General features: G+C 46.9%; 4 protein-coding genes and 6 long non-coding RNA genes across 21 annotated transcripts; 4 read left to right on the top strand and 6 right to left on the bottom strand.

The window, feature by feature from the left end:
- Window positions 1–92887: 92887 nt before the first annotated feature.
- On the top strand, window positions 92888–97654 carry LOC112674084 (uncharacterized). Of its 2 annotated transcripts, XR_007405640.1 has the most exons (6): window positions 92888–93690; window positions 94072–94970; window positions 95428–95521; window positions 95903–96020; window positions 96570–96800; window positions 97314–97654. It is a non-coding gene; the product is annotated as an uncharacterized LOC112674084 (long non-coding RNA). The 2 variants fall into 2 exon arrangements; XR_003145202.3 differs by having other exon boundaries at window positions 92888–94970.
- A 3272-nt stretch (window positions 97655–100926) lies between these two features.
- LOC112674082 (uncharacterized) lies at window positions 100927–110233 on the bottom strand. Its single transcript, XR_003145201.2, has 2 exons — window positions 110087–110233; window positions 100927–101593 (listed from the first exon to the last, which is right to left on the bottom strand). It is a non-coding gene; the product is annotated as an uncharacterized LOC112674082 (long non-coding RNA).
- A 79430-nt stretch (window positions 110234–189663) lies between these two features.
- LOC118352165 (uncharacterized) lies at window positions 189664–201066 on the bottom strand. The gene is made up of 3 exons (XR_007405686.1): window positions 200831–201066; window positions 200515–200672; window positions 189664–192009 (listed from the first exon to the last, which is right to left on the bottom strand). It is a non-coding gene; the product is annotated as an uncharacterized LOC118352165 (long non-coding RNA).
- On the top strand, window positions 200485–319277 carry SULF2 (sulfatase 2). 6 transcript variants are annotated; one of them, XM_025470344.3, is made up of 21 exons: window positions 200485–200506; window positions 229506–229785; window positions 248808–249047; window positions 279373–279524; window positions 291339–291508; window positions 296873–297023; window positions 298594–298769; window positions 302145–302273; window positions 303555–303611; window positions 304053–304182; window positions 305921–306113; window positions 312880–313108; window positions 313240–313336; window positions 313727–313821; window positions 314670–314729; window positions 314924–315093; window positions 315186–315328; window positions 316506–316629; window positions 317332–317365; window positions 317539–317592; window positions 318323–319277. In XM_025470344.3, the coding sequence occupies exons 2-21, from the start codon at window positions 229611–229613 to the stop codon at window positions 318351–318353; spliced, it is 2610 nt and encodes an 869-aa protein (XP_025326129.1). In that variant the 5' UTR covers window positions 200485–200506; window positions 229506–229610; the 3' UTR covers window positions 318354–319277. The 6 variants fall into 6 exon arrangements, with proteins under 6 accessions (XP_025326129.1, XP_048956623.1, XP_025326132.1 ...); XM_049100666.1 differs by lacking the exon at window positions 200485–200506 and adding an exon at window positions 200580–200597; XM_025470347.3 differs by lacking the exon at window positions 200485–200506 and adding an exon at window positions 200826–200980.
- Window positions 216225–229617, bottom strand: LOC125753567 (uncharacterized). Its single transcript, XR_007405688.1, has 2 exons — window positions 229482–229617; window positions 216225–219058 (listed from the first exon to the last, which is right to left on the bottom strand). It is a non-coding gene; the product is annotated as an uncharacterized LOC125753567 (long non-coding RNA).
- LOC125753568 (uncharacterized) lies at window positions 247934–248929 on the bottom strand. The gene is made up of 2 exons (XR_007405689.1): window positions 248790–248929; window positions 247934–248466 (listed from the first exon to the last, which is right to left on the bottom strand). It is a non-coding gene; the product is annotated as an uncharacterized LOC125753568 (long non-coding RNA).
- Window positions 319278–319801: 524 nt separating the features above from the next.
- Window positions 319802–465196, bottom strand: NCOA3 (nuclear receptor coactivator 3). 6 transcript variants are annotated; one of them, XM_025470338.3, is made up of 25 exons: window positions 465030–465196; window positions 463775–463845; window positions 394166–394247; window positions 361677–361743; window positions 354757–354861; window positions 353697–353869; window positions 353138–353238; window positions 351356–351530; window positions 350781–350969; window positions 350513–350614; window positions 347196–347336; window positions 346780–346927; window positions 345529–345920; window positions 344485–345353; window positions 340514–340649; window positions 338506–338700; window positions 337869–338132; window positions 337650–337776; window positions 336006–336177; window positions 328137–328430; window positions 326826–326930; window positions 325301–325556; window positions 324032–324206; window positions 323554–323695; window positions 319802–323243 (listed from the first exon to the last, which is right to left on the bottom strand). In XM_025470338.3, the coding sequence occupies exons 5-25, from the start codon at window positions 354840–354842 to the stop codon at window positions 323232–323234; spliced, it is 4254 nt and encodes a 1417-aa protein (XP_025326123.1). In that variant the 5' UTR covers window positions 354843–354861; window positions 361677–361743; window positions 394166–394247; window positions 463775–463845; window positions 465030–465196; the 3' UTR covers window positions 319802–323231. The 6 variants fall into 6 exon arrangements, with proteins under 6 accessions (XP_025326123.1, XP_025326124.1, XP_025326121.1 ...); XM_025470339.3 differs by lacking the exon at window positions 361677–361743; XM_025470336.3 differs by lacking the exon at window positions 463775–463845.
- LOC112674081 (60S ribosomal protein L27a) lies at window positions 388359–388864 on the top strand. Its single transcript, XM_025470350.3, has one exon. The coding sequence runs from the start codon at window positions 388380–388382 to the stop codon at window positions 388824–388826; it is 447 nt and encodes a 148-aa protein (XP_025326135.1). The 5' UTR covers window positions 388359–388379; the 3' UTR covers window positions 388827–388864.
- Window positions 462625–465444, top strand: LOC112673328 (uncharacterized). Its single transcript, XM_025469007.1, has 2 exons — window positions 462625–462661; window positions 464747–465444. The coding sequence occupies exons 1-2, from the start codon at window positions 462625–462627 to the stop codon at window positions 465442–465444; spliced, it is 735 nt and encodes a 244-aa protein (XP_025324792.1).
- A 24426-nt stretch (window positions 465445–489870) lies between these two features.
- Window positions 489871–506785, bottom strand: LOC118352281 (uncharacterized). The gene is made up of 3 exons (XR_004809172.2): window positions 506687–506785; window positions 495596–495826; window positions 489871–490524 (listed from the first exon to the last, which is right to left on the bottom strand). It is a non-coding gene; the product is annotated as an uncharacterized LOC118352281 (long non-coding RNA).
- Window positions 506786–572596: the final 65811 nt, after the last annotated feature.

The following is a 572596-nucleotide window of genomic DNA, read 5'->3' as shown; positions in this document are numbered from 1 at the left end:
CCCCTGGAAAATCTTTACTATTAACTAATATCAATATCGTTTCCCAGGGACTTGTTCCTCTGACTTACGACGTTTAGTATTTGTGAACACATGTTCACAGATGGCTTGCCATTGATTTACGATGCAATTCTCCCATTTTGAAGCAAGAAATGTTTTCTTCTCATGGCCCACAGTACTGTAGGACACACTTAAACATTTGTTAGGAGCATAGATCTCATGTTAAGTGTTCTTATCACAAAGAAAAAAGGAGACACAGGAACTCCGGGGGTGGTGGTTAAATCCATTACCTTGATTGGGGTGATGTTTTCACAGATGCTTTCATTTGTTCAGACTTGTCAAATTGCACGCATTAAATATGGGTCTTTGTTTTTGTTTTGGTGTATCAATGGCACCTCAACAAACTGCTTAAAAATAAACAAATTTTTCTGATCGGTTAGTCCGCGGTCACAGGAAAGCAAGCAGGAATGGTCCCTGCACATCAGACACCTGGGAGGTGGCTACACCGCAGCCACTGGCTGTTTAGACACGGACAGGGTGAGCACTTAAAATGGAGGATCTTAACCAGCACGTCTGTCGGGGCTCTCAGTTGCTGGCACTGGAATCCCCTCCAGCTATTTAAGTGGAAAAGGAATTTAGTAAAGGGTATTGGGAGCTCACAGACTCTCTGAAAGGACAACAAATCAGGCATCTTGGAGTCTATGCAGCTGGCGATAACACTGTGGGTGCCATTCCACTGACAATTCCACTAAAGGCAGATAAGTGATGACTTGGGGCAGAAAACCTGAGAAATTTCAGATGTGAAGAAAAGATTGCTTGAAACAAATAAAAGCAGGGCACTTGGGTGGCTCAGTCAGTTAAGCATCTGCCTTCAGCTCAGGTCATGACCCCGGGGTCCTGGGATTGAGTTCCACATCAGGCTCCCTGCTCAGGGGGGAGCCTGCTTCCCCCTCTCCCTCTGCTGCTCCCCCTGCTTGTGCTCTCTCTCTCTCTCTTTCTTTCTCAGTCAAATAAATAAATAAAATATGAAAAATAAAAGCAGTTCAGGTGGTGGCCACTGAGTTAGCTCAAATGTCATTCCTGGAGTCCAGTTAAGGGCACTGATAAGCTCAGTATATTAATGATCTCAAATGTTTAGTTAAAGAAATAGCATCAGTATCCACACTGCCCAACTGTTAGGTCAACAGTGCTTTTATTCTATCACTTGGTTAGAAAGTTCAGACTTTCTAAGGCCTGTTGAGCTAATTTGTAAGAAGGAGCCAAGAAATGATCATAACCTGGGGGCTGACTTATTCCTTCCAGTTACCACAGATCTTGTTTACTCTGAGCTTATGTACATTTTGCCTTCCAAGGAAAACCAACACAGGTTCCTTGGGGGCATTTTTTCTTTTCTCGACTGTGTTTAAATAAAGTATTGATTTTGTTTTCAAGGTAATTTAAGGGGTGATACAGTTCCGATTTGATAACTACCATCTTAATACATTAAGTGTAAACAAATTTTAGGGTTTCAATAGTTATTTTTGTCATCAAAATCGACCTCATGATAACTGGCCCCCAGGAGATCACTGTGTAGCCTGTATGGGCATGAAGCTGTATGTGACATTAATGACTCAAAGACCAATGACCCAGAGGAAAATTGGTATCAGAAGCTGGAAAGGCTCTTTCTGGAGACGTGTGTTCTTCAAAAGTAAAGTAACACTGGGTTTCTTGGGGGAAAGCTGAATGGGAATATGATGTTTGAGAATGCAATAGAATTTATTCTAGTTAGGTCAGAAGTGTCTGTCGAGGGCACCCCTGGGTGACTCAGCTGTTGAGTGTCTGCTTTTGGCTCAGGTCGTGATCCCAGGGTCCTGGGATCAAGTCTGACATTGCTCCCTGCAGGGAGCCTGCTTCTGTCTTTGCCTATGTCTCTCCCACCCTCTCTCTGTGTGTGCGTGTGCCTCTCATGAATAAATAAATAAAATCTTTATTTTAAAGATTTTATTTATTTATTTATTTATTCATGAGACACACAGAGAGGCAGAGACACAGGCAGAGGGAGCAGGCTTCATGCAGGGAGCCCGACGTGGGACTCGATCCCGGGACCCCAGGATCACGCCCTGGGCTGAAGGCAGGCGCTAAACCGCTGAGCCACCCAGGGATCCCTAAATAAATAAAATCTTAAAAACAAAAGTGTCTGTCAAGTGTCTTTGCACAGTGGAAAGTATTCATTGCAAAGAAAAATAACACTAATCCTCCGAGAGGCACATACTATCCTTTAGGAGGACATTTGGTTTCAAGAGACAGAAACCCCGTATCTATCTGATTTGCACAAAGCAAAGGAGAGGAATTTGTGGTTCGTGCCAAGATAAGGCCAGTGATGAGCTGGTTGTGGGCGTATCTAAAACCAGGGACTTTGCGGCTCTTTTTCTCTCCATCCTGGCATGGTTTTCTTTGACCTCACGCTCAGGGAGGTGCCCTCCCCCCCTCCCCGTGGGGACCTTACAGGCTTGAGGTTCACCCCCGTCCACCCTCGGGTCCCTCCGCAAAAGAACCTGTTCTTCCCGCCCCCGCCCGGGCCCAGGTGAGCTCTGATTGGCTGAGGCTGCAGTCACGTGCTGCTCCTGGGCCAATCGCTGGCGCGGGCCCGCCACCTGCAGAGCAGCCCTGGGGCCCCGCTGGCGGGAGGAGCTGCCAAGCGGGCGCCCACCGCGGGCTGGTACCGGGCTGCGGCCTCGGGCCGGGGGCGGGAAGGCTCGGACACAATCAGAGGTTATATGGGAATGGAAAAAGGGGCGACTCGCATGATGGATGGATGTGTGTGCGTGCGTGCATGCGTGCACACAGGTGCATAAATAATTATGGAATAAACTGGAAGGTGACAGTGTCAGCCCAGTCGCCCATTTCTACTAGCACTGAAAGTGTCACCGCACGATACTACTTCTGTGAAACCCATGCAGGACACACAAGTAGTGCTTTATATTTCCTAATGCTAGATGACATCGTCATCATCACGGCGAACAGTTTTTTGTTTACTGTCACGTTCAATTCTCTCCACAATGCCATGAGCAAAGTAAGGTGCCTATTTTCGTCTAACAAATAAGGAAACGGAGACACCGTGAAATTAAGTGACTTCAGCTCAGATCATGATCTCAGGGTCCTGAGCTGGAGCTCTGCTCACGCTCCACACTGAGCATGGAGTCTGCTTGGGATTCTCTCTCTCCCTCTGCCCCTCTCCCCACTCATGCACACACTCTCTCTCTTTTTATTATTTATTTATTTTTATTTATTTATTTTTAAAGATTTTATTTATTTATTCATGACAGACACACACAGAGAGAGAGGCAGAGACACAGGCAGAGGGAGAAGCAGGCTCCATGCAGGGAGCCGGACCTGGGACTCGATCCTGGGTCTCCAGGATCACACCCCAGGCCAAAGGTGGCGCTAAACCACTGGGCCATCGGGGCTGCCTTCTTTTTTTTTTTTTTTTTTTTTTAAGAAATTTGGTTGCAAATCTTTTTAAAAGGGTATACTGATTGATGTTCCTTGTTCTATTCTCTTAACTCTCCTGGTACTTTTTAAAGATAAAATAGGATCCTCGTTTTAGTCTGCTCGGGCTGCAGTAACGGAGGACCCCAGATGAGGAATTTAAACAAAGGAAATTTTTTTCCTTTCAGTTCTAGAGATTGATGTCAAGATCAAAGTGCCAACAGGGTTGTTTTCTGGTGAGACCTCTCCTCCTGGCTGGTAGACAGGCCACCTCCTCTCTGTTCCCTCACATGGCCTCTCCTCTGTGTTCACATTCCTGGGGTCCCTTCCTCTCCTTATGAGGACACCAGTCCTATTGGATTATGGCCACCCTTAGGACCTCACTGAACCTTAATTACGTCCTAAAAGCCCATCTCAAATATAGTCCTAGGGGTTAGGATTTCAACATATAAATTTGGGGGAGGGGGGTACATTCCAGTCCATGACAATCCTCTTGAGCTAGGAGCCAGGGTTCAGCAGAGCCCTGAGCCCTTGCCAGAGGGAGACCTTGACCCTTATGACACAGGGGGACCAGGGAGGGTATGACGGCTGCCTACCCCCTAAGTAGGATTTATATTAGTCTGTGTATGTGTGTCTTTGTGCAGTGGGGTGCAGCAGGCAGAGGGGGTCTCCCTTCCTTCCTTTGTTTTTCATCCCTCCCTCCAACCCTCCCTCCATTCCAATTGCCTTTCTCTTTTCCCTTCCTCCAAATTTCAAGCTTCTTCAAGCCACTGTGTTTCTAGTACAAGCACTGTTGTAAGCACAGCAGTTACAACCCTAAACAAACAGAGGCAGCCAGCTACCATCCATCAAGCCCATGTACACAGGAGGGAGACAGAACATAGAAAGTAAACAAATAAATAAGACAATGTCAGATGGCGTCAAGTGCTTTGCAAGATACAAGAGTGAGTGTGACTGGGCAGAGGTATTTTAGGGAGCATTTTAGGAAGCATTCTGGAGTATGTGTGAAAGGCCCAGGTAAAGAGAAAGAGAGCTAAGCCAGAGAGAAGAGCATTCCGCATTTGGGGGCGGGGAGGGGGGGGCACGGGCAACACTGCTGTGCAAAAGCCCTGAAATAGGAGTGACTGTGCATGTGCGGTTCCTGGCAAGGCGGCATGTGGCCTCAGGGTGAGGGAGGGGACAGAGACAGGAGGGGGTGGCAGGGAGCACCTCCCTATAGGCGCCCCTGCTAGGGGGACTCAAACTCCCTTCCACCATGCAAGGACCCAGCTGTCCAGGAAGGGGGCCCTCCCTAGACACCGAATCTGCCAGTACCATCTTCTTGGCCTTTTCTACCTCCCAGTGAGAAATAAATGTGTTGTTTATAAGCCACCCGGTTTGCAGTGTTTCATTATAGTAGCCCAGCAGACTAAGGCAGTTGCATGAGGAAACACACATAAAAAACTTCAAACAGTGCCTGGCACATAAGAAGCGCTCGATAAATTTTGCTCATGGGAGAATAAATAAATAAAAGAATAAAAATATAGTACAAACTGTCTTCATGTGAAGGGAGAAGACCAGACCAAGACAAAGCTCAGGTATTTCTCCCTCAGCAACATCCAAATAGAGATCATTCCCTCTGAGAAATTCTCACCCTCTTTCCCATCCTGGGTGAACGATGAATCCCAGCCACTGGCATCATCTGAAGAATTTTATTTCACTCTCTTTAGGCTACAGGCTGCGGAGTTCAGTGTGTGGCCTCCAGAGCCTTATGCCTCGGTTTGAAACATAGATACTGGTCCTGCCCCTAACTACATAACTTTGGGCAAAATACTTCATTTCCCTGCCTCAGTTTCCTCCCTGCAAAATGAGGATAGTCTTGCCTTGAGGATTGATGTAAATAACAGTAAGGTATTTAGACTATGCCTGGAACGCCAGTCCAAATGGAATGGTAATAGAATTGATTCCATATTTTATTTTATTTTATTTTATTTTATTTTATTTTATTTTATTTTATTTATCTTGAAGATTTTATTTATTCATTTGACAGAGAGCAAGAGAGCACAAGGGCAGAGGGGGAGGGAGAAGCAGACTCCCCACAGAGCAGGGAGCCCGATGCAGGGCTCGATCGCAGGACACTGAGATCATGACCTGAGCCAAAGGCAGACAGTTAACCGACAAAGCCACCCAGGTGCCCCCGATTCCATATTTTAAAGTGCTTTGCAAACCGTAGAACCCTGTGCACAGGTGTGGTGTTGGCACTACCCCTGCCCCATGTATGCAAGCTTCTACAAGTGGGATGTTCAAAACCAAGTCACTTTTCCCAGCTGGTTTCCAGGTCTCTCGTGTTTGCCCGCAGTTACATTTGTGTAATCCAGGTTTCCCCGTGAGACAACCCGCCAGACCCTTCCTTCTTTCGATTTCCCTAATAGGAAGTTCAATCTCTGCCTGGGCTCCTAACTCCAGACAATTTCTTGGCGCTTCCCTCTGTATTGCCCTCCCGACCCCCTGTCCTTGTCTACACAGCATGCATGGCCCTCATGCCCCAGAGCTGCCAGCAGAAACAGAGCCAGGACCAGCATGTCCATCCCCCCGGGCAGTGCTCTGCAAAACACAGTGCCCACGAGGAGTGCTGGTACAGCGGGAGAGGCATAACAAAGCCTTCATTCATTCATTCACTCGGCTGGTCATGCATTCATTAATTCCTTCAGCAAATATTTATGATGCCAGTTATGCACCAGGCACTGTTCTAGGTATGAGGGCATGGGACCTGCCCTACGTAAGAGAAAAAGGAGAAAAATAATTGCTTGTTTCTTTTGGAAAATGTTTGGTCCATGTCACGAGAAGCATCTGTGGCTGCAAAATTTTGTTCATGGGAGGGTCTTGGAGGCAGCGATTTCTTTGTGGAAGGGAGAGCAATAGGGTTCAATGAGAAACCTTCTTCATGTCTGGATCTCCCGTCGTTAGGGGAATGCAGAGAGAGGCTTCTTCCCAACCCTCGAAGCTCTGTGGGGCTGTAGGACGCACTCTAGATGATTGCTGTGCATGGAAGTGGCATCACATGTCACTTCACGGAAGCATTCCTGGCAGATGCATGAGGACTATGGCCCTCTGCCCTGTTCTGTGATGGTGACCGCAGGTGCTGTGAGGTCCACCCTGCGAGATGGAGGCCCCCGCCCCCCGATGGCTGCATCCAGGACTCTGCCCTTGAAGTCATCTACGATATTACAGGAGAAAGAAAAAGAAATCCTGATATGTTCAACAGCAGTGGTTTGGGGGTTATTTGTTACTGAAGCAGATCCCAGTGGTTCCTGATGGATGGGCAGCGAGGGGTGGGGGGAGGGAGCTCGGGAGACCGGCTCGGGGCCGTTGGCAGAGCATCCCACTGGCTATCTGGAGTGTGTGCCCCACATAAACCCTGGTAAAATGTTTCCTAAAGATGACCTTACTTGACTTGGCATAGATTCCCCTTAGCATTATATTACATGGGATGCCACTGAGCGCACACTGACAGATGTTACGAGAGGATTCCTTTCCAAGCCATTCTTGGGAATCACCATAAATTAAAAAATAATAAATAATAGTAAAATAATTAAACACTTTTCGTTTTAAATGAAAGAATATTACGTATTAATTCATAGACAGACCCAAGGATTCAAGTGTTTAAGGGCTTCTCGAGGGCCAACTCTTTGGGCAACTTAATTAAGAAGCTCGGTTGAGAAGCGTCGGGCTATTTAACAGAGGTTGATGGAGCCTGGGTGACTCGAGCTGCAGAGAGACGCAGCCTGTATCAGTCTTCCTCGCTTCTATGAAAACAAAGTAGGTTTGTGTTCCACTTAGGGATTCATCCATTAGTCACTGCGCAGTGTCTGAGGACAAGGATGTCCATTTCAAACCTAATTTGCCGTTGGCTTCTCATGGTAGTGGTCTGGGACTGGAATTTATCTGCCTTGACCCTGCTCTGTTTGGTTCGTCCATGCAAATATGCAGTGCCCGCAGTGAGATTTCCATAACATGCTAACAATTTGTTTTCCCTGGGATCACCTCTATTTGTCACAGGCTTGGACCCAGCCCATAAAGAAATGTCACTCTTGCCCCCTTGGTAATAATGGTTTTATGCAAATAATAGCCAAGCCTTGATTCTGTGATAATGATTTGCAGGAGAAAGAAGACTGGAGGAGAGAACAGAACAGAGAGATAAAGAAGGAGTAGGGGAGGTAGGGGAGGAAGAGGGAAGTGATGGGGAGGCAGGGTCTTGGAGGGAAGGGTTGGAGTACTGAAGGCAGTGTGGGCGTCCACAAGCAAACAAAACTGGATCTAACCCTCCACCCCATACCGGGATGTGGTGGAGATGTTTCTGCTCTGAGCACCTCCCAGCGTTGTTGGAGGGACAAATGATGGTGTGAGAACTACGGCAGAGTCCAGTGCTCCTTCCCCAGTTGTAACTATTCCTGGGTGAGCTCAGAGAGGGAAGCCAGGCCAGCAGGTGAGGGAACAAAGGATTTTTAAACTGAAGGCTGCTTACTCCTGGGTGCACATTTCCCAAGAGTAGGTTGGGAGGAGAGTCGAGCTCCATAGGTCAGCGTTCCCTCTAGGGACCTACCCAAGAATGCCTCCCCACCCCCACCTTCTTTCCCCATCTCTCCTTCACAATTGCTCTTTTCCGGTCTTAGAAGAAGAGGTAGGATCTTCACCCATCCAGAGGCCTCCACAGTGCCTTGCTTGGAGGTCTGCAAACCTCCCCCATATTCAACAAGGAGGGCAGCCTATAATACTGGGGTCTGGGGTAAGTGCCCTCTAATTACAACTCCCTGACTCCCTCCACCCATCCCTATGATATGCACTTGCCCATAAAACGTTGTTTGATGTGTAATAATTACTTATCCAAATTTACTATACATTTATATTGTTTTGACCAGGGCGGGTTACTAATAATTCCAACATGATCTCAATCTAAGTGAAATCTTAAACATGCTGAATTTATAGTAAAAACAATTGATCGGCTAAAGATATTGAAATAAAATTAAAGTATCAGGGCAAGTAGAAGAGATCTTTAAAAGGAGAAAAGGGAATGATACACATTTCTAATGGTTAGGAAAACTCAATACATTTTTTTAAAAGGAGAGTGGATATTAGAGAGCCATCATGTTTAGCTTTCACTGGATTTAAAAGGACATTTAAAAGGATGATGCAACAGTGTTATTGCAAAATATCAACATTTACACCACTTTGTCATTTACACAACTTTGTCATGTTGGTCCTTTGCATTTGACTCAATTTTTTTTTTTTTCCAGAAGGGCTGGTTGCTGAGAACACAACCCCTTTAAACCTCTCCTGTTGGGATGCCTGGGTGGCACAGTGGTTGACTGTATGCCTTTGGCTCAGGGTATGATCCCGGGGTCCTGGGGTCGAGTCCTGCATCAGGCTCCCCACAGGGAGCCTGCTTCTCCCTCTGCCTGTGTCTCTACCTCTCTCTCTGTGTCTTTCATGAATAAATAAAATCTTTAAAAAATTAAAATTAAAAAAAAAATCTGTCCTCTTGCACATTTCTTCCAAGACTCGACATGCTGGCTTCTTCTTCAGGGCTCACTTTTCACAAAGAATCTGCGTTTGTGTCAATTCATGAGAATGATAGGAAGACTATGAGAGAGAAGCCTGGATCTTTGCAGCCTCGAGTCCTGGGCAGTGAGTGGGCTGGCCTCTCCCAGCAGCTAGGAAGCCTGGGCCCACCCGCCAGCTCCACTGCAGGGCCAGCTTTAAGGGTCAATCACTAGTATCTGCCGACTCCACCCAGTCTCATCCTTGCCTCCTTGGAAGGCAGGTGCAGTCATGTATCTACGCCCCAGACATGGGAGGTGAAGTGATCACATCCCCCTTGGGCAAATGTTTTCAAAGCCAGGCTCCATGAAACCGTGGCATCTTCTTCCTCTGGGTCCCCATGGGTCCCCATGGGTCCCCATGTACCAAGTCCCAGCTGTCCCCAAGGCGGCAATGCAGCCTTTGCGATAATGAACAGTCTCCTCTTGTGAATCTCAGAGATCTGGGGCTTGCTTGTTACTGCAGTGGAAACTCTCCACCCTAGTCATACCCAGAGTCATTTCGCAAAATTTGAAACTTCAAACGTTGAGTCTGGGAAGTGCCTTTGTTCTATGTCCAGCTCGGCTCTGTAATGACTTCTTTTTCATCTCCAAAACTCACAGCCTTTTATCACAGCCTTTTATCAGGTCAAATTTGTGCATCTTTTTGAAATAAATTTTACAAGCTGAAAAAAATGCATTGTCTCCTCTGACTTTGCCTTCAGAAAGGACCCAGGAATTCATGATTGTGTTGGTTAATTTTATGTGGCGACAGGACTGGTCAGGAAGTGTCCAGATATCCAATTACACGTTATTTCTGGATGTGTCTGTGAGGGTGTTTCTGGATGATATTAGCATTTGAATCGGTGGACAATGGGGGAAAGCAGATTGCTTCCTAATGTGGATGGGCCTCATTTAATTCATTGAGGGCCTGAATAGAACAAAAAGGTGGAGGAAGAGAGCATCTGCTCTTTGCACCTGATTGTTCGAACTTGGACATCGGTCTTGTCCTATCCTTGGACCGGGCCTTGCACCATTGGCTACCCTGGTTCTCAGGCTTTTGAAGTCAGATTGGTCTACCCCATGGGCTTTGCTGGGTCTCCAGCTTGCAGACAACAATCATGGGATTTCCCAGTTTCCATAATCATGTGAGTCAATTCCTTACAATAAATTTTACACACACACACACACATACACACACACACAATCTCCCACTAGCCCTATTTGTTGGAGAGCCCTGACTGATACAACCCCCCAGCCAGTTTTGCTACTTCTCATAGATCTTTTCAGCATTATGTCTGTGATCACTTCTTTATTCCTGCTTTTTCTGACCTTTGTGACATTGCTTGAAAAATCCCATTTCCTGCTCTGACCCAGGGTCAGAGGGTCTCATCAATAAGCAGGCCTGGTGTCCATCAAAGCTCTCTATTAAATAAGAATGTAAACATGAAGGTCTTGCCAACTGAAACACCATGTGCTGCTAAAGGAGACCAGAGAAAGTGATTCATTAGCCTGGAAAACTCGGGAAAACTGATTAGTGAGTCAAAAGGACATGACCCATTATTCCACGAAAGCACATACAGATTCAGATACCATGCTGAATGTGCCAGTTCACTTGATGAATGGCCAGCCCTGAAGGCTGGTGGGAACCTTTGCTCCTTTAAGTCAGCCAAACAGCTCATTTACACATTTTTTTGAAATCTCCATTTCAGACAATGATTTTCTGGATCAATGGTGGTAGAGTAACTGAAATTCTCACTTTGTGACTAGTAAGCTATCTTACTACCATCACATATATATTTCCCCATCTATCTGGGGTCTTGGCCAATCAGAAAGCCAACATTGTGAAAATGTTCAGGGAAACCAGGCCACCCAATCCAGCATCAAAGTCCTGAATGATGTCAGCGCTACCTGGGCGACCCTTCAGTCATGCGTCATCACCTTCCAAAGGGTCTGGCTTTAAGTTCTTCCCATTTTCTCCACTGTTGGACTAATTAAAGCTATCCTAAGCTATTTGCAGGCTGTCGTAAAGGGACAGAAGGAGGAATTCTGGAGGAATGAAGGGAGACAATTGATAACTTGATGTCTCTTCTCTTAAAACCAGCTGAATCTGGAGGCTGACAGTGACCAGCTACCCTGCATAACATCTGAGACCCTCCACACATCATCTCCTTCCTCCCTGGACTGCCAGGTGCCTGCTATATTATCTGACTGCACCTTCCAGCTTCCAGGCTGAGGCACTAAATACTCCTTTTTAAATGCAAATGTCATGTGACTCAAAGATTTTAATCAGTTAGGACTCTTGTTTGCATACAACAAAAAAAATGAGTTTAGAAGCTTTGAATTAAAAGAATTTATACCATCAGATAACTACGAAGTGCAAGGAGTACTTAGTCTCAGACACAACTGGATCCAGAGGTTCAGATGATGTCACCAGGTCCTGACTAGTGTCCCCTGGTCTCTGGGCGTTTCCTTACCCCTCTCAGATCCATTCCTAGCATCTCCTGTCATGACTGCAGGACAGACAGGAGGCCTTCCCACTCCTGGAAGCCCCCACAACAGCCTCACGGCATCTCATTTGTCCAGAGAACATCCCATGCCTGGCCTTGGACCAATCACTGTTCCTGGAAAGGAAAACCCGGAGGATCTCACTCCACCTGATACCCAGGGCTGGTCAAGCCATTTAGGTGAGAGTAAGGGGGGGAAGACTTCCCAAGAAAACTGGTGTTTGGTTACTAAAAGGTGGTGCAATGGGTTCTGGGTAGCCAAAAAAATGCATAGTTTAAAAATCAAACTCATTAAAGAGATTTATAAACTGAGGTAGGATGCACAGAAACCAAGTTTCCCTGTCTTTCTGTCTGAGGGCGAAGCCCATGAACCCATTTGTCAGAATTAATTTCTCAGATTAGTACCTGTGACCCAGGAAAGAGAAAATCCCTAGCGTTGGGACACGGAACAGGAGCGGTGGGACTGTAAACAGGAAGAAAGAGGTCTCGAGGTGCAGCACTGGCCAAGACAGCAAGGGTCTAGGGAATGGTGGCGACCAGCAAGAAAGGAGAGAGAGATCCAGACAGGGATCATCGCTGCGAATTGCAACATAACAACAAGGACAGCTACCGCTGGCAAAGGGCTTCCTCCGTGCCACTATTCCAATCACTCAACAGATTGTAACACATTCCCATCTCACAGTTTTCTGAGGGTCTGCTATCTTTATTTCCATTTTACAGGTAAGACAACGGAGACACAGAGGGCCTACGTAAATTGCCCAAGGTCACAGCTACTGGCGGGGACACTGAGATTTGAAACCAGCCAGTCTGCAGCAGGCTCACACATTCAGAAAAAAAAGATAGTGAAGAAAGACCCAGAGCCAGAGAACCAGGACAGCGCTGCTGGAAGAGGATGCTGAGCTCCTTAGATCAGATCCTCTTGATCTAGATGGGGAAAATGAGGCCTCCTTACTTTGGCTGCCCTGCCACCCCAAGGTGTTGGTGAGAGCTCCTCTATCTTCAGTAGTGTGTGACATAAAAGCCAAACCAAGCCTGTTTCAGCAAGAAGAGCGTTTGTTGGCTCCCCAAACAAAACATCTAAGTGTTGTGCTGGTTTCAGGCATGGCTCGATTCTGGACTCAGTACAACAAGGCTCAGTTTCCGGTGCCTTGGCGCTATGGGTGGATGTTTGCTTCCTTCTCAGGCTCGAGGTGGCAAGGGGTCTGCCTCCAGGTTCAACTCATCAGAAAAGAGCCAGGAGCATCCAGGTTAAGTCTTGAGACTCACCTGACTTGGGTCACCTGAAGTTATGTGCTCACCCTAGATGAAACACTCTTGCCGCGGAGCACCACGCAGTGAGTGATTGGCTTGGCTCTAGAAATGCTGTGTGCTGATTGGCTTAGCCCTGAAAAAAAAAATGCTACCTGCAGTTGGCTCAGTTCTGGGTCTTGGACCTCTGACTCCCCAGATCAGATGCGTGAAGGAGCTAGAGGGAAGAATTTCCAAATGACAGTGGAAGGGTAGGGTGCAGGATGGGGAGGTGTAAGAAGCTTCTGTTTCCGGTATAAAGAGAAATGCAGGAGTTTAAAAATAACTATTCACAATGCCCAGGCTTCTATGTGAGAAAAGTTTGATTTTTTTTCTTATGTTATTTGGAAGCAATCAAAATACATATAACCCACAGTGACCTCAGAGTGTCTTTCAGACTCATCGGTTTGTATTTGAAAAAATGGATTCAAAATCTCTGACCTGTTGTTTCTGCGGTGTCTTGATTCTGCGGTGACTGGTAAATTCACGTGTTGGCACACGGTTATGAAATATCTTATCTGCCTTCAAAGATGAGACTATTCCTTCTCCCCAGTTCCTGGGACACGCCAGAGCACAGAACAATCCTTCAGTGGAAACCAAGGGTTGTACAAGACCTCTCCAGAAGGAACTGAAACAAGCCCACGATAGACATTTCTTTCCTGGGTAAAATGCACACACGAGGGAGCTTTCTCCGTGTGCTCATTTTGATGAACCATGGTCCCTCATGAGAATTCAATTCAAGCTTTTCCAGGGGCCCCTCCAAAGCTGAAGAATATGTCTTCCATGTTGACAGAGTGCCTAGTTCAACAATGGTGCTGGATAAATGTGAGTTGATGCCTAGGAATGAATTTTCCTACTTTGGGATTGGCTACCTCAAAAGGGGCCAGACCCAGCCCCTCTTGGAGGTCTAATGGTTCAAGGCAGGGCTGTGAACATGGTGGGAGAGAGAACACTGTCCTGCCTTGGGTCCACTGAAGACTCACCCACCCACCAGCTTTGGCGTATTCTCTGGATGGCTGTATCAGTCAAGGATCTTTTGGTTGCAACCCAAAGACACTGGGTCCAGCCAGCTGAAGCAAAGAAAGGAGTTCCTGGAGGGATATGAGTTAGTTCAAAAAAGGGAGCTAAAGGGCAAGAATTGAGTCATCTCTGAGGTTCCATGAAGAGGAAATAAAGATGATGTTTATCAGGGCACCGCAGTGGGTCCAGTCCTCTCCAGACTGCATTTTTTCCTCCTCAGATTCAAATCGTCAAGAGATTCAAATTACCCACTGACCCTGCTAGGACCATACATACAGAGGCTTTATCAAAAGTGGGGGTGGCCCAAGAGGTTGAACACAGGCAGGCAATGTGCTCTGGATCCCCACTTCTGCTCTGTATCTTCCCTCAATTTGCCCAGAAAAGCAAGTCCCTTCTTCTCCCAAGTAAATACCCGAGTGATGGTCTTGAGCAAATGCCCAGGGACCAGTACCCCAGAACATTCATTACAGCTTTTGTCTGCGATAGTAAAATACATAGCGTCCACTTGAATAGCCATTGGATGGACACAATGGCACAGGTACGGAGGTTAAAATAAAGTAGAAACATAGATATCAACAAAAATCAAAGTCAAAGATATTATATTCAATAAAACTAAGTAGATTATAGAAGAATACATACAATAATACCGTTTATGCCAAATAATATATGTAACCTTTGGGAGTATAGACAAAGTCCTTAGAAGTCTAAATTCTGTGGATTTCCCTCCCTCTCCCCAAGAAGTGGCCACTCCCTTAACTTCATTAGTTACAGGAAGGTTCAAATGCACTTCTGAGGTCAGATTCCCAATCACAGAGCCCTGAGTACCCAGATGCTTTGTTACCTAACACTTTTCTGTATGTATAAAACATTTCTTTAAAAAAAAAAAAAAAAGTGAGCTGCAAGTGTACAGCCCATGGCCAGGGCAGTGTCTGCTTTGCTGAGTCCTGAAAGGATCTCTGTCCCTTGAATCTCTTGTCTTCCTTAGATACCTCAGACTGTGAGCGCCCTCGCTCTTTGCCCCCAGCAGCCGCCCACCCCTGCTCCACCTCTCAGGACCCCTGTGGGTGTCTGTGCTGTGTTGGGGAGTGAGGACACCTTCCTCCCCGCAGCGCTGGGTTGCACCGTAATTTGCCTATTGATCATCAGTCAGGATTCAGGAAGGAGCTGCAGGCACGGCTGTGTCCCTACGGGGACCTGGGCATCGTCCAGCCACGCGGAACCAGAGATCAATTGTCAGGCCCCAACCGTGCTGGGATCTGCGAGGAGTCCCCAGGTCTGTGCGGGAGGACACGGGGGCTCTGATGTTCCCAGAGAGAGGCGCAGCTGAGACCTGGTGTCCCTGCCCTGGCTCCATCTCCAGGCAGAACCCCCAGGCCTCCTCACCTCCCGGAGGCTGATGGGTTCAACATCAGAGATTCCTTCCCTTTGGGTTTCTCCTAGGTGGGACGGCTGAGCCATACCCACCTGCGCTATAGCAGGGGCTTGTGGACAGCCACACGGATCTGTCCCTGGGGGGGGGGGGACAACAGGGGACAGCACTGGGGAATCAAGAGTGCAGAGAAGAGACCACTCATCTCCCGTCACCCCTGCTTCTCCTGGGGGCGTTCGTACAGGGATCTACACTGGGAGGAGAGAGAAGCAGAGGGAGAACTGCTCTGTCTCAAAGTCAACAGAATGTCACCTCCTGTCACTGAGTATTCTTGGTTACACTGGGGCGGGCCTACCAGATAAAAGATTCTGAAGAATTGAAGTATAGCATGGCTGTTCATAACTAGAAGCCCCTGGACTGCTTAACAGAACAAAGACGGCTACCCTCAGGCAGGAGGAGAAGATCAATTGCAATGTTGGAAAAGGTTTAGACAGCCTCTGAGTCAACAAGAAAAACCCCAGTGAAAATCAAAGGGTCGATGCCTGTGTAGAATATTCCCTTGGAGCTCAGCTCCATACTTCTAGATGAATCTGAAGTGGAGACATATATCCACTCAAATGTGCTTGGACGTCAGTAACCAAATATCCCAATAACACACATTTAAAGAATCCTACTTATTGTCCCCTGTAACAGAAGCGATGATTGATTTAGCTTAACTATGTTGTCTTTCTGCCTTGCCCTCCCCGTCGGCTTGGCTTGGTTCTTAAGTCTATCTCCTCGTGATCACAGAATGGCTGCTTTGGTCCTAGCATCTTGTCTTCAACCGATTCTTTTCAAAGTCAGGAAATAAGAGTTTCTTTCTGTGCGTTTTACAAAATCATTTTACATCATTTTACAAAAGATGGAAACCTTCCTAGAAGGTTCTCCAGACCTCAGAATAAATTTACTCTCCCGTTACATGAGTCAGACTTGGGTCCCATGGCCACTCTTGGTGACAGTGGAGGTTGGGCATGCTTCTGGCCCATTAGTGATCTACAGTGGGAGGAGTGTCATGCTCTTCCTGACAGGGAAACCTGGGTAGGTGACCTGGTCACCTGGGTAGGTGATCCTTACTTAGCCCCTGCCCCTGAAAGGCACATAAGGCCTGTAGTTCGATTTCTTTTTACAAGGGCTGTGTGGACATTTGGATAGGACAATTCTTTGCTGTGAAGGCTTGTCTCTTCCACTGCAAGTCATACAGTGGAAGTCACATGCAAAATGCTAGAAAGGACATCAGCCATCAGATTTTGTGACATTCCAGAACTCCCTTAGAAAAACCCAAATGCTCTCTAATGCTCTCTGCCTTCAATCTGTGCCGAAGAAGATTCTTAACATGTGTGAACTGTGTCTGCACGATTCAGAGACAAGGGTCGGGACAGGGCTCACCACCAGAGCAGCTCTGTTTCTGATTTATTTTACAAATTGAATTTTTACGATAGGTTTTCTTTGATGAAATGTTTTACACCTAGAGATAGTTGCAAGTGCCTACATGAATCTAGACTGGAGTCATGTGAATTTGAAACTGCCTTTTTCAGAGTAAGAAGATTGGCCAACACGGTTATTCTCCTGAGCGCATATTCTGATCAAATTTTTGATAGTTGATGTAATAAATTGTGGCTCATTGATAGTCTGTATTTTCTTTTATTTCCCACTTTTAGGGGGCCTCCGTCCCCTGGATTCATCCCTCATTCACACCAGAGATGAGTCTTAGAAACTCGTGTGTGCTGACCTCAAAATTAGAGAAAACTAAAACATTTCAGGCAAAGAAATCCCAGCTGCCTGACCAAATTGTTTGCTTTTGTTTGGGGGTGGATTTTCTTCTTCTTCTTCTCCTTCTTCTTCTTCTTCTTCTTCTTCTTCTTCTTCTTCTTCTTCTTCTTTCTTCTTCTTCTTCTTCTTCTTTTAATTCTTGCATTTGTGGCATGCTGCAGAGGAGGGGAAGAGTTCAGGTTGCACTCTTTCTTTCTTCTCTAGAATAAGAAAAATAAAACTTGGCTAGAGTTGAGTGCCTCCTAATCCCCAATAGAAATCTGGCATTTTCATCTTGCTTTTTTTCAGCCTCTCTGATCTTCACATAGCCTGAGGTGGGGGTGGGGTCCGCCCAGCAGAGTGTTACAGTAATCCCACCCAGTAATAACCAAGGCATGCCTGAGGGTTTCAGTGGAGATTGAAAGGTCCCAAGCCCATCCCTTTTCTAAGGTGATGAAAAGTTGGTCTGGGCAGGGCACCAAGTGTCACTTATCAGATTCCAGGTGGCATTGTCACTGACGCCTGGCCCTGCTGGCGTCTGTTGAGGGTGGGCTCCATCGAGTGAGTAGGAGGGGTGACTGGGCACCAGGCTTGAGGGGATTCAGGATCCCTGGCGCAGTTCCTGACTGGGACGGCTGCTTGGTTCTGGCAGGGACCAGGGCACCATGGAGACGAGGAAACAGACAAAATGACTCATCTTGGCTCTGAGCCCAAAATATGTATGCTAATGCCATCATGCAGACAAAAATAAGATTATAGAGATATTGAGCGCAAAAAATGCCCAACCTTAAATAATACTTCCCTTTAATCCATCAACACAGAGACTCAATAATTTGCTGAGATCCAGAGTCAAAGAGAAAATCATCACATGAATAAAGTTGTTTAGCAAGTCCATTTTTCCCTCTGCCCACCCCATGCTCCTCTTGACAGACATTGCCAGGGCTCACCAACATCCCTAGCTCCCCATTTCTTCCAGGTCCTTGGGAGGATCAGACTCCCTGACCCTCTGTGGCCATGTGACCACTCCCAGCCAATGAAAACAGAGAGAAAGTGACAGGAATTGTGTCCAAGCAGAAGCCTGGAAGAGCCGGATTGTGATTTGCTCTGCTCCCTTCCTATGCCGTGGTCACAGGGACACGCACTGAGATGGTGTGGCCTCCGTCCAATGGGATTACTAAATGACTGTGCTGAAAAGAGCCCCCCAAATTGCCCTCTTAGACACACAGTGTCAGTGAGAAAACGTTTGTTGTGTTAAGCCATGGAGATTTCAGTGTTGTTACTGCAACATACCCTGGCCCATCCTGATTAATACACTCAATATCTTCCCCCACCATATCGTATAGATGGACACATTCAAAGCTCATGCATCCCTCTAAACTTTTGCTCAAAAGCCTATTGGTGTTCAAGTTTCCTCCAGGCAAAAAAAAATTACAAGTGTCACAGACGAGATAGCTGCTGACTTTGGCAAATCAGAACTGCTTCCCCAATATTGAATCTGATGCACAGGAAAGAAGCATTTAAAAGTGCTGACATCAGGAATGGACACGTTAATGATTGTGTCAAAAGAGATCTAAATTTAGAAATAGAAATAGTCTAGTGACAGGTAGGAATGAACCATTGAGGCTTGGATACATGGTGCCATTTGGGGATTATCTGAGCTACATAATTGTCACTCATGTTGCGAGTACATTTCATCTTAAATCCATTAAGAAGTGGGAGGAGAAAACAGAGAGAAAATATGTTATACGTTATACATGGAGGCTGGTCAACATATTTTAACCATAATTGCAGATATCAAAAGAGCTCACACTGCTTCTGTTCTCATAACAAATGAGCTATAAAGAAATGTGAGAATATTGGTAAACTGGAAGGATAAAATACCAAACTGACTTTATTTTATTAAAAACAACAAGAATAGGGATCCCTGGGTGGCGCAGCGGTTTGGCGCCTCCCTTTGGCCCAGGGCGCGATCCTGGAGACCCGGGATCGAATCCCACGTCGGGCTTCCGGTGCATGGAGCCTGCTTCTCCCTCTGCCTGTGTCTCTGCCTCTCTCTCTCTCTCTCACTGTGTGCCTATCATAAAAAATAAAAATTAAAAATTAAAAAAAAAAACAAGAATAACAAAAAGCACTTGGCTCAGTGTAGAAGACAAATATTGATTCCCCCCCCCAAACACACTCCCACTATTTTTAGTAACAAAATATTCCTCATATATTTTCCAGGAGACCACCCCCTACCCTGCAGCCCCAAGTCATAACAAATGAAAATACATGTCCACGCAAAATGTACATACACATCAGTGTTCACAGCATTCTTCATATTAACGGAGAAGTGGGAACAGTCCCAATATGAGTGGGTGGATTACAGAAACAAACCCAAACTGTGGTGTGCCCATATCGTGGAATACTATTCGGTAACAAAAAGGAAAAACAAAACCTGTTGATGCACACCATCACCTGGATGGATCTCACAGACATTCTGCTAAGGAAGAAGAGCCAAGCTTAAAAAGTCACGTGCCTTAGAATGCTATTCTTGAGATGATGGAAGCTCCAGGGTTTGGAGATCAGATTAGTGGTTGCCAGGAGCTGGGGGAGAAGAGAAGAGTTGGCTATAAGGTGGTGACACAGAGAGATTTCGAGGCTGATGAAGCCCATTGTATCCTTATTGTGGTAGAGAATACCCAAATCTATACTTTGTGATGTGACAGCGTGTATGTTTCTTCTTTTGCCAAGTGGGTCCCCCCTTAGAGTGAAATGACAGGTATTTCTGCCTCTTTTCCATTTGCACAGAAAACATCAAATTATAATGCATTGTTTTCATTTCGCCGTAACACCAAATCCTTCTTTGAAGTCAATAATGAGAAAGCTCATCTTAGGGGTAATTTCCTGATCATCCAATTTTTGAATATATATATATATATATATATATTTTTTTTTTTTTTTTTAATTTGCTAACCCCTGCTGGCGTGCCAGGTGGCAGGTATGGTAATCCCTGGAGATTTCACTGTTACTCCGCTAAGATTGATAAAAGCCAAACTTCAGATAACCTTCCATCGCACGCACTTGTTAAGAAGCAGAAAGTCAAAGAGCTGGATGGAATGTCAAGAAGAATTGGAATTGAGACATTGCTTACGTCACAGGATAAAAGTTTACAGGCGTCGTCAGCAAAGTAAGCTGCTGGCACTGCAAAGCTTCACTCAGTCCTATGAGAAACTACAGCTATTCTAGAACACATCCAGGAGAGTGAACCTCCTGCCCTTCTCTCCAGCTATCTCTGATCCAGGCACCTCTGAGGTCCCCATTCCCCAATCATTCACAGGGTGGATCAGGCGTGGGTTTGAATTGCAAACAACAGAACCCACTCCAGCTAGTGTAGGGGAGGCAAAATTTCCTTCTCCCCTCTTAGATTCTGTGGTTGGGCCTAAGAATTAAGCTGACACAAGACAGATGAACAAGAGAAAAGCACACACATTTTATTTAATATTTTTGCATGCACAAGGGAGTCCTAAAAAAAAATAATAATAAAGACTCTAAGACGCCACCAGGCCCCAAAGCTCATACCCCTTTTTAAACAAAGAATGATAAATAGTAGGGCTGTGACAAGACAAAGCAGCTCGGACTAGGGGCAATAAATTGTGAGACAGTGACTAGGAAGTATATGGGGAAATCTAAGGGAAGATAAAGGTTATATTAGTAGGTTTGTTTGGACAGATCCATTTTGGCATTGACTCCCAGTCTCTGGTGATAAGAATGTGCTGCCCCGTGCGGGGAGGACATCTTTCTCATGGGAAATTTTATGACCTGCTCTTAGGCAGAAATGGGAAGTCAGAGAGCCCTTCCTGCATCTGCGCTTTCTCAGATGCCTTCAGCTCGAAATCATCAACATGCCAAAGTGGCATGTTTAGAGGTGGCATATTTCAAGCCTCTTTCCTTGTTTAGGCCAGAAAGGAATCCGTTGAGTGTCTCTCACAGTGATCTCCACAAAGCCAGAGAATCAGAATCAGACTCAGAGGTTGTAACCAGAAACAGGCAGGCTCCTCACCCCCTGGCGCTGGGCCCAGAGCCTGCAGGTCAGGTCATTGGTGCTGAGCACAGGGTCCAAGGGGACAGCCTTCTGCCTCCCGGGTAGCTTCTAAAAGCCCCATATCTCTTGGCCACCCTCTCCAGAAGGCACTCTGCCCGCTGCCACCCCTCACCCCCATCTCTGCTCAGCACTGAAGCCTTCTTTGTCGCCAGCTGATCGGTGGGATCCCCCCACACGCCTGCTGTCTAGCTGCGGGGGAGACTGGGAAGGTGGGTTTCTGGCTTCTCTTTTGAGGATGTGCAGACACATCAGAGGAGATATTCCCCTGAATGTAGAAAGGCTTCCTAAAGGGTCCGGTCAACCGCAAATCATGACAAATGCCCCCTCCCCAGTGACTGTCTCAGCCTAGCGCTCCCAGCAGCGCTCTTGACCACAGTTACATCACTTTCAAAAATTGGCAAAGAGGTTATGACAAATGCAGTGTTAAATTCCCAACTCCCCGATGGAGAGATCGGGAGGCCGGAGCTAATGTTTGGTAGAGGAAAGTCACAGTATAAATTCCAGATGTTATTCCAGGAAAAGGTGTTTTTGGCATGAATGTGCTATTTTCATGTAATGAAAGCCGTTCAGTTCTAGAAGAGAAAGATTTTAGTTTCCCAGGGGGGAGAGAGAGAGAGAGAGGGAGAGAGAGAACATGTGTGTGTGCCCAAGTATAATCCTCAAAATGTTAAAAACATAATTTTGATGAACTACATTACATGGTGGCCACTTGTCAAATCTATTTAACTCCTTAATGGTGGTATTAATAGGATGCAGAGCTGATTGGCCACAGGATCTGAGAACAGTGTTCTGTATGGTCAGTGAAACCGAGGGACGGTGCGGTCCGATGCCAAGTTAGATGCAGCCACTTCAGGATTTCCCTGGGCAACAGAACTACAGCTATTGGGTTATCTTTAGTACAATCATAAAAGAAAAAGACGTATGTTACCAGTTTTCTGTATGTTAACCTCTACCTTTCCCACGTTGTGAAACATCTGACCCGTAGCCAATAGTCATAGGAAGTTCAGGTGCCATTTCCGTAGCGTCCAATGTCCCTAACCAGGGGTTTGTAACAAGTCCTCCATCCTGACACTAAAAGATCTCACAATCATCATTATGCCTTATTCTCAAATTTGATTTTTTTTTTTTTCTGAACACCTGTAATGACATTTTCTCCCACCCCTCAAAGATAAACATGACGTGCTGACTGGAGCTTTCTTCTCTTGAACGTATGCACCCAATCATTCATCCATTCAACAAACACGTACTGGGCTCCATTCTGTGTCCAGAACTCAGTTGGCCACTGAAGAAACAGACAGAAATGAGACACAATTTCAACTCACAGGTAGAAGGAAGTTGGACACAGTCAATATTTTCTGAAGACCTACTAAGTGCCAGGTCTATCCAAGGCTGTGAGGGATAATGTAGACATCGGCTGCAGTGGGTTTCTGCTGTGGGGGGTTGCACAGCCTCGGTTCCCCCCCCCCCCCTTTTACCCTAGGGACCTCACTTTTTCCTTAAGCATTCCATGCACACTGTGCTGCTATCTGGATGGAGCAGATGATCATGGTGCTCTGGCCAGAGGGCGGACACGAGGCGGAAGCTCAAACTTCGCTCATGGGAAATTTCATCTCACAATGACTAACATTAAGAAACAAGAGTGATTTGGGTTATCACTCCAAAACACAAGCCCAAAAGAAATTGCCCAGGAGTTCCTGCTCCCTGGACTCCAGAACTGACCCAGTTCTTGTCCTTCAGAACCTGGTGCCCCAGCCCTTCTTGTTGTTTCCAGAGTCACCCCATATCCTTCCCTAGATTCTTGGGGTTTTTAAAAGATTTTATTTATTTATTCATGAGAGACACACAGAGAGAGGCAGAGACAGAGGCAGAGGGAGAAGCTGGCTCTCCTGTGGGGAGCCCAATTTGGGACTCGATCCTAGGACCCCAGGATCATGACCTCAGCCTAAGGTAGATGCTCAACCACTGAACCACCCAGGTGCCCCAGATTCTTCTTTTGATAAAGCTGCCCAAAGCCAGCTGCTGTTGCTTGCAACCAAAAGACCCTGGCTGATGGATACAGCTGTTCACGGAATGTATCAAGGATAACAGGTTGGCGGGGTGGGGGAGGAGAGGTGGTTTGCAGCAGATCCAAGGCTGACAGCCCCTGCCCCCCTGCCCAGCTCCCTCTCCTGGTGTATTCACACTCTTCACCCTGGGGGTGGGGCCATGGCGTGGCTCTTTCGAGAGACAGACAAATCCCAGCTAGGAGAACTCACCTTCTCAGCCACAAAGTCACATTTGCCAACCCCTTATAGGTGCCAGGCACCGTGCAAGGAACAGAGTGATGTAATCCCTGCCCTTGAAGAGCTTCTAGTAAGTGATTCAGCTAAACTCCTAGGAGCGACCAGAGTTCATGATTAGCTCAAAGGAGAAAACCCTCCAAAGAGTACAGTTCACAGGGAGAGCTATGAGAGACCAGCTTCCTGTGAGTTCTTTCCTGCCTGGCACCATGATCTCACTGCAAGAGGGATGATTCTCTTGTAAACCTCGCTGGAATTGCTGTAAACATGGCCTGGTGAAGTCCAGTGCTTGAGATGTGGGAGCGTCTGTACCATCAGTGTATGAGAGACCCACATGGGCAACAGGTCAATGGTTTCAAATATGTTTCTCCCACTCTGAAGGCCGATTATCTTGGGGAAGGTCACCGTGTTTACATTTCTTTCAAGGCTGCTTCATGGAGCATTTGCAGCGATCAAGTGTATCATATTTTATACAAGAGGCTGAGTCAAGAAAACTTGCAAGTTGTCTTCTCAGTGTTTATTCATTCAATAGCTATTTAAAGAGCTTCTGCTATAAGCAAGTACTATTCTAGATGCCCAAAGTATAACAATGAACAAAATGGACAGAAATCCCTGTCTCCAAAGGGCCCGTATTCTTTTGGGGGCAGTTTATAACAACAACTTGATTTTCACTTAGAAGACTCTACCCTGCAGTCAATACCCAGTTGATATGGTGTGGAGGCAAAGGCACCCCAGACTCTGGAAGGGGGACCTATGATCCAGGTTAAACCTAACAGCACCAGTGTTGCCCTGGCAACAGGAATTCATTACTGGGTGTGCATGTGACCTAAGCTGATCCAATCAAAGTTCACCTCGGGCTTTTGTGAAAGCTACTGGAAAACAGACCGACCACAGCCCATTGTTTGAAACGCCTCCCCCGCCAAAAAAAGGGTCAGCGGGCCCATTCCATCCCCATCTGGTCCTGGAAAGTGAAGCCAAGACCTGTATGTCCTGATGAATACTGAATTTGATGTCTGGATGTAGCCGTACCCAATGAGTGTCTAAAATGACCATGTAATGTACTGTCCACAGGACACGTGTGTGAGCAAAAGGGATACTTTGGACAATCACGCCAGAACAACAGGCATAGACGGGGACCATACTGGGCAAACTGGACTTAAACACTTGCAGCTCTTACTTGTGACTGATTTTTTCATCACATGAGGCAAGACATTACCTCTTGAAGGTACTCCATATCCTTACAATGAATGCCTTCTGCTTAATTTAGCAAAAGGGCAGTTCTGAGTCATAATAATCGGTGGGATAGGAAGGGGCTGCTGTTCATGACGAAGGAGGCAAGCAGGTGCACGCTGGGACCTCCCCATTCGGACCAGGACACCTGCTCACCCTGAGTACTGGGTGTCCAAGGTGCCCAGCACCACGTTGGACATGGAGGATTCCTGGATGAATAAGGCACTGAGGCACAGGTCCCTTCCGCCAGGCGCTCCCTGTCTTAGTAAGAGACATAAGTAGCTCAAACCACAACTACAGCACAAGACACTGAAGCCCACCTGCTCAGCAGCCCCCTTTGAATTGTGCTCACATTCAGGGTTCGTCTCTGTTCAGCAACACCTAGAGGTGATGATTGGCTGAGCCGGCTGCTTGACCTCTTCCCTTCCTCCAGCATTTACAGAAAACTTGCAGCACTTCAAGGAAAGATGGCAGGCCAGCTGTGGTCTAATATTTGAGCTACTTTCTGCCCCTCTATGATCAGAATTTCAGCCCAGGAGCCTTAGAGATGGAAACCCTTCATCTTCAGGTCAAGGAGATGGTGGGGATGGAACAAAGAGAAGCTCGGCCTCCTCCTCCCCCTGCCCACTGTGGGTTTCCCCGGGGGAGGGACAGGGCTCCAGCAGTATCCACTCTTGTGGTCCCGATGTGTCGTGGATCAGCAGGGTGCACCCTCAACGGACTTTTATCTGAAATTAATACGGCAGCATCATTTTGCCAGAAGAAAGACATCGTGGACCAAAGGCACCATCTCGTCTGCCAGGAAACATCTCGTGGTCATGGGAGGAAGCCCTGGGCGCCAGAGTCCAGGGGGGCGGTGTTGGCTCTAGCTGTCTGCCTTTTGTACTTGAAAAAACACAGAACGTCGCACCGATGTCCTGCCCGTATTGACTGGCCACACACCCTGTGGTCAGCACACCACGCTGGCCCCTCTTCCGTAACACGCCGGGAGGAAAAGCAGAGACATAATTCCTCTTGTCTTCTTGAGCGGGACGAGCCATGTGTCAAGTTAATGAGTGGATCTGATGAAGTGTGAGACAGCTTGCCATGCGACAGCCAGTGGCCTTGTTGCCTTTCCCTCGGATAATATTGGATTTCGTAGTGATAACATCAACAAGAGAAAGGCACGTAGCTAACAGCTAATTTCTGAAGAACATATGTTTCTGCTCAATTTCTGCACCTTTATTGCTCCGTGTGACATTGTAATACTTTCTGCTGCATAACAGACCTGATTCGGCTCATCTGTCTTCCATCTAATTCAAGTCAAAACCAGTAAAGTGAGCCAATTCCTGGCCTATTTGTAGCTCTTCCACGAATTATTGTCACTGATTGTCTTGTGCTGCAATTTTTTTTCAGGAACCAAGAGCTCAGAAAACAAAACAACCCCCCCCCCCAAAAAAAAAAAAACCGAAACGAACAACACCTGACCAAGTTGAAGGCAATCTCATTTTCTTTTCTATACTGTTTCCTTAAATGATGAAAAATGACAGTTTGGAACCTAATGGCACAAGTTCCATCTGCATAGATAACAGATTGCTGTTTTTATGAAGAAATCACAAAACAGGAGAAAGTGCCTGCCTTTAGTTCCACGAGCACAAAATGAATCCTTGGGAAACCTGTAGACTTCTTGATAAATCTGATAAGCTGTCACAGCTCAAAACTTGAGTTTCTCACTCCAAACGAGCTTGGAGCCGTCCCCGAGACCCGTGGCAGTTTTCATTTTTCTCACTCAATCCATTTTACGAAGATAGCCAATCCATTCTACGAATCTGACAGCTAAGCTTCAAGCACTTCTTCCCCATCGCTACTACCTTGGTCAAAGCCACTGTTAAAACTGTCTCCTGGCTCACTGATGCCTCAGGATCTGCCCTTGCCCCCTGCCCCGGCCCTTCCACTAGTCGGCTCTTAACACAATGATCAGAGAGATCCTGTTAATTATAGGTCAAATCACTCACTCTGACAGGAAGGCTTCTAAGATGGCCCCAAAATTCCTGCCTCCTTTGTATGTAATCCCTCCCCCTAGAGTATGGCAAACACTGGAAATATGATGGCCTATCACCTTTATGATTGGGTGGCTAATCCAGTGACTTTGTGTTGTTGGGTTTTTTTAGATTTATTTATTTATTCATGAGAGACACACAGAGAGGCAGAGACACAGGCAGAGGGAGAAGCAGGTTCCCTGTGGGGAGCCCGATGCAGGACTCGATCCCTGGACCCCGGGATCATGCCCTGAGCCAAAGGCAGATGCTCAACTGCTGAGCCACCCAGGCCTCCCTAACCCATTGACTTTGAATTAATCAAAAAGATGAGGATCTGGGTGGGCCTCATTTAATCAGGTGAGTCCTTTAAAGGAGCCAGGATCTTTCTAAAGAATATTGGAGCTGTGATGGAGGGGACAGGTGGCCAGGACCTGAGGGCAAACTCCAGGAGCTGTGAGTGGTGTCCAGCTAATAATTAGCAAGACAACAGGAACCCCTCTCCTTCAGCCACAAGGAAATAAATTCTGTCTACAGTCTTAGGGAGTTTGGAAGCAGACTTTTTCCTAGTAAAGACTAGACGGGAGTGCAACCAGCTGACCTCTTGACTTCTTCTTTGTGAGACCCTGAGCTGAGGCTCCAGCTAAAATGTCCTTGCCTCCAGGCCACAGAAACTGAAAAAATGAATCTCTGCTGTTTTAAGCCGCTAAATTTGTGGTCATTTGCTATACAGTGACAAATCACACAATAATAGAAAATTAACACACTCTCTGTTCAAAATCCTCCAGTCTTCCTCACTCACATAAAATCCAGATCCTCTCGATGGCTTATGAGGCCCAGTGTGGCCTGGTCTCCCCACCCCTCTGGCTCTTTCTGTACACCTGTCTCCCTCCTTCACTCTACTGTGGCTACACTGGTCACTCTCTGCTGCTCAGAAGTGCCAAACACACTCTTGCCCCAGAGCCTTTGCACTTGCTGTTCCCACTGCCTGGAATATACTCTCTTCCCAGATATTAGCCTATCTCCCTCCCTCTTGGCTTTCAGATCTCTGTTCTGTGTCAGCTTCCTCTGAGGAGCCCCCCTTGCACCCAACCCCACCATTCCTTGCCACACTTTCCTTCCTGGCACCAGCCACCTCCTAATTTGTTCTAGATACATTTCATCTTTTTGTTGATTATCCTTGACCAGAAGGTGAGCTCCATAGTGTCAAGACTGTCATCAATATTCTGCTTTATACATTGAACCTAGAACAGTGCCTGAAACATAATAGACAGTCATAACTAGATCTTGAATGAATGAATTAATGAATTAATGAATGAATGATTCAGGGTTTAATTGGAAAACCAGGCCTAACGGAACCATCATGGGAGCCTCAAATGCCAAGTGAAATGGGCCACATGAACTTTAAAGTGTCCATAAAAGGAAAAGAGCCAAAACCACAGAGTTCCATAAGCTTTTTTTTTTTGTTTCTCCCAATCTTTATGTTTTTTTAAGAAACCAAGTAAACCTAGAGTTTTAGCCACCGCCCCCCCCCCCCCGCCTTTTTTTATAAGTGTTCCTTTGCCTGCTCCATGGCCACCGAAGCTCCGGGGCCCCCCAGACACCCGTCTGGTCATGGAGTCGTTTGCACTTTGAAGAAAATGAGGCCGACGTGAGAAGTCACTGTCTTTGTCAGTCAAGGCCAAGATACACAGCAGCAAATGTCAGCCAGAGACAGGGCCCCTGTAATAAGGGGCTGCTGTGCCTGAACGTTTTGCATAATTGGAAGGCGAGGTTAACAGCAATAAGGAAAATTAACACGGACGTCCAACAGTTTATGAAGCAGATGCTGGAAAATAAATAGAGCGGAGGGCGTCCAGCTAGCTCAGCCTGACTCTGTTATTTATTTTTTTAGAGTGACGGAATAGCATGGGGGCAGGGGAGCAGGAGGGATGCGTGTTGGGGGAAAGTCACGGCTGTGGAACTGGGTCCAGGCCTCGGGCTGAAGTCCAGCTGCCTACACCCCAGCTGTGTGGCCCTTGGCAGGGGCCCCATCTGCCCTCTCCCCAGGCTGAAGAAGTGGAACAACATCGATGAGAAGGAAGCCTTTCTGCTTTAGGGGCCACTGAGGGGTTAAGAACACACGAGAGACAAGATGACTTGGGATTTTCCCTGACAAACCTCACACAGCACGTCCCTGTTGCAAGCCTCCTCTCAGGAGTATCTCACTGAAGCCCCTCATCAACCCCATGGGGTGGGTACTGTTACTCTCCCCCTCTGCACACAAGGGCCCCAGGCATGCAGAGAGGGCCACTGCCCCAGGTCATACAGTGAAGCAGCAGAATCAGCATTCAAACCCAAGCTGCCCATCCCTGGAATCACAAGCCACCATGCCCCGACGTGACACTGGTGCGTCTGCTTCTTTGCGAGTCACTCTGTCCCCTGGCTGTTGGAGAACTGTATCAGTAGTGGCTCAAATCTGGGACATTAATAGTAGTAGCACCTCAAGTCCTGAATCCGGAGGGGTCTGAAAGACTGATGCCACAGCAGCTTAGAGGGGCTTGGAGACCAGGTGTCCCCAGAGCCTGGCAGGAGGGAACTGCCTGCAAAGGACCCAACATCAGGCACCACACAGCCACCATCACTCAATGGAGGCCACAGGTGGGGGTCGTCGTCACAGCCTGAGCCATACAATGTCACATGGCAGATGACACAGGACAGTGGAAAAGGAATTTGCTGCAGGTCCTGAGATGTGGGCTCTTCCCAAGAACCCAAATGCAATGGAGGCAGGGGGTGGGCTGGGGGCAAAGCACTTATTTCTTTTAAAAGAGGAAGAAAGAGGAGGCACCTGGATGGCTCAGGTCATTAAGCAGCCAACTGTTGATTTCTGCTCAGGTCATGGTCTCAGGGTTGTGAGATCAAGCCCCATGACCAGCTCCGCCCTTGAGGCTGGCAGGAGGGGGGAGCTTACAGGAGATTCTCTCCTTCTTCCCCGCCTCCACTTGCACACACTCTCTTTCAGATACATAAATCTTTTTTAAAAATAAAAGAGGAAGATCCCGTTTATATTAGTTGTCTCGGAGTTCATGAAATTGCAGAAAACTCTTACCAGCAAGCTTTTCTTCAAAGGATCCCAGAACTTAACAGAAATATGAAGAGTGTGAATCTTTCCACATTTCTAAATGAGCCTCATCTTCGTTTAACTTTTAACACTTGGCTGAGTTTATTTTTATCTGTTCACAATATTTCAAGATTAAAAGAACACTTTTCAAATGAAGGCAGCGGCATGATCCTTCTAAATGGGTGTTGTCCCCCCCCCCCGCCGCCCCCCGCACCTTGGTGCATCTTCTTCTTGAGCTTTGCCCCCTCCCTTGGGGTCCGCCCCACACTGCGAGGGCCAGGTCAGACACCAGCGCTGTGGGAAGCCACTTCTAACTCGGTCCGAGGCCCCTGGGGCTGGGCAGGTCCTGGGGGGAGAGAAGCCAGGGGCGCAGGGGCCCGGGGCTGGGCACCCGGAGACACCTGCGTGCAGCGGCTGCTGCTCCTCCATCAGCCCATCGGCGCCCCGCGGACCCAGACTCCCTGCGGCCAGTATCGCAACTGGGATTTGAGGACTTGCTCAGAATCAAGAAGGTGCATCAGCTCACGGTAAACCCCGCCCTGGGAAATAAGAAAAAAAGTGGTGGGCAGGGAAGGCCTGAGGATGCTGAGGTTAAGAAGAGCCTCCTTGTGGCTCCTCCCTGTCTGCAAGCGCCAAGGAGATCTGAGGCGGCTGTGTTGTCCCTACCTGGTTTCCCTCCAGGCTCAGGGGGGGCTCCCACCAGGCTCAGCCTGTCCTGGGAGAGGCCCACGGGGACTGTCGGGAGCTCACCTTTGCCCAGATGGCTGACTGCTGGAGTCTCAGCCGCTTCCACCTGTGCAGACGCGGGAAGCTCACAGAATGTGCCTGGCTGCTTGGGGGACACGCACTCACATTCTGAAAATCTAGTCGGGCAATGGCCGAGTTTACAGACAAGGAGGTTTGTCCAGAGGTCAATGTTCTCGACCTGAACTTTACTAATTATACATTTATGTCATCTTTCTAGATATGTTAGTAATAATTATCAATAGTGTTAGCTATGCAACTGGATGATTAAGGATGATTATCATTTCATTATTATTAATACTTATACACCAATGTATTAATAATGAAAATAATTTCTGGTGTGCTCTATACAAAATTGTGCAAAATGCTTTCATATATGACATCTAGTTTGATCACTGAATGAGGACCAGGAAGGGCAGTGCGGCACGTTGAAGAATTCTTACCTCCGTATCTTATTTCATAGGTGAAAAATAAACTGGGGCACAGAGAGGGCACTCTAAGTGACTTGCCCAAGGACATAGTAAGTAAGTGCCTGGGCTTGTCTTGGCACTTCTGTCCTAAGCTGGGGCTTTGGGTGCTGGGTGAAGCCCTGGGATGGGAGTCAGGGTCTCTATGTTTTCCTCATGTTATGGAAAAATCAAGTTAAAATTCTAATTTAAATAAGAAATATTAAAGGTGGTCTCCTTTTTAAAAAATGAAAACCTTATAAATACAGGTGGCATCGCTAATGATTTCTTCTCAGTCCTGGGCTTGACCCCTCCTTAGAGGTGGCCATCATGCTGCTATCAGTGGATCAGTTTCCAGAACAGATTCCCAAGTAGTACAGACATGACTCTCCAAAGAGACCAGATAGTATTTTTGTAGGCACGGGTTTACACAGACAGTCCTTCTCATCACATGAGATCAAGCACCTTGCTTTCTCTCCCTCAAGTACATGCATTAGAAGCCTGTCTACCCTGCTGCATGTAGGTCCCTCCCCCACCCCCACATCTGCTGAATGGTACACACAGTGCAGAGACCCAGTTCACACTGCCTCCTCTAGGATATCTAGGTTGCATATCTAGGTTGTGAGGGGGCCACTAGTTTGTTTGAGACTTTCCAGTTCTCCTCCATCTGGGTAGATGACCCAACTGCCCTTCTCTGCCCTGTTCTGCAGGTAGTCATGGTTCCCTGATTGACTTTGATCAATGAAATGTGAGCACAAGTCCCACATCTCATTTCAAGGCACTCTAAGAACCTACCTGATTCACCACCCTCACTTGGGTCCCTGAGTGAGGACGACACAAAACAGAGCTCTCACCTACCTGAGAGGGATGTGAAGTTAGAGTGAGAATCAACTTTCACTGTTCAAGCCCTGTGATTTGGGTGCTACTTGTTACTGGGGTAGCATCTTGTCTGTCTTGGTTGATGCAGATTCTTCTGTGGTCAGCTGAGTAACAGCCCCCCCTCCCCCCAAGGCTGTCCACACTCTAATTCCCAGAACCTGTGACTACACCACATTACATGGCAGAAGGGACTTTGTATATGTGACTAACTTAAAGGTCTTGAGATAGGAAGAGTAACCTGGATTATTCAGGGGGGCCCAGTGGAATCTGAAGGGTCCTCATAACAGGGCACGGGAGTCAGAGACAGGAAAAGGTGATGTGACCTCAGAAGTGGAGAGAGATGGGAAGATGCTGCTCCACTGGGCATGAACGTGGGGGATGGGCCACAAACCAAAGAACGCAGGTGGCTTCTGGAAGCCAGAAAAGGGAGGGAAATGGATTCTCCCCTAGAGCAGCCCTGCCAACCCATTCTAGACTTCTGACCTCCACAACTGTGGGAGAATAAACTCCTGTTTTAAGACACCAAGTTCATGGTAATCTGTTACACGTACAGTGATAAGAAACTGGTATGTGTCCTGACATTTTTATAAAACAAACAGCGCTTCAGTGAACATCTTTGTATCTCTTTGATATACGTGGGTGTTTCTCAAATTCAAAGTTTTAAACAAAGGACGTATGCCACAAAATTGTGCTTTCATTTTTAAGAGTAAAAATGAACTTTCTGCTAAATAAAATTTCATCTAAAATACCCCCAAATGCCTGAGGTTAAATACACAATACGACTTATTAATCCATCACTCCTGGTTTAATACAAAGCTCTAGGAATTGCCGTCCACGTGCGCTCCTCTGTGCACTGAGATCTGTGGCAGCGGGAGGTGGTGGGACAGGCACCTTGCACTGTGTCTCCTAGTCTCTGAGCCCCAGTGTCACTTTGCATTTTGCTCCCCTGTATTTAACCCGGGAGGAGGGAAGGGGAAGTCACAAATCACCAGTGCAATGCCCAGTCCTCAACCTCGCCAACCTTCCTCCAGCTTGTCTGTACATCCCCTACATTTATGGCTAAACCTCCTTCCCTTTCATTTTTCTCCCCAGGAACCCCGAGGTATAACAGGCCTGGGAACTCGGCAGGATTCTTAATGGCTGGTTTGATTGCTCAGGTCCCGGTTGTTCTCTCTCAATTTGGCCACAAAGGTTACCTGGCTCCAGAAACAATCAATGGATCACTAACGCAAGCGGCATGTTTTCGCCTCCTTTCAGACCGCAGGACATTTTATAAACAGACTGCCAAGTCATTTTAAAGCTGTGAACATTCAAATTGCTCGTGTCGCTGAGCCTATGCTGGAACACACCAATTTCAAGCCCTTGTGCAGCTCCAAGTCTCCAAAAGCTGCTAATAGGTACGCAGGGAGAATAAGGCAACATTGGATGTCTTCCATTTAGGACAGCAGAAATAGAACTTGTGACAGAAGATGGGAGATATCATTAACCTTCACACCGACACCTCCCTCTCCAGAGACCCTATAGAGCCACAGGCAGGAAGCGAGATCTTTAAAGATATCTGTGGCTTTCATGGACCGGCAACTTGGCCAGCGGTGACCCTGGAGTCCCTCCTAACCGACCAAGGGACGTTTGGCACAGATGTGAGGGGGTGAGAACAAGGGAAATGCAGAGAAAAAGGAAAAGAGTTCATTAACGAGTCCTTTTCACCATTGGCTCCCAGAGGATGACAGAGTGGAGAGCAAGTGGGAAAACTCACCAGAAACTCTCAGAAATTGCCAGTACTCTGAACAGTGATTATTACATGCTCACGCAGCTTCTCCAGTATAAACCTCTTGTTTTGAGTTTCCAGCACATGCCCCCCATCTTCTGGTAACTACACCCAGGTAAATAGTCACTCTACCACTATGGATTCACTGGGTTCAGGATGAGATCAGCATAGGGGGGGAAGGGGAACTGGTAAGCATGGTCAAGTGACCTGGCCTGGCCAATCAACTGGCGAATCCCCCAGACCCAGAAGTGGTTCCAGATGAGCACATGACAAGAGTGGGTCCAAGCAGAGTGAATCCCATCTCTGGAGCAGGAGTGACTGGGAGAGATGCTCCCCGGGGGTAGGTGCTGCTGGAGGTCTACCCAACAGCTTCCCCACCCCTTATTCCTGCCAACATAGCCAGCCCCCAGTCTAGAGGTGGCCAGTTACCTGCTTCCCCATCCTCCTTTGTGGTGAGCTATGGGCACGTGATCAGCTCTAGCCAATGGAATCCAAGGGAGCACCTGTTGGGGGGCATGGGTGGGGTGGGGGCGGTCCTGGGAAGGATCCACCAGATATGATGAAAGATGTGCTGGATGAGAGGTTTCCTTGCCTGCTTCATTGTACACAGTGTGTGAAGGCAACATGCTTAGAGATGCAGGAGCCATGTGAGGACTACATCTGAGAGGCTTACAGAATTACATGGAAATCCACCCAGACCTCACATTCCATGGTACTGAAGCACTCTCAGTCTTCTTTAGTCTTCTTGTTATGTGTTAGGGGGTGGTGGGTATGCTAGTATTTAAACCACTTTCTAGACAGAGGTTTTGTTATTCTGGTCCTTTTTTTTTTTTTTTTTCAGTAAACTAGAAATATGAATGGTTTGAGCACTACCAGAAGCCCTCTTACCACCCCCAGAGAGCCCAAGAATGACACTATCATGAACAGAGCTCACGTGAACAGGATCCTGATGACACTGCTTGAGCCCCTGAATCCATCGGTACCTGGAGACTGACCTCTGAGTTTTTCAGTTAAATGAATTGCTCAAGTCTGTTCCAGTTTCTCTTGCAATTTACTACATTAAACTTGAAAACTTCTGCATAACAAAGGATGCCATTAAATATTTTAAAATATTTGCCCAAAGATGTTCTCTATGGTAATATTAATAACAGCAAAAGTAAATGAATGAATGAATGAATGAATATGCAAATGAATGGAAAATATCCACATATCTACAATACAATGGTTAATGGCCCATCCCTACTATGCATCACTAAGTCATCACTTAAAGAAAGGAGGTAGACCAATATGTATTTACAGAGCATTACCACCAAGGCATCTATTTTGTGAAAAGTAACTAAAGAATAATTATATGCATGCATATCTTACATATGTATATTTTCATGCCCACATTTACAGAGGTATGTTCCTACAAAATAGGCTAGAAAAGTTCGTAGTGAAATAGTAATATAGTATGAGAAGAAGAGTGGAATTGTGGAAAGGGGGGATATTTTTACACTATAAACTTCCAAACTGTTTCCATTTTAATAAAATACATTTTTATATTACTTGTGAAATTAACATGAAAATCTGAAAGAAAAAAACCCTAAAATATCCATACTGCTCTAAGTGGGCTCTAGTCATTACAGAATATTCCATAAGAAAGAGAGAAAACCAAATGAAAAGCAGATTGAGCCCTTGGGTGTGCCACATGGAAGCTGAAAAATCCTGCTGGGCTTTCTGTCTTCTGTCCTCAGTGTCTGTGACCAGCCAGCCTGTCGGGAGCCCTCCACCTTGTCCTCAGGCTTTGAGGACTTGAGCTGGTCCTACACAGGCAGGACCCTGTCCCTGCTCTCTGCCAGCTGAGCTCCAGTGCTCAGCAATTTAGTGAGCATTGCTCCAGAGACCCTCTCGGCCTGATGTCAGCTCCACTCAGCCTGGAATGTCTCCTCTGAGGCTATCTTCAAGGTAACGAAGTCCACACTCGTTCCACCTGTCAGGTGATTAAGGGCAGAGAGCCTCCACCGTTTTGTGTTTCCGTCACCCTTGAGAGACAAGAAGCTGGTGGTAACCTGCTTCCTGTGTATAAAGTTACCACTCAAAACAGTATAGTTATTGAGTCAAAACACCAAACAAGCCAGTAAGAGTCCTACAACACTCACTGTTCTAGAATAATGATGTTTGCAGTGACCACAAGAGCAGGGATCTTCTCACACACATGGTCACTGTTTAAGGAAAAGAATATTCTGTTCCGGCTGTTTTGCATTAGAGAGGCCAACAAACTATCTCTCTTTGTCTCTCATTGGCACTAACCTGGCGTCATACTCCAAGACAGGTAGAAAATGTGGAGGAAAGTACAAGATCCTACAGACCTTTGAGGATCCTTGTGTCTTGGTCAGTTGGAGCTGCTCTAACAAAGCACCTTAGATGGGGTGGCTTAGCAACGTCAGAAACTTGTTTGTCACAGTTCCGGAGGCTGGAAGTCTGAGACGGTGGTGCCAGCATGGGCAGGCTCTGGCCCCTCTCCAGGTGGCATACTGCAGACTTCCTATATCCTCATATGGCAGATGGGAGAGAAGAGGAGTGAACTCTCTTGTGATACTTACAAGGACACGAATCCCCTCATGACCCAATCCCCTCCCAAAGGCCCCATCTCCTAATACCATCATGTAGGAGGGGGGAGGCTTTCAACATATGAGTTTGGGGGGGACACAGACATTCAGCCCATAACTCCCTGTAATGTCACCACTCTTTACTCTGAAGGAGATAAAAAGCCACTGGCCACCTTGAGCTGAAGGGTGGCAGATGTGACTCACCTATGGGGCCCTACAGGGAGCAGACAATCTGGAAGCAGCCAGACAGGGGCAAGGAGACATGTGAGGAGGAGGGTGTGCTGCCAGATTGGGGTTGGGAGGACAAAGAGAGAGGAAGGAGGAGTGACTCTGGTTCAGAGGCTTCTGAACGGAGCTGCTGGAAGGAGGGAGAGAGAGATGCTCCGAGAAGGTGGCCAGGTGGTCACTCAGGCCTATGACCCCACAGCTGTTGTTTCTTTCGCCATGACCTTCCTTGTCTGTACCTTCATCATCTCTTCACATGTCTCTTTCCCAGACTCAAGTTCTCAAAGACAAGGCCTGTGCCCTCAATCACCATGTGGCCCGTGTCACAGCCAGGGCCTGGAAAATAGAGCAGTCAGTCAGTGTTTGCAGAAGAAATAAATAGAGGGTACAGAGAGGTTGAGGAGACATATGGTGGAAGCAACCAACCGTAAAATTCTCAGTAAAAAAACAAGAAAGGAGAAAAAAAGAAAAGAAAATCTAGCTTGATTCAGATAGATTTAAAAAAAAAACAAAACATGTTTTGTAGTTATCTTGGCTGTTCAGACAAGTGCTTGGTGACTTGGCATTATCCATGAACGACTCTGATCCAGCCAGGGAGGTCTTGGGAATCGGACTTGGGGAAAACATACTCATGCACACACACCAAGGTGTTCACTGTGAGTTTATCCATAAGAGGGAAAACTCGGGAAGATCCCAAATGTCCATCAGGCAATGGATCGAGAATAGTGATGGCGGTGTGGCAAAGGAATCCTGAACAGCGAACAGAAGAAAGTTTGGACTACACGTGTCGACGTGACAGTCAAAAACCTATCCTGCAGGAGGAACATGACACAGCTTGTTTTTATTTATATGTAAAATCTACACCCAGGGGCACCTGGTGCCTCAGTGGTTGAGCGTCTGCCTTTGGCTCAGGTTGTGATCCCGAGGTCCTGAGATTGACTCCTGAATTGGGTTCCCCACAGGGAGCCTGCTTCTCCCTCTGCCTACATCTCTGCCTTTCTCTTTGTATCTCTTATGAATAAATAAAATCTTTGGGAAAAAAATCTACGCCCCAAAAATACCTATTCTTTTTAATTTAATTATAATTTTTATCGAAGAGGATTATTGGATTCTAGGGCTGACAGTGAAAACCTGCAGGCCCCCAGCCCACCCCTCATCACCGATTTCTATGCTCCAGAAACAACCATCTTCAGCAATTTAGTGTTTCTAGGAGTATCTACCTCTGTATTCCTGAGTGATATGTTTACATAGCTGCTTTTCAATTTTGCTAGTTCATTACCTCCTGCCTTCCTGCTATGAAACAGAATTATGAGGATTTCATCCACAGACCAGCCCTGCTCACACCTGCACCCTCCTCTGTCATCCTGACAGTCAAATCAAGACTTGTGGGGCATAGAAATGTGCACTGTTCACACTACTGTTGTCAAGCAAAAAAGATCCACAGATGAGCTGTGTGATGTGAAATTCAATTGTCCCATTTACAAATTTGTGTTTTGTTTTGTTTCTCTAAAATGAGTAATTACCTTAACTTTCTCCTACTTCCTATGTTTTCTCCATTGTTGTCACTAATGCATCCCTGCGTTCTCTAACCCGCCCCTCAGGATGCTCACACCATCAGGTAAGGAGACGGGGTGATGGTTGTCTTGGCCTCTCCCTCCACAGAAGGTCTCCTCTCAAGATCTGCTTCAGAGCAGTGATGCTGATGTTCCCCTGATGGTCTGATTGACCCTGGAGACCCTGCCCCTCTCCCCACAGGATCTTCATGTCCTTGTCTGGGACCCACAGGGATTACTTTCTTAATCTACCCCCTGCTGGTGTAGCACATCCTACTCCCATGGCTTTCTGAGAAAGAGCATGGAGGAGATGATTCTCTGTGATCTTGCGGGTCAATGTCTTCATTCTGTACTTGTCCTTGATCTATTATATGGCTGTGGTTCACACCCTGTGCTGGGAGTAAATTTCCCAAGAAGGCACTGCTCTCTTCCTGCCCCAGGTGCATCTTGAGTCCTGGTCCTGAATTTGAGAGCAAGTCCTTCCCTTTGGACACTTCTAGGGTTTTCTCTTCCTCGCAGGTTTTTGTGAATTCATGGTGATGTTCCCAGTGCCAGGTCTTCTAAAATTAATTTTTCTGAGCACCATGAGAAATTAATTTTAAAGTCTGAAAAAGACAAAGGAGATTCTGGGAGACAGTTTGGTGGTTGCTTACAACACTAAACACACTCTCACCATATGACCGAGCAATTGTGCTCATTGCATGTACGTAATGAAGCTAAAAACTTGAGTCCAGGCAAAACCTTGCGTGTTTACAGCAGCTTTATTCACAATTGCCAGACCTTGAAGGAAACCCAAAATATCCTTCAAAGGTAAATGGACAAGCCACAGTGATACATCCAGACAATGGAATGTTATCAATCCACGTACACGAAGATGCAGAGGAAACGTAAATGCACGTTGCTAAATAAAAGAAGCCAATCTGCAAAAGTACGGATTGTATGATTCCAACTATAGAAGACATTTTGGAAAAGGAAAAACTATGGAGACTGTAAATCAAGGAATCTGTGGTTACCAAAGGTTCTGGGGGAAGGAGGCATGAACAAGCAGAGCTCGGAGGATTTTTAGGGCAGTGAAGCTCTTCTGTATGACCCTGCAGTGGGGGGTATGTGCCCTCATACCTTTGTTAAGAGCCCAAGGAATATCCAACACAAAGAGTGAACCCTAGTGGAAACTATTCATAATCATGCATTAATATTGACTCATCAATCACAACAAATGCTCTACACTAACGCAAGACATTCATAATAAGGAAAAGTAGGGGAGGGAGAGGATTGAGGGGGTGATTGAGAACTCTGTATGTTTTGCTCCATTTTCTTAAAAATAAAAATTAAACTGCTTGGGGTGGGGAGTAGTGAAAACTGGTGAAGGGGAGAGAGAGAGATGCAGGCTTCTAGTTATGGAATGAGTAAGTCATAGAAGAAAAGGCAGAGCACAGGGAATAGTCAATGGCACTGTCCTAGCACTGTATGGGACAGATGGAAGCTATACTTGTGGTGAGCACAGCGTAATGTCTAAACTTCTCCCATCACATGGTCGTACTCCTGAAAATAATGTAACACCGAGTGACAACTGTATTTTTAAAATGGTATTGAAATGAAAACAACTAAAACTGTGCAAAGAAAGAAAAAAAAGGTTATCAGTGTAAAAATGAAAAGAGACAAAAGTCACCTGTATCCTACTCTTTCTATTTTTTCCTGGTAGAGGTAAACAAATAAGCATGGCCAGATTCACGGCCACCAGTACCTCCCTGGATCAGACCTAGGACGTTGGGCCATGGTGCCTAGAACTCTGGAGCTGCCCCCTCCAACCCCAGCAGGCTCGCCAGGAGAAACCCACAGCCCCGGACATGTGCTGTGGGCAGCCTGAGGCAGGACAGGCCTACACCCTGCACCCCGCGTGGCCTCTGCCTCAAGGGACCCCTTTCAGGCAGGCCCCCCCTTGTGGATCTGGAAGCACAGCCAGCGCTTTAAGGGAGGTCACAGAAAGAGCTTTCCAACACACGGGGGTTGGCGTGGCCCCTCCTGCCCTGGGATGAAATCCCTACTTCACCTTCACTTGCCAAGGACCAGACTCCTGGGGACACCAGGAGCCAGTGACCAGGCCAGCTGCTATCAGCCTTGAAACTCCACGCCTGTGTTCTGTCCCCAGCAGGGCCTTGGTCTGGTGCCCAGACAGCTTCAGGGGAGACGGAGCCCTGTGTCCCACACAGTGTCAGGTTCCTTCTCCAGCCCCAGTTTAACTTTCTCCACTTGAGCTCCACCAATAGATAGACAAGTATGAGGATGGATCCCGCCCGCTTTGGGTCCTACTCACAGTTGATCTGTGCCGAGTCAAGACCTGAGTAGTTGAGGTGATGGAAGATCTCTGATTCTGGGGCATTTGCACGAGGGCAAAGGTCCTTTGCTTTTATAATCTCCTGCATGTATATGTGTGCTTGGATGATTCCCTTGCTAAGCTCTAAGCTCTGCAAGAACGAACTATGTGCTTGCAACTTATCCTCATTCCCGTCCACTCTCATTCCCTCAGACAGGTCTGTGCTTATCATGAATGCAGCTTCTCAGCTCCCACCCTAAATATTGAACTTGGGTCTGGCCACCCCCACATTTTGATAACTTTATTATTAGTTTAATGCATGTACTAGGGGTTAGGACATATACCCTCCACTGGCTAGAGTCTGCCCTACAAGAGAACTTTACCACTTCCCGAACAACAAAAAGTCTTAGGACACGGCCCCACCACTTAACATCCTTCTGAATGTTTCTGTTATCACTGTTTAATTTAATTCCATGTGGATTACAAACCCAGCAGGACATTATTATTGTTGTTGTTGTTGTTATTGTTGTTTTCTGAACTCATTAAACATGTCCACATTTTACCTGTACTATGGCTCTTCATTTTTCCATGTGTTTCTCATTTGAAGTCATTTCTCCTCTGTCTCAATGATTCCCTTTAGTGTTTGAGGGCCAACCTGCTGACAATAAATTCTCTCAATTTTTGCTTCTCTAAAAAGAAATGCCCTATTTCACCTTCAAAGTATATTTCCAATGGGTATAAAATTGTGAATTGCTAGGTTTTTCTCCTTTCAGCACTATATTCCATCACCCTCTGGCTCCATTGTTCTTATTGAGAAGTCAGCTGTTTATTATCCTTTTTCCTTTAAAGGAGATGTGTGTTTTTTCTTCCAGCTGTGTTCAAGATTTTCTCTTCGTCTTCATTGTTGGCAGTATCACTATGATACAATCAGGTGCATATTTCCCTGTTTTTATCATGGTGGAAATTCTTCAATCTGCAACTTAATGTGTTTCGTCAGCTTTGGGAAAATCCTCAAAATCTCTTTATGTCATGCTTCTGGAACATATTCCCTCTTTTTTTTTTTTTTTCAGAATGTCAATTACACACATTTTAGAACTTTTCACAATATTGGATATTTTCCATGTTTTTATTCCATGCTTCAGTGCTGAGAATAAGTTCAACAAACTTATTCTCTTCTTTGACTAAACTGCTGACATACCAATCTCTTGTGGTTTTAATTTTACTTATTTTATTATTCAGTTTCAGACTCTTCATTTGACTATTTGTATAAATTGCTTTTCTCTGATAAAATGTTCCCACTGTTGACACATGGATAATAATTATTTCATAATTCTTCTCTGGTAAATTCCAGCACCTGGTCTTTTCCTGGCTTCTATTTTTTCACCACTTGGTTTTGGCCATTGGCTCCTGCTCCTATTATGTTTGGTAACTTTTTATGAATTCTGGGTGTCTTATTTGAAAACTTTAATGTCCCTTAATGATGTTGTCTTTTCCTAGAGAGTGAATTCTTTCACCAACCACGATGGTAGGAGCAGATTTCCTTATAAAATCTGGAGTTAAGATTATTTAAGGCATAATGGCAGTCTTTACAAGGTCTAGTTTATTTTGATTTGAACTTGTAAGGAAAGTCCTTCTAGGGTCTCAACTGTAAGACTTGCACATTTTTCAGGGCTCCAGTTTTCTGAGCCTTGAACTCTAATATGTGTTGTTATGGCCTCATGGTGTCAGTGGGCATGCAACTAAGTTTCTCAACTTCTCTATAACCCCCTTTCAGTTTGATTTCCTAGGCATCTTGTTCTATAAGCTCAGAAATCAGCAAACATTTCTTGAAAGTGCTGCAAAAGGTCAGATTTACCACTGAGGAACCTATTTTCTCTGATATCTTGTGTCCCCAGTGCTGGATTTTTTGGTAGCCTTGAATGCCAACTCTTATCTCAATCGATCTGTGAACTTGGCATAGAGCCCTGAACTGCCACTTTCTGCTCTCAAGACCTCTCTGCACTTACTGACTGACAACTAGTGCAGGGATAGAAGGGGTGAAGAATATGGGGTTCACTGCATGTATTTCACTTCTTTCTAGAGTTCTGGACCATCAGGTCCTGGCAGCCTGAGCTGCTTTCTGATGTCTTCAAGTATCTTTCTTCCTCTCCTCCATTCTTTCAGTTTACTAAGCTTTGCTGGGTGTTCCCTAGGTCTGATATATGTTATTCCATCATACCTAAATAGTGGGGGTGTCTCTTCTTGCATATGAAACTAGACAGAAATACCTAGAAAGCTAGGATTGAAGAGTATCTGCACATCTCTTTACTAGATAAAAGGTAAATTGGTTTTGTTGCTATTTTCTCATGAAACCAAACATTCCAACAACAGGCAAAGATGGAGAGAGCATTGAGCTCAAAGGTTACAAACCAAAATGACTACCAGCACTGGGAAAATAAGCCAAAGAGTGCAACAATCCAAGTATCATTGAAAGGAAAATTGTGGAGCTTGACATAGGGACTCGATCCCAGGATCCTGAGATCATGACCTGAGTTAAAATCAATAGTCAGACACTTAACTGACTGAGCCACCCAGGTGCCCCTATAAGCTATCGGTTACATAAAAATAAAGACGATTTAAATTCTGACAATTATTTTTTAACAATGTGCTTCAAAAAATAATAATTATAGAAATTGGAACATAGGTATGTTTACAGGACTGGCTCTGGAAGTCAGACCACCTGGGTTCAAATCCTGCTTTCCTCCTACCAAGCAGGTGACCCAGGGAAAGCCATTGAACCCAACTTGGCCAGCATTTACCCATCAGGAAAGTGGGAACAAGCGTATTGGCTCATGGGTGCAAGAATTAGACAAGGTAGCATACATGAAACACCTAGAACCCGAAATCACAAGTCTTGGAGAGTCCTCATCAAACAAAGGAAACAGTGTGCAGGACACACCTCTTTCTTAAGCTGATTTCAGCCCACAGGCCACCACTTTTAGGCATCTGCCCTGGTCCAGCCCCTTACTCTACAGACGGGGCACGTGTGAGTCACAGAAAGGGAAAGACAACTGCTCCCACAAACATGCAGCTCGTCAGCCCTAAAACTGGGTGTAGGACTGGAATTTCCTTTTGATGCATTTCATCAATTAAATCCATGTGCCCTGGAAGCCAAGCAGCTAATTTCTGTGGAAGGCAGAGGGGTCGAAATTCCTCCAACTATAGATAATTCTCTAATTGCCACGGCTGCCCCGAATTCATTGCAATCATTAGCAGAGCCCCCTGTGCCCCGGCTGAGAGAGGGGAGGCAGGTCCAGACATATCATTGCTCATCTAAATTTTTAATAATGCTCCAATCTTCAGATCACCGGGGTAATCAAACCCAAATTAGCCTGATACTCGAAGCCACAGAATAACAAGGAGAGTGAAAGGGATAATGTTTCTTTAATGAAAATTTCATCAATGCAGATTTCTCATTGAATATTAAGGGTCTTGGCCTGAAGCCAGCATCGGAGCTGACTGCTGTGACACTGACCTTTGTCCCTCAAAGGGAGACACAAGCACAGAGTCTGGCTGGCCTCGCCTGCTCCATGATGACACAGGTGGCTGTGTCTGCGGCTCCAGGAAGGAAGCTCTCGAGCCTGGGGCAAGTGGGCTCAGGCCCCATCCTCTCCAGAAGGTTCCTCCGGGTGGCTCAGCGCCAGCCCCCCCTCTCAGCCTCTCAGCCCTCCCTGCCTTGCTGCTCATCCTGAGACCGCACCCCTGACTCACTAGCTCCTCGGCCCTCCAGCTGCCTGGGCCAAGTCCTTGGGGTCATCCTTGGATTGTGTCTTTTGCGCTCACTGCCTCTGCCCACCCGTCAGCAGATGCCACCAGCTCGACCTTCCCATGGGGGCCTGAGCTGGGTCCTGGGGACCCTGCAGGATACCTCCTCCCTGCCGCTCCCTCAGGGACCCACAGACTGTACCCTCACAGGTCCCAGGGTCCTGGTGACATACACTCATCGGCTCAGACCCACCCGGTGGCTCCGGTTAGGCTCAGGGAAAGCCAGCGTCCTCTCAGTGGCCGCCAAGCTCTTCCCAGGAACTGGTCCCAGCGCCTCTCCGACCTCAACTTCTGTCCTCCTGCCCTCATCCCCACAGCCCCTCCAGCCCTCGCTGCCCCTCACAGCACACAGGCCTGGCACCACTATGCCCCCTGCCCCAGCAAGCCCCCAGCACCCACAGGCTCCCCACTCCCCCTTTCCAGGCCCTGACCCCTGTCACCGGGGACCTGCACTGTGGCCTTACCCCAGCCTCTGGGAGACCATCACCACCTGGTGTCATACCCCTGCTGATGTTCCTGCTCCTTGTTCCTTCGGGGCCCCGACCGCCCTCACCGTGGCCCGCGGGCCTGCACTGTGACTGTCACCCCTTGCCGTCCCGCCGCCCCAGCCTCTGGGCAACCATCACCACCTGGTGTCATACCCCCGCTGGTGTTCCTGATGCTGGTCCCCCTCCCGCCCAGCGGGGGAGCCCCGACCCTCAGAGCGCAGGCTGGGCAGGTGCACCGCCGGCGGCGGGACGGAGCTCACTTGGACGGCGAGGCCGGGGCTGCCCAGGGTAGTCGTCGGGCTCCTCCAGCCCCCCTGGGGTCAGGCCAGCGCTCGGCCTGAGACACCCCAGAGGACGAGGAGAGGGGCCTGGTCCCCGTGGCTGCCCAGAGCCGCCAGGGGTGGGGGGCGCCTGGAGCCCGGGGAAGACCCTGCCCCGAGGCGGGCCCCCGGGGCACGGGGACGTGGGGACAGCCCGGGAGCCGCCGGCCGCAGAGCGGGCTCAGATGGTGAGAGGCCTCTGGGCCGGTCTCAGCGGGGCTGTCCGCGGCCTGGGGGCCCCTGCCTGCAGCCCTCAGCCCCGTGTTCGGGGAGCCCTTCTGTCCGCCGCCCGCCGCCAGCTCTGTCTCCCGCGGCCACTGCCTTGGGTCACCCAGCCTGGAGTCTTTGTGCCCTGGTCCCCATGTCCCTCGGCCACGCATCCAGGGGTGACGCGGCCCCCACAGCCCCCCATCACCTGCTACACGCGGCAGGTCCCTCTCCTGACCTGGCAGCAGCCCCAGGGCCTCAGAGGGGGAACAAGTCACTTTTCCCCCCGAGACTCAGTTTACGCAATTGCAAGGTGAACGGGTGTGACTAAATGATTCCCCTGACTCCAACGTTCTATGGTTTAAATGGTTATTTTAGAATTCTTAAGATTCTGTCCTATTATTGTTCTCACTCTTTCAGATCCTCAACCAATGCAAATCGAGAACTGACTGCCTTGGGCCTCTTCTGGAGCAGGACTCCAACAACAGACAGACGGGGCTCCTGCTCTCATGTGGTCACCACTCCTGGGGGTGCAAAAGACAATAGAAGGCCCTAAAATGAGTAAACCAATTTCAGATGCTGACGAAATCTGCGCAGGAAATGGGGACGTGACGCAGGGTACAGAGGGCTTCTTCAGGCAGGCTGTCAGGGCTGCTGTCTGAGGAGGTGACACCTGAGCAGAGGATGCAAGGGTCGAGGCAGCTGGTCTAGTGGTCAGGAAGCAGCACATGCCAAGGTCCTGAGGCAGGAAGACTTGGGGTTTGCCGGGGGAGCCAGGAGGCTTGTTGCCTGGGATGGAGGGAGTGAGGGGGAGGTGGTAGGAGATGATTTGGGGGAGCCTGTGGGGATGGTGCTGGGCCTTGTGGCTGTGATGAGGAGGCAGGCCCACTTTCTCCACCCCCACGTTTACTCGGGGAGGGGGGTCTCATGTGTACCTAAGGGAGCTCACTCTCACTCCGGGTGTGTGTGGAGTGCAGATCTGGGCGTGGGGGGAGGCGGGCAGCAGGAGGACCTGTCAGGGCTGTGCTAGTGAGCCAAGTGAAGACATGGGTGACAGCGGGGCAATGGACGGACAGACAGACTGAGTCTAGTTTGAGTTTCAAAGAACAGACATAGGCTGGAAGAAGAGTGAGGCCCATGGGAGGACCCGTGGGCAGGTCACTGGCCTGAGCGACAGGCATTTGGTGGCATCGTTAACTGAGGAAGGGACCACGGGGTCTTCTGCAGCTTTGTTGAAAACCCTCCAGATCTGGAAGCAGGAGCGGCTCTGCCTACAGAGCAGCTGGGGCGCCTCCCCCAGGGCCGAGGGGACCAGGAGGCTGTGAGCATCAGGGACCCACGCTCAGTCACCTCACACCAGGCCTCAGCCTGAGGACTGACCCCATCTGGACGTGGGGGCACCAGGAAGCCCCGTGTCGGGTGGCTGCCCGGGCAGAGCCAGGCCCACATTCATGGAGGAAACCGAGAGGCCAGCGATCCTTCCGGGAGCCCCCACCTGTCACAAGCCCCCCGACCCGCGAACCACAGGAGGAGGGGTTACTAGACAGCGGGTTTGCACAGAACACCTCACACCGGCCACGTGGATGCACCGGGCTGCTCCCCCCCCCCACCCCGGGAAACGGGGGGTCACCTTACTGCAGAAAAGTGTCAGCATTTCAGCTTCTCATCTTAATCGAGGACACAGTCTCCCTTAGTCCGGCTGTCGTGCTTCTCAGAGAACTCGGGCCTTTCTTAGCCACCGAGGCATTTCTAGGTGTGACGTGAAGAAAAAGCAGGAGAAAGAGAGAGGGTGGGAGGAAGGAGGGGGGAGGGGGCAGAGAGGGATGATGGGGGGAGGGAGGAGGAGGAGGGGGACAGAGGGAGGCAGACAGAGGAGGAAGAGGACCCTCGGCATCAGATGAGAACCCGGGGTCACGTCTGCGCGGATGGGCTGCGAACAGGCCACCAGGCGGCCAGCTTTGCTTCTTTAAGCTGCTGAGAGGTCACTGCTGCTTGATGCTGGCTGTTGGGCCAGCATCCTCCTGAGAACCGAGCCCCCGTCTCCATTTCACCTCGGGGGACATGGGTGATTTTCGCAATCGGACCCCAGAAACCCCCGCTCTGGCTGTAAGGATGACCCAGACCCAGGAGCCCCACTGTGTGTCTGGTGACCATGCTCTGCGCGGTCAGCCGGGGTGGCCCCCAAATCCCCCAGAGCTCCGTGCCCATCGCCTAGCTGGGAAGGCAGGTGCAGGGACGGGGACAGCTTCCCCGGGGATTGAGGCCTGGGGAGCAGGGATGACAGCCCAGCACCTCCCCGTCCACCGGCCCCTCTTCCTTCCAGAAGGCAGCTCGAGGAGCAGGTGTTCCGCATTCTGGGCAAATAGACGAGTCGCTCCTGGTTGAACTTGGCCTTCAGGGGACAAGAGTGGAGGTAGATAGAGGGGCTCACAGGAGGGCGGGACTGGCTTTCTGTCATGAGCCCCCCTTGCGGATGGAGCCAGAGCAGGGAGCTGGCCCCGCAGTGAGGTTCCCGCGCTGCCCCTGCGGGTGCCTCGGCCACCTGCCCCCTGGCCGCCGCCTGCGCTGCCGCCCCCCAGAGAAGCAGAGGATGGCACTCCCCGTGGCGGGGCCCCCGTATCCCCCTCCCGATGCCTCCCGACAGCATCCGCGAGCCAAAGTGGGCCTGCGTGTCAGGGGGTCGGGCCTCCCGGCTGCAGGGCACACGTACATTTTCCCCGGGGCAGGAAGTAATGAAAACCAAGCAAGGGGACACGGACCCGACCGGGGCTTCTCTGTCTCTCACCCCCAGTCACACAGAGGGGAGGCATCGTTATTCACGGTAAGCAACGTTGCATTCATTGTCAAGACGCTGCCTTATCTTTCTCTCAAGAGAATCCTGGTCCTTGTGACTTCAGCTTCTGAAAACCACTGCTTGGGAAGATATGAATGTTTGAAGGTCTTTTTTTCCCCCTAAGATACACACGTTGCGATAGGTACTGCAAAGATTCATTTGTGCGCCTCTGGATAAAAGCAGATTTCATACACTAATAACAGAAATATCAACTGATGGAAAATACTTATTTAGGGGCCATTGGGGAGGCAGATACGAATTATTCTTTCCGTTTAAACAAATTTTTGTGTCGTGGCAGCAGGCTCCGAGGCAAATAAGGAAAGGCATGGACATAACTCTAAGACAGAAGGGAAATCACTGTTTTTTAAAGAAATATGTAAACATGAAGTGAGAGAATGCATAACAGAATGTGTTTATGGATTCTGAATCTTGCCGAACTGAAACAAGTTTTAAGAAATATTTAAAACATCGTCAGTAACCTTGAACATATCATATCAAAATGTCTTTAGTAGACAATGGGGCCACCCAGGAATTAAAGCCAGTATATCAGAAGGAATAAAAAGTTAAACTAGAAGTCCATGTTTTGAGCTCATAATGAGAAGAGAAGCTATAGACCCCGGAAAGGTCTAGATCAAATAACATTAATTTGAAATTTCCAAAAAATTAAAAACCTTGATTTCAATTATGTGTCTCTCCCTGGCAAACATTAAGAATTATGTGCATTATATTTCTTTGTCTTTCAGGGAAAGATAAATGATAAAGAGGCAATGAATTTTGCTTGGTTCATTCAGTGAATTTTTCTAGAGTGCCTACTACATGCCAGGCACTTTTCTGGGAGCCAAAGATAAAGCGTTGAGTAAACTGACAAACATTATTGCCCTTGCTGAGTCTGTATTCTAATTAGGGGAAGAAAGTGGTAACCCAAATAAAGATTGTTGGAGGGCATTAGGTGCCATGGGGATAAATAAAGCCAGAAGGAGAGAGACATGCCAAGGGGATGCAATTTAGCAAGGCCGCGCAGGAAAAGCGTCCCTAAGAATGCAGTATCTGTGCAGAGATCTGATGGAGTGAAAGATCTAGTCATGAACTATCTGGAGAAAACGTCCATGCGGAGGATGAGATAAATATAAACAGTGCCAGCCTGGGATGAGAGTCAGTGGGTAAATATTCCCCTCCCAGGGAATCTGCAGAGAGCAAGAACGCACACTCTGCATGGTTCCTGAGGAGGGCTCCGGTGGGATGGAGCCCACTTACCCACTTGTGTGTTCCATTTATTTACTGCTATAGGTCAGAAATTCAGGTAGGACACAGCCCCCCGGTGTTTGAAGGCCTCCACTAGGAAGAACTATAGTGCTGGGAGTGGGGGTGGTGACTCAAATCCTTGGGGGACCAGATCATCTGGATGCTTCTATGTTCCCATGTTTGATGTCTGCCTGGGAAGGCTCAAAGATTAATCTCAGCTGGGACCTTCCCCCAGCGAGCTTAAATGTGGCCTCCCCGTGTGGCCTGGGCTTTCATGCAGCACAGCAGCTCCAGGGAGGTGGACTGCTTATAGGGGGGCTCAGGATCCCAAGAGCAAGTGTTCAAGCAAATCAGGTGAAAGATGAATGGCCTTTTCTGATGTAGCATTGGAGGTTCACACAGCTAGGAGAGGGGCAGAGATTCTACTTCCTGATTGGCAGAGTGTCAAAAATTTGTGGCTGTATTTTAAAACCACCACACACAGTAACTAACTCAAGTTAATGGATGGGCTTCTCTTCCTTCTCTATTTTACTCTCCCCAGCAGCCCCACTTCGGTTCCTGGAATCACTTCCCTATTCTACCTGACTCCAGCCCTTGTCTCCAGCTCTGCTCTGGGGGCACCCAAGAGAAGACAGTGTTCATAGCTTCAACCTCAAAAAAAGTGGGGACCCTCCAGGCTCATCATATGGGATTGGGTTTAGAGAGAAATGAATTCTAAATTGAGCCCACTTCAATTGAAATTTGTGAAGGTCTCTGGGACCAAAGGAAACTCACCCAAGGATATATCCTGACATAATTACACACTCTGCTTTCTTTCATAGGACTTCTTGAGTCTTCCAGTTTTATTGCTCTTTCCTTTTGCGACTGCTTTCCCAAAACAGCACAATACATGGGAGAGCTTTATAATAACCTTTAAATTCTCTATTTCATGAAGAAGAAGAACAATGATGCATTCAGGAGTACTAACAAAGGTGAAAAATGTCCCCTCTTTTGATTTGGCTTCATCTACCCTATGGCAGGATTTGGATTGACTCGAATTGCACCACATCTCAGTGGCCCCATTTAAAAAAAAAAAAAAAAAGACTCTGGGAAATTGTATTTTTTTTCTCTGCAGGTGATTCACTTTTCTCTCATCCGCTTTGAGCATATAAAATTCAGAATATGTCAAATAGAGTGTCAATTCATTTCAAAGTATTCACCATTAACAAGGGCTATTTCTGGGCCTCATGTCTCTGCCCTTTCTTATAAGTAGTCTGCAGTGTTTTCATAGCAAAAAGCAGTTAGCATGCTCTAAATCTTCACTGGTTTAGAAATTGTTTCCAAGAAATCCACCGGTTGATTTGTTACCACTATGTTTTTTTCATTTGCAGTCTGCTTTGCCAAAGGATTTTCCTGCATCCTCCAACTCAGAGTAATAGTTGTTGATGTCTCAGACTGTGGCTGAAATGATGATGATGAAGATGATGGTCATGGTGATGTTAGAGGTGATAGTGAGGCTGGTGGTGGTGGCAGTGGTGGTGGTGGCAGTGGTTCCCCACACGCTGGGGAACACTGGTTGAAGATAGAAGGTATTGGCTATAAACAGCTTAAGAACACAAATATTACTTTCACGTTTTAATTCCCTGGTGTGCCTGGTTATAATTTTAACCTCACTGAGGTCTTCACAGGTAATCATTTAAGAATCTAATTTGTGAAACTTAACCAGCCAGAAACACCAGAACCCAGATGAGTCCTGCATCCTAACATGGAGGTCACATTGTAGGGTCAGGGTCTCCTTGAATGCTCTTTCAGACCACGGAGGTCTCTATAGGAAGCATTGCCTCAGCCCAAAAGGGATCATTAGGGATTCCCAAGTTGCATCAACTGTGGAGCTTTTTGGGAAGAAGTCCCTGCCTAGAGACACACCATGTAGGTGAATCCCCTTCTTTAAAAATGAGCCTTTTTTTTAATCTGCTCTCAGAGGGGACCAGGCCCTAGGGAGCCCACACAGCATCACAAATAGATATCAGCCTTCACGTAACCATCTCACAGTGGGCTCACCAGATAGAGGTTTGCTCTTGCCCTCTGTGCGAGGGGCCACAGGACCTCTTGGACTGGAGAGCTTCCATCTAATGTAGAGCAGCCAAGTTCACAGGCCATCTCTATGAGCTTATCCAGTATCCAGTGACCTGCTTCCACGTAGATGACCAGGAGGAGAACAGACAAAGAGCCAGTTCAGCTGGGGACAACTGCACCCCATTTTCCTTTTCTTTTCTTCCAAAATAAACACATAACTCATGCAACACTTTCTCTCATCATCTAAAGCAGGAACGAGATGGGTATAGAAATAAATATATTGATTGGGCTCCACCTGTTCACTTCTTTTATTGGAGACTATAACGTAGGGGCTGTGGTTTTCAAAGCCAGTGTAGAAGAGAAGTGTGTCAGCTGGTATCAAATGGATCCCCAAAATAACCTTGCTGGAAATGGATCATTTGATAAAATATTCCTAAAGAGTTTCAAGATACATAATGAGTTTTTTTTATAACAAACTTGGCAGGATTCTCCTTCAGTTTCCAGTTTTCCAAGTATGATTATTTTATTCCAAAAATGCTTTTAAGTTTGCAAGATGAGCTCACTGCTTACCTTCCCCCTATGCTGAATTATGTCTTTTACATTTCACAGTTAATTTTAAACCTGAGATTGATGACTTCTTTAGTGCTGAGTCACTAGAATAAGAATGGCTAAATTTTCGATTACACGTGGGCAAAAGGAGAAGTCTGGAACTAGTTAGTATACGGGCAGCATTCAGCACATCCCTTAAGAGACGAGAAATGGCAAACACTGTTGACCAAAAGCATCTCTGACGCTCCCCAGAAAGGGTCTTCCTCTTGTAGCATTTTCCTGGCAAAAGGAAAAGAACGTCGGGGCGTCTTTCTAACTCCATGTTTTCATCCCTCCAGCTGGACCAAATGTGCTGTGCCTTCAGTGTCTCATTCTTAAGATCTCAGCACCATCCGTTATTCCTTGAACCTGAGAGCAACAAGTCCTAAGTAAATTCTTGCTGACAGTTTGATTAATGGCTCTAAGAATCAGGAGATGACATATCTTAGTGTGGACTGGGATAGCTGAAAAAGAAAGAAGAGCCTTGCTTTTGTGAAAAAAATAACCCTTCTGGGCTGGATTACGTCTCCCTAAAATTCATATATTGAAGTCCTAATCTCTAGTCTTTTGGAACATGACTCTATTTGAGACAGAGTCTTTAAAGAGGTCACTGAGGTGCAATGAGGTCGTTAGGGTGGGCCCGAAACCAATAGGACTGGTGTCCTTGTAAGAGATTAGAAGACATGCCCAGAGGAAAGACCATGTGAAGACACGGGGAGAAGACGGCCATCTCCCTCCATGACCTTGGACCTCCAGCCTCTAGAACCGTGACAAAATAAATGTCTGCTGTTTGTAGCCGCCAGCAAGTGGTGGCTCTTTGTTAAGGCAGCCGGAGCAGATGAGTGCGGAGCTATCTCGCCTTTAGCTGGGTTCTATACTCCGAAAGCTGCCGCTGCTCGTATGCATGCAGCTCATGAGTAAAATATGACGTGGTGTTACATCAAAGTCAAGGACGAGAGACATTTGAACTTGAACTTGAGCGTTCAATTTGCTGCTGGTCAGACAGAGCTTCTGCGAAGTGTACTGTCCCCGAAGAGTTCCAAATGATTTATAATCTCCAGGAGTGAAAAACGAAGTGACCTTCTTATACTAATATTTGAAATACCTCTGCCCCAACTCCCACCAAAAACACAAAAGGCGTCTAGATCGTATCTCGAACACTAAGTGATCTGAGCAGAAATTTTAAGGCCTAAGGGATCTTCTGTGAGCCAGCAGGTCTGTGAGGAGCCAGGAGCTGTCAACTTCTTCCCTCCTGTTGTATAAACCTGGCAACAAGAGGCCGTGAGCGGACCACAAACACTGACACATCGGGACACCCCCCGCTGAGTGCGTGCGGAGCCTGGTGCCACCTCAACACCCTGCTCCACTGCTTCCCTCTCCCTGCCTCTCTGCCCACCAACCCCCAGGTCACCTCCAGCTTCCTTCTCAGAGCTTTGCTGGCTTCCCCAGCTCCCCTCCGTGTGCCTGCCACAGGGCAGAGGTGACGGCTGCGGGCTCGGCCCTCCTCGCTGTGACCCTGGGGATGGCACCTCCATGGCCTCAGTCTCCTCTTCTGTAAAATGGGTGTCATGCTGGGCCCTGTAGGGCAGATGGGGGCTCTGTTCTGGGCCTGCATCAGGAACAGCTCCGCCAACCCAAGCTCCGGTCATTTCCTCCAGTCTATGGCTCTCCTGCCCAGCTTTCTTCCCACAGCTCAGGCCTCCTTCTTTTCCCACCTCCACCTTCACTGCACACCTGCAACAGGCTCCTTCCTGTCAGTGGGCACACGCACACGCACACACACACACACGTGCACACATACACACACCAGACACATACTCACTAGACACACATACACACACTCACACACACCCTAGACACAAACACGTCCATGGAGCTTGTCACCACCACAGCGGACAGTACAGGTCCAGCTGCCTCCCTGTCTCACTCTGCTCACCCTCCAGGGCTCTCAGCCTCCTCATGACTTCAGGGGCTGCATGCACGATCTCTTCACCACCCCCCAGGGACCCCTCACCACCCTCACTAACCCCTCCATCACCCCAGCCCAGATGGTTCTTCTGAGCTTCAGACCTGCACGTCCACATGAATGTCCCACAGTCACCTCCAACCCAACTCAGGGAGTTCACTCTCAGACATGGCCTCTCTGGATGTCCTCCCCTCAGTGGCTGGTGACACCATCCCTGAGACCTCGCCAGGTCCTGGGCATCTCCCCTGTCCCCTCCTCTCCCTCACATCTCAACCCTAATTCTCACTGCGTTGGCTCCTGGGTGTCTCTGGACTCTGCCCCGCTCCTCCACTGCTGCCATCACCCTCCTACTCGGGTGACCGCCTCTCACCAAGTGACACCCTCAACCTTCTCATGGATCGCCCGGGGTCCTGAGCACACACTCCCTCTCACTCCCATATAGTGGACACAGTGACCAGGTCACCTCCCTGGTAAAGTGCACCCAAGCTTCCTTGCTGCTCCAAGCAACACTCAGAGCTCCCAGGGTGCCCCCCCCCCGGCCCTGCACTCCCCCCACTGGCACCCCTCCACACCATCGCCTGCCTTCGGCCCTCAGCATCCCCATGTGTTGCTGCAGCCACAAGGCACTGCTTTCTGTCCCGAGCTCACCGCATCCCCGCTGCCTGCGGGCCCCCCCCACGCCGCCCCTGCTGGAACTGCCTCCCCTCACCCCTTCTAGCAGCAGGATCCTCGCCGGCCCGCAAAGCCCCAGTGCTGCTGCCCCTCTCCCCGGAAGCCTTCCCTGGGTGAGGCTCTCCTCCCTCCTGCCCCCAGACACACAGACCGCCCCGAGGTGGCACTACTGGCCACTCTCTTTATTCCCGAAAGCAAAGGACGGTGACCGTCCGGCCTGCTGCCCAGGGCAGCACCTGGCACGTGTTGGGGGGCCGGCGCCCAACAAGCGGGGGTTGAGTGAACTGAGGCCTGATCTCCCCCGTCCTATCCCCCCGCTGGGTCTGGGCTCCGGGAAGAGAGCCGGGCTGCCCGGCTGTCCCCCCACCCCGTCCCCCGCTGGCGGCAGGCGCGCATCTGCCAGGTGACAGGTCAGCTCAGCCCGCGGTCCCCACACTGACCGTCTCCTGCCAGGTGTGGGCAGGTGAACACCGGGGGCGGCAGCAGGAACAGGACAGAAGAGAAAGGCGGGGGGCCCAGGGCCCACAGCTGAGCGCCCGGGAGTGAGGCCCCAGGGCACCCCCACTCCTTCCGGGTGAGAAGTGACTTAACGAGTTGGGGGCATCTAGGCAAAGTCGCAACCTGTGTCCACGCTCCGGAAAGGGGGGAGGCCATCCCCACAAAGAGGCACCTGCCAGGGAAGCCTGGTCGTGGGAAAACCCCTGGGTGCGTCTCCCCATCTTCCCAGGTCCCCCCCCCGCAGCGGTGGGCAGCTGCGCAGGGAGAGGCGCAGGAGGCCCAGGCGTCAGCCGGCCCTCGGCCTGCTCAGAAATCATCAGGCACTTCAGTCCTGGAGGCGACTGGTAGTGATTTCTCCCCCGGCCGCCGGGCGGGTCGTGGAGCCCTTGCTCCCTGGGGATCGACACGGGTCACCTTCCCTGCCTGGTGTGGCTCTGACCGCTCCAGGGACCTGCTGAACCCAGGCCTGGGGCCTCCTTCACCTGTCAGGGGGCCCCCCCACAGATGGGGCGAGGATTAGCCCGACAGCCCAGAGCCACAGAGGCAGTGGGTGACCGCGGATGGCCTGGTGGTCCGTATGTCCCCATGGCTGGCCCTCCGCCTGGCTCCCGGGTCAGCCCCTGCAGCTCGGGCCCCACTCTTCCCTCCTGCTCCACGTGGGGTCAGCTCAAGCCTTCTTTGTAGCTCAGTCTTCCCATCTGCCAAATGGGTAGCTCAGCATCCATCCCCTGCATTAGTCAGAGTAGATGGAAACGTGAGATCCCGGCAGTGGGATCCGTAGGGAAGAGTCGTGGGGAAGAAGCCAAGTGCCCGGTGCCCGGTCCTCAGGGCCCTGGCTGCGTCCTGTAGCGCCATGTGGTGAGATTGCTTTTATTCATTCAAAAATTAAGCTCATTTGTCATAGTTAATTGCTGAAGGAGCAACCGACTGCTATTTCTGCCTGTCCATTTCCAGCCACCACTCTTCCCCTATATCATTCCAATTTTTCCTTGAGGGAGCATCTCTCCCCATTCCCAAACATTGTGGCAGTTCCTAGGCTGACCCCACTCCCAGCGGGCATGTGCTCCAAGTCTGGCCAACTAGCATAGTATTTCCTGACTGTAGCTACTGGCTTAGGATGGAATGTGACCCAGGCAGGTCTGATGACTGCCCTGCCTCAGGACACTTGGGAAGAAGACCCTCTTTCTCATAGGGTCATGATGCCGGCAGGAGGCTTATCTCCTTAGCACATAATAAATTGCTCCAAATGTAAGGGCTTAAAATAACCATTTCATTATCTCATAGACTCTGTGGGTACCTCAGGAATTCAGGTAAAGCAGAGAAGGCTGGTTTGTCTGTGTACCTAAAACACCTGATGCCTTAGCTAGGAAGTATCGATAGCAGGAGATGTCTCTACAGCTAAGAGCTAGAATCGTCCAGAATTAGCTTTATTCAGTCTCAACCTCAGGCTTGCTGTTGGCTATCAGCTGGGATCCCAGATTAGCTGTTGTCCTCGGCATGTCCATGTGGCCTCGCCATATAGCTGGGCTCCCTCAAGCATGGCAGCCACAGGACAGTAGGACTTCTTACCAGTCCAGAGCTTCGAACACAAGTGTCCCTGAGAACAAAGCAAGAGCTGCAGTGCCTTTTCTGACCTGGTCTCTAAAGTCACAGGACTGCCCAAATTCAAGAGCCACCGTTCAGTGGCAGGGTACCCAAGGTCATAGTACAGGTGAGCATGGGAAATAGGAATATCACTGTAGCCATCGATGGAATATATAAAGATATTAACTGCCCCAGCTGTGCTTGCAGAAGGGAAGAGCCTTCCTCCTGATGAAGCCAACACAGATGAAAGCAGAACCATGAGATGAACAGCAAGACTTGATTCTAATAATGTGCCAGCAACTGGATCCATCCATGTCTGAAGCCAGATACCCTTGGACTTTTAAGTTACACGAAGCAACAAATTCCCTATTTACCTTGAGAACTCGATTTCAGTCGCTTGCAATGAAAAGTGTCCTGACAGTAGAAAGGCAGCACAGCGTAACAGTTACAAGCATGTGCTTTGAAGCCAGAAGACCCAACCGAATTTTGTTGCTTCCTTTTCAGGATATTTAAATTGAGGACAAATTTTCAGTGTGCTTGCTTTGGCTGCTTGATTAACAGAAACTATCAAACTACACACAAGGGTGGGCAAAGATTTCTTAACCTAACCATAAAAGAAAAGATTGATAATCCAAACTTCAGTACAAATCATAACTTCCATTCATCAAAAACACCATTAAAATGAACGGGAGTGAAAAGGCAAGTCTCGGGTTATAAGAAGACATTTGTGATATGTATGCCTGGCAATGAGCTGTATCTAAAATATATAGAAACTTCCTACAAATCAATAGGAAAAGACAATTGATTAAGTAATAAATGAATGATATGAATAGACTTTAACAAAAGAGGAGGTCCAACTACCCAATAAACATGTAAAAATCAGCTTCAGATCATGATCAGAAGGGAGATACGAATTAAAGCCATAAAAGACCACCACACATCCACCAAGTGGCTAATTTTTTTTTTCAAATGGCTAAATTTTTTAAAGACAGATACCAAATGTCAGCAAAGATGTGAGACAACTAGAACTCTCATATGCTGTTGATGGGAGGGATAATTGCTACAGCGACTTTCAAAAATGTCTGGCGATATCTCCTAAGCTGAACTTCCACCTCTCCTATGACCCTGTCCTCCTACTTTGGAAATCTGCCTCAGAGAAAGGAGTGCACACAGCTATGTGTTCGTAGCAGTTGTATTCCTACACAGGAAAAAAAAAAAAAAACTTTTAAAATCAATGTCCATTAGCAGTAAGAATGGAGTCTATTCATACATACAATGGAATGCTACATTTAAAAAAAGGAAGAAATTGGGGCACCTAGGTGGTGCGGTCGGCCGTGCTGAATCCAACTCTTGATTTCAGCTCAGGTGGTGATTTCAGGGGCCTGGGATTGAGCCCAACGTCAGGCTTCATGCTCAACAGGGAGTCTGCTTAAATTTCCCTCTCCCTCTCCCTCTATCCCTCCCTGCCAAATTAATAAATAAATCTGAGGAGGAGGAGGAGGAGGAGGAGGAGGAGGAAGAGGAAGAGGAGGAGGAAGAGGAGGAGGAGGAGAAACCACCACTCCAGGAGCAGCATGGATATGTTTACAGATATAATGAGGAACAAAGAAAAACAAACCAGACAGAGAAAACTGAATATGGTAGGACCTCCTTTATATGAAATTCAAAGATAACCGAAACTAATTTCAGAATTAATCTATGATAGTAGAAATCAGAATAGTAGTTAATTCTGGATGGATGTCAAATCAAAAGACATTTGGGGGAGCCTCTAGTTTGTTGGAAGTGGTCTGTATCTTTGCTTGAAAGCTGTCACATGGGGATCCCTGGGTGGCTCAGCGATTTAGTGCCTGCCTTTGGCCTGGGGCGTGATCCTGGAGTTCATGGATTGAATCCCACGTCAGGCTCCCAGCATGGAGCCTGCTTCTCCCTCCTCCTGTGTCTCTGCCTCTCTCTCTCTATGTCTACCATAAATAAATAAATAAATCTTTTTTTAAAAAAAGAAAGCTGTCACATGGGTATGTGTATATATAAAAAAAAAAAGTGAGCTGCATTTACTCTTAAGAATAGTTCATAGTCGGGCTGCCGGGTGGCTCAGTGGTTTAGCGCTGCTTTCAGCCCAGGGCGTGACCCTGGAGACCCGGGATCAAGTCCCACATGGGGTCCCTGCATGGAGCCTGCTTCTCCCTCTGCCTGTGTCTCTGCCTCTCTCTCTGTGTCTCTCATGAATAAATAAATAAAATCTTTTTTAAAAAAATGAATAGTTCATAGTCATGGATGTAGGTGATAATTCAATCAAAAGGAAGACACCTGCATGGGGGCATAGCTGTTCTGAGGATGGAGGCCGCTGAGCGGGTGAGAACCATGGAGAATCCTGGCTCACACTCCAGCCCCACGAGGCACCACAGCTCCTGTCGAGGCCAACACTGTCAGTCCTCATTTTCTATGAGGAGTTGAAACTTTACATCCACACAAAAACCTGGAGATGGATGTTTACAGCAGCTTTATTTAAAATGCCAAAACTTGGAAGCAACCAAGATGTCCTTCAGTAGGTAAGTGGATAAATAAATTATGATATATTGAGACAGTGGAATATTATTCAGTGCTAAAATGATGAGTTATTGGTCCATGAAAACACATGGAGGAAACTTCAACGCACATTACTAAGTGAAAGAAGCCAATCTGAAAAGGCTGTGTACTACATGAAGCCGATTATGTGCCATTCCAGAAAAGGTGAAACTCTGAAGGCAGTAAAAAGATCAGTGATTAAAAAAAAAAATCAGTGGTTGCCACAGACTGGGGAGGGAGGGATCGACAGGCAGAGTACAGATGATTTTTAGGGCAGTGAAAATACTCTATGTGATGCATACCTGCCTTGTACCTTGGCCTCAACCTACAGAATGTGCAACATCAAGATTGAACCCTGACGTACACTGGGGACTTTGGTCATCATGTCATCATGTGTCAATGCAGGTCCATCGCTAGGAACAATGTACCACTCTGCTGGGGGGTATTGATAGTGGGGAAGGTAGGGAGATGGACCTCTGAACCTTCTGCTCCAAGTTGCTGCAAACTAAAACTGATCTAGACTGTAAAGTTTATTTTTTTTAAAATCCTATCTTTACTCTGATTGGCCCAACTTAGTCACGTGCCCAATTCTGAATCAATCCGGGTGGCTGAGGAGAATGCCAACCATTCCCTGGCTTAGCCCTGCGCTGTGGATTCAGCTGAATCAATCACAGTGCCCAGGGGCATGGGATCCTTCTGTGGACCTGGCCCCATCCCCATGTTACTGTTTTCAATGATGAAGTATTTATTGTTTGCTCAGCTCATTTAGGAGCTAAGGGAACTCAGGTAGGACATGGATGCAGAGGCCTGGCCCCCAGGATCTTCATGTTCACATGGGAGGCAAAATGCACACAGACACATGCATGCACACGCATGCACACACACACCCCAGGACATGTGCACACATGCCCCATGCACACATGCACGCCTGGATGAGGGGGTTCTGGGTGAAACACCTCTACTTTCTGGAAACCTCAGCCCCACTTTTCTACCGACATCTTGTAGCAGCTCTATGTCTGGTTCAGTTTGGCCGTGAATTAGTTCGCTTCTGCAATCTAAAATGCTTTCTAAGATGTGGGATTTCTAAACCATTAGGCAAAAACTGGGAGGTTGACACGATGCCCAGTGAGAAAGTCACCTGTAAAAGAGGATTCTCTGTCATGACAGGGGCCCAGAAGTCTGGGAAATGCACCAGAGAGTCCCTCCGTGGATGGGAGGGGATGAGGCCCGGGGCTGAGAGCTTTGCCCCCACCCCCAATGTCCAGCCTCCTTACACCGTATCACCTGCTGTGCCCTTCCCCAACTATGGGGCTGCTTCCAGGCCCTTCCCTGACAAGTGTCAGTGCTAACTGTGGGATTTTCATACTTGGAGCCTGAAGAAAGTGTTAGGTTCCTTCTCCACTCTACCCTCCCAGTTTTGTTTTTGTTTTTGTGCTGTTGTCGGGTAAACAGAACTATGGAATGAGAAATAAAGTATTTTAAAAGTTTACAGCCTGGGGTGCCTGGGTGGTTGAGTCAGTTAAGTGTCCAACTCTTGATTTGGGCTCAGGTCATGATCTCAGAAGATGAGTCTGAGCCCATTGGGCTCCACGCTGAATGGGGAGTCTGCTTAAGATTCTCTCTCTCCCTCTGCCCCTCCCCACTCTGCTCATGTGCCCTCTCTCTAAAAATAAATAAATAAATAAATAAATAAATAAATAAATAAATAAATAAATAAATAAATAAAATTTTAAAATGGAGGGGAGCTATGAGTCACTAACATCACCTTGTCTCTAAATTCAAGACTTTCCTTTACAAAGAAAATGACTAAGCTCATTCTCATGAACAGCTTTCCAAACCCCAGTTTAGCTCATCCTTGCTGATCCAGCCACCCGTGAACCCGAGGATGGCCTCAGAGTGTGGCCGACAGCTGCTACGCAACAAGACAGTGATGAACACCTGTCAGTGCCAACCCGTCTCCCTGGGGCAGCAGGGAGCCTGCTGAAGTGGAGTTTCCCTGTGATGTGGGTGTGACCTTCAGTCCCACGTTCAAAACCTGTTTTTGCGTTTTTATTGCCTGTGTGGAGTGATTGATTGGCTGACATGGCTCTATTGATCCTCTCCCTCCGCACCTGGAAGGGGTGTAGGTGTGTCTGCACTCCCAGGAGGAGAGGCAGCCCCAGGGAATGAAGCTCAGCTCCGGGCACCAAGCAGTCCCAAACTTGGGCTCTGAGAGTCACCCCAGGCTGTAGCATGAACAGCACCCACAGAGCAGCAGAGGAGAAGGTGCCTACAAGTCTCCGAGCCTGAAACTTACCCCCTCCAGGAAGGGGTGACTCTTCCAGCACTTTCACCTTGCAAGTGGCAGGGCCAAGAGCCAGCTCCAACCCAGGTGCAGTGGGCCTCGGTGTGGATCTGGATGGGGTCTGTGCCATTTGGGAGGCGATGGCTGAGGACACTCACACAGAGCCCCTAACATTTGACCAAGAGAGAGTCTCACAGGCTGACTACACTTCCTACAGTTGCATATTTCAGAATGCTCGCTTGAAAGCCTTTTTTTATTTTTAATTTGATTTTTTTATTTATGAGAGACACAGAGAGAGAGGCAGAGACACAGGCAGAGGGAGAAGCAGGTGGAGAGCCCGATGTGGGACTCAATCCCAGGACCCTGGGACCACCACCCAAGCCAAAGGCAGACGCTCAACCACTGAGCCACCCGGGCATCCCCAAAGTCTCGATCATTGTCCTGATACCACTCACATCAACATGATATGTCGTCAACAAGATTGTTGATGGAAAGGTACTCCTTTTGGGAGAATGTGTCCAGGGTAGAACCACTTCTTGGCCTCCCATCTCCCTGCCTCCCAGCCATCTTTCCCATCTAGACTGGTCCCAGCCCTTAGTGGAACCTGGTTAAATACCCAAGGATGTCACCACTGATGAATCCCAAAGGGTCACTTAGAAGCAGGAGTGTGTGGAAGTCAAGAGAACAATTGTCTCGTTCTCTGAGGGCTGAAGACAATTTTCCTCCTTGTCCCACAACACATTTGTAGCTAACAGATAGAGTTGCCAATTGTCAGAAAATAAGCGGCCCCCTTGGGACGGGCTCTCAGCACTCGCCGAGCTCAGCCCTATTCATCATGTCACGTTTTTGTCTCTCGGGGATGTCACATCCACGATGGCTTCTCAGCTTACTGCTCCTCGGTTATCTCCCCGAAACAAATTTCCTTAAATTGATTCTGTAGAATCCCATTCTAGAGCTGGCCATCATTTCTAATGAATATAAATTTCCATAAGAATTTTTTTAAATTGGCCACCAGCATTAGTTTCACAGCATCCATATTATAAATTTCATAGGTTTCTAAACCTGCATATATCAAAACTGAATAGACCAGAGCTTCAAATTAGTGGAACTGAATCATTGTGTTCTCTGGTGCTCAGGTAAAAGCATTTAATTGGAATAATCAACATACAGGAATAAAAGAATATTTATACTCACTTATGATATTCCCTTCTAAGGACACTTGGTTGAAAACCTATTGATTGAGCAAAACTTTAACCATTTGACAACTATTTTTAAAAAACTAGTCTGTACAGAACCCTGTGAGGGGTGATGAAGTGTACAAAGCAATGTAACACATTCCATCAATGAGGCAAACGATGCAAGTTCTTGCCCCACGCGGGGACTCAGCTGGACTGGGACGCAGCGGTGGGCCTCGCGCAGATCGGCTCTCGGCAGGGAGGGTGGCATAGGGCAGGGCATCCACCAGGCAACTCATGTAATGGGGGCTTCGCCCCAATAGGACTGGGCTGGCGCTGGATGCAGGCTGCGCAGGGCAGTGCCTTCACTTCCCCAGGTGACGGCCGCGGGGAGCGGCGCCCCTGGATTCAGGCTCTGCCCCGACTTGCTCGGAATGTGCGCAGGACGTGGAAACACTCCGGGCCTCGGTACCTCTGCTAATGGGGCGCCCGTACCCGTTCACTGTCAGGAGACGGCGCCTGGCAGGAGCTGCCGTGAGCTGGGCCCAGGATCCAGCACAGGGGGCAGGGGGGGCGGGGGACAGGGGTGGCTGACACGGCTGCAGGCGGCAGGAGGTCTGGGCTTCCGCTGGCCCCACTGATCACTGTGGTGCACCCCACAGCCAGCAAGGGTGTCCTGAGTAGGGAAGGCCCGTCCTGGGCCGGGGACTCGCAGGCATGTGCCCAAGCTGTGAGCCTCCCCGCCTAGCAGCGGCTTCAAAGCCACCAAACCAAAACGTGTGTCTGCAGTAGCAGGGGGAGGGCGGCTCTAGACGTGGAGCTGGGGTCAGAGGGGCCCCAGGTGGCCCTCCTGGCTGGTCACCCGTTTGTAAAGGTGACCGCAGGTATGAGAAGTCAAGTAAATGGCTGAGATGGGCCGACCTCGCTCGCAGCATGGTCAGCAGGCCAGGCCCTGCGGGATCCCACGCTCCCACTGAGGACGCGGGGACCCCACACTCGGCCCCCTGGCACCTGCCCCAGGAATCCGTGACCGTGACTCCTTCTGGGCTTCAGGAATCTTCTCCCGACCTTGCTCTCTCTCTGCCCCACTCCCACCCACCCCCGAAACTCTCCAGTGAGCTGAGTCCCTCCCAGGCAGGAAGGGCTGTTGCCCCCAAGCAGCTCCCACCTCTGCCCTGGGAAGGAACCTGCCACAAGGCAGCCACACCCGGTTACCTCCAGGGGCAGAAGGGGGGCCCTGGGCAGGGAGACACATGCACCCGAGGTCCCCAGTGTGATTCCACCTCCACGAAGCCCCCGGTGATGGGCCAGCAGCCAGTCTGGGGGTGCTGAGAGGGTCGGAGAAGAAAAGGCCACGCAGCCCAGAGAATTGCACCCCGTCAGGGAACCCCTAAAGGAGATTCCAGGACACGCACCCGCCCAGGCCTCCACATGACCCTTTTCCTGGGAAGCTCCTTCTGATGATGACCCTCGGGACCCCCGGCGTTTCAACCCTAATCCCTCTGGGTTCCCAGGTGAAGGCTAGAGCCAGGCTCCAGCACTACTCGCTTTTCTCAAACCCCAGGGAGCATCAGGACCCGCGGGATGGCTCCTAACAGCTCTGAGGGCCCGGCCCCTCACCCCCCAGAAGGTCGAATCAGCTGGGCTGGACTGGGCGTGAAATCCAGCATTTCTACCAGGGCTCCTGGGGGCTGCTGCTGCCGCTGACTCGGAATGACACCCCGAGAGCCACGTCCGCTGAAGTCTGTCTAGCCCGAAGACGGTGACCATCAGGTCGTGAGCCACCTTCCTTCGGCTTCACTCGGTGCCCTCCCCCGGCCTGTGGGCGCCCTGCTGTATGTGGCAGACAGGAGACCTCGACTCCTCCCCTCCCCTCTTCCCTTCGCGTGGCTCCAGCTGCCCTGGCCTCCTGGCTGCTCCTCTCCAAGGAACACCCAGGGCTCTCCTGCCTCAGGGCCTTTGCACTTGCTCTTCCCTCCGCTTGGTGTGCTCCTCCCAGGACTGGCTCACCTCCTCACATATAGGACCCTCCCTGCTCACCTACAGGACCACCTCCATCAGCTCTCTGGTCCCTTCGAGCAATTATCACCTCCCTACAAGTCACACGGTATTTGGCTCAATGGCTATCGCTCATCCTCAGACTAGAAGGTAGGGCCTGTGGGAGTGGGGACTTTGGTGCCCTGCCCGGTCCCGACACCCAGAGCAGTGTCCGCGGGGCGAGTGCCCGGGAGGCACCTGCCAGTGAATGACTCAGGAGCGAGGCCTTCTCCCTCTGATCTCATGGGTCCGTCTTCCTCATGCGGATTCTGAACGGTTTTCAGACATCATGCCCTTTCTTATTGATTCTCAGCTATAGAGCCTCAGAGACCCTGGCAACCAACACTCACTTTCCAACAGGAGGCCGGAAGGAGCCTTCGCCTCGGGTCGGGTCAGGCGGGAAAGGCCCTCCATCCCCCGAGAAGGGCCCTCAGCCCTGCAGGTGCCTGGGGTCAGGCTCCACGCGGGGCCCCGCAGCGCCGGCTGCCACTCGTGGATCCTTCCCTCGGCGGCGCTCAGCGAGCCGCCAGCTCTCTCCTGGCTTCCGCGTCGTGTCCATCCGTCTGAGCAGCAGAAGAATTAAAAACAAATGAAATGCACTTAAGAGAATGCCTTCAGGAGCTCGAGGGCCGCCCCGGTGAAGTGAATGGGCTCCTTCTGGGGTCTTCCTGACGATCAATTATTTATGGAGACTTGATTATGTTCCTGGCGCCACCAAGACAGAAAGGAGACAGGGTCCCTGCCCTGGGGGCTTCCCAGGGGGAAAGGAGAGTGTGTGAAGCTAAAAAAAATGTTCCAGCTGAAAAGACAGTGACGCGTCATGGCTAGAGGCTGCTCAGTGCCTTTATCGTAGCTTTACTTCTAATGATGTTCATGTGTCTTTCTGGTCTGAAAGGTAGTGCGAAGTTTATAAAATATTCCTACAAAAGAGAGAAAAAATAAAATCCAACTCCAGTATTTTACTGCACATATAAAAAGTCTAGTTCATAAAATAAGGATTTAGTCTGAATATGTACCCTTCAGACTCTGCCTTGATTTGTACCTCGCATCGTGTCATATACGTGTCTCTGAACCACAGACGACAGACGCATAAACATTAACACTATGAACCTTCCGTCAAATAGACGTGCAACGATTCCCATTTGTCCGACTATAAGGTGGTTCTATTTTTTGTTGTTGTTAGTTTAAAAACAAACACCTGCCATAAACAGCCTTAGCCGAGCATCTTGAATAACTCTTGTGATAACTGAAGTTCCTGATGGGGAGGAGCGAAACCCTAAGCCTGAGTCGGAAGTAAACCCCACGCTGCCCCCGGCTCTGTTTGCAGCGGGGAGGAGGGCTTGGAGCGTGTGTGGAGCCGGAGAAGCCACGCAGGGGCCACCCGTGTGCACCAAGAGCCTTCACCTGGAGAGGGCACCCCCCCAGTACCTCCCTGTCAGGTGCAAACCAGGGTAGGTGCGGGCACCTGCGCAGACCTTTCAGCCCGAGGAACCCCTGCACTGTGGGAAATTTAAATAATCTTGTGCAAATTGGTCTGTTAAAATAGAGCATCTCTGTATATTCTGATTTTTTAACTCGCTATAGCAAAGTGTCTGTTCTGAGGCTCTGAGCGCCATCCGAGAACCGATGCTCCACTGAGGCAGAGACCAGCCTCTGGTCCTTGTGTCTGGAGTGGAGGGAGGGGACGAGGGGCCTCCTCGGAGTTGGCAGGGAGCCGCCTCCCTGGGGACATTTCTCTCTCTCATGTTCCTGTAGCACAGAAGAATGGTGCAAAATTGGACACCTCCGGCTTAAAACTGGCATGTCACTAAGGCTCTCTCTTCCAAGGAACCAGCTCCTATGTTCCTAAGCTCATTTGACTTCATATAAAAGCTCAAATTTCAGTCTGAGAGCGTAATACTGAACTGTCCTTTTACGGAATTATCCTTGAATGATTGTCCACAGGTGTCTTTTGATATTGCAACGAGCTGCTCTGGCCCTGGGTCTGCGTCTAGGGGCACAAATACACTGTCACTGCCATGTCTTCTTCCAGTAGAAAAGGCTCCATGTGACTCCACAGTCTTTACACCCCTTGACATGGGTCCTGAAGGGGGGAATGAGCCAATTTAAGTGGACATGACACCCTTTTCTTTAATCTGTGACTCCTGACAGTTCCAGTGGGTGTGGGTCAGGATAGCACATAATGGAAAGACAACTCCACTTAGAGCTAAGAAAAAAAAAAAAAAAAAAGCATTGGTTTTGTGAGCAGAGAACTCCAGGGGTAGGCTAGGGTGCAGGCACGGGTGGATCCAGGACCCACACTCTCTCCATCATTGGCTCTGACTTCACAGGTTTGGGCTCCTTCCTTGGAAGCTCATGCTGTGGCAAACCGGCTGCTGGTGGCCCCAGGGTCTCACCCTCACAGCTCCGAATCCACAGCAAAGAGCATGTGGTCCCAGGTGCAGATGTGATAGGAGAAGCGCTCCAACCTTTCCTGAACCTGAGGCTGCTCTTTATTCCTCCCTAAGGCCTATATTTATACTTAAAACAAGGCACCACTCAAATGACTGCATAATTGCCCAGTGCTTCGGTATGCAGACAAGTTGTTTTAATAGAAAGATGATTCTAGTAACTCCTTGAACTGTAGCTTGATTTTACTGAGCATCCGCAGAGCTATAGACCAGCAGGATTTTGCCAGATGTTTTTACAATTATCAACAACTACTGTCTTCAGGCTCCTTGCACACGCACGCTCCCCCTTTCCCACTCAGATAGTTTTGGAGGAACATTTCTTTTCTCCCTCCAGAAATTTCCACATCTGTTGCACGGGGGTAATGATGTCACATCAAATTGTATCACACACATTTGTTTAAGGTTGACACAAGCAAATGCCAGAGGAGTGCTCAGAGCAGGGCCAGGCTCCGTGTGGGCAGAAGCTAATATTAGCTATTAGCGTTCCTGTTAATGCTCAGGTTGTGCAAATTCCCTCGAACGTCTCATTAGAGTGTCATCCCCCTGACAACGTACACTCCCTTCTACTGTGAGGAAAGCTGTCACAGGCCAGAATTCCCTGTCTGAGGAGCGCAGAGAGGAGGTCAGGGCCCTGGAGTCCCAGCCCCGCCACCTGCCCACTGTGTGACCCGCAGCAAGTCACCAGGCCCCCTTCCCACCTGCAGAATGGGAGGGACCCCAGGCCCGTGTCTGTGACTGTCGGGACTAGCCAGGCCGAGGTTTCTGAGTGCTCAGTGCGGCCTGGCCCGGGAGGGGCCGGTAGAGAGAGCCCTGAGGCCGCAGGCAGGAGCCGGGCCTTGGCCTTGGCCCTGCCACCCTCCGCCTGGGGTCCGGGGATGTCCCTGAGACCCCTGAGCCTCGCCGGCCCCATAGGCATGGGAGGCGGCTGCAGCAGGGAGGCCGTGGAGCTCCCTGCAGGTCTCTGGGGTCCTGGATCGGGGTCCGCACAGATTCCCCAGAGCCTGGGCCTGCCAGGCTCCCATGGAACCCAGGGGCGCCCCATTAGCTCAGGGCGGGGAATGCATTCCTGCAACAAAGGCCGCCTTTCACGGACAAGATTTCCAAGGGTTTTCTTTCTTCCTTGAGTCCTTGAGGGCTTCTCACCCTCAGCCTGTGGGCGATTATTGACACGTGTCCTGCCTGCGGGGCCTCTGGGGGAACAAACAGCAGATCATCTCCCAAGAAGAAGGCGCAGCATTGTTGGCTGGTGCCCCTGCCTGGCCTGGGGCAGACTTCCCCTGCGTGATGTCCCCCCACTGCCCCCCCACCCTGGAGGGATCTGGAGCCAGCCAGGAGCTGGGCCAGCTCTCTCCAGGCCCTCGACGAGCTCCTGGCCACCCCAGGTCTCTGCCCACCCCCCACCCGCTACCCCCAGCAAGGACGGTTTCCACAAAACACTTGTTCCCAGATCCCACGATCCCACTGTGGGAAAACCACAAATGCTAAACATCAGTTACCGATCACACAAATAAGGCTCATTAGAAGAACTTGTGCAACCACGTGTAACTTTAAAAAGTCTGTGCTGGGCCTTGTGGATGGTGGTGAATCTCATGCCTCCCTGCTCTGGGTTCAGAACCCTGAGAGACAGGCAGCCCGGATGGCTCAGAGGCTTAGCACCACCTTCAGCCCAGGGCGTGATCCCGGGGTCCTGGAATCGAGTCCCTCATTGGGCTTCCTGCAGGGAGCCTGCTTCTCCCTCTGCCTATGTCTCTGCCTCTCTCTCTGTGTCTCTCATGAAGATATAAAATCTTAAAAAAAAAAAAAAACCCTGAGAGACTGGTTCATAGGGGGCAGGGGCCGTGGCTGAAACCTCACTCTGCAGGAAGCAACTCGACCTCCGGCCCCAAACCGACTTCACACCATGGCCTCCAGGACGGAATTCTCTCCACAAACTGGACAGAGAGGGATTTGAAACTTCACTGCCGATCCGCAGGCCTGGCGGTCAGCTCTGACCCACCGACTGCAGAGAGGACAGCTGTGTCCCAACCTCAAACCTCAGGGCAGAGGAGGAAAGGAAGTCAGGGTCACGGACCCCTGGCCAGCTCGCGGCTCATCCATCTGCCAACCAGGTCCCAGGACTCATCAGTGCACACAGCTCACGCAGCAGGTGTCGGGATGAGCAAGGGCCCAGGTGGGCAACGGCTCCTGCGGAGGCCACGGCTGATGCCGACCCTGAAAGTGGCTCCATCCCTGGCTCCGGCGGGCAGGCGACACGTGGTACCAGATTTGGGGACAAAGGTAATGAATTACAGGACTCGAACAGCAGCTGCGTCACCCCTTGTTGTCTCAATCTAGGACAGATGACACTGAGGTGACCCACATTCTGAAAGGGCCATCGAATTCCTCTCTGAGAACAGAATTGTGGAGAGAGAATGACCAACCAATGACAACCACATGGGTGACCCCCCGACTCCGCCTGGGCTCCCAATACCTCTCTGCCCCTCGTGCTTTGCAGGTGGGCTCTGGCAATAGGGAGGAGTCGGGGCTCAGCCACTAGGGTGAGCAGGATGGGGACACGAGAAGGTCCCACAGATGGATTCCCCCCAAGGTCAGCAGCCCTAGTGGAACTGTTTCCAGGGCCCACGGTGAGGTGGGAAGGCGGCTATGTGGGGGCTAGGAGACAGTTATCAAGAGGACAAATGAAACAAATATCCCTGGATCCTCCAGAACCTGCCCTGTGACATTTTTGGGTCACTCCTACTCCTCTCCACCAGACCAACCCCACTGCTGGTGCAGATGTCGAAGTTCAAGCCACGGAGGGAACTGGCCCGTTTGGCTGCTGTCGCGGGTGTGGACCTGGCGGTGCTGACTGGAGGGCACTGGCTGCCGGGGCTGCCGTCTGGTCCATCCGCTCCCACCCGCAGGGAGAGGCCTGCTCTGAAACTACTGACACTCACCGTGTTGTTGTACATCCCTCCTGCCACCTCTGGAAGGAATTCCTAGGGAACATCAGACCCACGGTGGTGGCTTTGATTTCATCTTAGCCAGTGATGCATCCTGGACACGAGACTGTCTGTGGTCCCCACAGCTATTGCAGCTTCGACCACTGTTCCCCACAGATGTCATCAAAGACATTGATGCTGAAACAGAAGTGGTGACAGGTCCCCAGGTGACAGCAAATATCCATTGTGATAATAGCTTCATTAGCCACAGATTATTTTTACCGTGATTTGCTCCTGAGCCCAACAGGAAGAGCAGAGTGGTTCTAAGGCATCCATGATGTTAGTTTGTAGGGAGTCAAAGGAGACAGAGATCCACCTCCTGGCAGGAGCATTGAGCCCGTGCAGACGTGATATGCCACAGACTCTGAGCCTACTGCTTTGCATGAGTCCATGTTTTGTCCCCCACTTCACCAAGATAGTAAATTACAGATGTCAGCTAATTACACCGGGTGGGGCTGCCTGAGGTTGTGTTTGGCCAGTTCAAGCTCCACTTGACGCATCATCAATCGGCTGCAAGGTTGTGTGGAACCACAGGTACAGCCTTGGTGGGAACCTAGAGCAGAGGTCCCAGCCAGGGGTGATTTTGCACTGGGTATACATTGGGCAATGTCTGGGGACATTTTTGAAGGGATCTAGTGGGCACCTAGTGGGAAGAGATCAGGAATGCTGCTAAACATCCCGTGATCCACAAAATGCCCCCATGACAAAGGCTGATCCTGCCCAGAATGTCAATAGAGTCAAAAGTAAAAAGCTCTGATTTAAAGCCACAGTCAACATTTCATCCCATTGTCTGGATATTGCCAGGAATGATAGACAGCTAGAGGTCTGGCTTTTCATCTGGGTATCACTGGCTTCATGCACAATCAAAACCATGCATAAATCAATTCTATTTGCTCTCTGGCTCCTTCCTATTGTAATCTTCTTCCCATTTTTATTTTTTATTACTGGAGAAATGGTGAAAAAATAAAATAGGCTGAAGTGTTGATAAAAGTCTTGTTTTCTTCAATAAAAAAGAAGCAATTTGGAAATAATCCACGGGAAGCTGAAAATTAGTGAAGAAAGAAGACATGGGACTCATCAAACAGGGAATCAACCCAGAGAGAAGCATAGAAAAGTCTCCAGGAGCTCGGTCAGTCACGTGGATCACCACGTCTGATTGGAGTGGGGATAGGGGCTTCGGGAGGACCTAGGGAAAGCAAGGCTGTGGGAGGCTAGTCAGAGCCTCCCAAAGTGCAGGTCATGCCTCCATAGTGGGGCCTGAGACCAGTTTTATGATTTGATGCTGATCAAACCAGCATTTTAAAAGATGTTAAATGACAAAATTAAGTAGAAAATATCAAAGCATATCATTTATAGTGAAGGTGAATATTATGTTGTGGAATTTTCATTTCATAGCTTATATGTGTATGTGTTGCCAGGCCTGGTTGTAAAATATATTTCTTACCATAGGTTGTGGGCAAAACAGCTTGAAAAACACTGGAGTGGATGAAATGATGGAGGATTTGGAGAAAATTAAGCACTTGTGATTTTGCAAGTAAAAAATAAAGGAAATTACTAACTCTGGGGAAAACAAATATGCACATAAAAGAAATTGCAATCATATTACAGCAATTGGCTCTGCAGTAAATAACATCTCCCCAGTCACATGACATAAATAAGGATTATGATATAATTGAAATCATGATTGATCCATGGAGGGTGATGGGGGGATGGTGTAGGAGGAGACCTCACCCCTCATCTAGGGTGGCAGACATTTGAGAGATAACAACACAACTTGAAAGCTTCATGAATGGGGGCACATGGGTGGCTCAGCGGTTGACTCAGGGTGTGATCCTGAGGTCCTGGGATGGAATGCTGCATCAGGCTTCCTGCAGGGAGCCTGCTTCCCCCTCTGCCTCTCTCTCTGTGTCTCTCATTAATAAATAAATAAAACCTTTAAAAGAAAGAGAAGAAAGAAAGAAAGAAAGAAAGAAAGAAAGAAAGAAAGAAAGAAAGAAAGAAGAAAGAAAGAGAAAGAAAAAAGAGAAAGAAAGAAAGAAGAAAGAAAGAAAGAAAGAAAGAAAGAAAGAAAGAAAGAAAGAAAGAAAGAAAGAAAGAAAGAAAGAAGCCAAGCTCCATGAAGGCTAACTCTTCCAAGATTTGGAAGTAACTTGCAGAATAACTAAAGGAATAGTTGTGGGTGTCTCTGGGAAGAGATGGGCGGGAATGGACAGAGTCAATAGTGTTTCACTCTGTGTCCATGTATCTCTTTATTTTAAAAGGAGATTCAAATGCAGGGAAACTCAGGACTAGCAAGGACGTAGTGTGGTTGCTGGAAGAGTCCAGGGAGTCAGGGGGCTTTTGGTTCAAGGCTGCGCAACCTTGAAGAAGTCCCTTCCCAGCCTTTGACTCCAGTTGACCAATCCCTAAAACAGAGGTTGGGCCACACTGTGTTGACCATTCGTTCAGCCCTGTGGAGCTGTGTCTCACTACAAAATAGCTTGAAATTCTGAGCAAGCCCACCTGACTCTATGTCAAGTAACATCAGCATGACTTTGGGGGAGTCAAGAGAAGACACAGAGGTTGCTAATTATCCCTCGATAACCATCATCCCCTTTGTGCAAGATTAGAGATCCCAGTTATCAGCTCGGCGGCACATGGTGGTCTCAACAACACCCGAATTTCCCACCCCATCAGGTGCAGCTGGAATGCACCTTCCCAGCATGCCCTCAAATGGGTGGGCGCACCCCTACCCCCTTTCCCCTTCCCTCTCGCCTAATGTGAACTGCGCCCCTCGGACCAGGTGAACAGGAAGTGTCCTCAGGCGACAGATCGGAACACCCCCAGGCTCTGGGCCTCCCATGCTGAGGCTGCTACATGGAGGGAAACAAACTTCCACTTCATTGAAGCCACTGGTTCGTATGTCTCTGCACCAGCTGGTGAACGTCTACACCCACAGGTGTGGGAGGACATTTTTTATTTTCGTAGTTACCTTTTCACGTTAATGTGAGTTGGGGGAAATCGGCTTGTCAGCAAGCCCACGATGCCATCAGGATGGGTGATGAGGCTGAAGCAGGAGCTAACACACGGATTTATTCAAGAAAACTCGGACCTGGTTTGGCTTCAAGGAAATATTAAATAAGATAATAACACGGGTGTTACACGGTTTGGTGACAATTCCAAAGGTGACGCTTAAGGGACAAGCCTCGGGAAACTCTGTGCCTGACAAGGGCCTGTCTTCCATTCCGTGGCTCCGTGGATAGCCGGTCCCCTGCATCCACATCCACCTGGGAAGGTGACGTGGGACCTGCCGTGGCAAAGCCAGCAGGGTCAGGGTCGGAGGCACAGACTTCCCCTCAGAAAAGTGCCAGCAGACCGAACAAGGATCAGGGAGCCTGAGGCCTTGGCAGGCTGGCCGGCACCCCTGCCTGCCGTGGGGGCCTCCGCACCAGGACCCCAGGTGCCCAGCAGGCCCCAAGCTCCCTGACCACAGCTCTATTCGCCGCGGCCTGTAGCCACGTCTGCCAGCGCCGGCTTGGCTGTGCCATGGCCTGACCTGCAAAGGTCACTTTCTGAATCTGCTCCCTAAGGCCTGTGTTGCTGACCCTGCATTAAGCCCCTGGACTCCCCTCCCCCTCCCCCCCTCCCCCAGGAGCAGTCGCACAAAAGGTCTCATTGTCCCACAGCCTCAGCCTCAGACATGTGTTAGCCTTCCATTTCCGCAAACGCCCACCGCCTGCCTTGGGTCCGAGGCCACCCCAGCACCCCCGCATCCGGCGTGGTTGGCGCGCTCCCGGCAACCCCGGACTCCCGTGTGCTAGCAGCTCGCCAGCTGGGAGCCCGGGTTCTGCAGAAGCAGACAGTCCAGAGTGGCCTGGAGGGGACGTAGCCCGTGAGACGGTCACATCGACCTCTCAGGACAGTGGGGAAGATGAGGTTGTCCTGCTTACTGAACGAGCTCTTTCCCCGCCCTCAAGGGGACACACGTGTCCTCACTGTGTCTAACACTTTCCGCAGAGCAGAGTGGATGTTGGCAAGAGGCAGCGATGTGACCTTCACTTTGGCTTGAGATTTGAAATCCCCTAAAATGCATCCTCAGATCTGTGTCAGCCGGTGTGTTCGGGCCAGCCATCCCCGTGGCCGGGGCAAGTCCCCCAACCTGTGCTTCTTCTCCTGTAAGGTGGGGACAGTGACGGCACCAGCCTCGCGTGCCTGTCACAACCAAAGGGGACAGGGCGCGAGAAGCCACGGGCACGAGGGGGCCAGAGCGTGGAGCCGTGGTGACACTGACACAGGTACGCGGGGAGAAGTGGTCTCTAGGTTCTAATCAGGGGAGGACGTGCAAGCCCCGCTGAGCCTGAAGAACCCCCGTGTCGCCGGGGTCCAGGGTCTGCAGAGACGGGCACGAGGGCGATGACGGAGACTCGGGGACGACGGGCCGAGCAGCCGCTCCTGCCGCCCAGACCTGCACCTGCCTTCCTCGGCCGCCCGGGTCGTCAGCCAGAGCCAGCCTGCTGAGCGGCCACCACCAAGCCAGGAAGCCCACCCACAGGCACGAATGTGCTGGAAGGACGTTTGCTTGAAGCACCCAGACCGATGGCTGAGGCAGGGCTGGGAGGGTTCAGGGAATGTGACCACGGTCAGAGCCGGGACAGGACAGGGCCGGGGGCAGGCCTGACCCCACGTGGGAAGTGCAGAAAGCTGCCTGAAATCCGCATTCTTAAATCCGTTTTGAAGGCCCAGGCGTTGTCCCGCGCCTCCTGTCTCTGTCCTGCCATGAACGGTCCCCAAGGCGGCGGCCCCGCGGCCAGGCCGCGCCCTGAGCAGGACCTCAGGAGGCCGGGCGGCCAGGAGCCCCGTGGTGGCCGCGGTGACCCGCTCCTGGTTGGTGCGGGACAACACGGCTCGGCTGCACTGAGCGAAGAGCACATCCAGGGTCTCCGTGGACAGACTCAGGTTCTGTCGTGAAAGGAACGTCCCCCCAGCTCTGCTGTGCAGACGCCCAGCCCGGAGACGTTTGCAAGCTCCCTCCAGGGTCGGGGACCGTGAGTATCGAACAACTGATAAAACCTTTTCCCCGTTTTCCATGATTCTGCTTGTGAAGGCCGGTGGCTCATCAGCGCGCTGACCCTCAGTGATGTGTGAGGAAAGCTCCTGACATGCTTTGCTGTCCCCCAGGCCCTTGGCCACAAGAACCCTGGGACAGCAGGACCTGAGTGCTCACCTGGAGCTCGGAGTTCCGCCCTGGGGGCAGAACTGAGTTGATGCAAAGAGCCTGGGGTCTGGTCAAGCAGCTCGGGGTGAGCTGATGGAGGGAGCGAGGGGAGCAGTTCTCGGGGGGCCTCCCTGGCCCCCCAGACCTCTCCCGGGGACAGCGGCACCGGCCTGCTCTGCCTTCCCCTGGGGCTGCTCCAAGTCCAGGGAGCAGGGGCAGGCCCCTGACCCGGGCACCTGCGGAGTTCTAGAAACCTGGCCTCTGTCCCCAGCCCAGGTCCCCTTCAGCCCAGCACAGAGACTGGAATCCACTCTGTTCTCCTCTCAGCAGCCCCGCCAGGGGCGGTTTCCATGGTTCCCTCTCTGGGAAGAGCTCCCAGCAAACTGGTCCCAGGAGCCCCGGGGGGGGGGGGGGTAGGGGGGCGCAGGGTGCCAGCAGCTGCCCCGGATCCCGAGCGCGACGCTCAGTGTGACATTAATGGATGGAATTAGCAGCCTCGGCAGCGTTAACGAATTTCCTCGTAGAGACGGTGACGTTTGTTTGGCAAAAGGGATCATTAGATGTGTGCAAACATCCCGCGTGCGTGGAAGGGCCTCGGGCGCTGACAAATGATAAATGAGGAAATTAGAGGCTTCAGGAAAAATGTAAATATCATCCTTTGTAAGTCTGTCCCTGGGCAGGAGAGACGCTCCCCAGGCGCTCCGAGCTGCTCCCCCGTGAGTCCCCCACCCAGGACTGCCTGTGATCGTGGTGATTGTCCCAGGCCTGGCGCCTCCTGAAGGGCTCCTGCTTCCTGTCCCCGCCCCGGGCACGTGTGGGAGCAAAAGGCTGCGCTTCGTCTGGGCTTCCTCTGATTCGCTTCTCAACCTTCATTTCATTATCGTCCCCTACGGAGTCATTTTAGGCATCTTTTCTGGATTGGCCCTCGTGAAATTTTAATACCACAGAAGCGTCCGCTGCGTCTTTATGTGCTGAACGTCCGCCTGTGTTCTTACATAAAGAGACGGAGATCTTCCCACCCAGCAACCACCTGCTGCCCCCCGGGAGCAGTGTCGCCCCGCGGAGAAGCAGGTTCTCATTCATGCCTGCGCGCATCGCTCAAACAGGCCGCACGTATGCACTGGTGCCAACTCAGGGTACTGGGGACGCAGCCGTGAGCGCGGCAGGTGGCCCTGGTCCTCACGGAGCTGACGCTGTGCAGGGACGACAGACAGTGACAGAACAAAGTGTGAATATGCACCGCATCCAACACGGAGGGACGCATGCAGACCAACAAAGTAGCATCAGGGGAGGGACCGCCAGGAACGGGGTTGCAGGGTGACCAGGTGGTCAGGGAAGGCTCGGCCCGGGAGGTGATGCTGGAACGGGGACACATGGGGGCACAGGGTATTGCAGGCAGAGGGAGCAGCGAGGAGGCCAGTGTGGCTGGAGCCAAGTGGGTGAAGGGGAGTGTGGGGGGACATAAGTCCAGAGAGATGACAGGTGAGTGCAGGGAGGGGGTGACAGATCGCCTCAGGCCCGTGGATCCCTGAGAAGACTTCAGCTTTCACTCCGAGGGAAGTGAGAGCCACTGGGACAAGACCTGGGTCACGTTTGGACGGGATCATCTGGCTGTTGCCGGTGGGATGTGGGGCAAATGCCAGAGCAGGGCGACCGGGGAGGCCAGGAGGAGGAGGGGAAGGTGGCCTGAGCCCGGCGGTCATGGGGCCGGAGGTGAGTGGGAGGCAGGTGGAGCTGGCAGGATGGGCTGCTGGGGGAGAAGCGGAGTGTGCAAGGAAGGAGGGAGGACGGTGTCCCGGTGCCTGGCCTCAGGGCCATGAGGGCTGCCACTTATAGAGAGGGCAAGGTTGTGGGATGACCTGTGCTTCCAGAGTTCCTCCGGCCGCCTGAGGAACACCACGGAGAGGGTCGGAGTGAGCGAGGGTGACATCCAGGAGATTTATTAGTTCTCCAGGCAGCTCCAACCACATAGTTTGTAGACCCTGTGCAAAATGAAAACGTGCCCCAAAGCAGGAACAAAATGCTACTGAAAGTCCTAAGATAAGAAAGCTTTTCCTTTTCTTCTATGGTGTCTCTTATTATTCACTATTTAATGCATATGGAGGTACTCACGGGGCAGTGCACACCCTCCTGGGGCAAGCTCCCAAGAAGGTCAGCGTGCAGAAGCAATCCCTGGGCAAGGTCATTCTCCTGAGCAAATTCTCCAAAGCGACACCTTTTCAATAGCTCTTTTTTAAAAAACACATGTTGGCAGGACTGTTAAGACTAATGAAACCATTAGCAGAAGCAGTGAGAAATGTAGGACTGAAGCATCAGCAGAGGGAACGTGAGGCACCTGGAAGGGACTCTGCACCAAGAGACAGTGTGGGGACTCAGACCCTCAGGGGCCTACAGCAAGGCCCCGCCCCGTGGCCCCGCCCCCAGCCGGGCCCCGCCCCCACACAGGCCTCACCCCTCGTGTTAGCCCCGCCCCGCCCAGGCCACTCCCCTTAATCCGGCCCCGCCCCTGCCTTGACCCCGCCCATACTGCAGCCCCAGGGCAGCCTCTCCCCCTCTGCAGGCCCCTTCTGCATCCTGGTGCACGGATTTTTAGCTGCGGGGCACCCTACCAAACAGTTCCCAGGCGGTCAGAGAGCATTTGGAAATCCTCATTCTAAGGTCCAGGCCTGCGTCCTTGCGTCTCTGCCACAGCCGCCTCCTGCCCCCTGTCTAGTGTGGTTGGGCCAGGCGGGCTCCTTCGTGGGCGAGCAGAGGACACCTGCTCTGCTCTGGGGAACCCCAGGCTCTGGGCCCCCAGCAGGGAAGGAAGCAGAGGAAGGTCCCCACTCTATGATGGCTGCCTGGTGGCCTTTCAAGGATTCCAGGGACAGGAACACATGGGTGAGGTGGGGATTAATGGTGGAAAATCTGAACAGGGAAGGGCTAAACCACTGGTTGGTGGACCCTTCCTGAAGAGCGCTGTGCTGTGCATAGTGACGAATGAGGCAGAAGCTGGTGCTGCAGCAGAGGTGGCAGAGCTGGAGACACACCGTGTGGAAGTGCATGCAGGAGGGAACAAACAATATATACAAACACACACGTATACATGCATACACACATTATACACAAATAAACACATAGATATGCATATGTACACAGTCTACATACACACACATATATGCACGCATGCACAGGTGCACATATCTGTGTACTTTAAAACCCCACAAAGTAACACTGTGATGTACATACACATATAGGTAGAAACATTTATTGCTCAAGCGCCTGTAGAGTCCACCTGAGTCCCCAGCCCTCCCACTTCATTGCTGTCTCTGCCTCTGCTCCTGGAAGCACAGCATGTTCCTGCTCCTCGCCCACCCCTCCTCCCTGGCCCCTCCTCCCTGCTCCCCTGTGGGACCAGCCCTCCACAAGGTAGCCTTCCCTGACCACCTGCCTTCCGTTTCTTTACCCTGCTCTGTATTTCGTTTATTCACTTTCTGATTCCTTCAGTAGAATGTATCCTCCATGAGGGCCACAGGGTGGGTTCTCAATCAGCCTTCTTGAGAGGATAAATGTGTACGTATTTTGCCTAAGTAACCAACGGTTACTCAGGGTGACCTCCAAAAATCAGACAACTGCAGACAACTGCATAGAAAAAGCCCAAGCAAGGGCTTTCATCACACCTCACTGGTAGCAGTGCTTATGTGTGGGCAGGGAGAAGCCAGGGGAGGTCAACAGGGACTTGGGCTCGTCTCACTGTTTTGACTTTCTTAGGAGAGGAAGATCCTTATGTGATGCTCGTGTAATGAAAATTAATTTTAATTAAAAAATCAATTTCATGCAATATCGATTTTACAATAAAAAAACAGAATTTTCAGTTTCCCTGATTGAGATATCTGACAGTCAAGCACTCTATCATCCTGAAAGAACCAATTTCACAGTAAACAAACCAATTTTGGTGCATTAATAATAATAACAGTAATAACCATAACATCTGCTCCTGCTAACACTCATTCAGGGATTTGCTGATTCCAAATCGTCTGCCTCTTTCCTTTGATCCTTGTGACAATGTTGCCAGGTTGGAGAAGAGGTTCATGATTATCAACATCATCATAGTCATTGTTCCAGTTTTGCCAAAGAAGAAGATCCAGGGACTTCTTCTGTGCCGTGGGGACCTATTGGAAGATTGTAGGCAACTATTTGCCAGCCCCTTGCTCTCGTGACTCTGAACCTCCCAGCCCAGTAGCCTGGAGGGCCTGGTCCAGCCCCCAGCTCCAGGAGCATGTGGGTCATGATTGTCCTCACCTGTCAGCTTGTCCTACTCCTTGGGATGTGGGATATGAACCTCAATTGGTTCAGGGATGGTCCTGAACCCATCCCATCTCTGGCCCAGGTGGGCACTAGAGAGACTAGAGAGACACTTAGCTGGGTTCCCTGGCTCTTCTGAGGCTCTTCTCTCTGAACAAGGGGTGTGTGGATGCAACTCTAGAACCTCTAGAGCCTTTACTTGCTGCCATGAGAGAAGGCATCTGAAATCAGCACTGACTCTTGAAAGAAATAGGCACCAAAAGAAGTGCAGGGAAACTGAATCACTGATCAAATCACTCTCGAAGCCTTTTATCTCCAGGATTTTTTAAGGCTTGAGCCCGTCAATCCCCTATTATTCAAGCCTGTGTGCATTAAGTTCTCTGTTCCTTCTGACCACAGCGTCTGTCTATCTGCTCAGGGTCACACAAGAGTAGGAGGCTGATGAATAAAGCAAGGCCTCCCCTTGCTGATCCCTTGTGTGTGATACACACCTTTTCAGAAACAGCTCGGCTCTTGAAATCTAAACGTTGGATGAGAGGCTCTCAAACTCACCTAGCTCTGCCCCATGGGCAAGGCGAGGCCCTGCAGAAGAGACAGGCCGGGATCACAGGGGATGGGGCCTTCTGCCGCCGGCTGCTCACGTTTCCAGGTTCACACAGACCAAGGGGCCAAGTGAGGCAAGACGACGAAGGCTCCATCCGCCGATGTGGAGCTCGTGTCTGCACCCTGAAAATGAAGTGGCAAATGTGTGCAGTCGTAGACCTCGCAGTGAGAAAACCTCCTCGGCTCCAGGGGCCCTGGACAGTCCCAATTATAAAATGGTGAGGAATTCTGGTATTCTATGTGGAATTTTGCTTTTTTCTGCAAAATCGGATGACTTAACTTTTTTTACTTGATACTGTTGCTTGGATAGAAATCTGAAGTGTGTTTCTAACTAAGCACATATTCCCATTCAAAAAAAATCTTAAAGGGCATATAAATAAAGGGCATGTGAATTATTGACATACATTTTATTCTGACATCACTCCCTTGGGACTCTCCTGTTGGTGGATTTTACTTGCATCATTGTTGTCTGTTGGTTAGGTCGTCTCTTCTCACCTACTTTTCTCCTAAGACAAGGAGAGGGGGACTGACATGTCCCTTCCTGGTCACCTAAAGCAGGGCCTTGGGAAGCGGACTCCAAATAGGACTGGGGTCCCAGGCATGGGCACCTTGGAGCGGCCAGACGCAAACAGGCAGGTGATATGAGGAGAGACCGTAGGTTTGTCAAGGTCAGTGTCCACATGAGAATTCTCCCCCTTGGGGCTTCACCTGCTTGAAAACATTGGACAAGGTAAGAGCAGCCTCTTCAAGTCTGCACGCTCTCCCAGTCAAGATTCTGTGTTGAACGTTATGGTAAAAGCAACTGCAGATTTAGGTCCTTGTAAAATGCCTCGTCTCTGCTGAGCCACTGACGGTGAGCGCTTAGTGATAGGGTTCCGGCCTGTGCCCTCCTTCCAAGGCGACTCGGACGTTCACTCACTTCGCCCAGACCGATAAGAGAGCTTCAACACGAGAGCAGCTTTCACAGTCTAGTGACTCTGAGGAGAAAGCATCTTATAACTTCTAATTAGTAAAACCATTCTGCAAAACAGACTTCAAGGAAAAATTATAGGAAAATCACCCATGGAGTTGCACTTATAGGCATGTGTTGGTTAAGACGGGAGCTGTGGGATTGAGAAGATCCATATTCAAATCCTGCCTCCATCGTATACCTGCCACATGACACTGGGGAGGCCACTAACCCAAGGACGTCACTTATGTGACAATGTCACTTACCTAAGGAGGCCACTTGCCTTGAGAGGTCACTTACCTGGAGAGATCCCATAGCTGAGAGGTCACTTACCTTAAAGCTCACTTACCTGAGAGGTCACTTACCTGAGGAGATCACTTACCTGAGTGGTCATTTGCCTGAGGAGGTCACCTACCTTCTCTGAACCAGTTTATTTCAGTTCAAAGATTGTTATGAAGGTTCAAAGTCTGGGATCCCTGGGTGGTGCAGCGGTTTGGCGCCTGCCTTTGGCCCAGGGCGCAATCCTGGAGACCCGGGATCGAATCCCACATCAGGCTCCCGGTGCATGGAGCCTGCTTCTCCCTCTGCCTATGTCTCTGCCTCTCTCTCTCTCTCTGTATGACTATCATAAATAAAAATTAAAAAAAATAAAGGGAAAGTTCAAAGTCAAAAACATAAAGCCTTGCTTCTCAAAGTGTGGTCCACAGACCAGCAGCATCTTCCTCACCTGGAAGCATCCTGAAAATGCAGAATGGCAAGTCCCAACCAAGTCCTACTGAGGGGATCCAAACGTTAGCCGGACCCCCAGGTGGGTCCTGTGTGAACCAGAGTCAGAAGCACAGTCTCACAGCATCAAGCAGGCCGCCAGGTGCGCGGCCAGGAGCCCGTACAGGACGGGCATTGACGCAAGTGCTTAAGTGTTAGACTGAGTTCTCACTTTTTTTTTTTTAAGATTTTATTCATTTATTCATGAGAGAGGCAGAGACACAGACAGAGGGAGAAGCAGGCTTCCTGTGGGGATCCCGATGAGGACTCGATCCCAGGACCCCGGGGTCACACCCTGAGCTGAAGGCAGATGCTCAACCGCGGAGCCACCCAGGTGCCCCCCAAATTGTGCCTCTTGCCCTTTCCCAGTTTCCCCACTAGTTCACGCGGCTCCGCAGTTGACAGAAGGCCGCGGAGTGGCCGCCAGGCCTGATCCCTGCCCCCAGCCGGGTTCCTGCCCGCCTTCTGCTGCAGGAGAAGCTCTCAGGGAGCACCCTCCTATGGACAGCTTCCTTCCCTTCAGGGAAAATAAAACCCGAACTAACTGTAACAGGAGAGAGGAGGAGGAGGGAGGAAAGCCAGGCCCCTGTTGTCCGTCCGGAGCCGGGCGGTGCCGAGCCCTCGCTCATCTCGCCGCGGGCGAAGGCCACAGACCGTGCGGGCCGCGTCTCCCGGGCGGCGGGGCCGCGGGGACCAGAGCCATCGGGTGGGCACGAGCCGCAGGGGCGCAGGAGGCCCGGGGACGGCGGCCACACCTCCGGGCGCTGCGGCCTTGTCACGAGCTCAGACCTGGGGGGTCCCCGCAGCGCGACCTCAGTGGCCGGGAGCACTGCACCCACCACCCGAGTGCGGGGAGCCGGGTGTCCGGTGATCCCTCGCACCCTCTGAGCAGGCCCCCCTTGGCCTGTCCCGTGGCCCGTCCAGAAAGCGGGGGGCCAGTGGTGCTCGGGCCGCAACTGAGTGTCCCCTCACGCTCCCTGGCCCGGCTCTGCGGGGCCGTGCAGAGTCTGCGCCCCAGCCCAACCCCAGCAGATGCCCCACCCCGCGCAGCCCTTCCTCGCGGGCCACCTGCTGCTCTGAACCCCGTTCGGAAACAGGGTGCGGGGCGCATGGGGCTACTCCCTCTCCTTGAGCTGCTGCGAGTCTTGCACGAGGTGACAATCTCCAGACAAAAGCCCTGACTGCAGGAGCTTGCATTCTAGAATCAGCCAGGTAAATGAGCAAGACGCGGGGTATAGGCAAGGTGGACATGCTGTGGGAAGAAGAAAGGGGGTCCAGGGGAGTGGGGGGTCCTCTCTGGCCCCACAGCTGTGGGGTTAGCCTGGGGATGAGGGAGGACCAGGGTCCCAGGGGCCTTTGGGGGCGACCTGGGCAGGACAAAGGTGAAAGGGAGCCAGCCCGCAGTCTCCAGGGGGTGATGGCAGAGCGGCTGTGAGCAGACAGGCAGGGAGTTGGGGGTCTTGTCAGGGACCTCTTCCCTCCTGCCTACATGGAGTAAGCGTGGTCTCCAGAATAATCCGTGCTGTTGCTGAATCCGTGGTCTGAGGAGTACATGGGCTGCCTGGTGGGTCAAAGCATCCCCTGTGAGCTCTCCCTATAGCCCTATACCCAGCAGAGGGAGACCCTGGGGCCAGCCCCTTCTGGAACATTCCCTCCAGAGGCCGTTGCTCGTGGACTCTCATCTCACAGGAGACAGCGTCACTCAGAGCTCCCAGAAAGGCCATCGATTAAGTGCCACCGAGGGCAGCAGTGACACGGACTGCAGGAGGCAGCTCAGCCAGCTGCAAGGCCAGCAAGATTTATGGCCCCTGCTTCCACAAACACCCCACCCTGCCCTTGGGCGAGTCACTCTGGAGTTTAAGAGTAATTAAGAGAAACGATGCCTTTTTATAGCCAGTTCCCCCTTTCTCTCAGGTGCAGAGGTGATCCTGGAATAAAAACATGATGAAAATCACAGTGAGGCCACTCAGACAAAGCAGCAGGTGCATCTGGCTTCAGAGGAGGGATGCCTGAGTGAAGCAGGAAGAAAAGGCTGCCTCCATCAGGCTTAAAAGAAAGGCAAGGAAGGCAAAGAAAATGCCTCCGGAGCCCTGGCTCCCCTCTGGGGGATAATGCGGTCTCCTGCTGTCCAGGGCCACTCAGAGCCCTTATCAGTGTCCCTGTAATGTAATTAGGGCCGAGGACACGCCCTGGGGGGGGGGGGGCAGGGGGCAAGGAAGGTCCTCAGATAGAGAGGCAAAAACAAACCAAGCATTTCCTCACAGCCCGTTGGAATTTAATGAAGACACCAAACAGCCAAGGGTCCAGGCGCCCCTTCAGGGTTAGAGAGGATCTTCCAGCCCCTGCAGGCAGGCAAGGTCCTGACCTTTATAACATGGATCGCTGCTCTGGTGACTGGATCAGAAGGGAAGACTGTGCACGGATGCTCTTTCCATGAAAGCCCCCAGTGCTCTTATTTCCTGTTCCTCGTGTAGGATGGCAGTCCGTCCTAACACCCTGGCTTTCTGCAGACGGGACACACTCTTCACTTTTCTTTCTTTCATTTTTGCCATAACAATATGACTTCTTGGGAAGATTGTTTATGTATACCTTAGATTTTATTCATTCATTCAGACCTGCTTCGTTCATTGATTCACCATTGTGTGAGCAAATATTTGTGAGTCACCATCTCTGACCTGTGAATCGGCATGCCCTGCCTTGGCCTCAGAAGGTGAAGCTTTTAGTAAAGGAGACACAATGAGTGACCACAGAGAAAACAAGGTTGATAAAGAGGACATGCTGCTCTATAGAAGTACACCGAGAGTTGAAAGAAGGCAGGGCCTAGAGACCACGTGAGACACGTTGGACATGGAAGCCAGGGACAGCTTCTCTAGAGGGGTGACTAGGAGCCCAGATGAACTCAGAAGTTACAGCCAAGGCAGAGGCAGTGAAGAGTGCGTTCCAGACAAAGGGCACAGCACGTGCAAAGGCCTGGAAGTAGGTCTGGGATGGACGAAGAAGAGGGAGGAGGCCCAGGACTGGGGCTGTGGGGGACAGCAGGGTGCAGAGAGGCAGGAAGTGGGGGACGGGCCTCGAGGGCCAAGGCAAGACCCTGGGGTTCATGAGAAAAATGGTGGGAAGCAACTGGAGGGGTTTATATGGAGCAGGTGCAGCAGAGCTGATTGCTGGGTGGAACCCACAGGGGGACAATCGTGGAAACGGGGGGACAGGCTGATCCCCAGGTCTACAGGACAAGTGACCTTGAGCAAATTTCTCTTCCCTGAGCCTCAGTCCTCACCTGTAGAATGAAGGAACAGAGCCGACAGCAAATGAGGTGGTGATGCTGGGGAGCAAACGCCTACTGTGCTGTTCAACAATAATCCAGGAAACGTCCTTAAAACACAGGCAGACACGTCCTACAGCAGCTGGGGAAGCTGGCTCCTTTGGGCTCCAGCAGCCCAGGCGGGGTTTATTGGACACCACAACCCTTCCCGAGGTGGCTCAGGGGCACCCACTTCTCCTTCCAGGTGGAGGAATCGAAATGTGAGGCCCCAGATCAACGAATCCAGACCGTGGGGCCCCGTGGGGCCACTGATCCTGGGAATCCCACAAGGCAGTGACATGAGCTACCAAATAAAAGGGAGCAGATCACATTCCACCAAGAGCCTGTAGAGACTTGACCAAATGCTGGGGCTCTGGTTTGAGTCCTGACTCTGGGGAAGCGGTGAGGAGAAAACGTCTGTGAGACAGAGCAATCTGCGCGGGATCGGTGATGCGACAGCACAGTTATGTCTTAAAAATCCACGTGGCGTCTGGGATCAGCTTTGAAATACTTTGGTAGAAAGAGGGGAGGCAGCTGGAGGGAATGGGGCACATCCTGCTAACCGTGGAGTCTGGGGGATGGGCGGTCCATTATATTCTTCTGGCGCAAAATCTCTGTAATTGTTTAAATGTGCTCAGTTTATTTTTTCGAGGTTGCTACTTACTTGAGGACGGATCACAGGCTCCGGCAAGACGCAGACCAGGAGTGAGCACAGTCGTTTTGGCTCATCCACAAGTTCCCGGGCGACAACAGGGCATTTCACGTGGGCACGAGCCGTGAGTGTAGGGATTCCCGCTTCTTCGGCAGACAGGACCCCGAGGCCTCCGGCAGGTCCCGCGCGCGGCCAGGGGTCCATTCACACCCACCAGAAGCCACCGGCCTGCTCGTGACAGAAGTCAAGCGGCCAATGGCCATTTCATGCAGAGCTGAGCACGACAGCTGGGCCTGTCACCCCTGCTCTCTGCTGGGGATCCAGGGCTGTTTTCTTTTTTTTTTTAAATTAATTAATTTATTTATTTATGATAGTCACAGAGAGAGAGAGAGGCAGAGACACAAGCAGAGGGAGAAGCAGGCTCCATGCACCGAGAGCCCGACATGGGATTCGATCCCAGGTCTCCAGGATCGCGCCCTGGGCCAAAGGCAGGCGCCAAACCGCTGCGCAACCCAGGGATCCCCAGGGCTGTTTTCGAGCAGAAATAATGGGCCGCTGTGGCTCCGTGGAGAGCTGGGCTTTCCCCCCGGGCCCGCGTCCAGGCCGGGGCTGCAGGCCGAAGCGGGGCTCCCGGGCAGCGAGGAGCTGCCCCACCTGCCGCCTTCCGCGGAGGCCACGGCCCAGCCCACGTGCGCCCGGGCGGCCGGGCTCGGGGCATCTCTGCTGAGGCTGAACCCCGGGACGGCTCCCGGGGAGGCCGGGGCCGCGTGGAATATTTGCAGGCAGAAGCGTGCGGTTCGGTCGCCTTCATTACTCAAGAGCAGGAATTTGCGTCTGTGTCTGCGAAGATGTGAATTATGTGCCTTTGACCGAAAGCAGCTGCGCGTGTCCTTTGCGCACAAACGCAAGTCTCTGAGCCTGTTCTCTGGCCGGTGACGCACACGCCAGGTGTCCGCCCTGGGCCTGCCCTTCCTTCTCGCTCCCGGCCCCGATGGGCACGAGTCCCCTAAACCTTATCCAGCCTCCACCTCTGTGCCCCTGGGGCACCGGCCGGGCCATGACGGGAACAGGCAGCAGCTGGGGGCTCTGGGAAAGCCCTGGTCTCCTCCTTCAGTCTCTCCCTCCTCCCCCTCCTCCCCCTCTTCCTCCCTCCTGGGCAGGGGTACTAGGAAAGCCCTGTTCTCTTCTTTCAGTCTCTCCCTCTCCCCTTCCTCCCTTCTCCCGCCCCGCCCCTCCCCCTCCCCCTCCTCCATCCCAGTGGAGGGGGAGTTGGTTCTAGGAAACCAGTTTTCCTCTTTCAGTCTCCTCTTCCCCCCCTTCCCCTTCTCCTCTCCCCTCCCCTCCCCTTCCCCTCTTTCATCCCCCCTGGGAAGGAGCAGGGGCCTATGCAACCACAAGAGACCCCGAGGGAGAGCACAGGCTGAGGACGGAGGTCCACATGGCAAGAGTGCCCCTTGGTGACATCATGCAGCCCCCCCACCAGCCCCAGACCTGTCCCTCAGGAGTAAGGCCAACCACCACTGGTCAGGCTCCCCAAGCTGGTTTCCAAGGCTGAGGGAGCAGGGCCCTGGCAGGGAGAAGCCTGCACAACTGGCCCCTGGGGACCAAAGTGCTGCACCCGCTCACGGGGGCCTGGTTTCACAGGGGTCCCCAAACTCCCTCGCTCTCTGATGGAGACAGAAGGTAGCCGTCACCCCACATTCGGTGACCACGTTCACAGTTACAAATTCCCAGGTGGGCTGGAGCATTCAGAAATAAATCCAGAGCTTGTGGAACGTCTTCCGCACCAACCACCTGATTCCTTCGAGGTTCCCTGGCCATGTGGTGTGTCCCCCCCACGCTCCCTTCCTGGGATGAACACCCCCCTGTCCTCTCCCGCATCTGCTTCCCCTTCTGGTGTCAACAGAACCTGCCTGTCATTTGAGAACTCACCTTCCTACCTCAATCCATGTGTTGGGGGTGAGCTGACCCCAAACTCCAGGCCCTGCGGGGGAAGGGGCCACACAAGACACCACTGCCCAGCAGTCGGCTCAGTGACAGGAGGGACCTACGCTGCTTCATCAGTGACTCTGGGGCTCTTGTGCCATCGCGCTCCCGTCCCTGGACTTGGACCTGCTCGAGTGCGTGGCTGGAGCTGGAACCGTGGGTGGTTGGAGCTGCGCACAGAGCACCTGCAGGTGCCCGGCCCTGACTGCAGCCTGAAGGGGACCCAGCGCCACGGGGACACGGGAGACAGCTGAGCCCAGGGCGTGGCATCCGAGCACCCAGACCCAGCTCTGCCTGAAGACCAAGCACCAGTGCGTGAGCCCATCGATGACCTCGGCCTGAGCCGCCTGAGTCGGGTCTCAGGTCCCGTCACCAGGACAATCCAGCAGAGGGTTCGGTTGGGGGCAGCAACTTCCCTGGCCCCTTGGAACCTTCCAGCCTGCCCAGAAACGCAGGGAACGTTTACACCTGCTGAGTTATTTCTCACAATCCTCCTGTGTGGCCTCACCCGCTGCCGTGCAGGGTCATTTTCTTTGGCTGAATCCACTGAGCTGTCAGGGAACCGTAACCGGGGTTGGTTTTGCTCACTTTCTGCCAGGAGGACACAGTTTGGTCTGTTTGAGAACCCAAATGACATAATTATGCCTCGCACATGCAGAGATGGAAAGTTCTTGCTGCAGAGCAGATCACTGGCACCTTCATTTCTGAGGGTTTCAAGGCAAACAGCTGCCTGGCTCTCCTTGCTGAGGTCAGACTGTTGTCACAGCTGCTCCCCGGGTCCCCTTCCTGCCTCCCAGCGTCCAGGTCCCCACGAGCTTTGTCCTGGGAATTATAGGGGCAGTGACAGCCACACAGCTCTGTCCCTGGAGCTCCCAGGAGCCGGGGTCTTGGGACCTCTGCTGAGCAGGGGCCCCTGCCTCCTGGATGGAACAAAGTACCTCGAGGGCCCAGGGACAGTGTGTGCACAGAGGCTCCGAGGGGAAGGACGCCAGTGCCTCCAGAGCTGGACACTAGAGCAACCCCACACCGGGCAGCCTTGGGGCCAGGGCCAGCCAGGGCCTTCCTGACAGCCTCTCTGATCCATCCTCGGAATAAGCTCCGCAGGCGGCCTGGGCCACTGTTGCATTTCACGTCCCCTCTGCCTTCCAGGGACCCCGGCGCACCTCCAGGCCCGGGGTTGGGGCCATGTCCCAGAGCTTGGGGGTGCCCCGGCCCCAGGTCCTCCCGCCTTTCAGGAGGTGGTCCCTGGAGCATCTCACTCCTCACCCGTTTGAGGGTCTGACATCACCCCCGGCCTGTGATATTGGGTTGCCCGGAGATGATATGTTTCCCTAAACCAAACCCCGGCCTCACCCTATAGGCACTGAGTCCCCACAAGGTCACCCAACACTGCTTTGCTGGTGGCATTTGCTGTTTTCTGAAATTGTCTTGTTTGCTGATTTATTCGCCTCCTTCTCTCTTGTTTGCCTCCCTGGACGAGACCATGAGCTCCCCGAGGTCGGGGGCTGCGTCTGCCTCATTCTCCTTTGTTTCCCTGAGGCCAGGACAGTCAATGGTCAGGGCCTGGAAGGAGCTCGATAGACGTGAAATGAAGGAGGAGAGTGAATGAAGGATCAAGTGCATGAGGGAGGGGGGACCTTTGGGCAAAGCTCCCTATGTGTCATTTCCTCCTTGCCTGGCGCCTCTGTCCCACCTGATGACTTGCTGGATTCAGGACCTTGTCTGTGCGGCCAGTGTCGTCCCAGGAAACCATCTACGATGATGGAGATGCTCTGCATCTGCACGGTCCAGGGTGGTAACCATCCACGACGGATCATGACAGGGCCCGGGACATGTGGCTGGTGTGACTTCAGAGCACAGCCAGGGAAGGGACAGGGGACCCCTGGGCCTCTTTTGGGTCTCTCGGGTCATGGGCTGCAGCCTGGTCACTCCTGTGGAGCAGGACAGTGGGTGGTTGGAGGACAGGCTCCCGTCCTGGGGCTGTCACCCTGGGGCGGGCGGCAGGGGAGGTCGCGTGGGAGGAGAGAGAAGCACCTCCACTCCTGACGACAGAGGAAGTGCAGAGACCAAACGCATGACCCGGTACAGTGCCCTGCCCACCCTCCCCACACCACCTTCCTCCACCCCTACAGAAATCCCAGGGTCGCCTGTCCACTCACCCCCTCTCTTCACCCAATGTGTCCTGGCACATTCCAGTACATCATCCCTTCCTCTGGTTCTCTCTTCCTACCCCTTAATATGAGTCAGATAGGACTAAAGAAATAATACTAATTTAGAATAACTGTCTATGTAGGTGAAGAGTATGAGCCTGGTAGGCAGGACACAGTGCTGTGTGTGTGTGTGTGTGTGTGTGTGTGTGTACAGGTAAGCAGGAGGAGCCTGAGTTAGGTCAGTCTGCTGGATTATTTTTTTTCTTGCTTATCTTGCATGAGATGATAGTAGAAATGTCTTCAGCAATTACAGTGTGGTCATGCGTGGAGATTTCACTTGTGGCTTAAAGAAAGAGCATGTATTTCTATCTTCCTGCTCCTGAATTCTCTCCTAGAGCCTGAAGAATGAAGGCAGCTGGCGGTGGGACATGGTCAACAATGTGAACGATGCTGGGAAACATGGTTTATGCTAAAGTCTCATGGGAGAGACAGGGTGTCCCCTAACAAGGACACAGGCCTGGGGTGACCCCTGTCTTGGAGTCTGGGGTATGAGCACCTGTGGTGAGGAATCTCTCTTTATGAGTTAAGATATGGCTCCAGCCACAGTTTCCTTCTCCCTCTGGAATCATCAGAGAGTGGGCAGCACAGGTTGGCTTGGCAGCTCAAGGTCCAGGCTCCTTCTGTCTTGTCCACTCACCATCCCTATGGGCTTGCTCCTTTCTCTGTGGTCCATCATGCCTCAGCACCACCCTTGGACCCAGCTATGAGGACACAGGCAAAAAGGAGGAGGAGAAGAGAGGCTCTCACCTGTAAGGGCTCCATCTGGAAGCTGTATGTATCCCTGTTCTTTAGATCCCACTGGAAAGAACTTAGCCACAAGGTCACACTTAGCTGCAAGGGGGGCTGGGAAATGTAGGCTTTATTCTGGGTGGCACTATGTCCACGTTCAAATATCAGTCTATTAATCCCCAGGAAGGGGGGATGGATAGTAGGCAACAGCCAGCAGTCTTTGGAACAGAAGCTTCTGGTTGGTTGAAGTACCTCCTATAGAAACCTGGCTCGCCAGAATCAGGGGAAATAAAGCAAATTGGCCCTGTGGAGGAGCAATCCTTTCCATCAGAGCTCCAACTGGGCTCTATTCTCACGCAGAATGTCAATCTGCAACATTGCGTGTCATGTTGAATATGTGGTGAAATCTTTTTTGAACACACCCTTATTTGTTGCAAAATCAAAAGATTTCCCTTGGAGAAACGACGTGGCTCCCAACAACTACTGTTAAAGGGAACTCATGGCGTCCCCGAGACATTGAGGCCTCTGTGGGTGAACACAAAATAAAGTGCATTCCCTTCTGCCTGGGTTTTCCCAGGGCTCTGCCCACAGTCCTTGGAGTCGGGGAGGGGGAGTAGGCTTTGTAGAGAAAGCAGAGAGATTGCACACGGTGAGGACTAGGCCTCTGGAGCCCGCTGCCCAGCTTCAGACCCAGCCCTCTCCCTGCCTGCTGGGTCCCCTCAGGCTGGTTAGTTTGCCTGTGCCTCAGTTCTCTTTTCTGTAGAACGGCGTTGATGATGATGATGATGATGATGATGATGATGATGATGACAGCAAGACTTGTCGGACGGGTGGTTGTGAGGATCAAGTGAACACATGCTTGGCACTGGTAAGCATCAGCTGTTACTATTGGTGGAGTCCACGTGGTAATTAGATCATGTTTAGTGAGTGCACACACACACACACACGCATGCACACCCCCCGGGACTTCAGTGGAGCACCCTCCTGTGCTCCTCCTTGGTCCAAGCCTTGACCTCTGCCCAGGTGTGCAGCCACTGTGACAGGGCCACTCCCATCCCCTCGGCTCTCAGGTCAGCAGGTCTCCTGTCTCTGCACCTCCCAACAGTCGTACAAGACAAGTGTTGTGGCATCAGCCCACTTCTCAGAGGAGGAAGACTGTACCCAGACGGGAGGTGTCCCTGCCCCACAGGGGGGCCAGTAAACAGCCTGTGGGACCCGAGCCCAGGACTCCAGACGCCACGCTCAGCCGCTGAGCCGTCCCCCAGTCACTACCGGCCAGTGCTTCTGGGCGAGGTGCTGCAGCAGGTGCAGGGCACATGGGGCTTAGCAGGACAGGTGGGTTCCTGAGGCCTTGGAGCTCACACTCAAGAGGGAAGGCGAGGGAGATGACGCCAAGGAAACATGCCCTCGGGGTCACTTCCGATGGTGGTGAGTGGTACCCAGAAGGGAAAACAGAGGCCTGCTGGGAGGGGCCTGGGGGGGGTGACTGTAGACAGGGGAGTCGGGGGCCCCCTGTGGACGTGACACCTGACAGAGCCCTGGAAGGTGAGAAGGGGCAGCTGTGTAAGGAGCTGGGGACAGCCCGGAGGAGGGCCTGGGTCGGGACGAAGGTGACGCGTCTATGGCACAGAAGGCAGGTGGGTGAGTCCAGGGGAAGGGGGCTGAGGGAGGGGGTGGACAGGCCTCCACGTGCCCCCGGGGCCTGTGAAGCTGGGAACATCTCGAGTCCTCAGGCATGTTCTGGGGCAGAGAGAGCTCCGGCCGGGGCAGGAAGGGCCTGCGGGGCGGGTGGGGAGGGCGCTGGGGCGTGGGAGGTGAGCCCTGCTGTCCCTTCCTTCTGCCCTCATCGGGCCTCTGCCATCTGGTCGGGGCACCTCCGAATGAGGAGCAGGAAGCGGGATTGTCACGAGGAACACCTGCTTCCAAACGTCCAGACCCGGGCAGCATCCCGTGCCGGGCTTCCCTGCGCCGCGGGGGTGACGCCGACCGGGCTTCCCTCCCTGCGGTTCCTTCTGGCTCTGCCCACGCGACGTCCACCCGCGAGCCTCCCCCTCTGTCTGTTGGGTTCTTACGCTCTCCAAGCAGAATGTAAAGACAGAACATATGCAGAACGCAGAATTAGAACACTCGGATTTGTTTGACTTCATCCCTACAATTTCCCAAGTGCTCTTGCAATTAAAGAGCACTATTGTATAATAAGACATGCTTCGGGGGAAGGGATCTAAGTACTACTAACGGGAACAGGAGGCAGATTGAACCCAGCTCTTCACGTGTGTCTGTGTGTGAGCACGAGTGTCGTGTCGTGTCTCCGTATACGCATCAACCACGTCTTTTACGTTTTGCAGTTCTGCAGCTTTGGCATCCTGACCTTTCTGCCCTACAGGGACTACTCCTCCCAGAGGTAGCCAATTGTGATAGATAGCAACAACTCACCCTGGTGTGCTCCCCTCAAACACTAACCAATCCAGAGGCCACTCCTCCCAGCCACTTCCTTTTTTCAGGCTCTCACACTCCTGGCCAGTAGCCACCTGCCTTCATTACTCCAGTACCAGGTACTGACAGCTCGGGACAAATCCCGTGCCCAGAGCCCGCTGGAATCACTCCAACTAGCCCATCCTAAGCCTTCTTGCCCTGCCTCACCGGCTTCCCCCAGGCCATAAACTTTGCAAGAGCAAAGCCTCTTGCTCACAGACTCCCCACCTCTCCCTCTGCCTCCTGGAAGGCCCCGGTGCTTCTTCGGTGGCCCTGTGCTGCATGCCATGCCAAACTCCCTTCGAGACTGTCATTTCTATGTCCTCATGTCTCACCATACAGGTAGAAGACAGATCCTGACTACCTGATTAAAACAGTACATCTCTGCATGTCCCATTTCGTGGGCGTGCACAGTAACAGGGACACACAGATCCAAGGGCCCCTCCTGCGCTTAGACAACGTGGAGGTTTGCATCACAAAAGCACCAGTGATGTCAGAGGCGCCATGAATCCTAATGAGGGCCCTGGGCCTGGTATCCAGGAGACCTCAACTTGCAACCCAGTCACTGTCCCCCACTGTGAGAACCGGTGGCCCTATTGGAGCCCCTCGCTGAAGGGAACAACATTACATCCAGCCTGACCCGTATTGTGCCACAGCTAATGACCCAGTGAACCTCTGGAGAGTTTGCTGTTTCTTGGCGTCCTGGGAACCGCTGCTGTTTACTCCACTCGGGACAAACCTTTATTAACGTGCAATAATGTGCCTGGGTGTTTGCAGCTCTGGGCCAAGGGTTTCCGTAGACAGGGGCTGGTGGGCCAGGACCCTGCTGGAGCTGCTGCATGCAAATGAGGCCCTTTCTTTACCCTCTCCTCGCCCTGATTTGCATGACTAAGCGTTTCTGCTTTTTTAAAAAAAAATGTGTTTGTTTGTTTCTTGATTATTGTTGTGTCTCCTACAGAGAAAAGCAATTACTTGCTCACTGGACAGAGACCTAAATCTGGCAAAAGCCCAGGTCTGCTCCGCTGGCAGAGGGGGGCCAGCCAGCCACACTCCGTTGGTAGGGACCATTCCAGGACACACAGCCCAGGCAAGTGGGATAAAAATCACTTGGGTCTTGAGCAGACTCCATTTTTTTTTTAAGATTATTTATTTATTTATATGAGAGAGAGAGAACATGGGCACAGAGAAAGAGGGAGACACAGACTCCCCACTGAGCAGAGAGCCCAGATATGGGGCTCCATCCCAGGACCCCTGGGATCATGACCTGAGCCCAAGGCAGATGCTTAACCCACTGAGCCACCCAGGCGCCCCTTCCGCAGACTCCCTAAGAGAAAGTGTAAATCGCAACAAAGTAAAATTCGATTAGACTGAAGGGCAGAAACGACTGTGTCCTTGGGAAATTTGGCTCAAGCCAACAGCCAGCTCAAAGGTGTCTCTAAATGAGGCTGTGGGTCCCCTGGGGAAAGAGAAGACATTGCTAATTCTGTTCAGACTTGTGTTTCTCAACTCTATCAGAGCCAATGCCTGGTTTTTAAAACAAATATTTTATTATTTCTTTTCAACTCAAATGAAATTCCTCATTAATATAACCTGCCTATATACATATTTTGTAATCAATGTCATAGTCTAAGCATAAGATAAAGGGGAAAGGAAAGGAATTTATAATAAAACATTTTCAACATGTAAATGCTCTGGCATGACTCAACTGGAAGATATAATCGTCATCAGATGCTTGAACTTGGATATAGAATCCCAGGGAATGAAGCTACAGATGCAGAGCAGCGACCGCTGTGCTGTCTGGGGGCAACCCAGACGCCACAAGACGCTTTGCCATTGGTAATGCAAGTCTTCAACATGGTGAGCAGATCTCGGTAAAGTCTCAAATAAATCAAGGTCCGATCTTCCCTTAGCTTATACCATAGTTTCATTCCTGAAAACTTGGTATATTTTAAAACAGCAGAAAAAAAATACTTTTGTGTCTATGTGAAACCTAGAATTCGGTTCTGGGCTCAGGTCATCTCAAAGAGCATTCTAATCTCCATGGACATCCAGAAGGGCATTCAAAATTAGTGCCAAGGCCTGAAGAATGTGTCAGAACAGTGGGCTGCTGGGAACAGTCCCAGAATCAGTCCTGATGGCAGGTGTCAAATCCTATTTGCAGACAGGAAGTGAATCCAGAGAGAGAAAGCAGCTCGCCCAAGTTCCCAAGACCAGAGAGGCGCCAGATTGGGGTTTACACAGAATGCTGTTGGAATAGAGGTTCTATATCCAACTCCAACGTGACTTCCTGTCCCCTTTGGCCACCTCTTGGCAGATGCTGCATCAGCCCAGTGACCCTGCAGTCCCCACACAAGATGGACATTCCCGTGAACCTAAAGAGGAAGACCTCCTGGACCACCCGTCTATTAGTAGGATGTTGGGAGGGGCGGTGGTGTGGTTGGTGCCCTGCTTGGATCCCCTTTCCTGACCTTGTACAGTAGCTGCTTTGAGTCATAGCTGATCAAGGCCCACAGGTGCCCCCTCCCCAGAGTGAGAACAGCCCTGAGGCCACATGGGAGCTTCCTTGCGCAGGAGGCTATGATCCCCATGCACACCCTAAAGCAGCCGATCACTGATGACAGAGTGACATGGAGACACAAATGCCAGCCCCCTTGCCTCAAGTTGGGACTAACTCTGAGATACAACTCGTGCTCCAGGACTCTCCACAGGCTCAGGCTGAAGATCCTCTCCTTCCTTCCTTAGCTTTTTTTTTTCCTGCCCTGTTTCTGCACCTCACTCCCTTCTCTTAGGAGCACCTCCTCAATAAATTGTGTGCGTAAGGATCTCCATCATAGGCTCTGCTTCGAAAACTGACCTAGTATAGAGTCAAGATCAAGAGATCAGTGAGGCAACTGTTGCAATAATCAGGTGAGAGGTGATGGTGGCTTGGACCAAGATGGGGGTGGGGACGGGGTGGGTGGTGGAGAGAAGAACTGGTGAATATTTTGGAAGCCTGGTGACTTCGCTAGGTGCTACTGCACTCCAGCAGTGAGCTAACTAACCCAGGAGCCAGCAAACTATCTCCTACAAAGAGATCTGAACCCCAGCCTTGGGAAGGGCTCCCCTTCTAAGTTTGTCCTTCCTGGAGGACTCTGACTCAGCCCTAGGAAACCAGCTAGTCTTTCCTTATATCCCATAGTGACTCTTTTTATCATAATTTAATCATTCTTTATATAACCTTTCCCCTGTTTAAATCACTGTACGGTTCTGCCTCTCGAAGGGGCCCAGGCTGCTGCAACCTGCATATACAGCACCCAGTGAAAAGCCAACAGGAAAAGGATAAACGGACTCTATAGAGGCTCAGCCCTAGCATTACAGAACAGTTTACAAGGGTGGGCTGGAGGCTGAGAAACCAGCTTAGCAAGCAGCACGCAGTCATTTCCGGCCTTAACATTCTATGACCCCCGATCCTTCTAGTCATCCTCAAAAGGGTATATTAAAAGAGCACTTACTTGGAAATCAGAGCATGGAGAATCCAGTCTCCTGTCGACTACTAACTCTCTGGTTAGCCCTTCCCGGGCCTCAGTGTGCTCATCTGTCAAAGGAAGCAGTCACACCAGATGGGATCCTTCTCATTGTGAAACTTCTGTGACTAAGTGAGAGAGACACCTGCAGCCGCATTTTTGAACTCAAAAGTGCCCCGTGATGGTAATGAATTCCCCTTCCCATGATTCCCAGAGACGGACACCTCCCTTTCTTATGCCCCCCACCCAGCTCATCAGCCCTTCCTGACAGCTCAACCCCCTAAGTAGATTCTGAACCCATGCACCCCCCTCCTCTGTACCCCTCCCCATCTTTACCCGGGACAGATGAACGGTATGGTTTATGCTGAGCACTGGCTTTCCTCCTGCCTGTGTGGATTCTGGGGGGAGGGTGCCTATGTGACCAGCCTCCCAATAAAGGGCCTGGATGCTGAGTCTCTACTGAGCTTCCCTGGTAGGCAACACTTCCCGACCCGTGTTGGGTCCCCCTGCTTCCTGCCACCCGCACAGGCTCACGCGCCATGTCTACACTGCAAGTCATGCCCCATCACTCCTTTGCATAACTCTCTCCAATGATTTCCCATCAAATGCGATCCAGATGCCTTACCATGGCCTTTGCGGCCCAGCATGACCTGGTCCCTTGGCGCTCCTGTAACATGCCACTTCCTTTCTTGCTCAGAGCCACTGTGCCGCTCACCACTTCTCCCACCCTGGACTTGTGTTCCTGAACATTCAGCCTGGCAGGCTGCTTCTCATCTGTAAGACTGACCCATCAGAGTGCTATGCCCTGACCGCCTTGGAGAAAGCAGCCTTTGACGGTCGCCACCTTCTCATCCTTTCTTTCACGACCTCAACGTATCTCATTTATTCATTTATTTATTATCTCTTGCTGCCTGCCCAGCCAGAACGGAAGCCCCAAGAGGACAGGGCGCTTGTCTGCCCTCTTCAGTACTTTATCCCTGGCAACGAGCACAGTGCTCGGTAGAGTCAGTACTTAATAAATATTTATGGATGACTAAATGAGAGGAAGTCGGTGGCATCGGTCATAGACAGCCTGTGGTGGTTTACACAGTTTCTGTTCCCAGGTGCCCGGTTAAGTCCAGAGCACACGCACCTTCCTCATCACCACTTGCCTCACTGGTACCTCGAGGCAGCTCCACATCCCTGCCCCATGTGTAAGTCACAGCGGTTAGCTGAAAACAACAGAACTCGCCCCCATAAATTTAAGCAGAAAAGGAATTTACAAAAACATACTGGGTAGCTACAAGGCTTCCCAGAAAGGAAATAGATAATCAAACTTAAAGGCCGCATAGCTAAGCATTTGGTCCAAAAATCATTCCCCGGAGCTCTGGGGGATGAAGATACCTCTGGGCATAGACCCTACCTCTGGGCATAGACCCTATGGCTCCCACTGCTCAAAGCACTGGTGTCAGCCCGTCCCACTCACTGGCCATCCCCAGAACCGATTTCAGGAGGTTCCTGTTTCTCAAAAGGACAAGACTCCCATTCAAAGTTTAGGTGTGTGGTTGCAGATGATGAGCGCAACCGGAGACAACTGGCCCAGCCCTAGCTGCAAGGGAGGCTGGCAGGCTGAGCAGCTGGACTTACACCAAGAGGCAGCAATTCATAAGGTGTCAAGTTTGCCGAGTACAGGAAAGGAGGTCAGGGTTTCCTTAGAGCTAAACGAAGTACAAATGCTCACTGGTCTCTCGGGGCGGGTGGCCACAGAGGAGCTCTTTTCCCCTGTAAGCCGCTGGCTCTTCCCACACCGGAAGGCTGCAATAAATCATCCTCCAGTTACGTGTCTCCTCAAGGATGGCACGCAGCACTGTAACCGCTTCCCTGGAGACCTGTCTCTTTAGCCACTTTCCTTCAAAGTAAGGAGGAGACGGTTGAATTGTTGTCCAAGTGGCTTGAATCATTCCTTATTCTCGCTCAGCACGAAGTCAACCTCAGGATCAATGCGATTGTTCCTGAAAGATTTTTATATGCTAAACATCAGATGCCGACACAGCCTGGCAGGTGACGGAGCCGGTCCACCCGGGATTTACACGTATGACATGGAGGGAAACAGGCAGAGAGAGGCCCCCCCAGTGTCTCCCTAAGCATTCTGTCCCTTCCTGCTCTCTTGCCTTAACAAATATTTATTGACTATCTGCCATATGTCAGGCAATGTGCTAGAAGCAGGACAGATGCTGCTGAGAAAAAAAATAGGCTTGGCCCCTGCCACCAGGGATGGTCCATTTGAGGTAGAGGTTGGGAGGGCAGATACTAACCAAACAGTCGCTCAAACAAATGTAACACGCAGGCTAAGACATGCACATCCTTTCAAAGTCAATAAAAGCATCTCGCCTGCTCAGAAGCCTCTGACTTCTTCCCACAACCAGAGTAAAGTCCACCCCCTACCAGCCCCACGGGATGTGACCGTGGCTGCCTCTCTGATGGCCTCCTGACCATCTTCCCAGACTTCCTGGGCCCAGACGCACAAACTCTTTTCTCTGTTTCTTTATTTAGACCACTGTTCTTTTGAGGCTCTGCTACTCACAATTAAACCAACCCCAACTGACACAGCACATTTGGGAGCTTTTGTCTTATTTTTAGGGCCGGGTGAAGCCCATGGAGACATTTAGATAGCAGGGTGACCTGTGGGTTTGGTGCATTCCGTGATCCCTCTGGCTGCATTGAGCACACCGGGTGGGTATTGGGTGGAGGGGGTGGGTGAGCCCTTCTGTCCTTCCACCGTGTAGAGGACACTGAGGCAGTGGCAGGTGAGAGATTATGTTGAGACAAGCCAAGACCTGGAGGGTCTTGGTCTCTGAGTAGATCCCTTAGGCAGCTGCAAGATTTGAAATAGGTCACATTTCTGGACCTCGACTTCCCTGTCTGCTACCCAAAGCAAACCCACATGTCTTACCAAAAATGAGCAGAAGAGGAGGCAAAATCTATGGCATCTGTGATCATGATGGCAGAGAGACCTCGGGGAAGGAGCACCCCGATGCCCTCAGCCAACATCCATCACTGTCCCTACTCTGTGAAGGTCCACCGTGATGAGACCCCCATCCAGCAGGGGACAGGCAAGGATAGATGACAAAACGATGTAATTCTCAGCACAGCCCACGCTCCTCAACACTCATAACCAGTCCTTGCCACCTGCGATCTGACCACAAGCCCCAGACGCCTCCTGATGGTGTCCCCCTGACCCAGGAAGCATTGGGAGCCAACACTCCAGATTTGGTCTCTGATGGTAATGACTAGGACTCTGAGGTTCATGTGGCAGCTCCTGCCCTGTCCCACTGCCCCACTGCCCTGCAGGGTCTTCTAGAATAAACTCCTTCTCTTGCCTCAGTGTCTGGTTCTGGGGAGCAGCCCAAAGGTGGATGGAAATCAAATGGAATGTGGATGGAACAGGGGCTGATAAACCTTTTATGTAAAGGGCCAGATGCTAAATGTTTTAGGCTCTAGGGTACAGTCCCTGTCACAACTACAGTGAGAAAGCAGCCATAGATGGTATGTAAGCGAATCAGTATGGCTATTTCAACAAAGCTTTATTTATAAACATGGAGAAGGCTGGATTTGCCCCTTAACTGTGCCTTGCCGACTGCTGGGATGGAGAGTGACCTGAGCTGGGCAATGAGCTCCATCAGATACACAGTCAGGAAGGCCTCACTAAGGAGACGTGCAAACATGACGTTGCCAAATGAAGATCCAGGGGAGGGCAACCCAACTACACTTGATGTGCTAACCTCGAGTGCTCCTGGAACTCATTTAATCCCCCCAACAGGTAGGAAGTGTGATTGCTGCTCCATTTTCCAGAAGAGGAAACCAAGGCACAAGTTGGTGAAGTACCCGGCCCAAGGTCACCCGGCTGTGTGCCAGTGGGACCAGGATGCTTCTCCCCTGTGCTCAGGAGAGCAGCTGTCCCCGGGGAGAGAGAGTTCAGGCTGCATGCACAACACAGACAGGAGTGGGGTGGGGAGATGAACAGTGGTAATCACGGAAGCTTCATCCAGCACCCACCCTGGCCTGGGACCCTATCTAAGTTCACTCGGACTAACGCACCTAATCCTCACATCGACGCTACGAGATGGGGGCTGATTGTCACCGTGTGACAGAGGAGGAAACTGAGGCACAGAGAGCATAAGCAATGTTCCTGAGGTTGTTCCTGGGGGCGGCTGAGCCAGGACCCAAGCCCAGGCTGCCTGACTCCGGACACCCTGCTCTTAACTGCCTTATGCACATGCACACACATACACACACACACATATGTGCATCTGCACACAGACACCAGGGAGTCAGAAGCAGACAACATTTACTGGAAGAGTGTCAGCCCACCACATGGAATGGGAGGAACAGTCTCTGAGAGGCTGTTTTCCAGAAACTGGGAGCCCCCGAGTGACAGCCCAGCTACGCGGTACGAGATCCTATGCAAGAAGGGGCTGGGGAGCGCGGAATCCTGATTTTCTTCATTCCAGCACATCATCTGCTGTATTCCGCTGGTGCAGGGCTTTGCAGATTCAGGGTGTGCAGTTACCAGGCTGCAGAGTCCATCTCTCACTAGCTGTGGGACAAATAGCAAGGCCTCCCTCACCACCCTAGGTCTCAGTTTCCCCATGTGTGAGACATGGCTAATACCATTGCCCCTCTCCAAGGGCGGATGTCAGGATTAGATTAACACAAGTGCATGCTTAGAGCGGGCCTGGCACACCGCAAGTGCTCCATAGATGTTGGCTGATATACTTAAGCCCGTAGCTAAGTGATCCCCTCTCTGGCTCCCCTGTGACCTCGGTGACTGAGAGCCTCCACGCGGTGTCATTGTTTCAAAGCGTCCTTGTGCCGAGCGCCCGGTGAACCGTCACATGCCAACCCGAGGATCGCCAGCCTTTGTCTCGCTGTGCTGGGCCGATATGATCCAACGTCCCAGGGTCGTGTTTTTTTCTTTTCTCTGCCTGTTTCTTTTCTCTGTGGCTCAACGAGAAAGATAACAGCTGTGCTCTGATTTTGTGTTTTAATCATTTTAATAATACGCAGGAAATTGGGTGGCTTAGGGACTCAGCGTCAGAGGGGAGTTGTCACTGCATGAACAGACCAGGTGGACGAGGGAGAATCGAGGGCAGGAAGGGGGGAGGACCCTTGGGGATGGCAATAGAATAGCTTGATAGGCTTCAACAGTCCAAATTAAAATAAATTAAATGTTGTGAGGGCTTCCTTCATGTCAGGTGTCCCCAGTAAGAGAGAGAAGGACACCTCCAGGCAGTTTGCGGAAATGAAGGCTCCTGTCCATTGCATTCCCAAGGAGAAGAGACCCATCTCCTCACCAGGGCTACGAGGCTCCAATCTGCTGCCCCGCTGACCTCATCCACCTCAATTCTGTGCTCCCCACCCCTGCAGCCACATTGGCTCTGCTGTCCCACCTCCCGGCCTGTGCACCTGCTTTTCCAGCATCTTCACACACTGCCTCTTCCTCCAAGCTCAAGCCTCAGCTCTAATGGGGATGAAAGGGGCTTCCTCCTGGACCCTGTAGCTGAAGGGGGCCCCTGCTCCCCACTCGTACCCCTGCTAGTCCTCTGCCCTGCTGTGTTTACTTCATAGCACTGCCATCTTCTAGAAAGGTCTTCTTTACTCATCTGTTCACCGCATTTGGGATGAATTTTCAGTATAAGCTCCATGAGCACAGGGATCTCATCTTTCCTGTTTACCTCTCTCTCCCAAGCACCTCAGAGATGTGCCGAGTACATAATGTAAGAAATACTTGTGAATGAATGAATGAATGAATGAATGACCTGGCCACTATCTAATGAACTTTGCTACTCTATCCTTACCAAGTGAATCAGGCACAAATTCACAATGTGTGCCCAGTGATCATCTAATGATGCCTTGAACATGTATCAGATCTTTCACTCTTGCTTCTCTTTACGTGCCTGCTGCCTGCCAGGTGAGACAGTGCTCCAGGAGGTCAGAGGACGTCCTTTGTGCTTCTCTGCATCCTCAGCTGTGCCCTGCGCTTGGACAGCTCTCAAAAGATAACTCAGGATTGGATTGGGACATGAGGAGTGGAGCCATCATTTAGAAAATTTGGCCACTTTCTTTGGTCATCAGCAGCTCTTTGGCCTCTAGGCCTTTGCATTGACTGTTCCCTCTGCCCAAATGCCTTTCCCTCAGTGTCACTTCTCAGAGTGAACTCCTACTCTTTCTTCTACATCTGTCACCTCTTCTGTGAAGTCTTCTCTGATTTCTTCCTGGTTATTTCAGTACCATCCACAGCCTAGAATCTGACCCCACTCCCTCTGCTTTAGCACATACCTCACATCACTGCTATTACTATGGCCCTGTTTGCCTCACTACCTCTCTGCTCAGTATACTGTGAGTCCTTTAAAGTTAATTTTGATCATTTATTCACTTTTCAGATTGCCTATGCCTGGCTCAGTCTCTGACAAGTGGTAAACCCTTTCTACACACACACACACACACACACACACACACACATGTTTTTTGACCAAATGATCAAAGTAACTATACGATGAGGTACAGGGGCATCTAAGAACTAGACAGAGTTACCAGCAACATGTTTAGCGCCCATTTTTCCCCATGGGAATGGCAGCTCCATGAGGAAGGGATTCTGTTCTCTTCCCAATCCAGCCCCCTGGTAAAGCTAAAAGCTCACACCAAGAAGCTCAAAAAACATGTGCCAGATGCAAGAATATAATGAGGCTATTGAGAAAAGAAGACTGACTCTCAAGGGCACCCCAAAAGGCTCAAGACAGAGATGAGTCTAGATGGGTGCTTTAAAGAATGGTAGAGGCATGTTCATCCAGCAAATACTGGCTGAGGACCTACAAGGCGCCAAGGTCTGCCCTAGGCACCAGAGTTAAAACAGTGGATAGAACAAAATCCCTGCTGTGACCTGATCTTTTAATGGGAAGAATAACAATGAAGAAAGAAGAAAGAAAGAAAGAAAGAAAAAAGAAAGAAAGAAAGAAAGAAAGAAAGAAAGAAAGAAAGAAAGAAAGAAAGAAAGAAAAAAGAAAGAAAGAAAGAAAGAAAGAAAGAAAGAAAGAAAGAAAGAAAGAAAGAAAGAAAGAAAGAAAGAAAGAAAGAAAGAAAGAAAGAAAGAAGAGAGAGAGAAAGAAAGTGCTCGCATCTGGGTGGCACAGTCAGTTGAGGTCTGCCTCTTGGTTTGGTTTTGGCTCAGGTCCTGACCTCAAGGTCATGAGATCAAGCCCCGAGTCAGGCTCCACACTCAGCATGGAGTCTGCATGAGATTCTCTCCCTCTCCCTCTGCCCCTCTTCCCTCTTTTTCTGTCAAATAAAAAATAAAATCTTTTAAGAAATAGAAATGCAATATAGCATCAAGAAGTGAAAAAGTGCTATGGAGAAAGTAAAGTGCAAAAGAAGGCAGAGAGGGTGAAGGCATTATTTTCGATGGGTGGTCAAGGGTGGTCTCACCAGGGAGAAGGTAAGCCACCTGAATGAAGGGGGGTGGCATGTGTTCACGCAGCCTGAACGAGGTGGGGTGCAAAGAGGGATGCACCTGTACAATGTATGGGAACTAATGTATTAGTCGTACACTGTCATGTGCTCAAATTACACTTTGGAGTATTTTGTAATATTTGAATATTTGACAGCAATTACTATCCTAGTATCATAAAATTTCTCAGAAGAGCCCTTTAGACAGATGCCCTATTCTATGTTAGCAATGTGTCCTATTTTGATAGGAGTATAAGGATTTTAGGAAGAAGATCTCATCCTCCCTACCCCGACCTCCTGGTCTCTTGGCATGACCCTAATCTGTCAGTACAATCCATTTAAGCACCAGAACAGAAAAATGGCCAAGCCCCTTCCATGCTCTGCGGCAAGGCTTCGGTGATGATTTCTGTCCCTTGCTCTTACAAGGACCAGGGTTAGGGAAATGAGTGCTGAGTCCGGAGATCAAAGCATAGTCGCTTCCGTTCCACACAGCCCGACAGAAAACTGGGCAACTGGGAACCCCTCACTGTCTGCTGTTGTCCAGATGGAAAGAACTGGGATTATGAAGAAAGCTCCAGAGTCTCCCCACCACGACCGTGCCCTTCTCTGCGTACGAGCTTATTTCGTCAAGCCCTGGTGAGTTCGGTTTTGTTGAAGATTTAACAGGATTTGAGACTAAGGGGTGGTCTTCTCGGATTTTCTCCTTAATTTTCCTTTTGATTCTTAGAAATAGCCCCATGACACCAAGAAAACAACCGTGGCCGAGAAGATTAGAATTACACAGGATGTAATTCCCTTTCACATTAATGCCGAAGGGTGGTGGGTCATCTCCAGTTGTGATCTTCCTCATACAAGAGCCAAAAAGCTGAGGATGTTGGTTAAATCAAAATGGCTTTGAACAAAGTGTGATCTCAAGGACCTCACCCTGAGGCTGAGCCTTCAAACCCTAAAAACCCAAAGTGGGAGATTTGTGAAGCAGGAGCAATGTATCACTCAGTCAACTATTGCGCCACGTGGCCACAGGGTAGAGATCAGAGAATATGGATTAGGTTTCCTTAGGTTTGGCATTTCTGTGTGTGTGTGTGTGTGTGTGTGTGTGTGTTAACACAGTGACTCAATGTGTATAGTATTGTCTTACGGGGAGTTTGAAAAGTTGAGGGGTTGCACAACTTTTTTAATTTTGGGTTGCACAAGGATGGGGATTGTAAAAGAATACTTTTTTTAAAAAAAGGTAAAATCATGGCTGTCATACAAATATTCAATGAACGTGTCAAAGGTTTTATTTAACTCAGTAATGAATGGAGGAACCAGAAAAGTTCAAACCAAGTCAAAGAAAAATCCAAAGTGCAAACACATTTATTTGTAGATCATTAGGAATGTTGAAATGAATTTCATTAATACACGTAAAATTGGCTTCTCCCATAACAGTGGAAGAAGTCGATTAAACCCCCACTGGACATAACATGGTTTTCTATGGATAGGAATGATTTGCATTACTATCAGTTTGCCACAAATTAATCTTATCTTTCCAGAATTGTAAAATAGCCTGGTCAAAGACAAGGGAAGGGGATGATCACCTAGGTTGATGAGCTACTTAAGACACTCACTAAATTTCAAAATCTTTCCCAAGCTTTCCTTACAGGGGCTACTAATATTTAGTGGACAGGAGCCCAGCGATGCTACAACTCCTGCCACATGCAACACAGTCCCCCTACATCCCCTATGACTTTTAAATGTCTTTCTGGATCTTCCCGTAAGAGCCCTGTTTATAATTAACTGAGCTTCAAACCTAGGAACCCAAAGGTCTTACACCTGTTAATGTACATCGAATAGGTTTTACTCCAATGCCCACCCCTCATCTGCCCTTTCATTTCAAACATTTCTTGTACAGGCTGGCTCCTGATTGTTTTGCTTCTCTGTCTCTCTGTCTCTGTCTCTGTCTCTCTCTTTGAGAGGAAGAGAGAAAGAGCCCATACGGGGTTGTGGGGAGAAGGGGCAGAGGAAGAGGGAGACAGAGAGAGAGACTCTAAAGCGGGCTCCACGTGCAGCACAGAGAAGTGACCCCAATCCCACGACCCTAAGATCATGACCCAAGCCAAAATCAAGAGTTGGACACTTAACCAACCGAGCCACCCAGGTGCCCCTATCTTGCTGCTTTTAAATCCACTTACTCATCAACAGCAGAGGCAAACATCTCACGGATTCTTTAAATCTTATAGTATAGCTGCTCCTGGGGGCATATTTATTATCCTTTAATTTTGTATAGTTCTACTGTTTTATTATTTTTATTATAAGCAATATTCTCTAAGTTCGGTTCCTTTTCTTTCTCCCTGATATTATGGCCAGGACGATATTCTAATTTTTTAAATTATGTGTATAGGTAGGTCATGTTACTCATGACTTTCATTTCAGGGGCGTAGAGCAGCGTTATACGATATTTGTATAAAGGCAGGTGCTGAGTTAGGCGGTAGGGTTGAGAACCACTGTTTCCATGCAATTCTGCCATCGGATTTTTCTCTTTCTCCAATAACAGCTTCCATTTCTTTTGTGGGAACAAAACTTTTCACTACTGGATACAGCCTGGAGGACCTGCCAACCAAAGCGCCTGGTCCCCTCAAGTGGTGGCCACTGACCCAAGTCTAGACAACCTGTTCTCTCTCTCAGAAGCTGTGTCTTAAATTCATGTCTTAAGCAGGGCGATCAAAACATCAAAAACACTTGAAGCATGTGTATTCTGGCAACTACAGTAGGTTTCTGCTGCTTGCAGAGTTCTGATCCCAAAGCAAAACAAAGTCAACCGACAACAAACAAAAAAAAAAACCATGAAAGATTACCCAAGTCTTACTGGAATATCTACCTAAAATATTAATAATATAGTCCTTGGAAACCAAATGGAAAAAAAGCAACTTGGGATAAATAAACCTTTCACTCACCCTTCCCACAAGATGCATCTCCTAGATTCCTAACATGTGGCAGGTGCGACACTGCACGTTGGGGATCCCATCCCCCAGGGAGCTTGAGCACAGCCAGGTGGGCGGGACCCAGACAACGGGCAGGTTAACAACCACAGACAGGCCTTAGAAAAGTTATGGAAAGACGTGTCTAAATCGGATTTCTGTAAAACAAATCACATTCCAAGTTCTGCTTCTTTGAACATGATAAATACTTATGTAATACGAGTGGCAAACCTCTAATTTTTTCTTTCTGTCTCTTATTTTTTAAGTTCTGGATTCACTGTCTGGAGCTTTCTCGAAGCAGGGAGGACTGGTTCAGCAAAGGTTGTTTTCATTTGCATTTTGAATTCCTCCAGAGACTGCAATGCCAATCAGCATGCATGAATTCTTAATTCATGTAAAACAGCACACCTTCCTTTACTCACTTTTCTAGTTCATTTACGGGCTCCTGGCTGAGGGCTGGCGGTGGCATCCCTCTGGGGCCACAGGTGACCTGTGGGTGTAGGGGCTTCAGCTTCAAAGTCATTTTCATATGAGATGCCCCCATCGTGTCTCTCCCTGGGAATGAGCCACTTCTGCTGAGCCACTCTCAGGCCAGACCCAGCAAGTCCTGGTCACTTAGATGATTAATTTCATGGGCTCTGGACTGAGTTGTGTAGTTCTATAGGTTTGCTCTCTATTTTCCCCAAATTGGACTCTTAATATCCCAGTTGAACTTGAGTAAGTGGGGCTTCCAGTTACATACCTGAAGTCTTAACTGAAGGTCAATGGGCAGAGAGAAGGAGACCCTTTAAGTTTCATTAAATTAAATAGTACATGATTTTTCTAATTACCAAAATTACAGAAAGGTTGAGAACATAGTATTCGTCCTTGGTCCCTGCCTCCTGACCTCCAGTACACACTCAGAATCAACCCTTTCTGGTGGCTTCTGAACTTAGATACTTCTGAAAGCAACACATCTAATTAATAATAACCCTTCCTGGGATGCCTGGTTGGCTCAGTGGTTGAGCATCTGCCTTTGGCTCAGGTAGCGATCCCGGAGTCCTGAGATCGAGTCCCACATGGGGCTCCCCACAGGGAGCCTGCTTCTCCCCCTGCCTATGTCTCTGCCTCTCTCTGTGTGTCTCTAATGAATAAATAAATAAAATCTTTTTAAAAATTATAATAATAATAACACTTACCCATGTTGTGGCAAGCTTCGGGAGTGGGTCCCTTTTTACTGCTGAGTAGTACTCCACTGTATGGATATCCTACTGTTTGTTTATCAATTTTCCTATTGATGGACACTTGGGTTGTTTCCAGTTTGGGGCCATTATGGAAAGAGGTGCTATGAGTGCTCTTGTTCCTACCTTTCTGTGGATGTGTTTTCATGCCTCTTGCATACACACCCAGGGGTGGAATTCCTGGGTTAGAGAACAGATGTGCATTTTAATTTTCTAAAACTGCAAAAGTTTTTCAAAGTGACTGTACCATTTTACACTCCCACCACCAATGCATGGGAGGCACCTTTGGTCCACATCTACTTCTGACAGCTTCAAACACTGGCTGCCGACATGCTGCCACATGAGGCAGTTCAGCTCTCAGTGTCCCAAGCAGGGTACTTCTTACCTCCTACTGCAGAGGAGGAAGGACAGGGGTCATAAGGGAAGCTGCAGGGAATTGAAGCTTGGCTCTGTCGCTCGCTGGCTATGGGGACGTGGATGGGTTATTGCTTTTCTCTGTGTCTCCCTTTCCACATCTGTGAAATTATTTTTGAGTATCAGACAACAATCCTTAGGGAAGAAGGGGTATTTGAAGATGTGCCCCTGGTTTGCCCTAATATTTGGCCTTTGAACTTGTTTCTGACACAGGGCTCCTAAATCCCTTGGAATTTCTTGGGTGATAGGAACACCTTCTGTTCTAATGAGGTGACTCTTGGTGGCCTCCTGGATGGCAGCTGGTCACCAGAAAGACCAAGCTGAGATTAGGTGTCATCAGCCTGAGCTAATGATGGGTCATGCCCAAGTGATGAAGCCTCCATAAAAATCCCTAAACTATGGGGTTCAGAGAGCATCTGGGTTGGTGAACACATGCACACACTGGGGAGTGATGTACCCCAACTCCACAGTGACATAAGCACCCACACTCAGGACCTTTCCAGACCACTCTTTACATGTCTCTTCACCTCACTGTTCATCTGTATTCTTTACTATGTCCTTTATAACAAACCAGTAAACAAAAGGAAGTATTTTCCCCTGAGTTCTATGAGCTGCAAATTATCAAATTCAGGGAGGAGGTCGTGGGAACCCCAAATTATAGCCTGTCAGCCAGAAGTACAAGGGACAGCCTGGGACTCGTGACTGGGATCCGAAATGAGGATGGGCTGGGGAGACCGAGCCCTTAACCTGCAGGGTCTGATTCTAACTCCAGGGAGACAGTGTCAGACCTGAACTGAATGAGAGGACACCCAGCTGGGGTCACAGAATTGGCTGGTGTGGGAAGAAGTGCACACATCTGGTCACAGAGGTGTTTGGTGTGAGCGGTGAGTGAGAAGAAAACAGTTTTCCCTCAGTCAGGGTAGTGGAGGGGAGGTGGTGGGTTTTTCCAGGACAGCAGTGGGAATTGCCGACTGCCTACTACATCCGCGACCCATCCTCCCAAAAAAGGTCCTTGACTTCTCAGGAACCTCCTGCTCCCCTCACCTCCCATGGGACTCCAAGGAACTGACCCTACCTCATCCCCCTCACCAACAAGAGCACTGGTCTGAGGGTAAACCCATCCATTTCCCTTGGCAGTGATTTGGTCAAGAGCACACATACAATGCAGTTGGGGCCAAGAAGATTCCAGAAATGTTTTGCCAGAGTTTTCTAGAAAACTCCCTGCTTGCTCCCCTGAGAAAGCTTCCAAACCTTTCTTCGCCGTATGGTTTCTTCTGAACCCAGTGACCTTCGATACCGAGGAGGGTCTCCAGCCTCACCCAAAAGCCCACCCAGAAGACCACAGCCGAGATGGAAAGGGTCCGGTCCTTGGAGACCTCCTTGGATCGCTGACTCACCTGTTGAATGACGGGCGCCAACATGCTTTGTAACTGTTTAAGCCAATGTTAGTACGAGGTTGCCACGGTGTGTGTGGGAGAGCTGGGAGCCGGTTCTTAACACCATCTCAAATTTTCCATAAGACTGTTCAAAGTTCAGACCGTGTCTGGGAGGTGTCAAACACCTGCCAACAGCAAGGAAGCCATAAAAGGGAGAACGCTGCATTTGAAAGGGAAGTGATGTGTTAATGATTGACATCGGGTTATGTTTAGAAAATATAACGCTCCCAAGAGTTAGTCAATAAAACAGTCCAAAGTGCTTCGAGAGATGCCAAAACGACTAAGGTTTTCTCCTGAGACAATTGTTTTCTTTGGTTATTGGGGTAACTGAATTCTGGGGCCTGTTAGCTGAGTTTAAGAAAAATCCCTTTATCTGGGGATGTCTGGATATCTGGATAAAAATCCCTTTATCTGGTGCCAAGCTGGGTTCTATCCATTTACCGAGACAAGGCGACAGTGTGACAAGGAATAATCCCACATGTGTTCGGTTGCTGTGTAAAACCACCTGGATGAAACCAAGACAGACAGGAAGAGAATCAGGAAAAACCCCTCCTCCCACTCACTGTTCCCCGAGGTTTCTCTTCTCTGTTCCATCTCCCCCAAACCCACTCTCCAGACCCTGGTGTGACGGAGACGGCACCATCCATCGGTCCAGACCTAAAACTCAGACTCAGAATTCCTTGCTCCCCTTGGAGATATTTTAAGGTTTAACGTTTTTAACCATATTCTTATTTTATATATATTTCCCCAACATTTCCAACAAATGTAATCCATATGGATGGAGATTTTCTTAAAAGAGAAAATAGGATTTTGGTGAGAATGTTAGTCTTGCGACGCTTCCTCCGGGCACTCCACCCATGGGCTAGACTCACTCCCACGGAAGGAGAGGCTGCATTCAATATAAATGCAAAACGCTCCAGACACTCAGGATTATCTGTGCTTTGCATGAATAGCGACAGCAGCTTGCAAGTGGGCAGGACTTGGCGGGGAGGTCCCTGTCGCAAATCCGCCGCCACAGCGCCACGCTCCCCCGAAGTGCCTGTGAAATCCGTCTGAGTCGCTAATTTCACACTCTGGGGACAGAGCTGTGAACAGCTCAGAGCACATCATTCTCATTTTCATAGCAGTTTCCTTAACCGGCCGACACCCTTTTATGGCATTTTCTCCACCTTTTAAAAAATTAAAATGTTCAATTCTGTTAAGGTTAAATCTCAGGTTTGTTTTTGCTTAATCATCTCTTTACTGCTTTGACTTTGCAAACAGCGAGGTTTTATTTTGTCTGTAGATCTTTTGTGAAGCCTTCTGTGGCTCGGTTGCATTTTTTAAAAAGCAAAATGAATCGTTCGCATATTCCACATTCATTATTCGCCCTCCTGCAGCTTTCTAAATGATATAGGTACTTGGATGCCTCTGTCATGAGCACAGAATGCATTTGAAATGCGCTGTTAAAATAAGCTTTTCATCTCCCTTCAGATCATAAAGTGAGTTTCCTTCTCTGGGTTTCTGCAGACCTGAGAAATACTCCTCATTTCACTTGAGGAGGGTCCTGTGGGACAGAGGGCGTGATGATCCTGAGTTCACTGTAAGAATTTTGATAGCTGGATTTACAAACCCTAAATGGTTGGCCACTGAGATTAAGGTTTAATTGTTTTGATTGTTCCTATTGTCAACCAACTCACTTGGGCATTTCTGTCAATGAATGACTCAAACATCATATCTATTCGGATCATAAAAAATTGTGAAAATCCGGGTCAGCTGTTTCAGAAAAAAAAAATATCACGATTTGTTTCTGATATAAATTGACTGGTTAGGGCTTTTATTTATTGAATAAGCCATGGGTCTCATCATAATATTTAAAAATAGGACTGGTTTAGCAATCGATCAGGAAGTTAGAGGCATATATGTCAAATGTCAGCTCCTAATAAAACAACAGATCCTGTCTCTATTTTAAAATCTGGTATTTTGTTTATTGCAGATTGTTTTTTGCATTCGTTTTGATTTTTAAAAGATCGCATTAAAATCATATTTATCTTTATTACTGAGATTTGGGGGCAGCCCCACATTTTTGGTCCCAAGGCCAATGCCTGACCTGCCTCAACTTAGCCCCAGTCCTGAATTATTTATTTATTTATTTATTTATTTATTTATTTATTTATTTATTTATAAGATTTTGTTTATTTATTTGGAAGAAAGAGAGCATGTGTGTGAGAGAGAGCATGAGCAGGGGGAGAGGCAGAGGAGCTGAGCAGGGAACTCAATGCAGAGCTCGATCTCAAGACCCTGAGATCATGACTTAAGCCAAAGGCAGACGTTTAACCAACTGAGCCACCCAGGCGCTCCCCCTCCATCCCCGCACTGAGTCTTGAATTTACTTCAAGATCAAGGAAGTGGTGAACCTGGGGGTCCCCAGCCAAGGACAGCCTGGAAGCCCTTGACCTCTCTCTCCTCAGGGATGGTGTGAATTTGGATCTTCGCTGGAGGAAAGGAAACCTTAAAGTCTGAAGTGGGTCCCAGAGTCTCAGCTCTCCTCCTTCTTCCCAAAGCCTGGGAATGAGCCTCTGCCTCCAAGTCCTGGCTCCCGGCCTCCCTATTGACATGCCCTCCTTTTCCTTCTCAATCTTGGGTTCTCTGGGCCTAAGACAAGGCCAGCATCACACCTCCAGCATCATCTCAAGTGAGAACAACAGAGTGCCGGAACGTTCCTCGGGGGGACCAGCTCTCAGAGGAAACCTCCAAGGGCCAGGATGCCTGCATCATTGTTGTGTACACATCGGGGTCCCCATGGGGCTGGGGGAGTGTGGGAAGGGTGAGAATTTCTGAGCAAGATATGGATTCAGCTGTGAGTAGGGCAGCCCTCCCCAACCCTGCTCTGAGACAGTGACCAAAGTCAGCTTGTCGCCAAGTGTCTGCTCTAGCTACGGAAATTAATAACCAAGAGTCTTGGATGTTTGGCCTTGAAAATGCCAACTATTTAGAAATTTGGAAATATCTACTTGAGTCGGTGATGTTTTTGCCCTGTTTTCTTTGCAGATGATTGAAGCCCCGTATGAGTTTGGGACTGCTTATTATAGTGGCAAAATGTAGTTTTAATCACCCCTATTTTCATAATCGCTGCAGGAAGCAAATGCACCGTGGCACCCTGGGGGTCCTGCATGCATTCGCACGGCCTCCCCGGGGGACCACTGCAGCTCATCTGAGTTTTGGCAGAATGTCTTGGGACCCTCCTGGAACGTGAGAGGATGGCAAGTTGTGCTGAGGTGCCCCCAGCCTGTCTTCCTGGGAGGCGGTCATGAGACAGTTTCTCATCACACAGGCAGGTGAGTTCTGAGGCTCCCGGTCTCAGCCCTCAGGATATAGCTGCAGACTGAAGTGGCTTCTTGGCAGCAAGGCTCCCCATCACTCGGGGCGGCCATCTGGCTACCCTTCTTTGGGTGTCACCCTGCATCCTAACGGTAAAGGGTTCCCCTTGGAGACAAGCATGGAAACCCAACTCAAACAAGCATAAGTGAAAAAAGGACATTTATTGACCTACATAACTATGGACAGGCTAAGGCAGTGATTGTTAATGGAGGTAATTTTACATACACACCTCCAAGACTATTTGGCAATGTCTGGAGACTTTTGGGGTTGTCACTGGGGGCAGAGGAGGGGGTAAGAGAGAGTGTGCCACATGCTATCTAGTGGGTAGAGGCCAAGGATGTTGTTAAATGCCCTATAATGTACAGGACAGTCCCCCACACAAAGTAAGATCCAGTCCAGAACTGTAAAACAGTTCCAAGGTTGAGAAAACCTGCTCCAGGAGTAATGATTTCAGGCATGGCTGGATCCAGGAGTGCTAATAATGTCTACAAGGCTTCATTTCTCTCCAATTCTTGGCTGCTTTCCTCTGCCTTGACCTCACACACAAACGGGACCTTTCTGTTCTGTGGCCTGGCTCACAGCCTCACAGAAACAAGTCCTGAGAAAAGAGAGAGATTCTTTCCAGTAAATCAAACCAAGTCTGGCATTGAATTCCATTTGCCACCCAGGAACCACTTTGACCTAACAGAATGTGGGTGGGGGCGAAGAAGGAGAACATTCTGATTGTTGAGGCCTGGGGCACGAGGCCAAATCTAGAACTGGAGGCTAGTGGATTGAAAAGAGGAGGGATCGCTTGCCCAAAATAAAATCAGGGCACAGCTGCCAGAAGGAGGAGGAGTGGATGCTGGGTGGACAAAAATCACAGATGCCCCCACCACATGCTCATGAATGAAAGCGGTGGGAGCACTGGTTTGTAGTGTTAAACATACACTATGGAGAAAGGGGAGGGGGGACGAAATGGGAAACGAGGGAAAAAATGCAAAAGTGAGTCATCGTGCTTACCAGAAAGTACGTACAATTGAGGATTTGCAGGCATTTTCTTTTCTTTCTTTTTTTTTTATCTCATCTAGAAAAGAATTATAAATATGTGCGACATGGAAATACCTTCCACACATTTCAACGAGTACAAATGAACTTGTGCATGAGAAAATATTTTTGCAAAGTCTAACCCTTTACACAAACAAAAGGGAATGTGGAAATATTGGCCAAAATGCCGGAACTGTAAAACATGTATTTCCCTGAGGGTCCTGATTCGATAGAGAGATCAAGTTTTATTTACCTGTTTTTGAAGATTAAAGTATTGTGTCTAATTCCTTAACAAAGAGAAAGCAGGCGTATCTTAGAGTAATGATGATCAGCAGCTCCTTTTGATTCGAAGCTCTCTGTGACTCCTCTGCTGGGGGCCGGGTTGATATGTTTTAATGTGCCTGCAAGAGCCTTTGATAAACAGAGAACGGGTTGCAGCCAGCAGAGCCAACCTGCTGCAGCTGATAGATTTAAGGGAGAAGGTTAGGGCTGTTCTTGAGCTGGAATAATGGGAAGGTCTCTGGAGGTCTCTGAAGGTCTCTGGCGCATCGGGCTGAACACAAAGCCCACTGTCATTGTAGTAATAATGACACCACGGTTTCCTTCTCCTTCTATCCCACTCGATGCTTTGCGAGGAGTCCCTCCGTGTCCCTGTCTCCAGCCACCCTTATTAATGCCTTATGCCTCATGCACACTGGCCTCATTTCTGGTCCTTCAATTCTCAGGCCCTGTTTCCTTCTCTGGGCCTTTGCATGTGCTGTTCCCCCTGCCTGGCACACCGTTCCCTCAGATCTCCCACAGCAGCACGTTCTCATCCTTCAGGACTCTCAGCCTGCATGCCACCTCCTCAGAAAGGCCCTCCCAGACCACCCAAAATGAGACAGTGGCCCCGCTCCCCACTACTGGTTACCCCCCATTCTGTTTCTACTCCTACATTTCTCATAGTCTGAAGTTTTCCATATATTTATTCATTTAGCTGTATATTGTCTATCCTTATAAACTGGAACTTCTTGAGAACAGATGGATCATATCTATCTTGTTCACTGCTGTGTCTTGGGGGTATGTGCAAAGGTACATGATCAACACTTGCTAAGTGAATGAACAGAGCCATAAGTGGACGATATGTTGATAGTTTTCACATGGGAATGGTTTGTTCCATTTTTCGTGTATAATATGGCTCTGACCAGGGAGTGATGGAGCCAGGACTCTATGAAGAAACTTTATGTGCTCAGATTGGACAAAAAATATCTAAATACCTCTTCTCTACCCATTATTCTATACCTTCAAAGATAAATTACTATACCTTACATGGGCCTATGAATCTTGAAATACATTTTTTAAACAAATCGTTTATGTGGACAGAGACTCTGCATGTGTGCCGGCAGGCACACATTTACCCAAGCCCACGCGTTCTAGGTGCGCTCATGCACCCATTTACCTGGGCCCCACACACTCTAAGTGTGGCCCTGCAGTTAATCCTGTGAGATCTGGAGCTAAGATGTCCTTTCATAGCCACACTAAATTGAGTCCAGAGGGCTGAATCTTTATCTCCCTGTACTTACCAGTTTTTGGAAAAGTCTGCTTTCTGGGGTGGGAGAGTAACCTCAAACAAGGCAGCTCCCTTTGGCCAAGGGCATTCCCTGGAGAAGGACTCCGCCAAGATCTTCCTGCACCAGCCCTCCCAGCAGCAGGGAGCACATGTCTGGTCCTGAAGGAGAATCTAGGGACACATCACAGCCTCTGGCCCAAGTCGCCAGCCTCTCTCACTCCGGGGCCCTGCAACAGTTCCCCAGCAGGCCTCCCATCTTCTGCTCCTGCCCCAAACGGGTGATATCCCACCTGGTATCCAGAGAAAGCTTATGAACACCAGATCCTGTCCCTCCTCTGCTCAGAAGCCTCCTGGCTCCCACCAACCCAGAGTAAAAGCCCAGGTCCTTGCCCAATGGCCCTCTTAGGGCCTATGCCCCTCGCCTCTGTGACCTCATGTTCCACCGTTGTCCCTCTCCCCACCCAGCCGAGCTATACAGGCCTGTCTGGGCTCACTGGGCCATGCCAGGGACACACCAGCTGCAGGCCTTATGCTCACTGTTCTTCTGAAGCCTCTGCCCTGAGGCCACCGTAGCCCATGGCCTTGGTCCCCTCATGTCTGCGAACACTGACTTCTCAGCCAGGTCTTCCTCCCACACCTATTTGAATTGCCAACCACCCTCTGGAGTCAGCTGAAAAATGCACCCTCCTCCCCATATACATCCACGTCCTCAGAACCTGTAAATTTTTACCTTCCAGAGTGAAAGGGACTGTGCAGCTGTGATTAAGTGAAGGATCTTGAGATGGGAAGATAATTCTGATTTTCTGGGTGGGTCCAATGTAACCACACTGGTCTTTTTTTTTTTTTTTTAGATTTTATTTATTTATTTATTTATTTATTTATTTATTTAAGAGCATGGGCACAAGCAGCAGAGAGGGGCAGAGGGAGAAGCAGGCTCCCCGCTGAGCAGGGAGCCCAATGTGCAGCTTGATCCCAGGACCCTGGGATCAAAACCTCACCTGAAGGCAGTTGTTAAACTGACTGGGCCACCCAGGCGCCCCTGCATGAGTCTTTTTTTTTTTTTTTTTTTAAGTTTTTTTTTTTATTTATTCATGAGAGACACTGAGAGAGGCAGAGGCAGAGGCAGAGGGAGAAGCAGGCTTGATCCCAGGACTCCAGGATCAGGATCTGAGCCCAAGGCAGATGTGCAACCACTGAACCACCCAAGTGCCCTACACTGGTCTTTAGAAGGTCCTTAACAAGAGGGAGACAGGAGGTTCAGAGTCGGAGAAAGAGTACCGGCAGAAGCAGGTGAAGCAGGTCCACCCTGAAGATGTGGAAGGAGGAGCCACGGGGCAGGGAAGGCAGGAACGCAGGGAGACTAGAAGCCAAAGGCAAGGAAACGGATTCTCCCCTCGAGGCCCCAGAAGGACCCAGCCTTGCTGACACCTTGACTTTAGCCCAGTGACACTGACTGTAGACTCTGGCCTCCGGAGCCGTAAGAGAAGAAAATCTGTGTGGTTTTCATCACCCAAGACTGTGACCATTTGTTACAGCAGCCCTGGGAGATGAATGCGCCCTCCCGCACGCCGGGAACTCCCTATCCCGGAGCTAGCCCCCTATCCCCGTGCCGGCATCAGCATCAGATTTGTCTCTCCCTGCCACCTGAACGTGTGCCTTCTAGACTCACAGCCCCAGGATTGCTGATGGTCCTTCCATCCATCCCCGCAGTGTGCAGCCGCCAAGTGCGAGGCGGAAGCACCAAGAGTCTACTTTCAGTCTGCACAGGGCCAAGTCCCTGCCTGCCGCTGACCAGCCAGGTGACCTTGGGTAAGTCACTTTACTTCCCAGTGACCCCATTTCATGACCTAGGCTGTGATAGAAAGAGTAGCCTCTCTCGTGGACTTAGGATAGAATTAAAGGAGTTTGGTACATAAAAGGCTTGCAACAGTGCTGGCATGTCGTATGCACCCTAAATTCATTTTGATTATTATTACTATTCATTTACCAAATGTCGACTGAACCCTGCTTGAGGCACACGGGCTACAATTGTGAATGAGACAAGCAGAGTCCCTATCCTCACAGAGTTGACATTTGACCGGGGTAGCACACAGACATGACAATTATGGGTAATTATCTGTACCATAAAGGGGAAAAAACAGGGTGATGTGACGCACAGTGAAGAGGGGATGAAGACCTCTGTAGACGAGGTAATCCTGGAAGGCCTTGTGGAGGAGGTGTTTTTCAGTCAAGCCCCAAAGGATGAGTAGGAGCTGAAAGTGCCTAGAACCAATCAAGGAGCAACTGATGGGGTCAGGGCAGCAAATGCAAAAGCCCTGAGTGGGTAAAGAGCCTGAGTGTTCAAGAAAGAGCAAGGCCTACATGACTTGAGTGGAGTAAGTTTACAGAGACAGGGAGAGCCCAGAATGAAGAATTTCAACGTACATGTGGTGGGAGCCATTGGAGGGATCTGAGCAGGGGAGAAACATGGTCTGGTTTTCTCTCCTCCGAGGTCCCTCTGACTGCTGTGTTGGGCTAGAGTAGAAGGTGAGAAACTTGTGGGCAGCAAGGTGGCTGGTGCCAAGGAGCGTGCAAAGTGCTTTCTGGAAGCAGATCCACAGAGACAGCTGTACTGGTGGGCTCATGGTGGGGAGAGAATGAGTCAAGGGAGACCTAGAGTGTTTGCTGAGCTGCTGGCCCCCAACACCTGACCAGTGCGGACATCTGGGGAGGAGCGGATGCACCCACTCCCGGAGACCCATTCCAGGGAAACGCTCCCAGAAAGCCAGAGCCCTCCCTGTGTGTGCAGGGAAGGGGGAGCCCTCCTTGAGGTGGGCCAGTGATTAGAAAGGCGTGCCAGGGTGTAACTGCAGACGATTTACCCAGAAGGAGCGTGGCTCCCTCTCCCCCTGGTAATTAGAGCCTGCGGTGCATTCCATCAACGGAGGACCCGGGGAGCGTGGATCTGTCAGGACTCGCCACTCCTGCCGCTTAACCTGGCTGTCCAGGGCCAGGCAGTTCTCTTAAACATGCCTACTGGTTGTCCCAGAGACAGCCTCCCCCAGTTTAATGTTTCCTAACTGATATTTGGAAAGAAGGAAAGCCCACGGGGGACAAAATAGACACTCCCAACACCCTACTTGCAATCTCAATCTGGTCTTGGCAGAGCATCTCAAAAGGGTACGTTATTGGCATTTTGTGCAAGACAATTCATTGCAAGGGACTGTCCCAGGCATTGAAGGACATTTATCTTTACCACAAATCATCACAACTAGAAACACCTCACTCATTTCCAAGTACTGCATTTGTGTGTCAATCTAACTCTTAAAATGCCTTGGAACCTCAGTGGGGGACACCCCTCCCTCATGCACCACTGTCTGGACAAAGCTCTTTACACACATGCCGAACTGGTTAGTTCTGAGCTCTGGTGCCTACAAATACTGCATTACTGACCAGCCACATCTCCAAAGAAAGTGGATACTACTTAGTGAGCATCTAACCCTGCAAAAATAGACAGTTATGACAAAGTACAAGGGAATAGGGGATAAAGGACCTTTGCATTGAGCTGTCCAGGTGGAGGGCATTTACAGAGCACACACAGCAGAGACAGTGCCAGTGTCAGTGTCCATAAGAATAACGACACCATCCCACAGAGTAAGGAGCTCACAGTGGGTCCAGGAGATAAACAGAATTGCTACACACTGTGGCAAAAGCAATGAGAGAGAGGGCATCCTTATGCAGGATGAGTTTTTAAATGCAGGTACTGAGTGATCCATTTGTGGGTTCAATTTATCACATTTTGAAGCATAGTTTTATGTTGGAATAGAAGGGGATGAAATGGGATGGGATGAGATGGGATACAAGGAACGGAATGGAAACGAATAAAGGAATAGACTAGACTAGACTAGAATAGAATAGACCAGAGTATATCCCAGTTGCTAAAAGTTAAGTATTGTGTTTCCATTTGCATAAAGGGGTATATTGTCTAGTGATGTAAAATGTATTTCTAAGTTTGGGTCATGTTCAAAAAAGCTTGAGGCACACCAGTGTATATAATATGGTATTCTGAATGGGATGTTGAACAGAAAAAAGACGTTACGGAGAACTAGTGAAATCTGAATAAAGTGCAGAGTTTAGTGAATAGTAATGTGCTAGTGTGGACGACAGAGGAACATGCATATATTTGCAATATGGGCTAGAAACAGACATGAAAATGTGTCATGGATTGAAGACCCGACATCAGATTTTTGGAATAATTTACAAGTGTAGAGTATCTACGCACTCTACAAACATGCCCTGGTGTCCATCAGTTTAGGTAATTCCCCAACAACCCTGGCAACCATTCTTCTCATCACAAAGATGAGGGAAATGGAGACTTAGCCAGGCTGAGAGACTCCTGAGAGGTCCCCCCACTGAGAGGCCCCAGCACCAGGCCTGGGCCCGCAGGCGTCCCCCCGGGCCCCGACCCGGAGGGTCCTGCTGCACCTGCCACCCCAGAATGAGGCTTCACCTACATCCCGCCATCTCCAGGAGCTTCTGCAATGAAAGCAACAGGTAGGTTGGGAAAACCCAATTTGGGTTTTAGAAAGAGACTCCTCCACCAAGATTTCATGGGCACAAACTCCCCTGGCTCCTCTCTTGCCAGAAAATCTTGCTGCTGGGACCGCCCACACTTTTCTCCTGAGCAATGGACAGTCAGCTCCTAAGGACACCACCTGGTTTGAGCTCAGGATGTGGCAAGGGAAGCAAATCTTCCAAGTGTCTATTCCATCACCGCCTGGGCCCACCGCCCCTCAGAGTAAACAAGCCAAAAAAAAAAAAAAAAAAAGAGGGATGAGGAAGAGGAGGTAATGTAGAATAGAGAAACATCAGGATTTCTTCCAGAAGAGAAAAGCCAAATGAAATAGGGAGGATTGAAACCCTGTCCTGGCTGGGGATGGGCGAGCATCCCCCCAACCCCATTTCTGCTCCATTCTCCACATACAGGTGTGTGTGTGTGAGGAGGAGGTCTTTTCTGCACTGCCCCCTCCCCTCCCAGTGTCCCTTGGTTAGTTGGATGGTTCGGGGCATTGCACAGAGTGGGTTCTGGAGGTTGAGCTGAGACAGGGACGGATGACTTCCCTCTTGCTAAAAGGTCACATGTGTCCATGGCGTGTGCCCATGTAGAGGTGCGGCCGAGTGGTCAGGGCCACCAGCTCCAGGAGCCCTCACATCCCCCATCTCCTGTGTCGAGAGAGCAGGCTGGACGGGGCGATGTTGGGGATTCCTTCCAGCGCGTGGATTCATCCAACAGGCGCCCTTGAGCACCTGCTCTGTGCCGGGCCCCGTTCCAGGCTCTGAGGATGCAGCCGTGATCCCAGTCCTGCCCCCACAGAACTTGCACTCCTGGCGGGAGACACACAATGAGCAACACTCTAGACAATTCCAGAGAATGAAACGTGCTGGGAAGATATTTAACCAGGATGAAGCACGGAGGGATGGGCAGGCGGACTTGGGTGGGGACTCAGGGAATGAGGAAGCGACATCTGACCTCAGTCCTAAGGACGAGAAGGAACAGAGCAGGAGGGGTCAGGAAGGGGGCTCTGGGCACAGACCACAGCAGACTAGAATCTGAGTTACAGCCAACCCTGCCCTTCCCAGCGGGCCCCATAGGACCCACAGAGAAACATTCTTCTTCTGGCTACCATATAAAAGTCCCTGAAATTACATCTAGGGGTATTAAAAGTCCCTATAAAGAATTAAGATTAAGAACATAGGCTCTGGTGCCAAGCTACGTATGTCAAATCCCAGCTCTACTATTCACCAGCTGGGCGACCTTGAACTAGTTAACTAACCTCTCTGTGCCACATCTATAGAGTGGAGACAACAATGGCATCCACTTCATAGGGCTGTTATGAGATCAAACAAGTTACTGCACTTAGCACAGTGCCTGGCCTGAGTGTGGGTTACCCACCATTACTGTTTGAGTGAAAAAGCCCAGCATGTTGCAAGAGATTCCAAAAAGAGAGAGAGAAAGAGATAGAGAGAGAGGAAGGGTGGGAGGGAGTACGTGTGCGCGTGCACGCACATGCACGATGTGAGTAGACGAGATGTCCAAATTGACAGGCAAAGTTATTATTGAAAAATGGGCATAGTTGGTGTTGGAACGTCATTTTTTCCCCAGAGGCTGTACCTGCACTCTTAGATAGACCAGGAATTGAACAGCAGCCTGGAAACTCTTCAAGAAAAATTAATACCCTTTCTGCCTGCCTCTCCTTACACTCTGTTTAACCTGCTTTCCTCTCCCCCACCCCACAAATCTAGAGGTTTCCTGGAGTCGCCGATTACACATGTGCACAAGAGGGGTGTCACCTGGGAGCTTCGGACAGTGAGACACGGAGTCACCAGGACTCGGTGGGGAAGCTCCAAGAGAGGAGTCCATGGGAGATGGGGAAGGAGGGGAGACGGACCCCCGGCAGCCCATCCCTGCTCTGCCAGGCCCCGTGGTGCCGCCCCACAGGGTGCTTTCTGCAGGAGGAAGACAGCAGCTCTGGGAGCACACCTGGGCTGTCACTGCTGCGCAGACACTAAGCACCAGAAGCAGAGAAAAGGAGCATGTGGGGCAGAGTACGGAGAGAGGGTAGCAAGCAGGCGACCCCGACACGGGCCACCCGCAGGGCCCTGAGCCTCCCTCCTTGCAGTGACCAAAGGGAGACAAAGTGACAGAGACCGGCACGTTCAGGGGTGTGGATCCCCTCCCAGGAGATCTCTGTGGATGGTGCAGATTTGGGGGGGTGCTGGGCAAGCAGGGTACAACAGGGCAGCTCCCTGTGGCCTCTTGGGGACCCGCTGTCTCTGCAGTCGGCTCCCGGGATGCCCAGGACTCCAAGTCTCAGCCCCAGCACCGGGGCTCCCGCCTCTCCCGCTCTCTGATGGGTGTGACTGGGGTGAGCACCTGCGTCTCCGTCTGGGCTCCTGGCCCCTGCCCAGGACCCGACCTGGTGACCGGACACCTTTCAGCCGCATCCTGCACCTCTGCCCACCTGGAGCCCGAGCACAGCCTCAGACGGGCGCCCCTCGGGACGAGAACCCGGGACACACCCTGGCCCCCACCCAGGGGAAATGGTGCACAAACCGCTCGGGCCCTCCCAACGCCCTATCTCCTGGGGATGCGCCAGAGGGCGTCTGGCGCCAGCCCCCTGGCCACGAGCACCCCTTCATGCGGAGAGGAGGAGCAGGGGGGGCACCTGGCTGACCTGGGCGGCCGCGGTTTCCCAAAGCTCCCGCCCACGGACGAGCAGCCTGCCCTCGGATGTGTCCAGGCGGCTGTAACCAGCAGATTACAGACGCCCGGGAACTTGCGGAGTCCTGCCCGGATTTCAGTCTTAAGAAGTGATTTGCAAGAAATAATTTGCCGGATTGAGCGGCTGCCAGGAGTCCTGGCAGGTTGGCGCTTTCTCCTGGAGGCTGTTCTCAGACTCTGGGGCCGGGTCGGGGCTGGGGGCTCCAGGGCCTCGGGGGACACTCGCGGGCTGCAGGGAGCCACAGGGCACACGGGCAGCTTTAACGGACAGTCACGGAGCCCCGCGGGAGGCCGTAGTTTCCCATGTCCCCTCCTAATTGAAGGACAGCGGCCAGTTGTTCCCCATCAGAGTTGACAAAAGATGATTGCTTTGCTCCCAGGGAGCGAACGGGAGTCCGTCAGATGCCAAAACCTGGAGGCCGCCACCTGGCATTCTTCGGAAGTGACCCTTTAGGGAGAGACGGTCGTTGCGAGGGAGACGGTTATTGTGGGGCCTCCATCCGGCCTCTGGAGGGGTCGCTCGGCCCACGAGGGGCAGGAGGACAGTGTCCGGACCTGCCTCTGCCCTGGCCCAGCAGGGCTGGGGGCTTGGCAGGGGGGCGAGGGGGACTGCAGATGCCCGTGGCTGCAGGTCTGGGTGTCAGCGGCTCGTGCTTGACCCACGGGACCAGCCCCATCTCCAGCCGGTGGAGGCCACATGGGAATATGGGCACAGCACTGCCCGACCTTCCGGCATCCAGGGCCACCGTGGGAAAACAGGGGTCACTGTCCACTCCGGGACTGTGAGCTCATCGAGACAGGGCCGTGCCCCATCACGCCCCTGTAACTTGTGTCCTAAACCCACCCAGGCACCCTCCTCGGCCACCCAGCTGGGATGGAGCGGCCACCCCTCTGACCTCTGTGACCCGAATGGCTTTAGCTCAGTGGGCAGTTGGTCCCTCTGGACGTGATTGATCGGCTGAGGTGGGTCTGATTCTTGGGGGGAGACGCCCTCATCCCATCCGTCCCTGTAAACCCCACACCACCCAACCCACCCTTGATGGTCACAACCTTAGAAGGATTGTTTCTCTCCACGGGTCAGAGGTCACACCATCCCGAAAGCAGCCGGGAGATGTGTCTGCTCCGTGCCCCTTGGTGTTTTTTGGAGAAATGTGAATCCAGTGTCAACGTGTGAAAACCTGCAGATTTCACTTGAGACTCTGATAGCTTGATTCCCCTGAGGTCTCAGGAGATGGGGCGGTCCTGGACCCCACCCCCTTGTGTGGCCATCGGTGGGTGCAGTCCTGCTGCCCCGTTAGACGGGCCCGTGCCCGCAGTGTGCCACAGTCCCCACCGCTCCCCATCGGCTCCCAGCACGAGGCCCAGGACCTGCCACCCAGGCTCCTGTGCTGCGTCGTCCGAGTGCCCCTGGCGGCCATGTGACCTGGGCCGGCCCCTCTGCCTCCCTGGGTGCTGCCTCTCCATGACGACAGTGGTAATAGGACAGCTGAGGATTGGCCGAGTCCGGGTCCACGCCTGCAGGGACCGTGTCTGGCGGGTGATAATCCCTCGGAAGGTGCTGGCTGCCGGCTGCTGGGGTCTTCACTCCTTTAGCCACTTGCCAGGCCCGCCTGGGCCTTGGGGCCTGCGCCCCGCTCTAGATGGAGGGACAGATTCCCTTCCAGCTCTCTCTGCCTCCACCTTCCTCCCCTGCCCCCCACGGCCCCCGTCCCCACCCGGAGGTGAGTGGTGCGGGGCCTGGCGTCCTGCCCCCTGGAGCCCGGGTTCCCACAGTCCCCGTCACCACCAGGCCCCAGACACCCCACGGGTGGATGCACTCGGATTTCCTCCCACGTTGGTGCCTGGATGTTACCCCCGGCGCTCCGGCTGCGACTCCGGGGCTGCGTGGGAGGTGGGGTCAAACCTGCAGGTGTCCTCTCTTCGTCCCCGTTCCTCCAGCCGGACCCTCCGAGGTCACCGGATGTGGTGTCTCTCTGGGATTAACACACACGCCCTGTGAAGTACTTCGAAAGCCACCAGCCACTGTACTCCAATGACCACTGGCTGTACTTTTCACGCTGTTTGGCCCCCAACCGTCCCGACCGCGTGCCACACGCACACACACGCAGAGCCTGGCCGCCCCACGTTACCGCATGGTACCGAGGAGTGAACAGCTGATGCGCGTGAACGAGCGGGATCCATACGCCCCGGAGCTCTTACACGGGCGGCAGGGGTGGGGCCGGGTTGCCACGGAGAGCGGGTGGCCCTGAGCCGGGCTCACCCTCAGGACCCTGGCCTCTGATCAGCAGGGTCACCCGGGGCCCGGCGCGGAGGCAGAGGCGCGGCCCGGCTTTCTGAGCACACGGGACTTGCTGCGTCTGAGCGCTGAGTGTGTGCGGCCGTGAGCGCGTGTGCGTGTGTACGGGCGTGTGCATGCGTGTGTCAGTCTGCACTCGCCCATGTCGGGGCCCACGTGTATGGCGTGGAAACTGCCCCAAAGATCGGTTGGACCGTTTCGTGTTCTTGCAGTTCTCAAGCTGCGAGGGTCCACTGAGGGGACACTCGTGTTCCCCCCTAGGCGGCTCCTGCCCCCCCAGCTCCACAAACGCCCACCTCATCCCTTTCTCTCCCTCTCGCAGTCGCCGTCCCTCCCTGCCCTCCTTCCTCTGCCCCTCCCTGACCCCCCTTCCCTCTCTCCTTCCTTCTGTGCAGCCTCTGTCCTGTACCTCACGCCCCACGAGCGACGTGGGCTGATAGGCCCGCAGCCTCACCGCCTCACACGGAAAAGCCTTGCCCCAAGTTTGTACCCATTTCTCGGTCTTGCAAATCCCCCAAATCATGAATGCATGCGCACACACATACATACACCCCGTGTGCAGAATGTAAGCACATTCCAGAAGCAAGCCCTCCGCTCCGTGTCTTGGTTTTGGCCTCCCCAGAAGCAGACCCTGCGGTGAGCTTTCAAGGTCAAGTCGTTTATTTGGGAGGTGAGCCCAAGCAACGCCGGCAGGCATGGGGCAGGGAGATGGGGAAGGGATGGAGCCAGCGAGCATTCCGCCCATTTCTCCGGGAAGCAAGTAGGCATCGTCTACCAGACTAGGAGCCCGGCCCCGGAGCAGCTGTCAGAAGATGGGCTTGAGGATCCTGGGCAGGGTGGTGCCCCCTTTAGTGAGTGAGCGCCCTGGGCGAATAGAGCGTCACCCTGCTGGGAGCCCACAGTGCAGTTGCACTCCTCAGAGTTATCCCATCCAAGGGCCCAGAGAACTGGCTATGACCCCAACTCCATGGGACCTGGCGTGGGCCCCCCAGGACATTAACTTCTCAGTACTATAAAGAGGGAACAGCAGGAACGTGGGGTAGGGAGCGAGTGACAACGAGGAAGGCAATGAAGGACGGGCACGGCGGGTGGGGGGGCCTCATGGCTGTGCCAGCATCGGAGCAGTCTCCCTGTGACCCACCTGGCAGTTCTGTCTCCCTCTTATTTCCCAGGTCTTACAATCTCCCCCCAAATCAACAGATCCCACACCTGCTGGGCCCCCCAGGTGCCCTCCCAGTCAAGTCTTATGACATAAAACTTGTGAGACAGTTTTTCCAACTTTTTAAATACAACCCACACTGAGAAACACATTTCGCACCGACACACGCGCGCGTGCACACGGCTATTTATAGAAGAGCGAAGCAGTTTTCCCCAAACACTACCTACCCTCAGCGCCTGCCGTGCACTTGGACATTTCTTATCTAGTTTATTCTCTTAAACGCCAGGCTCAACCCTCTATTGAGGGCAATACCTACTAATGATAACAACCTGCAATTTGATGAGAGGCACAAGGAAACATCTGGGGTACACAGTGTTTGGCCAGACACCAGTCATCCTACAGCCAGGGGTGGGGGGCAGGTAACCCACTTTCTCCTCCAATTGCGGGGGCAGGACAAGGGCTGTGCCCACCAGACTCGGAGAGGTCAGGACCTCCAGTGTTTGCCCAGCAGCCTGCAAGGTGGGGTGTCGGGGCTGGGGACACAGGCCAGGTGGCAGAAACCTGGCCTGTAGTCACTTAGCCCTGGGGTCTCCCAAGCCCACCCTGGGGCATGCTTGGGGGCTGGACCCCCAAGGGAGTAGCAGGCTCAGAGCTGGGCCCGGCCCCCTTCCCAGGAACCCCAGGACCCATCCTCTGACCCGCCATTGGGGGCGAGTTCTCAGGGGCTCGCAGACAACCCCAGGGCCTTGAGAAACACGTAAGACGTTAATATTAATCATTATAATTAATATTATAAATAAAATATATGATTTTTCTATTTTTCTATTTTATTTTCCATTTCCTCCTTATGTCTAATAAATACAATTAGAATATTATAACTAAAATATATAAATAAAAGATTAATATTAAATCCTGTTACTACCCTAGCAGGAGTTATTGCTTCTGTCGCCAGGTGGCTGCCGGCAGCTTCTGGCAGCCCAGCCAGCGTCCTGGGCCCAACACGCGCTACTCACTTGGCGCTCACGACGGCCACAGAGGCAGACACGATGGCTTAGGTCACAGTCCTTGCCGTGGCAGCAGCAGCAGCGAGGACCGGGGACCAAGGACTGAGGACAGTAAACGGCGCCTCGGCTTCACTGGATCCCCGGTGGGGACCACGTCCTCCTCGCAGGCTGATATTGCTACTGACCTTCCGTCATCGACGACGTTCTCCTCGCCTCCATCATCTCTTGACAGACACTGTCTCTTTGGTCTCCTTCTATTCCAGGCTACCTGTGGGGACAGACTTCCTGGCCGTGCTCATGACATGGCCTGGTGGGTGCTGCTAGACTTATTTGCAACCAGATTTCACCTGATGTCATATATGAGGGCAGGTTTTCCTTCCAGGTCCCTCTTGGGGGACGTGGTGAGGGCTCTCGTGGTGTTTCGGAGGCTGTGGGTCCAGGCTGATGGCTCAGGGCTCAGAAGGGACAGGTGGGGGGGGGCAGTGCAGTAGAGGACACAACCCCACTCCAAGCAGAGGCGGCTCCATGCGGCCCCCTGAGGATACGTTGGCCCCCTGAGCCCCGTGTTCACAGCACCGAGGACTGGGCCCCAGGACTCCATGCTTCAGCCCTCCAAGTCCTGCTCCATCCTCTTGCCTCCCAGAGAAATCTCTTGCATTCATCCGGGGCAGGCGTTGGCATTCCCCTTTGAGGTCCTGGAGGTCTCAGGGTCACATGAGCTCTAGAGTCACCTCCCTGGTTCAAATCCAGCTCAGCCACTCCCTGCTGGTGACCTTGGGTAAACAGCTTAAGCTCTCTGTGCCTGTTTCCTCATCTAAAGAACAAACCTGGATGTCAGGGTGCAGGAGAGCAGTCCCTGCTGCCCACCTACCCCACCAAGCATTCGGGCTTTGATACTTCTTTCCGCTTATAAAAATTCTTGGCGATCCATCTTTGCATATTTTCCTAGTGATTTCCCTGGGATGAATTCCTCTCCACCGGATTATGGGGCCTGAAGTTACGCACGTTTAGTTACAGTAGCTCCTGGTGCCAAATTGCCCTCCAGAAAGGTTGTAGCAATAAACTCACCCAAGAGGTGTGGTTTTATTTACTGGAACGTTCCTCTACCCCACATTGCCTTTAATCCACTCTTTGCCTTTATTAGGCTTAGAGCTCTCCTCGAAATCCTTGTTTCCCAGTACATAATCTCAGAATGTAATACACTTTCTCCTTTCGGGTCATTATTAATATGAGATATACCAGACTGTGTGAGAGCACAGCCAGAGCCTTGGGACAGAGATGTTCCTTTAAGAGCTGCAAAGAATAAGAAGTACGAATCCATAGAGGTTTTGAAACCGAAGGTGGTCGGGGAAAAAGAGAAAGAGGTCGTCTCCAGGCTCCAGCCTCACAGGAGGGGCCCTCTGAGCCAGGACCTGCCTCCAGCACCCCCAGACCTTCCCACTGAGCCAGGGATGAACCTAAAACCCTCCCCCAGGAGACCGATGTTTCTGCATCCCTGACCTTCCCAACCACCCCACCAGAGGCCCTCTCCTGCCACGCTCAGCCCCACCAATCTCCCCACGGTCCTCCCACAGCCTGGCACATGCTGGCCTCTGAGCCCCAGCAGCTCTGTTCCCTCTGCCTGGAAACTTCTTCTCCCCAGTGATTCCCAGGCCTGCTCCCTGACTTTCTATCCCCGCTCAGCGTCACCGGATCAGCCCCCCTGACCACTTAAGGTAAAACAGCACATCACCTCCTTCTCCAGCCCCTCGTTCTCCTCCATGGCTCCTGCATGTATTGCTAATCACTAACTGGCTTTAGAGCAAACATTCATGTGCTTGAGTTTCTTTCTCTCCCCCCATGAGAATGGAGGTCCTATGAGGCCAGAACCTCATCTGTTGTGTTCACAGTGTGTCCCCAGTGCCTAGAACGGGGTCTGCTCAGGAAGCACGGTGCATGTTGGGTGAATGAACAACTAACTCCTGGTGCCTGCAGCTGCTGATCTCACCAGGTGTGACCAAGACTGGGGCCACATGCTCAACAACACCGTTTGCTCTTCCTGGATACACAGGACCATGACATTTCCCAGGCTCCTTGCCATGACTCTGGGGACATGTGCCTGAGTTCTGACCAAGAGAACAAAGGTGCAAGAGATGTCAGACACTGCCAGACTGAGCCCTAAAACCTCTGCAGGAGCCTCATCTCCTGTCTCCTTCCTGGTGACCTTGAACACACAAGTTGAACATGGTGACATCATGAGCTTGAAGGAGCCTGAATCCCTGAGCTATGGCTCAGAGATCTTGCCAGGACAGCTTCTCCACCCAGGGAGACCAAGACAAGAGTCCTGTGTGCATCCACCTAGAGGCTTGGAGGCAGTTATTACAGCAGCAGCTGGCACTCATCCTGACTAATGCACAGACGTGGGGTACGGCAATCACACCTGGAAACGCTGTCAGAGTTCGGTGAGGCGTGGCCAGGAGTGCACTCAGGCCGATCTCCCTCCTTGTGCCGGGCCCACTGAGCAGGGCCCATCATCTGAGGTGGACCCCACACCTGCACACCTGCGTGTGGCCAGAGCAGGGGCCAGGCACCGTGCACAAGGACTCTGAAAACAGACCCTACCCCCGCCCTCCCAGGCGTTACCGGGCACGCGTGGCTCGTCCAGCACTGCCTCTGCACACGCACAGCTCCCCTGGGCCAAGCAGGCAGCACGGCTGGGACCGCCTGACCCACTGCCCCTCGCCTGGGAGCAGCTGAGGGAACAGCGCTTGGAGCCCACCCGGGGCTGATGATGGTCCCAGCCTCCAAGACACCCCGAGGCCTCCCGGGCTGCTTGGTAATCAGACCAGGTACCTGTAAGGAGGCGTGGCTCTCATTTCACCTAATTGAAAATCCTCCTCATCAAAGAGAGCATCCATGCTCGGTGGCCCTTTCTTCCTTCGCCAGTGACCATTAACCTTTAAAAAGACGCTTTATGAGCCATTGGCTGAGCCTCATTCTCTGTGCCAGGATGTAATGAGGCTCATAAAGGGGCCGGACTTGGGAGGGAGCGAACGTGAGAAATGCCACAAATGAGAGGCCCGGGCAGAGCAGGCCCTGGGCCACCAGCCACGCGGGGGCCAGGAGTGCGTGCGTCAGCAGCCCCGGGACTCTGGGACGGCCGAGGCCACGTCCTGTCCAAGAAGTGACTTCAACGGAGCCAACGGTGGCAGAAATGAAGGAGGGCCTGTGGTCCCTCTGCTGCTCCCGCCTGACTCAGAGTGGAAGCCAAGCTCTTACAGTGTCCTGGGGCCTGCCCGACTCAGCCCACCTCACCGCTCTGATTCCCCCGGGCCCCTCCCTCCTCCCTGGCTTCCCTGCCCTCCTGAGCCCTGGGCATCCCAGGGCCAGGCCTACCCCAGGGCCTTTTCTTCTGCTGGGAAAGCTCCTCCCCCCGCCCCAGAGATTCTCGGGGTTGCTCCCTCTCCATCACTTTCTCAGGGCAATCCCCAGGACCCCACTTGGAGAACAAGACCCCCACCACATCCTGCACACTCACTGTCCCTCCCCTGCTTTCCTTCCCACCAAAGCACTGGCCAGGACCGCCAGGCCATCCCTCCCACTGATGTACGTTCATGGCAGCATTGGTCTTCCTACGTCAGGACGTCCACTCCCCGCGGGCAGGGATCTCTGTCCGTGTGTCTGTTTTCCTCGCTGCTGTGGGCCCAGTACCCAACAGCGCCAGACACGAAGCAGACACTTCCTAGATCTTGGTGGAAGGCAGGGGAGAAGGCGTGCGTGCGTGCTTGTGTAAAATTACACCGATGGACAAGCCTTTGGGACTCGGAAGAACTTGTTTATTTTAAATACACAGGGTGGAGTTCTAGAACCTGCAGCCCTCCGTTTGCTGAAGGGAAAGATGAAGAAACGCGGGTTATCCAGTGGCACACCCTCGCGCCAGGGCCCGAGCTGGCAGCAAACTGGCTGCTCCGGCCCCGCCGTTCACGCGGAGGCGCAGACACAGGAGCCGGGAGAGGGGCGCCCAGGAAGATGCTGCCCCCCAGAAGCCACGTGCACTTAACCCCGAGTTTATGGCAGCACCTTGCTGGTCGTTTCGGCTCTGCCCGGAGTCCTCCCCGCGGCCCTCCCCAGGGCAGCTCCTCCGTCACCTGGGTCTCAGCTCCCGGGCCCCCTCCTGGGGAACTCCGGATCTAACGGGGACGCCCCCCCATCACGCCCCGCAGTCAACTGTCCTCGATGCCCCGGTCACTCAGACCCCCTGGTCCCGCATCTGTTCACTTGCTGCTTCTCTGTCAGCCCCCGTGAGGACACCAGCTCCCCGCTGGTCTCGTCCACTGAGCCCCTTCGCCTGGCTCGGGGTCAGCACCCAGTGGGTGCTGGGTAAGCATCTGTGCCATGACTGGTGGGGGAGACCCACTGTCCAGACACTCGGGGATGTGTACAGTCACACGGGACATTTCCAGTTCTTAAAGGGCCCACAAGCAGAATTTGCTGTTGTCTCGAGGGGGGTTAGTGCCTGATTTGAAACAGGAGCATGATCCCCTCGGCTTCCCCAAGCCCCACACTTCCGCAGAGATGTTACGGAGCCGACGTTCGTTGATGCTCTCCATCAAAGTACAGAGGTCATTCGTGCCTGTTCTTGTCTCCTTCCAAACCCTCCCCACTTCTGTCGATAATGCCCTCGCGATTTCCCAGGAAAACCACCCCACCCGACTCTCCGCCCAGGTGGTTTGAGCAGGCCGGCCTCCCTCCCAGCCCCAGGCAGGCGACCCAGCCTGAGCCGATCAGCACCTATGACCCATGGCCTTCGGGGCCACGGGCTCTCTCCAGTCTATGGTGAACGTGGTTGTGCCATCTCTTTGCTGTGCCGCCTCGGTTATTCCCCGGGGAGCGTTCTCATGGAGTTCCTAGCTTGGGAGTCACAGCAATTTTTGAGCAGAAAACTTAGTTGCTAGAGTTTAATGCGATCGTGAACCAGCTGTGAACTTCTCATAAGCAGGGGCAGGAGACCCTGATGGGCATTCCGGGGCCTGTGTGGGGATGTCCATCCCCACCCTGTGGGTTTCTCCTCCATTGATTCCACAAACAGGTGATGGGCAGGGAGGACACGGGGCACATGGATTTAGGTCCACCTAAGTTTGGATCTTACCAGGGCCACACACTAGCCCCATAAGCTTACACAGATTCATTTTCTCATTTGTAAACAGAATCTCAAAGTATTCATGAAGGAAGCGGCCAAGTGTTGTCTCAAAAGCACCAGTTTGGGAGTAAGAGACGCAAACACTAACACTGGTTCTGCCATTTACTAGATGCCCAAAGGTGCGTGAACATTAACCTCTCCGATTCTTACTGGCCTATAAAATGAAGATAAAAATACTGACTTCATTGGGCTTTTGTGAGCATTACGTGAGGCCATCTATGTAAAGCATCTCACACAGTTCCAGGCTCCTCGTGAGAAGGCAGGAGAAGCTCACTGGTCCCGCCTCAAACACCAACTGCCCTAAAGAGACTCTCTCCCAGGCTCAGCATCCCCCACCCCACAGATTTCCAGGATCTCCCACATTATCCAACAAACTAACAGAAGCTTTCTTTGGGATGATGCTGGTGTATTAGAACCAATATTTTCCACGCACGTAGCCACCGGGATTAGTATCCAGACAACATGAAGTATCCCCTCAGGAAAGAGAAAGTCAAAAATGCCAACGATGCAGTAGAAAACGGGCAGAGACTTGAGCCAGCTCTCCATACAAGAGGAAATGTGAATGAATAGCCAAGAAAAACATGAAAAACATTCCTAACCCCCATAGCACTCGGGAAATGCAAATTAAAACATGATGAGATATCACGTAACACCCACCAGATTGGCAAAAATCTCACGACCCTACAAATTCAGCGTTGGGGGATCACAGAGCAGGAAACCTCTCACCCACGGCTGGTGAGAGAGAAGTTGTTACAACCATTTTCAGAGACACATTTGGTTTTTTTCTAGTTACTATGGTGCCGTGCACTCATGATAATCAGCAATTCCACTCATAGGTATGTAAGCAAGGGCAGGGCCTCCGTCAGTGAATCTTCAAAACACTAGCATTTTTTAACTAAATAAAATAGATCCGAGCACGGTCACACATGACAAAGATAAGAATATATTGTGCGATCTTTGTCATACATGCATGTGAAAGTGTTTGTGTGTGACTGTGTGTGTGTGTGTGTTTGGATTATGATGCAAATCATGTTTCTTATTTAGGGTGAAACCAAAAATTTAAGAGCCACTGGTGAGAAGAACCTTGCATTCACGCACAGGAGAAATGCACAGGGATGTTTGTAACAAGCCTGTCCTTAGTGGCCTCAAACGCTCATCTGTGGGAGGATGGATGCATGTCTCCCATTCCCATCATACAATGAAAAGCCACACAGCCAGGAAAAATGAACAAAGCAGGGACTCCTGGGTGGCTCAGGGGTTGAGCGTCTGCCTTGGGCTCAGGTCGTGATCCTGGGGTCGTGGGATCGAGTCCTGCATGGGGCTTCCCCGCATGGAGCCTGCTTCTCCCTCTGCCTGTGTCTCTGCCCCTCTCTCTGTGTCTCTCATGAATAAATAAATAAAATCTTTTAAAAAAACAAACAAACCAGGCTACCACGTCCACATGGATGAATCTCAGGAAAAGAATGGTGAGCAGAAGTACACATCTAGTAAATGCCCATAGCGAGTGGGCACACAGAAACGTTCCCACGGTAGAAGTCCTAAATATCAAAGTTCTAAAACTACACGCAATTGTGTTTAGTCTGTTTGGGCTGCTACAGCAAACCACCATCGCCTGCGGGGCTTACACAACAAACATTTGTCCTTCGCAGTTCTGGGGGCTGGAAAGCCCAGAATCAAGGCACCAGCAGGTTCCGTGTCCAGGATCGTGTCCGGCCGTCCTGTGCTGCGTCCTCACATGACAGAAAGAGCAAGAGAGCTCTCTCGAGTCTGTTCCCACAAGGGCACTAAGCCCGTTCACGAGGGCTCCACCCGCATACCCTAATCACCCAAAGGCCCCAACTCCTGAAACCATCACTTTGGGGGAGACACGAGCAGCCTAGAATGGCTACGTTATGCACATATATGCGATGCACACACATGTGGTGGAAGTATGAGGAAAAGCACAGGAACAATAAAGACAAAATCAGGAAAGTGGTTCCGTAGGGGGAGGAGAGGGGTTAGGACTCACGAGTGCCTCCCCCCCGTCCCAGGAGCATCAACATTTCCATTTTTTCAGATTCTATGTTTTAAACACGGTGGGGGAGGGTCACTTGGGTTCTTTGCATCGATGGTCTTTACATCTCACCCACACTGTGTAAATGCTCTTTTTCCCATTCAGTAGTTAGGAAGGGGATTACAAATAAAATACACGAAATGGCAGGAGCGTGGAGGAAGGTCAGGAGGACCATAGACGCTCTTCCTGCACAAGGGACTGGCCCCCTCTCGAGGCACAGGCAGGCGTTAGTCAGGTGGCAGACGTCCCCCTACCCAGGCAGCGGTGGGACCAGCTGGGGCGCGTGACACCTGCCGTGACACCTGCTGTTTCACCAGGCTGTGCCACCAAGGCTCGCGGGAGACCGTCTGTACCCCAACATAGCAAGGAGCATGCTAAATTCCACACTTCTCCATAAACGGAAGTTCTCAGATCAATCTCTGCCCCCCATTTCTTCGCCGTGAAATAACTCCCTAAAGCTCTGCTTGGGTCTGTTTTCCTATATATTTTGTATTTTAATATCACAGTGAAAAGATCATCACAAGTATATATAATTTTGTCTCTGCCAGTCATGATAATCATGGCTTAATCCCTCTTATTATTATCTAGGTTTTTTTTCTTTCTTAAGCTCTGCAATTCCTGGGGATATTAATTAGGATCTCTGGTTTCTGAACCGTGAGACAGAAACCAAATGTGAACTCTTTAAGCAGAAAAAGAAGGCATTGGCCACCATGGCTGAGAAGTTCGCATGATGCTCTTGCTTGAGGAAAGGCTGTGCCCAGAGCTTCGAGTGGTTCCTATGGGTCCCCCTGCCTGCCCCCTCGCCCCCGGTCTCCCTCCTTCTCCCTTTCTCTCTTAACTGTGCCTTCCTCTGTGTTTACTTCATCCCCAAGAAGGCTCATCAGATAGGATGGAACAACGGCACCAGCGGCTTCACAACTTAGCCTTCCGGCTCGGTGACTCCCACAGAAAGGATCGCCCTTCCTCCACGGTTTTAGCGAGGCCCTGCTCTCTCTCCCTCTGTCCCACCTTGAGTTACGTGCCCATCTCTGGACCAATCACAGCAGCCAGGGGAATGGATCATGGGACCACCTGGCACCTGGCATGAAGACGTGGTGGCTCCTGAAACAGGAAGAAACGATAGATGACCATTGTACCAGGAAACAGAGAATAGAAATCCTGTCCCTCCTTGACATTCAGAAACCAGAAGGCTGAAAACCCAAACCCACGTATGATGGTTAATTCTGCGCCAACTTGGTTGGGCCATAGTGACCAGATATGTGGTCAGACATTATTCCGGATGTTTCTGTGAAGGTGTTTTGGGATGAAAGCATCATTTATTTTATTTTATTTTTATGTACTTATTTATTTATTTGAGAGAGAGAGTGTGAGCCGGGGGAGCAGCCGAAGAGGGAGAAAGAGGGACAAGCAGACTCTGCAGGTGACATGGAGCCCAACGCAGGGCTCGATCTCAAAGCCCTGAGGCCAGGACCTGAGCTGAAATCAAAGGTGGACACAACCCGCTGAGCCACGCTGTCTCCCCTGAGAGCATCATTTAAATCAGTGGCCTTGGAGTAAAGCAGTTGCCCTCCACAATATGGGTGGGCCTCATCTGATCAGTTGAAGGCCTGCATAGAAGAAAGACTGACCTCCCCCAAGGAAGAGGAAATTCTGCAGCAGACAGCCTTCCGGCTTGAGCTGCGGCTCCTGCTCTTCTCTGGGCCGCCAGCCTGCCAGCCCGTCCCGCTGACGTTGGCCTTGCCAGCCTTCATAATTGTGTAAGTGAATTCCTCAAAACAAACCTCTTTCACTACATATACATCCTGCTGGTTCTGTTCTCTGGAGACCCCTGACTAATACAGCATGTATCAGGTTCCTATCATTCACGAGAGCATCCTTTATAACAGTTGTTTAGTGTGATATCTTTGGAATAAAGGTCACTCCAAGGACCCTCACCTCTGGGTCGTAAGCCACATGGTGCCAGATTTTATCCATTTCCACCTGCTGACATTTCCTGCTCGAAAAAGGCCATTTTGACAGATTGGAGTTCCCTCCCTGACTCTCCACCTGACTCACAGGGCTCTCTTTTTCTTTAATGTTGATTTTATACTCATTTTAGAGACCAAGGTACAAAGAGAGGCAAATATAAGACCAAGTTTGGTGACAACTGAAAAATGGCTTTTAAATATTGAGAGTTGTTTTTGGTGGTTTATGGCTAATTAATACTGTCTGGCAAAAGCAGGAAAGAGGGGAGACACAGAGGAGGGAGGGAGGGTCCCAGAGAGGGTCGGGGAAGAGGCGTCCACTGGGGACAGGATGTGGAGTGGACATTGGCGCTGTGGCCCTGCTGCCTCCTCTGAGTGAGGACCCATCGGTTCTCCCTGGAGGGTTGAAGTCACCCTGAGCCCCACCCATCTGCCCAACAGCAAACTTCCCGTTGGCTCCCACAGCTCCTACCCCAAAGACACCCCAGCCCCTGCCCTCCCAGCCCAATGCCCTGCTCCCCACATCCTGATGGTCACATCCTCTTGTCCTTGCCTCAGAACTCGACGTGGATTCTGCTGCCTGTGACCCCAGAGCCCCGTGGGCACAACCAACACCTTTGTCACCAGGGACAGGTTCTCAGAGTCTCGGGTCCCAGGAGGGTCCTTCCTGGCACGTGGGGGGCCGATGAACATCTCCAGGGAACCGCGGGGCCTCGATGCCCGGGGAGCCCCAAGGGCTGCAGGAGGGGGCCCTTAACGGGAGCCACCAGGGAGACGCGCCAGGACCAGGCGCAGGCCAGGCGGGGGCATCGAGCAGGCCTTGCATGTTGGCGCAGACTGTGCTCACGTCCCCCTCCCGGAACCTCCCAACAGGCAGCCCCTGCCCCCCGCTCATGCCCCGTGTCACCCTGTGTTGACCCAAGGGCTGGCCAGGCCTTCCTCACTGGTCTCCATGAGGAACCACCAGGACACAGGAAGGGGGCTCAGGGGCTGTGCAGAGAACACAGGGGTGAGCAGGGTCAGGAGCCTGAGGTCCTCAGGGGCTGACGACTGCCCCAGGAATAGCGTCCCTCTGAACATTCAATTAAACATTTCTCAGATGTGTTTGCCCAGGAGCGGCTGTCCCCAGGGGGGGCCTGGGTTCCCTTCATTTGTGGGTCAAATCTTGCCTCCACTGCATGATGTGCGTCAGACCCCTTCCGCTCCCCTCCCCGTCCAAGCCTCATTCTCCAGGGCCAGATATCCCCAGGCCCCAGCGGTGCCGCCTCTGTTGGGGCCTGATGCAGAGCTTGATGGGGTTCGGGTGGTTTTAATCAGAATGGCAAGTTAGAGTCCAGGCACCGGGCTGTGTTGGGATGCCGTGCTGACGAGTCCCCCAGGAATTAAATCCTTTACTAGATGGCACAGGAACGTCCTCCTCGTCTTCCTCCTGAATGAACGTGAAACAGGCTCTGGGATCGGCCTCCGGGTGAAGCAGTCGGCAGGGCCTGGTGCCCAGATCGTCTGGTGAGGTGTCAGAAGATGGGGCACCAGCGGGACGCAGTGCTCAGGGACACCCTGCCACAATGTATAGTGCATGAGCCTGTGTCCCCAGGCTCCCCGAACCAGAGAGGCTGGAAGGGACGAGTCTGGAGGGCCTGCAGGGGCCTGATAACCACAAACCGATGGGGGCGGCCCCCCTGGGGGCACCGAGAACCAGAGCTGAATTCCTAGGCCTCCCATCAGGGAGCAGGTGTGGATTCTGGTGCAGAACAGTTCCTGTCTACACCCTGGGTTACTGATCGTCCTTCTCTTTTTTTTAATTTTTTTTTTTAACTTTTATTTATTTATGATAGTCACAGAGAGAGAGAGAGAGGCAGAGACACAGGCAGAGGGAGAAGCAGGCTCCATGCACTGGGAGCCCGACGTGGGATTCGATCCCGGGTCTCCAGGATCGTGCCCCGGGCCAAAGGCAGGCGCCAAACCGCTGCGCCACCCAGGGATCCCTGATCGTCCTTCTCCAACGGAGTGGGGAGGTCCTTGTCAGACGGGCTGCTGGGACCCCGATGACGCTCGGTCCGGACCCAGATGACACTTTGTTATCAGGTGACAGCCCTGCCCCTTCTTGACCTGCTCCTTTGTGCTTTCAGAGAAGCTCCATAAACAGGCACAGAATGCCTACCAGCAGGGCTTTCAGTCCCAGTGTTTCCAGAAGCAATTTGGTGGCCCCATCAAGAGCTTTAAAAAAAAAAAAAAAAAAAAAAAAGCACTAATTCCCAATGCAATGCAGTCGTTGGACACATAAGACTTTATCTTGAGGAGTTATTCATAAATATGAACCAAAATTATTTAGGGAGATGTTCATTACAACATTAATTTTAACAGCAAAAATTGAAAACAAATGTCCAACAACATAGGGATGGAGATGATTGCTTAAGTCGTTCAGGGAATGTTAAAGGATAATTTTATAATAAGTTTACATGAAGTTTTTAATAGTATGGAAAATGTTCATGATATCATGTGAAGTGAGAAAAAAAGCAGTTTATAAAACCATGTGCACTGTGTTCTCAGCAGACATACACCCATATTCGGGGAAAATCCTCAAGAGATATACCAAGACACCAACGGTGGTAATGTATGAGCAGTATAATTAGAGTTGGCTTCCATTTTCTGTAGTATCTTTTCAAATTTTCAAGAATGAGCAAATCTGAAAATCAGGAGAAAAAAGGTACTTAGAGTTGCCAACAGCTACCAGATAAACAGCACAATATTCTCTATTATTTTCTGCAAAATATAGAACCTTTCATAAAATATACAGATCTTTTAATAACTGATAGTTTATTATCAGTTAAAATCCTGATATCAAAGCTGATAAGGTAATTCAAGGAAAGAAATATTCAAAGCATTCATTAATATTCTCTGCATTTGACAAAGGAACACAGCAGTCAAAGTACTTTGGAGAGTGTAAAAATTGGTGATTTGGTCTTAAATAGATATCTTTAACATCTTTGTGCCAGCCAGTAAACTTTTCTGCTCTGTTGATCTTTTTTCCTTTTACGTTTATTTATTTATTTAAATAATCTCTACACTCAACATGGGGCTTGAACTCACCTACCCCGAGATCAACAGTTGCACCCAGGGATCAACAGATCCTTTGACAGAGCCAACCAGACTCCCCTCTGCTCTCTTCAATCTTAAAATGCATAGCTATCCTGAATTTGAGAAATACATCTATCATTTTGGATAAATCTTTTTAAAAATTAGTGTTGAACACTTTTTGTATGATTTTATCACACAGAGAAATAGTACCCTTTGTCTCTGCACACACAACATCTTCTTAACACTCAAACCATGAGTTTATTGAGATTCCCAGAATATGCACTATCCCCAAATGTTATTCCTGTCCTTAAAATCCTTTAAAATCTTTCCATTACGGGCACATGGGTGGCTCAGTGCTTGAGTGTCTGCTTTCAGCTCAGGTCGTGATCCCAAGGTCATGGGATCGAGCCCCACATTGGGCTCCTCTCAGGGAGCCTGCTTCTCCCTCAACCTACGTCTCTGCCTCTCTCTGTGTCTCTTATGAATAAATAAATAAAATATTTAAAAAATAAAAAATCTTTCCATTGCCCTAGGACATACCAACTTGCTCCCAGCCTACCGTGCCTGGGCCTGCCAGGTTCCTACCTATTGGCCTTATCATAGTTCTTCAAATAGAACAGACTCAGCCCAGGGCAGCCCCGGTGGCTTAGCGGTTTAGCGTTGCCTTCAGCCCAGGGTGTGATCCTGGAGACCCAGGATTGAGTCCCACGTCGGGCTCCCAGCATGGAGCCTGCTTCTCTCTCTCTCTCTCTCTCTCTCTCTCTCTCTCTGTCTAATAAATAAATAAAAAGTCTTAAAAAAAAAAGAACAGACTGAGCCCAAACAGAACCTTTGCACTGGCTGTGCTTTGCAGAGCTCCCTATTTAGGACTCCTAGCTAATGCAATAAAACAAGAAAGTGAAAAAAGTACATAGATTTTTAAAAAGAAATAAAACTGTTTGCAAATGACACGTTCATCTATGTAGACAGTCTGAAAGAATCAACAACAACAAAAAACCCTCTTGGAGCTAGTAAGCAATCATTGCAAGATTTCGAGATATGAGATTGATTTTTTTTTTTTTTTGAAAAAAAAAGGTCAATCTAGGCCTCCTAGGTGGCTGAGTCAGTTAAACATCCAACTCTTGATTTGGGCTCAGGCCATGATCAAGTGCCTCATCAGACTGTGGCCAACAGGGAGTCTTCTCTCCTTCTCTCTCTGCCCCTCCTCCCACTCACATGTACTCTGTTTCTCTTTCAAATAAATAAATAAATCTTTTTTTAAAAAAGTCAATCATGTTTCTATATATTAGCAATGAACAAGTGGAACTTAAAATTAAAAGTTCAATTCTATTTACCTTAGGACACAAAAAATGAAATAATTAGTTGTGAAGCTCACAAAACACCTCTACAAGTCTATATGAGAAAAAATTAAACCCTGATGGAAGAAATCAAAGAACTAAATACATGGAGACAGAGTCCAAGCTCATGGATGGGAAGACTCAATATTGTCAAGATGTCAGTTCTTTCCAACCTGACCTCTAGATTCCATGCAAAACCCAATCAAAATCCCAGCAAGTTATTTTGTGGGTATCAACAAACTGATTCTAGACTTCTTACGGGGAGGCAAATAGACCCAGCACAGCCAATACAGTATTGAAGGAGAACAAAATTGAAGGGCTGACATTCCCCAACTTTAAGACATGCTATAAAGCTATAGTAATCAAGATACTGTGGGATTAGCAGAAGAATAGACAGACCAATGGAAGAGAAGAGCTCCCCATCCTTCCTCACTCCACTCCCTTCCAGCCGAGGGACATTCCTTTGTCCTAGGAACACATGGCATCCTCCTCACCTCCAGGCTTTGGTACATGCTGTTCCTTTTGCCCGAAACATTCTTCCCCTCCTGCAGCTATCCAGCTAATTCCTATAATTCCTATTTCCCCTTAGTGTCTTCCCTTCAATATGTTTTCCCTCTATTTCCAACCCCTAAACCCCTGATCCCAGGGAAAACACTAGACTTTCCCAGAACCCAATATTCTCTTCAAAGCCTTTTCACACTCTCAAATTATTGTATGATCATTTTTATTTATTCTTCAAACGACTGTCTCCCTTTCTAGACTGGAATCTCCACGAAGGCCAGGAATGAATGCGTGCCTATTCCTTGGGATGTTGCCCGTTAACAAATATTGATTGGTTGACAAATAGATTTGCAAGTAATTTTGCCCTCTATGTCCCTGTGCTGGAATCCATCTGTGCAGATATGTGTAGCCATGTTACCTGAGCTAATTTCCTTTGTCAAGGTGTCTACAGGATAAGCAAGTGACAGACAATCCCTGTGACGGACCAAAAAGCTCCCAGCTGCCTCCCACTGTTGAGAACAAGAAATTCACTAGAAAATACCATCACAAGCCCTAGGCAGTCAGTACTAAGTGAGGCATGAATGCTGCAGAGAACTGTGGGAGGTCAAGGGACCTGGCACCCCAACCCCCCGCATTGTCTTGTCCATAGCACTTGGAACCCTCTAAGGTACTAAATAATGTACGTAGATGTTTAACTTCCGTTCATCTCTCTTGATTGAAATATAAGCTCCATGTGGGCAGGTGTTGTGTCTTCTTCATGGCTATATCCTGAGTGCCTTAAACAGTGCCTGCCATTCTAGTTCTTGATAAATATTTATTCAATGAATGAATGATGAATTAATGAAGGAAATGTAGCACACAAGAGTGCCAGCATTTGCTTACCTGCTACACTTCAGTCATCCTGGCATGGAAAAGGCAAAAATCCTTTCTTCTATACCATGCCTCACGTTCCCTCTGCTGTCCCAATCTTAGAGGCACTAGAAGGAGTAGAGGAGGAAGGAGGGTGAAGAAGGAGCAGTCAGGGCCCTCCCCACTAAGAGACCCCAAACATTAATCAGGCCCAAGTAGGTGGAAGGGATTAGACTTGAGAGATGCAGAGAAACTGAGTCCCAGTGGCATTTTTTTAAAAGCACCTGGATAGAGCAATACCTGAAGTGAGTTGTTTCTTGCATTAGTTTTCTCCTGCTACGTCAGATTAGCACACGGTCCATACCACACACACCACCTGCTTCTAATTCTGTAAGTCAGCAGCTCAGCACAGCATGACTAGGCTCTCAGCTCAGGGTACCACAGTGGTGAAAGCAAGGTGCTAAGTTCTTACCTGGAGGCTCTGGTGGAAAAAAATATATATATATGCCTCTAAGCCAGTTTATGTGTCTAGCATAGTTCAGTTCCATGTGACTCTCAGCCTCAGGTGCCCGTGTTCTTGCTGGATGTCCACCTGGGACCACCGACAGCTCCTAGAGTCATTTGTCAGTCTTTGTCACCTGGGCCCCTCCTTCTTCAAGCCAACAACAGCACATTGAATCCTTCACACGCTCTCCATCTCCAGCATCCTCTGTCTCTGATCCCTAGACTCAGATTGAAAGGGCTGGAGTCATTAAGTCAGGGCCACCCGTGTCATCTCTCTTTTGATTAACTCAAAGTCAACCAAGCAATGACCTGAACTATACTTGCACAATGCTTTTCATCCCATAACATCCCGTAACCACAGGACTAATATCTCATATTTACAGGCTGCATCTGCACTCAAGAGGAGGAGATTATACAATCTTTGGGGATCACCTCAGGATTCTGCTCCCTACACATCTGGACTCTTCAACGGTACGAGACCTCCCGTTGCTTTGCTTGCTTGCTTGCTTGCTTGTTGAAGTTAGAATTGTTTTACACTTAAAACCATTGCATAGACTATTTTGCAGCCATAAAAAGGAAAGAAGTACTGATGTGTGCTACAACATGGATAAATCTTGAAAACATTACATTAAGTGGAAGAAATCAGGCCCAAATGATTCCATTTATAGGAAATGTCCAGAATGGGCAGATTCCATTTATAGGAAATGTCCAGAATGGGCAGATTCATGATCACCTAAAAAGGCTGGGTGGAGGGATGGGGGTGGTTGTTCTTGGGTATGGCTTCTTTTTGAAGGGATGAAAATGTTCTGGAATTGGTAGTGATGATCACACAGCTTGTGAATACTAAAAACCATTGAATTATACACTTTAAAGGGGGCAAATTTCATGGCATGCAATTTATATTTCAACACATTAAAATGAAGCCAAAGAAAAAAGAGCCCTGATTAAAAAGAAGACCAAGAAATCAAAGCTCGGAATGGCCCTGGAAGGCGGGGCTCATCGTGCTCTGCGTGGACACGGAGCCTCAAGCAAGGAGCCCCTTCCCTGACACTTGCACACACACTACAGCTCACTGGGGAGGGGAGAAAGAGGGAAATAATCTAATTATTTTTGAGACTTCTTATATTATTGATGGTTAGCCAGACACACTGCTTATGAAAACTCTTGCTCAAGACCGTCTATAATTTGATAGGCTTGTGAAATAGAAATTCTTCTGGAGCTCGTCCCACAGAAGTAAAATTAATGGTTTATGATGAGTGTTACAAATCAGTCCTTATCTCAAAGGGAAACAGACTAGGGCTGTAAGAACCAGAGATCATCTTTCTCCCTGGAGCGCTTTCCAAAAAGGCCATTTATTAAAAAGTAATTTGTAGATCCATCTGATAGGGGGGCAGGTTAATCCATCCCGCAGTTCCTTGAGGGAGGTGTGCGTCAACAACCCGCATGGCGTCACCGAGGCCAGCACAGTCCCCGGGGCTCTGAGGTGGACGAGCTTTGAGGCCCATGTTCACCTGGTGTCCACCTCCCATGACAGCCCCACACACTCGCAGGGGTGGCCTCCAGCAGCCTCATTTGACCTAATCAGAATGTGGCCAGTAACAATGTGCCAGATACCACCCAACTAAGAGACTAAGGAGACACACACTGGGTGACCATGGGCCACCATTTCGAGTCATATCATCAGGGAGGCAGGAAGAAGAGACAGATTGAGTAGATGGCCGGGGAGGACAGGAGGCCCCAGGGAAAGGGTATCAGGACAACCCGCCCTCCCAAGCCCCGGAGCCACCTGCCACTTCCCACTTTCCACTCATGTCCTATGTCCTGGCTGGACACTCCCTTACTTCGGTCCAGTGTTCTCACTGGGTGTCTGTCCTGGATGACCAGAGTTTACCTTATACGGACCCTGTTTTCTCACCTGAGACAAGATCTCAGAGCTTCAAAGGAGGGATCCAGCTAAGAGCTGGCCCCAGGGAATTATCGTTTCCTCCGGGAGCAGGAGAGTGGGTGTCAAGGGACGTCCTCACCTAGACAGCCAGGTAGTGAGTCAGGGTCCTTGGCTACAAGTGACAGAGACCCACTGGGGTGACTTCCTCTGCAGGATCTTGAGCCCCACAGACTGGAGGAGTCGGGGAGACCCGGTGGGAACCAGAGGAGCCGGGGGCCCGCGAAATGGCATCTCACACCCGAACCAGCTGACCAGATGCTGCCCTCGAAGAGGAGACCTCCCTCTGCTCCATCTTCTTGCCTTTGCTTGTTCAAAACCAAGTCCCAGGAAAGAGCAGGTGAGAGGCCAGACTTAGACCAGCTCCCACTGCCAGGGAAGCAGTGGGGAGAGGGGGTGCCTCATCCCTCAGCTTTTACAGTGGACGTGTGACCAGGAATTACCCACCAGCACTGCCACATGGGACGGGAGATTCCCAAAGTAGCCCTGGGGAGGGTGAGTGGCTCGTGGGGAGCCAGAAATGGCCCTGTCCCCTCCATGTCACTTGGGATGGACCACTGTGGGCCTTGAATGCCAGACTAATCGCTCTCAGCTTCTCTCCACAGGCAGGCGGGGTCAGGGGACACACGATGACTATTTAGGGAAAAGGTAACTCTCCGGACTCTATTCCAGCAGAAATGCTGCAGGGCTGTACTCACGGGATTGTTTATTTTTACAAGGAATATTTACAACTTTAATAAAAATGATTTTTCATTTAGGGGGAAAAAAACCCACAGTTTCTGAAAGCTGCAAACCAGAAGCTGAAGCTAATGGATATAAAAGCCTCCAATCAGGTCATCTGCACATGTTCTGTCCTCACTGTGGCTCCCGGGCTGTGGTCGGTGACCGGGGGGATGTCACAACTGTGGCTCTGCTGGAACGGCCTGCAGGTGCCTAGCTAGGCTTTCCATGTTCTGCAGACCGTCCCTTAAATCGCCCATAATCAGATTAGAGCAGGAATAAATGACTGGCTGCATTCGCCTTGTGTAGACACAGCCAACCCACACCTGCCGGTCCCTGCCCGCACTTCTCGGGAAACCCTGGCATTCGTCAGGTTTCCATCTTCCCTGCAGTGGCCTCTTTCCTGGGGCCCATCCTGCTTTGTGCCGAGCAGCACGTCCTTGGGGCCTGTCACTGCTTCCCCAAAGAGTGCAGCAAGGCCACAGGTGTGGTCAAGCAGTGCCCCACTGCACACTCCAGGGACCCCTGCCCCTGGGATGTGTGGGGAGTGGTGCCTGGAGGTGGGCACGCCAGCCTCTCCCAGCTGCCCTGCCCTCGGGTCCTCGGGAAACCCTTACCCATCCTGGAACCTCAGATCCGGAAGGCACCTGGGAGACATCTCATCCCAGGCCTCCTCTCCATTTCGTGGGGAGATCTCTGCTCAGAGTGGCCTGGCCATGCTCCCTGACCTTGGTTTTCCAGAGACACCCTTGCACCCCATCTCCCGGGAGAACAAATCTCAACGTCATGTCGTTCCCCCATCCTTGGGAAAGAACGAGGACTGCGGGGCCTGGAGAGGAGGCACATCTGCCTGCCAAGGACGCTCACCAGGCAGAGCCAGAACGAACGACCTGGCAGCCGCTTGTAATTCCCAAAGGCCTCTCAGCCCCACGGGTCCCCTCTGACCTTCATAAGAGCTGGTCAGGGGCAGTTGACACTGCGTTCCCCACATCTCAGACAAATGGATGCAATGATGCATCCCCCTGTCATGTCAAGCAAGACAACACTGGCAGTTAAATCACGATGTAATAGCAAGGCCCAGCGATGAGAGGACACCCCCAGATTGGAGGGCTATTAGCGTGGAAAAAGTGCCTGTTAGGATCCAGGAGGTTCAGTGTTCTTTCCATTGCACAGAATCAGAAACAGATCCCAAGAGGTTGCGGTCTGTTGGCGCAACCCAGCGGGGCAGAGGAGAAGCCCGGGCTGTGACCTCCGCCCCTTGGTGACAGTCCCAATGGGTGGTGGGTGAGAGATGTGCCGCCCCGACTGCCTCCAAGGAAGGATTTGCTGCCCAGTGCAGGATGCGTGCTCAGCAGACAGCCTCCTGCTTCTTTAACGCGCCTCCCGAAGTGACCAAAGGACAGGTGAGTGCACCCCAATGGGAACTTTCGGTAAGTGGAAGGTCTGCTGTTCCATGAGAGGCTGTGATTCCTGCACGACGCCTTTGCCACTTCAAGGCTCGTGCCCCCCGGGACACACCGCAGGACGGCCTGAGAGCGAGGCTCTCTTCCTGGAACGCCAGCAGAAGCGGGCCCTCTTCCATCTCTCAGGCGGCCTGATCCTGCACCGGCGACACCAGGGAATGTCACAGGGAGCGTGCAGTTTATCGATGCGGGCGCTGGGGCCCAAGGAGGGAAGGTGGGTGGCCCAGCCGTCACGCGGTGGCGGAGCTGGGACCCGAGCACCTGCCTTGGGCTCACGGAGTCTCAGAGATGCTTCAACGCGTCCTCTCGATGTCAGCATAAGCCTTGAGGCTCGCTCACAAGGAGCCAGGATGCACAATCTGCGGCAGAATCTACCCGCTGTGTCCGGATGACAGCGATGCTTTTGATACAAGGCTTCTCCACCCCCATGATCTGGGACCTCGACCCCGCTCGCCCTTTCCCAGCCTGCGCTGCTTCTCCAGAATCCTTGCACATGAATTCACACTTGCATCGAGGTCTCCCGTCCCTTACTTCCACCTGCTGGGAGGAGGGTGAGCCAGGGGCCCTATAATAACCCGTTTCCACTCTCTGCTCCCATGATGCTAATTTGACGCCACGGGATCCTTCGTGCCTCGCCGTCACAAAGACGCAATTTCATCCATGAATGAGTCGATGTGGAATGGGAGGACCGGGAGGAGGAGGAGGGAGGCCACGTGTTCCTGACTCCTCTCAAGTGGTTTCTCGTCTCATGTTGATACAGATCAGGGACCGCAGACGATGGTGACGAGCTCCTAAAGCGCCAGCTGCTCACCAACAGGGCCACGGGCTTGTTTTCTTGGCGAGTAGTTGGTGCCGATCGCAGAGGATGTCGGGGACCTTGAAATGTGCTGTGTCCCTGCCAGAGACCTTGAGCTTGAGCTCCACACCGTCGTCCAGATGACACGCGTGCCGTGCGTGTGGCCGAGGGACGCGAAGTAGAGCAATTAGACTCAGTTGCTGCCGGGGAGGACGCATCGCTAACTGGAGCGCATCACAGGCTTCCGAGAAGCGGCCACGGCGTCCACGGCGACTCCCGACACATGACAGGCAGAGAGGAGCATATCTGGAGCCAGAGGTCATTCTCGCGGGCAAGCGACAGGCCCGGTGACCCGAGGGGAGGGAAGGGCGCTCGGCCACGCCGCAGCACCTAGACGGGGATTCTGTTCTCTGTCGCCAGCCCTAGTCTGCAGATGCCTCGGGGACCCTGAAGGAGGGGGACCGACCCCCTGGCGGAGAACTTGTAGCATCTCCTCCCCACGGAGGAGCGAAGCACCAGCAGCCGGCTCGGTCGGGCAGAAAAGGAGCATTTTGCAGAGGAAACGCGGCGAAGTGTCACAATGGGAGCCCGGGAAGCACAAATACATCTCGCCTCCTTGACAAATAAGACGTAATTAGGGGACTGGTCCTGCTGGGAAACAAAGGCTCGTCCGTGCCGGCTGGGGAAGCGACAGGCCAAGCGTCTCGTGGAAACACAGCCGAGCGTGGGGCCCTTCATTATTCACAAATGGGCCCGCGACGGGCCTCGTGCCCCCCGATGTCTGTTCTCTACGAAGTCATCCGTCCACCCCGCGAGGAGCGCCGAGGAATCAGGGAGGCCCGGGCTCACCCCCACCAGGAATTCGAATGATTCTCACGTTTCGCAGGGGTGCAACCCGTGACACCGAGGTGCTTTGCACACAGATGCAGCTGTGACTCCCGGGCCCGCGCCAACAGTCGCCCGGGAGGGATCTGAACACCGGCCCCAGGCGCTCCCCAGTCGACGCCCCCAGGCTGGTCCTTGCGCTCGGAGCCGTGGCCCCCCTGACTCCGCACACGTCCCGAGGCCTCTGCTGGAAGCCCTGCATCCGACGTGGCCCCAGAACAAGACAGCGCTGCTGACACCCCAGACCCCGGCCGCCCGCGCCGACTTCCCGGCTCACTAGTTCTGGCCCCCGCGCGGGTTTTCTCTGAGATGTGACCAAGGCCCTGTAACGAGCTCCGCCGTCCCACCCAGGCTCTCGCTGTGACACAGGCTGTGATGAGGAATGAGGAGGAAGGCGAGAGGCCCAGACCAGGAAAGCATCCCGTTAACACTGGGAACATCCAAGGAGGCCAATCTGATCCCAGCCACACCCCTGCTTCAAACCTTCCAGAGGGCCCTCAGCCCTACAGTCGGCCCAAACTCCTACAGGTGCCTGCCCCTCACCAGATCCACCCCCCCACACCCAACCCTCACAGGGTCCACGGGGTCCCGGCCACACTGGCCTCTCCTCTGCCCTTGGACTCACCTGGCACCTCAGGGCCTTTGCACATGCTGTTCCCTCCTCCTGGACTATCTACCCCACCTCCAGTCCCACACCTAGTTACCTGCAGCCCATCTGTCAGGTCTCAGATGAAACCTCACCTCCTTGGGGGACTCTTCTGTGTCTCTCATCAGCCCACACTCTGGCCCAAGGCTCAGGTCTGGTCCCTCAAAGCCCCTCTCATGATGCCATGAGCCTTTCCTTCCCAGCAAGGACCCCACATAATGACATGAGGTCTTTATTATGTGAGGATGATCCAAACAGATAAAACGGCAATTGTAGGCAAATCCAGTTAACTTGGGTACCAAAGTTTCACAGCACATGTTTGTGATGTACTTAACCAGCAGTCACCGGGGATTCAGTTCAGGCCAGTACTGCTCTCAGGACTCCACACACATTATAGCATTGAATCCTCCACCCCCTAGGCAGTGTGATCACTGTCCCATCTCACAGATGAGGACACTGAGGCACAGACAGGAGGCCCAGGTAGCAACTGGCAGGGGAGGCCCTGTTCTCAACCCCCTCCTCTGAACAAAGCCTTCATCTAGAAAAATGCAGCTACATTTGACAGAAAAATAAGTTTTTATCTCATATTTAACAACTTCCAGGTGATAGTGGCAGATGCGCCCTAATTCTTAGAGTAATAATCAAAAAGAATCAAGTTCTAATTTTTTGCATAGTGTTTCTGATAGACTGTAGCACAGTCTCTACCCCTCCCTCCAGGTTTGGCTTCCACGGCCTGGTCGGAGGAGAGTCCTTCCCAAACAGCCTCGGGTTCTGGGAGCCCCCAGGGCCTCTCCTGGCCCTCAGGGTGGGTTCTCCCCTGGACAGCCTGCCCCCCTCGGCCCCCGGGCTTCTCTCCTCCAGGGTTAACTGGCCTGAATCTGCCCCTTCCTCCTCCTCCGTGACTCTGTGGGCACTGGGTGGGGAGATGTGCGAGCCCACCACGGCCCCAGGGTGGCCCCCGCCCTGACACCTGCCTGGGGACCCCCTAGAGGGGACCCGCCTGGTCACTCGCACCCACGGTGTGCAGAGGACGGCAGCTCGGAGAGCCGGTCATGGAATGTTCAGGACGTTCACTACCTGCTAGCTTGGAATCGGCCTGGCAGGATTGACAGCCCGGAAACCAGCACCTGCTACCAACCAGGGCGATTCGCTCCTAAAGCTCCGGGGGACCAGCTCACCCCTGGGGTCGCAGCTCCGGCACAAGCCTGACTTCTGGGTGCAAACCCTGCTGTCAGAGCTGGGCTCTCCCCGCAGCGTCCAGACCCCGGCTCTCCCCTCTGCCCCACTTCCCTGGAAGGGGATCGCCAGCCCCAGAACTGCAATGGTGCTGAGACCACTTCTCTCCCTAGCACCTTCCAGAAGGAAGGACAGAAACTGGTCGGGAAGGGCTGCTGCCTCTCGACCTTGGACTGAGAGTCATTTTGGATGCTTTCAATCATCGAGAAATCCCTCGCTTTAATTTGTTCATCAAAGATATTTTTATTTTTCCTTCCTGAGATGTTGATTTGGTTCCTTTTTTAGTTTCTTTGTCCATGTGGGAAGTAAATCGCGAACTGCCTGAATGTGGAATGTAGTTAGTGGAGCTGCCTTAATTGGCTAATTTGCTTAAATCTCCACCGGAGCGCAATCAGAAAGTGTCTTAGCAAACGTGTCCTTTCCTTCCCGGGCTGTGGAGCATGGAGGGGGGTGGGCTGGGGAGGGCTGGATGTACCCCCCCATTCACCCTAAATAAAATATCCTAATTTTCACAGGCCCCCCACCGCATCGTAGTTCAGAAGGCGGAGGCCTGCAGGCCTCGTGAGCTCTTCAAATCAAGGAGGAGCCGCTTAGTCTCTGCCCGTGGAACTGTGAGTTCCAGGGGGTGTGGACCAGGGGTCCGAAGGCTGCACCCAGACCAGCCCCGCTGCCCCTCACGGCTCACCCACAGGCCTCGACCCCAGGGGCCTCCCTCCCTGCTGTGAGGATGGGGGTGGGCCCCCTGATGGGAAGGTGCCAGGGCTTCCTCTGAACAGGTACCAGGCAGAGGGGGACCGTGCTCCCAGACTCGCCCTCTGGGCCAATGTGCAGCCGAGGGGAGAGGACCAGGCGGCCTTTCCGGGCTCAGCCCCGAGGACCCAGCCCCGAGGACCCAGCCCCCCCTGCTACAAAGCTCTCTGATGAACAGTAACCCGTGCTCAGGATGTTAACAATCGCTGGGTTCAGGTAGCTCTTGACCTCTCTCCTATGACTGATTGGCTTAATCATATTTCTTCCCTGGACATTACCATCCAGATGAACAAGTTTGTTTTGTTTTGTTTTGTTTTAATATTTTGTTTATTTATTCATGTGAGAGACAGAGAGAGAGGCAGAGACACAGGCAGAGGGAGAAGCAAGCCCCATGCAGGGAGCCCGATATGGGATTTGATCCCGGGACCCCCATGGGGATCACTACCTGAGCCAAAGGCAGACGCTCAACCACTGAGCTACGCAGACTCCCCAATATGACCAGTTTTTATTTTGTGGCCACGAACCAGGTTTTGGACTCCTCTAAGCCCCAATTTTGCTTGTTTTTTAAAGGTTGCTGTTAGAAATAGATGAATAATATAGAAGAAAGGACCTCACATAGACCCTGGCTCAGACATATTGATCCATAAATTCCTGCCACCCATCCCTCCTTCCTTCACTCATCCTCATTTCCCACCCTGCCTCCTTCTTTGCCTTATTATCCTTCTCCTGAATGGCAGAGAGACAATTGCTCTTCAAAGCTGTCTAGTGCTAACCTTTAGTTAGTAAAAGCAAACGGTGTGTAGATGCCTCATGTCACACAGAGACAGCAGCGATAGGAGCTCTTTTTAAGGGGCAGGCAAAGGGCCGAAGGCTTGTCTCTGCCCACGATTCCTGTTCTCGGTCTGATTTATTTGATTTGATTTTTGTTTTCCTCAACTATTTTGAAAAATGTCAAAGCTTACAGGAATGCTTAAAGAGTAGTACAGTGAGCATCCACATACCACATCCCTTTATCTCAATCACCAGCTGCCAACACTGCACCACGACTGCTTCAGTCTCTATGTACATTATTTATAAAATGTGTCTGGACTTTTTCCCCCCTTTTGTTTTGACCGAATCACTTGAGAGTACGATGCAAACATGATATTTCATGTGTAAACACTTCAGTGTGCATGTCATTTAAAAAATGAACCCCTACCAAGTGTCCAAACCACCCTCCTAACATTTCATGTTGATGCAGAAATACAGTTTCATGTACAGTCCAAATTTAGAGCTGTTTTTCCTGAATTCTAAATGGTCATGCATTGCCTTTGGTTGATGCAGCTCCTACAAGAATGCACCTTCCTTTTTGTCTTTTGCGATTTTACGTTTTTTTTTTTTAAAGATTTTATCTTGTACCAGAAAGCCAGGAAGTACTTAAAGGATGATGGGACAACTCAAGGAATAAAGGGGCTCCCACTGCCAAATCTAGGAATATTTGCACATAGAACAATTACAGTAATGGATGTGAATACATGGTATTAGAAAAAGAACCCATGAGTCCATAATGACACTGGAATTGGTGATTAGAAGAGACAGTCCTTCATGGAAGAAGGAAAGCTAATAAACACACAAGGGTAGAAAATCACCATGCACAACTGTCCGTGTACTCTCCGACTCTGGTGCAGACCATCAGCGCATGCCAAAAACACTGGGGGAAAGATTTGGGGGAAACGTTGGACGCCCACAAGGCCCCAAAGTCTCACCACCCATGCTACTTAGCAGTTACTAAGGGGAAAAGGTCCTCGCAACAGAGAAATCTGGTGACCACCACCTCAAACAGGACTCAAACCCAACATCCTGATGATGGATGAATGGACTTTACAGTCTCCCTCCCTGGGATGGGCCAGGGAAGCTCCTCTCTAACAATCCCAGGACAACATCTGGCCTGAATCTGTCCAGAAACAGTCACGTTCATCTCGACGGTAGAATGTCCTACAGGCCAACGCGCTGTGTCCCCTCTGACCTCACCTGGGCGGTGGGTCACAGACACCCTTCGCTTTGAGCTCTAACACGCCCCTGGCCCTAGGCTGGTACTGGAGAAGCAGAGGGGGACCCCTGGCCTTCAGGCGTGGAGTCAGAGCACAGAAGGCTGTTCTGTGGGGTCTTGGGCATTTGGACCATCTCCAAATAATTTCCAGGTGATTGCAAATTCTCTACCCAAGGGAGAAAAGAAAAATACATCTATTTGTTGTGTTTTTCTCCTGAGCAAACCAGGTAGTCTGGTTTCTAAAAAAAAAAAAAATCTCTCATGAGAGAGGTGCCCTAAGGAGCAATCTGTGGGCTCCTGGCCATCCCCTCAAGCAAGACGGCCAGGGTCACTGGGACAGTCACCATCGCAGCTGCCATCAGGATCCGTGGCAGTGACGACATCCAAGGGCATCAGCCCAGCGCCCACAGGAAAAGGAGGCTTTACCAGCAGGTCTGTCTGAGCCCCTCTGACACTGAGACCCATCCTGGCTGCAAGCAGCGGCCTCAGAACCAGCCAGAGAGCAGCGGGCTGATGTCTGCAAAGCGGCGGAGCAGAGCGTTTGCTGCAGCATCTGGGCTCTTCGAGGACTGCAGACGTCCCGCTCAGCAGCCCAAGCCGGGGATCTCTATGGCTCCGTCCACTCATCGCACATGTCTGGCGGGGGGGAGGGCAGCGATGCCCCAGGCACAGCGGAGGCCCCGGGGGATGCAGCAGAGACCCACCCGGCTGCAGGAGCTCCCGATCTGCAGAGGGAGACACAACAAGCGGTGACAGTCGAGGACGTGAGTATGCCCGCACCCAGTGCCGCCCTCCTTCCTGACACTTGCCCCTCGGTGCCTTCTTCCTGCCCCTGGGGCTCTCCTTCTGAGGGCTGTGGCTGCAGGAGCCCACGTGGGTGGGAACTGATGTCCTGACAGGCAGCCCCCCATAAGGGCCAGACGGGAGCCCCCCAAGGCCTGTTCCACACCGTCTCCCACAAGACCCTAGGGCACTGGGCCCAAGGTCCCACGGTGGTCACCTGCTAACTACCCACTAGGGTTGATGCCATGATCCTTCTCCTTCCCGTCTCCCTTCCCTGTTCTCCTGCCAGAGCTCCCTCCAGATAAAGCTCCCTCCAGACTGCTCTTCTCACACCCAGTCTCAGGGTGGGCTTCTGGAGGAATCCAGCATAAGGCCCTCTGTAAGGCATAAAGTCATCAGGTGGTGGTGAGTGGCCTGGAGAAGGTGGAGCTGGGCAGGGTTAGGGGTGGTCATGGAGGGAGACGGCAGTCAGAAGGAGCCTGCGGAGAAGGTGGCATTGGAGCAGGTGCCCTAGAGGTGAGGAAGCAGCAGTGGACATCTGGGCGAAGAACAGGGAAGGGCAGAGCAAAGGTAAAGACCCAAGGGGGAGCACCAGGCCTGTCCCAGGAAGAGCTATTATGGCAGGAGCCAGGGGAGCCCCAAGAAGAGATTAGGGGGCAGAAGGGACCGGGGGAGCGGGACACTGTCTCCCATACAAAGGCTGGGAAATGATGGGCTCTGTGCATTTGCTGTTCCGTTTAGCTAGGATGCCCTGCCAGCGCCTCTGCATGTCCAAATCCAACTCATCCTTCAAGCACCATTTAGCCTGCTCTTGCCTCACCAAGAAGCCCCCATCACCACTTCCTCATGAGCTTCCCAACTGGACAAGAATCTCCCTTCTCGGAACAACCAGAGCAGTTCACCAAATTATAGTTGTTTATAGAAAAAAAGCCCTCATCGACATAATCTTTTTTTTTTTAAGATTTTATTTATTTATCCATGAGAGACACACACAGAGAGAGGCCGAGACACAGGTAGAGGGAGAAGCAGGCTCCACACAGGGAGCCCGACGTGGGATTCGATCCCGGGACCCCAGGACCTCGCCCTGGGCCGAAGGCGGCACTAAACCACTGAGCCATCCAGGAATCCCCGACATAATCTTTTTGAACTGAGTCCCCAGAGTTACTACAAAGTTGTAAAGAGTAACAAGGCCCTCACAGTCCAAAAGTGGCCACTGATGAACCGGCCACTTATAAAATTAATTTACAAAATCCACACCAGCGGGTTCGCACCAGCACCTGCCTCCCCTCTACCAGCCACCCCACATCCTCACAGGTGAGCGTGTCCCTGCGGGTGACACAGAACATCTGCCCACATAACACAAGGAAATGAAAACCAATTGCAAAGTGAAAATCACATCTTGCAACAGCTCCAGCCTTTCATGAATTTCCTAAAAGTGATGTTAGTGAGAACAGTTTACAAAGCCAACAGACACCTGAAGACAGGGCAGTTAGGCTAGTGAACAGGGAGACAGGCTGATGGTGCTTTTAAAGAGAACTATTTGTGTATGAAAGCAGAATCCCTCGGGGAAACTGATGAGCCCCAGAGAGAGTTTGCAAAAACAAAATTCCCTTTGTTGGATCTGTGAGGTGCAGGAGGGTTATAGGAAAATGAAAACCTCAAATTAGTGCTTTCTTCATTCTCTGTTCCAAGTATCAGTGCACAATTAAAGCATCGCTTCTGCTAAATATGTAAGAAAATACACTTCCTTTGAAACTGTTCACTTGACTTTTGAAGTGAGAGTCTCAAACATTTTTCCAGCAGCCCTGTCCTCTTTATTTGGAGCATTGGAGTCCCTGTCTTCAGTACATTCGCTTGAAGGGACTATTCTCCCCTTGACAAAGACCTCCCGTGCTTACCTTTTTTTTTTTTCCTTACTTTTAAAATTACTTTTTGGGGGGCACCTGAGTGGTTCAGTCAGTTAAGCGTCTGCCTTCGGCTCAAGTCATGACCCCAGGGTCCTGAGATCGAGCCCCACATAGGGCTCCCTGCTCAGTGAGGAGTCTGCTTCTCCCTCTCCCTCTGCCTGCTTCTCCACCTGCCTGTGCACGCGCTCTCTCTCTCTCTCTCTATCAAATAAATAAAACTTAAAATTAAATAAATAAATAAATTACTTTTTAAAATTTATGTTTTGTCCAAATTTTTCTTTCAATTCTAGTTATTAAACAGACAGTGTAATACTGATTTCAGGAGTAGCATTCAGCCGTTCATCACTTACTTATCATGCTTACTTGTTGCTCATCACAAGTGCCCTCCTAAATGCCCATCACCCTTTACCCCATCCCCTCACCCACCTCCCCTCCAGTGACCCTCCATTTGTTCTCTATCATTAAGTCTCTTGTGATTTGCCTCTCCCCGTATGGTACTTGTCTTTCTCTGACTGGTTTATATCGCTTAGCATAGACTCTCTAGTTCCATCCACATTGCTGCAAATGGCAAGATTTCATTCTTTTTGATGGTTGAGTAATACTCCTGCTGTGTTTATCTCATATTCAACCAAAAGAAAAACAGAGAGGATAGAGAATGGACATCTTTTTTCAGCCTAGAACATAATAGATGCCAACTAACATTAAGTGAACAGTTGACCAAACAAACCAGAGGCACTCTGGTTTGCTCCGTGTACTCAAGCTGGTTAAAGAGAAAACAAAATTTCGCACCCAAGTTTTACCATCTTGACAAAATTGAACACGGGGCTCTGTAAGTCCTGGCTTCTCTGGCTGAGCCCCCAGGAAACCACTGAGTAACATAAGATAAAAAGGCTGGTTGGATTCACTTGGCTGAGCAAGAGCTGTTTAACAAAGCGTGCCAACACAAATGGTTTCCCATTTGCAGGAAAATTAAAGTTAAAATGGATCCCGTCCCGTGGCTTATATAAAATTAAATTCTAGTGCCTTATTAAGACTTAATTATAAGAAATAAAATAAAAGTTTACAAGACAATCTAGGATAATATGAATACAATACAGCAGTTAGAGAGAGCTCACAAATCAAGAATGGAATTCCGGGGATCCCTGGGTGGCTCAGCGGTTTAGCACCGCCTTCAGCCCAGGATGTGATCCCGGAGTCCCGGGATTGAGTCCCACGTTGGGTTCCCTGCATGGAGCCTGCTTCTCCCTCTGCCTATGTCTCTGCCTTTCTCTCTCTCTGTGTGTCTCTCATGAATGAATAAATAAAAATCTTTAAAAAAAAAAAAGAATGGAATTCCTAGGAGTAAAGGAAAAAGTAGACATTTGAATATTAAAATTTTGCACATCACAAGATTACATAAATAAAATCTACATATAAAGTATAAATCTGTAGGATTATTTGTAAAGCAAATAATATATATGGAGCTCATTTCATAGTATACAGGGTGCTCTTACAAAGTAACCAGGAAAAGGAGCAAAGGTTATAAAGAAACCACTCCCAAAAGAGCATATCCAATATTAGAATAAGGAAAGGAAAAAAAGAAAAAGAAAGGAAGAAAAACACCCAAGTAAAGGGTAAAAAGTAAGGAAAAGACGTTTAAATGCACCAGTAGTCAGGAAATTTCATATTCAGCGCTGAGTTGTGACTATCCCTATAAGACTGGCAAAAATTTTAACGGGCTATAAATCCTACTGCTGGCTGGGCCAGGGGGCAAGTGTATCCTCCTATACTCTAGTAGAAATGTGGAATAGTACAGTATTTTCTGAAGGTAATCTGGCAACATCTAATAACATTATAAAAGTGCAAACACCCTGTGTTTCCACCTAGCTCTTGAGCGGCTGGAAATCCATCCTGTTTGTACCAGTGTGGACAGGAACGCAAACTGTAGCATTGTTCAAATGTTACAGAACCAGAAGTGAAGCAAACTCCCATTTCTGGAGCAACAGCTGAGAACTTTGCACGTATATCCAATACAAGGCATATTGCATGGCCAACATGCCATGTTGCACGGCCATTATAAAGAACTTACTTAAATTTAGAGCTGTATAAGATGACTTGAAAGTGTTTCTACAGAGTATTGAGTGAGAACATCAAGATGCAGAAAAATGTGTATTATGTAACACTATTTTCATAAAACAATGACTATCCTCTTCTCCCCCCCCAAAAAAAATGCCCTTATACCTGCGTGCATGTGTGTGTGCATGTGACGCACTTTGTAGGATTATGGGATTCTACGAGTAGAAAGAAAAACATGGAAGAATACACACTAGTTTTGTTTGTCTTGCTTTTTAGTGTAGGCACTCTTTGTTGATGGAGATGGCAGACGTGAGGGGGAGGGAGGAAAAGATGAAAGTATCCACAGCAGGCAACATGCACCATATGATCCATGGACACATGTGTCTATACCAAGGATGCTGACAAATACGAAACCATCTGGACTCAGAGAGTCTCATCTGCCCAAGACCCTAAGAAGGTTGTGAATGAGAAGGGAATCTGAGCCAGGTCTCAGAAGATCAATCCTGACTTTGACAAGCAAAGATGGCAGGAAGGGGGAAAGATGGAAAGAATTCCCAGCAAAGAAATCCTTTTCAACAAAGACCCTATGTCGTAGGCAAAATTCTAAGATGGCACCCGAGATTCCTACCCCATGGGGTGTAGGCACATTTTACTGTATAACACCTTCCCCTTGAGTGTGAGTAGGACTTGTGAATGTGGTGGGATTTCACCCCCATGATTACATAATGTTATACAGCAAAGGTAAAGGGATTTTGCAGGTGTATTAGGTCTCTGGTCAGCTGAGCCTGCATTAATCAAAAGGGAGATTATCCTACCTGGGCCTGACCTAATCCAGGGAACCATTTAAAAGAAAGCCCCGAACCTCCCCAAAAGGAGAGATTCAAAGCAGAGAGATACTCTCCTGCTGGTATAAAGAAGTAAGCTGCCATGAGTTTTGCAACTACAAAGAAACTAATTCTGCCAACAACCACTTGAGCCTGGAAGACCCTATGACCAATACTTTGCAGCCTTTTGAGACTCGGAGCAGAGAGGGTCTCAAAGTTGGGATCTCTGTTTTCTTTTCATGTGCTTTTTAAATTTATGTATTTCTTTTTGTAATTGCCTATTTTGGCAGGTAACACTGATTTTCCACTAACAGTAATGATATAAAGTAACTTTTAAAAATAAAAAAATTGGAAAAAAATAAAAAATACAAAATAAAATAAAAATAAAAAAATTGGGCAGCCTGGGTGGCTCAGCGGTTTAGCACCTGCCTTCAGTCCAGGGCCAGATCCTAGGGACCCGGGATCGAGTCCTGTGTTGGGCTCCCTGCATGGAGCCTGCTTCTCCCTCTGCCTGTGTCTGCCTCTCTCTCTCTCTCTCTCTCTCTCTCTCTCCCCCCCTCTCTCTCTCCCTGTGTCTCTCATAAATAAATAAATAAAATCTTTTTTTAAAAATTTAAATACATACATAATAAAAATCAGCTTTAGGGGCACCTGGATGGTGTAGTCAGTAAAGCATCTGACTCTTGGTTTCTGCTCAGGGTGAGATCTCAGGGTCATGAGATCAAGCCCCGCATCAGGCTCTGTGCTCAGCATGAAGTCTGTTTAAAATGCTCTCTCCCTCTGCCACTACCTCCACATGCACACACTTGTTCACTCGTTCTTTCTCTCTCAAATAAATAAGTCACAAAATAAAATTAAATTAAAAATCAACTTTATTGGGATAGAATTTGCATACATTAAAGTCACCAATTTTAAGTGAACAATTTGATGAGTTTTGACAAGTGAATACAATCCTGTACCCATTACAATAATCATGATACACAACATCCCATCATCCCCAGAAAGCTCCCTCCTGCCCCCTTTCCAGTCAATTTCTTCCCCCACTACCAGCCCCTGGCAACCATTACTCTTTGTCTCCTCATTTTTGAATGTTATGGAAATGGAATCTTACAGTACATGTCTTTTGTGTCTGGCTTCTTCACTTCGCATCTGTTGACCGGCATTTGTCTTGTTTCAATTTGGAGCAATTATGAATAAAGCTGCTATAAACATCTGAGTGCCAGTTATTATATGGCCAGAGGTTTTTATTTCTTTGGGATAAATACTGAGGAGTGAGATCATTGGGTCCAACGGTAAATGGTATGTTTAGCTTTATAAGAAACCGTAAAACTATTTTAACAAAGTGGCTGTACTATTTGAATTACTACCAGTAACAGAGGGGTGCTCCACTGTTCCAAATACTTGCCAACACTCGGGCTTGTCAACCTTTCTAATTTTAGCAATACTCTTGGGTGCCTAGTAGTATCACTTTATGATTTTGTGTCACACCAACAAAGACATTAAACATCTTGTCATGTGCTTAGTTGCCATTTATGTATCTTTTTGACAAAATGTCTATTCTGATCTTTTGTCCTTTTGTATCAAGTCATTTACCATTTCAGTATTGGGTTGGGCCCCATAATGGCCACCATCTGAAGTGACTTCCATTACCACATCATATGGCATGGAAAAAAGACTTTATAGATGTAATGAAGCTTAATCAACTGACATTACAGTAAGGGGATGGTCCTGGATTATCCAGGTGCCCACCCCCCCACATAATTGCATGAGCCCTGACAAGCAGAAGACTAAGGCATAGAGATTCAGAGCATGAAGAGGACTTGACCTGCCATTGCTGACTTGAAGGTGCTAAAGGCCCCATGGAAAGCAGTGGGAAGGAAACAAGTTCTGCCAACAACCAGCGAACTCCAAAGAGAACCCTAAGTTTCCAACAAGAACAGGGGCCCTGTGGATTCCTAGATCTTTGCTGGTACAACCCTTTGTGGAGAACCCAGCTACATCACACTGGACTTCTAACTCACAGAAGTGTGAGATAACAAACGGATATTGTTTTAAACCATTTAATTAGTGGCAATTTGTTATGCTGCAGTAGGAAAGTAATTTACCATCTCCGTATTAAAAGCAAAAAAAAAAAAAAGAGAGAGAGAGAGAGTTAATTTAAGAGATCCATATGGTTCAGGAGAAATGTGAGTGCATATTTTGTGTGAGTGAAATACGTACCCATGTATTTACTATGCAAACAAAATGCACTGGTGTAAAAAAAAATACAGCCCACTCGCCGCCTACACACACACACTCCCACCTGGCCCTGGAGGCACGTGAATGTCCAATTCCAGTTTCCAGAATCTCTGGACACGGTCTGAATTCTCCTCTTCATGGCTCCCCAAATGGGAACAGGAACCTGGGGCCCCCTCATTCTGGGGGAGGGTCCTGCTCACAGTTTCCAGATGATGTCATCCCTGCAGGAGCCAAATCTCTATTTGGAGGTGTTTTCTTCCTTTCTTTGTTGTTTTTTTTTTTTTTCCCTCCTTGGACCCAGGAAGCAGCCCAAGCCATGTTTGCTTCCCCAACATGTTAACGCAAACAGCCTGCCTCGCAAACCAGAGAGGCGCACGCTACCTTAATTACACGGTTGCTATTGAAACACCCGAGTGATAGACAAAACCCTTCATTTGGGAGGGAAATTAGTTGTACACAAACAAGAACACATTTCATCTTGAATTAAAATCTTCGACACTCCCTTGGCAAGAACTCTCTGGCAGTTTCTCTTCCTTTCTCTACTGAGTTACCTCCTCTCCTCTGTGGGAGATTTTCTTGGCAAAGGGCCGGACGCTGAGCCCCCTCCCCGCCAGGTCTCTCCTGTAACCCCCTTCTGGTTCCTTCTCTGGCCTTTGTCGAGATCTCAGCTGCTCCCCAACCTTGAGCCTCCACCCGCCCTCCCAGCCCCAGCGCTTCCTGGACGGTGCCCCCCTCCCCCAGCCCCTAAGAGATGAAAGATGTCAACTTGGGGAGGACCTGCCCCCCTCCAGGCCCCGGCCCGGAGGTGAATGAGTGATTGGACGTGATGAATGACACTCAGCGAAGACGCGACGCAGGCAAAGTGCTCGCTTTAGCCGAAACTCCCAGATTTATTGCCGAGCACCACAAATAATGAAATCATCAATCTTCCACTGACTTAAAAAGCGAATCCGCTGGGGCAAGTTTAAACTGGGCAGTGGGGAAGAGCTCAGTGATTAGGACTCTAGGATCCCCCTGCCTGCCCCCCAACCCGCCAACCTGTCCCAGGCCCGGGGGACTGTGCTCACTGGGTGCGCCCCAGCCCTGAGGCCCGCTCTGAGCAGGAGAGGGGAGTCACCAACATCCTGACCTGCCATCCACAGGGGTCTCGTGGTCCCTGACCCCAAAACTCACTAATTCACTTACGGGAAGGAAGGAGCATCCTGAGTCCCTGGAAGCCAGGGAAGATGTGTACCTATGGCAACTCCAGCTCAAGCAGGAGCGCTCTATCCACCACAGTTCTGAGAATGGGCATTCGTGACCAAGGTAAAAAATCACAGCCTGCAAAATATGCCCAGACCCAGCCTGCTCTCTCCGTCTCCATGAACCCTATCTGATTCAAGCCAACCTCAGCCTCCCAGGCCTCCCTGCTTATGTCTTTGGACCTACAGTCCGTCCTCCTCACTCCTGACCCTGCCAGGACCTGGGTCAGATCATGACCCCTCTGCTCTTATCCAAAATCCCAGGCTTCCAACTCCCTCAAAGGAAAAGTGTTCCCCATCCAGCCCTTGCACGCACCTCCCGGACATCAGCCCCCAGCCCTCCCCTCGCTCACCTGTTCCAGCTACTCTGGACCTCGCTTATTTGCTTTTCTTCAAATAAAGAACTCTTGCTCAACAGAACAGATACTCAGTCCGCCTCATCCTCCTGTGAGAAAAACACCCAGGTTGTAATACAGGGTTTCCCCAAACCCAGTGCATGTGCCTCCAAAGACTCGGATCCTTCTCAGATGAACGTTGTTTCTTTTCATAGCAAGGAGTATGTGATGTGTACCCGACCAAAATAAAACTAGCCATACACTGAGGAATAAAAAGTAAGGGCACCTGCGTGGCTCAGTGGTTGAGCATCTGCCTTTGGATCAGGTCATGATCCTGGGGTCCTGGGATCAAATTTCACATTGGGCTCCCTGCAGGGAGCCTGCTTCTCCCTCTGCCTGTGGCTCTGCCTCTCTGTGTGTGTCTCTAAAATCCTTTTTTGAAAACAGTTCAAGTAAATAGATTTTTTTTAAACTTTAATAACAGAGGAGATCATAAATGCAAATGATAATGATCACGAAGTTAGCTCAGGGCTGTCTGAAGTAAGGGAAACTGTTGCAGTAGAAAAATCCTAAATCTGGCTGTGAGTGGGCTTGGAGGCACTCCCCACCCCCCGCCACTTGCTGACCCCGTGACTTGGGGTCTCCCGATCCTCATGTGTGACAGTGTGAGGTTGCAGTGGCTCTGTAGTTCTGTGTCCTTCAAGTCCAAAGACTGAGGATGGTTGTGTCGTGGGTTCCAGAGGCAGTGCCGGGCCCAGGCCGCCCCACAGTTCCGGCTGCTGAGGCTTCCCGCGTGGCTGGGGAAGTGTCCCTCCCATGCCTGGCCCCAGCCTCCCTGCACCTAAGGACATCCCATGGGGCTGCCCCCTACATCTCTGTGTTGAGTTAGGCATCTGTCACTCAGCCAAGGGGCCCTAATGGCTCCAGACCCTCAAGTCTTTTTTTTTTTTAAGATTTTATTTATTTATTCATGAGATACAGAGAAAGAGAGAGACTGAGACACAGGCAGAGGGAGAAGCAGGCTCCATGCAGGGACCCCAATGTGGGACTCAATCCCAGGACCCCAGGATTATGACCTGAGAGTCAAAGGCAGGTGCTCAACCACTGAGCCACCCAGGTGCCTCCAGACCCTCCAGTCTTCCTGGACCTTTGTACAGGATCCCCTCCCTCGACCTCCCCCACTTCCTGCCCAGCGTACCTGTCGGCTCCCCTCAGGCCATACTCTTGACCCTCCTTTTCTCTGCTGTACAGCACCTGCTCACCTGGAAAGGCACACCTGAGCCACTCCACTCAGCATGACCCTGCTTCCCCATGGAGGTGACAGATGGGGAAGCAGGGTCTGGATGCTGTCGTTGTGCCTAGTGCCAGCGGGTGCGACTCAAGATTCCTATTGTTTATCTGGAGCTACACGGCCCACCCACCTTGGTTCACTCAGCCCAACGCACTCCACCTTCCTGTATTAACATCCTACTTCCCCGCTGACAAGGACAGTCTTCAGGGTCGTAGCAGATAGTCTGGTCATTTCCCGGTACACAAATAGCCAGGGGACAGCTTTAATGATACATGCTGAAGAGTAAAGCACACATCTTCTGTGTCGAGGGGTGAGCATCAGAGCTCCCACATTGCTGAGCTTTGCTTTCCACCATTAGAAGCTTCTAAAGAATGTCTGGACACTTACACGATCCACCAATATGATCTTTTTTAAAAAAAGATTTTATTTATTTATTCATGAGAGACACAGAGAGAGGGGCAGCAACACAGGCAGAGGGAGAAGCAGGCTCCATGCAGGGACCCCGATGCAAGACTCAATCCCAGGACCCCGGGATCATGACCTGAGCCAAAGGCAGACGCTCAACCCCTGAGCCACCCAGGCATCCCCACCAATAGGCTCTTAATTGTAAATTGATCACAGTTAATACATCCTAATGTTCTGAGCACATCTCCGCAGGATCTATGTAGCATGACCTTGGATTCGTTCTTGACTCCTCTCTCTCTCTCACATCATTTTCAATTAATCAACAAATCCAACCAGCTCTCCTTTCAAAATATACTCTCAACCTGCCACCTCCCCCACCTCCACTGTCCCACCCTGGACCCTGGGCCATCATCTCTCCCATGGGCTGCGTGGAACCTCCTCCCTGGTCCTCTGTCTCCATCTCGCCCCCTACAGGCCACTTAGCACATGGCAGCCACAGGCATTTGTTCCCTGGACCACGTCCTCCCTCTGCTCCATGTCCCCAGGGGCCCCAGCCACTCCTGAGACACACCAAGCTCCTCACCATAGCCCTCAAGGCCCTTCCCCTGATCCAGAATCTTCCTAACTTTCTTTGTGTGTGTGTGTGTGTGTGTGTATTTTTTATTGGAGTTCGATTTGCCAACATATAGCATAACACCCAGTGCTCATCCCATCAAGTGCCCCGCTCAGTGCCCGTCACCCAGTCACCCCAACCACCCGCCCACCTCCCCTGCCACTACCCCCTATTCATTTCCCAGAGTTAGGAGTCTCTCCGGTTCTGTCTCCCTCTCTGATACTTCCCAGTCATTTTCTCTCCTTTCCCCTTTAATCCCTTTCACTATTTTTTATATTCCCCATATGAATGAAACCATATAATGTTTGTCCTTCTCCGATTGACTTACTTCACTCAGCATAATACCCTCCAGCTCTATCCACATTTAAGCAATTGGTGGGTATTTGTCCTTTTTAAAAAAATATATATTTTAGTTATTTATTCATGAGAGACAGAGAGAGAGAGAGGCAGAGACACAGGCAGAGGGAGAAGCAGGCTCCATGCAGGGAGCCTGACGTGGGACTCGATCCCGGGACCTCGGGATCACACCCTGGGCCAAAGGCAGCGCTAAACCACTGAGCCATCCAGGGATCCCAGTATTTGTCGTTTCTAATGGCTGAGTAATATCCCATTGCATACACAGACCACATCTTCTTTGTCCATTCATCTTTCGATGGACACCGAGGCTCCTTCCACAGTTTGGCTATTGTGGACATTGCTGCTAGAAACATCGGGGTGCAGGTGTCTTGGTCTTTCACTGCATCTTTCTAACTTTCTGACATGGATTTCTCACCTCCTCCGTGCTGGGCTGTGGCAATCCTCAGCACCCACAGCTCATGCCGGGGGCCCCCCCCTCCCCCGGCTAAAATTCAACCCAGCTCCGGAGCCACTGCTGCCCCTCCTCTCGCCCCACAGGCCCCCCGCACAGCTGGGGCTCATCCCTGTGGATGGCACCACCATCCCCTGGTTCCCACACCCCAGCCACGCTGCTAATGGTCATTTGATGGCCTCTTCATTAAACTCATCTTCTTAATGAGGCATTTGGGCCCTTCCCCGGAGAGAAGAAAATAAAAACTGTCAAATATACTCTGATGTAGCATCAACTTATAAGGCATGTGCCAGTTTTAGAGATGTTAAAGTTGTGGGGAAAAAAACACCCATCTCATGAAACATATTATGTATTTATTTGTATCTTCTCTGCCTCTCTGCTAAGCTGCAAACCCCCTGAGCCCAGACCTGGTCTGTCCTGTGTCCTGTTGAGTCCCCCAGAGACCACAGTGCTGCTTGGCTCTCGGCGGGGGCCTCATAAATTCTTCCCGAATAAAAGAGAGACATCCGGCCTGTGGTAGCTGGCCTCCCGTGGTCCCTGCCCCTGGCACTCTGCTGTCCCCTCCTGTATTAGGTGTGTATGACCAACAGCACATGGCAGACAGGATGGCATGTCGCTTCCAAAATTGGGTTATTAAAGGCAGCAGCTTCGTTGTCTGTCTCCACCTCTCTGCTGTCTCTGTCTCTCCATCTGTCTCTGTCTGAAGCCACGTGGCAGAGAGGCCCATGTGGTGATGGTGTAATTCCATGTAAATGAGTCTTCTCCAGCTCCTACAAGACTGCAGCCCCAGAGGACAGCCTGACTGCAGCCTCCTGGAGATACTGAACCCCAAACACCAGTGAGCTGTTCCCAGGGTCCTGACCCTCAGACACTGTGGCAGGTAATAAATATGCGCTGCTTGGAGCCACTAAATTTGGGGTGGAGCAGGCGTGGGTATTTGTTACACAGCAATTGGTGACCGTTACATGGCCCTGACGTAGTCTGCATTCCCATGTCTCTCCTTGCTCTAATCGTGCTGAGCTTACGGTCAAGCACGTAGCACGAACTGCAACAATCTAGAAACGTCCAGCCCTCTTCCCCGCTGAGCCTCTCAGGACACACTCCATCTTCTTTTCAGCCTTGCCCCAGGCCTGACCGAAGCAAGGGGCTTCTCAGAGCTTGATCCCAAGGTCACTTTGAGCTTCGCCCATCCTCAGTCCCATTACTGCTGCTGGTTCACTTTCCCACAGGCTCGGATATGTGGGGGCCAAAGGCTCGGAAACAGCAGACATTCACATGAGGCAGAGTCTCTGGAAGTTTGAGTTGCAACATGATCCATCATATGGAGTTCTTTATATAGAATGTTGTCTTCACTGTGATGTGAACAAATTCCTTTCTTTATTTGAATTTTCCAGACTGCTAAGGGGATATGTGTACTTCTCTGCTGCATCACACGTAATCAGGGGGCCATAGGAAGGAGTGAAAGGTCCCCTTCTTACCCATTTGTTTCTGTAAATGAAGTGGTTCAGCTCGGTATCATAAATGAAGTGGTTCAGCTCAGTATCATTATTTCAACAGCATCGGCCAGGGCATTATTTGCAGCACAGGCCGGATGTCTCTCTTTTATTCGGGAAGAATTTATGAAGCCCCTGCCGAGAGCCAAGCAGCACTGTGGTCTCTGGAGGACTCAACAGGACACAAGACAGACCAGGTCTCTGCCTCAGGGGGTTTGCACCTTAGCGGAGAGGCATTGCCCACCATTCCTTGTGGCCTGCCCGTCCCACCCCACCAAACGTAAGCCACCAGGCAATGACTTTTGATTAAAAAAAAAAAAAAAAAAAACATGGTTGTGATCATCATCATCTCAGTTTGTTTATTTCTAAACAAGGACAGTTAGGTAGAATTGTTAGCAGAAGAAAATACAAGAATTTGGTGAGCAAAGTAGTGCAGAGAGAACAGAAGACAAGGCAAGGGATTGGGGATGCTGGGAAGCCAGAACAGGGTCAAGGATGGGGACAGGGAGGGGACGAGGCCTTGGAGGGGGAGCCAGAGACAAGGAAACCGAAAGATACCAACAGATCCGAGACTGCCGGTGCGAGGAGACCCGCACAGCATTTTTCCAGGATGTGAGGAATGAGAGATCATTAAACCAAGTTACCAGGGGTTCTGAGAGACAGTGGGAGTAATTTAATGAGAGAGGCCCCGACATTGCAAAACTCCAAATTAATTCTTTTCTCGGCTGTTCATAAGGAAGGAAGAGAAAGCAGTTGCCTTCAGAAACTATAATATATTTCCTTACTGAGGCAAAATACAGAGTGGGGGGAGAGAAAGGGAGAGAGAAGGAGAGAAAGGGAGAGAGAAAAGAGGAGAGAGAGAGAAAGGGAGAGAGAGGGAGAGAGGGGGAGAGGGAGGAAGGGAAGGAGGGAGGGAGGGAGGGAGGGAGAGGGAGGAGAAGCTGGGATGATGTGACAAGGAGCTTATTTGTTCTTGACGTCCTGGTGGGAGTTTCTCTGACAGATTAACTGTAGAACCAGCTCAGACCTGTCCCTGGAGCCCTCAAGGTACCTCCCCACCGGTCCTAGCCGGTTCAGGGCTCAGGGCTTCTAGGAAGCAGCTCCCCGGCCACAGTCACCATCCTGGGATGTGCATGTCCTTCGTCCCCACTGTTGGCCCACTGGCCCTCTAACTCAGGCGAGCTGAGCTCCTGCCTCCACTGGCCGACTCCCCAGGGGGCTTTTCTTCCAGCAGTTAAAACAAATATGACCCATCTCTTCCAGATTTCTGACACCACATTCTGTGATTTGGAGTATCTGCTGCCAGCAGGGTAGAATCAAGATGAAATTAAAATCTGAAGACACAGGTAGGGTCCCTTTCAGGAAGTCCAGTACGTAAAACAGCACATCAACGACTCAAATGGAACAGCTGGGGGAGATGGACGCTGGCTGGGGTCCAGTCTCCCTTACACCAAGGATGAAATTGTGCCCCTCGGAAAGTGTATGCAGATGACCTCTATTAACTGGTGGTGCCATTTCTTCCTCTGGGGGCTGGGTCAGGTGTGTACCTCACCTTGTGACGATTCAAGTTTGCCTTTGGGATCTGGGCACTCTTCTGATGTAGGTTACACTCCAATATATTTTTTTAGCCTGTGGGATCTTAATTGAGGAAAATAAAAATATTTTTTAAAGGTGGGCCACCACCTGCCAAGGTTGTTGAGCCCATCCCCCAAGAACCACTCTCAGCCCCTTCTCTAGAGGATTTGATCTGGCTCGTGCTGCTCCAGGTTCCCATTCTGAGTTCACCTCCTGCCTTCCTGCTTGTCATGGCCCAACTAGGGCAGCTGGACCGCCAGAGTCTTCCCAGGACCTGGCTATGCTCTATGGCCTCCCTGTCCTCGCTCTTTCCCTGGCTGGGGAATCCAGACAGGCTGGCCCCAGCCCCTCCAGCCAGTGTACAAGTTCATCACACACCCCACCAGACCTCCAGTGTCTTTGGTTAGATGTGACTTTAAGCTGATGCATCCTCCCTCTCAAGTTTTCATCTCTGGCCTGTGTCTCCCAGAGGCAGGGCAGAGCTAGCATCCCAACCCTCTGGAATGGTTTAGAAAAGTGAAGGTGATACTCAGAGCCCAGGAGGAGGTGGGGAAGGGACCCTGCAAATCACTCTGTTTCAGCCTCTAGTGGCCTGCCTCTAGCTACTCTCCACCCTGAGGTCAGAGCCATCTTCTGCACCCGGCTTCCTGAACACCGCTCTCCCGCATAAGAACCTTCCAGCTCCTGAAACAGAAAGCTACATTTCCTAACCTGCACATTCTTACTTCCCCAGCTCCTCTGAAACCTCATCTTCTAGATGCTGACCACGTGCATATTCAATTTGGGTCCTTATTAATTCCCTTTCCCCACTTTATCTTGGTTTATTTTGTTCCTCTTTTTTTTTCTTTCCTACTTTGTAAGAACTAGCTGCCTTTATCATTGCTCCTTCCTCTGGAATAATGCAAGCATTCAAGACCATACATTTTCTTCCATGTCCAGTTTAGCCACATCCCGGGTTTAGATGTGAACTCTTCTCCCATTCACTGTTTTCTAGAAATACCATTTTAGTGTTGATTTCTGCTTTGATCTGGGAGTTATTCAGGAGAGGAGGCCTTCCAGTAAAATGCATCCATTTTAGGTGGCCACCTCAATGAGCTTCACCAAATGTGTCCACCAGGGTAAGCATTGCCACAGTCAAGACATAGACGATTTCCAGCGTGGATATCTATTTATTATTTGTGTTAATGTCACTTGATTATGATCAGAGCATAGCTTGCAAAAGTCTTAGTGTTTTAAATTTTGTTAAGGTTTCCTTCATACCCAAAGAAACATCAGCAAAGAAACAAGGAGTGATTAAAAAATATATATGTATATATATATTTTATAAAATAAAATTTTATTTTATATATAATGTATATTTTATATTTTTTATATTTATGAAATTTATATTTATATATTTTATATATTTTATATATAAAATATATATGTATATTTTATATATAAAATAAATATATATATATATTTTTTAATATCAGATATCCTCTCTCTGGAGTACGTTCCTCAGCTGCCTCCACTCTGCTCCTAACATGGTCTAGTCTTCTTTCTATGAAGCCATAACTGTGCTGCAGGGCTGGTAGGCCTTTCCGTGCACACCCCAGCCTCTGTCACTAGACCACCAGCTCCTGGAAGGTCAGGGCCACTTCCTTTTCCATATGACTCCACGCGGTAAAGATGCTCCATCAATACTCACCATCTACAGCTGAACCAAGTTCACCTTGCCTGTGCCCTGGAGAACCCATGTGGGCGGGCAGGTGGTTTAGAGACCCCAGCCTTTGGCCTCAGGCCTCATCCTTCCAGGGGCTCAATTCATGTGAAAGTATTTCCCTTGTTCTTGAGACAGCCTGGATAACTAAGGGAAATCATTTCTAACACAGGCCTATTGACTTCTCTGCCAGGACCCCGTGGCTTGAAATAAGTAAATCATTGAAACCATCCCATGTTTCGTGTTTCAGGGAAAGGGCTGAGAGACGGGGAGTCAATGGATTTGATTGGGCAGCGGCGGGGGGCAGCGGAGAGGGTCCCTGGCCTGGGCAGAAGGGCGGTCCTCAGGGCTGGCGGGGCCGCAGGAATCCAATCCAGGGCACGTCACAGGGGACAGGCGGGGCTGTCGCCGCTGACCATCACTGAGCCCCCGTCCTGAGCTGGCCAAGGGACCCTGCGGAGAGACTGACTCAGGCCGCTCCTCTGCCCTCTCCCTCCATGGCCTCTCTCTGCTCATTTGGCCTCCTCTGTTCTCAGGCCTAGGCCGTGCTGCTCCCCCCACCCCCACCCCAGGGCAAACCTCCCACCCCTCCCAGCCCCTCCGCCCTGCCAAGTCCTCCCAGAAGGCAAACTCCAGGTGACTTGACGCAGCAGATGGATGTGGCGTCCAGTGTCTCTGAATCCTAGAGCGATTCTTCTCCACTCCTTCCATCACCTCAAAGACAGCATCGTGATTTGCTGCTAATATGCCTCCAGCCCCTCCCTGGGCCTTGCTTGTCATCCTTTGGAACAAAGACAGAACAGGCCCCCGGGCTGGGGGCAGAATGCAGGCCCTCTGTTCAGGCTTGTTGTTTTAATTTCTATGGTTACCATCCTTTTCCAGCAAGCCGTGCTGCGTTTCCGTCCACTCTGCTGACACCGTTTTCTCTCAAGTGAAAGTTTTCGAAGGAAAACAAAAATGCGTCTATTTAAAGAGAAATATTAAACAAAGGATCATCCTGGTGATGTGTGACTGTGGGGACAGCACGGACGATTGCCGGAAAGTGCCTAAAATTAGGTAAACAGTTGGGAGGCGGCGGGGATGAAATGGGTGAAGAGACTCAAAAGGTACAAACTTGCAGCTAAAAGAGAAATAAGCCCCAGGGATATAATGTCCAGCATGGTGACCATGGTTAACCATACAGCATTGTATTTTTGAAAGTTGCTAAGAAAATAGATCTTTAAAATTCTCATTACAAGAAAAAATATTATTTGTAATTATGTGTGCTGATGGGTGTGAACTAAACTTTTTGTGGTGATTATTTCACAATGTGCACATATATCAAACCATTATGTTGGAACTTAAAGCTAATGCAATATTGTATTTCAATTATATCTCAAGAAAAGATAAGAACACGGGGAAAACAGTGAGCAATGGTGAGGAGCTTTGGCCTCAGGGTGAGACAGCACCCCGCAAACCCCAACCCCCATCAAGTCCCTTCCCCTCGCCTGTAAAATGGGGAAACAGGCCCTACCCCGTGGGGTCCCGATGCAGAGAAGTGAGCTCCTGCGGGAAGGGCGCAGGCCCCACGCTGGCCGGGAGCAGTCACGCAGGAAGTGGCCGTGATCATCATTAGGGGAGCAGTGGGGAGAAAACCCACCTTCACCAGCTGGGAGGAGAGCCGCTCAGAGGAGAGGAACTTTCCTGTGTGGAAACCATCTCGAAAAGCCACTTAGCGTGGGCGGTGTGGTCCCCAGGCTGGAAGCGGACCACAGAGCAGTAGCTGGGAAGCCATACTCGGGGGGTGAGCGGCAGTTTGGGGGGAGCAGCTAGAAGGGACTTGGGGGTCCTAAGCTACACCTGAGGCTGGAGTTCGCAGACACGGCCCAGGCCCCAGGGCAGCCAGAGACTCGCCCACGTGGCCTGCGTCTGTGCCGCTGCATTGTCACCAGTAAAATGTGCGCGTCCCTGCGGCCTCTGGCCTGGAACCCGGGGAGGAGGGACCCGGGGGAGGAGGAGCAGCGGGGACTCCCCGCAGGAGCCCCAGAAGCAGGTGCAGAGGGAGTCATCCCCACGGAGGCGGCAAGTGGGGGCCGAGGGCCCCCCACCCCCGACTCAGCCCCGAATCGCGGAGGCCCTGTGGCAGCCTCGGACTTCCCGGGGATGCGGACTCGAGCCCGGCCGCGGCCCCGCCGGCTCAGATGCTGGGGGCCCCGCAAGCCCGCCCCGCGTGTGCTCCCAACAACCTCACGGGGAAAGCAACAGGCGCGGGTCTGCGGTGCGGGCCGGGCCCAGGACAGACAGACAGACAGGCAGGGGGGGTGTCCCGCATTCCCTGAGCTTCCACAGCCAGGTTGCCCGACCCCGCGGCCCGGCCCCCTCCGGTGGTCCCTGAGCATTGCCGAGGTGGGGCCTGTCCCCCCCAGCGTGGCCGTCACCAGCGGGACCACCCGCGCCCACCCCCAAAGCCAGAGACGATTGTTTGGAAGCCTGGATGGATAAACGTTTACCTCGTGAAAGATTTCCTCCCTTTGGTTCTCACTTCTTCCTAAGTCAGTGCCTGAGGCAGCTCTTTCTGGAAACTTCCACTTGCCTGAGCCAATGAACTCCTTTGTGCCTTGGCCTATGGGGTTTTTTGTCCTTTGCCAATTGAAAACATTCCTACTTTATAGAAACGAGAGGAGGCAGGCCCAACTACGCGTCAACTGTGCAGCCAAGGAAACTGAGGATCCTTCACCAGATGAGCCTGTGCTCGGGCGCTCTCCCAGCCGACGGCCCGAGAAGGAGAGCCGGTGCTCGCATCCCTCCGGCCACCTCTCGGTCACGGTCACCAGGGAAATACAGCCCTGATTCCAGGAGCCGGCGTCCCTGCTCCGCTGAGAGCCGTGCAGAGGGACGGTGGGGAGGGCCCCGCGTGCGCTCTCGGCCACAGCTCAGCAACCCCGGCCCTGTCCCCCGCAGGGCAGCCGGGAGTGGGGGACAGGCGACCTGCGAGCCTGACGCCAACGTGACCGGGCATGCCTATCCCCCCGGCCTGGCCGGGTCATCCCCCGAGGAGGACAGCACTTACATCCGGGCACTGGATGGAGCCTTCTGCAAATGGCCAGGCCAGGAGGAGAAAGGCAGTGAGCGAAGGTGGGGCCCAATACCCGCAAGGGCCTCTGCCGCCCTCCCGGGGCTCCCGGGGAACCCCAGGGCCTCCCCTGGTGCAGCCGGCCCCTTCCCGCCTCTGACAGCACAGACAGGTGCCGAGGTGAGGGGACCCCAGGGCAGTCACCCTGCATCGGGTTGGAAACCCCACCCTTGGAGCAAGAGGCTAATTATAGCTCCCGGGTGTGCCGTCTGTCACCTGCTAAAAATAGGCTGCCTTGTGTTCTCGCCTTCGCAGGTGCAGCTGTGTTTGGGGAAATTATGCTGTTTTTAGCACCGGTGCCCGTGGGAGGTGACTGATGCCTCGCCTCTTGGGAACTGGGTCTGTCTGCGCAGGAACTTGCTTGCAGGACTGGACCATGGGCAGCGGGCCAGTCAGATCTTCTGCATCCCCAAGGGCTCCATGAGTAGGAGAATCTTCCTTGGTCAGCCTTGTGCTTGCACGTGGCTGGCAGAGCCAGGAGTGTCCACTCGGCTGCCCAGTGCATGAAGCCTCCTTGGCTCCCAAGGCTAAGAGACATTTGTCATCCAGGCAAGAGGGAGGCAGTGAAACCAGGACCACAGAGGCGTGCTCAGGGCAGGCCCCAAATCTACCAGAAGGGGTCAGAAAACAAGGATGGGGAAGAGGAGGGGTATGAAGACAATGGAAGAGGCAGGTGTGAAAGGGGGAAGGATTGAGAGAATTCATTGATTCATCCACTCATTCATTCATTCACCAAATACTTATCGAGTCCTACCACCTGCCAAGCACCCTGCTAGGTGCTAAGTTGAAAAGACAGATGCTTCCTTCATTCATTTATTAATTTAATATTTCACCAAACACATACTGAGCCAGGCACTGGGGCAAGCGAAATACCTTTCCCTCTTGGAGTTAAAATTCTAATGAGGGTGGGGAAAAGGTTTGATACCCTCTTGCTCAAAAGCAGACGAACAAAGAAATAATAATCCATAGGAGCCACTGGGACCTGGAGGCCCTCAGTTTAGGCTTCCCGTGTCCCGTAGGTACCATCTTTCCCACTGGCAGCATCTCTTGTCCCATTCGCCTCTGCAGGTCCCCACGAAGGATTCAAACCAACACCCTCAGCCCTGATGTGCCCCCTTCACTCCAGGGTGCATCACCACAAAGGCCCAAGTGAGGCCAACCTCGGGGGAGGCCCCAGCCTCACTCTGTCTCCTAGATCCAGACAAGCAGATCCACCCAACAGAGCCAAGTTCACGTCCAGAACCCAAGCTGCAAGAGATTCTGGGAAATGTCATTCTTCGCTACCATCCTGAGGCTACTCACCACCCATCACACCCTTCAACGCATCGTGAACTTCCCAACAGCAACAGTGGCTCTGACAGGTCCCTGCCCAGCACCATCCAACGATCCTCAGTAAGGAAAAACAGCCTCCTCCCCGGGGAGACCAGAGCCTGCCAGTCATTAAGAAAGAGAGTGGGCTGGGGGGCCATGGTGGCTCAGTTGGGTGGATGTCTGACTCTTGATCTCAGCTCAGGTCTTGATCTCAGGGTCATGGGTTCAAGTTCTGCATTGGGCTCCCCACTGGGCATGGAGCCTGCTGAAAAGAAAAGAAAGAAAAGAAGAAAAGAAAGGAAAGGAAAGGAAAGGAAAGGAAAGGAAAGGAAAGGAAAGGAAAGGAAAGGAAAGGAAGAGAAGAGAAAAATAAAAAAGAAAAAAGGAAAGGAAAGAAAAGAGAAAAAGAAACTGAGGTTTGGAGGAATAGGTGTGGCCTTTGTGAGAAAACATTCTCCTGATCCCCAGGGGACCCCACTGTTGGCTGCAGCCCAAGAGAGGCACCCATGGCTCCAGGGCCCCTGTGTCCCTCAAACGAGCCCCTCCCAGGCACCTGAAGAGATGCCCTAGACCAAGGACATCCCCCCACCCCTGTGTGCAAGGACCCCTCAGACGGTCACATGTTAACAAGCCCAAGGCCAGGAAAATCTCAGCACAGGACTTGAGCCTCTGAGAGTCTGACCTAGGATGTAGGACATCGAGAATGGGGGGCAGGAGGCACCACAGTTACAAATGCCTCAGAACTTCAAGGAGGAGCCAGCTCTCCTGCAAGCTCAGTCTTGGGGTGCGGCTGCTGGGCTCCAGGTGGGCAGCACGGTGGGCCAGGCTGTGTAGACGCGCCATGCTGTGTAGACGCTCCATGCACACACCGCACGAGCAGCCCACGGTGTCCAAACGACAGGACCGTGTTCAGCAAAGAACAGCGAAGTGCAGACCTCACGTGGTGTGAGTATTCATTGCCCGGTCCCTGGAAATTGCGTTTCCATCGTTATTACTCATGGCTTGAATCACGGCCAAGCTCCTCGGGTCACTGGCACGCATCTCTGCAAGCGGGTCAGGGACAAGCCTTGGATGGCTGCTCCGCCCAGCTGCGGGCAGATCTGGCTCCACAGAACAGAATGTCTGGCTCCCGTTCAGCTACAATCCGCCCGCTGGGAAGGGCCATCTTTGCTCTAATCTCTGGTTTTATGGTCCCACGTGAGAGAGGAGAAAGCTCTGCGTCCGGGAATCATGGCCCCGAGCCCCTCAGCCTCCCCGCTGCAGGTGGACCCCCGAGTGTAACCCGCACCGGAGCAGAGGCCATCCCGGCCGCGAAGCTACAGCTCCTGCTCCTTCTCACCCGCAGGTGGACACCCGGGCCCCCCACCTGCCGATTCCCAGCCCTTCCCAGGCTCTTGGGAGATGGGGCTCTGCCCGTTTGAGTGGGGGCCGGGGGGCTCAGAGTCTGGAGCCGAGACTGGGAGGTCACAGGGGAAGGACGGAAGAGAGGAAACACCTGGGTGAAGTATTTTCATTTTGCATTTTTGGAAGCCGGATGTCGGAATGCTAACAAATTTCACCTTAGAAGGCCTCAGCGTGAAACCGTTCACGTGTGGTTACCTGTGCAGGTGGACAGGACGGCCCCCCTGGCCTCCTGAGAGCACAGCCCTGGACACGGATTCTCCGCGTTCAAATCCCAGCCCACAACTCGCTAGCTGTGTGACCTCGCAAGCTATTTACCCTGTCCCTGCCTCGGTTTCCTCGTCTGTAAAACAAGGATGATGACAGTCCCTGGTGCAGAGGACCGTAGGACAGAGCAAAGCAGGAGGTATCAGGAAAGTGCTCAGCAGTGTCTGCCCACTGGGCGCGAAGGTTTGACATGTTAGACACCGTCATCGTCGTCATCATCACCGTCGTCAGGAAGGCATTTGACGACACTCTGTGACCTGCATTTCTGGCCTTGTCAGCTCCACGCTGGGATCAAACTCGTCTCCGGGGTCAGACCTGTCCCCGCAGAAACGCAGGCTGGGAGGATGCTCTGAGGTCATCCTCCTCATCGCCCCCAGCAGCCTGATGTCACTGAGCCCCGGCATGTGCCAGCCCCCATCACTTAGAGGGACAGCACCCGACAGTTTGCAGAGCACACACAGCCTCGTTCCACCTTCCCAGCACCGGCCCATCTGGACGCTGGCCCAGCCTCGTCCCCGCCTCCCTGCACCCCTCTTGCCCACGAGCAACCCCGCCTGGACCTGTCAGTGCCCCTCTCGCGGGGACGGATGGGTCAGACCTGCTCCTCTTGGGTCCCGTCTCTGCCCGCGCAGCCCCTCCCACCTGCCGCCCTGCCTGACCCTGCGGTGTCACACGCCCCAGGCCTGTCCCACTCCGGGTGCCTCCACCAGGAGCGACCTTCCCTGAGTACGCCTGCCCTCGGCTGCCTCCTCCTCACCAGACAAGGCAGACCAAGGGGTCCCTCCTCAAAAAGCCTCCCCTCTCCCCAGGCCAAAGTCACCGGCCACCCCCTCACATGTGTCACGGGTACAAGAGAGCTGTTGGAACTCCAGCCATTACACTGACATTCCGGACGGCAGGAAGGCACAAAAGACAAAGAAGGGAACGTCCCCTGCCTTTAAGGACACATCTGTGACCTTGCCAACGATACTCTCCCTTGCTTCCCAGTGTCCAGGACTAAAGTCACATGACCATGCCTCATTGCAAGGGAAGCTGGGAACTATAGTCATCGCTCTGGGCAGCAAGACACGCAGCTGATAATCAGAGGTTCTACTACTAGGAAGAAATGGGAACAGCTAAGCTTCTGCAAGACAGCTGGTACTTCTTGTCATGGCGGTTTATTGGCCATTTGACTTTGGGGGAATTATTGAGACTCTTTATTTCACATCTACAAAATAAAATCCAAACTTACGTGACCTAGCCTGCTCCGGCTCCTGTTTGTCCTTCCACTCACAGCTCTTTCCACTCCCCAACTTTCTACTCACTTTGTCCCTAGGACACTAGACCGCTTTATGTTTCTCAAACGTGTCAGTCTCATTCCTGCCACAGGGCCTTTGCACTTGCTCTTCCCTAAGCCTGAAACAGTCTTCAGATCATTTTTTTTTATTGCAGAAGAATAAACATAACTTCAATTTATCATCGTAACCACCTCTAAGTGTATAATTCAGGGACATTAGTGCTTTCACATCATCATGCTACCGTCACCACCAACCATCAAGAGGACACCTTTCAACTTGCAAAACCAAACTTCTGTCCCCACTGAACGACTCCCGATTCCCCTAGCCCCCAACAACCACCATTCTACTTTCTATCTCTATGAATTTGACGACTCTAGGTAGCCCCACATAAGTGGAATCATGCAGCGTTTGTTCTCTTGTGATGGGCTTATTTCACTTAGTATAACATCCTCAAGATTCATCCACGCTATGGCATATATCAGATTTCCCTTCCTTCTTAGGGCTGACTAATATTCTATTGTCTGGATATACCACATTTCTATGTATGCATTTACTCATCTTCCACTAGTTTTTGCTTGGTATATTCCTTCATTCAGGTCTCAACTCAAATACCATCTCTTTATGGACAGCCATCCCTCATGAGAGCCGGCACCCGCTCCTCATCCCTCACTATCACATCAACATGCTTTATTTTACACTAGTTAGTATGATCTGAAATGACATCATGTATTGGTTTCATTAGCCATTTCCTGTCCCTACCTCCTAGATGTGATCTCCATATGTGCAGAGACCTTGTGCTTCTTGCATACCCAGTGCCTGGGATGGAGTCTAGTGCACAGAAATGTCTCGATAAATGTCCATTGAATAAATCAAGCAAAGATGGGATGGAGGAGCCAACAGATATAACCTCCCAGGCCCCTCTCAGACACGCTTCTTTCTCTCTAGAGCTCTCTCCTCTGCTTGCGCAGGAAAGACCTTCATCCAGCCAGGCGGTTCCATGCTGTCTTCTGTAAGCATACAAAGTAGAGGGAGTTGGTCGTCTTTGTGGGAGTGCGTCACAGTGGCCCAGGATCGGGGTGGAAAGGAGCATGCCCTTATCATCGGGGACGTTCATAATAACAGTTCCACTGTCTTTAAAACCTCCTTTACAGCCTCCAGGGAATGAAGCATCCATCGCCCCAAAGAGAAAGATAAACACTAGCCAGAGAGAGAGGGAGGAAAGAGGAAGGAAGATCTGAGAACAAGCGAGGGGTGTGTTTCGCAGCCCTGAGTGAGAGCACGTGTTTCTCCCTGGTCTCAAGATCAAAGACGAGGAACTCAGAGAAGAGAAACACTCAAGAAAAACAGTGCTTCTTCTGAAAGATCAGCCCACAGCAGTGTCAGGGAATTTGCTGTAATGGAGGCTTCGGGATTTTTTTTTCTTAATTAAGAAGCAGGAGAAAAGGCAGCAGGCCCTGAGTCCAGAGCTTGGGGCATCCTCGTCTTGCCGCCTGGCAGCAGCTGGCAACCTAAACACATCTCAGGGAGTGAGGCCACCGTCCTCCTCGCGGCCCCTTCGGTGTGAGGACAGTCAACCTCTCACGGCTTGTCCCCTGAGAGCCATCGGAAGCCACGTTGCCATTCCAGGCGAAATCTCAGAGCGTTCCTACAGAAATCTCCCTTCCTAAGGCCAAAGCCCTGATTCCGGGGCAGCCTCAGGACTCGCTCCGTCTGTCACCCCGACTGGCGACCCGCTGAGGTCCGTGGGCTGACAACATGGAGCCCCGATTGCGTGCAAGGACCGGGGTCCTGAGCACCCCCGTGCATGACCTCGCTTACCCTCACCTGGACATGGCCACACAGCCTCGTCAGGGACCACACGTCCCAGAGGAACAGAGTCGGGGTGAGAGGGGTGCAGGGTCCACACTCCAGGCGGTGACCCCAGGACCACGGGAGCCCAAGTCCAGGCCGCACCACAGCCGCCTGCAAACTGTGTCCTCACCAGAGGAGGGTGGGGCCTCAGTGACAGCCCCAGGGGTCAGGCTGCTCTCCCCAGGGACAGGTCCCAGCCTCCCGACACAGCAAATCCAGTGCAGCGGGAAGGACCAAGACCCTCCTGAGGGACTTGGAATTTTAGCTGAAGTCCTGAAGCTGAAAGTGTTGGAACCAAGTCGTTCTAAAGAGAGTGCTGGAAACATTCCTGAGCCAGCGACCATCATCCCCACCTGAGAGGAGAGGGACACCTGAAAGGACACTCTGGGGAGAATCTACAACTGGAAACGCTCAGATTGGTTATGAGATTGGGTTTTGGGGTCCCCGGGTGGCTCAGCGGTTCAGCGCCGCCTTCAGCCCGGGGCGTGATCCTGGAGACCCGGGATCAAGTCCCGCATCGGGCTCCCTGCATGGAGCCTGCTTCTCCCTCTGCCTGTGTCTCTGCCTCTCTCTCTCTCATGAATAAATAAATAAAATCTTTAAAAAAAAGAGAGAGAGAGAGAGATTGGGTTTTGATACACCCTGGAGCAGACTCTACTTCCTGAATGATGCACCTGTTCTTCGAGCTGAGCGAGTCTGAGCAGCTTTGAGATGGACCTAAGTCATCAACCAGGGGAGGGGAGGGAGGGAGGGACCATGGGGTCCTAGTCAGCCCTGGGCTGCCAGAACAAATTCTTTCTCACAGTTCTGGAGACTGAGAAGTCGAAGATCAAAGTGCTGGCCAACGCAACTCCTGGCGAGAACCCCCTTCCCGGCTTGTAGACAGCCACCTCCTCGCTGCATCCTCACGCTGCAGAGCAGAGAATGGAAACACCATCTCTTCTTCTAGGGTGTCTCTTCTTATGAGGGCACTAATCCCACCATGAGGAGCCCACCCTCAGAATTTAATTGTCTCCCCAAGTCCCACCCACAAACACCATCACGCCGAGGTTAGGATTTCAACATCTGAATCTGGGAGACATAAACATGTAGTCTGTAACCTGCACATGCTTAAAGCCATCAAGAGTCGCATTCATTCAGTTCACTGATCATTTCCACTTCAAGACAACAACCTGGGAGTTCCCAACAATCAGTCCTAATGGCCTTAAAGCCTTGGGGTTAGAGAGACTGATGAAATCCCCAAGCAAGCAAGATTCTGTTGTGTTCTGAGTTCTAACTGGCTTATTCCACTTGCAACCAGAACTTAGTATCCAGGACCTCGGCAGCGTGGCGACAGGAAGAAAACAAGCCTGGGAGGATGTCAGGTAGGTTGGGACTCAAGTCCATCCCATCCCTCGACACCCTGTCTATGGAATCCTCAGCACATCACTCCCTCTTGGACCCTTGGTTTTCCCAGCCTCTAAAGTAAGAATCATGGGGGCACCTGGGTGTCTCCGCTGGCTGAGCATCTGACTCTTGAACTCAGCTCAGGTCTTGATCGCAAGTGGTGAGTTCAAGCCCCGTGCTGGGCTCCAGTTGGGTATGGAGCCAACTCAACAAATAAAATAAAAATACAGCAGGAATCATTACACTTGCCCTGAACTCCAAGGGCTGCTGTAAAACCTAGGAGGAGCCCTCTTATCCAGAACAACCTGGACCAGCGGTGGGTCCATTAATAAAAATACACTGGGTAAATTGAGGAATAAAAAAATTATAGTCACATCCTTACACAGGTTAAAACACGTAAGAGTCCATTAATTGGTGAAGTTTTTATGACAGAGCCAAGACCTTTTTTTAATGTGAATCTGCTATTAGTCTCTCATTGTCTCCTTTCTTTCATATAATCATACAATGTTCAGTTTTAATTTATTTCACATGGAATAAAAACTTGCAAAAACGATCTGAATGCAGACTCCTTCCAGACCAGCACTGCCCAATAGAAATATAATGTGAACCATGCATGTAACTTTGAAGTTTTTAGTAGCTACATTAGGAAGAAAAAAAGAAACAGATGACATTAATTTAAATGATGTATCTTATTTCGCTAAGCATATCTGAGATATCATTTCAACATACAATAAATATTGAAATTAAGATATTCTCCATTTTTTTCATATAAATCTTCAAGATCTGGTGCGCATTATATACTCACAACTCATCTCTGTGTTTATCAGAAACACTTGATCTTCATTTAGATTTCGAGAAATTTACGGTTAACAGCAGATTCATCTAAACAGCTCGCCCCAATTATATTCAAAAGTTTTCCGACAACTGAATCACGGTATCTGCCTTTAATAACGTAAATTAATTAACAGTAAACAAAATCAAACGTTCGGCCTCTCAGTCACAGCAGCCACATCTCAACCGCTCAGGAGCCACATGCAGCAAGCGGCTATGATTCCATTGGGCCGCACACTTTTGGATATCTTTCCGTTCTCTTTTTAGGCTTTTTACTCTTATCAAATCTTTCTCTCTTTTTTTTAAGATTTTATTTATTTATTTGAGAGAGAGAGAGAGAGATGTAGAGGGAGCGGGGGAGGGAGGAGGAGCAGAGGGAGAAGGAGAGAGAGAATCCCAAGCAGACTCCCCACTCAGTGTGGAGCCTGACATGAGGCTCGATCCCACAACCCTGAGATCACGACCTGAGCGGAAAATCAAGAGTCAGGCACTTCACCGACTGAGCCACCCAGGCGCCCCTCAAATCTTTCTAAAGAATTCATCAAAGCAGCAGCTCCCTCTCTTTCCTGTGTTCCTGCTTATCCATTTGCTACATTTATTTAAGCTCTGCAATTACAATATCAAGTGCCTGTATCAAGTATACCCGGAGTAAACAGTTTTGGGGAACAAAACCGCTGAGTTTCAGGAAACAGGCATTTAAGGAAGAGCCAATTCCAAGCTGTAGGTTTCTCTATGTGTTTGCCAGAGGAATGGAGAGCTTCAGGTAATCAGGTGAGTCAGATGAGGGGCTTTGGTTAGGAGAGATCCTACTCTGCACTGAAAGCCCTAAGTGCAATGAACAGATTGTCACAAGTGCTCAAAACTACTGCCTGCTTCTATTATTATTAAATTATGGTGGTGGTGGTGGTGGTTGTCATTGCTAGTCGAAAAGCCCACCAGTGCCCTGCTCAGATGGCTAACCAGTATCCTTTCCCACATTCCTCTTTCCGGACAGAGGCTCAGCTTTGCTCCAGTGTCCAGCCATGCCCCGTGCAGCCCCTTGGCTCAGGGGACGCTGCCCCGAGCCTCAGCTCCAGGATCATCCTGAGTACTCCGTGGTTCACTGTACAGCAATCCCCTGGAGGTTGTTAGTGGTCCCGAGTGGGCAACAGGCTATAGGACGGTCAGTTGTACAGGAGAGACGGTATATCCCACACTTGCAGGTGTCTCTCTCAGGGCCTCCTAGACAAGGAAACATATGGCCCAGGTTGCTGATGGCAGTTATCTTGTGACCAAGAGAAGAGCTGACAATAGCAGATGGCAAAACAGGCTGGTGGTGGCTTAGAGCCACTGAATCAACACACCCTGGTGTCTACCTAACCAGTGGTCTCTCTCATGGGAGATAACAAATTCCCTTACAGTATAAGGCAGATTTATTAGGAATTTCAGTTACACACCAACAAGAGCAAACTAACCCCCCCGCCCCCGGCACCCAGCAATCCCTCTGTTTTCAGAACCTTGGGACTTTTTTCATTGCACTAACCCACTGCACCCTGTGTGCCAATTTATGTCCCTGTTCATATCCCCACCAGCCATGCCTCGGAGAACGAGATCTGATCCCTCTCTCTCCTTCTTAGCCCAGGGCCCTGCCCTTAGGTGCTTTGTAGATTTCATCGCACAAATAAATGTACATTTTCATTTTAGTTGCTTTAGAAAGTCAGATAGTTGGGTGAGAGCACTATTTTGCCTTTTGTTTTTAAGACTCATCACTGGGATGTAAACTGCTCTGTTAGACAACACTGCAGCACTTTGAGGCCAGTGAAGACAGATTTGAAGATGTTTTATTTTATTGGGACAAACGACACGTCCATAAAAGCCCCATCCATCTTTTTCCCAGTTGATGGTATTTGAAGACTCAGTAATTTCCTTCCTGCAATTGATATCCTCTTTAACATTCAAAATCCCTTTAACAGATGTGGCACTCTCCGAAAAACCCATCTGGACAGGTGGCAGCCTTGCTAAATCTCCTCTGTGGGCCTGGGGCACTCTGGGTGCTCATGGAGTGTTCATCCATTCATTCTTTAACTGCGGGACTGCCCATCCTTAGGGGGAACGAAGCTCAGCTATTAGAATAAAATACAAGCTAGCTCTTTAAAAAAGAAAGTCAAAACTGCCCTGGAAACTTCAGAGATGGGATTTCAAGAGAGGAAGTGCTGGTTCTTGATTAAATCCCTTGGTGTTGGCCTTACCTGGAACTCTGGCCAGAATTCAATCACCTCCCCATCTCCACCATGGATGGTCCAAGCATCCACCATCTCCCGCTGGACAATTGCTGCTGCCTCCCCCACTGGCCTCCGGCACTGACTTTTGCCCACTGCACAGTTCATCCTCCACAGGGAGTCAGAGGGATACTTTCAAATATCAAGTCGAAATCTATAAAGTCTTCCGGGCAAGTCTCAAATCACATCCCACCTCTCTCAGGATGTGACCCAAATTCTAGAAGGCCTTACATAATAACTCTGACTACTCCCCCCCTTGCCCACTGCACTCTGACCTTCCTAGAACATGCTGGGCAATGTTCCCACCACAGGGCCTTTGCACATGCTGTTTCCTCTGTCTGGAATATTCTTCCTCCAGATATGTACATACAAGATACCCTTAATTCCCTCAGGTCTGGACCCAAATGGCACACCTCAGAGGACTTTCAGGCCCTTCACTACAGCAGCCCCCCAGAAGTCTCTATTCCAATACCTTACCTGATTTTTATAGCATCTATTACTACCTAGAATACACACATTAATATGTATGTGCATGTTGTATGTGTGCATGCACGCGTGGGCGTGTCTGTGTGCACACATACATATACCTATGTCTATGTGATTGAACCTGAGGGTGTGCCTTAATGTTCACTGCCCCTTCCCCGTCCACTGGAAGTCCGGCTCCCCGAGACCCGGGCCTCGGTCTGTTCCACCCACAGCTGTAGCTTAGGAGCCTAGGGCAGCCCCCAGCACAAGGAGTTGCTCTGTAGAGCTGCTGAATGAATGAATTGAACGAGTGAATGATGCCCGCTGCCTCAAGGGAGAACCCAGGGAGGCCAACAAAAGCCGGCCTGGGGTGCCCAAACCCAGGGGCTGGCCGTCATGCCCAGCGTCCCTCGGGACGAACCCCAAAGGGCCCAAGGTCATCTCAGCACAAGGACATCTGTGGGTGCTCTGGCCACGGGGATCGCCGCAGAGCCAGAGCCAGGCTTGGCCCCGAGGGCACCTTCCTAGAAGGAGTCCCTGATTGTCAGCTGTGCCATCTCCAGGGGTCCAGCTCCGGGATGGTCACCGCGGACAGCCCTGGTGTCCATCAGGACAGAGCCAGACAGCTGGAGACACGTGGAGCTTGATGAGTCTGGGGGCTCATCCCAGGCCACCCACGCTCCAGGTGAGGAAATGCAGATAAGGAGGGGATGTGATCCGCCACAGGCCCTCAGGATGCTGGGGCCGAGCTGGCCAAGACCAGCTTCCTCCCGGGCCAGGGCACCTCCCTGATGGAAGTTTCTGGGAGCTTGGCCCTGCTCCCTTCTCTCACCACGCCTTATGAGTCAGTAGGGAAGGATTACTAGAGCCCGACTTGGCAAATGAGGAAACTGAGGCACATCCAAGGTAAGTGACTCACCCTTTTTCAAAGGGCTCATTATCATGGGCCCGTAGCCAGGTGATTACAGTGTGGGCCTGAGCCCACAGGCTGGGCTGGGTCCTGGCTCCGCCACTTTTGAGCTGAGAAATTGCTAGCCCTGGTGTGCCTCTGTTTTTCCACCTGTAAAATGGGTAATAGGCATAATTGGCCCTCCACCTTCTATCAGCGGATGAAACCCAGGCATCGTGGGGAGGATCCCAACTCTGGAACCGGATGCCTGGTCAACCCACCAGCCCTTCCATTTGTTCCCTCTAGGACTGTGGGCCAGTCACAATAGCCTGTCTGCAAATGGGGCCAAGAATAGTGCCTCCCTACCAGGTCTTTGTGAGGATTGGATGGTTTCATGCTAAAATGCTTTAAAACATTTATTTAGTTGTTTTTTGTTTTTGTAAAACAATGAGAATAGTATCTCCACAGAGCAAGTGCAAGTATTTGTTGATTAAAAATACTAACATAGAAGGCAAATAAAGAGCTCAGACCACTCTTTGATGCCTGGGCACACCTGGAACCCCTCCTGTTCATGTCATCCCCACTCAGGCCTAGTCCTCAGGCCTAACCTGAGTACTCTAACCTGCATACCTTCCCTCCTCTGATATCACCTTTTCACTCTCCCTGCCAACCTCCTCCAGTCTCTATCTGTCTCTCTCTTTCTCTCTCTGTCTCACACAGATGCACTGACACATGTACCCACTCACTCTCATTACACATGCGCGTGCACACACACACACACACACACACACATGACCTCAGCTCTGGCAGGGAGGGTCTGTAAACTCTGACCCGGGCCCCTCTCCAGACCCACCCTGCCCATGCGCCCAGCTTGGGAGCAGCCCAGGAAACCTGCTAGGAGGGTAAAAGGGCTGGACGAGGCCTTCCTCCATTTCCCACCCACCCACCCCTGGCTCATCCCTTCACGGCCACATGCTCAGGCCTTGGCCTCTGGTGGTTCCCCAAACCCAACCCAGAGAGGGGTGCCTGACACCCACAGCCACCAGCGCGGGCTGTTGCTGGTCTCACACAGAGCAGGGGCCTGGAAACCCGTGGGCTCCATCTGGCCACAGGTGGGACCAGCTAAGAGAGGGCGAGATCCCACACTGTGCCCTGAGGAGGGTGATCAGTGCTGAGGGGGCTGGGCCCTGGTCCTACCCGGTCGCCCTTCCCCTGGCTGAGCGCCCTGGCTGTCCTGTCACCAGGGGAGATCCCAGGGACACGCAGGAGGGAGCCATGGTCACTCTTTTCCTCTTACACACGTTCCCTGGGTTCAAAAGGGAGATGATGGAGCTTTAGAAAGGAGTTAAGCCCCATTAACACAAACTGAGACTTTCCTCTTTGAGGAAAAGGAAAATTCAAAAGGACGAGCTTTCAAACTGTGTCTCTCTGTTCTGTCCTGAGGGTCTGAGTCATTTAATGAGCATCATTTGTCATCCCCACGCCTGCTGGGGAGCAGGCACTGGCTGTGCCCTGCACATAGCCCTGGCATCCTCCGATACAGCTGCCAATATCTGCTGCTCCTTGCCTGAGGGCTTTTGAACACAACCTCAGCAGACCACTTAGCCCACACGAGGCAGGCAGAAGGTGCCAGAGAATTAACACCCCCTGCAGCAACCCCCAGAGAATGACATCAGAGTTAGTGTCCCCGGCTCCTGGGGCAACTCATCCCCATGTGATCGGCTCCACCTCCCAGACTTTCTCTGTGGGGGTGAACTCCAGCTGTCCTCCCAACCAGCAGGCTTAATAACAGGCCCTGGATCGCTAGCTCCTTCCCCGCTCTCGCTCCCTGCTCCTAGCTGGTGTTTCCTGGAATCACCTCCCAAATAAACTACGTGCTCTCGAATTCTCGTCTCAGAGTCTGCACCTGGGACATCCCCATCTAAGGCACAGATCCTCGGTGACATTCGTCCCACCCCCAGGCCCCAACGTCAGCCCCCCGATCTGAGAGCCTCCGTCAGCTTACTGGTATAACTAGATGTGAAATCAACTCAGGAGAGCCTGCACGGCAATTTACTCTGGGAGGGGCTGGATTTTTCCGTGAAATCTTTTCATATGGCACTGATTAAATCTGCAAGTGAAACTCAAATGGAGTCAATCAGATCTGCAGTTGGAAAAACTCACTCTGGCTCTGCCCTGAAGCATGGGTCTGGGTGGTGCCAGGGCAATCAGAGGGAGCCCAGTCGGGCCCCACTGCTGTCATCAGTGGTGATACTGGAGGAGATTGGACAGGGTGGCTGCCCTTGGCCGGTGTTCAAGAAAGGCGATCGCCAGGAATTTACAACGGATTCAGGTGGGGGAGGAGGCTGAGGAAGAGGCTGACTTCTGACTTATAACCAAGTGTCAGGCACCCCAAAAACAAGAGGAATGGGTTTGGGGAAGGAGGTCATGAGTTCAGACTCAGGCGCATTGGACTTTGAGCTGCCTTCATAAGATCCAGGTGATGGTGTCAAGAAGCCCGTGGGATATTTGGGACCAGAACTCAGAGGAGAGGCAAGAGTTCTAGAGATCATCTGTGGGCAGCTGTAAATGAGGAAAGGGATGTGGGTTCTAAGAGGGGTGTGTGTGTGTGTGTGTGTGTGTGTGTGTGTGTGTGTGTTTCTTGTTTGATTTTGTTTTGGGGTTTTTTATTGTGGTAAAACGTACACAAAATTTACCATCTTAACCATCCATCAGTGGATACTTGGATTGCTTCCACCTTTTGACCACTGTGAACAATGTTGCTCTAAATACGGGTGTACACACATCTCTCTGAGGCCTTATTTCGATTCTTTTGTGCATATACCCAGAAGTAGAATTGCTGAGTCATATGGTAACCCTATTTTTAATTTCTTGAGGAACTGCCATCCTGTTTTCCATGGTGGCTACACCATTTTACATCCCACCCCAACCAGTGTACAAGAGTTCCAATTTCTCCACATCCTCACCAACACCTGTTATTCCCTGGAGTTTCTGATAGTCGCCATACTATCGGGTGTGAGGTGGTTAAACAGTGTTAAATTGCCCATGTGGAAAAGGTAGAGGAAGAAAAGGCCTTATATAGCATCATAATAAGGCCGGGATACGTTAGTGTCAGTACTCGGCTCATCGTCACTCCCACGAACCAGGGTCTGTGGAGATGCTCCTGGCAACAGGTAGCAAGGCTGTGAGGGCACTTTACTCTTTTCTTAATACAAGGTCCCCAAGTCCCCAAGTGGTTGGGCAGTTCTAGATCTTTCCAGTCACCCTCAGCCCATCAGTGACACCACCACCTCCTGGCCATGTGATGCCTCTCTCTAGCACCAGGCACATGTGCACACTAGTCTACTTCTAGGAAGGCAGGAAAGAGCCCCCAAGGCTGAACCCCCACCTTCTAAGATTTCTACCTTTTTACCAAGAAGAAAACTATTTCCCCAAAGCCCCCAGTGGAACCTCCTCACATCTCACAGGCAAGAACTGGCCGTGTGCCCACACATATGATTGGCTGGGGGGTGGGGGGGTGGGTAGCAATTTAGGCAGATTGCTGGCCCCACCCTCAGAGTCAGGATCAGCTGGCACGAAGTGGGCCAAGAGTCTGCACTTTTTTTTTTTTTTTAAGATTTTTTTACTTATTTATTCATGAGAAACACAAAAAGAGAAGCAGAGACACAGGCAGAGGGAGAAGCAGGGTCCATGCAGGGAGCCTGATGCAGGACTCGATCCCGGGACTCTGGGATCACAACCTGAGCCCAAGGCAGACACTGAACCACTGAGCCACCCGGGCATCCCAAGAGTCTGCATTTCTAACAAGTTCCCAGGTGACGCTGATGCTGCTGGTCCAATGACCCCCTCGGAGAAACTCTGGCTTAAAAGCTTACACCGCCTCTTCAGGGTGGTACATCGCCACCCAAAGAAAACCGAGTTTCTGCTGGTGAGGGAAAGAAAACAGCAGATGTCAGTAAAAATGAAGATGCTCTGCTGCAGGCTGGTGTTGAGCTTGGTCGATCTATCTTTCTCACCTGCTGGACTCTAAGCCTCTGGAAGCAGGGTCATGAGAGTCACATTTGGGGCCTGAGGCTCTGAGGCTGAGCTATGGAGCATCTCACCACAGATGTGCAAGGCTGCTGGGCTCTCCGATAACCCTGATCAAGGCACCTCCCGTAGCAGCTCCAAGGCCAGGCCAGTCTGCCCCAGTGGGCGCCCCTCCCCAGCAGCCCATGGGCCTTCCCTGTCCACATCTCCCCCCCAGGGAGGCTTGGCTTCCTGCTCTGAACTGCCCTGCGGGACCAGCACTCTGCCTGTGGATAACACAAGAATGGCACTGTTTGGGGGTCTTTGCTGCTGCCTGCACCCAGGTGGACGCAGACAGACTGTGGCCATCCGTCCCCAGTAGCATCTGTTAATGGTCCATGGGGTGTGGTCTCCATTCAAGGCAAAGAAACAAGCCTTCATCCAGTATTTTCTGAGCAGACAACACCGAGAGCTCCTATGGCCCTGCTCATCTCTCCTTTTGAAGCAGAGTGACTGCAACTGCCAACAGGCATTCAGATTCCTTTATCCACAGGTTGCTGGTGAGGAATAAGATCAATGAAGCAAGAGCTGTCCTGCAGTTCACTCATTGACTCTGCACTCTTACGTTTGATCCAGATGACAGTCTTGGAGGGAAGACAGTGGGGCGAGATTTGGATGCCCATTTTACAGATGAGGCTCGAGAATGCACGAGGCCCAAGGCCGAGCAGCAGGAAGCTGCACCAGAGCCCAAGCCCTCTGACCATGAGCACATGACGAATTTCGTAAGATCTGGCTGTGAATGGATGGACGAACCGTAAGTGGTTTCCTGCTTCAATCAAAGGAGTGAGTGAGCAAGAGAACAGAGCTCACCCTGTGACTGCATTTGCCACACAAAATGGTTCCCTTGTGGTTGGGGCCCCAGGCCAGCATTAGTGCATGTAGGTGGCTGGGGATCTGTTGATATTTTTCCATCTAACCCTGAGTTTGGAAGGTGGATGAAGGTTCTAGAGTCTGGGCTCCTTGCAACCTGGGACACGTCACTTCCCCTTGCTGATACTTGGTTCCCTAACTATAAGGACAAGGGTAGAATGAGAGACACGGAGTGCTCGGCCTGTTGTCCAGCCTGCCGCAGGTGGAGCAGGTGTTTGTCTTGTGTTTGTGGCCACCCAATCCCCTCTCTCTAACATCCCATGATGATTCTCACCTTCCCAGGCCAATTCCAGAAACTCAAATCCCCGCACTTCACAGTTGGGATGCAGTCATGTGGCCCAGGTTCTGCTAATCAGACACACCCATGGGAGACAGGACTTCAGTATGTGGCTTTGTGTGGTGGTGGCTGTGCCCAAGGGATCTGAGCTTCTAGAAAACACTGTGGCGAAGCTTTCAGTTCTTCCTGGAGCTCAGCAGTGACTGAGCCTTCAGAGTCCAAGCCCAATGTCATCAGGATGGACGCGGCGGCAGTGCGGTGTTGCCAGAGCAGCCCCTACGGTGTGGTTGAAGTCTTTCCTGGCTGTCCAGCTTCAAAGCCTGCATTCTGACCCTTCTGAGGATCTGAGGATACTTAAGAACTTTCAACAAAACCCCTTTCTTGTCTTCGCTAGCCAAAGGGGGTCTCCCATCAGCAACCACGTTCCTACTGACATACGCCGTAAGCGATCACTGCGAAGGGGGGTGATCTATGCCTAAGTGCTCTCTCCAAGGTGAAGGGGACAGACCAGGATAAATCCAGCTCATGGCAGAGGCCTCTGCTGCCGTCTTGGTCGGCAGCCCAGCTCTCATGGGCACGGCACCTGCCCGAGCCACAGACGACCGGATATAAGCACAAATGGATGAGTCACCAGGAGCAATCACAGGACGAGGATAAGCCTGGGTGCCAAGTGACAGAGATGTTGCCAAGCCATGCAAGGGACGGCACCGTGACTGACAGGAGGCACTTCTCAGGCCTGAGCCATGGGGCGAGGTAAGGTCCTGCTGGAAGGAAGGTAAAGGCACACTTTGGGTGGCTAGAAGGGACCAGCCCTGGACACTGAGCAGGACAGAGCTACCCCAGCCACTCTGCAGAGTCCTCCCAGGCTCAGAGAACTGTGCCAAGGTGGAAGGAGCAGAACTCCTGGGTCCTTCAGTCTCCTCTGTGTTGGGCCCGCAGTGTATCCCTGGGGATGGTGCTTCAGAAGCCTCTGGGGACAGTGACTCCCATGTGCCGGGCTCTGGGCCACGCCGGGGGAGGGGGGGGTCATGTAGGCAGGCTCCCCCACAGCTATCCCAGTTCCTAGCCCCCATCCTCCAAGGTGGACACCTGGAGTGTGCCCCTTCCTCCTTATCCCCGCCTCCCCCCTCATGCACCCCCAGCACTATCCACAGCCCATATGGACCCTTCTAGGCCTGGGCCTGGGCTTTGGCCAACCCATCCCAGCAGCCCTCCATCCCTATCCCCACCCACCTCACCCTTCCCACCTTCCCCACAACCACTAATCCTCTGGGGTTTTATTTACAATCTTTTAAGTTACCCACAACACTTACATCAGTGAGTAGGTGCTGGGGAGCCTCTGCACCCTCTGGGCAAACTTAAGCCACTCTCCTGTGTTTCCTGAGGTCCCCACCCCTGAGCAGGGCTCTCAGCCCCACCACAGATTAGAATCGTCTTGGGAGCTTTAAAACAATCCATGCCCATGAGGGACCTTATTAGGAGGGGTCATGAGAAAGCTCTAGAACTGAATTTATGGTGATCGTTGCACAACTCGGGAAATTTAAAAATCAATCAGCATGTGCTTAAAGTGGGTGAATTTTATGGTATGTAAACTATATTTCAATAAAGTTGTTTTTGAAAAAATACCCACATCTAGGCCCATGGCTACCCCCGTTAAATCAGACTCTCTGGTTCGAGGCCTGGGCTGAGACCCACACTCTAATGTCATGGGGACTCCAGGCATTTCATTTCACTGCCACCATCACTCATATATTTACCCTAAGGGAGGAGGAATGACTCCATTCATTTTCTGGGGCTGCCCTAACAACCATCACAAACTGGGTGGCTTCAAACCACAGAAATGTATTCTGTCTTAGAGTCCTGGAGGCCATATGTCTGAAATCAAAATGTCCTTAGGGTCACACTCTCTCCAGAGGTTCCAGGGAGGATCCTTCCTTGCCTCCTCCAGCTTCTGGCACTTGCCCACAGTCCTCAGCGTTCCTGGGCTTACAGCTGCATCCCTCTCGAGCCTGCCTCCTTCCCTGTGTCTATGTCCCTGTTTTCTCTTCTTACAAGGACACCAGTCATTGGGCTGGGGGCTCGGGGCTGGGCCCACCCTTATCCTGTATGACCTCATCTTAACTATTTACATCTGCAAAGACCCTTTCTCCAAATAAGGTCACGTTCTGAGATTCTGGATGGACCTGAGTTCCAGACAGACACTATTATTCAACTCAGTACAGTGAGAACGGGACCCTAGGAAACCTTGCTAGGACCAGATGACCTGGGGACAGCTGTGGCCCCTTTCTGCCCCACTTCCTACAGTAACTGTGCCTCCATCAAGACCCCAGGCCTCTTCCAAGAAACAAGTCTAAGGTGCCACCAGGTGCCACCACAGGGACTGTGCAGGTGTGACATGGTGATGTCTATGTGTCAGCTCTGGGGGTTCCTCGGGGGCTCCTGAGCATGGGGGGGTGGGAAGGAGGAAGAAGAGGAGGAAGAGGCATGTGGCCCACAAGGCTGGAACCCTTTACTCTGTCCCTTTATGTTAAAAGTCTACCAACACCGGCCCTAAACCAGGATGCTTCTCACAGCCTCCACAGTGACCAGGAGAGGATCAAAAAGGATACAGAGGTTGTGGACAGAAGTCTGTATCTTCAGGGTCAAGGTGTAAGATACCCATGAAATGATGGCAAGTCACACAAGCACACAGCTCCCAACTCAGGCCCGTGACCCAGACAGGGCCAATTTCAGTGCCCTGTGTTATGTCCCGGGGCTAAATGACTTGTTCAGGCAGACATGTGGAAAATAAGCCAGGTCAGTGGGATGCAGTCCTGGAATTCTGCTTAAAAAAAAAAAAAAAAAAAAAACGAGGTGGAATGGGAGGATTTATTGGCTCACATAATTGAAAGTTCCAGTGTTATCTTTCCAGCTTCAGGCATAGCTTGACCTAGGTTTTCACACATGCACTTGTTTCCTATTGCTGCATGACAAATTGCCACAAACTTGGCAGCTTAAGCCAATTTGGATTTATTATCGCACTGTCCCCATGGGTCAGAAATCTGGCCATGGGTTGGCTGGATCTTCTGCTCAGGGCCACAGCAGACTGAGATCAGGGTCTGGCTTCAATGTCATTTCACACTCTGGGTCCTCTTCTACACCCCCGGCCGTGGAAGAACTTAGTTCAACTTTTAGTTATAGGACAATGATTCCTGCTTGTTTGCCGTCTGTCATGCAAAAGCCACACCCTGCCAAGGGGCCTTTTCCATAGGATGGAATTTTGCCCTTTCCTGGCCAGCTGGAGCGTCTCTGATTCCAGGAAAGGCTCGGTCCCTTTAAGGATTTACACCTGATTGGGTCAGGCTTGCCCAGGACTATCCCTCTTTTGATTCATTCAAGTTCAACTGAATTACATCTTCAAAATCCCTTCCCCTTAACCTAATCATGGGAATGAAATCGTGTCATATGCATAGTCCTGCCCACGCACAAGGGGAGGGAATGTACACCATTACAGGGCCCGTGTACCAGAGAGGCAGGAATGTTGGGTGCCGCCTTAAAATCACAGTACAGTTTGTCTACCTCATGGCTCTGCTTCTGCTTCAGGTCTAAGCCTACACGTGGCATCCAGTGGCTTCTTAAGGATCACCCAATTCAAACCCAGAAGTAAGAAAGCTCCTGTCACTCAATAGAGCAAATGAAAATGGGCCATTGATTCCCAATGGCTCAAAATGGATCATGTGCCCATGTCTGAACCAATCAATCACTGGTCAGAGCGTGGAGCACACAGATTGGCCGAGTCTGAGGCCTGTGCCCAAATCTGGAGCAAGGGGCCAGAGCCCTACCACAGAGGCTCAGGGATTGAAAATAGAGTAGGAACCAGTTTCCCCAAAGGAAAGTAGAGTTCTTGTTATAAAACTGGACAAACAGACCCTGAAAGCATCCCCTTTCTCCCACCAAAGTAAATATCTATGTATTCCATGCACACTCTCCAGGATAAACTATCTTATTTCCAGTCAGATGCAATTTTTATTGTTCAAATTTCCAAACATTTTCCCTGATTCCTAACTCATATGTTATTGCAACTTTAGCTTAAAAACTTGTATCTCCCTACATGCCCCTGCATATGTTCATCTGTACTGAATATCTTTTTTTTTTTTTAATGCACAGGCCAATAATAAGGTAAAATTCCTAACAGTCTACCCTCCAAGGGCAAAGAGAGGAGACCTGCAGAGTCAAACCCCATGCCACTGGTTCACTCTCCTCCAACAGGGAGAGGAGGTTCCTTTGTCCCCTCCTGCCCCCAGTTCTCATGCCTCACTCCTGTGTGAGCCTCCAAGGGCCCAGACTCAGAGGTGTGAGCCAAAATATTTAGCAACGGGCCCTGACGCATCAGCTCAGATGCCCACTGTAAACAAGCAGAGCCTTTCCCAGGCCAAATGTTGACCTGACCAGCCTCTCAGAGGGCAGCATGTGGCCAACAGTGTGGCCACATCAGCACTTCCAAGAAGTTTTCCCTGGGGCATTATGCTTGGAGGCCGTTTCTGTGTGAGCCTGTGCATGGCCAACGGTGCTTAAAATCACAGGCCTCTGGCCAGCCGACTTAACATTAATTATAAGTGCACAAGGAAGGCTGGTTGTTATGTGCCAAGCACTGTTCTAAGCACTTTGTATATAAACTCATTAATAAGTCACAACAACCCAAGGAAGTAGAGACTATGTCATTATGCCCATTTGGCAGAGGAATTTAAAGGACGGAGGCCCAGAGCGACACACAACTGGTGAGTGGTAGTCCTGGGACTGAACCTCTGTGGCTTTGCCTCTGAACACTGGGGTCCCAATCTCTCTGTTTTACCACTTCTGTTTGAAAACATCACACACAGCTATATTCATTCATTCGTTTCACAAATACCTATGGAATACCGACTGTGTGCCAAACACTGTAATGGGCGCTAGGCCTATGACAGCAGACAAACCAGACGCAGCCCCCGCTCTCCTGCAGCTAGTGTGGGGTGCAGATGGGGGAGGGGGCACTAAATGGACTGTGGTCATAGACACGGAATAAAAACAGAATTTTTTATAAGTGGCATGTATAGAAAGGCAACAAAATAAGAAGGGAGAATAGAGAGTGCAGGAGACCAGGAAACATCTTTAGGTACAACAGGCAGGAGAGGACTCTCGGAGAGGTGACATCTGAGATGAGATCTGAATGATGACAAGGAGCCAAAGCAGAGAGAGGGCACTGGCAAGTGCAAAGGCCCTGAGGCAGAAAGAGGCTTAAGGAATAAAGAGAAAGACACCCTTGTGGCTCTGTTAATGTGAGCCAGCTGGGGAATGATTATGGAATTACTGTTCATTTCCTCAGGTGTGATAATGAAGGGGCGGTAATCTGGGAGACCAGCTTATTCGCAGGAGATGCACGCTCAGGTCGCAAGGGGTGATGTGCCATGATGACTTTTTTTTTTTTTTTTCAAATGGTGCGGCAACACACAATCCACATGTGGCAAAACATTAACAACTGTTGATTCCAGGTGGAAGGTATAGCATACCCACTGTACTATTCCTTCAACTTCTTGGTTTGAGTTTTTTTTTTTTTTTCTAGAGTAAAAATAGAAGACAGAACCCTACCTTGTCCACAGATTTGCAGCTGTGCTGCCCGGGGGCCACGTTACTCATTTTTAATACTCAATTACCTGTGGATTAATGCTTGTGTGCCCCGTTTCATCACATCACAAATTACACGAGATTCACGTATTTAATCTTTTTTTTTGCCTACTTATCCCAAAGAGAACGAGCAGCGTATTGTTAAGCAACTAGACAAATTGTCACTGTTATCTGTGTTCCTTACTGGAGGCAGCGCGACCGTCTTTCATTGGTAAGAATTCAGAATAAACATCATGGCTCTTTGAGATCACTCATAAGCAGCCCCCAGGAGACTGCAATTACACCCATTTATAATTCTCCTACCTCCCAATCTAACCCTTGATTCATGAATGTGCACTTTTAGGCGTCGGGCGTTAGAATAAATTAGACTATACAATTACGTGTAATTAAGGGGGGAAATGGGTACCGTGCTGCAAAGATTAGCCCTGTTTTGCTGAAGTAAAAGTACGTCTGTGTCAGCGAGCCAGCCCAGGGAGGCAGCATGAAATACAATTAATGTTCTTCTGACTTAATGGGGGTTTATGGTGGCTGTTTTTCATTATCACAGTATCTCAAGAAATATAAACAGCTTCTCCCTAATGCGATTGCATTTCTACCGACAAGACAGCTTGGGTCTAAGTGAAAACTCCGCAGAATTAACCACAAATGTGTCACGTTATGGATGATGCTGGGATTTGTCTTTTAAAACCCGTGCAAAACTGTCCCCACTCAGGAGCTGAGAGAAGTTGGATCCCAAGCCCCTGGCGGTGGGTGACTCCGTGACCTCTGCTGCTTCTGTGCCAAACTGGCTCGGGTTATTAAAGCCACCTGTGCCCCGGTTTGGGGGCTCACTCACATTCCCAGGCCCCCCCTCTGCAGCCATGTTTCTACTTTTAATGCTTCTCCTTCACACGCCAATTTGTTTGAGACATGTTAAAAGCTTGACTTTTACAACCTCATAAAATCCCATCTCCTCCAACCCAAACGCAGCCAGAAGAGCTCGGACAATCAGATTGAGTTTCAGCCTCTTGACTGTGAAAACACACAGCAGGAGTGATTCTTTTTTTTTTTTTTTTTTTTAATTGTTGTATAGGAGTTCCGGAAATAAAGCAGCATTCTGGCTTTGCGAGGGGGGTAGAGCCGGCCAGGCCTTGTGCGCAGAGGGCCGCCAAGGAACTCCCGGAAGGATGAAATGAGGCGTGTGGGTGTCAACAGAAAGGTCCCCGCGAGGTTAGACCAGCGAGGGGGGGTAGTCAGGACTGGCAGGAGGAGCCTGAAAAGCCCGATTATCCAGCCAGGACGCTCACAGAGAGGGGTGCCATCAGGGTGGCGAGGGACAGGAGAGGAGAGGCTGTCCCGGGCCATGGGGTTGGAGACGGGCCGGGGCTGGACTGTCAGGAGGCCGGAGGGTCCCGAGAATCACACTGGGGCCCCACCCGGGCCCTGCACAGTGGCTGAGCGACTTCCCAGGCCGGGGGACATCTGAGCCCCTGAGTCCCCCCTCGTCTCCCAGGCACACACTGAGCCCCCTCCTGCCTGGAAGGGAGCTGGAAAAGTCAGGCTGAGGCCTCAGACCCAGAGGACCAGGGAGTTTGCTGTGAATTATGGGAGTGAGATGTGGCCAGAAGGCGCTTTGCAGACCTTTGACTCTGGGAGCCTCTGAGCTGGTGAGTGAAGTCCTCACCTGAAACCGGATCCACAGCATCTGCCTACAGTGAGAACACGCACATGTGCTTGCACACATACATGTGCACAGGCGCACATACACACACACGGACATGTGTCCGTGCACACAGATATACACAAAGAGACACACACAAGATCTGTCTCCTTCCTAAGGATGGATAAGGGGCAAAACACAGATGTTTGGTCTTTGAACAGCAACAATGGAAAGAATAAATATCTAAAAATGATAATCAAATGACATCACCTCCACCTCCACCCCACCTACAGCCCCATGTAGGGGACTGTGAGCTGCCCCTCCTCTCCTGGGGTTCCCTGATGGGGAGAGGAGGATGGAGGAGAAAATTGTGGGCAGGGCCCATTTAGGGAAAAGGAGAGCTGTGTTCATGAACTTGAGGCCTAAAGGAAGGCAGTGTATTTTTTAACTTTTTTGTGGTAGACATCTCCCAACCTCTGAAATATTCTCCAATGTAAAAAGCAGGCAAGAGACAGATCTTACCTCCCTCCCCATTCCAGGCCCCAGACTTACCCCACGGGGCTTGGAGGACCCAGGTAGAAAACTGTCACAGGAGATACATGTTCCAAAGCCAGGCATAGTCTCAAATGGGTTAAAATCCCACTTGCCAACTTTGTGACCTTGGGCACGGCCCTTGACCTTTGTAAGCATGAGTTTCTTGAAAAATTGTTACGAGGATGACATAAGATAACCTGATAGAAACACTCAGCAACAGAGCACAGAATCTACTGGAACTGTACTTACTGTCTCCTATGGGAATCCCAGCCCCATGTGGCCGGTCGGAATTTTGAGACTTGGTAAGTGTAAAACATACACCGGATGCCAAAGACGCCATAAGAAAAAGGAACGTAAAAGGTCTCATTAATAATTTTTATATTGATTGCATGTTGAAGTGATATTTTGGATAGGCTAGGTTAAGCATATTATTAAAAGTAATTTGCCTCCTCCTTTTTTCACTTTCTCATGCAGCTACTAGAACATTTTAAATTACAACCATGGCCTCTTTGATGCTTCGACTAGACTGCGCTGTACTAGAAGCCCTGCAGTAAATGTGTCCTTCCTTCCGCAGAGATGAAGCAGAAGGGAAGGGAGTCCCCATTATTTTTTGGTCCGTGATGACAAAGAAGCAAGCCTGGCATTTTGTTCTAAGGCAAAAGAAAGGCAGAAAGAAGGTCAGCAACCTCAGTGGTACCAAAAGCGAGGTCAGAATTTGCTTTAAAAAAAAAATGAAGAAGAAGAAGTTTCAGGTTTTCCTGATTTATCTAGACTGTAAATTGATCTGGGGTGGCTAAGAAGGGAGGTTAAGGTGGGGACTCTAGCGCCTCCAGCTGGGTTAGAACATCCAATTTGAATGCCAAATAGACAAAGACATTTCGGTACCCAACAGGACCCTCCTCTATTTTTATTTACTAAGTACGACACCCCTAACTTGCACTAAGGCAGAGAAAAGAGATGCAGAGCTGCAAAGTAAGTGGCCTGGGACTTAGCAAAACCCTGGAGCCCAGCTTCTCCGGTTCAAATCCCGGGTCCGTCATTTAACAAGTGTCTGACCTTGGGCCGGTTACTTAAGCTCTCTGTGACTTGGCCTCCATATCTGTGTTATGGGCACAAGAATACTCCCCTTGTAAGATTATTAGGTCTACACTAAGTCGCCGGTGCCTACAAGCGCACCTAACTGCGGCAGCGTCTGTCTCCCCTCGGCAGCTCAGCGCCCTCTCTGTGCTGCCCGGTGGTCGGGTGGTTGTCCGCCGGCTCCTTGCCCACCCGGGTCAGCCCCGTCCCCCTCCGGCCTCTGCTGTGGCACCGGGGACCGTGGAAACCGCGGTGGACAGCACCACCTTGAGTCGGATTCCTCCCCTTTCGGAGGAGGAAGCCGGTTTCTCCTTTCTCTCCCATTCCCGGACCATCTCTGGCCAACGGCAGCTCTTTTCACCTGAGTTCAAGTTAGTACCTCGGGAAGCCTCCGGGGCGCTGGGCAGTTCACCCTGCGGTCTAGCTGGGCGCTCGGGCTGCAGCCGGCGGCTCCAGGGCCAGGTGCGCGGTGCGGGGCGAGCCGACCGGCGGGCTCTCGGCAAAGGGCGGCCGGGTGTTTGCAGACCCGGGCGGGCCCTTGTGAAAGCGGATAAAAGGAAACATTTATTAACGTGTCGCTGCGCGGGGAGCGCCGGGCCGGGGAGGAGCAAGGCGGCCCGCGGCAAGCCCGCTCCCCGTCCGCCCCCGTCCGCCCCCGTCCGCCCCCCGCGGACCCGGCCAGCCGCGCTCCTCACTTTATGGCGGGTTCGATTCGTTAGCGATGCGCCCCCCGTCTGCACGCGCACAGCGCACAGCGCACACGCGCCCCCCCGGCCCCGGGCGAACCCGCAGCTGCTGCAACTCTCCGCCGAGGGCGAGCGGGAGCGGGAGCCGGTGTGTGTCGGGTGAGTGTGCGTCCGTGTCCCGGCGGGGGTGCGCGCTCGGCGGCGGGAGCGCGGCCCGCGGGTCCCCAGGCGTCGGCGGCCGGACTTCGGGGCCCGGGCCGTGCGCCCCGGGGCGGGGGACCTGCCGGCCCGGCTACGCGTGCACCGAGCCCGAGGTAGCGCGGGGGTGGGGGGGTGGGGAGCGCCGCGGGGGCCCGACCCCCACCCCCACCCCCACCGCCGCTCCGGCTCCGGCGCCCCCGCCCCCGCGCGCTCGCCTTCCCGGCGCGGAGGCCAGAGGGCGGGGCCGGGGCCGGGGCCGGGGCGGGGGCGGGGGCGGGGGCGGCCGGGGCAGCGCGGCCCGCGGGCTGGGGCGATGCGCGAGCGGCCCGGGCGGGGCGCGGAGCCGGACTTCGGCGAGGGCGGCGCGCCGGGGCGGGGGCGGGGGCGGGGGCCGGGGGCGGCGGGGCCGGGGCCGGGGGCGGGGGCGGAGGGGCGGGAGGAGGCGGAGGGCGGGGAGGAGGCGCGGCGGCGGCACTCGCCGGGGATGCGGCGGCGGCGGCGGCAGCAGCAGCGGCGCGGAGTCCCCTGCGCCCCGGGGCCCGGCCGGGCTGCGGCAGAGGCGGCGGCGCCCCGCGCGGGGTGAGGCCGGCGGGGCCGTGCGCGCGGGTGAGTGGGGCGCGGGGCGCGGGGCGCGGGTGGGCGGGGCGGGGCCGGCCGGGCCGGGTCCTCAGCCGCCGCAGCGCCGCCCAGGTGAGCGGGGCCGGTCCCGACCGCCCGGCCCCGGCGCTGCCCCGGCCCTGCCCCGGCCCCTGCGCGGCGCGGAGGAGGGGGGGTGCGGAGGCCCCGGCGCCGGCGAGCCGCGGGGGGTGACCCGCTTGACCCCGCCGGCGGCTGGGCGGGCGGGCGAGGACTTCCCACCGCGGCCCTGACCCGCGGAGCGAGCGCGGAGGGCGCCGGCCGCGGGGTGGGGGGGGGGTGGGGGGTGGGGGGGACCCCGACCCCCCCGACCCCCCGACCCCCTCGGGTGCAGGGAGCGGGCGGACCGGCCGGAAGCCGAGCACGTGGGGCTCGTCCAGGCGGGACCCGGGAGGCGCCGGGCCGGGGCTTCGCGTGACCGGGACGCGCGGACAGGATCGAAACGACAAACTTCCTCCCAGGCCAGGTCAGAGCCAGTTCTCCTCGCCCTGGCGACGGCGGTGCCTCCAGGCTCCCGAGGCCTTCAGAAGGGACAGTGAGGCGATTTCTAGGAGTGCACTTTTTTTTTCTTTTCTGGATCTTTTTTTTTTTTTTGGTTTTTTGATAATTCTTTATAGTAGTTCATTCATTCGTTCTGCAAGCGTCTGTGGAGTATGTCCTCGGGCCCGGAACCCCCGTTAGTTCCAGGGAAAGGCGATGATCAGGGTCTAGTTCCTGATCGCTTCACTCTGAGAGCAGCCTAGTAAAGAGACACGGTCCTACATATGGAAAGTGTAAAGAGACACCCGCAAATCCTGGTGGGGCACAGTGACCTCTCTGCAATTTCCTACCTGCCCAAAGACAAGACCCGGCCGCCTGCACCCAGTAGGACGACCCTCAGCCTCCCCTTCCTCCTTCCTGACAGTTCTGCATCCTTCCCTGCCCCCTCTCCTCTCTCTCCAGCAGCTTGTTTTAATCACTTTTTGAGTTAAAAGTCAATATTTAATTAACCAAGTAATTACATTCAGCTTACGCTTGAACCTGGGTATTTGCACATCTGTGCATGCCCGGGTGTCCACCCCGGCCCCCTCCATCCGCCCCAGCCTCTGCCGCTCAGTGCCACCCTCCCTTCCTTTGGGGCAGTGAAGGGGAGGCTGCTCTTGAGCGGGTGCTCTGGTAGGATGGGCTTTCCCTGGAGGACACCAGCGTCTCTCCCCCAGAGCAGCAAGAGTCACTCTCATCTCGTGGTTAATAGTGAAGGGGATTTCTTACTGCATCTCCGCTACCCATCACGGAACCACTGGAGGGCTTTAATTAAATGAAAGCCATTCCTATGTGTGTAAAGGGGGGTGGGGAAGACGGGCTGGAGACCACTCACCTTGTAAGGGAAGTTCTTCCAGCTTTTCTTGTCCTAATCCTGGAGAACACTCGTCAAAACAGCTGGTCCAGGGGTGTGGGTTAGTATTTCTACTAAGCAGTTTGAAGGGCACCCATCTCCGTGGACTTTTGCACATGAAGGATCTGCCTTCCTTGGGCCAAGCTTATGTACATAAATGCCCAGTGTTGACATAACTGCCAAGGCTGAGAGTCATTGTGGGTTTGGTGTTTGGGCTTTGCATATAGTTTTGGGGTTTTTTTAATTCGAATTTATGGCTTTTTTAAAACCCCTAATAACATGTTAAGTTTTCAGACTTAAGGATTGAATACTGAGTTAATTGTAAAAAGCCTAGGCTTGGAGGAGGCCAGTGTGGCTGTGTGTGTGTGTACGTGTGTGCACGTGCTTGAGTACGCACACGTGTCCCCTGCCCAACAGCTCTGTTCAGCCGTCATCCCAAGGACCTCTTTAAAGTACAGTTGCACACCCTGACGCGTGTGCCTTTTGATTTGGGAGGTGACATTTCCCTCTTCCTTTCCCTAGGTGGGTTTAATTTATCTGTCTGGACATGCCTCAAGGGGGCAGCTCCTGGTCTCCTAAGTTAGCCAGCCTGGAATATCACCCAAGGCTGTTCTTAGTCCTCCAGAAAGAATGCCTTGTCTTCCAGAAGAATAGCAAAATTCCTAAGCAGCTTGTAGTTCACAGGAAAAGCTTGCTCTAGACTTAGGACGATAGATAACACCTATGCAGGGTTTTATAAGCCAAACACTGATCTAGCCCCCATTACCTAATAACTCACTTAAGTCACACAAAAACCCTGTGAGCCAGGTCCTGTGATTTTCAACATATTAAAGAAGAGGAAATTGGAGGCACAAGGTTGGTGACTTGCTGACAGTTGATCAGGGGTAGAGCCCAGTTATAAGGGGCCCTGAGTTTCCAGGGTCCACTCTGACCCACTGCACTCTCCTCCCTCCGTGCCCTTGGTCTTTCTTTCCCCCAAGCGTCAAAGAAGTACATGCTCAGTGAAAGAAACACATTTAGACAATAAAAGTTTGAAAGGGAGAAGCCCATCAGTAATCCTACTTCCATCCAAAAATCCCCACGATTTGGGGGAATCTCAGATTTGGTTCGCAGGGAGGGCTTTGCCTGGCGATGTTTCCTGCCAATTCGCACACACACCCCTAGTTAGAAAGCAAAGGGGCAAGTCAAATGTGGCTGATAGAAAAAAGCATGACATCTGAGATGAAGGTTTCTGCCCGCTGAAGGCACAGTGGTGGGAGGATTAAAATTCTAGAGGTGAGGCCCTCTTGTGGTTGGAGATGGAGTCACATTGGCCTGACCCTGGAGAGGTGGCCCTGAGGTTCCCAGTTTTCTATCAGGCCTGGGCCCTGGGTGGCTGGTCCACATTGGAAAGGGCCGCCTCAGTGCTGACCTGCAGGTGAGGGCGGCCTCACCTGAGCCTGCCTGCCTTATGATGAGCCCTGCCTGGGGAGTCTGCAAGGCCCCTGATCGGATTCAAGGCGCTCCCTAATTGGAAGATCATTAGGATCGTTATAATTAATTGACATCCTGATAAATGGCGTGATTGCCTAATTGGGATGGTTGCTAGGGAACTAGGCCTCACTTGGAACCCAGAGGGGAAGTGGCTTTGGGCTGGCTGCAGTCGGGTGTTAGGGTTACACACCCAGCAGGGAAGGGGGGGTGGGGAGGCAGGGCACAAAAGCAGCCTCCACCCGCATCTGTCGGTGTTTACTGAGCAGCTGCTGTGTGCAAGTCGCAAATGGAATATCAGTTAGGAGTATTTTCATAAAAGGACTGTAGAGTAATCAGGATTTCTGATACGCAACAGAAAGAGAAAAAATCTCAAAGCAGCATAAGGCCAAAAGAAAGGGACATGTTGGCTTTTATAACCAAAGAATGCTCAGGTAACTCTAGCTTCAGGCACAGCTGGGGTCAGGGCTCAGATTCTGTGATGAGTATCGGTTCCTCTGCATTTCTGCTCGTCCTTCCACGGGGCTCGTTTCCCTCTGGCTCCAGGGGTGGGCAGGCTCTGGCTCCATGGCTAGGGGAGCCAGACTGCCTGGCTACCTGCCCAGCTGTGTGATCTGGGGAGTATTAGTTAACCTCTCTGTGCCTCGGTGTTGTCATCCAGCAAATGACGAGGATCGTAGCACTTATCTCCTGGTTTGTGGTAAAGGATGAAACGAGATCATCAATGTCAAGTGCTTAGCACGGCGTCTGAGCTCGGCAGGCTCTCAGTGAACACTTGGCTGTTATCATAATTGAGGCGTCCGGGTTGGCTGCTGAAGAGCGGTCCTCTTGTCCTCTCCAGGTCAAGCCCAACAGGAGAGAACAAGCCTCTTTTCTGGAAAGCCCATCCTCGCCCAGGCGTCCCTCTGAGGGGACTGGTGTATGTCATGTGCTCACACCACACCAATGCTGGCCGAGGGAATGAGTTGGCTGGGCTCCCGGGCTCCACCCTGGAGCTGTGGAGAGAGAGACTGAGCCCCCGAAGCCCTGGAGAACATAAGTTAGGGGGATCCCAGTGAAAGGAAGCCCATTGCAGGGGAGGCAAATAGCCAATACCTACGATGAGGGGAAACGCAAATGTGGTCAGATGGACCTGTTGCCGTTTCAGTCAAGGTTAGGGCAGCGTGGAAACATCTGCTGGGTGGGCAGTGTCCCCTCCGTCTCCACTGGGATCAGCAGGCACTGGAAGCCTGGCTTTTCTGCCTTAGTGTCTGAAATATACAGCCTGGCCTTGATTCTGTGTTTTCTGATGGCCAGGGGCAGTGTTTGCCCACCCTCCCACCATGAGAATCCTCTGAAGATATTTGTTTAAAAAAACCCACAAAATCCTGGGCAGCCCGGGTGGCTCAGCGGTTTGGTGCCGCCTTCAGCCCAGGGCGTGATCCTGGGGACCCGGGATCGAGTCCCATGTCAGGCTTCCGGCATGGAGCCTGCTGCTCCCTCTGCCTGTGTCTCTGCCTCCTCTATCTGTTTCTCAAATAAATAAATAAAATTTTTAAAAAATCCAGACCCTGCTGATCAAACTCCCAAGGAGGGCCCTGCCTGCTGGAGAGTGAACCAGAGTAGCCCATGTGTGTCCTGCCTCAGCAGGGAGGCTTGGGAAAGGGGACCCTGGGGGATGCCTATCTTGTCTTCCTGCCTGATGCAGGGGCTGTCAGGGGGCAGGGGAAATGCCCTGTGTGAGGTTAGGAGTGAGAAGGCATCAGGAAACTGCTCTCCAGAGCAAGAGAGCCTTCCTTCTATTTGTCCACGCACACATGTTTATTGAGCAGCTGCTATGTGCCAGGCACAGGTTAGGCATCCAGATGAACAAGAGAACACCTGCTTTGTGGGACTTACATCCCAGAGGATGAAAAGCAGATAATAAATATACAAGCAAAGCCCACAAATGAGACTCTTTTGGGAAGTGACAGGCTCTACAGTAAAAAGAAATAGCCTATGATGAAGAATTGGCTGTGTGATGGGGGAGGGGCAGGGAACAGGCTCTGGCAGGTTAACCTCAGGGGAGACCTCTCCCGGGATGTGACCTCTGAGCTGTGACCTAAATTTTGAGAATGAACCAGCCTCAGAAAACTCTGAGGGAAGAGCATTCCAGCTAGAGGGAAGTGGAAGTAGACAGGAGTGGCCTGAGACACCTGTTCAAAACACAGAAACCTGGTGGGGAGGGGACAACAGAAGATGAGGTCAGTGGGGAGAAATTTAGATCTTATTTCAAAGGAAAGGAAAACCGTTGAGTTTTAAGCTAGGGAACGATATGGTTTGTGTTTTAGAAAGATCTTCACGGCTCTCCTGGGAGGGATGCTCTGCAGGTGGCAGCTGGGACAGGTGGGTGGAAACTGATCCTGGCCTAGGTGGCTGTGCTGTCAGTGGACATGGAGTGAAATAGGTGGATTGGAGATCATTTTGGAAGCAGAGGCAGCAGAACTTTCTGGTGCCTTCCATGTTCAGAATGAAGGAAAACGCTGTGGCTTCTCAACCAGGGGCAATTTTGCCGCTGCGCACCCGCCCCCCGCCCCAGGGACATTTAGCAATATCTGGAGACATTTTTGGTTGTCACAGCTAGGGAGAGGTTGCTATAGGCATCTAGCAGGTGGAGGCCAGGGCTGCTATTAAACACCCCCCCCCCCCCAGTGCACACAGGGGCCCCCATGACAAATAATATTGACCATTGTGCCGGGGAACCAGAGGCGATTAGACCGCCTGCGGGGCATGGGGGGATGATCCAGAATTAGTCATGGCATTGTTGGGTTTGAGATGACATGGGGGTCTGAGCACTCAGTGGCTGTTGTTTATATGAGTCTGGGGCTGGTGGCCTAAGTCTGGGAGTTTTTGGAGCACTGATGTTATTTGAGGCCATGGGACTGGGCAGGATTGTCTAGGGAAACGTATTTTGTTTTCTGGTATGGTCCCCTCCTCCTACCATGCCTGTCCTGCATCTATTTGATGAATTTCTTTCGCACACCCCACATGCTCACCTCTTTATGATACTCCTGAGAAATTCCCAAAGGCCCAGGCTGAGCCTCCACTTGTCCATCTCCTCATTGCTCAGTGATTAGCAGACACTACAACGGATGCCCTTGGAGATCTAAGGTCAGGTGGGCTCTTGGGCCTCGCAGGCAATATGGTACCTGCTTGGTACTTCCTGTTGGTGTGGTCTTCAGAGCTTCTCCTCCAGTCCAGACCCAGACTAAATAGAATTCTCTAACCAGAGACCACCACCATTTTGAATTCTACATGGTCTCTTAATACGATTCCAAAACATATGTTGTCCGGTGGCCCTGGCCTCTGACGTGTAGCTTTGTCTTATGAAAGCCTGGCTCACTGCTTTGTTATACCTGGGCCCTGCTTGCAACATAGGTAGGTTCTACCCCAAACCCAGAGTCATGAGTAGGTCTTGTAAGTGAGTTGATGGACAGGGCCATCCCCCTGGGACCATGAGCAGTACCCAAGATGTGTTTGGCCAGGTGGAAGCCAGATGTATTAGGTGAAGAATGTTGCCAATAGACTTTCTCATTGGCTCCCAGTCAGGGCCGCAGTGGGTGACTTGACCCACCTCAGCTGCCAGAAGAGAGGAGCTTTTTGAAAAGAGAATGAAAAACAATTAGTTCCCAGAAGTTCAGGAGATGTTCATGCTCTGGTGAAAATCAGCTCATCCAAAAGCTGCATTTCTGATCTGCTCTAGAGACAGACACTGTCCACAGACTTGTAGAATGCAGGTCACTCTTCTGGATATTTCAGGGAAGAGGAAATCCTACTACAACAGTTCTCAGTGGCTTAGAGTCCTAATCATTTGAATGTGAATCAAGATGTATTCACTGCAAGTAATAGAATTCCTGGCTGAGAGTGGCTTGTACAATAGAAACATTAGTTCTCACTTAACAAGAGTCGAGGCAGGGGAGCCCTGGAGGCAGTTTGTTTGCACAATAATGTCTTCAAAGACCCAGGATCTTCCTGTCCTCTGTTCCTCTGTCCTCCTCCTGTCTCTGGCCTTGCTCTTCATGGTCTCAAGATGGCTGCTGCAGCTCCAGACATTATATCTCCATTCAAAGTGAGAATAAAAAGCAGGACTCCCTGCTGTTTGTCTTTTAATCAGAGAGCAAAATCCTTCCAAGAACACCGTCACCCCAGCAGACTTTGCTTCAGTGCCTCATTAGTCCAGGCTTGGGTTTTGTATCTCACACCTAAGCCAAACACTGGCAGAGGGAAGTGGGCTTTTCATTTGACTTAGCTCAGGGGTTCCCAAAGTGAGCAGATCCGACACCCTCTTCTTAAAGCAAATATTTTTGGCATGTTTACCTGAAATAAATTCACAGATAATAGAACCTATCTGCACATCTTTTAACTGATCAAATACTCCGACTGTAATTTAAAGGAAAACCAAGAGGGAAGTGAGTTAGAGGAAACCATATGTATGCTGATATCTTAGACACAGCTCCACTGGAAGACCAATGAAGCAGTCAGAGGCCCACACTAGTGTGGGATCACATAAATCTGACAGGTACAAACGCAGTAGGGTATGAACATGTGGTTTGGACAGCTCAAATACCACAAGTGCTACAGCCATAAACAATGTGATTTTCCCAAATAGTGAACAATTTCGCAAAATTTCTAAACAAAACAAACTGCAGTCTTCCCTCCGTTTGCTTAGTGGTTGCATTCCCAGAACATTCAGTGTAGAGTAGAACCAGGCAAAACATCTCTTGTGTTTATATGTGAAATGGGGTTCATCTCTGAGGTCAGGTAACTGACCGTAAAAGCTCTTTCACGTGCACGAGCATCTTGTGGGACATTACAAAGTCGTGCTGGAAACAGGGCAGCTCTTCACGGTGGGGAGCGTTGCAAATTATCCAGCATCCCTGCATGGCCGCCAGATGCCAGAAACGTACCCCAGTCACTGTGACAACCAAAAAAAAAAAAAAAAAAAAAAACCTCACAAATTCCTGTGAACACCCCTTTGGGCTGATTTCACCCTTGTGAGAACCATGGGCTTAGACTAATGCTGGTTTATTGCCAGGATGAGGGTCTACCTCCTTAACAAAGTTAGGGTCCTGTAAACTGACTTTTGGAATGACTTTGGGGTGGGGGAGCACCCACAGCTTCTGCCTCAGAGCTGTCCCAAAGCCCCTCTTTCTGCTTCTTACTTGCCTTGTAGACACCTTCCTATGATGTCCTAGTCCCCTTGGGTGGCACAACCCCATGCAGTTAGCACGGACCAGCCTCTCCGGCAAATGGGGTCATGAGTTCTTGGGTGCATCCGGGTATCAGTGGGCTTCCACCTGGGGAGGAGATAATGAAAGTACAGAAGACACATCTCGGAGGATCAGTAGGTCCCAGGGGTTAAGAGGATGCTCTCTGGAGCCAGACCTCCAGCCCAGCCACTTAGTAGCTGGGTGGAGCTAGCTGGTCAGGTCACAGAACCTCTCTGAGCCTCAGATCCCTCTTCTGTAAAATGGGGATAATGATAGTTAGCTTCCTGGCAGCCTCCCCACCTCCGGCACTCAGAGTGAGACACGAGTACAGTGAGTGGGCACATGGAAACTGCTTCCAGAAGTCAGGCGTCATTGCTTATACTTGTAGATCGTTTTTAGCTTTTTTTTTTTTTTAATTGAGGTGTAATCGACTTATAACAATGTACTAGTTTTAGGTGTACAGCATAGTGATTTGACATACATACATGTTGTAAAATGATTATTACATTAGTTTTAATATCCATCATCACCCAGTTAAATGTTTTTCCTTGTGATGAGAATTTTTAAGATTTATTCTCTTAGCAACTTGCAAATACACAGCACCATTAACTACGGTCACCCTGCTGTACATTGTGTCCCCGGTTATCACCGGAAATTTACACCTGTTGACCACCTTCACCCATTTTGCTCACCCCTCGCTGCCCACCTCTGGCAGCCACCAAATCTCTTCTGTGTATGAGTTCCACGAGTTTTGTTTTAAGATTCTGCATCTAAGTGAGCTCACACAGGGTTGTCTTTCTCTGACTTATTTTGCTAAGCCCCATGCCCTCCGGGTCCATCCACGGTGACCGCAAAGGGCAGGATCTCCTCCTTTCTCCAGGCTGAGTAATATTCCATGTGTGTGTCTATACACCACCTCTTCTCTGTTCGTTCATCCTTTGGTGGATATTGAGGCTCCTTCCGTGTCTTGGCTGTTGTGAATAATGCTGCAGCAGACGTGGGGGTGCAGGTATCTTTAGTGATTTCATTTCCTTCGTCTAAATGCCAGAAGTGAAAATGCTAGATCATAGGGTAGTTCTGTTTTTAATTTCTGATAGGGGAACTACCCGCTGCTTTCCACACTGCTTTCTTCTTAGCATCTCGAAGTGCTTCTGCGCCTCCTCCCGTGACCTCTCAGCCACCCTGTCCACAAGGAGTGCTGCAATCTGCCCCCTGCAGAGGATGGAGTCCAGCTCAGAGAGACGCCACAAGTAGGCCAGGTAACTAGAGCCTGAGCGTGAGGCTTCCTGACCGTATGAGGTCCGCTGTGTCCCACTCCCACCCTGCCCTCACCCACCCCACACTTAGGCCTCAATCAGGCCAGCTCAGGAGGGGAGCAAGACTTGGGGACCCATCTGTAGAGCCCCGAGCCACTTCTGGGAGCCCAAAGTGGGCTTGTCACCACGTACTCAGGAGATGCTCATAAGCTGAGCAGGAGTTCATAATCAATCTCCAGGGCGGCACCCAGGCCACACCCAGACCAATTAAATCAGTGCCCCAGGGTTGGGGCTGGGGCATCAGGATATTTTAGGGCTCCCAAGTGACTCCAGTGTGCAGCTAACACAGGAAGAGAAGGTGCTGGATGGGATGCCTTCTGCTAGGCATTTCTGCAAATAGATGGTAGCGGCTCCTGTAATAAAACCGTCCTTCTTTGGCCTGTTGTACCTATAGAAAAGTCCAGACTCCTTGGGGTAAGCTACCCTGCCCTGTACCACCTGGCCTCTGCCCCCAACTCACACCCCACTCCTCAAAGCTTATTAAACTGTCACACTAAAAAAATAATAATAATAATAATAAAAAAAATAAAAAATAAAAAAAAATAAACTGTCACACTGACCTCTTCTCTGTTCCTTGGCCACATCCAAGTTTGTTCCAACCTCAGGGCCTTTGCACTTGCTGTCTCCTCTGTCTGAACATCACAAGTGTGGCTCCTTTTGATCCATCAGGTCTCAGCTCAAACGTCACATCCTTATTAGATAATGCCTAAAATGACGCCTGTGTTATGTTGATCACACCACTCTCTGGAATTAACTCAATGTACTTGCTTATTTGTCCTTTGTCCTCTCTCACTAAAAAGTAAGCCCCGTGGCCACAAAGCCAGGTCTGTCTCGTTCACTTCTGTATTCCCAGCACCCAGAGCAAGTCCCAGCACTCTGCATGCTCGGGAGATATTTTTTGGTCGAAGAAATCTGGAAGGAGGCTTGAAGATGCTCTGCTGGGTCTGAATCTAGAGTTCAGGGATCCAAGCTCAAAAGTGACTGCTGAAGGCAAAGGAGTCAAAACCAGCGTGTCACTTGCAGGAAGCAAAGGGGGGAGTGGGAAGAGTTGCCCTTGCACACTCCCCAGTCCCTGGACCCTCCTTGCACCCCATGCAGTGCCGGAGCTGGGATTCATGCTGACATCGCTCAGAAAGGGGCAGCCATCCCCCTCAGGCCACAGCAGGGGCATCAGACCCTGTGGAATGGCCTGTGGAACCCTCCGCTTCTGACCGGTCTCAGGCCACTTGGGACGTGCATGTTAATCCATAAGATCAGTGATGTGAGGTTTCTGCAGGTGCCCTGTCTCTGCACCTGCATTGTCCCCTCCGGAAAGGAACTGTCACAGCTCAGACCTGCCTCTCTCTCCTCCTCTCCTGAACTCACACCCCTGAAAGCTCATGTTTCTACACACCAGGCAGTGTTCTAAGTGCCCACTCAGGTGTATGCACGGTAACTCCGTGCCACAGGCTGTGTCCGTCCGTTCACGCTGCTCTATCAACATCAGAGACTAGCAGGATTGTAAGCAACAGATTTCTCACCAAGGTCACGGTGCCAGCAGATTCAGAGTCTGGTGAGACACCACTTCCTCATTCACAGATGACACCTTCTTGTGTCCTCATGTGGCAGAGGGGCAAGGGAGTTCTCTGGGGTCTATTTTATAAGGACACTAATCCCATTCATGAGAGCTCCCCCCTCGTGCCTCATCACCTCCCAAAGACCCCACCCCCTAATAGTATATCGTATTGGGGATTAGGTTTCACCATATGAGTTTTGGGGAAACACAAACATTCCATCTATAGCACAGAGACCCTTTAATCCCCATTTTCCAGACAAGGAAGGTGGGATGCAAAGAAGTCTCCCCGTGTTCTGTCCTATTAGAGAAGGATATCACAGGCTGGCTAAGCAGGGTCTGTGTTCAGCTCACAGAAGCGTTTAACCTACATGCTGTTTTGAACATATTTTAAAGTTGTCAGATCTTTTAAAAATTGTGAGATTTCTACATTTTAAAAATCAGAGTTTCTAATTTGTGGGGGAAAAAAAGGGAGACGGGCACGTCTGGCCGCCTTGAGTTCCATCCCCACCAATTTTAGGTTCACCACTTTGCCACAGTCCCTCCCGTTCCCTATTGTCTGAAGCTGCAATCAGGTTCACTTGCCACTGGTCATTGCACTTGCCCTGCTGGTCTCATCGTGGAGCAGTATTTCTTTGTGTTCTTAACGCCTCTATCAAGAGTGTAGAGTGAGGGGATCCCGGAGTGGCTCAGCGGTTTAGCGCCTGCCTTTGGCCCAGGGCGCGATCCTGGAGTTCCGGGATCGATTCCCACGTCGGGCTCCCGGCATGGAGCCTGCTTCTCCCTCCTCCTGTGTCTCTGCCTCTCTCTCTCTCTCTCTCTCTCTCTCTCTGTCATAAATAAATAAATAAATCTTTAAAAAAAAAAAAAAAAAAGAGTGTAGAGTGAGAGCTGGAGAGAAGGGAGTGTGTGGGTTTTTCTTTCACTCACCCACTTCATTTAGGTCACCTGCCTGGCCCACATGGGCATTGGAGTTCACCCTCAGCCACAACACTTTGTTCAAATCAAATGGCCACATTTCTAGAGACCATGCGTTGCAATTTTGTTTATAATAATAACAGAAGTCTAATATCTATTGGGTACTTGTTGCCAAGCATTTGGTCATCACTACAAAACTTTTGATCAGAGCCTGTTATCATCTCCATTTTGTAATTGAGGAAACTGAGGCACCATGGGTGATGCCTCCACTGGAATAGGGGCCCCTTAAGCTTGTTCATCTTCATACCACTCGTGCTCAGATGACTGGCCGTTTGAAACCGTGATTTAAAGAATGAATGAATGAGGTTCTCCTCTAAGTGTTCATCTGATTAAAGCCATTGGCCCCTGGAGACCAAACATCTTGATTCATCACAGGTCGTTTGTGATACTCCATTTGGAGGAATGGGCTCTAATCAGTGTCATTCAAGGCTCTTTGGTTGTGTTTCTGGTTGTGACAGATCACCCCCAGCTTGGTGGCTTAAAGCAACATTGTATTTGTAACAATTCTGTGGGTTGCCTAGTGGTTCTCCTGCTTCCTATAATATAAGCGGGAAGATCCAAAATGGCTAAACTCAAATGGCCAGCCCCTAGTGCTGGTCACCAGGCAGGAGTACACTGGGGCCATCCACTGAATCCTCCATCCTCCTCCATGGGCCTCTTCCCACAGCTGCTTGCACTTCCTCACAGTATGGTGGTCTCTGAGCGGCATGGCTCCTAGAAACACAAAAATGAAAGCTGCCAGGCCTTCTAAGGCATTAGCTTAGGAAGCTCTAGGGCCCCTACCCCTCGAGCAGGAGTTGCTGGAGAAGGGGTTCCAATGGGACAGATGCACCCTGACTTTTTCCTTCTGCCCTTGACACTCCTTTTATTTTTTTTATTTTTTTTTTTTTGTTGTTGTTGTCTTGGAACAAAATTTATTTATTTATTTATTTTTATTTTATTTTATTTTTTTTTTTAATTTATTTTTTATTGGTGTTCAATTTACTAACATACAGAATAACCCCCAGTGCCCGTCACCCATTCACTCCCACCCCCGCGCCCTCCTCCCCTTCCACCACCCCTAGTTCGTTTCCCAGAGTTAGCAGTCTTTACGTTCTGTCTCCCTTTCTGATATTTCCCACACATTTCTTCCCCCTTCCCTTATATTCCCTTTCACTATTATTTATATTCCCCAAATGAATGAGAACATATAATGTTTGTCCTTCTCCGACTGGCTTACTTCACTCAGCTTGACACTCCTTTTAAAAGTCAAACGCCTTGTGAGAGTCTGACCAACTTTGGTCACATGATCACCGCTGGGTCACATGGCAGGAAAAAGTGACACAACCTGGCAGGGGAGAGAAAAATCCTCAAAAGGAAATTGGGTTCCGAGGATCAAGAGAAGGGGACCAGATGCTGGGCAAAGTTAGAAACCACCACTCAGCCCCTGAATAAATGACACCTAGGATGAGAGATTATCATTTTTGAATAAGTAGCTGGAAGATGGATGGATGGATGGATGGATGGATGGATGGATGGATGGGTAGAGGAATGATTGAATGCGTTTTTTAAAAATCTAGTATAAGTAGAATGCCCAAGGGGCACCTGGATGGCTCAGCCAGTTAAGCATCTGACTTTTTATTTCAGCTCAGGTCAGGCTTTCAGGTCCATGAGATTAGCCCTGCATCAGGCTCTATCCTGGGTGTAGAGCCTGCTTAAGATTCTCTCCTCTTTCTTTTCCAAAAAATAAAAACAAGAATGCCCAAGTCTCTGGTCTCTCTTCCAGGTCAGGGAGCCCATAACCCAGGTACTGCTGGGGGCCGAGAGCCCTCTTTATGAAACAGAATCAGCTCCCAGAATCCCTGCTGTGCCTCAGCATCCTAACCCCAAAAATGGGGATAATCTGAGCTGGCTCCTGGAAGGGAGAGCATGTGCAATAATGAGGGAACCTCCAGCACAGTGAGTGTGCTCCCGCCTCCCCAGACCCCACCCCGCCTGGACACTGGCAGCCAGCTCTCGCACCTTCTTTTGCAGCCACTGGACACCCAGTGACACCCTGTGAGTCCCTCAGTGTGGTGAGACTGCCAGTGGGAGAAACTGAGCCAAGCATAAAGAGCACCTCTAACCTATGGCTTTTCTCCCCTCGGCAGTCTATTTCCAGCTGCTGATTGGATTGCACAGCATGCCAGGGTTGGAAATGGACCTGTCATGTGAAAGGGTTGGAAATGGACCTGTCATGTGAAATTCTCTCGACTTGCATCTCTAAATTTAGTGAGTTATTTGGGAAAAGTTGCTTCAGACTCCTTCCCCCGCCAATGAGTACAAGCTTCTCAAATAATTGTAAGCACCGGGCCGTTTCCAAGGTGAGCTAATGAGACGCTCATTTGCTGATAGCAGGGCCTTGATGGGTGAGGATGGCGCACATGGCTGTGGATTAGGTGGAAAGGGAAGAAATAATTAGATTATTAATACCGGGTGGCCAAAATAGATTCCTATCCCTTTATGGTCTTTCAAAGGGAACTATAGTCTCTGAAACCATAAATATGTGTCTTGTGGGGGTAAACTGTACTGAGAAAATGTAGGGTTAAAAAATAGGGGACTGGAATCCTCAGTCTCAGCTGAGGCGTCTACACTGAGAGCCAGCCCACAGATAGGGGTGAATAATGACTCCGTTCAGGTCCAACTTTATTGCTTTTGGCCAAAGGCCTTTTGCAGAAATAACTTTGTAACTTGCTGCCAGGGAAGCTTTTGTCCACAGCTGAGACAAAAGAACAAAGAACAGAGGTGGGAATTTCTGTGTCGGATGCCCATTTCCCCTAAACACCTAGCAAGAACAACAGGTGTGGCCTGGAAGGTGTGGGCTGGGGGAAGGTGAAGTCCAACCTCCTCTGTGGCAGGCTGCCACTCCTGTTCCCTCCTCCTGCCATCCTGGTGTTTATTCTGTTCTTCAAGCAAACTCACTCCTACCTCAGGGCCTTTGCACTCGCTTTCTCCTTTGGTTAGAAAGCATTTCACTTGTAAGTGGCTTCTCACCACCTTCTGGTCTCACCTCAAACATCACCCATTCTTAGAGGCCTTCCCTGATTTACTCTCTATCCTGTCTCCCTGATGGTTCCTTCAAAGCTCTTAAAATGACCTGAAACTCATCTTTGTTATTATCTATCTCTCCCAGCAGGATGTCAGCTCCTTGAGGGCAGAGGCCTGGCCCACCCTGTGTTTGTGGTTTCTTCCGAGCATCCTGCGTAGCACCTGGCACATTGTAAGTGCTCAGGAAAGATCACACAAGTTTGAAGGGTTGCAAATAGCCCTCCAGCCAAGCTCCAGAGGAGCTTCATTTGGTCTGCTCAGTATTTAAAATGTAGTGAACGTTTTCACTTTAAGAAGGATATTTCCAGTGGGGTCGAGTCCTCACCCTGCAACCTGTTCCTTTAGATCCAGACCATGTCACTCAGTTTCTCCTGCTTCGCCCCTGCAGACATTTGAGTTTGAGGTTCCACTTTAGACAAAGGCCACTGCAGACAGGTGTCTCTCTCCAAAGATAACCAGATAATATCCGGGCTTCTCCTGAGCCTAGGCCGTGGGCCAGCCCACTGGCTCTGGCCAACCCCGTCCCATTGAGTCGATGAAGGCATGGTTTCCAGTGGGCAGGACCTTGTGGTCCTCATCTTAGGGGCCGTGTTTTAGGGGGTCATTCCATAAATGACATGGAATTTCACTGTGTTCTCTTCTGAGTCATCAGGGAAGGAGTCCCCATAACCCCTCCTTTGTGGTCCTCAAGGAGGCCTGCTCCCCTTGCAAGAAAAAGGTCAGTGCCCTTGGCAAGCAAGAATCCAACTACAATGTCATTGAATTTGTTTCTTTATGTTGCTATCCATTTATGGCAGGGATTCTCCCCTGGGGGCGATTTTGTTCCCCCCGAGGGAACACATGGCAGTGTCTGGAGACGTCTTTGTTGTCCTCAGTTGGGGGTGGATACTACGCATGTGTCACAGGTAGAGGCCAGGCAGGCTGCCAGACACCCTACAATGCACAGGCCAAAGAATGGCCCAGCTCCCAATGTCCGTGGAGCCCAGATTGAGAGATTCTGGCTTAGGGCAAGTGGTGCTTGCTCCTCATGGAGGGAGAAGCCTTCCTTTGTAGATAAATTTGCTAAAATTGGAAAGGGAACAAGCTGAAGAATCTGGCACAAGTTGAGAGTGCAGGTGACACGCAGATCTTCTGAGACCTTGCCACACAAGAGTGGGGGCATGGGGTCGAAGTGGGTCCTGTTGGTGATTGTGGGCCAGGTGGAGTAGCTGCGTTGTCTGGGCCAAGTTCTGGAAGGCTGGGGGACGTCTGTGGCTCTTACCCGGCCTAGCATTGTCAGTGCCACCCCTCACCCCAGAGCTGGTCCCCGGCCCCAGCCCAACACCCCTCAGTTTAAGGCATCCACTCCTGACAGGTCAGCCCCTGCCATGGACACAGCAGCCTCCCCTTCCGGACAGCTCCCATGGGCACAGTGTCCCTGGGCTCCGAGGGCCAAGGGGCAGGCCTCCGGAGTGTCCCCCTCTTACCACAGCAGGGGGGAGGGGGGGCAGTTATGGCCAGTTCCCCAAAACCAGGTCCCACACTTCACTTGGGGTTTCTGGGTTTGTTGGCGGCTTCCTTTCTACTTAAAAACAAGGAAGGGGAAGTTTTATTTTTTAAGTGGGAATTCCTGTTTTCCATGCCAGTATAACAGGAGAAGCCCCATTCTCTGAAGTATGGGGCGGGGGTGGGGGTGCCTTTTGTGGCTTTCCACGTCCAGCACAAGCTTTTCTCTTTGCTCCCTTCAGAAGCAGGACAAGCAGGACTCTGGCCCTGACACTGCTGATTGAACCCATTTGAATCATATGAGACGGAGGAGTGGGGTCCAAGGAGCCTTCAGGTCCCCCGGGCCTCCTGAGGCTCAGGGATCTCGGAACTGGGCGTGGGCACAGACTCCAAAGCTTGCCAGACACAGACACAGAATCAGCCTAGGTTCAAGTTCCACTTCCTAGAAGGGGTGATGTGTGCTCTCGAGAGGCCCCCATGGCTCTCCAGGAGGTAGCAGGACCCTTTGTGTTTCCAAGAGGGCCGCAAATTAGCCTGCTCGCTCATCTACACCGTGACCTTGACACTCCTCCATGGAAAGATGGGGTCCCTTGTCCCCTCCTTTTGAACCTGGCCAGTCTTTCTTGTGAATGGCCTGTGACCGATAGAATGTGGTGGAAGTGGCCCTGGGAGACAGCAGAAATGAGCTCAGTTGCAAAAACTGAGGCAGCCCTGCCCATCGCTGGGACACCGCCCTCCCGAGCCACATGGTGCCCCATAAGAAATCAGACCCCCCACCCTGAGGCCACCATGCTGGGAGGAAGCCCAGGGCACACAGGGAGGGGCCCCCTGAGGTCCTAGCCAAATGCCAGTAGCAGCCACCAGCTCTTTGGTCATTTCAGCTCTGGCTTCAGACATTCTAAAGCAGAGACCAGCTATCCATGCTGTGTCCTGTAAAAAAAAAAAAAAAAAAGACTTTATTCTCCTGCTAAGGTTGAAGATCAGTTGTTACACAGAAACAGTCATCAGAGCACTTAGCATGTACCAGTCTACCTCCTTTCAATCATTCATTCATTCGACAACATCCAGAATCTCACATTTTGCCCCCTCACCGCCCCTCTCCTGGTCCAAGCACTGTCCAGGCAGCTGTCCCACTGGCCTCCCTGCCTCCACCCTCACGCCCTGCAGTCTATTCTCCATACACAGCCAGAAGGATCCTGTTAAAACCTACATCCAATCTCAACATTCTCAGGCTGGAACTTTCCAGATCCTCCTCTCGCTCCAAATATTAGCCTTCCCATCACTCAACACTCCAGCCCTGCTTGCCCACTTTATATGTCTCAGGCTCCCCGGCACGCTACTCTCCCAGGACATTTGCTTTTGTTTTTCCCTATGCCTGGAACACCTTTCCCCTAAATATCTTCAAGGCACATTTCTTCACCACCTTCAGGGTTCTACCCAACTGACACCCCACCCCCACCCCCCGCCGTTTAAAGATGCAGCCTTACCCTGACCAGCACTTCTGACCTCTCTCTCTTGTCTCACCCTCTTAGGACTCATCACCTCATGCCTGTGATTTATTTTGGTGTTGATCCATAAAAGATTGTTTATTTCTGGGTCTCCAGCATGTAGAATAGGGCCTGTGCATAGTAGGTGCTCAGTAAATATTTGTTGACCAACTGGAAGAATTAGCACCCAGGCTGTGCCAGGGGCTGGGGCTATTTAGAAAAGAGACAGCCCAGGGCGCCTGGGTGGCTCAGTCGGTTGTGTGTCCAACTCTTGGTTTCGGCTCAGGTCATGGTCTCAGGATCCTAGGATCAAGCCCTACATCAGGCTCCCTTCTCAGCACAGAGCCTGCTTGAGGATTCTCTCTTTCTCTCTCCCCATCTGCCCCTCCACCCACTTGCATGCGTCTTTTCTCTCTCTCTCTCTCTCTCTCTCAAATCTTCTTTTAAAATCCTTTAATGGGGGCCTGGGTGGTTCAGTTGGTTAAGCATCTGCCTTCAGCCCAGGTCATGATCCCGGGGTCCTGGGTTTGAGCCCCATGTTGGGCTCCCTGCTCAGAGGGGAGTCTGCTTCTCCTTCTGCCCCTGCCCCTCCCCACCGCCCACGCTCTTTCTCTTTCTCAAATAAATAAGTAAAATCTTTTTTAAAAAGTAAAGAAAAATCCTTAAAAAAAAAAAAAAAAGAAGAAGAAGAAGAAGAGACAGCCCTACCCCTGCAGAGCTTCCAGTAAGAAAAACAACCCCCACAAAATAAAGACCAGAATAGAAGAGTGCATGAAGAATCACATGTTGTGATGAGTGTTCTGAAGAGAACAAACCTTGGATGAGGCCAAGAGTAACAGGGAGTCCTGCTTCCAGGAGGGCGGCCAGGGAAGGCCCCCTCTCCACCTTCAGACTCCACCTATCCCACACTGCAGGGCCGTGCCCAGGGAACAGTCTGTTTGGCTTGGCAGATGAGGAAACTGAGACCAAATTGGGACCAGAATTCATGACTCCCACGCCCACGTTCCTTCTGCTTTTCCACACCACCTTTTTCTTATCGGTTGACAAATAAGGATGAGGAAAGTTTGCCTACAGTAAGGCAGAGAGTTGGGCCCAGGCCCAGGCCGAGGGCTAGCAAGCTGTGTTGTCAGGTCTCTCTGCACAGAGGCAGGAGGCAGCTGGGAAGCCACCTGAGTCAACACTCTGTCTCCAGCTTGCTCTACCATTTGGGTTCATTTGGTTGCAAGTGACAGAGAAAGCAACTTGGCGCAACCTAAGAAACAAAGAGAATTTGATTCATGTCCCTAAGGAGTCAACGTGTGAGAAAGTTCACCTATGAAAGAAAGAAAACTGCTCAAACTAGTCAAAGGAAAAAAAGGAATCTCTTGGCACCCACAACAAAGAACCCAGACGTAAATCTTCTTCTTTCAGGCTTAGCTGGATCCAGGTCTCAAATGTTTCAAAACCCAAGTATGTTCCATTTCTCTGCTCTGTTTTCTTCCACGTGTTGGCTTCATTCCACCTCTACATGAGGCAAGATGGTGTCCATCTTCCCTCACTCTCATGGTGGAAGGACATGGAACAAGTTAGCCAGTTGAAAAGGGTAGGTAGGCATCTTCTCCTAGCCAGGCCAGGGCGCCTGGATTACTCTGGTTGGCCAATCACTGGGGAGGAGGAATTGGAAGGCTCTGATTGGCTCAGGTCTGGATCCCATGGTCTAGCCTTGGAGCTCTGCAGCTGGGGCATAGTTTGAACCTCACGGACTGAGGACTGGGGAGAAGATCCCCAAATGAAAACTGGATGCGTTATAGAAAGTATGTTAGCCCAAACCCAACCAAGAATGCTAGCCAACATATATTGGGCACTTACTGTATACAGTCCTAAAGGTCTAAAGGATTCACAGGCATTAAGCCATTTCGTCTTCACAACTCTGTAAATGCTCTTACTGGCCCCACTTTATAGATGAAGACACTGAGGCCACAAGAGGGTAAGTTACTTCTCCAACAACTTGTCCGTAGTAGAGCCAAGATTGGAACGCCACTTCTCTGGCTTGTTCCCGGCTGCATTTTAGCACGTACCTATCTGCTTGGCTTTCTCCACTCTCTCAGCTCCATCAGAGGAGAGGTCTGTGTTTGGTTTTTTTCACTGATCATGAAACAGTATTTGCACATAGATGCTCAGATACTCGAGCATGTGAATTACATGGCCTCTCAAACACTGCTCACTTTACATATAAAACCTTGCGACATTCAGCCTTCCAGCTCCTTGAATATATTGTTTCTAAGCTTTCGTTGAGCTCTTAACTAGACTCCGTGGTCCCATCCTAGAAGTTCACTGTGGTTTGCCATAACTTCGAGTCCTGACACTTCTCACTTTTGGCTAGAGTTTTTCAACTCCAGCTTTTGACTTGACTCCTTAGAATGTCAGCTCCCTGAGGGCAGGGACTTTTTTTTTTTTCCCCCACTGCTTTATCTGCAGTACCAAGAACTGTGCCTGGCACATAGTGGGTCTTTGAGAATTTTTTGTCGAACGAATAGTTATACAAGCAACGGGGTTCTTAAGCCATTCTCTCTATGCCCTGATTTCCTTTCCAGATCCTGAGCCCTTGTCTTGAAATTTCATCTTTGCTGCCTCCCTTTGAAAGACCCTTCTCTTGTCCTGTGTCCTGCTCTGGAGAGCTGGCTTGCTTCTCTACCTCCAGCTGGACTTCCAAGACCAGGCACAGAGAACCACCAGATGTCCTGGCCCCAGGCAGGAAGACAAGGAGAGTCTGTGCCCATAGGTTACAGGAGCTCCTGTCCTTTCTTTGACAGCCCTGGAGAGGAAGAGAGAAGCCTGGAAAAAGCCTGAAGCCAGGAAGAAGGGGAGACACCAGAGGAGTGTAAGGTTGAACAGATGTGCTTGTGTCATTTCCCTATCTAGACAACTCCTGGGCTTGCGAGGTTCCAGACCACGCATTTCCATCCTTCCCACTCTGCCTGCCATTTGCTCATGCCATTTCCCATGCTGGAAACACCCCGTCTTCCCCCCTCTTCAGAAAAACCCTGTGGGTTCTTCAGAACTTTGTTCCTCTTACTTAGGAAGAGGAACTTAAACTTTACCTTAAACTTTATCCTGTGAGACCTCCAGGCAGCCCTCTCTGACTGCCCTCCCCCCCCCCCCCCACCCCAGGCCAGCACTTTCCCCCTTCTTCTTTCTGTTTGTGCCATACGCTTAACCTCAGCTGCTTGTACCATTCATGGGTCTCCAAGTGAGCACAGGGGTCAGGTTGAGGCGCTGGGGTCGGGCCGTCTGGATGCACATCTCAGCTGTGAGGTCTGCTTGCTTTACCCACCCAGGGCTCTGCAGGAAGCAGGTCGGGCCTTCCAACAAAGGTGTGAGCAGTGTTAAGAAAATGAGTATTCAGATCCCGAGGGCTGGGGACGGTGGGGAGCATTGGTTGGCACCTGGAGAGAGCCACCCACGGGAGCTGCGGCCCCCAGCAGAGCAAGAGAGGGATGTGGTCAGCTCCCAGCACCTGGGCAGGGAGGACGGATGCCTGGCAGTGACCCCCCTCCCGCTCCCCCAGGGCCAAATCCCACCAAGAGCCAACTGCTGTGGTCCATCCAAGTGAATCTCCCGGGGCGCGGGGAAGCCCGCCCAGGGAGAGGATGGGGAGGAGGTGAGCCAAGGTGGAGGCAATAGCTGCCCCACCTCCAAACTGCATGACCTTGGGCAAGTTCTGGAAACTCCCCGTGCCTCAGTTTCCTCATCTGCAAATAGAACATCCGACTCCGAGCTGTAAGGGTGACTCCGAGCTGTAAGGGTGACGGAGCTAACGGGAAGAGTGCGGAGGGATGGGCGGGGCCTGTCCTGAGTACCCCGCACGTGGTATTATTCATTCTCCACCACCGTTTTTCAGGGCAGTTTGCTGGGCTGGGCCTGGTGCTTCCTGTTGGAAAAGATTCCCTGAAGCAGCAGCGGATGCCTGTCTGCACGAGGCTCAGCCCGCGTCCCCGGCAGCATCCCCGGCAGCATCCCCGGCAGCCCCGCGGAGCCTCCCCCTGCGGGCGGGGCTCGCACGCGGCCGCCCGCTCCCACGGTTCCTCCCCGCTCCCTCCCATTGGCCAGCCCGGGTCACATGTCTGCCTCTGGGCCAATCACTGGAGCCAAGGAGGCGGGACGTGCTGATTGGCTCTGCCTGGGTCACGTGTTCCGCCCCGGAGCCCCGCTGCCCCAGCCTAGCGCAGTAAGGGGGCGGCCGGGACCCCAGCCCCCCTGGAGGACCTCCCGGAGTTGGGGGGGCCAGTGGAATGCTTTGCTAGGTCAGGAGTTGGGGACACGGATGTGAAACCTGACAAAGATCCTTGGCCTCAGGGAGCTGACACCCCAGTCGGGCTGGAGAAGGGGGGGTGACCCATAAAGAAAGAGGTAAAATCCATAGTTTGCCAGAGGTGGTCAGGTCTAGTGGGAGGAGCAGATATTTCTGTGCTAACCTGTGGAGACAAAATGTAAGCAATGACCCGAAGGAGGTGAGAACAGGGCCTTGAAGGTAGCTGGAGGAAGGCTCCAACCAGAGGGAACAGCAAGTGCAAAGGCCCTGGGGTGGAGACATGCCTGGCATGTCAAGAAACAGCACAGGGGCGGAGTGGACAAGGGGAAAAATGGAAGAGGATGAGGTCAGAGGGAGGATAGGCACACTGTGTAGAGTCTCATTGGCCCTTTGGAGGGTTTGGGGTTTTATTTAGCATGAGATGGGCTTTTCAGTGGAGGGCCTTCTTGATTTTAACAGGATCCTCTGACTATTTGCTAGAAGGTGGAGAGAGTAGAAGCAAGGAAACTACTTAGGAGGCTGTTAGGATACAGGCAGGATTATCCTACCACCTAAGGCTGTGCTTTGCACATACTAGGCCCTAAATAGAGATCTGTTAAGTAAATGAAGGAGGACGTTAGCAATTGGGCTGTCCACACCACCTGCCCCCAGCACACGGGGCACCTCTCCACACCCTACAATCCCTTTCCTCCCTTCTCCCTGAGGGTTCTTCCCTCAGGCAGTGCCTTGTTCTGCCTCGGGCCACGTCCTCTCCCACTCCCTCAGCTGCCTAATCATTCCCAAACTCCTCTTAGCTAATATTGTTGGCAATTTAGGGATCCTCAGAGAAGACTACCATCTGGGTCTTTATGAACAGGCCTGAGCGAGGTCCTGGGAGCTTCCCCAAAGCTGTGGTGTGTGGGGCTGGGAGGGGTCATTGGGCCTCCTGGGACTTGTTCCTCTCTGCGGATTAACAGATAAGTCTAGAAGCAGGAGTGATGTTTCTGAACACGTGGGACATTAGACATTTCCGGAGCTGTCTTCCTGGGCTGGAAGGCCTGTGCCAAGGGCTATGAGAAGACACAGGACAAAGAGCAGGCGCCAGATGGGCCTTGCAGCGAGCTGGTGGGAACGAGGGGAGTATCTGAGGGACAGTCAGCACATCCGTCCGCTGTGCTGTGCAGATTCACCAGATACTCTCCACGCAACCACTTTGAATCTTTTACCAAGAAGGGAAAAAAATGGAGGCAAAAATCCCTTGTGTCATTTTTAATTGATTTCTTCAGCATCCAGAGAGAGGTTGGCACAAGGCCAGGGGAAGTCAGAGCTGAGGGAATTCATCAAAATTCGACCTAGTGATGACTTGATCTGATGAAATAATTAGCTCCTGTTACTCTCTGGTCTCCAGTCACAGAGCTTTGACTTCTATCCAGAGGGGGAGCATCCTCGCTGGTGGGTTATGGTTGCCTGGGAGCAGGGAGTGAAGGGGACTGCGGTTGGGGGTGGGGAAGGCTCACGAGAAAACCAACATGGGTGCCAGGAACAGTCCAGCTGACCACATCTCCCAGCTCCACCCACCATCTGGCCCAGAGCTCCCAATACAGGCCGCAGCTGCCAGCTCCATACCTCCCTCTACATCACAGGCCTGGAGCCCAAAAGACCCTCAGAGGACACCTGGCCACCTGCTGCTCCATTTGGCAAATGAGGAAGGAAACTGAGGCTGGGAGACTCAGGAACTTACCCAGTAATCTGGTTGAGCCAGACTGGGTTTGAACCCCGTGTCTGCCGCCTATTTAACCATGTGTCATGGAAAAGTACTTTTAATTCTCTGCGCCTCGGCTTATCCAAAAAATGGGTATAATATTGATGGGTGGAAATGCAGATTAAAGGTAAAATGTATAGAGCAGGGGCTGGAGTGTTGCAAGCTCTCAACAAGCATTTGCTGTTACTGTTTCTGGTAGAAGAGAGTTGGGGGACATCCCTTGGAAAGTCTCTCGATGTTATTTTAGTGCTTGATGTCTATCTGAAGGCGCATGGATGTGTGTTTCACAAATGCAGGTGGGCCGGTTGAGGCATCAGTTCAAGTGCAAGGCACAAAGCATCGTGATGGGTTTCCCGAGGCAGGTGGGACAGGGACTGAGAAACATGATTTAGGAACCACCCCATGATTTGGGGTGATCCACGGACCGATTCGAGGTGGAACATGTCTCCTTTTCGACCCTCTCCCAGCTTTCCACTCCCTCCAGCAGAAAGTCTAATGCGCTTTGACTTCTTTCAACAGCTAAAGAGAGAGCATGTGCAGGTGGGAAAGCAGGTGGGCACAGGGCTCAGCTTGGATCCTTAGGAAGGAACTAGAAGCTGTGAGGCAGAGTAAGCGTGTCTGCTTTCTTTCATTCTGTGTGAGTTAGTTTGATGGAGAAGGGGATGCCAAATTTCCACTTACCCTTGGGTAGAAAGTTTACTTTTTCAAAAACGCGTATTTGTGTTTTTATTTTTAAATGAGGCCATTTCACAGTGGAAAGGTTGTGCAGATTTAGCAGAAACGGGGGCTGTGGCACCTGAATGGAGGTGGTTGGGAAATGTGGGTTTAGGGGAGGGGACCCGCACTGAGCGGTCAGGGGAGCAGAAGTCAGACCCCCTCTGCCGTTTGCTCCCTGGGGGATCTTAGGATGGTGATTAAGCCCCTGTCTTCTCAACCTGAAAGTGGGGACAGCACTCGTCCCTGTGTGGGGGGTGGTTGGGAATGGAAGAGACTCTGCAAGCAGAGTGCCCATCACAGCCCACCCACAACCACAGTGACCGTCACCCGAGAATGGTTTACTCTGTGAACGGTGTGTTCCGGGTCATTCCCTGTGGTGGGCTGTGGTTTCAGCACTCTAAATGAACCCATTTCATCTTTCACAGCCATTTTATAGACGAGGAAACTGAGGCACAGAGGGGTTAAGTTATTTGCCCAGGGTCACCCAGCAAGTGATGCCAAAGTCCACATCTTAACCGTTGCCCAGTGCAGCGCATGGCAGATACTGAATAAGCAGTTGATGCAGTGGCTCTGGCTGCCGAGAGGTCGTGAGATGGAAGCCGTGCTTGCCCTCGGGTCCTATGAAAGTCATGGTTCCCAGGTCAGCTCCCCCGAGCATGTGATCCTCACTGCTCCCCCCCCCCCCCCCCTGCACAGATGTCCTGTCCGAGGTCTCTGGGAAGGGAAGCACTGCATGGAGCCTGCTCCTGGCCTGCCCTGGGGAGTGTGGATGGAAGGTGTTACTTCCAGAGGCATTCGGGGCTTGGGGAGCAGCAAATGAGGAGTCTTGCAACACCCAGAAGGAACTAGCCAGGGAACAAGCCTCACTACCCATAGGCTTGAAGGGACGAGAGGAGGGAGAGGTGCCCCCAGGGCTGGAGGAAAGCCAGAGCAGTGGCCAGCTTAGTGACAAAGGCACTGGGGTGCTACTAATGCAAGGGAGGGAGCACAGCTGAGTGAAGGATTTCCTGCCTCCCCCTCTCTAGCAGCCACCCAACAGAGCTTCCCCAGGCCCAGCCCTCAGGAAGCCAGAGGTCAGGCAGGTGCCACCTGCAGAGGTGAGACTGGCTTCCTGGGGTACAGAGCAGGGTGGAAAACAGATGAGGGGGACCCTTTCTGGAGGAGGCTGATGGGGGAAGGGGTTGGTGATGCTGCTGAGCCTCCAAATGAGGCTATGGTGTGGCCCTGCCAAGCCCCACGTCCCTCACTCTGCAGAATTCTGGGGACCTTAACAAACCCCCCACTCCTTTAGCTCTCAGAATATTTCTTTGGCCCCTACTAGGTGACAGGCATAGTACAAAGTGCTGGGGACCAAGCTGTGGTGAACACAGGCCCACTTCCTACCCTCCTGGAACTGACCCTTGAGTGGGGAGAGCTGAGCAACTAAGATGATTGCAGGTTCTAGTAGGGATTATCAGGAGAATAAATCAAGTTATAACAGAGTGCCTCAGGTGAGGGCACCACCTTACATACGGCAGTCGGGGCAGGCCTTTCTAAGGATGTTGTTTGTGTCAAGACTTGGTGGAGGAGAGTGAGCCCGGTATAGAAAATAAATCTGGGGAAAGACTCTTCGAGGTTTAAGGAAGAACAAGTGCAAAGGCCCTGGGGCAGGAACAAGCTTGACTTGTCAACAGAAAGAAGCCAGTGGGGCTGGGGAGGAAGGAGGAGAGGTGGGCAGGGGCTGGATCACTTGGATCCCCTGGAAGCCCTGGTAGGGAGCATGCATTGTATTCTTCAGGCTGGAGAAGCCAAGGGAGAGTCTGAGCAGGTGAGGGACAGGATTGGGACTAAGGTGAGGGCCTTGTGCCAGTACCAGCTGGACTGAGTGAGTCCCTTTTGTCTTGTGCCCTGAACACCTTGCTGGTCTCAGCCTGGGCCAGGCCTACTGAGGGATAAGATGGGATTTGCATTTTAGGGAGATGCTGCTGGCCGTCTGGAGAGGATGGAGGATGGGGCGCAGTGAGGGGAGGCAGGGGAACTCTTAGAGGGGTGTTCCTGCGACCATCCCCTTCTGTGGACCGGAACCCTTGATGAGTTCCCTGAGCTGTGACGGGGGTGGGGGGCAAGCAGAGTCATTCAAGGTCATGTGGCCTCACCTCCAACAAGCCTGGTTTCTTCCTGACACGTCTGCTCACTCACTCTCTCTCATTCTAAATAAATGAGACCTAGAGTCTATATCTGGAAAGACTTGAAGGCTCATTTCCTCAAGAAGTAGAAAAATGACCGCAGAGAGCAAAGGGCAGAACGAGATCAGACCTGCCCGAGCCAAGATTCGCCATCCTGCCTCCCCTGCCCCAGCCTTTGCTCATGACCCCATCTGACCCGGGGTCCGGGGTGACCAGGGTCGCGACAGACTGGGACAGCTCTTCTCCCGCAGCTCTTTGCGCTCCCAGTCTTCTCTTCTGTCATCTTGTTTGTTCTTTGGACTGAAAACTAGTGTGAATAACTTGCCCACTGTGGGATCTGTCGGCAGGGGGCCTTCACATGCATCCCCATTGGCTGGAGCTCCTGTAACAAACTCGTCTCCCCATTTTGTGCCCGGGAAAACTGAGGCTCCTTACTGGCTTGATGGGGGGACCCCGGCAGGCGACAGCTGTAACTGGAGCACACGCAGCATCCGGGGTCATACAGCCCTGCCTGAGCCACATGCTGCCCAAGAGCGGGGACTGCATCCTGCTCACCTGTGTCTCCCCCACCCCAGCTGCCAGAGGAGAGGGGATGCCCAGAAATATCTGCTCCCCCACACTGGGGTCCTCCTTTTCCTTTCTCTGGGGCAGATCTGTCTGTTGAACGGGTTGGATGGTCCAGAAACAGGCTGGTCATCTGACTTGGGACAAGGCCCGCCACCGGCACATGCAGTGGATTGCTGGTCTGGGGGAGAAAAGTCGGTCTGCAGAAGTCACAGAGAGCCTCTCTGCTGCTCTGTTGACTGAGCAGATCGCAAGTTCTTCCCTTCTAACTTTCTCCGAGTTCGGTTTTCTTTGCTATATCTCCCCCTGATCAAAGACACCCGCTAGTCCATGCCAGAAATCATTATGCAAGCCCGAGCAGTCAGGCGGCCTTTACGTAAAGACTGACCTGATTCTCTTCCTCCTACTTTAGATCCGTGAGTAGAGCGGGAAGGGAAAAGAGGCAAATCCACAAAACGCCTCAGACTTCAGCCTCCTGGGTCCGGCAAGAAGCAACAGATCGACAGAAGGTCGTAAGATGGCACCCCACGGCCTCCTGCTTTGCTTGCTCTCCACAACCGCCTTCTCTCTGCTGGGTGGGAGTTCGGCGTTCCTGTCACACCACCGCCTGAAGGGCAGGTTCCAGAGGGACCGCAGAAACATCCGCCCCAACATCATCCTGGTGCTGACAGATGACCAGGATGTGGAGCTCGGTAAGCACCCGGCCAGCAAGTGCCACCTACCCAGCAGGTGACCACCCACCCAGCAGGCGCCACCCACTCAGCCAGCACCAATCACCCAACCAGGACCACCCACCCAGCAGGCACCACCCACCCAGCCAGGACCACCTGCCCAGCAGGTGCCACCCACCCAGCCAGCACAACCCACCCAGCAGGCGCCACCCACCCAGCCAGCACCACCCGCCCAGCAGGCGCCACCCACACAGCCAGGGCCATCTGCCCAGCCAAGACCACCCGCCCAGCCAACACCACCCACCCAGCCAGGACCACCCACCCAGCAGGTGACCACTCGCCCAGCCAGCGCCACTCACCCAGCTAGGATCACCCGCCCAGCCAGGATCACCTGCCCAGCCAGTGCCACCCACCCAGCCAGGATCACCTGCCCAGCCAGCACCACCCACCCAGTCAGGACCATCCAACCAGCCAGCACCACCCACCCAGCCAAGACCACCCACCCAGCAGGTGCCACCTGCCCAGCAAGTGCCACCTGCCCAGCCAGCACCACTCACCGAGCAGGCGCCACCTGCCCAGTCAGGACCACCCACCCAGCAGGTTCCACCTGCCCAGCCAGCACCACCCTCCCAGCCAGGACCACCCGCCTAGCATGTGCCACCTACCCAGCCAGGACCACCCTCCCAGCTGGGGCCGCCCGTCCAGCAGGGGCCACCTGTGCTGCAACGGCTGCCATGCTAGATCTGAAGCTCCTGAGTTGGGTCACAGTGGAGACCTGTGGAGCTCACTTGGATTTAAACCAAGTCACAGGGGGTTGTCCCTCACATGTACGTTCGCGGCTTGGTTTCCAAGGTTAGGAGTCTCCAGCTCATTCCTAAGGCAGAGCCCTTCCTGGATTTCTCCAAAAGTCTTAAGGAGAAGAGATATTTAGACCAATTCGTTAGCTTCACCCTCTCAGGTACCTGCTGTGTGCCAGGCGATATTGTAGGGCCTGGAACTTGAGTAATGAGTGAGATAGGCACGATCCCTACTGTCGTGGAGTGAGGGCCACAGATAATCAGCTAGGCTGCAGGGAAGATCATTGCAGGAAGGGAGAAATGGGCTGGTGATACTAAAGAGGATGCTGTGCTGGTTGGGGGAGTGGGAGCTACTTTGGATTGGTAATCAGAGAGGGCTTCTCAGAGGGCGTGATGTTTGAGCTGACACTGAAGCTAAGAAGCAGCCAGCCAGAGTGTGCATATGTGTGTGCTTATGTGTGGGTACGTGTGTGTGTACACACACACACCCATATGGGCCCTGATCTTCCGATCTAACCGCTTCAGGTGGGCTCAGCCTTCCTCGGTGGCATCTGGGGACAGGGAGGACGGACACTACTGCTAGTAGTAGTGTCCTGACCCTGTTCACCAAAATGGTGCCTCAGGAGGACGAGCTTGGCTGCCTCCTGCCCGGAGCTTCCTCCCTTCACAGTGCTCTGGCTCTAGAGGTGAGGACAGGACCCTTGTCAGGGTTTAGCTCACTCGCAATGACAGGCGTGTCAGGGGCTTCTCCAGCTCCCAATCTCAGCACCTTTATTCCCCACGCAAGCCCCCTCCCCCCAATCACACTGCCTCCTTGGCTCAGCGTAGAAGCCTTCCTGGCTCCGCCTCTGTGCTCACACTAGACCACAGGCTCCTCTACCTGAGCTGTGAGTGCAACATCTGCATAGGCTTTTCTCACCACGTGTCCCTCTGCATGAGGACAAACCTCCACACATGAGGCCGCCAAGAGCGAGCCCGTCTCAGCTGGACCTTCTGCTCCCCAGGGCCGAGCTCCACTGATATTAGCAGCTCACCGTTGGGGCTCTCCCTCAGGGTAAGCCTTCTTTCTCCCTAGCTTCTTCTCCTCCCCACCACCATGAATTCACTGATTTTACAGGTTCTATTTCTCCAACAAGCAAACCATACACAGAACTGCCCTACTCTACAAGAGTACAAATGCAAATGACATAGATTTTCTAACAACTACATTATTTAATGCTAAAAAAATGTGAAATTAATCATGTATTTTGTTTAACCCAGTAGGTCCAAATGCTTATCATCTCAACATGTAATCAATAATGAGACAGTTTACATTTTTTTTTAAAGATTTTATTTATTTATTCATGGTAATCACACAGAGAGAGACAGAGAGGCAGAGACACAGGCAGAGGGAGAAGCAGGCTCCATGCAGGGAGCCCGACGTGGGATTCGATCCCAGGTCTCCAGATCGCGCCCTGGGCCAAAGGCAGGCGCCAAACCGCTGCGCCACCCACGGATCCCGACAGTTTACATTTTTTATATTGTTTTTGAAATCTGGCCTGTACTTTACACTTACAGCACATCTCATTTAGGACTCACCACCTTTCAGGTGCTTGGTAGTGCTTGTGGCTACCATGTTGGACAGCACACAGCCTTGTGCACTTTCCCCCTATAACTTTCCCTTCCAGTCATCAGCGCTACTATGTACTGTGAAGATCCGAGAAAAGCCTTTTAAGCAAGGGAAACAGCATGTGCGAAGGCCCTGAGACAGGAGCAAGGAGACAGATGGGGCTGGAGCCTGAGGGAGGGAGACTGAGAGAGAAGATGGAGCCATATCTTGGAGGCTCTTACAGGTTGTGGTAAGAAGCACCTGTGGTTGACCAGGTGAGGCCGTATGCACTGTCAAAGGGCAATTGAGTATCATTGGTGGCAACAAATTTAAAAGTTGACTAGATAAGCCTTTGCAACCAAACCTGAGATTGCAGTGAAAATCCACCTGCAAATCTACACTCTTTTTGGATCCATCATTAAAAGCATACATCAGTCTTTTTAACTGCTAAGAAAAGGTAACTTACATACATCCCAGTTGGTCCTTATAATGATTTATATTAATAATCACCAGTATAGATTTTTCTCAGAGAGCTTATCAAGTGCAAGAAGACTTTATAGCCAGGAAGCAATCGAAGCCCAGAACTTTTATTGAAAATTGGGCACATAGAATACCTATCTCTCCGGCAACATTTATCTTGCACCATGTTTGATGACCACGGGGAGCCTACAGATCACGGTCATAGGGACCCAAGTTTTGTTTTTGATAGAATTTTGCAGCGAGCGCTTGCATGTGGCACCTGGATCTCAGAGCACAAGGGTCTTGCTTCACGGGGCCCCTCAATTGTAGTCATGCCTGGGAGTTCAAGACTGCCTGGACGTGCACTCGTGCACTCAGCAGATGTATGTTAAGCATCCTCTCTGTACAGCACACTGTCCTGGGAGCTAGAGGATGGCGGAGGAGTGTTCCAGATCCAGAGAAGGGGAAAGGCAAAGACTGTGTTAGTTAGCAATGAACTTGGTGGGTTAGGACAGAAGGAAGGCTGTGGGCTGGAGAAGCGCTGGGCTAGAAGTGGGGAGAGAGAAGGCCAGGAGTGGACTGGGGCCAGGTCATGAGGGGCCTTGGGGCCACGAGGAGTTTGAGTTTTATTCTTGGTGAAATGGACCTGGGTTAGGGGGCCTTTAGCAGAGGCAGGGAGCCCCATTGGGAGGCCTGCGGGAATTCGGCCAGTGATGGAATCTTGGCCCCGGGGCAGAAGCAGTCACAGGTGAGCCCTCGAGGGATGGTTGGATGTGGGAGTTAAGGAAAAGAGGAAGACGAAGGGCAACTCCTAGGGTTTTGGCCTGAACCAAGGTGAATGATTGAACGACCACTCTTGGGAACACATTTTTGCTGCAGCAGCATGATCCAGCCAAGCCTTGTGTTAGAATGTGATCATAAGTTTACATCTGTGACCCTCAAATAAAACCCAGAGAATATGCAAATACGGAAAAAGGATCTATGGACATGATAAAGACACAAGAGGGAGGAGAGCAAGGAGAACCCCGGTTAACTTAAAATGCATACGTTCCCTCGTTAGAGAGGGAAAGAGTAAGACACAGGAAAATTAAGTTTCTTGTCCAAGGTCACACCTACCAGGCTAGAACATGGCCAAGCAAGACTAAAACCCAGGGTTTGTGGTCTTAACCAGTCTCGTGGAATGGCAGTTGTTTCTAGATCGTTAGCGTGTTTGTTAGTTGGCTTTTATCGCCACAAATACCATGGCCGGGGACGTCTTTGTACGTGCATCCTAGCATACGTGAGCAAGTGCTGCTGAGAAATTCCAGGAAGTGGATTCGGTGCATTTGGAACCTTCGAGTTCTGGGGCGTCTGTCCGCACCCACACCGCGGCACCACCTTGCATAGATCAGTGCCTGCAAACCTTGCCTTCCGCGCTCCAGCCGACCCCTCCCGCAGCAGAACCGGCTTTTGAAAGGAGGCGGTGCAGCTTTCTGGAGGTGAGGGATGGGAAGGTGGTAGTGGGGGTGGGGGAGGATGGTGGGCTTTTTATAAACCACTAGACAGACCCAGATCAATAATGCATGTTCCAAAAAAGGCCAGCACATTATCTCACAGTCTGCTACAACTGGCACACAGAGGGTGGTCCTAAAAAATTTATCATCTGCTATTTTCTGCTCATTCGTGTGGCAGTTCTGATGGTTCTTGGGGCTGAAGGCTTCTCGACTGAGCTAATTCCAGGCTTCCTTCCAGTCCCGGGTGGAGAACAGCCGTCCATCCTAATTAGGGTCTGGTTGAGAGAACTGTGATAGGACACAGACAGAGGGGCTCGTCATGAGTCCTGATTGCGAGATTGCGGTGGCAGGGAGGGGGGCTGTAGATTCGTTTTCTGTATCCTCACGTGCATCTGACACCCTTCCCTGAGTGTCACTTGGAAGTGTCAGATGCCCAGGGGAACTGGTTCCAGGGCACAGTGGTCAGTAAGTAGCCTCCATGATCAATACATCGTTGAGGCGATTGGGAAAATCCCCGTGTTTGGGGGATCCTTGGAAACTAGCAGGAGCTTGGCTGGCCTTCTTTGCCAGAGGATAAGAGAAGGAGACGCGCACAGAAGCCAGAGTCCTGTTTGCGTCTTGTGTCCTTGGGTCAGATGGGCTGTGGCATCTGCCAGGGTTTCCAGTTGAACCCGATCCGGCCAAGACTTCGGTGAGCCTCAGTGGCTCAGACAGGCTCTGAGACACCAGGGTGAGTTAGACATAGCCCTTGCGGAGCAGAAGATTGTTTGCAGCCTCCCAGTGCCGTCTGTTCTATTGTTTGAGATTTTATTGAACTGGACTTACTTTTTGAAGCTTAAGTATTGTTTGAAAAGGAAGTCTTAAATGATGACTGTAAATGACAAGCCAGCCGTCACTGCCTTTTGTAAAAGGTCACTGCAAAACCGAGTACAATGAGAACAGCAGTGTTTTTACATTTCGGCAAGATGCGGCCTCCCACAAGGCTGGCGTGTCTTTGTTATAAAGGGTGAGGACGGTGGCACCTCCCCAAGACTTTCTCCCTAACCCAGCCGGCAGTATGGAAGCTGGGAAAGAGAAGGACTTTCTTAAGCGTGAGCCATGGGCTTTTCGTATCGGAGCCCCACCAATACAGGGGCCCCTGTGACTGAGGGGTAAGGAGCCAGACCCCAAACCCCAGATTCTCCACTGTTCTCCCGAGGAGCCACCCAGGGTAGAAGCAAGGTGCCTTTCAGAGGCTCCCTCAGATGGCCGATCTCAGGTGTGCCCCCCAAGACTGCAGGAACGGAGTCTCACCGTTGCGGCTGACCAAAGGCCACCACGCAGCAGTGTTGGAGAGGCCGCAAAAAATGCCACGGGAACAAGTTTTCCACTGGATGGAAAAACACGTGTTTCACAACCTTTCTGCTGGTCTGGATTCTTTCAATGATGAGTGCCAGAAACCTGATTCAAACCAGATGGACCATACGCAACCAAAGGACTCTATTGGACTCAGGGAAGTAAAAAGTCCAAGTGCATTTTGAACTTCAGGTGTGGTTGGATCCAGGAGCTCTGTCTGGCTCTCACCTGTCTCTCCATCTCCCTCCTCTCCAAAGTGGCTTCACCCTCAACCCAGGTTTCCATCTGGCATCACTAAAGCTGTGTTAATGGGACAGCAAGCCATCCTTGGAGAAAGGGAGTGTCTCTCTCCTGTGTGTACCAACAAATGTCCCCAAATGAAGTATTTTGGGGCTGGTCCTCTCTGGGACAGCTGGTCAACCATGAACCGTTCAGGGGGATAGAATACAAGGATTGGCTGGCTGCAGTTGTGTGCACATCCCTGGAGCCAGGAACGGGGCTGACCAAAGTTGAGCTATGAGGATTCAGGGAGTGGGTGTGTTCCCTAAAGGACAATTCAAGAGCTGGTCCCAGAAGGCAGGTGCCGGCTGTGCAGTTGAGTCCAGGAGATGCCCAGGGCACACTCACGGGGCTCTCCCCAAAGGTTGTTCACAGGGCAGACCAGACTCATTCATTCAACAGCTTTTTTTTTTTTTTTTTTTTAAGATTTCATTTACCCATTCGACAGAACAAGAGAGCACAAGCAGGGGGAGCAGCAGGCAGAGGGAGAGGGAGAAGCAGGCTCCCTGTGGAGCAGGGAGCCTGATACAGGGCTTAATCTCAGGACCCCAGGATCATGACCTGCACCAAAGGCAGATGTTTAACTGACTGAGCAACCCAGGCACCCCTCAATAGCTATTTAGTGAGCACCTATCATGAGCCAGAGGGGATCCAACAACAAACGAAATAGGCAAAACCGGGCAGCCCAGGTGGCTCAGTGGTTTAGTGCCACCTTCAGCCCAGGGCCTGATCCTGGAGACCCCGGATTGAGTCCCACTTCAGGCTCCCTGCATGGAGCCTGCTTCTCCCTCTGCCTGTGTCTCTGCTTCTGTCTCTCATGAATAAATAAATAAAATCTTAAAAAAAAAAAAAAGGCAAAACCTCTATTCCTTGGAGCTCACATACTCATGCAAGAGTTAATTAAAAAGATTTATATAGTGCATATGATAGTGAAAAGTGGAGAGGGGGATATAGCAAGGAAGGGAGGTCAGCAAGGAGAGGGATAGGGAAAGGGAGGGAGAGCAATGAATTTATGGGGACATGAGCAAAGAAGGTGAGGGAGCCATTCAAAGGAGTTCCCCCAAGAAGAGCATTCCAGGCAGAGGGAAGAGTGAGTGCAAAGACCCTGCAGCAAGAAATGGTCCCACCAGGCTCACAGAGAAGCAGAGAAACCAGGATGGCAGGGCAGTGTGAACAGGCGTGAGGTCTGAGGGATAATGAGGCATTGGTGGAAGGATAGATCATGCAGGGTCTTTGAACAAGAGGGAGGATTTTGGCTTTCCAGGTGATACAGACACCAGTGGAGGACACTGAGCAGAGGAGGGACATTATTTGACTTCTGCATTAATACGACCCCTCTGTCTATGATCTGGAGAATAAACTGAAGGGATATAATAAGAGCAGGGAGCCCAGAAAGGGGTCTACCACAGCAGTCCAAGCGCGAGAGAGATGGAGAAAGCAGATGCTGCCCCTAGTTATTAGGTAGAGCTGATAGGATGTGTTGATGGACCTGATGTGGAGCGGGCGAGAGGAGTCCTGAGTAACTCCAGGACTGGGCCTGAATGAGTGCAAGGAGGGATCCTCTGTTTGCAGAGATGGGGAGAGCTCTGGTCAGGAGCTCAGTTCAGTTACTGGACCTGGTAGGTTGCAGAAGCTGAAGAGTCAGGAGGAGCTGTCCATGGCAGTCAGCTCTGAGAGTCACAGGTTCAGGGAAGGGGCCCAGGCCTAGGTGACCTGGGGGTGAGGAAGGAAGGCCAGGGAGGGGGCAAAAAACTGTATGTAGATTTGTGTGCCCTTTTGTCCTTTGCTGAGCCTGAGACCCTCACCACCTTCCCAGAGGGCTCTGTGATCTTAAAAGTCGCAGGTCCCCAGCCCAGAGGACTGCTTGGTAGGAGAGGCAGGCTTTCGGTACAAGGCTCAGGAGGGTTTCTGGCCAGGCGCTTGTTTTCCACCTCCCATGTGTGAACACCCAGAAGCCACACCCTGTACTGCAGACCGATCTCCAGAAATCAATTTTAAATTTCAGGTTTGCGTGCTCCGTAGGGGCCAAGTGGCTGGAAGCCCAGGACAGCGTGCCCAGATTCCGGACACCAGATCAGTGTAGCTTCCAAACTCTGCCTCTCTGAGATACCAACTCCTGACATTCCTGCTATTTCTCACTAGAGTTACACAAACATGTGGCTGCAGGTTATCTCAGGAAGGAGAAAGGCTCATCTAGACCCACCCTGGTGTTCAACTTGCCAAGCACATTCCTGCAAGACTTTTTTTTTTTTTTTTTTTTTTTTCCCAATTCAGCAACACTTGGGAGATCACTTAAATTCTGGAAGCTAAATATATTGGGATTAGGTTTGGCTGCATTTAAAAGAAAATGTAACAGTGGCTTAAACAAGATAGAATTTTGCTTCTCGCTCACATAAAAATATCTGGAAATTGGCATTCCAGGACTGGAATGGTGGCTTTAAGGTTATCGAACACCCAAGCTCCTGTGCCTTTCTGTTCTTCCATGATTGTTGTGTGGCCTCTATCCTTAAGGTCACCTCGTGGTTCAGAATGGCTGCTGGAGCTCCTGCTATCAGAGCCACATCCCAGGCATGGGAGGAAGGAAGGAAGCAAAAGGGTAAAAAGAATGGACTTCAAGTTAAATCAGTTCCCTGTAAAGACCTCATTCCAGACATCACGTACAACACAGACAGAACTAACTTAAGTAGCCAGCGATCTCAGCAAGGAATGTGGGGCACACTCAAATTTGGATTCTTCAAGGAGGGTTTAACTATATTTTGCTGAAGTGTGAAAAGTGTAGGGAAATCTATTTAATAACCTTGGAGCCATTCCCAACCGAAGACCTAGGGGATGAGCTGAGTAAATGATTACTGGAACACAGAGGGCCACCCAACAGCAGCTACCGCCCTCTGTTAATACCACAGGGAGAGAAATGGAGGAATGCATACCCCAACATCCCTTTCTTCTTCAGCTGATCTCCGACTGGGCCCCCTGCTTGGCCAAATCCAGAGAGTAAAGACAGTGGTGGATGCAGCCCATCTAGGTCAGCTCACTGCTCTGAATCTTTGGCCAGAGAACTGATCTAGAAGGCCAAAAGGAGGACCGCTTACACAGGTAGCTACAAGACATCTGGGAAACATTATTTCCTAGCTAGGTGCATTGAAGATTAAATAGGGCCTGTTAGGAAGGGGAGGCATATCCCCATGTGGGGCCTCTCCCACACCAGAGATCAGGAGCGAAGGTCCCTGGGAGGGGCAGCACCTCTAGATGGGTGGGAGAGGGGAGTTGTATGAAGGGCACTGGTGACACCTGCACGTGAGAAGGACACAGTCACGGGAATTTGGGGGAGGATCATTCCAGGCAGCAGGATAAATACAAGAGCCATGTGGCATGAATGGGCTTGCCAGACACTTTGAGGAGGACAGCAGGACCTGGGGAGTGAGGGGGAGAATGATGGAGGAAGGTCTGGATCTTATTCCAAACCCAATAGAAAGTCACTGAGCTGTTCTGAGCAGATCAAGTATGCATGATTCGTGCTTTTCAATGGCTCAGCCTGGCTGCAGGTAGAAGGGCAGTGGCCTGGGGACCAGATCAGAACCAGGGAGACCCGTCGTCCAGGCAGGAGCCCGTGGATGCTCTGCAGGGGGAGCGAGGAGATGGAGCAGGTTCTCTCTGGAGGGTCAGCAGGCAGGCCTTGTGCATGGATTGCAAGGGGGAGGGAAGGAGAATCCAGAATCACTCTGAGCTTTTGGCTGAGCGGATGGGCAGATGGTGGTGCTGTTGACAGAGATGGGGACGCTGGGCGAGGAGGAACAGGTTTTCAGGCTCTGGACAGACATCCAGCCGCTTTGCACACATCACCAGGCCAGTGGCTAGGTGACTGGTTCTGTGTAGCCCATGTGGACAAGTTGCCAAAACACCCTGGAGGCCCTGCCTCGGTGAATAAATAGCCTCTGGCAAGGAACAGTATCTGGGTGGAGCTCCTCAGGGAGGCAGTGACCAGTGATTGCTAAGTGCCATTGACTGTTCGGGTGACCTGCCCTTTCCCAGGGCCTCTGGGCCACCTCGCTTCCATTGAGAAGGGCTGTATCACCATTTTCTCCCAGAAACTTCACAGCCAGAGCTAGCAGAAGGCGGAGGAGGAAAAATTAACTTCATGATCTCTCTGACAGTCCAGTGTTCATTAATAGAACCCCAACACTGCCTCTTTGACATCTGCTTAATTGATACCAGGTTTAAGAACCAATTTCAAGCCTTGGCTTCTTGTAGCTAAAACCAGCAACAGCTTTTGACTTTATATTGTAATACCCCAGAGTCAAGAGCGGCTCCTCCTCTGCCCCATCGTGAGGAAAAGTGGTCTGAGCAGCAGGTCCCGGGCACCCAGAGTGAGTATTCTGGCTTGAGTTGGAGGCACAGCAGTCGTTGCTAGCCAACTGCAGTGAGAACTTTCTGGCACGAGAATGGGAATCAAATGTCATTGTTCGGGACACAATGGAGTTCTTCTGCCCAGATGTGGTCTCCATTTCTGCTGCTTGTCCCCAAGCCTTACACACACACACACACACACACACACACGGCTGAGGACAGAGCTATTCCAGGCAGTCGGATTGATGGGGCCCAGCCTCCCGTGGTTGTTAGACAGTCTGCTTGGGCAGGTGGCTCACAATCTGATCTGGTGACATTGTGGGCATACCAGGGACACATGAGAACCAGATGAGGGCTGCCACAGGGAGTCACCAGTGGCTTGAGGACAGCGCAGGACACAGGTTCTTTGCCACCTGTGACCTAAGCTGATGGCCCTTCCCCATCTCCCCCTGCCCCACATCTGCCCATCCAGGTCAAGGTTCTGCTCTAGCCTATACCTGGACCCACCGCTCTGCTCCCCCTCTTTAAAGCTGCCTCTCTGTTGGGCTCTGGGTCATAGCAAGTGTTGCTTGGAAGGTTTGTTTAGCTGGTCCCTTCAGCTGGAACAGAAAGAGCTATGGGTTGTAAACTTAGTCCCTCCAGTGCCTGGCAGGTCCTGTAAATGTGGAAAGCAGGAAGCGTGAAGAACCAGAGTAGACCTTCTGAACCGGGCCCTTGCTGCTCAGGTCCACTCACTTCTGGGACCCATCAAGGTCAGATCTCTGTATTTTTCAAGCAAAGCCCAAAGGCTGAATTGATGTGAAATCTCCCATTTAAAAAATTTTTTTTTTAATTTTTTTTTTTAAAGTTAGCAATTAAGTCAATTTTTTAAACACCTTTCCAGCACAACTCAATTAAACACACAGACCAGATTCTGTCCACAGGCACTCTGAACTCTGTGTTACACAGTACGTAGGAGCTACGATAACTAAAATTTGTAACAGCTAACATGTATTAAGTGCTTTCGATATGCTGTGTTCTGCACTAAAAGCTTTGCACATATTCTCCTCAGTTAGATTTTGAAACATCCTGTGGGAGAAGGGCGGACCAGGACACTGAGGTACGTGGGGGAGTTAAATCATTTGCACAAGGTACCTGGTTAGTAGGAAGTGGCAAAATCAAGATTTGAACTCAGGCCACATGCCTCTGGAGCCCTTCCCAGGGTATTGAATAACGTGAGAGTATTCTAGGATTGGTCCTTGCATTTCAGGGTCAAAATAAACCTACCTACAGCTATTCATTCGTGTGCCATATTTTTGCAGAACGGAAATGAAGGCCCAAAGAAAGTCAGTGTTTTAATAAAATGGCTCATGATTCATTCTTTGGGCTCTGTGATACCCAGAGTCCACAGATGAGGGAGGGCCCTGTGTTCGGTCCACAACAGGAGTGTGCATCTGTGCATTACACCCACAAACATATTTAGCAGTGGAAACTGCTAAGTTCAACATACAGAACTACACAGGTGACAAAAGAATCACTCAGAGAAGGATGACACCCAGAGAGGACATGGGTCATGTCCCCTTCACCCGCAGCCGGTCTCCAGGTCAGGTGGCCCTTCAGCTCCTGCTTTTCAACCTGTGGGAGAGGAGATAACACAGCCTGGGACCCCCCGGGACCACCCTCTGACCTCCTGGGGAGCAGAGCGGGACAGAGGTTGAATCAGCCAAGAGCCAAGGACTTGGCCAATCATGGCTGTGTGGCGAAGCTTCCAGGAGGACCAGGTCTTGAGAGCTCTCAGCTGGGAACTCTTTGGAGATGCAGGGCACATGGCCTGCCCAGAGAGGGTGCTGAAGGTCTGCACCTTTCCCCAGACCTTGCCCCGTGCATCTGGCTGTTGCTTCCTGTCCTTTATCCTATCCTTTATTAAACTGGTAAATGTAGAGAAGTGTTTCCCTGAGTTCTGTGAGCCACTCTAGCAAATTAAAGAACCCAGGGAGGAGGTCATTGGAATCACTCCTCTGTGACCTGTAGGTCAGAAGCCCAGGAGACAGCCTAGACTTGCAGCTAGCGTCTGAGGTGGGGTCTGGGGCAGGGGCAGACTCGAGCTCACGCCAGGTAGACAGTGTCCAAAATGAATTGAATCCTTGGACAACCCTACTGGTGTTCCAGGATTGCGTGGTGGGGGTAGGGGAGCAACACCCCACATTGGAGTCAGGTGTGTGAACCTGAAAAGAGTTGGTATGAGCAGAAATTTTAATATTTTTCACCTAGAAAGGGGCCACCTGTGGCCAAGAGCCCACAAAGCTCATTAAAAAATCTACAGCATTCTCAATACCCTCAAAAAAGCATGTTTCTGTGGGCAAGTCCTGCCTGTGGTCTTCCAACGGCAGCCTCTTGTTTAGTATTCTGAGTTACCTGTGGTCTCTACAGATATGAGGGGTCCTTGCCAGAAGGCTTCTGCTTGAACATTCTAGGCTAGATTAACTTCTCCCCAAATGACAGGAGTACGTGGGAAGGTTAACACGTATCACAGGCTCTTCATAGGTCAGCTTATTTCCAGTCAGTTCTCTTCTCCCTTCCCCACCTTCAAAGTATTTCAAATTACATGAGCGACATAGTCTTATTGTAAAATACTCAAATAGTTCAAAGCAAAGGTGGCCTTCCCCATCCACCATTCACAGTGCTCATCTCAGAGGCAGCCATCGTCTACTGTTCATATATCGGCTAAGAATAGTTTCTCAAGGAGCAAGAAGGGGAGGATGGAGAGAGCTTGGTCAACACAACCCAGGGAAAGCCTCCCTGGGGAGGCAGAATTGGCAAAGACCTGGATGATAAGGGGGGTGGGGAGCATGTCTAGGCTTTAGGAGCAGGAAGTGCAAAGGCCCTGAGGCAGGAGTATGGTACATTCCAGGAGCAGTGAGGAAGTCAGCATGACTGGAGCAGAGGGAGAGCTGGGGACAGGTACAAGTTGTAGCTGGGGATAATCAGCGTTCAGATCATGTAGGGTCTCCTGGGCCAAAGGGGGGGACTTTGGCTTTTATTTGGAGCAAGATGGACCAATGGTGGAAGAGCTTGTGCAGAGGAAATCATGCTGTGGCTTCACATTTTACAAGGAACCCTCTGGCCACCGAGTGGAGAGCATAGTGCAGGGGACAAGGGGGTGAAGCCAGGTTGTTGAGTCCACCTCAGTAGTCCAGGTGAGAGGTAGAAAATACTGATTTAAGTCAAGACCTGGGTTTACTGAAGGGCTTTCTTTCTTCCCTTGCATCCTATCTCCCTGCCATGACTTTCATAAGGATGGATGACATCACAGACTCCAATCATTTACCTATAACTTTAAGAAATACAGACATTAGAAGGCATCGTTTCCTGGGCAGTGCACATCGGGGGCCACGGGAATCTGTCTTGGAGGGGCCTGGGGTGCATCGCTCCCAGCTGGCACAGGGCAGGAACCGCCTAAGCCCTGGGAGTGGCAAAAATCGGGTCCTGTTTTGAATCTTGAAGATCCCCAGCACCTGTTTGTTCGTTAGAGATAGCAGTTGCACGGACCTATCCCTTTAGAAGAGCACCTTGTTAATTCAGTGTTTTCCCAAAATGCCTTTCTACCTCAGGTAAGGCTCCAAGTATCTCTTGTGACAGGTCAACGAACGTTGGTTTTGCTACTTACAGACTTATTTGATGTGCATCCAAAAAATAATGAGCGTATCACGGAATTTCACGTAGTTACTTGGGTTAAGACTTAAAGTTTATCTTCTGAAAAGGTCTCTTTAAAGAAAGACATCAGATAATGATCAGTGATAGCACAGGCAGTGTGCAGAGGAGGCCCCAAAAGGCGATGAGAAGGGGGCGGGCAGGTGAGCGTCATGGGGGTTACACCAAATCATCGGTGGGGCTGGGACCGTTACAGTGACGGAAGCGTCCAGGTGACCTCAGCCCTGGCCCAGCAAGGTCAGAAGGTTCGATCACGGAAGGAAACCGGGCCCGTTTGGGTCTGCAATGTCCCCAAGTTTATGTCGGACAAAGCAAGTATTGGTTGGCTGGCCTGGCGTCATTGAAAATATTGAAAAACTGGCCTTTTGACTTGCGCGGCCACATCTTCCAGGTTCTCCCCTTGCGTCAGAGCTGTCTGTTCATCTGCGTCGGGGCTGGGCTGGGCGAGGATATTGGATCATACGTGTAGTGTGTTCCAGATGTGGGTTTATAGAGCTTCATCACCACGGCAGTTTTAACAGAGCGGGTTACTGTCCCCACAGGGACGCTTCACTTGTAGTGCTGCTGATGCCCAGATGCGCTGCTTTCGGGGCATTTTTGATTGTCCTCGAGCAGCAGATCAATGAGGCTCTCCCGCAGCTGGCTTCTTTGGGCAGGGGTGGGTGCACCCCGCAGACACGCACCGGGAGCTGCTGGACAGGAGCGGCCAGTGGCTCATCTCCTCGGGAAATTAGTAGCATAGAGATGTAAGCGCGTTGAGACCCTGGTTCTAAGCCCATTAAAAATAAGAGACAGTTCTTCAGGCTGTTTGCTTTTCGCCAGCGCAGCAGATTTGGGGCTGCTGACTGCAGGTGAATTATGCACCAGGTGGCGGCCTCCTCCTTCCCAGAGAAGGGTCTGCCAGGAGGAGAGGGGAACCAGCTTTGTCCTTTCTGCAATCCCCAGAGACCCAGAAAGGCCGCATCCTCATTACCAGCTGCTCTGTCCTTTCTCCTCATAGTTTGTCAAGAGTGGGCAAAAAGTTCTGCCCCGAGTGCCCTGGTTTCGTTCCTATGAGAAATAGTTACTGAGCACCTGCCACGTGCCAGGCACTGCTCTAGGCCTCGGAGCTGGGAGGCGCAATCAGTGATCCCAATCCCGCTGGTGCTGACATCAGGGCTGCAGGCAGACAACAAGCAAGATAAATATGGAAAAGTATACAGTTAGAGATAACACTGACTCAGAAACCAAAAGAAGGGGTCTGAGAGTGCCTAGGTGGCTCAGTCGTTTAAGTGTCTGGCTTCAGCTCAGGTCAGGATCCTGGGGTCCTGGTATCAAGCCCTGCGTCGGGCTCCCTCCTCTTCAAGAAGCCTGCTTCTCCCTCTCCCTCTGTCTGCTGCTCTCCCTGCTAGTGCTCTCTCTCCATCTCTCTCTCACTGTCAAATAAATAAATAAAATCTTTAGAAAAGGTGGTGAGGGGTCTGAACTGTCAGGGGCAGGGAGAGGAAACAAGAAGGGGGTGAGGGCCCAGGCCATCGGGGTGCTGCAGGAAAAGTGTTATAAGCAAAAGGAACAGAAGAGGCAAAGGCTCTGAGGTAGGAGCAGGCCTGGCAAGTCTGAGAGCAGAAACGAGGCCCCTGTGGCTACAGAGAGTGGGCAGGGAGAGGATCTGGATCCAGCAAGGTCTGTGGATGACCTCAGGGACTTTGTTCTCTGGGGAGTGGGGAGCCACAGAGGGTGCCAAGGAGAGAAGGCCCTCGGGCTGCTCCCGGCAAAATAAATGGTCAGTGTCCAGTCAGGAAGAGAAGCAGTTGGCCTAATTCAGAGGAGAGGGGATAACCAGGTACCCAGGGAAGAGGCAACAAGGCGGCAGAGTAGATACACTTTGGAGGAGGAGTAACGGGCTTTGCTGATGGATTGGATCTGGGAAGAGACATGGGACCAAGGAGTAGCAAGATCATTGCCTAAGCAACCAGAGGAAAGGGGAGAAGGCACGCAGGGATAGGTGACAGCAGGAGCTCAGGTGGAAGGTGTGTGGCACCGAAGGTGTCTCTAAGGTGGCCACATAATCTCACCGTGTCGGTGGTTCTGGGTTGTGTGAAGCCAGTGTGTGCCAAACGCCAGCCAGCCTCTCTGCTTTCCAGCATTTTCTCATCTACGTGCTCATACTAGTATTGGCTTCTTTTAGTCAACTATTACTGTTTTGTTTTAAAGAACTAGAGTCCACTGCCCTGAGAGAAGCCAGGACCACTTGCTCTAAGTAAAGGAAACTAAACGGCTCGACTAAACGTCAGCCAATACTGCGGCCCACCGGGAGCTCTGAGCGGGCGGCCGCCTCACTCCCCGTTGAAACAGGAGTCACGTAGGTGTTAAGGACATGACGGCACTGGCTTACATTTCCTCCTGGAGCCTATGGGTAGTGAAGGGAGTCACGTTCCCACCACGGGTGTCCTCAATGTTTGGCCATGTGATTCTGTGCCGCGCCCACCGCTGGGATGTGCCAGCTAAAGCCACCTCCAGGGTGACTGGGGGACCCCACATCCAGCCCGGGACCCCTAGAACAAACTGAACGGGAATCGTCAGGTCGCGAAAAACCCACTTCATCCGTCCCCTCCAGAGGGAGGTGCCATACCTGATGGAAACCCTGTGAGTACCTACAGTTAAGGCGGGGTCCCCTGGGGCTTCTCTGGATGGTGTGTGACCTTGAGGATAGATGTTCACACAGTTCCGGGGCCTGATGATTCCTGTTCCGTTTGCAACACAAAGCCAGTTCTTTCCTCCACCACCGCTGGCAGCCATAGCCAAGAGGCTCAGGGAACATACCTGGACCCGGAGGGTGGCCCTTAGAAAACCCCCTCAAGTGCCTGGCTGGAAAGGGCAGGCTTTGCTGTGCTTCCTTCCATCACTCACAGAGTGTTTACAGAGCACCCATTGCACATTCCCTGGGGGATGGGGGTGTTGGTGGGGGAGTGAACAGCACCCTGAGTCACCCAGAGCTCTCCATCCAGGGAAAGTAGATCATAAACAAGTGACCCAGTAAAGGAAACCATTTCAGAAGGAGAAAAATGCCAAAAAGATACTTAATGCTGATGTAATAAGGAGTAAAGAGTGGGGGCTTCTTTAGACTGGGGGAGGCGGGAAGGGTGCGACCAGACTTTGCTGAGGAGGTGACCTCAGGTTAAGATCTGAATAATGGAACAAGCCAGCAAAGTGAAGCCTCAGGAAGAGTCCCAGGCAGAAGCAATAGCAAGTGCAATGATCCTGGGGCAAGGATGAGTTTGGAGCATTTGAGAAACCACAAGGAGGCCGGTGTAGTCAGGTGAGCAAGGAGAAGCAAGAGATGAGGTCAAAGGAACACAGGAGGTGGGTTGGCAGCAAGGGCAAGTCTGGAAGAGTCTTAGGCCACAGTGAGGAATTCAGTTTTACTTCCGAGTGCCATGGGAAGCTATCTTGGTTTTAAACAGTGAGGAGATAAGATCGATGTTTGCCTCAGGGAAGCTCTAACTCTGGTTCCGTCCCTATTTGGCAGAAAGATGGGATGAAAGAGTCATAAATCTTTTCATTCTTCGCTGGTAGGGACAGAGCGCTGGGAGGGGGTGGTCTGATTAGTCGTCGTTATGTCTCTGAGGGGCTCTTGGTGAGTGGGATCAGCAGCTCTCCAGCGAAATCTTCAGATGCCTGATAGACCCTGTATAGGTTTCCTCATTCACAGTTCTAGAAGCCAGAGGTCCAGAATCAAGGTGTTGACAGGGTTATGCTCCTCCAAAGGCTCTAGAGGAGACTCCTTCCTTGCTGTTCTTAGGGGCCCCCGGAGCTCCTTAGCTTGTGGCACCCTCTCTCCAACCTCCAGCTCGGTCCTCACATGGCTGACCCCTCCATGTCTGGGTGTCTTCCCCCCTCTATCTCTTACAAGACACCTGTCACTGGATTTAGGGCCCACCTGGGTAATCCAGAATGATCCCACCCCCAAGATCCTTAACTACGTCTGTAAAGATCCTTTTTCCAAGTAAGGCCACATTCCCATGTTTTGAGGGTTAGGACATGGAATCGGGGTGGAGGAGGGTTTGTATCACTCGAGCCAAGACAGATTCTAAGAACCATAAGGAAAAGGAAGCCAACGGAGTGTGGCCATAGAAGGATGAGAGAAAAGATTTCCATTGACTATTTCCCTAAACCTACTAAATATTCAAATACCAGCCATAGTATTATGCATCCACTCTGCAAACATTTATTGAGTGCCTGCGGTACATCACACATCATGGGGCCGCTGGGGATTGATAGCCTCTGCCCTTATGGGGAGAGACCCATGAAAACACCTACACACAGTAGGGCTTCTAGAACACAGGCGTTTCCTTTCCTCCCTAAGTGCCTTTCACTGTTATAGCTTCATTGAGAAACAAGAAAAGTCATGAATGAAGCCACAGTATCTGGTGGTATATAATTAAGTCCTAATAACACATGCTGCATGCGTACTAAGAGCTCGAGGAATCAGAAGCCAGAGCGATCCCTAGAAGAGGTGTGGCTTGGCCGATGGGTTGAATCTGGGGAGAGGTAGGAAGTGGATTCCAAAGTAGAAGGATCCATGTGGACAGAGGAGCAGAGCATTCAGTCGAGGAGTGTTCAGGGAGAAGGTGAGACCGGTGGGCTGGCATGGACAGATTTCAGAAGACGTGAACAATTCTTGGGAAGGTTCCAAACAAAACAGAGTATAATCTTCCCTTGGTTTACATAGTGGTTGCTTTCCCAAAAAACAAAAAAGGAATACACTGCATGTTAATAGCCTGCAAAAAAAAAAAAATGTTTACATGTAAACAGGGCTTGGATAATTTACAAACAAGTGTTGACCTGCTCCCCATGACCACCCACCCAGTGGGACTGCGGACCCAGGATATTTCTTGTGCAGGACAACCCCACCGTGCCTTGCCCACCCCCAGCCCACACAGGACAGTGGTGCCCCCTCCATCTGTCCGCAGAGATTTACAAATGCCACCCTGTTTGAGAACCACCATTGCCTCGTGGCCTGCTGGGGCACTAGTTAGGAACTGGCTGGCCGCACCTCACCTTGGCTCCTGCTTGCAGGTTCCATGCAGGTGATGAACAAGACCCGGCGCATCATGGAGCAGGGCGGGGCACACTTCATCAACGCCTTCGTGACCACGCCCATGTGCTGCCCCTCGCGCTCCTCCATCCTCACCGGAAAGTATGTCCACAACCACAACACCTACACCAACAACGAGAACTGCTCCTCACCCTCCTGGCAGGCGCAGCATGAGAGCCGCACCTTCGCCGTGTACCTCAATAGCACGGGCTACCGGACAGGTAAGGGGAACCAAGAGGCCGTGGGTGGGCAGGCAGGGAGCGTTGCAAGTGTCCTGGCCTCGGGCCAGCATGTGGTCCCTGTCCTGCGGGGATTTTAGATGTTTTAGGTAGCCCATAGACAACTTCATTTTAATTTAAAAGTTGTGCATTTATGCCTTAGAAAAATACAAAATGATTTGCCTATTGTCGTGAAAGAAACGGACCTTTTCAAAGGAATATGAATTTAAAAAAAAAAAAGAAGAGTCCATTTATAATAGCAAATATAATAGAGAGGCTAGAAGTCCTCATGTATGAGCTTGCATTCACTGTAAGTTATATTGGGGACTGATTTTTTTTACTTTAGACCATCAATATGGAAGAAGGTTCCAGAAGAACATTGGTGTATGGGGCGGGAATTAAAATTGGTGTGGAAAATAGAGAGGAGCATATGTGGGACTATGCAGCCACTCTGCAGAATGACCCGGGAGTTGACATGGACAGTTTGTCAACACTTGGCTGTCTGCACTACCCAATAAGCTCCATCTCTCCGGTGCTCAGTGCTGTGTGTGCTATCCCGGGGTGGGGCGGGGGTGGGGGCAGGTGGATACAAAGAGAATGGGGCTTCCTGTCAGTCTATCTTTTGGGAAGATACCTTAGTTGGTTCCCAAGGCTCATCTGCCAGCCTGCTGGCCTCAGACAAAGACACAATGATAAACACTCATCTCTAGCACCACTGCAAAATCCTCCAAACTCCATTAAATTGAATTTTTAAAAAATGAATACTCTCCTCTTTGGGTAAGGAGCCAAGGCAGTTGCGAAATCAGACTCCATGACTGGGATCTTGCTACCCCAGGGATGCATCCACATGACAAGGGGTTTGTTTGGTGGGAATGACAGGAGGAAAAGACCAAGACCTCTGTTGGGTAACTTCAGAGATGAAGCAGCCTTCTAGGCTTAGGGAGCGGGGCAGGGAGGCTTTCCCTCAGATACATGTGAGGCTAGTGGGGCACATAGTGGGGTGGGGAGAAAGAAGAATGTGTTTCCTTGCAGGTTGATTCTCCTGCCACAGTAACCCAGAAAGTGGATCCTCCTGAGAGAACTAGGAAGGCCTCAATCCTATACACATAAGCCTGTTGGTTCCCAGGTCTCAGCAGAAAGCCACATGTGTCAGAGTTTACCATGAGCACCGCCCCCCCCACCCCCCCCCCACCCCCCGCCGGCAGTTGTAGGATTCTGCGTGCAAGTAGAAGAAGCAGAACAGGGTCCTGCAGCAGACCAGAGGGCTCCTACTGAAAGGGGCATCTGCCACTGAGGCCCAGATAATTATAACCGTTCATGCTCAGGGGTACCAACCTTCAAATATTTCTAACCTGAATTTTTAGCTGTAACCTACTGATATTTAAAAAAAAAAAAAAAAAACGTTGCCAAATCAATGTTTTTAAATGTACCCTATGGGCCAAACAAAAGCTATCTGAAGGCAGAATGTAGCTCACACCCTTTTAGAACATCTGACTAAAAGATCTATGTAGAAAACTTAAGATCTGAACTTAGAGGAAAGGATTTCAGTTTTTCGCTATTGAGTATGATGTTAGCTGTGGGCTTGTCATATAGGGCCTCTGTTATGTTGAGGTACATTCCTTCTGTACCCACTTTGTTGAGAGTTTTTATCATAAATAGATGTTGGATTTTGACAAATGCTTTCCCTGCACCTGTTGAGGTGATTGTATGTTTTTCATCCCTCATTTTTAATATGGTCTATCACCTAGATCAACTTGCATATGCATTCATGCATCCCTTGAGTAAATCCCACCTGATCATGGGGTGTCATCCTCTTATTGCATTGTTGAATTCAGTTTACTCATATTTTGTTGAGGGTTTTTGCATATGTGTTCATCAGGGATATTGGCCGATAATTTACTTTTCTTGTGGTGTTCCTTGTCTGGTTATGGTATCAGGGTAACGCCAGCCTCACAGAATGAGTCTAACAGTGTTTTCTCCTCTTCTGTGTTTTGGAGGAATTTGAGAAGGATTGATATTAATTCTTCTTTAAATGTTTGGTAGGATTCCCCAGTGAAGCCCTCTGGCTGTGGACTTTTGTCTGTTGGGAGTTTTTAGATCACTGGCTCAGTCTCCTTACCAGTAAATGGTCTATTCATTCCCTATTTGCTCATGATTCAGTCTTGTTAAGATACATGTTTCTAGGAATTTATCCATTTCTTCTAGGTTGTCCAGTTTGTGGGTGCATAGTTCATAGTTGCTCATAGTAGTCTTGTGATCCTTTGTATTCCTGTGTAACACCTCTCATTTCTGGTTTTATTTGAGTCCTCTCTCCTTTACTTGGTGAATCTAGCTAATGATTTGTCCATTTGACGTACCTTTTCAAAGAACCAGCTCTTCGTTTCATTGATCTTTTCTGTTGTTGTTTTAGTCTCTTATTTCATTTACTTTCATTACAATCTTTGTGATTTTCTTCCTTCTACTGACTTTGGGCTTTGTTCTTCTTTTCCTAGTTCCTTGAGGTGTAAAGTGGGATGGCTGATTTGAGATTGTTCTTATTTCTTGATGTGGCACTTATCGCTATGAACTTCCCTCTTGGAACTGCTTTTGCTGCATCCCATATACTTTCAGACGTTTTCTTTCCATTTTCATTTGTCTCGGGTTTTTTTTTTTTTTTTTTCTTGATTTCCTGTTTGGCCCACTGATTGTTCAACAGCATGTTGTTGACTCTCCCCATATTTGTGAATTTTCCAGTTTTCTTCTTGTGATTGATTTCGAGTTTCATACCATTGTGGTTGGAAAATATGCTTGATATGATTTCAGTTTTCTTAAATGCCTTAAGATTTGTTTTGTGGTCCCACATATGATCTGTCCCAGAGAATGTTCCATGTGCACTTGAGAAGAATGTGTGTTCTGTTGCTTTGGAATGGAATGTTCTGTAAATGTTAAGTCTATCTGGTCTACTGTGTCATTTAAGGCCAATGTTTTCTTACAATTATCTGTCTTGATGACCTATCCATTGATGAAAGCGGGGTATTAAAGTCCCCTACTATCATTGTGTTGTTGTCTCTCTCTCTCTTTAGGTCTGTTAATATTTGCTTTATATATTTAGGTGTTCCTAAATTGACCAGAGATTCAGCTACTCTCCATTTCTCCCTGTACCTCATTGATAAGAAATGAGTCAAGTGAGCACATGTGACTGCAGAGGAGCTTAAGGAATGCAGTCTCCATTCTGGGTGATCATTTTTCCAGCTAGAAATTCTCTTCTGTAAGGAAAAGAAGAAAGCAGATGCTGAGGGAAGATTACCAAACAATAGTAACAGTTCACAACTGCTTGGGTGCATGACACCCTTTTGAGTACAAAAGATCAGCCTGGGGATCCCTGGGTGGCGCAGCGGTTTGGCGCCTGCCTTTGGCCCAGGGCGCGATCCTGGAGACCCGGGATCGAGACTCACATCGGGCTCCCAGTGCATGGAGACTGCTTCTCTCTCTGCCTGTGTCTCTGCCTCTCTCTCTCTCTCTGTGTGACTATCATAAATAAATTTTTAAAAAAAATTTTTTTTAAATATTAAAAAAAAAATCAGCCTGAATGGTGTAAGACTAGAATCAGAAAAATGTTCCTTAAGTGGACCAACTGTGGACCAACATTTCATGTAAATAGTGCATTTAGTTGGGCATTTTACCTTGGGGGAAAAAAGGAAACTACATTTTGAAAATAACCTTATTTGATGTCATATCTCATAGCAACAAACTGTTTTATTGTGATTGTGACTAATGGGTTGATTCTTTAAGCAAATGGGTTGCTGAAGTGACAGAGGTGGGGTGTGACTTGTCCAAAAATTGAAATGATAACACAATATGATGTCCTTTACTGAACCTGCAGTGTGCATAGCAAAATCATAGCAGGTCATTTTTGCAAAAGCATTTGGGATTTGATCAGTTTTCCCAAGGGCCTCTCTGACTCATTTGACTTCTGAATCTTCTCCCATGAAGTACTTACTACCTCCTCATCCTTTCCAGTGGCCCCTTCTTCAATTACCTCATGGATCAGAATATTGTTTGTCAATGGATTTGCATGTGCTTCAAGCTGTCCTCCAGCATCCCTTTAATTAATTTCATAAACCCTGACGTCTTTTACAAGATTGGCATGTTCATTTGGCAAACATCTTACTATCTGCTATCCTGTGCTTGCAGTAGAGACGGACAAAGGACGAAGTGAGAGATGTGAGGCTGAGGCAGGATAAATACCAGTTTGTTCATGGGTATTTCTGTATGTTGGCTTCCTCTGTCTCTGGGGACTTGGATCTCGATTATAAATACCCTGAAAGGGATGAATTGCATCCTCAGTTTTTGCAAAATGCCCTCAGTCAACTTTTAGCACGTGTCAGCTGCCTGAGTCTGCTCACTTGCATTGCATATGTACAGGTCAAAGTTCTGGAATGTTCTGGCAATGACATTCCTCTTTGCAAAGCCGTTGAGAACAAGGACTCTGCCTGGGTGCGAATCCTGATTCCACCACTTTCTAACTGAGTGAATTTGGACAAGTTATTTAACTTCTTAGTTTTGGTTATCTCGAGTAAGGATAACAATGTAACTCAGCTCCTAAGGTTTTGTGTGGATTGAGTGTTAGAACAGTGATACGCAGTCAGCACTTGAGCAGTGCTCACCCTGATGATGTAGCAGAGTGTCGCACGACCTATCCCAGAGCAATGTGCCCAGGAATGTCATGATAGATAAGCTTGGGTGGTGAGAATAAGTTGTGCACGTGGATCAAAATTGGCAGCTCAACCTCTCTGGTAATCAGCAAAATGCAAATTAAGGCAACAATGGCCATATCGAATATTCAGAGGCCCCATCACACCGAAGGTTGGTGATGTGGGAATACGGAGCCCTGTACATTAGTATATGTGTGGGCAGGGAGTGCACCCTGGCACCTCCACTGCCAATGAGCGATTTGATTTCTGGCAAAGCGGAATTCCGGGGCTGTGAGAACAAGGAGGAGGGGAAGCATACCTAGGTGGCGATCCCAGATTTCCACCCCCCTGCTCTGGTCGGAGGAGAGGGGACACCTTTTCTGGCGCTTGCTGGCAAATCAGACAGAAGCACCCATTGTCTTCTTGGGGTAATGCTCTCCCATTCCACGCTGCCATCTGAGTCTGGCAGTTCTGAGGTTGTTTCTGTGCCCAGCCTCTGCCATCTGGTACAGACTTTTGTAGAGATGTGGGCACTGGTGGCCAGCCTTCGGCCCCTCCCTCATCATGTTCTAGAATGTACCGGGGGAGGCAGGGCGGGGGGTGGGGGGTGGGGATGGGGGTGGTAACAGGCCTCTCATTACAAGCTTGGGCTGCATCAGGGCCCCTGGTTGGAGCTGTTTTGAAATTTGGCCTTGAGCACCCCAATTATTTCACTCTTCTGCTCACTCAAAGCTGGGGAGGGAGGTCAGCCGAGGATCTGCACTACTTGGCTGTCAACCTTGGGCGGCTGCCCTCACTTGGGGGGCAGGGGCTCCGTGCCATCACGCCTGCCCTGGCAGGGCCCGTGAAGCGTTGGTGGAGGCTGGGGCAGCCTCCTCTCACACAGGAGGCCAGAGAGGCCGTCCCTGGGCATGCTGGCATCCCCGACAAGACTCGCTGCTGGCGTGTGTGTGTGTCTGTGTGTAAGTATATTCTGTGTAAGTGTATTCTGTGTCTGTGTGTGTCTCTGTGTGTAAGTGTATTCTGTGTCTCTGTGTGAGTGTCCGTGTGTGTAAGTGTATTCTGTGTGTGTGTCTCTGTAAGTGTATTCTGTGTCTCTGTGTATGTGTCTGTGTCTAAGTGTAATCTGTGTATCTGTGTGTATGTAAGTATATTCTGTATATGTGTCTAAGTGTAAGTGTATTCTGTGTGTGTCTGTGTCTCTGTGTCTGTGTAAGTGTATTCTGTGTATGTCTGTGTGTCTGTGTAAGTGCATTCTTGCGTGTGTCTGTGTAAGTGTATTCTCAGTGTGTGTCTGTGTGTGTGTGTGACCTCGTAGACGCGAGGACTGCTGTTCGAGTTCCACCCTCCCTCTCCACCCCTCCGTGTGACCTGCCTTTCGCCTCTTGCCCTGAACCCCACAGTGAACCCGAATCTGGCCCCCGGCTCCCCGCCCAGCGCCTGCCCTCACAAGGGCGCCTGGCATTTCGGCCTCCAGTGGCCGATGGCTCCAAGGCCGTCCCACGGCTTCCCGCTCAGGCCAGAACCTCCGTGTCATTCCTGCTTTTCGTCCTCCCCGCCACCCCGCACCCAGCTGTCAGCACACCCCCGCCTGCCCCTCTGCGGGGTAAGGGTTACCCGGGGTCACCACCGCCACCTCTCCTCCCCGCTGCGCCCTGTTCCCGCCTTAGCAGCAGGAGGGTCCTGATGACCTGCCCCCCTGCCCTCACCTTCTGTCCATCCCCCTCCATCCCCCCACTCCTCCCAGTTTCCCAAACAGTCCACCTGGCCCCCCTCACTTGTGCTCATTCTTTCCTTTTCTGGAAACTTCTTCCCTACACACCTGAGTGGCCTGTTGACTCCCTTCCCTCCAATCTTTAACTAGCCCCTCCTCAGAGAAGCCTTCCCTGACTAGCCCTTCTGGGAGGGTTCCTTTCCCCTTGCTGTCCCCTCACCCTGCTTTATCTTCCCTCAGACCTCTTGTCACCACGTAACATGTATCTGTATATTTGTTCTCCAGCCTCCCAAGTTAAAGGATGTTCTCATCCCCCCTTCTTCCCCCTTCGGGGTTCCCTAGCCTCCTCTTGCCTCATCATCCCCCCTTGTGTTCCCTTTGGGGCTCCCTAGCCTCCTCCCGCCTCATCTGTCCGGCCCCCTCCAGCACCCCCCTCCAGCACTCACCCCCCTCTAGCACTCACCCCCCTCTAGCACTCACCCCCCTCCAGCACTCAAGTGTGCTCATCTCACCGGTTGCCTCCCTTGGAACCCACTCCAGTAAGCAGGGAGCACCTAGGCGGTCCTCTCCAGCATCCCCGTGCCTGGAACAGGGTGCGCCCCGTCCTAGGCACTTGGGGAGCCCAGCCGGGTAGGCGAATGTCCCATCCAGAGCCAGCCCCCCCCCCACACCCACCCAGCTCCCTGTACTCCTCCCTCCTCTCCCCTCCTGCTCCTCCCACCCCCCACCCTCCGGCCCCTCCTCCTTCCTTCTGGGCCCTGCTGCACCAGAGAAGAAAGGACTTGGATTCTTCCTGCGGGGCGCCCCCTCGGTGGTGCAGCTGTCCCTCCTGCACAATGGTAGCCTTCTCTGTGCTTGGCCTCTCTCCTGTCTGAGTTCCCCACTCCCCCCTCTCCCCTCCAGCGAGCACACACACCCCTGCACACCCAGCTCACTTCATCCTCCTCCAGCGCTCCCCCCCGCAACTGCGGCCTGGGGGTGTGACCACTGAGCATTTGTACCCTGCGGAGGAACGCACCTTAGGAGCGCTGACGGAAGTCAGGCAGCCCCCCACAGCCCGGGCTGGCCCTGGGCATCCTTAGGAGGGATGCGTGTGTCACATCCATGTTCATCTTCAAGCTAAATTCCTTTTAACTCCAACGTCATGGCCTTCCCTTTCTCCAAGATCTTTAAGTTTCAAAACAAGTAGAACATTGGTGCAGGAGTCTAGAGAATTTGGTTCTGCGTCTGTCACCTCAAGCTGAGACCTGGCCACCTCTGGCCTCTGTTTCCCCATCTATGCCTCAGTCTCTCATCTGTGCAATGGTGTTACAGCATAGGTGCAGAAGTTCCCCAGGGCCTTTGAGGTGACTCCACCCTTGAAGGTCATGTGCCTAGTGCCCACACATTTGGGAGGGGAGCTCCCTGGGGCCCGAGGAGAAGGGGGCCACTTGGCAAGACAGAAAGTGGGTGGGTGTACTTCTCAACTTTTTAAAAGCTGGTGTGAGGCTGATGGGTGGAGATTCCTATTTGCCTCCCTGGCGACACACCAGCAGAGACTCTCTCTGTCCCAGCCCGGGGGCTGGTGTATCAGTTTCCTGTGGCCGCTGTAACAAAAGCCTCACAAACTGGGTGGCTTCAAACAATAGGAATATAATCTCTCACAGTTCTGGAAGCCAGAAGCCCAAAATCAGGTGTTAGCAGGGAGGCTCTTGGGGAGGACCCTTCCTTGGGGAAGCTGAAGGCTCTTAGGGAGGACTCTTCCTTGGGGGGAGGCTGAAGGCTCTTGGGGAGGACTCTTCCTTGGGAGGCTGATGGCTCTTGGGGAGGACTCTTCCTTGGGGGGAGGCTGATGGCTCTTGGGGAAGACCCTTCCTTGGGGGGAGGCTGAAGGCTCTTGGGGAGGACTCTTCCTTGGGGGGAGGCTGAAGGCTCTTGGGGAGGACTCTTCCTTGGGGGGAGGCTGAAGGCTCTTGGGGAGGGCTCTTCCTTGGGGGGAGGCTGAAGGCTCTTGGGAAGGACTCTTCCTTGGGAGGCTGAAGGTTCTTGGGGAGGACCCTTCCTTGAGGGGAGGCTGAGGGCTCTTGGGGAAGACCCTTCCTTGAGGGGAGGCTGAAAAGGCTCTTGGGGAGGACTCTTCCTCGGGAGGCTGAAGGCTCTTGGGGAGGACCCTTCCTTGAGGGGAGGCTGAGGGCTCATGGGGAAGACCCTTCCTTGAGGGGAGGCTGAAAAGGCTCTTGGGGAGGACTCTTCCTTGGGGGGAGGCTAAAGGCTCTTGGGGAGGACTCTTCCTTGGGGGGAGGCTGAAGGCTCTTGGGGAGGACTCTTCCTTGGGGGGAGGCTGATGGCTCTTGGGGAGGACTCTTCCTTGGGGGGAGGCTGATGGCTCTTGGGGAAGACCCTTCCTTGGGGGGAGGCTGAAGGCTCTTGGGGAGGACTCTTCCTTGGGGGGAGGCTGAAGGCTCTTGGGGAGGGCTCTTCCTTGCAGGGAGGCTGAAGGCTCTTGGGGAGGACTCTTCCTTGGGAGGCTGAAGGCTCTTGGGGAGGACCCTTCCTTGTGTCCTCCAGCTTCTGGGGGTTGCTGGAAGTCTTTGGTAGTCCTCAGCTTGTAGCTCCCGTGCTCCCATCTCTGCCTCCCTGAGGGGATCTCTCTTCACATGGCCGCCTGCACACATCCATGTCCAAACTCCCCTCTTCTAAGGACATGAGTCCCTGGATGAGGCCCCACCATAATCCAATATGACCTCATCTTAAGTGGACGACATCTACAATGACCCTATTTCCAAATTAAGTCACGTTCACACGTACCCGGAGTTAGAACTTGAACGTATATTCTGGGGGACACAATTCACCCCACCTTGGCTAGGATCTTTCAGGCACACCACCTTCTTTAATCCCCATAGTGACACATTACCCTCCATTAAAGCTGCAGAATCTTGTGTTGAATGAGAAAACCCTGCAGACCATCAGGGACTCTCCTCCCCCTCCCCTCCAGCTGTGGTCCTCAGTGTGGCGCCCTGTGGCCACCTAGCCCATGGGCAACTTGCTTTGGTTCCACCTACAGGGTCTCTAATTTCAGTGGGCATTAAAATAATTGTGGAAGTCAAATAAAAGTAAGAAGCATGTCGCTATGTTGGGGGGATATGTAAAGCCTACCCTCGAGCCTCCAAGGGTTTGAGGTAGTTTTCAGGCTAAGTGTGACCTTTTGCCGTCTCGCTCTCTGGCACGAGCTGCCACTCTCCTGAACATTCTAGAAGGGTCTACACTAGAGCTGCTGGCTCCAACACGGTAGCCACTGGCCACTGGGAACTACTTAACTTTAAGTTAATTAAAAATAAACCAAATTAAAAATTTGGTTTTTTAGTCACACTAGGCACATTCCAAGTGCCCAGGAGGCACACATGGATGCCAGCGTGGATGGTGGAGATACAGAACATGTTCTATCATCACAAAAGTCCTCTTGGGCAGCCTTGGGGTGTAGAGTGTAATTCAAGCAAATTTTGGAGAAGGACACACGGACCTTTCAGAATATGAAAAGAATGACAATGATAATTTTTAAAAATGCAGGCTGTTCCTATTACTCCTTTACCACACCCAGACTTTGTGTCGGGAGCATGACTCGTCTAACTTAATCGCCACCCGTGCCTGTGAAGTGGGTGCCTCCCCTCTTCCTCCTGCTGCATTCCCCTCAGGCCCGAGCTCCACATCTGGTCCTTTGCCCTGACTCTCCAGGCCTTCCCAGGCCGCTCTGAGGCTGGGCCGCGGGTCGGGGTTCAGGATCATGGGGCAGCTACCCAGGAGGGCTCCAGCCTGGGGCCTATGGGTCCCACCCGTCCACGGACAGGTCCTCCTGCTCCAAGCACCTGGCCCATCCCGCCCCTTGGCCAGCAGGTCACTTGCAGCTGTGCCGTCGTGGGGAGAGGGCAAATCGGGTGCCTCTCCGCGTCTGCCCTCCCCAGGCCGCAGAGTGGTCCGCTTTCTGCAATGCCTGCATGAGCCCTTTTCTCCCCAGAGAAACCGAACTCTGACGCCTGGAGGAGCCAGGACGCAGCACCCCACGGCAGATGTGCCCATGGGATGATGGATGGGACCAAGAGGTGCCAGATGTTCTCATTTGTCAGAAGTGTGACACCCAGATTTTTATGTGAAGTGGTCCCGATTTCAAATGTGAACTGTTTGCTCTACTTTTAAAAAATAAATTAAAACACCAGGCAGGCCCAAAGCAAACACACCTGTGGGATGGATTCAGCCCACAGGCCAGTGGCTTGAGGAGGGACGGCTAACCTGGTGGCTCCCAAGGGAGCACACTGCCCCCTAGGGGCTAAAATCTACGAAAGTGTCCCTAGTGGGTGTAAAAGTTGGGGATGCTGCTGGCGGTTAGGGGCGGGAGCAGGGGCCTTCTATGGCCTGCTGAGCACCCAGAGAGCCCTACCCGGCCCCCAAATTGCCTTGCGTCCCATGAGGCTTCCGAGTCTCCCACCAGATCATTATACGAGTGGATTCTTCTGCAGGTATTGTGGTCTGAGCCTGGACCCTAAGTCCGATTTATACCTAAACACCAGAGGTATTCACAGTTTTAGTACACTCTGAATTTTCCAGGAATGTAAGTGATAAGTACATGGAAGGAATATTGTACTTGAATGCAAAACTTTTCCAGGACTTATTCCATATTACTGAATATCTGGGCGCCCAGGGCAGGGCCGCCGGAAGCACTTGGATTGCAAGTGCCACGGGCCCACCCAGCCTGCGTCTGGGGCTCACACGCCTCCGAACCTGTGTGTAGGTACCACCTGGCTACGCCATGGTGTCTGCTTGATGGATGTGCTCAAAAGTTCATACAGAAATTTTTCTGTTATGAATTGCCTTCCTTTTATTTTTCTTGTAGATTGTAATTAGGGCATTGTATGGATTTTTTTTTTTTTTTTTTTTTGGAAAAAAAAATATGCCTAGGTGGCATAGTTTTCTTTCTGGAAAATAAAGGAATGTTACAAAATATCTGTCATAGAAATGGACATCTAATGGTGTTGAGAGCTGGGTCTTCAAAGGATCAGCTTAGTGTCACCTTCCTCCAAGGTGATAATTAAATATCCAGTGATTGACAGTCTCCCCAGGCCTTGTTCCGAGAGTCTGTTGTGGGTTTTCTCTGCCTGCCCCCAGCGCCCACCCCTCATTCCATCCTTCTGGACAAAACCGTGCTTTAAAAGGGGCAGAAGGATTTTCAAATGCCACCCTTCCTGATGTCGACCTGGCAGGAGATAAAACCTGTCACTAGTGCTGGGGGAGCCCACCATGCCCAGCTAGTAAGTTTCCAGAACATGGATGGGCCCCAGCTTTCATTTGCTAGAGATGCATGATCCTCGCAAGGAGTGAGTGGCCAAGGGCAGCGTGTAATTCGAGGCACAAACAGCCCGCCCTCCACATCTCCAATACCGTGATGGCTCAGCCCTCCTCAGTAGCAATGACCTTGCCACAAACAGGCAGGAGCAGCCCTCAGCCTCCACTCCAGCTATTTGCTCGTCCCCAACGATTAGCCATTCCTCCTCTGCACCCGACACCGAGAGGAAGCTTTGAAAAATGGAATTCTAATCATGTCACTCCCTGGCCACGACCTTCCGCTGATGCATCATGCCTGATGCTCTTGGAATAACTTGCCAGAGCTGCCAAGGCCTTGCTCAGCCTCAGCCTATTCTTCTGTCCACATCTCCTACCTCTCTTCCTTTCTAACCACACTCAAACTGCCTGGCCTCTTTGCTGTTCCTCAAACATTCTGAGGTCATACTTACCCCAGGACCTTTGCACTTGTGGTTGCATCTGCCTGCAGCACTGCCCACACAGCTTGTTTCTTGTAACCATTCACCTTCCGTATCTAACACCCCTGTTGCTTTCCTGACCTCCCTTCATGAATTAGCCCTCCCCAACCCCTGTCACACTCTGCCATGATACCCTGCTCTCTATCCTTTGTAGGATTTATCGCTCCTTTGACATGATCTCAGGTGTTTTGAATTTATTTCTTGCATGGTGTGTTCACTGCTGTATCCTTCCATCCCAACAATAGTGCCAGGCAGGTATTGGGTACCCAATAAAGATTTGAACGAACAGATGACTCTTCGGCCTTAGGTGTGAAGTAAGCAGAAAATGAGAACAAAATGGAATTTGGATTACTGTCTCCCCCTTCCGGCATTCAGAAATATAATTGCCATTAGTTCAGGCCAATTTAGCCGAGTGTCTGCATTCAAACATTGTCATCAGAGCCTGTCTTTCTGCTTCTTGGATTTTTTCATTTGGGTTAGCTTTATTCTTAGGAAGGTTCTGCTTTGTGAGGGGAGGATGGCCCGTAGTGACCCTGGCTGAAAGAGAGAGCCTCTTCCCAAAGCTCCAGCAGAAGTCTCAGGGGAGGCTTTCATTGGCTCAGCGGGGGTCATACGCCCCTTTCTTACCCAATCACAGAGGCCAGGGAAGAGGCGACACCCTGATTGGCCAAGCCCAGATCAGGTGCCTAGCCCAGGAGCTGGGAGCCAGAAACATTCTCACCTGAGTAGGTACCTCGGAAGGCACAGTTACCAAAAGACAGGAGAATGGATGCTGGGCAGAAAAATAAAACAGATGTCTGCTGTAGAAACCCAAATCCAGCTTCCCCCCTCAAGGAGCAAGTGGAAGGAGGCATTTCTCCCAGCTCGCTCTGCTTCCAGCACAAGCTGCCTCCTTCATGCGTAATTATGCCCTCACCTTCCTCATCTGCTTTCCCACAGTTCTCAGTTCAGCAAGATCCCATCTCTGGCATCCAGAACTTTTACAGGATTGATGTATCACTTTGTACAGCAGTTTGCATTTGGTGTCTTTTCAAAAGCAGAAGAAAGAGACTCATGTTGTAACCTTGCAAGCAGCCCAAAGTTAAAAGGATCCAGTTACAGAATATCAGAAATGCCCCAGCCCTAAGAGCTTTGGGGCTCGGGGTTTATTTGATGCCTTTCTTCCCGGCCCTGCTTCCTCAGCCAATTTGTCTGCCAAAAAAACAAAGACTTCAGTCCTGTGGCATTTTGCATCTAATATTTATAGTGTTCTGGAGTTTGCAAAAGCATTTCCTTCTCATTTATCACTTGTGCCTCAGGAGACCCGAGCTCCACCCCCAGAAAGTTAGCAAGATTGTTTCCTCTGCCCAGATCAGGAGCCCTAAAAGCCAAAGGATGGATGGTGAAAGTCTCACAACGGTCAGGCCCTCCTACAGGCAGCAGGGATGGAATTGAACCTTGGCCGGGACCAGCTCAGCTTCTATTCTGCACCCCTTGGGACCACATGTGGGCCTTACAAAACAGCAGCCAACAGCCCGCGTTCACACTTCAACCCCACATATGTTCTGTTTGAATTATAAGGTGTTCTTTAAAATCTGGAAACTTCACCCAAAAGTTGAGGTTCCAAATTTTGCTTTAAAAGGAGGGGTGGGGAGGGGAGCACTGGGGTGGCTCAGTCGATTAAGTGTCCAACTCTTGATTTCACCTCCAGTCGTGATCTCTAGGTCATGAGATCAAGCCCCACATCAGACCTTACTCTGTATGTGGAGACTGCTTGGGAGTCTCTCTTTCTCTCCAGCTGCCCTTCCCATGCTCCCTCTCGCTCTCTCTTCTCTCTTAAAAAAAATAAAATAAAAAAAGAGCCTGCCAAATATTACCAACATTCCTGGAAGTAGAGGTCCATAGCAGCCTGCAGAAATTTGTTACCTGTTTTATAAGTAAAGTTTTATTAGGATACAGCTTATTCATTTGCATATTGTCTATGGCTGCTTGCTCTCTACTGCAACACAAATAATTGAAATAGAGACCACATGGCTGCAAAGTGAAAGTACTTCTAGTCTGACCCTTTGCAGAAAAGGTTTGCTGTCCCTACTTGATGTCAGTAGCCAGCTGGATTTGTGTCACAGCCCCCCCCCTCCCCCCAATATCCCAAATAACAATGGTTTAGAGCTGATAGGTGCATATTTTTCTCTCATTTGACAGTTCAGGCATTAACATCCCAGAGATGATATGGCTTGCCTGGTGCCCAGGCTCCTTCTAGGATGTTGCCCCACTATCCTGGGGGACTGCCCTTGTCCAGAACGGCTCCCCACGTCCACATCCAGCCAGCAGGAAGTAGCAAATACAGGGGGGCGCACACCCACCTCCTGGAGAGGCATTACCACAACTCACACCACTTCCACCCACATCTCCACCAAAAGTTGGTCGTGGCCACTTCCACCTGTGAGGGAGGCTGAGAACATCACCTCCAATCTGCCAGCCTCGAACCCAGCTAGTAATTCTGTTGCTGCGGAAAAGCAGCACACAGGCTCTGCAGTGACACAACAGATTCTGTGAGGCTTCACAGGCATGGCTAGCATCTCCATTCCCCGCACACCTCTCCTTCTCTTATCCTTGGTCCGTTCCATTCATTTACGGGAGCACCTGAATCTCATTTATGTGCTTAGTTGTAAATTATGTACAGTCTCTCCCCGGGGGAGGAGGACAGGAGGGAACCGATGTGCTCCAGGGCAGAGGGAAGGTTGCAGGCAGGGAATCAGCCCAAATGCACCCTCTTCTTACATAAACTACTGATGGGGAAATAATTGAGCTGGATGCACTCCCAGCTCTAGAAGTCCGAGTGTTGGGGTGGGCAGAGGCTGAGCTGAGCTTTGGAAGCTGTAGTGCCCGGCGGGGATTGTGGTCAGTGTGCTCACTCGTCCTGGGGAAGGAAACACCATCGTCCTTAGCAGCATGAGCTGAGCGGATCCCACCAAACTCCTGGAAGTGCTTCCTACATCTGGCTTCCTGTTTGATTCTCCTCATACCCCACCTGCAGCCCTGGGGTGCTAGGCTGGTGTCCCATCATCCTGACCCCTCGCTCGGGAGCCCAGAACACTCTTCTCTAGCAATCTTCATTCCCTAACTGGTGGTTTTACCCCCTTGGAGAGCCATGTACCGCCCCACTCCCACCCCCCGCCCCTTGACATCTGCGTGGATCCTTTTCAGAATATGTTCAAATTAAATGCAAAGAAAAAAATAGGCAGGATTACCAAAGGAAGCCAGTTAGATCAAAATATAAACTGTGATATGTATGCTTCTTCTCCACATGTTAGATGACATGATGTCATGGTTATTTAGGGGATAACTGATCGGTCATGATAACGCGCATGAATTCATAACAGTGCTGGCTTCAGTGATTCCTTGAGGTGTCTGGTTAACTGTGATGTGATGTGAAAACAAAGCTGTGACTTGGTGGTGACAGAGGCATACGTAGTACTCTTACAGTGATCTGTTGCCTTCATTCATTATGGAAGGAGATGCTAGTTAGAGGGTAATGAAAATAAAGATGGAGCTTTCCCATCCCAGTGCAGCAGGAACAGCAGACTAAGAGCCCCTTCCCCCAGGTGGGGCTCATTCAGTTCCACAATATTAAATGCCATCAAAATGCTGACAACTCCCAGATTTCTCCTCCCAGCCCAGACCTTGCCCTTGAACCTGAATGCATGTCTCCAGGCTGCCCACTGTGTCTCCACCTCCACTGACCGACTAACGCAAACCTCAGGGTTAATGTGTGTGACCTCAAGCTCTTTGTCACCTCCACAAAGAACCTGACCCTCCCATAGTGCCCCCTTCCTCGATGATGGGTGGATGTCCTTGGTGCTCAGGATAGAGACCTCGAAATTGTCCTTCTCTTCCCACACCACATCTAATCCATCTGCAAACCATGGCGGTTCCAACTCCAAAAATAGCCTGAGACAACCCAGCCCTCTGCCCCCACCTGCCTAGAACCATCCCAGCCTCTCTCCTGAATTACTGTGACAGCTTCCAGGGGTCCTCAATCCTGGGCCATAATCTCCACAAGGGTGTGGTTTTACTTGTTTGTTCATTTATTCTGTTTTGTTCGGTGGTGTCCTAGTACCTAGAACCATGCCTGCCACATAAGCAGTGGTCTTCTACATGTTTGCTGAATGAGCGAATGTATGCGTGCATAAATGAATGAATATATAACATCCTGATAAGTAATGTTAGAATTCAAATAGGGACCAACATTTTGGGGGTGGTCTCCCTGTGTGTCCTCATTGAACTCTCCCCAACACCTTTGTCAGGGAGCATATTATTATCCCCATTTTACAGTTGGGAAAACTGAGCTGGGAGATGGGAATGGCTGGATTTAAAAGCCAGGCTGTCAGCTCCAGAGCCCACACTCAGCTTCACGCCCGACTACCATCCAAGACAATAGCACCCCTTAAGGCCCTCCTACACATCTGGAAAGAGCCACCTGGGTGATGTCTGGCCCCCTCCCATGTGCCCACACTGGCACTCTGGGAAAGGCAAGGGGCTTGGGATCTGGGAATAGCCTGCAGCAGCCCACAGGCAGATGAACCTTGTAGGATGGAGCGTGGGCAGTGACCTCACCAGATATTTCACCTTCCAGCAGGAAGCACTCTGGAGTGTAGTCAGAGTCTATGGAGGGACAGGGTCTCTGGGATCACGAGGTTGGTCTGTCCTTGCCCCTGCCTTTAGCTGTTGAGCATCTCACTTGCTGTTTTCTTTTACCCTCAAGAGTCTCCTTGCCAGGCACTTGTGTGGCTCAGTCAGGTAAGCACCTGCCTTCAGCTCAGGTTGTGATCTCAGGGTCCTGGGATCAAGCCCCACATCAGGCTCCCTGCTCAGAGGAAACCTGCTTTTCCCTCTGCCCCTCCCCCTGCTTGTGCTCTACTTCTCTCAAATGAATAAATAAGTAAAATATTTTTTTTAAAAAGGAGTTTCTTTGCCTCCCACGCCGCAGCAGACAGGAGGCGCTCCCCTGCAATGACCAGGGATGCTAGCCTGCTGGGAGGTGGGGCAGGGTGGCCAGTGGAGACGGCCCTTGGGTTAGCATCTCAGCTATGCCACTCACCAGCCACTGTGGGATGCTGGGCGCAAAGCGACTACACCTCTCGATGCCTCAGTTTTTGTCCCTGTAAAATGGGGACAAAAAGCATGTCTGTCTCGTTGGGTTGTTGGGGAACATCATTAGCCTCCAATCCAGCGGTTCTCCAAGTGTGAGCCTGGAGCCCTGGACCTGGAACTACTTTCATGATAAAACTGAGACAGGATTTGCCCTTCGCCCTTATTTGTTTCAAGAGTACAGTGTTTCCTGAGGTTGTGTAACATACCCACAGTTATCTCAAAGGAGCATTAAAATACTCCTTTCCTTTCTTTGCGCGTATCCATGGAAGGCTGGATTTTTCAAGACCTAACCAAAACAATATATCGCAACAGGCTGAATGCAGGGGTGGATATGTGAATTCAGCTGTCCTATATTAAACTGGACATTAGAGAGATTGGCAAACTTGCAAAACAGTACAGCTCTTCTCACTGATTTTATTTTGTTTTGGGGAAAATATACTTACATTTTATTCTTAAAAATATGCAGTAACAAGTTGGTTTGTTATTACTATTTTTAAATGAATTAATGTATTTTAAATGTCCCAGTTTTCTGACATGTTAGCTATCACTAGATCAAATCAACATAAATGAATCTATTGGGGCTTCTCAAGAGTTAAGAGTCTAAAGGGACTTTGGGAGGCACCTGGGTGGTTCAGTCAGTGAAGCGTCTGCCTTCGGCTGAGGTCATGATCCCGGGTCCTGCAATCAAGTCCCATGTTGGGCTCCACACTCAGCACGGAGTCTGCTTCCCTCTCTCCCTCTGCTGCTCCTCCTCTCTTGCTCACTCTGTCTCTCAAATTTAAAAAAAATATATTTAAAAAATAATAATAAAAGGATTTTGGTACCAGAATGTTTAAGAACAAGTGCTGTCGCCTGACACTGGCCTCGGGGCCTTCTTCGCTTCTGCAGAGCACCCCACAGTGAAGCCAGGCCCTGTGTGGATTAAGTAGATCCAGATTCAATCAAGCAGATGCCACGAAATCAAATAGAAAGACAATAATGAAACTATTCTCCCTGCTTCTCCACTCAGAGATGATGTACCCTGTGCAGTGGGCTACGAGAATCTGCTCTTCCCTCAATGAGACGTGATGCCCACAGGCTTCCCAGAACCTGGGTGTTCGGAGCTTCAGTCATTCGCTCATTTGTGCCACAAATGTCTGTTGAAGCCTTACTGCTTCCCAAGCTCTGTTCTACGTCTAGGGACACAGGCGGGAATAAGGAATGCAGAAAGCCCTGACCCCAAGGAGCTGATGTTCTAGTTGGGCAGGCAGGTGATAAAACCCCAAAGAAAAATAAATTAGGGGGTGAGAAATACCGTTGAGAAACGACATGAGGAGAAGAAGGAGCACCAGCCTAGGGAGAGAACATTTTAACAGGATGGTTAGGGATGTAACCCAGTAAGGTAATATTTGAGCAAATGCCTGGACAAGATGAGGAAGAAATCCATGCAGGTGTCCGAGGAAGTGGATCCTTCAGAGGGAATAGCAAGAGCCAAGGCCCTGAGGCACAAATGAGCTTTAGGCCTGGAGAACAGCAAGAGGCCACTGTAGGTGGAGGGGAACAGACAGAGGCAAAGAGAGGGAGCCGAGGTCAGGGAAGGGGCAGAAGAGGGATCCCGTGGGACCTTGCGGGCCATGCCAAGGACTCTGGAATTTAGTTTGAATGTGACACCCATTGAAGGGTTCGTTTTTTGTTTGTTTTTTGCTATTTAAGATTTTGTTTATTTATTCATGAGAGACACAGAGAGAGAGAGGCAGGCTCCCCACTGAGCAGGGAGCCTGATGCAGGACTCGATCCCAGGACCCCGGGATCACCACTTGAGCCGAAGGCAGATGCTCAACCACTGAGCCACCCAGGCGTCCCACCATTGAAGGGTTTTGAGCAGAACTGTGACTTGATGGGATCTGTGGTTTAGCAGATGGCTTTGGCTACTGCAGCACAAGACCGGGTGGGGCAGGGGGCAAGAAGGGGGCTCCAGCAGGGTCCAGGTGAGAGACGGGGGTGGCTGGGACCAAGCCGGTCACAGTGACGTGTGGGAAGTGCTCAGTCCTGAGTCCCTCCTGAAGGGAGAACCACCGTGATAGACGGTCAGTGGCAGTGAGCGGGGACAAGGAGCTCCCAGGTGTGTGGCCTGACCATCCGGCATTGACCGGAACGCTGGGAGAGAAGCGGGTTTGGGGACAGAGCCAGAGCCCTGCTCGAAATGCCTGTTTGGCACTGGACAAATTGACCTGAAGGAAAATAGGGAGTTTGTGACCACACAAACAATACCTAACAATGACAAAACGTGGGAAAGAGGCACACAGACAACTAGAATTTAGAAGGTGTCATGAAAAGCAAACACCCCTTTTTGTTTTCCCAAAATCCTGGCTTGTGAAATGGAGTGGTTTCTTCCAGGAAAGATGGACTTTCCAGAGGCTTCTACCTCATTTTTCACTGACCTTTCCGAATTGCTCTGGCAAATGTTGTTTATTGTCATTGGCCCCTTCCCGCAGCCCAGGCCATCGTTGCTAATGGATGTGTGTCGTGCCCAGCTGACCCCTCTGTGCAGTATCAACGTCCTTCCCTGAGCTCGTCACTGGAGTCTCGGAGGGGCCTTGGCATTTTCCAAGGCGGCATCGCTGCTGGTTTCTAGAGCCCATTTTCATGTCTCTGGGAACCTGTGTTTTCACCCCCGCACCGCCACCACCTGAAAAAGGAAGCAGGTTATATTTTGAGAACTCTCAGAGCTCCTTTTTTTGGAGTGCTTACTCTGTGCCAGACATGATCTCATTTGTTGTTGTTCCCATTTTATAGATGGTGTCACTGAGGCTTAGGGAGCCCGCTCACGTGCCCGAGGAGACAGGGCTCAAAGCCTGGCCCTCTGACTCTGGAAACCAAGCCCTTCAGAGCCACCCGCACCCCCTCTGCATTGCTGGGGTTCTCAACCCAGGCACCACTGCCACCGGAGAGTAGGAGCCTCCTCCCTGGTGAGGGCCACCCTGTGCACTGTAGGGCAGTTAGCACATCCCTAGTCTCCACCCACTAGATGCCAATAGCACCCTCTCTGCTGGTTGGGACAACCAAAAATGTCTCCAGACATGGCCCCAGTGTCCCCTGGGGAGTACCCACCCCAGTTGGCCTGACACATGTTAGGTGTACTTTGCACACAGGCTCTGGGTTGACATCTCTGCCACCTTCCTTGCCCCCCCCCCCCAACAGCCAGCATTCCCGTCTGCAGACAGGCACTGTCCTAGAAGTCTCTCAATAAAACATCGAGTTGCTGCGTCTCCAGTCCTCCTACCCTCCCAGGGAGGGAGAGAGGCTTAAAACACTGGCGAGGGGCAGCTTTGCACTGCGTAGCCTATGCGTCTCCCCCACAGCCATTGCCCCGGCCACCCTGTCAGCAGCTGTGACTGTGTACCTGCTCCAGGCCAGGTCCTGGGCACGCACCATAGCACCCAGAAAAGGCCCCTGCGTGGGGAGATGATGATACACAAGAAAGCAAACACACCCACAGGTGATTTAAAGAGTGCTGAGGCCACAGAGGAGACAAACAGCCTGGTGCAGAGGGACAGGGGCCTTGAAATAAGGCAATCAGGGAAAGCTCCTCAGAGGAGGTACCATCTGATCTGAGACATCACAGCGAGAAGGAGCCAGTCCATGGGAGAGGGAGAAGGCCCATGTGTGAGGTGGGAGGGAAGAGCAGGTGCAAATGCCCTGAGGTGGCAGTGAGTTGGGCATGTTTTAAGGAATGGGGGCCTGGAGTGGCCAGGACAGAGTAAGCAGAGGGGTGAGTGGTGGGAGGCGTGGGCAGAGGGAGCAGGACAGGTGGACAGGTCACTGAAGGGGGGGTGGTAGGAACGGTCTTGGGTTCAGAAGGGTCCTCCTGGCTGTTTGGGGGTGACTGGGTTATGGGAAGGCTAGAGGGGAGTCAGCAAGATCAGGGAAGGCCATTTCCACCACAAGCAAGGAAATGAGGATGAAGAAGCAAGACACGTTTCTGTCACTTTTGAGACTTTGTCACCTGATGGTCTTGCCTTGTTTATTTGGATTCCTAAACACTAGATCTGTGGATTCAGGATGCAGAGCTATTTTATTTATTTATATATGTATATTTTTTTACAATTTTTAAAAAGATTATTTATTTGAGAGAGAGAGAGTGCATGTGTGCAAGTGGGGGGAGAGGCAGAGGGAGACAGTCTTCAAGCAGATTCCCTGCAAGTGCAAAGCCTGACGCAGGGCTCCATCTCATGACCCGTGAGATCACAACCTGAGCCAAAACCAAGAGTCAGAACCGACTGAGCCACGCAGGTGCTCCCAGGTTGCAACATTTGAACAATGTTAGGGATCTTACAAAACTCCAACAGCTTTTCTGCCTTTGAGTCTCCTAGCTCAGTATTCAAAACTCAAAGTCCCAGGGTAGATTCTGATTGGCCAAGCTCAGCCATACACTCACCCCTTAGGTGAGAAGGGGCACCTTGGTTGACAGTTGGGGCTTTTGTATTTGGGAAGAACCAGGAGTGCAGAGGCTGTGGCTTCTCAGGGGTTACCTGAAGGAAAGAGAGAGAGAGGGTGTGTGTGTGTGTGTGTTCATGCACGTGTGGCTCTGTTGGCTCCAAAACATTTGGTGGAAACTGCCAAATAAAACTGAATAAATATTTAGTGAACTATTTATATGTGAATGCAAATAAAAAAACGTAGCATGATTCAACCAGTCAACTCTGGAATATTTCGACTCTTAGTTATTTATCCATTATCGCTAATGTAGGATGTGGGTGGAGATGGTGTGGGATAAATGTGTGTTGAGAGATGCCAGTGCCCTTAAAACAGCCCTGCTGCTAGTTCCATCCAGATGGCCCATGATGGGGGGTTGAGAAGGTTCCCCATGGGCAGCGGGTGGAAGTCTCCCAGGTTGCCACTGGCTTGGCACTGAGGACGTGCCAGGTACTATTTCACGTTCCTTACACCGGTCGGTTCCTTCCCTCCACATGACAGCAGGCAGCGGCTCACAGTGATTGCCGCCCACCGAGGCACAGAGGAGTGAAGTCACTTGCCGGGGTTTCCACGATCGGGAGGTGACAGACCAGGAGAATCTGGCCACAGAGAGGCACTCTTGGCTGTTCCCCTGTATCGCCTCCTGCATGACCCAGAGGAGTAACTGGTGGCTGCCCTGATGTTCAGGACCACACCGGCCCCCATCCCGGCTAGACCAGCTCCCCAGCACAGGGAGGTGGCCCCAGGATTCCTGTTAGCTTCCAGTTGTGGACACCCTCCATCTCCCTTGTATCTAAGATGATGCCTCCATCTGCCCTCCTGCGTCAGATTTATTACCGGCTAATCTGAGTCTCCAGTCACTGCAAGACCCAGCTTTTATAGACCACAAATGCGATTATTATGAGGCAATTTCAGTTAGATTCAGGGCTGGGAGAGATAACAGAAGGGTCTGGTCCTCTCATCAGACTCTGAATGGCTCCCCAGCAGCACTTTACTCAGACAAATGGAGGAGACAGCCAGGAGGGGAACAGGTGCACGGAGCTTCGCATCAAAGAGCTGCCTGCCTGGGCCTGCAGGACCGGGACGGGGGGAGGGGATTCAAAAGGACTTGGGGGTTAACCAGCCTCTTAAAGTTGGAGGGTGGATTTTGACATCTGTCTCTGACTCAAATTTTTCCTTAAGATTTTATTTATTTATTCATGAGAGACACAGAGAGAGAGAGGCAGAGACATAGGCAGAGAGAGAAGCAGGCTCCATGCAGGGAGCCCGATGTGGGACTCGATCCCGGGACCCTAGGATCATGCCCTGGGCCGAAGGCAGACGCTCAACCGCTGAGCCACCCAGGCATCCTTTGACATCTGACTCTGTAGGAAGTCTATTAAATGAGGTATCCGTGGAGCAAGAAGTGGCTGGGAAGGGGGACCCATTGGTCATAATGGAACCATCACTTAGCGGGCACGTGTCATGTGCCGGGTGGAAGCAGTACAGGCATATCCCAGAGATACCGCAGGTTCAGCTCCAGACCACCACCATAAGGCAAATACTGCAATAAAGCTAGTCAAATGAATTTTTTGGCTCCCCAGTGCATATTAAAGTTATGTTTGCATAATCTTGTGGTCTCTTAAGTGTGCAAGAGCATTATGTCTAAAAAAGCAATGCACATACCTTAATTTAAAAACACTTTATTTCTAAAAAAAAAATGCTAACCATCCTCTGAGCTTCTGGTGAGTCATAATCACTGATCACAGATCACTGTAACAAATATAATAATAATGGAGAGGCTTGAAATATGGCAAGAATTACCAAAACATGACACAGAGACACAAAGTGAGCAAGTGCTATTGGAAAATGGGCACCAGTAGACTCACTGGACATAGGGCTCCACGATCCTTCAGTTTGTAAAACATGCAATGTCTGGGAAGCTCAGGAGAGCGAAGCGTGACAAGACGAGGTGTGCCCACTTATGTCTATTCTCAGAGCAACGCACGAGTTAGATACTGTCATCATCTCCTTTTTGTAAGTGGAGAAACTGAGGCATCAGGAGAGATTAAACTAGTTCCCCAAGGACACACAGCATTCAGTGCTGCAGCATATCTCCAAGAGCCCCTTTCATGTGGGGTGTTTTTGCCAGCATCACCTGCTCTGGGACATCTTCATCTTTTCTGTCATAATCACAATTCTTCATTTATTATCGGCGATCAAGCCGTCTGGCTGTAAATCAAGAGCTTCCTGCAGTGTGTGTGTCGACGTCGCCACGGTCAACTTCATCTCCTCTCTGACTCCTACCTTCCTCTTGACTTTCCACTCCAGCTAGCTTTTCATTTCTTGTTGCACTTTCATCTCCGTTGGCTGGTTCTCCCCTCAACAACCCACTTCTGTATCCTGTCTTGTAGATTATCATCAGGAGACAAGGAGGCAACCCAGCCACAAGCCTTGTTGTCTGTGCGTGAACTGAGTAACAGATGCACAGGGATGGTCACCAATAGATTTTGCAAGAAGTGACATGGCAGGCCACACTGATCCTTCTATGCATCTGTTATTTACACAGTGATGGGTGGACTGGAGAACCAGTAGCAAAATTTGTACTTTGTGCAATTACAGTTCATGTACCGTGGTAGCTACACCGGAACCACATTGTGGGAGACTGGTAGTCTTCAGCTGAACTGTAGAAACTAACATTTGTGCGTATTGAGACCATTCAAAGCAAAGACTACCTGTGGCCAGTCACCTGTTCTGTTCTTGTTTGTCATTGCTGGGCCAGCATTGGGTCACTCCTTTGCACGGCGGAGCCCCCTGGCTGCTGTGGCCCGTTTCAGAGTCTACTTCTGCATAACTGGCGCTTCTTCCTCCAGGTGTAACCCAGCCCTGTTTCAAATCCCTGAGGGATCCCTCACCCCACACAAGGAATTTTCCTCATAACGCCAAGGGTTGGAAAACCCTTCCTGCAAAGGGCCAGATAGTAAATATTTTGGACTCAGAGCCACATGGTCTCTGTCGCAACAACTCCAGGCTGCCATTGTAGCGTGCATGCAGCCATAACGATACATAAGCAAGTGGGTGTGGCTTGGTTCCAATGAAAGTATTTGCAAAAACAGGTGGCAGCTCAGAGTTGGTCTGCCAAACCCTGCTCTCCGCTAAGCATCTCATCTTCTTTTCTTTGGGTCTTTTCATTGCAAGCACAAGAGTTCAACTCACATGAAATTACGTAAATAGCAACAACCAAAAGTGGAGTGATGGATTTATTGGGTTATGTAACTCAGACTTTCTCAACCTTGGCACAACTGACATTTGGAACCAGATGATTCTTTGTCCGGTGAGGCGGTGGTAGGGGCCGGGGGGTTGTCCTATGCATTATAGGATGTTTACTCACATCCGTAGCCTCTATCCACTAGATGCCACTGCTACCTTCCCACTCAGCTGTGACAATCAAAAATATCCCCATTGCCCAATGTCCTCAGATTAGGAATCACTAAGGGGACTGAAAATGCTAGCATGAGAGGTGGCTTCAGGTAGGAGTGGACCCAGGGACTCAAACTAGTATCTGGGACAGTATCTCTCTTTCTCTATTCATCTCTCTTTCCTTCCTCCCTCCCTCTTTCCCCACCCCCTTCATGGCTGCTTTGTTCCATGCTACTGCGTGTTCAAACAGACTCCCCTTATGGTGACCAGATGGCTGCCAGCAGCTTCAAGTTTGAATCCCATCACCTTTAAGCCCACTGGGAGAACTTCTCTTTTCCAGTAGCTCCCTAAAAATCCCAGGGCTCGCTCTCATTGGCCCAGTTTGGGTCACATGCCTGCCCTTGAACCAACGAGGGTAGCCAGGGGCACGTAGTGCGCCGATTGGTCCAGCTGAGATGATGCCTGCAGCCCCAGAGTCCGGAGATCGGCCCATGTGTACTTAAGTCAGGAAGTGGTGGTACCCAAAGGACCGCAGTCGGGAAGGAGGTAGCAGGTTAACAGAAGTCTCCAGCACCAGGTGTAAATATCCCCCCTGTCCCTGGCACACGGGAGGCAGTGAGCGCTCGGTCCTTTCAGTTGATGCCAGCCTGCTCCCCACGGGCAGCGTCAGCTGGCACATTATCAGTGGCCTTTCCTGGCCTGGCATTTAATTCCTCTTAATCTGCCTGCCAAATTGCTCTACCCTCGCACCAGCCCTGGGGTTGCTACTCTTCCTTTCACCGCGTCCCGGGCGCGAAAGCTCAGCGACCCTGGGCCCCAGCCATGACATGGGCTGTATTTTTAATCTTGATTTTAATTCCGGCTCATTCTCCTGGCTGTATCTCCCAGCCCCGGAGCCCCAGGGCCCACACTAATTTGCTTCTCCCACCTCAACTGGTGCCGGAATAACCATTTTAAAAACTGCCTTGGGGAAATCTAATCAAATGAGAGCAAAATCTAATTTGGCACTAAAAGCCTTTGACTGAAGCCCTGTTTTCTGGGGTCTTGTGAAGCCTGAATAATAAACTCTTTTGGGATTTTTTTTTAAGGGTTGGGGGTTGGAGAGAGATGTGAAAGAGAGGATTCCAGCAGAGGAAATCACCACAGACATTCTGACACCCGTGGCATTGGGTGATAATGGGCAGGGGTGGGGTTCCCGAGGTGCCCCACATCCCACCCCACAAGAAAGAGTTATCCCACCGGCCAGGCCGAGAGCAAAACTCTTTAGCATTCCGACTGGCACAGTCATCGGGAGGGACCTTGCCCCAGATCTTCAGGGACAAACCATAGGCTCACAAGCTGGATTTGAGGGACCTGGGAGAGAACCCAATTTTCCCAGCAGGGAATTCAGAGCACCTTTCCCCCTGGCTCTTGTATGCCCTCTGCAAACTGAGGGAAGTTCTGTGCTTCTGAAATTACTTGTGGTCTTGGGGTACTTTCAGAATGTGTCCTGACTCCAGGAAAATGCAAAAGCTAATGTATAATATTTCAGGGGATGTGCGGACCCTTTTAAGGTTCCCTGCCATGCCTCTTGTTGCTTCTCCTCATGATCTCATCCCTCTATCCTCTAACACCTTCCTCCCTCACTGGCCTCCTTTGGTTCTCAAAGGCCCCCAAGCTTATCCCTACCTCAGGACCTTTGCACATGCTATTCCCTCTGTCTGGAGCAGTTTCTCTTGTATTCCCGTTCCTTTGACTCATTCTCATCACTGCTCAGCAGCCTTCCCTGATCACTCAACCCAGTGACGCCTCCAGGGGTCCACCTCTGGCCACTTTGTTGCAATGCTATCCTTTATTTCCTTTGTCACTGTTTTTGCCAACACCACCACCCTTACTTGCCACGGTCCTCCACTGGAATGTCCACCTCATGAGGGCAGAGACCCCGGTGGCCTCATTCACTGCTGTGTTGCCATTGCCTGGTATACCATCGGGGCATAATAAATAGTTGTTGATACATGAATCCACACATGCCCAAGGCAGTGTTACCCCATCCCGATTTTTACCACGCATGGGCACAATGATTTATTATTCCCTTAATATTTTCCTCCCAGTTGTTTTACTCACCTGGCCCTCCGTCTCTTTTTGTAAATAAAGTTTTATTGGAACAGAGCCATGCCCACGTATTTATTATCTGTGACTGTTTTCTACAACTCCTGAGTACTTGCAGTAGAGACCATCTGGCCCACAAAGCCTACGGCATTTACTGTCTGGGCCTCCGCAGGAAATGTTTGCTGACCCCTGTCCTTTGTCATTCTTCTCCAAGGAGGGGGAGCAGGAGAGAGTGGAGAGAGGCCCGACGTGCTTCCAGAGTAGAGCTCCTTACTATGGGAAGACGCACCAAGCGTAAGGAATAAGGTCATTGATGTTTAGTAGATCTTATCTTCTGCACTGGACTTGACCTCGAGGGGCCTTTCTAGTCCTCCCTGTGCGGTTCTTTTAGGGAGGAACGTGCAGTACCAGGGCTTCTCACCTGCAGACTCCTGACATTCTACATGGGATGATGATTCTCTGCTGCGGGTGGTCCTGAGCCTTGTAGGATGTTTAGCAGCATCTCTGGCCCCCACCCCCTGGATGCTGGCAGCACGTCCCACCCCAGTCTGTGACAAAACCAGAAGCCAGTCTGCAGACATTGCCAAGTGTCCCCTGAGGGGCAAAACCGCCCCTGGTTGGGCATCACTGTTTCCAGGGGGCGGATGCAACAGTGTCTGACCATGTTCCTGGGGGAAGAATCAGGGCTCCCTCTGGCCAGGTGCTGGGACACCGCAGCCCCTGACTCCAGCCCACACCTCAGTCCTCGGACCCAGCCGGGGACCTGTGGCCGCTGTGTGAGCAGGCACCCAGCAGGCACCCAGCACCTAAATATTGGATGTCCCCAGAGACTCAGAGCCGGGGCAGCCACTCCCCCCATCCCTCATCCCCAGAATGCCAGGGATCTTTCTGGTTTTGCTTTGCCCTCACACGCAAAGGGAGGCCCCACCCTGGGCCTTACCCCGAAGCTGCTCAGGGCTCTCCCTTCCTATTTTCACCTCCTCTGGTGCCCAGATCCTTCTGGGAGGTGTTTCCTCAGCTGCAAGGAGAGGACTGGATGGACATGCTTCCCCTTGCCCCATGGCACAGGGATTCGGGAAAGGCTGCTTAGGTCCTAAAGAGGCTTCCAGCTCCCAGTCGGTGCCAGCCACCTGCCAGGCCTCCAGGAACCACCCCCTCCCCTTCCCCATGGAGAGCTCCTGCTGCATCCTCGCTCTCCCAGCTCAGGCCTCTCTTCTCTGGGAGCAAGAAGCTGAAGGCAGCTCCCCATGCTTTCTCGAAGGTTCCAGATAGAGGAACCCGTCTCATCCTCCACTGGCAGCAGAGCCCAGGCTCAGTCCACTCCTCCTCCTACGGATGTTCAGCTCCCCTGTCTCCTCTCATCTTGGGCCCTGAACTGGCGCCCACTGAACGCTCACAGTTTGCCAGGCCCGGTGCTAAGCCCTCTGCTGGCGAGATCTCTCTCACTCCCTTCACCCATCTGGAACTCTCGCCTTCTCGCGCTCAGCACCAGCTCCTGTGGGTCTCAGAGCCCCAGGGTCCTCATCCGAAGCAGAGAGCCAGCACGGGGCCTCCGTCTCTGGGAAAACGCTCACAGATTTTTCCATTTCTTAAAAATGGTCCTATAGGTGGTCATTATTAAAGATCACACTTGCTTGGTGGGAAAGGAAAAGAACGAGAAAGCATCATAAAGAAGATCTTGCATGTTGCCTCTTCACCCACATAGTTTGGGAGTAGATCCCCTTCGCGATGAATCAGGGTGATCTTTACATAAGCTCTGTTGCTGGCGTGAAACGTGCATGTGGAGACGCTCACTGCTCGTGAACGTCCAGGCCAGTGGGGTTTCGTGGGTGCTTCCGGCAGGAAATAGGGCAAGGCCGTCCCCCGAGAAGCACACCCATGGCCCTCGGTAACCACTGCTTGTTCTCCAGCACCAGAGATCTGTTTTGCCTCTTTCTGAACATCGTAGAAGTGAGACCATACAGCATGCTTTCATATCTGGTTTCTCTCTCTTAACGTGATTAGGTGGCCGAGATGCATCTGTGTTCTTGAACATGACACCGGTCCATTCTTTCTTGTCCGGGCGTGGTATTCCGCTACACAAGTACCCAGCAGCGGAGCCAACCCCTGCTTTGGTTGATGGACAGCTGGCGTGTTTCTAGTTATTTGCTATCACGAGCAGAGCTACCCTGAGCACGTCCTGCTCGTGCCTGGTGAATGAATGGATGCCTCACTGCTGAGTAAATACCCAGGGTTCAGATCGCCCGTCGGAAGGCATGAGGGTGTCCAAGTTCAGCAGACACTGCTGGTCAGCCTCCCACGGGCGAGGGACCAGGCTGCACGACCCCTGGCTGGGTGTAAAGTCCCAGTTGCTCCACGTCCCCAGCAACATTTGGTATCGCTCGTGTTCTGATGTTAGGCACTCCGGTCACCGTGTAGTAGAGTTCAAGGGGTCCGTCGGAAAGAATGGGAAAGAATCGCGTTCTTATTTTTACGCACCTGCGTCGTAACTTAGCCGTGGCTTCGATTATGAAGGGAGGCCATGGACCATAGCACAAGAGAAGCTGTAATTTTGTCATCTGGAGAAATCACCGATACTGTGATATTCCATGGCAGTGTGGCAGATACCCCAAAATAAAATATTTTCATTTACCATTGCTTTGAAATTACTACTCTTCGCAGGGTACTATCTTTTTTAAAGGGTCATGTTACTACAGAGACAAGTTCTTTCAATGTTTAAGATAACTATACGTCAAAATGATTTATTTTCTCTGAGATCCAATGTATTTTATGCACATAAAAACATTTGAGGGCAGCCCGGGTGGCTCAGTGGTTTAGCGCTGCCTTTGGCCCCGGGCGTGATCCTGGAGACCCAGGATCTCTCTCTCTCTCTCTTTTTCTCTCTCTCTGTCTCTCATGAATAAATAAATCTTTAAAAAAAATTTTGAGAAGCAGGTCGGGGGTCTTTTCAAAGGACTCCATGGCTCAGAGGGTAGCCCTGTTTCCAAGCCTTGGGGACACCACAGTGGTGGTCGGGTGACAGGAGACTTTTGCTCTCTGCTTTCTCACGTGGCCTCATGATCCTTCTCCCCCTCCAGCTTTCTTCGGGAAGTATCTTAACGAATACAATGGCTCCTATGTGCCGCCTGGCTGGAAGGAGTGGGTCGGCCTCCTTAAAAACTCTCGTTTTTATAACTACACACTCTGTCGGAACGGGGTGAAGGAGAAGCACGGCTTTGACTACTCCAAGGTAAGTGCTGCCTGTCGCCGGCTGGGGGGTAGGGAGGCAGTTAGGAGCGTGACAAAGGAGCTTAACTACTTGGCTTCGGATGGTGACACTGATCTAAATGAGTGATCTCAAGCCAGCTACGTGCATCTTCTTCCTATTTTCATCTCTCAAATAATAGTCTCTGTTTCTGAGAGCATTGTTCACAATATGCTGAAACAGAATATTCTCACAGAAAGTGCGAGAACAGTCCAGTTCAGTGAATTTTCACCAGCCGAACAGGCAAATGTCACCAGCACCTGCTAGTGTGCTTGGTCAAGAAGCACAGTTTCACTGCCTGCCCCCAAAGCCCCTCCTTCCACCAAACACCCTCCCATAGGGACAGCCATGGCTCAGACTTGCAGCATGACACACGAATTCTGTGTCCGGCTCCTTTTGCTTCACATCCATGTTGTCACCTGGGGCTGTAGATCCTTCACTCTTGTGTAGCATTCCATTATGTGATTAAGCCTCAACTTGTTTGTTTTCCATGTCATGGCTTTTCTTTTTTTTTTAATATTTTATTTATTTATTCATGAGAGACACAGAGAGGCAGAAACACAGGCAGAGGGAGAAGCAAGCTCCATGCAGGGAGCTTGATGTGAGACTCGATCCCAGGACCCTGGGATCACAACCTGAGCCAAGGGCAGATGCTCGACCACTGAGCCACCCAGGTGCCCCATGTCATGGTTTTTCTAGTCCTGCTAATTTGTTTTATATAAGATAGAGTGCACAGATCTTAAGTGGACAGCTCAGGGAACTTCCATATATGGGTATGCCACCCAGGTCAAGATACAAGGATTTCCAGCCCCCAGAAGGCTCCCTTATACACCTATGCAGTCAAAACCCCCACTCCCGAGGTAACCTGTATTCCAACTTCCATCACCATGGATTGGTTTTGCCTGGATCATGTTGTGTGTGCTCTTTTGGGTCGAGCTTTATTCACTCAGCCTGACACCTGTGAGAGCCATCCCTGTGTCTGCCCAAGTCAGCAGTGTCCCCTTCCTTGTTGTGTAGCATTCTGTTATATAGATGGCAAGTAGGAATCCGTTCAACACCTGATGGACATTTTCGTTGTCTCCAGTTTGGCCCTGTTAAGAATCAGGCTGCTGTGAACATCCTTACACGTGGCTTTGTGTAGACCTACATACTTTTTCCTTTTGGTTACACACCTGGGAATAGAATTGCTGGGACACAGGATACATTGCATGGTTGAACCAGTTTACATCCCCAGCCAGGAATGTTCCAATGTTCCAGTTCCTTCACATTCCCCATTAACACTGGTATTGTCTTTTTTATTGGGCTGTTTTACTGGGGTATAGTGGTATTTCATTGTGGTTTTATTAGAAAGGTTTTTGATGATCACGTAAGTTAATACACGTAGAGCATCAGAAGAGCCTCTTCTACATAGCAATACTCAATACACAGGAGTTCAGATCAGGACAGCAAACTTTCCTCTACAGAGGGCCCTGTACTAAATATTTTAGGCTTTATAAGCCATACAGTCTCTGTTGCAACTACGTAAGTCTGCTATTATAGTGTACAAGCCACCGCAGGTAATGTAGAAACAAATAAGCTTGACTAGTTCCAATAAAACTTTATTTATAAAAACAGGCAGTGGGCCTGGTTTGGCCAAGGGGCTATAGTTTCTTGATTCCTGGCTTATGGGGAGGGAAGGAGGACGAAGGAGGAGAGATTGACAGTGATGTCTCATCTAAACTGTCTATTAAAAAAAACCTGGAGACCAACAAATATTCCTGTCCCAACTAAATCTTCAAAGCAGCCTTTGCATCCCCCATAGCTTTCTGGATCAGTTCTTTCCCCATTCTTCCCTTCCCTCTCTCTTCTGCACTGTCACTGCCACTAGCCCTGGGCCTGGCACCTGTCATACCCAGGGCTCTCTGGCTTAGAATGATGACTCCTCCCTAGTTCATCTCTCTCTGAATTGCTGCACAAGGTCCCTCCCCCACCCCACCCCCCCCTGCCCCGGGCAGATATCACCAGGGGCCAGGTAGTCACATACACAGGATAGCGAGCTGGGAGCAAGAGGGGACAGTCGAGAATAGTGGGGACTATGGAGCATGTATCTGTGTAGGAGGGGGTGATCAGGCCTCTCAGTCCCATGTGGAAAGGGGGCCCAAAATGGCCAGGTTTTCTGATTTTTCACCAGAAGCTACAAATTTGTGCATGTTTTCCTGTGAAACCTCCTGATTTTTTTTATTTTTTTAATAAATTTATTTTTTATTGGTGTTCAATTTGCCAACATATAGCATAACACCCAGTGCTCATCCCATCAAGTGCCCCCCTCAGTGCCCGTCACCCAGTCACCCCCACCCCCCGCCCACCTCCCACCTCCTGATTTTTAAATATTGGCAAGTCACTCAGACTTTTCTAACATCCTGCATGAATCAAGTGTGCCTGACGGCCAGACCCAACCTCACCCATGGATGTACAGCCTTGTCGGCCTACCTGGTGTGCTGCCCGCTGCCAGCTGCCTGCTGCCCTCCAGGGACTGGACGCTGGATTCTCTCTTGGGGTCAGAGGACTGGGGTTCAGAGCCCCACCTTGACACATATTATGTGCTCTTGCTTATGCTCCCTACTCCTGAGAGGCTCAATTCCCAAATCTGGAAAATAGGCATGCCACCGCTTACCTAATAATGTGCACATCTACTTACCAAGCACCTATGGTGGTCCAAGCAGCGGGGCTGGGAGTTTTGTTATGTGTGGTGTTTCTAGCCCTCCCAGCAATCGCATGCGTGAGTGGACTAGCTGGATCTGGTTACATTACTCATGAACAACTCTTTATGGAGAGCCTGCTATGTGCCAGGCACTGTGCCAGGTGCTGCTGTCCAAGGATGAACAAAAACAGACCCAGGTGCATGCAGTCTGGGATGTGGAGGTGTGTTATTAACTGTGAAGTGATGGCACATGATTAAAGCCGGAAGGCCACACCACGGTGTAGGAGCACAGGTGTGTGCACGCACAAACACATGGACACGTCAGCCCCGTCTCCTATTTCAGCATCCCCAGTATTAGCCAGTTCAACCAGACCAGCCTTGTTGCTTATTACAACCATCTCCAGATCTTTACTAGTGCTCTCCTGCCCTGAACTGGATCAAGTCTTATCCATCTTCTCTTTCATGAATCCTTCCCCGAGTGCCCTAAACTACAGGACATAACCTTTCTTGAATCAGACTGGCCTCTCTTGGTTGCTTGTGAACAGAAACCCATCTCAGAATGGCTCGACTAAAGAGGAAACCTGTCAGTTGATTTAACTGGTCCAGTAGTAACGGCATCAGATGTGGCTGGATCCAGGGGCTCAGACAAAATCTTTAGGGGGTGGTTTCTCCTCTAAGCTTGGTTTTCTTCTCTTCAGTGCCATTTACAGCCTCTCTCCCTCCTCTCCCCCTCCCTCCCTCTGGCCCTCCCTCCCTCCCCTCTCCCCTCCCTCCTTCCCCTTCCTTCCTCCCCTCCCTCCCCCCTTCCTCCCTCCCTCCTCCACTATCCCTATCCCACTCCACTTCTGGAAACACCAGCATATCCGGCATCCCTCCCACCTTTGACAGGGGATGACCTGTGATGTGCCGCCTCACAGAGTCTGCCCAGTTCAGGCCCCTGAGGCAGAAGCCACACATGACATCACATGGGCAGTGCCCTCTGCCCCACTCTGGGTCCCGCTCTGGGTCCCACTCTGGGCCCTGCTCTGGGTCAGACAGGGGCAGGTCCCACTCTGCACAGACCAGGCCCCAATCTGCTCCCTGGCAAGTGAATTCCAGAGCCCTGGTTGGATTTATAAGCTAACAACACAAACTGTAGTGTCTTGGAGCTGAACAGGCTGCTACTCCCCTCCCAGACTCAGCACAGGCTAATCCTCCAAAACCTAGAACACCCACTCGGGCCTTGTTAAGATTCGTCACCACGTCCACGCCCAGTCTCAGAGCAGCCCTGTAATCAAGTTACCCAGGGACACCAGAGTCCCTTTGGGGCTAAGGACGGGACATGCAGCCGCTGCTCTTTCACCCTGTTTCCTGCCACAGATGCATCCCCACTGTGAATGAGAGGAGCCCCGGGAGAAGATTCCCGGGCCCCCTGGGAGTGGAGGCCTGGGAACAGAGGGCTGGGGGCCCCCTGGGAGCCCGAGCTGGCTCGGGGCCAGGGCTGAGACCTGCGGTGGGCAGCAGGCAGTGGGGGCCCAGGTGTCCGAGGGAGCGGTGCTCCAGCACTCTGAGGAGGGAGATGCCTCTACTGGGGGTTGCTGCTGGCCTCAGTGGCTTCCCCAGCAGGCCCAGCTGGAGAAGAAGGGATGGTCCTTCCCTAGTTCCCCTCAAAAGGCCCTCTGAGGGCTGTCCTGAGTCACTAATCTCAAGGCCAGATGCCCTGGAAAGCGTCCTGATGGCGAGGTGGACAGAGAGGCAGCAATGACGAGAGAGGAATGATGTAGCACCCGGGCGGAAAGCCAGAGCAGGCTGGAGAAGCCGGGACTGGCGGTGCAAGGGAGATAGGAACGGCTAGGCTTGGGTCCTGGAGGAGGCCCAGGTGCTGGGAAGGCCCTGAGAGATGGTGGTCTCTGTAAACGTGAACGTGACCACCCCTCAATCCGGCATCTGTGCTTCTCTGTTCTAGAGAAGCCTCCCTCATCTGCGGAAGGGGACCTGGCTCAGCTGTTGATAGCAGCTTTGCTTGTTAATTGAAAGAAATCGATGAAGGCCACCAATACAGGAAACTATTAAATGACCACAAAGGATCCCTACCCTGGAGGGTTCTAGAAAAAGACACGGGGGCTCATTTTGATGTAAAGCCATCAAAAGGGCTTTGGACTTAGGACTGATGGCAAGAGCAGGTTGCAGAGAGAGCTCCTCCAGACCCCTGTTCAGATGTCACCTTCCTAGAACACGATGTGTCAAGGGCATCCCCACCTCAACTCTCCTCCTCACCCCCTCAGCTGGTCACCGCTGACGCACCACACCAGTGTGTAACCAGGTTCGCTTATTAATGTCTGTCTCCTCACGTTAGAATACAGACCCATGAGGATCCCTGGGTGGCTCAGAGGTTTGGCACCTGCCTTTGGCCCAGGACACGATCCTGGAGCTCTGGGATCGAGTCCCACGTCGGGCTCCCGGCATGCAGCCTGCCTCTCCCTCTGCCTGTGTCCCTGCCTTTCTCTCTCTATGTCTATCATAAATGGATAAACTTTAAAAAAAAATGATATTAAAAAAAAAGAATACGGACCCATGAAGGCAGGAGTGTGGGTTCTTTGTGTTCACTGCTGTGTTTGTTGAGTGACTGAATGAACATGCACCATGTGATCTGATCAATGTAAAAAACACACATAAAGGGCACCTGGGTGGCTCAGTGGTTGAGTGTCTGCCTTTGGCTCAGGTTGTGATCCCAGGGTCCTGGAATCAAGTCCTGCATCGGGCTCCCTGCATGGGGCCTGCTTCTTCTTCTGCCTGTGTCTCTGCCTGTCTGTGTATCTCTCATGAATAAATAAATAAAATCTTAAAAAATAAAAAAAGATGCATAAAGCAGTACTACAACACGTGTAACAATGCAGCCGAGAAAATACTTCCTGGTAAAGGACAAAGGGGGCCAAGAGCAGAAGCAGGGGTGAGGAGTAATGAAAGTAAAGCACATTTGCTTCTACTGTTTTCATCGTCACATGGAAAACACAGGTGTGTGATTCTTAAGGAGTAACGAGTAGCACTTACCGAGATGTAACATGCTGCAGGTCTGTTGGGATCATTCTACCTGAATTAACCCGTGCATTTCTCACCATAGCCTACATGGTATATGCTCTTACTCTTACCAGCACCTAAGGAAACTGAGGCACACAGAGGCTGAGGAATGAGACCACACAGCTAGTAGGCGGTAAAGCAGGATTCAAACCCTGGGCCATCTGGCTTCCAAATCCATTCTCTGAACTAGGGCCCGTGGGCCAAGACCTGCCTGACCTGCCTGCCAAGGGTTTTTGTTGAAACTTTGAGCTTAGGAATGGTTTTTACATTTTTTAACTAGTTAAAAAAAAAAAAAAAAAAAAAAGAACAGCTTTCGTGACAGGTGAAAAAATGACATGAAATTTACAATTTAGCGGGGCCTCCAGTTTTAGCAGCACAGACATGGCCATTCATTTCCATGGTGGCTGCTTTCCCGTACAGAGACCGTGAGCAGTAGTTGCAACAGAGACATCTGGCTGCAGAGCCTCACATTTCCTAGCTGACCCTCTACAGACAAGGTTTGTTGGTGCTTAGTGTGAACCACCATCTACTCATTATTAATCTTGTTTCTGGGGGGAAAAGTGACAGAGCAGGCAAAAAAAACAAAGGTTTGAGGTCTAGCTGCGAGTGCATTGCTTGTTAGTTTTGTGATCTGTTTCCCCATCTGTGAAATGGGCACAGCGTCTACTTCCCAGAGTTGTCGTGAAGGTCCGTTGAGCAAACATATGACAATAATAAGAGCCAGTGTTCATTGTGGGTTTTCTCAGTGTCGGGCTCCTTGCCAAGTGCTTTCTTCACTCGTCAGATGCTCGCACCACCATCTGAAGAAGGGACTGTTTGTTACCAGGCCCATTTTTTAGATGCAGAGACCGAGGTGCAGAAAGCTGAGTGGTTGGCCCACAGATAGCCGGTGGAAAAGCTGGGGTGCAAACCCAGAGTTTCCGACTCCAGAGCCCTCAGTCTCATGAAATATGATTGCTCCTTAAAGCGATGAGAATCTCTCTTGAACATGAACTGCTGTAGAAGCCTCCACGGGTGCAGGGTCAGTGTGATGATTCAGAATAAAAGTTAGACCTGCTGCCTGGGAAGCCAGCGGCTCAGAAAAGGAGACCCTCTTGTTACAGAGTGACTTCCAAGGGAAGAGAATATCAAGAGTGGGCTCGAGGGCTGCCCCCCTCCCTGCCCTCAAACCAGGCCTCAGGAGTGAAGCCATCGTTCTCAAGGCACAGCCCTAAAGCAGCTCATGTGGGCTTCCCAAGCAGAAAATTTAACTAGTCCTGGGAGCCAGGAGACTCCATGTTGGGGAGATGCCCTGAGAGATTTGGGGTGAGCTGGCTTATCAGACAAGAGGTAGAACCACCAGCTTCCATGGGGCAGAAGTGTGAGGATCTCCCAGGAGGCACCCATGGGACACGTCTCTCCAGGCACCCAGGTCCAGGCAAGAAGAGGAGCTACCCATCATGTCAGCCATGGTCCCGTCTCTTGTCCTTACAGGCTCTGTCCCTACCCCCAGCAGCCAGAGGTAATTCTGAGTGAGTGAAAACCTCCTGGCCCTCCCCGGTCCCCTGCCTTGTTACTGCTAATGAGAATGCTTGTCCATACCCTGCTCAGGACTCTGATCACCATGGGGACATGGACCTGTGACCACAATCCGAGCCCTTAACAGGAAGCCGGGTGCCCTGGGAACAGGCACCCAACAAGTATTTGTTAAGTGAGCACATAAATGAGAAATGGTGGCAAAGGCCAAGCCTGAAGAGCGAGGCAGGGCATGAGACAGGCCAGGCTGTCCTGTCGCCAAGCTCCCCAGGAGCGGCCCCACACCCACATGCTTCTTCAGCTAAATAACTAGTTGGAGAAGAGATGCTTTTGCCCAGAGCCGCAGATTAGCAATCCCCACAGATGCTCTGGGTTCTTCTTGGTTGGTTTGTTTGGTTTTTTCTTTTTAAGATTTTATTTATTTATTTGACAGAACAAAGCAGGGAGAGAGTCATGCAGAGAAAGGGAGAAGCAGGCTCCCAGCTGAGCAGGGATCAGGGATGGATCCCAGGACTCCAGGATCATGACCCAAGCTGAAAGCAGAAGCTTAACCGACTGAGCCACCCAGGCACCACCCCTTCTTGGTTTACTGATCACAGTCAGTTGGAGGTCACGACGGAGAGGGAAGGCGGGACACAGCTGTGGCTGCTCAGCTCCAGTTAGGGGGGAAGTCCCCAGAACCTGGCATCGCCACTCACCTGCACAGGCGTGGTCGGGGGTTCACCAGGGGAAAGTCTAGCACCTCACCTAGGGAGTGGGAATAGGCCTGGCGTAGGGCTGAAGGGGGCAGAGAGGTGAGTTCCTCATTATCTATTAGCTGATCTCCAGGTTCTAGAAAATTCACCTTTTAGCCTGCTTGTTCCCCTCCACTCTCACCAGTGCTTCCTGTTAACAACGCACTTCCCTGACTCCTTCATGGCTGACCCCAGGCACCCAGCTCAACTTGTCCAGAACTGGACTTAGCACTCCTGCCTTCACCCTGACTCCTCTTTCTCCCAGAACCCCATCTCTGTAGCCTTCACCCAAACCAGAAACCAGGTGGCAGGGCGCAAGGGGGGTGGGGGTGGGGGTGACCACCCCTCTTCCCCCATGTGCAGCCAGTGCACACATCCTGTCTATCGAATCTGCTCCCACATGACAATGCCACTCCACCACCCTGGCCGAGGCCCCCCCACCCCCACTCTGATGCCTGGACCTGACTCAAGTGCCGTGGCCAGAGAGACAGCATGTCCCCATTGGTCAGCCTGGGGCTCACTGCCCGCCCCTGGAGTAAGGGCAGGGTCCCAATCCACATGGATGGTTGGGGGGAGTGGGTGTGCAGCATGCCACATGTCACAGCAGACGCCCCGTTGCGACCAGCGGAGGTTGGCAAAGGCTATGCCAGCGTAGGAATGGCTTTGAGGAGGACCCAGAAGGGTGGGTGGCTCTCAGATATGCGGAAAACGTGCCACACCACCAAGACAGCCAGTGCTAGCTGACTTCTCAAGAGCTGGCGACGTGCAGCGTACCCTGTCGAGAGCTTCACATCTCGTAGCACTTGAAACCCTCCTGCCAGCCTTGAGAGGCAGGCACGGTAATCACGCCACACACGCTTCTGAACACGTGATAGCACCGGCTAGAGGAGCCCCCGAGTCACCCTCTGGGGTCCCCTGCCTGGCCTGCCCCCTCCCAGGGAGCTAGCCAGTCCCCTGCCAATTGCCACGGATGCCTTCATTCTGTTATTCCACATGCAGATCCCTCGAACAAGGTGTGCCGTCCGGTGTGGTTCTCACCTGTATCTAAATGGCGTGTCATGCATGTCCTCCTACAGCCTGCTTTCCTCACTCGGGGTCAGGTCTGCGAGGTTTGTCCATGTGCAGGGGACAAACCTCGCAGGTTTGTTCTTTTTGGATACTGTATCATTGCATCGTATGTCTTCTCTGCAAATGGCTGTTTATGGTGGCTTTTTTAAAAAGCATCTTTAATCACAGCCAAGCAAGCATATAGTTCCAAAGCCAGGCAGTGAAGATGGGTTTATTCCAGAGGGCGGGAGGCCTCCGCCCCGTTCCCCACCGGCGGGGGGCAGCAGGTGTTCTGGGCTCTCAGTCACTTCCACAGTTGTCTCTGTCATTTTAAGAACCTTCCCTGCCCCCTTCAGGTCATGCTTCACAAGGGCAGCAGAAGCTCTTTGAGTCAAGTGACATGTAATGGTTTTTTATGTAATAGGTTCTGCAGAACCCCCATATAAAACCTTGTTTTTAACACTGCCCAAAATTAGTCATAAAAAGTATTCCAGGAAAATAATACAGAGTAGCAAGTGATTTTCTCCCCTTCTCTCCCTTTATCCCAGACCCCAGCTAGCACTCTGATATCTGTCCTTCCAGATTCTTCCTTGGTGCTCAAAAGCATATGAAGTTAGGGGTTTGGCTTCTCCTCTCCACCCTGCCTCCCGCCCTCCCTCCCTCCCCACAGAAAGACGGGACCTTCCTGGTTTGAAAGGAGCTCGCTCTTTCCCATAGCAGCATAACCTCAGTACAACTTCCCACCTCAGCAACTACAGATCTGCTTCCCAGTAATGTCTGCACAGCACTGCGTAGTTTGAAAGCAGCGTAAATTCATTAATCACGTTCCTGTTGCTGGTCACCGTGATACATTTTTGCTTTGTAAAAAACTGCAGGCCTGCCTGGGTGGTTCAGTTGGTGAAGCGTCTGCCTTCAGCTCAGGGCATGATCTCAGGTCCTCGGATCAAGTCCCTCATTGGGCTCCTTGCTCAGCGGGGAGCCTGCTTCTCCCTCTCCCTCCACCTGCTGCTCCCCCTGCTTGTGCATGAACTTGCTTGCACTCACACGCTCTCTCTCTCTCACTCTCTCAAATAAATAAATAAGGTATTTTAAAAGGAAAATCCTAAACACCACTGCAGTGGCCATCCTCGTGCATCTGGTACAGTGCACAGGTGTCCCTGAAGGTGTCTTAGAAGCACGGGCACGCCTGTCGTCCTGTTGTACCTGTCATGCAGTTCACTTCAGGGTAGAAGCTGTAGCCACTTCTTGACTTTTTCTTCTCTAAAATAATATCGCATTTTGGAAGGGATCATTTTGGACAGAGCTGCTTCCCACGGAGCAGAAGGTAGATTTCAGGAACTCCTTACCTTCTCGAGAGATTAGCAACGAAAAGCTTTTAGCAAGTTCAAGAAGAGTTTAGGCAGATCTCAGCTTCTTAGCTGAGCTTTTAAAGCCTTCAACTTCCGTTGATTCCTTTTCCCCCAGCTCCTCCCTCACCTGCCCGTTGTCTAAGCGGGTCTCACCTTTCCGACATCCCCTGCTTGCACCTGTTTGTGCTGTTACTTCCCGCTGACATCCCTCAAACACACACATGCTCCTTTCCTGCCTCAGAGTCCCTGCATTTGTCCTTTCCTCTGCCTGGAACGCTTCCTCTAGACCAGTGATTCTCAGTCCTGGCTGCACACTGGAACCCCTGGGAGCTTTTAAAAAGCCCAATGCCAGGCGCCTGGGTGGCAGATGGTTAAGCTGAAGGCAGCTCAGGTCATGATCCCAGGGTCCTGGAATCGAGCCCCATGTCAGGCTCCCTGCTCAGCAAGGAGCCTGCTTCTCCCTCTCCTTCTGCTGCTCCCTCCTGCCCATGTGCGTGCCCTCTCTCTCTCTCTCTCTCTCTCTCTCTCTCTCTCTCTCTCAAACAAATGAATAAAATCTTTAAAAGAATAAAATTAAATTTAAAAAATGAAAAGCCCAGTGCCTGGGGAAGGCCACACACCAATTAAACCAGCATCTCTGGGAGAGTAGGCTCACACATGAGCAAAGCTCCCCCAAGGAATTTTAGCAGGCAGCTGAGGGTGGACTCCATTGATAAAGATCTTCCTGTGCCCGGCTCCTCATCACTCAGGACTCAGCCCAAATATCACCTCCTCAAAGAGGCCCTCCCTGACTGCCCCAGCCTAACTATGTCCCGGCTCCTTTGTCACAGTTTATTTCCTTCATCTGTCACACATGGTCACTATCTGAATTCTGTGTTCACATGTCCGGCTGCCCTTGTCCCCGGCACAGCACTCTGGGAATATAGGGCTGTCACCACCCTGTTCGAAGGTATTTCTGGAGCCTTGGGAAGCCTTCAAGTTTAGGAACCAAGACTCAGGAGGCCTGGCTGTGACACTTACCAGCTGTGTGACAATAGGCAATTCACTTAACTTCCCTATGCCTTAATCTCTTGTTCTGGAAAACAAAAATTCTCATCACACCTACTTTCTCCAGTCATATAAGAATTAAATGAACTGATATAAGTAGACACAGAACTGTTCCTGGCATAGCATAAGCACTCAAAAGTGTGAACTAAGATTATTTTAGTATCTGTGATGAATGAATGACAAATTGCATCTTTTCCCCGATCCTCCCTAACTCCCTCTGCTTATTTTTCTCCATTAGCACCATTCGACATTCCATGTTTTCCTTCCTCTTTTATTGCCGATCGGCTCCAGGAGGGCAGGGATGGTCTGTCTGAGTCACTGCTGTGCCCCAGCTCCTCACAAGTTCTCCTGTCTCTCCCCGACCCCCCAGGACTACCTGACGGACCTCATCACCAATGACAGCGTGAGCTTCTTCCGCACGTCCAAGAAGATGTACCCACACAGGCCAGTCCTGATGGTCATCAGCCACGCGGCCCCCCACGGCCCAGAAGACTCCGCCCCCCAGTACTCAGGCCTCTTCCCCAACGCATCTCAGCACATGTAAGCTTGGGCACCCGGCCCGCAGAGCCGCTGGGTGGCGTGAAGGTGGGAGGGGCAGGCTTCAGGTTGGTAATGACAGTGACAAAGTTGTACCTTCTCTCTAATCCTCCTGGTTCAAAGAACCCAGAAACATATTGCTCCCCTGTGGGGACACTGGACACATATCCAACCAGCCTGGCTAACAGACCAAAGCAGGTGGCAAATGTTGTCAAGTCAGGACCCTTTTGTCCTCCAACACCCCTGGAGGTCTGTGCGTTGAACTGCATCGCAGTATAATGGTTTCCTTTGTAATCCTGTGTGTTTCATGTGATGGACTTTAAATCTTTTTTTTGAGAAGGGGTCGATAGCTTCATCAGGCTACAATCTATTCAGCAGCCTTTCCTGAGCTCTTGACCGTCCGGCAGGCTCCAAGCTGAGTCCTTACATTGCACCAAATCCCTAAATATTCACAACGACCCTCGAGGTGTATTTATCCATTCCTGCATAACAAATCATCCTGACATTGAGCCGCTAAAGACACAAATGTGTATTATGTCACAGGGTGTGTGAGTCAGGAACCTGGGAGTGGCCGGTCTGGAAGGTTCTAGCTCAGCAGTTCTAATCCAGGTGTCAGCTGGGGCTGTAGCCACCTGCCGCCAGCCCGGGGTTCACTCAACACGGCAGCTCCTTGACCAGCCAGCCTCTCCATAGTGTTGCTTGAGTGTCTTCACCACATGGCAACCAGCTGGCTTCCTCCAGAGCAAATGATCTAAGATAGAGGAGTGGATTGGGGGCCCGGGGTCAACACACAGAGGTTGAGATGGAGTCTTCCGTGACCTAATCTAAAAGTGACACGCCATTGTGGTGCTGTATCCTATTGGTCACACAGACCAGTGCTGCCAGTGTGGGAGGGGCTACACAGGGTGTGGTTCGCGGGAAGTGGGGGCCCTCGAGAGCTATTGTGGAGGCTGCCTACCACACCTGCTATTCCCATTTCACAGATGAGGAGACTGAGGCACAGAGAGGCGAGGCAACTTGCAGCTGGTACACAGCAGAGCCAGATTCAAACCCTGCCCCTAGCTGCACCTCCCATCTCTCTGCCCACCCCTCCCATCCTCCTCCTCCAGCTGGCTAGTCAGTCTTTCTGGAAAGTTCTCTTTCTCTCTGCCTCTAGCCACCTCCCGCTTCACAGTGATACACGGCAGCCCTTGCTGTGACATTGGGGCGACAAGGACAGGGCAATTTGGAATCCGCCTGAATGTTCTGGGTGTTTAATTTTCATCATAATCAGACCGCGTTGCCCTCCTCATTCCTGTGCTGTAATTACTTTCTGACAGCGCCCAGAGTGGCTCCGAGAGGACGAGGCGGTGCGCTAACCTCCTGATCCCCTGGTCTTCGGGGCGGAGATTGGGCAGGTGGTGAGCCACATTCCAGGAGCTGCAGCGCCCCCCTTGCTCCCCAGCCCTGCCTCTCTGCAGCACCAGCCACCCCCAAGGGTGGGGGGAGGAGGCATGTGCCCGGCTCCATCCCCCCCCCCCAGGGGGGGTGGGGGTGGAAGGCAGGTCTGCTTTGCTTCTGCAGCTTCTCCTTTAAAAGAAGCACTGGCATCCCTCCTCCCCAGCAGCCCTAGAGTTTCATGATGAGATTGTTTGACATTGCCTGCTCATTTATTTTCCCTTTGAAATGAAAATTATAGAAATTGAACATGAGTAACGCCTGCTATTACTTACCCAGAGAACCCCCCGTCGCCTTATTAGGGGTGTGTTTGGAAGGCTCTCCTATCTCTGGGGTATAATCATTTCCAAAACAAAACCAAAAACCAGAAACTTCTGCAGCTGGGATATTTAATTATGACAGGCAAGGGGGGGTGAGGAGGGGACAGGGCCCTGCTGGTGGGTCAGAGTTCCAGATCCTTCTATTCGGAGGCTCCTGTCAGACTGCCACCCAGTCAAACCTGGTGTCCTGTCCTTGACGTGGGCCTCGTGGGCTCTCACAGATGCTGCTCGATGCAGCGTGGCCCCGGTCCACCTACCCAGGGCCCCCACCCACTCCCTGCTCTGCTCCACGCACACGAGGATGCAAACAGACACACGCAGACTCACACAAATGTACACACGTATACAAAGATACAAAGAAATACACACGTAGATACACAGACACACGCAGAGGTACAGAAATGCACACACAGACTACCCAGAAACAGACACAAGGATACGAACAGATACACAAATACACACATAAACACAAACACAGACACGGACATATGATTACACGGACACACGAAGACACAGACACACAGATGCAGGCATACAAACAGAGATAGACACCCAGACACACAGATGCACAAACATGCAGACACGTAGTTACACAAACACGCAGACGTACACACAGAAGCAGACAGACAAACACACCCCGACCCCCACTGGCCCCCAGAGCTCCCTTCAAGGTGTGGCATCCTGTGGTGGGTTCACGGTGGGTGTCAGGTTGCCTGGGCTCCAGATGCACAGGGAGGGGCTGGGGGACAAGATCCTCCTCCCACTGCCCCCCGCAGAGCAGAGGGGGTGCTCGCTAGCCTTAGGGGCCCTGTTGTGAACACACCAGACATTCCTCAGATTCTTGAGGAGGTGAGGCTTTCCCCTCTTTGTTTGGCACGCGGCTGGGTTCTTGTGAAAATGTGGCCTCCTCCCCAGAGAGCCTGGCCTCAAGCAGGTGACAGGCAAGCAGGCAGTGGCCTTCGAGCTTGCCCCCCCACCCCCCAACCCTGCTCCCGAAGAGGGCTCAGGGACAGGGCTTGGAAATCACTCCTCTGCAGGCTCCTGACAAACCCACCCCTCGCTGTTCTGGAGGACAGACACCAGCCTAATAGAATCTAATAGATTCAGAGATGATTGCTCAAAATTACATCCTGGAATCTGGCCCCTTGGGCCTCCGGGAACAATTTTCCAAACAGCTCTGAGGACTGTGTCTGCCCCTGCCCCCAGCAGACCCCAGTTCCTGGGGTGGGGGCGGGGGGGGGGATTGTTCCTCCGAATGTTCTACATGGGGGTCAGGCCCTAAGCCAGCCCACAGGAGAGCGAGGCCTTGCTCCTGATCAAAGGAGGCTGGTGGCCGGGCTGGATTTAGCAGCGGGAGACCAGCCAGGGACTCAAAGCAAAGCCCAGAAGGAATCTCAAGGCTTGTGAGTCAGCCCGTAGCAACGGGTCCCCATAACCTTCAGGCCGCCCAGAGCTGCCGCCTGAAGGCTGCTGACCTTCCTGACCTTCCTGACCTCCCTGACCTCCCTGACCTCCCCCAACACTCTGGTATTCTCATGAATACCAGAGAGGCCGGGGCGGTCCTAGCAGGGCAGGCGAGGCTTGAGGGAGCTCCGCGCCCTCCCTGCAAGGAGTGCGAGTGCGCCCACTCGCCCACCCCCCCACCCGGGCCCCCTTCCTGGCCATTTTGAAAAGCCTTCTGTCTTGAGGCAGTGGAAACTCAACCTTTATTTTCAGCCTTGCCTGGGGAGGGGGTGAGATCTGACAGGAACCAGAGTAGCGCGAAGGATCCCCCGTTTTGTGGGGGACCCCACCCAGGACGCCCCACACGTCGGTGGGGTGTGGGGGAGCTCAGATCCTGGGGCCTGGCATGAGCTGAGCCGCACAGAGGGGCTCTGGCTTTGGGACAGGGTACTGGATGACCGGAATGCCCTGGAAACTTCCACAACCGTGAACCAGATTCACCTGTGTGTTTCGGCTGCTCCAGGCTCCAGCAGGAGTGACTTGGCCAAAGTTAGGGCCAAGCACTGATGGGTGGGAGGGTCTCCTCCCTGGGGGACTGGGAGGCAGCGGCCTGGAGTTCAGACCCCAGCTCCGCTGTGGTGGGATCGTGCCCTGGGGCAGGGAAGGTGGCACCTGCTCCCAGGCTGAGTGTTAAGGAGATGGTAGGAGGCCACCCTTCGAGCTGGCCCAGCACGTGGTACGAGGCCGCTGCTCCATGGAAGCCGGAGGTTCTGGTGATTTGTTCGGGGTGATGCGTCACCGCAGCAGTCCGCAGGGCAGAGGTCACGGGGTCCCCGGCTCCAACGCCCGCGTGCTGAGACCGTGGGCAGGTCCCCGAACATCTCTGACCTTCTGTTTCCTCCTCTGCAAACAGGTGATGAGAGCAAATGGGAAGAGTATTTGTAACAGGTGTTCAGCGCCGTCCTCACGCTTTCGGCCCCACATCCGTGACTAGTGTTGACCTGATGGTTTAGCCAACGTCCTTTTTCTTCCTTTTTTTTTTTTTTTAACCAAAATCTATTACAGAAGGAAACTCTGCAGTCGTGCCCTAACCACAATAACTCTCTTGCCCGAGGGACCCTGCAAATCAGCATTGGGCTCGGGAATTGGAGGGCGGGCCGTGCCAGGCAGGCTCTCCCCCTGAGCCTGTCCTCTCCTTGGAGCAGAGCCAGTTCTGGGGAGGTGCTAGGGACCCCCCCAGGGCTGGGCAGGCAGGCTGGCAGAGCCCAAGTCAGAGGCATTGACCTCACTGAGTAGCTTGGGGTCACTTAAGGCGGGGTGACCCCCGGTCCTCCCGCAGGCGCACCGCGTGCTGCAGAAATGCCAATGTAAGGGGTAGCAGAGCCCCTGATGGGCCACCACGGGGCAGGAGGATGCTCCCCCGAGACATGAAGGCCTAGGCCTGGGACCTGGGGGACTGGGGGGATGGGGACCTGGAGGGCTGGGAACTTGGGAGGCTAGGGAGCTGGGGGGCTGGGGACTGGGGACCTGGGGGCCTGGGGAGCTGGGGGGATGGGGACCTGGAGGGCTGGGAACCTGGAAGGCTAGGGGGCTGGGGACCAGGGAGCTGGAGACCTGAGGGGCTGGGGACCTGGAGGGCTAGTAACCTGGAAGGCTGGGGACTTGGGGGGCTAGGGACCTGGGAGGCTGGGGGGCTGGGGAACTGGGGGGATGGGGACCTGGGAGGTTGGGGGGATGGGGGGGCTAGAAACCTGGGGGGCTAAGGAGCTAGGGACCTGGGAGGATGGGGACCTGGAGACTTGGGGAGCTGGGAGGCTGGGAAACGGGGGGGCTGGGGACCTATGGGGCTGGGGACTTGGGGGCTAGGCGGCTGGGGATCTGGGGGGCTGGGGGCCTGGGGACCTGGGGGGCTAGGGACCTGGAAGGCTGGGAAACTGGGGGGCTAGGAACCTGGGGACTTGGGAACCTGGAAAGCTGGGGACCTGGGGGCCTGGGAACCTCGGAGGCTGGGAACCTGGGGACCTGGGAGGCTGGGAACTTGGGGACCTGGGAGGCTGGGGAGCTGGGAGGCTGGGGACCTGGGGACTTAGGGACCTGGGGGGCTGGGGACCTGGGGCCTGCAGGTGAGCCCACACCTGGCCTGACTTGGGCACGTGTTTGCCCACAGCACACCAAGCTACAACTACGCGCCCAACCCCGACAAGCACTGGATCATGCGCTACACGGGGCCCATGAAGCCCATCCACATGGAGTTCACCAACATGCTGCAGCGGAAGCGTCTGCAGACCCTCATGTCGGTGGACGACTCCATGGAGACGGTAGGCCACCACCACCCCCCGACGCTCCAAGCCCTCCCCACCCTCACCCGGTTCAGAGTGTCATCAGCAGCAGAGGAAGGGAGACAGAGGCAGGATGAGCAAGCAGTGTGACGGCCCAGGGAAGTGGCCGTGAGTGGTCCTGACAAGGCCTCTGCCTTCGTGACACCTCCCTGCCAGGTCTGTTCTGTTTGGAACGGCAGCCACGTGGGGCTTCTCACATTTTTTAGCAGCTTTGAGATAAATTCACATACTATATTATTCACTCAACATGTGCTGTTCGGTGGTTTGAATATACTGGCAGAGCTGTGTGGTCACCACAGTCAACTTTAGAACGTGATCATCACCCCAGAAAGGAGCCCCAAGGCCCTTAGCCATCACCCCCCGGGCTGCCTCACCCTTCTTAGGCAGCCACCAGCCTGCTTGGTGTCTCTGTGCACCTGCCTCTTCTGAACACTTCCAATCAGTGGATTCACACATTACAAGGTCTTTTGGGTCTGAGGTCTTGCACTCAGCATCACATTTTCAGAATTCATCCATGTGGTAGCACGCATCTTCCTTTTCATGGCTGAACAGTATTCCATCGTATGGTTATATAAATTTTTTTAGGGATGCCTGGGTGGCTCAGCAGTTGAGCATCTGCCTTTGGCTCAAGGCATGATCCCAGGGTCCTGGGATCGAGTCCCACATCGGGCTCCCTGCAGGGAGCCTGTTTCTCCCTCTGCCTGTGTCTCTGCCTGTCTCTCTGTGTCTCTCATGAATAAATAGACAAATAAATCTTTAAAAAAATTTTTTTATTTATCCATGGCTATTTAATTTTTTTTTTTTTTTAAGTAGCCTCCACACCCAGCGTGGAACCCAGTATGGGGCTTGAACTCACAACGGTGATATCAAGACCTGAGCCAAGATCAAGAGTCGGGCACCTAACCAGTTGAGCCACCCAGGCACACCATGGCTGTTTAAATTTAATTAAAATCCATACAGTTTAAAATTCAGTGCCTTGGGCGTAATAGCCGCATGCAAGTGTTCAGTAGCCGCATGCAACTGGTGGCTGCCATATGGGACAGCACAGATACAGACATTGCCAGCACCACAGAAAGTTCTGTCAGACGGCACTGTTGTAGATCACCAATGCCTGCCCCAGGCCGCAGTCCACCTTCAGCCATTCATTCATTCATTCATTCATTCGTTCATTCAGCAGCATTGGCTGCGTGCCAGTGCCATGGGATGCAGCAGGCAGCAAGGTGAAGGAGCCCCCGCCCTCCTGGAGCCCCAGCCCTCCAAGAGCCCCCATTCTAACTCAGGGGAAGATGAGCCACAAACATGCATAAGAGATAGAAGAAGAGAAGCACTGTGAAGAAGGGGGGCAGGAAGCAACAGGCGGTGGGGAGGCTGCAGTTATAAATGCATCCATCACAGGGGCCCCCTTGAGCAGTGGGGTGCAGCAGAAATCCAGAGCCAGGGAGGGACCCGGGAGCACGTGTTCCTCCTCTCCCTCGGGGAGGCCAGGCCAGCAGGACTCACGGTGCCCACTGCCCTTCCCTGTGCCCTCACCGCCCCGCCTGCATTTCAGATCTACAACATGCTGGTTGAGACGGGCGAGCTGGACAACACCTACATTGTCTACACCGCCGACCACGGCTACCACATCGGTCAGTTCGGCCTAGTGAAGGGCAAGTCCATGCCATACGAGTTTGACATCAGGGTCCCATTCTACGTGAGGGGCCCCAACGTGGAGGCTGGCTCACTGTAAGTGCATCACCCCCTCCCAGGGCCCCACATTTCCAGGGAGGCCTGGAGGCTCCAACCCATCGGCTTCCTGGATGGGCGAGAAGCAGGTGGTTCAACCGGGTAGCCCCAAGCCACTCCTTGGGTGGCACATGATTTGGGCAGGTGCACCTCGGTGCCAAGTGAAACAGCGATGGTGTCACCTGGGGTGGGTGCTGACACATTGTCTACCCCTCTGCTGGGGAAGGAGAGACCAGGGGCCGTTAGCATCCGTGAAAACAGATTGTGGCGAGGCAGTGTGCCAGGGAGTCAGGGAGCTGGGCTACGTGTGCGTCGCCACCAGCGCGTGGGAAGGCCGCCTTGGTTCATGTCTGGCCGGGGTGATCCATGGGACGGCTGTCGGGAGGAACCCTGCCACTCAGTCGGGGGGTGTCCACCAAGGTCAGGGGGGCCAGCTCCGGCCACAGCGCAGAGGGAAGCAGTTTGCCTCTCATCCTCCTTCCAGGACACTGTGGGCCCTCAACCAGCATCGTCCTTGGGCCAACCTTTGAGATGCCATGTTCTGGCCCCAAAAATGCCACATCTAGGGCAAGGAGAGGATAGAAAGGCAGGTGATCGTAGCAGCAGCTTCCTCAGATCCCCGTAGTATGGAGACCAACTCAAATGGTTTTCTGAAAGGCAGATAAATTGCTATTAAGACACTTCTGTGGCCTGACTTCCATCCCTTGGAAGGAATGCTTGGAGGCAGTTCTAGAAGGTGGCTTGTGTGGGTTCAAGGCTAGGCCCGTCACTCCCTGCTGCCCGCCTCAACAAATCCCTCCCTGTCGCTGGATCTCAGGCTCCCGTGTCAGGAGAGCTACGATATGAGGCATGCTTATCCAGCTGTTCTTCAGCCCGGGTCTGCCGCGTAAGTCATGTGAGCACCCCAACAACCCCGCGGGGTAGGCACTGCTGTGACCCCGTTTAGTGGGGCGCACAGAGCTGAGGCTGCCCGAGCTCACGTGCTGTGGCCGGGAAGGAGCTGGGAGCTTAACCCAGGCAGCCTCTGCTCCTGCCGCTCTGCAACCCTGAGCCTTCCCTGTAAATGGAAAGAATGAATTTGACCCACTAAAGACTCTACAGGCATTGACCTTACGGGTTTGGTCAGCCTCAGAGTCTCTGATCTGGTTCAGAAGACCCCAAACCACACCCCACATGGACAAGAGAAAGAAAGTGCTAATGGCAGGCTTGGGGCTGAAGGCTAGGATGCCTTTGGTTGCAAAAACAGAAGCCAGATAAGGTCTCCCTTCCCCACACCCAATAAAAAAGAGATGAAAGGAATATGGGAACTAAAGTAACTGGAAAGTCCAAGGCTAGTTGGCTTCAGGCATGGCTGAATCCAGCAGTCCCACAATCACATCAGGAAGCTTTCATTTTCCATCTCTGAGCCCAGCTTCGTCTGAATCGGCATCGTTCGCAGGCAGGCTTTTCTCTCATGGTGGTAGACTCCCCGTGACTCGCAGCCATCGGTTTAGGAAACCAAGCAGTGGTTCCAACAAGGCTTGAGGCTGACTTTCACCAGCCTGGCTTGGGTCACTTGTCCATCCCTGAACCAATCACGGTAGCCGGGGCGATAGAAAACCTTGAGTGACCAGACCAAGTACATCAGATAGTGGAATCTGGGTGGAGCAGGGTGCTGTGCCCTCCAGGCAGGGCCTGGATGCTGGGGGTGCCTCCCACCTAGTCTTGGGGAGCAGGACCGCTGGACACCCTCAAGCCAACTCATCTGCTGGTTGCCAACATTCCCCTCGGTGCCTGCTTACCCAGCAGTCTTCTCCAGCTCCCTCCACCTGACAGATTAAGTTGTCACGCCCTCGGGCACCTCCTCCAGGCGGCCTCACCCCCTGCAGCCCTCCCAGCACACCTGGCTGCCTGTCCAGTGTCCACAAGGTGCTGGGCTGGGGGGAGGAGGAGGAGACAACTGAAATCCTAAAACCCAGGCCTGCCTCTCAACTCCAGGGAATAGGGTGGGGGACACCAAGCCACCTGGATGGGGAGTGCGGCCACGTGGCTATCATTCATTCAACAGGGGCCAACCCCTGCATTGAGCACCTCCCTCGGGGCACCTGCCACCACACTGGGAACACCTGCAGGTGGAAACAGGAGACAGGAGAAGTGACAGACGCATGGTAGAGATAAATAACAGAATTTGCTAGGCTAACCCTTCCTGAGCAGCCCCAGTGTATTCTAAGTGTAAAAGTGCTGGGAATACAGAAGTGAGCAAGACAGACGGAAGCGTCTGCTTTCCGATTAGATTCTAAACAGGCAACAGACAATAAACCAGGCATATGAGTAAAATATAGAGTAAATGGGGGTGATGAGGCCTCAGGGCAGCGGCAGGAGCCGGGAAGGGCCTCGTGATAGTAATCTATGCTGCGTAACAAAGCGTTACAAAGTGAGCAAGTAAACAACACACTGTGGTATCTCGCAGTTTCCCTGGCTCAGCAGTCGGCCCAGCTCAGCGTGGTCCTCTGCTCAGGCTGCAGGCAGGACTCGGCAGGGCTGGAGGCTGGGCCGGGGAAGGTCGTTCAGGTGCCAGCAGAGGACCTGACGTCACAGCGCCTGCCTCCCAGAATATTCACCACGCATCCTCCTAGGGGTCTGGTGAACTAGGGCAGCCTGCATCTTCACAGCCAACCGAGGGGAAAGGAGACAAAGGGACAGCTGGCAAGATGAAGTTGTGTAGCATGTAACGTCCCCACCGTGTGGCGTCTCATCACCTTTATTGGATCCTGTTGGCTTGGCCCACTCACCCCTTGGGGGTGAAGGGGTGGCGCACACAAAGGTGTGCAGGCTGGAGGGCATGGGTCGTGGGGCCCCTCGGAGGCTGTCACGGGCTTCTGTGGTAACTGTTGAACAAAGAACTCAGGGTGGGGGAGAAAGTTACTCTGGCATCTGGAGGAAGAATGTTCCAGCAGAGGGAACAGCGAGGACCAAGGCCCTGAGGCCTGGCCAAGAAGAGCAATGGGCCAGGGTTTGCATCAGAGACAGGTGTGGGGCAGGTCCAAGGTCTAGAGTGGCTCTTAAAGGTGGGAGTCCTGTGTTCGGGTAGTGGGAGGCAGGGAGGACGTCCCCAGCAGAAGCAGCGGCCAGGTGGAGGCCTGTTAATCCTGGTACCTGTGGTATGTGTGGAGGGCACAGGGGGTGCAGGGTGGAGAGGCCTGGGGGTTCCACTGAGTTGGGGCTGCAGATGGGAGCCTTGAGTCCTGGGGTGCTGGAGAGGGACAAGATCACAGCTTCCCCACCTTCAGGGCGTGGGCCCCCGGCCACTTCCATCCCTCCGGCCACCCTTCTCCCAAGCGAGGCTTGGGCACCACTGCCCGGGTGGCCCAGTCCTCTCGTCCCCCTCTCCCCCAGGAATCCCCACATCGTCCTCAACATCGACCTGGCCCCCACCATCCTGGACATCGCCGGTCTAGACATCCCCTCGGATATGGATGGGAAGTCCATCCTCAAGCTGCTGGATACAGAACGGCCTGTGAATCGGTGAGGAGGGGAGCGGGGCTGGTGCGGGGGGGTAGGGGTGCCCGGCCTCCCGCACTTCGTGGGTCTGAGAGGGGCGCATCCCCAAGAGTCAGGAGCTGGGGCTCTGGGGTCCCCGATCCCGCCGACTTACCTGCCACGGGAAAGAAGGATGTTCTCTCCCTAAGGTTCCATCCTCCCCTCCGGGTTACAGCCAGGGCGACCCGTTGACGACCCTCTCGGGCTACAACCCTGTAAAACTTCATAACAGCAGGCGTGAACGCTCATTAGCCATTTCCTTGCTCTGAGGACTTCGCGGAGGATTTACCATTTTGATCATCACAGTGACGGGAGGTGGGGGGGGGGGGGGGGGCGGGGCATTGCTATGATCCCATTTTACCAAAGCAAACGCTCCCAGAGATGTGGAGCGCCTGGCTGGCCGCCTCAGCGAGTGTGGGGCCCACTCTGGGCATTTGGTCGGGGCGGGGGGGGCTGCGCGCCCCTCACTGCGCCGTTGGGCTTTAATGCCAGCTGGTGTCCCCGGCACAGACCTAGGCGTCCTGGCAGCAGAAGGGGGCCCGGCCCGGTCATGGGAACAGCAACTAGACGGTGGGAAGGTGAGCGCCGTGGGGCCTGGCGTGGCAGCAGCGCCACCTGGGGGCCGCTCTGTGAGTGCCCGCCGCGCCAGCCGCCCCGACTGGGGCCTCACCTGCCCTCCCCGCCTGCAGCCCTGGCACCTCCCATCCACATCTGGCCGCCCTGCAGGGGGGACCCCTCTCTGGGCCTCCTCCGTTTGACTAGGGGGTTTTCTGAGCTGTGCGGGCGTAAAGCAGCGCATTTGGGTCAGCAGGGGCGCTGGGTGGGGAGCCAGGACACCTGGGAGTCGGGTGCAGGGTGGAAGCTTCCGCTGGCAGCCTGAGCCCCTGCCTGGGAAACAGCAGTAGAGTGAGATCCTATGAAACGCACACTCTGATTGCACGAGTCCAACCGCAAAGGATCAAAGAGGATACACCCCACCCCCCCCACCCCCCCCACCCCGCAAAACCCAAAAACCTTTGACCCTGCCCATTTCCGCCCCATGTGCCTTCAGACCTGCGTCTCCAGGGAGGATGCAGCTCTGCTCAGTGTGGGGCTGTGAGCTTCTGGAGCCCTCCCGGCACCCCGCTGGGCCCCCTCACCCCGACGGCCCCCAGAGCCCTGGGTCTGTGCCGATCATGGACCCAGGCACCTCCCTGCTTCTTGGGAGTGGGGGGAGGCGTGAGGCCCCCACATTGATGAGAAGGTGGACATGTGCTTCCCTCCCAGGTTTCACTTGAAAAAGAAGATGAGGGTCTGGCGGGACTCCTTCCTGGTGGAGAGAGGGTGAGTGCCGGGTCCTGGGGCCCACTGCCCCTCCCAGGAAGCTCCCTGCAGCCCCACCTGTGCCCGTGGGGTGGGAGAGTTAGTGTCCGCAGCCCCCTGGACAACTTCCTGGAGGGAAGCCCGTTCACCCTTCCCGTGGTTGATGCAGAACTTGCGTCTGGAGACCACATGTCCCTCCAGACGTGTTGTCCCGCCTCCACCAGGGCTGAAAAGTTCTCTAATTTCTTCCCGACTCCTGCCGTCTGGGAGGTTTCTTATAAAGTTCCCACATTGTAAGCCTCTGAACAACCAGGAGGTGTGGCCAGGCCGGACTCCTGTCCTCCGTGATGACAGCGCCCCCGGGGGGAGGGTGCGCGTGGGGTACCCCGCTTGTGGGGGGGTCACACTCCTCCTCCTCCGGAGCGTGGAGGCCAGCTGCACGTCCCACTGTCTGCCCCGCAGCAAACTGCTCCACAAGAGGGACAATGACAAGGTGGACGCTCAAGAGGAGAACTTCCTGCCCAAATACCAGCGCGTGAAAGACCTGTGTCAGCGCGCCGAGTACCAGACGGCCTGTGAGCAGCTGGGCCAGGTGAGGCGGCGGGCCGCTGCGGGGCCTCCTGTCCTCCCTTCCATCTCAGGGCTGTCCCTCCCCCAGGCCGTCCCCTCCCCCAGGCCGTCCCCTCCCCCCGGGCTCCCCTCCTCCCCAAGCTGTCCCTCCCCGGGCTATCCTCCCCCCACCACCACTATCCCTCCTCTGGGCTGTCCCTCCCCCTGGCTATGCCCCCCAGGCCATCCCTCCCCCAGGCTGGCCCTTCCCAGGCTGACCTTCCCCAGGCTGGCCCTCAGGCCCCCAGTCCACAGAGTTGGTGAGGTCAGGGCCTCCAGGGTATGGTGTTTTGCTGATGTGTGACACCCCAGGTGACACTTGGTGGCACAGGTGACACTCAGACGTGGGAGAAGTGCCGTGTGGGCGAATGTGGCTCCAGCTCCCCGCAGCCCCTGCTCAGCCACTTTCACGGAGCCGCTGCGGCCTCTGCACACACACGATGCCCCAGATCTTAGTCCCCTTGCTGTCACTTCACTGCCTCTTCCTGCTGGCTTTCCATTTAGATGAGAAATAGGAAGTTGCCTTTTTAAATAAATGAGGTTTTTAAAAAGTGAGCTGATTGCAGGAGAACTGCCAAGAACCTCACCACCGCACAGTAAGATGGCAGGAGCTGTGACGTTAGATGGCAGGAGCTGTGACGGGTGTTAGAAGGGTCTGTGCTCGGCCTTCCTGAGGCCTGGAAGGCCGAGGCGGGCTCTGGAGGGGGCGGGAGGGCAGGGCCGAAGGGCACAGGGAGCAGGGAGGGTGGCCCAGCCGAGGGGTGCAGGCCGCGCGTCCCCGCCTCGGTCCCCCGCCCACTAGTGCAAGGCAAACAGGCCTCCGTGTCCCCTTTCTCACCAGCAGCCACGAGGCTTCCGAGGCCCAGGTGGGCCCCATGCAGGTGGCTCCTTCTTGCTAGACTCAGAATTAGGGCCGGGCCATCCCATGACCATGCCCCTTCCCCCCGTTGTTGCTGAGCCCCCGGGCCCCCCTACCCCATGTGGGGGGACGTACTGTCTGGGAAGAGGCCACTCTGTGCCCTGGACAAGAGCTGTGGGTGATGCTGCTCCCTTTGCTGCCGAGCGAGGTTCCAGGCCCTAGAGCCCTGGCCCCAAAGGTCCCTAAATGTCCCCAACAGAAAGCCTGCCATCCTGCAGCTGCGTGCGGGGGAGATGCCCGAAGTGGTTCCAATTTCAGTTCTGAGCTACAGGGACTGAGGGGCCGGGGGCCCTGGTTCCCCTGGACTGTTCCATCCCCCTCGGTGCACTTCTCCCCCATCCCCCGACCCAGATTGGGGGGTCAGGCAGTCCCAGGGCGGGATGGGGGCATAGCAGCAGCTTCAGAACATGATCAGAGCATGTTGTTTACCCCAAAGGACAAGATCCCTGGAGGTGGGGCCCGGAGCAGCTGGGGAGGCGTCCGTCCCTCGCCCCAGCTACAGCCTCCAGGACCCCCCGTCCCAACAGTCACCCCCCGGGGCAGGACAGTCGTGGCCCTGCTGGCTGAGCCACCCCAGGGGGCTGAGGCCCTAAGCGTGCTGGCACTGCCCCTTCCAGGAGTGCCCTCTCCAGCCCGGGTCCCCGCTGTGCTCCTCCCACGCAGACGTGTGTCTGTCCATCACTGAACACGCAGTTCCAGGAAGGCCAAGGCCGAGACCCGCAGGGGAGGGGTTCCCCGGGGGATGGCAGCGGGGCGGAGGCCACCAAGGCCCGGGAGCCTGAGGCCCTCGCGTGTCTTGCAGAAGTGGCAGTGCGTGGAGGACGCCTCGGGGAAGCTGAAGCTGCATAAGTGCAAGGGCCCCGCGCGCCTGGGGGGCAGGGCCCTCTCCAACCTGGTGCCCAAGTACTACGCGCAGGGCAGCGAGACCTGTGCCTGCGACACCGGGGACTACAAGCTCAGCCTGGCCGGCCGCAGGAAGAAGCTCTTCAAGAAGAGTGAGTGTGGCCCCGGGGCCGGGAGGGGGCAGGAGGGAGTCGGAGGGGCAGGAGGGGCAGGAGGGGGCAGGAGGGGCAGGAGGGGGCAGGAGGCACGCTCATCTGCTCTTTCAAACAGTCCTGTGGACGCATGTCACCAGGGCCAGGTGGCCCCTAGGAGCAGGGACACAGGGCCTGCCGGTCCAGTGGGGAGAGAACGTGGGAGCACGCTCCCTGTGAAGGGGGACGGGAGAGGGCCCAGGGCCTCACAGGGCCCAGGGCGGCCCTTCCTCTGCAGCAAGCCGTCGGACGTTGGGAGCAGAGGAGCCGAGGTCAGATTTGCGTGTTCAAGGGACCCTCCAGCTGCCGCTTGGGTGGGCTGTGCAGGGTTGGGAGCAGAAGCGGGGCGGGGGGGGGGGGGGAGGCCAGGAGGGCAGCTGGGAGAGCTGGTGAGAAGCCTTGGTGCTCGGCCCAGGCAGCAGGAAGAAGGGATCAGGCTCTGGACGTTTCTGGAAAGCAGAGCTGTTTGACACGGTCGATCCCCATTATTTGTGGATTGCTTCGCTCGAAGATCTCCCTGTAGCCCCCAAATCAGTACTCAGGGTGCTTCTTCATCATTCACCGCATGAGCAGAGCGGCGGAAAGTTTTGAGCCACCAGCGTGCAGGCTCCCAGCTGAGCCCGAACGAGGCAGCGCTCTGCTCCGGCTTTAGCTCTCGTACCGCGTGTGATGAGCATCTCTTTCACGTCTGTTTGGTGTCACGTTTCGTCACTTTGTGCTTTTGCTCGGTGATTTCACTGTTCGGCATGGTGCTGACGTGCCGTGTGGTGTCCCGAGCACGGGAAGGCTGAGATGCGCCCTAAGGAGAAGACGCACCTGGGTGTGTCAGATTAGCTTACTTCCGGTGCTGTTGGCTGGGGTTCGGTGTTAAAGAATAATTAACTATATATATATAGATAGATTTTAAAGACTGTATTTATTTATTCATGAGAGACACACGAAGAGAGAGGCAGAGACATAGGAGCCCGATGCGGGACTCGATCCCAGAACCCTGGGATCACGACCCGAGCCAAAGGCAGGCGCTCAGCCACTGAGCCAGCCAGGGATCCCAGAATTAACAATACATTAAATGAGGTGTCTTTAAACAGAAATACACATAAAACAAGGTCCTGTCTTGACAGTGGACAAACATGCTATGACCAGAGGCTCGCGGGACCCCAACCCCACATTTCCCCTAGGAGCAGCGGTGTCGTGTCACCTAGCTCAGTGTTCGGGTGACCTTACAGAACATAACTCCCTCGAATAATCAGAATCAACCGTGCTCTGGATGAGTGGGGAGGAGCCCCCATCCCAGTGGAAGGAGCTCCCAGCCGGGGCCGAGGAAGACAGGCCATTAGAGAGCCACGGAGCAGAGAGCGAGGACCCCAAGTCCCCTTCCATCCGACTGCAAAACTCCCATCACTCCGGGCCAGTTGTGGCCCACTGAGGTTCAGCTCCCCCCAGAACGCACCTGTGCCTGCAGCATGCTCCAAGGCCACTGGGTGCGAGGCCTCGCTCTTGGGGAGACCCGGCCAGCTGGCCCAGCGGTGCCCCCTCCAGAGCTGGCAGTTTCCCTGCCGCCCCTTCTCCAGCCCCCTAACCCAGGAACAAGAGAAGCCTGATTGGAGATTTTAGATCTAGGTGTTTTGTTCTTAATAGTGATAAAATGCACCTAACATAAAGTTTACCATTCTCACTATTTTTTTTAAAGATTTATTTATTTGAGAGAGAGCATGGGTGGGAGGAGGGGCAGAGGGAGAAGGGAGAGAGAATCTCAAGCAGACTCCCCGCTGAGCACGGAGCCCAGTACAGGGCTCGATCCCACAACCCCAAGATCACAACCTGAGCTGAAACCCAGAGTCGGACACTCAACCGACTGCACCCCCTCCAGGCGCCCCTCTGTTTTTTTGGTGCACAGTTGAGTGGCATTAAGCACATCCACACTGCTGTGCCACCGTCACCACCATCCATCCCCAGAGCTCTTCTCATCTTGCAACACCGAAACTCTGTCCCCATTAGACTGAAACTCCCCCTTCACCCCCCATCCCTGGCCACCACCCTTGCGTCGCCATCTCTGGGGGTCTGAGTGCTGTAGGGACCTCATACAGGTGGAATCGTGCAGCGTCCTCTTGTGCCGGCTTATTTCCCTCCTTGAGGCTGAACGGTTCCCCGCTGTAGCCTAATTAGAGACCGGGTGTCAGGCGGCAGGCTCGGTGGCTCCCCGCCCTCCTCTGACCCGCGCACCGGTCGCCGAGCAGGTGGGTTAGAGCAGCTCAGACCCCAGCTGGCCGTGATCGCTGGGATGCCAGTTGGTGCGGGGAAGCCAGGCGGGGCCCGCCGGCCCGGGCGGCCCGTGTCTATTCACTTAGGCTCCCAACACATCGGCAGCCCTGCCAGGTGCCAGGTGCTGAGGGAGCTGCAGGCCGGGCCTCGTGGGTGAGACGAGATGTAAGCAAGGTCACTTCCCTCGGTGTCACATTCGTGGAGGACGTGAAACAGTGGCGTGGCCGGGGGAGACGGGTGGCCGCCCCAGGGTGGGCCGCTGGCTGACACTTACGTGAGAGCCGAGTGTGGAGAAGGAGCGGGTCCTGTGCGTGTTCTCAGTCTGGGGAGAGGGAGCACACGGGCCCCGTGGGTCCCAGCCCCCGAGAGCGGGCTGCTCGGCACACGGTTTTCCAGGCCCGGGGAGGTGGACAGGCCCAGCTTGTGACCTTGGACAAGGACGTCCCAGCTGCCAGGACCCGAACCACAGAGCGCTGCAGCAATGTACGGGTTCTGTTCACATCATCCTCCAAAGAGCCCTGCAGGGTGGGGACCGTCGTGAGAACACAGGCGTTAACCAGCTTGGCAGGGTCACACATTTGCTCAGGATTCGCACCCGAGCGGTCAGATTCCAGAGCCCCTGCCCTTGGCCACGGGGTTGTGAGGCCCTCGGTTCCCAGTGTGGGGGTTGGCGGGGGCGCCCCTGGGACCCTGGGAACAACCCCCACGAGGGTGACCAGGAGGGCGAGGAGTGTGGCTTCAAGTCCAGGGAAAGGTTCACAAGCCTGGTCTGTAAAGGACCCGAGAGTAAATATTTGAGGCTTGGGAGGCTCAACAGCCTCTCAACTTCTCGATTGTCACTGGAGCCAGGAAAGAGCCATGGACTCAGCAGCTTATGTACCAGACCGGGCGGAGGGCCACTCGGCCTGAGGCCGAAGCTTGGGGACCTCTGGGTTTGTGGCTGGGGCAGTGGAGGTGGGAAATCCAGAGCACTGGCTCCTGAGCACCAAGACAAAGGGGCAGGGAGAAGCGGGTGGGTCTCCTTGGGGGCGCTCGCGGGCAGGTATGAGCCGCCCCGCAGGGACATCAGGCATCAGGGGTCCCAGAGCTGTGGCCTCGGGGAGGAACAGGCCAAGGACACAGCCTCCTGGGGCCAGGAAAGGCCCACGGTTTGGCTAAGAGACACCCCCCTCCCCCCGCCGGACCTGGGCCCCCGGATCTTTTGGCCCGTGTGACTCAGAGAAAGAGTCTGAAAAAGAAAGATAATAAACATGTGGCAGGAGTGGGCCCCGCAGGAGCCCGCCCAGGAGCGCGAGCCCCGTCCTCGGGCCTCGGGCGCCCCCTAGTGGCCACGGGGAGCCCAGCAGAAGCGGGGCCCTGCGGGGCTCCAGGCCCTTCTCCAGAAAGATGCTCCTGCAGGAGCAGACCAGCGGGGTCAGATGATGCTCCGCAGGGCCAGACCTGAGCGGGGCGTGCAGAGCCGAGGGCGGGGGACACTACGGGAGCAGGAGAACGGGCCGCCCGTCTACACCCGGGGGCCCGGGGCGGGCAGCCACTTCTTTGGTTCTCCCTTCAGAACCTGAGAATCTGCACTCCTACATGACCCCCCATCCCTGCTGTTCTCAAATGTCAGCAACTTGATCAAATGTGTCTTTTTAGTAGAAGATGCAAGAAATCCGGGCTCTGGCTTTAGCCCACAGGCCCGGATTTCCCTCCGTTTTCAGTAGCCGACTTAGAGCCTGGAAAAAATGCGCCCTGCCCTGTCTCACTGCCCAGCCCAGGAGAGCGTCCAGCTCCCACCGCCAGTGAGACGCCGAAGCTAAGAGACCCTCCCTAAGCTGCTCCCTTTTCTATCCAGGAGGACGTGCTACCCAGCTTTGCTTCTTTTCTGGTTCAAATTAATAGGGTTTTTTAGTCTCTTAGTTTCTCATTGAGGTGTAATTTGACACATAACGTACTAGTTTGGGGTATGCAACATAGTGATTCGATATTGCAGACATTGCAAAATGATCACAATAAGTAGTTAGCATCCATCACCATACCTTCACAAGTTTTTTTATTATTAAAATTTTGAAAATGTTTCTTAGAAACTTTCAAAAATGCAAGAGTATTACTAACTATAGCTATTATTAACTATACGATTATTAACTATAGTTACCATCCCCTACATGGCATTCCCGGGACTCACTCACTCTATAACTTTTGAGCTCCTTCACCCATTTCGCCCACTCCCAACCCCACGCCTCCAGCAACCACCAATCTGTTCTCTGTATCTGTGAGCTCAGGATTTTTTAGGTTTTGGTTTATTTTTAGATTCCATATATTAGCAAGATCAGGTGATATGTGTCTTTCTAGGTCTAACTTGTTTCACTTAACATATACCCTCTGGGTCCATCCATGTTATTGCAAAGGGCAAAGTTTCTTTTTTTTTTTTTTTGGAATTTTTTTAAATTTTATTTATTTATTCATGAGAGACAGAGAGAGAGAGGCAGAGACACAGGCAGAGGGAGAAGCAGGCTCCTCACAGGGAGCCCAGTGCGGGACTCGATCTTAGAACCCTGGGATCACGCCCTGAGCCAAAGACAAGACACTCAACTGCTGAGCCACCTAGGTGTCCCCAGAATTTCATTTTTTTTAATGGCTAATATTCCATCATACACACACATACACACACACACACTTTCTGTACCATCCATCCACTGAAGGACACTTAGCTGGTCTCCATGTCTCGGCTGCTGTAAATATGCTGCAAACAAGACGGTGCTGACGTCCTCTGTTAGATAAACACTCAGAAATGGAACTGCTAGATCCTATGGCAGTCTATTTTTGACTTTTTGAGGACCCTCCGTACTGGTTTCCACGGTGGCTGCCCCAGTTTACAATCCCACCAGCAGTGCGGAGGGCTCCCTCTCCCCGTCCTCCCCAGGACCGGTTAGTTCCTGTCTCTGATGGCAGCCATTCCAACAGGTGAGGGGCTAGAGCTCATTGTGGTTCTGATGCAAATTTCCCTGATGATGATGATGAGCAATGCTGAGCACCTGTTGGCTCAAGTACCTGTTGGCCATCTGGATGTCTTCTCTTTTTTTTAATATTTATTTATTTATTCATAAGAGACACAGAGAGGCAGAGACACAGGCAGAGGGAGCAGGCTCCTCGCAGGGAGCCCCATGTGGGACTCGATCCCAGGACCCCGGGATGACAACCTGAGCCAAAGGCAGACGCTCAACCACTGAGCCACTCAGCGTCCCTGGATGTCTTCTTTTGAGAAATGTCTATTCAGATTGTCTGCCCATTTTTTAATCAGATTGTTTGGGGTTTTGCTATTGAATTATAGAAGTTCTTACCTACTTTGGATACTAACCTCGTCCCTCCCTATCAGATAGTTTTTATGATAAGTGGTCGTTGAGTTTTGTCAAATGCTTTTCCTGCATCCGTTGAGGTGACCGTATGATTTTTGTCCTGCATTTTGTTAAATGTGGTGAATCACGTAGCTTGACTGGCAGATGGTGAAGCATCCTTGCATCCCTGGAATAAATCCCACTTTATCATGGTGTTTGAACCTTTTAATGGATCATTGAATTCAGTTGGCTGATATTTTTGCTGAGGGGTTTTTGCATCTATGTTCATGAGGGAAACTGGCCTATAATTTTCTTTTCTGGTAGTGTCCTTGTCTGGTTTTGATATCAGAGCCATGCTGGCCTATGAAATAGGTTTGGAAGTGTTCCCTCCTCCCTCCCCTGTTACTTGGACAAATTTGAGAAGCACTGGTATTAATTCTTTAAATGTCTCGCAGAACCCACCAGTGAGGCCATCTGGTCCCAGACTTCTGTTGTTGGGAAGTTTCTCATTACCAATTTAATGTCCTTACTTAATGATTTTCTATCCACATTCCAGTTGTTTGTTTGTTTGTTTGTTTCATTTTTTCTTTATTGAGGTGAGGTTCATATGCCATAAAATTCACCGTTTTTACAGTTTTAAAGTTTATAATCCAGAAGCACATACTACATTCAGTGCAGTGCACCCACCACCTTCTAGTTCCAAAACCTCCAATCACCCCAAAAGGGAACCCTGTCACTGGCTCCCCATCCCATGGTAACCCATTAGCTTGCTTTTGGTCTCCATTGTCTTTACCTGAACAAGTAGAGCCATACACGGGACCACTCATGTCTGGCAGACACCCGCCCACATAGCAGCGGGCGTCACGGCTTCGTTCCCCTGGGGCCGGACATCCCATCACACGGACGGACCACGGGTGTCCACGCATAGCGCTTTCTGGGGATGATCTCCAGCAACTTCCTCCTTAGCTCTGGGCCTTCAGTTTTCCCAACTGAATCGCCGTGTGGTCCTTTCCACTGGGGTCCAGGTCCTGCTTCCTGGGCAGGTAGGTCTCATGAGCCTTCGAGTCTCCAGGCCAATAGTCCGCTGCCCAGAGAGCCGGCCCAGCCTGTCCGGCCCCACTAACCCAGCTGCCCGCTGACGCCCATAGAGTACAAGACCAGCTACGCCCGGAACCGCTCCATCCGCTCAGTGGCCATCGAGGCAGATGGCGGGGTGCACCACCCAGGCCTGGACGGCACCTCCCAGCTCCGCAACCTTACCAAGCGCCACTGGCCCGGGGCCCCTGAGGATCTGGACGACAAGGACGGCGGAGACTTCAGTGGCACCGGAGGCCTTCCAGACTACTCGGCCCCCAACCCCATTAAAGTGACACACCGGTGAGAGTCCAGGCAGAGGGCAGGGGTGTAGGGGGGCAGGTGGGGCCTTGGTGGGGACACCCACATCTCAGGCCCCTGGTTGGGTCCCCCTCAGCCCCTCAGAGGCACACGTGGCCCCTTCTCTCGAGCAGGTGCTACATCCTCGAGAACGACACGGTCCAGTGCGACCTGGACCTGTACAAGTCCCTGCAGGCCTGGAAAGATCACAAGCTGCACATAGATCACGAGGTGAGGGGGTTCTGGGCAGGGGGCTCTCTCCCACCACCGTGAGCTCGGCGGGGCCACCATCCACACCGGGAGGGCAGTAAGGCCAGGCCCGGGGCCAGAGGCCTCCCCAGAATCCTCAGGCCACTTCCAGGCTGCGGGGGAGGACGGTGTAGTCGAGGTCCACCTTCCGGAACTTTGCTTTATAAGATGCCATGGTTAGTGTTTCAACAAGGGGAGACGAGTCCTTAGTGGGCTCAACTGGTTCACGGGAGCCTGGTCACTTCAGCAGGTGCAGCCAAGGACCCCTCAGCAGCCACAAGTGCAGGCAGCAGCTGTGGGCACCCAGCAGGCCGCCCCTTATTCCCCCAGCCCCCCAGAGTCTCATAGCTCCTCACCTGCTCTCTGCCTCAGATCGAAACCCTGCAGAACAAAATCAAGAACCTGAGGGAAGTCCGAGGTCACCTGAAGAAAAAGAGGCCAGAAGAATGTGACTGTCACAAAATCAGGTGAGGCAGCAGCAAGGAGTAGCCAGGAGACCCCCGAAGGGCCCTTCATGCTCCTGCAGGACCACTGCTGGGGACGCAGCAGCCCCTCCAGGATGCCTTTCATTATCTTTTATCCCTACCTCCTCCCTCAGAGTAAGGAAAAAAGAAAAACCAATCAGTAATCATCCCCACACTCTTTGTCCGCCACTGGGCCCAGGCCACCACCCCTCAGGTCACCAGCGGGACCTGACCACCCAGAAGTGGAGGGCGCCTCTGCCCACTGCCCTTCCAGGAAAAGCCCGTGTGGCCCAAGGTCCACATTGCCAGCTCGGAGCCCCTGTGCACCCGAGCTCCTGCCAGGCTGGAACGGGGCCCCATCTGCGCGGCCCAGCACGGCAGCCAGCGACCACACGTGGCCCTAGTGCTCTTGAAATGTGGTCCGTGTAGCTGAGTGTGTGTGGTTTACGTCGGCTGGCAAAGCCACAGGTGGCTGGAGGCACCTGCACCGGCCTGTGCAGCTGTGGTGTCTGCTACCCTCTGAGAAAGGGCTTGTCAGACCTGGGGTCCCCAGCATGCGGTGGGCGGGGGAGTCTGGGTGTGCCGACCCAGGAGGCCGCACCTCGGAAGCCAGTCTGGCTTCGGGTCCCACTGCCTTGCACCCGCCCTGACCTTCCAAGCCCGGCCTGAGACCCGCAGCCGGGGCCCCAGCTGGCCTCTGGAGGAAGGAGCTGCACCCCACCCCCGGGACGGCCCCCACCCAGCACTGCCCCAGACAGCGAGACAGGCGTCCCAGGGAACCCCGGCCGGCTCCAGCCCCCTCCCCGCCAGCTGCCCCAGCGCCTCTGAGCTGTGGGGCGGGTCTGTTGCAGTTACCACCCCGCGCACAAAGGCCGCCTCAAGCACAAAGGCTCCAGTCTGCATCCTTTCCGGTAAGGGCAGCCAGCGGGAAGGGAAGAGGCCCGGGCCTCCCGTGGCAGCCGGCCGCCCCCAGGGCTCTCCGCACCCCCTCCGTGGCTGCAGGGGCAGGAGGAGCAGAGGTTGGGGTCCCGGCCCCTGGGAGGCTGCGGGTGGGGGCCGAGGGAGGTGTGAGGGGTGTGGCCCCGTGTGCCCTCTTGTGCCCCAGGAAGGGCCTGCAGGAGAAGGACAAGGTGTGGCTGCTGCGGGAGCAGAAGCGCAAGAAGAAGCTTCGCAAGCTGCTCAAGCGTCTGCAGAACAACGACACGTGCAGCATGCCGGGCCTCACGTGCTTCACCCACGACAACCAGCACTGGCAGACGGCGCCCCTCTGGACACGTGAGCCGGCGGGCAGGCGCGGGGGGCGTCAGGACCGCAGGGGTCCCGGGGCCTCCCGCAGGCCCCTCACCGCGCTCTCCCTTACCTGGCAGTGGGGCCCTTCTGCGCCTGCACCAGCGCCAACAACAACACCTACTGGTGCATGAGGACCATCAACGAGACCCACAATTTCCTCTTCTGCGAATTCGCCACCGGCTTCCTGGAGTACTTTGACCTCAACACAGACCCCTACCAGGTACAGACGGCACAGGCTGGAGAAGTGGGGCGGCTCCCGGGTGCTGCGCCTAGACGCCCTGGCAGGGCGGGAGACAGCAAGGCTTCCAGGCCCGCCGCGCGCTGACGCCCCTCCCGGCCCCCGGGCCTCCGTCCTCCTGCACCTGTGCTCTGGGTCCAACGCAGCTTCGCCCTCCAGCTTAGGTGCCTGCCAGTGGTGAAGCCTGCTTTATGGCCAAGCGCAAAGGCTCCTAGAACGGGGGGCGGGGGGCTTCGGGGTCCCTGGGGTCAGACCAGCCCTGCACACTCGTGCGTCCCGGGACCGCGCAGGTAACGGGGCCCAGCCAGCACTCCCGCAGCACTTCCTACATGCCGGGCACTTGCCTAAGCGTGTCCCGAGTACTAAGCACCCAAACACACCCGTGACCAGTGGCCCCGAGCGTGTAAGATGCAAGGGAGCCGCAGGTCTCGGGCGAGCGGCCTGCGTGGGTCCCTCCGACCATCCCTTCAGACGGCCCCCGCCGGGCTCCCCCACTCGGAGCTTCCCAGCAGTGTGGCTGGGTGCTGGCCTATTTCAGCGGCTCTTCTTGAACCGCCTGTAGTCGTTTTATGTGAAACCTGGGTTTTGTTTTAAATATATTATTTGAGAGAGAGATCACAAGGAGGGGGGTGGGGGGCAGGCAAAGCAGACCCCCCCACCGAGCAGGATGCCCAGGGCAGGGCGGGCTCGGTCCCAGGACCCTGAGATCGTGACCTGAGCCAGAGGCAGACACCTCACTGACTGCCAGTAAACTGATTTTTAAATGCCAGTAACTCCACTGTCTTGGTCTCTAACTACCCTATGGGCTGCCAGTCTCCTCCTTGGGCCAGTCATCCCCATAGTTTACAAAAGGGGGTGTCAGAGCAGGCAGGCTTGTTACCAGTGGCTCCCAGAGGAGGCAGACTCAGGTCCCTTACTCAGAGCGGCATCTTTGCAGTCAGGAAGCGCTGAGGGGCCGTGGGTGGAGGTTTGGAGCTACAGGGCAGGGGGGCCACACCGAGCCCCAGGGGCCACTGGTCGGGAGAGAGAGGCGCGGTGGTGGCCCTGCTCCAGTGCAGCGCCTGGCAGGGTGAGCAGGCAGGGCAGCCCATCCCCAGATGAGGGTCACCGCCCCACAGGGTCCCTGCACTCACCCTGCACCAACCTTTGTTCCAACCAGTTGATGAATGCGGTGAATACACTGGACAGGGAGGTCCTCAACCAGCTCCACGTGCAGCTCATGGAGCTGAGGAGCTGCAAGGGTTACAAGCAGTGTAACCCCCGGACTCGGAACATGGACCTGGGTGAGTAGGTGTCCCGACGTGGGCCTGGAGGGAACAGGGTTACCCCAGGAAGGATTCGGGTCAGTCTAGTCCCAGGAGTGAACCAGGATCCCCAGGAGCTGGTGACTTCCCACCACAGGCTGAAGTACCCCCTCCCTAACGTGCACCGCGCGCTTCGTTTCCCTGCGTCCCGTCACTCAGCAAGCACCACGTGCTAGTCACTGCGCTGCGTGTCTTCGCGTCCTTATCTAGTCACGCGGTGACAACCCTCTGGCAGCCGTCTGCTGGTCCTCGTTTTACGGAGGAGCCCAGTGGCCGGGCCGGCTGATTCCAGAGCCCACACTTGGTCACACCACCGACTTTCCAGGAAGCTTGCCGAGAGCCGAGACAGGGTCTCCCTGCCGCCCTTCTCGCGGGGCCCGTGGCTTTCTGTCCTCTGTCGCCTAGGTGTCCCTGCCCGTATCTGCCTCTCCCACCATGACCCGGGTCGGTGATGCATGGACACGTCAGGGTCCTACAGCTGGTGACACTGGAGTGCAGGCAATCTACAGCCCCCCTGGGAGTCTCAGGGGACACTCCCATCAGGACTCGGCCACCCCATCTGCCCTGGGACACCCCATCAACATCAGGAGTGACCAAAGAAGAGAAAAAGGCAGTTATTATTGCTTGTGCCATTTTTGCCCTAAAGCGTGTTTCTCTCTTGTTCATTTCTGTCTCATTTAGGACTTAAAGATGGAGGAAGCTACGAGCAATACAGGTATCTGGTTTTGCTGTTAAGGCCCGAGGCCACTCCCCTGTCGCGGCCCATCCTTTGGGCTAACCTCTGAGGTGGTTGGTCGGCCAGGGGCCTGGCCCACCCAGCAGGGCGGGGGGAGGCTCTGTCCTTCTGGGGGAGGCTCACACTCCTCTTTTTGACCCCCGAAAACCTAGGCAGTTTCAGCGTCGAAAATGGCCAGACATGAAGAGACCTTCTTCCAAATCGCTGTGAGTTGAGGAACCAATTTACAAATAGCGCTGCGCCTGCCTGGCGTCATTCCGCCGAGGCCGTTCCGCGTGCGTGCCGTTTCTCTCGTGATCCTGCCCTCTGCCTCCCGCCACAAGAAGGGAGCGGGAGGCCCTTTCCGTGTTTGGGGTTAATGTCCTGTCTGATAGGCTGTTCTCCAGAGAACAGCGCTTGCTGAGCCCAGGGTGGCCCGGAGTCCTGAGGCGTGTACCCGCTCCGCTTGCCCGACGCCTTGGGGCAGCAGGGCAGCCTCACCAAACAGCTCCCAAAATACATCCACACCCCGTCTCCCTCCAGCGCCAGAGACGCTGGCAGAGGACTGGGACTGGGGCAACCCGGAAGGGTCCCCTCTGGCCTACAGGGCACGCTTGGTGCGTTGCCACGTGCACCCTCCGGGCTGTGCATTTCCTTCCTCATACGCCTGCCAACCGCCTGCAGCGTTACCGGGGGGACGCTAAGTGGGCCGGCCAGACAGTTCTTTGGCGCTCCTAGAATTTAAGCAGGTGACCTTGCTGGATCCCGTCCTCAGTGCCGCCTCTGCCGGCCACGGAGCGGGCGAGCCGGCAGCTGACGTCCGGGTGACCGGGTGGGAGCACCTCGGGGACACCCCCGCCGGCAGCCACTGCCACGTGGTAAAGCGCGCTCAGCCACAGGCGCCGGCCGGGCTTCCTTCGTCCTCAGACGCTCACGGGAGTCTGCTCTGTTCCGCAGGGGGCAGCTGTGGGAAGGCTGGGAAGGCTAGGAGGCGCGCGGCGGGCCTCCAGCCCAGAGGCCACCTGAGCGGACCGAGCAGGAGAACCGCGGACGAGTCCGGGCGGGCCTGTGCTCAGCCGGGGGGCCCGAGTCCCGGGACCTGCTTTCCGTCACCACGGCACGCTCTGGCAGAGAACCCTCGGGAGCGGGGACACTTCAGGAAGTCCATTGTTGCCCTTGCTTTTGCTTTGGATTATACCTCACCAGCTGCACAAAATGCGTTTCCCTATCAAACGGTCACCACTAACCCTCTCTGAGAGGCTTACAAGGGAAAAAGATTTTCTTGGCAATTTCCCCCAACAGTGTAAGTCACTGGAACTTTTTTCTAAAATCCTAAGGGAAGAACAACCCTGTTTTAAATCCTCTTGTTCTTTTGGCTCGTCACAGAGAAGGAACTAAGGGAGCAGCAGGACAGAAGCAACCTGCAGGTGTTTGGAAGTGGTGCGGAGCCGGACAATGAGTCCGCGGCAGAGAGGAGGGGACTTTTGTCTCGCACCATAGTGCAGGCTGTCTCTGAAGAAACGGACTTCACTGTACATATGAGACTATTTACGTGTAACCAGCGTGGGAATGCGTAGGGGAATCTAATGAGAAAACCCAGTTCTCAAGAGTGGTGGTGTCAGTGAACGCTCTGTGGCCAGTGTAAAGAAAAACCCTTGCAGTTGTGGACACTTGTCCCTGACCAGATACCATTTCTGCCAGTATTCCTCTGTTATCTGCCCCAGAACTGATGTTTTTTAAAGTACTGAAGAGAAATGAAGTTGATGTCTGTCTGTCCCAGGTTTTAACAAAACTGTATTTGTAAAGACATTTTGTAGTCTAAGTCTTGTCAGACGATGTTCAAAGTCCCGGCCGACGACCGGCAGTTGGTATGAGGTAACCTTTAACATTTTGTAAAAGGCCGTTCTTGGGAGTTTTTGGTGTGCTTGTTTTTTTTTTGTTTTTTTTTTTGTTTGTTTGTTTGTTTTAAAGCAGTCAACACCTTTTGGGAAGGAGATACTCAGGTTTTTCCAAAGGGAACTAGATGGGAATAAATTAATGACCAAAATTTACCATACTTCAAGGACCTCACAGGTAGGTAAGCCTCACATTTCACCAGCTTCAGGACCTCAAAGCGAGTCACCGTATCAGACAACCCCCCCCACCCCCCGCCTTTGTGCATCAGCTAGTCTGGCAAAGGTAGCGGTCGGAGGTCAGGAGGGAAAAACAGGAGGACCTCCATCACCCAATCTGACACACTTCTCACCAAACATGGACATAATCCAGAAGTGCTCACCCTCGGGAAGAGCAGCTCTATGCTTTTCAGGAGTTCTGTTAACCTTAGAGAAATTGCTAGGATTATTTGAAACAGGATTCCTTAACCTTTGCTTTTACCCTTAATCCGATCGGATTTAAAAAAAAAAAAGAAGAAGAAAAAGAAACAACAAGCTCTTAGGCTTCAATTTTAAATAGAAACCTTTATTTACAAAATGATCAGCAAAGCAGTCAGAGCTTACCACTCAACCATCTCATAAGTTATCCCATGTGATCTGGATTCTTTGCAGTGTGAAGTATGACTGAGATTTTTTAAAAGCAACATTTAATGTAAACTTGATTGCAACTGAATTCATTCTCAATACTATAAGTCAATTCCTGAGAATTTTAAATATTGCTCTCAGAATGACATTTCCATCATCAAAATTCCACACATTGGAAAGAGAAAGAAAGAAAGAAAAAAAAACACCTTGCTTGTTAAACAGTTGGCCTTGGAGCTCTTGCTCCTCTGAAGCAGGGGGTTTCATCTGTCCTACAGGCTTTACTCCTATGACGCCCCCACACTTGTGAACAAAATTCCTGGAACTGGACAGGCATATGGAAAACTGGCAGTCATTTCGAGGAGGGCAAGCCAAGTATGTCCTGTCATACCCCCACCCCATACCCCCAATTCACCTAGATATTAAATACCAATTAACTAAGCAGTCCTGGTGATTGATATTTACACCTTTCCATCAAGATGCACGATTTAGTGCTCACTTCGGCAGCACATATACAAGATGCACGATTTAGAAAAGTGGCATCATAATACGAACATTAACAATGAATTTCTATTTGTTTTTTTTTTAAAGGAAGAAACGTATCTCCTTTATATCATTTTGATCTTTATAAAATATATATATTTATATTTATATATCTTTGGATTCAGCAAAAAAGTAGGTACTGGAAATATCGCACGTTCTAAAAGCAGATGAAACAAACACCAAGGTTTTAAAAAGTAGGGGGCGGGGTGTAAGGAGAGGTAGGCAGCAGGAGTACAAAGACAATTATCCAAAAAAGATAAAAGGGCAATAAAGGTAAAAACAAATTCTCTCAAAAGACGGCATCTATTAAAAGAAAATCAAATTCTTTAAGTTTGCACCAATAAAATGAACAAGTAGAAAATATAAAAACTTATAATAAACTTTCTCTTTTTTTCCATATAAAAAGGGGGTGCTGCCTTCCAGTTAGCCTGGAGTTGGGACTGATGAAAAGAATCACAAAACTTTTTTTGTTGTTGTAATTTTTAAAAGTCAAGAAAGGTAAGAGCACCATTCTATTTCTCCCCATGTACACATGACTTAAACAAGAAAGGTTCAGATATACATGACATAATTTGATCTAAAAATATGGAGACTTACTCAACTATGTCTCTGTCTCCAGACAAGAGGATATGTTATCTGAAAAGTACAGGCCACTATGATGGAAGTTGATGGATTTACAATCTTAGATTGATTTTTAACTGGGCTGTGGGGGGAGAAGGTGTCAAACCCAAATCTATTCCAGTGGTGGTTCTGGAAATACAGGTTTCACTTATGCGTAAGTCAACGAAATTAAATTATCTTACCTTCAGAGATCATTTTTCCAGGGAGAAAAACTGGCTAAACATGTAAGAAACAAAAGAAAAATTACCTGGCTCTCGGTTATTGCTAGGAAATTGACACCAAAGTTAGCCAGAGACCTCTGAAATTCACAGACATTTTAAAAACCAATTTCATTCAACTATTTTCTTTGAAGCTAATAAAGTAAACCAGATAAAAGGAATTAAATTACTTTCTCTACTTCCAATGGACTAGAACAAATGTCCAAAGCCTAGCAACAGCAGAAAGGGGTAGGGGCAGGGAGTGCAAAGGTGCTCCTTCAGCCAGACTGCATCTCAGAAGCATGCAAACCTGGCCACTGAGCTCCCTAAGAAACCACCCTGACGCTATTCTAGTTCTCAGGGTCAAGGAGCACACTGCATCAGAGCGACAAAACAGCTGAGCAGACACTAGAAGCCACACATTAAGGGCTCTACTCCTGAGATCTCAATGTGGGATTTGGGTCCTAGTAACCAAAACCTTAGAGCACTCCTACAACGGATGAACGGGCAACATATTCGATTAAAAAACAAAATACCGTGAACTGCTATTGTTTAATTCATGGACCGCTTAAAATCCAAGGTTCTTTCTTAAATCAAATTGCTTGATCTTTTAAAATTCTTGATATCTTTTTTTAAAAGTTTATTTCCCCATCTCTATTCTTTCCCCTAAAATTAACAAAGTGCTTAGTTCTGGTAGAGGAATTTAAAAGACAAATTTAAAATGCCTACATCTAAACAAATGATCTTTTAAAAAAGCATTTAGATTTAGAGATTGAAAAGAGGGAGGCTCTAACACTGGAGGGGGGGGGGGCGGCGCGGCTCTGCAGCCCACCATCCCCTCCCCCAGGCCACAAAATTCAGGGGCGGTCTCTTCTGTTTGTAGCCTCACCACACTGAGCTTACTGAAGTCAACAATGTTAAATATTTAGCTTCACAAACTCTGTAAAAATGAGTTGTTGTGACCTGCAAAAAAGGTATATACATATTTTACATAATACAATATCTTAAAGGTCATATTTACAAAAGAAAATCTATTCACAGAAACACTGCGAAATTCTGATTCAGAATGCAGTACCTGGCCTTGGGTTTTCTGCAGTTTATTTTCAAAAAGCATTATTGCTCTACCATATAGGCAAAGGGTGACACCAGTACTTTCAACGACAAAAACCATAGTTCTTGTCCAACAGATTAGTTCAGACAAAAACTGGGAATGTGGTTCACCATTCCTCAAGACCTCAAGAATATTGCATTTATCCATTACTTTTTAAATAAAGTGCATTCGGCTGCACGTTAGCATGTGAAAAATTGCTACTGCTGCAACTAAATACTGTCGTCTCACTGTCCCTTCTGCAAAGCCTTGTGACAGCTCCTGGAGGTGATATATTATAGGACATTAGGGACAGAGGAAGTTCCTACTCAGGAAGAAGTCCAGGACAAATAAGAATAGGGCTGGAGCAACTCAACACAATCATTAAAAGACAAGAATTCAGAAAGGCCAACTTCTGGAGACAGAATCAGGTGAGAACACAGAACTATCTGGTTGTGACAAGAACACATGAAGGCTGCAACTGTGCTCTCCATCCAGCACTGCCACTAGAGAAACCAGACTTCCTCATCCCTCTGAATTTCAGGGATGTTCCCAGCCCACCCACATTTATCTCAAACACTCTGAGAGCCGCGCAGAAAGAAGGAACACAGGAGTTTTGTGACCAGTAACACTCCGTACCTCCAGAATCCCATCCCTAAAAGGCAATATGCCAGAAGTATTTGAACTCCATGATACACAGAAGGAGGAAAAATACAGGTAGACAGCGCACATCAGTTTAAAACACAGTCCTGCTCAAATGACATCACTTGGAACACCTTTCCCAGGGATCAAAGCTGGTTCCTTCTTCAGAACTAGGTGTGCAGGACAATGATTCTTTACTCCCAATAATCCTAGTGCCGTGTCATTTGTACAGTGATTTCCTTGGAGATCTTGGTGTTGAAGTGTCAGCAGTATTTCTGTAAGCAACCAGAAGAAACGTGAATAAAACACATGCTCTGCACAACACAGAAGAATCCAAAGGTCTTTATAAATGAGGGATTGCAACAGGACTCTGGCTGATTCGGGTCCCTTAGATCACACATTACCAAAAGTATTTAATAACAGCCCAATGCCTTCAAATCACAAATTTTTTCAAAAACTCTAGTTTTGAGTTACACACCCACAGTTAAAAACCTACTGAGGACCTTCAGATTACAGTTGAAGTTTCAGCTCTCTCAAGAGAACAGGAAAAACTCTGAGAAAAGTAAGGGGTAGAACCCCCCATACCTGATCAGGACCCATGGGCATGCCAGCCATGGGCATGGAGCTCATGTTCATCTGTCCCATGGGACCACTGCTGCCATTCATGTGCACCATACTGTATGCTGCAGGGTTCCCCTGGTGGGCGAACTGCTGCTGGGGAAAGGAGCTGTAGAGAAAGTATGAAATTACCTCCCAGGTCATTCTGGTAACACCACACATGCACACAGAGACCATCACGATTCTGTCAAATGTCACTGTACTTACACAAAGAACATGAGGGAGAAGATGCCCCCTCACCTGCCTTCAGTGTTCCACAGCTGCCTGTGGACAATTGTAGGGCAGGAAGGAACTTCAAAATGGATGAGCCAAATAACACACTTCTAACATGAACCAAGGCCTTCTGAGTTCTCCATCCACCCAGGCTTCACTAAAATGCAGAAGTTATTTTCCTGTACTTTTGGGCAATAGAACATGAGTGGCTTTTCAAATTCCTGTTCCTCACCTGTTCCTGGCCAGGTTTCCTGACGGCCAGCCCTTTATCTCTGAGGACTGATACATGGGTGCCGTCTGAGGATGCTGCATCATGGGGTTCTGGGAGGGACCCATTCTTGAGGGCATCATTGCATTGGGAGGACTGGACACTCGACCAAAAGCTGGATCTGGTTGCTGTCCCATTCCTTTAAAAAAAGAAAAATTACAATGCTCAAGTGGGACCTTCCTTAGAGTAGAAACATTATGTTCTCTTCTAAAGGCAAGAGAAGACACCAAATGCCACAAGATGCTGCCTGCCAGTTGCTTCTCTACTGAGAAGACAACTGGAGGAACAGGCTTATTAGGCTTACTATAGAGAGCAAACCACCTAAACTATCTGAAGAACTGTTACTTCACAGAATTTTCTATATAAAAGGGATTCCACCTCATGTTAACTCACATCACTGTCCCTCTGTCCCCAGCTGACAGGAATGCACCTAAAATGTAATCTCCCCAAAAGATACTTCTATCCCTACTCCCACCATGTTCCTAGAATATCTCAAAGATCTACCTGAAGAGGTAATATGCATTACTATAACTAATATACTCAGGTTACCAAGGAAAGGAACCCACAACCCAACACGGCATCCTCTCACTGAAATGACCAAGCGTTCAGAGACTGTAGAGTTCAACTATACTGGCACATATCGCCATATCGGGGAGGTGTGGGGAACCTGATAATCTCTCTTCCAAATTAAGATGTGGGGAACTGAAAAAACAAGACCTAAATTAAAAAATGCTCAACTCTGATCAACTATCTACCACAATTACAATTACCTGTGCACTACAATAAACAAATTTGGGTTTTTTTCTTTTCTTTTTTAAGACCAGTTTTTCTCCATTCTGACTATAAGAGCATCATCTCTTCTTTAGGGTGCCCTAACTACCTTCCCTTCTTCCATTCTCCCTGCACACATTCTAATGCAGGCATCTCAAAGGCCTCAGATTTAACCCAGTGCAAATCTAAACATGTCTATTAACATTAAATGACTTGCCACCGACTTCAAAACACCACCAAAACACTTCAAGACCTCTCGGGTTCATCTGATCTGGCCTCTGCTTAAGCCTTGTCAGCCTCATTGGTCACTGTTCCGTGTTCTGTTATTTTTAATTAATTCCATCTTTCTTGTGAATAACAAAAGGGAATAAATACTATTTTGTGTTTAACATGAATAGATCCATGAATCTTAGATCCTTAGTAATGTTACTCTGGGGAAGCTATTTTCACCATCTAATTTACCATAATTTGGTGGATATGGAAACTGCTGGGGAGGAACCTGTGGCATCACAGGCCCTGCCAAAACGCCATCCATGCTGGGAGAGGCAGTCACGTTGGGGGGCGGGCTGAAGGCCTGGGGTTGCTGCTGCTGCTGCTGCTGCTGTTGCTGTTGCTGTTGCTGCTGCTGCATCATCACGGCCACCCGCTGCTGTCGGAAGTGATGACTCAGCAGCTCCCTGCTGCGCTGGGCCACCATCTGGGCATTCAGAAAACCCTGCTAATACCCAAGAAAGAATGCAGTTACATACACAGAGCAGGAACCAGCCAATTCCATACACATAGGACCATCCCAATACATCAGGTAGGAGAGAAAAACACGCAGTGCCTTTCTTCCTACAAAAGGAAGAATGTACAATTCTCATCATGGTAATGGCATCCTGGCTAGTTGGCAGGGACGGGGTGCAGACAGAGACCTGGAAACTGTTCTGGCGATTTATCAATGTTTCACACAGAAAACATTCCTCAATGTGAGAGAACATTTAAGGGTAGAATTTGAGGACAAATTTTTCAGGAACTATGAAATAAAACTACAAGAAGGAAAAGGACAGCAATAAGAGTGTGGGAGGAGGGGAGACACAAGGTATATCCCCCAAAAGAATGGGGTTATACTCAAAAAAACAGGAATCTGCCTCAGAAGTGCCTATATAGTCTCTTAAAGCTTTTGAAATGAGAGATGGGGGATTTAGGAGCAGCTGTCTGGAAGTTGGTCAAAGCACAGAATGAAAAAGCTGATTTGGGCCCTATCAGCTAGGAGAGAGCAACTGCAAAAAGCAACTTTTATCTTTTTGAAGGACATCCTAGATCAGCTTATTCAAGGTGTCAGATTATCAAAGTACTTCTAAGAAGGCTTAAGAGAGAAATACTGGGCATTTCACCGTGGATTGTTGGTTGGTTTTGTGGTTTCTTTTTTGTTAAATAAGTATGAACAGTATTTCCAACCATAGTAAATGACTTTTCTGTGGTCATCTGCCTTGTGCACATTAAGAAAATACCTTAGTACAATCTCCACATTGGGCTGGAGGTACAGGGAACTTGAACATCATCCTTCCCACTATGGGAAACAGGTCGTCTCAGAGATGGTCTTTGAGGCTGGATTATATATTACTTACTTTCTTCTTATAATCTCAAATTTTACCCAATGAGCATATGGTTTCATAACCCAGAAACAGAGAAAAGTTTATAACTTATTATTTTAAATCCCAAAAAAGTGTCAGCTGTTTTGAAAACACAACAAATAATCACAAAGGGAATTAATTTAAAAACACAAATCTGAGGTTTTAATATAAGAGCCTCCCCTTCTGATTCTTCCTCGTCCACCAGCAAGAAAGAAGAATGGAAGAGGAAATATGACGAGAGCACGCAATGGTTTCTTACACAAGAAATTTCAAACTGCTGTGTTCTAACATACATTTACCGAGGGCCAAGTACAGACCAGGCCCTGTGCAAGGCTCATGGCAGTGACTGTGGACAGACTCACTTTCCTCACCTGGGAAGTGACCTGGGGCTGCATCATGGGCCTCATCACTGCAGCACTCCCAGCAGTGGGACTGTCCATTTTCATCTCCAGTGCCTGACGGCTCTGATTCAAAAACTGGGGAGAGAGAGGTTGGTTAGAATGCAAGTGGAGCACGTCAGTGAGCCCAAAACAGTATTCCAAATCCTCAGCACCACCCTGTGAGGTTACGATGCTACCTTCTATCCATCAGCCTGGTTAAGTCACATCTACACTGAACCAGCACACTTCCCACACTTCAAAAAATTCAGGCTGAAGGGCACCTGGCTGGCTCAGTCGGTGGAGCATGTGACTCTTGATCTCAGGGTTATGAGTTCAAGCTCCACAATGAGTGCAGAGGTTACTTTAAAAAAATAAAATAAATGAATGAAATCTTTAGGGCAAAAAAGATCAGGTTGAAAAGTCCTCAGCACGCATATGAAGCTTTAGTGTTTGGCATCAGGAGGAAAAGTAAAAAAGTACAAATCTGCAGCTTAAAGAGTATCTTCAACAGAAACTCAAAGGATTCATAAAGTCAGATTTTTCTCTGGGATTATTTAGGGCATTGGGGAAATAGCTTTAATTTGCTCAGACCTACACTAAATAACTTACCTCTTCTGTTAGCTTTTCCTAGGTAACTTTTAGTGGTAAGAAGGGGTAAAAACTAAAATGATACCTTGAATGTATTAACACAGCTTTCCAGAGTACCTACATTGACTTTTAATAATATCAATACACTAGAAGAGTCTCTGGCTCACTGGACCTGACACTCACTCATCTGCTTATATGGTTCAGTTCTGTCACATTTAATAACTCAGCACACCCAATACATAAACAATATATATAACTAAATATTAAAAGAGCTCAAATTTTATAAAATGTCTAGAAAGCAGAGGTTCCATAAAAAGAATGTTCAAGTCAGTTATGGTTTAAATATCTAGTATTAATATTAAGGACTTATTTAAAACTACAAATCATCTACCTCTAAGACTGAAGCCATCAAGAAATACTTTGCTGCCCCAGGTACAATCCTCTTGTATATTTTTTACTGTTTAAGCTGTACAACTGATTTATCTAGCAAGACCAATTCTATCAGGACCACTCCCTAATAAGGAACCACCTTATACAAACATTTTGTACAAACAAAATGTTACACGAAAAGTCAAAACAAAAGAACTTCAGTTGACAAAAAATAGAGAGCTAGTGGCAAGAGCTCTGAAGAACAAAGCCTGACGATAATAAATCAAACAGGAAGTGGCCAGAGGAAAGGCAGTATCTGGCCAAAGCGAGCACGGGGCTGGCTACCTGCTGGCCCTGCAGCCTCTGCTGAAGCTGCATTCGAAGCTGCTTGGGGGTGTTTGTCCGGGGTCTCATCATGTTGGCCCTTGGGTGCATTCCTTGGAGAGGAAAATTGCCTTGCTGGTTCATCTGATTCATCATAGAGTTAAAAGATGGTGATTGTCCCTGAAGATTAAAGCCTCCTTGCACTGGAGGTCCCTGTGCTGGGTACGTTTGCCCATATAACGCCGCTTTCTGATCCATCATTACTGCCGCTTCTTGGCCCTGGAAAGCATCCTGTTTGGACTCCAAAGCTTGTCCCTTAAACATCAAACACATAAATGAACAGTAAGTACATCTGGAAAGCAACAGAAATCAAATGTTCCAAGGAAGACAAAAAATAAAGTCGATATATGTAAACAAGGATGCCACAGAATTCCAAAAGCAAAATCAAGTTTATGGTCTCAAGTTCCATGAGAACAGACTATGACCCATGTTTTCACAGATGTGTCCTAGATGTGCCTCACACAAAGTCTCACGCAAAGAGTACCTAGAAAAATGCTATTTGTTCCAGACCAGATTTCTGTACCAACACAGACTTCCCAAGCCAAATATAAAATAATTAAAACCACTGTGATCAATTTTTTTTTAAACTTTTATTTATTTATGATAGGCACACAGTGAGAGAGAGAGAGAGAGAGAGAGAGAGAGAGGCAGAGACACAGGCAGAGGGAGAAGCAGGCTCCATGCACCGGGAGCCTGACGTGGGATTCGATCCCGGATATCCAGGATCGCGCCCTGGGCCAAAGGCAGGCGCCAAACCACTGCGCCACCCAGGGATCCCTCACTGTGATCAATTAATTCACATATAATTAGTACAGAAATATTTTTACGGTGGTTAGAGGTAATTTTGGTAGAGACTGGGTAAATCAACATAAACCCATATCCCCCAAAGTGTATTACTAGTTGCACAAACAAAACCTAAAGGTGGCCACCCACTATCATTCATTCAAAAGTGCCTGCTATGTGCTTGGCATCACTTCTCTACATGCGAAGCAGGTGTACACGATAAAGTCAACAGGTGACAGAAAAACCATGAAAACAAATATTCTGAAGGGAAGAATGTGCCATCCTGAGACAAGAAAAGCTTGTCAGGTACTGTATTCAACTTTACCTTCTTATCCACGGGCACAGAGTGTGCCAAGTATGAAGGCAACAGTCTCGCCCTAAAACACACTTCACCCCACTGTGACAGTGACAACACCCTTGATTCCCCCACCTCCCTGAGCTCTCCTCAGAGGCATGGTAAGTGTTCATCAGGGTTCAGTGCTACACCCCTCTTCTTTTCTCTCACTACATTTTCTACTCTGGTCTTCTCATCTACTACATCTATCTACTATAATGGCCAAACTCGTCTCCAGCTCAAGTGTCTCTGAGTTCTGACTCTGCTTATGCAAATATCTACTTGACAACTTTACCTGGATGCATCTTAGACTTCATGGGTAGAAAACAGAGGTCGTGACTCCCCAGAACCCCTCCCAGAAAAGACCCGGATTCTCCTCCAATCCTCCCTCACAGCAACATGGCAACACCATTTGCCCAGAACTAAAGCCAGCAATCTGGATTCCTCACATTCTCCCTTTCCAAGTGTGTGTGTATGTGTGTGTTGCACACACATAGTCCACTGAGTCCTGTCAGTTCTTCTTGCATGGCATAGCACACAGCCTTCCTTTCTTTCATTCCACCGCTGTGACGACCTTCTCCCACTTTCTTGGACTCTTGTAGTAGTAACTGGTATCTATGCATCTGCTCTGTCCTATCCTACCAATTCCCTTCCCCAGTCAGGAATCTGAAATCTTGTTTTATAAAGTAAATCATACTGTAAGTTAAACATGAACTGATCATGTATGTTTACCTCCTTTCTCTTACTAACCCTACTAAAATAATAGCAAAGATCTTAAAAGGTAGTATTTATCTACAATGAGAATAAGGAAGAAAACAAGGTAAGTATCTCAACAGGCATTTGCAAGACAGAGAGAGGAGTAACCAACTCCAGAAAGTAAAGAAGCTGTGCCTGTAGAGGAAAACACAAGGCCTGAGCAAATGTTTCCCATGGAGCCAATGACAGACAGACTCCAGTGGGGACATAAGAGAGTCAGGCAAAGTGCTCAAACATGGCTGGTTGAGAATCTGAGTAAAGAGCAAGGGAAGCAGCTACTTCCCAGCCCTTAACCTGCTCCCCAACTCCACACAGCCACACAGCTATACCTTCTACCAACTTTCTCAGCTGTCTCAGTTCTGGGATTCCAGGCACAGCAAAGGGGCGAAAGCAAACAGAAACTGAAAACAGGAAATCTGGGACACCTGGGTGGCTCCGTGGTTGTGTCTGCCTTGGACCCAGGGTGTGATCCCAGGGTCCTAGAATCAAGTCCCGCATCAGGCTCCCTGCATGGAGCCTGCTTCTCCCTCTGCCTGTGTCTCTGCCTCTCTCTGTGTGTCTCTCATGAATAAATATAATCTTTTTTTTTAAAAAAGGAAATCTTACTTACAATTTCTAGTAAAATTTTTATATTTTATAGTTTTATATCTTAACACTACAGGATCATCAATTTGCCTCCCCAGCCCAGCTCCCAAAATGCAACCAGGTAATTAAAAATTCCCTGGCAAGGAAAACTATGTAGTAATGAGTAGAAGAGGAGATGGTAGTAACAGCTCTACATGTTGCAATTTGTGGAATGCTGAAACAAAAGGGCCAGCCCCCAAGTGAACACTTTCAGTGACTTTTAGTAAAGACTGATCTTTTCTAATATATTATCCTTAAATATAAAAAAGATAGTCAAGGATCTCGAGATATGTAATGGTGAAAGCCTCCAACATGAAAGGGACACAAATAAATTAAAAAATAACTTAGAAACTAGGAAAATAGAGATTATAAAACACAGATTCAATGTAATAGCCAATATGTCAATACACATCCCTAAGATGTAAGAAAATACAGAAGAGATAATATGATTAAAGAAATGATACCAAATGACATGTCTGAAAAGCTTTAGAAATATTCAGCCCCATTACTGACAAACACAACTAAACTCACTAATTAAGAAGAAAAGAGAAATGATACACAAAAATGTCCCCAAACCAAAAGGAGTCTCTGTGCATATGACATACAACAGAATGAATGAGACAACAGGGCCCCCCACCTTGATGAGGCTTCATGCAACCTCAGAGAGGAAAAGTTCCTGAGTTAATTCCAGAGACAATCAATACACTAAAGAGCAAGAATATACAAGTCTATGGCAACACTGGATGTCAGAAAGCTGTGAAACAATTCTTTTAAAATTCTAAGAGGAAATTATTTTCAACCCAAAATTGAATACACAGCCAGACATGCTTAGGGTGGAATAAAGGGCCCAACATACTTTATGTCATGCATCAGGGATGGAGAAGTTAACAGAAACAGTACTGGAACAAAACAAAGTAACAAAGCAAGAAAGCAAGCTATTGGGACCAAGGAGCTGGGAGCTGCGACACAGAAGAGGGTCTAGACCTGCCTCTTAGGACAGAGTGAAGCTGACTAACAGAACCTCGAGAGGGAAGGAAGAACTGAGGGATTATCTAATGTGTCTGAACATGTGAAGAAAAAAATGAAGAGAAATTTTATAGCTCTACTGTAGTATCTAGAGAGGATTAGTATTAAATGTGTAAAAAACAAAGCGAATTTTAAAGAAGGCAGTTAACTCAAAATCAGACAAAAACCAAAATCCTTACCAACTATGCCTGACTTAGCAACATGCCAAGATAATCTAAATATTGACCACCTATTTAACAAAAGAAGACATGATTACATTGGTGTAAAGAGAGCACATGCCTTTGTACTCATAATGAGTATGGATGTGAGAGTATATATTAGAGCCAGGAGGGTTAAATATAGATCCACGGTTTCTTACCTGGAAATTTAAAAAAACTCTACAAAATAACAATTTCTCCTCAGCATGAAATGTATTTAATAGCAAAACTTGACCTGAACTTTATGAAGCAAAAACCTCTAGATGTCCACTCAGTGTGACCACCTATCTATTTGGCTATAAAAATATTAGCATATTTGATGATACACTACTGCCTAAAATGACAGTATTGCTCAAAACTCCACAAGGGGAATCAGAGAATATATGGCATATATGTACCATTTTATCTTTCTAAATCCAAAAATTCCAGAATTCCAGAGCACACCTGACCCCAAGATTCTCAGATAAGAGACTATGAATGCACAACTATCATATCAATAAATCAAAGATAACAGACTGAAGCTGATGAAGAGTAGCTGCATATGCACAGTACTTAGAAATATTCCCAAAGAGCTGAGTTTCAATATCTGAGTGGGGCAAATGCGTGTGATTCTTCAAAAAGTATGTATTTATACCTTTTTACAGTTACAAACACAAGTTACGTTGCTAAAAATAAAAATTAAATATAACAAAAAAGGAAAGCAAGTCTCGTCACTACCCTGCTTAAAATCTTCCATGGCTACCCAACATAGCAGAAAAATTCCAGACTCCATAAGATGGCTTTGTGGAAGTAGCCTCCTCCATTTACCTCTCCAATGTGGTCTTACAGCAATCCCTCTCTGTTCTCACGGACTTTGTCACTTGGTAGAACCCCCAAGCCTTTCCCTGCCTGAGGCCTTTGAGTTAGCTGTACCTCTTCTGGAATATTCTTCCCCTAGCTGTTTGCCAAGCTGGCTCCATCTCATCCTTCAAATGTCAACTTACAGGTCATCTCCCCAGAAAAAGCTTTCCTGACCACTCACCCCATTCCCATTAATTCTTTATCTCATCATCCTGGACTTGAAAATACAAACATTTTTGAACTAAAGAACAAAACCAAAAAAAAAAAAAAAAGCCCCCACTAAAAAGAAACTGGGAAAACTATTCAAATATATTAAACAACTAAACAGCCTTCAAATCACAGCTCAGATAGGACTTTTAAAGAAAAATGTTGAAAGCCTACCCCCACCCTAAGAAACGGATCTTTTATGACACACAGTTTCCTAGTATCCTAGGTCCTTCCTGCTAATCTCTGCCATACCATGTCTACCTCCATCCAGGTGGCTCCTTGCCTCATTGTGTGCCTGCTCCAAGGCAATGCAAACCTTGAGAACAGAAACTAATTTGTTCACTACTGCCTCTCTCCCTCAGCCTCTAAAAAAAGACTAACTGGCATACAGAAGACAAATATTTATTAAATGAAAGAATCTACTTATTTGTTAACTTACAGAAAGTACTGTTGCAGATCAACAAAAACCCCATCAGAAAACTATTTTAAAAACACATATAATGACCAAAAGACATAAAGTATGTTCAATCTTGCAAATCAACAAAATACAATTTAGAACAAGCATCTTTCTTTGGGCTCCTGGGTGGCTCAGTCGGTTAAGCCTGACTCTTCATTTCAGCTCAGGTCATGATCTCAGGGTTTGAGATTGAGCACCACATCAGGCTCCACACTGGGCATGGAGCCTGCTTAAGATTCTCTCTCTTCCTCTCCCTCTGCCCCTCCCAGCCTCCTTCTCTCGCCCTCTTTAACAAAAAAAAAAAAAAAAAAAATCAACAAGCATCACTGGGCACCTGGCTGGCTCAGTTTAGAAGAGCATGTGACTCTTCATCTCAGGGTTGTGAGTTTGAGCCCCACATTGGGTGCAGAGATTACTTAAAAATATAATCTTTAAAAAAATAAAAATAAAGCATCTCTGTCACTGATCAGATCAGAAAAGATTTAGAAGAATCATACTCAGTATTTGTCTCATCACTTGCTCATCCATACTGTGTGTCTTTCATCTACCTGGGCCACAGCACAGTGCTTGTGAAGTTAAGGAACTCCAATCATCAGCCTCTGCGTGGGAAAGCAGCTGTATGAACCTTCAGGAAAACACTCAAGTATGTAGCAAAACCTCTAAAATATGTACTCTTTCTAACCCAATCAACCTTCCTCTAGGACTGTAGGTAAGAAAACAGCCTAAGTGAAGAAGATGGAGCAATTCATAGAATTGTTTATGATAATTATTTAGAAACAATTTAAATTTTCATCAGTAGAGTACTGGTTAAATACCGTTCAATGTAACAGATGCTATATGGCTATCAAAATTAAAGCTATATATATTAAACAAAAAAAAAAGAGAACTGAGGAGCACCTGGCTGGCCCAGTTGGTGGAACATGTCTCTTGATCTCGGGCTCCTGAGTTGGAGCCCCATGCTGGGCATAGAGATTAATTACTTTTAAAAATGAAAACAAAAAAATTTTAAAGGATGACTGAAGATGGCTTTCATAGGCAAAATAGGTTACCAAAGTGTTTTTTAAATATACACTCAAGGGGATCCCTGGGTGGCTCAGCGGTTTAGCGCCTGCCTTCGGCCCAGGACGTGATCCTGGAGTCCCGCATCGGGCTCCTGCGTGGAGCCTGCTTCTCCCTCTGCCTGTGTCTCTGCCTCTCTCTCTCTCTATGTCTATCATGAATAAATAAAATCTTTTAAAAAGATAAAAAGTCTTTAGGTAAAGTAAAAAAAAGGATTTTAAAAATAAATAAAAAATAAATATACACTCAAGAGTTACCAATGATTCTTTGTGCCGGGATTAGATAATTTTTTACCTTTTTTACAGATTTTACTTATTTGAGAAAGAGTGAGAGAGCACATGAGCAGGCAGTGGGGTGCAGAGGGAGAAGGAAAAGCAGACTCCCCACTAACAGGGAGCCTGACTCGGGGTTCCAACCCAGGACCTTAGGATCATGATCTGAGCCAAAGGCAGACAGTTAACCAACTGAGCCACCCAGGTGCCCCAACATTTTTTTTTAAGGTTTTATTTGTTTATTCATGAGAGACACACAACACAGAGATAGGCAGAGACATAGGCAGAGAAGCAGGCTCCCACAGAGAGCCTGATGAGGGACTCAATCCCAGGACCTACCTGAGCCAAAAGCAGATAGATCTGAACCACTGAACCACCTAGGTGCCCCCCAAGATTTTTTTAGTATGTACTTTTTTTATCATTGTCAGATTTTACATTAATGACCACTATTTTATCATCAGAAGAGAGAAAGCTCTTTCCAGCTTAAATAAAATTACGAAAAGCAGTTCATCAGTCTCTGTACGACCCTCACGTCCACCTCAGCCAGGTGAGACATCATTCTTCAGTGCCAAGGGCATGAGAATGGTATCGCTTGAGGCATATATCATCAGTGCTCTACATTTCCCAATCATCCTTTACAAACTTCTGTGACAGTGTTTGCTACAATGGAGAATGATTCTTTATGTACACGTCTCCTCAAAGACTAATAACCTCCTGAGAATCTTGCCTTATTATCACTAAGTATACAGCTCTATACACTACCCCCATACAATTCTTTAAATGACCACTACAAAATGTATCAGTTTCAAAAACACAGGTTTCTGAATGACATATTTTCATAAGGTTGCCCAGATAACTGGGAATAAGAAATGCTACTGTTAAGATGTTCATATTCACTACTGTAAAGGAGTTTGGTTTAACACACAAAAAAGCTTGTCTCCTTAGAGTATACACAAGTTGGCCAGGTAGTAAAAAGGGTTAATTATAAAAATGAGGGCTCAACTAACTTAAGTAAAAAGCAGTTTAAAACTGCATAGAAGTTTTATTGGATCATTGCTACAGCTGCCTAAAATTGGACAGCTCTACAAAACAGCGGGTTACTGGCAGAATTTCTAGATGTAATACTGGCCTCCATGAACGTAGTGATGTAATACAAATAATAGGAAAGATACACATGCAGGCATTCTTGCACATGGCTTCACAGATGTGCGTACACACATGCACATTTGAAAGTGGACACATCTACACTTCCATTTCTATGTTAATGCTACCTACTTGATTTACAAGTTCAGGGATGCCTAGAGCTCTGTCAATTTCTTCCAAGCCTGTGGCATCTGTGTTGCTCAGGAGTGTGTGCAGCTGGTCCAACAATGCTCTTTCATCACTCTGCCCGTCTAGGTTAGAAGGTGGCCCAAGGAGATCATCCAGGGAATTCCTAAGAAGTGGCCTAAAAAGAGACTTGCAATCAATGTCAATGCTGCTTTTCCTCTTAAGACACACACACAAGCCACACACATTTTTAATATGTAGTAATAACTAAAATATGAAAAGCCATAAATAAACCGAGTAACAGAGAAGAGCAAATGGCACCAACTTAAATTGAAGGCCCACAGTTTTAAACTTCTCCAGGCCATCTTACAATTACCACATCTAGCTTATACATATCTAGCTTACAATCCCACCACCAAAATGTAATTATTTAGACCCCTAGACACTTGGGAATAGCAGAGGTCAAGGGGGATAGGAGAGAGTGCGGTTTTCAAGGCCATACAAGAACAGAGGTGGTAGTAGTTATATTTGTTAACTTGAAGAAATCAACAAAGGACCAGAAAAAGAAAAGGAAGAGGAGAGGGGGAGGGGGAGGGGGACAGGGGGAGGGAGGAGAGGAGAGGAGAGGAGAGGAGAGGAGAGGAGAGGAGAGGAGAGGAGAGGAGAGGAGAGGAGAGGGGAGGGGAGGGGAGGGGAGGGGAGGGGAGGGGAGGGGAGGGGAGGGGAGGGGAGGGGAGGGGAGGGAAGAGGAAGAGGAAGAGGAAGAAGGAGGAGGGAAAGGGAAAGGAAAAGGAAAAGCAAAAGGAAAAGGAGAAAAAAGACAAAAGACAAAAGACAAAAAAGAAAAAAGTTGAACTATCAACAAACTGAGGTTGGGAGCAGCCAAAATAACTTTTTGTTATCCTTGGCCCACAGAGCTCACGTATTAACAAGTATAGTACCAACTCCATACACCTACAGTAAGATGCCACAGTCCTCCAACATATTTAGAAGGGCATAGAACTAGATATTCATTCTGCCTCAGAAAAAATTCCATGAGACCATTTGTTCTCCATTGAATATAGAAGCACTCAGGCTAATAAACTCACATGGCTACACCACTGTCTACTCAATAGATCGATTCATTTTTTTTTCTTTGCTTAATCTATTATAGAATTCAAGTTAGACTGGATGTTGACAGGTGGCTTTCATGTAAATGAGTTACTGACCAAGCAAAATAAAAGTGAAATACAGGCATAATCCACATCTTCCTTCACAAAAACAGAGTGCTGCAGTTCACTTCCACCATCATCACCGAAGTATTTTAAATAACTTTAGAAAAGAATTATCAAATCCTTAAAAATTAACCTGCCAGAAAACTGAGGCTCATTCTCTGAACACCACTTATCTTCTCAAACTGGTGGTAATTTATCCTCTCTGGTTTGACCACTCACTGGTTCTAAGAGCTAAACAATAGGGTGGTCTCCTCCCTCACTGGCTTGCTGCTTCACCTCAATTTTTACACAGTCAGACAAATGCCCAGATGGCAGCCAAGCACCTCAATCACAGTGAGTTTTTCTCATTCTCTTTCAGGTCTGTTTCTGTGCTCTGATCCTTTTCTAGATAATCCAATGCTAACATTTTCTACAGAGTCATATAATAAAGCCCCACCTATTTTGAGTCCCATGAGGGCCTTGTTCCATGGACAACATGCCATCTGGCCAGGAACCTGGTTGGTTAGATGGTGCTGCCTGGCCATACGGACTGACCCCCATTCCCATGGGAATCTCACCAGGCCCTGGTGGAAGAAAAAGGCGATTCATTTTCAAAGAAGGCAATGACAAAAATTACCCTAAATCATCTAATTATTTTTATAAAGGGGATGCTTACGCATTTGAAGCATCTGCTGCTGCTGTTGCTGCTGCTGCTGCTGCTGCAACACTGGTCTTGCCCCTGGGATGCTATTGGCCCGCAGAGGCATGGTGGGCATCGAGCCACCCACTGCAGGTCTGGGTAAAGAAGCATTATAATCTGCTCCTGGTCTTCCCATGGAGTTTGTACTCATAGGTTCCATTCTACTGGCCTTTGAATTTTGTAAGCCCCAGTCTCCTGAGGAAGGGGTCTGATTCATAGTCACATTTCTGTTTGGTCCACCTAAAACAGTAGAAATGATTATGTCTTTTTCATATTATACTAAAATCCTTCCTATATATATAAGTACAGTCATTACACACAAACTTTACCCAAAAAGTGCTTTGTCATCATAAGAATAGGGCTGGACAACTATTAAGACATTTATTTTCTAAGACATTTTTGATAGGCAACTATTGCCATGTAGTCAGTAGCTTCCTTGAGAATTTAAGTAACCAAGATGTAGAATAAATTACAGAAACCCATGAAAGAAATAATATGCTGTTATTCAAAACCCTATTACTTAATCTCAATTATTTAAATAGCTTTAAGTATTTTAAATTTACTTTACCCAAAAGAAAATTTTAATCATAAATACTGATTATAAATAACATACCCATAGTTGAGCCATAATTTTCTTGACCATCCATCATTCTTGGATTCCCACCCAACATGGGCTGCTTTGTTAACATGGGGAAAGCACTGATATTCTTTACTGGAGGACTTGAGCCAACAGAAACGGGGCTATCTAGAGACACTGCTCGGTTATATGGGGGACGAATGGCCTGCACAGACTGTGGACTCCTCAAACCTGTTGAAACATAAGTGCACAATATATAAAAATCTTCTGATAACTTGGTACTTAAGTAATCAAAGACAACACATAAATACCAATACCACACAAGAATGTCTTTCTTACTAAAATAAACACTGAGCATGAAAAAGAGGAGGGGGAGGAGGGGGACGGGGAAGGGAGAAGAAGGAGGAGGGGGGAGGGGAAGGGGAGAAGGAGGAGGAGGCAGGGAAAGGAAAAATTTCCCTCATTTTCCAAATACAGTAAAAGCAAGAGTCTCAGTGTTGGCTGATATACTGGGCACTGTTCCACAGCCTGACAAGCTCATTCATATTCTGCTTCACTTAATATTGAAAATGTTATCAATGTTCAAACTCCTAGAGGTTATTCCCTACATGTACTTAATTAGATGGATTCTCTGTTTACATTTTTAATTAAATGTAACCAGGTAAGTTGCCCTCTAATTAAACAAGTAATGAAACATAAAGTTTCCTCCTTTTTTCTTTCTGGTGTCTGTGAGCTCTTCTTCCATCACTACCTGTAGTATTCCCTTCTTAAATTGATGAATGAGGAAACCACACAGCTGTGGAAGAGAGGCTGCAGGAGAACCAGCAAACGCTAAAAGAAGAAAAGCCTCACAGATAAATGACAAGGTTCCACAAGTATCACAGGAAAGGTTTCAATCCACAGTTTGAGCTGCTTTTTAATTCAAGTCTCTGTGTCTAACAGAAATATATGCTCTGGTAGCTACTATTAATCTGGAGCAACTAAAGATGAAAATTTTCCTAGAAGTTCCATGATTATTAGCATATTCTTTTAAAAATGGGAAATTAAAAAAAAAAAGAATACGAAAATGCCCAGAGAACATTTTAAAATATTTGCACTATGAATTATAAAAAACTGAGAGGCATGATATGTATTTTGAAGCTAAAAATGCTAATTCGAGGGGCACCTGAGTGGCTCAGTGGTTGAATGTCTGCTTCGGCTCAGATTATGATCCCGGGCTCCTGGGATCAAGTCCCACATAAGGTCCCCGCAGGGAGCCTGCTTCTCCCTCTGCCTATGTCGCTGCCTCTCTGTAACTCTCATGAATAAATAAAATCTTAAAAAAAAATACTAATTTGATTCCCATCTTAGTGTAAGAATACAGCTAACCCTTGAGCAACACAAGGGTTAAGAGCACCAAGCCCCCAGGACAGTCAAAAATCCATGTAACTATTAACTCCAAAAACTTAACTACTAGTAGCCTACTTAACCAAAAGACTTATCAATAAGTCAATTAACACATATTTTGTACGTCATATGTATCATATATTATATCTTAAAATAAACAAGAAAATCATAAGAGGGGCGCCTGAGTGGCCCAGTTGGTGAAGTGGCCAAATCTTGATCTCAGCTCAAGTCTTGATCTCAAGGATCAAGAGTTCAAGGCCTGGGCAGCCCCAGTGGCACAGCGGTTTGGCACCGTCTTCAGTCCAGGGCATGATCCTGGAGACCCGGGATTGAGTCCCATGTTGGGCTCCCTGCATGCAGCCTGCTTATCCCTCTGCCTGTGTCTCTGCCTCTCTCTCGCTGTCTCTCAAGAATAAATAGATAAAATCTTTAAAAAAAAAAAAAAAGTTCAAGGCCTGCAGTAGGCTCCATAATGTGCATGGAGCCTACTTAAAAAAAAAAAAAAAAAATGAGAAAATATACTTACAGTACTGTATTTATAGGAAAAAATCCACGTGTAAGTAAACATATGCAGTTCAAACCTGCATATGGTCACTGTACATACCAGTGTGCAGAAACTTTTAAAAGGTAGCAAGAATAAAACCTAGTTCTTTCTTACCCAGAGAATTAGTTCCTTGAAACATCTGTTGCTTGGTTCCCAGATTACTACCATTTGTAGATATGGAATTATTGTAAAAGTCAGAACTAGTGAGATCACCAAGAATAGCATCTAGATTATCCAAGTCTCCAGATCCCTGGAAAAAAAAATTTTTTTAATTAACCTGTGTTGATTTATTTTTAATTAACATTACTAGATACATAGGTATAAACATATTCTTCAGAAGGCTCCTGGGTGGCTCAGTTAAGTGTCTACCTTTGGCTAGGGTGAGGATCTCTGGGTCCTGGGATGGAGCCCCATGTTGGGCTCCCTGCTCAGCAGGGAGTCAGCTTGTTCCTCTCACTCTGCCCCTCCCCTTGCCTGTGTGCTCTGTCATTCTCTCAAATAAATAAATAAGATAATGCCTAACTTTAAGTCTGGCGTCTTAAGACCCCTATCCCAAACCTTTTTCCTTGAAACTAAGATCAGTTTACAGAAATAAATCCTCTGGGTTTGGAAGTGCTTTTCAAGGGGCATTTTTAAATCTGTAATAGAAAAAAAAAATCTGTAATAGAATTTTAATTCCCAAACTGTGAGATATTTTCCAGCTACTGTTACTCAGGATCATTAGCTGACAGAGAGGTCTGCCTCTACATCTACCTTATGAAAACAAGTGTGATTACTTAAGAAAGCAACAAGCTGATGTTCAATAAGAGATTCACAGGCATGCTTTAAAAAGAACTCAACAAATTTAGAGAGCAGTGAATTAAAACAAAATTAAACAGACATCCTAACAGTAAGACTTCCCCAAGAATACGATTTTCTCAGGTGCAGACTAACATCTCCCAGAAGAGTGTTCCTCAAGTACGGTTTGGGAAACCCTTATATAGAATGAGATCATGTACAGTATAAAACTTGGTTTTAGGTACAAATCAAAATTCTGTTACTTAATACAAGTTTTTTTATTCTTCCTGTTTCTTTCTACTATCCCTTTAAATGACCCAATCTATTCATTCTAACAATTATTCTATTATTGTTTCACTTTATGGGATCATTTCTCTTTCAAATTCTCCTCTCGTGATCCAGTAGTTCTTTATATCTTTTTCTCAGCTTCTTTATTCTCCATCATTCTGCCTTCTGTATCACTAATTCTCTCTTCTGCCTCATTTATCCTAGCAATCAGAGCCTCTATTTTTTATTGTATCTCATTATAGTTTTTTATTTTAACTTGATTAGATTTTAATTCTTTTATTTCTCCAGAAAAGGATTCTCTAGTGTTGGCTGTGATTTTTTCAAGCCCACTTTCTATCTTTATAATCATTATTCCGAACTCTCGATCTGACATCTTATTTATTGTCCATACTGATTAGGTGAGATTTATTCCTGAGCTGCAAGGCTGGTTCAACAGCCACAAATCAATCAACATGATACGCTACATTAATAAAGGACAAGAACCATATGATCCTCTCAATAGATGCAGAAAAAGCATTTGGCAAAGTACAGCATCCTTTTTCTTTATTAAAATTCTTCACAGTGTAAAGATAGAAGGAACATACCTCAATTATCATAAAAGCCATATATGAAAAGCCCACAGTATATATCATTCTCAATGGGGAAAAACTGAGAGCTTTTCTCCTAAGGGCAGGAACACAGAAGGGATGTCCACCATTACCACTGCTGTTCAACATAGTACTAGAAGTCCTAGCCTCAGCAATCAGACAACAAAAGGAAATAAAAGGCATCTGAATCAACAAAGAAATCGAACTCTCACACTCTTTGCAGATGACCTGATAGTCTATATGGAAAACCCAAAAGACGCCACCCCAAAATTGCTAGAACTGATACAGGATTCAGCAACATGGCAGGATATAAAATCAATGCACAGAAATCAGCTGCATTTCTATACATTAACAATGAAACAAAAGAAAGAGAAATTAAAGAGTCAATCCCCTTTACAATTGCACCCAAAACCATAAGATACCTAGGAATAAGCCTAACTAAAGAGGCAACGGAGTTGTATTCAGAAAACTATAGAACATTCATGATAGAAACTGAGGAATATACAAAGAAATGGAAAAAACGTTCCATGCTCATAGATTGGAAGAATATTGTTACAATGTTTATGCTACCTAGAACAATCTATATACATTCAATGTACTCCCTATCAAAATACCATCAATTTATTTCATAGAAGTGGAATAATCTTAAAATTTGTATGGAACCAGAAAAGACCTCAAATAACCAAAGGAATGTTGAAAAAGAAAACCAGAACTGGCGGCATCACAATTCTGGACTTCAAGCTCTATTACAAAGCTGTAATCATCAAGACAGTATGGTACTGACACAAAAACAGGCACACAGATCAATGAAACACAGATCCAGAAATGGACCCTCAACTCTATGGTCAACTCATCTTCAACATAGCAAGAAGGAATATCCAACGGAAAAAAAACAGTCCTTTGACAAATGGCGTTGGGAAAATTGGACAGCCACATGAAGAAGTATGAAACTGGACCATTTTCTCACACCATACACAAAACTAGACTGAAAATGGATGAAAGACCTAAATGTGAGACAGGAATCCATCAAAATCCTAGAGGAGAACAGAGGCAGCAACCTCTTTGACCTCTCCAACAGCTATTTCTTGTTAGATACCTCTCCCAAAGGCAAGAGGAAAAAAGGCAAAAATGAACTACTGGGACATCATCAAGATAAAAAGCTTTTACACAGCAAAGGAAACAGGCAAAAAACCCAAAAAACAACCAGAAGAATGAGAGAAGATATTTGCAAATGAAGTATCAGATAAAGGGCTAGGATCCAAAATCTCTGAAGAATTTATCAAACTAAACACCCAAAGAACAAATAATCCAATCAAGAAATGGGCAGGACACATGAACAAACATTTCTCCAAAGAAGACATACGCATGGCCAACAGACACATGAAAAAAAGCTCAACATCATTCGGCATCAGGAAAATACAAGTCTAAATCACAATGAGATACCGCCTCACACTAGTCAGAATGGCTAAAATGAACAAGTCAGGAAACAACAGATGTTGGTGAGGATGCAGAGAAAGGGGAACTTTCTTACACTGTTAGTGGGAATGCAAATTACTGCAGCCACTCCAAAAAAGTTGAAAATAGAATTACTCTATGACCCAACAACTGTACTACTGGATATTTAACCCAAAGACACAAATATAGTGATCTGAAGGGGCACTTGCACCTCAATGTTTATAGCAGCAATGTCCACAAAAGCCAAACCATAGAAAGAGCCCAGATGTCCATTGACAGATGAATGGATTAAAATATGGTCTATATATACAATGGAATACTATGCAGACATAAAAAAGATGAAATCTTGCCATGTGCAACAACATGGATGGGACTAGGGGATATCATGCTAAGTGAAATAAGTGAATTAGAGAAAGATAATGATCGTATAATCTCACTCATATGTGGAATATAAGAAGCAAAACACAGGATCACAGGGGAAAAGAGGAAAAATAAAAGGCAAATCAGAGAGACAAACCACAAGAGACTCTTAATCATAGAAACAAACTGAGGGTCACTGGAGGGGAGGTAGGTGGGGGACGGGGTAACAGGGTGATGAACATTAAGGAGGGCACATGATGTAATGAGCGCTGAGTGTTTTATAAGACTGATGAATGACTGATCTCTACCTCTGAAACCAATAATACATTATATTAATTGAATTTAAATAAAAATTAAAAAAAAAAACTCCATAAAACTTTTCAAACTGGCTACTAATTGGTTCGAATTAGAGTTGCAATTTAAAACATACACATCTGATACTTCAAAATTGCATCATAATACACTTTACTGATGTCCAAAATATCATAAAGGACAGCTCAAGAGTAACTTCCATTACATAAACCTAAAATAGAAGGTATGATTTTGCATATGACACATGGTCTAACGCAGGCAATGATTAAACAATGATTAAGCTGGAATACAGAAAGAACAAATTACCTCTTCATTTGTTTCTGTCTTAATTTTAGAATCCTTCTCTTGACTCGAGCTAGGAATGGTGGAGCTGCTGCACTGACTCATTTTATTGTCCACTCCTTCCACTTTGGGCTGTAATTCTTTAGAGAGTGTATCACTAGGATCATCCCTGTCCAGCAGATATCTAAGAAGTGCATTATTTTCCTTCTTCTTAGGACTTAGTTGCTCCTGTTTGACATTTCCTTCCACACAAGACACTGTACTACTAGTGTCTTTCCCAGTGGCTTCTGCAGTAATCTTGGCTACTTCTGCGGGTGAATTCCCATTCTGCAGCAACTTGTGCAGAATCCGGTGCTTCTCCTGCAGCAGTGACCCGTGCATATTCGACGTGGAGGACACCCCTCCAGAAGTGGAAGAAGAGACCCCAGAGGGGCTGGTGACACTAATGGAAGAGTCTTTACAACTTGAATCCAGGGGGGAGTTGGTCAAAGAGGAATGGCCACGGTCATCAGAAGAACAGGTAAGTAACTGTAGTAATTTTTTATGACCTTTGCTTTCCAGAGGACCCCTCTGATTCTCTGACCCTTCGACAATGTTCTCCTTACTTTCCTTCTCACTGAGGTGATCCCTGCTATTTGACTGACACATTGAGCTCTCCACTGGATTCTGGTCACAATACAAGCCCAGGGGACTCTTGGAATCCTGACTGTTCACTTTACTTGGCTGGCTTATATTCATATTGGGAGAGTTATCCAATTTGGGGCCTGGTGAAGACAGAGTAGATAAGAGAGAAGTCCCCACACCCTCACTGATAGCTTGAAGAGCACTCAGAGAGCTGCTGGAAAAGCTGTGGCTCCCAGTATTACCAGAAGATCCCATGGGAGAGTGCACACCTAGATTGGGAGAGAAATCAGGGAAAGAATTAAACTATCAGATGCTCTAACAAAACACCACTGAACTCGTCAAAGTTTCTCTTATAAAATGAACTAACTTTATAAGGATTACAACAGAACAAGAAGTAAAGAATTACTGAGGAAGAAAAAATAAAGGAAATGCCAACACCAGTACCTGCAACAGGAGAAAACTGATGTGAGGCCATCTTTGGACTCCCACGGTTACGAGGAGAAATCATGATGTTCTGCTGGCTGGAGCCGAGGCCAGGGCTCCCATGTGGAGGGCTACTCATGTTGAGACCATAGTTGCTGTTCTGGTAGGAAGATGGTGACTGCATGCCTGGCCCAGGGTTCATTGAAGCTATGGGATTGGAGGCCCCATACCTAGCCCCACTCATCTGCCCTGTAGTGCTGGGGTCAGCCAAGCCATAGGGCCTGCTGCTCAGCATCTGTAAGCCTTGGTTTGGCGACATGCTCATGCCGCCTACCGAACTGTTGCATCCGGCTGTTGGAGGTCTAATGCCTGATCCAACAGGATTCGTGTTTGGCCTATACCCATTCTGTTCCCTGCAAAGAAAAAGGACAAACTTGCACTAAAATATTACAGGCATGTATTAAAGCATTCACTTTTTTTTTTTAATGATGAAATAAGTGTCCAGGAGCTTAACTTCCTAGGCACCATTCCAATACTTAGGGTCAATTCCAATCTAAATATTGACTAGTTATAAACCCAGTAACTTATTTTTTTTATATGCCACAGAATCTAAATGAGTGAGAGCACAGCACTGCAAAGGACCAACCACCCGGGTAGCTAGGATTATAACAGGGCTTTACTATAGCTGCCACATCTCTACATGCTAGCCTGGAGGTCACTGCAAATCACTCAGAGTAACTAATATGTGACTATTCTGTTGTTCCGTGTGCTGTTCATTTACCATTAGCAAAAGCAATAAATATCCTTTTTTCTTAAAGTCTACTTTCAAATTTTAAATTCAATCCCTAGAAGCAATGTAAACATATCATTAAAAATGAAAGGTAACAGCAGTAGTCAGATTTTTTATGTTCTTTTATCCACAAGCCTTCCCATTCCCCAGCTTTCCCAGGAAGTAATTATCTAATGAAGAAATACATTTGTACTTAATAATATAACCTTAAAAATATGTGCTTGCTTCAGTAGCACATATATTAAAATGAGATATATAGAGAGAGATATCTCACAATCCAGGAATCTAAACTCACTTCAGCAAATCCAATGTCTCTGCTTTTCCTCTTTTTTTTTTTTTCCTGCTTTTTCTCTTGATAAATCTTTTACTTTTACATTAAGAAAGCATCTTGAAAAAAAAAAAAAAACAAACAAAAAAAAAAAGAAAGCATCTTGAGAACACTGCTTCATTTAATGCGAGGAGACACAGTAATCTATCATTACCTCTGAAGAAAGTGGGTTGAGACAAAGCCATGCCGATCATTTGTGACAGGATTTCGGAAGAGTTTGCTTTTGGTTTGTGCTGTCACTATGGTTCCATCGGCCAATGAGAATCGATACACTGGGGTTTCTGCATGGCCATGGATATAAGCTGTTGGGGAAAATATACCATTACCAGTGACTACAATGGCAAAACAGAGACACAGAAGAGAGAAAGGTAATGTACTTCAAGTGCCACATTTTCAAAATCAGTGAAAAGACTGGACCTGCTCAAAAATTATAAGCAGACTAAAGAATGTTAAAGAATCACTCTCCTACCCTACACACAAAAAACAACAACTATGGCCATGTATATACTTAATCTTTTATAGTATATAACCACAATAACAAGACCGAGAATCAAACTCAAAATTCTTTACCTTCTTGATAGTGACGTTTCTGGGACCAGGACTGACCATCGTTAAGACTAAAAAATCTCTGGATACATCTTCGGATTATATCTTCAAAGCCAGGTCTCATGGAGGATCTCAGTGAATTGGTATCTATATTAACAACTTTTCCTATTAAACAGAAAATAAAAGTTTCAATCCAACCCACAAGTATTTTACTGGTTGCACACCTCACGGCTTAGCACTGAAGAATAAAATAAAGACACTTAAATCTCTGCTCCACCTTCTCTGCTACATGTAAAGCTTTTCTTTTCAAGAAGTGTCCTATAGGACACTCTTACATTAAATGTTCTACTGTACAAAACGTAAAAGAGTATCAAAGAAGTCTTTTCGCCTTCTGATTATACAAAATTTGACGTGTCCGGATAACCTTAGGTTCATTTTCACTTAAAGGAAAATAAGCACCTACCACTAAAATTGTTCATCTGAAGACATTTTGTCTCTGCAACTATGAAAATACTGGCCTACACAGCTAGCAGGAACAATTCTTTTCATCTGAGAGGTGACAGCATTTTTGAATACTTAAAATCTAAACCAGGAAGGTTAACCAAACACTCATTTCTACAATTTTAGAAGTTTCTGACAACTTTTGCTTAACATCAAATACACTAGCAAGACAAAACTTAATGTAACTCAAAAATGCTATGAAATTAAAGGTTTCATGAAGATGATCCTTACAAAAAAAGGATGGCTAGGGCTTTCTACACTTTCTGAGCAGTACCAGGGCAAGGTGGCAAGAATAAACACCTTACAAAAAGTGTGGAAAAGGAGGCAAGTAGAGGAGCACCTTGGTGGCTCAGTTGTTTAAGCCTCCGACTGTTGATTTCAACTCAAGTCACGATCTCAGGGTCATGAGATTGGGCCCCTCACTGGGCTCCAAGCCATTATGGAACCTACTTAAGATCTTCTCTCTCCTTCTCCCTCTGCCTTATGCAAATCCGTGGCCCCTGTGTGCTTGCTCTCTAAAAAATCTTTTTTGAAAAGTTTTTTTAAAAGGAGCCAAGAAAAGAGTAGTTGACCCATTGTCAAAGAATGAGTGGTATGAGAAGAAAGCACAAGCTATGTTCCATATTAGAATATTCAGAAAACACTTAGTACTAAGAACTTTGTCAAAGGGACCAAAATTGCCTCTGATGGCCTTAAGAGTTGTGCTTTTGAAGACAGACCTGCTGGTCTACAAAATGCTGAACTCACATTTTAAAAATTCAAAATAATTACTGAGGATGCTCTGGGCAAAAGCTGTGTTATCAACATTCAGGACATGGATTTCCACAACAAAATATTCTCCCTGGTCACAGAATGTCAGACTGTTGCTGTCAAGACTAGCAATGGTCGTTTCTGTCTGTTCTGCACAGGCCTTATTAAAATATGCAATACTCAGATCTAGACAGCCTCTTATGTTCAGCACCAACAGGACAGCCAAATCAGGAAGGTGACAGAAATCCTGACTCAAGAGATGCAGACAAATGACTTCAAAGAAGTGGTCAATAATTTGATTCCAGACAGATTGGGAGAGATACAGAAAAGGCTTTCCAATCTATTTATCTTCTCCATGATGTGTTTGTCAAAAAAGTAAAAATGCTGAAGAAAATCAGGTTTGGATTTGGAAAATTTGTAACGCTTCGCAAGGTGAAAGATAGTTCTAAAAAATGCTACTGGGAATGACAAAGGCACTAATGTAGATGAGCTGGCTGAGCCCTAGGTCTAAGAATCTGTTTAAAATTCAGACCTTTAATAATATTAAAACAAAAACAAAAACTTAAGGAGTAGAGGACCTAGCAAGAAGGGACAAATGCATTCCAGGAAAGAGTAAATGTTTATGCGCTGTGCTCAGAATAAGGATGTTCTGTCCTCAACCACTTCCCCTGGGTTTAGCTCCAAGAGCCAGATGACAAACACAAAATAGATGCTCAGCAAAAGCTTACATCAGGGACAGAGAATAAAGCCTCTCCAAAAAAAGTATTGTGCTGAGCACAACAAAACTCATATAAAAGAACAGAGAGCAACTGGAAAATACCAACTATGAGAAGATGGCTCTCAGACGTGACCCAGATGAAACTATCTGATTTTTCCTGCTTGGTAATTTGTAAGAAAACATTAATGAGATAATTTTAAAGATTCTAGTCACTAATTACTTGAGTAAAGCTTCCTATTTAGTATTTTAAGTTATAAAATGTGAAATGTTGTTATTTAGGGAGAAAATTTAGTCTGCCAAATCATAATATATACAGAGAAAGAACCACTCTAGGAGGTAAATATTCACATAAAGATTCCTGTCACCAGGTTTGATTATCTCAAGGTAAATAAAGAAAAAAAATTTCCAATATGAAATATTTATCAGTGTAAACAGATTTTTCAATTAAGAATACAAAGAACTCTTTTGCTATTGTTTCATCTGTGAAAATTAATCTCAGCCTCAAGACAGGAAACTAAACCTGGCATAAAATTACCAATTACTACAAAAATAGGTTTTTTTACAGTAAAATATTGTTATGTATGTATGTGTACATATACGTACATACATGTGCACACACACATAATAGCTGTAGGTATGTTAGATATTTATTTAAACCTACTTCATTTTACCAAATTAATTATTGCAGGCCCACATGGTGGACACAGATAATACAGGCCATGACATCAGGCAGGCCTAGATGCAAATTCTTTCTTATCAGCCAGGATCTTGTGCAAGTAACTCAACTTCTCTGTCGCCGTGCCTATTTCCTCATCTCTGAGATGGCACCTATAAGACAAATCTTGGCATCACCACACAGGGTTAGATGATCACAAAGAGTAAACCTGAAGGTAAATACAGCAAAGACTGACACCACATTTACCTTCATCGTTATGCTTTATGATTTATACTGGCTTTAATCCTGTTCCCATAATCACAAAAGGGCAAATCAAGACTAAAGCTCATGTGGGTATCAAAAATTATTCCTAGTAATTCTCATGAAATTACCTATATTTTTGAAAATTTATTTGAAGTTAGAGAAAAGAAATATTAGCTTCTTATTTGAAATGCTATTTGGAGAGAGAGCCAGGTGCCTCTACACTTATTTTTATTTATTTGAGGGATTTTAAGTGTCAAAAATACCCAACACAAACACCAAGAGTCTTAGTCAATCTTAGAGTTGCATAAGAAACCTAAAAAATAATCCATGCAAAGCATTCATTACAGTGGGTGTAGGCACATACATGATAGTACAGGCTGTAGAAATAGTTAACTTTTACAAAAGCTCTCAAATGAACAAAATGTATACACACACATGCACGCGTGATTTTACCTGAAAGATCATGTCTCGTAATGAAGCTCTCAGGGTTTGAGGGAAATGCTCTCTCTCCTGTAGTAATGCGGCGTGCTACACAGATCATACAGGATTGCAAATCTACAATAAAAATTTAGCCAGGTAAGGATTATATTTAACTTTTGGACAAGTCTATTCTACTGGCAAGTAAAGATGTGGAATTCAGTAAATGAATGTAACAATGGAAATTACAGAACTACAAATGCGGCAGCTCTGTGATGAACATCTCAAACGTGGTTGACCTTACCTTCCCCTTCCTCCATCATAGCTCGAGGCTGAGACAGGGCAAAGCACTGCATCGTTTCATATCTCTGGCGCATTTCAGGACTAGTGTTTATGTCTTCCAGAATATCATGAGGTGTTTTCATCAGCATACGGCAATTAAATGTATGACTTTTTTGTCTCTGGGTCTCGTTTGTCCAGGCAACTCCATTAACTTTGGAAAACAAAAGAAAAGGTTTTTAAAAAGCTGGCAACTCAGTCTGTGACTATCATCAAGAATTTAAGCTGTATATTCTCATTACTATGTTTTTCACAGTAATTTTCACAGACATTTCACAGTGGCTATACATATATAATATTGGAGTAACTTCAATTTCAACAGAAATCTCATCATTTGGTAACTCACTATGTATTTTAGCTCCATGAAATGTACACCAAATTCTAAATTCACCGAGGTCATATTTGAAACTTTTGCTATTAACTACCTACCTTTCTGCACAAGTCTGATCACTTCACTTCCTAAGAGGTACATTCAATTTTCTAAGAAATAGTCAAGGAAATTATTTTAACTTATTTAGAAAATACACATTAAAAGACTACCTGTAGATTTTGGTAAGTTTTTAAGGAAATCCTTTCTGTCTTCTTCATGCAAGATACTGTAGACACTTGTGTTAACCAGGTCCTCTTGCTTATATTGCAGATACTGTGTAACATTTTCTGATACAAATACAATGTTTCCATCACGATTCACCACAAACAGGAAACCATCCAATGCCTAAAATGGGATATGTTAATATTGGCTATCATGGACTGAACTGTATCCCCACCAAAATTCACCTGCTGAAGTCCTAACCTCAATGTGACTATATTTGATGATAAGGCCTTTCGGGGGGAATGGGAGTAATTATGATTAAAGACATCATAAAAACAGGGCTCTAATCCAATAGTAATTTTGTTCATATAGAAGAGAGACACCAGGGATGCACATACCCAGAGAAAAGGTCATGTGAAGACACAAGGAAAAAGCAAGCATCTACAAGCCGGAAAGAGGTCTCAGGAGAAACCAAGTCTGCCAATACCTTGATCTTGGACTTCCAGCTTCCAGGACTTTAAGAAAGGAATTCCGGGGGGGGGGGGGGCGGCACCTGGATGGATCATTCAGTTAAGTGTCCAACTCTTGATTTTGGCTCAGGTCAAGATCTCTGGGTCATGAGATCAAGCCCCACATCAGGATCTTTGCTGGGGGTAGAGCTTGCTTCAGATTCTCTCTTCCACTTCCTCCGCCCATAACCCACTCTCTTGCTCTTAGAAGAAGAAATCTCTATACTTTAAGCTACCCAATCTGTGATATTTTGTTATGGCAGTCTTAGCCAATTAAGATACCAGCCTTAGTACTCAACAGAAATTTTTAAAACTGTTGATTTAACAACCACCATAAACAATCAACAGCTACTGCTACCACTAACCATTTCTATTAATAGTAGCACAATTACTAAGGTTTTATAAAAATAAATAAATAAAAGAATTTGGGGAAAAAAGATAAATACAGTCAACATAAAATCTAAATCACTGTCTAATTTTTGAAGAATTACATCTTGAAAGGAGCTTTTAAAAATAAGAAAATCAGGGATCCCTGGGTGGCGCAGCGGTTTGGCGCCTGCCTTTGGCCCAGGGCGCGATCCTGGAGACCCGGGATCGAATCCCACGTCGGGCTCCCGGTGCATGGAGCCTGCTTCTCCCTCTGCCTGTGTCTCTGCGCCTCTCTCTCTCTCTGTGACTATCATAAATAAATAAAAATTAAAAAAAAAAAAAAAAAGGAAGCTCTTTGTTGGCTCTTTTAAAAAAAAAAATAAGAAAATCATCCTTAGCACTTCCTGTTTTTCCATTTGATACCGTCAAGCTATAAGAACTACACTACTCGGGATCCCTGAGCGGCTCAGCGGTTTAGCGCCTGCCTTTGGCCCAGGGTGTGATCCTGGGGTCCCGGGATCAAATCTCATGTCAGGCTCCATGCACGGAGCCCGCTTCTCCCTCTGCCTGTGTCTCTGCCTCTCTGTGTGTGTCTCTCAGGAATAAATAAAACCTTTAAAAAAAAAAAAAAAAAAAAACACTACTCCCTAATGAAAATTTACAAAGAACTAAGTTGATCAACTAAAAAGTAGTAGGAGTAAACTAGCTGAAACAACAACAACCAAAAAAGTTAGCAGGTGCACTTTATGAAGAGCCTCCCTGCTCCCAACTCCTGCTTTAAAGAAAAACATGCTATAGGTGCTATAGGTGAACAAATCTATTTAAGACAGCTACTTACAAAACAATTTTTAAGCACATTACAAAAGCAGATTTTTAAATCTTAAAAATTCCTCATAAGTATAATATACTTGCCTGAAGTAAAAGTGGCCCTAAGGAGTCTTTATCAATAACTCCCTGTCCTGTAGAGGATACATCAGCTTTCTGAACATCATCATCATTGGAAATAGTTTTTCCTGAAAAGACAAAAGGCAGTACTACAAATAGCATGTGTATCAGTTATAGATCAAATTCACCTTCAAAGAGTCTCCAGAACAAAAACACACACACAGGCATACATATGCACATACACAACATTTCCTGATAAGAAAACAATGCTACAATTTTTAAATGTTAAAAACTTAAGATTTATGCAGGACAGCAAAAGATACCCTCTAATTTTCCTTCACTACTACATATACTATCCCATGGCTTCCTGAAAGGAATGTAACATGTGACAGGGTGAGAACAAAGGCCTCTTTCTACTTCTCTATTAACCGTTTCTCAAAGAGCAAAGTTGGTCAACTCATTTGTCCAGTCCCACATAGGCTAGGTTCAATTAGCAGTAGTCCATACATGAGCAAAAAAGACAAATGGAAACACAGTTAACAAGTTCCTTCTGAAAAGCTTGAGTGTTTTTCTTACTTTGTATTACCTTGCTCTTTTATTTGACGTATCTGTCTTACTGTTTCCTTTAAAATTGCACATTTATCTGGTTTGACATTGAAATTGTCAATATCACTAAGATTAGCAGATATCAGTTCAGCCAATTCTTCAATATATTTACTCTCCTGCTCCCGTCTCCACTTTTCACCGCTGCAGGTAAGACTGAGAGAGAAGGGGGGTCATGAACAGACCTATTACAAAAGAGCTGTAGGCAGAATCAGTCTCTATACAACACCATTCCCTTCATATGTAAACAAATTAAATTTAGCCAAGAGAAACCATCAAAACCTTGTCTTGGAGAAGTAGTATGATATAGTAGAAATTCAGGCAAAACTAAATTCAAGGCCACCTTTTGGTTAGTCTGGTGGCCTTGGGCAGACTTAGTCTCAAGTTTCTTCATCCAGAAAATGAGGGTACATAGTTTTTACCTCATAGAGACAGTAAAACAACAAACAATAAAGGAAACAGTGTTAGCTACTTACTAATGACAAGATTTTATGGCTTATAAGTCATTTTTTACTTTGCAACAATCACATTAAAACTCAATTCATACTGATCTTGGCAAACACTAAAAAGGCTAGAATATATCACTGCATAAAATGAAATATTTTATTTCTATTTTTCAAACTTCAAACTTCACTCAAGAAAAGAATGATGAAACCCCAGAAATGCCAAAATACCAACTTATAACATTTTCTGACAGAAATTCAGAGATCTTACTTATAATAATCTTGATTATCTATTCCTAACTCCTACCTACCTCTTTGAGAAATGAGAAATGCTTCATACTGTACCAAAGGTGTTAGTGTAAGATTCTTGCTCCTATCTGAATCAGCAACAAAATTTGTTACATCATTAAGATGTCTATCTGATCACTGTGCCACACTACTTACTACAAAGTAAAATTGTATTATTTAAGCAAAGACAAAAACAAAAAGTATCTAACCAGAAGATATAAATAACAGAAAGCTGAAATCCTATCTTTAAGCCAAAATAATAATGGTAGTTGGAAGAAACTTTGGTGAAGCATCAGTAAATACACTGCCTACCCTTGTCCTGGAGTATCACATGGCAATTTGCGTTTTCGTGAATCAGGAGCCAGTGGATCCAAGGAGTTTTCTCCTAATCCACTCATGGTGACTATACATCAGCAACTAAGAAAGAATGATAAGATGAAAACATTATGAAATATCTATGACTCTATAGAGGCGTTGTATGCTTGAATGGCTGAATCTTGTAATTCAGAATTATAGTCCCTACATGGTTAGATAATTCACTGTTTTTTGTTTGTTTTTTGTTTTTTAAGATTTTCTTTATTTGAGAAAGACAGCAGGAGCAGAGGGGCGGGGGGGCAGTGCAAAGGGAAAGGGAAAGGGACAAGCAGACTCCTCACTGAGCAGGGTGCCCACAGGGTTCAATCCCAGGACCCTGAGATCATGACCTGACATGAAGTCAAACACTTAACAACTAAGCCACCAAGGCATCCTTATGGTTAAATAATTCTTAATATTCTTTATTATAAATGAGTATTCTGAAGACAATGTCAAGAGTTCATATTCCAGTTTAAGTATGCAGAATGGCCAACTCTAAGACTAAAATGTTTCTCAAGTCCTACTAAAAATGTGTATGTTGAATACATCAAAGGATAAGGAAGGCATCTCCTTCATTTTTAATAACAAGAAAAAGAGGGGCACCTGGGTGGCTCAGTGGTTAAGTGTCTGCCTTTGGTTCACGGCATGATCCCGGGGTCCTGAGATCAAGTCCCACATCGGGCTCCCCGCAAAGAGCCTGCTTTTCTCCTCTGCCTATGTCTCTGCCTCTCTCTGTATCTCTCATGAATAAATAAATAAAATCTTAAAAATTAAGTAATTAAGTAAGAAAAAGAGACTGCCAACTCTTCAAGTGATGAAATCCTGGGACACCTGGCTGGCTCAGTCAGTAGAGAATGCGACTCTTGATCTTGGTGTTGTGAGTTTAAGTGAGCCCCAACATTGGTTGTGGATATTACTTAAAAATAAAACCTTTTAAAAGAAATCCTAACTTTTATTTATACCCAAGAAAGCACAAATTAGAGCTTATCTTCTCATTTGGTTGGGAGTCTTCAAATGATAAAAGCCTAAATTTTTTTCAGGCTATTTTCAAGGTAGCACACTGTTTTTCCTCTAAACCATTTTATAATATTTATTACCCACTGTGTTGTTCTTCTGTGACTTCAAAATAAACCTAGAATGTGTAAGTAACACATAAACTCAACATTAGGCCTAGAGAGTAGATGTATAATAAAAAGTTCATGGGAGAAGAGGGATTTTGACAAGATCCACATAGCAATAATTATTTTAATATTAACTGATGGAAATATGTTTTGGTTAAGATTTCAATGACAAAATAAATGTAAGGCCTTTCTTATGGGAATAAAAACAGGTTTTAACATTCAAGTAGCTCATAAGTTTAAGACATTTACTAAGGCTTCACTTACCAAGAATTTTATTTGTCCTAAACTCTTATTTAGGAAGACAATTATTGTTCTAAAGAATTCCAAATCCTTCAAGAAGTTCAAACTTTCCAAACTACTTTTTTGTTAAAATAAGTTAAATATATAAAATGCATCTTGTTATGTTAAAATGCATCTTGCAATCCATCTAGATTTTTAGACAAATAGTGAAGGACGTAAATTTCCACTAGGTGGCATAATACTACCAGGAAAGGACACAAAAGTGCAAACTTTCACACAAGATGCCAATGAAACTTAAAATAGCTTTTAAAAAAATCAAAACCACATGATCATTAACCAAGAGTTCTAGATTATGACATCATCTTTATATATGCTGTACGTATGAATTAAATACCAACAAAATTCATTCTACCTATAATTTTGGTAGTAAAATGTAAAAGCTGAAAAGATGAGATGTTTCCAAGAATGGTATATTTTCCCCCTCACAAGTTAAAATAAAGGAGAAAAGAACTTATACCTTTGATTAATAGTGACTCAATATGAAGCATCTGGGTGGCTCAGGGGGTTGAGTGGCAGACCCTTGATTTCAGCTCAGATCACAATCTCAGAATTGTGAGATTGAGTCCTACCCAGGCTCTGCATTCAGGGAGTCTGCTTGAGATTCTCTCCTCCTCCTCCTGCCCTTCACCAACTGTGCTAACTCTCTCTAAAATAAATACATCTTTAAATATATATATATATACACACACACACACAATATATGTATACATATATATTGGCTCAATATTATGATTTGAATATTATGATTTTGAAGCATACCCACATTCCACAATGTCAGAAATACTATATTTTTCAAAAATAGCAATGTCATAAAAGACAAGGTCTACAAATATTCCAGATTAAAGAAAGCTAAAGATGGGGCACCTGGGTGGCATCTGCCTCTGACTCAGGTCATGATCCTAGGATCTTGGGATCCATCCCTGCATTTGGACACTCAACGGGGAATCTGCTTCTCCTTCTCCCACTACCCCTCCCCATGCTTGTGCATGTTTCTCTCTCTGTCAAATAAATAAATAATAAATAAAATCTTTTCTTTTAACAAAAGCTAAAGAGAAATGACAAATGTAATATTTGATCCCATATTGGTTCTGTCCTTAATGGGGGAAATATTATAAAGGACATTAATGGATCAACTGACAAAATTAGAATATGGACAACAGGAATATTTTATCAACGTTAAATTTACTAAAATTGAGTTCTGCACATGTTTATTTAAGAGGCTATCCACTATTCTTATATTTACAGTAAATGGACCATTATGTATGCAAATGATCTTCCAGTGCTAGAGAGAGAGGATTTATGTACATTTTAAGTGACTGACAAAAGGAACAGAAAGAGAAGCAAAGGAGAGGGAAGGGAAGAAAAGAGAAAGGAAAACAGCAAAATACTGACACTGGGTGAATCCTGGTAGAAAACATTTTAAACTGTATTATTCTTTTTTCTTGCAGCTTTAAGTTTAAAATTATTTCCAAATAAAGTTTTTCATGTATGTTCAGTTTTAGGGGATCCCTGGGTAGCTCAGCGGTATAGAGCCTGCCTTCGGGCCCAGGGCGTGATCCTGGAGTCCCAGGACCGAGTCCCAAATCGGGCTCCCTGCATGGAGGCTGCTTCTCCCTCTGCTTGTGTCTCTGCCTCTCTTGTCTCTTGTGAATAAAAATATTTTTTAAATAATAAGGTATGTTCAGTTTTGATTTCCGATTTTCATATTTAAAAACTGTGAGTCCCTAAGTATAGAAAAAATAATTTTAGCTACATCTCAATACACCTCATTTTATATTTCACTCACAAAGTCATTTTTAAATTGAGTGGCAAATCACCAAGTAATAACATTACTTTAAAAATATCTATTCCATATCCCGGATTTTATTCCCTTACTCTGATATTGAACATAAGCAGAATCCCCAAAAGTGAATGGAAAACTATTTACTGAACAAACAGCATTTCTTTAATTTGAAAGACATAATTTATTCTGTATTCTCAGTATTGTTTCACCTTACTTTGCTATTAAGTATTAAACTGAATCGCCAGTACAATATCAAGTGTCTAGCATGGGGCACCCTGGTAGCTCAGTGGTTAAGCATCTATCTACCTTTGGCTCAGGTCATGATCCCAGGGTTCTGGGATCGAGTCCCACATCAGGTTCCCTGCCTGTGTCTCCGCCTCTCTGTGTGTCTCTCATGAAGAAATAAATAAAATCTTTTAAAAAAATAAAGTGCCTAGCATATATTTAGTCGATAAATGTCTTGAATAAATGTTGAATAGAACATTCAACTTATTAAGTCATACTTTAGAATTCCCTTCATTCTAATCTATATAACAGTTCAAACTTTTTAAATTTTTCACTTCTACACTTTAAGATTTTACTTTTATTTATGAGAGACAGAGAGAGAGAGAGAGAGAGAGAGAGAGAGAGAGAGAGAGAGGCAGAGACACAAGCAGAGGGAGAAGCAGGCTCCATGCAGAGAGCCCGACATGGGACCCAATGCCGGTCTCCAGGATCACACTGTGGGCTGCAGGAGGGGCTAAACCGCTAAGCCACCGGGGCTGCACCACTTCTACACTTGATATAGGATGTCACCAAAATGTTTTAAAGGCACAAATGAGGGCGCTGGGGTGGCTCTGATGGTTAAGCATCTGCCTTCAGCTCAGGTCATGATCTCCCAGGCCTGAAATCAAGCCTGTCAGGCTCCTGGCTCAGTGGAGAGCCTGCTTCTCCCTCTGCCTCTCCCCCTGCTCATACTCATTCTCTCTCTCTACCTTTCTGTCTCAAATGAATAAATAAAAAATATTTTTTAAAGGCACAAATTACATCAGTAGAGAATCAAAAACCATGACAATCTCTTAGTATGGAGGAAATCAATAATCACAATTACCAGTCTAAACCAGAAATGCATACAAGTCATTCATGTTAAATCAATTTTTATGTGCATGTAGAGAAAATGGTCTACATGTATCCATATATACAGATATTGCTCTTTCTCTTGATCTGGCATAACAACAAGCTATCATGTGCATATGACTGTGTAGTTTATGTGCCACCAAATTTACTCTTTTACAGAATTCATTGATCTCTAGTAACAAAGTTTAATTTATCCAGAAATGTAGTAACACAAAATTCTAATGTAAAACCATGAAGGTATCATTCCTACATTTCTTTCTTTCCTTTTTTTTTCCTTTATAGAATATGTTTGCTGGGACGCCTGGGTAGCTCAGCAATTGAGCATCTGCCTTTGGCTCAGGGCATGATCCCAGGTCCAGGGATAGAGTCCCGCTATCGGGCTCCCTGGGAGGAGCCTGCTTCTCCCTCTGCCTACGTCTCTGACTCTCTCTGTCTCTCATGAATAAGTAAATAAAATCTTTTTAAAAATAAAGAACACGTTTGCCAATTTCTTCTCTAGTTGTTACTCAGATATGAACAAACCTTGTCATCATGCCACATTTATTGTACACCACCTGAAAGACCATGATTTCCAAGAGTGAATGATGAAATACCATACAACAACAAAAAAAAAAAATCAAAATACAGCAAATGCATCTCCTAAAGTTTATTAGGATAAATAAAATGTTCAACGTGAGAAATAAAAACTGTAAGTATTTCTGCCCAAAAAATAATAGTTTCAGCATATACAATAATATAATTATTCCTGAGTACAAATGACTATGACAAATACTTTATATATATTTTTGTTTATTTGGTATTAATTTTCATTGTAAACATAAAAATTGTAATTGCATGTGTCTTATTTGCCAGGTCTGCTGCCTGCTTCTCACTAGTAGAGATGGACTAAAACTATTTAAATATCTGAGGGGATATATTATCCAATTCGGTAAATTACTCACTTTAAGGTATGAAACGTAAATGCCTAGCATATACATCCTAAATCTAGACCATTTTCAGTCAGTAGTAAATAATTAGGGTAGGAGGAGAGAATGGATTACATACTAGGCCCATGAATCAATTGTTTTCCCCAAAAAATTCTAAAGAAATATAAGTGAGTAACTGTACAGCTTACATATTTACATCTTAAATTATATTCATCTAGTTTAGAGGATATATGAAGTTGGTAAAATCCATATTCAAAGAGGACATAAAATAGCACAAGAATCCCACAGTATCTTTGATTATAAGAAGAATCTGTGAATATTGAGCCCTTTCTGAATTCCGACTCCCTACAATTAAAGATCACCTACCTACACGGTAGAGAATTAAAACCAAAATATATACCTGCCCCGCAAGTAATCTCTACTCTTGAAATCACCTCATAAATCCAATAATGGGGATCCCTGGGTGGCACAGCGGTTTGGCGTCTGCCTTTGGTCCAGGGTGCGATCCTGGAGACCTGGGATCGAATCCCACATTGGGCTCCCAGTACATGGAGTCTGCTTCTCCCTCTGCCTATGTCTCTGCTTCTCTCTCTCTCTCTCTCTCTCTCTCTCTCTCTCTCTCTCTCTCTCTGTGTGTGACTATCATAAATAAATTAAAAAATTAAAAAATAAAAATAAATCCAATAATGACTTACATAGATATATTTTAAAGTTGCTAATGAAGAGATGTCCCCAAGTGATTATAAAACTAGAGATACACCTCAACTACACTTCTGGGTAGAATACAATCCAACCACAGAAGCTTTCTCAAGCCCCTGACACCACAGTATAGAAAAGGACTAGAGGAGCACCTGGGTGGCTCAGTAGGTTAAACATCTGCCTTGAGCTTTAGGTCATGATCTCAGGGTCCTGGGATCAAGCTCTGATCAGGTTCCTTGCTCAGTGGGGAGTCTGCTTCTCACTCTCCCTCTGCCCCTCCCCCTAGTCCGTGTTCTCTCTTTTTTAAAGAAATAAAGTCGAAAGGAAAAAAAAGAAAAGAAAAGAAAGAAAAGAAAAGAGAAAAGAAAAGAAAAGAAAAGAAAAGAAAAGAAAAGAAAAGAAAAGAAAAGAAAAGAAAAGAAAAGAAAAGAAAAGAAAAGAAACAGAACTAGAGGGGAGAACTTTTCATTGAATCAGAATGAAAATGTCAGTCTTTTCATGTGAACTCAGCATCCTTGAGCTGTTTTACAATTCTTTCCCTTTTCTAAAATGTTTCTACTAAAGAGTTTTGTGCTATCTACCTCAATATATTAATATGACAATGCACACTTTAAGCTACGATTACATTTAAGCAAGATATTCCATGCAATTACTTCAAATATAGATAGTAGCAGTTCAGAATAACTTTCAATGCCATCAAAATCGAATGTTCCCTACCGCTACATTATTTGGAAAAATCAGATTTAAAATGAAAAAAAAAAATCTTACAGCAATTGGTTAGAATGCCTTATATAAATCCTACAGGCCTTTCTATACACAACAAGCTATGGTACATGTTTAAGCTTAGACATGCTCAGAATACAAGTTAAACACTTAAAAAATGATTATTCCTAAACTAATTCAGGCTAAAAAGCAAAGAAGAATTATACTTGCCAGCTCAAAAGTCATGAAAATGTTGGTACATGACTGAACAGCATCAACCAGCTTTTGTTTTGGTTATCTGAAATTAAGATAGGAGAAAATCTTGATTGTGTAGGACAAACTAGCCAGATGGACAAGGATACAGGAAGTATTCCTGTCCAAAAGGAAAAGATACCAATCAACAATGCTAATGCCCTGGGGGGAGGCGGGGGGCACATGCCATGCCAAAATCCCAAATAGGGAGGAGATACACTACCCAGTAAATCTCAAATGGCACAAAGACCAACTAAAATTATTTTACTTTTCCTAAATTAAAAAGAGAAAGGGAAGGGGATAATTTTTGTGCTGGTACAGTGCTGGGCATATCACAGATTCTGTATTCTATGTAATTTCTCATAATAGCTCTCCAAAGTATGTATTATTATTATTCCCATTTCACAGATATGGAAACAGCTAAATAACCTTCCATTGGATCAGACAGATACCAGATGGCAGAACTGGGACTCAGGTTTCATAAAACCAACAAAATATGTATCAAATGTTCCTTGGACATTTTCTCCCTCACCAAAAATAAATCATTTAGAGGCACCTGGGTGGCTCAGTGGTTCCTTCAGCTCAGGTCATGATCCCAGGGTCCTAGGATGGAGTCCCGCATCAGGCTTCCCCAAGGATACCTGCTTCTCCCTCTGACTATGTCCCTGCCTCTCTCTGTCTCTCATAAATAAATAAAATCTTTTTTAAAAAATTAAAATAAATAAACCACTTATACTGTTGAATCACACTACCTCCAACCAGTTAACCAGAAAATTTCTCAATTCATCAATAAGAACACTGAGAAGTTGCACACTCAGAGTTTAGGGATACGCACTATCAGGGGCAGAGGCAAGGAACCAAACTCAGCAGGTACTAATGCTGTTATTCCCTTCAAGCCCCTAAAAACTAACCACTACTCTACAATTCACCAGATAAATTGCCCTCTGTGGTGGTCTAATATTAACCATGACCTTTACTTCCACTTAAGATGAATAATAGTCAGTGGCTAACACAGCAAGAAGAAAATTTAAGATCAGAAAATGTACGAACTACACCCTAAAAATACATGTCAAGTCTTTTTATTCTTGGGTTTTCTAAGATTAAATGCTGGGGCCAAAAACTTTTGACTATCACACTGGTAATTTAGCTTCGTCAGGCTTGTTTGGCAGACTTATACTAGGTATGTTTAAATAATTCTAATTAGGAAGTGCTTCTGAGTGTCTCCGGAGAATCACAGTAACATGAGGAAAATTTTCAAACAACTGTGGATTTGAAATGATTTACTGAAAACCACTTGAAGCTCTGTGTAAAAGCAGAGACTGCTCAATCCAATTAGGAAAAAAAAATTACCCATGGGAAAAATTATGAGACATTCATATACAAAAAGCACTACCCAAAATTCAAGTTCCAAATTGACACTTTTATTCCAGACAATTAGTATATAGTCACCACTAGTCTAAAGCCTTAATCCTACAAAATTTTATTTTCTAAAATACCAAATTACAGGTTCTATTTCAGAGAGACAAGTAAAGGGTTTTTTTTTGTTTTTTGTTTTTTGTTTTTAAGATTTTATTTATTCATGAGAGACACGGAGAGAGAGGCAGAGACATAGGCAGAGGGAAAAACAGGCTCACTTCAGGGAGAGCCTGATGCAGGACTCTATCCCAGGACCCCAGGATCACCACCTGAGCTGAGGGCAGCCACTCAATCAATGAGCCACCCAGGCATCCCAAATAAATAAAGGTTCTATTTCAATCTATGGTGCAGCTCCAAGAGAACCAGCACCATAGATAAAAAGACTGAAGAACTGAAGGAAATATAACCTGTGTGTGTGTAAGAGACCATGAGCGGTGGTGGGACACAGAGGGGAGGAGGTAAGGTATTAAACATGGAACCACTCTGAAAGCTTCCTCAACAACTAGATGCCTCTTCCAGTGATTATCTCCTACTTTTATGTTTTAAATCAACCCTGGCAAAGAGGATAAGAGCTAAAAGGAGACAAGGACAAAAGAGAAAGTTTCAAATAAAAACTAACTGGCAATATCCTCTCGTTTTGTTGCTGATAACCTATTATGTTTACTTAGTAGGATCAAGTATAAACCACCTAATACAACCCATTTTTCAATTTAACTCCATTTCAGCTCAAACATTTGCATGCCCAGAACCATTTCAGGTCCAGGAAAGAGAGATGAATGACACTATACATGCTACAACTCTCAGGCTAGCAGAAGAGGAAAGCATAAACAATTATAACAACATAATGTGGTAAGTATGAAAACGAAGGCACTGCATCAAGTGTCATGGGAACACAGCTGATAGGAAACGTACCAGCCTACAGTTGTTTTTTAAAGAGAAAAGGCAAATGAACAGTGTCTACCATAAACTACCTTGGTGCAGACATATGCCAGAAATGGTAAACTATAAGGTCCCAAACCTTTTTCTCCTCTGTCTTCTTTAGTTTATAATGCCAGCAAACTTGAAAAGGGGCTAGCAGAGAATAGAGTAAAACATCTTATTTTTATATATAAATTCAGCTGAAAAGCATCCAAATGTAAATTAACAGCTATTTTACCCACAGGTTTCATTCTCTGCTCCCTTTGTATGTTCTTGCCTTTTCATTCTCAATCAACAGGCTGACCCCAAAGCCCCTTCACATTTACGTTCCAGTTTAAACCTGATGAAGTTGAATTCAAACACAAACTCCCTAGAGGCTCTGCTACCAGAACTGGGCATACCAATTAGCCAAAGCAGGTGTTAGCTGCAACTGGAAGCTTGCTGCCAAGAGACTTCTCAACCTCTACAGAAGCAACCAAGTTGAAGTTCACAAATATACACCGTGCAGAGGGAGTTAAGCAAGCCAATTTCATCTAAATCAAATTACTCTCTCCTGAAAGCATACTAACTAGCTGGGTAATTTCTAAGTTATTTTAAACATAACACTGGATCCCACAATTTAATGCAATGAATCCTTCATATACAAGAAAAGACCCACACTTGGGCTTCACTCTAAACAACATCATACCATTAGGCATGCTTCCTCAGCACGGTCACTACCACCACCAGCAGTCTCCCAAATGACCTACACTAAAAGAGATTCTGACAAAGGATGATCACTGAATTATTTATTTATTATTATTATTATTATTTCTTTTTAGGTCATTCCTTTTTAAATCTCCCTTAATCTCTTTTCTATCTAGAATCCTCCTACTCATCCTTCAAGATTAAGTTCAACTGTCACCTCTGATGAAACCATTCAAACTCTCCCAATTAGAGAAACTTTTCCCTTCTTTATCCTGATACATTTTTCATACTTTTACTACACTGTTTTACATACTGCACTCTTCTCCCATTCTCTTTTCTGTCTCCACTTTCCACACTATAAGCTCTACACCATTATTTAAAAACTCGTATAAAGGGTGCCTGGCAGAGAAGCGTGGAACTCTTGATCTTAGGGTTGAGTTCAAGCCCCACATTGGGTGTAGAGATTACTTACTTACACACATACATACATAAACAAACACAAACATTTTTCTTAAACTTTTTTTAAAAATTGTATGAGACTCTTTCATTACAAACTCCTTCCTCTTTCTTTTCTACTGCTATTACCCACTATTCTCCAGTTCCTTTCCCAATTCCAGCTGTCCTTTTCTTGCCATCATCCCCTTAGCTGTACTTTTAACCAACTCTACAATCTTCCTTAAAATACACAGACAATGCAAGGGGGGCTGGGAGGATACTAAAAACTCTGTAGAGCAGGGACGCCTGGATGGTTCAGCGGTTGAGCATCTACCTGCAACTCAGAGCATGATCCTGGGGTCCAGGATCTAGTCCCTCATCTGGTGTTCCTTACAGGGAGTCTGCTTCTCCCTCTGCCTATGTCTCTGCCTCCCTCCCTCTCTCATGAATAAATAAAATCTTTAAAAAAAAAGCAAGTAGCTGACAAAGGGAATAATGGTGATCCCTCAATACCAAGAACAAAGATGTATGTTCAGCAACACTAATTTTGCTCTCTGGTGGCGCAGCGGTTTGGCACCTGCCTTTGGCCCAGGGCGCGATCCTGGAGACCCGGGATCGAATCCCACATCGGGCTCCCGGTGCATGGAGCCTGCTTCTCCCTCTGCCTATGTCTCTGCCTCTCTCTCTCCCTCTCTCTCTCTCTCTGTGACTATCATAAATAAATAATTAAAAAATAAAATCTTTTTAATTTTGCTCTCTGTTGAAAGACAAATAGCTACAAATATCCCATATGGCAACAAATTAAAAGGTTTCAGACAAAAAAAAAAAAAAATTATACAGGACGGGGATCCCTGGGTGGCGCAGCGGTTTGGCGTCTGCCTTTGGCCCAGGGCGCGATCCTGGAGACCCGGGATCGAATCCCACATCGGGCTCCCGGTACATGGAGCCTGCTTCTCCCTCTGCCTGTGTCTCTGCCTCTCTCTCTCTCTTCTCTGTGTGACTATCATAAATAAATAAAAAATTTTAAAAAAATTATCCAGGACTATTGAGGCTATCCTCAACTTACAAGTAGCTGACTGGAATTCAAACATTCTCCCACTGAAATAGTGTGGTGAGACAGTAGCCAACAAAACCATGAAAAGAGAACTGTAACAGGTGCCTATGTTCTTAAAAGACGTAAGAATAAGTAGGCATTTTTTCTTTTTAGAAGATTCCGAAGAGGATATCCACATACCTTCAAAGGTACTAGATAAAAGCATACAGTGGTGGTTCTTTATGATCTCTCTTTACTTCTGGATTTGTGGTTTAATTTTTCCTTGATAGGGCAGCCCCGGTGGCTCAGCGGTTTGGCGCCGCCTGCAACCTGTGCTGTGATCCTGGGGACCTGGGATCGAGTCCCACATCAGGCTCCCTGCATGGAGCCTGCTTCTCCCTCTGCCTGTGTCTCTGCCTCTTTCTCTCTGTGTCTATGAATAAATAAATGAAATCTTTTAAAAAATAATAATTTTTCCTTGATAGATGTAAATATATCTACATCAAACCTCTACCTAAGGTTTTCCCTTGGCACATAATGAAAATATAAGCAGCAGAGAAAGAGGAACAAGGGAAAAATGACATTTTTTTGGCCCCCTTGAGGTAAATGGCAAAGCACGGGATTAAGATAAACAAGGGCTAGAGGCGCATGTGCATAAAGCAGGATAAAATCTGATAGGTTCAATAAATAAGCAATAAAGATGTAAAGAGAAGTAATGATCACACCATGTGCCCCATTCTCTCCTAACCCATTCTTTCTCTCTGCCTCAGAGAAGAGTGGACATTAGCCACGTGGAAAGCTGTGATAGGAAGTGGCAGTAAACATGCCATGAACACTACAGGGAATAGTAACTGTGGGTCAACGGTAGCACTGATACTCTTAAACTGGAGTACCTGCAGAGTAAAAAACTTAAAGTAAAAAGACACTCTCCGTACAGTACTGAAGTTAGCCCTGTCCACTTCTATCAAAAACTTTAAGCAGCTACAGAGGGTTAACCTGTGACACTAACATAATAAAAATTAATAATGTGGAAATGTAAAGTTGATAAAGCAACTTGAATTCATTTTTCAAAGAAAAATACTGAAGGTGGAAGAGAGTGAGAGAGATGTATCAAAGGTAAAACCCATCTTACTAGATTTCCTTCTTTAAAAGCAAAAACATTAGAGGGGTGCCTGGCTGGCTCAGGTGGAGAACGAGCGACTTGTGATGTCAGGGTTGTGAGTCTGCGCCCCACATCGGGTGCAGAGATTATTTAAAAATAAGAAACTCTTCAATAAAAGCGAAGACAGGGGATCCCTGGGTGGCTCAGTGGTCTAGCACCTGCCTTTGGCCCAGGGCGTGATCCTGAGTTCCGAGACTGAGTTCCGCATCGGGGCTCCCTGCATGGAGCCTGCTTCTCCCTCTGCCTGTGTCTCTGCCTCTCTCTGTGTGTGTCTCTCATGAATAAATAAATAAAATCTTTAAAAAAAAAAAAAAAAAAAAAAAAGCAAAGACCCTGAAGCAGATGTTCTCTAAAGCTAGAGACACAACATGGCAAGTCTGACTCATAAGACTTCCTGAATGGGTCATCATCTTTACTGCAGGTTAGTCTGTGGCTCAGTCCTTGCATGCTGTTTCCACTGCCTTTTTTCTTTTTCTGACTTCACAGTATATTACTCTTTAGCGATTATAATTCCATTTTCCATTTCTAGCCTAAATAACTTTAATTCAAAAGAATCATTCTTTTAAAATAGTGTTTCCATATTCCTAAAAGTTACATGTCTGATAACAGAATTTCTCTCTTCAAATAAATCTTCATGTCATTATCAATTTCAGGATGACAAAATACAAATAATGAATGAGAGCATATATATCAAAGCCCAAAAAGAAAATAAGAAAGCACTCTTAACATCCTTTAGCTGTTGAAGGTAGTAACACTGATAGAAATACTAAAAAGTATCAGTCTTTGAACAATACCCTCAAATGCCTCCCTAAATCCTCTTCAAAATATAGCTAGTACAAAATAATGCCTCCCTAAATCCTCTTCAAAATATAGCTAGGACAAAATAATACTATCTGGAGCTAAAAATCTGTCCTCTATATCATGATTGTTCCAGAAAAGAAATTTGCAGCAAGAAAGAATATATAACACTGGAGAATAGAATAAAAACACCATCACTCAAGTAATTTAAATAAAACATAGCTTCAGGTTTTTTTCACTGCTGTTCAAAGGTCAGTTTCATGACTCATGACTTCAAAGAACTTCTTTCTGTATTTCATAAAACCAGCCTACACGTGTCTTGTAAATGAAGACTGGGGGCACTTTATTATTGTTAAAGAATATTGGAGGCAAAATTTTAATTATCAATTCTTGTAAAACCATGCATACACCTAAATTGGTTAAAACCAAAACCCACCAGCAAGCATGTAAAGAGTGATCACTACGCACTAGGGATGTAATATACAACATGATAACTAAGCTAACACTGCTGTGTGATACGTACGTAACACAGCATTTAAAAAAAAGATTTTTATTCATGAGAGAGAGAGAGGCAGAGACATAGACAGAGGGAGAAGCAGGCTCCATGCAGGGAGCCTGCTGTAGGATTAGATCCCGGGTCTCCAGGATCATGCATGCCCTGGGCCGAAGGGCAGGCCCTAAACCGCTGAGCCACCCAGGGATCCCTGTAACTAAGCTTTTAAGAGAGTAGCTCCTAAGAATTCTCATCACAAGGAGAATTTTTTCTCTTCATTTCATTGTATCTATAGAAGATGGCTGTTAGCTGAATCTACTGTACTAGTCTCACAAAACACGTAAATCTAAACATTAAGCTATATACCATAAATTTATACAGTGATGTATGTCAGTTATTTCTCAATAAAACTAGAAGGAAAAAAATTTTTAAGTGGTCACTCTTCAACATATCGAGTGTTGTCCATACGTAAACAAGGGAGATTGCATTCCCTATGCCTTGTGCTTGGAATAAACTGTTACTCAAAATGACAAGATTTTTTTTTTTTTGCCTTCAATAGCCTAAGGATCCAGGGCACCTGGGTGGCTCAATGGTTGAGCATCTGCCTTTGGCTCAGGTTGTGATCCCGGGGTCCTGGGATCAAGTCCCACATCATGCTCCCTGAAGGGAGCCTGCTTCTCCCTCTCCCTATGTCTCTGTCTCTCTCTTGTGTTTCTCATGAATAAATAAATAAAGTCTTGAAAGACAGAAGAGAAGAGAAAGATGGACTGATTCAGGGTAACAACAACTTCATGTCCTTGAAAATGGCCAAACTTTACTAGTTAGCTCTGGCTGCCTTCCTGTTTAAAGGTCAAAACAGAGACAGCTATAGCAGGAATTAGATGTGCTTCAAAACAGCCAATACATACAACAAGGATGAAAGGTTTAAGTCAAATGCCTCTAGAGTTCCAACCAAATCCACTATATCAGTGATTTTCAACCTTTTTGATATCAGAATTCCATTACCTCTTAAAAACTGGGAATGCCAGAAAGCTTTATTATATGGGTTATACCTAACAGTATCTACTATATTCAAAATTAAAACTTAAAAACATTTGGAATATTAATTCATTTGAAAATAAATCTATTATGTGCTAACTGCTTCATAAACAATTTTATGAAAAATAAATTTTCCAAACAAAACAGAGAGGTGGCACTGTTTCTGTATTTTTATAAATCTTATGTCTGACTTAAAAAAAAAAAAAAAACACCTATCTTCTTTAAGATTTTATTTATTTAGGGCAGCCCGGGTGGCTCAGCAGTTTAGTGTTGCCTTAAGCCCAGGGCATGATCCTGGAGTCCAGGGATCAAGTCCCATATCAGGCTCCCTACATGGAGCCTGCTTCTCCCTGTCTGTGTCTCTGCTTCTCTCTTTCTCTCTGTCTTTCATGAATAAATAATTTATAATAAGTTTTATTTATTCATGAGAGAGAGAGAAAGAGAGAGACAGGTAGAGGGAGAAAAAAGCAGGTTCCATGCAGGGAGCCTGACATGGGACTCGATCTCAGGTCTCCAGGATCACGCCCTAAACGGAAGGCAGATAGATGCTCAACCGCTGGGCCACCCAGGCATCCCGACAGCTGTATTCTCTTATCTACTTCTCCATCCAATATGTTGCAATTATTAACTTGACAAAAATATGTGAAGAAAATTCAGCCTCAGAGAGATGTACTTATTTAAAAGGACTATTTCAATAGCCTTTTGCAAATTGTAGATAATTTTCCTTGGTATTACGCTAAAACTCAACAAGTAGTGCTTTCTTAAAGGTTAGTTACAAAGTGAAATCTGAAACTGTACTGACCAAAATACTGACATATTTCATGATAGAATATCAAAAACTCCAGACTACTGTCACCACCTATCTCGCCTTGTAAGTCTTTAAGTACCGAGAAGTTGTTACACTCGTGGTGGCAGATTCAAATATACCAACCTTACAATTTTCACTTGAAAACTCAAATTTTATCACTGTCAACAAATATCATCAGAGGCTTTCCTGTAGGTAATAGGTTCATCTCATTCAGTTTCAAGAAACTATCTAAAAATAAATAAATAAATAAATAAATAAATAAATAAATAAATAAATAAATAAATAAATAAAAATTTAAAAAAAATAAAATAAAAAAATAAAAAAAAAAGAAATTATCTGCCATATGCTCAAGGTTTCAACAACCATAGCTTGCTGGCCATTCCTTCAGGTAAAAATGGTATTCCATTAAAAAAAGTGGCCAGTTCAGTACACAAACCAATCACACAGGGCTTTTCCCCAAGATAACCATCATACTTTGGTAGGTAGAATGCTTTCCGCATATTTTCCATTCTCATTAGACAGAATTTTTAAAATATGGTACTCAAGAGTCAAGATTTAATGAAATGTGCAAATTTTGCTGCTTCATACAGGGTAATCCTAAGTGAGAAATGCTAGGTTTTTTTTCCTTTAACCCTAAGTGTAGGGCAGTAAAGAACGTAATGACCTCTAGTACAGTCTGTAGTGCCACTGCTTGATTCAAGCTAAGATGTCAGCAGTTTTCTGTACCAATGGCTCTGCACCATTAGTTCAAACACCAACAGAATGAAAATGGCAAATACTGGGTTACTATGAAAATAGTTTAAACTGTACAGACCCTATAAAAGTTCTTAGGGACTCCCAAAGGACCATGAACCACACTTCTGAGAACCACTGTTACTAAGTTGGGATTGAAGGTTTGAAACTGGTATGGCTTCTCCAAGATCCTCTACACATTAAATAAATGTGTAGAGGATTTAAATACTTCAGGATCTACTATCTTCAAGCTTATATATGTAAGCCAGGTTGTAAAATCAAAAGAACAGGGCCTTCCTGACTACATCAAAATAAAAAGGTTCTACACACCAAAAGAAATGAAGTAGTCAACAAAACTAGCAATAACATACTGAATGGGAGAAGGTATCTGCAAACAACATATTCGATAAAGGGTTAGTATCCTAAATATATAAAGAACTTACACAACTCAAAAATGAAAAAAATAATAATCCAATTAAAAAATGGGCAGAAGACATAAACAGACATATCTCCAAAGAAGACCTACACATGCCCAGAGACACATGAACAGATGCTCAACACCAATCTTCATCAGGGAAAAGCAACTCAAACTATCATGAGATATTATCTCACACTTGTCAGAACAGCTAAAATCAGAAACACAAGAAACAACAAGTATTGGTGAGGATGTGGGAAAAACGGAACCCTCATGAACTATCATATGATCCACTAATTGCATTACTGGGTATTTACGCAAAAAAAAATACAAGAACACTAATTCACAGGGTTACCTATGTTTATTGAAACATTATGTACAACAGCCAAATTATGGAGGCAGCCCAAGTGTCCATCAATAGATGAATGAATAAAGATGTGGAGACTCTGTGTGTGTGTGTGTGTGTATGTATGTGCGTGCGCACACGCACGCACACAATGGAGTATTATTCAGCCATAAAAAATAATGAATCTTGGGGTGCCTGGGTGGCTCAAGTCGGTTAGGTGTCCAACTCTTGGTTTCTGCTCCAGTCAGGATCTCAAGGTTCTAAGATTGAGGCCCATACTGGGCTTCACACTCAGCAGAGTCTGCCTGATATTCTCTAAAATAAATAAATAAAATCTTCTTTAAAAAAATGAAATCTCGCCATTTGCAAGAGCATGGATGGAGCTAGAGAGAATATAATGCTAAGCAAAGTAAGTCAGCCAGAGAAAAACAAATACCATGTGATTTCACTCATATGTGGAATTCAAGAAATAAAACAAATGGACAATGGAAAATAGGGAAAAGGAAAGTGACAAACCAAGAAAAAGACTCCTAATTTAATAGAGAACAAACAGATGATTACTAAAGGGGAGGTGGGTAGGGGGACTGTGGGTGAAATAGGTGATCGGGATTAAGAGTGCACTTATCATGATGAGCAATGACTAATGTACAGAATTGTTCAATCACTCTATTTTACACCTGAAATTAATATAACATTGTATGTTAACTATGCTGGAATTTTTTTTTTAAGATTTTATTTATTTATTCATGAGAGACATAGAGCGAGAGGCAGAGACACAGGCAGAGGGAGAAGCAGGCTCTATGCAGGGAGCCCAACGTGGGACTAGATCCCAGGTCTCCAGGGTCAGGCCCTGGGCTGAAGGCAGTGCTAAACCGCTGAGCCACCCAGGCTGCCCAAGTATGCTGGAATTAAAATTAAAAACTTAGTTTAAAAATTTTTAAAAGAACAGGACTTCTGGATGACGTTGTGGATTATTGCTTTCAATCAACCACACTGTTCCCCACCCTGCTCTAAATAATAACAAAGTATATATTTTTTATTAATTTTGGAAGACACAGGCATGCTTGATCAAACATAACAAATATGTTTGTGGAGACCAAGACACAGAGCAAATACACAATAATGATCTGATGACTCGATGAACCCATTTAATTCCAGGACCAGAAACTAGCAACTGCTTTGTCAGGAAATCCAATCACGCACAAGATAAAAGGACCAAAAGCAAGGCTCATAGGTAAAAACCAAATCAAAAAGCTGCTAAAAGGAAGGTGAAGAACAGCTATGACCATCAATAACAAGTTACTGATCACATCAAACTACAAACTGGAGTGTAGAAGGAAGAGTCATCATCTCTCTGATACTTCAAAATACTTCAGACTGGACCTAGACTGGAGGTAGAGTGGAAATGGGAGAAAGCAATAAAAACAGAGCAATGTGTGCTGGGCCAGAGAAGGGGTCACATGGAGGGCACCAAATGAACAAAAGGAAAACCAAATTTCCCATTTAAGAGGCAAATCGTAAATGAAAATTCCCAAGGTTATTTGAAAACGGAACTAAGAAAGAACACCAAGAAACTCATCAATATTGGAAAATGAATTCACCACCCAATAAATGAAATCTTTAAATCAGTTTAAAATAAATGCTAATGGTTCTCAAGGAGATAAAAATTTGACAGCCATGAAAAAAAATAAATGAAAATAGAATCGTGAAAAGATTGGATTACAAACTTTCATAAAGTATAAAAAAAAGAGTTAGTATCACCCATTATCCAAGCACCAAATATCCTAACTCTGGATAGACTGAATTAGTTAACATGGGATGCTTAAAACCGTATCTGAAAACTCTGGGTGGCTCAGCGGGTTTAGCGCTGCTTTTCAGCCCAGGGCGTGATCCTGGAGACCCAGGATCGAGTCCCACGTCGGGCTCCCTTGCATGGAGCCTGCTTCTGCCTCTGCCTCTGCCTGTGTCTCTGCCTCTCGCTCTCTCTGTGTCTCTCATGAATAAATAAATAAAATCTTTTTAAAAAAATGAATGAAAACTCAATAAAGAATTAATGCCTAGACTAGACACAACACACACACACACACACACACAATCAGCACAGTGGATAAGAAAACTGATGAGTTCGTATTTACACAGCACAGTGAAATAAAGGGGAAAGACATCAGAACTGATCTAATAAGCCCCTGCATATAGCCAAATTTAAGTCACTGAAGCTCAAATTTCCCATTCTCTAAAATGGACATACCCCATCTTTTTTTGTTTGTTTGTTTTTGAGAGAGAGAGAGAGAGAGAGAGCGCGCGCGCACGCGCGCGATGTGGTGGAGGGGCAGCGGGGGTCAAGAGAATCCTAAGCAGGCTCCATGCTAGCGTGGAGCCTGATTTGGGGCTTAATCTCACAACCCTGAGATCATAACCTGAGCCAAAATCAAAAGTAAAACACTTAACTAATTGAGCCACCCAGTCGCCCCCTGGACAGACCACATCTTTACAAGGTTACTGAAACAATTAGAAACCATAGACCAAAACAATGCTTATCTGGGCTCATGGAAGTCTTAATAACTCCCTAAAGAATCTCATGATTTACAGTCGGAATCAAGGTTATTAAAAAAACAGAATTTTGTCTTTGTGATTATAAAGTAACTACATTTATAACCCACATAAATTCAGGAAATAATTTGTTTTCTAGCTCCCACATTGAAGAATTTATTTGAAGAACTTTATTTTGAAAATGCCTGGGATCCCTGGGTGGCGCAGCGGTTTGGCGCCTGCCTTTGGCCCAGGGCGCGATCCTGGAGACCCCAGATCGAATCCCACATCGGGCTCCCGGTGCATGGAGCCTGCTTCTCCCTCTGCCTGTGTCTCTGCCTCTCTCTCTCTCTCTCTCTCTCTCTCTCTGTCTCTGTGACTATCATAAATAAATAAAAAAAAAAAATTAAAAAAAAAAAGAAAATGCCTAAACCTTGGTACCTAGGAGGGGGATTAAAGAGATGTCTTTTGAGAAATAGTAAATTCTCAAAGATACTAATATCTACAAATAAAGTTTTGGTAGTAGTCTTAAACTGTTCTTATGTAAACATTTCAAGTATTTTATTTTTTTTTAAAGACTTCATTTTTTTAAAGATTTTATTTATTTCTTTATGAGACACACACAGAGAGAGAAGCAGAGACACGGGCAGAGGGAGAAGGCTCCACACAGGGATCCCAACGTGGGACTCGATCCCAGGACTCCAGGATCATGCCCTGGGCTGAAGGCAGTGCTCAGCCCTAAAGACTTCATTTTTAAGTGATCTCTGTATTTCAATGTGAGGCTTGACCTCATGACCCCACGATCAAGAGTTGCATGCACTACCAAGTGAGCCAGACAGGCACTCCTCAAGTATTTTCTTTAAACCTCTCTAATATTGTGCATTTCTGTGTGAAAAGGACTCACAGAAACAATGCCCTTATTTGAAAGGGCACTCAGGTCACAAGTGATTAAGGATGATATCTATGAAAAGTCCTGTTAAAATTGGTAATTGCTTTGCATTCTTTTAAATATAAAGACACTGGCAATTTAGCCTAAATTTAAAATTCTTTTCACTATCACTCTTCATAAAATGACTTCCTTATTAACTGCCAAAAGGAAAATGGGGAAAAAATGGAACTCAGTCTTGTATTTCAAATCCAGAAAGAGTTATTCAAGTAATAAAATGTCCACAATTTACATGGTAACTTCATACCACCAAACAGGCTTATCAAAAGCCCAAGTAAAAACTCATATACAAACAAAATATTAAATTTCAACTTATTACCCAGGACCTAGATATCAAAGGCCTTCTACTACTCAATCATGTCTGGAAATGAAAAGACAGTAGGATTACAGCTGTGCATGGCCAATTTATCCTCAGAAGTCAAAGCATGTCTCCTGTTACCTTGCAGCAAGTCAGTGTGATCTGCATATCAATATATTGAAGGGTTGCAGTGTCTGAAACCCATACCAACCATTAAAAGGTGTTATTTTAATTAACAAGTTTGCCAACACATTATACATTTTGCAGTTTTGTTCTATAATTCTTTTTAAATTATTATCTCAATCTATTTTTAAAGAAAATTTTAAAAGGCTAAGAACCAAGACTAAAAATCATGCAATTCCAATCCTATTTATGTCATCCACCAGTAAAAGAACTAGCTCTATAAAAATTCAAACAGAAGAGCAATATACCTGTACTTGATTGGAAAAAAATAATTTCTATAATCCATTTTTCTATATTAGGGCCAGATTTTATAGTAGGGGAATGAAAGAAATGCCAAATAACACATTATGTAATAAGAGTGCTACCCAGAATACAATAGGGAGATTTTTACTTGTAATAATTTTAAAGTATAAAAGACAAAATTCTATGGAAGTGAATTAAATATCCTGCAATGTTGATCTTTAGATGTTTGTGTACTCACACAGTATAAGTTTAGTGTTGAAGCTCATTAAAGACTGAAATTTGGTTTCACTGATATATGATGAAAAATATATTTAAATGTTAGCAACATATGTTGAGCATGTGTGCACATGCAAAGCTTTCAAAGTTACTTTAAAATGTGAAAATGAGTAAGGCTCCTGTTATTCTTGATAAATGTCAGCTGCCATGTACTCGTGTCTAATACACAGTATTTTTCACAAAGCAGAATCCCAGAAAAGGCAATTCTGAATCCAGCAGCTGCATGTAATGGCTATACATGGCAAATTCTATTCAAGGTCAGAAGTTTAGAGGCTTTATATGTTAAATATTACACAGATTCAAAAACATATTCTTATTAATACAGATTTTAGAAACAAAGAATCATAAGAAAGTAATTACTCTGAGAATTTGGCATATGATAGGGCCATTTATAACAGTGGCACAAACTATTTGTACAGCAGTTCACTTTTTAGATCATTGAGCTGATATTTAGGCCAATTATATTTCTTAATTAAGTTACAAAATTAAGTACTACAAGAGCTATGTCATTACTAATGTGACAAATTCTTTTATGTCTATATTTTCCAAATCAAATGAACTGCCTGCCCTTTTTATGAACCTTGACTATAAACAATTACTAAAACCTTATCTCCACCATTTTCACCAAGAACAGAAAAACAGTGATTGAATTTAGTGCAGTTTAGATAGTTTGCTATTCATGTCAAAGATGGATCTTACAACTCTAACACTTTTCTCTACATATTCTGAAAGCCTCATCTAAAGCAAACCAGGTTAATGTTCAGTCTTTGACTTTAATAATAAGAACATAAAATATCAATAGGAATTTTCTTTTACAAGCATCTCTGAGCTACAAGAAGCTCAGTGGGTTAAGCATCTGCTTTCAGCTCAGGTCATGATCTCCGGGTTCCAGGATCAAGCCAGAGTCCAGCTCCCTGCTCAACAGGCTCGGCTCCCTGCCTTTCCCTCTCATTTTCCCTCTGTGCTTGCTCTCTCTCAAATAAATATATAAAATCCTTTTTAAAAAAATAAAGAATAAAAATAATAAAAGCATTTTTGTATAGTATGGACCCTATACTCAAAAAAGTTGCTTTTTAAAGTAAGTTGCCGAGGCACCTAGATGGCTCAGATGGTTAATTAAGCATCTGCCTTTGGCTCACGTCATGATCAGCAGAGTCAGGCTCCCTGCTCAGGAAGGAATCTGCTTCTCCTTCTCCCTCTGCCCCTCCCCCTTCAACTCATACTCATTCTCTCTCTCTCAAATAAACAAATAAATCTTTTTAAACAATTAAGTTGCTGTGTGATCAACATTAAATTAAAATGCTTAAGCTTTTAAATTATAAATGCATGCATATCCTCCTACATATCATCATCGTATAGTCTCCACAGTTGTTTTTTTTTTAAGATTTTATTTATTCATGAAAGACACAGAGAGAGAAAGGCAGAGACATAGGCAGAGGGAGAAGCAGGCTCCAGGCAGGGAGCCCGATGTGGGACTGGATCCCGAGACCAAGGATCACACCCTGAGCCAGGAGCAGGTGCTCAACCGCTGAGCCACCCAGGCATCCCTCCACAGTTTAAATATAATATCACTAGTCAGTCTTCTTTCCATAGGAAGACTATTAAAAGTATAAAACCTAAAAAAAAAATTAAAAGGGGGTGAGGGACTAAGTGTGGTCAGATTATCTAAAACAAAATAACTCTGGTTTTTCCACTTATAACCACAGCACTTCATCAGCCTAAAACAGTAGATCCACTAAAATTATGGCTTTCTGGGTAATTTTTTAAATAGATGTTACAAGCTTAAGAGCACAATTTCTGGACATACTACAAGATACCCATAAGCATCTTATAAACACTTAATGGACAAATGGACTTTATTTGTCCATAAAAGTATAGATTGGGACATCTGGGTGGCTCAGCAGTTGAGCATCTGCCTTTAGCTCAGGACACGATCCCAGAGTCCAGGATTGAGTCCCACATCAGGATGCTTGCAGGGAACCTGCTTCTCCTCTGCCTATGTCTCTGCCCCCCCCCCCCCTCTCTCTCTCTCTCTCTCTCTCTCTCTCTCTGTCTCTCATGAATAAATAAATAAAATCTTTAAAAAAAAAAAGTGTAGATAGGTCTGGGTATGACTTGATTAATTTTTAAGAAAGTCTTTGACAGGGGTGCCTGGGTGGCTCAGTCATTTAAGCATCTGACTCTTGCTTTGAGCTCAGGTCATGATCTCAGGGTCCTGAGATTTAGCCCTGAATCAGGCTCCACACTCAGCAAGGAGTCTGCCTGAGAATTCTCTCTTCCCTTCTGTCTCTATCCACACTTACTCACATTCTCTAAAATAAATAAATAAATAAATTTTTAAAGTCTTTGACATAAATTTTCTTGCTACATGAAAAAGATTTGGTACTGGAATTAACATTAGTCCTATAATTAGAGCTTGACTACTGTAACAAAGACAGACTAAGGCTCTAAAAAACCTTGAGGCAAGTTCAATTCATGTGTTCTTTTTGAAACCCAGGAATGGGACACCTGAGTGGCTCAGCAGTTGAGCGTCTGCCTTTGGCTCAGGTCATGATCCCAGGCTCCTGGGATCAAGGTCCTACATCGGGCTCCCCACAGAGAACCTCCTTCCCCCTCTGCCTGTGTCTCTGCCTTTCTGTGTGTCTCTCATGAAAAAAATAAATAAAATCTTTAAAAAAAAAAAAAAAAAAGAAGAAGAAGAAGAAGAAGAAAGAAAAAAAAAGAAAGAAAGAAACCCAGGAATGTTTGGGACAGGTAGCAAACCTTCTGAGGTCAGTGCCGTGAGAAAAATAACTATTTTTCCATAAAATTCCTTCACAGCAGCATATAGATCTTAACCTCTATATATCAGGTATATTCTTTCACACTTTATAGAGATATAATTCATATACCATACATTTACAGTACCCAATTCAATAACCTTTTAATATATTCAGTTATACAACCATCACCAAAATCAATTTTGGAACATTTTCATTACACAAAAAAGCAGCCCAGTATTCCTTAGCTGTTCTCTCCCCTAATCCTATTTTCTGCCATCTCATGCTACCTCTCTCCCACCTAAAGGAGACCATTACTCTTTCTGTCTCTAATGATTCATCTATTCTGGACAATTTATACAAATGGAATCATAAAATATCTAGTCCTTTGTGATTAGCTTCTTTCACTTAGTCAAAGCCTTTCAAATTCATCCATGTTATAGCATACATCAGTAGTTCATTTCTTTTTATTTGTGAATACTTAATTGTATGGAAATACCATTTATCTATTCATCAGCTGATGGACATTTAACTTGTTTCCTCTTTTTGGCTATGACGAATCATGTTACTATGAACACTTACGTCCAAGTTTTTGTGTAGTCACCTATATTCTTAAACGAGAATATCATCTGCACTGATAAGGCAAATTTTGATGATACAGGCAAAGAAACCTCTAAAATTTGCTGGTAAACAGGAAAGAGGCCAGGTTCTTTAAAAACATTTTTAAAAAACTGGAGACCAACTGTGGGATTTTAATTATGATTAATATGCTAAGCACTCTAATGGAAAAAGTGGACAACAAGCAAGAACAGATGGGTAATGTAAGCAGAGAGATGGAAACTATGAGGAAAAAAGCAAATGGGAATATCAGAAATCAAAAACACTAACAGAAATGAATGCCTTTGATGGGCTCATCAGTTGACAGGGCACAGCTAAGGAAAAAAAAAATCAGTGAGTTTAAAGATCAATACAACTCCCAATACTGAAATGCAAAGAAAAAAAAAAAAAACAATATCCAAGGAAAGTGGAACAATTACAAAAGGCACATTATAGACTATAAGGGGAATACCATTTATATGAAATTCAGAAAAGGCAAAACTAGTGACTTAAAGCAGACCAGGAGCTGCCAGCTATCAGTGGACTGATTGCATAGAAGGACAAAAGAACTTCAGGGGGTGGTGGCAGTGTTTTATATCATGATTGTGGTAATGGTTACATTTGTCAAAACTCAGCAAATTTTAAACTTAAGGCTGGTGAATTTTATTATGTGTAAACTATACTTTAATAAAGCTGTCTTTTTTTTTTAATAATAAAGTTGTCTTTTAAAATCAAGTACTTAAAGTTGTGTCAGGAAAATAGCAGTACATATTGCTAATCCTGCAATAAATAATGACTGAAGATAAAATAAATTAGCTAATAAAAGAGGGCTATTTCAATAAGAAAATTTACTTTTCCTAGAGAAATTCCACAGGAAAAGCAAATTTAATATATCAGTAGCTAAAATCAAGTTTATATTTTAAAACTTTAAGGCAATAAAAATAATCTTGCAACAAAATACACAAAAATGTTCACTGAAATTTCATTCATACATCAAAAACCAGGGGACACTCTAATGACCATCAATTCCAGATTTAAAAAATAAATAAATCCATACAAAAAAATACAATATGATAGTAGCAAAAATATATACAAAACATGGTTGAATATTACAAGCAATCAGAAGTTTTTTTTAAAAAATCAAGTACACGGGGATCCCTGGGTGGCTCAGCGGTTTGGAGCCTGCCTTTGGCCCAGGGCACGATCCTGGAGTCCCAGGATCGAGTCCCACATCGGGCTCCCAGCATGGAGCCTGCTTCTCCCTCCTCCTGTGTCTCTGCCTCTCTCTTTCTCTGTGTGTCTATCATAAATATAAATAAATAAATAAATCTTTAAAAAAAGAAAATCAAGTACATTAGAACTGCCTGGGTAGCTCAGTTGGTTGAGCAGCCAACTCTTGATTTCGGCTGGGGTCATGGTCTAAGTCATGGGATGGAATCCTGAATCAGGCTCCAAGTTCGGGAGAAGTCAGCTAGAGATTCTCTCCCTTCCCCTGGCTCTCTCTCTCTCTAAATAAATTAATCTTTAAAAGTAAAATAAAATAAAAAGCAAATACATTACACTCATCTTTTGTAAAGCTAAAAGCAAAAACCAAACATGGCTTACGAACACGTGTGGATTTTTAAAGTTGTAAAAAGCAAGTGAATTACGGTATCTGTTACCTCTGGAACAGAAACAAAAGGACAAGATAGAAAAAAACTAAGGGAGTAGGTATACCTAACAAGTTTCCAGTTCTTAGGTTCAAGTAGTAGGTTCATAGGTGTTTTCCAAAGTATACTTCATAAGACAAATAATACATACTCCTGTTTATATAAAATATTACATAATTTTAACGTTAAATTAAAACATACTAAATATTAAGATGTTATGTTAAAAAAACAAAAAATATGTTAAGTTAATGTTAAGCAAATATATACTAAATCTAACATTTGAGCTAGATACTGTGTTGAGGGCATTCCCTTACTACTCTCATTTTAATCCCTATTTCAGCCCTCTAATACACAGAACAAATAAAAGTTCAAATTTATCCCTTTGTTACATGAAAAAATAGATATGGAGAGGTAAAATAACTCACCCAAGGTCATACATCTAGCAAGTGACAGAACTACAAATTAAATCCAACTCTTTCCAACATCAGAGCTCAAGCTCTTAATCATTTCTACCAAAAAATAAACAAATCAAATAGTTTACTTCTTTCTTCATGAAATCTGAGTGTAACTGCAGTGTCTACAGCTGTTCTAACAACTGTCTTTCAATAGAAATGGCCCAGCTCAGGATTCCAGTAAGAAGTTCTTGTTTTCCAGTCACATTAACTAGAAATTCCTACTAGCCTCTAAAAAAGAAAACAGTTAAGAATGATGTCCCCTAGGGGTCCCTGGGTGGCACACAGTGGGTTCAGCGACTGACTCTTGGTTTTGGCTCAAGGCATGATCTTGGGGTCAGAATGAACCCTACCTAGGGCCCTGCCCTCAGCACACATCTGCTAGAGATTCCCTCTCCTCCCTCTGCATCTACCGCTTCTGTGCATGCACACACACACTGCACTCTCTCTCTAACACAAATAAATTTGGGGGGGAAAAAAAAAGGAATAATGGCCCTTACCAGGTCATCACCAATGACTACAGATTTTTGACCCATCCCTGTAAATCACCTTTAAAAAATAGTTTGAAGTATCTTCATCTTACCAATACTTTCATCTCCTAATCTAAGCAATCAGCAAGCATTTATAGTGAGTGGGGGAGAAGCAGTCAACAGAGTAACTAAAAGGGTCTGTAATGAGGAACCAGATCCATCAATCATAAAAACTTAGCTGTAAAGAACCTGTGATATTCTATAAAACAAGCAAATTGATCCTAATGAGGAAACCTGAGACTACTACCATTCCTAGTTTCCATGCTGCTTTAAAAAAAAAAAAAGACTGCATTTTCTAGCTTCAAATTTAAGGGATGCTATATCTAGGCAGGCAATTGATGAAATTAACAAATGTCTATTTTTCAATATATATATATGAAATACAAATCTAAAAGCAATTTCCTTAAATTGCTCAGTTTTTCAATAACAGCTACTTTATAAGATGCCCATGAGCTTGATTCATTTTAATTATAAGGCATAATAAAAGCAGAACCTATAATTAAAAGTTACCTTTAAACTTAAGTAATTAAATTTCAAACTAAACTGAAGGACAAAGATACAATCCTTATAATTTAGGAAGCCATTCATATGTTCCTAATACTTTTTTAATATCAAAGTCTATAGAAGGCTACAATAAAACTTTAGAAATCAGAATGTTAGTAAAATGTGATATAAAGGCAACTTAGTAATTATCCTGACCTTGGCAATATTTTCATTCCTTTGTCCAAGTACATAGTACTTTCATTTTCATTAAGATGACACAAAAATTGGTTTAAGAAATTTTCACTGGGATCCCTGGGTGGCTCAGCAGTTTGGCACCTGCCTTTGGCCCAGGGCACGATCCTGGAGTCCCGGGATTGAGTCCCACATCGGGCTCCAGGCATGGAGCCTGCTTCTCCCTCTGCCTCTGCCTCTCTCTCTCTCTATCATAAATAAATAAATAAATCTTTAAAAAAAAAAAAAAGAAAGAAAGAAATTTTCATGAAGTAAAAGAGAATGGTAAGTCTCCAGTAAGAGACTGTACTTCAAATGGTTAATTTTCAAGACCATGAGAATGATATCATCGCCTGAGAGTCCAAAACTCATGATTTTAAAACTTCTGCGGTTAAAGATGAATTTCTATTGAATAACCATACACATACTTTTACTGCTAGGGAATGTCATCTAAAAGATTAGTTCTTAAGGTATTACTGACTTCAGTGATACTTAAATTCTTCCACTGAGAATCATTTTTTAAAGCAAGTAAGAACTTAAACATTATAAAATGGAAGAAAATTAAAATTAATAGCCCCTACCCACCCACCCCTCCTCCTATCCATAACAGCATGACCATTTAACAAGATAGCAACCTACTAGAAGATAAAAGTTCACAACTTACAGAAAGAAAATGGTCTGAAATTTGCAAAGAATCAAGAGTTAGATTCTAATTCAGTGACACCACAAACTAGTTACACAATTTTGATAAATCCATTAGTCTTTCTTAAGCACCTTTCTACCATGGGTTGAAAGAACAAGATGAGACATAAAAGCCTTTTCTTTTTGAATATTACTCAGATTGGGGATGACAGAAAAAAAGTAACTGAACCTAAGGGAAAGAAAAAAATTGCAGAAAAATGGACAGAGACTTAAGTATACATAAGAAATATAAAACAATCTAACAAACATGTAATTGGAGTCACAGAAGTCAGAATGAAGGAGAAAAAAAATACTTGAGGTAATAATAGCTAAGACTTCCCCAAACCTGAGGAAAACATCAATCTACATACTGAAGGAGCTCAAAGAATCGCAAGGAAAACAAATATAAAGATAATTAGACCTGAATACATCATAGTCAAACTCTTGAAAAACAAATAGAGAAAATCTTGAAAGCAGCCATATGGAAAGGATCATACATATACAGGAACAAGGATAAAAGTTATCTTTTCAAAAACAAGACAATGGAACAACATATTTAAAGTACTGAGCTACTTGTCCGGTGATGACTATCTCCCCATAAGAACATGCCCCTAAGGACTTCCTCCATCTCCTGGGGAAAAGCAGAAGCACAAGACGCACCTTGTGCAGAGCCCCAATTCCTACCTCATGGAAGTGATGTGCCCCGAATGCTATAAAATCACCACCATCCTCAGCCAGGCATAAATGGTAGTTTTGCATGCTAGCTCTTCCACTGTCTTTTGTCGGCCAGCAAATAATGGGCATCTGATTCCCTCACCTCAAATTTCAGAAGTGTGTATATGTGCAAAAAAGTAAAAACTTAGTCTACCTCTGATGTCAATAATTTTATAGGTTTAGTAAAAAACTCTTTCAATTTACCAGAGTAATTGGACAACTGAGGCTATATCTTGAAGGCCATAACTGAGAATCATTCACATTTAATCCAGACATGAAAAACCCACCATTAATAAAATTAAGATTGTAATTTATGTAAGTCAATGCCTATGAGCATGGTACCTATTCTTGGCTTATAGGAACCAACCTCAAAAGTGGAAGGAAGGTTATGCCCAGACAGGCCTTAAACTCGTACATTTAGAGAACCTGGAAAAGAAATGACTTCAAATTTATAGGTCCTTCAAAGTGAAATCTGGTAAAGAGTTTGGATTGGTTTCCTAGTCTCAAAATACAAGAACAAATAAAAGACTTTAAAAGATCAATTCCATATTCTTCAGGAAAACTTCTGAACAGAAATTAATCCTTTGCCTCAAAAGTTGCTCAATAAAATATGCCCAAGGGCACCTGGCAAGCTCAGTTAGGAAAACATGCAACTCTTGATCTCAAGGTCATGAGTTCAAGCCCCACATTGGGTCTAGAGCTTACTTTAAAAAAAAAAAAAAAATGCTCGTGGCCACCTAAGTGACTGAGTCAGTTGAGCATCCAACTTTTGGTTTTGGCGTGGTGATGATCTCATGGGTTGTAAGATAGAGTCCCACAAGAGGCTCCACACTCAGCAGGAAGTCTATTTGAAGATTCTATCCCTCAGTCCTTCCCCCCACTCACACTCAGGCACTGGAGTATTCTCTCTCTCTAAAATAAATAAATCTTTTTTTTTTTTAATGCTCAAAGAAGCTTTCATGGTTAACATATTTTTTTTGCACCTCTGCTAAGAAATTAAAGATTTTTTAAAACTGTAACTTGGCCAAAGCATGAGAGGAGCCTTTTTTTTCTAATGAACTCAAGAATCAATTGTGGGACTTCTGCTTTAATCCGAGAGAATAACAAACTCTATTCTACCATGAACAGGACAAAAAATATAAGAACAAACTATATTCAGGTATCAGAGAACAGGCAGTGAAAAACTGTGGTCCCTAAGATATAGGGAAATATTTGGAGGGGAAAAGGCAACAACGTGAATCCTACCACTACCCAAGCTTTTCTGCCAGAAAATAATTTCTACATCACAGCATAGGGATAAAGAACCCCAAAAGAGCCCAGTAATTTTGAACTGACAAGACAATCATCACAGTTCAGGATGTCCCAGCTACTTAGAATCTGCAGGGAAGTTTTTCAGAGTGATTGAAAAATTGCAGGGATTGACAAACTGATCCTGAAATTTGTTATCAAAATGCAAAAGCCCTGGATTATCCAAGGCAATCATGACAAGGAAAAAAGTTGAAAGATTCACATTACTCACTCTCAAACCTTCCCATAAAAGCTATAATCATCAGGACAATATATGTGGGCAGAAGATTGGTATATAAATCAATCAATGGAACAGAAAAAAGAAAGAGATCCTAATGTACACAGTCAGTTGATTTAAGTTAGCAAGACAATGCAATGGAAAAGGGAGAGTCTTTTAAATAGACATTTTAAGCCTGATCCTCAGGGGCACCTGGGTGGCTCAGCTGTTTGGGCATCTGTCTTTGGCTCAGGTCATAGTCCTGGAGTCCTGGGATGGAGACCCTGAGTCAGGCTTCCTGCTCAGGGGGGAGCCTGCTTCTTCTGCCCCTCCCCTCTGCTGTGATCTCTCTCTCTCTTTCTCTCTCACTCACTCAAATAAAATCTTTTAAAAAATAGGGCAACCCTGGTGGCGCAGCGGTTTAGCGCCGCCTGCAGCTCAAGGCATGATCCTGAAGACCCTGGATCAAGTCCCACGTCAGGCTCTCTTCATGGAGCCTGCTTCTCCCTCTGTCTCTGCCTCTCATTCTCTCTCTGTGTCTCTATGAATAAATAAATTAAAAACCTTAAAAAAAAATAAAATCTTTAAAAATAATAATAATAAAAAATAAAAACTTATTCTCAATCCTTTCTTCACATCATACACAAAAATTAAATCAAAATGGATCACAGACCTAAATATAAAGCCAGAAGTATAAAAGTTCTACAAGAAAACACAGATCATCGTAAACTACAGGTAGGCAAAGATCTCTTAGTACATAAAAAAGCACTAACCACAAAAGAAAAAATTGATAAATTGTACTTAAGGGGCACCTGAGTGGCTCAGTGGTTGAGTATCTGCCTTTGGCTCAGGTCATGATCCCACAGTCCTGGAATCAAGTCCTGCATCAGGCTCCTCACAGGGAGCCTGCTTCTCTCTCTGCCTATGTCTCTGCTTCTCTCTTCTCTCATGAATCAATAAATAAAATCTTTATTAAAAAAATAAACTGTACTTCTTACTTTGCTATTATATATGTTTAGGAATTCTTTAGAGAAAATAATAAAAGTGCACTAATCCATAGAATGGGAGAAAATATTTGAAAAAAATTGTACATGAAAATTCAAAATGCCTATTCTTCAAAAAAAATTAAGAAAATAAAAAGGGAAGATTAAAAACATAATACTCTTAAAAAGTGAAAAGAATCTGTATACAGAATGTGTATTTTTTAAAAACTCCTACAATAACGAACTGCTCAATTCAAAAAATGAGCAGAACACTTAGACACTTCATAAAAGAGATACATGTGGTTACTAAGAAACTATTATCTATATATCATTAGACATCATGGAAATGCAAATTAAAGCCACAATGCAATACCACTACCGCCCATTAGAAGGGCTGAAATTGAAGATGTGACAATAACAAATGGGAACGATTCAAACTTGAAAGCTTTAATCTTGCAGGTGTAATATACAGTGGTACAGACAATTCAAAAAACAGTTACACAGTTTTATAGAGGTAAGTATATACTTGGAATAGATGGGTGGCTCAGTTGGTTAAGTGTCTGCTTTCGGGTCAGGTCATGATCCAGGTCTCTGAGGCTGGCTCCCTGCTCAAAGGGGAACCTACTTCTCCCTTTGCCCCTCCCCAATTCATGCTTGTGCTCCCCCACTCTCTCTCTCCTCCCTCCCTACAATTAAAAAATAAGAATACAGGGGATCCCTGGGTGGCTTAGGCGCTTCAGCACCTGCCTTTGGCCCAGGACATGATTCTGGAGTCCCGGGATCGTCCCACATCGGGCTCCCTGCATGGAGCCTGCTTCTCCCTCTGCCTGTGTCTCTGCCCCTGTGTGTCTGTCTGTCTGTCTCTCTCTCTGTGTCTCTCTCTCTGTCTCTCATGAAATAAATAAAATCTTTAAAAAAAATAAGCACATACTAGCTAGAATTTAAATTAAAAGTTAAAACAAATAAAAGCAGGACGCCTCGTGGCTCAGTAGGTGAGCATCTATCTTTGGCTCAGGTGATGATCCTGGGGTCCTGGGATTTTTTTTTTTTTTAAAGATTTATTTATTTATTCATGATAGACATAGGGGGAGAGAGAGAGAGGCAGAGAGAGAAGCAGGCTCCATGCAAGGACCCCGACGTGGGACTCGATCCTGGGACTCCACGATCACGCTCTGGGCCAAAGGCAGGAGCTAAACCACTGAGCTACCCAGGGATCCCGGGGTCCTGGGATTGAGTCCGACATCAGGCTCCCCACAGGGAGCCTGCTTCTCTCTATGTGTCTCTCATGAATAATAAAATCTTTAACAAATAAGTAAATACCCTTTTTCCTCTGGGCCGCCAACATGCCATCCAGACTGAGGAAGACCCGGAAACTTCGGGGCCACGTGAGCCATGGCCACGGCCGCATCGGCAAACACCGGAAGCACCCAGGAGGCCGGGGTAATGCTGGTGGCATGCATCATCACAGGATCAACTTCGACAAATATCACCCAGGTTACTTCGGAAAAGTCGGTATGAGACATTACCACTTAAAGAGGAACCAGAGCTTCTGCCCAACTGTCAACCTTGATAAACTGTGGACCTTAGTCAGTGAGCAGACACGGGTAAATGCTGCCAAAAACAAGACTGGAGCTGCTCCTATTATCGATGTGGTGCGATCGGGCTACTACAAAGTTTTGGGAAAGGGAAAGCTCCCAAAACAGCCTGTCATCGTGAAGGCCAAATTCTTCAGTAGAAGAGCTGAGGAGAAGATAAAGGGTGTGGGGGGCGCCTGCGTTCTAGTAGCTTGAAGCCACATAGGGGGAGGTTCATTAAATGCTAACAAGTGCTTTTCAAAAAAAAAAAAAAAAAACAAATAAGTAAATAAATAAAAGCTAAGTTTTCTAACTAGAATTTAAATTAAAAATTGAAACAAAAATACTTTTTTAATAAAAAGATAAGCATACACTTAATGGAAGACCCTGCAATTACACTCCTGGGTATTTACTCAACATTGACTTGTACCTAAATGTTCACAGTGGCTTTATTCATCATAGTAGCCAAAAACAAGAAACTCAAAAGTTGTGGCAGTCACATAGAATACCACTCAACAATAAAAAGAAATTACTGATACTTACAGTAACGTGGATGTATCTAAAAAATATACTGTGCTGAATCAAATCACTTTTAATGTGACTGTGGGTAAACACAACAGGTGGGGATCCCTGGGTGGCGTGGCTTGGTTTAGAATTATTTTAATTGCAAAATACTGTAAACAACTTAAGTAATACCCATACATAGGTGTGGGCATTACATACCCATATACCCATATCCATACATATGTATGTAATACCCATATATAGTTAACTGCTTGAGTTAACTATGGTACATGCTCATGATGGAAACTATGTAAAAAACAAATGAGAAAGGGGCTGGGAAAAGAAGGGATGAGGACTGCTAAAAGAGTACAGAGTTTCATTCTAGTTAGATGAAAATGGTCTGTAGATTAATGGTGGTGATATTGGACAGCAATGTCAATGTTAATGCCACCGAACTATATGCTTAAAATTGGCTAGAATGGTTAAGTTTTATATAAATTTTACCACAATTTTTTTAATTGTTATTTATTTATTTATGATAGTCACACAGAGAGAGAGAGAGAGGCAGAGACATAGGCAGAGGGAGAAGCAGGCTCCATGCACCGGCAGCCCGATGTGGGACTAGATCCCGGGTCTCCAGGATCGCGCCCTGGGCCAAAGGCAGGTGCCAAACCACTGCGCCACCCAGGGATCCCTACCACAATTTTTTAAATGAATGAGAAAGATCCCTTTGTCATGATATGGCATTATTTCTAGGCGATATTAGTAAATGAAAACAGCAATGTGCACAAAATTTCATGTCTGTATGGATTCTCAGTATATATACCTATTAAATTTGACCTATTTAAACAAGAAACAGCAAAGTGTAAAAGGGTATATACAACATGCTATACACCTTTTGGGAAGGAAGGAGGGAAGGAGGGAGGAAAGGAAAAGGAAAGGAAGTTAAAAAAAAGAAGGGAGGGAGGGAGGAAGGAAGGGAGGGAATAAATACATACTTTATATCTGTTGGCCATTACCAAAAGAAATACAGGGAGGGATGAACCCAAAATAGTGAGGCTGGTTACCTATGAGAAATAGGGGAAACGATACACAAGGGAAGTATATCTTTTGCATACTTTTAATTTTTAAAAGTGTTTTCTATGAATCAAAATGAGAAGGAGCATTTAAAAAAAAGAAACCTGGGGGCACATGGGTAGTTAGTTAAGCAATCGACTCTTGATTTCAGCTCAGGTCATGATCTCATGGTCATGAGTTCAAGCCCCAAGTTGGGCACCAATTTCAGCTCAGGTCATGATCTCAGGGTCATGAATTCAAGCCCCAAGTTGGGCACCACACTGGGCATGGAGCCCACTTAAAAAGGACAGGGGCCGGGGATCCCTAGGTGGCTCAGTGGTTTGGTGCCTGCTTTCAGCCCAGGGCGTGATCCTGCAGTCCTGGGATCGAGTCCCACATCAGGCTTCCTGCATGGAGTCTGCTTCTCCTCTGTCTGTGTCTCTGCCCCTCTCTCTCTCTCTCCTTCTCTCTCTCTCTCTCTGCCTCTCTCTCATGAATAAACAAAATCTTTAAAAAAGGGAGGGGGCAGGGGCTGCTGGGGGGGTGGCGGTGGGGATGTGCCTGGGTGGCTCAGTCAGTTAAGCATCCTAATCTTGGTTTGGGCTAAGGTCACATCGACAGGGTGGAAGGATGGAGCTGTGCATCAGGCTTCACGCTCAGCAGGGAGTCCGTTTAAGATTGCCTTCCTCTTCCTCTGCTCCTCCTCCTACCCCTTCCACTGCTTGCACTAGCATGCCTGCTCTCTCTTGCTCTCTAAATCTTTTTTTAAAAAATGAAAAAGAAATGAACCTAATTTCATTCAAATGAATACCTTAACTACCTTATGCAGAAAGTTGGAATGGCTAGTGAAAGTGGGGAAGGAAGGGAAAGCAAGAAAGGAAGGAGGAAGGGCTGATTCAAGAAATTTAAGAATGCAGTATTTTTTATTCATTGTCAGTCTTTGTGCAGGATGGCTGTAAGGCAGTGAAGAACTGGATATAAACTCTCCACTTTAAGTAAGTTTGTTTACTGTGGTAAAATGGGCAAAGCGACTCTGAAATTATTTGAGATGTATTATAGGATAGAGCAAATGAGTAAACACAATGACAATGTTGGAAGCCAAGGTTTCTCACAGCACAAAAAGGGACATAAAAATATGAAAAAGTACCAAGAATGAGGTCTACAGACAGGGAGTGAAGCTGGACATACTGATATAAACTCATGATTTCTCAACTATGTATATGCTCGTTGCTATGAATGTGTTTATGTACAAGTATGTTTATGCATGCACATGTGTGTATAAACATGCATATTTTACTAGCTCTGTCCATGGAAAGGGAGAACCCATGAGCAATGAGAATACCTCCCCTTACCCCTGCAAGATCTTAGTCTCTGATACTATTCTCCACACAAGGACATGGAGATTGATTAAGATTTCCACTTTCTAATGCTTAAATCTTTATTTTAAAAAAAAAAAAAGAAAGAAAGAAAGAAAAAAAAAAAGACTTCCACTTTCTAAACCTAGGGCATTTGGAGCACCAAAATAATTAGGTAATGAATTTATCAATTAAAAACCTAGGAATTCATGAGTCCAAACTGATAAATAGGGCTCTTGATTACAGAATAATGTAAGGACTGACTGGTAGTATGAAGGGAATGCCAGAATCAAAAAATAACCATTTTGGAACCGACACAGTGAAAAATAAGATCAGAGAGGAGTCATCAATGAATGCTAAATCTAGGGCAAATTGTGATGAGAACCATGGTATTTGCATGGTCTCCCCACAAAATGCTTATTGACTGGAAGGAAAATAAACTATACAATGGAGAAACCTAGCAGTATCTTGGCCAAGTAATCAATGTTAACATCACAAGTGGGGACAGAAGATATCCTATGTCTCCAGAAGTTGTGCATCTTTCTCAGGATACCACATTACCTATACAATATTTCAGCCAAGAACGCACAATCTCCATCTAATTGTAAGGAAATTTCAGAAAAACATTAAATGAAGAACATTCTATTAAAAGGGAGGGAAAGGCTGTATTCTTCAAAAATGTTAATGTCATAAAAGACAAAGGCTATGGGAATATTCCAGGAAAAAGAAGGCTAAAGAGAAATAAATACAGTAAATGCAATACCCAACCCTAGACTGGATTCTGTACAGGAAGCAAAGGAAATGCTGTTAACAGACTTTATTAGGTCAACTGAACAAACTGGAAGACAGACCATACATTTGTGCCAGAGGCCATTTATGAAGTTGATAAGTATATAATAGTTATATAAGAGAATGACCCTATCCTTAAGGAATACAGCAGTATTAGCAGAAAGAAGATCAATATATATAACTTACCCTCAAATAGTTCAGAAAAAAACTATGCGTGCATAAGGAAGGAAAGAGAGAGGGAAGGAAAGAGTGAGAACATGCATGGATGCAAATGATAAACAAGTAGATAAATCTAGCAAAAGGATATCTAGATATTCTTTATTTTTTGTAACTTCTGTAAATTAGAAATGACTCCCAAATAAAGAGGTTTATCTTTTTCTTGTTAATAAATACCATGGAGATAGTTATCTAGTATGTTCAGAATATAATGGGAACATACCATGATTAATTAAAGGATTTTATAGGGAAACGGCAAGAGCTGAGACCAGAGGCTTACACAGATTTCCAGATAAAGAACTGTTTCAAATGTCAGAGAAGGGAGTTTGTACTTTTATTTTCTGTAAGCTAGGGAATGGAAACACAAAGCTAAGAGTAGAACTGAGGCTTAATTAAAAGGGACATACTTAAGGAAATTTTCTAAGCAAAATTTCAAATGCTAGAAACAAGGAGTAAAGAGATATGTGAACAAACACAAGCAGGAAATTATAGGATCTTGGCCTAGGAAGCTAAGATACTAGCAGAAAGTGGTACAAATACAGGAGACATGAAAACAGAAAATCAGATAAGGCCTGTTTACTAAATCTCTAATACTCAAAGGGATGGGGGGAGTAGTTCAAAGATGACTCAGATTTCAAGCAGAGCTAACCAAAAGAGGAATCCCTGGGTGGCTGAGCGGTTTGGTGCCTGCCTTCAGCCCAGGGCATGATCCCGGAGTCCTGGGATCGAGTCCCATATCCAGCTCCCTGCATGGAGTCTGCTTTTCCCTCTGGTTGTGTCTCTGTCTCTGTGTGTGTCTCTCTCTATGTCTCTCATGAATAAATAAAATCTTAAAAAAAAAAAAAAAAAAAAAAAAAATGAATAAATAAAATCTTAAAAAAAAAAAGAGCTAATCAAAAGAATGATGGTGCTACTAACAAAAATAAATTTAACTAAGCAAAGTGTAACTGCTTTCTTGGCTATCAAATGATCTTTTCAATTCTCATTTCTCCTATCCTGGTGCAACAGGAGTTAGGAGAGGAGTTCAATAAGATGTTATATGCCAGCACAAGCAATCTGAGGAAACTAGTCTTTACGAGGTAAAATAATAAAAATAAGTGGAACTGATTCAGATTTTGAATAAACACCATTAAAGCATTCACACATAAGGGAAAAGTTGAGTGGGAGGGTAGTGTCTCATATTAAACTGTAACATACAGTTTGCTTCCTCCCCCAAAAAAGTTTGTATATATACACATACATATGAATATACATATATATATTCACTCATTTCAAGACCATTCAGACACTCAACTAATGTTATCACTAACGAGAAAAACATGAGAGACACCTGAGTAGCTCCGTCAGCTAAGCATCCAACTCTTAGTTTAGGCTCAGGTCATGATCTCAGGGTCACTGGATCAAGCCCTGTGTGGGGCTCAGCACTCAGCAGGGAGTCCGCTTGAAGATTCTCTCCCTCTGCCCCTCCCCCACACTCACACACACTCTAATAAATCAATAAAACGTTTAAAAAAAAGAGAGAAAAGCATGAAATAAAACACAAGTTTAAGATTAAATCATTAAAGAAAGGTCCATATCTTCAGAGGGTAAAGACAGAAAATAGCAAAGGATCAAATCAAAGTAAAAGTGAATTACCTGGCTAACCAGTCAAATGACGTTCAAGCAGGAGCTTATTTTTATTGGTCTGTGACTCCACTGTTCAGCAAGTATTTTGATCCTGAAAACAAAAAAAAGGGGGGGGAAGGGGATGGTGTTGAATTTTATTGCCCTTTCTTAATATAAGGTAACAGTCACATACAAATTAACCTTTCCCATGATTCCCTTCTCTGGACATATGAAACAAGCAAAAACAAAACATGCTATATCAAGTACAAGCCTCTTCCTAGGAATTTGAGGTGATGCCTTAGTCATATAATACCATTTCTGCTTAAAAGTCAGGTATGGCATATACAATATATACCCTGCCAGTTAATAAACATGAATAATCCAAAATAGCAGTTGAGGAAACCAACTCCAAATCCTGACAAGTAATCTAACCAGATGGGTAGTATGATTTTGGGGTGTCCCCACCTGTCCAAAAAGAATGCTCACCAAATAACAATTAAAAACAATACTGAGGGGTGCCTGGGTGGCTCAGCTCAGGTCCTTCAGCTCAGGTCCTGATCTCAGGATCCTGAGATAGAGCCCACTCATCAGTCTCCCTGCTCAGTGGTTAAGTGTGCTTCTGCTTTTCCCTCTGCCCTACCCACGCCCCGCTCGTGCACTCACACACACTCTTCCTCTCAAATAAATATTTTTTTAAAAAAAACAGTATCAGAGTGCCTGGGTGGCTCAGTTGGTTAAGTTTCTGCCTTTGGCTCAGGTCATGATTCCAGGGTCCTGACATAGAGCCCCACAATGGGCTCCCTGCTCAGCAAGGAGCCTGCTTCTCCCTTTCCCTCTGCCTGCCTCTCCCTCTGCTAGTGTGCTCTCTCTTACCCGTCAGATAAATAATTTCTTTTTAAAAAACAAAAACTTATCAATTATCCTGGCAGAAGTTAATGCTTAAATACTCAAGTCCAAAAAGATAAATATCTACTGGATGGATGGATGGATGGATGGATGGAGCAAGGAAGGACGGAAAAAAAAAAGGAAAAGAAAAGAAAAAAAATGCCACGGAAGTTTTCTCCCCCCTCAGGAAAAGACTGCATCTGAGTCACTAATAAATATTTTTAAGTAGAGGAGGAAAATGAGGGGCAACTCTTTAAAAATATCTGCAATAAAATAATGAACATATAAATTGCTTTCTTGCACTAGAGGAAATGTGAAACAGCCTATGGTGCAACAAGAAAGTGAGCCAATAAAACATTCATCTTCACTATGAACTTTCAAATGTAACAATAAAACAACAATCTACCTATCACTAATTCTAGTGGTGTGTATAAATATCAAAACAACCATAGCCATAACAATACCCTAAAGTCCATGCTAGAATTGACAGGTCTGTTGGGAAGGGGCAGAAGAAAAAATGATGTATTTACAAGTTCCCTATTACAGCCATGACTAATCCATACAGAATATATAGGAATAACCAGCCACAATCTAGCTACATCATGTGAAGGGTTTGTTGCACTTTTGAAACCCAATTTAAGGTGAGAAAATTGATGAGTGGGAAGGAAGCTGATCATATGTTGTTCACAAAGGAAAAGGAGGAAAATCCAAGTAGTGTATAAATGCCATACAATTACAATCTAAAAAAGAGCTATTATATCTAACATATCTATTTCTAATTACAGTATAGTTTCCAGCTTATAAATGAGATGTCAAAAGAAAGCTAGTTCTTGGAATATAACCTCCAATCCACAATAATTACCTATTAGTTTATGGTTTAAAGAGCAGAAGCTCTGGAGTCCACCAAATCTAGGCTCAATTCTCAGCTTTCATTTACCAGCTAGGTACCAACTTGAAGACTTCTTTGAGCCTTAGATTTCTCATTATAAAATGGGAATCACACTTCTCAAGGCTCTTACGAAGATTAGTTGAAAATGCTTGAGACACTTACCTGTACCTGATGCATAAATGCTCAATAAATTAAAGGGCACCTGGTGGCTCAGCTGGTTAAACATCTGCCTTCAATTCAAGTCATGATCCCAGAGTCCTGGGATCGTGCCCCACGTCAGGCTCCCTGCTTCTCCCTCTCCCCACCACTCACGCTCTCTCTCGCTCTCTCTCAAATAAAATATTTTTAAAAATTAATTAATGAAAACTATTATTAGTCAACAAATGACAATATGACATCTAACAAGAATGTACAAGCACATTCAAATAAAAAATAGGAAAAATTACAATCATTAGTTTTAGTGTTTAAATGAATTGTTTTATTACTTGAATTTTATATCTAATTTAATTAGAGGAAGGTAAAGGAGGGAAAGCAAGCAGAATTTCCATAAAGAAAGCCCAAGTTCTTCTAGCTAGTTTTAAATCAGGTTTCATTTCAGAAATGGTTCTTTTGCTGTTGCTTCTTTTTATGGGGAAGAAGGAAGGCTGTGAGGTAAGGTTAGTACCTATAGAACAAGAGGGATGGGTAGGAAAAGGTATTTGAGTCAGAATGTACCTAGTACCATAAGCAGGAAACAAGTACCTCATACGAAGGATAGGCATGAGAGCCCACATTAATACAAGTATTACACTGCTGGTGAGAACTACCCAAAGGAGTGCTGACCCAAGCTAATCCGTACCCCATAACCCCCAGGATCCAAAGAAACACCATTTACAAAATTTTCCCCTCCCAGGAGATGTGCAGTTGGACTACAAGTGGTCCCCAAAAAGTCACAGATCAATGATGGCTTGCCTACCAAGACCTCAGAAGGGGTAGATTGGCTAAAAAAGTACTATACACTAGGGGTGTCTGGCTGGCTCAGTCAGACAAGCATGTGACTCGATCTCAGGGTTGTGAGTTTGAGCCCCAAGCTGAGTGTAAAGAGAACTTAAAAAATAAATACATAGAAAGTATTATACACTAGGATCCTGTAAGGTATGTGACCTAAGAAAACTGCAGTTATCTAAACCAAGATTCTGCAAAGCCAACAGTCCTAGCAGATTTCTTAGGGCTGTATTTTTTACCTTTAACAAAAATAAGCATATTCTTACCCCTTTTCATAATTTGGACTTCTGTCCATCACAAAACAAAAATAACAATAACAAAAACTACATGACATGTCCCTAAGATACTAAATATGGGGAGGGAAGAGAGGTTAATTTTTCTACTGGAATTGACAAAAAATGTGACTGAGGAGATCCACATTATCAAAACTTGCATCAGTAGAAATCTAATGGGGAAGAAAAAAAATCAAACTGAGCTTTGTTAATAGCTAGTCTGAGAAGATGTGCCTTCAGGCCAGAACAAAGAATCAAACTGGGGGAGGGGAGATGACAGAGAAGAAAATCCAAACCATATAATGCTAATGCTTGGGGAACACCAACTGGGCAAAAAAAGAGGCCACTGAATATCATGAACATGTTTTTCTTTTGCTGTTGAAAATGGAAGGGGGACAAGGACTCTACTATTAATCATATTAAACTCACTATTCCTGCCATGCTGCTATGGGTAGCGTTCCCAGGGACTCCTTCCTCAGTTCCCTAAAACTCAGAGATGGGGAATTACCATCTCTGGGAAAAGTCTGCATTGCCCCCTTATCTCCAAAACACAACAGAATAAGTTTACCCATCAATTTCAAGTTAAAGGTTACATAATATTGGTGTAAATGAAACATCATTTTGCAGTGGAGATTATTTAATCAAATATATCATTTTCTTCAAAACTGTAACAACAGATTTTCTTTGCAACAATTAACAGCAACAAATCTGTAGCTATGCTGAAAGGGAAAAACCAAATATAAGTAAAAAATCATACGAAAATTTAAAATTACTTCTAGGGGTGCCACTTTTGGAACTGTGTAAAGTTAGTTTAAAAGAAATTTGGGGGAGGGCAGCCGGGGTGGCTCAGAGGTTTAGCGCTGCCTTCAGCCCAGGGCATGATCCTGGAGACCAGGGATCGAATCCCAGGTCGGGCTCCCTGCACGGAGCCTGCTTCTTGCTTTGCCTGTGTCTCTGCCTCTGTGTGTGTGTGTGTGTGTGTGTGTGTGTGTGATGAATAAATAAAATCTTTAAAAAAAAAAACTGGGGGGGGGGGGCCTGGGTGGCTCAGTCAGTTAAGCCTCTGCCCTTGGTTCAGGCAGTGATCCTAAGGCCCTGGGATCAAGTCACACATCCAGCTCCCTGCTCCCCAGGGAGTCTGCCTCTCCCTCTTCTTCTGCCTGCCATTCCCCCAGCTTGAGTGCGTTCTCTTGCGTTCTCTGTGTCAAATAGATAATATATAAAATACTTTTTTAAAAAAATTTTAAAGGAGGGATCCCTGGGTGGCGCAGCGGTTTGGCGCCTGCCTTTGGCCCAGGGCGCGATCCTGGAGACCCGGCATCGAATCCCACGTCGGGCTCCCGGTGCATGGAGCCTGCTTCTCCCTCTGCCTGTGTCTCTGCCTCTCTCTCTCTCTCTCTCTCTCTGTGTGTGTGTGACTGTCATAAATAAATAAAAATTTTTTTAAAAATTTTTTTAATTTTTTAAAGGAAAAAAATTTTACTATTACTTAGACCATTATTACGTATTTTAGTAAACAATAAGTAAAACTATATTCAGTTATTCAGTACCCAACTTGTACATTAGTAATATATTGATGACAAACTTTTGAAATATCATCATTTTTTGACAAAGGCAGGAATTCTTTCAAATTATAGCATATACAGGTCTAGTAAATAAGGATAGGGTTAAAAAAAAACTAACACTGTATTACTACTTATCTCATGATATATACTAGAAAGGACTAAGCTAATATATACTAATTTCTTCTATGTAGTCATTTAGTAAGTTACGACCTGAAATTTTAAATGATGCAGTGAAAACAGAAGCTTTGCTTTCAGAAAACCTACATTTTGGAAATCCAGCTTCTTGAAGGAACTTTCAAGAAGAGACATTTAAATCAACTCAATGTTTCCTGTGCACCTAGGAGATGCCAGGTGTTGTACTGGCCTGCAGGAAGTATGAGCAAAATATGGTACCTATCACTAATTATAAAAGGAGAAGCAGGTATCAATAGCCCAAAATGCAACTAACTATGTTCACTCAGCAAATATTTGCTGAGCATCCACTCACTTCATGGCACCAGACACCAGGGATACAAAGAAGAACCAGAAGTTGTAGAATCCAATGAGAATATTTTTCGTAGGCCTGCTGTGGTCATTATAAAGCAGAGCAAACCCAAAACTATTTACTTCAGCAGGAAGAGGGAGAGAGAATACTAGTGAAATTCAAATGTATAGATAATTTCTACAATTACTTTTCAGTTATGATAACTAAAATCCTTTCTTTATAACAAAAGACAAAGGCAAAGAAAAAAAGTTTTGTAAAAAGTTAGCCATTTGTGTAAAACTTACATGAGACACAGGAAATATTAATGGGGTATATTTAAAGGTTGCTGAGAATGAAAGCTATTTTTTACTCAACATATCCAGGAAACTATGCCATTCACTTTGCTTACACAACAATACTATCCACTGATGAACAATGGCAGCAAATATAACCATTCTGCATTTTTAAAATTACCTTGAGATTAAGGAAAAAACTAAAAAATCCAGTTGGCAGACCAGTTTATTAACAAGTCCCCATATCTTTGACTGAGTTGTAGTTAGTACTAACATGGTTACCAGAACAGTCAAGCAAGCAAGTTGCTTGCCTGTGCTTGTTCTGCCTCCCTCTCCCCCAACCCCACCCCGCCCGCTCTTGGAAAAACTGCATGCAGTGCTGCACGATCACACAAAATAAATACAGGAAAGGGGGTGGGAGGATTGGGTGGGGAGCTGAGCCGAGGCTCTGGGCTCCACCAGTGGAAGGCGTTCCACAAGAATTGCTACAGGGTCAAAAGTTTACAGTGGTTTCAATTTCACCTTTTAGCAGCCAATCAGAAAACAGAGACAGCACACTGACCCCTCAGGCTGCAAATGAACATTAACTCATTGGCTACCAGGATTGCATTTGTTCCCTTTTATTGGTAGGCTTTCCTTTTTTGATTTTTCTCCTCCTTTTTTGAGGGCGGTGGGGAGAGGCAAAGAACATTTTAAGTTCAAGATGACAATTTTCACTTAAGACCATGTATTTTAAACAGGTATGTAAGGGAAGAAATGATCGAGTAATTATCTTTCTCCTTGAAACCAGTTTCTTTATCCTGTAATATCTAACAGGCTAATCATTAATGCTGGTATCAAATCAAGACAAAGAGTGAACTTACATAGGTTAGAGATTGCAATTCTAAGAACAATTTATAACATCATGAAACATGATGTTGGTTGTGAAACTAATATTGCACTCTATGTTAACCAGAATTTAAATAAAAATGTATAAAGAAAAGATGTTTTGTCTCAAGTGAATGCTTTAAAAATAACTCAGATAATGAAAACATTTAAGTATTTATCTACATCCCAATTTATTTGCATAAATTCCCTACCTCTTCTCCAAATCACTAATATAAACATGCAACACGCCTGTCCTTTTCATACTCTGCATCTACCAAAATGCAGGTAACAGCTCCTAAGGTTTAAGATTTCCTTTCTCATATTTCACCTTTCCAAACACTTCAGTACCAAGGAGTGATCTTTTGTGCAATAAACTCAAGAGTGAACCCTTTGGCAATACTCACAACTGCTCCCTAATTCATTCATTCATTCATTCATTCATTCATTCATTCATTCATTTTATGTAAATCTCCTAGGAATGCAGTAAACTAAACTCACTAAACTAATCCATTAAATACTGTTTTCAACATTCAAAATTTAACATTGAGCAAGGGTAAAATGAAGATCTGTACCCTTACACACCTTAACTATGCTATATTTAAAAACTAAATTTCTTTGAAGCATTACATAATAAAATGAAACAGCTGCTCTATCAAAATGATCAATTAAATCCTACAGAAGCCGATGTGTGAATCAGTAGTTAGCAATATTGCTCATTAATACAAGATGGTTGAGTTTTAGCAGTATTACTGACTTAAATTTAAGCTTCTATTTAGAAGCCCCTGTAGGCACTAACACTGCCTAAGAAAATTATTTCATGTAAGATATTTATTTTCTTATCCCAACCAGAAAAATTAAGAAAGTAGTTGTTTCTGAACACCCAAAGATAACCAATATACAAAAGTGCCTTACTTAATATACAACCGCTAAATGACTTCAAAATAAATCCATAGTGTATAAAGTTTCCAAAGCAACTTAATGTCAGTTAAGGCAGTAAAAAAAGAAACTTGATATTGATAAAGTTTTTTTTTAATTCAGCATTAAAACAAGTAATTTTCTAGTAACAACTCACAAGACTTCATGATATTTATGCATATTTGATTTAAAAATCTGTATGTTTAAAATCTAGTAGTTTTTATTTTAAACGTGGCTGGCAGAAGCGCCTTTTATATATTAAATTAGAGGAGTGCTCTGTATATCTTCTTTTTACAAGATGGCCTCATTTTGAAAGAAAATGGATGCGATAAAATTTTACATCAAGTCAGCATGTTAGCAAGAAGCTTTTTTGTGTGTTCTGAATTTGATTAATACAAGCCAAGGTCACTTCCTGAAAGATGCCTACCATTGCAGCTGCAGGCAAACCAGGCTCCCAAGTTAAGGACAGGGGGGAAGGGAATGGATGATGGCATTCATTAACACTAAGATAAACTTCCATCTTCAGTAGCAGCTATATAAGAAGGGGGCAGCATGAAGATCCCAGAATTTCTGCCACATAAAGATTAACATATTTCTAGTCATTGATATTTAAAAACAGAAATTTAATTCATTATATATAATGCTCATATCAAAATTATGTCAAAGATATCCTCAGGGGACCGCCCGGGGTGGCGGCTCAGCATTTAGCCTCGCCTTCAGCCCAGAGCATGGAGTCTCAGGATCAAATACCCATTGGGCTCCCTGCATGGAGCCTGCTTCTCCCTCTGCCTGGTCTCTGCCTCTCTCTCTCTCTCTCTCTCTCTCTCTCTCTCTGTCTCTCATGAGTAAATAAATAAAATATTAGAAAAAAAAAAGATATCCTCAGGGCGCCTGGCTAGCTCAGTAGGTAGAGCATGGGATTCTTGATCTAGGGATTGGGAGTTCCAGCCCCACAGTCTCTACACAGTCTCACCCACAGTGGGTGTAGAGATTACTTAAAAATTAAAATCTTTCAATAAATAAATAAATAAATAGATATCTTCATTGCTACAATGCATTAAAACATTTCAGGGCACCTGGGTGGCTCAGTCGGTCAAGCACTTACCTTTGGCTCACATCATGACTGGGGTCCTGGGATGGAGCCCTGCATCTGGCACCCTGCTCAGTAAGGAGTCTGCTTTCCCCTCTCCCTTTGATCCTCCTCCCTCCATCATGCTCATGCTCTCTCTCTCAAATGAATAAATTTTAAAAAGAAATCTTTAAAAAAGTATTTTTCACTACTAATACTATATAAATCATCTAATACCAAATACTGATGTAATCTTAGCATTAACACAGTAAGACCTGTAGACAAAATGGCCTACAAAGAAAAGAAACAGGCCCTTGAAGAAAATAAAATCAGAGATTCAAGCTCTCTCATCTAAAAATCAAGGGTAGCTAGTCATAAAAGTAGAAATCCAAAACAAAATCCTATGTTACAAAATACTAAAGTTTTGTGCTGAAATTCAATTAATTTTCCTCTTACCAACATTAATACAAGTATTATTGTTTCTATGCTCAAAAAAACAAACATCAAAATATACATGACCGCCAATTAGCACAAACCCTCTCTGAATAATTTAACAGAATGATTTAATTGAGTAATTACTATGCATAGCTAGGAAACCATACTAAGTTACTTTGCCTGTAGCTCCATGAGATCCTATATACATTTCAACTAACTAGATAAACTATTAAGTAGAATAAGGAAATCTATATACTCATTTTCTAATTTTCTATTTAACCTTGAATAAATTAAATTGATTTTGTGTGCTTGTTTTTCCTACCTACCAAATGGAGTCATGCTTGAGCTATGGCATTCTAGAGACATATAAATCAGCAAATCACCTCTGTATTTTTACTGGCTATATAATAAACACAACATCTATTTTTTAATCAGCATGTTCAAAAGACATGATATTTCTATTTTGTACATAAACTGGGAATATAATTTTGTCCCTTTCTTGAGCTCCCCATCATTGTATTTTGATTGAAGTCTAGTTTGATGACTTCAACAAAAAAAACTGAACAGATATTAGATGCTCAAGTTCAAATAAACTGATAATGCTTTATTTTTTTTAAGTCTTTTACCTTTCAATGACTGTTAAGAAAGGGCTAATATTTAATAAGCACAGAGCTTTCCATATATGTGAAGGGTTTTTTAAATCATTTTTGGAAGGGTGCCTGGGTGGCTCAGTTGGTTAAGCATCTGTCTTTGGCTCAGGTCATGATCCCTGGGTCCTGGGATAGAGCCCCGTATTGGGCTCCATGCTTGGCAGGGTGTCTGCTTTTCCCTCTCCCTCTGCCTGCCACTCCTCCTGTTTGTGCTCTCTTCTGTGTCAAATAAATGAATTAAATCTTTTTGTTTCATTTTTTTTAATAAATCATCTTAGGAAAAGGAAGACTATCAAGTGAAAAAAATACTGTGAGAAATCCCTGAATTCAGAAAATCTAGTTGCTGCACATGGCAGAGGCATGCATTCAGAAGGGTTTTACAAGATCTAATTACATGCCTTTGAGATGGGGCAAATTCTAAAAATGGACAAAGGGTTAAAAAAAAATTTTTTTTTTAAGATTTTTCATTTATTTATTCATGGGAAACACAAAGAGAGGGGCAAAGACATAGGCAGAGGGAGAAGTAGGCTCCCTTGTTGTGGGGAGCCTGATGCAGGACTCGATCCCACCAGCATCCCAGGATCATGACCTGAGCCGAAGGCAGATGCTCAACCACTGCGCCACCCAGGTGCCCCAAAAAGGGTAAAATTAAACATTTATATACCTTCTCCTACAGAACATTTTGTGAAGCACTCAGAAGAGATAAATTTTTCCTCAATTTTTTCCAGCCTTTATATATTCTTTTTTCAACCACATGACTTAATCCAAAAATAGAACAAATCAAAGAGTTAAGCAATAGCTAGCTTCTTGCCATATACATTAAGGTGAAGGAGATGCAATCATTCCCTCACATCTCCAACCACATCATTCCTCTCCCCTGGTCTTACCCAAGTACCCAATGTGCTCCTTACTTGGCAAATAAGACAAACTCCACCAGGGTCAGGACAGCTAGATGCCTGGTCTTCCTGTACCAATGCAGTTTCTACCCCAAAAATAGAACCTGAAAGGAAGCACTGGCTATAAAATAAAAACAAAATATTGACCTCCATGTCTTTTTGCTCTCCCAGAGTGGTTCACAGATATAAGTTTGAGAATTACTCTATAAGATTCACAGATTGTTTTTTAAAATTTCAAATATTTTCTATAGCATTAAACTGGATTGACTGGCCATACCACAACTTAAAAATTCTATTACAACTTTATTTTTTTAAGATTTTATTTATTTTAGATAGAGATAGCAGGAAGGAGAGGCAAAGGGAGAGAATCTCAAGCCAAATCTGTGCTGAGTGCCAAGCCAAGGAGGGGCTCAATCTCACGACCCAGAGATCATGACCTGCTCGAAACCAAGATATGGACACTTAACCAACTGAGCCACCCAGGCAACCCCGCCATATGTTCTTTTAAAAGCACACTGGAGGGGCAGCCCAGGTGGTACAGCGGTTTAGCGCCACCTGCAGCCCAGGGTGTGATCCTGGAGACCTGGGATCCAGTCCCACATCGGGCTCCTTGCATGGAGCCTGCTTCTTCCTCTGCCTGTGTCTCTGCTTCATTCTCTCTGTGTCTCTCATGAATAAATAAATAATATCTTTAAATAAAAATAAATAAATAAAAGCACAGTGGAGGGATGCCTGGGTCTGTCTTCAGCTCTCAGGTCATGATCCCAGGATCCTAGGATGGAGCCCAGAGCCTCAGCAGGGAGCCTGCTCTCCCTCTTCCTCTGCCCCAACCCTCCACTTGTGTTCTCTCTCTCTCTCTCTCTCTCCAATGAATAAATCTTTTTTAAAAAATAATAAATACATGCACATTGGACTATGAGCCTCAACCATACCTTCAAGTGAAAAAGCTAACAGGCTGTCATTACAGTTTACCACACAGTCCCAAAAAGTGTATATCCTCCATTCATTTCATAAATGTTTGCTGAAACTATACAATATTGTACACTACTGCTATTCCAGTTTCTGTGGATACAAAGGTAAACAATGCATGAGGCCCTCACAGAAGTCCTTAAATACAGACATGTATTTGCCCTGGGCATGGCAAAGGAAGGTGCTCAGAGTCTAAAAAGACTTAATGCATGCCTTTGAGATGGGATAAACTTTAAAGATGGACAAATGTTAAAAATTACAAAGCTTGTACATTTTACTGGGTATTAACAAATAAGTATTTCCCGAAAGTGATTAGTCCCATAAAGGAAAGAAGCAGGATGATAAAATACAGAGGGAGGGGGAAGTAGGAAGAGGAAAGTAATTTCAGGTCAGAGAAGGGGGCTCCCTGAAGATACAACATTAATCTGAGAACTGAAAGGAACCAACTATGCAAAGACAATTCCAAGCAGAGAGCACAATATATGATGGCACTAAGAGATAATGAAACTAACAAACTATTATTAATCAATTATCTATTGTATTATATCATTAAGTCTGACAATTCTTTTTTTTTTTTTTTTTAGATTTATTTATTTATTCATGAGAGACGCAGAGAGTGAGAGGTAGTGACACAGGCAGAGGGAGAAGCAGGCTTCATGCAGGATCCCGATGCAGGACTCAATCCCAGGTCTACAGGATCACACCCTGGGCTGAAGGCAGACGCCCAACCACTGAGCCACCCAGACATCCCAAGTCTGACAATTCTCAACCTTCTTTCCACTTCTAGGCTGAGTCCCACACTACACAGACCAATGGGAACTTGAAAATTATGTGCTAGATAATCTGCCTAAAAAGTAATGTGCTCCATTTTAAAGTTTAAGTTTAATCAAGTCAATAAAAAAACCATACTTGGGGCACCTGGGTGGCTCAGTGGGTTAAGCATCTGCCTTCAGCTCAGGTCATTATCCCAGAGTCCTAGGTTCAAGTCCTGCATTGGCTCCCCAGGGAGCTTGCTTCTCCCTCTCCCTCCCATTCCCCCTGCTTGTGCTTTCTCTGTCAAATAAATAAAATCATTTTAAAAAATAAAAAAAACTTAAAGCTCGTAAACAGTATAGCTTTCTAGGGAAGTCTTTGTAATGAATGAGGCAAAGAAATATTACTAAAAATTATGTTTAATCAATGGATTTGGAGGGAAAGGGCATTCAAATTCCAACTCTCCTAATTGCTAACTATATGGCTACCACCTGTTTCTTCCTCTATAAAATAAGGATAGCATCTCTTGCTCTACCTGTCTCAAATGGCAGTTAAAAAGACTGAATGAGGGGATCCCTGGGTGGCTCAGGGGTTTGGTGCCTGCCTGGAATCCCAGGATCGAGTCCCACGTTGGGCTCCCGGCATGGAGCCTGCTTCTCCCTCCTTCTGTGTCTCTGCCTCTGTGTGTGTGTGTGTGTCTATAATTAATAAATAAATAAATAAATAAATAAATAAATAAATCTATCTATCTATCTATCTATCTATCTTTCAAAAAAAAAAAAGACTGAATGAGGGACGCCTGGGTGGCTGGGCAGTTGGGCGCCTGCCTTCAGCCCAGGGCATGATCCTGGAATCCCGGGATCGAGTCCCACATCGGGCTCCCGCATGGAGCCTGCTTCTCCCTCTGCCTGTGTCTCTGCCTCTCTCTGTGTGTCTCTCATTAATAAATAAATAAAATCTTAAAAAAAAAAAAAAAAAGACTGAATGATCTGAGATCCTTGCTACCACCAAGGATACTGTCAGGAAAAGCCATGACTCTAGATACAAAAAATATACAGCCCATTCATTAAGAGAATCTCCCAGGGCCTCACACTTGATTTTATTAATTCTTACTTAAACCCAGCTTACTAGATTATCTGGTTTCCCAACTTCACAGCATTATTAAAGGAAGAGGCTACTAGAGGCAATAATGTATTGACAACAGCAAGACAGTACAGATAAGTGGCTGGCAAACAAAAGTGAAACAAAAAAAAAAAAAGTTAAAATAAGAAGCAAACACAAAAACTCTTAAAATTAAAGTGGTCTAGGAGCGCCTAGCCAGATCTGTCAGTTAAGTGTCTGACTCTTGACATCAGCTCAAATCTTGATCTCAGGGTCATGAGTTCAGGCCCTGCTGCATTGGGTTTTATGCTGGGTATGGAGCCTACCTAATAAAAAAAAAAAAAAAAAAAATATTCAAGTGGTCTAGACTCTACAATCATTCTGCCTAAAGAGAAATAATCCTGTTTAATTCTGAAGGTAAAAGAGGTATCACCCACAGCAAAAAATAATAATAATGCTCCAAATGTCCTGTAGTATGAGAAGATTAAACATACTTGGCACACTGCTTGAAAAGAGTGTGAAGACACTTTAAAATTTCCATTTCCAAGGGTTAAATTTCCACAAGAGTCGGTGCCATAACGGTTGTGGTTTTGGCTATGCCAGCAAACATTACGCTGTGTACCTTTTTCTTCTCTGCACCTTTTTCCCTCTATTCCCAGCCTCCCCAAGTATGGGGCTTCCAAGCAATGGAATGACCAGAAGGCATTACTGCAAAGGTTAGAAAATCGTGGGACTCAGAAATCAAGAGTGGGGAGTCAGAGTTAAGGCAAGAAGGAGTTTCCCTTAAGTACAACACAAAATCCAGAAGGCTAAAGAGATCAATACATTAAAAATTAGCATATTTTTGTAGAAAAACTCATAATCAAAGTTAATCATCAACTGGACAGATCTCCTACAATTTGTGCACCAAGATAGTAATGGTAAAGGAAGTGATCTATTGAATAAGCTAAAAATTCATGAATTTAAATATGAAAATATACACACAGGAACACAAAAAAAAAAAAGAAACTGTCCCAGGTTAAAGAGGACTGAAGAGACCTAACAAATGAATGCAATGTGTGCCATCTTGGATTTTCCTTCCCTCTAGAGGAGATTTTGGGACAACTGGTGAGATATAGAATAAGATCTATAGAACAGGGGCAGCCCCGGTGGCTCAGTGGTTTGGCACCACCTTCAGTCCAGGGTGTGATCCTGAAGACCCAGGATCGAGTCCCACATCAGGCTCCCTGCATGGAGCCTGCTTCTCCCTCTGCCTGTGTCTGTGTCTCTACCTCTCTCTCTCTGTGTCTCTCACAAATAAATAAATTAAATCTTGGGATCCCTGGGTGGCGCAGTGGTTTAGCGCCTGCCTTTGGCCCAGGGCGCAATCCTGGAGACCCGGGATCGAATCCCACGTCGGGCTCCCGGTGCATGGAGCCTGCTTCTCCCTCTGCCTGTGTCTCTGCCTCTCTCTCTCTCTCTCTCTCTGTGTGACTATCATAAATAAATAAAAAGTAAAAAAAAAAAGATTTAAATAAATTAAATCTTTTTTTTTTAAATCTATAGAACAGATATTGTAACAATTCCATGATTTTTTTAACCACAGTGTGATAATGTAAAAAATATAGGTCTGAGGAAACGTATACTGAAATATTTAGTACAGGACATCATATCTGCAACTTACTCTCAAATGGTTCAGAAAAAAATTATTTTTAATGATAAAAAGAGAAAAGCAAATATAGTAAAATGTTAAAAATGAAGACTGGATGGCACCAAGTAACTCTTCGTCTAAGTGCTGCAACTTTTCTGTAAATTCCAAATTAAAAAAAAAAAAAAGAAAAATAACCTAAAATGTATATAATAGACTGGGACGAAACAAGAGTAGTCTGAAAAGACAATAAAAACCCAGAACATAGGGCAGCCTGGGTGGCTCAGAGGTTTAGCGCCGCTTTCAGCCCAGGGTGTGATCCTGGAGACCCGAGATCGAGTCCCACATCAGACTCCATGTATGGAGCCTACTTCCCCCTCTGCCTGTGTCTCTGCCCCTCTCTCTCTCCCTCTCTCTCCCTCTGCGTCTCTTGTAAATAAATAAATAAAATCTAAAAAAAAACAAAACAAAACAAAAAAACCAGAACATATAGGAGACCTTACAAATTAGTAAGAAAAGACAACATAAGAGGACAAAAGGGCAAAGAATCAGAATAGGAAGTTCACAAGAACACAAATGGTCAACAAATACATGAAAACATGCATAGTTCTCCCAAGAGATAGGGAAATGTAGAATAAAAACAATTGAAGAAAACAATGTCAGGTGGCAAAAACTAATCATTTTAAATATGTATCCTTTATTCCATGGCTAAGAATATATATTTATACAAAGTTATAACAATATGGATAAGGTTATCCAATATAATACCCTATAAAAAAAAAGGGAGGAAGGAACAAATAATGAGCATCAGTAGGGGAATATAAACTAATTTCATGCAAGCTCTGTAAGGTAAGAGACTCCAGTATGTTCTAATCATTAATATTTATCTCCAGTAACTAGCATGTGACATATTCAACATATATTTGCTCAATTAATTGAAAAATGGTTGGGGATCCCTGGGTGGCTCAGCGGTTTAGCACCTGCCTTTGGCCCAGGGCGCAATCCTGTAGTCCCCGGATCGAGTCCTGTGTCAGGCTCCAGGCATGGAGCCTGCTTGTGTCTCTGCCTCTCTCTCTCTCTGTCTATCATGAATAAATAAATAAATCTTTTTTAAAAATGGTTAAAGGATATCACAGAATGATGTATTATATAGTCCTTGAAAAGAATGCACTATGAAATATATATATATAAATAAATAAATAAATAAATAAATAAATAAATAAATAAATAAATAAATAAAATTTTTAAAAAGATGGGGTGCCTGGGTGGCTCTGAAGGTTGGATGTCTGCCTTCAGCTTGTTGTAATCCCAGAATCCTGGGATCAAGCCCTGTATTAGGCTCCCTGCTCAGTGGAGGGAGGGGTCTGCTTCTCCCATTCCCTCTCCCCCTGACTTGTGCTCTCTCTCAAATAATCGGACAAATCTTTAAAAAAAGGAGGGGGGGGGAATGCAGTAGATGTACATATATAATCACCTAAGAAGAGGTCCATGAAACAAATGGACAAAACAACTTGCAGGTAACATATAACATAATTGTTTATAGAGTGTGAGAACATGTCTACATAGATATATCCGCTTATATTTGGGGAAAAGCAAAGAAAGGTTCATACAATTTTGACAAATGATTAAAGTAATGGAATGTTTTTTCAAGAGGCGGGATTACAAATAACTTTGTTATCAGTATTTTAAGATGAAAATTAAATTTAAAGAAGATGCCACAAAAAAAACTATTAAGCTGCACACATCATTAAATTCCTTAATGTAACATAAAAAGAGCAGATTAGAAAAAAGTTAAGTACTATGCACCAAGAGTCTTAAAAATCTCTGATCCAGATTCTACTTCCAGGAGTCTTTCCAAGAAGTACAGTAGTCCCCCACCTTATCTGCAAGGAATACATCCCAAAAAACCCCAGTGGATGCCTGAACACACACATACACACACACACAATGTTTTTTCCTATACATACTTACCTATGATAAAGTTTATTAGGCACAGTAAAAGATTAACATAGAAAATATATACTACAATAAAAGTTAGGTGAATATGGTCTCTAAGTACTATACTTACCTTCCTTCTTATAATGATGTGATGGCAGATGATAAAAAAGATCAAGTGAACGACACAGGTGCTGTGACAGACCATTAGCCTATACTACTGGCCTTCTGATAATATATTAGAAGGAAGTTTATCTGCTTCCAGACCTCAGTTGAAATCCCAGAAAGCAAAGCTTAGAGGAGGACTTAGTAACATATTTGCAAACAAAGCTTAGGATAACAAATGCTCCCATCAACATTACTTTTAATGATCATAAAATGGATGCAAGCTTTAATTATTGAAAGTTCTGCCCAAGAGTCCCTCTCTGGCTCCATCAGTAGAGCGTGCAACTCTTGATCTCTCAGGGTTGTTGATTCAAGCCCTACGATGGACACAGATACTACTTAAGGGAAAAGTTCTGCACAATTACACATAAAAGATGCAGAAATATATAAAAACTGCAACACAGGATAAACAAAAATTTAGCAAATGTGCCAAATATTAATCCCCAAGATTACTAGTGCCCTTGTTCCACTTGGAAATTGCCCACATATTTCCAAAATAAGCTGGTTTTGCTCCTATGACTAACAAATAAAAGGGATATGACACATTATAGTTTATTTATGAACATTCCCAAACTTATTTTGCATTTGAAATACAAAATCCTAACCCAGGGGCCCCTGGGTGGCTCAGTCAGCTAAGCACTGACTAGTGGTTTCAGCTCAGGTCATGATCTCAGGATCGTGAGATCAAGCCCTGAATGTTATGTTGCTCCATGCTCAGCAAGGAGTCGGCTTCAGATTCATAATCTCTTTCTCACTCTCCCCACCCTCAAAATAAATATGTAAATCTTTAAAAAGAAAAACAAAACCCTAACCCCTTACCTAAACTAGATCCTAAGCCCAATTCCTATCCCTCATTTGCAATTTAAACAAAACAAAATGAAAATATCAAGAAAAGTCACAGACTGGGAGAAAATATTTGCAAAACACAGATCTGATAAAGGATTTATACCCAAAATATACAAAGAACTCTTAAAGGGGATCCCTGGGTGGCTCAGCATTTTGGCACCTGCCTTCGGACCAGAGCGTGATCCTGTGGACCCGGGATCGAGTCCCACATCGGGCAACCTGAGAGAGCCTGCTTCTCCCTCTGCCTGTCTCTGCCTGTCTCTCCCTCTCTCTCTCTCTCTCACTGTCGCTCATAAATAAATAAAAATCTTTGAAAAAAAAATAAAATAAATTCCACATTAGGAATTTTTTTAAAAAGAACTCTTAACAATAACAAAAAATAATCAACATAAGAACACAACCCATTAAAAAATGGCAAAAGATCTAGACACCACACTGAAGATATACAGATGGTAAAGACACACATGAAAAGATGCTCAATATTATATGTCTTTAAAGAATTAAATTTAATGCTAAAATGAGGAGCACCTGGGTGGCTCAGTCAAGCATCTGACTCTTGATTTCAGCTTAGGTCATGATCTCAGGGTTAAGATCAAGCCCCACTTTGGGCTCTGTGCTGAGCAAGAAGCCTGCTTAAGATTCTGACTTCCTCTCCCTCTGCCCCTCTTAGCCCCCTGCTTTGTACTTGCTCTCATGCTGTGTAAGGGAAAAAAAAAAAAAAAAAAAACTAAAAGGAAATACCACCACACATCTATTACAATGGTTAAATCATGGGCGACCCTGGTGGCTCAGCGATTTAGCGCCGCCTTCAGCTCGGGGTGTGATCCTGGAGACTGGGGATCGAGTCCCACGTCGGGCTCCCTGCATGGAGCCTGCTGCTTCCTCTGCCTGTGTCTCTGTCTCTATCTCTCTCTGTGTCTCTCATGAACAAATAAATAAAAATCTTAAAAAAAAAAAAAAAAGAGTTTAAAAAAAAAAGAATGGTTAAATCTTAAAAATGACAGTAACAAATGCTGATGAGAATACAGAGCAACAAGAGCTCTCCTTTATTGCTGGGGGAAATGCAAAATGGTACAACCATTTTAAGATAGATTGGCAGTTTCTTACAAAGTTAAACACACTCGGGGATCCCTCTGGGTGGCTCAGGGGTTTAGCGCCTGCCTTTGGCCCAGGGTGTGACCCTGGAGTACTGGGATCAAGTCCCACATCGGGCTCCCTGCATGGAGCCGGCTTCTCCCTCTGCCTGTGTCTCTGCCCCCACCTCATATCTCTCATAAATAAATAAATAAAATCTTTAAAAATATGTATATATTTAAAATACTTAATAAAAGTTGTGGCCCATTTAAAAAAAAGTTAAACGCACTCTTTATCATAGGATCCAACAATCACACTCTTTTTTTTTTTAAGATTTTATTTATTTATTCAGGAGAGAGAGACAGGGGGCGGGGGGCGGGGCAGAGAGAGAAAGCAGGCTCCATGCAGGGAGCCCAACATGGGACTCAATCCCAGATCTCCAGGATCACACCCTGGGCTGAAGGCGGCGCTAAACTGAGCAACCCAGACTGCCCCAACAATCACACTCTTAAGTGCAAGCTGAACACATGTCCACAAAAACTCTACAAATGTTTAATAGCAGATTTATAATTTCCAAACTTGAAAGAAACCAAAATATCCTCCAATAAGTTAAAGTAGATTAATTGTTGTATATCCACACAGTGGAATATTATTCAGCAACAAAAAGAAATGAGTGGTCAAGACAAGACATGGGGAAACTTTAAATGCACACTAAGTGAAAGAAGCCAATGTGAAAAAGGCTACATACTATATGATTCCAACTACATGACATTCTGCAAAAGCCAAAACTATAGAAACGATGTAAAAAAAAAAAAAAAAAAACAGTGGCAGCTAGGGGTTCAGGGTGAGGGGAGGAGGATAAATAGGTGAAGCACAATTAACTTTTAAAAGAATTGAAACTATCCTGTATGATATTGTAATGACAGATATACAGCATTATAAATTTTTCAAAACCTACAGAACAATAAACACAAAAAAATCTTAATGTAAACTGTGGACTTTGGTTAGTAACGTGGCATGCATATTGGTTCATTAGTTATAAAAAGTGCACCATGTACCACAGTAATGCAAAATGTTAAGAGGGGAACTAGGGGGCTGGGCAGAAGTGGAATACAGGAACTCTGCTATCTACTCAATTTTTCTGTAAATCTAAAATCTATTCTATAAAACAAAGTCTATTCATTTTTAATGTTAAGAATTACAAAAGGGACACCTGGGTGACTCAGTGGTTGAGCCATCTGCCTTTGGCTCAGACCAAGGCGTGATCCCGAGATCGATTCCCGCACTAGACTCCCTGCATGGAGCCTGCTTCTCTCCTCCTTCTGCCTATGTCTCTCTCTGCCTCTCTTTGTGTCTCTCGTGAATAAATAAATAAAATCTTAAAAAAAAAAAAAAAAGAATTACAAAGAAATACGCTACTTTTCAAGTGGATATCTAACACAAATTAAGTAATCAAGTTTTTTTTAATAATTGAATTGTATAAGACTTTCAAAAATAAGGCTGCAAAATTTTTACACCATATAGCTCACTTTTGCAATGCAACCCAACACTTCCAAAAAGAAAAGTAACATGAAAATTCTTCATCACAGGCTTCATGCAATCTCTCCGTCATTAATACCAACCATGTTGGCTCTTAATGATAAGTTACACTTGCTTCAACAATACATTTAAACTTAACTCAATATGGAAGCTTTCTTCATTAAAATTCTCACACAATTGTTAAGTCTTTGCAATATCATCTGCATAAAAAAGGAAAAAATTGGGGGCAGCCAGGTGGCTCAGCAGTTTAGCATGGCCTTCAGCCCAGGGTGTGATCCTGGAGACCAGGGATCTAGTCCCACTAGTCCCAAGTCAGGCTCCCTGCATGGAGCTTGCTTCTCCCTCTGTATCTCTCATGAATAAATAAATAAAATCTTTAAAAAAAAAAAAAAAAAAGGAAAACATTTTAAGACTTTTTCCTACCATTTCAAAAACATTTATCAAATATCTACTATGTACCAAGCTAAACATACTGTGATAACAGTTCCTGCCTTGTCAAGGAAATTAATCTTATTTTCCAATGAAAATCTCTTCTAATAAGCTTGTTCTGAGGACTATTAAGTAGTGCAATGATACAAACTTTAGATGTTACCAGAACAGAAATACAAATTGTTAGTGATTCACACAAAAACCTGAGAACTAGCTTACCAAGAAGAAATTTAAGTTGTAAAATTACAAAGTATTTTGGTATTTTTGGATTAAATAAAAAAGCACAAACATGACTAAATAAATTAGGGAAAGAAAATATCTTAAACCAGTTTCACAGGCAGCTCCTCCTCCCCTCAATAAATTGGGGTACATTCACAAAGAAAAAAAACACAACCTTAACAATCCCTAATAATGACAAAGCCTGTAAGTACCAAGTGAGCACTTAAGGTACTGCTTGCTGTTTATTACATGGAAATCTCTTCAGACACATGCATAAACAGGAAACACTATTTTTGGCACAAGTCTTAGAGAATGTAAGTTTGTATATAGGCAGTTCTTTCAAGTACTACACGGGGAAAGTAGCTTCAAGCTTTCAAAAGAAAGAAACTAATAAATCTCATATTAGAACTTAAAATTTCCTTCACCAAGAGACTTGTAGAGCACAAGTAGAAAGTAAAGCAATAACTGTATTATTACAGTACTATAAAAGTATTAATTACAGTAATAATACATATTAACTTATCAGGAAAGTATCTCACTTCACAGACAAGAAAGGACTCCAGAAGCTGTGATTTGTCCACTCTGATGAAGCACACCCTCAAGTATGCTAAGATTCCATCTGTGATAAATGGGAAATCCTAACATAATAAAAATATTCTTAAAATCTGCTTAGATTTAGTTGCTCTGTTTAAACCAATCTGCTTACATTTAACTACATTAGAGCCATTAATTAGATTTATTCAGATAAAAGCTCAGCAAATAATTCTATAAGTCTTATATTAACATCTTAAATAGAAAACAAACTGGTCATTAAAAACCACTTTTATGGGCAGCCCCAGTGGCCCAGCGGTTTAGCGCCACCTTCGGCCCGAGGTGTGATCCTGGAGACCAGGGATCCAGTCCCGTGTCGGGCTCCCTGCATGGGGCCTGCTTCTCCTTCTGCCTGTGTCTCTGCCTGTGTGTGTGTCTCTCATGAATAAATAAATAAAATCTTTGGGGGGGGCGGGGACTTTTATAAAGAACTTTCTAATCCCAACATTCACCATTTACCAAAAAGCTTAAACCACTTTTTACCACAAAAACTATTTTATTAGGGGTGCTTGGGTGGCTCGGTGATTGAGCGTCTGCCTTTGGCTCAAGTTGCTATCCCAGGGTCCTGATCCCATATCAGGCTCCCCACAGGGAGCCTGCTTCTCCTTCAGCCTATGTCTCAGCCTCCCTCTATGTGTCTCTCATGAATAAATAAATAAAATTGAGGGGGGGAGGGGAGGGGAGGGGAGGGGAGGAGAGGGGAGGGAAGGGAAATGTAATTTGGGATGCCTGGGTGGCTCAGTAGGTTGACCATCTGACTCTTGATCTGCCTCTGGATTTCAGCTCAGGTCATGGGCTTGGGGTCATAAGATCCAGGGCAAGGAAAGAGATCTACTTGAGATTATTTCCCTCTCCTTCTGCTTCTCCCCCTCCTCACCTGTGGTTTCTCTCTCTCTCTAATAAGTAATAGGTTAACACCACCCATTAACTGATCAAATTATACTATGAAAGACTGTCTTGCATACAATTAATCTCCAATAACTTTTACCCCTTTTCTCATTCCAATTATTTTCATGCACCATTTTGAACCTAGGGAAACAAACTGTTTATTTTAAACTCGATCCTACCATAAACAGAAGAAAAGGAACATTTCTAGAATCCTAGGGCGCACAGCATTTCATCGTTCATGTATGAGACATCTACAGTTTAGGTAAGTTAGAATAACTTGCTCAATGTCTCACAACTGAAGGAACAAAGAAGTAGAACTCAGAATAGCCTGAATTCCAAGCTCATGCATTTTGTACTATCCTTCTCCTTTTAATGTATTAACCATTGTGGTCTTATAAATTTTGGTTCTAAAATTACCCAATAGCAACAATTTTGCAATTTTGGGGGGAGGAGGAGCACAAAAGTAGAAAACAGATACCCAACAACTACCTAAAACTACATTTTTCCAATACATAACCAAGGGATATTAGACCTATAGTCTCACCCCCTATTTTTCGTAATTCCGAATCTTAGGTCTAGAAAACCATTAGAGGACAAGATCTTGCCAGAATCAGAACCCCCATCTTCCCATTCCACGCTTGATATACCTTCCTTATCACTCCACTTGTCACAGAGCAGTGGATATCCTACTATGGTGCCCACAGCAGCAGCAAATTCAGAAATGCAAATTCCTGAACCCTGCGCTGGTACAGTTAACCCTGAAGGTGGGGTCCAAACAATCCATGGTTTAAGCATTCAGGTGATTCTGGTGTGCTCTAAAGTTTGAAAACTATTGTTTTTCGAAGAAAACTTGACCTAGGACAAATGCTCCTTTAAGAAGGAGTTAATCATACTCCTAAAAAGAGAAAACAGACTGACTTAATCCTCCTTTCCTATTGTCTAGCCTAGAGCAGTTCTCAAACATCAGAGAGCAGAATCACCTGGTTAGGAGAGGCTAAACTCCTGGGCCCTATCCCCAGAGATTACAATTCAACAGGCCTGGGGTAGAGGCCTTGAATTTGCACTTCTAATATTGTCCAGATGATATAAATACTGTACAAAAGCAAACTACACTTTTGAGTAGCAGTGTACTAAAAGCAAACCCTCATATAGATCTCACATATCCCAACCTGAAGAACACTTCAATCTTTCTTTTCTCATCCTTCCTGCTTGCCCAATGAGATCTCAATCTCTCCCATGATTATTTTTGGAAGTCACAACCAATTTTGTCAATTCAATTTGTAGAGGAAGGCAGTCTGCCACTCCAAAATGTGTCCTTTTGGCATGTGGATTATTTTAGGCTATTTTCAAGAAAGAGAAGGCTCAAGAAGAATCTTTGATCTTCCCCCTAGCTGCCTAGAATTTAGATAGAAGACCTGCTCCAGGAAGGAGCTATCACCAGAGATAACTACAGTATAATAGGAATTAGGTGTGGTAGACAAGGACGAATTTACCAAGACTGTTTTTTTTTTAAATTCCACTGCTCTATGTCCTATTGTTTCTATATAGTACAGCAAACATTTACTCTTTCTCATCTTTCTGCCAATTGTCTTCCTTCCCTTTGAAGTCCTTGACCTCACCCCCTTTCTCCTTAGCTCTGTATGGCATGTATAATGCAATTGCCTGACTACCTACCTGTGGGCCTCATATTCTTATGGAGCCCCCTTACACGTATAATCAGATTGATTTTCTTCTATTAATCTGTCTCATGTCAATTTAATTCTTGGACCAACCTACAAGAACCCTGATAGGAGAGGTAAATTTTCCTCCCCAATTCCCATTTCTCAAAATATACAATGAGGTTAAGTTAGAATTGAGATTTATTATCTTCAGAACAAAATACCAAATAAAGCTTTCAGAAGGGCTTATATGAAATTTTTTTTAAAGATTTTATTTATTTATTCATGAGACACACACAGAGAGAGGCAGAGACATAGGCAGAGGGAGAAGCAGGCTCCGTACATGGAGGCCAATGTGGAACTCGATCCCAGGACCGTGGGATGACACCCTGAGCCAAAGGCAGCTGCTCAACCGCTGAGCCACCCAGGTGTCCCAGCTTATATGAAATTTTAATATGGTTCAAATAAATTTGTCATGTGGCCACAAGAAAAAGTATCCTATAAGATACCACAAAGAACAGCTGAATTGAGAATACCTCAATTCTATCAGGAGGTCCACACATATGTGACTGTAGGGAGAAATTTGAGAAAACAGTTTGATGATCTTTCGGCAACTTTTTATATAGACTTATGTGAAAATTCTACCACTACAGTCCCATAACAGCAATACCCAGATGGCTAGATACACAGAAGTACGAAAAGAAGTATGTTTATAAACTGATGATCACCAAAATTACCTATTTCATTTATTCATTCAACATACTTTTACTAAATGCCTACTATAAGCAAATCAGGAACTCAGAGGCACAAGATGCTCTTAAGAGCCCATGTCCTGGGATCCCTGGGTGGCGCAGTGGTTTGGCGCCTGCCTTTGACCCAGGGCGTGATCCTGGAGACCCGGGATCAAATCCCACGTCGGGCTCCCGGTGCATGGAGCCTGCTTCTCCCTCTGCCTGTGTCTCTGCCTCTCCCTCTCTCTGTGTGACTATAATAAATAAATTTTAAAAATTAAAAAAAAAAAAGAGCCCATGTCCTGAACTACCAACATCACCTGATATCATTAGTTTTTAATATTTCTGAAACTTGTCCATTTCATCCTAACCCCATTACTACTACCCTTTAGTAGTTTAGGTAGTATATTTTCCCTGGATTACTCCAAAAGTCTATCATTATTCTTCACTTAATCCTCAACTGAATCTGGACAATCTTTCCATGGCTATGAAGCTCAAATTCCTTTCTCAGCTCATTTCTAAAGACCTCTCCTTATACCTAATGGTCCACCCACACTAAATAATTTAACATTTCCCAGAGAACACCCAAATGCACCAAGTCTTGTTGCAGAAGCCACTCTTGGTCAGAATGCTATTCTACTGACCCACCTACCTCCAGTTCATATCTTATAATAACACCCTTCCTCTTGAAAGCTTACCCAGATGCTTCCACTTTGTCTCTTCCAGCCACTCTTTTCCAGCCCACTCTCCCAATCCCAAATTAGGTTATAGACTCCTCTAATGAGCCCAATAACACCTATGAAAAACATCCCTACTGTGCTTACCACCAGGTAAATGCCTCTCTTCTTGCTCTTCCCCCTCTTGAAAACAGAGTCCAAGTCCCTGCATCATTTTAGCCACAGTACCTAATAGTTAGCAGGCACACAATATTTTGTTGATTAAATAGATGAGGGGAGGAAGGATACAGGTGAATATGTACAGGATGCAGAAATCTTGGCAGAATCATTCCCCATAAAGAAGTTGAAACATCTGAAAGTTACTTACCAATATATAAGAAAGTTTTACATAAACTCTCATAACATTTGAGAAATTCTCTGAAGATAATTCTACTACTATATACAAGACTCTTGGTTACAAGCACAAACGAAAATTAAAAAACAGTACTGAAAAACAAGAATCAGTCTGCCATCAAATAATTTGTGGTACGGATATAAACTCTTCGACTCAAGAAGTTAAAATATAATTAGGGGCTTTGGAGTGGCTCAGCCAGTTAAGCATCTGACTCTTGATTTCCACTCAAGACATGATCTCTGGATCACGAGATTGAGCCCCATGCTGGGCTCTGCACTGAATGTGGATCCTGCTTAAAATTCTCTATCTCCCTCTCCCCTTACCTCTTCTCCTGCTCACACTTTCTCGCTCCCTCTTTAAAAAAAAAAAAAAAAAAAAAAGTTAAAATAGAATTAAAAGATGCCAACACAGCTATTACAGTTTTCTGGAATTTAAAACATACACACACTTAGGACTTAATGTCATGCTACAGAATACCAAATGCCTTTGGTTTTCTGTTCCAGGAATGATGTTTGGAATTCTGCCAAACACAAAGAAGAAACCCTAAGGTTCCTCCATGCTTTGCACTATGTGAAGAAACCAGCCTGCCCAGAAAAGATGAAATCATGTACAATATTGTTGAAGAACCAGTCATAAAAGACACATTTCAGGGCACCTAGGTGGCTCAGTTAAGTATCTACCTTCAGCTCAAGTCATGATCCCAGGATCCTGGGAGGGAGTCCTAAATCCAGCTCTCTACTCAGTAGGGAGTCTGCTTCTCCCTCTGCCCTTGCCCCCTACTTGTGATCGCTCTCTCAAATAAACAAAATCTTTCAATTAAAAAAAGACACATTTCAAATAGAAAATGAGAAGACGGGATCCCAGGGTGGCACAGCGGTTTAGCGCCTGCCTTTGGCCCAGGGCGCGATCCTGGAGACCCGGGATCGAATCCCACATCGGGCTCCCGGTGCATGGAGCCTGCTTCTCCCTCTGCCTGTGTCTCTGCCTCTCTCTCTCTCTCTCTCTGTATGACTATCATAAATAAATAAAAATTAAAAAAAAAAAAAAAAAAGAAAATGAGAAGACAGTAAAGATTACAAACTTTATACAGTCTAGTCTATCCAGTTGAGAGCCTCATCCTAAAACAGACATAAAAAATATTTTATGGCGTTGTTCTGAGAATTAGAGGAGAGATTTACATAAAGCACTTGAAATACTCAGATCCTAATACATGTTATCAAGTGCTCAATAAACAGGAATTATTGATACTAATACTTTATGATAGAAGAAATCTTAGAAAGCAAAAGCCAGATAGCAAAAGTTTCATTCCTATTACTGTTTCACTTCTTTTCTAATGATAAAGACTTCTTCTTCTAAACTGGGTCCCCAAGAAAATTTTTATAAAAATGAGTTATTACAATTACCAGCTAAATCAATTATGTTTACATTTAGTAAACAAAAAAATTGTTAACAAGCATTTAGTATCTTCATAATGCTACATCAAAGTCATTTCATAGATATAAAGGATACCTAAAAATCACATTACACATATAAAAATTCTAAAATCCTTAAAATATCTAAGACAAAATATGACCTATGTTATGGATTGAACTGCAACCTCTAAAATTCATATGTCAAAGCCCTAACCCTCAGTATCTCAGAATATGACTGTATTTGGCAATTGGGCCTTTTTTGTGTGTTTGTTAAGTAGGCTCCATGCCCAGTGTGGAGCCCAGAGTGGGGCTTGGACACATGACCCCCCAGGGATCGCATGCTCCATCCAGTAAATGAGCCAGAGAGGCACCCCTGGAAATATGGTCTTTAAAGAGGTAATTAAGTGAAAATGAGGTGAGTGTCTTATATGACTAATGTCCTTATAAGAGGAAGGAATTTGGACACAGACACATACATGTATATAGAAGGCAGCACCTGTAAGCCAAGGAGAGAGGCCTCAGAAAAAAAAAAAAAAAAAACAATCCTGAGGCACCTTGGGTGGCTCAGTCAGTTAAGCATCTACCTTCAGCTCGGGTCATGATCTCAGGGTCTTAGGATAGAACATCATGTGTGAAATTAAATAAATAAACAAACAAACAAACAAACATACATACATACATACATCATGTGTGGCTCCCTGCTCAGTGGGGGAGTCATTTCTCCCTCTCCCTCTGTCCATCCCCACATTGTTCTCTCTCAAATAAATAAAATATTTAAGAGAGAGAGAGAGAAAGAAAAAGAAAGGAGGGGGAGGAACCAATCCTGCAGATACATTGATCCTGGACTTCTGGCCTCCAGAATTTTAAGAAAATAAATTTATCTTTATAGTACCTGACCTGTGGTACCTTATTAGGGCAGACCTAACAAACAAATACAGCCTACCCTTCCTAAAACTAGACAGAGCTTATAGAGTGGCAGTATATTTCTAGTTGTAGTCAGTGGTTCCTCAAGCTAATCCTCAACACCACCTAGAATTAGACACATTTCAAGGCATGTGACTGGCTCAGCTGGTAGAGCATGTAATTCCTGAGCCCAGAGTTCTGGGTTTGAGCCCCACGTTGGGTGTAGAAATTACTTAAAAAATTAAAAACCTTTTAAAAGGGGGATCCCTGGGTGGCTCAGCAGTTTGGCGCCTGCCTTTGGCCCGGGGGCGCAATCGGGTCCTGGGATCGAGTCCCATATTGGGCTCCCGGCATGGAGCCTGCTTGTCCCTCTGCCTGTGTCTCTGCCCCCTCCCTCCTCTCTCTCTCTCTCTCAGTCTCTCGTGAATGAATGAATGAATGAATGAATAAATAAATAAATAAATAAATCGATCGATCGATCGATCTTGGGATCCCTGGGTGGCGCAGCGGTTTGGCGCCTGCCTTTGGCCCAGGGCGCAATCCTGGAGACCCGGGATCGAATCCCATGTCAGGCTCCCGGTGCATGGAGCATGCTTCTCCCTCTGCCTATGTCTCTGCCTCTCTCTCTCTCTGTGACGATCAAAAATAATAAATAAAAATTTATTTTAAAAAAATCATTTAAAAAAAACTAAATAAATAAATAAATAAATAATCTTTAAAAAAGGAACAAAAATATTTTTTAAAAAAAGAGACACATTCCCAAAGGCAAAAAATCAAACACTTAAAGCCAGAATCAGGAATTACATATCATACATACTTTCTTTTAATAAAATACATTACACTATTTGGGCAATGGCTGATCTAAAGCATTATTAACATATATTACATTAATAGATCACCTTTTTTGAAGGAAAACATGCATATTCTGAATTTTTATGTGCACCTATTAAGACAGTCCTCTCAACATGAACAATATTAGAGACAGTTTTTGGATAGAAGAAACAAATTTTGAATTCAAAGAAATGGCAATTTAAACCCCACTGGTGCCACTTACCAGTTATTTGACCTTAAGGAAGTTAGTTATTCACCTCTCTGACCCTCAAATTCCTCAATTGTAAATGAGGATGAAATAATATTTTACCAGATTATCAGGCTCAGCGAGAGCTATATTAAGCACCTGGCACAATTCCTAACACAAGGAGGGTACTCAATAAATAGTGATGATAAGATCATCATCCAAAGAAAATATGCATGAGAAGTGGGTGTCACTGTTAACAGGACTATAAACTTTCACATCTTTATGGAAGGCAGTTGTGAAATATCTATGTAAGCATTAAGGATATCCCTCTGACCCAGAAATTTAAGTTAGAGAAATCTATTCTACAGAAATACTTGCACAAGTGGGTAAAAGTCAAAGAAAAGGGGTATTTTTTGTGACACCATTTTACCAAGCAAACAGATTAAGTCTGGTTTAATGTTAGACTATACTAGAACCATATTTGTCATTTCTTAAATGAAGTAAATCTCTATGTACTAAGACATTGGCAATGAGAGAATAAGCACAGTATGATCCAACAAAGTAAAAACTATGTGTTTATATATATATGCATGGAAGAAGAGTATGAAAAGATCTAATACCAAACCACAAGTAGCTTTCACTTTTTGCTCACATAGCCTGTAAATTGTAAACATTGTTAAAACTCAAAATATTGGGGCACCTGGGTAGCTCAGTTAAGCATTCTGCCTTCAGCTCAGAGGGGTCCTCTGTTTAGTGGAGAGCCTACTTCTTCTGCTCCCTCTATCCCTCTCTCATGCTCATGCTTACTCTCTCTCTCCCTCTCTCTCTTGCTATCTCAAATAAATAAACAACCTTTAAATTTAAAAAACCCAAAATACTGGGACACCTGGGTGGCTCAGCAGTTGAGCATCTGCCTTCAGCTTGGCTCAGGGCATGATCCTGGAGTCCCGGGACCGAGTCCCACATCGGGCTTCCTGCATGGAGCCTCCTTCTCCCTCTGCTGCCTATGTCTCTCATGAATAAATAAAATGTTTAAAAAGAAAACACCAAAATATTAATTTTTTCCCCACTAAAGAAACAAGGTTGTACACCATCTTTTCAGACTAAATGCTTTCCTGTTCTATGGAATGGGATATGTTAAGGAAAATTTCAAAGAAAAATGTTACACATTTAACTCTCCCTCCTTATTGAAAAAGTCTAAAATCTATATTAAGCCTATGTTCAAGACAGTCAAAATCAATTTCTACTTGATATTTTTCAGTTTCTATTTCTACAGTCAATTCTAACTTTGTAGAGTTGGTCACAAAACATTTTAAAAACTGCTAATTATTTGCTATATAACCAAGTCACACTGTCAAATTCTTCCTCCCTTCCTTTCAAAATAATGTAGTTAAATATGTATTTAGAACACAAAATCACTTTAATGGTACCTAAGGAAAAATAAAATAAATCTGCGCCCAAAATCAGACAAATTATTGGAAAGATTCAGCATTTTAGACTACTATAAACTGCAATATTCCTGTTTCCGACAGTTGTCCAATGTTAACACACAGAACAAACTGAGACTGGAATCATGGAAAGTCACAATGAAAATGGAACCACCTTGTTTTATACATATGAAGAAAATAAAGTACAAAAAGTGACTTAACCAAGTTCACACAGTTAAAAAAAAGATCAGTGCAGGGCCCTGACTTCCCAGTCTAATCTTTTAGACTTTCTTCTAGATCACATTGCTCACATCTTAGCTTACAATTTTTGTTTTTTTTTTTTTAAGATTTTATTTATTTATTCATAGAGACACAGAGAGAGAGAGGCAGAGACACAGGCCGAGGGAGAAGCAGGCTCCATGCAGGGAGCCCGACGTGGGACTCGATCCTGGGTCTCCAGGATCACAGCCCGGGCTGCAGGTGGCGCTAAACCTGAGCTTACAGTTTTAAATAAATTCCTTTTCCAAATAAATTAGCAAAAATAGCATCAGATAACATACTTGGTTTCATAAATATGCATAAATGAAACAAACGTTTGCTGGCATATACTACCTGGCATATTTGCAATACTATCTATAGAGCTCTGCATTCATTGAAATTTCAAGCATGTAAAATATCTTGATCAGACATCACAAAGGTGTCTGCTCTGCAGAAGCAGAGATGAAATGCTTTATGAGAACCAATTCATCTAATTCCCCTGGAGGTAGGGCAACTAGTTAGATACTAATTAGTTAAAAGACCAAATTTTCTAGCCATATACATTTGAATGGTAATTTTTGTTTGTTTCAATGACACTTTTCTTTTTAGAATGTTTCTCATCTCTGAATTCAAAGTCACCTTCCAGCCTAATGGAGGCACAAAGCTCTGACTCTTCTCTCCTCAGAACAAGATTAGTAAGAAAATAATGCACAGAGGTATCTTTTAATATTTTCCTTCACTGAAACCCAGGGTGATAACATATGAAAATCTTTGATGGCAGAACATCTCTATTAAACTAAAATATAAAAATCCAGAAAGTAAGGACAAGGAAAACTAAGAACTGTATGAGACAAAGAGTACATGAAATAGAAGCCAGGTAGACAATAGATCCCCGAAATCTATTTTGGGGAAAATAAAATGATCCTCCTAAAATGAACAAAGGCTGATGCAACCAGCAACTAAATATACCAAGCTAAGTTTACCAAGAAGAAAAGGAATGTTAAAGGAATCTCTGCCCTAGTTTCATATATTAAAAAAAAAGAAAGCAAAACAAATATTGAGGCAGGTATGTTTAGACATACTCAAACATAAACGCAATAAAATAAAGTTGCCCTGCCAAAACAAAATCACAAATGGAATAAAATCAAGTAACTACAACATATAGTTATGAATAATTTCTAGATACACCATTAGTCTTCTATTCTGGAAGTTAAAATTCAATAGTCAAAGAAAATACAGCTAGCTTATCAATAATGTCAATACAAAATACTGTTTACAAGTATAATTTTGCTAGATTTGACTTAACAGTGCAATATGTTAATTAACTTTATTTTGTCCACTGAATGTGGATATTCTTCTTTAACAAAATCCAAGTATTCTAGGCTATGAGTGATGAGTGACCTTGAGGCAGCACTTGGAAGGCAGTCACCATGGCAACACTACCACAAAAGTGCCTCATCCTCAGCAAAAGGACCAACCTGGTGCATGAGGATTTAAAAACCTAGGGAGACAGCTTCCTTCAAGCCAAAAAAATTAGTTTTAAAAAAGGTTTATACCAACCTTCCTATTTTAGCCTTCCTATTTATTCTTTGTGAAAGGGACATATATATTAGTTTATCTTAATGATGAAATATTAAGCCATGCAAAAATTATTCTTTTCTTTTGTCCTTTGTTTCCTATATGGGCAACATCAATTACTAAGATATAAATACTAATTTTTAATTTTTAAAAATGCATGTTTAAAATTTTTAACACAATCACCACTATTCTAATACTCTTTTAATTGTTATCCAAAAATTCGTTTTAATAAGAATATTTATTTTCCAGCCTGTACTTCAGATAAAGAACACACAAGGGAGAAGAAAGTTCACTTACAATTCCAAATATAAAATATGGATTTGTAATTCTGCTTATACACCCTAAAGAGCCAGCTGCTTATTTCCCAAGAAGGGGGTGGGAGAAGAGAAGAAGCACAGAAGCATCTTTACATTTGGTGTTCTTACAAAGCTATGTGTCTTTTACTTCAGAAATAGATGTATTTTTTTTCTAGGGAACCTACCCCTTGAAAGCCAGGAATGTAACTCTTGTCATTTTTATCACCCATACAATCAACACAGAGCCTGACAGCAAGTGAGTGCCAAGGGACTTTAAACATTTTGCTCATGTACCAAAGGAATCTTGAAAAACTATACACCCCAGAACATTTATAAGTTGACATTCAAATTTTTCATCAACTTAACTGGTCACAAAGCAGTCAATTGCAAAATGTTATTAGTATTTTTAATAAACTGTTACATCACTCAAGAAGTATTCAGATGAACCTGGATTACTTTCATTCTCCTGGAATACAAATTTCCATTCCTCTTCATCCACAGTACTTGATCATAATGGACTATTATTTTATGCCTGAAAGTATTTTATTGATCATCCAACAAAAGGATATGTAAGATGAAATAATAATGTCTATCTAACCACAGGCTCTAAGTGTGGAAAACGCATTTTATTCTGAATTATTACTACAATCGTTATTAGTATGTAATTGTTCAAAATATAAAGATACTACAAGTTTCGGTAAAATACACGTTAAAAGTACATTTTTCATTATAGGTGAATCTGTTAAGACACACGGGCAGAGGTTCCTCTCCCCGACCCCAAGCCCCATGCCTACAGGTATCTACAATAAGTAATACCATTATTTTACCACAATGCTCCTTCATTTATACATTTTTGTTGTAAAGTTATACATAAAACTTTGCTGACATAAGTAGATAATTAAGTGGAAGTGAAAGCAATGACATTCAATTCTTTCAATGCAATCTTAGCTTCATGACAAAAATCTCAGTGAGCTATCAAAAATTATTTTTTCATTCTCTCTCAGAGAGCAATTTGATTAACTCTCAATTTTTATGAAAACACACTCAGAAGCACTGACCGACAGACCATTTGTTACAGAGTCATTTGCTTTTTAAATTCTGACACCAACATTTGTAATTGTCCATGTGTTGTTTCAAATGCCAATTTCTTTTAAACACCCAGTATCAAGGCAACACGGTAAAAAGAATTATTCCTTTCTTTTGGCAGTTAAAAGAGCAACTGTGAAAGGAGACATCTAAAGAATAACACTCTACAAAGCTTTCTAGGCAGGCCAACTTTAAAATCTTAAGTTGAAGTTGGAGCTCCTGGCTAGCTCAGTAGGTGGAGCATCCAACTCGATCTTGGGGCTGTACATTCAAGCCTCACATTGGGCACAGAGATTACTTAAAAATAAAATTTTAAAAAACATGCAAACAAAAAAAGATGGTTAAAAAAATTCTTAATAAAAGAACAAAGTTTAAAAATCTGGAAAATAATTTTTTTAAGATTTTATTTTTTTATTCATGAGAGACACAGAGACATAAGCAGAGAGAGAATAGGCTCCCCACAGGGAGCCCAATGAGGGACTCAATCCTGGGGTGCCCAGGATCATACTCTGAGCTGAAGGCAGTCTCTCAACCACTGAGCCACCAAGGTGTCCCTGGAAAATAATTATCTTTAAGTGGTTTGTGGTAAATCCTTCAAATTCAACTGCCAATTTACAGAAAATAGAGGACAGAAGGACGTGCTAAATGACACCAGTCAGATCCAAAATGCAGACTACAGAAAATTTTGCAAAACACAAAACCATTTATTCCAAAAAATAAACTGCAAGTAAAAAAAGAGGCAAAAAAAAAAAAGGCAGTAAGAACCTAAGAGACATAGACGATGTAACAGCAAACTGCAATATATACATGTGACTCAAACTATAAAAGCTATATTTTAAATAAATAAATAAATAAATAAATAAATAAGTAAGTAAGTAAGTAAGTAAGTAAGTTACAGTTCAGCAACTGAAAAATTCATGCCTGGATATGACATCAAGAAATTTAAGGTGAGGGACACCTGGATGACTCAGCCTTAGACTCAGGTCGTGATCCCAATCTGGGATTGAGCCTGCCTCTCCCTCTGCCTCTGCTTCTGTCTCTCATGAATAAATAGACAAATCTTAAAAAAAGAAAGAAATTTAAGGTGAGATAATGTGCATTTTGTTTTAAAGAGTTTTTGTAGGCTTTTTTTTTTTTTTAAGATTTTATTTGAGAGAGAGAGAGAGCATGATAGAGAGATTGAGAGCATGCAGGAGCAGGGGGGCGGAGGTAAAGGAGAAGAAGCAGTGAGCCTGAGAGGGGAGGAAGACTCCATCCCAGGACCCTGGGATCATGACCGGAGCCAAAGGCAGATGCTTAACCAACTGAGCTACCCAGGTGCCTGAACCGTCCTTGCAATTTAAAGATACTTACTAGGGGTGCCTGGGTGGTTCGATCAGTTGAGCTTCCAACTCCTGGTTTCAACTCAGGTCATGATCTCAGAGTCCTGAGATCAAGCCTCAATTGAGTCCTGCTTGAGATTCTCATTCACCCTCTCCTTCTGCCCCTCCCAGTCATGTGTGCTGCTTTTTCTAAAATAAGTGAATAAATCTTTAAAAGTAAATAAATAAATAAACTAACTTACTAAAATACAGAATACTATGTTATCTGGGAGGTGCTTCAAGATAATACGGGAAAAGGGGAAATCTGAATAAAAGTTAAGACTGGCCATGCGTTGGTAATTTTTGAAGCTGAAAGACAGTTTCATGAGAACTCATTATAATATTCTCTCTAGTTTTTTGTTTGAAATCTCATAATGAAAAGATTTTTAAAACTGTGCTCAAAAAAAAAATAAAATAAAATAACCTATCTGTGCTCATATACCCCTTAATGAACCTTCATGGACTCCAACTGAAGTCATTTCAAGACACCATGTACAAATGAACTTTAACAGCTCTGACAGCAAACAGAAGTCAGAAGATCAATGTGCACAGAAACATCTTGATGCTCTAAGCATTCATGAAAAGTCTTTCTTCTGCAAAATTTCAGCATTAATTCCGAAGCCTAAACACAAAAAGATTAACAAATAGTTGCCCTAGAATGTTATCATTTGGGACACCTGAGTGGCTCAGTTGGTTAAGTGTCTGCCTTCAGCTCAGATCATGATCCCAGGGTCCTTGGATTGAGCCCCACATCAGACCCCCTGCTCAGCAGGGAGTCTGCTTCTCCCTCTGACACTCTCCTTGCTGTGCATGCTCACGCTGAGTGCTCTCTCTCTGACAAATAATAAATAAAATATTTTTTAAAAAGTTATCATTTGGGATCCCTGGGTGGAGCAGCGGTTTGGCGCTTGCCTTTGGCCCAGGGCGTGATCCTGGAGACCCGGGATCGAGTCCCATGTCGGGCTCCCGGTACATGGAGCCTGCTTCTCCCTCTGCCTGTGTCTCTGCCTCTCTCTCTCTCTCTGTGACTATCATAAATAAATAAAATTTTTTAAAGTTATCATTTAATGTGTATTGTGTATATTTAAAAGACAAATTCCAAAAAATAAATGACATTATACCAGAAAACAACTACATGCTTATCTCTATTTTAACACAAAAATACTATCAGCTCAGGTATTTAAGTGTTCTAAATCTTATAAATAACCTTATTTGATTATAGAATTTGCATATATTTATATAAATACATATATACTATATAGAAGTATTTTATAGAATACCCTCCCAACACAAGGCTAGCAACAGGACAAAAGAATTAAAGACATCACAAGAACTTATCTAAGAGAGTGCAACTTTGACTTTTATTTATTCCAATTATCTTTATTCCTCACCAAATAAACTTCTACCTCAGTTATATCTAGTTAATACAACATCAATGCCTATAAAACTCTATTTATCTATTTGAAAATATACTTCCTAGTACATCTTTCCTTAAGAAGTAAAAGAGAGAGGGCAGCCCCGGTGGCTCAGCGGTTTAGCGCCGCCTTCAGCCCAAGGCGTGATCCTGGAGACCCGGGATCCGGTCCTGCGTCGGGCTCCCTGCACAGAGCCTGCTTCTCCCTCTGCCTGTGTCTCTGCCTCTCTCTGTGTGTCTCTAATAAAGAAAATCTTTTTTTTTTTTTTTGAAAAAAAAAAAGGGGGGGGAAGTAAAAGAGAATGAAATATACACATTTGTGCTTTAATTCACATCAAAGCCATCTTTTTTTTTTGTTATATTTATTTGAGAGCGAGTGAGAGAGCGAGCAAGCACACGCAGGCTCAGAGGAGCACGAGTGGGGCGGGGGGGGGGGGGGGGGGGAAGGGGCAGAAGGAATGCACGTTGAGCAGGGAGCACACAATTGTCTTATTTGGCTTGACCCCAGGATCACGACCTGAGCCAAAGGCAGACACTTAACTGACTGATCCAACCAAGCACACCACATCAAAGCAATCTTAAAGTCAAATTTCAAAAACAGAAAAACATTTATAATCAGCCAGATTTATTAAAATTAAAATGAATTCCCTGCATATATGATAAAAGGTTAAATACTCAGTTTTTTAATAGGCCACCCTATCTTTAACCAATTTCAGAGTCAACATCTATCTTGAAGGCAGCCCAGGTGGCTCAGCAGTTTAGTGCCTTCTTCAGCCCAAGGCCTGATCTTGGAGACCTGGGATCGAGTCCCACATCGGGCTCCCCGCATGGAGCCTACTTCTCCCTCTGCCTGTGTCTCTGCCTCTCTCTCTGTGTCTCTCATAAATAAATAAACAAAATCTTTAAAAGAAAAAAAAAAAAAAATCCAGGCAGCCCCAGTGGCTTAGTGGTTTGGCACCACCTTCGGCCCCGGGCATGATCCTGGGGACCCATCTTGGGGACCTGGGATCGAGTGCCACATCAGGCTCCCCACAGGGAGCCTGCTTCTCCCTCTGCCTGTGTCTCTGCCTCTCTCTGTCTCTAATAAATAAATAAAAATCTTTTTTAAAAAATCCATCTTGAAAGGATTTGTAGATACAATTCCATCCTAAATAGACCAGAACTAAAATAAAACCAACAGAGACCAGAGACTTCCCTAATGTAGTCCCATGGAGTTCAAAGATAAAACAAATGCTCTGCCCTAGAAAAACATCGTAATGCCACAAACAGGGGTGGGAGAAGAGTCTGAGAAGGACATCCTCCTTTCAAGGAAAAGTAGGGCATATTTACTCATTCAACAAATGAATAATGAGCATCTACCATATGCCATGCACTTATCTAAATGTTTGAGAAGTATCAGTGAGCAAGAGAGACGAAGATCCTTGTCCTTGTAGAGACTTTATTTTATCAGGGAAAAAACATACAACTTGTTAAACATAATGAATAAGTAAAAGTAAAGGACATGGTAGCTTAAAAGACTAGAACTATGAAAGGAGTTTTCGATGTTAAGTAGGGCAGTGAGAATGGGCCTCATGAGGAGAGTGAGACTTGAGGCATTGAGAGATGAAGGAGTCAGATATATGATGAGAAAAGCATCCCACAGGGAGGGTACACCCAAAGGCAGAAGTGTGCCCATAGTAGATGAAGAACAGCACCGGATTATGAGGGAGGAAGAGAGAAAGAGAAATGAAAGGTGAAATCAGAGATATTATAAGGGGAAGTCACACAGAACTTCATATACCAAGATAAGAGTTTTCGTTTTTTACTGAGTGAAATGGGGAAACTTCCGCAGATTCTTGAGAGGAATTACAAATTGGCTTATGATTCTAAAAGATCACTTCAAATCTTATGTTACTAACAGATTGTAAGGAGGCAAGGACAAAAACAAGGAGACATGTTAGAATATGTGTGTGTCTGTGTGTGTGTGTGTATCCTTATGTTAGAATGTTATTACAGTCACTCAAATAGAAGATGTTGGATAGTGGAAGTATGAAGATGTGGCCAGATTCTAGATACATCTCAAAGATAGAAATATGGACATGAGAGGAAGGAGTCTAGGTATACAGCCCACAAAACTGGAAAAAAACAACAAATGAAACATGAAAGCTTCATCAGGATTTAGCGGGAATATTAGTTCAATTTTAGACATGTTGACTTTGAGATGTCTATTACAAATTCAATCCACTTGAATTTGTAATAGACATCTATTATCTATTACACCTGGCTGGCTATGTCAGCCTGGCTGGCTGGCTCAATCAGTGGAGTGTATGCAACTCTTGATCTTGGGGTTGTGGGTTCAAGCACCACATTGGGTGTAGAAATCACTTTTAAAAAAGTAAAATTAAATCTTTAAAAAATAAAAATCCTGGTGGACAGGATGATGAGACAGGTGGATGTACAAATCTGGAAATAGCAGAGAGGTTTATCTCACATGAATATACAAAGATCTAACTTACATATAGAATATATACATCCCAAAGAAGAAAATAATTATAATCAGATTATAATATGATGTATAGTTCCAAAGCAATGGAACAACAAAAAACAAACCAAAAAAACCTACAAGTTAGTAAACCTTCTTGATGTTGAAAGACAGAGACAAGGACAAGGGTTGAAATTACATAATGAAAGGATTTAGCATGTGCCTGAGGACAAATGAGTCAGAGTGACCAACACCAATACATAAAAATATTATGAAAAAAATCTTTTGGACATTCAGACAAAGAAAAAAGAAAAAAAGCTAAGCCCACTTATAAAGAAAACCAGATTGACATCAGACTTTAACACTGATGGTCAATGCCAGAAGACAGTGGAATGACAAACACTCTAGAAAAGAATTCTATAATCAGCCAAACCAGCTTTCAAGTATTAAAGCTGTAGATAGACTTTTAACTATAGAACTCAAGAAACAAGCACTTCCTAAAAAATTTGAGAATGAATTGTTCAGACAACCAAATAACTGGCAAATCCACATCAACATAACAAACCAATGGTGGGGGATCCCTGGGGGGCACAGCGGTTTGGCGCCTGCCTTTGGCCCAGGGCGTGATCCTGGAGATCTGGGATCAAATCCCACGTCGGGCTCCCTGTGCATGGAGCCTGCTTCTCCCTCTGCCTGTGTCTCTGCCTCTCTCTCTCTCTCTCTGTGACTATCATAAATAAATAAAAATAAAATAAAAAAAAAAACAATGGTGGAAAGTAAATATATATTTAAAAAATACACACACACACATCTATAGAAAACTGAATAATAAATAAGGGACACACTATAATATATGACTATATGCTTTGACAACATAGATATTGATGTAGACACCAAAAATGAGAGGAAAGTAAGGAAAGATAAAAATCAGAATAAACTTGCTGTTTGCCTTAGAGATATTAACTGGAAGTAAAGGAATACTACTTTAAATCAAAAACTGGGGAAGAGAAAGAAGAGGTTACTAGGTAAAACTGAATAGTACTCAAAGTGAGAAAACAACACACAATAAGCAAAAAAAAAAGTGATGGGTGGAAAGAGACTAAGTATATTACCTAAGTTTTATTATAAAGGCAGCAGCTAGAAAAAAAGTACAAAACTTCTAATTGTTTATAAAACTAAGACAAAATTGGAGCACTTGGCTGGCTCGTCAATAGAGTATGCAGCTGTGGATCTCATGGTCATGAGTTCAAATACCATGCTGAGGGTTGAGTTTATTTAAAATAAAACTAAGACAAAGTATTATATAAAAAACAAAGACATCACACAAACCCCAAACCTAACTCAGAAAACTAGAAAAAGAACAAAATAAAACAAACAAAAAAAAGGCAAAGAGCATTTTAGTGAAGAGTAGGATGGATCCTAGAACTGACAACAGTGGGATGCCTGAGTGGTGCAGTGGTTGAGCCTCTGCCTTCGGCTCAGGGTGTGACCCTGGAGTCCTGGGATCGAGTCCCACATCAGGCTCCCCACATGGAGCCTACTTCTCTCTCTGCCTGTGTCTCTGCCTCTCTGTCTCTCATGAATAAATAAATAAAATATTAAAAAAAAAAAGAACTGACAACAGTGGAAAATACAGTAATATCTGCTATTTAGTTAGTATATCAATGTTAACTTCTTAGTTTGATCACTCTATTTTACGCAGTTCATTAACTTTAGAGGAATCTGGATAAAGAGTATATACAGGAATGCTAGTGTTTTTGCAACTCTTCTTTAAATCTAAAATTATTCCAAAGTAAAAAGAAAAATTTCGGAATCAATGGTTTTCACCACTGCACAATGCTACGGAGAGGAAGAAGCAGGGTCCCAACTCAATCCCAGGACCCTGAGATCATCACCTGAGCAGAAGGCAGATGCTTAACCAACTGAGCCACCCAGGCCCCCTAGAATTCTCTTTATTGAAATATTACAGATATTAAATGAAAAGGGTATGATAGAATACCAGCATTTACTACCCCTAATAAATTATCAGATAAAGCATACTGGTCATCAGTAGCTGCCAAAATCACAAAGAGAAAGAGAAACAACATCGTCTGTCACCTGACAAACCACCTCACATGGAAAGTAGTCTCACTGTGGTAGCCTACCTCCAAAATGGCTATTTGTGATCCCCATCTCCTAAAATTCACACCCTTAGGAGTCTCCTTCCACACAGTACCAGGGTTGGTGTGGAGGATAACCAAAAGAATAGAGCAGAAATCATGATACGTCACTTCCATAGTTAAAAAAGGCATTACAGCTTTCTTCCTCCCTATCTGATCACCTGCTCCTACACAGTGCCTTGAGGATAAGAAACTGAGCCTCTTAAAACAGCCATGTGAATAAGCCACCTTGAAAGCAGATCTTCTGGCCTCTGTCAAACCTTCCGATGACTGCAGCCCTGGGTGAAAGCTTCACTGAGGGAGACCTTGAGCCACAACCACCCAGATAAGCCTAACCTTCAGAAACTGTGGAAGAAAAAAAAAAAGGAAGAAAGAAACTGGAAGATAATGCTGTTTTAAGCTGCTAAATTTAGGGGTAACTTGCTACACAATAATAGATAACTAGTGTATTTATCAAAAGTAATAACTAAACCTTAAACTGATCAAGCCTTGACAGCCACCTACCAATTTACTAAAGAAAAAAAAAAAAAAAAAAAGAGGGCCACGTTAAACAATATCATTCATAAGAATATACTCAGCAAAATCTACACAATAAAAAACTACAGGGAAAAAAAATTCAAAGGAAAAAAGAGATGGAGGAGTAATCTATATTTAAAGCAACTTAAGATACATAACAACCAAATTGCAATGAGTGAAGCTCCTTTGGATTTGATTCAAACAAACAAAGGAAAAAACTAGAAGATTAAATTGTGACTGTGTATTTGGTGCTACTAAGAAATAACTGTAATTTTTCTGAATGTAATAATGATATTGTGGTTACGTTTTTGTTTTTTTCTAAAAAGATAAAAAGACTGTCCTTATCTTTTAGAGATACTTAAGGAAATCCATATGATGCCTGATATTTGCTTCAAAATAATAAGGGGGAAGGGAGCAAATGGAGATATAGAACAACACCTGGGACGCCCGGGTGGCTCAGTGGTATAGCACCTGCCTTCAGCCCAGGGCATGATCGTGGAGTCTCGGGATCAAGTCCCACATCGGGCTCCCTGCATGGAGCCTGCTTCTTCCTCTGCCTGTGTCTCTGCCTCTCTCTCTCACTCTCGTCTCTCACGAATAAATAAAATCTTTAAAAAATTTAAGAAAAAGAAACAGTATTAGCCATAAATTGATAACTGGTAAACCTGAGTGAAGAGTAATGGGTACCAATACACTATTCTACTTTTTAGGTTCAAAATTTGCCAAAATGTAAGAAAAAAGTAGTATTTCTGAAAGAGGATCAAGAAAACAATAACCTAAATTGGAGATAAGCATCAGTAGAAAATTCACAGATTTAAGAGACATTTACCCAGTTCTAGCTATGTCTCTCTCAAAACCTCTCCTTCGAGCAAGAAATAGAGTCCAATGTCTCTGCATTGAAAAGAGCTCACGTGTATTCTTTTGAATCTGAGAATAGTTATTAAGTTTTAAGTTGAAACTCCTACCTAAAAACATACTAGGTCTGTTTGGGATGGTGAAAAAGTTATGGAAATGCAGAATGATGACAGCTGCACAACACAGTCAATGTACTTTAATACCACTAAACTGTACACTTAAAATAGAAATTTTATGTATTTACCATAAAAAAATGTTTAAGATTTTTATTTATTTATTCATGAGAGACACAGAGACAGAAGCAGAGACAAAGGTGGAGGGAGAAGCAGGCTCCATGCAAGGAGCCCAATGTGGGACTCCATCCTAGGACTCCAGGATCACACCCCCGGCCAAAGGCAGGAGCCAAACCGCTGAGCCACCCAGGGATCCCCAAAAATATTTTTTAACATATTAGGTATGTTACATACAAAATTTATATTAAAAAGCACAACTTCATCTTATATAAAAATGTACAAGATGAGGGCAGCCTGGGTGGCTCAGCGGTTTAGCGCCGCCTTCAGTCCAGGGCCTAATCCTGGAGCCCCTGGGTCCCACGTTGGGCTCCCTGCATGGAGCCTGCTTCTCCCTCTGCCTGTGTCTCTGCCTCTCTCTGTGTCTCTCATGAATAAATAAATAAATAAAATATTTATTTTAATGTAATAGATGAGCTACAAAGAACTTAATGAAAAATACTGGAGGGGCACCTGGCTGGCTAAGTTAAGAGAAGCATGCAACTCCTCTCCTTGGGGCTGTCAGTTCAAGCCCCATGCTGGATGTAGATTTAAAAAAAAAAAAAAAACGACTCTTTGTTTCAGCTCAGGTCATAATCTCAGGGTCATGCTGGCTCAGCACTCAAGCACTCAGTGGGGAGTCTCCTCGGGATTCTCTCACTCCTTCTGCTAACACACTCTCACTCCCTCTCTCACCATCCTTTCCTCTCCCTCTCAAATTTTTATAAAATCTGTTAAAAATAAAAAAATAAAAAATAAAAAAGAGGGGCACCTGGGTGGCTCAGTTGGTTAAGTGTCTGCCTTCAGCTCAGGTCATGATTCTGGGGTCCTGGGATCAAGTCTCACACCAGGCTCTCCACTCAGTGGGAAGCCTGCTGCATTTCCCCCCTCTCTGCCTGCTGTTCCCCCTGCTTGTGTGCTCTCTGTCAAATGAATAAAATCAAATAAATAAATAACTGGAAAAGTGAACATTTTAATGTAAAATGAGTAAAATGAAGAAGTTTTTGTCAGACAAGAAAAAGCGGAATTTCATTACCATTTAAAATGGCATATGGGACACCCAGGTGGCTCTGGTTAAGAACCTGCCTTTAGCTCAGGTCATGATCTTGGGGTCCCAGGATTGAGTCCCTCATCGACCTTCCCTTCCCATAGGGAGCCTGCTTCTCCCTCTGCCTGTGTCTCTGCCTCTGTGTGTCTCTCATGAATAAATAAAATCTTAAAAAAAAAAAAAAAAAAACCCTCTCTCTTCCTCTCCCTCTTCCCTCACCCCACATATTTGCAGGCGCTCTCTCAAGAAAAAAAAAAAAAAATTGGGAGCAGGGAGGACGTTATGTGTGCACTAACCCAGATGTCTCCAGAAAGTTTAATAAAATGCCCAAGAGTATCCAACCAATTCCAAAAGGCAATTCTCTTGCTTTCTAAGCCTTTACTGTTTTGCTTTTGACTGATGTGTAAAACAACACACTTTTCAACTCTATGCGGAGTTCTGCGTATCTGATTCAAGAATGAAGTCTTGAAACCCTGCCAGTCAGTCATGTCCTCCTAAAATACAATTGACTATTCTTGGTTTGCTGTGCATCTTTAACCAAAAGGCCATACTGCAAAACATAGACATTAGTTAACATAAAGGGAATTAATGTTTGTTTCCAACCTTTAGAAGTTCATCATAGACTCTAAGAACCACAGAAGATAACCTTAGCAAGATTCAAAAAGTACAGTTGATTGTAAATTAGGAAAGAGTGGCACTCAGGGCACATGGGGAACACAAGATCCTTCTTTTTTTCATCCTTTTTTTTAAGATTTTATTTTTTTTTGAGAGAGAAAGAAAGAGAGCGAGCACACACAAACGCAAGTGCACCAAACAAGGAATGGAGTAAAGCAAGAGGGACCAGTAGACTCCGTGCTGAGCACAGAGCCCAATACAGGGCTCAATCACACAACCCTGAGAGATCATGACCTGAGCCAAAATCAACAGTCAGATGCTTAACTGACTGAGCTACCTAGGCACCCCTTTTTGCACTCTTCTAATATGAGTGTTTTTTGCCATCTACCTGACACCACTTGATTTGTTCTACTTTTCTATGGGAGGCAGTTCCTCCATTCTCAGAGAGAAACAATATACCAAAATTCCTCATGTTCAACAGTCTGCAATTCCATTTGTAACAAACATTAATACAATTTTAAAGTAAATAATCTTTCTAACTGAAACTCTCTCTCAGGAATTCATTTAAATCCTTCCCTGGATTACTCTAGCCTCAAGCAATCTCTCCTTCCTCTGAACTCCAAAAGCAATTATTTGTACAATTTATTTGGCAATTAATCCTGCATTGCCTTGTTAAACTTCTTTCATTATTCTCTAATATGTTATTTAAATCTTCTCTAGTTATCTAACTTTCATGTTTATTTCTCATCTCCCCAAACAGACTATACATTTCTTGCAAGGAAGAGATAAGGCCTTATATTGTTTTGTATACACATAAAAACAGAGTAGCTGGTACATAGTAAATACAAAGCTTTTTGTGTATTTAAAAAGAAAAAAAATCGGGCAGCCCAGGTGGCTCAGCAGTTTGGCACCTGCCTTTGGCCAATGGCCTGATCCTGGAGACCTGGGATTGAGTCCCACGTTGGGCTCCTGCGTGGAGCCTGCCTCTCCCTCCCCACCCCTCTGTGTGTCTCTCAAGAATAGATAAATAAAATCTTTTTTAAAAATAAATAAGATAGATAGATAGATAGATAAATAGGAAAAAATCAGTTACATTAAGAAAATGTTCAGGGGCGCCTGAGTGGCACAGTCAGTCAGTTAAGCATCTGCAGCTCAAGTCAGGATCCCACTGTCCTGGGATTGAGCCCTGTATGGGGCTCCCTGCTCAGTGGGGAGTCTGCTCCTCCCCCACCCAACGCATGCTCACTCTCTCAAAATAAATCTAAAAAAAAAAGAAAGAAAGAAAAAAGAAAAGGAAAGGAAACGTTCAAAGCCATGCCAACTAAGAATCTTTAAGCCAGAGTTGATAGGTTAATATACTATTTTTGTTTCATTGGCTCCTAAAGTAATGTGGGGTGATAAAAAGAGTATGGCCTCTGAAATTGAGAAGACCTCAATTTGGATCTTCTATATTTTGAGAACTTGTGAACTTAATCTATAAACATCAATAATTCATCTCTAAAATAAGGACAATAATACCCACCTATAGAAGGCTTTATGGTCATTAAATGAGAGTTTATATAAAACTATAGAATTCCTTATTTCAGATTCTTGAATTTTTTTTTCATCTGTGAAATCAGAGTATGTCCTGCTATCTTCAGTATCCAATAGCTGAATTGGCAGTTTTACATTTTCTTACCTAGTGGTACATAAAATAACATACTCTGTAATTGAACTTGATTAAATTTGGTAACAGCTAGCAGCATCCTCAACAAATGCTAGCTTCATCTCCTCCCTCCCTCACACCCATTCACACACCATCATACGACTAGGAAACAATTCATCCAGCAATACAAATGGAAATACCACCAAATCTATTAAAATGCTCAGCACTTTGGCATATAGCATATGCTCAATAAACAGGAAACACTGCTACTGCTTCTCTGAATTCAATCCACAAATATCTGAGTGCACACCATATACCTCCCTGCCATCATTCTGGACAGTAGAGATATAGCAGTAAACAAAATAACTCTCAACCTTCACAGAGTTTATATTCTATTAATACATATACTTTCCATGACACACGAAAGTAAGTAAAATCACAAGTCAACAGATTGTCCCAAATACTGAAAAAGCTAAGCAACCCAAGAAAGATATTAAAACACAACCAAAACTCAAAATAAATCCTTGGAAGCAAAAGAGGACATCCAAGCATTTTTCTCTAAGTAAATATTTGGGAAAAAGTAGAATAGGAAGGGGAAGGGGGAAAGAAAGGAAGGAAAAGGAAAAGGAAAAAGGAAAAAGGAAAAAGGAAAAAGAAAAAGGAAAAGGAAAGGAAGAGACATAAGATCATCTAAAACATATATTAGATTCATTTGAAAGAGGAATAATAATTTGGGTTATCTGTGAAACACAACACAGGAGACAGCAAATTAGGTCTTTAAAAATCATCCTAACAGGGACGCCAGGGTAGCTCAATGGTTGAGCGTCTGCCTTCAACTCAGGGCTTGATCCCGGGGGTCCTGGGATCAAGTCCCGCATCAGGCTTCCCAAGGGGAGCCTGCTTGCTTCTCTCTCTGCCTGTTTCTCTGCCTCTCTCTGTGTGTCTCTCATGAATAAATAAAATCTTCAAAAAAGATAAAAATAAAATCATCTTATAAAGTGTTAAACCGGGATCCCTGGGTGGCGCAGCGGTTTGGCGCCTGCCTTTGGCCCAGGGCGCGATCCTGGAGACCCGGGATCGAATCCCACGTCGGGCTCCCGGCATGGAACCTGCTTCTCCCTCTGCCTGTGTCTCTGCCTCTCTCTCTCACTGTGTGCCTATCATAAATAAATAAAAATTAAAAAAAATAAAATAAAATAAAGTGTTAAACCATTTTTCCAAAGCTTGTAGTTAAAGATTTGCAGTTAATTGTAGTTGAAGATTTGAACATCAATTCTTTTAGGTAGAAAAAAGAAAATAAGGCTCCAAGGAAATCTCATACAAATAAAAGCAAAGGGAAAGAGGGTATATAAGCACAACTAACATTTGCAAGTAGCAACGGTGAGGAGTAAGTCTGAAAAGCTACTTTAAAAAATAACTCAAGGGGATCCCTGGGTGACTCATCGGTTTAGCGCCTGCCTTGAGCCCAGGGCGTGATCTTGGAGTCCCGCGTCAGGCTCCCTGCATGGAGCCTGCTTCTCCCTCTGCCTGTGTCTCTGCCTGTGTGTGTGTGTGTGTGTGTGTGTGTGTGTCTCATGAATAAATAAATAATTTTTTATAAATAAATAAATAAATAAATAACTCAAAGCACAGAAGTCTAATACCATTTAATAAAGAAGTATCCCAAAAAAAAAAAAAAAAAAAAAAAAGAAGTATCCCTACAATCTTTAGGATGCCAAAAGCATTTTAACAATTTGCTTTCCATTAAATCATAATACAGTGTTATATTCATGAAGAATACATATTTTGTGTATGTTATATTGTCTGCACCAAACCATAAACTCCTTTCTAGGCAGGGATCTTTTTTCTTACTCTTTTTATCCCTGAGGATGCTTTACACATATTAGGTAAGAAATTAACATTAAAAAAAAGTCTTGGGGCACCTGGCTGGCTCAGTCAACAGAATATGTGATTCTTGATCTTGAGGTCATGAGTTCAAGCCCCACACTGAGCATGGATCCCCACTTTAAAAAAAAAGTCAGGGTGCCTGAGTGCCTCAGTCAGGTGGGCGTCTGACTCTTGGTTTCAGCTCCGGTTGTGATCTCATGGGTGGTGAGACTGGGCCTGCTCCCCACCCCACTGCTTGCAGGGAAGAGGTGGAGTCTGCTTGAGATTCTTTCCCTCTTCCCCTCTAAAATAAATAAAGAGGGGGATACCTGGGTGGCTTAGCGGTTTAGTGCCTGCCTCCGGTCCAGGGCATGATCCTGGAGTCCCGGGATCAAGTCCCACATCGGGCTCCCAGCATGGAGCCTGCTTCTCCCTCTGCCTGTGTCTCTGCCTCTTTCTCTCTCTGTGTCTCTCATGAATAAATAAATAAAATGTTTTAAAAAATCTTTTTAAAAAATTAAAAAGTAAAAAGTAAAAATATTTTTAGACTCAAAATAATTGAGGAAAATAACTATCTAAAACAATTCATTCTCAAAAGATGCCAATATGCCAAAGTAAGCTGAGGTAGGCATTTACTTTAAGTTGTTCTCCTACCTTCTTCTCAAGCCTGAGAAGTATACAATTAATCAACATTTATTGAATGTCCTCAATGTTATTAGTCCCTGGCAGATTCATAAATTCAGCATGATCCTCTAAAAGGATACTCACTAAAGTGACTCTTGATCTCAAGGTCATGAGTTTGAGCCCCACATGGGGTGCAGAGATTACTTAAATAAAATGTTTTAAAGGTTTAAAAACTAAATAATACTAATACTAGAGAAGCAATTAATTTGTTATGCATGGCATCTTGTAGTGGGTACCAAGTGCCAAGCTGGGCAGAACAGACTAGAAGCTTGGCAAAAGAAATAATCACAAGTTCAAATGAATAGGAAAAACACGTAATAAAAGAGCCAGAAATGAACCTTAGATAGTTTGGAAGAAAAATGAAACTAAAGGTTTCTAGTTGTTCAACCCAAAAGCTTCCGAGTCACCCTTGATTCTTCCCTCCTTCTCTACTGCCCTGCCCCACCCTACTGGCCACCCCCCACACTCAATCCATCACAAAATTCTGTTGGCTTACCTTCAAGATACATACTAAATCTGACCACTTCTTATCACCTCCACTACCACCACCTAGGTCTAAGCCAACATTATCTCATACATGGATTACAGTAATAGCCTTCTAGTAAGTCTCCTTACTTCTTGCCCTCTTAAGGCTACTTTTCATAAAACAGCTGAAGGGGATCTCTTTAAAGCCTAATTCAGTTTACTTGTTCTCTGCTAAGCCCTACAGTAAAGAAAGGGTATGGGCACAAAGAAAAATGAATGGAAAGACAGACACACAAAATCTTCAATAATGGAGAATGAAATTTACTGGTAATCTTTATTTGCTCTTTGATTTCTTTATTTTCTCCTTTGTACCTTTCTGTATTTTCCACATGAACATGAATTACTTTTGTAACAAAAAATATAGAGCTTTAGGGGTGCCTGGGTGGCTCAGTGCTTTGGCTCAGGTCATGATCCCAGGGTGGGGGGAAGGGGAGGGGAGTGTCCTGGGATTGAGCCCCATATCAGGCTTCCCGAAGAGAGCCTGCTTTTCCCTCTGCCTATGTCTCTGCCTCTCTGTGTGTCTCTCATGAGTAAATAAATAAAGTCTTTAAAAAAAATGAAAGGCTTTACTTTGGGGGGGGGGGGGGGCATCAGAAGATCCCTCTGGAAAAAACAAAAATAAAACACCTGCAGTAGTTCTCCACCATGCTCAAAGCAAAAGCTGAAAACATTACAGCCTCTCAGATTTCTTCTCTTACTACTTACTCCTTTATTCACTGTGTTCCAGCACACTAGCCACCTTCTGTTCTTCAAATACACTAAAAATGCTCCTACCAAAGAACCTTTGCACTGGCTGTTCCCTCTGCATAGGTCACTCCCCCGCTCCCCAATATTCAAAAAGCTTACTTCCTGGACACTTTGCTCAAATGCTAATTTCTCAGAGAAAGTTACCATGACTACTCATGGAAAGTGTAAATTCCACAACACACATACACACCACTTTCCAGTCTCCTTATGAGGGTTTTTTTTTCCATAGTCATTCTGGTCCCTAGTATATCCCTAACATCTAGAGAACAGCCAAACACATAGCTAGCACTCACTAAATCTCTATAGAATAAACTAAAACATGGAAACAGAAATGAGAATTAAAGGATTTTGGACAGTGTAAAAAGGTAAATTCCATGGGGACGCCTGGGTGGCTCAGCAGTTTAGCACCTGCCTTCAGCCCAGAGTGTGATCCTGGAGTCCCGGGACTGAGTCCCATGTCGGCTCCCTGCATGGAGCCTGCTTCTCCCTCTGACTATGTCTCTGCCTGCTTCTCTCTCTGTCACGAATAAATAAATAAAATCTTAAAAAAAAAAAAAAAAGGATGTACACTTCAGGAGTCAAAGACAAAAAAACCAATCTGATAGGAGCAGAGAACTTGGAACAAAGAAGCCTTCCACAGGCAAAGAGACTTTGGTAACAGTGAGTAACTAGAAAAAATGAGAGACTTGAAGGATGGTAAGTTGACAAAAACAAAAAAAGGCTATGGGCCAGAAGAAAACTTAGGTTGAGAGGAAAGGGATAAAATAGTTGGGAGACAAAAAGGGCTGAGAAGAAGAGGGCATGAAGAGGTCAGAAGAGTTATAAATACAGGAGAAGTCCAAGAGGAAGGATGAGACTGTACAGGGAGGAGCAAAAGACCACAGGGAAGAGGTGGAGCCTATGATTATATCACAATACTGTTGTTCAATTCTAAGACCTAACAATCCTGAAAAATATATACATTATATGCCTTTAATTCCAAAACGTAAATGACTTAGAAGTGTTGTGTTTTTTTTTTTTAATTTTTATTTATTTATGATAGTCACAGAGAGAGAGAGAGAGGCAGAGACACAGGCAGAGGGAGAAGCAGGCTCCATGCACCGGGAGCCTGATGTGGGATTCGATCCCGGGTCTCCAGGATCACGCCCTGGGCCAAAGGCAGGCGCCAAACCGCTGCGCCACCCAGGGATCCCAACTTAGAAGTGTTAAAACACACAAAGACGTGTATGTGTATCAGCTGTATCACTTTGAACATTCAAATTCCTCACTGTAAAAATACCTAAGAATTTAAAAGGTTACAGGTGCCTAGCTGGCTCAGTTGGTAAAGCATGTGACTTCTGATATTAGGGTTCTAAGTTCGAGCCCCACACTGGGTATAGAGATTACTTAAAATCAGCCAAATAAGCATCTGACTCTTGATTTCTGCTCAGGTCATGATCTCAGGATTGGGAGACTAAGCTCCATATCAGGCTCCAAACTGGGCATGGAGCCTGTTTAAGATTCTCTCTTTCCCATGGGGCACCTGAGTGGCTAAGTTGGTTACTCTTGGTTTCAGCTCAGGTCACTATCTCAAGGTTGTGGGATTGAGCCCCAACTGGGTACCACATTCCATGGGGAGTCTACTGGAGATTCTCTCCCTCTCCCTCTGCTCCTACCCTCTCTAAAATAAATAAATCTTAAAAAAAAAAAAAAAAAAAACTCTCTCCCTCTGCCACTCCTGCCCTGCACAAAAAAGGATTTAAAAGGTTGAATTCATAAAATTGGAGTTTTTAAATTTCATACCTTAAAACTACTAGTAGGCACTTGCCATGAAACAGATGAAAGATGAAGGAAGGTAGAGGTGGGCAATCCCAATCTTTTAGTAATCTACTCATCATTCTGCTCTGCCAATTTACAGAACTGGGCAACCTGTATTTCCCTCACTAGGAAAACAGTGTAATAGGATTTACCTTGAAATTTGAAATAGCCAAACCACAACACAAATACCAACTTTAATACAAAGTCTACTGACGCTTTGAAACACTAACCTGAGAGAAGTTAAAATGTTTCTTGAATTCACATCAAATTAATATTGAGCTTATGCAAATCTTTTTAAATTTTTTTAGTTTTCTGAGAGTTCAATATAGTATAAAACTCTATATAATAAATATCTACACAGCACTGTAAAATAATGATTTTATGTATCTATATTCTCAGAGGCATAATGAATCTACTAAACAAAAAACAAAAAAAAAATTTAAAACAATTTTGAAATCAAAAGTTTTAAGTAACTGTGCAAGTTATGCCCTTATCAGTGTTATGCCACAAATGAAACAAACACACAGTACCTTAGATGTGTGAATGTATGCACTCATCACTAAAAGCTGGCCAAGTGCCATTTTATCATTGATAGAATAGCTTCAAATTCCACTCAGAGCACAACTGCAGTTGCACTGAATCCAGCAGTATAAGCATGCCTGCATGTTATTATGAAGAATCGTGGAAAATTTCACAGGCTGACATCCAGAACGTCTGCGGTTCTTTTCATATTTCTTTCTTCCTGCAAAGTAGTTATTAGACCAGTAGCTGTTTTATTTTTTTTAAGCTGGAAATTTCCACTGTTTTCTTTTTAAACTAGTCTTAAGTGTAAATTACAAAATATTCCAAAATTCCAGCATGATACAAAGAATAATTTAGACAGAGAAGAATTAAAATATCAATCTTCAAATTAGGGTGAGGGGACTAGTAAGCAAACTAAGGTGTCACTCTTTTCAAAGAGTAAAGTGTCTAGGGAAATATTTAGGCAATTTAAGGTTCCAATAATTTAATATAAATTCTAAATGTGATAAATAGCACATTGTGAAGCTGGTATTTTGTCATTAGCTTGTAGGGGAGGCACTCAAAAGCCAATATAGGGAATCCCTGGTTGAGCACTTGCCTGTGGCCCAGGACACAATCCTGGAGTCCTGGGAATCGAGTCCCACCCCACATCAGGTTCCCTGCATGGAGCCTGCTTCACCCTCTGCCTGTGTCTCTGCCTCTCTCCCTTCCCCCCCCCAACCCCTTTCTCATGAATAAATAAAAGCTTTATAAAAAAAAAAAAAAAGCTAATATAACCAGTAGAATAGTTAAGCACAGACACCATGAAAAGAGAAGACCGTATATAACAGCTTGGTGAGAAAGGACTATACTATACTAAGGTTAAGGTCACAGAGATCAGTAAGGATTCAAGAGGGAAGAATGACAAACCAGCATAACTAAGACTCAAATTTTTAGAAAAGTCTTCAACACTTTTTCATTAGGATTATACCAGACTGATATATTTGATGTTTTTAATCTTACTCTGTAATAATAAATGAGGAAATAGATAAGAACTTATTAAAGAGGTAAAAGGACACATCAAGTTCCCAGCTATTTAAGATGAAAAATGACTTTTAACAGTTAAATACAGTAGAAAATTTATTGAGTTTAAGAACTGCTGGGGATCCCTGGGTGGCTCAGCAGTTTGGCGCCTGCCTTTAGCCCAGGGCACGATCCTGGAGTCCCAGGATCAAGTCTCCCCCGTCGGGCTCCTGGCATGGAGCCTGCTTCTCCCTCTACCTGTGTCTCTGCCTCTCTTTCTATCATAAATAAATGAATAAATCTTAAAAAGAAAAAAAAAAAAAAAGAACTGCTATATCCGGGCAGCCCAGGTGGCTCAGCGGTTTAGCACCGCCTTCGGGCCAGGGCCGGATCCTGAAGACCTGGGATCGAGTCCCACATCGGGCTCCCTGCATGGAGCCTGCTTCTCCCTCTGCCTGTGTCTCTGCCTCTCTCTCTCTCTCTCTCTGTGTCTGTCATGAATAAATAAATAAAATCTTAAAAAAAAAAAAAAAAAAAAAGAACTGCTATATCCTAGGTTAACAACTTTAGTTTTTCCTTCCATTTACATGAAGAAATGGGATTTTTATACATTTGCATTACTGTTATCTATGCTTTAAAACAGTTGTTATTCCCCAAAATATACATGTAATCAAAAACTTGAGCATTATACCAAAACACTGCTGATCACCAATAAAGATCTGTACCACCAAAGACAGAGAAAATATTTGCAAAATATATCTGATAAAGACATATATCCAGAATATACATTTTAAAAAAGAAACTCTTAAAACTCAGTAACAAAAGCAGGGGGGATAGAGGTAAATCAATAGATCAATAGACCTTTAAGTAACATCTTATTTAGTGGTAAAAGACTGAATACTTACCCACTAAGACTGAGGGTAAGACAAAGATTATCTCCCCAAATTGATCAAACTGATCACAATCAAAATCCCAAGACTGCATTAGTCATTATAATAAAGAAAAAAGAAAAGAAAAAAAGAAAAGAAAAAAAGAAAAAGCATACTAATTGAAAAGGTAGAAATAAAATTATTCACAAACATGATTACCTATGGATGTAATCCTAAGCAAACTACATAAAGTTACTAAAAAATGAGTTTAGCAAGGTTACAAAATATACAGTATATAAAAATCACTCATTATTTCTACATACTAACAAAATTATTGGAAAGTTTAAATTTTTTAAATACTACGTACAATCACATTTTAAAATATGGAACTTAGTGATAAATTTGACAGTAAGATCTATATGCTGATAACTACAAAACACTAAGAGAAATTAAAGAAGACCTAAGGAGAGATCTAAGACAAGTTCACAGAAGACACAACATTTTTAAGAAATTGATTCTTCCCAAATTATCAATTGGTTCAATGCAATCACAATCAAAATCACAACAGAGATTCTGCAGAAATCAGCAATATTCTTCTAACTGTATGGAAATAAAAGGCAAAAAGGGCCTACAAGAGCCAAAACAAATGGGAGAAGAAAAGACAAAGTTGGATGATTTACCTTATCTGATTGCAAGACTGGGGTTAAGACAGACAGATAAACTGACCTGCACGTATGTGGTTGATTTTCAACAAAGGTGCCAAGACAATCCAATGGCAAATGTATAATCTTTTCAACAAATGGTGCTGGAAAAATTCAATAGCCATATACCAAAATATGAACCTCAACTCTTATATCATACACAAAAATTAACTCAAATGGCCATATACTCAAATTTAAGAGCTAAATCTATAAAACTTCTAGAAGAAAACATAACAGTAAATCTTAATTACCTTGGGTTTGGCTAAGATTTCTTAAATGCAACAAAAAAGGTATGAACTATAAAATGCAAAAATTAATAAACTGAATTCCAATGACATTAAAAACTTTTGCTCTTCCAAAAAGTTAAGAAAATCAAACAGCATACCACGGTCTCAAAAAAAAAATCTGTTTTAAAGACAGAATAAGCACGCAAGCAGGGGAAGGGGTGGAGGGGCAGAGGAAGAGAGAGGGCTCCACACTCAGCACAGAGCTCAACACAGGCCTCTATCTCACAATCCTGAGATCATGAGCAGAGCCAAAATCAAGAGGCAGATGCTTAACCAACTGAGCCACCCATGCACCCCTCAAATTAAATATTTCTAAAACATATATCCAAAAAGGTTTGTATCTACAGAACTCTTAAATCTCAATTAGCTAAACCACCCAACTTAAAAATAGCAAAAAATATGGACACCTCACCTTAAACAAGTACATGAAAATATGCTCAACATTATTACTCATTAAGGAAACTCAAATTAAAGCTATGATGAAATACCACTATACACCCACTAGAATGGCTAACATTAAAAAAAGACTGACCAGGGCAGCCCCAGTAGTGCAGTGGTTTAGCGCCGCCTGCAGCCCAGGGTGTGATCCTGGAGACCCGGGATGGAGTCCCAGGAGTCCCATGTCCAGCTCCCTGCATGGAGCCTGCTTCTCCCTCTGCCTGTGTCTCTGCCCCTCTCTCTCTGTCTCTCTCTCTCTCTGAATAAATAAATAAAAAATCTTAAAAAAAAAAAAAAAAAAAAGACTGACCATATTGAGGAGCCTGGCTGACTCAGTCGGTATAGCATCTGTGTGACTCTTGATCTTAGGATTGTGAGTTTGAGCCCCATGTTGGGTGTGGAGATCAAAGAAAAATTTTAAATCTTAAAAAAAAAAAAAAGAAGAAGAATCAAGACATATAAGATGGTACAACCACTTTGAGAAACAGCTGGCAATTTTTTTAAAAAATTATTTTAACTTTTTATTTATCTTAGAAAGGGGAGGGAGTGAGAAAATTCAAGTGTATGGCAGGTGGCACAGGGAGTGGAATGGGAGAAAAACTCTCAAGCAGACTTTACGCTGAATACAGAGCCCAACACAAGGGCTTGATCTCACAACCCTGGGATCACCAACCTGAGCTAAAACCAAAAGTCAGACACTTAACTAACTGCACCACCCAGGTGCCCCAGTTTCTTAAAATTTTCAAGTGTTGAACATACACCTAGCATATAACCCATTCTATTCCTATGTATTTACTCAAGAGGAAATAAAAGCCTATGTCCCTACAAATCCTTGTATACAAATGCCACGGAAGCTCTATTTTTCTTAATAAAAGACTGAACACAACCCAAATGTTCATCAACAGTTATCTATGTGAATAGATAAACTGGGATAAAACTATACAAAGAAATAGCACTAATCAATCAAAAATAAAACTACTGATATAAGCAGGGCACCTGCCTGGTTCAGCTGGTAGAGCATGCAACTCCTGGTCTCAGGGCTGTCAAGTTTGAGCCCTGCACTGGGAGTAGAGATTACTTAAAAAGGAATATATAAAAATCTACAGACATATGCAACAACATGGATAAATCTCAATATAACTATACAGTGTTAATTGAAAAAAAAAAAACCAGCTCCCCTCAAAAAAAAAGTACATAGTACTTCTGGATTTCAGCTCAAAGGAAGCAAAGGTGCAACTATCTTCAGTCATCCCAAATTCAGGCTCATCCAACACCAGATGCCTCCAACATGCTGCCTACCTAAGTTCAACCCCAACCAGATCAAACTCATACCTGAGGTATGCCAGTGAGGAAGTTGATGCCATGTCTGAGCTGGCTCCCAAGATCAGCTCCTAGATCTGTCACCGAAAAAAGGATGGTGATGATATCACTAAGGCACGGGTGATAGGAAGGGTATGAGGATTACAGTGAAACTGACCATTCAGAACAAAAAGGCCCAGACTGAAGTGGTACCTTCTGCCTCTGCTCCGATTATCAAAGACTTCAAGGAACGTCCAATAGGCAGAAAGCAGGAAAAAAACAAGTGAGCGGCCTTTGCCCTATTAACCACAGGAGAAATATTACTTTTGATGAGATTGTCAACACTGCTCAACAGATTAGGCACGTCTTTAGCCAGAAAATTCTCTAGAACCATTAAAGAGATCCTGGGGACTGCCCAGTGTTTGGGCTGCAATGCTGATGGCTGCCACCCTCATGACATCATAGATGACACCAACAGTGGTCCAGTGAAATGGACGACAAAGGAGAACAACAAAGGAGGGATGCTGGGTGGCTCAGCAGTTAAGCATCTGCCTTTGGCTCAGAGTGTGATCCTGGAGTCCCAGGATAGAGTCCCACATCAGGCTCCCTGCATGGAGCCTGCTTCTCCCTCTGCCTATGTCTCTGCCCCTCTCTCTCTCTCTCTGAGTCTCTCATGAATAAATAAATAAAATCTTAAAAAAAACTACAAAGGAAAATATTTCAAGAAAGGATCATCTGACAGGGAGGCAGATAGAATACACGGCAACAATTCAATTTATATGAAATTCTCAAAAAGGTCAATTAATCTTCAGTGACATAAGGGAGATCAGTAATTACAGAAGACTGGGGGAGGAATGGATTTTAAAGAGATACAAAGATACTTCTATTAGAGTCACTACGTATTTTCATATTGTACTTGTGGTGACAGATCACAGGTGGACTTCAATGTCAAAACTCAAATTGCACACTTTAAATATACAGAATTAACTGAATGTCAATTATACCTCAATAAAGTTGAAAAAAAGAAAAAAGTGAACTATAGTGATAGAAGGCAAAAACAGTGGTTGACTGAATACTACAAACCCCAGAAAAGGACTGAATACAAATGGGCAAGATAGAACTTTTAGAGATGTGAATGTTCTGAATCTTCATCGTGGTGGTAGTAACACAGCAGTTTACATCTGTCAAAACAGCACACTTAAAATGGTTCGATTTTAGTATAAGTAAATTATACTTCATAAAAGCAGATATCTACATATTAAAAGCACATCCAAATGTTATATAATTACATTTTAAACACTTTAAACACATGAAACAGTAAATAATCACAACATATTGTAGTTTACCACCTCATTAATCTATGCTACCAGTCTGACATCCTGACTTCATTTTTTTAAGCTTTTATTTGTAAGCAATCTTTATACCCAACACGAGGCTCGAACTCACAACCCCAAGATCAAGAGTCCCATGTTCTTCCAACTAAGCCAGCCAGACCCCCTTTATTTTACATTCTTTAAATTCTTACATGATTTTTTTTTTAGTTACAAAAGAAAAAGAAATCATAAAAGCACAAGAAGAAACACTAAGGGAAACAAGTACTTCTATACACCGCTGGTGGATTCATAAATTGATACAACCTCTACAACCGGGACCTAGTTGCAATTATCTATAAAACTTAAAATTCATACTTCTTAATACTCTAGCATTCTACTTCCAGAAATTCTTATATGCTCTATAACAAAACATGGGAACAAAGAAATACATATGAGGATATTCACTTACAGCTTTGTTTGTAGTAATATGAAACTAAATACAATACATATCCACACAGTGGAATACTGTGTAACCATTAGAAAGAATTTAAAATTATAAAAATAGATATGAAACCTTGCCCAAGATCATTTAAAAAATATACACAATCCAGAACAGGGCTCCTGAGTGCCAATTACATAACTGTGTTAGTTTTATGAAAATTTATCTACCTAAAAAAAAAAAAAAATTTATCTACCTATACTTGTACATTTTTTCTGAATGTACACTACACCTTAATATAAAGCTTACCCCCAAAAAAAGTAGCAGAAATTCACTAAATTTAAAAGCTTTTAAACCTATGCATTTATAGGCCTACAGTTAACAGCCTACAGTTAACAATGACTCTACAGTTAACAATAACTCTGAGAGGGGACAGGGATATGGCTGGAAGACAGCTGAGGAAGGATGTCTTTCCACTGAATACCCTTTGGTACCTTGTGAATTTATCCCATGTGCAACAGTTATATATATCAAAAAATATTTTTGAACTGAGACCATTTGCAACCATATATCTGTATGAGTTGGGATTTTCATAATACAGAAATAAACTAGAGACAGAGATGGATTTAGATCCATAATAGTTCTTCATAACCCAATTTCAAATTTTTATATTCATCACAGCAATCTCATTTCCACTGCCTTTATAACCAGCAGTTTAAAATTCAACAAAATAAATTTTAATAAAATCACATTTTCTATTTTGAACAGGGTTTTGTAGAAGACTTCATTTGAAGAAAAAAAAAGGGCTCTACAGTACAAAAGACTGTTAAATGAGATGATATACATTAAACGCCCAACACTGTCCAAGTATATAGGCTTGGATAAATGGTAGCTTTTATCTTTTATATCTAAGAATATGAATCAGCACACAGGAAAAAGAATTTTACTAGAGTAAAAGCAGGTAAAACAGAACAAGGGAAACTTAACAGCTAAAGTACAAAATTCATAGAATTAAGGAGATAATGCTGGAAATACAGATTATGAGTCAGATTATGAAAGGCTTTGGGCACACCAGGGGAAGGAGTTTAGTTTCATACTTAGACAAAAGACTATAGATCTCATGCCTTCAAACAGTCAAACATGCAAAGTTTTGTTGTTGTTTTTTTTAAGATTTTATCTATTTATTCATGAGACAGAGGCAGAGACACAGGCAGAGGAAGAAGCAGGCTCCACGCAAGGAGCCCGATGTGGAACTTGATCCCAGGACTCCAGGATCACACCCTGAGCCAATGGCAGATGCTCAACCGCTGAGCCACCTAGGCGGCCCCAGAGATAAGTTTTTAAAAGGTAAATAAGAGTGACACCTGGGTGGCTCAGTGGTCCTGGGATCGAGTCTTGCATCAGGCTCCCCAGAGGGACCCTGCTACTCATTCTGCCCATGACTCTGCCTCTCTCAGTCTCTTAGGCATAGAGATTACCTTTATAACAATAAATAACAAAGGAGAAAGGCTCTGTCACAAAAAACAGTTGCCCCTCTGGAGGCAACTAGGTAAGAGCCATTAAAGTTTTAAATGTTTATTTCCTTTGATTCAGAAATTTCATTTCTAAGATGCCTATACTGAGATATACTCAAGCCTACACACAGATCTACATATAGTTCACTGCAGTATCAATCAAAATAGTAAAAGACTGGAAACAGCAATGCAGAACTGGTTAAAATAAGTTACACACAAAATCCATTTGTACAGTGGAATATTATACAGCTTTTTAAAAATGTGAGATATATAGAAGGCTCTCCAAGTTCTTTTGTTAAGTGAAAATAGTAGGAGCCCCACTTTAATCAGAAATAGAGGGAGGACAGCCCACGTGGCTCAGCAGTTTAGTGCCGCCTTTGGCCCAGGAGTGATCCTGGAACCCCAGGACTGGGTCCCATGTCCGGCTACCTACATGGAGCCTGCTTCTCCCTCTACCTGTGTCTCTGCCTCTGTGTGTGTGTGTGTGTGTGTATCTCTCATGAATAAATAAATAAAATCTTCAAAAAAAAAAAAAAAAAAGAGGGAGTGGGAGAGATTAGGAAAAAGATACTGGAGAGAGACATCCACAACTATACGTACAGAATATCCTCTAACTTCAGTAACCTTTGGAAAGGGGGGTAGTTATAAAGACCAAAGACTTGGGGGACCAGGATCCTTACTTTTTCAAGGTATACCACCTTTTTGTACTGCTTCAATTCTATCATGTTTATGCCTCCTTTTCAATTAAAAATATTTTTAAACATTTTTTAATTTTTTTTAATGTAACTAAGCACTACAGAATAAAAGATGTGGGAAAGAAAGATCAGAAGCAGTAATTAAGACCCTTTAGGTCTACCTATCTCCTCCATGAAGCATTCCCTAACAATTCCAGTTGAAAATGACCTTTTCTTCCTCTGAACTTTTGAACCACTTATATTGTTGCAACTATATTTTTTCAATTATACTTATTTCTCAGCTAGATTATAAGCTCCTAGATCACAAAGAGATTTTAATGCCTACAATACTTAGCACAATTCTTTGGAGAACAGTGATACTGAATACAAACATCTGACAACTTACAGGACTGTCAGTCCTACAGCATTTGGTAAATATGAATGCATGCAAGACCCAGACATGATTTATCTGGGACAACTCTATGAGGGAGACATACATCCCAAGCAAATCCTTAGGACTCTAATTTTATCCCAATATCCAAATAGAAAAGCTGACCTGAGGGACACCTGGGTGGCTCAGCAGTTGAGCATCTGCCTTTGGCTCAGGTTGCTCAGGTCCTGATCCCGGAGTCCCTGACCCAGTACTACATCGGGCTCCCTGTGGGGGGCCTGCTTCTCCCTCTGCCTTCTCTCTGTCTCTCATGAATAAATAAAATCTTTAAAAAAAGAAAAAAAGAAAAACTGACTTGAGAGTTAGAACTCTAGAAACTTTCATATCCAAACACCAAGCATTTGAACTTAATGAATATATTTGAAAAAATAATAGATTTAAAAAAAAAAAATAATAGATTTCAAAAGCTTAAAAGAAATGGTCCCCACCTCAAAAAATTGACAATTTGACTGACTCTGTCCTACCAATCAATACTGACTCCTGTGCATGTGAGGAGATAATAAAGACTCATATCCGAAAATAAGAACTATATTTTCAGCTGTGGTGGCCTAGGAAATTTACTTAAATAGGATCTGAACTGGACCTTGAAGACTAGGCCTAGATAACAAGGGAGAAGAGGCAGAAAGCAGCAGTGTGATTGACACAAGGGACAACACAAATAGGAAAACTGAGTTTAAAAAGACTATGTTAACAACTGATACTAGGTTAAGGAGGATTGTACTCTGCAGATTTATAAGCAAAAACCGTAATCAAAATGATGTTTACTAAGTACAGAGATGGGGATCCCTGGATGGCTCAGCGGTTTAGCGCCTGCCTTCGGCCCAGGGCATGATCCTGGAGTCCTGCGATCGAGTCCCACGTCAGGCTCCCTGCATGGAGCTTGCTTCTCACTCTGCCTGTGTCTCTGCCTCTCTCTCTCTCCCTCTATCTCATGAATAAATAAAATCTTTTTAAAATAATAATAATAATAAGTACAGAGAGGACTTAGGGAAAGAACAGAGACTACTTTGAAAGCTGTTACATAACCTAGAAATAAAGGGCCTGAATTACAGTTTTAGAAATTTTTTTTTTTTTTTTATGATAGTCACAGAGAGAGAGAGAGAGAGAGGCAGAGACATAGGCAGAGGGAGAAGCAGGCTCCATGCACCGGGAGCCCGACGTGGGATTCGATCCCGGGTCTCCAGGATCGTGCCATGGGCCAAAGGCAGGCACCAAACCGCTGCGCCACCCAGGGATCCCTACAGTGTTAGAAATTGTAATGAAAATATATTTAAGGGGTGCCTGGGTGGCTCAGTCAATTAAGTGTCGGCCTTCAGCTCAGGTCATGATCCCAGGATTGTAAGATTGAGCAGGGAGCCTGCTGCTCCACTTGCTTGTGCTCTATGTCAAATAAAATCTTTTAAAAAACATATATGTATACATAAATATATTTAAGAGAAATATATCAATAGGATTCTGAAAAAACAAAACCAGGTTTATTCAAATCCACTCACTTAACACATTGAATATTTAAATGACCAAGTCTTAAAATGCCTTACCTCTGAATTCTTGCTAATGATCTCTCACCAACAGAAATTGCTCACTCCATATTAAAATCTTACTCATTCTTCAAAGATCTGCATCCAGATCACCTGGTCAGAAGTAGTCCCTTTCCCCCTCTGAACTTCTCCTTGACTTCATAAGCAAAATTGATTGCCTTGTACTGAAGTGATGTGAATACCTGATTGATTGTGTGCACTTGGAGGTCAAAACCTTAACTCTCACAGTGCCTTAAACACTACAAGCTTAATAAACACTGGTTAAGTATGTGTGTACGGAGAGTGGGCAAGCGCCAAACAGTAGCAAATTAAAGATGATTAAAGCTTAAGGCCTCATGGCTAAGAGAATGGTCTTAGGAAAAATCAGTTTAAAAAGTAACATTTGGGAAGATTTTGTACTTTGAGGGAAGAAAAAGAAAACTGGAATTTACTGGACAAGTTCACAATTCCAGGTTCACCTAACTTGGGATCCATCTACCTTCTACCAATCTAGATGTGGTTGTGCACTTTGAAAGTAGCTTCCTGAATTCATTTTACTGATTCCTGATAGTACTCTTAAAACTTAGTATAGTAATAGTCTTATTACATGAAGAAGATACTATATTACTGGCCCTCCAATGGATGCAACATCTGTGTGCAGTTATTTTTCTCACTAGCAAAGTTAGATTTTCCTAGATGCAGCCAAACACTTGCTCTGACAGTAACAGGGCCAACTACCTTGGCTGGGATGAAAGTCTTACAAAACACCATGAACCTAGATGAAGCAGAAGGTGTTTAGACTAACGACACAATTTGGTGAAGAGAATACTGGGTAATCCTTAAAACATTTTCAAATAAAGTTGCCAAATTTCAATCTGGAAACAAAATCAAGCTGATACAGCTACTCTACAGTGACTTAAATTCAATAATCCATTTCACTGATGACAGTTTTACTGAGAGTAAAGAAAAATATGACTTTATTTTCTTACAACAGAAGGAGGGGGCTGAAAACTCTCTCCCCCTCCCACTTACAAAGGCACACGTGTGCAGGCATGCACTATGCAGCTCGTAGCATATACTACAGTGAAGTCAGGAGCTCAGTCATCCACTCCAAACTGATGAGTCAGCATTGACAGGTTACCATTATCTGGTATAAAGAGCGTAATCCATTTAATGTTTGACCAAGAAAACATAAATATAAGGCTATTCTACATATCTATACAATGCTTTAAGTTTATAGAATTTTCCAATATAATGAACCTTGGAAGAATATATACTCCACCCTCTTTGTTTTATAAATTTCAAGAAAGACCTAGGGATTAATTTGCAGGAAGCTTACAGTACTAGTTTACAAATTATTCTCAATTCTTCACAGGTAAGTATCATTTTCAAAGTAACAAGCAAACAAATGATACTGATTAGGTAACAAAGGGGAAATATTCAAAGGCTTTCACATGTAAACTTATATATATACATATATATGTTTATTTTTATTCATCTCTACACTCGTTGTGGGGGTCGAACCCATGGCCTGGAGATCAAGAGTCACATGCTTATCCAGTTGAGCCAGCCAGGTACCCTGAGATTTTTTTTTTTTTTAAAGTTGTTTTAAAACCAAAGTATGATCATGCTGTTCTTTCCACCAGTAACAACTCTCATTTATAAAAATATCAGTTTAGGACACTTAGATTATGATAAATACTTCCTCTCAAAGTAAAAATAATTTGGTTTTAGATTTTACTTAAACAGAATAGTAAAGAATATTTACTCCAAAAGCCTCTCCTTTTTTTTTGTTAGAACTCTTTCTTCCCCTCCCCATGCTTTCTCCTCTTTTGTGCTCAAGTTCTCAAATGCATAAGATGGAGGAACAATACCACAATGCAACTGCAGGCTTCCTGCCTACTAGCCAGTCATTATTCTTGACTCAAGAACTTTCAAAACACTGCTTGGGTTGCTTTGAGATTCCCTCTTTCAGATTTTCCCTCCTTCATGGAACATCTACTTAAAAGAATGACTTCAAAAATGTCTTGCTGCACCCAATCACAACTCTCTAAACAAAATAAAAATGCTAGCCTTAGATATGAAGGTGGGATACAAATGCCTTAAATTCGAACACCAATTTCAAAGTACAGGACAGGAAAAAAAAGTATTTCTGGCCAAGCATTATAGTACTTTTCTCATTAATCTTGTTTCTGAAAAATTCATATTTATGACTACTAAACTACCATCACTTTTTTTTTTTAACATCATTCGGATCTCTATCTCAAACTACACTGTAATCAATGGAAAAGTGCTACCCTAATTATAACTGACAAAGTAAAGTTCAAAACAAATTGGAGTATACTCATTTATTTTTTTTATTCATTTATTTTATTTTTTTTTTAATTTTTATTTATTTATGATAGTTAGTCATACAGAGAGAGAGAGAGAGGCAGAGACATAGGCAGAGGGAGAAGCAGGCTCCATGCACCGGGAGCCCGACGTGGGGTCCGATCCCGGGTCTCCAGGATCGCGCCCTGGGCCAAAGGCAGGCGCTAAACCGCTGCGCCACCCAGGGATCCCTTATTCATTTATTTTAAAAAGCTATCAAGGGCAGGAAAAATTACCAGCAGCAGTCACCTGGAAACCTAGGGAATTTCCCATTTCCTCTGACCACACTTTGATGGTGGCAGTAGTACTTAAAAATTTATTTGATTGTTGAGATAAACCAATGGAGCTACTTTATACTGAGACATGGGGGTGTTGGGAAGGGGGATAAATTATATGCCCAGTTCAGCATAAGTTCTTTCCTTTTTAAAGGCAAAAGCATTAAATATGAAAGTCAAACACATTGGTTTACGAGTAACAACTTGTCAAATTGTTACAATAAAAATTTTTCCAACGCCTCTAACAAAAACAAAAAGACTAATCTATTTCAAACAATATTCAAAAAAGCTCAATTCCAGTACAACAAAATAATTTAGCTAGTCCCCTGGAGTTTGTTATAATGGGATTTAACCTGAAAACTCAACATTCAATTAACCATGAGGCTTATCCTAATTGAGGATTATGCTGACTTCTGCAGTCTTTTCCCATCTATCCATCTACCACTCCTACTCAGCTGCCATAGCTACCAAAAGCAAAGCCCCAGGGAGCAGTAGATTATCCATTACTATGTGGTACCCATGCCAATATTCCCTTTTCATTCTTATGTGGATGATGAAGAGTTAAATTTAGTAATCTAATCAGCCTAATTTCCAAAAAGTGGAACTTCAGAACCCTTACTCATAGCCTCTAACCAAAGAAATTAAACATTTTAGAAGAATACCTTCATAAGTGAAGAGCAGACAAGAAGTTACCCTTCAAAAACAAGTAAAAAAAAAAAGTCACACTTTCCTAGAACATATTGATAAAAAAAAATTAATGGAAAAAATAGGGCACAGACATCCTAATGAAAACTAGGAAAAAAGACTAACAGAAAAGACTAGTCCATTTGCACTTAAAATATTCTTTGAAATGCATAAAATCCATTTGCCAGATAGGTCAGACTTTCCTTTGCCTATAAGCCACATTTACTACAGTTAAATAAACCTTAATTACGCCCCCCCCCCCCCCCCCCCCCCGGCCTAAACTGACCTAGGCCAGCAGAACCTACCAAACTGAGTTAATGCTGACAAAGTTGGAACCCAGCAGTACACAGTCTAAGAAGATTATCCAGTTTGTGGATAAATCAGCCTCCTAGACAGCGCAGGTCTTCCTTTCAACTCCTGCTGTGTATCTTCTGGCCATTTTCCTGTTCATTTAACAACTCTCTACCAGAAGGTAGGAAAGGGAAAGGCGATTAAATTCAAGTCAATTCCATCATTTGTTAGGAGCTGAAAATAAGGTTAGACTCAGGATAAACTGCACCTTAGCCCAAAACAATCTCCCAGAAATCCTATCAGAAAACCAGTGGACTAAATGAATTTCTCTAACAAACACTAACAAAATGAAGGAATGAGCCTCATTACAATAGAGCCCCTCCTCCACTTTAACAGAGAAATGTTCATTTTGTAATCCCCTCCTCTGACCCCCAAAAAAAGCACTCAATAAAATGGAAGAAAATGCCTATATTTTACTGCAGTACTCAATCTCAATGCTATCCCTAAGGATCTAAATTAATATACAGTCACCTATTTCTTTAATCTGATGAACTATAAGAAGGAAAGTAAATATGCATTTCCAATACTAATTTTCTGCTCCCAGAGCTTTAACCACTCAACAATAAAAAAAAGAATATTCTGCACTACAGAATATATAGTAAGTTCAAACCAAACTAGGACAGGTCCTGTCTGGTTTAACCTATGAGAAACTTGTCAACATGATCAACAACTAGTTTTTCTAGTCCTATATATCATTAGAGTAACAACTGCATTAAACTGTGGTCACTTTCCAGTGTAGACAGCCACTGGAGGCTACTCATTCCAAACTTGCAACAAATCAAGTTTTCAAAAGTAGTCTACATCTTCAGGCCAAGGCTCGAAATTATATACTCTAAAAAAAAAAAGGTAAAAAGAAACCCTAAAGCCATTTATTTTAATACCAATTCAGCATAGGACAATAGCAGTTTTGGTTTTCTATCTTACCCTACAGACCAAACTAAAATATTCTTAAAATCTTTTTTAAAGAATTCTAAAAAACATAGTCTTTAAAAAAACTATTCTAGGGATCCCTGGGTGGCGCAGCGGTTTGGCGCCTGCCTTTGGCCCAGGGCGCTATCCTGGAGTCCCAGGATCGAATCCCGCGTCGGGCTCCCGGTGCATGGAGCCTGCTTCTCTCTCTGCCTGTGTCTCTGCCTCTCTCTCTCTCTCTGTGTGACTATCATAAGTAAAAAAAAAAAAAATTTTTAATTTAAAAAAAAAATAAACTATTCTAGAATAATACAGTTAAAAAAAAAAAAAAAAACTTTATACTATGTCCCTGACATAGTAAGAAAGTTTATTTCAAAAGACCCATCAAGAAGGTTTTATTAGGGATCCCTGGGTGGCGCAGCGGTTTGGCGCCTGCCTTTGACCCAGGGCGCGATCCTGGAGACCCGGGATCGAATCCCACATCGGACTCCCGGTGCATGGAGCCTGCTTCTCCCTCTGCCTATGTCTCTGCCTCTTTCTCTCTCTGTGTGACTATCATAAATAAATAAAAATTTTTTTTTAAAAAAAAGAAGGTTTTATTAGTAAGTAATCATCTCAAAAACTATTTTTTATTTCGCATCTCCTAGAAAAAAGATCCAGGGTCCAGCAATACACTCACTCCTTACTGAATAAATTCTAATTTATTTGTCTAGAGATGGGGCAGGATTTATTGAAATACTGTTATATAGGGATAAAAATTTATCCCTGATATGAGAAATAACGCATACCCGGAAGGATACACAGTATACTCAATTTCAAAATATAGTGAATTTATTTAACACAATCCCTAATAGCCTAAACTCTAATGTCACTGAATTTTTTTTTAAGATTTTATTTATTTATTCATGAGAGACCGAGAGAGAGAGAGAGAGAGAGAGAGAGGCAGAGACACAGGCAGAGGGAGAAGCAGGCTCCATGTAGGGAGCCTGCTGTGGGACTCAATCCCAGGTCTCCAGGATCGCCCTGGATTGAAGGCAGCACTAAACCACTGAGCCACCCAGGCTGCCCATCATTGAATTTTTTTAATGAATTGTTAGTGTTGGTAAATTTAAAACCACCATTCTAAAACTTACAAAAATAGAAATCCTGTTAATTATGCTGAGGCTGTTTTGTATTTTTGAAGCCTCTGCAGGTAAGGAATATTTTACCTTAGTATTTCATACAACTGCTCTAGATTACAGCTTCCCACCTATTCTACAATCCTCATGTCCAAAATGTAGTTCTATATGCTAGAGGCTGGCATACGCCTCTATTTTTTTTTTAATACTGATTGGACAATTAAGTCACTTCTACCAATACATAAAATACCACTATAATTTAGGATCACAGGCAACCTAGATTACTGCTCATTTAAATGCAGAACCTGAAGCAACCTCCAGTGACAGGAGCTATAGTGTTCAATATCATTTTACATGTTACAGAGGCTTCACCTTACATACAAACAATGAACCCTGGCAGCCTTCTTCATCCTAAAGCCCCACAGATTGTTACTTCTTTAAAGGTGTTGGTAGTATAGAAGGCAACATAAGCAGTGTTAAGTTCAGAAGCCTTTTCTTAATGGCTATCAACATTTGTTCAAGAGGAGTGAAAAGAAAACATTATTCCCACCACATTTTCCCTCTCTTCTGTTCATTTTATTTTCCTGCTTTTGGTACCCAGCAAGATTATGTTTCAACTAAAAATCTTAAGATAATTATTCCAAACACCAAAGATACTCCAGAAACCAGCAGTAGTCACCTACTAGGAGCCTCCAAGGAGCTCAAATTGGAGGGCTTACCGGAGAGACTCATTTTTCAATGTTTGTGTACCTTTCCAGTTGGATTTTATATCTGGTATAACTGAGCAATAATTTAAATTTTTTCCCAAGAACAAACATTTCATGAACTTCCAGATTTCTGTTTAACATTGTAGTTTATGCAGCATTCACAAGACCTGTGTTTGGGGGTTTTTTGGTGGAGCTTTAAGGTTGGAGTTTTTGTTGGTATTTTTTTTTCCCCCCTTTTGGTTTTTTTTTTCTTTTTTTTTTTTTTTTTTTTCCGTCATCCTCTATACAACCTGCTGCAAAGCATACAGAAGCTTTTTTTTTTTTTTTTTTTCCTTTGCAGCCAAGGGCCGGTTAGGTGGATCCGAGCCCAGGCATTTAAATCAAGGAGATGCATGCAGCAATCTCACTCAATACTACTACCACTCACTCATCTCATTCAAATCCATTTAAACCCACTGCAGCAAGACAGCTGGTACTCACTCGCCTTCCTGTTTCTTTACGGTACAGGCTTAATAACAAAAACAGGTTGGCTTTGAAGCGCTGCTCAAAAACTGCAAAAAAAAAAAAAAAAAAGGAAGTCTTCACATTCGCGAGGGGGAGGGGGGAAAAAAGTTTCGACTTCGGGAGAATTTCATACCTTTCGTGTCATTCCATTTTGGAATCCTGAACTCCTCCTGCTAAGTGAGGTTTTGCAACGATGCTTTCTCCCTCTCACGACTGCTCTTTTGGTTAACTTTTCCACCCCGAGTGCCCTCAAACTAGAAGCAACTAAGCCTTCCAACGGCTCCTGGCTTTTTGCTTGTGGTTTGTGCTGTGTTGTTTTTTGTTTTTTGTTTTTTTGGAGGGGGGGGGGTGTTTTCTGTTTCGTTTTTTTGTTTTTTTAAGGCATGTGCAAGACAATTTAAATCATCACAAACTGAACCAATGTATGGGAAGATGAGAGATGGGGACGAGGTGGTGGTGGAGGGGGGGGGGGAGGGTAGTAACTAGTGATAATAAAAATAAAAGACAGCCAAAGCGCCCAAAATCTGATCCACCAACTTCCCACTTGCCATTTCCCCAACCTTCACAGCAGAGGTAGAGGGGGAAAAAAAAAAAAAAATGCCTTTTCACGGAGAAAAACTGTGGAGAACCTACCCTTGGCCAGAATGAAATTCCGCAGATAACTCGAGTTAAAATATTAAAAACGCCTCTCAAGTGCAGGAGAGAGAAGAGCCGCAAAACGCAGGGCGACTGTGAGCGCGACTCGGAGGCTGGCGGCTGGCGGCAGGCGTGGGGGTCGGTGGGGTCCGCGCCCCCCCCCCCGCCCCCTAATTCTCCCGGAGAACTGCGGGGGCGCTGAGGCAGCGGGAGGAGGGGGCGCGGGAGCGTCCTGAGGCAGCCCCGGGGGCTGGGGGGCGACAAAACTTCAGGGACGGGAGGGCAAAGTGGGCCCCCCACGGCCCCCCCCAGCCCGTCGGGGCGACCCCGCCGCGTGCGGACCCCTCAGACCCCCGGGCCGGCTGCCGCCCCACCTCGGCTCCCCTTCCCGGCCGCCGGCCGCCCCCGGCTGCGGGGCCCCGACGCCCCGAAAGTACCTCAGCGCGCCCCCCCCCCCCCCCCGCCCGGCGCGCCCCTCAGCGCCTCAGCCGAGCCGCAGCCGCCGGCTCGCGGCAGCCCCCGGACTCGCCCTCTTTCCCTCCGCCTCGCACTCCACCCCCTCGCCCGCCACCGCTCCTCCTTTATCTCCACTCACCGCCCGCCGCCATTTTCCTCGCAGCTCCGCTTTAAATCGGAAACTCGCCGCTCAGCCCGCAGCCGCCGCCACTGCCGCCGCCGCCGCCACCGACTCAGCCGCCGCGGCCGCCGCCGTCGCTGTGGAGGGGCTGAGGCGGCAGCGGCTGGAGCCGCGCGCGGGGGCCTCCGGGATATGTAGTCCCGAGGCCACGCCCAGCACTACCGGTCCCAGGGGGCCTTGCGCGGCCGGGCTCGCGGGGCGCGAGGGCGTGGTGGTGCCGGTGGTGGTGCTGGCGGTGGTGATGCGGCGGACCCTCCGGCCGCTCTCCTCCGCCCCACTGCCTGGCAGCTGCGGCGGGCGCCGGAGGACGATAGTACAAGCCCTAGCCCTGCCCTTGATCTTGTCCCACTTGCTTTCGCCCCGTGATATTTAGCATTTACGAACCTTTTATTGTGTGCCAGGTACCGATCCTCAAAACAAGCATCCATCCCTTTGGGGTCAGCTGTTCAGATGAGCAAACTGAGGCACAAGGTCAGAAGACACCAGGTTGTTCGTTAGATGCTAAAGCCTCTGGCTGAAAGGTTGTTTGGCAATAGTGTGTTCACTGTATGGTCAGTCCGTGTCATCCCATGAAGTAGCTTGCTTTGCAGTGGACGCAACTGGAAGACACCCCTAAACCGAGAGATCTTTTTTTAAGATATTTATTCATTCATTCATTCATTCATTCATTTATGAGAGACACACAGAGAGGCAGAGACATAGGCAGAGGGAGAAGCCCGCTCCCTGCAGAGAGCCCCATCCCAAGACCTTGGGATCATGACCTGAGCCAAAGGCAGAAGCTCAACCACTGAGCCACCCAGGCATCCCCTAAACTGAAAGATCTAATACCAACACTATGGCTTAGCCTCGCCAATAATAGATCAAACTGACATGTGTCTCCTGATATGATGCAATGGGACCGGCCCTATGCCCCCTCTGTAGTAACCTTGTCCCTAAAAAATAGCTAACCTGAACCCAACTAAGGAGAAACAATCCAACAAACCCAGAATGTGGAGCATGCTACAAAACACCCTGCCTGGACTCTTAAAAATATCAAAGCAGGAGAAGGGTGAAAACCAAACGCATTAGGCAAGCCTCGATTAGATCAAGGGTTTTTTTTTTTTTTTCCTTAATGTAAAAAGGACTTTGGGAGGGAAATTTTAATATGGACTACGTATTAGATAATGCTATTGAATCAGTGCTGTGTTGCATGTGAACGAATAGAATAAAATAACCGCCTTATGCTCCACCACCACCATTTCCCACCTGGACTGTGGTAGTAGCTTCCTCACTGTTCTCGGTGCTTCCATTCTAGCTTTTCTACCTGGAGTCTCTTCTCAACATAGCAGCCAGAGAGATCCTGGTAAAAACCGAGTCACTTGAGGTCTGTCACCCAAAATCTTTGCAGTAACCTGCAAAGCCCCACATAACCTTTCTCCTCTTGGTCGTCTCTCATTTCTTGTCCAGCTCACTGCTGTATTTCGGGTCCCCTGGCCTCCTTGGGGTGCCCTCCAACATGCCTAGCACACCCTGGCCTCAGAGACCTTGCATTTGTTACTTCTTCCTAGTTCACTTCTTCCCCTGGAAAGTTTACATCTCTCCCTCCCTCATCATCTCCATGATCATTGTCCAAATGTCACTTCTTCGGTGAGGGCTTCCCTGACTTTTCTATTTTATAAAAATCTTATTTATTTATTTATTTATTTATTTATTTATTTATTTACTTATTTATTTTTGAGAGAGAGAAAGAGCATGCATGAGCCCAGGGGAAGGGACAGGAGAGAATCTTCAGGCTGACTCCCCTCTGAGCACTGAGTCCCACACAGGACTTGATCCCATGACCCATGAGATCACAACCTGAGCCTAAACCAAGAGTGCAACACCCAGACTCCCAACTGAACTAAGCCACCCAGGTACCCTGATTTCTCTATTTTAAATTCCTGCCCACTGCAATCCCAGCTTTCTCTATCCCTCTTCCCTGCCTCATTTTTCTTTGTAGCACTTTTTATCATTGGAAATACCATGTATTTTTGTTTACTTATGGCATTTAATATCTCTTTTCCTCATTAGGTTGAAACTCCTCGAAGGCAGGGCTTCTGTCTCTTTTGTTCTCTGGTGTATTCTCAACACCCCCTACATCAGCAATAGTACACACTCAGACAGTATATGCTATTGGGTTCAACAGGTAATAAATACTATGTTAGATGTTGAGAATCCGGAGATGAATGCTAAGACCCCACATGAACTTTCACTTGAACAACTACAGCTGTCCTGCCACCCTCCTTGATTCTCCCTTTAGTAATCCCATAAACCATTCCCCATACAGTAGCCAGAGGGATCTTTGAAAAATCACATACTAAATGATGTTGCTTCCAACCTGAACATATTCCAGTAACATCCTATTGCATTTAGGATAAAACCCAGACCCTAATTACTCGGTGTCTCCTTCCCTCTCTGATCTCAGATAATACATCTTTTCTCATTTCTTACTCCATGCCAGACACTAACATTCCTGATGTTTCCTGAGCTTTCCAAGCAAGCGTCAGGTCCTTTCACTTACTATTCCATTTGCTGTCTGGAATTTTCATTCTTTCTAGCTGGCTCCCTATTGTCATTCAAATCTCTGCTTCCTGTTGTCATTGGGGTAGATCTTCTAAACCATAAGCTCCAAGAGGGCAAGACATTTGTTCAGTTCACTACAGTGTCTCTAGCACCTAGATTAGTGTCTGGCCTATAGTAGCTATTTAAATATTTGTGAAAGAGGGCACCTGGTGACTCAGTCAGTTAAGCATCTGATTCTTGGCTTCTGCTCAGGTCATGACCTCAGGGTCCTGGGATCAAGACCCACCCTAGGTCTACCCTCATTAGGGAGTCTGCCGGAGATTCTCTCTCCAGCTTCCTCTGGTTCCTCCCCCCCATCATGTGCTCTCTTTCTTTATCTCTCTCTCAAATAAATAAATATACTTTTTAAATATTTTATTTATTTATTCATGAGAGACACAGAGAGAGAGGCAGAGACATAGGCAGAGGGGGAAGTAGGCTCCCTGTGGGGAACCCGATGCAGGACTTGATCCAGGACTCCGTTATCACACCCTGAGTCAACCGCTGAGCCATCCAGTCGTCCCTAAATAAATCTTTTTAAAATTAAAAATATATATTTGTAAAAGAAAGAAAGAAAGGGGAAAAGAGGGCAGCCCAGTGGCTCAGTGGTTTAGCGCTGCCTTCAGCGCAGGGTGTGGAGCCTGCTTCTCCCTCTGCCTGTGTCTCTGCCTCTCTCTCCCTCTCTTTCTCTCTCTCTCATTAATAAATAAAGTCTTTAAAAAAAGAAAAAGAAAGAAAGAAAAGGGATGAGTACTGGGTGTTATGCTATATATTGGCAAATTGAACTCTAATAAAAAAATTTTTTTTTTAAGAAAGGGGAAAAGAAGAAAGAAGGTAAAAAATAAATCAATGTGTCAATCCTATTAACATATACATATGTTCAGCTCTCTAGGCTCAGACCTAGTTTGCGGCAACATGACAAAACACACCAAGTTTGGAATCTGGGGTAAATATGGGACCATTATGGTGCCTCCCATAGGAAAACGATGAAGATTGAACTGAGCCAGCATGCCAAGTACACTTGGTCATTTCTGTGGCAAAACCAAGATGAAAAGAGAAGCTGTGGGCATCTGGTGTTGTAGTTCTCAGGTGAAAACGGTAGCCAGTGGTACCTGGACCTACAGCTCTGCTCCTGCCATCACAGTAAAGTCAGCCATTGGAAGCCTGAAGGACTTGAAAGACCAGGAGAAGCTCTACTATGTGAGACATTGTAAGCCTATAATAAATGAGTTAATTTATGTAACCAAAATATGTACATGTATAAAAATACATATGTTCACAGAAAGTATAACTGATATTAACAATTAAAAAAATAAGTACAGGGGCACCTGGGTGGCTTAGTGGTTGAGCATCTGCCTTCAGCTCAGGTCGTAATCCCGGGGTCCTGGGATGGAGTCCCGCAACTGGCTCCCCCCGGGAAGCCTGCTTCTCTCGATGCCTGTGTCTCTGCCCCTCTCTCTGTGTCTCTCATGAATAAATAAAGTCTTTTTTTTTTTAATGTACAAAAATAGAGAGTGAGGCAAACCATAAGAGATGCTGAACTCTAGGAAACAAACTGAGGGTTGCTAGAGGTGGGTGGGGGGAATGGGATAACTGGGTGTTGAGCATTAAGGAGGTCACTTGATGGAATGAACACTGGGGGTTATATGCAACTGATGAATCACTAAAATCTGCCCCTAAAATTAATAATACAGAATATGTTAACTACATTGAATTTAAATAAAGAATTAAAAATATATTTAAATACATACATGTTGTTTGAGAACCCAAGAATAGACCTTTTAACTCAAAGGATATTGGAAAAGGCTTCCAGGAGGAAGCAACTTCCGTGCCGACTTTGGCAGGGTTGTTTTAAAAAAAAAAAAAAATTATTTATTTTTTGAGAGGGTGCATGAGCAGGGGCGGGGGTGAGGGAGCAAGAGAAGCAGACTGCCCAATGAGCAGGGAGCCCAACTCAGGAGTCAATCGCTGGACTCTGGGATCATGACCCAAGCCAAAAGCAGATGCCCAACCAACAGAGCCACCCACTCGCCCTTTGGCAGGGTTTTATGGAACCTGTACATAATCCCATAATGAGTGACATCTGGGAAACAGTATTCTAGACAAAAATCTAAGCCAAATGAGTGACATACTCTAGTAAAGAGTCTGTAAAGATGTCTGCTATCATTCCTTCCTGTTTTCACAAGCTACTCCTCCATCAAGAGGTAAGCTTTATTTCCTCTTTCTTAAATTAGGGTTGCTTGAGAACTGTTTGATGAATGGAAATGGTGGAAATTATATGATAGGACTTTTAGCTCATTCCTTACAATGATTGACAGCTTCTGCTTCCTTCCTCATAGACCCCAGCCACCATGTTATGGGAACCCCAAGCCGCAGGGAAAAAAAAGTGAGGCACTCCAGTCGACAGCCTCAGTTAAGATCCCAGCTAGTAGTAACTGCCAGCCACATGAATCAGCCTTTTTGCACAGTCCCTGGGCTCAGAGGACTATAAGAGTAGAACCACCCACCGAGCCAAATCAACCTGCAATATCCTGAGAGATAATAAAATGGTTGTGCTTTAAACCTCTGTATTTTGCAGTGGTTTGGTACACAGCAGTTGATAAAACACTCTGCATGTGTGGACTTTTGCTGATCTGTGGCTGAGAACCTTCAGTAGGCAGGAAGAGTAGTCTCAAATCCTGAAACTACCTCAATAAAGTTGCCTTGGCCTAGGATACATAGAAGCAGAAACACTGCGAAGATGAGATTAGAAGGTCACCTAGCTAAAGCCCTCCAGAAATCTTTCTTTCTTTTTTTTTTTTTTTTTAAGATTTTATTTGCTTAGTTGACAGAGAGCACAAGTAGGGGGAGCAGCAGGGAGAGGGAGAAGCAGGCTCCCCACAGAACAGAGAGCCTGATGTGGAGCTCAATCCCAGATCCTGGGACCATGACCTGAGCAGAAGGCAGATGCTTAGCCTACTGAGCCATCCAGGCGCCCCTGCCTACAACATTTCTGATTTCACAGAGCCTCTGCCTCCATTCTCCTAGGGTGGATGCTCACTTCCTCAAGGGCAGCTGTGCCAGTCAGGGCTCTTGGGTTGCAAGCAACAACAATAGAATCTGGGATGGATTGAAATGACAGGCAGGAACTCAAAGAATCAAAGGGAAGGCTAGAGGACCAGGCCAGAAATCCAGAAATGTCAGAAACAAGGGGAAAAAAAGGTACTGATTATCTTTTCCAGAACCAGCAGTAAATCTAGAGATCAAATTTTTTTTTTTTTTCTATCTTCTCATCATCCTATTCCAAGACTCAAATGCCAAAGAGGAATTCAGGGCAGCCCTGGTGGCTCAGCGGTTTAGCGTTGCCTTCAGCCCAGGGTGTGATCCTGGAGACCCGGGATCAAGTCCCACATTGGGCTCCCTGCATGGAGCCTGCTTCTCCCTCTGCCTGTGTCTCTGCCTCTCTCTGTGTGTGTCTCTCATGAATAAATAAATAAAATCTTTAAAACAAAACAAAACAAAAAAAAAAACAAAAGAGGAATTCATCCAGGAGTGCCTAGATGGCTCAGTTGGTGAAACATGGGACTCTTGCACTCAAGGTTGTGAATTTGACCCCCATCATGGATGTAGATTACTTATAATCTTTAAAAAATTCAATTGGTCTAGCTTGGATCATATGTTGTATATGCAAGTAACAGGCTACCAGACCAATAATCATACTAACTAGCTTACCTACATCTTACTCTCAAATGATTCAAATGGGGAAAAATACACATACACATACACATACTCGGAGAGAGAAAGTACTTGTGAACACATGTGGCATAATTTTACCAAATAGTAAATCAAGAGGCGCCTGAGTGGCACAGTCAGTTAAGTGTCTGCCTTGGCCCAGGTCATGACCCCGGGGTCCTAAGATCAAGCCTATGTCTAACCCTGCATCAGGCTCCCTGCTGAGTGGGGGTCTGCTTCTTCCTCTCCCTTTGCTCTTCCCAAACTGCTTGTGCTCTCTCGAGTGCTCTCCCTTTCTCAGATAAATAAAATCTTCAAAAAATATATTTTAAAAAATAGTAAACCTAATTTATTGTACTATGGAAATTTTTCTGTAGACTTGAAATTTTCCAAAATAAAAAAGTTTGGGGGAAAAGAACTTCTGGCAGAAAAAAAGATAATACTAGCCAGCATTCAAAGAAACCTTAGATTTACCAGACATAACTCAAAGTCCATTATATGTATTAATTCATTTAATCCTTGTGCTAACCCTTAGCAGTGGGTCTTTTACTATCTCCATTTTATACCTGAATATTTATGGAGGCATTGAACAAGTTAGTAACTTGCCCTAGGGTATAAGCTACTAAGTGCTGGAGTCAGGAGGATATTAACCCAGGCTCACAAGCTCATGATCTTAACTATTATGCTTTACTGCCTCTCCATAGATGCATAAACAATAAAGACATTTAATTGCCCCATATAATATGTCTAGAGGTAGACAGTTCCAGAGTATGTTCATCAAGAACCAGAATGACAGGGCGCCTGGATGGCTCAGTCTGTTGAGTGTCTGCCTTTGGCTCAGGTCATGATCTTGGGGTCCTGGAATCAAGGCCAAGTTTGGAATCCCTGCTCAGCAGGGAGTCTACCTCTTCCTCTCTCTCTGCCTTTCCTCCAGCTCATGTTCTTCCTCTCTCTCTTTCTCACTCTTCTCTTTCTGACTCAAATAAATGAATAAAATCCTTTAAAAAAAGAACCAGGAGGTTACAATCCTTCTGCTCCACCACCTTCAGCATACTGGCTTCTGTCCTTAGTTTATAGCCTCATGGCCACAAAACGGCTGCCACAGCTGAAGGATCACATCAATTCACATTCCAGTTCAAATGTAGGAAGCAGAGAAGTGATTGAGTGTCAAGAAAGATGCTATATCTCTCCACTTGTCTTTCAGACATAAAACTCTCTCCTACCATTTTCCATCTCCCCCTTCACTGCCCCCTGCCCCCACAGCAAATGTCCCCTTACAGCTCATTGTAGTGTAGATATAGCCCCATGCTGATTCCCTGCTGCAAGGAGATCTGGGAATCCACTCATTTACTATTTCAACCATGCACTTTGAGAAGATGAGTGAACATTTCTTAGTTGTTTGGTGTAGCCCAGAGCTTCTGCTTTTGTCCCTGCCCTCTCACAGTCCCCTGCATTCTTCCTTCTTTTATTGTGTGACAATATAGCCTAGTGGTTAAGAATGTGGGCTTTGGCACCCACTGCCTGACTTGCTTAGCTGGTTCTGCTGCTTATAAATCTGTGTGATAATGACTGGTTGCCTGAACTTTCTGTGCCTCCATTTCCTAAAATGGAAACTAAAATAACCCTATTTCATGCCTGTAAAGATTAAATAAAACAATACAGTGAAAGAAGTATCAAGCACAAAATATACTTCCAATAAATGTTAATAATGATAGTGTATGGCAGTTCCAAACTTGGGGTTTGCAGGGATTAATACCCAAAGGTTAGTAACAATTTCCTCCTTTTCCCCCCATTTTGCCTCCTTATATTTATTACAGTCTGAAATTGCCCTGCAAGTGAAAATAGATTGCTTGGGTGGATACTAAGCCCTACACATGCCTAAAACTCTGTTTTGAAATACCTGATCTGAAAATGAGCTGGCACGTATCCAGATTATCCAGATTCCACCCCAGGCTATGTGTACTCTGAACCTCTCCACTTGCTAGGGAGGACGCACAGCTGAGGGGGGTCAGACAGCAGAAGAAACTTGGAATCAATGAATGCTTTATTTGTTGTTTTGCTGAAAAGGGGAAAACCCCTTAAATGTGAAGCATCACATTTAAGGCAAAGTTTTAGTTAGTAAAAAGCAGCCTGAGCCTTCTGACTCAGAGTAACCTTGCTCACAACTCTTGCTTTAAACCTACAACAGGGGTCGGTGACCTGTGATTTTTGTTCCAGACATGTCGCATGGACCAATTGAAATTGGCACCTGGGCTGGCTGCCATAGGCTTGCGCCTCCCCACACCCTGCAAATGACTCCATGCAGGTGGAAGTATCTTAAGCCCAGCTCACTTTTTCCCTTTCTTTCTTTCTTTCTTTCTTTCTTTCTTTCTTTCTTTCTTTCTTTCTTTCTTCTTCCTTTCTTTCTTTCTTTTTCTTTCTTTCTTTCTTTCTTTCTTTCTTCTTTCTTTCTTTCTTTCTTTCTTTCTTTCTTCCTTCTTTCTTTCTTTCTTCTTTCTTTCTTTCTTTCTTTCTTTCTTTCTTTCTTTCTTTCTTTCTTCCTTCCTTCCTTCCTTCCTTCCTTTCTTTCTTTCTTTCTTTTTCTTTCTTTCTGACTTACTTATTAAGTGTGTTTGCTTTGGGAAAAACTTGTTTGCTACCAAATGCTTAAGAAGTACCCATTGTGGGAGCACTAAAATTTAAAAAAATTTTAAAAAAAGCACTGACAAGGATGAGGTAAAATTGGAACGTTCATACACTGCTGGAAGGACTGTTAAATGCTGCTGCCATTTTGGATAACAGTTTGGCAGTTCATCAAAATATGAAACGTAGAATTGCCATGTGATCCAGCAATTCCACCTCTAGGTATATTCCCAAGAGAAATTAAATTGTTAAGTCCACTCAGGGTGCCTGAGTGGCTCAGTCCGCTAAGCATCTGACTCCTGGTTTCAGGTCAGGTCATGATCTCAGGGTCGTGAGTTGGAGCCACAAGTCAGACTCCTGGCTCACCACAGGGTCTGCTTGAGATTCTTTCCCTCTCCCTCTGCCCCTCCTGCATGTGCCGTCTCTCTCTCAAATAAAAAAATAAGTCTTTTAAAAATAATAAGTAAATAATAAAACATAAGTCCACTCAAAAACCTGTACAGAGGGAATGTCTGGGTGGCTCACCAGTTGAGCGTCTGCCTTCAGCTCAGGGTGTGATCCCAGTCCCAGGATCGAGTCCCACATCGGGCTCCCTGTGGGAAGGCTGCTTCTCTCTCTCTGTCTCTCCCTGTCTCTCATGAATAAAATAAATCTTCCAAAAAAAAAAAAAAAGCTGTACAGAAATGTTCATAGCATAATACTCAAAAGTGGAAACAATGGGCAGCCCAAGTGGCTCAGCGGTTTAGCGCCACCTTCGGCCCAGGGTGTTATCCTAGGGTCCCGGGATCAAGTCCCATGTCAGGCTCCCTGTGTGGAGCCTGCTTCTCCTTCTGCCTGGTCTGTGCCACTCTCTCTGTCTCTGTGTCTCGTAAATAAAATCTTTTTTTAAAAAAGTGGAAACCAATCCCAAGGACCATCAACTGATGAGTGGTACAACAAAAATGTTACCCAACTCAATGGAATATTATCAGGCAATAAAAAGGAATAAATGCTATAACATGTGTGAACCTAAAAACATACTAGGTGAAAGAAGCCAGACATATATCACATGATTACATTTATATGAAATGTAAAGAATTGGCAAATCTAAAGAAACAAAAAGTAGGTTAGTGGTTGCTAGGGACTGGAGAATAGGTGCATGGGGGATAGCGGCAAAAGAGGAGTACAGCATTTCTTACCCGGGGAATGAAAATATTCTGAAATTAAATAGAGGTAATGATGGTGTGACACTATAGTTATGCTAAAAAAACACTGCAGGCTACACTGTGAAAGGGTGAACCTTATGGCACATGAATCATATCTCAATAAAGCTCTTTTTTTTAAGTGCCCATTGTGGTTAATGCAGTTGTGAAATTAGTAATTTTCACAACATGTTTGGGGATACAAAAAGAAAAAGGTTTTAAATAATGGTAGAAAATCAGAAGATACAAAACAAAGTAAAAAGAAAGCCTCTCCTCACTCCTGTTCATTGATCTTCCTCTTTCCAAGGATACCACCGTCACCATTTCCTTTTTTCTGTTTCTTTTCTTTTTTTTTTTTTTGAATATTTTATCTTTAAGTAATCTCTATACCCAACATGGGACTCAAACTCACAACCCTGAGATTAAGAGCCAGCCAGGCACCCCCACCATCACCATTGTCTTATTTGTCCTTCCAAGGATAATCTCTGCCTACACAAACTTACAGATGTGTTGCTTCTTCTATAAACAAGGGCGCACTGTCCACAGTGTTTTGCCCCTTGTCTTATCACTTAGTAATGTACCATGGAAACTGCTTTGCAAGGACCTTATAATGAAGTACATAGAGACCCGTCATGCTTTTTCATAAGTATGTAGATGTTATTAGTAGACATTCCGTTTGTTTCCTTTTACTATTACAATGAATTTCCTTGTACCTCTTTCTTAAAAACAACATTTTAACAGGTACTAGTAATCATAAAATATAAAGAAAGAAACAGAGATCTTATTAATGAAGTTTGTTTGTTTTTTAAGAGAAAAGGGGGCTGTGGGGGAGGAGCAGAGGGAGAAGGAGAGAGAGAATCTTAAGCAGGCTCTATGCCCAGTGAGGAACCTGATGCAGGCCTGGATTTCATAACTCTGAGATCAAGATCTCATGAGTCAGATGCTTAACCAACTGAGCCACCTAGGTACCCCTTTAATGAAGTCTTTCTTCCTCTTTCTTTTTTTTACTATTAGGATAATAGAGAAGGTTTGTTGTTGTTGTTTTTAAAGATTTCACTTATTGGGCAGCCTGGGTGGCTCAGCAGTTTAGCGCCGCCTTCAGCCCAGGAAGTGATCCTGGGGACCTAGGATCGAGTCCCACATTGGGCTCCCTGCATGGAGCCTGCTTCTCCCTCTGCCTATGTCTCTGCCTCTCTCTCTCTCTCTCTGTGTCTCTCAGGAATAAATAAATATCTTTAAAAAAAAAAAGATTTCACTTATTTATTTCTGAGAGACACACAGAGAGAGAGGCAGAGATATAGGCAGAGGGAGAAACTGGCTTCCCACAAGGAGCCTGATGTGGGTCTCAATTCCAGGACCCCATAATCACAACCTTAGCTGAAGGCAGATGCTCAACCACTGAGCCACCTAGGCGCCCCTTTAAGGAAATCTTTCTAAATGAACTCAACGATGTCAAACTTTGGACCCTCCCAGCACTAGCAGAGGATTAGGACCAGAGATGGCCATGAGAGGAAACAGAGATGTTCTCTAGCAATGGTTATAGTTTGGATTAAGGGAGCTCAAAGGTCTGAAATGAAAAGAATCACCAAAGTTGGAGCTTTTTGTTTCAGATGAGAAAAGATGTCTTTGAAGATGGCCACATCAGTGTCTCCAAAAGGCAGTACTGGAGTTGGCTTCATGAGACAATATGTTTTCCAGATGGTGAGTTAAAACCCATTCGTGGGTCTGGAAATCAACACCATGGATTTGCCCACTATTTTAAAACACTGTGATGCAATTTTATGAAATATCAGAGTGGATCTCCCATAATACGTATTGTTTCTTAAAATTTTTATCTCAAGTATATATAGAAGTGTGAATACTGAATCACAGTGTGAAATATATTTGTCACTGTGATTCACAGTCAAATGCTTAAAGTCACTGAGCAAGGAGAGTGACTCTCTGGCCCCTACATTCTCTTTCATAACCCCAAGCCTTTCTGCCAGGCTAAGTATATAGAACTGAGAATCAAATCCCCCACTCTTCCCCAGGATAAATTCAAGTGACAAGTGGGAAGGTGATGGTCTGTGAGATGATGGCCTTGAGGAACCAGATTGAACCCCACCCCTTCTCCTCTAGAGAAGAATAGATTTGAGGACTTTCCCACAAAATCTTCCCACCTTGGCTTTGTTTTACATTTCTGTCCCTCCTCTTTTCCTTCCTTTTTTCTTTTTCTTTTTTTTAAATTTTATTTATGTATTTATGAAAGACATAGAGAGAGGCAGAGACAGAGGCAGAGAGAAAAACAGGCTCCCTGCAGGGAGCCCGATGCAGGACTTGATCCCAGGACCCCAGGACCACGTCACGGGCCAAAGGCAGACACTCAACCAGTGAGCCACCCAGACATCCCTTTTCTTTCTTTTTAAATTCCACAAACAAGGGGCACCTGGGTGGCTTAGTTGGTTAAGCATCCGATTTCAGCTCAGGTCATGATCTCAGGGTTGTGAGATCAAGCCCCACGTTGGGGTCCACGCTGGGCATGGAGCCTGCTTGAGGTTCTCTCTCTCTCTCTCCCTCTGCCCCTCCCCTATCCCTCTCTTTCTCTCAAAAAAATCTGTTAATTAATTAAATTCCACAAACAAGATGCCAGGCAAAGTCGTTGGGCCACCCAACTACTCTCCCAGAGCCAACCACCATTTTCAATTTCCTAGGTATTATTTAAGAGATGCCTTTACAAATCAACACACATAGATACATATAGATACATTTTTGTAATGCAGATGATGGTATACTGTACCCTTTGCTCTGCCCCTAACTTTTTTCGCTTCTGGCATGTATCCGGAAGATCTTTTCACACTGGGACAGGCTATGCAGCTTCATTACGTTTTATTGGCTCCATGGCATCCCATCACATGGAGTCTCAAGGGCCTTTAAAGGTTGGCTGACCCCATCCCTGGAATTACAGATTTTTTTTCTTTAATGAAGTTAGGTTTTAAAGTGATGACAGTGAGCTTATTTAAAGGATAAACCTTCTTCTAATTATTTAGTAATTATAGAGTAGAAACATCGGAGGAATGGATGTGTTGGGGCATGAAAACAATATCTATGCCAGGGGTGAACGTATATGTCAAGTGAAGATTCAAACTTAAAAAAAAATTTTTTTTAAACCACCCTCTGGCTATTATCAACCAACTGGATTGCAGAGTCTGTTATAAGGTTAAGCCATTATAAAAAAAAAAAAAAAAAAAGATTAGCCAATACGTCAATTATGATGACTGCCCCACCTACGGTCCCTTCTAAAGGAAGGGCAGAAGTCACTGTCTTTGGTACCATGTAACATGTTACTTCTGCTCACGCCACTGCTGATTGGCTCACATTTGGGCATCAGCTCCCCCAAGCAGCCAATGCATGGGGTGGCTGGTGGTTTCTGAGGTGGCTGGGTGCAAAGAGATTGGGCCAAACAGGAAACAGGTTGACTTGTCAGATTTCCATTTGGTGTGAATTTGAATTCGAAACTATAGGGGGGGTGCCCGCCTGGCTCAGTTGGAAGAGCATGTGACTTTTGATCTCGGGGGTCATGAATTTGAGTGCAGGTTGGATGTAGGGATTACTTAAATAGATAAATACACTTGAAAATAAAGAGAGAGCTATGGCATGAATCAGCTAGTTAACAAAAGCAATTGCAGGAGGGATGAAGAGCAGATAGGACGGACTAGGGTGGAACCCAAAGAACAAAAAGTGAATATTCACAGCTAGGAGGCAGAGAAGATACTGAACAAGAAAAATGAAAGCAGTTCCTCCCCAGCAATACAGCAAACTCAGAGAACCTGAAACATCCTGCCGTCCTACAAAAACATCTGACAATTCTGAGTAAAAGATAATAAATACTCTTTCAGGCGAAAAACTGGGTTCACAAGAAAGTGAGGGAAATCCCCACATGCCAAAAAACAAAACTGGAACTGAAAACCAAACCAGTTAAGTGCACACTGATACTGCGAGAGCCCGAAGAGGGAGGGCCTAGTGGGTCTTGGGGTGAAATGCCAATGTAAGGACGGGAAGTGAGGTCCTGGACTCTTAGGGTCCCCAAGTATAGCCCCCAGAAACAGTCGTCCTTGAGCTAGGACTCAGCAGACAAGTTGAGACACGATTAGACCCCCAGCGGATAGGATGTGAAGATAGGAACTGTGGAAGAGATGGGATATAATAGAGCGGCACATAAAGACAGAAAAAAGGAACCAAATTATGAGAAAAGGACAATGTATTTCATATATATAAAGACAAATGAGTTTGACCAAGAACAGTAGAGAGTGGATAGAGAGTGAGAAGCTGGTAGGTGCCAGGAAGGGAAACAAGATGGCCCACAGAGACCCAGAGAGAGAGAAAGTAATTGAAGTTGGTGGAGGGGGATCCCTGGATGGCTCAGCAGTTTAACACCTGCCTTTGGCCCAGAGCATGGTCCTGGAGTCTCAGGATCGAATCCCCGTTGGGCTCCCTGCATGGAGCCTGCTTCTCCCTCTGCCTGTGTCTCTGCCTCTCTCTCTCTCTCTCTCTCTCTCTCTCTCTGTGTCTCTCATGAATAAATAAATAAAATCTTAAAAAAAAAAAAAGTTGGTGGAGGGCAAAGTGCTAACTTTGCTGGAGGCCTGGTAGAGTGCTGTGACTGTATGGCCAAGGCCAGGAGAACACTGAGTGCCTGGGAGGCCTTCATTCACTTACCTTTTTCCCAAGTACTTATTAAGTGCTGTTTATTTCCTATAGCTGCTGTAACAAATTGCCACTGAGTGGCTTAAAGCAACACAAATCTATTATAATCTCACAGTTTGGGATGTCAGAAGACTGGAATGGGTCTTATGGGGCTAACACTGAAGACTACATTCCTTCTGGAGGGAAGAATCTGTCTCCTTGCCTTTCCAGCTTATAGAGGCTGCCCACATTCCTTGGCTCAAGGCCCCCTCTGTCTTCAAAGCCAGCAGTCCCATCACTCCCACCTCGGCTTCCGTTGTCACATCTTCTCTGACTCTGACACTCCCAGCTTCCCTCTTATGAGGACCCTTTATGGTTATATTGGGCCCATTCAGATAATTCCAGATGCTCTCTCCAGCACAATATCCTTAATCACATTTCCAAAGTCCCTTTTACCATAAAGTAACACTCACATGCACTTATCATAGGATTGGAAATGGCAGGATGCAGACAGACTCGCTCCCATAAAGCTTGAGTTCTGGGAGAGGGCAATGGAGAGACAGGAAAGAGTGATGGAGAATCTCAAAGGGAAAACAGAAGTAAGCAAAAATAATTATAGAAAGACCAATGCTATGAAGGAAATAATTACAGGGTGACAGGGACTGGTGAGGCTACCTTAGAATATCAGGTCAGGTTCCTGAAAGGAGATGACATTTGAGGTGATGCAAGGATGGTGACAAGACAGGAGCCCTCAAAATATCTGAGGAACAGGCCCTGCAGGCAGAGGGCACAAAGGTGGGGATCCACCTAGGGCACCCGGGAGCAGCAGGATGGCAGCACAGCCAAGTGGGTGACAGGATATGATCCTGAGTCTATTCCTCCAATGAGGCTTCTTTAATCCACTCTTTGGATTACAGAGAAAAAAAAATAAAAGATTATGCCACAGGGAAGATTCCTATGAATCTTTTTACCAGAAGCCCACCCTTTCCTGAAGTAGACCAATCTATTGCAACCAAAAGTTCTAAACTAATATAGGATACAAAATATTGTAAGATACCATGTAAAATGGAGCAGGTCCTGTGGAAAACAATCTAGCTCCTATAAGAGTTACCACATGACTCAGCAACTCCACTCAGAGATAGATACCCAAAGGAACTGAAGACATATGTCTACACAAAAACCTACATGTGATTGTCCATAGTAACCCTCTTCATGAGAGCCCCAAAGTGGACACAATCCAAATGTCTACCAACTGATGAATGGGTGAACAAAATGTGAGGTTTCCATTAGCGGAGCATTATCCGATGGTGAGAAGGAATGTATGCTGCATGGGTGAATCTTGAAACTTTAGGTCTGGTGAAAGATGCTACTCACCAAAGGCCACATAGTGTAGGATTCTATTTATATGAGATGTGCAGACAAGCAAAACCATAAAGGCAGAAAATAGCTTAGTGGTTACCAAGACCTGAGAGGAGCAAAGCACAAAGAGTGATTGATTGTTAATGAGTACAGAGGGGTGATAAAAATGTAACATTGATTGTAGTGATCGTAGTAGATGTGAATCCACCAAAAACCATCGTACACTTGTTAATTTTCTTCATATATTTTTATTTGAATCATACAACTTAAGTGGGTAGGTTTTTTTTTTTTTTTGAAGATTTTATTTATTTATTCATGAGAGACACAGAGAGAGACAGGCAGAGACACAGGCAGAGGGAGAAGCAGGCTCCATGCAGGGAGCTCGATGCCGATGCGGGACTCGATCCCAGAACTCCAGGATCACGCCCTGCGCCAAAGGCAGACACTCAACCGCTGAGCCACCCAGGTGTCCCGGTAGTTTTTTGTTTTGTTTTGTTTTTTAAGATTTTATTTACTTGTTTGAGAGAGGGAGAGAGAGAGAGGATGAGAAGGGGGGAGGGGCAGAGGGAGAGGAAGAAGCCGGCTCCCCCTTGAGCAGGAAGCTCAATGCAGGACTCAATCCCAGAACCTCATGATCATGACCTAAGCCAAAGTAGGACTTTTAACTGTCTGAGCCACCTGGTGCCCTTAAGTGGGTGAATTTGTGATATGGGAATTATATTTCAATAAAAGCTGATTTTCTTAAATATTTTTTAATTTTTTTTTTTTTTTTTTTTTAGATTTTATTTCTTTATTTGACAGGGGGAGAGAGAGAGAGAGAGTGAGTGCACACACGAGTAGGGGGAGCAGGAGAAGCAGGCTCCCCACTGAGTAGGAAGCCTCCTAAGGGGCTAGATTCCAGGACCCTGGGATCATGTCCTGAGCCGAAGGCAGAGGCTTAACTAACTGAGCTACCCAGGAGCCCCTAAGATTTTCTTTTTTAGTAATCTCTACACCTGACATGGGGTTCCAACTCATGACCCCGAGATCAAGAGTCACATGCTCCACCAACCGAGCCAACCAAGGACCCCTTATAGCATATGCTTTAAAAACCAACTTGTATTGTTGTGGTGCCTGGCTGGCTCAGTTGGTGGAGCATGTGACTCTTGATCTCGGGGTCATGAGTTGGAACCCCATGTCAGGTGTAGAGATTACTAAAAAAGAAAAAATAAGTAAATAAAATAAATGGAATGTATGAGATACATTCTCTGCCTTCAAGGAACTAAAAGTTAAGGACAAAAATGATCAAATGTCAGGGCACCAGGCTGGCTCAGTTGGTTAAGTGTCTGACTCTTGATATCAGCTCAGATCTCGATCTTGGGGTCATGAGTTCAAGCCCTGCACTGAATGCCATGCTAGGCATGGAGCCTACTTTAAAAAAAATTTAAATGTCAGTTGCCCCATATAGATAAGTTACACAGATGATAATTACACAAGAGAAATGATGATGATCATGTCAGGACACGTTTGAGTTTTGCTATGTTTCAGACCCTGTTCCATGTAGCTTCATTGTCAAAGTTTATGGTTCAAAGGACTTGATAATTATTCCCAAATGAGTCTCCTAGGCAAAGTACATTCCCCACTATGGGCCTCAGTTTCTCCATTTTTTTAATTAAAATTTTGTTTATTTATTCATGAGAGACACAGAGAGAGAGAGAGAAGCAGAGACACAAGCAGAGGGAGAAGCAGGCTCCATGCAAGGAAGCCCGATGTGGGACTCAATCCCTGGACCTGGGATCACACCCTGAGCCACCCAGGTATCCCAGTTTCCCCATTTCTGAAATGAGCAGTTGGAACCCAATATTTTCCCACAGGCAGGTGAGATGATTTCTGGTCAAATATCCAGACAATGCTCAAAAAGCACTATGAGAAAATCACCCCTTCACAATTATCTTCCAGTACTACTTTCAGTAGGAAGTCTCAGTATAGTGCAATTTCCTTTTTGAACAAAGGACAAGCCATCAGAAATCCTAAAGTTTCTAGCAAGTAACTGTATATAAATGTAATCATGTTATGCTGTTTCACTATCTTTAACTCTACCTTCCATTTATGCCAAGCAACTCAGGTTTTCTCCTCACATATTGATATGTTTCCTTTAAAAAATATATTTATTTATTTTAGAGAGCAGCAGAGGTAGAGGGAGCGATTCTCAAGCAGACTCCCTGCTGAGTGCAGTGCCCATCACAGGGCTTGATCCCATGATCCTGAGATCATAACCTGAGCCAAAATAAACAGCCAGACAACTGACAGAGCCACCCAGGTGGCCCTAATGTCTCCTTCTGAAATAAAATTTATACAACTAAAAAGTCAGTGAATTAATTTCAAGAAAAACACTAACTAAATAAATAATGTAGGTAGTACGAAAATATGGCAAAAATCCTAAAACATGGAATGAGAACGTTAATCCACTCTGCCCGTTTTGCAGGCAGGAAAACTAAGACCTAACGTAGCTAACATGATTCCAGTGGTATTTTGCTGACTGACATGTCCAAGCAGCCACAACCACTTGGCACAGGAGTTGCAGAGGATGCTCAGACATTCAAAGTGTGCTTTGAACGCTACACAGTCATGAGCCCCCTGGGGATTCGGTTCCAGCAGGTCTGGGGTTCAGATAGGCAAGTTCTGAATCCCAAGGTGATTTTATTTTATTTTATTTTTTAATATTTTATTCATTTATTCATGAGAGACACACACAGAGAGAGAGGCAGAGACACAGGCAGAGGGAGAAGCAGGCGCCACACAGGGAGCCTGATGTGGGACCCGATCCCAGGACTCCAGGATCATGCCCTGGGCCGAAGGCAGGCACTAAACCACTGAGCTACCCAGGGATCCCTCCAAGGTGATTTTATTGCATATGCCTCCCAACCTTGTCCCCAGTGTACAAGAGTCACTCATTCAACAATTCAAGTTACTACTGCTTACCAGGCCCTCTGCTAACTCCTGGGAATATCATGGTGAGCCACAGAGAGCAACTCTCTGCTCTCAGGGAGTTTGTAAACCAGCATCAGGGGGAAGGGCAGAAAACAAAAGTTCAACACAAAAGCACGATAATTACAGATTGTGATCCGTGATATAAAAGAAATGGTTTGGGGATCCCTGGGTGGCTCAGTGGTTTAGCATCTGCCTTCGGCCCAGGGCTTGATCCTGGAGTCTTGGGATTGGGTCCCACATCAGGCTCCCTGCGTGGCGCCTGCTTCTCCCTCTGCCTGTGTCTCTGCCTCTCTCTCTCTCTCTCTCTGTGTCTCTCATGAATAAATAAATAAAATCCTCAAAAAAGAAAGGTACAAAAACAAATGGTTTATTATTATAGGCCAGAGAGCAACCACTAACTGACTTAGTTTTGATTGTGTTTATTTATTCACTCTGAATAGATAGTATGCTAATGAGGTTTAAAATTTTAAAGTTACAAGGGGCAGGGTAAAAACCTCATTCCTTCTGCTCTCCCCCAGATGATAAGTTTTTGTCCCTAGAGGCAACCGAGGTTACCTGTTTCAGGAACAGTATGGTGTATCCACAACCTGCAGGCCTTTGGTGCAGCTAGAGAGTGAGGAGCCAAGCAGAAGTAAACGTTAATGGCAGGCGGGGAGGCAGGGGCTAGGGCATGCAGGCTCTTGTCAGTTGTAAAAGACATTTGCAATTAATTGTGATAGCAATAGCCACTGGATATGCTTTCGGCAGACTGACATGATCTGACTCATGTGTCAAAGATCATCTGGTTGATGAGGGAGCAGGAGTGAGAGAGGACCAGGTAGGAAGTAGCTCCAGTATGCAGGTGAGAGGGGACATGTGGTTGGGTTAGGATGATGCAGGAGAAAAGGAAGAATGGGGGTACGGGGTACAGATTGAAGTTAGAACAAAGAAAATTTCAAGATGAATTAGATGCAGGGGAACAAGGGAAAGCAGAGGTTTGAGCCCCTGGGAAAAGGGGATCGGCAAGTTTTGTGAGTGTCGTAATATCTGTAATTTAAAATATTGCAATATAGAATAAAATAAAATAAAATATTTTGCAATTCTTGATCTTGAGGTCATGAGTTCAAGCCCAGTCTGGGAGTAGAGCTTACTTTAAAAATAAATTAATGAATTAATTAAATAGTTTGATAAAATTGGTTTGATATTATATAAACGCCAGCATATGCCAGTGATTCTTAAAGTGTAGGCTGTAGACGAGCAGCATTAACATCACCTAGAACAGTTTCGAAATGCAGATCCTCGACCCTGCCCCAGAACTACTAAATCAGAAATTCTGGAGGTAGGGCCCAGCAGTTAGGAATTTTTTTTTTAAGATTTTATTTATTTATTCATGAGAGACAGAGAGAGAGAGGCAGAGACACAGGAAGAGGGAGAAGCAGGCTCCATGCAGGGAGCCCGAGGTGGGACTCGATCCCGGGACTCCAGGATCACACTGTGGGCTGAAGGCAGCACTAAACCCAGCAATTAGGATTTAACAAGCCCTCCAAATGGTTCTGATACATGTTCTTTTCAAGCTTTAGAATCAAGCCATAATTCTGGGGACGGTCAGCTAACCAGCCATCAAGAACAGACAACATAGGGATAATTAACTGGCATCCTAACAGAAATGGCCATGCTATCACAAGAAAATAAAAGTGAATCGCAGAGTGCTGTGGAGACAGGTAAGAGACAAAGGGAGTGCTCTCAGCAAAAGAAGCTTATCAGAGAAAGGAAAACAATGCTGTACGTGCCTGGAACAGCTCTTGTAGGTGTGGTTCCCTGAGCCCTGGGAAAAACAGGCCTTATCTTGAAAAGAGGAAGGATTGGATGCAAAGAAGTTTGCAGCAAACAATAGCAGTTCAGGCCTTGTTGGAGAGAAAACCGAGTTGTGTGCAAAAATAATAAAAGAAAAAAAATGTTTTGGTTTTTCTTTTTTAGCAGAGTGCCGACAAAAAAAAAGGGGGGGGCATACGATCAGGGGGAAGGCGGGGTGGGGGTGTCCATTTTTAAGAACACAGAAGACCAACGAACTGCAGAAACGCAGAGGGAAACGGAAACCAAAATTAGTCTGGGTTCACCAACTAAGAAGTACATATGACCTAGGCCAAGGTACTTCTCCTTTCAGTGATTTCAGTATTTTCACATCCAAAAGGTTGGAATGTCACCTGTTAAAAATTTAAAAATCATTCTCCAGGAAGGACACGCAGGCCATCACGTTTGTAGTAATTTTGCCAAAATCGTTTAACCTGAACTGAAACCTGTGGAAACAATCAGACAAAGCCAAGTTAAAGGACACTCTGTAGAACTATCCTAGGCTCTGAAAATAAAACAAAATAAAACACGGTCTTGAAAGAGAATGAAAGGCTGGGGAGCTGTTCTACACCTAGGAGGAGATAGGACAATTAAATGCAATATGCAATCCTTGAATCCTGAATTAAAAAAAAAAAAAGCAGTTATGAAAAACTTGATTGGGACAGTTGGGGACATTGAGCATGAGGGGATACAGTTTTACCTGCATGATCCATTTCCTGAACACAATGATTGTGTGGGGCTAGGTAGGATAGGGCCCCTGTTCTTAGGAAATAGGCACTGGGTTACTTACAGGTGAAGAACCTCTCTGTTTGCATGGAGCACTCAAGTCATTTAGGAAGACAAACTAGGGATCCCTGGGTGGCGCAGCAGTTTAGCGCCTGCCTTTGGCCCAGGGCGCGATCCTGGAAACCCGGCATCGAATCCCACGTCGGGCTCCGGGTGCATGGAGCCTGCTTCTCCCTCTGCCTGTATCTCTGCCTTCAATTTCTCTCTCTCTCTCTCATAAATAAATAAAATCTTTTAAAAAAAAATAAAATCTGTAAAAAAACAAACTAAAGGCATCTGCAAGAGCAGAAATGCTGCTTCTTTTCATCTTTGTCTTTTGAAAATCACCCTTTCTCTCTAAATCTGGACTGGGACTAGGGTTACCAATTCCTCCCAGTTTGCCTGGGACCTTCCTGGCTTTTAGTAAAGTACGGTATCCCAGAAACTACCCCACTCAGTTCTGGGAAAATCAAGATAGGTTGATCACCCTAAAGGGAGACCAGATCTCCCAGCTGGCCATAAGTCTTCCTACCTAAAATAGGGAAAGGAGGGACACCTAGGTGGCTCAGTTGGTTAAGCATCTGCCCTTGGCTCAGATCATGATCCTGGGGTCCTGGGATCGAGCCCCACGTTGGGCTCCCTACTCAGCGGGGAGCCTGCTTCTCCTTCTCCCTCTGCAGCTCCCCCTGCTTGCTCTCTCTCTCTCTCTCTCTCTCTCTCTCTTCAATAATAAATAAAATCTTAAAAAAAAAAAGATCAGAACAATGGCATATGGATGTGATAACAGTCAAGTAGATTAATATATGTTAAATGCTTAGAATAGAAGTTGGCAAAAAAAAAAAAAAAAAAAAAAAGTTGGCAAACCTTGCCTGTCAAAGGCCAGATAGTGAATATTTTATGTTGTGGGTCATGTAGTCTGTGGTGCAATTATTTAACTCTGGAAAGCAGCTACAGACCATATGTAAACAAATGGGCACGGCTGTGTGCCAACAAAACTTTATATTTTTTGTTAAAAACAGAACAAAGAACCAAAGATGAGAACCAGCCTAGATGTGCTTCAACAGGTAAATAAACTGTGGCACATCCTTACCATGGAATACCGCTCAGCAGTCAAAAGGCATGAACTATTAATACACACTGCGTTTGAAGATCCAGGCAATTGTGCTTGGGGGGGGGGGGGATTGCCAAGAAACATACTATATGGTTCTAATTGCATAAGATTTTTGAAATGACATTTTAGAATAGGGGATGGATTAGTGGTTGCTAAGGGTTAGAGATGAAGACTGGGGTATAATCTGGGACCGGTGAGCATGCTTACAAAAAGGCACCGTGAAGGACCCTGGTGGTGTTAAAACTGTTCAGGATCTTGACCATAACAGTAGATATACAACCACAGATGATAAAACTGTATAGGACTAATACACACACATGCACACATACACAAATGAGTACAAGGCAAGCTAGGGACATTTAAATAAGATTGGTGGGTTATATTAATATCAATAACCTGAATGTGATATTATACTACAGTGCCATATAATGTATCACCGGGGGGAATATGGCCAAAGTGTACAAGAGATCACTCTGTTTTTCTCTCTTTTTAAAGTCCTCTCTATACCCAACGTGGGGCTCGAACTTACCAATCTGAGATCAAGAGTCATGTGCTCTTCTGACTGAGCCAGCCAGGCGCCCCCTCTCTGTATTATTTCTTACAACCGCATGTGAATCTACAATTAACTCCACAAATATGTCAATTGAAGAAAAAAAAAAACCAACAACAACAGAGTGGACTGGGTTTGGCCTGTGGATTGCAGGGTTAACATTTGCAAAGTCTCGAGCAAACCAAGATGAGTGGGACACTTGCCTTCACTTTCTGGATAACCCTTCAGTTCCCAGGAAACTAGCATGGTTAATCACCCGACGTGTAAGTGTTACTGTTATTACTACTGTTATTATTTTAACAAGAATCACATGCCTGTAACAGGTACATGAATCCAGCTCTGCCAGCATCTTTCCTATGAACTCCAGTAGGAGCAGCAAAGCCTAACCAGCTCCCCAATGCAGAGGCAGCAGGTAGAAGCAGGAAACAGAAGCTGCTGTCTTTCAATAGAAGGTCTCATTGGGATTCTGAATAACTCATTTGTTTAAATGTGTCTTTCCCACACATAACAATACCCCCTATTGATGGAGCACCTGCCATATATATAGTACAGTAAGCCCCAATGGAAAACTCTTGACATATCTTATCTCATTTAATCCTGGAGCAACTCAACAAGCTGAGTACTATTTATTGTCCCCATTTTGCAGCTGGGGAAAGGGAGCCTCTGCTAAAGCAAATTGCCTCAGGACACACCGCTAGAAAATACCATGCCTTGATTCCAAGTTAGGTCTGGAAGAGCTCCTGATGGTGAATGTATACCAGGGGTTCTCACTAGTGGAGATGCACTGGAAACCTTCTATTTTTTTTTTTAATTTTTATTTATTTATGATAGTCACACAGAGAGAGAGAGAGAGGCAGAGACACAGGCAGAGGGAGAAGCAGGCTCCATGCACCGGGAGCCCGATGTGGGATTCGATCCTGGGTCTCCAGGATCGCGCCCTGGGCCAAAGGCAGGCGCCAAACCGCTGCGCCACCCAGGGATCCCTGGAAACCTTCTAATACCCAGATCCCCAACAAATGATTTAATTGATTGGGGGTAGGGCTTAGGCATCAGTATTTTTTTGAAATTCCCCAGTTAACTGATTTCATGTGTAGCCAGCACTGAGCACCACTGCAATTCATATGATGACTTGGTTTTTCATACTTTGTACAATGATCCATTAGTGTGTCTTAAAAGCATTTTAATCTCTCCCATCCAGTCTTTTTTGTCAAAGAGTAGGTTAGGTTAGGATAGACTAGGATAGAAATGAGGAAAAGATACTGCATCACGCAGAGCAAGGGAAAGTGTTCTAGAACCTTACATTTCAAGAGTGTGTGTATGCGCATGCACCATCATGACATAAATGTATTTCTTACTGTGACTCAAGATCGACTGTTTTTGAAAGCTACTCTTTTATACTGGGCAAATCTAGAACACAGATATATTCCATTTGACCCATTTGACAATGTTTAACAAAGTCTAAATCAGTTGCCAGTCTGTGAATATTGGTAGATTTTTAACTAAGGATCTGAATTTCTGTCTGTTTCTGGCTTCTTTCAAAATGTGAACAGAAGGGTATGGAAAACAGGGTCTCCTTTCCTGCATGGCCAGTATGAAGACCTGGAGAAGAGCAGAGGCTCTCCACTTTACCATAGTCCCCACCATTCCCTGATTGCTCCCAGACACCAAGGCTGAGTGAAAATGATCACCTGTTGTCTTACACAACCCAGCTCTGTTCACTGCATCCCTGGCTCATAGTGTGCATTTGTGTTTGTCACTCCCGTCCAGAAACTGAACTCCATCTGAGCTGAGATTATTCTGTTGTTGTTTTGTTTTGTTTTGTTTTGTTTTGTTTTGTTTTAAAGCACTAGGCCCAACATGGGGCTTGCACTCATAACTTTGAGATCAAGTTACATTCTCTACCAACTGAGCCAGTCAGGAACCCCTGTTTTGGTTTTTATCATATCCCTATAGCAGTACAATAAGAAATATTCAATAAAGTTTAGAAAGAAAGGGCGGGGGGGAGAGAGAAAGCCAGCCTACCAAAGATTGTATTTAGTCAGAGGTGAAGCCAAAGAATTAGTATGGGTTCCTTGATCCTTCATCTCCAGACACAGAAGATATAGCCGTTTTCTTAAAAAAAAAAAAAAAAAAAAAAAAATCATTATTCAGCATTAGCAGTATGTCACTGTTAATCAGATTCAGCAGCCATGTTGTGGAATAAAGATGTTTTTAGCGAATCAAAAAATGCAATCTTGTTTTATCAGTTTTCACTTTTCGTAGAATTAATGCAAATGAGACATGATTTTTGGGAGGCTGCTCGGGCCGATAAGGATGGCAAAAAACCTGCTTGAACTTCCCCTCTGTGGTTAGTTGGCACTCTCTCTGTCTTGTCAACCCCCTCAGCAATGAGTATTTGATGTGCCAGGGGCAAATGAAAAGTAAGTTCAAGGTGACTTGGAATTAGGTAATCAGAACTGGAGGAGCAGGGACACACACACACACACACACACACACACACACAGTACGCATGCACACGTGCACACACACAGAGTCTTTCCACTGCTGAGCAGGGTTTCAATCGGCCTGGTCAGCAAAGGCAAGCTTTCTGTAAATAAACACACTGGGATCTTTCAAGGCCTTGGATTCTGGATGCCACTCCAGGGTCTTGCCAGGGTTGCCAACTCTTATAAGTGTATTTTGCAAGACTTCAAAGCCAGGCGCCCTGGCCACTTGGTTCTTGCAACTGGCAATTAGCGTGCACAATGCCTCCTCTCCCAAAAATGAAGGCTTTATTTAAAAAAAAAAAAAAATAGTTTAAATGGTTCAAAGAGGCCGTGGGGGCGCCTGGGTGGCTCAGTCGGTTAAGCGTCTGTCCTTGGCTTGGGTTATGATCTCAGGGTCCTGGGATCCAGCCCCATGTCCTCAGGCTCCCTGGGGCTCAGTGTGGAGCCTGCTTCTCCTTTTCCCTCAACCCGCCCCCGTCCGCTCCTGTGCTCTCTCTCTCAAATAAATAAATAAAATCTTAAAAAAAATTTTTTTAATTAAAAAAAATAAAAATAAATAAAGAGGCCATGAATAAAGGCTGTGTGGATTTAGAAGCTCTACATGGAGTTAGTAGAGGCTGTCTGTTCTTTGAAAGATTTCTCTCACACCAGTTTTCATGCAGGGAATTCTGGCCCAGCTTGGTTCAGCCAAAAAAATTCTAGAAGAGATTCTGACTCTACCAGAGTTCCCCAAAGTTTAGTCATTCACTCACAGAAGGCCTTTGGGATTTTTGCCACAGCCACAAACCACCTTATTATTATTTACTTAATATTTTTTATTTAAATTGACTCGCCTTTTAATTTAAATTTCTTTAAAAAGAAAAGTTTATATGATCTGCTTTTCTTCCTTAACTCAATTGTGGCTTCCACTGGAAAGTTGAGAAGATATACAGGAGGCACTTGACTTCATGCTACTCAACGTGTGGTCCCTGGTAATGGAGACCGTCAGGCCCCAACTCAGACCCGCTGAATCAGGCTGTATTTAAAAAAAATCCCCCCAGATGACTCACAGGCACATCAGTCTTTGAGAATCCCTGGCCTAAGGGACTAAGTACAGAGAATAAGTCTTAACCAAGGGAGGAATCAATGAAAGAACCAAAGAAAGTCTGAGGAACTTGAGAACTCTGCAACCTTGGTGCAAAGCATGCTGGGACTGGGAGATGCCCTCAGGGTCATCCAGTGACGTCAAGTGCAATTTGGTAACATTCTGGCTTCTTTTCCCGCATTTTATTTTAAAGTAAGCTCTGCACCCAAAGCAGGGCTCGAACTCACAACCCCCAAATTAAGAGTTGCATACTCTACCAACCAAGCCAGGCCCTCTTCCCACATTCTTAATCTATTTGGAGATGGTGATGACCTCATTTTCTGGTTCAGAGGTGGAAACCAGGTTTATGATTGGCCAACAAGAATTTCCCATTCCTCTTGGGTATAGTGACTGGTTCAAGGATGGGGTTGTGATCCAAGTCAAGTCATTGAGGCTCAATTCTTAAAACTTTTGTTGGAACAGTTGCCTAAGAGATACTCATTGCTAAGCAGGGAGTAAGACCGTAGCTTCTTCAGTCATCATTTGGTAAGCTTCTGCCTGAGAATACAGTCAGCACTCAAGAAAATAGAGACAGGGTGCCTGGGTGGCTCAGTCAGTTGACCGTGTGCCTTCAGCTCAGGACATGATCCTGGGGTCCTGGGATTGAGCCCCATGTTGGGCTTCCTGCTCAGTAGCTTCTCCCTCTCCCTCTGCTGCTCCCCCCACTTGTGCTCACTTGCTCTCTCTCTGTCAAATAAATAAGTAAAATCTTTTTAGAAAGAAAACAGAGATAAGAGATGAAAAGAGAGACCAAGTATTGATACTGTTGTTGCCTGGATCCAGCCGTGCCTGAAACTGATGTCCCTGATCTGAGATATGCATGCCAATAAATCTCTCCCTAGCTTTGTTTTTTTTTTCTTGGCTTTCTTTTTCTTACAGGTGGTGGATATATATATGAATGTCTATAATAAATGGCAAGGTATATAACAGACACTATTGTTGGACTACTCAAAAAAATTTTTTTATTTTGTATTTTATTATTTTTTAAATTCTCCCTTTTTATTTTATTATTTTTTTAGATTTTATTTATTTATTCATGAGAGACAGGCAAAGACACAGACAGAAGGAGAAACAGGCTCCCTGTGGTGAGCCCAATGTAGGACTCAATCCCAGGACCCTGGGATCATGACCTGAGCCACCCAGGCATCCCTAAATTCTCCCTTTTTAAATCAGAATTCTGGTTGTGATCGTTTTTTCCCCCTTCCTCCCACTGGCCATGTACTTCCAGCGAGATGGGTTCTGGTCTCAGCCTCAGCCTGAGGAACAGAATGAAGATGGAAAGAGGCCAGTCATGTTGATCCAGACACTTTCCAGTGATCGGTTTGGGCAGTATTCTGTGATATCTTCTGGAGCAACAAGATGAGAGGAAAAATCTGCTGAGTGTTTCTGGGAAAGGTTTTTTTCGTTAACAGAGATACATGACATTTTGACCTGAATGTCTGGAATTGTGGGCATTATTTTGCCACCACAAGTGAACAAAATAGGCTGAAAGAGGCAGAGAAGAAATGCAGAAAGAACTTAGGTCTTGGGACACCTGGGTGGCTCAACGGTTAAGCCCAGGATCATGACCTGAGCTGAAGGCAGATGCCTCACAGACTGAGCCCTCCAGGTGCCCCAATAAATAAATCTTAAACCAAACAAAACACCTTCAGTCCTGACACTGTTTGAGCCCCTGGGAACTCTCTCCCGTGGCTTCCCAACAGTTTCAAGAGTTGTCCTCTTGCTAGCAGATGACTGCAGGAACTAGAAGCTTCACAAACATACACCACCATCTGGGAGAACAGGGAGTTGTATCAGGGCTCTCTCTTAAAACAGAAGAAAACAAGCGGCACCTGGGTGGCTCAGTTGGTTAAATGTCCAACTCTTGATTTCGGCTCAGGTCTTGATCTCAGGGTCATGAGCTCAAGCCCTACGTTAAGTAGGCTCCCAGCATGGAGTCTACTTAAAACATACACAGACACAGAAGGAAGGGTTTTCCCTTTAGAAGCCTCAGCTAATATTTCATATCTCACTGGCTTTGACTTGGTTATGTGCCCATCTGTGAACCAAACACTGATGCTAGGGAAAAGAAGTTGTATCAACTGATTTAAGCCAATCAGAACACAACTCTGGGGCAGCCCGGATGGCTCAGTGGTTTAGCATTGCCTTCAGCCCAGGGTCTGATCCTGGAGACCTGGGATCGAGTCCCACATCAGGCTCCCTGCATGGAGCCTGCTTCTCCCTCTGCCTGTGTCTCTGCCTCTCTCTGTGTGTGTCCCTCATGAATAAATAAAGTCTTTAAAAAATAAGTAAAAGTTTTATTTTTTTTTTTTAATTTATGATAGTCACACAGAGAGAGAGAGAGAGAGAGAGAGGCAGCGGTCTGGCACCTGCCTTTGGCCCAGGGCGCGATACTGGTAGGCCCGGGATCGAATCCCACGTCGGGCTCCCGGTGTATGGAGCCTGCTTCTCCCTCTGCCTGTGTCTCCGCCTCTCTCTCTGTCTCTCTCTGTGACTATCATACAAAAAAAAAAAAAAAAAAAAGAAAGAAAGAACGAGACAGAAGGTGGGAGGAAGGATGGATGGAAAGAAGGAAGGTGGTGCTTAGCATCACAGAGGACTAAGAAAACGTGTAGCATATGACCCCTGCTTTCAGAGAAGGGACAAGTGAGATTCACTACTCCTTAATAGATCAGCTTGGAAGATCTGCCCTTCAGAGCCTACTTTTTATTGAATACTTTATTACAGTAACACTAGCCACTGTAACAAATAAACCCCAACATCTCAGGGTTGCATAACAGAAGTTTCTCTCCTGTTCACGTTGGTCTCCCAGATGACCGATGGCTCTCCAGCATTGTCCATGTTCTGGCGCTGGCAGGGAAAAGTGGGTGGACAAAGCACACACGCTTCCCAACTGCCTGACCCTGAACTAACACATATTGTTTTTGCTCACATTCTATTTGCAAGAACAAATCACATGGCTGTACTCAGACACAAAGGGGGTTGGGAAATGTCCCTAGTTGGGCAGCTGCTCCAGTGAGGATTCTATCCTCAGAGTAACTAGCCATCTCTGCCACTCAGATTTGGCTTCTAATAATGGCAAATATCCACAAGGATGCGGACATTCCTTGATCACGTGTAAGAAATTTAAATTTTTTTAAGATTTTATTAATTTATTCATGAGAGACAGAGAGAGGCAGAGACCTAGGCAGAAGGAGAAACAGGCTCCATGCAGGAAGCCTGATGTGGGACTTGATCCTGGGACTCTGGGTTTATGCCCTGAGCCAAAGGCAGACGCTCAACCACTGAGCCACCTAGGTGTCCCACGTGTAAGCAATTTAAACCATATACCAATGCTTCTCCATCTCAGCACTATTGACCTTTGGAGACAGATAACTCTGTCACAGGGGCTGTCCTGAGCCTTGTGGGATGTTTAGCAGCATCTCTGGCCTCCGCTCACCAGATGCCAGTCACACTCATACCAGAAATGTCTCCAGACACCTGTTCTCTGGAGCACAATGTATTTCCATCTTCCAGAAGGTTCCCTCTGCCCCTTCCCAAACCCACGTAAAGCACTACCCTGAACTCTGCCTACCTTAGTTTTGCCCAGTCTTAGACGTCATAGAAATGGTACCATACAGAATGAACTCTTCTGTGTCTGGTTTCTTTCACTCAAATACCATCTTCCAGATTCAGTCGTGTCAGCTATGGGACTCCTTGGTAGTTCGTTTGTTTTTACTGTTGAGCACTCCACTTTTTTCTATGCCATCCACCTTTTATTTATCTGTCCTCTTGTAGATGCACACTTGCTTGTTTCCAGTGTGGACTATTATGGGAAAAAAAACGATTATGAACATTTTGTTTTAAAGACTTCATTTATTTATTTGACAGAGAACACAAGCAGGGGGAGCGTCAGGCACAGGGAGAGGGAGAAGCAGGCTGCTCATCGAGCAGGGAGCCCAATGCTCAGATCATGACCTGAGCTGAAGGCATACAATCAACTGAGCCACCCAGGTACCCTGTTATGAACATCCTTGAACAAGTCTTTCTGTGGCTGTGTGCACTCATTTTTCTTAACCCAAAAGCGGAATTACTGGATCACCGGGTAATTGTAGTTGTAACTGTAGTTGGCCTTTTAAAAGGCCTAATTTATTGTTTTCATTATTTAAAAAGTAATATATATTCATGAAAAAATGCCAATAATATTCAGAGTAATAATAGTTAAATTTTGTATGGTTTTTACTGTGTGACAAAACACCATTTGAAATGTGGTAGGGATATATTAACTCACTTAATTCTCACAGCAACCCTGTGAAGTAGGCATCACGATCATCGTTGTCTGCTTTGGGCAAGGAGAATCCTGAATTATAGAGCAGGGCAGTCACTTTTGGCTTCTGAGTCTGTGCTCTGATCTTAGCCATACCTGAGCTCAATCACCTACCTGGCCCCAGTATCAGGTGGGAAATAAAAACCTCCTCACACCCTTTCCCTGACCCTTCCACCCAGCCCAGGCTCAATCCCCAGAGGAAACCATTATGAGTCCTTTTTCTGCTGTCTTTCTAGAACAATCTTTGTGTTGAGGCAACTGGTTTACAATGGTTAAGAGATTGAGGTTCGAAGCATCCCACACTTAGCAGTGTGACCTTGGGCATATCTCTGGTTCGTGGTATCTTCTGCATCCCTAAGAGGGGCACTGTCACAGGACCCATCCCCTAGGGTCGTTGCAAACACCAAGGAAGTTGTGTTTGGGGGTTTTGTTTGTTTGTTTTAAGATTTTATTTATTTATTCATGAGAGTCACAGAGAAAGAAAGGCAGAGACATAGGCAGAGGGAGAAGCAGGCTCCATACAGGGAGCCCAATGTGGGACTCGATCCTAGGACCCTGGAATCATGCCCTGAGCCAAAGGCAGATACTTAACCACTGAGCCACCCAGACGTCCCTGTTTGTTTGTTTGTTTGTTTGTTTGTTTAAGTATAAAACACTCAGCCAAGTGTCTGGCTCAAGGTGGACACTCAAGAGATGTTAGCATCCAGTGTCTCCAAGCCCCTAAGAGGCACAGAGGGATTTCACTCAGCTTGTCATACTTCTTTCCCTCCCACCAGAATGATGAAGGTGAAAGCAGGGCCCAGAGAGGCACTCATATTAGCAAGAGAAAGAGGTGTGTGTCTTAGAAACATTCCACTCTGAGAACTTCAGAAGACTGGAGCCTCTTGTTAAGACAGTTCCAAATGCAGTCAAGAGAATTATGGGTTTGAACCACAAACGGGGAACCCCAAGATTGCAAGGCCCCAGGTCTGAGCTGGAGTCTGGGAGACGCAGAGAGGAGGGAGCTGCCTTCCTGATCTCGTCCCCTGGCAGGCCTGGTAGAGACTGCAAAATGAATCAGTGAAGAAAACCCTTTTTTTGGGATGCCTGGGTGGCTCAGTGGTTGAGCGTCTACCTTTGGCCCAGGGCATGATCCTGGAGTTCCGGGATGGAGTCCTGCATCAGGCTCCTTGCATGGGGCCTGCTTCTCCCTCTGCCTGTGTCTCTGCCTCTCTTTCTCTCTCTCTCTCTGTGTGTGTGTGTCTCTCTCCTGAATAAATAAACTAAATCTTAAAAAAACAAAAAACCTGTTTTCTACCTTCACCGACTGTGTGTTTGCTTGGGGGGCAGTAAGCTTGCTTGGCTTTTTGGGAAGGGGCTGTTCCCTCCTGCTTTTCCAGGCTCTTTAAGAATAAACAATAATGTTACAAATATGTGCTGGTAAAATACATTGTCTTTATACCAAATGGAGACATAATGTGTAGCCTGCGGTGGATTTTGGGTTGTTGGGGTTTTTTTTTTTTTTTTCTTTTTTGCAACTTTTTTTTCACTTCATATTTTTGGACATCTTTTCCAGAACAATACACCTATTTCTTTCTAAATTTGTCAGTATGCCATTTTATAGGCAGACCACACAATATATTTGATGAGGTTTTCTCAAACTGCCAAATGATGGATACAGGAGTTGATTATACTGTTTTCTCTCCTTTTGAATGTGTTAGAAATGTTCACTAATAAAATAATAATACAATAAAGGAAAGTTCCATGCTATCATATAATTTTCCTACTTAAGCCTGTAAAGTTGACTCCTCCATTGAAGGCATCCTCGTTTGTACCAATAGAAAACTGCAGTCAAAAATCTGAACACTGGGCAGCCCCGGTGGCTCAGTGGTATAGCGCCCCCTTTGTCCCAGGACCTGATCCTGGAAACCCAGGATCAGGTCCCACATGGGCTTCTTGCATGGAGCCTGCTTCTCCCTCTGCCTGTGTCTGTGCCTCTCTCTCTCTCTCTTTCTCTCTCTCATTAATAAATAAATAAAATCTTTTTTAAAAAAAATCTGAACACTGTCTATGAAATTAGAAATTGGTGAATTAAAGCTACCCAACCATGAACTGGGCAAGATTGCTTTCTCTCTTGTTCAGAGCTCGTCTCAACAGCTACCTGATTCTCTGAAGACTGTTGGGTGAAACAGAGAATAGCTCTCAAAAGTCTATGTTGGATCTTAAGAAAGTGACTCATTGCGAACTCGAGGTCGGGCCCTATGGGTAACTTATAATAAACTTTTATATACCAGTAACTGCACACCAACTCCTCTTGTTAATACTTTATACAAGTATTAACTCATTTAATTCTTTTCATCAATCTCAAGAAATATGTGCTATTATTATACCTGTTTTACAAAAGAGGAAACAAAAGCACAGAGTTTAAATGATTCATCCGAGGTCTCATAGCTAGTGAGAGATTGGGCCAGGACTTGAACTCCATGACCACCTGTTTCATCCTTATCTTCTACTGCCTCTCCATTAATTTATGCATCTCTGGCAATTTATTGGGTATCAGCAGAGAACTGGGGATAGGTTGGAGAGAACAATGAAGATCATTGTGTGGAAATCTGAAGTATCCCTAGAAATAACAGATCATCCAGGAACACCTGACTGGCTCAGTCAGAAGAACATAGGATTCTTGATCTTGGAGTCATGAGTTTGAGATCCACATTGGGGATAGAGTTTACATTAAACAAATAAACAAACAAAAACAAACAAAAAAAACAGGGGTGCCTGGCTGGCTCAATCAGAGGAGCATGTCACTTCTAATCTCAGGTTTGTGAGTTCAAGCCCCACTTTGGGTGCAGAGAGTACTATAAATAAATAAACAAACAAACAAACAGGGGATCCCTGGGTGGCGCAGCGGTTTGGCGCCTGCCTTTGGCCCAGGGCGCAATCCTGGAGACCCGGGATCGAATCCCACATCGGGCTCCCAGTGCATGGAGCCAGCTTCTCCCCCTGCCTATGTCTCTGCCTCTCTCTCTCTCTCTCTGTGACTATCATAAATAAATAAATAAAATTTTAAAATTTTGAAAAATAAATAAATAAACAAACTTAAAAATGCATCACCTGTATTATTTATCTCCCCTGGGAAATAACGCTCATTTAGGGAACTTCGATGTATAAGACACTGTGCTAGCAGAGAAATGCACTGTGATCATCTCATTTATGTCCGCAATAGTCTATGTACCAGGCTCTGTTCTGGTGCTGGGGACACAGCTGTGAAAAGACCAACATGGTTTAAATATATACAAAGCTTAATGGAATTTGCTCTGACCAGTGTCACAGGTAGACTCTGCAGGAGTTCTAGAGCCTAGATCTGGAAAGGCCTGTCCCAGCTGACCCTCCAGCTGAATGCAGCTGCATGAGCAAACCCAGGTGTAACTCACAGAAGGACCCCACAGCAACTCAAAAACATAAGAAAGAGGGATTCTGGGATCCCTGGGTGGCTCAGTGGTTTAGCGCCTGCCTTCGGCCTAAGGTGTGATCCTGGAATCCCGGGATCAATTCCTGCATCGGGCTCCCTGGATGGAGCCTGCTTCTCTCTCTGCCTCTCTCTGTGTCTCTCATAAATATGAAATCTTTTAAAAAAAGAAAGAGGGATTCCTGAATGGCTTAGTCAGTAGAGCATGCAACACTTGATCTGAGGGTTGTGATTTCAAGCTCCAAATAGGGGATAGAGTTTATGTAAAGAAAAAAAAGGCTATAATAAATGGGCTTTTGTTTTGTTTTTAGTGTGTGTATTTTCTGAAGATTGTTTTTTTTTTTAAGATTTTATTTTTCTGAAGTTTTTTTTAAGATTTTATTTTTGGGGTGCCTGGGTGGCTCAGGCAGTTGGGCATCTGCCTTCAGCTCTGGTCATGATCCCTAGGTCTTGGAATCAAGCCCTGCATCTGGCTCCTTGCTCAGTGGGGAGTCTGCTTCTCCTGCTGCCTCTCCCAACTACTTGTGCTCTCCCTTTCCTCTCTCAAATAAATAAATAAAATCGTTTTTTTAAATTTATTTTTAAGTAATCTCTACACCCAACATGGGGTTCAAACTCATAACCCTGAGATCAAGAGTTGCATGCTCCCCCAACTGAGCTAGCCATGTGCCCCAATAAATGATAGCTTTGTGGGTTTTGTTTTGTTTTAAGAATTTGTTTATTTATTCCTGAGAGACGCAGAGAGAGAGAGAGGCAGAGACACAAGCAAAGGGAGAAGCAGACTCCCCACAGGGAGCCTGACGTGGGATCCATCCCAGGACCCGGGATCATGCCACTGAGCCAACCAGGCGTCCCTAAATGATAGCTTTAAGCAATTATGTTTTGGTGTAGTTTGTTACACAACAATAGGTAACTATTATAATAATGAAATTTAGAAAGTACTAAAGACTGGATGCTATAAAATCTATAAACTACCAGATGCTGTAAAATCATCTAATGGAAATATCTGGCTTATCTGGGGATAGGTGAAAACCACACAGTAAAAAGAACATGCACTCCTAAACCAGGCAGACCTTCATTTTGGTTTCTTTTTTTAAAATTAATTAAGTAAGGGGCACCTGGGTGGCTTAGGTAAGCGGCTGCCTTCAGCACAGGTCATGATCCCAGAGTCCTGGGATCAGGCTCCCTGCTCAGTGGGGAGTCTGCTTCTCCCCCCTCCCTCCTCCTGCTTGTTCTCTCGCTCTCTTTCTCTTTCTCTCTCTCAAATAAATAAATAAAATCTTTTAAAAAAAAGTAATCTCTACTACACCCAAGGTGGGGCTCAAGCTCACAACCCTGAGATCAAGTGATCAAGAGTTATGTGCTCCTCAGACTGAACCCTCCAGGTGTCCCCAGACAGACTTCCATTTAAGCCCAATTTGATCATTTATGTGCTGTGTGACCTTAGGCAAATCATAACAGCCTCTCTGAGCCTCATCTGCAAAATGAAGATCATCAGGTCCTGTTAGCTGAGTAGCAAATGAGATAATATATGCAGATACCGTAGACAGAAAACAGACATTCAATAAATGGTGGTAATTTCTTTTATTAAGCAAACCCCAACACGGCATTGGGAGAGGGGAGGGACTTGATTTATCTCAGATCACACAGATTGAAGCAAGGACCAAGAGAGTTGGGTTTTTGTTCTTTGGGTTCTTTGGGGTGTTTTGTTGTTGTTGGGTTTTTTTGTTTTTTGTTTTTTGTTTTTGCTTTATTTGTTTTGTTTGTTCTTGCTAATTCACAGCTTGAGCCTCAAAACGTTAAGAGATGCAACGGGGTTTAAAAACCAGCTTTGTTTTTCTTGGTGCACTAAGACAGAAAACAAAGAACAACAACCAAAAAAACAAAACAAAACAAAAAAACCCTGCATTTCTTCACTTGCGTGGCTTCAGCAAAAGGAAACCAAGCAAGTCAATTAACTTGTGAGTGCCCCAGTCAGGTGGCCAAGGGGCCCTCCTGCCCAGTGCGATCACTTACGGAAGAGCGGAGTCAATACTTGAGAAGGAGCTCACCTGATCATTGTCAAAATGTTTAAACACACCATTACGATGTGCAAACAAGACTTTATCTCTTTGCCACTCATCAAAACCTCCGGTTTAATTCCAGCAGCTTAAGCTTCCAAAGGAATGTGGGGGGGGGGGGGGGGCTGAAATCTACACCTTCCCCCAGGCAGGCTTGGTGCTGAGCAAACAATTTCCCTCCACTGAGTCCTTGCTTCTGACCCTGTGTGCAAGACCTCTGAAGCTCCGTGTCTGGTGAAAGGAGGACTTGTCATTTCTGGGGGTGGACCCAGGCGTCCTGGGACCTGAAGTTTATACAATTGGGGTTGGGGGTAGACGTGGGTGCTTCTTTAAAAAAAAATACAAAATTATGAGTACAAAATTAAGTATAAAGAGGAGTAGTGGGCAGCCCGGGTGGCTCAGCGGTTTAGCACCTGCCTTCAGCCCAGGGTGCGATCCTGGGCTGTTGAGTATAGAGATTACTTAAAAAGAAAATCTTTTAAAAGAATAAAATGAGAAAAGAGAGGTGTCTGGCTGGCTGGGTCGGTAGAGCATGCAGCTCTCATTCTCAGGGTTGTGAGTTTAAGCCCCATGTTGAGCATGGAGCCTACTCAATAGTTTTTTAGGGGCGCCTGGGTGGTTCAGTAGTTGAGCATCTGGCTTCAGCTCAAGGCATGATCCCGGGGTCCTGGGATAGAGTCCCACATCGGGCTCCCCACATGGAGCCTGCTTTTCCCTATGCCTGTGTCTCTCTTTGTCTGTATGTCTCTCATAAATAAAAACAATATTTTAAAAAAATTTTTTGGGATCCCTGGGTGGCGCAGCGGTTTAGCGCCTGCCTTTGGCCCAGGGCATGATCCTGGAGACCCAGGATCAAATCCCACGTCGAGCTCCCTGCATGGAGCCTGCTTCTCCCTCTGCCTGTGTCTCTGCCTCTCTCTCTCTCTCTCTGTGACTATCATGAATAAATAAATAAAATAAAATCTTAAAAAAAATTTTTTTTTTTTGTAATGAGGAAAGGGTACTTTGGTAGTCAGACTCCAAAATGGCACCCAACAAATCTTTGCCTCCTGGCTGTCACACCCTGTGCAGCCCCCACCCCCTCCTCACTCCAGGCCAGTCTGGATGAACCAGAATTCCCCAAAAGGGATGCTACCCCCTCACTTCTGAGATTAGGTTATAAAAGACACTGAAGCTTCTGTCCCAGCTGCTCTCTCTCTCTCTCTTTTTCAAATCACTTGCTTGGGGGGTGAGGGGAAGCCAGCTGCCATGTCATGAGCAGCCCTAGAGCGAGGCCCATGGGGCAACTTCCTACCACAACCACATGAGTAAGCTCAGAAAAATCTTCCAGCCCAAAGTGAGCCTTCAGGTGACAGCAGCCCCAGCAACAGCCCGGCTGCAGGAAGATGAGAGACCCTGATGAGAACCACCCAGCCAAACCCTCCCGGATCCCTGCCCCACAAACTGTGAGATAAACGTTTATCGTTTTAAGCTGCTGACTTTTGAAGCAATTTGTTACATAGTGATAGACAACCTAATACACCGGCTTTAGGAGATGCATGTTGTTTTCTTCTGAGCTCTTTTTAGGTATTACACCAGAAAGGCTCACATACAGACGCTTCCTGCTGACAACCGGCCTTCCATCCCCACCAAAAACCCTCTAGCGCTATTCTGTGTCCCTACTTTCTTTGAGCAGAAACTCGAACTATATTGGTTGAATAAATGAGTAAATAAGACCCATGCAAGAGGGATATTTCATCCTTATTTGATAGTTCAGGAAACAGAAGCTCAGAGATGTTAAGTAACCAGCTTAAGATCCACACAGACAACCTCGATTCCTTAATGGGCAGCCTGTAGTGTCCATTTGTCTAATGTTTTTCATGGTGCCAAGTACACACTAAGTGCCTAATAACTGCAGGTTAACCAAAAGAGTTCATGATGTCGCATGTCTTTATCTAAATCTGGTAAACATCTCTTTAATATAGAAAGAGGAACAATGTGGGGTGGAGAGAGCAGAGAGATTGATATTACCTCCTTTTGGGTTTTTTTGATTTTTTTTTTTTTATATATTACCTCCTTTTGATAAAAAGAAACAGCAATGGAACAATTCAGTATTAGCACAGAAAAATCTAAAAAAACGAACAAAACCACTTCAAAGTGTCCAGAGACTAAAATTCAGAATAAAAGAAGTTTGTATTTCGTTTCATGCATTATATTAAAGAGTTGGGGTGGGGGGGAAAAGTTGGTTTCGTTGGCTTTAAAAGGCTATGTAAAAAACATTTTTTGAAGGCTATGTTAAAAACAATTAATTTATGGTTCTTGTCCCACTTGTTTGAACAATTACAAAATCTCCAGACTGACGCACATGGTTTGGGGTCCAGCTATTCAAGAGTAACCATGGGCAACTCTTGGTGGGCGCTTTCTTCCTTTTAAGTGGTCACTATAAGTTAGTCAAGGTCAAAAGTTACCCATGTGTCCTGGGAGGACACCTGAGGGTGTGGGGTGTCATGGTGAATCATATGACTGCTCTGGCTTCCTCTGAATCCTAGAATTCTCTGAAAAAGCAGTGACCAAGAAGGATTATGGATATTCTAATTAGGCCATATGTAATTTAATTTTGGAGTGGTGAAATTTACCCAGTCTTCTAAATGTTCATTGAATAAACATTAAGTAAGCCTTTGAAAATTAATGGACTTGTCCACTGAGTTATTATTCACAAAAGTCTCTTTAGCCCCAAGCATAGGATCTGGCCCATATTTGATGCCCCATAAATTAATAAAGTTGTTGACTTGAATGTGAGTTAATTAGACATCTAAAAGAGAACGCGTCACTTGGTCTGCCCACAAGCTCCATCTCTTTTATCGCCTCCAGGCCTCTGGACTTGCTGCTCTGCCTAATTATAAGATTTGATTCTCTCCTTTGCCTTGTCTATTGATTTATCCTCCCAACATCCATTTTCCTCTTCTCAGGAAACAAGCACTTATTTCTTATTTTCTTTCTAAAATGTTCTCCGTCTTTACACCCCATCCCACCCCCATTCCGTGTGCTTTGGAGGGCTGATTTCCACTCCAGACTCCAGAGAGGGACCTCTGGGTATGTACCTGGGCCTGATCCAGCAACATATTCAGTCGATCAGATAGAGACATGTGACCCAGTCTGATCCAGTTTGTTTGTTTGTTTGTTTATTATAAATCTTATTTATTTTTTTAAAGATTTTATTTATTCATGATAGACACACACACACACACACACACACGGAGAGAGGCAGAGACACAGGCAGAGGGAGGAGCAGGCTCCATGCAGGGAGTCTGACGTGGGACTCAATCCTGGGACTCCAGGATCACACCCTGGGCAGAAGGCAGGTGCTTAAACCGCTGAGCCACTCAGGCTGCCCATAAATCTTATTTCTTTAGAGCAATTTTAGATTCCACTCAAAATTAAGTGGAAAGTACAGAGTTGTCATATTAACCCTTGTCCCCTCTATACGCACTTTCCTTGCTATCAACATCCATCACTAGAATGGTGCATTTGTATGATCAGTGAACCCACACTGATACATCATTATCAACCAAACTCCATATTTAGCATTAGAGTTCACTCTTGGTGTTATAGATTCTCTAGATGTAGACAACTATATAATGGCACGGATCCAGCATTATAGTATCATACAGAATCGTTTCACTGCCCTGAAAATCCCCTGTACTCCACCTATTCATCCCTCCTTCCCCCAACCTCTGGCAACTACTGATCTTTTTACTGTCTCTAGAATGTTTTAGCTTTTCCAGAATGTCATATAGTTAGAATTATGCAGCAAGCAGCTTTTTCAGATTGGCTTCTTTCACTTAGCAATATGCATTTAAGATCCCTACATGTCTTTTCCTGGCTTGATAAGTTACTTCATTTTAGCTCTAAATATTCCACTGTGTGGATATACCGTATTCACCTACTGAAGGAAACCTTGGTTGCTTACAAGTTTTGGCCATTAGGAATAAATCTGCTATAAATATACATGTGCAGGGTTTTGTGTAGATGTCAATTTTTTCTTTTTTAAAGATTTTATTTATTTATTCATGAGAAACACAGAGAGAGAGGCAGAGGGAGAAGCAGGCTCCCTGCGGGGAGCCCAATGCAGGACTTGATCCCAGCACCCTGGGATCACAACCTGAGCCAGAGGCAGATGCTCAACCACTGAGCCACCCAGGTGCCCCTAGATGTAAATTTTCAACTAATTTGAATTTAACCAAGGAGTACATGGTTGGATTGTATGATAAGAGCATGCTTAGTTTTGTTTGTTTGCTTGTTTTTTTAAGATTTTATTTATTCATTTCATAGAGCGAGCACACACATGAGTAGGGGGAGAGGTAAAGGGAGTTGGAGAGGGAGAGAATCCCAAGCAGACTCTGTGCTGAGTGCAGAGCCTGACATGGGGCTTGATCCCATGACCTGAGCAAGTGACCAAGAGTCAGACACTTAACCAACTGAGCCACCCAGCACCCCACAAGTATGCTTACTTTTGTGAGAAATTTCCAACTGTCTTCCAAAGGGGTTATAACATTTTTACATTCCTGCCAGAAATGAATGAGGGTTCCCATTGCTTCACTTTCTTGCCAGCATTTGGTGTTGTCAATGTTTTTGATTTTAGCCCTTCTAGTAGCTGCTTGGTGACTTACAGATTTAGTTTGTATTTCCCTGATGACATATGATATAAAGCATCATTTTATATATTTATTTGGCATCTGTATATATTCTTTGGGAAGGTGTCTGTTCTGGTCTTTTGCCTATTTTTGAAATCTGCTTGTTAGTTCTCTTACTATTGAGTGTATAGGAGTTCTTTGTATATTATTGGATAATAAGATTTCACTAGATACTCACCCTTTATCTCCAATTCAACTTTTCCTGGTTTCAGTTACCTAAGATCAACTTTGGTCCAGAAACAGATGATCCTCCTTCTGATATAACCTTAGAAAGTCAGTAGTAGCCTAACGTTGCATCACAATGGCTATGGCATTCACCTCACTTCATCTCAGCATGTAGACATTTTATTATCTCACATTACCACAAGAAGGATGAGTATAGTACAATAAGATATCTTTTTTAAAAAGATTTATTTATTTATTAAAGATTTATTTGTTTGTTTGTTTATTTATTTATTTATTTATTTATTTATTTATTTATTTATTTATGATAGAAAGAGAGAGAGAGAGAGGCAGAGACACAGGAGGAGGGAGAAGCAGGCTCCATGCCGGGAGCCAGATGTAGGACTCGATCCCGGGACTCCAGGATCATGCCCTGGGCCAAAGGCAGGTGCTAAACCGCTGAGCCACCCAGGGATCCCCCAATAAGATATCTTGAGAGAAGATCACATTCACATAACTTCTATTAGAGTGTGTTGCTATAATTGCCTTATATTAGTATTAGTTATTGTTGTCCCTAGCTTACTGGGCCTTATTTATAAATTAAATTTTATCATATGTACATCTGGAAAAAAACAGGGTGTATATATGGGGTTCGGTACTCTTTGTGGTTTTAGGCATCCACTGGCAGTCTTGGAATGTATCCCTTATGGGCAAGGGACTACTGTGTGTCTTTTGCAAATGTTTTCTCCAGGCTGTGCTTGTCTTCTTGTTCCCTTGACAATCCCCAAACTCCTGTTGGATCATCCAGGAAAATGGTGATCTCTCTGCTGAGGTTGCTGACATGAGATAGAAGCCAGGAGCGGCTGGCAGTTTATCTTCCAACCACAAGAGAAGAGTCAGCCTGAGCCTGGAGTCAAGAAGTAAATGAGAATAGACAGTTCGCAGACAAAAAAAAGGGAACAAATGGCTCATAAACATATAAAAATAAGATCAACTCTTTGGAGAAATGAATTTGAAGCGATAAAGTGGTGTCATTTTTCATCTATCAGACTTTCAAAATGAAAACATAATTATAACACGATGCATTGCTCAGGATGTGGGGAAAATGGCACTGTCAATTAGACTCAGGTCTGGATGTAAGTAAAAGACATGTGACAAATTGGTGACTCAAGTGATCTGGAGTTTATTTCTCTTATGATGTAAAAGAAGTCTGTGGGTCAGCTGGGGAGAGCCGGTATGGTGAGTCCATTTTCCTCAGGGACCTGGTGTCTATTTGCCTGCTTTATCTAGCTCTCCATTCGAGTCCCACAACTCTACAGCACTGGCTGGAGCACATCTGTCCTATCTCCATCCCAGGCTGCAGAAAGCAGGGAGAGAAAGGGAAGAGCACATCCTCTCCTTTCTGGAAACCCCACCACCACTTCCAGTCACATCTCGCTGGATGGAGCTTAGTGAGGTGACTAGACCTAACTGCAAGGGAAGCTGGGAAATTTACTTTTATTCCAAGTGGCAGTATACTAGAATAAAAATTGGAATTCTGGGCACCTGGGTGGCTCAATGGTTGAGCGTCTGCCTTTGGCTTAGGTGGTGATCCTGGGGTCCCGGGATCAAGTCCCACATCGGGCTTCCTATACGGACCCTGCTTTTCTCTCTGCCTATGTCTTTGTCTCTGTGTGTGTGTGTGTGTCTCATGAATAAATAAATAAAATCTTAAAAAAATATATTTGGAGTTCTGTTAATACGAAAAAAAGAAAGAAAAGAAAAGAAAAAAGAAAAGAAAAAAGAAAAGAAAAGAAAGGAAAAGAAAAGAAAAGAAAAGGAAAAAAAACTGTTGGGAAGTGAGTAGGTATTCTCAAACACTCTTGGCAGTAGTATAAATTGGTATAAACTTTATATCCTTCCCTGTTGGTTTTCAATAAATTGCTCCCTTTGATTCCCACCACATCTCATTATCTGTCCTTTTTCCACATTTCATTATAAGTCCCTGGTTTTTGGGTTTGGTTTGGTTTGGTTTTCAGATAAGGAAAGTGAGACAACAGATGAAGTAGCCCAGCCAAGGACACTGTATTAAGCAGGATTCTCAACAGCAAGTGATAGAAAGTCAAATCAAATTGTGAGAATTCACAGGCTCACCTGACTGCTAAGGTCAGGGGTAGCAGCACTTTCAGGTATGAATGGATCCAGTCAGTGAGTCAGGACTCTCCTCTCCTTGTTCATCTCCTGGTCCATTTCCTGTGTGCTGCCTTCATTCTTGGAAGGCAGCTCAGCTCACCACTATACCACCAACGCTGTACAGTTTCATTCTTTGATAGGCTTTCCCCATATGGTGGCCCATAGCAGATAAAACCCTACATCCCGTCACATCATGGTAAAGAAAAAAAAAAAAAAAAAACAGCACTTCTTTTCTGGTATTTCTAGTAAACATCCCAGAACTGACTCTCACTGGACTGTCTTTGGGTCACATGCCCATCTCTAAGTCCATCACCAGAGCCTGAGATGAGCCAATGCTGGTGTCCAGGCAGAGCTGAGTCACTTGCTTATTCTTAGAGCCCAAGGATGGGGGTCAGCCCCACTGGAACCAGAGAGGCCAAGAGGAGGAGGGGAAATCCCCCTGGAAACTTGGAGCGTAGTTTCCAGAAAGAGGAAAGGTTGCTAGGTAGACTAAAGTCTGAACATCTACTGCTGTGGAGCGCCAAATGAGGGCAGGACAGCACCAGCAGCGCGGTCCCCAAGTCCTGGTTCGCGGGGTACCACAGCCACCCCAGCTCCCTCTGTTGCTTAGGAACTCACTTTTAAGAAATCACAAAATGTAAACATAGACTAAAGGAGAAGTCGTCAGAGGAGACTCGCACACGAAGGCCCCTGGAAAACCTTCAACTCTTGGGCTTCATTACCTTAGTCACCTTGTCAAAAGCTTTAAAACCTGATGAATTACATTCCCAAGGACTGGAACAATTTGCAGATGTGATCAAGAAAATGCTGTCAGTAATCTTTGAGAAATCATGGGGCTTGGGGGCAGTTGGAAGATTGGAGTCAGCATCCCTAATCCTGCAGACGGATAGTCTGGACTCGGAGTCTTCATCCTTTTCTTTCTGCTGGATTCCTCTCCTTTTTTATCCCCCCCTTTTTAAAAAATATTTTATTTATTTATTCATGAGATACACAGAGAGGCAGACAGATAGGCAGTGGGGAAACAGGCTCCTCGCAGGGAGCTCGATGCGGGACTTGATCCCAGGATCCTGGGATCACAACCCCTGAGTCACCCAAGTACCTCTCTTTTTTTAAAAAAGACAGTTTTATTGCAGTCTAATTTACAGATAATAAAATTCACCCTTTGAAATGCACAGTTCGATGATTTTTAGCAATATTTCAATAAAATGCCATTTTTTTCACCATTTCAGGAAAACCTCTCTGCTGTTTATCTTTAATCCCCATGCCCACCCCCAGCCCCAGGCAACCACTAATCTACTTTCTATCTTTGTCCATTTGCCTTTTCTGGATATTTCACCTTCTTTTCTTTAGATGGTCATATTTTTATTGCTTTTTAACATATTTTGGCTCCAAAAGCCAGACATTCATGGTAAAAAGTGCAAATGACACAGAAGGGAATAAAGATGGACGTTTTCCTGGCAACCCTGCCCTTCAGAGATCTGCTGTAAACAAATCACGATGTATTTACTTATCCCTCTGGATATTTTTGCCTGGTTCGTCTTAAACATCAGTTAGCTCATATTGTGCATATTTCTACTGTGATTTATTTATTTAGTTAGTTTGTTTATTAAGCAAACTCTACATCCAATATAGGGCTTGAACTCACGCCCCTGAGATCAAGCTACACGTGCTCTACGGACTGAGCCAGCTGGGAGCCCCTCCACTGTGCCTTAGGGAGCCCTGGTGTCCCTCTTCTCTGGATAGTACTACCCATATCTTTCCTGTGTAAAGCATCTTTCACTTACCTTGAATCCTTATAGACCAACTCCAGGAGAGGGAATTGTGGCTCAAGCATGGCCAACTATCTCCCTTTTGCTGAAGCTGTGGGAAAGTGAGGGGGGCACCTGGCTGGCTCAGTCCACAGAGTACGTGACTCCTGATCTCGGGGTTGTGAGTTCAAGCCCCAAGTTGGGCTTAGAGATTACTTAAAAATAAAATCTAAAAAAAAAAAAAAAAAAAAAAATGTGGGACAACGGGGGGTTGTTTTCACCTCCAACCATAGGCCCTGCCTTGTGCTGTGCTATTTACAAGTCATTTTTAAAACTTGCGCATATATTTTGGGGACAACTTTCTGCATCAGTACATAGACCTTCACCATATTTATTTTAATGATTATATAGCCATACTGTTTACTTGTGTCATGTTTAATTTAAACAATTTTCTGGGACCATTCTTCTTGACCATGATCTTAAAGAACATAGACCAGTGTTTTTCAAACCTGAGGTTTCAATCCATTAGTAGGTTATAAAATCAATTTCTGGGTTATGACTAATATTTTATTTATAAGCAGACTAGACTAGACCAAAATGGAAAGAAATATAATGCGGGGGTGGGGGTGGAGCACCTGGCTGGCTCAGTCAGTGGAGTGTGCGATTCCCCGCTCTCAGGGTTGTGAGTTTGAGCCCCATGTTGGATGTAGAAATTACTTAAATAAAATCTTTTTTTTTTATATTTTATTTATTTATTCATGATGGACACAGAGAGAGAGAGGCAGAGACACAGGCAGTGGGAGAAACAGGGTCCATGCAAGGAAGCCTGATGCAGGACTCAATCCCGGGACTCCAGGATCATGCCCTGGCCGGAAGGCAGCTGCTAAACCACTGAGCCACCCAGGGATCCCCAAATAAAATCTTTAAATTAAAAAAAAAATTTTAATGAAAATGATGGGGCACCTGGGTGGCTCAGTGGTTGAGGGTCTGCCTTCAGCTCAGGTCCTGATCCCAGGATCCTGGGATCGAGTCCACATCAGGCTCCCCACAGGGAGCCTGCTTCTCCCTCTGCCTGTGTCTTTGCCTCTCTCTCTGTCTCTTGTGAATAAATAAATAAAATCTTAAAAAAAAAAAAAAGAAAGAAAATGATGGAACAACATAGAAAGTACCAGGATGCACTAAATGACATATGTTAAAACCAATGCTTTTATTTTAGTATGTGTGTAAACACATGTATGCAGGTCACAGAATAAAATTTATAGTTTACTGTGGATCATTGTCCAAAAGTTTGAAAAATACAGCTATTGACTATCATTTTATGACTTTTTACACAGGTCTGTTTTCTCTCATAAACCAAGAACTGAACTTTCAAGGGATCATGTATCCTTTTATACTTGTTTTATTGGCGAAAAAGTGCTCTTCCCACCATCAAGACAACAAAAACATAAAGCCTTGATAGTTTCAGTAAAAGTTAAAGGTAGTTCTAGGTCATTTTGGTTTTGTGTTAACATCAGATACTTTGAATTTTTAATAAGATAAGGAAAGGGGGGTTGGGATCTGTTTTCATTCCAATGGCCTCACTGGCTTAGAGAGCAGAGAGACCCAGACAGGTGGGGCAAAGGTCTTATTTAAGTTTACAGAAGCCTTGGCTTTTCTAATGTTCTTTAAGAAAAAGCAAGAACTCCCAGTTTACTTTTGAGTTTTTCATGAGCTTTTTCATTTTAAAAGTTCTCATGGGGAGAGGGGAAGCATCTGGCTGGCTCAGTCAGTAGAGCATGTAACTCTTGATCTCCAGGTCATGAGTTCAAGCCCCATGTTGGGTGTAGGGTTTACTTAAAAACAAAAGTCCTTGTGGGATGGCCATTCCATATTAAAATAGACACTTCTATCTCTACAAGCAAGCATGCAAATGATTATTTTGTTCTTTAACCTAGAACAAGGAAGCGCCTGGGAGGCTCAGTTGGTCTGCTTCGGCTCAGGTCATTATCCTAGGGTCCATTATCCTAGGATTGAGCCCCAAGTTGGGTTCCCTGCTCAATGGAGAGTCTGCTTCTCCCTCTCTTTCTGCCCCTCCCCCTGCTCACGTTCTCTCTCCCCCTCTTTTAAGTAAATCTTTCAAAAATAATAATAATAATAATCTAGAACAGGGATCTAAAAACTGTTTATATAAAGGGTCAGATAAATATTTTAGGGTTTGTGGTTCCTCTTCCTCATTGTCTTAGCTCTGCCATGGTAGGCCCAAAACACAAATGAATGAGTGTGGCAGATTTTCAATTCACTTTATTGGTGGACACTGAAACTTGAATTGTATATAATTTTCATGTGTCAACAAAATTATTCTTTTGATTTTTTTCCCCAACCATTTAAAAATAAAAACACATTCTTGGGGATGCCTGGGTGGCTCAGCGGTTGGGCATCTGCCTGCTGCTCAGGGCATGATCCTGTTCTGGGGTCGAGTCCCACATCAGGCTCCCTGCGAGGAGCCTGCTTCTCCCTCGCCTAGGTCTCCGCCTCTCACTTAGTGTCTCTAATGAATAAATGTGTCTCTCATGAATAAATAATTAAAATCTTTAACAAAACAAAACACAACCTTAGCTTACCGGCTGTGCAAAGAATATGGGTTAGTGAAAGGAATTTGTCCACTTCCTAGCTTCTTTCTTTCTTTCTTTTTTATTATTTTTTTTTAAAGTAGGCTCCATGCTGGGTGTGGAACTCAACATGGGACTTGAACTCATCACCCTGAGACCAAGACCAGAGCCAAAATCAAGAGTCAGGTGCTTAAAGGAATGAGCCACCCAGGTGCCTCGACTTTTTATTTTTTTATTCTTCTTTCTTTCTTTCTTTTCTTTTCTTTCTTTCTTTCTTTCTTTCTTTCTTTCTTTCTTTCTTTCTTTCTTTCTTTCTTTCAGTAAGCTCTGTGTCCAACGTGGGGCTTGAACTCACAACCCTCAGATCAGGAGTCATATGCTCTACAAACTGTGCCACCCAGATACCCCAATATATTCACTTTTTTTTTTTTTTTAAGATTTCATTTATTTATTTATTCATGAGAGACACACAGAGAGAGAGGCAGAGACACAGGCAGAGGGAGAAGCAGGCTCCATGCAGGGAGCCCGACTTGGGACTCAATCCCAGGTCTCCAGGATCAGGCCCTGGGCTGCAGGCGGCGCTAAACCGCTGAGCCACCTGGGCTGCCCTATTCACTTTTTTAAATTTTAATTTAAATTTAGTTTCCAGAATTCAAAAAGTACAAAAGAAAAAAAAGTCCCCCACCCATCTCAATCACACTGTTGATCTTTATTAAAGTGGCAGGTTAAAAATGGCATGTCAGTATAATTTTAATTTTCATTTCTCTCATTATGAGTGTGAGTTTTCTAGGGCTGCAATGACAAATTACCACAAACTCGATGGTTTTAAACAACAGAAATTTATTCTCTCACAGTTTGGAAGCCAGAAGACGGAAATCACAGTGTCAGCAGGGCCGTGCTCCCTTCAAATTCTCCAAGGATGAATCCTTCCTGGGGAGCTTCTGGTTGGTCCTGGCAATCCTTATTGTTCCTTGGCTTATAGATGCATCCCTCCAAACTGTCTCTGTCTTCACGTGGCTGTCTCCGCTGTGCATCCGGCCCTCTCTGTCCAAATTTCTCTCTTCTTACAAACACACCAGTCATACTGTATTTAGGGCCCACCCTCATCCAATAGGACTTTTGGGGTTTGTTTTGTTTTATTTTAAAGATTTTATTTGTTTATTCATGAGAGACAGAGAGAGAGAGAGGCAGAGACACAGGCAGAAGGAGAAGCAGGCTCCATGCAGGGAGCCTGATGCAGGACTCGATCCCAGGACCCCAGGATCACGCCCTGAGCTGCAGGCAGACGCTCAACCGCTGAGTCACCCAGGCCTCTCCCTTTACCTGTATTAATTCAGGGAACTCTTTCCAAGTAAACTAGGAAGCGATAGAAGTAGGATTTGGACCTAGGCAGTTGGACTCTAGGCCACTTTGCTAAACTTCTTGAATAAGCCGAAAAGGCAGAGAGGAAGTTTCAATCTCAGAACTAAGTGTTTTATTTTTTTAACTTCCTCTGTTAGATTTTGAAATATGTGACATTAAATACGATATACTTCTCAGCCTGTGATTTTGAACACTTTCTTCCTATAAAGGACATCGAGGCTGGCCATCACCCTGGGCTTTTATTTCTTTTTTTTTTTTTTTAGGTTTTATTTATGTATTCATGAGAGACACAGAGAAAGAGAGAGGCAGAGACACAGGCAGAGGGAGAAGCAGGCTCCATGCAAGGAGCCTGACATGGGACTCCATCCCAGGTCTCCAGGATCAGGCCCTGGGCCAAAGGCAGCACTAAACGGCTGAGCCACCTGAGCTGCCCTTCTTTTTTCTTTCTCCCCCCCACCCCCTTTTTTTTTTTTCTATGCTGCACTTCCTCCACACACTCTTCCTTTACCCTAAGCTGCTACTTCAGATCAGGAAGATTAAGAGGCCATAAATAACTTTTCTGTGAATTATTCTACAGGAAGTTATTTCAACCTATCAGATCCTGCCCTTCAGTGGTAAAGCAAAAACAAACCAATACAAAACCCAAGTCAGAGTTTCTGAGCAGAGAGGAATGACAAAGTCAGTTCCAGTTCTTACATACTCCTTCCACCCGTGCTGTGCAGATTGTGTTAAACACTGAGTAATGCTTTTTGCATACAATGCACGACTGGAAAAAAAAGTGGGACAGTTGAAAGATCAGTAGTTGAATAATATACTTATGTGTTACAAGAAAGTTGCCAGGTTCAATGCTTGAAAATATATCACTAATCCCTAATTATGTTTTCCTTTTAAGATACAATGAACAATAAGGTGCCTGGGGGCACAGTCGGTTGAGCATCTGACTCTTAGTTTCTGCTCTCCACGACGTGATCTCAGGATCCTGAGATCAAGCCCTGCATTAGGCTCTGCACTGACCCAAGGTCTGCTTAAGATTCTCTCTCCCTCTGCTCCTCCTGCTTGTGCGCTCTCTCTCTCTCTCTCATATAAATAAATAAATTTTAAAAAGAAAAAGGTTCAGGTAGCCCGGGTGGCTCAGTGGTTTAGCACCGCCTTCAGCCCAGGGCCTGATCCTGGAGACCCAGGTTCGAGTCTCGCATCAGGTTCTCTGCATGGAGCCTGCTTCTCCCTCTGCCTGTGTCTCTGCCTCTTTCTGTGTGTGTGTCTCTCTCATGAATAAATAAATAAAATCTTTTATAAATAAATAAATAAATAAATAAATAAATAAATAAATAAATAAATATCTTTAAAAAAATAAAAGAAAAAGGTTCAGGGCACCTGGGTGGCTCAGATGGTTAAGCGTCTACCTCTGGCTCAGGTCATGATCCTGGGGTCCTGGCACGGAGCTCCACGTTAGTCTCCCTGCTCAGCAGGAAGTCTGCTTCTCCCTCTCTCTCTCTGCCCTTCCCTCTGCCTGTGCCCTCTCACTCTTTCAAATGAATAAATAAAATCTTTTTAAAAAAGAAAAAGTTTCAATGAACAGCAATACATTTTCAGCTTATACAGGTTCCTTAACTGAACCTGGTTGACTAGCTTAAACAGATCAGTTTAAGACAAGGAACACCCAATGTTCTCACTTTTATTCTTTTTTGAGGACCTACTATATGCTAGGAGGAAGGGAAGAAGACAGATTCTTTTTTCTCTTCCTAATAAGTGAATTCAACTGAATTCTCTGAGTTGCTCTGAGTTGGAACCAGTGCTTTTGAAATGAAGAGCAGTCATGCAGGCTGGAGTGGCTCTGCCCATTACTAATTGTGGGACTTTGAGCAAGTTACTAAACTTCCCTATATGTCAGACTCCTATCAGTCAGTGGACAAGACAATAATACTATCTCAAAGACACATGATATATAATATGACATATCACATGTAATACTTATATGTCATTGTAATTATATAAGTATTATATAATATGCAAAACACTAGTATAAAACAGTATATATTTAATAATATATGAAAATATAATCCAGAGATATGTATAGGGGTGCCTGGGTGGCTCAGTTGGTTAAGTGTCTGACTTCGGTCGGGCCATGAACCTGGGGTCCTGGACCAAGCCCTGCATCGGGCTCCCGGCTCAGCCAGGAGTCTGCTTCTCCCTTTCCCTTTGCCCCTCTCCCCACTCATGCTCTCATTCTCTCTCTCTCTCTCTCTCTCTCCTTCTCTCTCTAATAAATAAAGTCTTTAAAAACAAAAAACAAACAAAAAAAAGAGGGCACCTGGGTGGCTCAGCAGTTGAGCGTCTACCTTTGGCTCAGGGTGTAATCCCGGGGTCCTGGGATCAAGTCCTGCATCGGGCTCCCCGCAGAGAGCCTGCTTTTCCCTCTGCCTGTGTCTCTGCCTCTCTCTGTGTGTCTCTCATGAATAAATAAATAAAATCTTTTTATAAAAAGAAAAAGAAATACTTATATATAAAACATGTTGTGCCTGGCATATAACAATGGCTCAGTTAATGCTTATTGTTAGTACAGATTACATAGTGATTTAAAAATGTATATTACTATTATTAATTATTGCTATAGTGAGAGCTCTCACGCCAGACCATGGCCTTCTAACTTCACTGTCCCATATTGTTGGAAATGGACCCTCCCACTGAGGAATGACCTTGTCCCAGCCATGATGTTTCTACGGGCCTTTTATCTCACATCCATATTTTTATCCAAAGAAAAACGTTTTTTGAATAGAGGGCCTTTAAGCAGTTGTGTTAATTACTTGTAGTTGAAATGTCTACATGTTTGGACTTGCTGCCTGTCAACTAGTTGAAAGCTTGCAGACGAGCGTGTCTATAAGGTATGTAGCTTAGGAGCAATAAAGAAAAGGGAATTGACTTAATGCCATCAGGTTTCACATTCTCTGCATTTTTCTTCAGCTCCTTCAATTATAGAAACACACATGGGGTAGGAGCAGGGATGGGAAAGTCGGGCTTCCTGTGGTGGCAGCAGAGCCCAACCGTTAAGAGGAAGGTAGTGAAGTTTAGTGCTTAGTAGCACCATTTCTGGAATAAGGTGTCAGGCTGCCAACTTAGTTCCACTTCTTACCTGTGGTGGTTCCTTCTAGAAGTCACTGAAGCCCTCTGCTGCCTTGATCTCAGTCCTGGACCCATCCAGCCACAGGGAATGGATTCTGGAAGGGAGATTTGGAGGTAGACTGTTTACTGGGAAGAGCTCTTGCAAATACCTGTGAAGGGGTGAGGGGAGCAGGGGGGTTGCAGAGGGAGAAATCGAATTAAGAGGCGATTGCAGTGAAAGCCTCAGCCAACCCCCTGTGGGGTCATAAAGCTGGGATGGCACTCAGATATGTTCTGAAGTGAGGCTGGGCCTTTGTATCCCGGCCTCAACCGGGCATTGGATCCAGCAGTGGTTCCTGACGCAGGGAACGGGGCCAGTTTTGCTCCCAGAGAACACGTGGCAATGTCTGGAGGCGTTTTGGTTGTTGCTGCTGGAGGAGGGGGGTGTTACTGGGTGTTTAGTGGAAAGAGGCCAGAGATGCTGCTAAACATCCCACAGTGCACAGGACGGCCCCCGTGACAAAGAAGTATTGTCCCACAGTGTCAAAAGTGCTGAGGTTTCTCAAGGATAAAGGCTGCCCTTGAAGAGGACTCATAATCTTAAAGCAGCTTCCTTTAGCTAAGGGCAATTTCTGAAGAATTCACTAGAACTATGAGTCATCAGCAGCCCAAACTCCCAGCAGCTGGGGGAATACGTGACTGGTCCTGAAAGGGTATGTGGATGGCATATTACAGCATCCACAAGAGCCTTTTTTTAAAAAAATCAACTTGTGGTGCCTGAGTGGCTCAGTCAGTTAAGTATCTGCCTTCAGCTCAGGTCATGGTCTCAGGGTCCTGGGATCGAGCCCCACATCAGGCTCTCTGCTCAGTGGGGAGTCTGCTTCTCCTTCCCTTCTCCCTTTGCTCCCCTTGCTTGTGCACTCTCTCTCTCTGTCAAATAAATAAATAAAATCTTTAAAAAAAAATCAGCTTGTAACTATCCAGGTAAAACCTGAATTCCATCTCCTTATAAAAATTATAACATTCTAGATCAGGGTTTCTCGATGCCCTTGGCACTATTGGCATTTTAGGCTAGATAACTCTTGGTTGTGAATGCTGCTCTGTGCTTTGTATGTGAAGCAGGATCCCTGGCCTCTCCCCACTAGATGCCAGTAGCACTTTCCCTCACCCCCACCCCCCTCATGACAACCAAAAATATCTGGAGACATTGCCTAATGGTAGAGGACAGAATTGCCTGTGGTTGAGGATCATTTTTCTAGGTAATTTTAAAATAGCCCTTATAAGAAAAAATAATGATAAAAATAATAGCCCTTAACTATAATCCCCAGTCTGGTACCCTCCCCAGAAGTAACCACTACTGTTTGCAGTAGATCTTTCCAGAATTCTTTGTATGTATTTACATAGATATATTTGCAACCATAGAAAATAGCGTGTGTGTGTGTGTGTGTTTTAATGTAAATCTAATCATTTAACCATAGAAAATAGATCATATCTTTGTTCCGTTTTCTTTGGAAAATGCTTGAATTGTCATTCTGGTCACCACACTTCCCCTGCACAACCTGTGTATCTTATGGAAAGCTGTGTGCCCCCAGCTCTAGAAACGGGCATGTAGCATAGACCCAGATTAATCCATATGAGCCAATCTGGCTAGAATTCTTACTCAGGTCAAGGATGGGTACATGGCTCAGTTTAGGCTAGTGAGAGGCTAGATTTTCTGGGACATCTGGAAGAGGAACTCTCTCTTCCTCTTTGAATATAAGTAAAGAATCATAACTACTGGAGCTTTGACAGCCACCTTGTGATCATGGAATTGGAAGCCACCTTTTGTTTCTAGCTGCTGTCATAGGAGACAGACCAGACAAACTGAAAGAAACCTCATCTGTGGGGATCCCTGGGTGGCTCAGCGGTTTGGCGCCTGCCTTTGGCCCAGGGCGCGATCCTGGAGTCCCGGGATTGAGTCCCGTGTCAGGCTCCCTGCATGGAGCCTGCTTCTCCCTCCTCCTGTGTCTCTGCCCCTCTCTCTCTCTCTCTCTCTATGTCTGTCATGAATAAATAAATAAATAAATATTTTTAAAAAAGGAAAAAAAAGAAACCTCATCCTTGATGAAAGCATCAAGCCCTGAACCAAACCCAACCAGAGGCCCATGTTGCCATGGATTTTGCAAGATTATGAACAATTGGGCAGTCCCAGTGGCCCAGCGGTTAGTGCCACCTTCAGTCCAGGGCGTGATCCTGGAGACCCAGGATCGAGTCCCATGTCGGGCTCCCTGCATGGAGCCTGCTTCTCCCTCTGCCTGTGTCTCTGCCTCTCTCTCTCTCTCTGTGTCTGTCATGAATAAATAAATAAAATCTTAAAAAAAAAAAAAAAGATTATGAACAATTGCCTCCAGTGCTCCCCTCAGCCAGTCAGCATTAGATTTCCTGTTAAATTAACCTATTTTAAATGATCCCATAATCCATAACATGGATATACCATAATTTATATAGCCATTCTCCTATTCATGCATATTTAAGCTGTCTCCCATTTTTCCCTGTAATAATCCACTTTTGAATTCAGAATTTTTTTCTTTAAATGCTTTGATTTTTGGATATTAAACAGATCACTCACTCATTCCAAGGGTTTTTTTTTTTAAGATTTTATTTATTTATTCATAAGAGATAGAGAGAGAGAAGCAGAGGCACAGGCAGAGGGAGAAGCAGGCTCCATGCAGGGAGCCCGATGTGGGACTCGATCCCAGGACTCCAGGATCATGCCCTGGGCTGAAGGCAGGCGCTCAACTGCTGAGCCACCCAGGGATCCCCTCACTTACTCATTCCAAAAACATATTATGAATACCTACTGTATACCCATGTAGATACTGAGGATATATAAGGGAACAATACCAGATCCCTGTCCTCAGGGAGTTTTTATTTTTATAAGATAGATAACAAACAAATAAAATACACTATAGAACATGACTGGGTGGGCTCAATTGGTTAAGTGCCTGTTTCAGCTCAGGTCATGGTCTCAGGATCCTGGGATCAAGCCCCTCATCAGGCTCCCTGCTCAGCGGGGAGTCTGCTTCTCCCTCTACCCCTTTCTCTTCCCACCCCTGTTTATGCTCTCTCTCTCTCAAATAAATAAATAAAATCTTAAAAAAAAAAAAAAAGAACATGGCAAAACAGCATGAAAAAATAACAAAACACAACAATACACATTATGTGATCGTGTTACTATGAAGTCTATGGGCAAAGTGGTTGGTTTTTTACCAGTCCATGGTTTCTTGGCCTAAGCTCATGCAGCTTGAAGGCTCTATATTGTAGGAAGAATTCAGTCGAGAACTCTGAGCATATATGGGCCTCCTCACACCAGGAAGATGAAATATGCAGTTGCAGTCTCAGGATGCTGTTTCGGGGGGTGTGACTGTAGGTTGAAAGCCCCAAGGAGGTGAGATCTCCATGTCAAGCCATTAATGCCTGTTAACATTCTTTCCTTTTATGAAAGTGGCCAGAAAATGGTTTTACTAATTCTTTCATTAAGTCTGATCACCATCATTAATTAATGCAGCTGCTGTGAAAATCATTGGAGCATTTCTGAATCAAAGATTGAAACAAGTTTAGGGCAAGGCTTTCAAATCAGAAGCCCCAGTGGCCAAGAATGCTCTGTTAAGAATGTGAAGAATGTTAGCCTTTGCTCTGACAGGAGAATGTCACCTCGGTGAGGGTGTTATTTGGAAGTGAGGAGTGCTGAGCTTGACGCTCCATGCTGTCATATCGAAAGGGATCGACTGGTGTCTAGGGCTGTTGCTTATTGCTTATAAGATATTAAATTTTTCTTCAGGCTCTGTAACTCTTGACATTAAAAACTGGTTCAGTTTCAGGGCGCGTGGCTGGCTCAGTCAGTGGGGGATGTTACTCCTGATCTCAGGGTTGTGGGTTTGAGCCCCATGTTGGATCTAGAGATTTCTTGTTTTTTTGTTTTTTGTTTTTTGTTTTTTTTTTAAGATTTTATTTATTTGGGGCACCTGGGTGGCTCAGTGGTTTAGCGCTGCCTTCAGCCCAGGGCATGATCCTGGAAACCCAGGATAGAGTCCCATGTCAGGCTCCCTGCATGGAGGCTGCTTCTCCCTCTGCCTGTGTCTCTGCCTCTCTTTCTCCCTGTGTCTCTCGTGAATAAATAATAATTTTTTTTTAAAAGATTTTATTTATTTATTTAAGAGAGTGCACACAAGTGGGGGAGGGGCAGAAGGAAAGGGACAAGCAGGCTCCCCACTGAGTGGGGAGCCCACCAACGTGGGGCTCCATTCCAGGACCCCAAGATCATGACCTGAGCCAAAGGCAAAGGTTTAACCAACTGAGCCACCCAGGCGCCCCTGGATGTAGAGATTTGTTAAAAAATAAAATAAAATATTGGGGTGCCTAGTAGCTCACTTGGTTAAGCATCTGCCTTCAGCTCAGGTCATGATCCTGGGATTGACCTCATGTCAGGAGGCTCCCTGCTCAGTGAGGAGTCTGCTTCCCCCTCTCCCTTTGCCCCTGCTCGTGCTTTCCCTCTCGCTCACTCTCTCTCAAATAAATAAATCTTTTTTAAAAAAATCTTTAAAAAAATAGTTCAGTTTATTCTTTTGTTTGGAAAACAATTGTGTGATCACATTAATGTCCTTTAATAGGTCTTGGAACCTATCTTTCCCTTGTCATCAATAGCACGACTGGTATTATTCGGACCTTAACTGTTGTTGGTTTCTTAGGAGTCTTTGTTTGTTTTGGAAAAGATTTAATTTATTTGACAGCACAAGCAGGGGGAGTGGCAGAGGGAGAAGCCGGCTCCCCGCTGAGCAGGGAGCCTGATACAAGGCACCCAGGCTCCCAAATTTCTTAGGAGTCTCAATAAGCAGCAAGCTCTGCCCTCATCCAAATTCAGAATAAATTGAAAGACAATTGAAAGAATAAATTGAGGACAAATGATCACTGCTATCCCTGAGAAAACTGATTGGAGAATACAGCTTCTGATGTGTGGACAGGTGGGCCTATAAACATTTCACCCTTGAATGCAAGCAAGCTCATTTATTAGAATACTGCCAGAGTTACCAAGAGATAAGTCCCAAATTTTAATGGTAGCACCACAGATGCTTAATTCTTGCTCCCATAAATTCCTGATCAGTGAAGCATCTCCTCCAAGTGAAAATTTGGGAATCCATGTCCCTGAATCCCCATTTTGTGCCTCTATTGTCTTTCTTAAATTTTCTTTTAATTTTTAAGTAATCTCTATACCCAATATGGGGCTCAAACTCACTACCACAAGATCAAAAGTCACATGTTCCACTGATTGAGCCAGCCAAGCACCCAGGTGGCTCCACCATCTTTAACATTTGACTTCCAAGAATGCACATCAGCACCAAGTCAGAAAGCATGAGAACCACAGGAGCTCTGGAGGGAGTGTTTTCAGCAGACAGAGAGGAGCACCGTGCAAAGGCCCTGGGGTGTGTGCAAGCCTGGGGTGCTGGAGGAGCAGCAAGGAAACAGTGTGGGTGTAGGAGTGGAAGTGAGCAGGGGATGGTAGGAAGTGTTTAAGGAAATTTTAAGGATAAAAGGCAGACATGGTCCCTGACTCCTCTAGAGGGGAAGACAGACACTGAAATAATAGGCAAAAAGGAGTGAAATGGGCCCCATGGGCATTGGAGGGAAAGCATGACTCCATCTGTAGGAGGTGATCACTTCTCAGCTCAACCAAGATTTTTGAGGCAGGAATTTGGGCCCAATATGGCCAATTCACCTGATTATTTTAAGAATAGATATTGAGAGGAGATGGGTCTCGGGAAGTCTTATGTATAAAATACTCATGGGCTTGAACTTTATCCTGTAATGGCTGGAGCCAGTGGGAAGTTGTGATACTTAGTGCACCCAGCTCTCTGCCATCCAGGCTCAAGTAGGAGGGCACTTCCTCTCCCCCTGCCATTGGGTGGAGCCATGTGAGTAATTCTGGCCAATGAGTTGTGAGTGGAAGAGATGATTCCCTCCTAGCTGGAGCAATTAATTGCAGATTGGGACTCTCCAGACAGCTTTCTTTTTCTCTAGTTGGGTCTTCAGAGATACTCAAGATGGAGGCTGCCTCATGTCTTGGGGTCCATGAGTGACTGTCATTTCCAGAACCCCCCCTAAAAACTGGAGATGGACTGGCACATGAGCCACCAAGTTTTGGGGGTTTCTATTGCATGTTTCTGTGATCCCCACTTGAGAATATTCTTTGGCCCTCACTCAGGGCAGGCAGGAGTGCTGGGGAGCTGTCATGAGCAGCCCTCGGCAACAAGGAAGAGGCCCAGCCCTCAGATGGGATAAATTTGAGACGTGTTCTAGGTGCCTTGGACCTTCCCAGATGCCTCCAGAGGGTTTGCACCCTGCTTCCTCAGGAAGATTGCCTGTTCATTAACTTATCAGGGTGGCTTTCTTCCCTTTCCTGCCTCACTGCTGGTGACCTCCTAAGACCACCTCCCAAAATAACTATTACACCAGAGTCTTTGTGTTTGGCTGGCTTCTGGAGGAGCCCAACCCAAGACGCCATCTTTCCAAAGGTCCCACCTCCGCCTCACTGAGCTGGAGATGGACCAAGGATGTGGGGTGAGAAGTGCACTGGATCCTCCCAGCTAAAAACCAGACAGGGCCTCTTGGAGGATGAGAGAAGCCCAACCCACTTCCATTTTTTGAGGCTTTCAAATTATGAAAAAGAAAAAAAAAAACACCAACATAGGGTTGCCAGCATCATGCAGCTGACAGTCAATGCTCGGGCCTATAGGCCGTGAGGTGGAAGTCTCTACAGCAGGCCCGGGCCCAGGTCTGTGCTATGCACAGCGAATTCATATTTTACTCTCTATGCAGAGGATTTAGTGTGAGTGGTGGACGCTTGTCCACGGTGGGGAGGGAGGAGGGAGGAGAGCATGAGGTGATGGGGCTGCCTGGCAGTCACTTCATCCCTGGGCATCAGGTCCCCCTGTTAAGCATTTTAACCTGATTCCTGCAGGGTAATAGAGTTAGGGCGTCCCTCCCTTCTTGCCTCTGGTCTCCCAGCTGCATGGTCCCCGGTGGTTGACAGGAAGGAAGCAAAAGCCCGACTGTGACACACAGCAACCACACACAGTCTGGTCCCACGGACAGCAGAGCCATCTGTCGTGAGTGGCCTCCTTAGTCAGGAACTACCCCCTGCCTCGGGCTCAGGATGGGATGGGACTTTTTACCCCACCTTGAACTCACATTTGGGACACCAGCTTCCTGCTGCCCCGGCGCAGCCTCTCTCTGAGCGATAGCAGAGACCAGTGTCTGGTTTTATGGCCCTGACGGCAGAGCTGCTGACATCAATGCCTGCCTCCTCCCCCAGCGCTGGCTGGCTTGCCAGTCCCTACCGTGGGGACAGTTCACTCATCAAGGAAGAGCTGCCAGCATTTACCAGTGCAGGGCCTGGGGGCCTTGAGGAAGGAATCTGGAAAGAAATGGGGGGAGGGGCAGATCTTTTGTCCCACTGGGATGGGCATGTCCTCAGGACCAAGGAGGGAGGGTGCCAGAACCTGGATGGGAAGTCACCGAGACCTCATGAGAAAAGTACATCGTGAATCAGAAATATTCTGCTTTCTAGATTTTCACGGCAAGTGTGTGTTACCCCTAAATGGGGATGATTATTCCTGCTGTTAAAATAACCAAGTGCACAATCATAGGAGGACAAATCACCTCTTTATTTTTTTTTAAGATTTTATTTATTTACTCATGAGAGACACAGAGACAGAGGCAGAGGGAGAAGCAGGCTCCATGCAGGGAGCCCGATGCGGGACTCGATTCCGGGACTCCAGGATCATGACCTGAGCCAAAGGCAGACACTCAACCACTGAGCCACCCAGGTGACCCTAAACCATCTCTTTAACTCCACAAAAACAGTCATCGATAATGGTAGGGGCCTGTTGTTTTTCCCAATCCTGCATCTTTCCTTTCGTGGGGGCACGAGATGATGGCTGATAAGGCCTCCCCGGGATGAAGCACTGGATGTTGCAATGTTACTGGGCTGGGACCAGGCAGGATTTTTTTCCTTGCAAGGGTGGTGATTATTGTAGTGGAAATCATCGTGCGGGCATTTTCTAACATTCGTCTGATATTTTGGGAGGCAATGTTACACTTTCCCAAGTATTTGCATTCATTTTCCCATTTGATCACTACCACAAACAGAGGAGGAATCTGTGACCCAGTGTAATAATCTCTGATCTTGACTCCAGGCAACAGCACTGGCCCTAGTGACCAGCGCGTTTGGGTGTTAAACCAAGATTGGTGAGCACCTTATATGCTTAAGAATCTCCACCCTCATTGCGCTCTTTACTTCAAAGAGTCCATAGTTTTGGAGAAAAGTCAATCAGCTGTCCAGGTCTCCGTTCCTCCTCTCTGGCCCAAGCCTGTTCTGATTTCTTGGTGCTAATTGGCCTTCTCTCTGACTCCTGACCTTTGGAACGCTTCGGCCTCCCCTACGTCAGTGATGGGCTGGTGAAGGGCTTTCCAGGAAATGGAGAACAACCTGATTTGTAGCATTTGCCAGCTCCCATGGTGGAAATATTTCCACCATAGCTGCTTTCAAGCAACTTACATTTTAACAACTGGCTCTAAAAACTCCTGAATTTTGAGGGCACCTGGCTGGCTCAGTCAGTGGAGCATACAACTCTGATCTCCGGGTTGTAAGTCTGAGCCCCATGTTGAATATAGAGATTACTTGAAATAAAATCTTCAGGGGCACCTGCGTTGCTCAGTCTGTTGAGCATCCGACTCTTGGTTTTGGCTCAGGTCATGGTCTCGGGGTCTTGGGATTGAGCCCAGCAACCTGCTCTGGTGCTCAGAGAGGAGTCTACTTTTTTTTTTTTTAATGTTTTTTTTTTATTTTTATTTATTTATGATAGTCACAGAGAGAGAGAGAGAGAGAGAGAGAGAGGCAGAGACACAGGCAGAGGGAGAAGCAGGCTCCATGCCGGGAGCCCGACGTGGGATTCAATCCCGGGTCTCCAGGATCGCGCCCTGGTCCAAAGGCAGGCGCTAAACCGCTGCGCCACCCAGGGATCCCGAGGAGTCTACTTCTTCTCCTTCTCCCTCTGGCCCTCCCCTCGCTTGTGCACAGGTGCACGCGTCCTCTCTCTGTCTCTAAAATAAATAAATAAAACTTTGGGGAAAATAAAAAATAATTTTTTTAAAAAAGATTCCTGGGGATCCCTGTGTGGCTCAGCAGTTTGGTGCCTGCCTTTGGCCCAGGATGTGATCCTGGAGACCCGGGATCAGGTCCCGCGTCAGGCTCCCTGCATGGAGCCTGCTTCTCCCTCTGCCTGTGTCTCTGCCTCTCTCTCTCTCTCTCTCTCTCTCTCTCTGTGTGTGTGTCTTTCATGAATAAAATCTCTAAAAAAATTAAAAAATAAAAAATAAAAAGATTCCTGAATTTTGAACAGTTGGCTCTCTGGAGCAGGTACAAGCCTGTTCCAACATGCTATTGTCTATGTCTGAAGCAGAGCAAGGATCTTCACTACATTCACTACAGCACTGTTTGAAGGAGCAAAAAGTTGGATACAACCTAAATATTTGCTAATGGGGAATGCTCTAAGAGATACGAAGGGAGGTACAAAGGGTCACTATAGCTATTTAAAAGATGCGACAAATCTGTGTATAGAACCATCTCCGAGGGGCAGCTCCAATGGCGCGGCGGCCGCCTGTAGCCCAGGGCGTGATCCTAGAGACCCAGGATCGAGTCCCGCATCGGGCTCTCTGCATGGAGCCTGCTTCTCCCTCTGCCTGTGTCTCTGCCTCTGTGTGTGTGTGTGTGTCTATGAATAAATAAATAAATAATTTTTTTTATTTTTATTTATTTTTTTTTTTATGATAGTCACACAGAGAGAGAGAGAGAGAGAGGCAGAGACATAGGCAGAGGGAGAAGCAGGCTCCATGCACTGGGAGCCCAACGTAGGATTCGATCCCGGGTCTCCAGGATCACGGCCCTGGGCCAAAGGCAGGCGCTAAACCGCTGCGCCACCCAGGGATCCCAATAAATAAATAATCTTAAAAAAAAAAAAAAGAACCATCTCGGAGACAGAGACAGATAATTGGATGAGGAAAGCAAGGCATAGCATGGTATAGCAGTGATTCCAAACCAAATGCTTCATATAAAGGTCAAGAAGGTAAAGCAAATGAGTGACCCCGGCTAGCGGGATACAATAGGGAATGCCAAGGACTAGGGAAAAATGGAGACCATGTACTCCATCCACTGGAGACAATATTTTGTTGCCGTGTGGGAATGAAGAGCCATCATTTTTTTAAACAATTTTAAATATTTTATCTATTTATTCATGAGAGACACAGAGAGGCAGAGACACAGGCAGAGGGAGAAGCAGGCTCCATGCAGGGAGCCCGATGCGGGACTCCATCTCAGGACCCCGGGACCACGACCTGAGCTGAAGCCAGATGCTCAACCACTGAGCCACCGAGGCGCCCCCAGGTCTTATTTTTTCAAGGGAAACAGGAAATCTAGATTTTTATGTGACATTTTTCTATGTATCAAAATACTGCATGGACCGAACTGTACATGTCTACAGGCTAAAATTTGTATATAGACTACAGCCCGTAACGAGCTCCCCTCATTTCCACTATGAAAGGAAACTAAAGACAGCCCCGGTGGCTTAGCCACCTTCAGCCCAGGGTGTGATCCTGGAGATCCAGGATCGAGTCCCACGTCAGGCTCCATGCATAGAGCCTGCTTCTCCCTCTGCCTCTCTCTCTCTCTCTCTCTCCCCCTCTATCTAAATCAATTAAAAAAAATCTTAAAAAAAAAAAAGAAAGGAAACTAAAGAATCTTGAGTTTATACACATTTTTGTGGCCATCTGCCCCAGCCACATATGGGGGTGGGGGGTCTTTATGTAAATTTTTAAAAGTTCCCCTCTGAAAAGCAAATTAGAAAAAAGTTTTTTTTCTTTTTTTTTAAATTTTATTTTTAATTAATTAATTTATTTATTTATGACAGTCACAGAGAGAGAGAGAGGCAGAGACACAGGCAGAGGGAGAAGCAGGATCGCGCCCTGGGCCAAAGGCAGGCACCAAACCGCTGCGCCACCCAGGGATCCCCTAGAAAAAAGTTCTTTGGGCAGCTCGGGTTGCTCAGCGGTTTAGCACCGCCTTCAGTCCAGGGCCTGATCCTGGAGACCCGAGATCAAGTCCCACGTTGGGCTCCCTGCATGGAGCCTGCTTCTCCCTCTGTCTATGTCTCTGCCTCTCTCTGTGTGTCTCTCATGAATAAATAAATAAAATCTTAAAAAAAAAAAAAAAGTTCTTTGGTGGGTGCCTGGGTGCTCAGGTCATGATCCCAGGGTCCTAGGATTGAGCCCCCAGTCGGGCTCTCTGCTCACTGGGAGCCTGCTTCTCCCTCTCCTTGCCATTCCCCCTGCTTGTGCTCTCTCTCTCTCTCTCTCAAATGAATAAATAAAATATTTTAAAGATAAAAGAAAGGAAAAAAGTTCCTTCTTGACCAGAGCAAAAGCTCAATTTTAGTCCTCTTCAGCCTGGTGCTTTTGTGCAGTGCACAGTCTGCATAACTGTGTTGACCCTGCATGTAAGCTGGTCTTTAGCTTGGGACCGGTGGATGTCCTCCAAGGGGTATCTGGTTGGGTCTCATCTGCTACCCATGTGTATGCTGTGAGCTGTGTTCCACCTTGGCCCAGTGCTGGAGACTTCCCTAAGTTTCTATTACAACCTCCACCCAGGCCCAGCCAAGGCTTGCCCATCCACCTCCCTGCAGGGGCACCTCAAACCTCACCATCATCTACCCCATGGCAGGTAGCGTGCAGGAATGTCCTGGGAGTGCCCACTGGGCCTGCTCTCTGCCTGTCCATGCCTCTGTGCTGTCTTTCATCAGCAGGGCCCACTTTACAGCCGCCCCCCTCCCTTAGAATCAGGTGTGGGCTGAGGCCCTCCTCCCTAGCGTTCCCCTCCATTGCACACTCTTCCCCTCCGGGCCTTCAGCCCTCTGATTTTCTCTTCCCCCATCACAATCCACTAAGCCAGAAAACTGAGCCACCAGGCTTCCTCTTCCCTCCTTAAAGGTCTTCAAGCTTTTTGGTCACTTGTTTTCTTAAGGCATTTTTCAAAATACTGTATAGATACTCACATATTTTTTCTTAAGTCGCATTTTTTAAGTAGCTGAAAGGATATAATGTTTGCATGTCATGAATATTGACATCTTCAAATAGTTTCTTCACTCTGAAATCTTCACTGGAGAATATCAATACCATAATAGTTTGTTTTCCACCATCATCTATTTTTAAAAAGCCATGAACAATAGAATGGAAATTTTACTTGGTCCTCTTTGCTAATAAAATCTTCAAATATATACGCTTTAAATTTATTTCATTAATCTCTACACCCACTGCAAGGCTCGAACTCACAACCCTGAGATCAAGAGTCCTGTGCTCCACTGACTGAGCTGGTCAGGAACCCCTAAAAATAAAATATTTTTTAAAACAAAAGAAAGGGGAGAAGTGTGACTCTCCTTTGGAGAGGGACAGAGGGACTACTGGGCAGAGGGCAGTCGGAAAGAAAATCTGGCAAGAAAGGTATAAAAGGAAGCAGAGGAGGGATGCCTGGGTGGCTCAGTGGTTGAGCATCTGCCTTCAGCTCAGGGTGCGATCCAGGGGTCCTGGGATCAAGTCCCACATCGGGCTCCCTGCATGGAGCCTGCTTCTCCCTCTGCCTGTGTCTCTGCCTCTCTCTGTGTCTCTCATGGATAAATAAATAAAACCTTAAAAAAAAAAAAAAAAAAAAGGAAGCATAGAAGCTGTAAACGGATTCCCTTAAACTCTCTTTGGGCTCCCTAGGGGCACCTGCACCCTGGCTCGAAGCCTGCTATTCTAAATCATGTCTCCCTTTCCCACAAGGGCTCAAAGCCTCACACGTGACCCTGTTATCAGAAAAGGAAGGAGAAGGCTTTCTATACTTTGCAAGGAATTCTATTATCTATGTCCTCCAGGCTGGGCTCTGGATATTGGGCTACGGAGAGTCTTGTTCTAGGGCCAATTATTTTTACACGTTAGTTTACTATCCCCCAAACACACACACACATACTTGCACATACACAGAATTATGCTTACACAAGCATAATCTATTTCAAAAGGATACATGAGAAACCAGGAATGGTGAATGACTGGTCAGAGGGTCTTTGACTTTTATTTATTTTTCATTCGTTTACTTTTTTTTAAAGATTTTCTTTTTAGTGATCTCTATACCCAATGTGGGGACAAACTTACAACCCTGAGATTAAGAGTTGCATGCTCCGCTCCAACGACTGAGCCAGCCAGGTGCCCCTAAGACTTTTATTTTTAATTATACAACATTCTGTTACAGTTTGAATATTTTCCACATACATGGAGGACTTTTTCAGTGACAAAAGAAAAGTCAGCTTACACCTAGGCATATCATACAAAGAGCTTTGTTTCCCTTTTGTACTAATGTAATACATACATGGTGTGATAGCTAATTTTGTGTGTCAACTTGACTGGGCCACCGGGTGCCCAGATATCTGTATTATTCTGAGTGTCTCTGTGAGCATGTTTTTAGATGCAATTAACACTTAATCAGTAGATTGAATAAAGTGGATTGCCTCCACAACGTTGTGGGCCACAACCAATCAGTTGATGGTCCAGATAAAGTAAAAAACTGACTCGCTCCTGAATAAGAGAGAATGCTCCTGCCCGATGGCCTTTGAGCTAAGACATCACCTTCTCCTGGGTCTACCACAGCCTGCTGGCCTCCGGACTTGAACAAGGACATTGGCTCTGCAGATTTTGGGTTTGCCAACCTCCAATATAGTGTCAGCCAATTCCTTATATAAAGAGATCATATACATATACTATAATATAGTAATAGACACACATCTCCTATTAATTCTGTTCCTTTGGAGAATCCTAATACACAGAGTATACTTTTTTCATTATATATATATTTTTAAAGATTTTATTTATTTATTCATGAGAGACATAGAGAGAGAGAGGGAGGCAGATACACAGGCAGAGGGAGAAGCAGGCTCCATGCAGGGAGCCTGACGTGGGACTCGATTCCGGGTCCCCAGGATCCCACCCTGGGCTGAAGGCGGCACTAAACCACTGAGCCACCGGGGCTGACCTCATTATATTTTTTAAATGTTTTTTTCTTTTCCACCCTGCTTTGACACGTAATTTATATACCCTATAATTCACCCCATTTTAAGTGTATAATTCTATGAGTGTGGGCAATTGTATCCAGGTGTGTAACCACCACCGCTATTGATAAAATATTTTGTTTACATGCACATAACTTAAAAATCAAACAAAGCTATCTATCAGTCATGATTCATTTTGGCTATGAGTGACAGCAATGCAAAATGACAGAGACGTAATAACCTAGAGGAAGGAGTTAACTGATATGGGGCAATTCACAGTATCTACCCTGGAGGGTCAACGTTTCAAGCAAAAAAGGTAATCGCTCATTCACCTGCTCCTAAAGCTCATTTTGGCAGTTTTCTCTTCCTAGGAGCTTGGATATTTAATTAGCTGAAAGTATAATATAGGTTATCAGACTTTAGAGATGCCCTGCAATGATCCCAAAAGCACACTTAATGTCTGACAATGAAAAACATCCCACCTTGTGTCTTACAAGAGATTTTCGAATGTACCCATATCCTGCATTAATGTAATTTTTTGTTATAGAAAAATTTGACATTAGTTTTGTAATTTATTAGATTATTATTCATTGAATTTGCTATGGGCCAAGGCTTCTAGGCCATCACCATACACACATGACTTTGCATTTTACAAGTGAGATAGTCTAACCGTCAAATTGCTTTCTATATTTAGGGGCATTTTTATGAAGACTGAATTTCACGATTTTTTTTAGGATTTTATTTATTTATTTATGAGAGACACACAGAGAGAGGCAGAGACATAGGCAGAGGGAGAAACAGGCTCCCTGCAGGAAGCCTGATGCAGGCAGGACTCAATCCCAGGACCCTGGGATCATGCCCCGAGCCAAAGGCAGACGCTCAACCACTGAGACACCTAGGCATCCCTGAATTTCACGATTAATAATGCTACTATAATATTAGGTCTTGTAGCCATATTAATTTTTATTTTAGTTTTTCTTTTTGTATTTTGGAGTCAATATATTTGCCTTTTTTACTCCTACGATCTCAAACAGGATCTGAAGAAGTCTATACACCCCAAACACTACGCATGTGTATAACGAATATATTTGGTTGCAAGTAACAGGCAGCCCAACGTACAGTGGCCTAAACAAAAGAGAATTCTTTTTCTCCCAAGATAAGAAGTCAGGAGGTGGGGATGCCTGGGTGGCTCAGTAGTTGAGTGGCTGCCTTTGGCTCAGGGCATGATCCCAGGGTCCTGGGATCGAGTCCCACATCAGGCTCCCCGCAGGGAGCCTGCTTCTCCCTCTGCCTGTGTCTCTGCCTTTCGCTCTGTGTCTCTCATGAATAAATAAATAAATCTTAAAAAAAAAAAAAAGTAGAAGGTGGTGATCCAAGGCTGGTGTCCAGCAATGTCTCTGGTTCCTTCTACTTTCCTGCTTCCCCATCTTGAGTACACTGGTTTTCATCTCCCTACAGCCATCACATCCATGTTCCAGACAAGAACAAAGAGGGAAGAAAAAAGGCCTTGTTCATTGCATTTGTCCCTGTTTGTGTTTGGGAAGGGGAATATAATCTTCTCCAGTGTCCCCTCTGCAGGCTTCCTCTTACACAGCGTCAAAGGGAAAGGGGTTGGAAAAGTTCATCTTTAGCTCTGGTCTCCAGGCAAGAGAGAAGAGTTTTAAGCAGATATTAAGGGAGCCCACTTGTGCCACAGAAGCTATAGGACCCATGGCACAAAACAACCAGAATGATGAAATCTGGCACCAGAAAAAAATGATCGCTGCTTTTGTAACTAATGAGCAACTTGTTCTTCTTCAACTTCTAAGCCTCTAGGAAAATGGTTTCTGCAACTGGTGTACCCAATAGCTTTCCACTATGGGTGTGAACATTTCCATCCTAATCCTAATCCTAATCTAGCGCTTCACAAACTTCCATGTTCAGCAGCATCACCTGGAGGCCTTGTTAAAACACAGATGCTGAGTCCACCCAGTAGATCAATAGATCAAATAGAAATGCGTTTGCATTTCTAACAAATTCTCAGGTGCTGCAACTGATCTTAAAAACTCATTTTGGGGGCAGCCCAGGTGGCTCAGCAGTTTGGCGCCGCCTTCGGCCCAGGGCATAATCCTGGAGACCTGGGATAGAGTCCCACGTCGGGCTCCCTGCATGGAGCCTGCTTCTCCCTCTGCCTGTGTCTCTGTCTCTCATGAATGAATTTTAAAAAATAATAAAAACACATTTTGGTGGGGCGCCTGGGTGGTGGCTCCATTGGTTAAGTGTCTGCCTTGGGCTCAGGTCATGACCCCAGGGTCCTAGGATGGAGCCCCACATCCAGGTCCCAGTTCAGCAGGGAGCACGCTTCTCCCTCTGTGCCCTGCTCATGCTCTCTCTCTCTCTCTCTCTCTCTCTCTCTCTCACTCTGCGTCAAATAAATAAAATCTTAAATACACACACACACATTTTGAGGGGCACCTGGGTGGCTCAGTCAGTTGAGTATCTGCCTTTGGCTCAGGCCATGGTCTCGGGGTCCTGGGATGAGGCCCCATATTGGGCTCCCTGCTCAGTGGGGAGACTGCTTCTCCCTCTCCCCCCCTACTTGTGCATTCTCTCTCTCTAATGCATAAATAAAATCTTTAAAATTTTTTTTGAAAACCACTGTTCTTGCCAGTCTCTTATGTTCATTGACACATGTACCATTTTCAATCTTTTGTCCCTCCTACCAAAACTGTCAAGAACCACCTCATTGTCACGGTGAAAAATGGGAGAAGGGCATTGCAGGCAGGGGAAGCGGAGGTATGGAGGGCCTGCCCTGGGCAGCTGTCGTTTCACTTACCAGCAGCCCTGTTCCTTCTTAGGGAAACAGCACCTCGGTTTCCATCTGGGGAAGTCCCCGATCGCTGTCCTTGAGTTTTCCGTGGGGCGGGTCCTGCCTCCTGTGTTGGTGGGAAGATGGGAGGCACGAGACCCAGGATTGCCTCATCAGTGTGTTCCCGCATCAGCGGCCAGGGCGATTGGTTCGGGGATGGTCACTTGACCTCAGCTGATTGAGGAGTGTTATCCAGAGGGCCTCATCTAGAGCAGCTGGGAGGAAGTGAGAATATTCCTTCCATGACGGTAGCTAATTAGGACACAAGATTAGAGACAACCTCACTTCCCATTATGAGACGGAGAACGAAGATAGGATAGCAGAGACTAGAGCCATCCCCTCCTCATTCCAGCCTTCTCTGGACTTCTCAGGTGCATGAGCCAATGTGCTCCTAGACGGATAGGCCAATATGAACGGGTTTTCTGTCTCTTGTAACCGAAAGTTTCTGACTCACCCAGGATAAAACTGGAGAGGGCTTGGTACAACTTTGAGGAAGTGAAAGAAGGCACAGAGCCCAGGGGGAGAATGGGCAGGAGAAGAGTGGCTGAGGGCCAAGGCTCTTGCAGGCCAGAGTAAGCACTGAAAATTTTTAACTCAATGAACTGGGAAGCCACTGAGTGATCCAAAGCACAAAGGGTCATATGAAAATGGCTCTTCAGAGACATGGGGCATCAAAATGTGGTTATTGGCTTCTTAGAGACAACAAATATTCTAACTTTCAATGTGTTGAGTTGAAATTCTACACCTGGGGGGGCTCAGTGGTTGAGCGTCTGCCTTGGGCAGTGGTGGTGATCTTGGGGTCCTGGGATCGAGTCCCACATCGGGGTCTCATGAGGAACCTGTTTCTCCCTCTGCCTGTGTCTCTGCCTCTCCCTCTATGTCTCTCATGAATAAATAAATAAAATCCTTTTAAAAATAAATAAAATCTTAAAAAAAAATAAAAATAAAAATAAAAATAAAAATAAAAATAAATAAAATCTTAAAAAAAGAAAAGAAAAAAGGAACTGTGTGTGTCTGCATTGGTTGTATTGATTAGACCTACTACACCAAACTGGTAAGAATGATTGCAGTGGAGGAATGGACTTTCTCCTGTATATATATTTCTGTAATTAATTTTATTTTTACAACAAGCATGTATAACTTTTAAAATTAATGAAGAAGAAAGAATATTCTAAATCTTGGAAAATAATTACGTAAGTACCTATTAAAATTTTTGAAACTCCTACCCTTTTCCTGTTAACCAGCATTTCTATTGTGGGATTCTACAATGAAACAGAGGTCAGCAAACTCTCTTTGTAAAGAGCCAGACACTAAATAATTTAGGCTTTGTGGGCCATCCAGTCTTTGTGTCAATGAGTTGGCTCTGCCAGGGTACTGAACAGCAGCTATGGATATTATGTAAATGAATGCATTTGGCAATGTTCCAATGAAACTTGATTTCCAAAAATATGTGCTGGGTTGGATTTGGTCTGTGGAACTTGGTTTGTCAACCCCTGCTATAGATAAAAGAATATAGGGACGCCTGGGTGGCTTAGCAGTTGAGTGTCTGCCTTTGGCTCAGGGCGTGACCCTGGGGTCCTGGGATCGAGTCCCACATCGGGCTCCCCACAGGGAGCCTGCTTCTCCCTCTGCCTATGTCTCTGCCTCTCTCTCTCTGTCTCTCATGAATAAATAAAATCTTTAAAAAAATAAAACAAAACACGGCAGCCCAGGTGGCTCAGCGGTTTAGCACCACCTTCGACTCAGGGCCTGATCCTGGAGACCTAGGATCGAGTCCCACATCGGGCTCCCTGCATGGAGCCTGCTTCTCCCTCTGCTTGTGTCTCAGCCTCTCTCTCTCCCTCTCTCTCTGTGTCTCTCATGAATAAATAAATAAAATCCTTAAAAAAAACAAAACAAAAGAATATATACAGATATGTGTACCGAAATGTTTATTGCATAATGTTTGAAGCAAAAAGAAAAAAAAGGCGGGATCCCTGGGTGGCGCAGCGGTTTGGCGCCTGCCTTTGGCTCGGGGCGTGATCCTGGAGACCCGGGGTGGAATCCCACGTTGGGCTCCCGGTGCATGGAGCCTGCTTCTCCCTCTGCCTGTGTCTCTGCCTCTCTCTCTCTCTCTGTGACTATCATAAATAAATTTTAAAAAAAAGAGTTTAAAAAAAAAAAGAAAAAAAAGGCAAAATACTTGATATAATATATAAATATCCATCATTAGTTCATTAGTGGAATGGCTGATAAGTTACAGTCTGTTTATACTATGGAATTTTATGCAAATATTAAAAGAACCAATTAGACCCATGCCTACTGACCTGGATGAATGTCCATAAGGGTTAGGCAATCAAAGGTATTTGCAGAATAACAGGAATAATATGTATGGTAGCTTTTCACAGACCTGTGAATGCCAAGTAACTTCGCATAACTCCCACTGTGGATGGAATGCATCTCCCAGCCCCCCTGCAGCATGGCCATGTCACTCACTTTGGCCAATGGAGTGTTAGGAAATGTCCCATGAACAGAGCCTCTCATGTGGTTGCACAGTGTGACTTGGCCTCTGGAACTCCTGTGGGGGCCTTGAGAAGACCACGTCTCAAGGAGCCACTGGTCCAAAGGGGATGAGGAACATGTGGAGCAGATTCAGCCGAGTGCCCCGGCAGCCTGGAGCAGAATTGGCCTGCTGAGCCCAACTGCAGACCTGTGAACCTAAAAATAAATGCTCTTTTTTTTTTTTTTTTTAAGATTCATCTCATTATAGAGGAGGGAGGGCAGAGGGAGAGAGAGAATCTCTAGCAGACTTCCAAATGAGCACAGAGACCAATGAAAGGCTCGATCTCATGACCCTGAGATCATGACCTGAGCCAAAATCAAATCGGATGCTTAACCGACTGAGTTACCAGGCACCCCCTTAAGACTTTATTTTTAAGTGATCTCTATACCCAAGGTGGAGCTGGAGCTCACAATCCCAAGATCAAGAGTTGTACACTCCACCAACTGAGCCAGCCAGGTGTCCCTAAACACTTATTATCGTAAGACGTTGAGGTCATTTCTTAACAGGCTGTAAATGTGAAGTAACCTAGTGAGATGGACGGACACCTGCTATTTTTGCCACTCCAACATCTACTCATTCTTATCCTCGTAACAACTCCCTGATTTTCCTGTAAGGAAGCCCAGCTTTCCCGTTCTCGTCCATCTGGAAGGCGTGGGGTGGCTCCACTGCCTGGGCTCAGGGGAGGCATGAGAGCCAGCAAGAGTGCTTGAGCTGGCTCTGAGAGGCTCATGAGAGCTGGTGACACGACTGGAGTGTGGTAAGCCAGTTGACATTAGTGGCTGCTGGACATTTATTGGCACACCACTGCGTGTGACTCAGATCTGGTTCTTCAGAGAACCGTGGCTCCTGGATGTAGAGGCAGGCCGGGCTCGTCACTTGAGTCAGGCCATGGAGAGTCAGCTCGGGTATGAGAAAAGCATCATTCCATTCCCCTGAGGTTCCTGCAAATGTAGGATGATGCCTGGATCCGCCAGGAGCCACTGTGGGGAATGAAGCCAACCCTGAGTCAGAAGAACCAAAGGCTTGAGAAGCCGGGTCCTGTTGGCATTATCTGAGGTCCCATCTCAGCACTGCCTGAAACTAGACTTTACCCTGTATTCCCAGTTCTACAAGCCAATATATATTCTCTTTGTGGCTGATGCTCCTGGCACCCCCTCCCAAACCCCCTTGACCCACCTCCGAGGCCGGCTACCACCATAGCAGATGGTACTGGAATGCTCTCACCTAGCAGGGTCCCCCAGCACAGCCTGCAGGGCAGCCCAGAAAAAGTGCCAGGGATCTGATGCCACCAGGTGTCATCCTCAACTGATGGGATATAAGGGTCAGTGGATAAATACCCAAGCTCCTCAGTGGCCTGGATGGACAGTTCTGAGGGTGTGTGTGTGTGTGTGTGTGGTTTTGTTATTGTGGTTTGTTTCCCTCTATGTGCATCAAAAAAAGGAATGCAGAAAATAGATTCATCATGCCCTACCTTCTGCAGTTTAGGGCTTTTTAGACTAGATGAGGCACTCTCCCCCAGATGCACACCAGGTTTTAAGGCTCAGATGTTAGTGAAACTAAGCTTTGGAGTCCCATGAAACCCTGGTGCATCGTGCAAAAAATGTCCAACCTGGGGAGGATCCTCTGTCCGTGGTGGATTTGTCCAGGAACAAATTTAAGCTGGAAATAGCAAACTAAAGTTAGCAGAGACGTTCCTGCCTCGAGGCCTCCTTCAGGAACATCCTGTCCAGAGGAAAGGATATTTAAGGAGAAAGGAAGCAGCAGGAGTTCAACTCAGCCAAGTAACAGAGGAAGGACATCTCGAACACAAAGCGTGGTTCTGGTCTGTGTTCCAACGAGGGGACGGGTGGGACAAACAGCCATGAAACACCCATGACACGCCTGTAATTTGCTTGTCCTCCTCCTCTTCAACTGGCTCCTTATGTTTTTAATTTCCCTTTTGCTTATTTTTCTCTCCTTTATTTTTTTCCACTTCAACGTAGGTTTTATCAACTCTCTTTCCTGAAATTAAGCCTCAGAGGCTTGAGCCACTTGGCCAAGACTGAGCAGTGGCTGAGCTGGGATTTGAACATGAGCCCCCTTTACTCTGGGTCGACAGGCACAGGGAGGGTGATCAATAGATACAGTGTGTAAATAAATGAAGCAGGCTCCAACTTACAGAAAGCAAATCTAGATCTATGAGGATTGGTGATCGCATCTACAGCGAAAAGCAACAAGAAGACCGCAGTATTTCATAGAGCAACATGGAAAATCAGGTACGGTGTTCCTACCCATTTGACAGATGAGGAAATGGAGATTCAGAAAAGTTAACTCCCCTGCTAGACCACAGACATGGTAATATTTTATCTTGCTTGTGACTCCACACATTGAGTAGGGATCAAGCAGACCAGACATGAACGCCTTGGTCTGCTTGATCACACTTGCTCGAACTCAGCCAACTTCAGTAGTGAAGTTTTTTTTTTTTTTTTTTGTCTTAGTAGTGGAGATTTAATATGAACTCGGTTCTGATTCCAAAGACTGGCTCCAGGGTATCAATCACTAAGCAATAACAAAATTCTTGTGGAGATAATCTAGGTAAACTGATCATATTTTAGAAGCAGTTAGAGCATTTTGCCACAATGATTCGAGGTTTGGATTAGTCAGGAGCCTCATTTGTAAGTAACGTAAGCCCAACCCAAACAAGCTTAAATCAAAAGTTGGGGAGATATCAGGTGTAGTTGAAGCCAGGGGCTCAAGGTTGTCGGTGTCCACTCTCTAGCCTCTCAGGTCTTTTTCTCCTTGCTGGCTTCACCCTCCTGCAGCTTTCTCCACATGCTGCTTCCAGGCTCTTGCCCACCAGCCTTGCAACCTCAATGGAAAGAGGAAATCCCTTTGACAATAGTTCCAAGGAAACTTCTGAGAAGGGCGCTCATTGGCTTAGCCTGAATCACTCTAAGCCAATCACTTTGGCCAGAGAGAGGATGCTTTCCTTGATTGGGGCCTGGGTCACACGCCCATTTGTAGATCCTGGGGATAGAAAGAGTCTTCCCAAACCACAGGACTAAGAGTGGAGACAGGCTGGCTCCCCAACAAAAAAGTGGGGTGTCATTACCGGGAGGGGGCCTCATAGATGCTGGGCTGGCAAAACGAACAAAGACTTGGCTCCTTGTCAGTGGGCTTCTGAATCATTTTTATTGGTCACCAAAAAACGGCTATAAGGAGAACCTGTCAATGAGATCAGTGCAGAGCTATTCTTACAATTGAAAGAAGAATCAATAGATTCATTGAAATAAGTCCTGGAGAGCCTAGAAATTATTTTACAGATGAGAAGACTGAGGCCCAACATCCTTGCTTAACTGCCACCTTTTCAGAGAAGCGTTCTCCACCACCTTATCTAAAATAGAGCCCATGGGCCATGTGGGGGGCTCAGTCAGTTAAGCATCTGACTCTTGATTTCGGCTCAGGCCATGATTTCAAGGTCATGAGATCGAGCCCCACATCAGGCTCCACGCTCCTCTGAGTCTGCTTCTCCCTCTCTTCCAACCCCTCTCATTCCCCCTCCTGTGCTCTCTCTCTCTCTCTCTCCCAAATAAATAAAATCTTTTTAAAACCAAATAAATAAATAAAGGAACCAGTGAGATGTTCATATTGAATCAAAGGAAGAACCCACAAACGTATCATATTTAGGCCGTCAGGAATGCTGAAATGAAATTGCTAACAGACACAAAACAGGTCAATGTCCACAGGGCAACACGCAAGGTTTGGAGCCATCTCTTCCATAGGGCACACATCAACTGGGTCTCCACCAGACAAAATTCATTTGCATCTCTATGGGCAAGAATCATTTGCATTATTACCAGTTTTGTACAAATTACAGAGTTGCAAAATAGCTCAAAGACAAAGCAAGGTGCAGAAGCCCATAGAATCAGATAACCAGAAAGGGCCCCCTTCCTTTTCCATACCCCACTAGCATACCTCCCTTCTCATTCACCTTCAAGCCATGAGCTGGAAATCCAAGGAAACTGGAAGGAATGTTCGCTTAGTCAGGACTCTTTGGAGTTGCAAATAACAGAAACAGCTCAAGCTGGATTAAAAGAGTTCCTTGGCTTAACCTTGGTAGTGCAGTTTAAGGACTGAGCTCAAGTACAGCTGGATCTCAGACCTCAGACAAAATCAGTGGGGGGGGGGGGGGGGGGGAACATTGGGAATCTGTCTTTTCCATCCCTTGCCCTGATTTCCTTTATTTTGACTTCATACCCAGGGAGCCTACCACTCCCTGGGGGACCCGTGGAACTCCAGCTTTTTTTTTTTTTTTTTTTTTTTTTTTTTTTTTTTTTTGGTGGCCCGTACGGGGAACGATGGAACTCCAGCTTTATATTCAGTTTGGTAACCTGTGCAAGTGGTGCCTCAGTGCTAAGGGCTCCAGCAAAAGCCCAGGATGAATCTCAAAGGCTCTGATGGGCTAGATCTGGGTCACGGGCTCATCGCCTGAACCAGTCACTGTGGTCATGAGAAGAGAATGTTCTGGGTGACCAGGGCTGCCTGGTCACATGCCTATTTGTAAAGCCAGAGAATGGGGTTAGCTCCTCCTAACTGTATGGATTGAAATAGAGAAAGTAGGGGCACTGGATGGCTCAGTGCTTGAGCATCTGCCATCAGCTCAGGTCACAATCCCAAGGTCCTGGAATAGACCCCCACATCTCAGCTCAGCAGGGAGTCTGCTTCTCCCTCTGCCCCCTGCTTGTGCACACTCTCTCTCTCTCAAATAAATAAGTAAAATCCAAAAAAAAAAAAAATTAAATAAGTAAAATCCTAAAAATATATATTCAATGTGTCTTAAGTGTCATATTTTTGAGTAGCATATCATTAAGATGGGGTCATACTGGATTAGAGCAGACCCAAGTCCGATGTCGAGTGTCCTTATGAGAGGGCAGACGCAGACACAGAGAAGGCGCATGAAGACAGAGGCAGGGGACCAGAGTCATGTGGCCACAAGCCAAGGAACACCAGGGATCGCTGACAACCCCCAGAAGCTAAGAGACAGGTATGGAGCAAATGCTCCCTCAGAACCTCCAGAAGGAACCACATCTGCAGTCACCTTCATTTTGGACTTCTAGCCTCCAGAAGTCTGAGGGCATAGATTTTTGTCATTCTAAGCCACCAAGTTTGTGACAGGTATTTGTCACCCTATCCACAGGAAGCCAATGCACACCTGTTACAATTTCTAAAGAGGGAACAATGAATTGGGTCACATTTTTAAAAAAATATCATCTCAAGGGACGCTTGGGTGGCTCAGTGGTTGAGCATCTGCCTTTGGCTCAGGTCGTGATCCCAGAGTCCCAGGATCAAGTTCCGCATCGGGCTCCCCGCAGGGAGCCTGCTTCTCCCTCTGCCTGTGTCTCTGCCTCTCTCTGTGTCTCTCATGAATATATAAATAAAATCTGAAAAAGAAAAAGTTTTAAAAATATTGATTTAATTCATATTGAAGTTGGAGCAAGATTAGCCACATTTTTTCTACGCCTACCTTGGAGACATCTTAGTGAGCCACCATCAGGGCAGCTCTTTTCCTGTCCAAGGTTTTGAGACAGATTCCATCCCTTCTCCACTGTCTTGGCTAAGGTTGGAAATATTGCCTATAAAGTAGAAAATTGAGACTTCCCTACAATGATAAACACACAGAATTATGTATTCATTTGGGCAGGGACTGGGTGGAGACACCGGAAGATGAAAATAAAATATGCAAAAAGGGAGATGAAGTGTGGATGTTGTTAAACATTAACTGCTGTGGTCAGCCTAGGGTTGAGAGCAAAGATCTCAAGTCAGACAGACTCACATTCACATCACAGAGTCACAACTTACCTGTGTAACTTGATTTCTCTGAGCATCAGTCTCTCCCTCCATAAATGGGGTTTTACTCCTGCTTCTTGGCCTGAGGTTTATTTCTTCTTAAGATTTTGTTTATTTATTCATGAGAGACACACACAGAGAGAGGCAGAGACACAGGCAGAGGGAGAAGCAGGCTCCATGCAGGGAGCCCGAGGCAGGACTTGATCCTGGGTCTCCAGGATCACACCCTGGGCTGAAGGCAGAGGCTGAACTGCTGAGCCACCCAGGCATCTCTGGTCTGAGGTTTAGATGAGATGATATATAAAAAGCCCCCACCATAAAACCTGGCACATCATAAATGGTCGATATATGTTGGCTTTATCTTTTTTCTATTTATTTTTTTAAGATTTTATTTATTTGAGGGCAGCCCGGGTGGCTCAGTGGTTTAGTGCCACCTTTGACCCAGGGCGTGATCCTGGAGATCCAGGATTGAGTCCCACATCGGGCTCCCTGCATGGAGCCTGCTTCTCCCTCTACCTGTGTCTCTGCCTCTCTCTCTCTTTGTCTCTCTCTGTGTACCTCATGAATAAATAAATAAAATCTTTTTTTAAAAAAAGATTAAAAAAAAAAGATTTTATTTATTTGAGAGAGAGTACAAGTAGGGAAGCATCAGGCAGAGGGAGAGGGAGAAGCAGGCTCCCCACTGAGCAGGCATCCTGATGCTGGGCTTGATCTTGAGACCCCCCAAGATCACAACCTGAGCCAAAGGCAGATGCCTAAATGACTGAGCCTCCCAGGCACCCCTCTATTTAATTTTTTGTAAGATTTTTATTTATTCATGAGAAAGAGAGAGAGAGAGAGAGAGAGAGAGAGAAGCAGAGACAGAGGGAGAAGCAGGCTCCATGCAGGGACCCTGACATGGGACTTGATCCCGGGACTCCAGGACCACTTCCTAGGCTGAAGGCAGGCACTAAACTGCTGAGCCACCCAGGGATCCCCTCTATTTAATTTTTTAATAAAAAACATTTCTAAGAAAAAAAAAAAATAATAATAATAATTTAAAAAAAAAAAAAAAACATTCCTAAGGTTCAAAAAAGCAAAGTGAGGGGCACCTGGCTGGCTCAATCTGCAGATATATGACTCTTGATCTCAGGGTTGTGGGTTCAAACCCCACGTTGGGTGTCGAGATTACTTAAAAATAAAATCTGAAAAAAAAAAAAAAAGCAAAGTGATATAAAAAGTAATCCATTAAAAAAAAAAAGTAATCCATTGAAAAAACTGACCTCCACCCATCCTTGTCCACCCACTTCCTCCCTTTCCCCACACCACTGGTAAACACATTTGTTAGCTTATGGATACTTCCCGTATTTCTTTAAGTAAATATAAATACTTAGCCCCCTTATACAAAAGGTGGCATCTGCATAAATTTTTTCTGCTTTTTTTTTTTTTTCACTTAACGATATATCCCGGAGATCATTCCATCACAGTACAAAAAGAACTTCCTCTTTCTTTATCACCCATTCCATGGGTGGCTGTCATTCCCTATTGCCAGAAACTTCGGTTGTTTCCACTCTTGCAATGACCAATAATTCTGCAATGAAAATCTTTGTACTCACTTTCTCTTGTATGCGTACAGGTGTATCTGTGACACAATATCTAAAAGCAGAATTGCTGGGATCAAAGGGAAAAATGCCATAGTACGTGTCTTGTTTTGTTTTTTAAGTGATCTCTCCACCCAAAGTGGGGCTCCAGCTTACAACCCCAAGATCAAAACGTGCATGCTCCACAAATTGAGCCAACCAGGCACCCCCCAGAGTATTTGTGATACATATTGGTAAGTTGCCCCACAAAGGTTGCCCGGGGGATGTATGCCAGCATCTGTTTTCCTGTGGCCCCACCAACACAACAGGCCTGAAAGCTGATTATTATCTTGCTTATTGGTGCTGCAATGTCGCTTTTGCAAAAACCTTTTTTTATGGCCACCTCTTGTCTATAGATATAAGCATTGTTATCTCTAACTTTATTTATGCTGTTTTTAAATTATTTACTTATTTTAGAGAGAGAGAACACACAAGCAAGAGGGAGAGGGAATCTAAAGCAGACTCCCCGCTGAGCATGGAGTCTGACACAGGGCCTTGATCTCAAGACCCTGAGATCATGACCTGAGTTGAAACCAAGAGTTGGACGCTTAACCAACTGGCCACCCAGGTGCCCCTATTTATTTATCTTTCAAGGTAAGCTCCAGGGGCACCCGGGTGGCTAAGTGGTTGAGCATCTGTCTTTGGCTCAGGTCATGATCCCGGGGTCCTGGGATCAAGTCCTGCACTGGGCTCCTTGCAGGGAGCCTGCTTCTCCTTCTGCCTGCATCTCTGCCTCTCTCTGTGTCTCTCATGAATAAATAAATAAAATCTTTAAAAAAAAAAAAAAAAAAACAAGGTCAGCTCCATGCTCAACATGGGGCTTGAATTCAGAACCCTGAGATCAAGAGTCCCATGTTCTACTGACTGAGCCAGCCAGACACCCTCAAACTTTATTTAAAGAAGGCACCTCAGGTGTACCTGGCTGGCTCAGTTAGGCGTCTGACTCTTGGTCTCTGCTATGGTCATGATCTCAGGTCCTTGAGACTGAGTCCCATGTGGGGCTCCACTCTGCCCCAGGAGTCTGCTTGGTATTCTCTCCGCCCCTCCCCCTGCTTGCATGTACGCTCCCTCTGTCTCTCTCTCTCTAACTCTCTCCCACTCCCCTCTCAAATAAATAAATAAATCTTTTTTAAAAATTTTTTAAAAATAAAGAAGGCACCTCAGAACAAGAACAGGCTGTCATGAAAGAGAAACGATCAGACAACAAGAAAAGGTTTCCAGAGATTAAAAATATAGTTACTGAAAACAATTTTACGCCCGTGAATATACTGGAAAATAGAATAAACATGGCCAAAGACCAAATTACTGTGTAGAAACATCAGAGCAAGGAAATCCTTCAGAAAAGGGAGCTAAAATTTTTCAGCAAAAAGTGCTTTAAAAAAAATTTTTTAAGTGCTTGAGACCTGCATTTCCATATCAAACACGCATAACCCTTCTAACAAAAATGAATTCAAGATGTATGCCAGAAAAAGGAAAATGGAAACCAAAACAAGCAAAAAGGCATGGTATGCAAGAGATGGTGAAATTAGCCAAAGAATGCATGACATATGGGCAGCAGGCCCAGGAAGACAGAAGAACAAGAAATGAGAACATGAAGTCAACAGGCTCTATGAAAAGTAACATAAAGAAGAAAGTCAATTTTTTCCCCACCCAAATTATATTACTAGAGACCTGGATGTTCTAAAAACAGAAGGTAAGAAATGCATCTCCTCTATCAACAAGTATTTTAAATACTCACTCTGGGAATTTGGTGTGGGGAATTGGTTACACAAGTTATGGAAAATCTGAGAAGCCAGCGGAAGACCAAGAGGCAGCCAGGGATTAGGGACAGCAGTCCGCAGCAGTGTGCTGGTAAGTGGTCAACTGGCTCTTGGAAAGAAGCCCTGATTTGTCGTGTGTTCCAATTTGGGGGATGTAAATACTCCTTCCATGACCAATTTCGAGCTGCCAGCATGAGGCCACTGAGCATAACAAAGGAAAGAGAAGTGTACCAGCAGTTTCTGTGGGCCCGGACCTGCCAGCCCCAGCACACCATTGGTAGAAAGGTGCCACCACGCTTTAGAATAATGAGAGAATATGTCACTGGAGCCCTGTGATCAGGGCCACTAGTGGAAGATGGAACCATAGAGGAAATTCTACTTCCCTTTCTGTCGGTCCAGTAACATAGTCATTCTGTAGTAGGAAAGATTTACATGATCTTATTTTTTATTTATTTATTTTTTGATTTACATGATCTTATAATTATAGAGGCTGTTTATTCAAAGTTTAGAATCAACAACCATCACAACACAATCTTATTACATTGCCTACTATGTGTCAGGCAGGCAACAATTCTAGTCCCAGGGAGTTATAGATGTGACAAAATGAAGCCCCTAGAATAATACATCATATTTGTTAATTCATTCACCAACTGAGGGTATTTCAGTTTACAGTTTGGGGCTAAGATGAAAAAAGAAAAAGAATGCATAAAGGAATATATGGGAGTGCCCGGGTGGCTCAGTTGGTTAAGCGTACAACTCTTGGTTTTGGCTCAAGTCATGATCTCAAGGTTGTGAGATCAAGCCTGGGATCATGCTCAGTGGGAAGTCTGTTTGAGATTCTCTCTCTCCCTCTGCCTCTACTCCTCTCCCGCTCACATGTGCTCTCTCTCTCTCTCTAAATAATAAAATAAATGAATAAATGCGTTCTTTTATGGTTAATGCTTATGGTGTCCTATCTAAAAGATCTTTGCCCATCCCAACACGGTCCTGTATTTTCTTCTAGGAGCTTCTTTAAAAAACAAAAAAAGATTTTATTTATTTATTCATGAGAGACAGAGAGAGAGAGAGAGAGAGAGAGAGAGGCAGAGACACAGGCAGAGGGAGAAGCAGGCTCCACACAGGAAGCCCGACATGGAATTTGATCCTGAGTCCCCAGGATCAGGCCCTGGGCTGAAGGTGGAGCTAAACCGCTGAGCCACCAGGGCTGCCCTTTCTAGGAGCTTCTAATTTTAGCTTTTATATGGTCTATGATTTATCTTGAATATTTTTCATGTATGGTGTGAGGTGGGAGTTGAGTTCATCTTTTTCAGTGTGAATATGCAATTATTCCAGCAACGCTGGTCGAGAAACAAAACTTTTTCCCCCTCACTGAATTACCTTAATGCTTTGACTGAAAATCGGTTGGCCATATATGTGTTAGTCTAAACTGGCTTCTCTATTCTCTCCCATTGATCTATCCTTACTTCTTTTACCTTTTGAAACATGCAACCTGGCCCAGGGTACTCTATCATACAAGCAAAACAGGCCTTTCCATACAACAAGTATTTTCTGAGCCTCATCTGTGCCAGTCACTGGGAATATAATGGTGCTCAGGACCCAACATTTTCCTTTTTCCTCCCTGAACTTGGAGTAGTGAACATCTGCTGGGCTTGCCTGCTCATAATCTTCCTCTCTGCTTCAAGCAATAGGCTCTCGGTTCTCTACCGGGGAGCCACAGTCCATCTAACTTCAACCCTTGTGGTTCAGATGAGGCTGACCTCAAAGTCCCCTTCCCAAGATGGACACAACCTAGGTTTGGCCAATAAGCACTAGCACAAGGACATTTTTGTAGAACAGCTAGGAAGATATAGTTTTCTTTCCTCTGTTGTTCTGTTTTTTTATTTTATTTATTTTTTAAGATTTTATTTTATTTATTCATGAGAGGCACAGAGAGACAGAGAGAGAGAGCCAGAGACACAGGCAGAGGGAGTAGCAGGCTCCATGCAGGGAGCCCGACGTGGGACTCGATCCTGGGACTCCAGGATCAGGCCCAGGCCAAAGGCACTGCTAAACCACTCGGCCACTGGGGCTGCCCTGTTTTTTGTTTTTTGAGAGAGAGAGAGCACATGCACATGGGGCGAGTAGGACAGAGGGAGAGAGAGAATCCCAAGCAGGCTCCACGCTGAGTGCAGAGACCAACTCAGGGCTTCATCCCACGACTCTGAGATCATGATCTGAGCCCAATGCCAGCTAACTTAGCCACCCAGGTACCCTTTCCTCTGTCATTTTTGTAGATGGGAAGCTGAAGCAGGCACCACTGTATGAGATTCATGCCAATATAGAGGGCAGCAGCGTTTATAGGTGGGCTGACAGATACCCACCACTTGAGCACCCGGTTGCAGCTGTGCCTGAAGCTCATGAAAACTCCCGGGCTTTCCTATTCTGAGTCAATACTTTTTTTTTTTTTAATTTAACTTAAGGCTGTTTGAGTTGGACCTACTTCCTCCTGCTAAACATAAAGGAATTAATACAAGCAATTAAAAAAAAAAAAAAAAAGGCAGGGTCAATGTGGGCATCTCAGGGAATTTCCCTGGCCAACTTTTGAGGCAATTCTTATTTAATTCCACCCTCTTGGATACCTTAGTCCAGCCTCTCTGTCCAATCAATCAACAAGTCCTTAGAGAGCAGTATTTTTCACACTGAGGATTACGACCCACTAGTGAGTCATGAAATGACTGTAATGGGTTATGGCCAGCACTTTTTTCTTTTTTTTAATGAAAGAGAATGGAATTAAAGGAACAGAAAATATCAGGGGGCATTGCATGTTGTAAGGATCAGTATTTTATTTTATTTTTTTAACAATTTTATTCATTTACTTATTCATGAGAGGCACAGAGAGAGGCAGAGACATAGGCAGAGAGAGAAGCAGGTTCCATGCAGGGAGCCCAATGCAGAACTCGATCCCGGGACTCCAGGATCACGCCCTGAGCCAATGTCAGGCACTAAACCACTGAGCCACCAGGGATCCCCAAGGCTCAGTATTTTACAAAACTTTTCCTTTTTTTTTTTTACGATTTTATTTATTTATTCATGAGAGACACAGAGAGAGAGAGAGGCAGAGACACAGGCAGCGGGAGAAGCAAGCTCCATGCAGGGAGCCTGATGCAGGACTCGATCCCAGGACCCCAGGATTATACCCAGAGCTGAAGGCAGATGCTCAACCACTGAGCCACCCAGGTGTCCCTTTTTTTTTATTTTTAAATATTTTATTTATTTATTCATGATAGACATAGAGAGAGAGAGAGAGAGAGAGAGAGGCAGAGACACAGGCAGAGGGAGAAGCAGGCTCCATGCCAGGAGCCCCATGCAGGACTTGGTCCTGGGACTCTAGGATCATGCCCTGGGCCAAAGGCAGGCGCTAAACCACTGAGCCACCCAGGGATCCCCTTTTTTTTTTTAATTTTTGAAAACGATTTTATTTATTCTTGAAAAGACAGAGAGAAAGAGAACACGCACCAGCCTGGGGCAGGGGCAGAGGGAGAAGCAGACTCCCCACTGACCAGGGAGCCCGATGTGGGGCTCAGTCCCAGGACCCTAGGATCATACCTGAACCAAAGGCAGACACATAACCAACTGAGCCACCAGGCACCTCTCAGCCCTCCTTGAGGAGAACAGAGAACTGTGGTTTTGTTCAGGAATGGAAACAGCTGTGTGTGTATAGGGAGGTTGAGCTGAGTGGAGTTAGGGATGGAGGTAAGCTCCTCCATAGCCTGGGAATGAGTTTTGATTGCTCTAAGCCAGTGGTTTTCAAAGTATGATCCAGGAACCCCTGAGAGTCCCTGAGACCCTTTCAGGAGGTCCACCAGGCCCTCCTTTTTGAAACAACGTATCTGTGCGAGGCCAGAATTTCTTTACATGTTTTAAGCAAAACAACATACCACAATGGATTAAAAGCAGAAAGAGAAGTTAGAATCCAACTTCTATTAAGTGGGACACTCAAGAGATAAAGCAAAATGGAAAACAATGTCACTTTTTCCACTAATTATTGTTTGTTTGGGGAAAATGCCATTTTTCATTAAAAAATTACTATTTAAGTTAATATGTGAAGGGCAATTTTAAATGAACTAATGGATGCATATATTTAAATTTTTCAATTTTAACTTCTCATACAGCAAATGTCAATCAACATAACCCCATAAACCAAAGTTCTTTGGGGTTATTATTATATTTAAGAGTTTGAAAACCACAGAGGCACTTGGGTGGCTCAGTTAGTTAGGTGTCTTGCCTCTGGCTCAGGACATGATCCCAGGGTCGTGGGGGGGGGGGTGCGGGTCAAGCCCCTTGTTGTTGGGTTCCCTGCTCAGTGGGGAGTCTGCTTCTCACTCTCCCCTCTGCTCCTCCCCCTGCTCATGCTTTCTCTCTCTCTCAAATAAATAAATAAAATCTTTTAAAAAGAGTTTGAAAACTACAAATTTAAGCCAGTCATCATTGACTCCTACACTTAGCCAGGGATTTTATCAGAAATATGATACAATTCTAGAAAATGGAACTTAAAATCTCCTGAGGACTTCTGAGGAAGTTTTCCTTCTAGGGAAAAAAAAAAAAAGAAGAGTTGCATGGGAGGAAACAGTCCCTGTTCTTTTACTAGGTTAATGTGTGTGCAATGTGATGTGTGAAGCTGTGGCAGCTATGAGGTTTCAAGGCTGAGGACAAAGTCTACACACTAAGGACAGCGGAATGAAGAGATGGGAAGATTATCTGTTCTTTTTTTTCTTTTTTTTTTTTTTTTTTTTTTAGATTATCTGTTCTTGAAGACAGTGTTGAACCTCTGTATCCACCATCAAAAAAACCCACCTACCTCTGGATTTCTTGTTTTGTGAGATAATAAATCTCTCCCTACTAGACTGTAAGATCCATTTGAAGTTTTGTTTTTTAAGATTTTATTTATTTATTCATTTGAGACAGAGAGAGGGCCCAAGATCCATTTGAAGCTTTTGACTTCTAATCACTACCCTATCACTAACACCTAGAACAAAGCCAAGAACATAGCAAGTGATAGGTAAATGTTTGTTGAATAAATGGATGACTCTATTGAATTATCCATGAATAAATAGTCTTTGGGTTGTTTTGTTGTTGTTGTTGTTTTGTTGTTTTTATTTTTTTATTGGAGTTCAATTTGCCAACATATAGTATGTTTTTTGTTTTTTTAAGAATTTATTTATTTATTCATGAGAGACACGGAGAGAGAGAGGCAGAGACACAGGCAGAGGGAGAAGCAGGCTTCATGCAGGGAGCCCGATGTGGGACTCGATCCCTGGACCTGGGATCACACCCCGAGCCAAAGGCAGATTCTCAACCACTGAGCCACCCAGGCGTCCCGAATAAACAGTCTTTGTTGGATTTTGATGTTGTTACTTATGGGATCCCTGGGTGGCGCAGCGGTTTAGCGCCTGCCTTTGGCCCAGGGCGCGATCCTGGAGACCCGGATCGAATCCCACGTCGGGCTCCCGCTGCATGGAGCCTGCTTCTCCCTCTGCCTGTGTCTCTGCCTCTCTCTCTCTCTGTGACTATCATAAGTAAATAAAAAAAAAAAAAAAATGATGTTGTTACTTATAACCAAAGAATCCTATTCGAATTGAGTATCCAATACTACTCCAGTTTCCATCTGTGGGGATCCTTTTCAGGGATCCTCTTCAATAACCTTCCATCAATCAGCATCCCAGCCTATGCTGGGCATGCCCTAATTTATAGCCCAAGGAATTATCTCTGGTTCAACGCATCTCCACTCCCTCCCCTCCTTTCTTTTGAACTGCCTCCACTAGATGTAGAGGTCAGAGACTTGTTAGTTTGGGTACAACATCCTGGCTGATGTAACAAAGAGATCTTAAGTTATTGGCTCAAAAAAAAATCAAGTATATTTCTCTCTCACTTACCAACCCAGACTTAGGTGGTTCTAGGGTAGTAACATTGACAAACTCAACACACACCTTCAATTTCTGTGTCCAAGGTAGTTACACTAGCTCCTGCCATCACATCTCCATCCCAGCCAGTGGTAAAGTGCAAGAGAAAGGGCAAAGAGGGAACATATGAGGAACAAAGAGGTCCATTCCTCTTAGTGGCATGACCTGAAATGAGCATTCATCATGTCTGCTCACATCTCACATAAACTCACATGAACATCTTAGAATTTAATTCCATGAACACTTAGATCCAAAAGAAGGTCAGGAATGTAATCATGAACTGGTCAATCTTGTGCCAACTAAAACTCATGAGTTCTATTATTAAAGAAAGGAGGGATCCCTGGGTGGCTCAGTGGTTTAGTGCCTGCCTTCGGCACAGGGCATGATCCTGGAGTCTTGGGATCGAGTCCCACGTCAGGCTCCCTGCATGGCGTCTGCTTCTCCCTCTGCCTGTGTCTCTGCCTCTCTCTCTCTGTGTCTCTCATGAATAAATAAATAAAATATTTAGAGAGAAAGAAAGAAAGAAAGAGAAGAAGAAAAGAAAGAAAGAAAGAAAGAAAGAAAGAAAAGAAAGAAAGAAAGAAAGAAAGAAAAAGAAAGAAAGAAAGAGAAGAAAGAAAAGAAAGAAAAGAAAGAAAGAAAGAAAGAAAGAAAGAAAGAAAGAGAAGAAAGAAAAGAAAGAAAAGAAAGAAAAGAAAGAAAAGAAAGAAAGAAAGAAAGAAAGGAAGGAAGGAAGGAAGGAAGGAAGAAAGAGGGGTGCCTGGGTGGCTCAGTTGGTTGTTAAGCATCTGCCTTTGGCTCCGGTTGTGATCCCAGGGTACTGGGATCAAGTCCCACATTGGGCTCCCAGGTCTATGGGAAATCTGTTTCTCTCTCCCTCCTCACCCCTCCCCTCCACTGCTTGTGTTTTCGCTCTCCCACTCTCTGTCAAAATAATAAATAAAATCTTTTGAAAATAATAAAGTAAGAGAGAAGGAGAAAAAGAGGATATTAGCGGCCAAGCTGTGTTTGTTGTGTACAGTTTTGTTTGATTTGTATTTGTATCCTCAGACCCTCAAACGGGTTGGCACATGGTCAATGTTGAGGAAATGTTTAAAGAAAGAAATAATAAAGGAAACAAATGAACAAACAAAAACCCAGAACCCAAGATCCCTGCCCATGATGAATGTACCATTAATGTAGAGAGAACTCAGATGAAGTGTTAATGTACCACAAACAACACAAAACACTACTTGCGGGGCGGGGGGGGGGGAGGCTAAATCAATTAATACCATCTGTAGGGCAAACCATTTTCTCTGGTTGCACAAGACCCCTCAACCTCTCATTTCCACAGAAGCTAATTCTCTAAACTGTGACCCACTCGACGGGGCAAAATCTCTCCATGGCTCTTCACTCGTGTTCACTTTATTTTCTTTTTTTTTTTTAAGATTTTATTTATTTATTCATGAGAGACACAGAGAAGCAGAGACACAGGCAGAAGGAGAAGCAGGGTCCCTGCGGGCAGCCCAACGCAGGACTCGATCCCAGGGCCTCGGATCACAACCTGAGCCAAAGGCAGACACTCAACCGCTAAGCCACCCAGGAGTTCCTCGTGTTCACTTTCTAACGGACAAAAAAAGTAGTGACAACATTGGAGAGTAGCTGGACAATTGCAACCTTCATGAACTCAGAGACCCATCTAGGTTCAGCCTTGGAGATCTCACATTCAAGAAACAATTCAACAGGGGCACCTGGTGGCTCGGTCGGTGAAGCATGTGACCCTTCAGGGTGGTGAGTTCAAGTCCCATGTTGAGTGTAGAGATTACTAAAAAATAAACTTTAAAAAAACAAACAGTTAACAGTCAAAAGACATTTAAGGGCAGGGGGTGGGGGTGACTGGGTGACGGGCACTGAGGTGGGCACTTGACGGGATGAGCACTGGGTGATATTCTATATGTTGGCAAATTGAACACCAATAAAAAATAAATTTATTTTTTAAAAAAGACATTTAAGAGGAGTCGCATTTCCCATGCCCAACTCTTAAGAACATTAAAAGAAATTCACAGCAACACTAAGTAGAGGTCCCTGTCCTTTCTGGCCTCTCCCTCACCCCCGATCCATACCTTTCACCTGCTCCGGGGCCTGGCTTGCCAAGCCCTGAATTCACCAGCTGCCTATGCTCTTCTCCTCCCTCAGCTCAGCCTGTTAGATGAGAGGTTCTCAAAATGTGTTCCAAGAACCACATTATCTGGGAGCTTGTTTGATCTAGAAATCCTTGGGCTCCACTCAGATCTATTCAATGGGAATCTCTGCAGTAGGACCCAGATGACCCTAAAGCACATGAAAGTTCAAGAAGCACCTGACCTGGCTCACGGATTCAAAACTTCGGCTGCATATCCTGACAGTTTAGAAAAATCTGGGGGAGCCTGAACGGCTCTGTCCGTGAAGCATCTGCCTTCAACTCAGGTTGTGATCTCAGGGTCCTGGGATCGAGCCCCACGTTGGGCTCCCATCTCAGCAGAGAGCCTGCTTCTCCCTCTCCCTCTGCTGGCCACTCCCCTACTTGTGCTCTCTTTCTCTTTTTCTTTCTATCAAATAAATAAATAAAATATATTTTTAAATTGTTCTATCTTCCACCACTGGCAGATCCAGACCATCAGAATCTTTTACTCCCTCATGCTCCACTTCTCAGGGTGGACTTTCTTCTCTCAGTGTGGTGGCAAAGACACTGCTCTCAGTTCCAAGGAAGGAGAGTGCCCCTGACAGTCTCAGCAAGTGAATCCTTTGGGGCACCTGGGTGGCTCAGTTGGTTAAGCACCCAACTATTGGTTTTGGCTCAGCTCACGATCTAAGGGTTGTGAGATTGAGCCCCACATCAGGCTCCATGCTTGGTGAAGAGTTTGCTTGGGATTCTCTTCCTTCCCTTTCCTTCTGCATCTTTCTCTCAAATAAAAATAAATAAATCTTAAAAAAAGAAAAAAGTGAATCCTCTGATGGGTCCAGCTTGGGTCATGTGTCCAGCCATGAACCAGTCACAGTAGCCAGATGAAGAGCGTCCTCTGACTGGGTAGGCCCCTGGCACACGCTCACAGCAGGAGCTACACCCCGATGTGGCTGTAGAGGAACCAAATGGAATGACAAAGGTGGGATGGTCCCCTTAAGGGATGCTCAGCAGGTAAAAATATAGACGTCAGCTCCATAGCTCTCCCTCTGTCTCCTAGTTCATTCTTCACATCATAAAAGTCAGAGGATGGGATCCCCGGGTGGCTCAGCTGTTTAGCGCCGCCCTCAGACCAGGGCGTCATCCCAGGGTCCCGGGATCGAGTCCCACATTGGGCTCCCTGCAGGGAACCTGCTTCTCCCTTTGCCTGTGTCTCTGCCTCTCTTTCTCTCTGTGTCTCTCATGAATAAATAAATAAAATCTTAAAAAAAAAAAAAAGTCGGAGGAAACCACTGGGCAAAGGCAATCTCTTTGAGGGCCTCAGTTGCCCAGTAGGCAAAGACTGAATGCTCTTTCCTTTGGGGAGCAGGGATGCTGCAGGCAACTTATATCAATTATTTAATCACATAAATTAATGTGGAATATTCTGGATATATTTTGGGGGGAAATTCTGAATAATTCATTCTTGAATCATAATGCGTACATATTATAATGCCAGATAAGTGGAAAATTATACACCAGAAACACTGTTCATGCAAATATGTAGCTTTACATTCTGCACAGAGAAGCCATCACGGATTAATTGATAATGAGGAAGCCAATGCAATAGTAATTCTAATTCTGTATTTAGTTCTGTTTAATCGATTAGAATGCATTAAAAGTAAGTTTATGATTGAAAGTTTTTGTACAGGCATGTTATGTACATGTACGTAATTTTACATCAATTATAAGAGTGACTGTTCTTTTTCTGGTGAAACCGCTTTGTTTTTTCTCTTCCTTTTTCTGGTTGACTTCTCTCTCCTTTTCTCCTTTTCTCTCCCTTCCTCACCTCTAGTTCATATACTCTCATCTTTTTCTCCATGTAATTTTATACAAAGACATGTCCGCATATCTATCTGGATACATACAGATACACAAACACACATATACAGACACACAAATCTATATGGGATTTATATAAATAAGATCATGTTATCCTCATTTTTCTGTGCCCTGCTTTTCTCATTTAACGGTGTCACATGAGAATCCCCCCAGGTCACCAGGCAGAGAGCATTTCAAAGATGGAGCAATATGGTGTGGGGTGGTTACACCACGTTGTGTGGCTATACCATGATGTACTCAACCACTCCCTATGGATGGATAGTGACTTTGTTTGCCATTAAAAAAAAAAAAAAAAAAACAACGTTTTAGGGCAGCCCAGGTTGGCTCAGCAATTTAGCGCCGCCTCCAGCCCAGGGTGTGATCCTGGAGGCCCGGGATCGAGTCCCACGTTGGGCTCCCTGCATATGGAGTCTGCTTCTCCCTCTGCCTATGTCTCTCATGGATAAATAAATACAATGTTTTTAAAAATTTTTAATAAGTTTTAGAGTAAACTCTACACCCAGCGTGGGGCTTGAACTCACCACCCTGAGACCAAGAGGTACATGCACTACTGACTGAGCCAGCCAGGTGCCCCCTTTGTTTGTCATTTTTGCCACCGTGAACAATACTGCATAAATCTTCTTTCATGTATATCCATACATTGGTTCTTAAGAATGGAACTTATCGGGATCCCTGGGTGGCGCAGCGGTTTGGTGCCTGCCTTTGGCCCAGGGCGCGATCCTGGAGACCCAGGATCGAATCCCACATCAGGCTCCTGGTGCATGGAGCCTGCTTCTCCCTCTGCCTATGTCTCTGCCTCTCTCTCTCTCTCTCTCTCTCTCTATCATAAAAAAAAAAAAAAAAGAATGGAACTTATCCTGTAGACATGTTAAAATGCTAAAAGGTGGGGCGCCTGGCTGGCTCCGTTGGTTAGGCATCTGCTTTTGGCTCAGGTCATGATCTCAGGGTCCTGGGATGGACCCCCATGTGGGCTCCCTGCTCAGCGGAGTCTGCTTCTCCCTCTGCTCCCTGCTCATGCTCTCTCTTGCTATCTCTCTCTCTCTCAAATAAATAAAATTGTAATAAAGAAAAAAAGAGGGATGCCTGGGTGGCTCAGGAGTTGGGTGTCTGCCTTTGGCCCAGGGCATGATCTAGGAGACCCAGGATCGAGTCCTGCATCGGGCTCCCTGCAGGGAGCCTGCTTCTCCCTCTGCCTCTGTCTCTGCCTCTCTCTGTGTCTCTCATGAATAAATAAGCAAAATCTTAAAAAAATAAAAAAAACAAAAACAAAAAAAGAAAGAAAGAAAATTAAGACACTGGGGCGCCTGGCTGCCTCAGTCATGGAGCATGCGTCTCTTGATCTCGGGGTTGTGAGTTCAAGCCCCAAGTTGGGTGTAGAGATCATATAAATAAATAAATAAAACTTTTTAAAAAATGAAAAAAAAGTAAAAAATAAAAAAATAAAAAAAAAATGTTAAAAGATACTGCCCAAAGCTGTAACAAGATACAGATGTAAAAGGATGCTGTCCTATGGCCACCAGCAATAACTGTTAGGGTTCTTCCTTTTTCTTTCCTTCCTCTTCTTCCTCCCCCTCCTCTCCTTCCCCCCTCTCCACCTTCAAAACTAAGGTGAAGTTCCCATGGTGTAAAAGTAACCACCGGGGCGCCCGGGTGACTCAGTGGGTTCGGCATCTGCCTTCAGCTCAGGTCATGATCCCCGGGGTCCTGGGATTGAGCCCCACACGGGGCTCCCTGCTCAGCGAGGAGCCTGCTTCTCCCTCTGCCTCTGCCCCCACCCCTGCCTCTCTCTCAAATAAATTTTTAAGAAAAGGAAATACCACCAGTGGTATTTAGCACAATCACAGTGTTGTACCAGTACCACCTAGAGCATCCTGTAGGTCTAAAATATTTTCAGCACCCTAAAGGAAAGCCCATACCTGTTAGTGTCGCCCTGCAGGCCCCCTCTCTTTCCGGCCACTGGCAATCATTAATCTGCTTTGTCTCTGTGGATTTGCCTATTCCGGGCACTTCAGATGAATGGCACCATACAGGAGGCGTGTGACTTCTTTTGCTTAGTGTGTGTTCAAGGTTCCTGCACACCGGAGCACATTATCAGTACTTCACTCCTTGACCAGATAATATTCCAGCGAACGAATAGAACACCTTCTGTTCAGCCTGTCGTCAGTTGAGGGAACATGTGGATTGTTCACCCCCCCCCCTTTCTTTTTTTTGCCTTTTGTGACTAGTGGCGCCATGAACATTTGTTTGCTCAAGTATTTGTTTGAATACCAGCCTCCACTTCTTTGGGGCATATCCCTAGGAATGGAATGGGTCATGAGGTAATTTTATGCTTAACTTTCTGAGCAAGTGCCAAACTGTTTCCACAGTGGCTGCCCCATTTTACATTCCCATAAACAGAGCACGAAAGTCTATTTTCTCTTCGTGTAAAGATTAGGACCCACCCTAATCCAGTATGATCTCATTTTAATTTAATTACACTTAATTTAATTACCCTATTTCCAAATAAGGCCACATTTACAAGTAGGAGGATTAGGACTTGGACATATCTTTTTGGAAGGCACAGTTCAACCCACAATAGGGTATAATACCTTTTTGTACACAGGAAATAGAAGCAGCTATTGAGAACCATAACTAATTCAAGATAATACCAATAACAAAGTGTCTTTTCCTTAAATTGTAGGAATCTCAGCTATTTATGCAAAGGCAAGGCCATCAAGCATTGAGTGGCAGCCAGATGGACTTGGCAGGACACCGGTGTGGATAAGTTGGCTAATTTTAGTTCATGAATACTGCATTTTAATAGCCCTTAATAACTCACATAGTGAATTACTATTAAGTCTCCTGTGGATGTATATAGACATGAAAAATTATTTCAGTGTCCATCATTTAGGTGCAAGAACTAAAGGAAGAACAAGAGATTTCAACATTCCAAACACTGTGGATTGTCTTGATTTTTCGTGTGGCAGATACACCCAATGAACTGAGCCAGCAACTGCTCCCAACCTTTGACTCTTCTTCTTCCTATTTTAGAAGCTGGAAAGCTCCTTTGCAGCTGTGGCTGCCAACTATACTGTTGAATTTCCAGGAACATGTTCGTTTTCCCGATAGAAGGGACAGAGGCAACTGACTGGAGCCCTTCCCCTATCTCCTCCTGCCTTGAACACTGACGTGATGCCTGGTGCGGCTGCAGCCGTGTTGCTGCACCATGAGGGCCAAGCCAAGATGATCACAGAGTACCCGCCTATGGTCCCATTTACCCAGTGACAGCAGCTACCTACTTCCAGATTCCTCGTTTTCCGAGCAAATGTAAGCCACTCTTAATCAGATTTGTCTGCTGTTTATACCCCCCTACGCTCCCCCCGCCCCGCCCGATCTAACTGATGCCTTTCTTAGGCTGCTTAAACACAACACTGCAATGACATAATTATATTTGTGATTTCATTTTGCTTGGCAATTCAAAAGCCAATTCCCCAAAGCCAAATCTTAATGGGCCCCTTGAGAGATGGTACTCCTAGGATTTTTTTAATGAATTGGAAATTCAGAGCTTAAAAATAGAGATAAAAACAAATCTGACACCCCCCACACATACACATCAGAGAGGCTGATCTTCAAAGGGACCACCTAAGTGCCGTGGGGGGCCAATTACACCTGTATTATCCCGGGGGCTTTTTTTTTCTCTTCTCATCCAGGACTATAAAGGGATCTCTGAATTCTGGAGGGACTTGGACAGCCCACTGACAACTGTCAGACGCTTTTAATCTCTTCTGCAGTGCTGCAGAGCACGCACAGAAGCTTCCACTATTGGTTCATATTTTTTTATGCTCTTTCGGCACCTTTGGGGGAACATAAATTCTTCTGGACTGTTGTTAGAAGTGTAGACTGAAACAATCCTTCGGAAAGAAATTTAGCAAGATTTCTCAAAATTACAAATAAAGAGAACCTCTCTCCATCACTTGGCCACATAGGCATATGACCTGGGCAATCAGATGTTCCCATCCAGGAGTTTCAGTTCTCCAACCAGTGATGCCAAGAGAAGTGTACAGAGAATCTGGATTTACCCTACTCATGGTAACTGGGCATTCTGGCCGGAGCAGTGTCCAGCTATAGGTGTGGCAGGAGCACCTTCACCTGGGCAGAAATTTCCACGCTTATCCTCTCATTTCCTGATGGTTTTTATCCTCCCTTCTGATTCTATACACACAGCCCCCCCACCCCACCCCATCTTCCAATAAATCCCTCTGCAGGTTAGGTTAGCCAGCCTAGGTCTCTGATGCCTGCTGTCAAGAGCTGTGGCTGATAGAGACTCTCTAGGAAGCAACAAGAGAAATAGTCATGTGGATGTCCTTAGAGAAGGCAAGTGGACCACGGGCTGGAGCGGGAAGGAGAGAGGGAGAAAGGACACTGCCTTACTGATCTGCTTGACCCCTGGTCACTAAAAAATCAAATACAAGGACACCTGAGTGACTCAGTTGGTAGAGCACATGACTCTTGATCTCAGGGTTCCTGAGTTCAAGCCCTATGGTGGGCATAGAGCTTACTTAAAAAAAAAAAAAAAAAAAGTATTTAAAGAAATCAGATACACATATTACTTCTTTATGAATAAAAAAATCCAAAGGTTTGGGGAACCTGGCTGGCTCAGTCAGGAGCACATGTTACTCCTGGTTTGGGGGTTGTTTTTTGTTGTTGTTATTGTTTTTAAGATTTTATTTATTTATTCATGAGAGAGAGAGAGGTAGAGACATGGGCAGAGGGAGAAGCAGACTCCCTGAGGGAACCCGATAGGGGACTCGCTCCCAGGACCCTAGGATTATGATCAGAGCCAAAGGCAGACACTTAACCACTGAGCCACCCAGGCACCCCTTGATTTGGGGGTTGTAAGTTCAAGACCCACGTTGGGTGAAGAGATTATTTAAAAATAAAATCTCAGGGACACCTAAGTGGCTCTGTTGGTTAAGAATCTGCCTTCGGCTCAGGTCATGATCTCAGAATCCTGAGATGGAGCCCCATGTCCTTGGCTCCCTGCTCAGCAAGGAGTCTGCTTCTCCTTCTCCCTCTGCCCTTTCTCCTCTACTCATGGGCTCCTGGCATCTCTCTCAGTCTCAAATGAAATCTTTAAGAAAAATAAAATAAATAAAATACAATCTTAAAAAAATCCACAGGCCAAAGAAATAATCAAATTTTATTTTTAGGGTTAATCATTGTCAAATGGATGGCATTAGAGGTGCCTGGCTGGCTCGGTCATAAGAGCATGGGACTCTTGAACTCAGGGTTGTGAGTTCGAGCCCCACGTTGGCTGTAGAGATTACACAAATACATAAATGCATTTTAAAAAAGGATGGCAGGGGATCCCTGGGTGGCGCAGCGGTTTGGCGCCTGCCTTTGGCCCAGGGCGCGATCCTGGAGACCCGGGATCGAATCCCATGTCGGGCTCCCAGTGCATGGAGCCTGCTTCTCCCTCTGCCTGTGTCTCTGCCTCATTCTCTCTCTCTCTGTGACTATCACAAATAAATAAAAATTAAAAAAAAAATTTTAGGGATCCCTGGGTGGTGCAGCGGTTTGGCGCCTGCCTTTGGCCCAGGGCGTGATCCTGGAGACCCGGGATCGAATCCCACGTCAGGCTCCCGGTGCATGGAGCCTGCTTCTCCCTCTGCCTGTGTCTCTGCCTCTCTCTCTCTCTCTTTCTGTGTGACTATCATAAATAAATAAATAAATAAATTAAAAAAAATAAATAAATAAATAAAAATAAATAAATAAATAAAAAATTTTAAAGTAAATAAATAAATAAAAAGGATGGCAGGAAAAAAATAAAAAGGCTAGCAGTAAAAAAAATAAAAATAAAAAATAAATAAAAAGGATGGCAGTAATGTGCTCGCTCTTAGGATTTCTCAGTACCACACTTTCCATAAAAAATAAACACAAAGGAAAACATCCCTAGAAAGCTGCAGAAGAGAAAGTCTTGTACCTGCTTGTCTGGTTTCTATCCCTCTAAGGGGAATACAGCTACAGCTGGGTTTTAAGTTACCTTCCCAGTTTAATGAGGGTTCCCTGATTGTCTGAAAGCAAAAGGAACAAAAATAAACCACAATGAAGGAGCTTACATATATCTTAACTTAGCCTTAGGATTTGAATTTAGCAAAAGGAATTTTAAAGCCCATTTTCTTATTTATGAGCTTTCCCGGGCCTATTTCATCTGAACTCCTGGAGAACTCATAGGAGTATTTATCACTGGGTGGCTACTTCTCATGGCTCATTTATTCCCACCTGTGCACTCACTCATTCATTCAACAAACATTTGTTCTGTGACTTACTATGCACCTGGCAGCAGGATGGATTGGGCAAGGGCTGTTAGTCTAAATTCTTTTTGGTTGTGGTTTTCCTAAGCCCAACTTAAAGCAGCCTCAAAAGACAATGAGGGGTTGCTGCACCTGGGCGGCTCAGTCGGCGAGGCCTCTGCCTTCAGCTCGGGTCATGATCCCAGGGTCCTAGGACAGAGCCCTGCGTTGGGCTCCCTGCTTGGCAGGCAGTCTGGTTCTTCTCCCTCTGCCTGCCGCTCCCCCTGCTTGTGCTCTCTCTCCAACAAATAAGGTCTTTTTTAAAAAAACTAATTAGGGCAGCCTGGGTGGCTCAGCGGTTTAGCGCCGCCTTCGGCCCAGGGCGTGATCCTAGGGACCCGGGATGGAGTCCCATGTCGGGCTCCCTGCCTGGAGCCTGCTTCTCTCTCTGCCTGTGTCTCTGCTTCTCTCTCTCTGTCATGAATAAATAAATAAAATAAAAAAAGATTTTTAAGTTCTCTCTACACACAACATGGGGCTGGAACTCACAACTCCAAAATCAAAAGTTGCTCTCACTACTAACTGAGCCAGCGAGGCACCCCACCCATAGGGTTCTTGAGTTGCAAGAAACAAAAACTACCTTTGGCTAAATTGAGCAAATAAGGAACTTATCAGTAGGCTCTGGAGGAGCTGATTGACTCAAAGGAAGGGCTGATTGACTCAAAAGAACCAGCTTCCCGAAGGCCAGGGCTGGGGTTATGCCTGGAAACCAGGTGACAGGAGCCAATGAAGACTAGAGTAATGGAGCTAGAGCATGGTGTGTGGGGCAGGGGGAGCCGGGCAGCCTGGGGAGAAAGTATCTAGCTGGGAGGCCGTTTTAGAATGGGCACCAGGGCAGGGCTCTCTAGGGGGTGACATCTAAGCTGAGTATAGAGGATCAGAAGGAGGCAGCCTCGTGAAGACGCTGTAGAAAGTCTCTCAAGCAAAATGCTTTGGGAAGGGAATCTTTATTTGAGAAATTCAAAGGGTGGGGGGTGCGACTAGACTGATTGGAGTATAAGGAAGGAGGCAGAGATTGTATGACATGTGATCAGCGGCCAGCGGAAGGTCATGGAGGATCTTGAAAGCTTGGAAAAGAGTTTGGGTTTTATTCTGGTTGTTAAGGGAAACTGATGGGGCAGCCCGGGTGGCTCAGCGGTTTAGCGCCGCCTTCAGCCCAGGGTGTGATCCTAGAGACCTGGGATCCGTCCCACATCGGGCTCCCTGCATGGAGCCTGCTTCTCCCTCTATCTGTGTCTCTGCCCCCTACCCCCGCCGTGTGTGTCTCTCATGAATGAATAAAATCTTTTTTAAAAAAATTTTAAAGGGATCCCTGGGTGGCGCAGCGGTTTGGCGCCTGCCTTTGGCCCAGGGCGCGATCCTGGAGACCCGGAGATTGAATCCCACATCGGGCTCCCGGTGCATGGAGCCTGCTTCTCCCTCTGCCTGTGTCTCTGCCTCTCTCTCTCTCTCACTGTGTGCCTATCATAAATAAATAAAAATTAAAAAAAATAAATAAATAAAATAAAATAAAAATAAAAAAATAAAAAAATAAAAAAAATAAAAAATAAATAAAATCTTGGCAGTGAATAAGATCCCTTAGAAAGTGGGATCCAAATGCTGGAGCCATCCAAGGTCAACATGCACATGAGTTTTAGTATTTCTTATCTGCTTGGACCCCTCCCTGTTTTCAGGTTTCTTTCTTTTTTTTTTTTTTTTTTAAGATTTTATTTATGAGCGACAGAAGGGGGGGTGTGCAGAGGGAGAAGCAGGCTCCATGCAGAGAGCCCGGCGTGGGACCCGATCCCGGGTCTCCAGGATCACACCCTGGGCTGCAGCTGGTGCTAAACTGCTGCACCACCCGGGCTGCCCTGTTTTTAGGTTTTTAAGTAAACTCTGCTCCCAACATGGATCTTGAACTCATGACCCTGAGATCAAGAGTCACATGCTCTACCTAATGAGCCAGCCAGTGGCCCCTTTACTGTTTTTAAAGTAAATGCTCAAAGGCTTGTTTATAGGTACGACCTCACCCTTTCTCACCTCCTGTGCTCTCCTCAACCCGCCCTGATCACGCTGAAATAAGTATTTTTGAAAGTGAGCCAGTTTAGTGAATTAATAACAGAGCAAGTGGCTCCTAGATACTAAAAAATATATCCCATTTTAGGGTGGCTCAGCGGTTTGATGCCTGCCTTTGGCCCAGGGCGAGTCCAGGAATCGAGTCCCACATCGGGCTCCCTGCATGGAGCCTGCTTCTCCCTCTGCCTGTCTCTGCCTCTCTCTCTCTCTCCCTCTCTCTGTCTCTCTCATGAATAAATAAATAAAATCTTTAACCAAAAAAAATAAATAAATAAATATATCCCATTTTATTATCAAGAACCTAGTCAAGAGATGCTTGGGTGGCTCAGACCTGCCTTCAGCTCAGGTCACGATCCCAGCCAGGGTCCCAGGATGGAGCTCCATATCAGGCTTCCTACTCAGCAAGGAGACTGCTTCTCCCTCCCCTCCCTGCTCATACAACCTCTGTGTCTCTCTCTGTGTCAATTATTACCAAAAAAAAAAAAAAAAAAAAAGAACCTAGTCCAAGCCCTCAAACACACATACTGGCTCCTGCCCCAGGGCCTTTGCTCCTCTTCTCTCTTCCTAGAACATTCTTCCCCAGATATCTACCTGGCTCTTTCCCTCTCCTCCCTTTTTTTTTTTTTTCTCCCTTAAGTTTTTGCTTAAATGTCTCCGTGGGGCCTCCATCCCCCTTCTTGGTTTCCATTCATCCTCTCACTCCTCGTTCTCGGGAGGAGGGCCTTCCACCGAGGCAAGGACCATCTCTCCTGTTCCTCTGCACCCCAGCCCCTGGGCTGGCCACCCCCAGTAGGCTCGCAGAAGCAAACACGAACGGGTAAGGGGAAGAAGAAAAGGGCCAGCTCGGGCCTCTGCAGCCTCCGGAAGGTTCCATCCTGCAGATTCCGCAGCGGGCGGCTCGGGAAGGTCAAAAGGTCAGGGTCCGGGTGGTTCCCGGCGGCGCCCTCCCACCGTCCCCCTCCTCCCCAGCCCCTGGGCCCCCGTCGCCGCCCCCTTTCAACACCCGCAGCTCCTCCGCGGGCGGAACCCACTGAACCATATTTTCCAACCGGCGCGGCGGCGGCCGAGGATCGCGGGCCCCTGGCGGGGGGAGCGAGCGCCCGGGCGGGCACAGCGCGGCGCGGCTCCGCGAACGGCCACCAGGGGGCGCCAGGCCTCCACGGAGGGGGCTCCCCGGGCCGGCGGGGTCGGGGCCGCGCGCTCGGGCCTGGGCCTGCCCTTAGCTTAGCCCCGCGCAGACCCAGGCCGGGGCCGCGCTCTGGCTGCGCGCCCTGGACGTGTCCCTTCCCCTTTGGGAGCCTGCGTGATCGCCTCCGCAGAATAATGGGGGCGGGTGGCCCCCGGGGACAGGCACCTTGCAAGGCTCCGGGGGACTGATGGGGCTTGGGGACTCCCAGCAGGGTTGTTCCTTGCATCAGCTCACAGCAGCGGTTCTCAAAGTGTGTCCCCGGGGCATCCGCCTTTGGCCCAGGGCACCATCCCGCATCCCTGGGTTCGGGTCCCGCATGGGGCTCCCTGCATGCATGGAGCCTGCTTCTCCTCCCTCTGCCTGTGTCTCTGCCTCTCTTTCTGTGTCTCTCATGAATAAATAAATAGAATCTTAAAGGAAAAAAAAAGATAAATAGGTTTAAATTTTTTAAAAGGAACAATTAAAAAAAAAAAAAGTGGGTTTCAAAGGAGCAGAACCTGAGAACCCTCCAGAAATGCATCCCTACCGAGACCTAACTTCTCCTCCCGCTGTCCCCAAATCAGACCCTTTTATTTAAACTCTGGGGTGTGTCCCTCAAACAGTGCTTAAGCGGGGTTCTGATAGTGTACAGGTGGATTTAGAGAGGTAAAGAGCTTTCCCCCAGTTCACAGGCTTTGAGGAGTAGAGCTGGCATTGAGGGGAAAAAACACATTGTCTTACTGACTGCAAAGCTACAGTCCTGAGTTGGGGTGTGATGTGTGTGTACACACACCTCGTTAGTGGCGGAAATTCAGAAATGCCCCTTTTGAGGGGCTTCTGGCTGGCTCAATCAGTACAGCATGGATCTCTTGATCTCAGAGTTAGGAGTTCAAGCCCCACCTTGGGTGTGGAGAATATTCAAAAATAAAATATTTGGGGTGGGGGGAAATGCTCCCACTTGGCTCAGTTAAGCATCTGCCTTTGGCTCAGCTCGTCATCCCAAGGTCCTAGGATCAAGCCCCCCAAATCGAAAAAAGTCAGGGCCCCTGCTCAGTGGGGAGTCTACTTCTCCCCCTACCCCTGCTTATGCTGTCTCTCAAATAAATGAAATCTTTTTAAAAAATGAACATAAAATTTTTTTTTTTTTTAACGCCCCCCTTGAGGGACGCCTGGGTGGCTCAGTGGTTGAGTGTCTGTCTGCCTTTGGCTCAGGTGGTGATCCCTGCGGGGGTCCCTAGATCAAGCCCCACACTAGGTTCCCCACAGGGAGCCTGCTTCTCCCTCTGCCTATGTCTCTGCCTCTTTCTGTGTCTCTCATGAATAAATAAGTAAAATCATTTTTTAAATAAATAAATAAATGCCCCCTTTGAGTTCTCTTTAGAGCTAATCTAAAGCTTTAAATTCTCTACAGCAGTGGTTCTCAATCTGGCTGCACATTAGAATTAGCTGAGCTCCTTTAAAAAGCATATCAGTAAAAAAATAAATAAATAAATAAATAGAATAAATAATAAAAAAGCATATCAGTGTGTGGTCCTATCCCCAGACCAATTAATCCAGAATTGCTGGAAGCATCTGTGCTTTTAAAGACTCCTCAGGTGATACTGATGCCCAGTGAGGATTGAACACCACCAGACTGGAAGTGCCATCTTGCTATTTACAATAAAGCCTCTGGTGTTTGGGTAATGAGGAAAGTGCTGAGGCCAGAGAGGCCTGGGGGGTCAGAGCCTGCCTGTGCTACTCTCTGAGCCTGGTTTCTTCATCTGCAGAATCAGAGTCGCAACAGGAGCTTCTCATTTGTCCATAAGGAGGAAACTAGATAAACAGCAGCACTTGGCCTGGGGCTTGGCTCTGGGAAGAAAGGGTAAAGGGGGCTGCAAACAGGGAGACATTTGCCATATGCTGTGTGCAGTGCAAATCCCTGTGAGCTCCCCTAATCCTTACCAAGAACCCCACTTCCTTGCTAGAGACACCTGGGATGACTGGATGGCTCAGCGGTTGAGCGGTTGAGCATCTGCCTTTGGCTCAGGGAGTGATCCCGGGGTTTCGGGATCGAGTCCCACATCGGGCTCCCTGCATGGAGCCTGCTTCTCCCTTTCCCTGTGTCTCTGCCTCTCTCTCTGTGTCTCTCATGAATAAATAAATAAAATATTTTATAAATAAAATCTTAGGGGATCCCTGGGTGGCGCAGCGGTTTGGCACCTGCCTTTGGCCCAGGGCGCGATCCTGGAGATCCAGGATCGAATCCCACGTCGGGCTCCCGGTGCATGGAGCCTACTTCTCCCTCTGCCTGTGTCTCTGCCTCTCTCTCTCTCACTGTGTGCCTATCATGAATAAATAAAAATTAAAAAAAAAAAAAGATTTAAAAAAAATAAAATCTTAAAAAAAACAAGGGGCTCATGGCTGGCTCAGTTGGAAACACGTGACTCTTGATCTTGGGGTTGTGAGTTCAAACCCCACGGTGGGGGTAGAGATTACTTAAAAATAAAATCTTAAATAAAATAACAAAAAATTATAACAGTCCCAGGCAAACCAGGAGGAGTTGGTGTCCCCAGGCCAGACCTTACAGTGTGATTCTAACAATTAAAGATGCATATTTTGGGGTGTCTGGGTGGCTCAGTTGGTTAAGCACCTGCCTTCAGCTCAGGTCAAGATCTTGATCTTCAGGTCCTGGGAGGTTGTCTGCTCAGCAGGGAGTCTGCTTCTTTCTTTCTCTCTCTCTCTCTCTCTCTCTCACCCCATCCCCGCTGATTGTTCGCTCTCTCAAAGAAAGAAAATATATATTTTTTAAAAGTGCAGATTTTGGGCAGCCCATGTGGCTCAGCGGTTTAGTGCTGCCTGCAGCCTAGGGCATGATCCTCGAGACCCGGGATCCCGAGTCAGGCTCCCTGCATGGAGCCTGCTTTTCCCTCTGCGTCTACCTCTCTCTCTCTCTCTCTCTGTCTCTATGAATAAATAAATAAAATCTTTAAAATCAATCAATAAAAATGCATATTTTGCTTACAGTTTACCTCTAAACAACTGCTTCTTACTAGAGTTCAAAAAGCAAGTTATTTTGTTCCCAGGGAAAGGGGGCAGCTACAGGGTGGCACCAGCCGAGAGGTCAAGAAGGGGCTTCTCAGGACACTTCTATGGTGTGTGATTCATGCTCCGTATGCTGACCTCAGAACCAACTTGTGCAGGTAAGTTTCTTTCTAAATCAGGCAGTGGCTCCGTTACAGGAAAAGCCAGACTGCCCTGAATCAGACATTGGAATGTCAGCTTTTTGCCTCCAAAGGATCCCCAGAAAAACCTGTTGTTCAAGCAAAAAGCATGTTGAGAGAGTCTGTGGTGTCTCAGAAGGGGGGAGTCAAGGGTGGATGCTTACAGGGCTTGGGGGCCTAGAACTGGGTGCTTTCAAGACGTGTCTAGCAGGAGGGAACTGGTTAGAATGGGCAATTGGACTGGTGGGCGCAGCAGAGCAGAGGTCCTGAGGTGAGTCTTGACAAGCAGCTTATTAAGTTTGATAAATAAGCTACTTTCGTGGGTTCCCGTAGTCCAGGAGCAAGCATTTCCTGGAGCAGGTGGCTATTGGCAGACTGGGTTAACCCAGGGACAGGAGGGCACTTGACTTCGGCCTAGCTCCCAGGCAGCCCGGCTCCGTGCATCGCCCTGGGGACTCCAGGCCTCAGTCCCCACCATCTGCTTGCTTGGCCATCCCCAGGGGGTGGAGCTTGTCCCTGTGGCCAGTGCCAGGCCATCCCCCGTCCTCATTCCAGCCTGGAAACACTCAAGCAGGCGAGCACCTTGATACCTGGGAGGGAGTCCTGCAGCTTCTCTGCTACCTTGCTCAGGAGAGGAGCCGCCCTGCTGGGCATCAGACAGTCCTGGATTCCAGTCCAGCTCCTCCACCTTCTGATCCCGTGATGTCAGATCACCTCCCTTCCCCAGCCAGTTGGCCAAACTGGCCGCACCTAGTCACAGGGCCACACCTAGCCGTGTAGGACTCGTCCTCAGCCAGATGTGTGCATGATTTAATTTTTTAATTAGGGTTTTTTTGGGGGGCAGGGGGAGTGGGCACCTGAGTGGCTCAGTTGGTTAAGCATCTGCCTTCTGCTTAGGTCGTGATCCTGGAGTCACTGGATCCAGTCCTATGTCTGACTTCTCCCTCGGCCCGTCTGCCACTCATGCTTGAGCGCACTCTCTCTCTCTCAAATAAATAAAATCTTTAAAATTTGTAAAAAATTTTTAAATTTTGGGATCCCTGGGTGGCTCAGTGGTTTGATGCCTGCCTTTGGCCCAGGGCATGATCCTGGAGTCCTGGGATCGAGTCCCATGTCAGGCTCCCAGCATGGAGCCTGCTTCTCCCTCTGCCTGTGTCTCTGCCTCTCTCTCTCTATGTCTATCATGAATAAATAAATAAAATCTTTAAAAAAAATTTTTTTTTAATTTTAAGTAAACTCTACACCACATGTGGGGCTTGAACCCAGGACCCTGAGATCAAGAGTCCCATGCTTTCCAACTGAACTAGCCAAGCACCCTAGGTCTGTGTACCATCCGGGATGGGGAGACCGACATTCTGCAAAGGATCTCCGCAGTTAATCTATTCTCACAATGTGGTAAGGGCTCAAAAGAAAAAGGAGTAAACGGTGATTAAAGCTGGGGGGTGGGGGTGCTAGCCTAGTTGGGGGCTCCGCCGGGATAACACTGAAGTTGAGAATTAGATGAGTCAGTCATAGGCTCAAAGGGAAACAAAGTGGGGCAAGGTTCAGAGCAAAGAGCCAGAAGGCCACGCAGAAGGAAGAAGCCCAGGCTCGGTTTTAGGAACTAAAATTGAAACTAGGGGCATCTGGCTGGCTCAGTCGGAAGAGCATGTGACTCTTGATCTCAGAGTCGGGAGTTCGAGCCCACTGGGTGTAGAGATTACTTAAAAATAAATAAATATAGCTTAAAAAAAAAAAAAAGCAAAGAAAAGAAAAAGAAACTAAAACTAGCCTGACTCTGGAAAGTCTAATTGAGGCCAAAAGGGCTCATGACAGGGCAGCCCCAGTGGTGCAGCGATTTAGCACCGCCTGCAGCCCAGGGCATGATCCTGAAGACCCTGGATCGAGTTCCACGTCCGGCTCTCTGCATGGAGCCTGCTTCTCCCTCTGCCTGCCTGTCTCTCTGCCTCTCATTCTCTCTGTGTGTCTCTATGAATAAATAAAATCTAAAAAAAAAAAAAAAAAAAAGGCTCATGACAGCTGGCCCCAAGGTCAAGAACCCATGGTTCCTGGGGTCCGGAGATGGTACATGGAGTAGCCGTGCAGATTTTTGCCTTTATCATGTATTTTTTAAATGGATTCAGTGTAGTTTTTTTTGTTTTGTTTTTGTTTTTTTAAGTGGTTTCCCGGGACGCCTGGGTGGCACAGCAGTTGAGAGTCTGCCTTTTGCTCAGGCCTTGATCCCAAGTTTGGGATTGAGTCCTACATTGGGCTCCCCGCAGGGTACCTGCCTCTCCCTCTGCCTGTGTCTCTGCCTCTCTCTGTGTCTGTCATGAATAAATAAATAAAATCTTTAATAAAAATTTAAAAGATAAAAAAAAGTGGATTTCCATTACAAATCTGGATTTCCTAGACTTTTTAAAAAATCGTAAGTTTGGGGATCCCTGGGTGGCTCAGCAGTTTAGCACCTGCCTTTGGTCCAGGGCGCGATCCTGGAGTCCTGGGATCAAGTCCCACGTCGGACTCACTGCATGGAGCCTGCTTCTCCCTCTGCCTGTGTCTCTGCCTCTCTCTCTCTCTATCATAAATAAATAAATAAATAAATCTTAAAAAAAAAATCGTAAGTTCTGGCCGTATTGGGCCCACATTTCTGAGCAGGAACTAATAGATGGAGCAGAGCAGAGCTGTAGATTTAGTTTTAACTTCTGAAGTGCAGCCTGAGCTGCTCCTTGCCCTGTAGGGCCCCTGAAAGCATTTCAGTTCCAGACCCTAATGCTGGGCCTTGCAGGCTGCATTAAGAATTTGGAAGAGGGCAGCCCCGGTGGCGCAGCGGTTTAGCGCCGCCTGCAGCCCAGGGCGTGATCCTGGAGATCTGGGGTCCAGTCCCACATCTAGCTCCCTGCATGGAGCCTGCTTCTCCCTCTGCCTGTGTCTCTGCTCTCTCTCTCTCTCTCTCTGTCTCTCATGAATAAATAAATAAAATCTTAAAAAAAAAAAAAAAAGAATTTGGGAAGAGAGGGATGCCTGGGTGGCTCGGCTATTGAGCATTTGCCTTTGGCCCAGGGTGTGATCCTGGGGTCCCAGGATCAAGTCCCACATCGGCTCCCTGTATGGCTCCTGCCTCTCCCTCCCTGTGTCTCTGCCTGTCTCTCTGACTCTCATAAAAAAATATATAAAATCTTAAAAAAAAAAAAAAGAAGAAAGAAAAGAAAAAGAAATTGAGAAGGGATCCAGGGCACCTGGCTGATTCAGTCACCATGTGACTGTTGATCTCAAGGTCATGGGTTCAAGCCCCACATTGGGTGTTGGGCTTACTTAGGAAAAAAAAAAAAAGGAATTTTGGCAGAGATCCAAAGTGCAATGAGAAGGCGTGGGAAGGGTTTTCAGGTGAGGAGAAACATGACGGTTGGGTGACTCTGGCTAAACATAGAGAAGGTACAGAGGTTGGAAGACATGGATGGATGTCAGTGGACCAGGAAGGTAGCCATGAGCACGGAACTCCG

The sequence above is a fragment of the Canis lupus genome, chromosome 24 (genome assembly GCF_003254725.2).
Source record: "Canis lupus dingo isolate Sandy chromosome 24, ASM325472v2, whole genome shotgun sequence".
NCBI lineage: Eukaryota > Metazoa > Chordata > Mammalia > Carnivora > Canidae > Canis > Canis lupus.
Note: the sequence above shows the minus strand (reverse complement) of the source record. Positions and strands in the feature narration are given on the sequence as shown.

Coding starts and splice junctions, on each gene's coding strand:
- SULF2 (XM_025470344.3), top strand. CDS start 229,611: ATGGCACCCCACGGCCTCCTGCTTTGCTTGCTCTCCACAACCGCCTTC. Junction 313,109..313,239: donor CCCATTAAAGTGACACACCG/GTGAGAGTCCAG, acceptor TCTCTCGAGCAG/GTGCTACATCCTCGAGAACG. Junction 314,730..314,923: donor TCCAGTCTGCATCCTTTCCG/GTAAGGGCAGCC, acceptor CTTGTGCCCCAG/GAAGGGCCTGCAGGAGAAGG.
- NCOA3 (XM_025470338.3), bottom strand. CDS start 354,842: ATGAGTGGATTAGGAGAAAACTCCTTGGATCCACTGGCTCCTGATTCA. Junction 351,531..353,137: donor TAGGGCCACTTTTACTTCAG/GCAAGTATATTA, acceptor ATCCCATTTTAG/GCATTGGATGGTTTCCTGTT. Junction 328,431..336,005: donor TCCCTGAACTTGTAAATCAA/GTAGGTAGCATT, acceptor TTGATGTTTAAG/GGACAAGCTTTGGAGTCCAA.
- LOC112674081 (XM_025470350.3), top strand. CDS start 388,380: ATGCCATCCAGACTGAGGAAGACCCGGAAACTTCGGGGCCACGTGAGC.
- LOC112673328 (XM_025469007.1), top strand. CDS start 462,625: ATGCTGAGGCTGTTTTGTATTTTTGAAGCCTCTGCAG. Junction 462,662..464,746: donor TATTTTTGAAGCCTCTGCAG/GTAAGGAATATT, acceptor GGCCCCCCCCAG/CCCGTCGGGGCGACCCCGCC.